At 37.3% G+C, this 453,694-nt stretch overlaps 2 protein-coding genes and 2 long non-coding RNA genes across 31 annotated transcripts; 1 reads left to right on the top strand and 3 right to left on the bottom strand.

Annotated features, from left to right (window-relative positions):
* Positions 1 to 29,813: 29,813 nt before the first annotated feature.
* Positions 29,814 to 46,282, bottom strand: LOC309660696. Its single transcript, XR_014263552.1, has 2 exons — positions 39,331 to 46,282; positions 29,814 to 39,057 (listed from the first exon to the last, which is right to left on the bottom strand). It is a non-coding gene; the product is annotated as an uncharacterized lncRNA (long non-coding RNA).
* Positions 46,283 to 55,503: 9,221 nt separating this feature from the next.
* On the bottom strand, positions 55,504 to 61,038 carry LOC309660832. Of its 2 annotated transcripts, none has more exons than XR_014263659.1 (2): positions 60,986 to 61,038; positions 55,504 to 57,968 (listed from the first exon to the last, which is right to left on the bottom strand). It is a non-coding gene; the product is annotated as an uncharacterized lncRNA (long non-coding RNA). The 2 variants fall into 2 exon arrangements; XR_014263660.1 differs by lacking the exon at positions 60,986 to 61,038 and adding an exon at positions 60,190 to 60,264.
* SNCA (synuclein alpha) lies at positions 59,327 to 196,070 on the top strand. Of its 3 annotated transcripts, none has more exons than XM_082461929.1 (6): positions 59,327 to 59,428; positions 61,927 to 62,072; positions 71,055 to 71,096; positions 81,001 to 81,143; positions 186,531 to 186,611; positions 188,854 to 196,070. In XM_082461929.1, the coding sequence occupies exons 2-6, from the start codon at positions 61,952 to 61,954 to the stop codon at positions 188,884 to 188,886; spliced, it is 420 nt and encodes a 139-aa protein (XP_082318055.1). In that variant the 5' UTR covers positions 59,327 to 59,428; positions 61,927 to 61,951; the 3' UTR covers positions 188,887 to 196,070. The 3 variants fall into 3 exon arrangements, with proteins under 3 accessions (XP_082318055.1, XP_082318054.1, XP_082318053.1); XM_082461928.1 differs by lacking the exon at positions 59,327 to 59,428 and adding an exon at positions 60,363 to 60,430 and having other exon boundaries at positions 188,854 to 189,351; XM_082461927.1 differs by lacking the exon at positions 59,327 to 59,428 and adding an exon at positions 60,437 to 60,801 and having other exon boundaries at positions 188,854 to 189,351.
* On the bottom strand, positions 171,771 to 445,867 carry LOC309660795 (uncharacterized protein). 25 transcript variants are annotated; one of them, XR_014263620.1, is made up of 9 exons: positions 423,246 to 445,867; positions 400,924 to 401,022; positions 382,302 to 382,471; positions 370,116 to 370,234; positions 332,792 to 332,840; positions 327,583 to 327,685; positions 182,319 to 182,467; positions 178,287 to 178,416; positions 171,771 to 177,029 (listed from the first exon to the last, which is right to left on the bottom strand). XR_014263620.1 is itself a non-coding variant. In XM_082461912.1 (8 exons), exons 2-6 carry the CDS (start codon positions 400,931 to 400,933, stop codon positions 327,587 to 327,589), a joined length of 447 nt encoding a protein of 148 aa, XP_082318038.1. In that variant the 5' UTR covers positions 400,934 to 401,022; positions 423,246 to 445,867; the 3' UTR covers positions 178,403 to 178,416; positions 210,529 to 210,569; positions 327,583 to 327,586. The 25 variants fall into 25 exon arrangements, 9 of the variants coding, with proteins under 9 accessions (XP_082318042.1, XP_082318043.1, XP_082318044.1 ...); XR_014263622.1 differs by having other exon boundaries at positions 182,319 to 182,408; XR_014263617.1 differs by lacking the exon at positions 332,792 to 332,840 and adding an exon at positions 419,652 to 419,736 and having other exon boundaries at positions 178,287 to 182,467.
* Between the last annotated feature and the right edge of the window lie 7,827 nt (positions 445,868 to 453,694).

The raw sequence follows: 453,694 nt of genomic DNA, 5'->3' as shown, positions 1-453,694 counted from the left end.
AATAAGTTAAATTTGGCATATTATTTAATTCTCCTAATCATGCCAAGTAAGTATCCAACTCTCATTTTACTGAGAGAAAATCAGGCTTAAAGAAGTTAAGTAACTTCCTAGGGTAACACACTGGTAATTGATAGATATGTATGTCCAATTCTGGTTCTTTCCACCATCTGAAAATATGCCCCCAAAAGAAATAGTGAACATCTAAGTTTACAAAAATCTAGAGAAAATAATTTTCAAATTATCTTAAATTCATTTTCTCTATTGTTTTTAACTCAATATTTAGCTTTTATTTCACAGCTAAACCATATAGTGAGATAATGCTAATAACATTATGATTTCTATTTGTTCAAATTTATGGAATTAGAGGGGAAGTGTTGTGTTTATACGTTTGCTTTTAGTCTAATCTTTACTTTTTATTCTTTTTGGTTGGGTGCCTTTTTCTTTTATTCTTTTTGGTTGGGTGCCTTTTTCAATTCCTGTGCAGTGTTGTAAGTGATGACATTGCCTTATCCTTGACAGCACAGATAATATGCTCCTTTCATTTGTTAGATTGGAACCTCCAGGACAGTATAAGACTGCTACATCCCCGGCATCTAGAACAGTGTTTGGTAGGCATTCAATAAATATTTATCAAATACATGAATGGATAAAACTATGAATGTACTTCTATACATCTGTAGTAGCACCTGTCAGGGGTTAGAGAGGAGGATCTATTTCCCCAACTCATAGCCACACAAAAGAAAAAAAAAAAAGCAATGTAAATAAACACAAGGTACTCCCTTTATGAATACAGCTTCAAAAGATCTCCTAGAATACCCTTTCAATCAGATTACCTCTTGAAAGTCCTTCCTAAGTAAAACTCAGAAAGCCCATTGTTTCTACCTCATCTGTTTTCAAAGTATATTTGAAACAGTTTATTTTGAAACCATTGCAGACACATGAGAACTATAAAGCAAAGTCTAAGGGCTGTATAAGAAAGGGTAATTATGCCAGAAAAATCTCAGGTGTGCAACAAATTGAAATTAAGAGTAAAATTTAGGTCTAAGTAGGCTGGTAGAAAAGGGAATATGGAAGTATAATGAGTCATATAATTCTTAATATTAAATGAGAGAAATGTATTAGTTTGTCAGGAAAAAACAACATATTTTGTAATAACATAAAAATTTTAACTTTATAATTAAGAACATTAAGAACAAATTGATAAAAGATGACCAAATATCCTTCATAAGCAAATGTTTATATTGGTAGGATGCAAAACTATACTATTGCTTATTTTATATTTCCAATTTAAGTAGAGCAATACACTTGAAAAAGTTAATTTAAAAAGTCTTTAAGACTAATTTCTTTTGCACATTTTAGAAATAACATTTTCTTTACCTTCATGAAAGTTACGTCTGGTCATTGAGTGATTATCATTAGTGACTTCTGCTTCTGGAACTATGGAATAGACATACTTTTCCCTATTCCTCCTGCTAAGTACATCTAAAATCCTGGACACTATATGTAAAACAAACATAAGACTCTGAAAGGTGAAGAAAAGAAGGCAGATTGGCTAGGAGACCCAAGGAACAACACAGCATTGGGTTCTCTGGATTTTCTTTTTGCCTCATACCTCCCAGACTGAGTACTGGAGAATTTGGCAAACTAGAAACACCAATGGCATGAACAATAAAAAAACCCAAGGGGAAAAAAAAAAAAAAAAAACCCAAGAAAAGCCAAAGGACCAGAAAACAGTCAACATAGAAAGACAGAAATCTTATTAGACAATAACTGCTCTACTAGCACAAAATACCACAGAAAGAACTGTGGTGCTGCCCCGTCCCTGCCTGCAAAGGCTGAATGGAGAGCTTAGGCTTCCACACTCACAAGGTTTGTATAAGCAGCCTCAGCCCCCATCCCTTCCCTGGGGTAGTGACAAGAGAAGGCTAACAGAGGAGAACTTAGTCTCCACTAAGTCACTGCCATAACCCTCCATAGGCTGGGTAAAGGGCAAGAGAATAGAAAAAAAATAACTTTGAGGCATGCCAGGTCTTCACTGAGCACACTTCAGTGGTCCCCCAAAGGCAGGTGATACGGCAAAAGGTCGGAGAAATATCTTCCATGGTGTAGAAATCCAGGGGTGGTTCTGGGGAAGAAAGATAACTCATCAGAGATGAAAAAAATAGATTTTTTACTGTAAAGTAGGAGATCTCCCACAGTGTTTTAATCATCTCCTCTTCACTGGTGAGGAAGGAATTCCCACCCTAAGGTTATGGGGGTGGCAGAACATGACACCTGATACTGGATGAATGAGATTGGTAGCAGTTTATACATATATTCACAGAGCTGGGAAGGAAGACACCACACACCATGCAGGGCGACACAGGGGTTGCACTTGAGAACAGAGCAAACAGCCAGGAGCTGTAAGAGGCAGGTTGTGTAATATCAAGAGTATAGGTTCCCCGCCCCCCACCCCCCCCACCCCCCACCCCCCCCCCCCGGCTCTCACTGGCAGATGCAATTGGCTTGTTTGAGTAATTCTACAGTCTGGCAGAGAACTGAAATCCACTACTCAGGGACAAGCAGGAACTGCGCCTGGTCCCCTTGATAAGGAGAATTATTTGGCCAGGGGACCTTATCCGCTGGAGCAGAGTGGGGAAGGGAACTTGTGGTTAGGCCATATGAAGCCCTTGGGGTTTCACATGTCAAGGCAGCATATGATAGTAAACCTTAATTTTAGGTCTTATAACACACAAAGTTCAGAGAGCTTTTTCTGTATTGCAAAGAATAAAGAACTCTCTGGAGCTTTGTTTCTGCTCAGATCTTAAGCTTAGTTGAAAGGAAAATACTGCTCACGCTCTCAAAGTATTTAAAAACTATAGTGAGTTAAAACTAATAAAAGATGCAACAACTCAGTTTAGATTAAACCGAGCTCACTACAAATTGGTGCTAGAGGCCTGACAGGAGAAAAGGTATGCCCTTCTCTGAGGTAAATATTATTTACTACAGTTCTTTTACACATAATGCCTCTCAAAAATTATGAGACAAATGAAGAAACAAGAAAATGTGACCCATAGTCGAGAAAGAAAACATCAGTAGAAAAAAATCCAGAAAAGGCTCAGATATTAGATGTACTGACAGAGAATTTAACCTAACTTTTCTAGAATGAGGGCAGCATGTCTGAAAGGGAATTTCAGCAGAGACAAAAACTATAAAGAAAATGGAAATGCTAGAAACAAAAAATATGATATCAGAAATAAAGAATTAATTTGATAAGCTTAATAGCACTGTGGAAATACCAAAGAAAACAACTGGCTAATTTGAAGACAAGTCAAAAATAAATTGTCCAAACTGAAACACAAAAAAGATAAAGGTGTAGACAAAAGGAACAGTGCCTGAGATCTGTGGAACATTTTCATATGGTATAACATAGATATAATAGGAATAAATAAAAGAAAAAGAAGAAAAGAAAGAGATGAGGACAAAAGATAAAATTTTAAAAGATAATAGATAAGAATTTTCCAAAATAGGTGAAACACATTAACCCAAACACTAAAGAAGTTCAGAAAACCCTGAGAAGGAAATTGTGCCTGGACATACTGTAGGTAAAATCCTGAAACACCAAAGAAAATTTTGAAAGCACTCAATAATTTTTCTAAAAAGTCACAATTACATAAAGGGTACAACAATTATGGTTGACTTTTTATTAAATACAATGAATGAGAGAAGACAGTGGAATGACATCTTTAAAGTACTCAAAGGAAAAAAAACAGTTAATTTAGAATTTTATATCTATCTAGTAAAAATATCCATAAAAGTAAAGGAGAAATAAAGATACCTTCAGTAGGCAAAACCTAATCGGATTTTTCTCCAGAAGACCCACATGCCAATATATTTGACAATTTAAATGAAAAAGATATATTATTTTTTAAAAAACTTACTAAAATTCATAGAAAGAATCATAAAAAAATCTAAAAAGCACCATTCATAATAAACTTCCCAACAAAGAAAACTCCAGGCCCAGATGGTTTCACTAGTAGGTTCTATCAAACATTTAAAGAAGAAATATTATGTCTTCATGAGCTCTTTTAAAAAAGGAAGTAATATATTCCAACTCAATTCATGAGGTCAGGAAAACACTAATACAAAATATTACAAAACCAAATACTTCAATAAAAACAAAACCACAGACTAATGTCCTTCACAGACATGAAAACAAAAATAACTAAATAAGAACACTATGTAAAAGGCTATTATATCGTGACCCCATGGCGAAAAAATGGTAGAAATTCAGATATTTGAACAAATTAGCTATCCAGAATGTAAAGTGAATTCCTATAAATAAATAATAAAAAGACAAATAATCCAGTTAATAAGTTGGCAAAAGCCTTGAACAGACACATAACAAAAAAGATACACAAATGGCTACCATACACATGCAAAGGTACCCAGCATTTTTTGTTATCAGAACAAAGCAAAACAATTAAAACTATAATGAGATACCATTTTACTACCATTAGAGGAACTGAAATTTAAAAAGACAACACCCAATGTTGGAAGGGGGTAAAGCAATCAGAACTCTCATATATTTCCAGTAGAAGTGTGAAATGGTACTACCACTTTGGAGAACTGTGAGACAATTATAAAGTTTAAATATTTATCTCACCCTTGATAGAGGAATTTTACACTGAGATATCTACCCAAGAGAAATAAAAACGTGTCCACAAAAAGATCTGTACAAGAGTATTAAGAGCAGCCTTATTCATATTAGTAGCCCCAAACTGGAAACAACCCAAATGTCCATCAAGAGAAGAAGATATAAATGAAGACTGAAATGTTCATACAGTGGAACACTACTTTGCAACAAAAAAGAATGAAGTACTGATATATGCAGTAACATGAATGAGCCTCAAAATCAATATGTTGAATGAGAGATCTGAGACGGAAAAGATAGAAGAGAACACAGTTCTATCTATATGATATCCAAGAATAGGAAGCACTAATTTATGGTGGTAGAAATCAGACAGTAGTTTTTTCTGGGGGGAGGAGGATTTATTGGAAAAGGACATGAAAGATCTTTCTTAGATGATGTAAATATTTTACATTTTGCTTTGGGTTGTGAGTACTGATTATACACAATTGTCAAATCACTTAAGAGCTGTGTATTTTATTGTATGTAACTTACACATTAATTTTTTTAAGTGCAAGAAAAAGAATTTAATAAGCTTGAAATCAAGAACATTTGTCCCTTCTTAACAGTGTGTTGAACTTTCTTATATTAAGTGTACAATCTTTCCTTTATCAAATACAACAAATCTAATATTTACATTCATCTGTAGAGCAGAGATGATCTTCAGGGTAAAAGTCAACTTCAATTGAATGGATATTTACCAAAAATTTAGTATGCCTAGAACATGAAAGAAAAAATACAGTAGGACACTGAGAAAATTTTGCTGTTAGAATCAGGACTAAAATCCTGGGTTTGTAAAATGGAGTCAGTAGTCCTTCTATACCTAATTTTGTCTTCATACACATTCTCTTACAACCATCTTAGTAAAATTTAGAGCTTAGAAGATTTGTTCTAATTTTATTAAACTGGAAAAAATGTTAAGTGCTGTTTCCAACTAACTACGCATGACATATATATATATCATTTATTTTATATATATATAAAATAAGTAGTTGACTAGCAATCCAACAGTTTTTGTTTGTTGTTGTTGTTTTTTTTTTACCATGACAAAACTCACTTAAAATAGAAAAATGAAAAGCCAATAATATCCTCCCATCTTAGAGGAATTAAAGAAGTGTGGTCATTCTACAGAAATGTGATTATAACATATAGAACCAAAATATGAAAGTAATTTTTCTGAAAGGTTTACTTTTCTTAAGCAGCAGGAAATGGCTTAATATAATAGCTTAATTTAAATAAGCTTAGCTTAAATTTAGAGCTATCCCAGCTGCTAACAAACTCTCATGAGTAATAAATTTAGGAAATGACCAGATGTTATAAACCAGTGTTCTAATCAGAACAAAAATAGCTCACAAAGCACTTTACATTCATCTGAAGGATTCTCAGCAATTGTGATGCATAACTTACTATACTCAGCTCCTTCATTAGTTGTATCATTACTGTTCAGTTCCCAAAAGCAAAATTGTAAGTTAAAAAGTAGACCTGCAGAAATGGATTCAGTATACAACTTGCAATAACACAATGCATTGAAGAAGGTATACAGTATATAACTGGGTAAAAATATAAATCAATGCTAGTAAAGCCATTATCAGAGTAGTAATAATAGAACTGATTAGAATAAGACATCTTGGGGGGACCTTCAAGACAGCGGAGGAGTAAGACATGGAGATCACCTTCCTCCCCACAAATACATCAAAAATAAATCTACAGGTGGAACAACTCCTACAGAACACCTACTGAATGCTGGCAGAGGACCTCAGACTTCCCCAAAGGCAAGAAACTGCCCACGTACCTGGGTAGAGCAAAAGAAAAAAGAAAACACAGAGACAAAAGAATAGGGACGGGCCCTGCGCCAGTGGGAGGGAGCCGTGAAGGAGGAAAGCTTTCCACACACTAGGAGCCCCTTTGCGGGCGGAGACGGCGGGTGGCGGAGGGGGGAGCTTCGGAGCCACGGAGGAGAGCGCAGCCACAGGGGTGCGGAGGGCAAAGCGGAGACATTCCCGCACGGAGGATCGGTGCCGACCAGCACTCACCAGCCCGAGAGGCTTGTCTGCTCACCCGCCGGGGTGGGCGGGGCTGGGAGCTGAGGCTCGGGCTTCGGAGGTCGGATCGCAGGGAGAGGACTGGGGTTGGCTGCGTGAACACAGCCTGAAGGGGCTAGTGCGCCACGGCTAGCCGGGAGGGAGTCTGGGAAAAAGTCTGGAGCTGCCGAAGAGACAAGAGACTTTTTCTTACCTCTTTGTTTCCTGGTGCGCGAGGAGAGGGGATTCCTCCACTGTCTGCCCACAGAAGGCAGAGCACAGCCTAAATGAGCTCCAGAGATGGGAGCAAGCCACAGCTATCAGCTTGGACCCCAGAGACAGGCATGAAATGCTAACACTGCTGCTGCAGCCACCAAGAAGCCTGTGTGCAAGCAAAGGTCACTATCCACACCTCTGTGGTAGCCTGTGTAGCCTGCAACTGCCAGGGTCCAGTGATCCAGGAACAACTTCCCCGGGAGAACACACAGTGTGCCTCAGGCTGTTGCAATGTCATGTTGGCCTCTGCCGCCACAGGCTTACCCCACATTCCAATTATAACTACCGTACCCCTCCCTCCCCCAAGCCTGAGTGAGCCAGAGCCCCCAATCAGCTGCTGCTTTAACCCCGTCCTGTCTGGAGCACAAGCCTGAGGGCGACCTACACGCAGAGGCGGAGCCAAATCCAAAGCTGAACCCCGGGAGCTGTGCAAACAGAGAAGAGAAAGGGAAATCTCTCCCAGCAGCCTCAGGAGCAGCGGATTAAATCCCCACAATCAGCTTGATGTACCTGCATCTGTGGAATACCTGAATAGACAACGAATCATCCCAAATTGAGGCAGTGGACTTTGGGAGCAACTGTAGACTTGGGGTTTGCTGTCTGTAACTGATTTCTTTCTGATTTTTATGTTTATCTTAGTATAGTTTTTAGCACTTGTTATCATTGGTGGATTCGTTTATCCGTTTGATTACTCTCTTTTTTTATGACTTTTTTATTTTAATAATTTATTTTTTATTTTATGGATTTTATTTATTTACTATTCTGTCTTTTTTTCTCCCTTTTCTTCTGAGCCCTGTGGCTGACTGGGTCTTGGTGCTCTGGCCTGAGGTCAGGCCTGAGCTTCTGAGGTGGAAGAGCCAAGTTCAGGACATTGGTCTACCAGAGACCTCCCAGCCCCACATAATATCAGTTGGCGAGAGCTCTCCCAGATATCTCTGTCTCAAAGCTAAGACCCAGCTCCACCCAATGGCCAGCAGGCTCCAGTGCTGGATGCCTCATGCCAAACAACTAGCAAGACAGGAACACCACCCCACCCATTAGCAGAGAGGCAGCCTAAAGTCACACTAAGTGCAAACACCCCCAAAACACACCACCAGACGCGGCCCTGCCCACCAGAAAGACAAGATCCGGCCCCACCCACCAGAACACAGTCACCAGTTCCCTCTACCAGGAAGCCTACACAAGCCACTGAACCAACCTTACCTACTGAGGGCAGACACCAAAGACAACAGGAACTACAAACTTGCAGCATGTGAAAAAGAGACCCCAAACACAGTAAGTTAAACAAAATGAGAAGACAGAGAAATATGCAGCAGGTGAAGGCACAAGGTAAAAACCCACCAGACCAAAAACTGAAGAGGAAATAGGCAGTCTACCTGAAAAAGAATTCAGAGTAATGATAGTAAAGATGATCCAAAATCTTGGAAATAGAATGGAGGAAATACAAGAAACGTTTAACAAGGACCTAGAAGAACTGAAGACCAAACAAACAATGATGAACAACACAATAAATGAAATTTAAAATTCTCTAGACAGAATCAATAGCAGAATAACTGAGGCAGAAGAATGGATAAGTGACCTGGAAGATAAAATAGTGGAAATAATTACCACAGAGCAGAATAAAGAAAAAAAGAATGAAAAGAATTGAGGACAGTCTTAGAGACCTCTGAGACAACATTAAATGCACCAACATTCGAATTATAGGGGTCCCAGAAGAAGAAGAGAAAAAGAAAGTGTCCGAGAAAATATTTGAAGAGATTATAGTTGAAAACTTCCCTAAGATGGGAAAAAAAATAGTCAATCAAGTCCAGGAAGCACAGAGAGTCCCATACAGGATAAATCCAAGGAGAAACACGCCAAGACACATATTAATCAAACTATCAAAAATTAAATACAAAGAAAAAATATTAAAAGCAGAAAGGGAAAAGCAACAAATAACATACAAGGGAATCCCCATAAAGTTAACAGCTGATCTTTCAGCAGAAACTCTGCAAGCCAGAAGGGAGTGGCAGGACATATTTAAAGTGATGAAAGGGAAAAACCTACAACCAAGATTACTCTACTCAGCAAGGATCCTATTCAGATTCGATGGAGAAACTAAAACCTTTACAGACGAGCAAAAGTTAAGAGAATTCATCACCACCAAACCAACTTTACAACAAACGCTAAAGGAACTTGTCTAGGCAGGAAACACAAGAGAAGGAAAAGACCTACAAAAACAAACAAAAAACAATTAAGAAAATGATAATAAGAACGTACATATCGATAATTACCTTGAATGTAAATGGATTAAATGCTCCAACCAAAAGACACAGACTAGCTGAATGGATACAAAACAGGACCCGTATATATGCTATCTAAAAGAGACCCACTTCAGACCTAGGGACACATACAGACTAAAAGTGAGGGGATGGAAAAAGATATTCCATGCAAATGGAAATCAAAAGAAAGCTGGAATAGCAATTTTCATATCAGACAAAATAGACTTTAAAATAAAGACTACTACAAGAGACAAAGAAGGACACTACATAATGATCAAGGAATAAACCAAGAAGAAGATATAACAGTTGTAAATATTTATATCCCCAACTTAGAAGCACCTCAATACATAAGGCAAATGCTAACAGCCATAAAAGGGGAAATCGACAGTAACACAATCATAGTAGGGGACTTTAACACCCCACTTTCACCAATGGACAGATCATCCAAAATGCAAATATATAAGGAAACACAAGCTTTAAATGACACATTAAACAAGATGGACTTAATTGATATTTATAGGACATTCCATCCATAAACAACAGAATACACTTTCTTCACAAGTGCTCACAGAACATTCTCCAGGATAGATCATATCTTGGGTCACAAATCGAGCCTTAGTAAATTTAAGAAAATTGAAATCGCATCAAGTATCTATTCTGACCACAGTGCTATGAGACTAGATATCAATTACAGGAAAAAAACTGTAAAAAATGCAAACATATGGAGAGTAAACAATATGCTACTAAATAACCAAGAGACCACTGAAGAAATCAAAGAGGAAATGAAAATATACCTAGAAACAAATGACAATGAAAACACAATGACCCAAAACCTATGGGATGTGGCAAAAGCTGTTCTAAGAGGGAAGCTTATAGCAATACAAACTTACCTCAAGAAACAACAAAAATCTCAAATAAACAGCCAAACCTTACACCTAAAGCAATTAGAGACAGAAAAAAAAAAAAAAAACCCAAAGTTACCAGAAGGAAAGAAATCATAATGATCAAATCAGAAATAAATGAAAAAGAAATGAAAGAAATGATAGCAAAGATCGAGTAATCTAAAAGCTGGTTCTTTGAGAAGATAAACAAAATTGATAAACCATTAACCAGGCTCATCAAGAAAAAAAGGGAGAAGACTCAAATCAACAAAATTAGAAATGAAAATGGAGAAGTAACAACTGACACTTCAGCAATACAAAGGATCATGAGGGACTACTACAGGCAACAATATGCCAGTAAAATGGCCAACCTGGAAGAAATGGACAAATTCTTAGAAAAGCACAACCTTTCAAGACTGAACCAGGAAGAAATAGACAATATAAACAGACCAATCACAAGCACTGAATTTGAAACTGTGATGAAAAATCTTCCAACAAAGAAAAGCCCAGGACCAGATGGCTTCACAGGCGAATTCTATCAAACATTTGGAGAAGAGCTAACACCTATCCTTCTCAAACTCTTCCAAAATACAGCAGAGGGAGGAACACTCCCAAGCTCATTCTATAAGGCCACCATCACCCTGATACCAAAACCAAACAAAGATGTCACAAAAAAAGAAAACTACAGGCCAATCTCACTGATGAACATAGATGCAAAAATCCTCAACAAAATACTAGCAAATAGAATCGAACAGCACATTAAAAGGATCATACACCATGATCAAGTGGGGTTTATCCTAGGAATGCAAGGATTCTTCAATATTTGCAAATCAATCAATGTGATACACCATATTAACAAATTGAAGGATAAAAACCATATGATCATCTCAATAGATACAGAAAAACTTTTGACTAAATTCACCCATTTATGATAAAAACTCTCCAGAAAGTAGGCATAGAGGGAACCTACCTCAACATAATAAAGGCCATATATGTCAAACCCACAGCAAACATTGTTCTCAATGGTGAAAAACTGAAACCATTTCCTCTAAGATCAGGAATAAGACCCGGTTACCCACTCTCACCACTATTATTCAACATAGTTTTGGAAGTTTTCGCCACGGCAATTGGAGAAGAAAAAGAAATAAAAGGAATTGAAATTGGAAAAGAAGTAAAACTGTCACTGTTTGCAGATGACACGATACTATACATAGAGAATCCTAAAGATGCCACCAGAAAACTACCAGAGCTAATCAATGAATTTGGTAAAGTAGCAGGATACAAAATTAATGCACAGAAATTGCTTGCAGTCCTATACACTAATGATGAAAAATCTGAAAGAGAAACTAAGGAAATACTCCCATTTACCACTGCAACAAAAAGAATAAAATACCTAGGATTAAACCTACCTTAGAAGACAAAAGATCTGTATGCAGAAAACTATAAGACACTGATGAAAGAAATTAAAGATGATATGAACAGATAGAGAGATATACCCTGTTCTTGGATTGGAAGAATCAACATTGTGAAAATGACTGTATGACCCAAAGCAATCTACAGATTCAGTGCAATCCCTATCAAACTACCAATGGTATTTTCCACAGATCTAGAACAAAAAAATTCACAATTTGTATGGAAACAAAAAGACCCTGAATAGCTAAAGCAATCTTGAGAAAGAAAAACGGAGCTGGAGGAATCAGGCTCCCTTACTTCAGACTATACTACAAAGCTACAGTAATCAGGACAGTATGACAAACAAATACTGTATGCTAACACATATATATGGAATCTAAAAAAAAAAAAAAAAAAGTCATGAAGAACCTAGGGGCAAGATGGGAATAAAGACGCAGACCTACTAGAGAATGGACTTGAGGACATGGGGAGGGGGAAGGGTAAGCTGGGACGAAGTGAGAGAGTGGCATGGACATATATACACTACCAAATGTAAAATAGATAGCTAGTGGGAAGCAGCACAGGGAGATTAGCTCGGTGCTTTGTGACCACCTAGAGGGGTGGGATAGGGAGGGTGGGAGGGAGATGCAAGAGGGAGGGCATATGGGGATATATGTGTATGTATAACTGATTCACTTTGTTATACAGCAGAAACTAACAGAACATTGTAAAGCAATTATACTCCAATAAAAATGTTAAAAAAAATGGATAAATAAGGAAATACCATGCAAAGTTCTATATATGATATACACAATGGAATATTATTTAGCCATATAAAGGAAGGGAATCCTGCCATTTGTGACAACATGGAATGACTAAGTGTATTATGCTAAGTGAAATAAGTCAAACAGAGAGAGACAAATATTGTATGATCTCACTTATTTTTGGAATCTAAAAAAAAAAAAAAAAAAACAACTAAACCAAACCAAACCAAACCCCTGAACTCATAGATAGAGAGAAAGAACAGATTGGTGATTGCCAGAGGCGGGGGATGGGAGGGGCATGACATAGTTGAAGGGTGTCAAAAGGTACAAACTTCCAATTATAAAATAAGTAGGTCCTGGGGATATTATGTTCAACATGGTGACTATAGTTAATAATACTGTATTGTATATTTGAAATTTGCTAAGAGAGATCTTAAAAGTCCTTATCACAAGAAAAAATATTGTAACTACATGTGGTCACAGTTGTTAACTAGACTTACTGTGTTGGTTGTGTCACAATATTTACATATATTGAATCATTATGTTGTACACCTGAAACTAATACAGTGTTATGTCAATTATATCTCAATAAAAATAAAACAGAGAAACAATAGAGTAAATTAAAAAAAAAAGACATCTTACATTCACCATGGGCAACTTTGACAAACACAAAACAGCTTTAACATTCTTATCTCAAGCCTTCATTAAAAAAAAAAAAAAAGAAAGAAAAGGCGTATAACTTATTCATACACACAGAAGCATTTACACAAAATGAGAACACTTGCTTTTACAGTTAGAAAGAAATCATTTTAACAAAACAAGTACATCTAAGAGTAATTCTCAAGTTTTGAAGATATCATATGTCATAACTAGAAAACAGCCACGTTACCTTAGATCCTTTAATATCTTCGAATAAACAGTTCCTAAATTTAAGAAATCTGTTACAAATGCATTTGCTTCAACTTTACAAATGCAGTTTTGCCAGATTGGAATTTAAACTTTAACTAGACATTAGCACACACACCAATAAAATTAAGAAATTGTCTCCATTGGCAGTAACAGTTCATTGCTTAGCTTAGAGTATGCACATCTCTGTATCGCTGGTTAAACTGAAGAAATAAGACAAGGAATTATCCATTCAAAACATCCCTATGACTATAGGTAAAGGGACTCTCTGGATTTGCATTGAAGCAGTCAAGAAATGACTTTCCCTTAAGTTTATCAGTACTTCTGCTCCTAAATCCCAGTAGATAAATCTCTCTTCCAAAAACATCTACCCTAACAAAGCACATAGTTTTTCTCATATTTTCATGGACCCCTTCTCTCCAAATTCTTTAACTATTTCTTTTAGAACCATAGGCAGTGCAGTGTAGAAAGAAGGCAGCATGGCAAATAATCTCAGGTTGGAACCTGAGATCTTCTTTCTCATCCTTGCTCTGTCATGGACTGCTGGTATGATCTTAGACATGTCCCTTGATCCTGCTACGCTTCAGTTATCTCATCTGTATTCTCCTTCCAATGATTACATGGGTCAGTGCACATGAGACTTTTTATACAATGTAAAGTAATATACTGGTCAAAGTTGGGATGTTACTATATCAAGAAACCAGAGCTATATTTTATCAACCCTATGCTTAATTTCCATTATATTCTCTCTACTCTTGACAAAGTAAGAGCTTGGACCCACCTATTCGTGGATTCCTTTGATCTTCAAGGAAAGATTATTCTTACTCAAAGCACCAGAAAGCCTTCTGTGTGGTTCATCTGTTTTACAAATTTTTGTTGGACACATAAATTTTGTTTTTCCTTCTTATGCCAATAGAAAGATTAACGCTGATTTAACTTCTGATAATTATAATAATTGTTAGCTTAGTACGCACTGCCTCTGTGCTAAGCATTATCTTAAGTGGCACATAAACTGTTGTTTTATTTCTCTAACAACTCCTGATATGTGACTCATAATCCCCGTTTTACCAAGAAGTCAAGTAACCGCCCAAGGCATGGCAGCTGAAAAGTGACAGAACCGCCATTTGAACCCAGATCCTTTAACTCTGAGGCTTTGCCCTCTTTCCAGGTTACCCTGATCTCATGTATTAAGTTAGATTCTTAGTTTTTGTTGACACACAGAGGTCAATTTCTGTTATATTAGAAAACTGGTTTAAATAGTTAACACAGAGCTTGGTTTCAAAACAAAAGAAAGCAGTCAAATTTGCAAATGCACCAAATGTCCTTCTCCAAGGTTTCTATATCCAGAGCAATCAGAATATCTGTAAAATTAAAGCCGCAACATTCTATTGTCCGAAAGATTAACAGTTTCACAGTACAAAGTCTATTGATTTAGTAGTTGATTTAGTCTATCAATTAAAGAAATAGCTAAATAATTGTGCCATAAGCAATAATAACATAATAACAGTTTTCAACATAAATGCTTTTTTTCAGGCTGTTTTCATATATATTGTTAATTTCTGCCAAAAAGTTTTTCTCTACACAAGCTCCTACTGGATTATGATAAATGCCACATATTTTAAAGGAAAATTAATGCTTTAGAAAATAAATTTATTATATGTCCCACAAATACTAACACTATTAATACTTAAAATAGACCTGTAATCTCATTAGAGGCAACAGTAGCAAACTTCTGTTTAAAAAAAATTCTTTCAAGCAGAATGTTAATTTAGAAAAAATCCTTGGTAGCTCTTACCTTAAAATTCTTTGCCCAGGGATATAAACTAGATGGAAGCATGTGGAAACCTCTGTTGGCCTCTTTGTAGGCTGTTTCCAAATAGTCACTTATTTTCAGAACCAGAGAAACAGGAGCTTAAGAAGGGCAAGGGGAAAAACACCCTTGCAATAGCCCTGCCATTATTCTTTCTGTGAGCGCCTAGCAACAGAAGCCCAGAGAGGGAGCAACTAAGATGCCTGAGGGCACTGACCCCCAGCCCGCCAACTGTCCTTTCAGTGTTGATGTGAGCCTAAGGCTCTTACTAAAAAGTGTTATCCTACCTGGAGGTTTAGCCACTGCGATGAAAGTGTTCTTACTAATGCAAGGCTAAGAGAGTTTTCTCAAAAATCTTGATGGCATTACATTTTGTTAATTAATAATATTTAAGCCAATATTGAAAACAGACATAATATATAAATCTTATTTATTAAGATTTAGACTTAATTCTACCAGATTTGGAAACAAGAAAAAAAAAAATGGTGGAAGCTAGGGTAACCTGATCTAGCTTTGTGTTAACACCATTACTGCAGACCTGGGTTGCATTACTGAGAGCATTTCACAGTCAGCCACTCCTCACTGATAAAATCTGCTCTAATTCTTTGCTAAGGCATTCTATAGTTTCTCACCCAGCTCCAGAGAGTGGATGGAAAATGAGTTCTTGGGAGTCTGCATCTCTGACAGAATTTTTCTAGAGCGTGGAGAAGTTTCAGTCAGCTGAATCTCTTTACACTTAGCTTCTGCCTCTGTTTCAGCATTTGTAGCATTTCTTCTGTTGAGTAAATAGGTTTTCCTCTGCAAGCTGGTGGGAAGGGCCCTGTGCTTTGTTGTCTTTTGAATTCCTCAGGCCCAATCGTGCACATGATTGCTGATCAGTAAATAATGTGGAGTTCCCTTCTGTAGCTCGAAGCTTTGACATAAGTTTGAGTTCATTCCCATGTATATTTTGATCCCTTGAAGATTTTTCTCTCTCTGATCAGCTGAGACTCCCCAACCAAGAGCTTCACTGTTGAAAAAGTCTCCAGATTATAGCACATGTAGATCTCCGTCCAAAACACTTTTGAAAGTTTAAAGGCATATGGATGGAAGTGTACCTAAATTCCAGTGAGTTTTCAATGTTCTGCTTTTGAGACACACACACACAAATTCTATTTAGCAATAAACAAACAAAACAAAAAACAAAAAAACAACTAGAACAGTGTTCTTTTTTTAATTTAAATTCCATTTATAGTTCAAATATTTGCATGCTTCATGTCCAAAAATTGTTTATACCTTTTGAAAAGAAAACAAATGTTCTTTTTTCTTTAATGATGTAAGCATTCCAATAGCTACCCGACTATTATGAAATGGGTAGAACCATAACAAAGTATCATAAATCTCTCATGTGAAATAATCCAAAATTCATTCACAGATTTTATGAAAATACAACCTCTAAAAGAGCACTGCATTCAGCTCTACATTCCACTAACCTATCCTATTTAGAGTCAATCTAGAAAACTTCTGAATTGCTTTATAGGTATCTATCACAAATAGAATGAATTAAATAATAATTAGTCATAGGTAAAGGAAAATGTTTTTGCCTTGACACTAACATTTGACTTGAACTTATATTTTAAAATAAGAAATTATGCTTGATTAGACACATATTTTCACATAAAATTGAAAAAGATGAGGATATTTAAAATAATAATTGTTGGAACTTCCCTGGTGGCCCAGTGGTTGACTTCAAACTTCCACTGCAGGGGGCACAGGTTCAATCACTGGCCGGGGACCTAAGATCCCATCAGCCACGTGGCATGGCCAAAAAATGCATAAATAAATAAATTAAATTAAATAATAATTTATTAAAATAAAAATATGAAATTATTTTTATAAAAACATATGAACACAAGTTTGTGAATTCAACAGAGAATATCCTGTGGGTTTGATACACAGTATTGGGCATGACAAAATTAAGATTACACTATAAATTATTCTAGTAAAAATATTTTTACTCAAATATTTAAAAAAACATGAAAGCTCTATATTAATGCATAATTTAGCATAAGCATATTATAAATAACATCTATGGAGTATTATATATACTATATATAGTATCTATACTGCATATACATAATATATGCACATATATACATAATACACACGTACAGCATGTAGGATATATACATAATTTAGTATATATAGAGATAGTGAGTGTGTGTTTGTATCCCAAATAATTCTAATACAAGGTAAAAGAATAACATTTTTAAAAAAGCAAAAATAAATGAAGAGCTATGGGAGTTATTCAGAGATTACTTTTCATCCTTTCATTGTTATAAATTCATGTTTGTGCATAGAGAGAGTGATAGAGATAGAGAATCTCTTTATGGAAAATTAAACTTCATGAGGCAAGAGATTTTGTCTTTTTATCTCATCACTGTATCTCTAGAGTGTGGCACATTTATGTGTTTATTAAATAATTGGTGAAAGCAGTTCTCAAAAGTAATTTCAAGTTTTCTGAATCTTTTTAATCCCTAAATATCACTTTCTCCACTGAGCCAGAGGTAACTTATGTACAGTGTTAATCATATTATGTATGCTTTCATACATAATATGTTAAATCATTGTCTTCCATTGTGCCTAGAATACCACCCAGATTCTCAGGCACTGAATGATCTTCTTACCACTCCAGTCTCATCTCACACCACTCTCTTCTTTGCTACTGTGTCCCAGTCAAGCAGGTGCTCTCTTAGTTCTCAAACTTGTCACTTTGTCATTGAACTTTTTTTTAGACCCCTTGCTTAGAAATCTGTCTTCCTGTTCTTCCAGAGGCTGCTTCCTTCTCACAATTAATTCTCAGCTTATGTAGTTCCCTCTTTCCTATGAGCATCTCGTTCAATATATATTGCACAATTAGTCATTCATTTACTGTTTATTTCCTTTCCACCACATGTCACAATTAGCTGTTATTTCACTTATTTACTTGTTTTCAGTCATTCTCCCAAATGAGTCACTAAATCCCACGATGGCAAAGGAACACACCGTCACATTCATTTGTTTTATCATATTGCCTAGCATGGTATCTCACATACAGTAGGTGCTTAATAAGAATTGTAAATTGTAAATTGAGTGGATTAAAATTACCCTCTGAAAACCCATCCCTCTTCATTTGTATTTCTCTTTAAACACTTAATTCTTCCAACCTTACGTTAGAGTTCTTTGGAGTGTAACTGGGAGGTAAGGTCCTCATTTGTCCAGGGCAAAATGCGTTTTGTATTTCATATTTTATCCTCCATAGCGTAGATACCTCTAGCAGTCTGCTATGGTAGATGCTGTGATATACCACCCAGGCCCCTTTTCAGGAATGGAGAATTTTCTCCCAACTGCTGGAAGACAGCCCTCAACTGTCAGTCTTCTTTGGGAATGTTCTCAGCTGAAGAGAACAGTCTTGCCCAATATCATACTTCCCAGCAACAGCCTGCAGCAAATGACCAAAGTTGAAATATAAAGACCGACCACTCCCCCTCACTGCAACTATGGACAACTCTTAGTGGGATTGGCTTAAGTCTTTGTTGGGACTGAAGAGCAGCTCATCTTCTCCCTCTATCCACAGCCATTCCCTTCCCCAACCTTCCATAAAGTGTTGATCCCAGGAACACTCTCTAATAAACTCCCTTGGAAATAATCTTCATCTCAGGTTATGCTTCCCAGGGAACTTGAACTGCAACATCTGCAAATATTTATTTCCCTCTTTTCCATAGTAATAGAACACCTTATTTTTAGCTGTATCACCCAGAATAAAGGCTACACATCCTCATTTTCCCTGCAGTCAGTCACGGCCATGTGACTAAGTTCAGTGTGTTGTAAGCAGAAATTGTGTGCCCAACTGCCAGAAAGTATCTTAAAGGAAAGAAATGCGCTTGCATCTTTCTTTACCTCTCCCTCCTTCCTGCTGGATGGAATATCTGGAGATCTGACAATCACCTGTTATCATGAAAATAACGAGAAATCAAAATTCACGGAGGGCAAAACGTTAGCATGGACACACCTGGGTCCCGGACATCATGATTATCATTCCAATGCTAGGCTGACCATATCCAGACTTCCTGAGTAAGAGAGAGAAGTAAACTTCTATCCAGTTTAATTCACAGTTAATGAGAATTTCCAGTGATGGACATCCAACTCAAATGCTAACTAACATAGTAACTGACACAGAGCTTCAGACGTTGTAGACTGTCTTTGAAAATAATTTTGAAGGTTGAATCAATCAATAAATAAGTAATTATGGAAAAGTTACTTTTTTTTAAAAATTTATTTATTTATTTATTTATGGCTGTGTTGGGTCTTTGTTTCTGTGAGAGGGCTTTCTCTAGTTGTGGCAATCGGGGGCCACTCTTCATCGCGGTGCGCAGGTCTCTCACTATCGCAGCCGCTCTTGTTGTGGAGCACAGGCTCCAGACGCGCAGGCTCAGTAATTGTGGCTCACGGGCCTAGTTGCTCCGCGGCATATGCGCTCTTCCCAGACCAGGGCTCGAACCCGTGTCGCCTGCACTGGCAGGCGGATTCTTAACCACTGCGCCACCAGGGAAGCCCGAAAAGTTACTATTTTTAAGGCAAGTTTTTCCTATGATTATGACTAAAAGATAACAGAACAAAAGAAGGCAAAAATATCTTAATAATGAGACTGTTTCTTGAATAGCACCTTAACAATTTATGGTTGAAGACAGAAAAAAACATCAAATATTATGCTTTGGTTTAAATGACCTTGACTAGGACTATAAAAATATACATCCTCTTCCCAGTGCCCCAATTTCCCTCTTTGCTTGCGTCTCTATTATAGATATAATTTCATACCTTCTTAGATATATTTGGTAAAGTCTAAGAAAAGTGGAGTGTTCTATACAATCCTCTATTAGAATTATTCAGCTTCAAAAAGAATAAATCATGCTAAAAAGTTGACATTTCTCTTGCACTTGGTGAAGTGTTTCTCAGCTGGCTCCTAAGAAACTAGTGTACTAATAAAATATAACTCAAATTTAATTTTTCATCTTATAATGGGAAAAGAATAAAATTTGGTACTCTAAAAGTTATTTTATTTTTATCAGAAATGTCATCAAGATAAAATGTCATTATTCAAGGGAAGAAAGAATAGTCATGGGTGTTGAGTCTGGAATCAGTCAAATCTGAGGTCAACTGACTATCATTTATTTGCTGTATCTTGGGCAAACTACTCAGGTACTTCTGTTTCCTTACCTCTTAAATGGGGTGTACATAATAATGCTTTCTTCACATATCGTAGCCTGTACTAAGTTGACTTGGATCTTTCAGTCTTTTCTAATTCTTGGTATTGATTGGCGTAACCCATCTTATCAACTTTATTTATGTCTCCTCCTTAGTCAGCCTTGTCTATTCAGTATCTCCCCATCTTCTGCATCAACTTCTATGTGACTCCCAAACACACAAAGACATGCAGAATGTCTTCATCTTTTTTTATGACTTTGTAATGTCTCCCACTTAAGAAATTAAGATATAATTCACATGCTATAAAATTCACATTTTTGAAGTCTACACTTCAGTGGTTTTTAGTATATTCACAAGGCTGTACAACCATCAACATTATCTATTTCCAGAACATTTTCATCATCCCATAAAGAAACCCCAGCCCATTAGCAGTAAGTCCCCATTCTCCCCTGAACCCCTAGCAAAAACGAATCTACTTTTTGTCACTATGGATTTGCCTGTTCTGTATATTTCCTATAAATGGAATCATACTATATGTGGCCTTTGGTGTCTGGCTTCTTTCACTTAGCATAATGTTTTCAAGGTTCACTCCTGCTGTAGCATGTACCAGTACTTCATTCTTTTCTTAGGCTGAATAATATTTGCTTGTGTATATATACTACATTTTGTTTATCCATTCATCAGTTAATGGAGGTTTGGGTTATTTCTCTTTTTTTTGGCTATAATAAATAATGCTGCTATGAGCATATGTGTATAAGTTTGTGTAGACATCTGTCTCAATTCACCTAAGAGTAGAATTGCTGGGTGATAAAGCAACTCTCTGTTTTTGAGTAACTGTTAGATTTTTTAAAATTAATTTTTATTGGAGTATAGTTGCTTTACAATGTTGTGTTAGCTTCTACTGCACAGCAAAATGAATCAGCCATACATAGACATATATTCCCTCCCTTTTGGATTTCCCTCCCACTTATGACACCACAGTGCATTAAGTAGATATTAGATGTTTTTTCAAAGTGATTACAATATTTTACATACCCACCAGCAATGTATGGAGGGTTCCATTTTCCCCACATCCTCATCAACACCTGTAATTTTCTGTCTTTTTGATTATAGTCATTCCATTGTGTGTGATCATCATTATTTTTGTATTTCTGCTCTTAAACATGTAACACAATAGGAGTCAAGGAGAATATTTTTAATTAAATTGTTACCAAATTACTCCAAAATTTTCTTCTCTTTTCTGGGAATGTTCTTTCCCATTTTATTTGCCTTTCCAGATTCTACACATGCTTTTCATTTACTGCCCTTACAGAAGACTTAACCAATGATTCTAGCTTATAGTTGTTTTGTTGTTGTTGTTTTTGTTTGTTTTTACCCTGAGCTTTATGGCACTTACTGTCTACACTGCCCACTTATTTACTGCTTTGCAATATTATCTTCCTATTCATACTCCTTATCTTCCCAACTCTATCTGTATGTTGTTTGATGTGTAGAACCATGCCTCATACTTCTGAGTGTCTCCTATAGCACTTAGCATTTTCCCAAATTTATCTAGTAGGGCCAAAGTAAAAGCCTTTGAATACTGCTTTATTATTAATTTGGGAATATCACACTTTCCTGGTTTTCTCTCGGTTTTTGTTTTTTTCTACATTATTTTCTAAATACTGTAAGTGTCATTTTAGCATCAAAGTTTAGATATTCTTAACTGAAATATTTATGGCCATGCTTCATTCTGTAGCCTTTTAGGATATAAAGCAAAACATTTTTTGATAAAATGAAATGAAATGTTTCTTTCAAGTAACATTCAGCCCTTTAAAATTGTTTGTCTACTCTAAAACCATTTTTAACAACCTGAGTAATTTTGATAAGATTTGGTAAATTACTTTCAATATATTTACCATTTGATTTGTGTTTCAGTGAGCCATTGGGTAATGGTAGGTAAAATAAATAAAATAAAAAATTTTGAAGTTGGCAAAATCATATATTTCTTCGTTAATAGATGTCTTTGTCGATGTAAACATGGAAAAGAAGAAAGTAAGAAAGAAAGAAAGGAAAATCCTTCCTAAACTTTGTGCTTTCAAAATAACCCAATTCTCTGTTCTTTTTTTTTCAGAAAACCAGTGGACTATCCTCCACATGTCCACTTCTTTACCCCCTGGTCTTCCCACACCCCTACCAAGAGGAAGGTTTTTATTGCTTCTCATTTCAGTTGAATCAGATATTCTCAAGCTTGCCTTGACCTGGCTTCTTGGTGACCTCTTTTTTGCCAAATACTAATGGTCAATTCTCAGGCTTCCTCTTATTCAAGTGATCAGCAGCATTTCACATGTTGGTGCCACGATCTTTCTAGAAATGCTTTCTTCACTTGGAATGTGGGAAATAAGACTGTCCTGAATTTTCATCTCATCTCATTGGCCAGTCTTTCCCAAGTCTGTTTCTTACTCCTCCTATGCTCCCAACATCTAAAGTTAGAGCGTCCCCTAGCTTAGTACAGTACGTGGTCCCCTTGCATTCCCTGTCTCCATTTAGTACTTAGACGTCATCTCATATCCAAAAATTCTTAATATCACCTATGTCCAGTTGACTCTGACATTTATGTCTCTAATTCAGTAAATATTAGATAAAGTTATTATCAATAATAATATCTATTTTATCTCTATCTTTGCGTATTTCTAAGCCAAATCTCCAGCCTAGGGGGGAGAAATAAACCATCCATGTGAGAGATACATCCTTGAGTGAACACAACGACTCATTTTTTAAATTAAAGACACAAGTTAGTTGAAAGCAAGTATTTTTCTCTATTAAATAATCCATAGAAATTTTGATAGAAAAGAATCCAGGGACTACACTGGATCATAGGAAAGAAAAAAAAATCAGACCACCAAAAATTAACTGATGTAGAATAAAGTTTATCTGTAAGAGTGGAGGACTGTACAATATTTTACAGTCAAAGCATACCTGCAAAGATGGAAAAACAATTCTAGTTGCAGGAAATTGATGTTATAATATTCAATGTCAGTCAGAGATCAATTTATATTATGAAAAATTTATATGGTGACTTGAATATCTTAGAATTTTCAAATCCCCTCTCCCTCAAACTTGAATGACATGGATAAATTTACCATCAGTCAGCATATGATTGTGGGAAAAGGAGGAGGAAATGATTAAGGTTGAGTTCAGTAATGTGCAATGGAAAATGACACAAAATCATATTTTTCTGGTATTTGAAAAATGAGGTCATCAGCATCAAATAATTTTGAACATTCTCTACACCACCTGGTTTGCTCTTGAAGAGTGTTTAATAGAGAAAAGTAAAATAACACATACATAAAGAGAAAGTACTATCATTGATTTTGAGCCAAAAAGGGATAGGAACGCTTAATTTTTATAAAAACACGTGTAACCTTTAGGGAAATATTTGAAGGAAAAAGGGAAGGCTTTGTAAAAATCCTGACAGATTTTATTGCTAAGTCTTCATGTGACCTAAGTCAATGCTGCTTTGTAAACGTGTCACAATAATACTGGAACTAAAACCTACCATTTCTAATTGTAATATGTGGAATAAATGCTTATTTGAAAGAAACCTGGGGCTCCATTTATCCCTGCTGGGATCATTTTCATTTTCTATGCTGTTATCACCCTGTCTGCTTTTTCCATTTTCTTTTCTCTAGCTATTTCATGTAACATTTAAATGTATCTGAGCTTTATGTGTGTAAGCTAAGCCCTCTATGATTTTAAAAAAATAATAAAACAGCAGATATGTGATAGAGGTGATAGTATAACGAATTAGTTGCTTTAGTAGTAACAATAATACAAATAATACCAGTGCATTATTTTTGAGCCTCCTCATTTAAAGTTACAGATGATGCAGAATGTAGGATGCTTATGATTATAATTAACTGCTCAATTCTCTGATTTAGTGCTTAAGAAGATTAAAATACTTTAAAATAAGTAGATTCAAGGAAAAACTATATGAACAGTAAAATGGTCATTTCTATTAAAGAAGTGCCACTGAGTTTGGGGATTGGTGCAAACAAAGCAATTGCAAAACCCATTTTGAAAAATCAGAGAAATTTGGCTATGGACTGGGTATCTGATAAACAGGAATAATCTGATATAGTTACATGTGATAAAGGTTTGGTAGTTACTTATGAGTATGGCTTTATTTTTAGAGATACAGATTAAAGTAGAGGGATGAAATGACTAGATCTGGAATTGCTTTAATATATTTCAATAAAGGAAAAAAGAATAATGACCAGAATTTTGTCACAATCTTGATACTTTCATTTGGGTCTAGGGCATGTGGGAGTTTATTTTATTATTTTCTTTTTTTCTAAATATATTTTTTAAAGGAGGACTGAATGCAAAAGCAATGAAAAATTGCTTAGAAATGCATAAAAAAAGAAATGCTGATAGTTTTAAAACTGCCATTTGTTTTGCTTATTTACTTTACTTCTCGCGCAGAAGGTGATTTAGACCAAAGAATTCCACCGTAACGATTTGTGTCACTGTCTGTAGACCACTTGATTGCCTTTATAGAATGGTGGATGAGGCCATACAGCTAAGTCCTGACCACATCTGACCACAACTCGCCTCCCTGTGGGCACCACGCTGGCCTCCTTGGATGCTGTTACCTCAGGACTGTGCACAGGCTATTTCTTCTGCTAGGAACACTTTTCCCCAGGTCACCACATAGCTTGCTTCCTTACTCCTTCAGGTCTTCCTTATTTGTCCTACCATTGAGGCATTCACTGATTATTTAATTTTACTTATCTATTTTTGTGATTTTTAATTTGTGGTATAATTGACACATAAAATGGTAAGATATTTAAAGTGCACAACTTGATGATTTGATATAATTATATTCTGCAAAAGGATTCCCCCATCAAGTTAACACATCCATCACCTCGTAGACTTACCTTTTATGTGTGTGAAAACTTTTAAGTTCTACTCTCAGCAAATTTCAATGATACAGTAGTGTTGTTGATTATAGTCACCATGTAATACATTAAATCTGATTATTTAATTTAAAATAGCAACACCCACCTCCCCTGCCCTAATAGTTTTTTTTCTCTACTTTATTTTTATCATCTCATATACTATACAATATACTTATAATTTTGTATGTTGTTGGCCCCCTCCCAACAAGAATGTAAACGCTTACTTAGCCATGAAAAAAGAATGAAATAATGTCATTTGCAGCAATATGGATGGACCTAGAGATTATTATACTGAGTGAAGTAAGTCAGACAGAGAAAGACAAATATATGATATTGCTTATATGTGGAATCTAAAAAAATAAATGATACAAGTGAATTTATTTATAAAAAAGAAATAGACCCACAGGCATAGAAAGCAAAATTATGGTTACCAAAGGGGAAAGAGGTGGGTAGGGACAAATGAGGAGTTTGGGATTAACATATACACACTACTATATATAAAATAGATAACCAACAAGGACCTACTGTATAGCACAGGGAACTATACTCAGTGTTTTATGATAACCTATAAGGGAAAAGAATCTGAAAAAGAATATATATATCTGAATCACTTTGCTGTACACCTAAAACTAACACAACATTGTAAATCAACTATACTTCAATTAAAAAAAGAATGTAAACTCTATGAAGGCACCTCCATAGTTCCAGTATTGCTGACTAAATTAATAGGGCAGATTCTGAAAGATAGAAGAGTAGAAATACAGCAATTGTTATATTTTTACCAATGTTTACCAGACAAGAATTTGGAGAATGGGAGAGGGTGCTGAAGGAAGAAGGGCAGTGTTGCAAATGTGGTTCATCCTAGACAGGCCAAGAAGCACAGAACCATTCTGCTGGTTCAGAAATATCTCAGACAACTTTTCACAGCACAAGATTCCGTCTGAGAGATATTTTGGCTGGGTGAAGAATTCTAGGTTAATAGTTTTTTCTTTTAGTACTATAAAGATGTTACTCCAAAGTCTTCTAGCTTGCATTTTGCATTGTTTCTGACAAAAAAAAAAAAGATCTATTGACATCTTTATCTTTGTTCTCCTATATGAAGTTATCTGTGTTCTCTGGCTGCTTTTAAAAGTTTTCTTTATTACTAGTTTTAAGCAATTTGGTAATGATATGCACTGGTGTATTTTTCATGTTTCCTGTGCTTGCAGTTCTTGGATCTGTGGGTTTAAAGTTTTCATCAAATTTTGGGGGAAATGACCATTATTTCTTCAAATACATCTATATATATATATGTATTTTTTCTTTCTCTACCTTTAAAGATTTCAGTTACACATATATGTGACCACTTGAAATTATCCCACAGTTCACTGATGCTTTGTTAAATTTTTTTTCACTTGCTTTTCACTCTTTCATTATGGATCATTTCTAGTACTATGTCTTCAAGTTGACTCATCTTTTCTTCTGCAATGTTTAATCTGCTATTAATCCCATCCAGTGTATTTTCCATCTTAGATATTGTTCACCTTGTGTCTTTTTTATATCTTCTATGTCTATACTTATCATGTTAATCTTACCTCTAGCTTATTAACCATATGGAATACAGTTAAAAGTGTTCAGTATTTTTGTCTACTAGATCTTCTGTGTCATTTCAGAATCATTTTAATGGATTTACTTTTCTCATCACATGAATTGTTTTTTATTTTATCTTTGCATGCCTCATAAATCTCAACAGTGTGTCAGACATTGTAAATTTTTCCTTGTCGAATTCCTTTAAATATTCTTAAGTGTTGTTCTGGGATACGATTAAGTTACTTGGAAACAGTGCGTCCGTTTCAGTTCTTGCTTCTTGTATTTGTGAGGCAGAACCAGAGAAGCACTTAGTTAAGGGCTAATTTTTCTTGACTGCTGAGGCAAGACCATTCCTTATACTCTGATGCCTTGTGAAATAGTGTGGTTTTCCGCTCTGTGTATTAAGAACACACGCTATTCCTGGCCCTATGTGTTCTTAGGAGTTTGTTTCCTCTCAATCTTCTGCATGGTTTTCTCCCTGGCCTCAGATTGCTTCCTCAGATGTATATGTTCAGTAGTACTCAACTGAGCACTTGAGGATGACCCTCTACAGAACTCTGGTGTTTTCTGTTTGTGCACGTCTCTCTCTCCACTACTCTGCCCTGCAAACTCTCACCGCCTTTGCTTCTCCAGTCACCCAATTCCATTCACGTAACTCAAAGAGAACCCTCAGCTCCCCATGCCATGGCCTGGACCCTTTCTCCAGGTAGTAATCTCAGGCAACCATAGGACTCACTTCATTTGTTTCTCATGTATCACTGATCACTGTTGCCTGATATCCAATGTCCAGAAAGCCATTGTTCCATATATTTTTCTAATTTTTTTAGTTGTATCGAGCAAGGGGATAAAGCCAATCCCTGTTACTCCATCTTGGATGAAATTAGAAATTTGCTAATCCATCTTCCTTTGGGGTCTATATCTGCTTAAGACATGTAAGACTGAGGACTTGTTTAAACATTTGGGTTCATATACTGATTTGTCAGGTTATATTAAAAATACTCTAAAGTTAATTCATTACTGTGAGATTATTACCAATGAATGTCATATACAGCTAAACATAAGAGAAGAAAATAATCCTCATGAAATCTTTCCTTATGTGAGCTATCAGTAGTGTCAAGGAGATGAACATGTTTGTTCATTCTGGAAAAAATAAATGGGACTTTTCTATTTCTTACCATTTCCACTTTTAGAATAACTATAGGTAAGAATCTAATTCTAAAAAGTAGTTTTACAATTCCACTACAATTTCCATGTAATAACATTAGAAAAGACTCTGACTTAAGCCAAGTTGAAATTACCTACTATGGAATGTTAAACCACCTCTGTAATCAACAGCATAAATAATTTGAAATGTTGCTCAAACTATGGATAGTTTTGTAACATCACAAACCTAAATTGTTCAGAACTTTCCTGGCTCTCCTTTTATCTGTTAATATGTTAACAAATTCATTACACCAACAAATCTTTTAGACAAACTGGGAAGAAGAAGGTGACAGAGATGAAGTAATAAATAATTTGTATATACAGAATATTAGCTGATTATGAAAGAGAAAATAAAATAGAGGATTTAACATATTTCTTTGGAATTTTGCTTTTATTTAAGCAAGACACAGAGTCAATTGTAGAATTGTTTTATTTTTTAACATACTGAAATAAACTCAGGATTTTTTTAGTAATAAATAATCACAGACAACAATCATATATAATTTGAATTTTCTTTTTCCTCTGCAATACCAACATTCATTTTGTAAGTTGATTTTGCTATTATTAGTACTTAATATCTTCTGGCAAAATAAAAACAAAAACTACAGCAATTAAACAGATAATCACATAAAAATATTTTTCTTGTATCATCCAAATAATTAAAATATATTTATATATTTTTATAAAAATTATTTTGTATAAGAATCTACAAATAAATATTTTTAGTGAATGAATAAAGTCATTCTTTCAGTTTTATCTGCTTCTATAATATTAATTACATAGAGTATTTGAAGTTTTCTGATATTTTATTTAAACAAAGAGGAAATTATATAATTCACATTGCTAAACAAGTTGAATATTTTAAAATACTGAATTTTATTCTTCCAAGTCTAAAATATAAATTTATGTATTGCCATAGTTACATGATCATTCATAATTGATTATCGTCATTGTTCAGAACAAAAAGCCATTCTCATCTTTAACATTTGTATACAAATTAAGGTTTATTATCTTTTGAAACAATCCTTAGTATCTCCTATATCTGCTATTTTGCTTTTCATTTTTAGTTCATTTTCATTGAACTAAGTATCTTTTTAAATAGTTGTTAACTTTGAAATAGATACTTATATAATATTTATATTTGTAGCAATTTCAAAACTATGACACATGTTATACAGTATAAAAGAAATGGCACATGCACTTGAATCCAATTTCAGAAATATAGTGTGAATAAAGCACCATATTTTTCTCTTTTTAATGGATTGACAACATGAGCTAAATGGATCCTATACTATTTTTTCTTGAAAATTAGAGAAAGAAATTGTAGGTTTAAGGCACATGAAATTTTGTTTTTAAATAACAGATGGCAGTATCAAGTTCTATATTCACTTTACAATTTTTTTCTTTTTTTTTTTTTTTTTTTTTTTTAACTCATAATGACTGTCTTAGCCTCGGAAACACAATTAGCTTTAATTCAGGAAATACAGTTTTACTGACAATAAGTCTTGAAGAAAAATGTCTGCAATATCTTGGACAAAATACTGTTCTTTCAGAATTAATGACTGACAGCAGTTGAAAAGCTGATTGCTCAAATTTTAGAGGCATTAGCATCAAAACAAATGAAGTCAAACTCATAATCTAATTGATGACACTAATAGCACTGGAATGCTCCACTGTTAAACCAGGATAATCTCCTCTGAGCATCAGTAGGGATTAGGATGGGTCGTGAGGGAAAAGGCTGCACTGAAGAACAGAAGGACTAAGTAGCCACTGGGAAACCCAAGGCAGTCACAGAGATTTTAAAAGGTAAAATAAAATATAAAATTTGCCAAATCGCCTTTTTTTTTTTTTTTTTTTTTAAGCAATGGTTTCATGAGCAGTGATGGGGGGCCTCTGTGTTTTGTTTTTTTTGTTTTTTAAATTTATTTATTTTTATTTATTTATGGCTGTGTTGGGTCTTCGTTTCTCTGTGAGGGCTTTCTCTAGTTGTGGCAAGCGGGGGCCACTCTTCATCGCGGTGCACGGGCCTCTCACTATCACGGCCTCTCTTGTTGTGGAGCACAGGCTCCAGACGCGCAGGCTCAGTAGTTGTGGCTCACGGGCCCAGTTGCTCCGCGGCACGTGGGATCTTCCCAGACCAGGGCTCGAACCCGTGTCCCCTGCATTGGCAGTCAGATTCTCAACCACTGCGCCACCAGGGAAGCCCGCCTTTTTTTTTTTTTTCCTCAAGAGCTATAGTCTAGGGTAGAATATGTGGAAAGAGTTGAGGACAAGGAAGAGAGATGGAAAAAAAAAAAAAAGTTCTCACAGAACAGAGACAGTCCAGTTTGGTGTAGGAAGAACAGATTCATTTACCATAGAATTTTGCCAAGAACATTAGTTCTTTAGTAGAAGAATTTAGAGTCAGCAGCTTCATTCCGTTGGCTCCCCTCTTCTAGTGCATCCTGGAGCTTCAGGTAGCGCCAGAGGTAGCGTTGCCAATTTGAGGTGCTTATCTGTTTATGTGTTCTGTTACATCTCACTTTCAATATTCCCAGTGATATGCCATGCTGTTGTGCCAGGTGCTTTTCTTAGAACAACATTTTGGAAATTTAGCCTAAAATATTCTCTTGAATGATTATAGTCATCCCACTTGTTTATATCCTTTTTCCTTAAAAACACACTTTTCCTTTCTATTTTCTTTATCACTGAACAGTGAATTATCATATGGCTCTGTTCTCATCACTTAGCAAAGTGTTAATAATTTATCCTTTTCCATGTTTCCTACCTCATTCTTTTCAAATTCTTATTATACTTGACAGAATAGATTTCGAATATAACTAAACTTTTAAAATCCCCTTTAATGTATTTTTTCTATTTTCTCTTTTCTATATCAGAATATTGCTGCACGTGTAGCTTAGAAGAGACCTCCACTGCAGTTTATATATTCTCTATTTTCCCTTCTCTACTGCATTTATATAAATGGTTTGTTCAAGTATTTTGACTGTACTATAAACAGTGTACATTTGCTCTGCTGATTTAATCACATCAAGAGTAATAAGAGTTAACTAAATTTATCTATTTTCCCAGAAATGAAAAACAAAAAGCTTTAAGTAAATCACTCCCCATTCTTGGTTGTGCAGGACTCTAGGATGTTATTATACTGGGATGTCATGATGTTTGTTTTCAAAAACAAACGAGCAAATGAACCAACAAACCAAGACAAAACTCAGTAGTGTGTAAGGTAGATTGGGAGCTGAGGAGGACTCAGGTAAGGGCAGGGGTGACAGCTGCTGGCATCCTATTAACCATCTAGAACCCACCCAGAGAATAAGAGCAGTAGCGGAAGTAGCAAACCCAAGTGTTTACAGGTGACAGGTAAGTACATACATGAATGAAGAAAGATCAATCTTTCTTGAAAAATATAGATATCTAGTGCTACTTTCCTATTTCCACTCTTCATACAGATGTGTCACATTAGGATTCCCTTCAACTGCAAACAACAGAAAAATGCAAAATGTCAATAACAATGGCTTAAATAAGATGGGAATAATTTCTGTCCTGTGGAGAAATTCAGAGACAGTCAAGTGCTGGGATGGCAACTGGATTCCAGAAAGTTCTCAGAGACAAAACTACATCTAATCCACGGTTCTGCCATCTCTAGTATATAGCCCATGTCCTCAGGGTCCAAAATGGAAGTGAGCATCAAAACTCAAAGCAATAAGAAAACACAGCACCATATCTGTGTTTCAGGATTTATATGCAGAAATATATGAAGAAGAAAAGGAAGCCAAAAGGTGTGCACCAGCTGTCTTTTATAGAGGGTTCCAGAAGCTGTCATGTGACACTTATGCTAACGTATAATTGGCCAGAACTTAATCTTACATCACACCTAACTGCAAGAGATTATAGAAAATATACCTTTCTCCACTCTGCCTGGACATTAGCCCAGAGCATTTCTCAACCCACAAAACTATGTAACCAATGTCAAAAAACCAGAGTGGAAGTACAAATGCTGTACTGATTGTCTTTCTCGTTATTGGTTGTGGCAATCAAATCCAAATGAGTTTGAATGAAACTGAAAAATGGGAAAATGCAGTATACTTTGTTGTTATGGTAACTGGAATAGTTGAAATATGTGCATTATTTTCACAGCATAAATGATACAATTCTAAGCATGTATTTTGAAAACTTGCTGTAGGGTTTGTTTAATAGCCAGAGTATAAAGGAATATTTGTTTCTCAGTTGGCAAAGATTACAGTTTTGACTAATTTGACAAATTTTTAGCAGCTCTGTAATTTATTTGATTTAATTAAATTTTCATCTTATTTTCACAATGAGTAATTTGAAATAAAATTTAAAGGTCTTAATGGGAGAAATTTAAATTTGAATGTATTGGTTGAACTACTTATAATTTTCATTGGCAATTCAGTAACAGAATAAGTCATTTTACTAGGTGTGAGCCAACTCAAAGAGAACATGACCAAGTGCAAGTTCACTAGGTATTTAAAGTAACCTACCGAACTTCCCTGGTGGCATAGTGGTTAGGATTCTGGGCTTTCACTGTGGTGGCCTGGGTTCAATTCCTGGTCGGGGAAGATCCCACAAGCCCTGAGGTGCAGTCAAAAAAAAGTTAAAAAAAAAATAACCTACAGATTAAGGTTATGTTTTTATAGTCCACAAAATGTTACAGCCCATATATTCAGAAAAACATTTTGTTTATGACATATGCATGAATAAGATGTATATATGGATAAATGGGTATAAGTTGTAAAAGATAAGGCAAGTTTTAAACTTTTGACCACAGTTCAAACTTTCAGATTTCAAAAAAAATTTTTAAATATTTAGTTTTTTGATAAATGCACCATGGTTATATAAAATGTTAACACTAGGGAAAACTGAGTGAGAGATACACAGGAACTCTTGGTACTTTACAACTCTTTTGTAAATTTCATATTTCAAAACAAAAAGGTTTTTTAAAAAGTCTAGTCTTAAATATACTAGAAATACTTATTCAGAGTTTTATTGGTGTTATGGCTAATATATTACTGATATTACATACAGAAAGACAGGGAAAATAGTTTGAATGTGACTTGTTTTTAGTCTTTCACATTCAGCCTTATCAACTTTACCTCAAGTCAGAGTATATCACCTCCCAACTTAGATATGGTTACACTCAGCGTTTAAACTAAATAGCAGGAACACTGAGATATCAAGGACTCACTATGTGTCAGGAAATGATAAAGTCCCACCACCTCTTTGCACCGGCTCCAGGCTGTCTTAGAGAAAGCACACCCTACGTTCACAAGTGGTGATCTACAGCTTCAAAAGGCAAGCATGGAAGGAAATATTTAATCCAAGGATTCATTAAAATGTTGAAAAAAAGAAAAACTATTTCAGGTTTCCTTATAGCCCAAGTATTTTCCTACCTCCTTTTTCGCAATTGAAGCTACCGCCATTCCCCCAGATGCCCAAGAGAAAAACTAATTCAGATTACCGTATGATTTTTGTAGCGCACATATGGGCTTGTTGTTTATGTTGGGCCCCTCCTCTCCATGGAACCCTCCAGTTCAGCTTGCTCTTGATCTGAACTGTCCAGCATCGGCTTCCGCATAGTCCCTACCTTTTGTTGCTGCTCATACAACTCATTCCACGCAGACCATCAGCTTTTTCTAGTGCATGTCCATATCTCTGGACCTTCCCTGAAACATACACACCCCACAACATACATACAAACATATTCAAGGATTTTAAGGCCCAACACTGAACTCTGCTTCTACTCAGTTCAACAAATCGAAAGCATATTTTACTCTAGGCTATAGACTAAACACTTTTTTTTTTTTTGGCCACACCGCGGGGCATGTGGGATCTCAGTTCCCCACCATGGATCCAACCCTCTTCCCCTGCATTGGAACGTGCATTGGAAGCGCGGAGTCTTAACTGCTGGACCACCAGGGAAATCCCTAAACATTTTCATTCACAGAGAATTAAGACCAAATTCCTGCACTTGCAAAAACAGTGGGGGAATTGGCCATCTAACATTATATATTTTTTTGGTATTGTCCAAATTTGGTCTATTTTAGTCCAAATGGACTGTGGATTTTCTAGATCTGCTCTACACACCTCTTTTCCCTTCATTTAAAATGCCTACCCTTTCTCTATCATTTTCTTTACAATTATCCACAAAGATTGATCTGAAGGATCTCTGTTGTGAATTTTTCCCTAAACCATACAGCAACAAATGATCTCCTCACTTTCTTTTAAAGAAAACTTTTTTACACTATTACTACATGCCCTATTAAGTTTCAAGATGCAAGAGGCTTGCCTTTACAGTTCCCTAATACCATTTATTTAATGCTCCTTACAGAATTACTCGTGATGCTGTCTGTGAATGAATACTAGCTTCCAAAGACATTCAAAGGTTGTTCCTGTGTTTTGTTGATGAGAACCACTCCTGCAAGTCTTTGAATATGCAGGGAAATGTCAACCACAGTTCCTTTCCCTCTTAACAGTAAACAGTTAAATTTACTGTTTGGAATTTTATGTTGTGAACTTAGAACAACACATCTTCCGGTCGTGTCTCCTCTTGAACTCTTTAGGATATAACCACTAAACTTTCAGAGCGTGATCTCCTTCAATGCTGACTTCACCCTGCCTCTTACACACCACCACCAGAGGGAGGATTGGGGAAGGGCCAGGGACAGAGCAAGAACGGCAGCCATATTTGTGCCAAAATGTGCATTCCACCCCCACTCGGTTTCAGACCATTCATGAGAACATGACCTCACCACACTGAGGAGAAGCAAGAGAGGACGTGTATCAGAAAGACCCATAGGTGATGTAGAGCAGATGTCTTGGAAGCCCTCAGAGGAGATAGGTGCAGCTACCCCGGTGTCTGGAGGTCTGTCTGGCTGGTGACACGGAGGCTGCCGAGTGAGTACCACAGTGGCCGGAGGGCACACAGGGCAGAGGATGCCTTTCAGCCCTTCGGTCTCTCCTAGTGCTGTAGACCAGAAGTGGCACCCTGAAGGAAACGTGGACAGGCGAGAGGGCTTGCAAGAGCTCAGACATATGGCTCAAGACCCCGGAGCCAGCCATAGTTGGTAGCTAGCCCAGAGCCTTGAACTGGTCCTATGTCCAACATGAGTGGGTCACCAAAATAAGGCGTATTAGCGAGATAGATTCTGACTGTCCAATTGTGCAGGATCTCACTAAAGAAATGCTTCTCGAAGTGGTGCCATGGTGCCCTCCTGGATCTGTCCTGACCAGAGGGTCACAGAACAAAGCTATAAACATGAGCCTCGGGATTCTTAGGGCATCTGGTCAACTCCACATGGAACAGAACTAGAGGGTTGGAGGGTAGGGAGAAGGGACTGATCAACAGCAATCCTTTTCTAGGCTGTGAGTGCCCCTTCTGGAAAGCTCTGTTGACAGATCCCGATGCTGGAGGGAGAAGGATTTAGAGAATTTTGAGGAAGGTACTCCAAAGGGCAGCAGGGTTAAGGGTACGTACAGAGTTCTGTCATGAAGAAATTAAAAAAATATATCTTTCCCCAAAGTGTTAATAGGAAGAGGTTGAACCAAGCCTAATAAGGTATCTTTCCCAGTTTTACCATTGTTTAAATTGCCCCATCTCCCCTGGGGCAGAGTAAGTGTTAGGGAAAGAATTCAGGAGAATTTAGGGAACATCTCTCCTTAAGGAAATGCAAGAAATGTGGGAAGACTGTTTGACCCTAATAATAGAAATAGCTACCTTTTCCTTCAGCCGCCAAAATGAAATTTAAAAAGTTCATGTACTTCTCCTCTCACCTGCTAATACCTTGGTCCCAATAATCGGAAGTGAGTCTCAAAGCAATATGTATGTAATGAAGAGTGTTTCGTTCACCCTCCCCACTCTCCAATCCTTGTTCTCTTCTGATCATCTTATAAGTAATGCCTACGAAACTGACTCACTTAAATCATACTTTTTAGCTCCCTCGCTACCCGTTTGAAGGTTCAAATACCTCAGTTGTACACATTCACTTCCTATGTCAACAAAGAGTGATGCATATGAAAAGCTTCCTAATTAAAAGCCACCTGGAAAAGGCTCAATCTTACTTCTGCTCTGCTTTAAATAACCTCTGTTTCAAGATTAATTTCAACCACAGATCTCCCCTGACTCGTGAGAGGAGGTCAGCATTCAAACTGGAATTTACAGCATTGTCATGCATTCCTGAGATATAGCTCCTGCTTCCCCATTTGGGATCTTTCCACAGACCCTATAAACACACATTTAAATGAGCCTCTATTATTGTCTACGGAACAAATTGTGGACCATACCAAGAGTAAAATACCCAGTGTTGTTTAAATATATAAATATGCACAGCAACTCCGTATGCTTTTTATTGGATTAACAACATGCTGTTACACTGTGATACTGCCAAAAACCCCTGATATTTCAAAGCAGGGAACATTCGTGCTAGAAAAAGAGGAGCAGTAGCTCCAGGTTATGTCCATGACTCCTATGTGAATATGTTGTCGGCTTCATTGCCTGAAGCAGAACAAGAGTGTGTGGAAAAGAACAAGACTCTAGATCAGCCCAATCAGGGTCCTTCGCCCTAACCTATGGCTTTGTGATTCTGTTGCCTTATCTGCAAAGTGAATATCATTATTAATACCCAATACAGTTCAGAGGATTGAATGAGGTTAATTAATTTAAAGCACTAAGGTCACTGCGTGAGCCATAATAGAATATCAATCAACACTTACCATTGGTGTTAGCAATCTCTACTTTTATTTGAGTGGTGCAATCATAGTATGTTTATAACTTAACACATCCACAGGATTAATATAAAGAAAAACTAATTTTCATAGTCTAGGTGCTAAAAGAAACTTAAATTAAAATAGTAAAATTGTCATTTACTTTAACTTGTGTTTCCTTGACATCAGCGCCTTGGATGTTTCAACCAGCTTAGTTCAGAGGTTTTCTAAGTATCCTTCCTGGGCCAGTGCGTCACCATCACCTGGGGAAGGAGCTAGAAATGCACATTCTTGGGCCTCAGCCCAGGCTGACTGAAAACCACCGATTTAGTATATTCAGAGGAAAATCAACCAAAACACTTTACTTAGCATTATGTAGGGAGAAAAGGAAATCTAATATCGATATTTTCTTCATCTTTAACTATTTCTGCATATAGAAATAAGATCTAACTATATGGTTAAAAATAAAGTTGTAATTTTTTTTTCACTAGGTATTTTCTCTATTGTATTCTATGTTTAGGGAAATGCTCATCCCTGAACCCTAATTTACACCCAGAATCAGCCTGTTTTCTACCTATAGGTCTCTCTTCTCACCCCCCCTCCTTCCCTCTGGACCCCTAGTCTCCTTTCGGTCCTCATAGAACTCTTTTCCCCAGAGCCCTTAGCCTGCTCTGCTTTGTACGTCCATCCAAATCTACTCACCAAAACAGTCGTCTTCTCCTTCCCATCCAAACAGCTGGAGCCCCCGCTGCTGCCGGAGAACCCAGAGAAGCTCCAAGTGCCAAAGACAAAGTCTCCGTAAGGAATGGAAGATGTTCTGTCTTAGCAGTGTTCACACTATTCCTTCCGCCTAGATCGGTATTCATATTTTTACATCTTCACTCTGTCCCTTCTGTCGGTTCTCTGTTTAGTTATCATTTCCCAGGAGTCTTTCTCTGACCACTCCATCAAAAATGGCCACTCCCCTCCCTCCAGGAACTCTCCAATCCATTCTTCTGCTTTATTTCTTTTAAAATTAATTACCTCTACCTTATATTATATAATTCTTAATTAACTGCCTCTGACCTTAGATTGTAAGCAGGTCTTTGCTCCAAACCAGTACATGGCAAATAACAGGCACACAATGAAACCAGCATTCTAACTTAAAACCTTGAAATGCCATTTTCTATAAAATTGTCTACACCATGTTTACTTCAAGTTACAAGTATTTACTGTGTGCCTAATGCCTCTGGGCATTTGACAAAGCACTGGGAAGAAAGAATAATAGGGTGTGTTCCCTGGATTGGAAGTGCGTATACCCCAATAGTCATAGGTATTGTAACAGAATAGTACACACAGTGACCTGTGAATGCTAAGGCCAGTTTCACAGATCAGGAAAGGTTTTTAAGAGTATTTTAAGATAAAATTTGCATCTATTTTTAAACTGCTAAATATGTTTCGAGAGATAATAAATTTATATGTTGTATAACTATTATAAATAGCATGCTTTATTCAAATTAGTCCAGATCACATTTTCCATAGCAAAATAGATTTGTCTCATATACTTTCTTTTAAATAAAAAGTTCATTAACTTAAAGCATTACCAAATATATCTTGGAGCCATCTTCTTATTAGAGTTTCTTAACATCCTTACATACTTCCAACACAGAGATCAGAAAGTCATTTGACTTCTCCCTCTCCTTCTGTTCTCACATCCAAGATCTCCTTAAATCATATCCATGGTATCTCCTGTGTTTCTTAAATCTATTTTCTCCCTTTATATTCCCACTGCCAATGCCTTCTCTTTAGTTCTCATAATTTCTTTCTAGACAATTTTAACAACTTCCTAACTGATTTCCCTGAATGTAGTTTTCAAACATCTACAGGATAACATCAGAGTGTGCTCTTTAAGCAAAACGAATCAGATTACATTGATTACATTTCTCCCTTGTTTGAACTCTCTATCATTCTCCCTATCATTAGGATAAACATACATCTCAAATGTCTGTCCAAATGTAGACAGTCCAGTTTTACATCTGTTGTGCTAGTACGATTATTTGTAGTGCTTCCTTTTGCTCTTAACGAGTATGTGGTTTGAATAGTAAATTATGTAATTACCCTTTTCATTGCTTTCATTATTTAGTTTAAATTCTATATTTTGTATATACAAAGTCTTCACTCACACTCTGAGTCCTTCTATTAGGAGAGACAAGCTTGATCTCACAGCCTGATTTGTCTGTTGTAAAATCTGAGTGCATCAAAATCATGGATTGTGTCTTAAATATTTTTGTACCTCTAGTATTCAATACCATGTTTGGCAGTGAATAGGCATTTAATGATGATTATCAAATTTTGAATAGTTGTATTTAAAATTAAAGTTTTGTATTAGTGACAGTCTACGTGTATCATCCTCGGATTACTGGGTATAGCCATATGATTTTTGACCTTTTTTTTTTTTTTTTTTTTTTTTTAACATCTTTATTGAAGTATAATTGCCTTACAATGGTGTGTTAGCTTCTGCTTTATAACAAAGTGAATCAGTTATACATATACAATATGTTCCCATTTCTCTTCCCTCTTGCATCTCCCTCCCTCCCACCCTCCCCATCCCATCCCTCTAGGTAGTCACAAAGCACCGAGCTGATCTCCCTGTGCTATGCGGCTGCTTCCCACTAGTTATCTATTTTACATTTGGTAGTGTATATATGGATTTTTGACCTTTTTAACATGCATATTTACTCTTTCACCAAACTGTTATTGACCACTTAATATGTACTAGCTGAGCAATGCCCTGGTAATGCTTGGAGCCAGAAAAACTGAAAAAACAGACATGTGACCAAATAAGGGCACAAGTGTTACAAGAAGACGCTGTAATTAGATTCAAGGTACAGTAAGGGCACAAAAGAGGAAGTGATCAAACATCAGGGAATGGAGAGAAAATAATGGCTTTATGAAAGAAAGGACTCTTGAACGGAATCCTGGAAGATGTGCCATTGTTTCTCTGAGGGACAATTTGGGAGAGGCTCTCTCAGGTCTGGGCGTGGAGGTATGAAATATGCACACTCGGAAAGGAATAACTATTCAGTAGAACTGGAGGAGGACATAAGAGGAGCCATTGAGGAGGCTAAACAGGTACACAGAGGCCAAGCCCAGAGAGGATTATTGGCCAGTTGCTATAAACGATGGTCAGTCTCTGATGTCTGTGAGTTGAGGGAAGGGCATGAGAATTATGGAAATTCAGAAAGAGCAGCCTGATGGCAGTGTGGTGGCCATATTGAAGGAGGGAGGTACTTGTCTTGGGCGGCAAAAATTATTCCAGAGATCTACAAAAGTGAAACAGGGTGTACATTTAGACTCCACTCTGGAAAGTGGGAGGAGATCGATGATGGATAAAATATTAAGGAGGTAGATCTGAAGGACTTACTAACTGGATATGAAGGGTGAAGAAAGAGATGATCATCCAATAAGTTACAGGTTTTTATTTTGAAGAATTCAGTGTTTGGTGTATGCTGCCATTCAACAAAATGAGAACATCAGGGTGAGAAATAAACTTTAGAGGAGTAATAAATACACAGAGAGAGGGGAGTCTGTAAAGAAGACCAAGAAGAAAAGTAGGAAAATAATCATAGAAGAACCATGTTGTAGAAACTTAGGGCTGGAGGATTTCGAAGTGTAGAGGATTATCAACAGTTAAAAATGCTATAAGCCGGCCTTGGATTGTAAGGACTGAAAAGCATAAGAAATATGTTAAGATATGCATAACTGAGTTCAATAGTGCCTTTGACAAAACCTTGGCATAATGTGTACACGTTTATTCAGTTACAACCCACGTTTATTGGAGTTAGTTCTTCTAGGTTTCGAGTTCTGGGCAAGGAACTGTGAATACCGACCTGAATAAGCCAAGCTCTGTTCAAGGACTCATGGCTCCAGAGGGCAAGACAAACTTGTCAACCAAGGTAGCCACTTGATGGAGCAACCTCACCTTGATTGAATATAAATGTGAAGCTTTAAAGATGTCCTTTATTGCCTTTAACCATAATATGCCCATTTTCTCTTTCCGATACCTGAACAGAATCTGGGTAGAAATGATAACTTTCTGACACATTTCAGTTATTAAATTCAGTCCAGGAGATGTTAAAGCTTCGGTAGCATAACCACTTCAAACTTCCTCTTCCCCCACATTAGGCCAGACCTGTAGCTCCAAAGACCTGTAGTGAGAAGAGGGAGGATGGTGTCTCTGGAGGTACCCCTCCCTCCCCGTCCTTTGGAGTTCGCAGAGATGAATTTAGGCACTGGTTGCCTGTACATGGTGTGTGCACATCCCAGACCCATTTGTTTTCTTCGGATTCTATCAGTTAATTGTAGCCTTTGCCAATACTTGGCTCTCTGCGTAGCATTTGTGGGCAGTGTCACTTATTCCTGGTCTCTTTTCCTGATGGAGGAGAGGTGTCGTCCCTCACATGATAGCCCTACTCCACGTGCCTCATTAGTGACTCTGCCAGGAGCCCTATAGCGCCCTTCTGCAACCTCTGTGCTCCTTCACTGGAGGCACAGGAAGTACTGGAGTATGATCTCACTTGCTCCGGGACTGCAGGGAACTGTAATGGAGAGATGCTTTTCCAAGTTTTCTCAGGCACACGCCATCACTGTCCCTCCAAGGACTTCAGGTGACATGTGGTTTCCACCTTCAGAAATGTCTAGATCAGAAACTGGCTCCAGTCACCATGTCTGCATCCCCCTCTTAACTTAAATGGATCCATGTCAAAACTCAATTTTGTTGACCACACCAGGTGAATCTGTAGATCCTGCAGCTCAGCAACCATCCAACAAGGGCAATAGACACAGTCTCTTGTTCTGGACATCTTTTCTTGGAGCAAGTTCTGACTTAGCTGTCCAGATCTCTCCTTATCTCCATGATAAAGAATTAAAAGAAATAGTTTTTCTTTAAGTAAATTCTGGAGAAAAGTGTCTAACCCGAGTTGTTGGTGAATCTCTTTAGAATGTGGGTGCTTGCACTGTTTATTCTTCAGTTTGGGGTCTTTGACAAAATTCTGGGAATACGGGAAAGTCACAGTCAATAACCTGTTAAAGAAATAATTATAAAATGCTATGTTCTATATAATTATGTATGAAAAGTATAAGCATATACCATCTATAAAGAATAATACTGAGGAGGCGGTAATTAAAAATAGGGAAAACAAAAGGAAAGAAATTATGCAAATCAGAATAAGATTCCCAGCAAAAGGCAAGTCTGAGTTGGGTTTTCAAGAATGAGTAGGAATTTATTAAGGAGATTATGGTGTTTATGCTAAGAATATTCTTTTAATAATCCATTCTGGCTACCCTATGTAAAGTGGAATTTAGGTATGTGGGATAATATTGTATAACTTAGTTCTGGGAAGCATAAGCAGGTCCATGAATTTGGGAAGGTCACTGGGCAGCGATGCTCTATCACTCTCATTCCCTCTGTGTGGCCAAATGACTTTCCCTTTAATTCTTCTCTTCTGTCTCTGTAAATTGGCTTCTTGGATCACTCAATCTGCTTGGCCATGGCTAATCATGGCTACCTCAACAGGAAAACCAGACTGACCTTCCAGTTTATTTTCCCAAGGACAACTGACTAACCAGTTGTCCTTCTCTCTCTAAAATTCCCTGAAGAAAACTGCTGCCTACCTGGACCGATGCCATGAATCCACTCCTAATCCAATTACATAAGGCCAATCACTAGAAAGCGACATAAAGTGGTTCATGGGAGGAGGTTGTGGACAAAGAAAAGTCTCTGCCAGGAGGCATGCATAGAAAGGAAATGGCCAGGCAGCATTCAGACAAGAAAAGGAACTTCAGACTAATGAAGGATTTCGGTTTAGGGGTAGGTTTAAGGAAGTTCATTGTATGTTTGTATGTTTCCCAATGACTTGGGAACTCCAGGTTAGACAGGGTTTCACTGCTAAAGAAAATTTAGGGGACCCAAAAGGATAATGTTTAAAAAGTTATGTTTTATTTCAGGAAAGTGGTGCAGTATAGCAACAACGTTAGAAGAAGTAAAACATCTGAGCCAAAGACTGTCTCCTGACAAGGGGCCCAGAGAGGTCAGGTGTCAGCTCCTCTCCTTCTCCCTCTGAACCAGTGAGTATAAACAAACAGGGAGCATCACCAAGCTTCACAAATTTTTTATGAACACTCTGCCCCATAATAGCTAATTCCAGTGACCCTGCAACTGGCCTTCGTGGTTGGGCTAGAGTAGGAGATCTACCTGCATGTCTCTGACACGTAGTCAAGGCATGAAACGTGGTGATGAGTAGTATTGTTCTGTAACCATGAGGGTGAGATAAGTTTCAGGGGGTTTGTATCAGCTTGTCAGTATTGTTCGTTAAGAACGATAAGTTCAATGATTTCCACCTAGCCTCCGTGAGACCCCTGAAGTGTTATGCCATTGGGGATGGTTACGTAACAAGAATATACCTAGATGACCAGCAAAGTATAAGAAACCTGACCTAGATTCCATATTACACTCCCTGGTTCAGAGGAATTCTGTGCCCATGTAGGTTGTTCCTAATCCAAGAGAGGCAGTAGACAGCCCTTACAGAGGGGACGACGGTGGGAGCCTGCACTTGACCTTTGTGGACCCCTTATTGGAATACAGTCTTTGGCTCTGATGAATATACTTACTTTACTGTTCTTGCTATATTGTATCACTTTCCTGCAATGAAGCATAAATTTATAAATATCATTTTAGGTCCTGTAAGGATTTTCTGGCAGTTACAGTTGGTAATAATATTTATTGAATTTTACCCGAGTAGCAACAGTTTAGCTATTCTAAACATGTGCATATTTATGTTAAACCTAAAGCATAAAGCTTTCCAATAGTGTGTACATTTTTAAGGTTGGTTGATAAACTGGTCTGGACTGCTCCTAACCCTAAGAGCATAGTCTACTGGATAGTCAATGTCAGTTAGATATGAGGCTAGGGGAAGACGGTGTTTGTAGATAAGAGAAAAAATACTTGCTTATCCTGGTGATGACATCATCGTGAAAGGTCATGAGCCAGTAGTCTTATATGGAGTTATTACTCTGGGGAAAAAAATCCGACTTTAACCACTTGAAATGTTATTCTTTCTTGTGGACATTTCGTGTTGACTGAGAAAGTTGCTGGAAGTGTCCATTTTTCATTTTGATCACTTAAGGTCTAGCTTTAAATCTAGCATTATGAATTCAGTATGTTTACTGCTGGTTCCTCTGAATTCAGCATATTCCCTGGATAAAAACAGTCTGGCACTTTGTCCTGTGGGAGTTGTTCATATCTGAAGTAAACACTGAGTGTTAATGCATGTCAAATCTCCTCTTGCCACTTTGAGAGTTTTAACACCTGCTAGCTCTGAAAGTTAAAATGTGAAATCAGGTGAAAAACACTACAATGTTTTTAAAATTTAAATCTCAAAGAACTGAGGACATAGTTCAAAAATTTTAAAAGTTCAAGTGTTTTGTCAATAAATAATAAAAAGTAATTTGTTGTCTTAAAGAAGGAGCAACAAATATGTGATACAACTGAAGCATTTGAGCAAGAGCTCTATTAAATTACTAAAGTCAGTTCAAAGAAACATTAGACCTATCTATTAATATACTCGACTGTTTCTGAAAAGAGTAGGAGTTAAAATTTTTCTCAAAAATTGATACTAAACAAAATGTCAAACACAAATGATTTAATTTGGTATTCTTAATGTGATCATGTACTTTAATTTAGACTGTATGCCAGTTAAAAGACCAAATGGATCTACTGTGAGACCAGCCATTTTAGAAACGAATATAGCTGAGGAAATTATGACAGTTGTTATGAACTCCTACTGATCACCATAAATACATGTACTTATATACATGCGTGTATATTTATATGTCCACATACACTTACAGATATATAGATATATTTCAAAGTTATATGTTGCACGATTAAAAAAATGACTATACATTAGTAGGAAAGCAACTCTTGAGCTTTTCACAGATCTTAAAAACAAGCATTTGAGAAATGAATAATGAGGAGAAGCAAGAGGGGGAGAAAAGGGAGGAAGTAGGAGGGAAATGGGAAATGCCCCTGGGATAACAGTGTGATAACTTGGTGCATTCTGAAAATGTTATGTAATAGAGAAGCGACTCATGTTGGCAACTACAAATTGGGCTCACAGTTTCATGTCATGACTGTGCTAAGTACCAACCAGGCTAGAAATGCATTAATAGAAAAGACACTGGGATTGGAGGCAGGAGATCTGGTTCAGATCCGGGGCTGACACTTGAAGCCCTCTAAGGACTCAGTTTCCTCATGTTCCAAGTAAAAGAAAGAAAGTGACTAATGATTCGTACCTCAAAATTTAATGTGAGGGTTAAATGCTATAATGAAGCAATGAGAATATTGCCTGCTGTCAATGAGTGTTCAAGAAATACTATCCCTTCTCTTTTTCCCTGTGAGAGGTGGTGGGTTCTTAATCTGTACATTTTCTTGTTTGTTTTACATCCAGATAGGGAAAGGCAAGAAACTACCTCAAGTTTTTTTTTTAATCTGTGATTTGGAGAAAACATGTTTTCAGTCAAATTATCCTTGTGCATTGACTGTGCTATACTAGATAGCGAGAGCGTTAGTTTTCAGACTTTTGTGCAGGAATAGTAAAACAGAATTCTATACATCGATACGTTTAAGCAGAATTTCCACTGAGCAGTTCTAAAAGAATTAAACCTTTTTGCTCATATCCTCCTAATTCAAATTTTTAAATCAGTTACTGAGGCAGAGACTAAAGATTACTTTTTCTTGCCTCATTGAAAGAACTACAAAAATAATATTTAAAAAATACTAAAATATTATTGTGCATTTGATTAATTAATATGCTTAATATTAATTATTTTAGGTATCAGATAAGACCAATAACCTAAAAACTTTGTTTATTCAATCTGTTTTTTATGTTCCTAAGATAAACTTTTTGTAAACTATTCTATAATTTTATTTTCACTAGATCAGAATAGTCTTAACTTTGTTTTACCTAAATCACTCAGTAGATCGATAAAGTTTTAGTCAGGAAAACGGGAACAATAGTTAGTTTTCAACAGAGAATATGCCTAGTGGCTGGTGCTGATAAGTCAGAAGCCCAGGAGAAGAGTCCCTCATTGTAGGGCCTCAGACATCTGAGGAGAGGGCGCTGCCCTCCTGGTCCTGGAAACCCAGAGGGGAGCAATGAGATTGGTTCTGGAAATTAAGAACAAAGCTAGAGATGAGGACCGATCGCTGCTGCTGGAATGAACAAAGATGGCTGGAGTTGGGTGACACTGACGACAGCATCAAGTAAGAAGGGTCAAATCCCTTCTCCCCTGCATCTATTATGCCTCTAAGGTCCCCATTTGGCAGAATCCAAACAGAAAGTCAGCAGGCAAGGGAACATGATCTGTGGGTCCTAGCCCCAGTACCAGAGAAAAAAGAAAGGAAAAATAAACTTGGACTTAACAGCAGTAGCTTTGTAACTGGCAGAGTGACACTTCGTAAGTTTAGCAAAATCTTTCTTATCATCACTTTTTTCCAGCAAATTTAGTTACCCAGGTATTAATGTGTGCTTTTTTTGTAATACTCCATCAACAAAGAATTGAGTATCTGGTATTCATGGAAAACAAATTAATGTTGTTGTATAATTTTCAATTCAATATCTTTTTTTAAAATTCAATTAATTAATTATTATTATTATTTTTTTGTCTGTGTTGGGTCTTCGTTTCTGTGCTAGGGTTTTCTCTAGTTGTGGCGAGCAGGGGCCACTCTTCATCGCGGTGCGCGGGCCTCTCACTATCGCGGCCTCTCTAGTTGCGGAGCACAGGCTCCAGACGCGCAGGCTCAGTGGTTGTGGCTCACGGGCCCAGTTGCTCCGCGGCATGTGGGATCTTCCCAGACCAGGGCTCGAACCCGTGTCCCCTGCATTGGCAGGCAGATTCTCAACCACTGTGCCACCAGGGAAGCCCAATGTTAAATATCTTGATCTAAATACAATCAGAGGACTGTTGAATTATCATCATCTGTTCAATTAATTACCCAAATATGAGGATCTAGTGCTAAAGTCAGCATTAGTTCTGATAAATTATTACTTTTTATCAAAACTCTATAAATATTCATTAATAAGATATATCTTCTGTTAGGACTCTGTAAAATGATGAATAATTTATTATTATAAACTATTATTATTAATAAATTATTATTATTATTATCATCTGCATAAATACTCTGCTTTGGTATTTATTCGTACAGCAGAGTCCTGTATCCTGAATCTGCCCAATGTTGAAATCAAGCTCCTCTATTTACTGCATCCAGTGATGGAAAACGTGATAGTGATTTGATTAGGCACATAAATATATGATTTTAGTATATAAAGAAACTAGCCCTTCATGTTACCAAAATTTTTCCTGCTTCTGTAATCATCTCTGTTCATGGTGTCTCTTTTTAGCGCCTATGAGGCTGCATTTATTTTAAAGTTTCACTTGAATCACAGTTTTGTCACTGAATATACATAGCAGAACACAAAGCACATTCTATCACAGTTGGAAGGACAGGAAATTTGAGAAATATAGTATAAAATTAACACAATAACCAGAGTATTCTAATTTTCCCCAAGGAATCCATGAATCTACACCCTGCTGGATGGCAGCTCTCACATTTTCATTTTCTTTTTGGCGTTTCCAATAATTCTGTCTTTGAAAAGTGTTTTTGCCAGGATTGACGGCTACAGAACTGAGTCTGGGAAATAAACAATCCAACAGCCAAGTAAAAAGAATGAAGAAAGATGAGTGAGTGCTTCAAAGTTGTTCTTTACTATTCTGATGTTTCTTCACCCTATAAAAATAAACAATTTTATCATCTGGATAAGTTTGTTTTATTAATAGGAGAGTATGAATAATAAAAAACAGTAAAGTAGAAAACTGGATAAGAAAAGGGAAAGAATTAAATGCCTGAACCAATCTTATTCTAATGAAAATTTTAAATAGCCAAACTAGAATGATACAATATTTTTATTGAAGTATAATTGATTTACAGTATTATATTAATTTCAGGTGTACAGCACAGTGATTCAACATAATTGATTTACAATATTATATTAATTTCAGGAGTACAGCACAGTGATTCAATGAACTCTACAGATTATAGTCCCTTAAAATTATTAGAAGATGATAGGTATAATTACCTCTGCTTTACAATATATCCTTGTTGTTTATCTATTTTGTACATAGTAGTTTGTATATCTTAATCCCATACCCCTATTTGCCCCCCCATTGGTAACCACTAGGTTGTTTTCTATATCTGTGAGCCTGTTTCTGTTTTGCATATACATTTGTGTTATTTTTTAGATTCTACATGTAAGTGATATCATACAGTATTTGTCTTTCTTTGTCTGACTTATTTCACTAAGCATAATATTCTCTAGGCCCATCCATGTTGCTGCTAATGACAGTATTTCACTCTTTTTTATAACTGAGTAATATTACACTATATATACATATATATATGTGTGTGTGTGTGTGTGTGTGTGTATATATATACACACCACATCTTATTTATCTATTTGTCTGTTGATGGACACTTGGGTTGCTTCCATATTTTGGCTTTTGCAAATAGTGCTGCTATGACCACTGGGGTGCAGGCATATTTTCAAATTAGTGTTTTTATTTTTTCCAGATATACCCAGGATTGGAATTGCTGGCTCATATAGCAGTTCTATTTTTAGTTTTTTGAGGACCCGCCATACTGTTTTCCACATTGGCTGCACCAATTGGCATTCCCACCAACAGTGTACAAGGGTTCCCTTTTCTCCACATCTTCTCCAGCATTTGTAAACTTTTTGATGATAGCCATACTGACATGTGTGAGGTGATATCTCATTGTTGTTTTGATTTGCATTTCTCTAATAATTTTTTGAATAATATTTTGGATCAAAATCAAAATAGCATTTAAATCATCTCACAAGTGCAGCAGTCTGCCTTTAGGAAGCTTTTGGAGCAAATTGCCAGGTTTTCAAGATAAGTTCTGTCAAAATCAAAGCAGAACCCTGGTCCCTGGCAGGATTCCCTTGGGTAAGTGGACAGTTTCCTGCAAAAGGAAACATTGGAATCCAAGGAGAGACTGAATCCTGGAAACTGGAAATCAAGGGGTGAAGAAGTGCTTGGGAACCTCCTGGATCCTTCCCCTGGACACATATGCCAGGCACCAAAGATAAAAGAAAGAGTGGGTCTCATTTGTTCGATAAATAGCCATTGTATGAACTGAATATTTAGTAACACCTAGGTCCACCATCAGAATTTCAAAGTCCAGAAAAATACATGTAAAAGATGAATGCCTTAGACTATAAATGATGCTCTCTATCATCTGTGCCCTAGTTAGCAGTGAACACGCACACCTTCTATTGAAGTGTCTGGACAGTTTGGAAATGAAAGTCCTGCAGGATAGAAAGTTTAAGAGTTAATGGATGCCTTTGATCTTCCAGCTGGTTATAATAAGGGTGGTGAAATCAGACACTATATTCTTTATAACCTGATTATAATTCAGTTCTTCAAATCCTCAGTCCTAAACACCAATGATTTTTAGGTTAACCTGTCCACCGCACCTTTTTTAAGAATGAGAGCTGAAATGGTAAGTCATATGATATTGGATAGAATGGTTTCAGAGCCTTAAATTCAAGCTTTGAAACGTTATTTTTGGTTGTACATATTTATTTTAAAGTATTCATAGTGCCAGTTTTTGTTCTTTACCCCCAGATTTTGTTCTCCACCCTCTGAAGCCTGTAAAATACAACACAAGCACTTACGTATTTTATTCCCTGGCATATTTAATTATGAGAGAGTAGACGAAGGGATTAGTGTGTGTAGGAAAATTGCAGCCTCCACATCACCCACTGGGGTGATACTGGTTGGTTAATCTTGGGCCAGTCCCATAGTTTCTACAAACTTCAGATTTCCTGGGAAAAGTATGATGACAAGTCTCATTGTGTAGCTACATAGTTTTATTTGAAAATATGACCAGCATTCTGAAGTATGTTATCTAGAGCTACCGTAACAAAATGTCACAGAGTGGGTGGCTTAAATAACAGAAATTTATTTCTCATTTTTCTGGGGCTAGAAGTCTGAGATCAGTGTGTCAGAAGGGTTGGTTCCAGCTAAGGTCTCTCTCCTTGGCTTATAGCTGGTTGTCTTCCTCCGGTGTCCTCACATTGTCTTCCCTGTGTGTGTGTTTGTATCCTAACCTCTTCTTCTAATAAGGCCACCAGTTATATTGGATTAAGCCCACTTCCGTGACCTCATTTAACCTTAGTTACCTCTTTCAAGATGCTCTTTCCAACTACAGTCATATTCTGAAGTGCTGGAGGTTAAGACTTCCACATACAAGTTTGGGAGGGACATGATTCAGCCCATAACACTTGGGATATTAATTCTACTAGCTGTTAGTGCCTTGGTAAATGAAGACCAGTATTTTAGAAAGAGAAGGTCATGAGAAATAAAAAGACAAAACTGAAAGAGGGAAAGGTTAGGGTGAAAAGAGGGAAAGAAAAATCCTGACTAAATGACAGGCTGCCTAATTATGTAAAACTTCTGCATTCTATCCTCTACGTATTCAGAGAGATTTCTGTATTGCTCTACCTTCATTAAAGGTCTCAATATGTCAATCAGGATACACAGTTCACATATGGGAAATTTCTTCATGATGCCTTCTCTAAATCCATAGATAAACTAAATGTTCATATCTGGCAAGCGTGCAGAAGCTCAACACCATTCCAGCCCTGATAGAATAATTCGAAAGGATTTTAGATGAGACCTGTCATATTATTACCATCTCTAATTAGCACTCTAAAAGGTGTAACTTTCTTTCTATGCAATTAAGCTCTACTCAGAAAGGTGTTAAATTCATTTTTTCTTGGGGAGAGGAACGATGTGGAAGAAATCTTGAGAAGTAGGATTATAGTAATCATGAGGGCGTAAATCATCCAGGCCAAAAAACCAATACTTTTATAGAAAAAAATATCATGCAAAAAATAATTCCATGGATGTTATTAGTTGTTATAAGCAGGAATCAATAGAATACATGTTCTGCAGTGTCCTTTTGTTTGGGTAGGAGTTAAAGACTATGCTCCTTTCTGATAGGGACAAGTGACTTTATCTAGACGTTTCTCCTTGGAGAGCGGTCTCTCAGATTCTGACCCTTTCCACAATGGAGAGAAGCACTTGCCTTGCTTCGCTACTGCTCTCCTCTGCCGCTCTGCTAGGTCGTTTTTAGGCCATGATATTAAAAGATGCCTGAGAAACTCTGCTCATCTTCAGATAAGTCTCTGTGTACCATTGCAACATGCATCCCACAGCTTTGTAATAAAGATAGGGAACCCTCACCACTGGCAAGATTCTCAGTCAAGATTTTAAATTTCCTGAAGAAAAACAGTGTATTTTAAATACACTTAATGTTAAACAACTCTTTTAATGACAGACATATATATATATATGATTATTAACTAGATATTGTATATATGCAAACAACGTTGAAAGCTCTTCAGCTATTTCAGTTGATGGCTCCCAAGATACAGCTGGCAGTACTGATGCAATTTGATAGATTTTGGGGGAAGCTATTCTAATAGAGGTGACTTTAATGATAGGGAAGGGAAGAGCATTGTCTTGGACAAAATAATTTTTAATGTCTTTAAATATTTTCATCTCTGACAACTTTTGGCTCTTCTAATTTGTTTCAAATTTTCAAACTTCCTTAGATGTCTAGTTTAAAATACAACAGCATATACTATGTATATGTTGTGAATGGCTGACTCGAACTCCTTCAGCTTCACTTCTTGATGCCAATCATTTCTTAAAGTTTTAATTTTACAGACAATAAAACTGAATGGTTTTAAATAAATTATTTTGAGAAATTAGTAATATATACAAGATACTCTTGGGCCAATTCTCCTTTGCTTGTAAGTAAAAAAAAATTTTTTTTGTTGTTTGACCTTTGTCTTGGTGTTTTTCTGCTTAACTGGAAAAGTTTTTATAACCTCATTGTCTTTTTCCTAAAGTTAGTAGCTCTTCTATGTCCAGAACTAAAATCTATCCCTCACTTCTGCACGCATGATTTCACCATATGCAGCATTTGTCTCAGGAGAAGAGCAGTAAAATGATTGATTAGCCTGCTTTTTTTTTCCCCCTAAAATATGCTTTATAAGTTAAGTAGAATCAGTTCTTTCACATACCATCAAAATAATTATTTATATACATTATTTCAGTCCATTTTCACCAAGTTGTGAGGTTGGTATAGATAACCCTTATCTTTTCAAGAGCAAAGAGCAAGCAGAGAAAAAGGTCAACGGCAAGCATTTGGGGCTGCATTGTGCGCTGCTTAAGAAGAAAGAATATGGAGACAACATGGCTCGTCGTTTACTAGTTGTGTTACATATCACATAAAGAGGAAGTGACCTTAGATAACTACCTCATCAGAAATGTAACTTGGAAAATGGCATTGGTAAATCTTTTTGTCTAAAATGCAGGAACATTCATACAGCTGTATAAAACAGCATAAAATACATTTCTTTGAGAATATGACTTTTTTTCTAAGGATGTATTTCTAGCAGTGAATTGCAGTCAAAGGTATGGACATATTGAATGGTTTTGATATATATATATTTTAAAATTTTTTTATAAAAGGTAATTTTTAATAGAGTCAACAGGTTATCCCATGTTGCTGGACATACTGATATTTTATTTTTTTCCTTTTTCTTATATGCATTTATATACTTCTCTTTAATGAGCATATACTTTTCATGTAACAACAAAAAATAAAGGAGAATTATATTTATAGACTGTCATTTCAGTCTGTCCTGTCATGGCAATCCATTGATTTTTAACATATGTTGAGAGTGTTTTTTAATTATTTAAATGTTTCCTGCAGGTTAAGACCATAATCCAAGATGATCAAGAAGATTGAATTCTCAATTAATTGATTGTTGCCAAAGACTCTCATAGAGATAAACTAAGACATTAAACAGAGGTCCCTTTTATATTGAAAGCACCTGGCACTTGACTACTATTCTTTCTTTACTGTATATAACATCTGCATTATGTGTATATGTGTTTGTGTATTATATTTTTTTGTCTACATCTTGATGATCTTGTAAGTATATGCTCTTTCCTTCCTTGAAAATTAGCTGCACACATTTGAGTAATATCAGTTAAATTTTTTATATAAATCAGTTTTTTCCTTTTGATGATTACATTATGTGAAGATGTCTGAATATTATTTTTTTCTTTCTTAGACATGTATTTGAAGACATATCTATGAAACATCTAGATTTCCTGTAGAAATTGGAGATTTACATATTTAGGCAGTCTATTTCTGCACTTTAAATTTTGGTAATGTAAAATAAAAATACACAACTTTGTTTTTTAATCATTTTCATAAGTTTAATAGCCAGTACTATTTAAAAAATCCTTCTTTGTGGTAATCTGATAACTTGGAGTTTCTTCTTATCCTGATCTAAAAAACTAAAACAGAAACTGAAAGCATTTAGTCCAATATTTTAAGGAGGAAAGTTAAGGGGAATTTAAATGGAAATAGGCTCAGAAAAGAATCTGTGACTTAAAGAACAATCATTGTTTACCATAGAGAAGTTGATTTAAAAGGAACTCATTCATAATACTTTATATATGAAAAAATTATTAGACTGAATATATAGACAAGTTCTTGTCCTTCTTTTGTGAAGATAATAGAAAAAAAACTCGTTATATTTATAAAAAGTAACAAAAATAAATTAAAATTAGACAATTGATTAAATACATGATACAGTGTAATATATTTAGGCAAAATGATATTACAACTCTGTGTTTATTTACATGGATATGTTTTGATGTTAACGTACTTATCAAGTAACCATTAAGAAATAATTTCTTGGGGCTTCCCTCGTGGCGCAGTGGTTGAGAATCTGCCTGCCAATGCAGGGGACACGGGTTCGAGCCCTGGTCTGGGAGGATCCCACATGCCGCGGAGCAACTGGACCCGTGAGCCACAACTACTGAGCCTGCGCGTCTGGAGCCTGTGCTCCGCAACAGGAGAGGCCGTGATAGTGAGAGGCCCGCGCACCGCGATGAAGAGGGGCCCCCGCTTGCCACAACTAGAGAAAGCCCTCGCACAGAAACGAAGACCCGACACAGCCAAAAATAAATATAAAAATAAATAAATAAATAAGACCCGGTGCAACCAAATTAATAATAAAAAAAAAAAGAAATAATTTCTTTTTTTCTTGTCTTACTCTCTTAATAATATAAATTTCCAATTTTAGGTGGGATAACTAGCTTTCAAAACATTAGTGATGTGCTTTTTATACAGTGTTGAAGAAAATTTCTTAAATGTCACTTCATACTGTTAAATTATCTACAGAGGAAAGTATATCAGATGCCTTGATAATTATGGTATTATAAGAAACACAGTCCTTTTGCTAATTTGTTATGATTTTTCTGTTTATGAAGCATTATAACTTCAGTTCAACACATCATACAAAAACGTTATACATTTTCCTGAAATGTTTCTTCATCCATTTATTTTGTGCCTTTCTGCACACAGGTGCTGTTGAAAAGTATAAGTCGATCTGTCACTGTCCCATCAGTCTGTCCATTCTTCACTCAGGTGGAACATTGGAGGCTGAGTTTATCTCTGAACTGGATATTCATTCTGAAGCCTTCAGGGTTGCTGTCACAATGAGTCTGGCAAACTTGGAACACCACTTGTTGTATCATTTTATTTTTCTCCCTTAGAAAATTAACATAATTCATACAGAACTCTGCCACCACCCCTTTAAAGAAACCAGGTTCCAAGAATGTAAAACTATCAGTAAAGACAGTGATATATTTCTATTTCTCTATTTTTTCAGGCTCCTGAAGCAGATTACCATGAGTGATGTTGTTACTGTAATCTACACATTAAGGAGAGAAAAGAGATATTGGCAGATTTTCCGCTAATGACCTCTATCAATGTCTCTTGACTCCCCACACGCTAATCTCCCCACAACTTCCACCCTTGGTTGGAAATGTTTTACTTGCCATAGTAAGGCAAAGTTATTGATGGGGAGGCATCAGATACCTCAGATGTGTTGTGGTGGGAAGGGAGGTTGGGGAGGGCTGGGAATAATGTTGAAAACTACTGCAAGGAAAAAAGTGTTTCCTAGGGCACCCTAAAATATAGAGGCTAGATAACAATAATGGCTACTTGTATTGAGAGATTCCATTGTGCGTGGTTCTTTCCTAAAAAGCATGTTATTTATTCCTTACAACAATCACACAAGATGTCATCCCCATTTTACAGATAAGAAAATTAGAGGCTAGAGAGTTTGGATACTTGCTCTCAGTCCTGCTACCAAGTAGTAGAGCCTAGATAAGTCCCTGCATTTAACCTGTACCCAGTTCCTCTACTTTCTGAAGTCTACCATGCTTACTCACTTCTTGAGTTCATGAATATGTTTTCCCTTCAAATATTAAAGTTATTTGAATTTTTTGTTTGTTTCATTTTTAATTAAAAAAATTTTTTAAATTGAAGTATAGTTGATTTACGATGTTTCAGGTCTACAGCAAAGTGATTCAGAATATATATATTCTTTTTCAGATTCCTTTTCCATTATAGATTATTACATGATATTGAATATAGTTCCCTGTGCTATACAGTAGATCCTTGTTTTTTTAATCTATTTTATATATAGTAGTGTGTATACGTTAATCTCAAATTCCCAATTTATCCCTCCCTCTGCCTTTCCCCTTTGATAACCATAAGTTCATTTTCTGTGTCTGCGAATCTATTTCTGTTTCATAAATAAGTTCATTTGCATCATTTTTTTAGATTCCACATATAAGTGATATTATATGATATTTGTCTTTGTCTGACTTACTTAGTATGATACTCTCTAGGTCTATCCATGTTGCTGCAAATGGCATTATTTCATTCATTTTTATGACTGAATAGTATTCCATTGTATATATATGTCGATGGACATTTGGGCTGCTTCCATGCCTTGGTTATTGTAAATATTGCTGCTATGAACATTGTGGTGTGTGTATCTTTTCAAATTAGTGTTTTCGTCTTTTCTGGATATATGCCCAAAACTGGAATTGCTGGATCATATGGCAACTCTATTTTTAGTTTTTAAAGGAACCTCCATACTGTTTTCCAAAGTGGCTGCACCAATTTACATTCCAACCAACAGGGTAGGAGGGTTCCCTTTTCTCCACACTCTCTCCAGCATTTATTATTTATACACCTTTTGATGATGGCCATTCTGACCAGTGTAAGATGGTACCTCACCGTGGTTTTGATTTGCATTTCTCTAATAAATAGTGATGTTGAGCATTTGTTCATGTGCCTGTTGGCCATCTATTTGAACTTTTGGATCCCCAAATATTTAAACATCTTTTCTATCTAGCTTTAAAGTCTTTAATCATAGAATCTTGCATGTCTTAATATTCTTAGCACCAAAAACCACAGGGATATTTAAAATGATGTCCAATTGAATTTTACATATCTCACATGGCACTTTCTTGTGGTTACAATTTATGGTCATTCGACATTATTGAGGATATACTACAGTATTAATAAATATGATAAATACATTGTGCTGGAATAAATGTCCATTAATTTTTGCTGCATGTGGTATTGTAGAAACAACATGAAGTTGTCCATGGGGTCAAATTAAATAATCTTCTCTGAACCCTCTATGTCTTCTTTATTGTTTTTCATATTTCTTTGGAGTAACCCTGTCTCAAGTGCAACCCCTTTCCAAAATCACACACAATGCCATCCCAACTGTATGCATTAGGCTTCCCTTCTGTGCCCACTATGAAATTACAAGAGAAGCCTACCAAGATCTCACTACCTCCTGTTTTCCATACATCTACTGAAGATGAGAGGAAGGTGCAGACAGAGAATAAGAAACAAGGGGCCCAAGAATTGACATTACATTGCTCCTTGTGTTCACAACAAATATGGAATATTATTCAAAGATAGTAAAGATTGTATTTTCCTTACTTAAACACACTGAATCAATTCTTATCCTTCCTTTAGTATATGGTCACGGGAAGCTTCCTTATTTTTCATGTCGTTCCACTTTGCAGCTCAAGCTTACCACATGGCACACCTAAAAAATCAGTTGTTTTATGGGGAAGACAAAGAGAGCCTAGGTTAATCATGCATTTCATAGACTGTTAATCTTTAGCTAAATTACTCTATTAAACGCAGATAAAACAATCCTATTAAAAAGTAGCAAAATATTTAGATTTCATTTGTCAAAGAGAAAACCAAACATGAGTGTAGTCATTAACAAAATATGCACGTCAGTAATGCCTCCCAATAGGTTATCCTTCTATATTCCTTATGAGGTACAGGCCATTCAATGAGTTAATTTTTTTTTTTTTTTGTAGTTTAAATTTTAAAGTTATATTCAAACAGTTACAAATTTTCTCAAGGCTATGTTGTCACCTAATGATGAAAAGAAAAAAAAAATCTATTAACTTTCGGTTCCCTTCTTTGTCCTTGAGTTGTTCTGCCTCCTTAGGAATACTGAGCTAAGAGAATACAGGTAGAATATAAGAAATGTCGCTATTAATATCACCAGTAATTAAAAGTTTATTGAATGCTTACTTGTTCAAGGCACTTTGAGGGATGAAAAGAGGAGTACACAAGAAGGAAGAGATACAGGGACATATGTAAATGTATAACTGATTCACTTTGTTTAAAAGCAGAAACTAACACACCATCGTAAAGCAATTATACTCTAATAAAGATGTTAAAAAATAATAATAATAATGTGAAGAGTTTTGAAAGGTAAAAAAAAAAAGAGGAGTAAAACATAGACTTAAAATTTTAAATGACAAAAAATTAATTTATAATTTTCTTTTTTTGCGTGTGGGTGATGAGGAGTTATCTTCCCCTATAATTACCAATATAGAAATGGCAACATTTCAAATATGAATGCAATGTTTTAGAACATAAATTCTCCTTGATTTCCATTGTCACCTCCAAATTCAAATGCTATTTCTAACAGAACTGGGTCCCACTTTTTACCTCCCACCCTATGCCATGCCCAATCTGCAAGGTTCCAGGGATTACTGCCAATTCAGGAGACAGTTGTGCCTTTTGGAACAGTTCCTGCTGGATTATCTCAGCTTTGCCGCTTAAGAGCTATGCAATTTCTGCGTTTTACCAAAATTCTTTGAGCTTCAGATTCCCTGTCTACAAAAGATACATAATAAAACTTAACTTACTCACTTGTTATGATTAAATGATCATACATTAGTCCTTTGCCAAGCATAATGTATCATATAAGGGTGTGGAATCGTACCTATAAGAAGCACAAAAATGTAACAACCGCTTGAAAATAATTCTCTCATTGGTCTGCACAGGGCCTAAAATATCTGTCACTTTATTCACCCCTTTGACTTCTCAAGGAGGTCTCTGTTAACCTATAAATATGTCATATAATTGAATATTAAATATTCATCAAATATTTATATTAAATAACTAGTTGTGATGGGTCACAATGGAAAACATTTATTATTGGCAGTAATAAAAAGAAACATTTGGAAGCAATAAAAAGAAACACTATCGATTCATGCAACAACATGAATGAACTTCACAGGTATTAGGCTGAGTGAAAGGAGCCAGAGACATACAAAAAAAAAATGTTCATAATGTATGGTCTTATTTTTATGAAATTCTAGAATATGTACAACTAAAAGGGGCGTGAGGGAACTTTCTGGTGGACGAAAATATTTTATTTCTTCACAATGGTGAGGGTAACACTAATGCACATATTTTTCAAAACTGATTTAAAGGAACACTAAAGAGATGAGCATATGACTGCATGTAAATTTTACTTATATTTTAAAAAAGGCCATCGAAACATTATTGTGTTTATTTAAAAATAGTTCTTATATTTTATGGATGCATGCTTAATTGCTTACAGATGAAAAGATACATGCCATTTTGGGGATTTAGTAAAGAAAAATGGGGGAAGGGAGTAGTGGTAAAAATGGGGAGTGGCTGAGAATATAGATGAATCGTGCATTGGAAAATAGCGGAAGTTGGGTAATATTCCACTGAGAGTTCTTTATTCTCTCTACTTTTGTCTATGTTTGAACATTTCCCATAAGAAAAAGTTGAAAAAAGAGGGATCATTTTGGTTCATCTCCCTTCACAAGAGAAAACTGAACAGAAAAAGAAGGACATAACTTGTTCCAGCTCTCAAAGCCAGAAAGCAAACCAACTCCCAAGTTTAACCTACTTTCTCTGATCCCAAGGAAACAAAATATGAGCGTTCTGGAAAGGCTGCTTTTCAAATGGGCCCACCGATAGTGCAAGGAGTTGTTTAAGCAACAAATACACTTGCTTCCAGTCTCCTTTGGTTTCAAATGGTTGTTTTGTAGATTTAAATTCCTTTTTACTCACATTTCAGAATGTGAATGCAAGGATCAGAGAAAGCTTTTTTTTTTTTCCTACAAAAAATAAACACAACACAAACAAAAAAACATACAGCAAAGACTTCTTTTCCTCTTCCAGTTCTAAAAGCACCCTCCCATCCCAGGCAAAAAAAGCAGAGGCAGATCTGTTACGGGGAGGCGCTTGGGTCTCCGTTCCGGTGTGATCCAGAACAGCTGTTTTCCCTCCAGCTCTGAAAGGTGAAACTGTGTTAAGCAATGCAAAAATTGTCTTGAAACCCGTGCGAGTGTCTGCCTGTGTGTCTGTGTGTGGGATGCGGTAGCGTGTCAGCACCGAGGACAACGGGAATCAGAAACCGGAAAGGTGAGTGGTGTGTAAGCATCTCCCTTTGCAGAAGGGGCGGAAGAAATTGGATCTGCCGGGTCAGGCGACTCAATCACGCTGGCTTTGTCCCTTCCAGCCAGGCCCTCGAATCTGGAAAGTAAATTCCATTCTGAGAACGAAAAGCCTTACAGCCGCTTGGTTTCGACGGCTGGGGACTATTCCTTCCTTGTTCCCCTGATAGGAAAAGCAGCGTCTGGCAGCCGCTGGTTGGTGGAAAAGAAAATGGTGAGAGTGGGGCGGGAAGAGGCTTTGACGAGCCTCCTCCCGCCTCTTCAACCTGTAACTCTTCTTTACTAGTCTTCTCTCCACCCGCAAGACCATTTCGGGCTCACGAGAGGTTAAGAGCAAGCGTACATCTGGAGGCTCTTTAAACAAAAGCATCGTTAACGCTGTGTCCTACGACCATTAATCAGATTTCAGCGACCCGCGGGAAACGTGCTCTTGGCAGGGCCGGAGGGAACACCCTTCCTAAGCTGCCTGTCTCCTTCCGCAGCTCCCCGAGAGGCTGCCTCTATCTTTGGGGGTCGATTCCCCCAGACTTGCACTTCCCCAGGCTGGTTCTGACGTGGGGGTCCCGTGAGGAGCCAGAGGGAAAGGCGGAGACGGGGAAGGAGGTGGGGGGATGGGAAAGAGGGAGAGACATCAGTCCAAGCCTAACCGGTCCGAATCTCCGCAAGAGCCCCCGTGACCCCGGACTTGCAGTGAGCCCCAGCACGCCCCACCTTCCCGTCTCCCAGGACCTGGCGGGCTGCTGGAGTTGGAGGGACCGCCTTCCTCCGCCCCCCATCGCCAGCCGAGAAGCGGAGGGAAGAGCACGCGGCGCGGAAAGCGGCGAGCGCCGGGGAGGGGCGGGGCGAGGAGCTGACAAATCAGCTGCGGGGGCGGCGAGCGCAGGAGGAGGAGGAGGACGAGGGGGAGGAGAAGGAAGGACCGCGAGGAGGAGAAGGAGAGGGGGCGAGCGAGCGAGCGCGGCCACGCGGGGTGAGCTGTGTGCCGGCCTTCGAGCTGAGCCGGGGACCGAGCCCTGCCTTTAGCGTCCTCGGCGCTCTTTCCCCTGCCTTCCCTTGCGACCTCCTGTCTTCTTCTCCCGGATCCTCCCGTGCGGGGGACGGGGAGTGGCAACTCGACGCCGGGTTTGCGGGCTGGCGTCCCACGCCCCCAGCCTCTCCTCGCACGGTTATGCTGACAGCCGCCTCCTCTGGGGACCACCCCTCTTCTGGTGCCACCTCCACCCTTCCTGTGCGCTCTGCATCCTCCCTCTTCCCACTTAAATAATATTTGGGAATTGTTTTACATTTTTTAAAAGTGCGGGTGGGGGAAGAATCCGAGTTCTGAGGAGCCGAGGGAATCAGGTAAGTACCTGTGGATCTAAACGGGCAGCTTGGGAAATCGTGGAGAAAACCCGGTGCGAGAAGAGTCATTGCGAACGCCCGGGCGGCGGGGTTGGTGCTGCTGCAGTGAGGACCCGCCGTAGTCGAGTCTCTCGCGGAGGTTGGTTCTTACCCCTAACGGTGAGCTCGCGGAAAGTAAATTCACCTGGCTTGCCTTCTGCCTCCGGAACTCCCCGCTTCTCGTCCTCAGAGGCTGAGAGGTCCGGATTCTCAGGGGTAAGCTGTTTCTTTGGGAAAGGCGAGGATGCCCGATGGAGTATGAGTATTCAACTTTTATTTTCCGCTTTCCTTAAATCCCGCAATCCGTTCTCTCTGTTAAGTAAACAAGCTGTGTTTGGCAGATCATTAAACGGAAGAGCAAAGCGGGCAAGCCAGCAGGTGGTAAGGGGTTAACAGGTGCGGGCGCCGGGTGGCTGGCGGGTTCAGCGCGCGGAGGACGCCCCCTCGGGCAGCTGGCGCGCGTCCCGAGGCTGCCCGCGGGTGTGAACGCGCGCCTGCGTGCGCAGGGCCGATGGCCGAGGGCAGGGTGCGTGGTGGGCTGGATTAGGGTGCGGGGCGCGGGGGCGGGGGCTGAGGTTCAGCCACGCCCAGAGTGAGCAGTTCCCTCCCTTGCCCTCTTGACGTTTGACCTGTTAGCCGCCTTCGGGAATTTATTTTAAGAGTGTCCCTGACCCCGTGCCTCCAGCTCCCTTTGCTTTTCCTGTGACCTGTCTTCTAAACGCACTTCTAAGTTATACTGTTACCATTTGGACCCCGGGAAGTTAAAAGAGGGGTCCATCTTTTCATGTGATTCCACTTCGGAAAGGCTGTAAGAACAGCTCAGATGATTCATCCTAATCCATGTTGAGGCGGCTAGACTTTTACCAGCCAAGATGGATGGGAGATGCTACATTTTTAATGCAAAAGCTAAAAAAAAAAAAAAAAAAAAAGAAGGCTGCTTTGTCCGATGGTGGAAATGGAGCTACACTTAAAAGAATCCCACACTTTTGGGGAGTCTACTGATCTTTCAGTGGTTTTTACCTTGGGTGGTTCTAATTTCGTTTGGTTTTACCCAGAAGTTCTCAAAGTGTATTTTGTGTTCTCCAGTGCGGTGTAAAGGAATTCATCAGCCATGGATGTATTCATGAAAGGACTTTCAAAGGCCAAGGAGGGAGTCGTGGCCGCTGCTGAAAAAACCAAGCAGGGTGTAGCAGAAGCAGCGGAAAAGACAAAAGAGGGTGTTCTCTACGTAGGTAGGTAAGACCCAAGTGTCACTTCGTTATTTATTTATGACTGATGCGTTAGGATGACTCATGTTTTAAATGCTGGTGTTTCCCACTTGATTCAGTTCTGCATCTTCACTTGTCAAAATGATGGACTGAATCAGAGGTATGTGTAGGTAGGTGAATGTGTGTGTATGTTTGGGCTACAGTAAAAAGTGGGGCTATTTTGTTTCTCCAGCTTATTTAATTTTGCAATAATACTTAGGACTTGGTTTCTTTTTTAAAATGAATGTTTCTATGCATAAGTAACTATAGCTCCGAGGACAGTTTTTAAAACTCAGTCTTAAAAAATAATCGAGACTATTTTAAGAATCAAACTCATCCATGGGCTTTTGATTTCTTTTATCATCATGTATAATATATGCTAATTTTAGTGTATTCCAATTTAAAAATAAGACTTTGATATGACCTTGAGATATGTAAAGAGAGACCTTCTGTGGCCCTAAAAAGGAAAGGACAAAAAAGTCTTTGGTGGAGTTACTTCTTGCTACCACTTGGTAAGCTGGGGACTAAGCTCAAGAAAGTGCTTGAAGGCTGCTGATATCTCCGAGACATTTATATATTTCATTTATCAAGCGATACACACAATAAATGATGAGATTGATGCTTATTATTTCTACTTGTTTATAAATTCCCACCTTGGAGTATTCTTACAGACCCTGACTCTCATGAACTGTGTTAGGTTGGGTGTTATTTTACAAATCACCTCAAACTCTTTGGGGAAGAAGTAGGCACACACTAATCTGTAGGAATAGACACATGCACACACGTACACTCACCCACTGCCCATTCTGCCTCTCCTCTTTCTCCTCTGAGCTCTTCCACATTCTCTGGCAGCAGCTGTAGCAACGGTAGCCAAACGATGAGCAATAAAGTGGAGGATGAACATATTTAGAATACTCTGCCTGTGTCTGTGGGGTGAAAGAAAGCTACACCGTCTCTCCAACATCGATGGGCTGGAGAAAAGTTATACTTGGAACGATTTTTATGAATCCTTCTCATATTTTTTTCTCACTGTTCATAGACTCTTTTTACGTTGGCTTAATCTTACCACAAATCTCTAGTTAAATTACTCTTTACCTTAAAACATATCTTCATTGGATTAAAAGATGTTACAAGAGAGAAAAAATTGATGAGTTAACTTCAAGTTTTTTTGTGAAGTGTGGATTCTATCTTTTTAGATGGAATTTGGGGTACTGAATCAGTGACATGCAGATAATCAATATCTTTATATTTGTCCTCAGTTTTCCAAGTTGTGCAAGTGCATGCTTGCAACTATTCTTTGATTTCAGTTACTTTATAACTTACTAACTTTAAAGGTTTTTTTAGTATGATAATATCCACTTTATTAGTTTTTAAGGAGCCCAGAAAATACTGACTATTAAATTAATACATTGCAGTTTTCCAGGTAATAAGCAGGATTATCATCTGGAAAGCGTTGTATTTGTTTTCATTGTCAACTATGAGTTTGGGCAAATAAAATTATTTTACTTTTTAGAGATTAATTCTGTTATTTGTTCTGAGATTATTATATGAAGTTTTAATTTGTTTATGTGACACGTGTTTTTTAAAAATCATCTTCAATGTTTATTTTGGTATTTAACACATGGTGCATTCTATAAACTGTTTATCAGTTATGTTTTAAAGTCAATTGAAAGTTGAATACAAATACAGGATTCAGGATGAAGAGTGACCATGTGAAGACATAGTAATATAGTTCAGGTGTTGGCAAGCTTTTTCCTTAAAGGGGTAGATAGTGAATATTTTAGGCTATGATATATGTTTCATCTGCTCAACTTTGCTCTTATAGTGTGAAAGCAGCCATAGACAATAATTAGGGTGGCTGTGTTCCAATAAAACGTTACTTACTGAAACAGCTGGGGAGCTTATTTGGCTCATAGGCTGTAGTTTGCTGACTCCTGATAAAGGAGAAAAAAACATAGATTTGACGTCAAACTTAAATTCCACTCCAGGCTACACCACTTATTACCCCTAGGATACTGGGGAAGTAACTTAACATATCTGAGCATCACTTTCCTCATTTGTAAAAATATGATTTGGATAAATACAACTACCTTGCAGAGTTTTTGCGAGAATGTCATAATAAAGCAGAACATATGAATAATAACACATACTTTTAAAAAATTAAAGACTTTATTTTTTATAGCAGTTTTTAAGTTAACAGAGAAATTGAGATGAAGATACAGAGGTTTCCCATGTACCCCCTCCCCCCATACATTCATAGCCTCTCCCATTACCAACATCCTTCACTAGATGGTACATTTGTTACAACTGATGGACCTACACTGACACATCATAATCATCCAAAGTCCATAGTTTCCATTCGGGTTTGCTCTTGGTATAGTATATTCTATGAGTTTGGACAAATGTATCATGATATGTATTCATCATTATAATATCTTATAGAATATTTTCAGTGTCCCCCGGCCCCAGGCAACCACTGATCTTTTTCTTTCCATAGTTTTGCCTTTTCCAAAATGTCATATCATTGGAATCATATATTATGTAGTCTGTTCAGATTGGCTTCTTTCACTTAATAGTATGTATTTAAAGTTCTTCCATGTCTTTTAATGGCTCATTTCTTTTTAGTGCCAAATAATATTCTGTTGTCTCAATGTATCACAGTTTGTCTATCCATTCACCTTCTGAAGGACATCTGGTTGCTTCCAAGTTTTGGCAATTATGAATAAATCTGCGCAGGTTTTTGTGTGGACATAACTTTTCAGCTCCTTTGGGTAAATACCAAGGAGCACAGTTGCTGGGTCATATGGTAAAAATATGTTTAGTTTTTAAAGAAACCATCAAACTGTCTTCTGCAGGGGCTGCACTGTTTTGTATTCCCACCAGCAATTAATGACAGTTCCTGTTGCTCTACTTGCCCAGCAATATTTGATGTTGTCAGTGTTCTGGATTTTGGCCATGCTAATACGTGTGTAGTGGCATCTCATTGTTATTTTAATTTGCATTTCCCTGATGACATAGGATGTGGAGCATCTTTTCAAATGCTTCTCTGCCACCTGCACATCTTGTTTGATGAGGTGTCTGTTAAGATCTTTGGTCCATTTTTTAATCAGGTTATTTGCTTTCTTGTTGATTTTTAAGAGTTCTTTGTCTATTTTGGATAACAGTTCTTTTTCAGATATATCTTTCATGAATATTTTCCTGTTTGTAGATTGTTTTCCCATTCTCTTGACATTGTCTTTCACAGAAGTTTTTAATTTAAATGAGTTCCAGCTTATTAATGATTTATTTCATGAAGTGTGTCTTTGGTGTTATAGCTAAAATGTCATTGCCGTACTCAAGGTTATGTAGATTTTTTCCTGTGTGATCTTCTAGGAGTTTTATAGTTTCACATTTTACATTTAAGGCTGTGATCTATACTGGGTTTTTTGTTTGTGAAGGGTGTAAAGTTGGTGTATAGAATTATTTTTTGCATGTAGATGTCCAGTTGTTCTAGCACCGTTTGTTTAAAAGACTGTCTTTGCTTCATTTTACTGCCTTTTTTCCTTTATCAAAACACCATTGATTATATTTATGTCGGTGTATTTCTGGGCTCTCTTCTCTGCTCCCTTGATCTATTTGTTTATTCTTTTACCAATATCACATTGTCTTGATTACTGTAGCTTTATAGTAAGTCTTGAAGTTTGGTAGTGTCAGTCCTCTAATTTTATTCTTCAATACCATTTTGGCTATTTTTGGCCTTTTGCCTCTCCACACAAACTTTAGAATCAGTTTGTCAACATTCACAAAGTAACTGGCTGGGATTTTGATTAAGATTACATTGAACTATAAATCAAGTTGGGAAGAGCTGACATCTTGATAATATTGTATCTTTTATCCATGAACATGGAATAGCTAGCTCTCCATTTATATAGTTCTTTGATTTTGTTATCAGAGCGTTGTAGTTTTTCTCATATAGATCTTGTATATATTCTGTAAAATTTATATGCAGGCGTTTTATTTTTTTTGGTGCTAATGTTAAATGGTATTGTGTTTTTAATTTCAAATTCCACTTGTTCATTACTGGTAGATAGGAAGGTGATTGACTTTTTAACCTTGTATCCTGCAACCTTTCTGTAGTAACTTATTAGCTCCAGGGGATTTTTTTTGTTGATTCTTGACATTTTCATTTCTTCTTTCCCAATCTGATACCTTATATTTCCTTGTTTTATTGCATTAGCTAGGGCTTCCTGTATGATGTTGAAAGAAGTGGTGAAAGGGGATATTCTTGCTTTGTTCTTGGTCTTAGTAGGAAAGCTTCTAGTGTCTCACCATGAAATATGATGTTAGCTGTAGGTTTTTTGGTAGATATTCTTTATCAAGTTGAGAAAGTTCCCCACTATTTCTAGTTTACTGGAGTTTTTTTAATCACAAATAAGTGTTGGATTTTGTCAAATGCTCTTTCTGCATCTATTAATGTGATCATGTGATTTGTCTTTTTAAGCCTGCTGATGTGATGAATTACTTAATTGACTTTCAAACGCTGAACCAGCCTTTCATACCTATGATACATCCCACTTGACTGTGGTATATAATTCTTTTTATACATTGTTGGGTTTGATTTGTTAATATTTCATTGAGAATTTTTGTAAAGCACTCTTTTATATATAGGAGCCATGGTTATTACTGTCAAATAAACTCTCTAACAGAATAATTACTTTGTCAATATATTTTCTTTCTATCATTTCATCCTTCATTACAAGAACTATTATCAATAACTAGCTTGAAAGATTAGAAATGCCTAAGGAAATTTTTCTAATTTCACTTATGGCTGAAGAAGTTTGGCACATGGTTTTCTTAAGCCTCATGAGAAAAGTAACCTCATTCCTTTACAGTATTATACTTTGGACAACTATCTTTTAACTAATTGAAGAATCACCATAAGAATCAGTGTTATATTTGTGATTTTTTTTCTCCTTTTGTGATATGTTTGTACATAAATTTTCAATCAACTTACTTCAATTTAATGGACAAAAAATTTCTCAATCAAATAGCATAGAAATTATAAATTGAGAGTCAAATTCAAAAGCAAAAAACAAAAAAGTAGTTCTTTTTATATAATGTCAAGTATTGTAACAGTAAAGGCAAGAAAATGATCTTCAAAACCCTTCCAATGACATTCTGCTCAGTAAGTAGCAGTTGTCAAGACTGTGGATTGATATCAAACTCCCAAGTCACAATATGCTTCACATCCACCGTATTCAGATAGTCAACATAACATGCACAATAGCATAACTGAGTCCTTGCAAAGATTAGGCATTACTTCTGATCTTCTCCACTCTGTAGCTTTGTGAAGTCCTGAAAGACAAGAGGGGAATGGGTGTGGGCCACCTCAGCTCAGGGAAGCCATCAGATCTAGTGTCCCTTCAGCTATATCTATTATGAGATCTACCTACCTACCTATCTATCTATCTGTCTGTCTATCCATCCATCCATCCATCCATCTATCCATGTTACTAGTCACATAGCCACTTGGCACCTATTTTGTAGCTATATCTTTTCAATTACAGATTACTCATCAATTAAAGGTTAATCATCAATAACATATACTAATGAAGAATTATGACAGCAAAAAAAGGTGATTGGTTTGATGCAAAGCCACCTCATCAAGACTTTCACATATCTTTAATTCAGGATACATTCCATGATTTAGCCAAAGATCAAATTATCAGTTATAACTGAGGTAGAGAGGAAAGACCACAGGCCAACTGTTAAAAATTTCTTTTTACTAGTCATTTTTTGAAATAAGGGGTTCAAGGAGTGGCAGGTGGGTAGTGATAAGAAATATTCTCTTAAATACAGGTTTTTCTCACTTTGCATAGTTCCAGTATACATGAACTTCAGTTACCACAACCAGTTAAATAAAACCAGTCCCTAACAATACAGTTCAAATTTCTATCACCGCAATACATAAACTGTGAGTCATTACATAAAGTACAAACTTTGCTCCTAGCTCTTTAGCCCACAATCACTACATAAGTAACAGAAACTCATTATGATCCATGGCCAAATCACATCACTTCTTTCAAAGTTTATTTGTGATCAGTCTGCTGTAACATACAGTGGCTGTATGATCTGTTATTCAGTTCGTACAGACAGCAAAGCCCATAGGTATGTTACCTCCTTGCCTCCCAATGATAAACACAGATGATATTTTACAAAAATGCATAATTGGAAGAGGAAATTGACCAAAGGAGTGAATGTCAGCAAAGAAATGAAGTGAAAAATGCTGAAAGTAAAATTTGAATCAGACATAAATGTATTTATAGAAGAAATAGCCGACTGAGAATGTGGATACTGCTGCTCAGGAGACTCTTGATATGCAGCCAGAGGAACTTCTCGAAGGTGAAGGTATCAACACACATGGAAAATGTGTTTGTGATGAGTAGGCTGAAGCTGTCCCAGAGGAAGTGGTGCCATATAAACACCTCACATGAAAGAAACCATCAGAGATACATCATGACATTAAAAATACAAAAGCTAAGATTTTGGAAACTGACCCAAACTTATGAAGGAGTGTGACAATTTTCTAAGACCTAGAAAAGATCCTCAGCTCAATATTGAAAGTTATACAATGGGGAGAAGACAAGCACTGTTTAAACCACTCATAAGTTTTTTACAGAGAAATAAAACACTTTTCAATGTTTTAAATTACAGTACACAAAATAAATATTACTTTACTTAGTTTTTAATTTCCCTGTACATTTTTAAATGACTAGAAGAATTTTTAATGTTTTGACAGAAAATTTTAAAGGTCATGGAACAACAGTCATTTCTATCACTGATTAATCAGAATTTTCCTCATTGATTATTAAGATCACTTTCTATAGCTTCACCTCAGCTTGTGTGCAGTCATTTTATGATTCCACAATACTATGCAAAGTGATCATTGCCTGAAAAATACACACACACACAAACACACACACTTCATACTGCATATATGTAAAATACTATCCTGTAACCTTTAACATATTTAACAACTGCACAATTTCATTTATATGAGTTTATGATATGGTGATTTGTCCTGTGTTTTAAACTGAAAATCTCTTTACAAATATTATATAAGAAAAATAATAACAATTATCACTTACTAAGTACTGTGTACTAAACACTGTTTTAAGACCTGTACATGTATTATTTGCTTTGATCTTCATGTTGATCGTGTGATGTGTATTTGTTTATTATGTAGTGAAGTGAAGATTTAAATCCAGAAAATCAGAATCCAGAGCTCACTTTCTTAACTACAAGGCTGTATTTCATTTTATGCTGTATATTTATTAGAGGTCCTTAAATACATTCAAATTGGAAGTTCTTAAATATACTTAAATTGCTTTATTAAATGTAGAAACTTAGCTGGACTGTTTTGTACAGTGCAAGTTTAAATATAATGCATGCAAGTTATACTTAATGCCTTATTTATATATTTTTATTAAAAAATTCAATGAAAATTTTCAATATGATCATGTATATTTATTTAAATCATCTTATTGATCATCATATTATTTATATCATTGATATGTACTTCTAAATAAATTTGGAACTAGAAACTGCCTCAGACCAGTGTTTCTCAAATTTGATCCGTGTATTACCTGCATTAGATCATGAGGATTATTAAAAATGCAAATATCTGTACCTGATATTTACTGAATATTGAAACTCTGACTCAATAGTCAACATTTTTTAACCTTGCTTCCACTTGATTGATTCTGCTGCACTCTCCAGTTTAAGAACCAGCTTCTTAGAGATTATTTAATTAATCTTATATATTAATTTTATTGGTAAGGATTTTTATTTGATAAGGAACTGAGGCTCTCTTACCCTTTTTTCCTGTTGTAAAATGTGTTTACAGTTATTTCTAGTATACTCAGTAAGGGTTTATAAGTCAGTGCGTTTTTAAACTGAAGATTGGTGACTATCTTAATATCCAAATATAGGTTTAAATCATTTCCAAGTTATTATGGCCTAATTTCCTTACATTCTTCTCTGTCTAATAGAACTACTTTATTTGACTTATAGGGTAGTTTTCAAATGAATCTTCATTTTGTTGTTATTTTCTTCAAAAACATTTTGTGAAAAAGCTGGTATCAATTACACTAAAAAATCCAACATTAAAGGGCTTATGAATAAAATTGTTCACAAACTTAGTTATAATGACACATATTAATAAATTACTTGTGTAAAAGCTTAGTAATGGTCAAGATTTGGGGAAAATTCCTATCTTGCCACTTCTTGAAGCTGGCATTAATCATACTTGAATGATAAAATACTGCATTCCTTCTAAAGGTTTGCCTGGCTTCGTAGAAAATATGGGCTTAGGGTCATAGAGCCCTTAATTTGAATGTGGTTGTAGCCAGTTATTACCTATGTGATTTTAGGCAAATCATTTAACTTTAATTTGTAATTGCTGCATATGGAATAAAATGGGCATGATATGAAATGGGTATTACAAAACTTAAATGAGATGAGATGTAAAATACCTTTTACATAATAGGTGTTCAACAAATGTGAATTCCTCCTCTCCCTCCCCCATCTGTTTATGTTTCATGGGTTACCTAATCTCTCTTTTGTATTGTACTTTGGTAGAGCTTCTGCAGTTCTGAATCCAAAATCACCTTCCCACCCAGCCCCAGTGTTATCTCACCATTTTTTTCCCCTTCTGTAAGTTGAGGTGTGAAGTGGGACACGGGTTGAAAAGTCATCAGTGTGTGCTAAAATCGTATTGGAAAGTATCCTGTTAGCATTGCTTTCTTCTACTTGTTGTAGTGATTGCTGGATTTCTTTGTTTTAGATTTTTTGCCCCCCTGAGGATATCTTAACACATGGGCTTCTGAAGATTGAGATACTGTTTTTCCATTAGATGTATTTCAAAGTAGCTCATTAGCAGTAAAGGCGACTTTGAGACTTATGGTTTCAATTTGTTTGTTTTTATAGGATCCAAAACTAAGGAAGGAGTGGTTCATGGTGTGACAACAGGTAAGCTTCGTGGAGCTTATATCCAGGGATGATACTGAAAATACCTAGTAAGCAGTATAGCCCTAGCACTGATCATTCAGAGTGTACATCAGCTTTGTTTAATCTTGATTCTTTTTTTTTTTTTTAATCTTTTTTTAAAATCTTGATTCTTTATTAAATATTTTTAAATAGTTTAAGTATTTGTTGTAAATAAATAAAGCACAATGTGTGTAACTGTCAAGAATGATGACTGAATTAACCAGTTTAATTGTTTAATTTATAGTAGTGTAGATTTGAGTATTCAGACCAACTTAGTGTTCTTGGCAAACCAATAGCATAAATATCATATAAGGATTGCCATTTACAAGGAATGAATTAAAATTTTCTGTAGTGTATATTGAAATATTCTGACACTACAATATACGAATTATAACATTTCCTTGATGATTCAGAAGACATTTTAGGAAACACCCTTGGGATGATCAGTAAATTACTTATTGTATTTATCTCTGTTTGGCCTAATTTCACCAAGATTTTGAATAAGTCTGTAAGAAGATTACAATAAATGAATAGCAAAAATTATGAAAATTATGGTGGAGATAAGGAGGAAGAGGAGGAGGATAATGATAGAAATAGAAAAATCAAGGGAAAAATCACAATTTAACAACTTTAAAAGCCCACAGACTTGCTGTGATTGAGTTTCATTTTGTACGTACTCCAAGCTTTCTGACAGGTGTGGTAAAAGAAGAGATATAATCAGAAATATAATTCATATCATCAGAAAACAGTAAACATAACAAGGCTTCAGAAAAATAACATGCTCCTATTGATAAATTATAAAATAGAAATTGGGAAAATCAAACGGGAATATTAATACAGTATTGTGGTTAAGGCCATAAACACTGGAGCAAGACCTCTTTAGTTCGAATTTCTGCTTACCCCTTACTAGCTGTGTGATTTTTCTGCAAGATTCATAACCTCTATGTGATTCAGTTTCCTCATCTGTAAAAGAATGAATATATATAAATACATAGACTACTGAAGGCAAATAGTATATATTATCTAGGTGTTACTTACTATCACTTTATAGTGGATCTATCTTGAGCTACATTTTTGCAGCTAGTGGAGAAAAGTATTTATATGACTATTTTATACATATTTTTGATAAAAAATTAGGGTATAAAATTAAAACAGGGAGTTCCCTGGTGGCCTTGTGGTTAGGATTCCCAAAATCGAGGCTGTGGACTTTGGGAGCAAATGTAGACTTGGGATTTGCTGTATGCTACTGACTAGTTTTTGATTTTTATGTTTATCTTAGTATAGTTTTTAGCGCTTGTTATCATTGGTGGATTTGTTTATTGGTATGGTTGCTCTCTTTCTTTTTTTTTTACTTTAAAAAAATTTTAATAATATTTTATATTTTATTTTAATAACTTCATTTTATTTTATTTTATTTATTTTCTTTCTTTCTTTTTTTCCCCTCCCTTTTCTTCTGAGCCGTGTGGCTGACAGGGTCTTAGTGCTCCGGCCTGGTGTCAGGCCTGAGCCTCTGAGGTGGGAGAGCCGAGTTCAGGACATTGGTCCACCAGAGACCTCCTGGCCCCACGTAATATCAATTGGTGAGAGCTCTCCCAGAGATCTCCATCTCAATGCTAAGACCCAGCTCCATTCAGTGACCAGCAGGCTCCAGTGCTGGACACCCCATGCAAAACAACTAGCAAGACAGGAACACAACCCCACTCATTAGCAGAGAGGCTGCCTAAAATCATAATAAGTTCACAGACACCCCAAAACACACCATCAGATGCGGTCCTACCCACCAGAAAGACAAGATCCAGCCTAACCCACCGGAACACAGGCACCAGTCCCCTCCGCCAGGTAGCCTACATAAGCCACTGAACCAATCTTACCCACGGGGGGCAGACACCAAAAACAACGGGAACTATGAACCTGCAGCATGTGAAAAGGAGACCCCAAACACAGTAAGTTAAGCAAAATGAGGAGACAGAGAAATACGCAGAAGATGAAGGAGCAAAGTAAAAACACACCAGACCAAACAAATGCAGAGGTAATAGGCAGTCTACCTGAAAAAGAATTCAGAGTAATGATAGTAAAGATGATCCAAAATCTTGGAAATAGAATGGAGAAAATACAAGAAATGTTTAATGAGGACCTAGATGAACTAAAGACCAAACAATGATGAACAACACAATAAATGAAATAAAATATTCTCTACAAAGAATCAATAGCAGAATAACTGTGACAGAAGAACGGATAAGTGACCTGGAAGATTAAACAGTAGAAATAACTACCGCAGAGCAGAATAAAGAAAAAAGAATGAAAAGAATTAAAGACAGTCTCAGAGACCTCTGGGACAACATTAAATACACCAACATTCGAACTACAGGGGTCCCAGAAGAAGAAGAGAAAACGAAAGGGACTGAGACAATATTTGAAGAGATTATAGTTGAAAACTTCCCTAATATAGGAAAGCAAATAGTCATTCAAGTCAAGGAAGTGCAGAGAGTCCCAAATAGGATAAATCCAAGGAGAAACACGCCAAGACACATACTAATCAAACTATCAAAAATTAAACACAAAGAAAAAATATTAAAAGCAGCAAGGGAAAAGCAACAAATAACATACAAGGGACTCCCCATAAGGTTAACATCTGATCTTTCAGCAGAAACTCTGCAAGCCAGAAGGGAGTGGCAGAACATATTTAAGTGATGAAAGGGAAAAACCTACAGCCAAGACTACCCAGCAAGGATCTCATTCAGATTCGATGGAGAAATTAAAATTTTATGGACAAGGAAAAGCTAAGAGAATTCAGCACCAGCAAACCAGCTTTACAGCAAATGCTAAAGGAACTTCTCTAGGCAGGAAACACAAGAGAAGGAAAAGACCTACAATAACAAACGAAAAACGATAAGAAAATGGTAATAGGAACATACATATTGAAAACTACCTTACATGTAAATGGATTAAATGCTCCAACCAAAAGACATAGACTGGCTGAATGGATACAAAAAGAAGACACGTACATATGCTGTCTACAAGAGACCCACTTCAGACCTAGGGACACCTACAGAGTGAAAGTGAGGGGATGGAAAAAGATATTCCATGCAAAATCAAAAGAAAGCTGGAGTAGCAATTCTCACATCAGACAAAATAGACTTTAAAATAAAGACTATTACAAGAGACCAAGAAGGACACTACATAATGATCAAGGGATCAATCCAAGAAGAAGATAGAACAGTTGTAAATATTTATGTAGCCAACATAGGAGCACCTCAATACATAAGGCAAATGCTAACAGCCATAAAAGGGGAAATCGACAGTAACACAATCATAGTAGGGGACTTTAACACCCCACTCTCACCAATGGACAGATCAAAATGAAAAGAAATAAGGAAACACAAGCTTTAAATGACACGTTAAACAAGATGGACTTAATTGATATTTATAGACATTCCATCCAAAAACAGCAGAATACACATTCTTCTCAAGTGCTCATGGAACATTCTCCAGGATAGATCATATCTTGGGTCACAAATCAAGCCTTGGTATATTTAAGAAAATTGAAATCGTATCAAGTATCTTTTCTGACCACAACGGTATGAGACTAGATATCAATTACAGGAAAAAAAAACTATAAAAAATACAAACACATGGAGGCTAAACAATATGCTATAAATAACCAAGAGACCACTGAAGAAATCAAAGAGGAAGGCAAAAAATACCTAGAAACAAATGACAATGAAAACACAATGACCCAAAACCTATGGGATGAAGCAGAAGCAGTTCTGAGAGGGAAGTTTATAGCAATACAGTCCTTCCTCAAGAAACAAGAAACATCTCAAATAAACAACCTAACCTTACACCTAAAGCAATTAGAGAAAGAAGAACCAAAAAAACCCCAAAGTTAGTAGAAGGAAAGAAATCATAAAGATCAGATCAAAAATAAATGAAAAAGATATGAAGGAAACAGTAGCAAAGATCAATAAAACTAAAACCTGGTTCTTTAAGAAGATCAACAAAATTAATAAACCATTAGACAGACTCATCAAGAAAAAAGGGGAGAAAACTCAAACCAGTAGAATTAGAAATGAAAAAGGAGAAGTAACAACTGAACTGCAGAAACACAAAGGATCATGAGAGATTACTACAAGCAACTATATGCCAATAAAATGGACAACCTGGAAGAAATGGACAAATTCTTAGACAAGCACAACCTTCTGAGACTGAACCAGGAAGAAATAGAAAATATAAACAGACTAATCACAAGCAATGAAATAGAGACTGTGATTAAAAATCTTCCAACAAACAAAAGCCCAGGACCAGATGGATTCACAGGCAAATTCTGTCAAACATTTAGAGAAGAGCTAACATCTATCCATCTCAAACTCTTCCAAAATATAGTAGAGGGAGGAACACTGCCAAACTCATTCTTTGAGGCCACCATCACACTGATACCAAAACCAGACAAAGCTGTCACAAAAAAAGAAAACTACAGGCCAATATCACTGATGAACACAGATGCAAAAATCCTCAACAAAATACTAGCAAACAGAATCCAACAGCACATTAGAAGGATCATACACCATGATCAAGTGGGGTTTATCCCAGGAATGCAAGGATTCATCAATATACACAAATCAATCAATTTGATACACCATATTAACAAATTGAAGGATAAAAACCATATGATACCCTCAATAGATGAAGAAAAAGCTTTTGACAAAATTCAACACCCATTTATGATAAAAACTTTCCAGAAAGTAGGCATAGAGAGAACTTACCTCAACATAATAAAGGGCATATATGACAAACCCACAGGCAACAGCGTTCTCAATGGTGAAAAACTGAAAGCATTTCCACTAAGATCAGGAACAAGACAAGGTTGCTCACTCTCACCACTATCATTCAACATAGTTTTGGAAGTTTTAGCCACAGCAATCGGAGAAGAAAAAGAAATAAAAGGAATCCAAATTGGAAAAGAAGAAGTAAAACTGTCACTGTTTGCAGATGACATGATACTATACATAGAGAACCCTAAAGATGCCACCAGAAAACTACTAGAGCTAATCAATGAATTTGGTGAAGTAGCAGGAAACAAAATTAATGCACAGAAATCTCTTGCATTCCTATTTTCTAACGACGAATAATCTGAAAGAGATATTAAGGAAACACTCCCATTTACCATTGCAACAAAAAGAACAAAATACCTAGGATTAAACCTACCTAAGGAGACAAAAGACCTGTATGCAGAAAACTATAAGACACTGATGAAAGAAATTAATGATTCAAACAGATGGAGACATATACCATGTTCTTGGATTACAAGAATCAACATTGTGAAAATGTCTCTACTACCCAAAGCAATCTACAGATTCAATGCAATCCCTATCAAACTACCAATGGAATTTTTCACAGAACTAGAACAAAATATTTCACAATTTGTATGGAAACACAAAAGACCCCAAGTAGCCAAAACAATCTTGAGAAAGAAAAATGGAGCTGGAGGAATCAGGCTCCTGGACTTCTGACTATACTACAAAGCTACAGTAATCAAGACAGTATGGTACTGGCACAAAAAAAGAAATATAGATCAATGGAACAAGATAGAAAACCCAGAGATAAACCCACGCACATATGGTCACCTTATTCTTGATAAAGGAGGCAAGCATATACAATGGAGAAAAGACAGCCTCTTCAATAAGTGTTGCTGGGAAAACTGGACAGCTACATGTAAAAGAAGGAAATTACAACACTTCCTAACACCATACAGAAAAATAAACTCAAAATGGCTTAAAGACCTAAATGTAAGGCCAGACACTATAAAATTCTTAGGGGAAAACATAGGCAGAACACTCTATGACATAAATCACAGCAAGATCCTTTGTGACCCACCTCCTAGAGAAATGAAAATAAAACAAAAATAAAAATGGGACCTAATGAAACTTAAAAGCTTTTGTACAGCAAAGGAAACCATAAACAAGACAAAAAGACAACCCTCATAATGGGAGAAAATATTTGCAAATGAAACAACTGACAAAGGATTAATCTCCAAAATATACAGGTAGCTCATGCAGCTCAATATCAAAAAAACAAACAACCCAATCCAAAAATGGGCAGAAGACCTAAATCGACATTTCTCCAAAGAAGATATACAGATTGCCAACAAACACATGAAAGGATGCTCAACATCACTAATCATTAGAGAAATGCAAATCAAAACTACAATGCGATATCACCTCACACTGGTCAGAATGGCCATGATCAAAAAATCTAGAAACAATAAATGCTGGAGAGGATGTAGAGAAAAGGGAACCCTCTTGCACTGTTGGTGGGAATGTAAATTGATACAGCCACTATGGCGAACAGTATGGAGGGTCCTTAAAAACCTAAAAATAGAAATACCGTATGACCCAGCAATCCCACTACTGGGCATATACCCTGAGAAAACCATAATTCAAAGAGAGTCTTGTACCACATTGTTCATTACAGCACTATTTACAACAGGCAGGACATGGAAGCAACCTAGGTGTCCATCAACAGATGAATGGATAAAGAAGATGTGGCACATATATACAATGGAATATTATTCAGCCATAAAAGAAACAAAATTGAGTTATTTGTAGTGAGGTGGAGGGACCTAGAGTCTGTCATACAGGGTGAAGTAAGTCAGAAAGAGAAAAACAAATACTGTATGCTAACACATATATATGGAATCTAAAAAGAATAAATGGTTCTGAAGAACCTCGGGGCAGGACAGAAATAAAGACGCCGACCTCAAGAATGGACTTGAGGACATGGGGAGCGAGAAGGGTAAGCTAGGACGAAGTGAGAGAGTAGCATTGACATATATACACTAGCAAATGTAAAATAGATAGCTAGTGGGAAGCAGCCGCATAGCACAGGGAGATCAGCTCTGTGCTTTGTGACCACCTAGAGGAGTGGGATAGGGAGGGTGGGAGGGAGACGCAAGAGGGAGGAGATATGGGGATATATGTATATGTATAGCTGATTCACTTTGTTATACAGCAGAAACTAACAAAACATTGTAAAGCAATTATACTCCAATAAAGATGTTAAAAAAAATTAAGTTAATCATCAAATTAAAAAAACAAGTATTCAGCTTACGTTTCCTCTGTTGCAATCCAAGATATATATAAACTGCCCTCTAGGGACCTTCTGTAAATGGGATGTTATGAAGTATGATTTTTATAAGAAATGGATATCAGACAGTTGTAGACTATGCTGTATGAAGGGAGCCTATGTAGAGTAACAGCTTTCCATTTTAATAGTTGAAGGAGAATCCATGTGGTTGAGAAAGCAGATAAGCACGTTTCAAGGTTCAGAGCCTGTGGTAAAAATTAAAGAATACAACTAATACTACCATCTAATGGAGACTGTGGAGATGCGCTGCAAGGATAACTGTTGACAAAGTCAGAAATTTTGAGTCTTCTCCAGAGTGACAAAATGTAAACATGGATTTTGGGGTTCGTGTGTGTATGTGTGTGTGTGTGTGTGTTTGTATACGCACACACATATGTGCATGCTGGAGGTGGAGAGACATACTGGGCAAGGAACAATTATGGTGCAAAACAACAGTTCAGTAGTAAAGATATGCCTAAAATTTTATGGGATCACAGGAGGAGGAACAAGGACATTTGTTGGGAGGAGTGGTTTTTAACATGGAGGTTGACATTTGAGGTGGGTTTTAACAAAGGAGTTCAAGGTCAGTGAATAATCTACTAGATAAATCAAGTCCTACAGAAATCTTTTAAAATGTGTCTGTCATTGCTATATGTAAACTCTGCCATTTTGTAATGTAACTAATTTACTTATTCTTACAGTGATAAGATCTAATAAAATTATAATGAAGTACAAAGTGCATTTTACTGTGCAGTTTATGTGCATTAAAAAAGTGTATATGTATGTAAATCTAGAATTATAAAAATAAAGTTTCGTGGCTGGCAGAAACATGAGTCTGTAAAAAGATCAAAATTTATATTTGTCTTTGTGATTTTGTAACAAGAAATGTTCATTTTCAAGTAAAATTTTCTATTCATGTTCTTAGAAAAGAAAAAAATGAAAACTTAAAGCCCATAATTCACTATTTTTAAAGCATCAACATTCTGTAAATGTTTAAAAACATGAGATTTCCAGTACAGCTTTTCACCGGCATTTAAACTGAACTTTGCATTGAGAATAGCCATGACTAGTTAGCAGGCATCAACCATATCACCTGTTGTGAACTCGTCCTGGTTTTAGACTGTAGGGTCACTTCTGCTTCCCCACATTGCCTAGACTGAGGAGTGAGACTCTTTGTCCTCACAGACCTCTTCAGCTTCCTTGACCTACATAGTGTTTTCAGAACCCAGTTGTTTTGTCCACACGATTACTGTTTAATCATTGGCCTCTCCCAACTGGTGACATGAAATCTGTACAATAATCATGTGACTAGCCCATAACACTTAATAGCTAACATAGTGCAACTCATCGAATTCCTCAGAAAAGATGGCAGACATTACATAGATAAAGGTAAGAATGCAAGACCCAGGCTTTATGAGTGTAAATGTTATAAAGTTTAGGTGAAGGGTTGTTTTGTTTCTCTCTTGACCTTGAAATTGTTAACAGTGCAGAATCTCATCTTTTACCTCTTTTTCATAAAACTCTTCATTTAATTGAAACAAACTTTTTAATTGCAACTTCCTTTATTATTTGTATGGAGGTAATATAGAAAGATTAAATCAACAGTTATATCAGATATAGTCTTAGAGAATTTTTGATGTGAGATTAAATCTCTTCTAAGTCTAATCCCAAACTGTTTATACCCTCTTAAAATTTTAACTTATTTTTAAAAACCTACTGAATCACCATATTATATATATATATATATATTTTTTTTTTTAATAAATTTATTTATTTATTTATTTTTGGCTGCGTTGGGTCTTTGTTGCTGCACGCAGGCTTTCTCTAGTTGTGGTGAGCGGGGGCTATTCTTCGTTGCAGTGCATGGGCTTCTATTTGCGGTGGCTTCTCTTGTGGAGCACAGGCTCTAGGCGCACAGGATTCAGTAGTTGTGGCATGTAGGCTCAGTAGTGGTGGCTCGTGGGCTCTAGAATGCAGGCTCAGTAGCTGTGGCGCACGGGCTTAGTTGCTCCGTGGCATGTGGGATCTTCCCGGACCAGGGCTCGAACCCGTGTCCTCTGCATTGGCAGGCGGATTCTTAACCACTGTGCCACCAGGGCAGTCCGCATATTTTTTTAATGAAAAGAACTTGCAAGTGTGCTCAACAAACCATTTCATTTTCATACTTTATGTCTAGCTCTTTTGTTCCCATTAAAATGGTTGAAAATCAATCTCATCACTAAAACCCCTTCTGTTTCAACTACCTGATGTTTCATAAAAGGATCAAAGTTCCTTCGTAATCTTCCCTTACTCTTGTTTATTTCTGACGTGTGAGAGCACATATGTGTTCTGTGACTTAGAAGGTGTGATGAAACAAACATGCTGAGTGAGATCAAAGAATTGGCATTGAAATGGAAATAAAGAAATAAATTTCATGCTAAGTTTGATACAACTGCCCCTGTAAGCATTGCTTTCTGTAAACTTTCCTTAATAAAAAGTAAACCAAACTGAAATTGCTTATGGTTCTAAATTTGTGATCATTAAGCTTGAAACACCTCTTAATATCTGCATGATTACAACAGACTATCTTAGCAAAGATTCTGTTGATATGTTTGGCTAAGCCACGCTCACTTAGAAATCTCGGTAGCTTTTATTTCTTCTGACTCTTTAGTTATCTACGTGTGCAAATATAGGCCTTTAGAAGTTGATGTCTAGTGGAAATGAAATTATTTTAAGTGGCGATCGGTCCATCATCCCTTAATCTGTCATTCTTGATTTATTCCAGTGGCTGAGAAGACCAAAGAGCAAGTGACAAATGTTGGAGAGGCAGTGGTGACAGGGGTGACTGCAGTAGCACAGAAGACAGTGGAAGGAGCAGGGAGCATTGCAGCTGCCACTGGCTTTGGCAAAAAGGATCAGTTGGGCAAGGTATGGCTGTGTACATTTTTTTGTTTTATATGTAAGCTTGTGGATCGCGGTGAGTTTTCAGGCAAGGCGCTAGGCAGGAATAAGATGCTTACTTGTGGGAGGGCTGACTGACCTTCCCTCATAAAAATGTACTATCTTTATATGTGTGTTCTTTTTGGAGGTATTCACCCAGATAAATGCCATGAAAATTGTACAATAATCATGATTGTTTTATTTTCTGGAAAAAACTTAATGAAATGGACAGTTTAACAAATGCCCCAAAGAACAGTGACATTCAGAAAGAATGGGTGCTTTTATGTTAGCTATGAATCTTGGAATTTCCCTTTGTTGGAATATAGCAAATGCTTTGTGCCCGATCTCTAAATGTTCAAAAATGAAGATCTTTTACTTGATTTCTTTATAGTGACATCATCTCTTATTAAAGGGCAGATTTGCTTATTACATAACAGTTCATTGCCAAATATATGTCTGTGGAAACTGAGAGACTTAAACTACATTACCAACCAGAGATCCTTGTTTTGGGGTGGTTTTTAAATTCTCAGAAGAATTCTGACTTTGCCTTTCTTGACAAATGTGAGACTCTAGGAAGATTATTCAAGAGTTATTATGACTTTCATTTTAAACAAGTAAGCAATAGACAATGAAGTGTCAACTGGAAGATGAAATTTTACAAATTTCCTGACCACAGCAGCAGAATGATTCTTTTTTTAACTGAAGTGTAGTTGATTTACAATGCTGTGGCAATCTCTGCTGTATGGCAGAGTGACTCAGTTATATCCATAAATACATTCTTTTTTAATCCTCTTTTCCATTATGGTTTATCCCAAGAGATTGGATATAGTTCCCTGTGCTATACAGTAGGACCTTGTTGTTTATCCATTCTTAATGTGATAGTTTTCACTTACCAACCCCAGACTCCTAGTGCATCCCTCTCCCTCCCCACCTCTCCCTCGGCAGCCACAAGTCTGTTCTCTATGTCTGTGAGTCTGTTTCTGTTGTGTAGATGGGTTCATTCGTGCCATATTTTAGATTCCACATATAAGTGATATCATATGGTATTTGTCTTTCTCTTTCTGACTTACTTCACTTAGTATGATAATCTCTAGTTACATCCATGTTGCTGCAAATGGCATTATTTCGTTCTTTTTTATGACAGAGTAGTATTCCATTGTATATAGGTACCACATCTTCTTTATCGATTCATCTGTTGATGGACATTTAGGTTGTTTGCATGTTTTGGCTATGGTGAAGAGTGCTGTTATGAACATAGGGGTGCATGTAATATTTTTGAATTATAATTTTGTCTGGGTATATGCCAAGGAGTGGGATTGCTGGATCATATGGTCATTCAATTTTTAGTTTTCTGAGGAACCTCCACACTGTTTTCCATAGTGGCTGCACCAGCTTACATTCCCACCAACAGTGTAGGAGGGTTCCCTTTTCTCCACACCCTCTCCAGCATTTGTTATTTGTAGACTTTTTAATGATGGCCGTTCTGGCTGGTGTGAGGTGATACCTCATTATAGGTTTGATTTGCATTTCTCTAATAATTAGTGATGTAGAGCATCTTTTCATGTGCCTACTGGCCGTAGATCTTCTTTGGAGAAATGACTATTAAGGTCTTCTGCCCATTTTTTGATTGGGTTGTTTGTTTTTTGTTGTTGTTGAGTTGTACGAGCTGTTTGTATATTTTTGAGATTAAACCGTTGTCAGTAACATGATTAGCAGCAGAATGAGTTTTGCTTTTTCCCTGCCAAAGTGCCTCCTTGCTATTCCTTGAACACATCAAGCATACCCTTGCCTTGACTCTTCCCACTGTCTGGAAAGCTCTTCCCCAAGATTATACCTTTGCCTCACTCCCTCATCTCCTCAGGTCTTCACTCATCAGCACCTTCTCAGTGAGGCCTACTCTGACCTATTTAAAATTGGAACCATTCTCCTCATCTCTGGTATTCCTAATTTCCCTATTCTTTCTTTTTTTATTTTTGGCCAAAGCATTTATCACCTTTAAAAATAATAGCTAACTTATTTTTATGCATATCGTTTATTTTATTTCTCCCGTTCTGAAATGTAAGCACCACGAAAGTAGAAGATATTAGTTTGTTCACTGATATTTCACAAGTGTCTAGAAGAGTGCCCTGACACATAGGAGACAATTAAGGAATATTTATTACATTAAGAAGGAAAAGAAGGAAGGAAATCAGTGATAAGCAGAGTGACTTTTATTTCTGTGTCTTCAGTAAATATCTGTGTACTATAGCAACCATGGCTCTTCAACCACCCAAAAATTACCATCAAAATGTTTTGGAATAGATATCCTGCAAACTATAACAAAGTATCTTTATTTGCTGACAGACTACACTGGATTGTTTCCACTCCGTGTAATCCTATGTAGCAGGCCTACCTTGATGGATCATTAAAATGTCAATAAAAAGGAAGGACTGAAAGCCTGTGACATATTGAGATTTTATCACATGTAGTTACATTGTCTGGGACAATTGATGCTACTTCTGGAAAATCTGGACTGGGCTTCCAGTGAAGTTCTTCAGCTAATACTTGAATGTATGGTCGATGATAGCAGTATTCCTTTGTACAGACTGTGCTTTTCAAACTATCTTATTACTCATGCTAATAATTATACTAATTCCTGTTTCCATCTGAAATTATAATTCTATGTACAGCTTTATTCCATTTCCAAAGTTCAGAGGGACCCTCAAGATTTTAGCACAAAGGCAGTTAATGTGTTTTGTGTCCCAGATCCTTGCCAACATAATAGAAACTATGAACCCTCTTCCCAGAAAAATGTACACTCACATACACACACCAGAGGGCTTAGTGGGATCATGAAAGCCCATCAACAGGCAGAGCCCATGATTTAGATCAGTTTCCTGATTGTACAAATGAGGAAATTTACAGAGGGGAAGTAAGCAGTCCAAGGTCACACAGCCAATTGTAATAGACTGGATACCACCAGTGCTTTTCCATCTACTAATGTCATTTCTCCAACCCCTTCGTCAAAATTTACCTTCCTTTTGGTTTTGCATAAGTGAAATTTGGACAACCAGGTTTAACTGGGAAAATTCTTTACTTCAGAATATTAAGAAACCAGGGAAGCACGTACCGTCTGCATCTCACCCTCATTTAAGGCGTACAGTGTGAATTGCAAATAAGGCATGAAAATGTTTCATTTCTTACAAAATTGGGCTTGCTTTTTACCTTTCTAAAAATATTGCTCTTTATTTTAATGTTTTTTAAAGCAGAAATCTAAATGATGTGACAAAATTAACCATTTGGAGATATTTCTCTTATGGGTACTTGTAGGGTCTTACAGATTTCTAATATGAAAATGAAGCCATAAACCTAGAAATTACAGCATAGTTGTAGCAAAAAAAATTGAACTGGGAGTTTAAATGGCTGATTTTCATCCCTGCTCTGTCACGAACAGGCTAAATGACCTTTTGAAGATCTCATAAGACTCTTTCTTGTATAATGAGGGATATACTAGAAAATTGTTAAATCCCAATTTAGCAGTAAAGTTCTGAGTTTCTGTAATAATTCAAGGAAGATGCTACTAAACTTTCATTTTGGCCACATCTACGGGATGCCAAAAATTCCCGAATTTAAACAAAATTGTTGAATTTGTTCGTTATGAAATTTGAAATAATTTAATCCTTCAAACTCTTATCAAAGTGATGCTGGTGAATGGAAATAAGCACTTTATTGTTGCTTTAACCACTTGTTAGTGACCCCCATTTTGACACTCATTATTCATTGAAGAAATAATGCTTGCTCACTGTGTGCCAGAAACTTTGCTAGATATTGAGGTTAAAATGATAAGAAAACCATACAGTTTTTCTCTTCATTGTGCTTATAGTCTAGTGACAGAAATCAGTAGTAATCATCTAATCACCATACAGTAAATGTGTAGTTATAAACTGTGATAAATGCAATGGAGTACATAATGCCAAGAATATCTAACTAGAGACTTGACCCAGCTACTGCAGGGTAAGGGTGAGGGTGAGGGCAATACAAAGGCTTCCCTGGGGAAGTGATGTTTGAACTGAGATCCAAAACATGACTAGCAATTTTCAGAAGTGAGAGTTAGAGGAAAAGCATTCCAGGCAAAAGCATCAGCAAGAGGAAATATAATGTGGTAGGAGGGGAGCATGGCAAATCAAAGAGGACAGCTGGGACCAGAGAAAATAAGGATGTAGCCGGGCCACGTCACAGTTGGCCATGATAAAAACATTGTTCTTTGTTCTAAAAATAAAGGAACCTATTAAAGCATTTTAAACACTTAATCTGGATGTCAGGTTATAAATTTGCCTGTGGAAATGATGTCTCTGCCTGTAGGGTGGGAAACAGATTAAAAAGAGGAAAGAGAGGAAACCAGGGACCAGTTAGTGGGCTATGATAGAAAGAGGAGATGATTGTGAATACCAAGGTGTTGGTGAGGGAAAAAGAAAGAAATGGATTAATTCAAAGACTACACAGGAAGTAATATCAACAAGATTCAGTGATGCATTTCACACGGCTTGGTGGAAGAGGAATGTGATAAGCAGGGCTACTAGGTGTTAGCTTGTTGAAGTGCATTAGTGGCTGTGCCATTATCTTGGTCGTTGGTTTCTCCCTTTGAATATCAGGAACACTGCAAAAGGACTGGCTGCATTGGTGTTCAGTCCGCATGCCCTTTGAGGGTATTTGGCCCATCATTCCCTGATTGGTGAGGGGACAAATCTTCTTTCCTTTCTCCCTCCCTCCCTTCCTTCCTTCCTCCCTTCCTCCCTTCCTCCCTTCCTTCCTTCCTTCCTTCCTTTCTTTCTCCCTCCCTTCTTCCTTCCTTCCTTCCTTCCTTCTTTTCTGCCTTCCTTTTTCTTTCTTTTTCTTTCTTTCTTTCTTTCTTTTCTTTCTTTCTTTCTTTCTTTCTTTCTTTCTTTCTTTCTTTCTTTCTTTCTTTCTTTCTTTCTTTCTTTCTTTCTTTCTCTCTCTCTCTCTCTCTCTCTCTCTTTCTTTCTTTCTTTCTTTCTTTCTTTCTTTCTTTCTTTCTTTCTTTCTTTCTTTCTTTCTCTTTCTTCCTCCCTCCCTCCCTCCCTTCCTTCCTTCCTCCCTCCCTCCCTCCCTCCCTTTCCTCTCTCTTTTCTTTCTTTCCTGCCTTTTGTGTTTTCTTGTGTTTTTTTAAAACCAAGAGCTCTAGTACTCATTTTTATTTTTCTCTTTCTATTTGCTAAATTCATCTCTTCGGGAATGCTTGTTCTGGTGTACTCATCTCTTTTTGATGAGAGGTATGACCACAGATACCTAAATGTTTTTGTGAATTTGATCATATGAATGAAGCCACCCTTAGTAATAATTTCTAAATATAAGATACTAGATTAAAGGACAAATAGGATGTCCCGAATTTTAAGAATTTTTTGTAATCAAGTATGATTAGCTTCTTTATTTAATACATCAGAATAATACATCTACTGATTTCTGTTTTTACCTATATACACACAAGAGGTTACCAGCCATACAGTTCATTTCCTGAAGCTCATTCACCTGATTAGCACAATAGAAACAAGCTACAAATGCATTGGCAGAGGTATTCAAGTTTTAAGTTCAAAGAAACAGTGATGTTATATAAATAAAATTTATGTTTCCCACTTCTACTGAGAACAAATGATCTTCTTGTACCAAGAATATTATAAAAGAAAGGCACTTGAGTAAGAGTTATTATGTAGTGCGTCTGTGTTTACAATATACAGCGGTTCACTACGGCATTTGCTCCATTCTGACCCCTCAATAGTGCTCTGCATGTGTTTGCTGCTCAAATAAGTCCTTACTGAATACATGAGCATCTCTTTAATGCTATCTGGAATGCCCTAGAACAGTTGGGTCCTCAGTGTCCCTGAGGTTTATATTTTTGTAATTTTCTGCACATGTAGAGAGTGAAAGCTCTGAATAAGCTATAAAGCCACTGCCTGACAAATAGTACAGCAGTCAACTTCATTATCACATCCCATTTAGGCACTGCCCTATCTACATGGAGATGAATAGGTTTTATGGAAGAAATAAGCTTGAAATATTTATGGCCTCAGATACTTGAAATATTCAGGTTTCATCTGTTTATTTTTTTCTTCAGAACCATAATAAAGTTCCTGAACAGTGCCATTTTGGAAAAATTAGATCATATTATAAACAATTTTTAATATCCCCAGCACAGTTACCCAGAAAATATTGATGTCAAATGTATAGAAGCATGCATAATCTGTAATCCTGCCTTAATTTGTAAGAGGATAGCTCACCAAATGTGTGCTAGGTGACTAAAACAAAGCAGAAATGAAAAATTTCAGATTTGACATTGTGATCTATAACATTTAAGTGTCCTTATTTCCTTTGACTTACCAGAGCTATTGTGTTTAGCTTGATGCAAACTTATTTTTAAACACTTGAGTGTTACGGACCTTCTAATTAAATGATTAATCAGATGATGAATGTTGGCATCAGCCAGCTCATTTGATGCTGATTTCACAAATAAGCCAAAGGTCACGGGTAACCTTTCAGACTTCTTTGAAGAAGCATACACATATCACAGATGTGATCTTAATATTGTTTATAAGAAGGTAATAAGAGATGTCAATATTAGTGAAGTATTTTAATTTACAGTAAACTTTTTCCTTTAATATTTATTAATGATTGATACAATGTATTTTCTCAAATAATTAGAAGTTTGAGTCTTGCCTTGTGCTTGACCTTAGAACATAACCAAAATGACTGTTAGTTGTATTTAAACCTAAACTAAAACTTCTGAGGCACAATGCTCTGCCTGATTTGTGTTTGTGGTGGAAGCAGTGTATACGGCTAATATCATTGTAATCTTAGATGAAAGCATAATTTGGTAAATAAAGAAAAAAACTAATTGACCTAATTGATTTGTTTCAAAATGAATATGATCAGTAATAGTTTGCAATGTGGTATGTAGAAGTCAATATTCTGTACTCGTATGAAAGTCTACTGGTGTTACGTAAAATGTCTCCACTAAAAAACTCGTCTATTATGATGGGATTTCTGTGTATCTAATAATATTCCACTGGGTTCAGGATGGATGAATCATGATTCTTAATGACCCTTAATCTTGTAAGGTTGTAAGTAGGAAAGCACCCTATAATTATATATAAGATTGTAAGGGACATAGGCTTACGGTTAAATTTTCATTAAAATTCAATAGCATTCAGTCCTTTAATGGGTACTTGGTATGTGCTGATGCCCAGCTGGGCACTGTGGGGAATACAAAGGCGAATAACACGTGGACGGCTCCTGCCTTCAGGAAATGTGCAATCCAGGCAGGCGACCGATGTATTTACCCCAGGGAAGAACGAGCATCTCTGGTCTTTGAGAACATGTATTTGTAACAAGTATATATCCATTATAGGGAAAAAAAGTGCTTTCTGTTACAAATGAGAGAGACTTATCCTCTCAGTAAATATTATCTTTAAATTTTGTTTTTGTCAGTAGACTGTGAAATTACTGCACACAGAGATAAGAGCTACAATATTTTAGCTGTTCAGACACAGCTAAAATATAAAACACTTCCACCTGAATCCTAGGACCAGTGTAAGCATTATGTAGTACAACAATAAACAGTAAATTTAAAAATTGTCATAAAACAATAATGTGTAAGCATTACAACCCTGCAATACATACATGAGTACAGATCCAATTTCAGTCTTCAGAAAACCAATTGTGATGATAGTTTTGTTTGTTAGAGAAATATATTATAAGAAGGGTATGATAGAACTGCTCCAAGGCACACCAACAGATAGCTTTAAATCATATTTGTGTGATTGGTTTATTCCTTCATAAATGCTTAACATGGATTGCAATTTTGCTGAATGCAGTGTGAGAGCAATACTCATACTTTTATGAGCTCATTGTCATTGCGCTTGTGGCTAACGTGTATTGCTACCGTCCCTTCACATGCAAAGATGACATGATATTTTGGATAGTGTTTCATTAATCAGATACTATTATGTGTCAGATGATTTCAAATTTAGGTGTTTTTTTAAAAGCTCTATTACCATCTGAGCCATATTTCCACCTTGTAATTCAATGAAAAACAACATTAGTAACAATAATTTTAAGTGGCAGGAATAAAAGAAATAAGGTGTGTTTATTTATTATGATATACAGTAATCTTATTCCACACTTCAATGATGATCAACTTGTGTGTTCCTAAAAAGTAAGAATAATTTGATATTTTTGTCCCTTGAAAGAAAGGCTTTTAGTTTTCTAATTTTCAGGGGGATGTTTGATGTTGGTGTTTGCTTTATCAAGAGACAATAGAAAAAGAGGTCCTAGGTTCTCAAAATATTCCAAATATACACAAATCTAGAACAAAATATGTTTACTTGAATTTTAGAGGAACAGAAATAAGATAAATGAGATGCCAATTGTGCATGCGAATACGTAATTATGGGAGCTAGAGTTGGGCGATTCATCTTATCAATCTAATTGTTCTTCTATGAGGGGAAAGTGAGTAGTTTGTCAACTCAAATATGTGGTAAGTCTTTTATAAAAAACTTAATTAAAACTTTACCAAACATTTGTATATCTTACAATTTAAATATTCCTCTTTACCAGGTAATTCTGGTGTCACTAAACAGATGTATTAAGAAAAGTATTATTTAATTCTTATTAAAGCTATCGTGTACATTAATACAAAGAACACTGAGACAGAAATTATGTTTGTTGAGTAAATAAACAATTGAATGAACGAAAAAAAAATAGAAAGAATATATATTTTATCTTCCTGATTAGAGGTGGAAGCTATCTTATTTTTCTTGTGTGTTCTTCACAACTACGTAGTATGATGAATGTATTTGGAACTCAAATCATAAGAATGAATTCAGTTGCAGCTTTGGGGATTGTGAAGAATAATGTGAATTTATAATTTAAGAAAATCACATAGAATTTAACTGTCTATGCTTACAAGGGGATGATGTAAGTCTGAGAAGCCATATTAGCAAATCATCTCCAATTAACACGTATACACATTTTGTCCTATTTGATTGTTGGGGATCCTCAAAAAAGCAGAAAATTGCCCTTTCATTATACACTGTACTATTTCTTGCCACACGGGTTTTCTGGTACATACAGCTTTGCCTTAAGGCCCCAGTTTTTACTCAGTGGATTGTGTATTATATACTGTCTGTAGCAGAAATGGAGGAGGCACATGCTTCCTACTTATGTCCCTGAATTTGGGGCTTAATATAATTATCATGCAAAGCATATAATGTCTTTAAAAATACTTCACCTTTAATTTCTAACATTGCAACATATGTAAAATAGGCACCTTTAAAAATAATAATCTCCACTAAATACTAATAACTGCTTATAGTAGCAATCCTTCTTCCATGGTATTCTTCCTGCAAAGGGAAGCGAACATTTGTGTTTGATGCAGATCACAAGTGTTCTGACTAAAGCTGCTCTCTATCTGTTGTTTCATCCACCATGATAGCCAGCTGGCCTCTATCTTTGTACTGGGTTCCTGGTTTACCCACACCATTGGATTTGGTCAGCTATAGGAGAAGCACGGCTTAGTGCTGAGGGCATGTGCTTTAAGTCAGGGAACATGGAGTTGGTCTTGTCTCTTTGGATGATGCCATTTTACCCCTCTAAGCATGGATTTTCTCCTCTGTGAAATTAGATTAAATTGGATTAAATGAGTTCAAAATGTTTTGAGTCTGTGTTTAATGGCTTGAATTTTAGGCCAGTTTGTTCAATTCCGCATTGCCAGACTTCTGGCAACTCATTTAACCTTTCTAAACCAAACCTACTCATCTGTAACTGGCCAGTCACTGCACAGAGTCGGAGTGTGAACGAAATGAGGTATGGCAGACAAAAGATAAACAACCAACTGCAATGCATTGTAGTTATAACATTTTGCTAAGAGGAGCCTACGTTTTCTCTAAGTTGTGTTAGATATATGATTATAGGAGGTCTCTTCTATATTTGTTTATATTTTGATGATATTTAACGAGTAAATTGTAAACACAAAAAAGGGAAAAACGATTCACTGAACAGTCTACTAAATAAAATAAAGTCATACTACTATTATTTTGTGTTCGATTTCCCCAGTACGGTTCCACTGATATTACACACATGTTATAATTAGAAAGAAACAATTTTCGGAAACACTGGAGTAAACAAAGTTAAAAATCTCTTTTAAGCTAAAGAAAATCTAGAGCCCTAATATGTTGTGTTAGGGATATAGTTGCTGTCTTTCCTATTGCTTTTTGATGCAAAACCCATGGAGAGTAGTTCTGGGTACTCTGTGGAACACAGGTTTGAGATGCCCCAGGCTAACTGAAACTGTCCCCACTCACTCTTTTCCTCCTCTTCTTAATAAGCCTTGTTTTTTGGTTCTGGATTAGAGGTACTTAGAGAGATTACCCGGACTCAGCACCCTGTGTCCAAATCCTCTTCTTTTATACCCATTTTCTATAAGATCCCTTGGGACAAGGCCAAGGAAAGGACTCTGTTCATATGAAGCTTTGGTACCAAATCCTGAAAAAGCTCCCAGGTGGGGGCAGGTCTAAGTAGCTTGCAACTGTGAAAATTGGCGGAGGCATCTTCTTGGCCCTTTTCCCTTTTACTGAAAGGCGAGGAAGTCCATCAAAGGGAAGAGGCCAGAGAGGTTCTCCTCAAGCTAATTTTCTAGAATGGGAGCAGTTCCAGAGGAGGAACAACCCCATGCTCATCTGACTTTGGCACCTTCATGATAAGCGCTAAGGCCTAGTTTAATGTTTAAGGACTTGTATTTAATCTTATTTTAGTTATTTTTGGTATAAAACAGACTCCTTGTATAAATATTCAATCAAATTCAAGATTTATTTGTTGCCAGAGCTTAACATGAGCTCCAAGTTCCCTCTCCCCAAGTTCACTTGAAATGGGATGGTAGGTCTGCAAAGGGTGAAAGGACAAGGGATGGGGGCAGGAATATCCTTGCTCTTGATGGGTTCTGGTTTTCAGTCCACACAGCCACTGATGTCCTGGGTGAATGTCCTTCCAACAATATGGTTGGAGAAAAACTGATACAAATCATTCTTGAGGATGTGTTGGAAATCTCTATTAAAAGCATTGAAATTATGCATATTCTTTAAATCAACAATTTCAAAGAATTTAAATGATCATAAACTTAAATAGAAGGATGCTCACCTCATCATTGATTATAATATTAAATTTTTCAAAAATGCTAGAAGGTTGACAGTAGAGACGTAGTGAAATGCATTGTGGTTGATCCGTACTGTGGTTACTCTGAGCAGTCATCAAAATGTTGGTGTAAAAGAATAATTGATGGAGAGGAAGGAAGCTCTTGCTGCGTTAAGCGAAAACAACGTATAATAAAACAATATGAACAGTTTGTATAGTATAACCTATTTTTATCAAAAACAACCGTGTGTGTTATACGTGTGTACAAAGATCTGAGGTGAATGCACCCGGCTCTCAGTTTCTCTCAGTGAAGCACTCTTTGCATTTCCAGCTGGATAATTCTTTGCTTTGGGGAACTCTCTCATTCACTGTGGGATGTTTCCCAGCCCTGGGCCTTACTTGTTAAATACCAGTAGTGATCCCCAGGCATCGTACCAACCACAAAAAGCCCTCCTTGAGGAAACACTGCAACTGAGTGACTATTTCTGGGTCACGGATTGTAGTCATTTTATTGTTTCCCTTTGCTTACTTACACTTTCTTCAATTTCCTTTAATAAGTATGTATTGAATTCATGACAAAAGCATAAGAAACGGTATTTGTAATATTCCACACTATTCAACATTTATGTGACTAAGCATTCTCCTGCTTTAACCATAATGAGAACTTAAAGAGACTAATTTCTTTCCTAGTGCCCTACTTCCTGCTTACCTTTGTTCTACTGATTTAAAAAAATCATCTTAGCTTCATAGATACTGAAAATACCGTTGTAGTATGTGCTGTTCATCCTTCACCTGTCTATTTATTCATCCATTCATCTGATTCATATTTATTAAAATCATGCTATGTGTAAACTCCTGTGCCAGGCATCATCAGAAATATAGAGATGTATAAGACCAATTTCTTATGCTCTAGGCATTGACATCTAGCTGTTAATCATGATGAGTATATGTAGGAGTCTATTAGTGTATTAATATTGTGGACCCTGCTTGAAGATTTCTTCCCCAACCTCCTTCTCTTCCCTTCAGGTTTGAAGGAAGGCTGTCTCTGAGTGAGGTATCATAGCACTCACAGTCTCTTATTATTTCTCAAAATATCTGGTTTAATACACTTCTTCCATTTATTCCTCTTGATCACAGTTATCAAACCAAATTAACATACTATCTCAGCAGTTCTATTCTGCTATCTAATAATATTGGTTTCCACATCCAAATTTCAAGATAAATTTTAACAAAGATTTTCGAGGAGTAATGGGGTGTTCTGTCCAAGTGAATTGAATCATTTCTTTGTTCTCTCATTTTTGGCAAGTATATCTGATCATTTAGGGCCTTACTCACAATCTGACTTTGCCAAATATTATAACAAAATCTGATTATAAATATTTTGGGCTCTGAGAAGGCTGTCATCCTCTTATATTCATGTATCCTAAAAACTTTGCCTTTCTCATTTCAATATGGTTTAGCCACAACATGCCCAAATCCCCAAGCTTACAAATAACCTTTCAATGTTTTTGTTAACCTGTCTCATAATATCTAAGAAGTTGTAAAAGTGTCACTTTTTTGATAGACTTTTTACTATAGTCGGTTTATTTCTATTGGAATTAGATAACTCCATCCACAGTGTTCAATTTATTTTACATAGGAACAAAGGCCTTGTCCCTGGGCTGGGAGGACCTTACATTCTTTAGACTCTCTATAACCTCCAGTATCATCTCGTTAATAGGTACTGCCTTTGGTTAATAGTAACTAGCAGATCTGATCATTCCAAATGCTGAGGGTCACATTTTGAAATAAATTTATATTTTTGGACCTAAGGTTTATTGAAAGGTAACAAGGATTGAACAATTAATGTATGTATTTGGAAGTAAATTCAGTTGCAAATAGAAATTAGTTTTTCACACTTAAAAAATATAGGCAACTATAAGAAAAAAAATTAAGGCTTTAAGGGGGTAAAAAATTCCACAAAGTGCCTAGTTTTTAGGTGATAAATATCCTGGAACTATTTGAGAAAGAAAGTATATTTCTTATATCTAACAAATATTTGTGTTTTCATTCTTTATAGAAAGAATGAAATTTCTTTCCTCCTTTACACATTCCTTTTCCTTATTTGAAACTAATTGATTCCTTTATAAAAAGAAACTGCAAAGACTTATGGGGTGGGAGGTGCTCATGTTATGACGGGTGGTTCAGAGTGTGTGTGTGTGTGTGTGTGTGTGAGAATGTGGGTGTGGATTGTATGTGTGTAAAATGTGATTTATGGTAGCGTTTTCTTTAGAAATCTTCCTGATCTTCTCAGAATTCAACCATTTTATAAATGCATCTCCATAAATCTCTATCTTTGGAATACATGAAATGGCTTTTGGCAGTACTTCCTTTGATATAGTATACTGGAAATTTGAAAGTTACTAGCCAGGTTAGCCAGTGGCTGTTGTTACCCATAGAATGAAGCCCCAAGGTCTAATCCTGTTATTCAAGGCCCTTCTTTATCCAGCCTTCCTTTCTTTTCAACCGTATGTTTCACAATTACTCAAGAAAACTCTTCAGTCAAGGCAGACAAGTGTCTTCAAAATACCTTCCAGTTACTTAACAGAATATGTAACTTTTAATCCTGCCTTACCTTTGAGAGGGCTTTATGCCTCCTGTCTGAATTTTATCCAGGCTAAAAAGCCCAGCTCAAGCCTTCGGAACTCCAAAAACTTTCCCTAACTACTGAAATGCACAGTAATTTCACCTCACTTAGTCCTCTTAGCGTTTGCAGATATAGCATACATATTTGGCTGATCAGGCCAAAACCTTCTTATCCTTTCACATCCTCCATCCAGGCCTTTAGCTAATCAGTTTACCTGTATTTCAAAATATATGCCTGGTCTCCCCATGTCTCCCTTTTCCACTGCCACCACCCTAGGTCAGGCCCTCATCATTTCTCACCTACATTCCTTCCCTCGCCTCTTAACTGATCTCCCTGATTCCACTCACACAACCTAGATAGTCTGTTCTTCACCACAGTAATTCTTTTGAAACAAACCAAATCATCCCTCCCCTGTTCTCAGTCACCCAGTGGCCTCCCATCACACATAGAATGAATCCAGATCCTTCCTCTGGGTACAGGCCCTATGTCGTCTGGTTTTCATTAAGTTTCATTTCCTGTCCCTTTACCCCTGATACACTGCCCTCCAGCTACACTGGGCTTCTTGCTGTTCTTCAGACCTGCCAAGCACATTTCCAATACTCACGAAATACATGTAAAATGAGTTTTATTCATTTAAATATGAACTGTTTCCTTCTTCTAAAAGCAAATACAAATGCTACAGTTTCCTTTAAAAAAAAACAACTACCCAGAATTTCTGATCCTAATTTTAAAAAGACAAACTGTAAGAATGTGTGAAATGAGAGGGTGTGGAGAAAAGGGAACCATCTTGCATTGTTGGTGGGAATGTAAACTGATACAGCCACTATGGAGAACAGTATGGAGGTTTCTTGAAAAACTAAAAATAGAACTACCATACGACCCAGCAATCCCAATACTGGGCATATACCCTGAGAAAACCATAATTCAAAAAGAGTCATGTACCACAATGTTCATTGCAGCTCTATTTACAACAGCCAGGACATGGAAGCAACCTAAATGTCCATCGACAGATGAATGGATAAAGAAGATGTGGCACGTATATACAATGGAATATTACTCAGCCATAAAAAGAAACGAAATTGAGTTATTTGTAGTGAGGTGGATGGACCTCGAGTCTGTCATACAGAGTGAAGTAAGTCAGAAAGAGAAAAACAAATACTGTATGCTAACACATATATATGGAATCTAAAAAAAAAAAAAAAAGTCATGAAGAACCTAGTGGCAAGACGGTAATAAAGACACAGATCTACTAGAGAATGGACTTGAGGATATGGGGAGGGGGAAGGGTAAGCTGGGACAAAGTGAGAGAGTGGCATGGACATGTATACACTACCAAACGTAAAATAGATAGCTAGTGGGAAGCAGCCACATAGCCTGGGGAGATCAGGTCGGTGCTTTGTGACCAACTAGAGGGGTGGGAGGGAGGGAGATGCAAGAGGGAAGAGATATGGGGATATATGTATATGTATAACTGATTCACTTTGTTATAAAGCAGAAACTAACACACCATTGTAAAGCAATTATACGCCAATAAAGATGTTAAAAAAAAATAAAGAATGTGTGAAATGGCAGATATTCTCTCCTTCAGATTTCCATGTGATTTTGGTGCATATTATTAATTTGGTATATTATAGAATATGAGCCTGTTCTAATGAAATGACTTGTATCCTTCCTACTTATCACAAAAGTTTTGGCTTTTCCATACTTTTATAACCACTCTAGTTGATGGTACATGGATACATGAAATTAACTTTCTCAAGAACAAAGCAACCATTTCAATTATAAGGTAAATCCTGGAGATTTCAAAATTGCTTATCACTATACATTATTCATTTTGCAATAACCATTTTCTTAGTAAACCACATAAATTAGAACGACTGTTGAACAGATGGGCAGAACCACAGGCATCCAATATTAAGCAGTTGGTGAGCATAAAATGCCAGAAAGAAGATTAAGACCAACAAGGCAGGAAGCTTCCCATTGCTCTTGAAAAGGGATGATCCTTTGCTTCTGACTTTTCACTATATGTTTTCCTTTGAAAGTAATGCCTTCCAAAACAACTTTCCACGTTTTATATCCAAACACACGCTCAGGGCTTTCACGTGGTAACTGATATATAAATAATAAAATGAAATGTTTAGGCAGATTGAAAAAGGAACTTCCCCCCTGCTTTTGCCTTTTATGCAAGGATGACAGCTCTGAAATGTCTTTCCTCTGTATGGAAATCTGACGGTGTTCAGTCGCAAGACGATGAGAGGGAGGGAAAGGCTTCACACTGAGGAACAGGGTGTCATTTGTCACTGCCTGGATTCATCAGCCATGTGGAACTCTGAGCGGTACTGGCTGAGACAACAGACTTCTTTACTTATTTCTTCTGGAATACTTCAGCAATACAGATTTCACTAAGAGCAGAGAAAAACATTAAGAACTAGATAGCTAAACTTAAAAGCTTTTGCACAGCAAAGGAAACCATAAACAAGATGAAAAGACAGCCCTCAGAATGGGAGAAAATATTTGCAAATGAAGCAGCTGACAAAGGATTAAACTCCAAAATATGTAAACAGCTCATGCAGCTCAATATCAAAAAAACAAACAACCCAATCCAAAAATGGGCAGAAGACCTAAATAGACATTTCTCCAAAGAAGATATACAGATTGCCAACAAACACATGAAAGAATGCTCAACATCATTAATCATTAGAGAAATGCAAATCAAAACTATAATGCAATATCACCTCACACCGGTCAGAATGGCCATGATCAAAAAATCTAGAAACAATAAATGCTGGAGAAGGTGTAGAGAAAAGGGAACCCTCATACACTGTTGGTGGGAATGTAAATTGATACAGCCACTATGGAGAACAGTATGGAGGTTCCTTAAAAACCTAAAAATAGAACTACCGTACAACCCAGCAATCCCACTACTGGGCATATACCCTGAGAAAACCATAATTCAAAAAGAGTCATGTACCACAATGTTCATTGCAGCTCTGTTTACAATAGGCAGGACATGGAAGCAACCTAAGTGTCCATCGACATGTGAATGGATAAAGAAGATGTGGCACATGTATACAATGGAATATTACTCAGCCATAAAAAGGAATGAAATTGAGTTATTTGTAGTGAGGTGGATGGACCTAGAATCTGTCATACAGAGTGAAGTAAGTAAGAAAGAGAAAAACAAATACCGTATGCTAACACATATATCTAAAAAAAAAAAAAAGATCATGAAGAACCTAGGGGCAAGACGGGAATAAAGAGGCAGACCTACTAGAGAATGGATTTGAGGACACGGGGAGGGGGAAGGGTAAGCTGGGACAAAGTGAGAGAGTGGTAGTGTATATATGGACATATATACAGTACCAAACGTAAAGTAGATAGGTAGTGGGAAGCATCCGCATAGCACAGGGAGATCAGCTCGGTGCTTTGTGACCAGCTAGAAGGGTGGGATAGGGAGGGTGGGAGGAAGGGAGACGCAAGAGGGAAGAGATATGGGGATATATGTATATGTATAACTGATTCACTTCGTTATAAAGCAGAAAGTGACATACAATTGTAAAGCAATTATACTCCAATAAAAACGTTAAAAAAAAAAGAACTAGATAGCTTTTGTGATGTGGAGTAGTCATCTCTGAATTTTGATCAAGATTCAAGAGAAAGGCTTTGTAACTTATTTTCTCTCTAGGTTATACTGGTTTATCCAGAATATTCTAATTTCAGGGTGTATCTTTGGGTGTGATAGATTTTCTTTCCAGTAAATAAGATTCATTGAAAACCACAGATAAATTCTGCCTCCTGTAATGTCTGATCTGGCTGAAACCATTTTCGTTTAACAATTCCTCCTTTGTAGGAGGGAATCAATAGGTATCCTATCTATAGGAAAATTATGTGCAAGGGCCACTAGCTTCACAGCCAAAGCAAAATTTGCATATATTTGCTCTTTCTTAATCCAAAATATATCTCTCAGATCTCGATGCCAGGGAAAATTGTGTGAGCAAGATGACTTGAGGACCACAGCCCCTTTCACTTCCTGTGCTCAGACCCCTTCTAACTGATAGAGTCAAATTTGAGGAGCCCGAGAGCAGACCATTGTGCCCCTCTCCATACAGCCTCACAAAGGTAGAGGTCATGGCAACCATAGTGATGGCGATCATCTGTACTTTTTTTATGCCCAGGTAAATTTGGATATTCATTTGGAGCTCATACTATCTGCCACATCAAAAATTTTGGGAAATTGGTTATGTGAATCAGTGTGCCAAATTTTGTTTGATTTATTCATTGTATTTTTTGTGGAATTATTTCAGTCCAAGATGTTCATTTAGTTGATCTCTACCCAAACTTTGAACCCAAATCAGCCAAACACATAGAAAGAGATGGTTTTTGCTGCCCTCACGGTTAATTCCTTTTTTTTTTAATAATTTTTAAAACTTGGTAAAATGTGCTTTTGAAAATGTTTATTCATGTACTATTTTTCATGATTTCTTCCCTTTTACTTTAATTATATGTCTGTATTATTTGTTGTTCAAATTGATTTACAACTTGCTTTTTTTAATTGGGATATAGTTGCTTTACAATGGTGTGTTAGTTTCTGCTGTACAACGAAGTGAATCAGCTATATGTATACATATATCCCCTCCCTCTTGGGCCTCCCTCCTGCAACTTGCTTTTAATGTTAGTACCTATGAGCTTCTCTCTCAATTCTAAATATTTCTTTCTTAATGTGTTTTCTATGTGTTCCTTTTCAGATTATTGATAGAAGGTTTATTCGTTATTTTTTTAGAGCTGTATTTGTTTCTTTAGGGAATCTGTTTTAAAATATTTAAAATGCAGTCCCCAGTTAATATAACATTGGAGTTTTTCCTGTTAGAGATACGTTGTTTTCTCTACATCTCACTGAGAGAAAAGTTGGCATGATACTGTTATAACGTACTTGGCTGATATTAACTTTTCTAAGGTGCATTGTTTCTGAGAATACCATTGTTTGGTTTTATTCAGGCACACTTCTCACTAGTTGGTACAGTCAATTCTTCTTTTCAGAACTAATTATTGTCTAGATATTAAAACTTGCCATTTTTTATGTGCTCATTTCAGATCCTTCATGTGGTCTATGTTAAACACAATTTGCTTTCTTAGTTTTCATTCTTTTTAAACACTGTATTTTCAATGAAGGTTGAAGGTGATTCCCTAGATAGCAACCAGTAATGACTGCAACAGCAAAACTCTTTAAAAAGCAACCTTATAGGCAAATATAGAACTTAAAGAGCCCATGAAAATTATATGAGGTCCTATTTATCTTACTACCTCTTTTCACATCTAATAGTCAACTAATATTTAATGAATTTCTGTGCAGTGCCATATGCTATGGTAACTTTTAGGGTATAAGAATGAACAAGAAATGTTCTTACATCTTAGGAAAAAAGAACATCCATCTCTGTGTAACAGTTATTCTGACAAATCTCAGTAATGCTAAAGGAGTAGTTTTCCCAGATCTATTTTAGACTCTAGACACTGAGTTCCATGTCTTTTTCTCCTTATCAGGCTGGAATCATTCCAAGCCTCTTAGCTTCTGGGCAACCATGAAAATGAGACAGAGAGGATACTAAATCTGCAACAAATTTATCTTGATATTCTATTCACTCTTGATTGGTAATGAAGGTCACAAATAGAATGAGGTTGTTATGTGTATTTTTCTTTTCTTTTTTTGGTTGATAGGAGAAAAACGTAAAACAGCAATATGAGCACAGGGCCAATATCTAAAACTAATTCTTGAGTAAATAGGAATCTTGCCCTTAAGGATCACCATGTAAAGAGTTCCCACATTTTCCTACTGTCAACAGAGTAATCTATTGTATGTGGTATAGTTTGAGTTCTAGAAATTTGAGTTTTAGAAATGGCCACTGCAGTTCAGGATATAGGATGTAGCTTTCTCCAGTTCTCCATGAAGAATGGAATTACACTACAGTCATTAGCTGTGTAACCATGAGTAAAGTGCTTTGTTATTCAGTCATCATTTACATGAAATGAGAATAATAAAATTCACATCTCAGAGATGTGGTGACCACCTGGGGTAAATGTGGGCCCAGAACCTGGCACAAGAGAGTTTCATATTTATAGTTCTCTCCCGTTCTTCCTTAGTGCTCCAGAGGACATGTGTAGTACCACAACTACAGCACTGATCATACTGTGCTGTACTTAGTTGTGAACTTCCCTGCCACACGGTGAACTCTTTAGGGTAAAGACCATCACTGATACGACCTTATCTTATACATGGTGCTTTGTGATTCTCCAGTTGTTCGCCTAGTGTCAGACATAGAGCATAGTTATTAAGTGCTTGTTGTTCTTGTTACAAGAGCTTCACAGTAAGATGAGTAGAAAAAAAGAATGTATTTTCCTTTTCACAAATTCATTTTTGAGGCTTGAAGAAATCAGATGAACCAAGGTTACATGATTAGTGAGTGGCTCAGATGGAACCAACCGAAACTCAGTGATGCAAAGCTCAGTGCTTGCCCCACTACATCATAGAGATCGTTGCATGTCCCAGGAGAGTTTCACATCTTGTATCACATGATTCTCATCTGTGTATTCGTATGTACCAGAAAAAGTGTCCTGCTACTCAAACTTGCTAACAATTAGCAGGTACTGACAGCCATTAGTGCTTATATCTTCACCAAATGAAACATTGATATCAATGCAAGAATGCATGGGGAAAGGTTTATATCCTATGTACATCATTAAGTCAGCTTTCTTCAACCACTCCTTAGCTAAACAGTTTAACTGTTAGAAAATTCTTTATATTTAGCATACAGCCTTTTTGTAATTTCAATACATTTCCTCATCACCATCATAGAAAAGCAGAACCTTTGGTACCCCGATCTTTCCTTGGCCATATGCCTATCCACAAAATAGCTATCAAACTGTAAAGCCCACTACACACCTATTAGAATGACTAAAATCCAAAACATTGACAGTGCCTAGTACTGGGAAGGATGTGAAGCAATAAGAACTACCAGTTGTTGCTGGTGGGAATGCAAAGTGGTGCAGTCACTTTGGAAGACAGTTTGGCTGTTTCTTACAAAACTAAACCTACTCTTCTCATGTGATCCAGCAATCTTATCCTTGACATTTACCCAATGGAGTTGAAAATATATTCTCACAAAATCCTGCCCATAGATGTTTCTAGAAGCTTTACAGATAAGTCCCAAAACTTGGGAGAAACTAAGACATCCTTCCGTAGGTAAATGGATAAACTTTGGTACATTCAGACAATGAAAGATTATGTGGTGAGAAAAAGAAATGAGCTATCAAGCCACAAAACACATGGACGAACGTTAAATGCATATTTCTAAGTGAAATAGGCCAGTTTGAAAAGCCTACATACTATGTGATTCCAACCATATGACATTCTGGAAAAGAAAAAAGTATAGAACAATAAAAAGACCAGTGGTTGCCAGAGGTTAGGGTAAGGACAGAGGCATGACTGAATAGGTAGAGAACAGAGGATGTTCAGGGAAGTGAAACTATGTATAATGATACTGTAATGATGGATACATGGCCTTATATATTTATTAGAACTCACAGAACTATGCAACACAAAGAGTAAACCCTAAGGTAAACTCTGGACTTTAGTCATAATAAAGTATCACATTATTATCACCACAGAATAAGAGTAGGGTGGAGAGAGTTTCTGAAGGGTAAAAGGAAGAAACCAGTATATCCACAAAAGAAACCAATAAAAATGGAAGACATGGGAAGAAATAACACTGAAAATATAAAAGTCTCAAAACTATGTTTGGTAACGTTTTATGGAATTTATTAAAATTCAACCTGGAGTGTATAATATTTGGCAGGCCAGGTTTGTCTTTAGAAAAATCCCTGTGAGATTTATACAAGGATTTATTAATAAAGAGCACACACAGTACTCAGATTACAGGCAGTCATGTTACACAAAACATGGACAAGAATATAATAGAACAAAGGATTTCATGACTACACGGGCAATCCTCGATTGCTTTCATTTATGTACTGTTAAAGGCTATCGTGTACATAGTAATATAGCCACATACGATAGTAAACTTGACATTTATGCAACTGTATGTTTGCACACACCAATATGCATGGCCTTTCTACCTAGCTGATATTGGATTCATTTTTTTTCTTCTCTAGTTTATTCCCTAGAACATTCTCTACAAAAACTGTTTCTCACATTTTCACAGTGAAGGCCGTTATTTTAATGTTATATAGATTCCTGACTCACTGTCCTCTGAGTTTTGCTCTCTCTCTCAGCAATGTCAGATATTCTCATGACTATTTTTTTGCATGTTTCTAGCAGGATCTCTTTCCTAATATACACGCTCATATGTCTTTGTCCACTGAACATATTTACTTAGATATCACACTATCACTTTGATTTCATCAACTCTAAAGTTGAACTTAATCTTTACTGCAAACAAGGAATCCCTCCATTGATTTATCACCATTGACACAAGTATTTTCCCTTTGACCCACAATATAAACCTTTGGTGTATTCATAATACCCTCTTTCCCACATTTAGCCATAAAATGATTCTGGGATCCTTATCTTTTCCATTATTTCTCCAATCTCTTCCATTGTGGTTTGGATAAGACTCTCATCAGCTTATGCCTACATCAGTGCACTAGGCTCTCAGCTCATCAACCTGTGGCTCTCCTTTTCCTCCCAGTAAAGTTTTAGCTGCCGTATGTTCCACCTCACACATCATATCCCATTCAACCACATTTAACTGGCTTCTCATTCATTAGAAGCCAACGTTTATGTCATTAGACTGATATTTTAGTGTTTACATTTTTTTGTTCCAATGTTATATCTTTCTGCATTTGTTTATTCATATGCTTAAGAGCTGGCCAACCTTTGAACACCCACCAAGTTCAATATCTAGCTTATGAAGTCTCTAATGATGCCTCATCCACTGTCACCAGATATATCAGGCTTTTCCTACTTCTGTGTATGTGTGTATCTTCTATACCTAAAACCCTTTCTTAAATCTCACATATTTAAGACACATTTTTGCCCAGGATCTCAAAATTCCCTGCCATAAATTCATACAGAACCTGCCCTCTACTACTTCTGCTGAACTTCTCAGAGATGGCTGCATTGCGTCAATTATCTTTTCAGTACAAAATCTTTTTTTCAACTTCCTTGTAATTACTTTAGTGGTGCACTGTGATTTTTTTCCTCTTGGTTTCCTTAGTAGCTAATACAATTTTTTTTTTTGCGTATGATAGGTACTTAATAAATGTTTCCTGTTGATTTCTACCCCTGCACTGTCCAATACGGTAGACGTTAAACTCGTGTTGCTATTAAACACTTGAAATGTAGTCAGCCTGAATTGAGATGCAGGTGTAAAATGCACACTTGATTTCAAAGACTTAGTATGAAAAAAAACCCATAAAATTTCTCAAGAATTTTATGTAGATTACATGTCAAAACTGTAATATTTTGAATGGTACGTTAAACAAAATATAAAATTCATCTGTTTCTTTTTACATTTTAAGGTGGCAATGAGAAAATTTTAAATTACATATATGACTCACATGGTAATTATATTGGACAGTGCTGCCCTAGACAGTAAAGCACATGAGTATTTAATGTGTACTGCGAGTAATGTGATTAGATAAAATATTAATATTTCTTGATGGTACATTACTTTTAAACTTGTTCCTTATGTGTATCTGTTTAACAATGGTAATATGAGAGTGCAGGTTAGTTACAGGTTTTCATCTTCAGACTAACTTGTAAGGCTACAGGAGAGGACCCAAGTTATCTGAATACTTAACTCAAGAAATTTTTTCACGAGCAGAATTCTGAGCATCTTTATACATCTTCATATTCCTTTTAATTTGCTGTCTCAGTGAAAATTTTCCTTAAAATGAATACATAGTATTCAAATGTATCCTTGTCTTCTACGATTACCTTTTTATGGCACTGAGATTTCCAGGAACACTTTGGGTTGTGTGCTGCATGTTGCACAGTTTGATTGCATGTTTTAAGTGCTCATTATTCTCCTAATAGTTCAAATCCCTGGGGTGTTTGAGTTTGTGTCCCAACTTTTGCTGTTTTTAACCTAAATGTTAACACTTTGATGAAACATTATGGAATCTCTAAATGGCTCAATAAAAATAGGTCTTCTTCCATAAGGAGTGATACAGTGTAGAGTGTTGGATCTAGAGCCAGGAAGCCTGTGCCGCCCTCTGGTGCAAAGTTACATATATGCTGTACTTCTGGTTCTTATCTGAAAAGTGATAATAGTAATAAATTCCAGAGTGTTGCTATGAGGATTCAATGAGATTAAGCACTTAGAATATAAATGGTGCATAGTAAGCTCTCAAAAAATGTTAGGTATTGCTATTGGTATCTCGGTCCTTTAAAAATCTTAGCTTCTTCTCTATCAATAAAGCTAAAGTTAATATTTCAGATAAAACTTGTAGGTAAACAATGGAAAGTTACCAAGTGTGTCTTGGTAAAACACTTGTATGAAGAATATTTAAATGACTCTTCCAACTCAATATGAAAAAAAATTTTTAATGGGCAAAATAAGACATATAATGCTCACCTTCATTGGTCAATAGAGAGATGTAAGATAAAGCCACAATGAGATACCACTACATATCCACTGTAATAGCTAGAATGAAAAAAACCATTATTACCAAGGTTGTCAAAGATGTGCAACAGCTAGAATTTTTGCATACTTCTGATGAGATTGTAAAATGCTGTAGTAACATTAGAAAAGCGGTTAGCAGTTTTCTATAAAGTTGAACACACAATTCATGACCAGTAGTTTCACTGCTACGTATTTAACTAAGATTAATGAAAAATATGTCTGTACAGAGACTTATACAGAAATGTTCATGGCAGCTTCACTCTTACTAGTTCCAACTGGTAACAACCCAATTGTCAGTCAACAGTTTTGTTATATTCACACAGTAGAATACTACTTAGCAACAAAAATGGAATTAACTCCTGATAACCTCAGCAAGACGGATAAGCCCCCAAATTGTCGTGCTGAGTGAAAGAAGCCAAGCACAAATGAGTACATACTATAATCATGGAAAACACACATCTCATCTTCAGTGACAAAAAGTAGATCAGTGGCTGTTGGAGGTGGAGTGTCAATGCAGGAAGCCTTGGGAAGTCATCCAGGAAGCACATGCTAAGACGGTGATAGAATTACAAGAGATCTATTGGGGGCAATACCTGTGAAGGGTAAAGGGAGAATGGGAGCAAAAGGAGGCTGGGAGCGCCTTGAGACCACCATGTAGGTTTGTGACCTGTTTAAGAAGAGGCAGAAGGGAGAATTGGGCGACAAGAGCCTCAGGCTGCAGTGCAGCTCCGGGGATGTCCTGGCTTCCAGTGGGGAGCTCTGTCTGGTACAAAGATTGCTCTTTGAGGAGTCATGCACTGGGCAGAAATGTCCAGGTCCTAGTTTTATTGCTGTTCTCAGTCATTGGCTGGAGCCTGGCCTTAGTTCTTATACTGCAGTGGATCTCATCGCTGCTGCAGTGGGAAACTGACAGCACTCCTTGCCCCGAATAGACTTTTGAGTAGAGACCTGAGAGGTGTACCTTCATTACTACCACACTGGGCCACTGTGGAGGTAGGGGGAGGGAATTAACGAGCAAAAGGCATAAATGAAATTTTGGGGAGACAGTGAAAATATATGACTTCTTCAGTGTGCCGGTGGTTATATGGGATTACTAATACATCGGAACTCTAGAAATGTACATTTAAAATGTGTGTATATTATTGTAGGCAAATTATACCTCAATATAATTGACCTTTTAAAGTCACAGGCTCTCCTTTATATATGAGAACAATCTAAAATCACCCTTCCTTCCAAAAATTTGTTACCCTGTGATCAGCACAGCAGAAGTCAACTTGGAGAAGATGAATGAAACATGTGACATTTAGCAAGGGAGGAGAAGATGGACCTTGTCCTAAATTAATAAACTTTAAAAGGTCTACTAATAACATACATTTTGAAAGGGTTACAGTATTTTCCCATTATAAAATAGTGGATCTACAAAAATAGTGGATCTACAAAAGGGTTAGATGATTTGTCCAGGGAAATAAAACCTTGAAGATCTATTGAAGAGTCTAAACAAGTAAACTAGGAAGGATCTCTGTGCTAGATGAGATACTGAGCTTTCAGAACATGTGGAATAGGGTTGCGTTGGTTATGCAGGGGTGATTTTCCATCACTGGGCCTGTGGTGAACTGATCTTCCTCCCCCTAACTTTCCCCTCTCCTCCTCCTGCAGTCTTTTGTTTCAGTCACCTTCAGCTCTTCCTCTCCCTCCCTTCTCTCACCTTAGTCAGTCATAACGTTCTGTGATTTTACTTTCTAGATACCATATTTCTGGAATTCGTCTTAAGACTTCAAAATCTCTTAGATGGACAATTGCAGTATTGTATTTCCAACTCGTCTCTTTTTTTCTTTCTGCTGCTGTATCCAAATCCATGTCTCATAATTGTCAGGGTTGTTACCTGCTTAACCCCCGTGGACGTCTCTCCTTCAGATTCAGGATGCGTTCCTAGGCATCAACCTGGCTGTACAAGACCCTCTGTGTGCCAGTTCAGGCCTTCTCTCCCACCTCATCTCTTGCCTCTGTTGCCCCACATTTTCCCCTCTGGTTGCTTGGTGCTCCCTGGGCGTGCTCCACATAGCTTGTCATAAATATTATGGCTTTTGACAAATAGTAACTTTGTTAAATAATTTATTTCCAAAATTTGACAAGGAACTTCCTGAAGGCAAGGGTTGCACCCTTCTCATTTTAAAAAAATCCACAGCATTTTACAAAGTCCTTAAGTAGAGAGGAGCCGCAAATGAAATCAATTGTTATTTAGTGAGTTACTTCTCTTTTGCTTTATATTTTTTTAATAAAAAGTAAAAGTTATGACTTTTTATTTTGTAAAATAAATAATGCTGAGTTTGACATAAATTTTAGGAAAGCTGGAGGTATTTCTTTCTAAAATTTGTCTTTCAATAATCATCCTAAATACTTTTCCATTAGGTGAAAAGTAAGAAAAAAATTAAGAGCTTCAGTATCTTTCCATGAAGTGATATTTTGATGAATGATCTCACCACCTTTAATAGGGGCAGATATCAAGCTAGATTTTTGTATCTTAATGTAAATTAGTTTCATTGAAGGCTTCCAAATTGGACTTTTTTGTCTGTGATGAGGAGTTATTTTGTCTTGTAATATTAAAGAAGAGAAATTTAAAAAATTTTAGTCTATCCAGCCAATATATATTAGAAGCAATTTTAAGTGTCAGTCCCCCATCCAAATTGAAAAAGACTTACCCGGACCTGTAAGCAGTAGTGGCTATGTCCAGTGAAATGAAACAGCTGACTTTTCCTCTATCTGATGATCAAGTAGCTCAGGGTCCTTCCTGACACCCTGACAATGGAAGTAGGAATACTATGTTCATTGCATGACTTGGTGATATTTCTAGGTATAATACTGTATTGCAGTGTTACTTGAAGCAGTTCCATGGGAGCATGTATTATGGACTTTTTTTTTTTAATTAATTAATTTTATTTATTTATTTTTGGCTGTGTTGGGTCTTCCTTGCTGTGTACAGGCTTTCTCTAGTTGCAGCGAGAGGGGGCTACTCTTCACTGTGGTGTGCAGGCTTCTCATTGCGGTGGCTTCTCTTGTTGTGGAGCACGGGCTCTAGGCACGTGGGCCTCAGTAGTTGTGGCACACGGGCTCAGTAGTTGTGGCTTGCGGGCTCTAGAGCGCAGGATCAGTAGTTGTGGTGCACGGGCTTGGCTGCTCCGTGGCGTGTGGGATCTTCCCGGACCAGGGCTCGAACCTGTGTCCCCTGCATTGGCAGGTGGATTCTTAACCACTGTGCCACCAGGGAAGTCCTATGGACTTTTTTAACAGTTGTCAAGTCCACTCTTTATAGATCAAAGAATCCCCAAATAATAATCATGTGGTGAATGAGGCCTGGATTGTAATGTGATGAGAACTAAAATAGCTTTAAGCTTATTATGTGGGAAGTAAATAGAGGAAAAGTTCATTAAAATGCTCCTGAACTTTTATTTCTTTATTCACAAGTTCTTCTTATAGCTAATATTGTTAACTGTTTTCATTTTAAGTAAAAAATATACAAAATACGGATCTGCGGAGGAGAGCAATGTTGGAGTCAGGGACGATTTTTTTCTCCCTCACTCTCCAGAGCACTCAGACCACTGACTTGACTTTGCTTAAGTCTTTTCTCTAACCCCACCATGACAGTGTCAATTCAGGTCTTCAGAATATTTCACCTAGACTATAATAATAACTTGCTGCCTGCTTTCTGTCACCATAGCCTATTCCTGCTGCATCAACATTCTGTATCGTATTAGTAACACACTATAACCTGTAGGTAAGAGCCTGTTTTAAGGTTCTTTATCTGAGACTTGTGAACATCTCTTTGATCAGTGGAGAGTCTTTAGGACCTCAGTGGTCCTTTGGACATTTATGCAAAATACTGTGCTGTGGTAGGGATGTGAAATTTGAGGGAAGTGTTCATGGCTTTCATCAGGTTCTACTAGGGTTAAGTAACACATAAAACATTAAGAACTTTTACAATAGGGAGAATTCAAAGCTTCTCCCATCCCCACCGTCAACTCAACCACCGCTCTACATCGGATTTTAGGTTCTGAAACTGAATCCGTATGGACACACAACAAAGTCAGCATAATAGTGGACACAGCTTTAAGTGGTAGAATAAAAGGCCCCTAAGGTTCTTTACCTACACAAGTAACATTAATTCAACATTCTTCAACTCCTACTTTGTACCAGTTCCTACTCTGGGTACTAGAGGTACAGAGGCAAAGCATATAAGATTCTGCTTTCATGCGACAATTAATAAATGAGTAAAGAAATAAACAAACAAAGTAATTTGGATAGGTGTAGATGCTCTGAAGAAAATGAAACAGAATGCTGTTTTACTTAATAATAATAATACTAATTGTTCATACTATATGCCAGGCTCTAAGCTTCAGGAATTCACAAACATAACCTCAATGAATCCTCAGAACACCATCTTGGTGTTAATACCGCCAGTTTACATATGAGAAAATTAGGCTTTAAAAGTCTGTATTCCCCCAGATAACATAGCTATTAAGTGACAGAACAAAACTTTTGGCTCATTCAAAATGTAGACTGTGTGCCCATTATGTATCAGACATTGTTTTAAGGCACTAGAATACAGCTACAAACAGAACAAATAAAAAGTCCTGCCATTAAGGAACTGACATTTTCGCAGAGGTTAGGCAAACAATAAATAAAAAATAGGTATAATATATGGGATACTGTGTCATGATAAGAACAAAGAATGACCTTAAGAAGCTAGAAAAGGCAAAAGGAAGCAGATTCTCCCCTAGAGCCTCCAGAAATCAACACATCCCTGCCAACACCTTGGTTTTAACCCAGTGAGACGCCTGTCAGATTTATACAGAAGTCTAAGCTAATAAATATGTGTGGTTTTAAGCCACTGAATGTGTGATAATTCATTACTGCCACAATAGAGTAAAACTCTAACAAAATACTTACATTATAGAACAATAAAATGTAAATGTGACAAATAATATCTATGGTATTATTGTAAATGCTAAAGAAGTGAATGGATTCAAAGCACTAAGAACAGTGTTTGACATAAGTAATAGATGCTATAATATTATCATTATAATCAAAATTTAGGCACTAAAACAAATGGCATACACGTAAGGAGGTATAAGAAGATTTCCTTGCTGAAATAGACGTTATAACAGAGGATATAACGGTAGATAACAGCTATCAAATTAAGGAAAACTGAATGTCTTATTGGATTAAATCTAATTTAAAAGGCCGTATGAGATGTATGGTAGGCCTTTAAGAGGAAAATGCAAGCTAAAGGATAGATTAGACTCTGACTACTCTGTGTATAAGAATAAAGAGATGATGGAAGTATCAAGAGAATAGGTTGACACACTTTATATACAAGTGACAGGGTCATGACCAGGGAATTAGCAATGGGAATAAATAACTATACCAGAAGTAAACCAAGGAGGTGGTGTTAATATCAGGGAGTGTCCACAGAATGATTCTCTGGCCAGATGCTGGGCTGCTGTGAAGGAACTGCATCACTAGATTTCACCAGGGAGAAATTGAACAAGATAGACCTAATAAGTCAGTTATACCACTAGCTTACGGCTTAAGCAGGTCACTCAGACTCACATACCCTGTTTCCATTTGTAAAAATGAGGACGTGTGTTACAGGATCTCTGAGGTTCTTTCCAGCTGTAAAATTGTATAACTTTTCCTTGTCTCCACAGTGGAAATTTGCTGTTATATTATTTGGGTTGGCCAAAAAGTTCATTTGGATTTTTCCGTAACATCTTACAGAAAAACCTGAACGAACTTTTTGGCCACCCCAATACAAGTATTCTAAATGTATGAGATCAGAAACACTCATTTAAAAAACATTAAATATAGGGACTTCCCTGGTGGTCCAATGGTAAAGAATCCTCCTTCCAATGAAGGGGACGCGGGTTCAATCCCTGGTTGGGGAACCAAGATCCCACATGCCGCGGGGCAACTAAGCCCTCACGCCACAACTACTGAGCCCACACACCTCAACTAGAGAGACTGCGTGCCGCAAACTACAGAGCCTACATCCTCTGGAGCCCGCACACCACAACTAGAGAGAGAAAAAAACCCGCACGTCACAACTAGAGAGAAGCATGCGCGCCACGACAAAAGATCCCACATGCTGCAACGAAGATCCCATGTGCTGCAACTAAGACCCAGTGCAGTCAAAAATAAAATAAATAAAATTAAAAAAATAAAAGAATAAAAATAAAAAACAAAATATTAAAATATAAGCATTCTAGAAGTAAACACAGATAACAGATTCTATATGTCTATTTCTCTTCAAAACGTGTCCACAATACAAACCATCCAAAGGTGAGAAATTTTTGTGATGTATTAGTACAAGTGAAAGATTTGTTTTCCTGAAGTTGGAAAGCCCTTTTCATTTTTGAGCCCTTTTAATTTTTATAAATAAAAGCAATTTGGAGGGCTCAATATTTATGTTTGAGGGTAGTCAGGTCAAAATTACTTGTTTGTAAGATAATTTTACCTGTAGGAACCATTGCCATATAACATAGAAGCCAGCAATTCGGCAGTAGGTATATTTACACAAAGCTTGAAAATTTCAATCAGCATGATTTTGAGGCAGCAGTATATCATTACCTTTGCAAACGGTTGGGGTAAAAAACCCTTCACCAGGCTAAGTATTTATGTTGGGGGAGGGTGATGAAGGGAGAAGATTTGTACTTTGTTTTCTTTGTGGAAAAGGAACGCATTCTTCGTTTTTGTCACACTACTAAATCACAGCTGTGCAGAATTTATGAATATATTCTTCTGAGACACGAAAACTGCCACTGAAGGAAATCAACAACTTGTTCTCCTCACACCCGGAGAACAAGATGAGAAACGTATCTGTCAGTGACATTAGTGTTGACCTGTGGAGTAACTCCTCTTAAGAAAAACAAATTAATTCAATGACTATCATACTTAATCTTTGACCTTTATTTTCTAAGAGAGTTTTCCATATGACATGCTGAGCTGTTTCAATTTTGTCAGTGAGTCTCCTGAGAAAGGTGAGACAAGACCACAAATATTACCTAGCACAAAATCTTTAATAGGCATTATACACCAAAGCATCACTTAAATACACAGAGTACAAATCATTCTCACTAATGGCAGAGAGCATAGCATAAAATACTGAATTAGGGCAGTTAAAAATATTGAATAGTAACTAGTATTTTGAACTAGCTTGCAGTGTTCCATTTAGGGTATTGAATTGATACATGCTGTGTGTGTGCGTGTGTGTGTGTGTGTGTGTGTGTGTCTGTGTGTGTGTGTGTGTGTATATTAATGGCAGAGGTGATTTTCCCGAGGCTGGGATTCAGTTACCCACATAAGCTACTGCTAGAATTATCCTTCCACCCTTCCATTGTCCTTATTCATTGCCTGTAGTTCTCACTTTTCTTTGACCATCACTTGTCATCAAAGATGTGGTCCTTTACCTGCCAATTGCTGCTAAAGACCTAGCACACAGAGATTTAGGTAGCATTCACTACCTACCAAGAACCAGACCACACATACTGCCCATGGTTGCTCATGAAGACTCAGTCCCTATCTGCAGCATCTTTCCTTTTACCCTGGGAACCCCCTCCTGCCTAGAACCTTGGGACTTCTCATCTTCCTATTGAGACCTAGAAAAACCTACTATGGAGAACTAGGACAACTAGAGCTAGTAGAGAAACCTGGGTCTTGAGAATGAACTTTTGGGTTTCTTGGTTAGATAGTAGTACCAATAATACAGTGTCATAGTCTCATGACATAATAAATAAGAGAGACTGTTTTGGATTTGCCTTGGGAACTAAAAAATCCTCTTCATTTAATTCCTGTGTTGGAAATAAGGTCTTCATTCCAGCACATGACTTACAAACACATTTTTGGAGGAAACACATTCATAATTGAGGAGACAGTGCCCTAGGTAACAATGTTCTCTTCCTGTTATAATTGTTAAGTCATAATTTGTTTTCTTATTTATCCTCACATGTATTGGTTCTTTTCAGCCCAGTTTGGTAGTAGTATTACAGATACTGAAGAAAACTTGTAGTTTTTGTTAATTTATCAAAGTACTTGATAAAATTTTGTATGTAGTACATTAATCAGGAGATTTTTATAAGATTATTCAACATAATGGATAAATGTTGAAATTGTATATAAAATCTAAATGATTATTGCATCTTAAATAAGATACTGTCCTGTCAGCCCTGTCTTTGTTTGTGAGAATTTTTGGCATCTATTGTGAATAATCAAAGAAGGGAGTGTATTTTTAGCATGAATCTCATACCTCCTACATAGAAGTGAAGCATTTACCAAACATTTATGAGGCAAAATGTTTCTGAATGTGTACTATACACCTCCTATAAACCTCTTTTCTTCTGTAGCTAGATTTCAGAGAAAAGCTTTGCTTCGACAAAAAAATCATGTTGGCTTACACATATATTTTATAAGTAAGCAGCGTTTTGGTTTGTGATAAAGGAAATGAAAAGGTGAAAACATTAGGCCCACATAATTAGGATCTTGTTGGTCATCTGAGTTATGCTACTTGACAATTGAAAAAAATGTTCAGTGTCCTCATGCCACCTTTAGACGGTCTCAAGCCCAGGAACATACTTTACAATTAAGGGAACAAAAGAAGAAAGATTTAGATTTCAATCTGAGTGAAGCATTCATCTTTGTGTGCTTAATCCTGCTATTTAGAGAGGTAGTAAAAAGATGCTGGTCATCAAAGAGAATTATAAGTCCAGGCAGCCAATTCCGGTTTCTCAGTCCTTTCAGCTCTTCTTTTCAATTCAGATAGAATTTTGAAAGAAATATACATGTCCACATTAGGTAGTCTCTGGGGGATGTTTTTACTACTAACTTTCAAAAATGTCACTTGCTAACATTTCCTTTCATGTAGCTTTAATTAAAAATTAATTAATTCATCACCTTCCCTTGCTCTTCTCATTTTCCTTTCCTTCCCTCATTTCCCTTCCCTCTTGGTATGGAGACATGTTAACATGGGCGCTGGATGTCTAAGCAAGGCTGTGGGAAGGGATTGCCCTGCAGGGGTTAACTGCGGTGTGCCCAGCAACCAAAGAAGTGGGAGAGGGGATGGAGGGGTGCAGAGATGGTGGGTGAAACATGCAGCCAGAGTGATCATAATATTTGTCACACTGAACAAGTACTTGAGCAAACAATAAGTATATAATAATTTCAGTATACTCTGCCTTCATGGTAGTGTTGTATCACTGTTGACTTCCTGGTTTTGAGTTGTATCGTGTCAGTGTAGAAGAATCTTTTTGTTTCGGGGATGTACATATTGGACTATTTAGGTTAATGTACCACCATGCCGGAAACACACACACACACACACACACACACACACACATACACACACACATAGGTGGGCAGGGAGAGCATATATTGTTTGTGTTTCTTTTTTCTTTTTTTTTTTTTTTTTGAGTAGTATAGGAGTCCAGTTTCATTGCTTTGAATGTGGATATCCAGTTTTCCCAACACCATTTATTGAATAGACTATCTTTTCCCCATTGTGTGTTCTTGGGGGTCTCTGTGAAAAATTACTTGGTCATATATGAGGTGGTTTATTTCTGGACTCTTTATTCTGTTCCAGTGATCTATGTGTCTGTTTTTAATTCCAGTGGCATACTATTTTAATTACTATAGCTTTGTAATATAGTTTGAAATCTGTAAGTGTGATGCTTCCAACTTTGTTCTTTCTTAAGATTGCTTTGGCTATTCAGGGCCTTTTGTGATTTCATAGGAAATTTAGGATTATTTTTCTATTTCTATTTCTGTGAAAAATGCCATTGGAATTTTAATAGGGATTACATTGAATCTGTAGATTGCTTTGGGGAGCACTTGACAGTATTAATTCTCTCAATCCATGAACACAGGATATCTTTCATTTATTTGTCTTCAATTTATTTCATCAATGTCTTGAAATTTTCAGTGGACACATCTTTCACCTCCTTGGTTAAATTTATTCCTAAGTATTTTGTTCTTTTTGATGCTATTGTAAATGGGTTAGTTTTCTTAATTTATTTTTTGGATAGTTGTTGTTAGTGTATATAAACACAACTGATTTTGCATGTTGATTTTGTAAACTGCAACTTTACCGAATTGTTTATTAGTTTTAATAGTTTTTTTGTGGTCTTTAGAGTTTTCTATATATAAGATCATATCGTTTGCGAATGGAGGCGATTTATCTTCTTTCCAATTTGAATGCCTTTTATTTCTTTTCCTTGCCTAACTGCTCTGGCTAGGATTTCTATACTGTGTTGAGTAGAAGTGGTGAGAGTGGGCATACTTGTCTTTTTCCTGACCTTAGTGGGAAAGCCTCAGTTTTTCACGACTGAGTATGACGTTAGGTGTTGGCCTGTCATATATAAACTTTATTATGTTGAGGTACATTTCTTCTCTACCTTGAAAATATATTTAAAATGAAATGTATTATCTAGCATTTGGTACGTGTGGCAGCATAGCAACCTACTGTTGTATGGCTGCACTATAATCTATTTACTCTCCCCTTTCTTTTAACTTAAAAAAATAATAATTTAAATCACAATTACACATAAATCCATACCCATATCCAACAAACAATTAAGCAAACCATCAGTTCTGCAGTTAGAGTTCTGCAGTTCTGCAGTATAAAGAGTGTTCTGTTACAGAGAATTCTATATCTAGAGATGGCTAACATAATTTGAGTTCCAGATCTGTCCCTAACTACTACTGTGCCTATGATCAAATTACGTGGGTCTCAATTTACTTATGAATACAGTACCACACTTTATTTGTAATTTTATGTATTATAAATAATGTTTTGATGAACATCTTTAAATTTAAATTTTTGTTTATATCTTCATTAATTCTTAGAAGAGATTGGAGAATATTGAAGATGCATATCTGCTGCTAAAAATATTGAAAAATTTTTGATGTACAATAAATGTATTATACTTAGTAAATATTTCTCATTTTTAATGTATTCACCTCTTGTTTTTGCAGTAGTTTCCTGAACAAACACATACGAGGTCACTAAAGAATTAGCAGAATTTTACAAAGTCATGTAACTGAATATATCTTTTGATATCAAAGGAAATAGCTGATCCTATAGAAATAATTTAGGAATTATAATCATCACATATTTTCAGAGCTCTCTGACTTAATTCATGCCATTTACCCTCTGTAAATTTTCTGTGTTATAAGAGGATAATATTATCTATCTAGCACAGTAGTTGTGGGAATCAAATGAAAACATATTCACTTTACAAGTGATAAAACACTATCCTCCGTAAATTTTCTGTGTTATAAGAGGATAATATTATCTATCTAGCACAGTGGTTGTGAGAATCAAATGAAAACATGCAGTTTACAAGTGGTAAAACTATATATTTTTTATTATTATCGTTAGTTTTTGAAAAATGCTCAACTTCATTGAGTGACCTTTAGTATCACTTTCAGGTTATATTAGTTTTCCTCTAACATTTCTTAAAATTAATGAATAAATATATTGACCTCTGTCTTTCAATAAATAGGATATATTTCTACAGTAATGTCAGAACATGGTGAAATTTTCAAGCTCTTTTTAGAGGACAGATATATGAACAAGATTAAAAATAATAAAATGAACAAATGGACTTATACGAAGCATCTTCAAAAACATTTAACTCCAAGAGGGCCCAATTTCAGGAAAAATCTGACTTGTTTTTCATGGACATTTCAAAATAAACCTAGCTCATATGATACTGTTTTAAAGCGGGAAAAGGAAAGAGCCATCTGAGAATTTCTGGAATGTTGCCGAAAGGGTAATTTGGCATCTTATCCCACCTTCTGGATGCAGTTGATTGGCAGCAGTTATATGATGCCAGAGGCATAGTGGGGCTAGAAGGAGGAAACCAGAGAATTCAATGTTCTGGCTCTAAAGAACAGGTTGTTTCTTTACTAATAAAATGTTGCCACCCCATCTTCCAAATCTGTATTACATGATGTGTGGGATCAGTCTCTTTTATGTTGCTAGACTTTCACATTCTCTTCCCTCACTCTTGGAAGAGTAAACATTGCTTGATAAATATTGTTAATAGTGCCATTCCATATTTCTAAAAAAGAGTTACTTTAAGGTGAATTTATGCATATGGATGAAAATGACTAAATTGCTTTTCAGATATTTAAAATAAAATTTATTGTTATTCTAAAAGGAAGATTGTTGGAATCTTAAATTTAGTCAAGTAGAATAATCACGAATTCTAAATGAGTTTCTAAGATTTGTTCAGCTTCCACTACTTTGGGAAGGAACAACTTAAGAGAAATTTTAATGAAGACATCTCTTTACACACGTGGTAGTGTTATGTTTAGAAAATACTACCATGAATGTCTTATAAACATATACTAAATTCCTGATAGCCTTGGGAAGCTTCAGAAATGCCAGGGAAGTTTTCAAATGTAACTGTGAATGCAGAATCATCAGTCTTAGCATTGGAATGGACCACCACAGGCCCTCATCTTCAGATTCATTTTTAGACCCAGAGTAATCAAGTGACTTGGCCAAGGTCATAAAACTAGCAGGTAGTAGGATGGGTGCTAGAATAAGTATTGCTTTCCCTAATGCTATAGTCTTATTACTAAGGCTTCTTTGTTTTGAAAGTAATGAAGACCCTTTCTGCTGTTGACGTCCTTTCCTTGATGTTTCATATTTTTGAGCAGTGGAGATACAATTCCTCTGTCCCCCATTTCCAACCCATCTTACAAAGACCTTAAAAAAAAATTATTGTCATCCTCTCTCCTTTTGCTGCAAGATGATTGATAGTGACAACATCCAGTATAAACATTTCTCTCCAAGGCAGGGTTTCTCTGTTGATTATTAGAAATATTATACATTATCAAGTGTACAAAATTTTTCTTCAACAAGAACCTTCGTGTTTTTTTTCCCTTCCCCTTATTATAGCAATCTGAATGTTGCAGTCCCATGTTCTCCTAATGCCTGTGCTTATGTCCATTTTACTCACAAGGGAAAGAAGCACGTCACATGGAATTTGTCTAAGAGGTTTGGACTGCTTATGCAAGATGGCCAAGGGTCACCAGACACAAGCGTCCATCCATCCATCCATCCATCCGTCCACCTTTCTATCCATTCCTTCAGCTGATAATTACTGACTGCTATTGAGTTGCCCTTAGATTTAGTTTCTCTTATTCTGTCATGGAGGAATCTGGGGAGAGCCATAGCATACTCTTTTCTTTTTCTTCCTTTTTTAGTGTATTTCCTTTTATCTTGTCTAGCCCAGACCCTGGCCTCTTTGTTGTACTTCAAGTTTCTTATTGTTCAAAGTTATTTCTGTACCATAGATTATTCTCTTGGTAACTTTGTTTCTTCACTCATGAAAGTAACTCAGAAAAATGACCCAAAGATTACTATAAATCATAGACCATAATCTATAATACTGTCTATGCCAAATTTATAGTTTAAAGTGTTTCAAATACAGACATTGAAAAATATATGCCTCATATAAATAATAAGTTGATTTTATTATTCCCCACCCCATACTGAAAATCAGTGTTAAAAAAAGGAAAAAACAGCTGTCTTAAGACATTTATCCTGGAAAAAGGCCTGTTATTAAATAAAGGTATCTTTGTACAGTTTATAAACGCACAGTTAAGAATATGCTTTCCTAAGCATCCATTTACATGTTAGACTTTTAAGATTGAATGCAAATATGTTGTTCTTCTTCAAAAGAAATATTTTAAAATTTTGGTAAAGGCCGATATTGAAGCTAGAGATAATGAAATGTTTAAATTATTTTTCATCCCCTTTGTGAATGAAAAATGATGAAAAGTTTTTCCCACAATGTAACCTTAACTATACCTAAATGTAGACTCTAGAAAATATATCTTTTCTGCCATTCAAAAGCCACACTTATAGATGCTAAAACTGGGTATGAAAGCAGAATTCGTTTGGCTTGATTGCCAGTGGCCCATTCACTTGACCATAAGAACAATAGTTGCAGGTAATGATATGAGATCACCAGGCTCAAGGAAGAGTGTCTGATCCACCAAAAGTATGTATGTAATGATTAGGGAGAAATGTGTATTTTCTCAAGTCACCTCTGTAAAAAAATTTAAATAGCGGAGTAGAAGTCTGACCTTGAAATTTCATTGCAGACCCAACCTGTTTGTCATTCCTGTTCCCTGGTGAAATATATCAGACAACTGGAGCCTGGAACTACCGTTCTCATTCTTAAAAATCTTTCTTAACATTCTGTTGATAAATGGCATAAGCATAATTTTTTGTCTTACCTGATTCTTCCAACATTTTATGATAGAACCTTAGAGTAGCCTTAGTTAGCAGATAAATAATAATTTAACCATTGATGGAGGGGGCAGTTAGTCCAAGGGCAATTAGAAGTAGGCTTGGAATGATAAGAAGTAAAATAATTCTAGAAGAATTTGTAGTTAAGGTGTTAGTCTGACATTACCTGTCTCCCAAGCATTCAGAAACCACCAAGTCCGTGTGGATGCACCTTGTATTCACAAAGGACTAACCACACGGGTTCCTGCTGGCGCTCCAGAGAGACCAGTGGCAAGAGTACCGTTCTAAAGGTTTAAAGAAATTTTTAAAAAAGACTTGTAAGTGTTGGTTCAGCTAAAACCGGATATTTTCAGTTGGTAATGGCTTGTAAAAATTAAAAGAAGTTCAGCATGTAGGTCATTAACCTTCGTTATGTTCTTTGCTGTCGTGATTATTAGCCATCTGTTCTCAAATCTAAAGAGTTTTCTCTTTTCTAGATTATACTCCTTCTCACATTACTAAAATAATGTCACCATATTTAAAGACAAGAAAACTGTGAAAGTAACACCTTCCACATCATTATTTTTAATGATGAATTCCGAATGAAATACTCCCTTCTGAGATGGAGAGAGGAACCAAACGACATTTTTGCTACTTAAGTTGATGAGTTTTAAGTGTTTATAAAAGACATGTATCTGGCAGAAAAATAGCAAAAGTCAGGTATTTGGCAATCTCCCCTTTGAGAATTAAGTTTATAAAATAAATATTAGGAAATGTTTTCCTTTTTTGTGCATGGTGTGAAGCAAAGCGTGAAGGATTTTTTTAAAAATATCTAAAGCCAGTGTATAATCCTAAAGTGAAGGAAAGTGGGGTGCCACTGTCATTAGGTAAAATACTGCACTATTGTCTTACTATAGAGCCATTTAACTGAGAATATAAGAAGAGGGCCTCTTGTTTAACATTAAGTGTGAGCTATAATCAGGTTTCTGTAGTCACTGGGACATATAATTTGCTTTTTCTGTGAGTGGTGTTGAATGGCACTGAGATGTCTACCTCTCTTGTGACCACAGTTTGTGTGGCAATGCAACTAGTCAGGCTTAGAGATGCTCTCCCCTTGTGTCGAAGAGTGATACCTGGTGTGAAGCTATGAGTCAATAAAGGCTTTGACTTTATACACAGAGTATAAACTAGGAAACCACACGACTTCCAGTTGCATTTTTACAGGATAGTGAAACGTATTTCACACTTTTCCTACAAGATATTGTTAATGCAAGCCTTGTTACAAACTATAGCCAGTTGATGAAGCAATCAGCTGATTTGCTATTGATTTTGTATGCTCTGTAAGTGCATATGGGAGTCCCTATATGTGAGGCTCTCTATATAAAGACGTATAATTGAATTCAGCAATCATTTGGGCCTCTACTCAACTGCCCTTAAGGCTTTATAGTCTAATTGATAAGGCGAGATGAATGAACGAATTAATTTTTTAAAATCCCTTAATATGACTAATATTTTAATTATTTAATAAATAATGAAATCAGTGCATTCATAAATAAAATAAATATGTGAGTGTTATAAACAATAATTTTGGAGAAAAATAAATAATTATAGTAAAGGATTTTTTTGTCTGGGAACTACATACAATAGGGAAGTTTGATCAGATCCTTGAAAAATTTTAATGAGAGAAATAACATGAGGAAATTGAAGCTTTCAAATAATGAATCTGATGGCAACGCACAGAATGCTTTGGAGAGAGAAGTTAGAGGTAGGAATGATAATTTGAAGGCCGTAATAGATTCATCTGAAATCTCAAGATTTTGGAGTGATTATTTACATATTCTAACTGGCAGTCAAATAATTAAAAAATTGTTTCTTTTAAGATAAAAAAATTTTGCTAACAATGGCCCATGCATAATATTGATAATTTTTAAAAAGTATTTCTCCTATTTTATGAAGTGGATTTAGAAAGACTTTTGAAAATTAATTTGCATGATACTCATTGATGGACTTTTACAAAATGATAAGCTGATGTAGTGTTTCTTAAGGTCCCCATTATAAATAATATGTGAAATATTTGTTATTGGTTTTGAGGTATTGACCACAGACTGTTCTGTACATTCAGATGTTTCCTAAAAACTCTTTAGAATTTTTGTCATCTTTGACATTTGTTATCTTTGTGTTCAGGTTTGAACTAGGGATGTACAGCTCATAATAGGCAGCAAAAAGAACCATTGTCTAAGATGTATAACATTGGTCAGAAAACTCAGTGGCATCAGAACTCTGCATTTAGGGTTTACCAAAAGGTGGCAAAGCACGTGGATGAGATCCATGAAAGGTCTTCCTCAGGGAACCAGTGAAAACCAAACACACACACACACACACACACCAGTAAACATCTGTGCAGCAGGGAGGGAGGGCCATGATCGTACCTCCTGGATGATCATTAAGGAGTGGGTTTCTATTTCCACAGGAACGTGGCATGGACCCAGCCTAATAAGTGGGCACAGGAACTTGGCATTGAGAAGCGGAATTCAAGGCAGGATCCTAGGTGTACAAATTGAGGCACCTCGGGCAGGGGAACTATGTCTCTGGAATATAGGCTTAAGAACACCCTCTCGGGACAGAACCTTGTATGCCATACAGGGGTTTTTATGTGTATTACGGGACACAGATAGCAAGGAGATGATTCTGTGAGCCAGGTGGCTACCATTAGCTTGTAAACAGATAATTATTCCAGGAGACTGAGATACAAAGGTAGATGCCCAGTGATCAGTTCCCAGGTACTTGCATGATGAGCCTCATAGGAAGGGGACCTGGTGTCTGATGCCTCCCAGGTCTGACTCCAACAAAGAGAAGTTAATTAAGGACATATTACGGGCAGAGAAATAGGGGAGAGATCCAGTATATCAATAGAAATATCGTAGGTAGGCATTTGAAGCTGCTTAATTGTCTAGAGCCTTAAGTCAGGCTGGTTTTGGAAACTGAGAGGTAGGTAAACCTCATGGGAAATCAGTGGGTCCAGGAATTACAGGAGTTTCAGAGAAATGGTGAGGGGTCATTTGTTTTTCATTATAGCTAATCTCACAGTAGTTTGAGACCCCAAATATTTAGTTCTTGGGAATATGTTTTTTGATTTTAATCTTCTAGCCTCTGAGTTTTAAACATAATTTTCAAGATTTAATATAATTACAAGGATAGTTTATGAACATGTGCATCTTAATAACAGGGACTTTTATCTCTCTGAGTCCACAATAGAAGGTTTTAAATTTCCAGACCCACTGAACCACCCAATCTTATGCAACGTCTACATGCACAAAACACTTGTGCGGTTCACAGTATGGGTTTGAGAAACAACGATGAATGGTGTCATGGCAGCTCAAAGTATTAGAATAAATGTGAGAGTACAATAATGGAAGTAAGTATAAAGTGATGCGAGAATGCTGAGAGTCAAGATTTGAACTCTGAACGAGAAGATTGTAAAAAGCTTCACAGAAGGGTTGTTGAACGTTAGCAGCACCAGACTGCATCTAACCAGGCTTTTCCTACCTTGGTGCCATGTGCTGTTTTCCTTTGCCTTCTTTCCCCTTCTCTTAACAACTCTTCCCCGCACTTCAAACTCCCGCAGGCATTGCCTTCTCCAGGAAGTCCTCCTGAACCTCTCCTTCTCCTAGTCTGGCTTATTATATATATCCCTTCTCTTTGCTCCCACGTGCACACTCCTGACCTTGCGCTTGCCAGACTGTTTTACAGTGATCTGCTTATTCATCTCCCCAGTCAGACTATGAGCTCACTGAGAGCAATGGCTATTGGGTTCACTTTTATATCCTCAACAGCTTGCTGAGAGCCCAAGAGGGGGTACCCAGAGGTGAAGCTGGGAAGTGGCTTGGGCCACGTGGTGAGTGACTCTTTGTGTGATGTGAATTTGAACTCTAGCCAGTAGGAATATGGACACATTGACAGTTTTTCAACAGAGGTGTGGTGAAATCGAATTCAATTTCAGAAACAAAGCTCTAGATGACACATATTGAAATAAGAGACTAGAGATGGGAATTCCAATTAAGAAACGTAAGCACAAGTATAGGTGTGAGATTACCGAAGGTCTGAACCAGATTGCAGATGTGAGAACAGAGAAAAAAGTTAACAACTTGGGTGTGAGAAGGGTGAGAGAGAGAGAACGAGAGGTGTGAAGAATGCCTAAGTGTCATTAGGAGTGAATGAAAATTTGAGTATTTGAGCTAATCAAGCCTAATACTTGCTTTTGGACAGAGTAAAATGCCTGCAACTTATCATTTCAGCCAAGGACTGTAAAAAATATAAATCTTCACAACCTTTTTCATATACCCTGATTTGACAAAAGAGTAGTCCAGCCAGTTTCATTGCCTCTAAACTCCACTACAATCCTAGGCCAGTAAAACAAGTGAATTCTACTTACCCCCAGAACTCTAGATGAAAAGCTTATTGACTTTTTTCTCTAGTCATGTGTCTAAGTGTGGGTAGAACTTTTACCTTATGTTTTAATAAATTTTTACCATTACCATGTATCTTCATAAATACTTCAAGCAAATAAATTGTTCCCCTAACCTGAAACATTTACAACTGGATAAAATTATTTTTTCCATAAAAAATAGAAATGTTATAATAAATATTTTTGGAATTAAGTAATTATAATTTTGAAGTATTTATTATATAAAATATTTCAGATCATTTGAAATGTGATATGATTATAAAAATACTTCAACTTTGTCTTCTGTGTGTTTATAATGATGCTAGTCACATAATTACACATTTTTGTACCACTGCTAGTGGTCTTTTCTCCAAACCTTGATAAGGCGTACTTCTGTGCACTCCAGCCACTGTACTGGAATCTACATTTACATCTGAATAAACAATATTAGTTTAAGGCTATTGCTAAAATAGTAGTAAGAATATGCATGAATTTTACCTTCAAGTAAAAAGTTTTATAGTATTTTATGTGCAATCACACAAGTATAGAATTCATTTTCAAACCTTCAGAATGCCGACAAAGGAATGGTCAGAAGACTCTGGGTTGATTATTACAAATCTCATGAACTTTCGTAGGTGGATTAGTGAACATCCTATAGGGAGACCCCAAGTAACAATTCACTCTGGCTGCGCAATCAGAGGGTCAAAAGGACCCTGAACTATGCATGTTCCAGCAAATCATCAGTATCCATGCTCTCCTGTAATGTTTTCCTGAAACTTTAAAAGACAAAGAAGACAACTTGGGAAGCACTAGATATTTATAGCCGTGGATCTTGAAGAATAAAAATATAAATTGTCAGAGTGCTAGTGATTTGTCCAGGCAGGGCTGTCTTGGGGCTGCTTTGCAGCAAGGCTGACTCTGAGAGAGATGAAAGACACACTTGCTTTAGTCCCTTGTTTCTTCAGACCACACTTTTTCCCCCTCCAGGTTAATACCTCTAGATGTGAAGGCTGAGAAAAGGTACCTGTCTTGTTTTTCTTTCTCTCTTACAACTTATCAGAAGTTACACTGGGGCAATGTATCTTTTCTCCAGACTTTGGCCATGTCTCTTCTTTTGGTGAGTCAGCTTCCTTCATTTTCTTTTGTTTCATAAATATTTTTGAGTTGTCAGTACTAGGTGCTCTAACACTTGCAGGTGTGTTTTACAGGTCTGTATCTGTTTCCTAAAGTTTGCAGTTTAACAAAAAGTCCATGAATAAGAATTATGAGTTCATCATTTAATCGTCATTTACTGAACATTTGTAGTTCGTCAGGGACTGAATTAACACTAGAGATTCAAAGACGAATGAGAGAAACCTCACACTTAAAGAAATTTCTGTGATGAGTTCTGTGATAGGAGTAGGTTCAGAGACCTGGGAGCGTAGAAGCAGGTTGTGTTCTGGGCCTTCTCTTAGCTTTGTCAGATTCTTCCAAAGCAGAGTCTGATATACAGTGCAGAATGCAGGTAGTTGATTTGGGTGGTAATCCCAGGGAAAAGGAAAGAGTGTGGCAGGTCAGGAGAAAAAGCTAGTATGAAGGTATGCTGTTGGATGCAGTGGGGCCTTTAAGTCTCAGCAGCCTCTCAAGAACCATGTAGACAGCTTCCCTGAATTATCTGCCTGAAGGAAAAGAGGAAGAAACATTTATCCATCAGGTCCTGTGTCCCATTGTTTGAGAGCTGCCATTAGGGTATTAGCTCTGCAATTCTGCAGGGGTCCCATCTTAACTTTGGCGCTGGAGAAACCCCTAGGCAGAAGGTGAGAAGGCACAGCATACTTAAGGCAAGGTGCTGACACAAAATTAATCAAAGCCCTTAAGAAATTGTGCATCCGGCACTGGCTGACATCAGAGGAATTGGCAAGCAACTATGAGGAGTGGCACTTTTGATGTTCCTTTTGTTCTGAACCATGGTTCCCCTTGTATACAGGTTAGTGAAGGCATGCTGGACCAATGGATTAACATGCACAAAAGCATGGGCGGCAAAGAGCACAAATTAAATTCAAGAAAAGGTAAGCTGTGTTGTGCCTTTCCTGACTCTGAGTCAGTTAGAAAGAGGAGGCATGTGGAAGAGAGGCAGGAGTTGAGATAAGAATGCTGGGGGCCTAGATCTCCGGTTAGAGAGAGTTAACTTTATCCCACAGGTGATGAGAAGCCCCTGAAGGGCCTTAAGATTTGTGTTTTAGTGGTGCCTTCCCACCAATATTGAGGTCTGACTTACAGGCAGCAAAACTAAAGTCAAGAAGACCATTCTGATGAATAATGAGGCAGGTATGAGAAAAATGTCATCTTAAACCAATGCATGATGCTTATGATATATAATCAAGAGGATTTAACAGACTTGATATGAAAGGAGAGGGAGAAAAAAAGAAGTAGTTTATTGTTTATTCTCCTTTTTTCTTTTTTTTTCTTTTTTTTTTTTACTCACCCCTCCATCTGAGTGTGGATAAACTTTTTAAATACTTATATCAAAAAATTCTGGGTGTCCCTCCTACTTGTCTCTTAGATGAAACAAATAAACATTTATATTTTGGAAGTGTGTAAACAAGTATAAATATTAGGAATAAACATTTTTTTAAAGCACTAAGCAGATTTCTTTGGGCGGGGGAGACCTGGTTCAATTCTTTGCTGGCAGTGTGCTTTGTGACTTTTGTCCATGATCTTTATATCTATACTCATATTTTGCTAGTTGGAAAATGTTTCCCTTTCAAATTAGTGTTAATGCTGTTATATGTTTTACTGTTTACTTTTCTACAGTCAGCAATCAGTGATCCAAATAATTCTGAACATTTTAAAACATGCAGTCTTCAGGGCCAGTATGTAGTGCATGAAGAAGAAAATGCCATCAAAATCGAGAAAAATCTATGATTTATCCACCTATAAATGTGGTCGTAGTTCAGGAGAAACACAGCTGTTTATGTGTTCCAGAATCAAACTTCCCTAAATGAATACAGAGGAAGAGTTACGGGTGAAGTATTGTTGAAGCAGCAGTCAGCTCTCAAACACGAAGGCCATCCCAGTAAAAATTTCTCAGCTTGTATTGCCTCAATCTAAAAGTTGATCTTTTCTATAATGGATGAAAGCAAAGTAACTGAACACGATATGTTGCAATTTTGAAATATCTTGAAAATATATTGAGGTGAAGACAGCTTCCCTTAAATGGGGGACAATTTGCTGGTTACTTGCTCTCCAGACAGATGAGAGTAATGCCCTTTCTCTCCTTTGTCTCAACATCTCATCTGTTACTATGCATCAGGAAAGCAGCACATCGTAAATGGAGGTACTATTGAAGGAAGTAATTTGACAAGGGACTGGTAGGCAAATAAGATTGGTGTGGACGGCATTTATACGGGTCTTGTTTTTGTATCCATTTGGCCAGTCTATGTCTTTTGGTTGGAGCATTTAATCCATTTACATTTAAGGTAATTATCGATATGCATGTCCCTATTACCATTTTCTCAGTTGTTTTGGGTTTGTTTTTGTAGGTCTTTTCCTTCTCTTGTGTTTCCTGCCTAGAGACGTTCCCATAACATTTGTTGTAAAGCTGGTTTGGTGGTGCTGAATTCTCTTAACTTTTGCTTGTCTGTAAAGTTTTTAATTTCTCCATTGAATCTGAATGAGATCCTTGCTGGGTAGAGTAATCTTGGTTGTAGGTCTTTCCCTTTCATCACTTTAAATATGTCCTGCCACTTGAGGGTGTGGAGAAAAGGGAACCCTCTTGCACTGTTGGTGGGAATGTAAATAGATACAGCCACTATGGAGAACAGTATGGAGATTCCTTAAAAACTAAAAATAGAACTACCATATGACCCAGCAGTCACACTACTGGGCATATACCCTGAGAAAACCATAATTCAAAAAGAGTCATGCACCCCAATGTTCATTCCAGCACTATTAATAATAGCTAGGACATGGAAGCAACCTAAATGCCCATCTAGGATGAATGGCTAAAGAAGATGTGGCACATGTATACAATGGAATATTACTCAGCCATAAAGAGAAATGAAATTGAGTTATTTGTAGTGAGGTGGATGGACCTAGAGTCTGTCATACAGAGTGAAGTAAATCAGAAAGAGAAAAACAAATACTGTATGCTAACACATATATATGGAATCTAAAAAAAAAAATGGTTCTGATGAACCTAGGGGCAGGACAGGAATAAAGACGCAGACATAGAGAATGGACTTGAGGACACGGGGAGGGGGAAGGGTAAGCTGGGACAAAGTGAGAGAGTAGCATCGACATACATACACTACCAAATGTAAAATAGATAGCTAGTGGGAAGCAGCCACATAGCACAGGGATATCAGCTGGGTGCTTTGTGACCACCTAGAGGGGTGGGATAGGGAAGGTGGAGGGAGGCTCAAGAGGGAGGAGATATGGGGATATATGTATACATATAGCTGATTCACTTTGTTATACAGCAGGAACTAACACAACATTGTAAAGCAATTATACTTCAATAAAGATGTTAAAAAAAAAGATTGGTGTGGACACAGGTGATTTAGGATTGGGGGATGATTTGGAACCAAAGAAATGATAATTAGCAGAACCTGGTGTGTGTATGTGTGTGTGTTTGTTTTAGCAGAATGCATGAGAGAGAAAAACAGGCAGACTTCTATCTCCCAATGATTAGTCCTCGGTGAAATCTTGGAACACTTTTATAATTTGGGGGATAAATGAATCCCTGACCACTTCAGGTAGAATATTGGTCACTTGAAGATATGATAAAATATAAATTTATACTCTATACTAATTAAAAACAAGGAAAGAATTCCAAAAGAAGGTGGCCCAGTGATTTTTAGATCTACTATAGTGTAATAGTTCCAGTCATGGAGTCTGTTGAAGAGAAAGAATACAGAGAAATGGTGAGACGATGACTTTTTAATTTGTGTCATAGTAGACTCTTTTCTGTGTTTGTGGGAAAGACCTGGAATTAAGAAAAGATAACCAGATATAAATCATCTACTGATAGGTAAGAACTATAGTAAATTAGCATCAGATGCAACACAAGTGCCATTACTTAATATTATTAAAATATTAGGATCAGTTTGTATGACTTAGTGCTAGTACTGGTACTTTTTACTATTTAATTAATATTTATTAATCTTAATTTCTAACTAAATTCCTGAGTGAAGGGAAGACATAATACTGAGAAAAAATATTATTTACAAAACAGACTTTGTCTTTCTTTTAAGAATGATATATTAATATTGTGGGCAGACTAATGCGCCCCCCTCCCGGTTTCCCACCCCCTAAAGAGGTCCACATCCTAATCCCTGGAACCTGTGAATGTTTTATGTTACGAAAAAGGGAAATAAGGTTGCAGATGGAATTAAGTTTGCTAATCAGCTGACCCAGCGATGGGGAGGGTACCAGGATTATCCAGGTGTGGCCAATGTAATCACAGGGGTTCTTATAAAATGAGAGAGGGATGCAGAAGAGTCAGTGTTAGAGTGATGACGCTTGAGAAAGGCTCGAACAGCCATTGCTGGCTTTCCAAGAAAAGCCATACGCCAAAAGAGGCATATGCCAAGGAATGTGGGTAGACTCAGGAAGCTGGAACACACGGGAACTGGTTTCTACTCTAGAACTTCTACGAAGAAGTGCAGCCCTGCTGACACCTTCATATTAACCCGGTGAGACCCATTTCAGACTTCTGACCTGCAGAACTGTAAGATACACATTTCTGTTGTTTTAGCCACTACATTTTTGGTATTTTGTTACAGCAGCAATAGGAAACTATATAATTAAAAATCATAAAGGAAAATTAAGTAGGCATAATACTAAAAGAATTTAGAAAAGATTATGAGTTTTGTTGCCAAAGTAGGAATTTAAAATTCATTATTACTTTTAAAATGTAGTTCTGTGAACTATGTGGTGATCTCTTTTCATTTCATAAAGTATTATTTGATGAATTGTGAAAAACAGAATGAATTATAATAATTTGAAATGTAAGTTAATGCTATTGAAAAAGAAACAGAAAGAGCATACCACACTGAAAGTCTTTCTCATGGATCTTTGTGTTATCTACCTGCACACATGTTCATGGATTCAGAGGTGGGTTATGAGACATGATTATAAAAACAAAAAATTTTAAGGGAAATATATATTTTATTCAATGAAAACTCAATACAACTGTTATAGGCCAGCAAACATGACATGTTTGGAACATCAAACCATATTTATTATATTTAAAATTTTAGAAGAGATTAAATTGAAGTTGGTACTAGATCTTGACTTCTAATTTAAGACATAGCTAAGATGTGGAACAGTTTCATATTTGGAGGGGGAAAAAAAGCTTAAAGAAATTCAGCTACACAGTTACACCAGGAGGTAGAAGATACTTTGTAACTCTAAATTTTATCAGTTATACATTAAAGGAAAATGCTTCATTCTACTATCATTTGGAAAGAAAAAACAGAATTTTTACATAGTGTCAAAAGAATTGAATATCAGTATTAAAAGCAAGAAAGAGACAAAGTGTTTTTACTCACTTCTTTCTCCTGCCCCTTTTAGAAATAAAATTCAAATTTTACTTTTTATAAAAACTGAATTGAAGACTCAGTCTAAGGAAAGTCCAAGATTTAGATTTTAAGTGATTCACTATAGTAGAAGTTTTAATATGTTGTTTAAAATGTCTATGCTTTGTCTTCTACCAAGTCTAGATTTAAAAACAAAGAAACCAAAAAAACTTACCCGTTTGGACTTTAAGTTGGAGGAAACTGATTAAGTGGCTCAATAATATCACACTTTCTTCCCTCAGTATCTTTTTTATTTTTTAATGCAGAAACAGGATTTGTATGGATTTAGTCTTGGGATCTCACAAGTGTTGGTATTGATATTTCACTTTCCCCCATATCTTGACAGCAACTTGAAATAGGATCTCAGTAGTTGAAGCAAAATTGGGCTCTGAGATTTGGTTAAAAATTATTTGGCTGAGAGCCTGTTGCTGAGGGAAGAAATAACAAATTCTGAGCATATTTTTGGAGCCAAATGCCAAATTGTCTGTGCTTAGTATCGCAGCTCCAGGCTTACCCTTCAAAATGATTCTAGACCAAATGCCAGAACTGTTCTGGTTCTGGGTATAGAATTCTATTCACCAGTAATAGGAAGCAAGAAGCATTATCACGATTATATGTGACCCCTCTTGTTTTTCACAGTAAGGGTCCTTTGCCTTTTTGGTCATATACCATTCTGTTTTTTGTTTTTTGTTTTTACATTTCATAATTTTAAGTTGATTATTTCAATAATAAGGACTTCATATATGTACATATTTTAAACATTCACAAATTTCTAGAAGTAATAACAAATTTTGTAATGTAAAATAGATATAGGAAAAAAGTAACTTAAAACATTTTTTTCCCTACACTGCCCTACTTTGGCATCTGCATTTTAAAAATTTTCCATTATTAACTCTCAGTTTGATGAAAGTAGCTGTTACCAAGGCAACTCTGTAACTCCACCCAGATAAACATGAATCTTGAATCTTAAAGATAATCTATGCTCAGAGGCATAGAAACTTCAAGATGTTTACAATTGATTAAGCAAGAGCAGATTTGAAGATAGAGAACCATATAATATATACATAATATATATGTATTATATACATATATATAAGTAGAACAAGAAAAGGGTTAAACATATCTAAACTTTTTTTTACCAGTTTATAGCTATACATTCATAGCTATGCATTTTTATTTTAAATTTAAATAACTTTATAAAGCAGTTACTTCTCCATGTAAATATCTGGTATATTTTGAATAGACTGGGAGACTTATAAGGTCAGTTTTGTAGCCAGCTATTTGTTTACTTTATTTCTTTCTCAATTTCACTACCCAATATTTTTGTTTAAATCTTTCAGCAAGCATTAAAATGCATGTGAAATCAAATGACAAAAATGCAATTTCAGCCTAAGATGAAATAGAAACAGAATGCCAATTGTTCATGGAGGAGAAGAATCTACTTCTGAAATTAAAACAATTTTTTTTGTTCTGTATTTTCAAATCTGTTCTTGCTTAATCAATTGTAAGCATATAAACCTACAGAAGCAATGATAACTTAAAAGAGGTTATCTACAAAGAATTAAATGAATTACAGTAAATTCTCATCACTTTCAAACATAGGTCCACACCCATTTTTCTATTCCTCAGATTTTGTGGGAGGAATATCCAGCAAGAAATTTAGTTCAGTGAACACTTCAAATGTCAAGATTCTTACCCACACGGGCAACAGCTGTCTAAAGATTGTGCCTCTTGGTCTATGCTTGTCTCTCTGCTTCTCTGACACTGGAGATATTCTTAGATCAGCAGGTCCTTCCCTCCACACACTCATCTGAGGCTCAGAGAGATTCTAGGAGGCAGGGAATTTGTGATTGGGAGCAATTTCCCTTTAAGGATTAACAGTGTCACCCTATTTGAGTGAGAAAGACCCTCAATATCTTTTAAGACCAAGGAGATCACATGACTTCCCAAATCATAAATTTGTCATCTACCAGTGGCTAGACACTTTAATTATATTCAAACATGTAGTGAGAATTCCTCAAGGAAATCCCTCACTCCTCCAAATAATTTCATTCCTTGGATCCCCATCTATTGCTACAGAAAACAACTATGTTGTAAGACTGTCTTCATGTGTGTGTTACCCCTACTGGGCTTCAAGATCCTGAAGGTCAGGGATACCATCTTATTCCTCCCGGAATCTCCAACACTTTGTGCTATGCTGGTAACAAGGCAGATGTTTGCTGAAGAGTTGAATAAGAATATGTACAAGGAACAGAATTAGTTTTGTTGGAGGTGATGTAACAAAATACATAGCAGCTTTGAAGGGTAAATCTTCAGAGCAACCAAGAATCTCTCTTTATGTCTTGGTTAACTGCCCTTAGATTTCTGCCATTGGACCAAACATACAGCATAATACTAATTCTATATGTTCTTGAATCTGACACCTAATAATAATGTATACTATGGACTTAACAGTATTACTGTAAGAATTTGAGGAGATGGACAGAGAGGGGAATATGCACACTAATTTAAAAAATGTATCCCAGTATCAGAAGCCAAAAAAAATATGGACAATTGTGGGTCATTGAACCAAAGGAACACAGTATTGTAAACTACTGAGTTTACTATGACTTGTTAGCAAATCATTATTATCACTGACATATTGAGCATTCAGTATGTACCAGGCACTGGATTATGTCCTTTACATGTATTATGCCATTTAATCTTCACAATAACCTAGGATGTAGGCATTTCGAGAAGTTAAAAATAACTTGCCTTTGATCAAAGACCTAGTATTTAGAATTCGCAACATGTCCAGCTCAAAGCTCATGCTTTTAACCATTAGCTCCAAAATTTATTTGCAATCGGAACATTAGCTCCCAAATTTATTTGCAATCTGAACATTAAAAGGCAAGTCATAAACTTAGTGTTACCCATGTATCTACTTACTAAGCTTTATTTTCAAATGGTGGTTTTATCTTAGTTTATAGATTAACCAGTATGGCATTGTTTCATCTCTTCGCATTATATAACAAGGTCTTATTTATAGATATGGAAGGGCATGGTTACAGATACACCTATTTCCTGTGCTTTTTCACAATGGTGAAATGCAACAACAAAATGAAACAATTTGCAGATACCTGTAGGCCTGTGGTATCTGAATCGAAATAAACACACCTACAACAGAGGGAGAAAGCATGTGCAGTATTTCAGTGAACAAAGGCCACTCAGTCACAGATTAGGAAAAATGATAACCAAAGCACACTTAAATTTTTTCATGCCAAGTTCATAAAAAGACCACTTTGTTTAAACAAACTGTGTTTTATACTTACTGTTTCTGTTGAATATCAGATTTTTTTTTCCTAATATTTCTTCTGCCTATTTCAAATTAATAGGACATGGTGTACTTTTAATTTGCCCTGATTTCTTAGGAGGCATATAGTAAAAGTGTTAAGACAAGGGTCTCCAGGTTGCATTACTGGTGCTAGAGTTTTGCTTTCCCATTTACCAACTCTGCCATCTTGGGCACGTCACTGTGCTTCTCTCCCAAATCTCCCAAGTGAAGGACAATAGGAATACTCCAAATAAACAAGCTGTAATGTGTAAAGTGTTTAGAAAAGTGCCTGGCAGTTAGTGAGCATTCAGTGAGTATTGGATTTTATCACCTTTCTGGAGATAAAGAGTGGAATTATCAGAGTTATGTCCCTAAAATCCTCCTAAGTGACAGAAATGGAAAAATTACCAGTCTGTTTAAGAGAGCTTTTCTGGAGTCTTGGCAAATGGTTTTAGGACATGACTGTTTCACTCTAGCTTCAAATGAGAGAGCATACCTGCGTCTTTAGAACCCTGGATGTCAGGCTTCTTGCCTCCATGTTGAGATAAAGATGCACTGATGGGGAAGAGGTAGAGTCCTTTATTTGGCTGCAAAGAATTTCTTGAAGGATGTAGACACCCTCCAGCCCCAGCTTTGAGAGTCACCTGATCCAGCCCAGGTGCCTAGCTAAGTGAAAGCAATTTTCCCCTCTAAGCAGTCTAAATTCTTGTGATTTGGAGAGATATTAAGTCCAGGGAATTCTGTGTGCAGTAGGTTTTTATTATATAGGCCTGCGCTTCCCGGGAATATTCTAAGTCAGCACCTGAGTCAAAGCCATGACTTAGATGCAGCATCTTGCCAAGTCAACTTATGTGTCACTTGCATAAAAGCCCTACCTGCTGCTACCCTGACTTTCACTCCCAAGCTATTCACGAACTACCTACTCTGTGCTGGTCTCTGTGCTCGCCCCTGGCTTGATCTGCCTTTTCTTATATTGTTGTCTTCTGTTCCCCCTACTGCCCAAACCATAAACATATGCAGTAAACCATTTTTTAAAACAAATTATATTTTCATCCAAAATACATATTTTATTTTATTAAAACTACTACTGTAAGTTTTGCATGTACCATTCCAGAAATTTTTCTGTATGTGCACATAGACAAATATACTTATGTACCTAACTTTTTTGTTGTTGTTTTTCATATTATTGTTTTGCATCCTGAGTTAGTACATTTTGCTTCTTACCCGATCTCCTGATACTTTCTTGAGCTAGTTGAGCATTAACTTACGTGACTCTGGACTTCTTCTAACTGGGGCTCACCTGTCTGGTATGAAGTATGGCTTGTCACAGGATTTCATAAGTAGAGCTAGGAAAAAAATGCATTTTAAGATCAGCTTTTCTGCTGAAGTAATAGAGGTCAATGAGTTATGACACCTATTTTACTTTTGCAACTAGGCAAGTGTCTTGCAAGTCACATGATTTTAATTACATAGTACTTGTGTGTGTATGTTTAATTTATGGAGCCCCTTAAGTTACAGAGCATGACTGTGATAATTACCTGAATTAGGTCAGCATCCATGCTATTCTGAAGACTGCTTTGATGCAAAGAAGAGTTTTACTTGTAGATATAAGGAACCATTTAAATCCTGTTTTCGACCAGACTTTTGTTATAAAGAACATTATTTGGAACAGATCTGTCCATGACTGAGATATTCACCAAAACATAAGCAAACATACAGCCGAACTACCTGATCGCTCACGGCCCAGCAGCCTCAGGCTTAACCATGTTCTTTCCCGTTTCTACGACCCAGATCCGTTGGGTGACTGAGAAATTGGAGTTCGGTTGCGTGGGGAGGCAGCCACTGGGGGTAGGAGGGCGGTGGGTCTAGGCCGAGAGTGGCACTGAGAGCAGGGCCAGAAGCAAGACCGCTTCTCTGATGCTGTGGCCATGATCGTCCTCAGTGTTTGGGATGTAGCAGCCAACAGCTCCCGCATCCTCCATCCAGGCAGTCACAGGTGCCTAGAAGATGTCCCTTTCCAAATGTTTTCTGATGCTGTCCTTCCTCCCAAGCGTATCAACCTTAACGACGTTCAGGGCCCCCTCACCTCTCCCGTGGCCTCAGAGTCCTCCACAGTGCGAGTCTGCATGTCCCTAGCTAGAACCCCTCAGTGACTTGCCACCCCAAGCAAAATAAAGTTCACACCTCTTGTTAACAGTCAGGTACCCGAGGCCTAGCTTTATTTTCTTCCGCAGCCTAATTTTTTGCTATTGACTTCCAATGCCATTGAGAACGTAGTGTCATGAGTGCATGATGAATAAATTTAAAGCGGAAGATCCCAAATGTAAAGACCATGCAATGAAAGGTTTATAGTGATACACAGGAAGTCTCACAATACAGTGGTTGAAAGCTTCATTTTTACAGTCAGACCATTTGCCAGCTATGAGATTTTGGGCAAGGTATCTTAATCTTTATGTGCCTCAGTTTCTTCATGTGTGAAATGAGGATAAAAATTACCCCTACTTCATAGGATTTAAATAAAGTGTGGCATAGTACACTTGCTAAGTGCCAAATAAGTGTTTAGGGTAACAACTGCAAAGTCAGTGGTGGTTATTACTATAAAGGGCAGATTATTTTTTTTTAATAGGTCTTTATTGGAGTATAATTACTTCACAATACTGTGTTAGTTTCTGTTGCACAACAAAGCGAATCAGCTATATGCATAAACGTCCCCATATCCCCTCCCTCTTGAGCCTCCTTCCCACCCTCCCTATCCCACCCCTCTAGGTCATCGCAAGGCAACAAGCTGATCTCCCTGTGCCATGCAGCTGCTGCCCACCAGCCAACTGTTTCACGTTTGGTAGTGTATATATGTCGATGCTACTCTCGCTTCGCCCCAGCTTCCCCCTCCCACCCCATGTCATCAAGTCCATTCTCTATGCCTACCTCTTTATTCCTGCCCTGCAACTAGGTTCATCACTACCTTTTTTTTTTTTTTTTAGATTCCACATATATGCGTTACCATATGGTATTTGTTTTTCTCTTTCTGACTTACTTCACTCTGTATGATAGACTCTAGGTCCATCCACCTCACTACAAATAACTCAATTTCGTTTCTTTTCATGGCTGAGTAATATTCCATTGTATATATGTGCCACATCTTCTTTATCCATTCATCTGTCGATGGACATTTAGGTTGGTTTCATGTTCTGGCTATTGTAAATAGTGCTGCAATGAACATTGTGGTACACGACTCTTTTTGAATTATGGTTTTCTCAGAGTCTATGCCCAGTAGTGGGATTGCTGGGTCATATGGTATTTCTATTCTTAGTTTTTTAAGGAACCTCCATACTGTTTTCCACAGTGGTTGTATCAATTTACATTCCCACCAACAGTGTAGGAGGGTTCCCTTTTCACTACACCCTTTCAAGCATTTATTGTTTCTAGCTTTTTTGATAATGGCCATTCTGACCGGCATGAGATGATACCTCATTGTAGTTCTGATTTGCATTTCTCGAATGATTAGTGATGCTGAGCATCTTTTCATGTGCCTCTTGGCCATCTGTATGTCTTCCTTGGTGAAATGTCTATTTAGGTCTTCTGCCCATTTTTTAACTGGATTGTTTGTTTTTTTGATATTGAGCTCCATGAGCTGTTTGTATATTTTGGAGATTAATCCTTTGTTTGTTGTTTCATTTGCAAATATTTTCTCCCATTCTGGGGGTTGTCTTTTCGTCTTGTTTATGGTTTCCTTTGCTGTGCAGAAGCTTTTAAGTTTAATTAACTCCCATTTGTTTATTTTTGTTTTTATTTCTGTTACTCTAGGAGGTGGGTCGAAAAAAGTCTTGCTGTGGTTTATGTCAAAGAGTGTTTTTCCTATGTTTTCCTCTAAAAGTTTTATAGTGTCTGGTCTTACATTTAAGTCTTTAATCCATTTTGAGTTTATTTTTGTGTATGGTGTTAGGTAGTGTTCTAATTTCATTCTTTTACATGTAGCTGTCCAGTTTTCCCAGCACAACTTATTGAAGAGGCTGTCTTTTCTCCATTGTATGTTCTTGCCTCCTTTATCATAAATTAGGTGCCCATACATGCGTGGGTTTATCTCTGGGCATTCTGTCCTGTACCATTGATCTATATTTCTATTTTAGTGCCAGGACCATACTGTCTTGATTACTGTAGCTTTGTGGTATATTTTGAAGTTGGGGAACCTGATTCCTCCAACTCCATTTTTCTTTCTCAAGATTGCTTTGGCTATTCTGGGTGTTTTGTGTTTCCATACAAATTGTAAGATTTTTTTGTTCTAATTCCATGAAGAATGCCATTGGTAGTTTGATAGGGATTGCATTGAATCTGTAGATTGCTTTGGGTAGTATAGTCATTTTCACAATATTGATTCTTCCAATCCAAGAACATGGCATATTTCTCCATCTGTTTATGTCATCTTTGATTTCTTTCATCAGTGTTTTATAGTTTTCTGAGTACAAGTCTTTTGCCTCCTTAGGTAGGTTTATTCCTGGGTATTTTATTCTTTTTATTGTGATGGTAAATGGGTTTGTTTCCTTAATTTCTCTTTCTGACTTTTCGTTGTTGGTGTATAGGAATGCCAGAGATTTCTGTGCATTAATTTTGTATCCTGCAACCTTACCAAATTCATTGATTAGTTCTAGTACTTTTCTGGTGGCATCTTTAGGATTTTCTATGTACAGTATCATGTCATCGGCAAATAGTGACAGTTTTTCTTCTTTTCCAATTTATATTCCTTTTATTTCTTCTCTGATTGCTGTGGCTAGGACTTCCAAAACTATGTTGAATAATAGTGGCAAGAGTGGACATCCTTGTCTTGTTCCTGATCCTAGTGGGAATGCTTTCAGTTTTTCACCGTTGAGTATGATGCTTGCTGTGGGTTTGTCATATATGGCCTTTATTATGTTGAGGTAGGTTCCCTCTATGCCCATTTTCTGGAGAGTTTTTATCATAAATGGGTGTTGAATTTTGTCAGAAGCTTTTTCTGCATCTATTGAGATGATCATATGGTTTTTATCCCTTAATTTGTTAATGTGGTGTATCTCATTGATTGATTTGCATATATTGAAGAATCCTTGCATCCCTGGGATAAATCCCACTTGATCATGGTGTATGATCCTTTCAATGTGCTGTTGGATTCTGTTTGCTAGTATTTTGTTTAGGATTTTTGCATCTATGTTCATCAGTGACATTGTTCTATACTTTTCTTTTTTTGTGATGTCTTTGTCTGGTTTTGGTATCAGGGTGATGGTGGCTTCATAGAATGAATTTGGGAGTTTTTCTCCCTCTGCAATTTTTTGGAAGCGTTTGAGAAGGATCGGTGTTAGCTTTTCTGTAAACGTTTGATAGAATTCGCTGTGAAGCCATCTGGTCCTGGACTTTTGTTTGTTGGAAGATTTTAATTACGGTTTCAATTTCATTATTTGTGATAGGTCTGTTTATATTTTCTAATTCTTCCTGGTTCAGTCTTGGAAAATTATACCTTTCCAAGAATTTATCCATTTCTTCGTGGTTGTCCATTTTATTGGCATATAGTTGTTTGTAGTAGTCTCTTATAATCCTTTGTATTTCTGCAGTGTCAGTTGTGATTTCTCCTTTTTCATTTCTAATTTTATTGATTTGCGTCCTCTCCCTTTTTTTCTTGATGAGTCTGGCTAAGGGTTTATCAATTTTGTTTATCTTCTCAAAGAACTAGCTTTTAATTTTATTGATCTTTGCTATTGTGTTCTTTGTTTCTATTTCATTTATTTCTGCTCTGGTCTTTATGATTTCTTTCTTTCTACTGACTTTGGGTTTCCTTTGTTCTTCTTTCTCTAGTTGTTTTAAGTGTAGAGTTAGATTATTTATTTGAGATTTTTCTTGTTTCTATAAACTTCCCTCTTAGAACTGCTTTTGCTACATCCCATAGGTTTTGGGTCATCATGTTTTCACTGTCATTTGTTTCTATGTATTTTTTTATTTCTTCAGTGAGCTCTTGGTTTTTTAGTAGCACACTGTTTAGCCTCCATGTATTTGTGTTTTTTACAATTTTTTTCCTGTAATTCATTTCCAATTTCATAGTGCTGTGGTCAGAAAAGATGCTTGATATGATTTCAATTTTCTTAAATTTTCCAGGGCTTGATTTGTAACCCAAAATGTGATCTATCCTGGAGAATGTTCCATGTGCACTTGAGAAGAAAGTGCATTCTGCCACTTTTGGGTGGAATGTTCTATAAATATCAATTAGACCTATCTGGTCTATTGTGTCATTTAAAGCTTGTGTTTCCTTTTATAATTTCTGTTTGGATGATCTGTCCATTGGTGTAAGTGGGGTGTTAAGTTCCCCTACTATTATTATGTTACTGTTGATTTCTCCTTTCATGGTTGTTAGCATTTGCCTTATGTATTGAGGTGCTCCTATGTTGGGTGCATAAACATTTATAATCGTTATATCTTCTTCTTGGATCGATCCTTTGATTATTATGTAGTGTCCCTCCTTATCTCTTGTAACAGTCTTTATTTTAAAGTCTATTTTATCTGATACGAGTATTGCTATTCCAGCTTTCTTTTGATTTCCATTTGCATGGAATATATTTTTACATCCCTTCACTTTCAGTCTGTATGTGTCCCTAGGTCTGAAGTGGGTCTCTTGTAGACAGCATATATATGGGTCTTGTTTTTGTATCCATTCAGCCAGTCTGTGTCTTTTGGTTGGAGCATATAATCCACTTACATTCAAAGTTATTATTGATATGTATGTTCCTATTACCATTTTCTTTATTGTTTGGGGTTTGTTTTTGTGTGTCTTTTCTGTCTGTTGTGTTTCCTGCCTAGAGAAGTTCCTTTAGCATTTGTTGTAAAGCTGGTTTGGTGGTGCTGAATTCTCTTAGCTTTTGCTTGTCTGTAAAGGTTTTAATTTCTCCGTCATATCTGAATGAGATCCTTGCTGCCTAGAGTAATCTTGGTTATAGGTTTTTCTCTTTCATCACTTTAAGTATATCCTGCCACTCCCTTCTGGTCTGCAGGGTTTGCACTGAAAAACCAGCTGATAACCTTATGGGGATTCCTTTGTATGTTATTTTTTGTTTTTCTCTTACTGCTTTTAATATTTTTTGTTTGAATTTAATTTTTGTTAGTTTGATTAATATGTCTTGGTGTGTTTTTCCTCGGGTTTATCCTGTATGGGACTCTCTGTGCTTCCTGGACTTGGGTGACTATTTTCTTTCCCATTTTAGGGAAGTTTTCCACTATAATCTCTTCAAATATTTTCTCAGACCCTTTCTTTTTCTTTTCTTCTTCTGGGACTCCTATAATTCGAATGTTGGTGTGTTTAGTGTTGTCCCAGAAGTCCTTGAGATTGTCCTCAATTCTTTTCATTCTTTTTTCTTTATTCTGCTTCTCGGCAGTTATTTCCACCATTTTGTCTTCCAGCTCACTTATTCGTTCTTCTGCCTCCGTTATTCTGTTATTTATTCCTTCTAATGTATTTTTCATTTTAATTATTGTGTTGTTCATCTCTGTTTGTTCTTTAGTTCTTCTAGTTCTTTGTTAAACATTTCTTGTATTTTCTCAGTCCGTGCTTCCATTCTATTTCTGAGATTCTGGATCATCTATACTATCATTACTCTGAATTCTTTTTCAGGTAGACTGCCTATTTCCTCTTCATTTATTTGGTCTTGTAGGTTTTTACCTTGCTCCTTCATCTGTGACATATTTTTTTCCCATCTCATTTTTTTTTTTTTTTTAATGAGTGGGATTGTGTTCCTGTCCTACTGATTGTTTGACCTGAGGCTTCCAACACTCGAGTTTGTAGGCTATTGGGTAGAGCTGGGTCTTGTTGCTGAGATGAGGAACTCTGTGAGACCTCACTCCAATGAATATTCCCTGGGGTCTGAGGTTCTCTGTTAGTCCAGTTGTTCGGACTCAGAGCTCCCACCGCAGGAGCCTCCGCCCAACCCCGGGCTCGCCAATCAAGATCCCGCAAGCCGAGTGGGGTGGCCAAAAAAAAAAAAAAGAACAATAACAAAGTAAAAACTGAAATTAGACTAGGAAACTAACAGATATGTTAGAAAGAATGTAAAAATAAAATTATAGATGAATCAACAACTGGATACATCAGTACCACAATAGTAAAAAAGAGGAGAAGGGAAAAAAAAAGGGGGGAGGGGAGGCTGGAAGGCCTTGGCTGTGGAGAGCTGCGCCAAGCAAGGGCAAGGTTTGGGTGGTGGGCGGGGCCAATGCTCAGGACCCACAGGGCTGGAAAAGGCCCTGGGGCCGTGCCCCCCAGCCCTGGTCTCAGAGGGCAGGGGACCTCACCTGGGAGCCCAGCAGGCTCCCCGGGCCCGAGTGGGTGGGGCAGTCACCCTCTGCTCACCAACTACTCCCAGAGGGCCCCTCCTGCCTGCCTCTCCTGATCTCCCCTCAGCCACCTTCCTATGCCCCCAGCACCCACGTGACCTGGAGGGGGCTTGGAGGGCAGGGGATCGGCCTGGGAGCTCAGCAGACTCCCTGGGCTTGAGTGGGCTGGGCAGTCGCCCTCATTCTCTCCTGCTTCTCCCACAGGGCCCATCCCGCCTGCCTCTCCTGATCTCCCCAGCCCCAGGGGCGCGCATCTTGTCTGGCCTCCACTTCTCCTCCCCCCTCGGTCCCCCTACCTCCTACAGTTCACTCTGGGGTTCCTCCCATCTCCTTGGGGGTCAGAGTCCCCCACCAGCTGCTGGCAGGCGCCCTAGTTTTGGAGAGACGCTAACTCCGCGTCTTCCCACACCACCATCTTGACTCCTCCTCCTAAAGAACGGGAAGACTATTAACTTTATATCCATGTTTTAAATGTTCTGATAGACAGAGAGGTATAGCTATAAAATAGAGGTTAGAGAATGCCCTGGAAAGAATTGGCTACAGGATGAATGGAGACAGTGATGGAAGAATAAAAGATGATGGTAAAGGGTAAACCTTCAGTGAGAGGAAGAATGCAGCCCCAGGTCTTGCAGGATCTTGGAGAAGGGAAGGACAGATCAAAAAGACTATTCTTGGGTTTTTGGCCTCTTTTGCCAAAATGCAAATTAGAAATTTGGGATTTAAAAATTAGGGCAACCATAGCATTTGGTTTCCACAGAATACTTATCCCTAAAAAGAATCAATAAGAAGCCCAAAAGATAAGAGGCAGCCATGGGGAGCATTGAATTTCAAACTCATCTGTTAATTATTAAAATAATAGTTTAATTTTCCAATATAAGTTGCAAATTAAAAGAAATGGGTTCCAAATTTGTGACAGATAATGTAAGGATAAATCCTATTAAGATATGAATTTCATCTCTTTAGAGATCAAGTCTGTGATTTATCAGTATCCAATCAAACCTTCAGCTAGTACATTTACACTCAACATAATTTCAAAATGTTACTTAATGATGCCAATTAACAGTACAGTATCTCTAGGTACCACATAGCCCTAAAATGATTTGTGCAATTTGATTGTCAGTAAAACTGATCTACAAGGAATATTCATGCTCTATGTGAATTTATACATACATGGAATATCAATGAAATAATATCTGCTGGGATTAGAAAATGAGAACTTTCATATCTCCCCAGTTCCTTTTTCTTCAAGAGTATGATCTTGTGTAGGATAGTTCTGCATAGCAAGGTGTGTATAAATATTCTTTAGCTAAGGTTAAAAAAGACAACTTACTGGTTCCATCATAGCTATTAAAATAAATTAGTTTGTCGTTAGGCAGCAATTATGTTACCAGTTACAGCTTTGGTCCTTTTATCATTTTCCATTCTATTTTCCACAGGTAGGGTTTTTGAAGCTGAATGTCCTTTGGTACCTATAAGCTTTATTGAAAGATGTATTCATTTGTTTGGGTCTGCTGATTTTTATAATCATAATTTCACTCTTAACAGATTTCTTGCAGTAGTACATATGATTTATAAATTTTGTTATGTTGTGCATATTAATAGGCTTTTCCTTATGGAAAGCAAATATTGAAGTTGATCTGAAGTTTCTTAAAAGACTAATCAAAAAGTGTTACAGCTTTAAATGTTCTGGAATTTATATTTTAAAAGTTACATGTTAGGAAAGCTCATGTTCTCTGGGTATATTAGGATCTATAGATAATTCACCCATCAACTCTATAACTCTCCAACACCACCTTTCCTTAATGAACAATGTGAAATTTAGTAGTGAAAATTTATCAGTGAGCTTAACCCTATGTAATTCAGTTAATTTAGAGATTAACTCTCAACCCATTTTAAATTCAGTTTACGATTTACAGTACAATTTCTTATTCAAACTTCACTTATTCATTTACTGAAAAAATATTTGAGTGCCTGTGAAGTATAAGGCATTGTACTTAGCCTAGAGTTTACACTGTTACGTAGCTTATCCTTCAAATATTATCAAAGATCCTAAGAAGATGAAGAGAAAAGGTCTGAGAAAAGACAAAGGGTTGATTAATTTTAAAAAAATGTTTGAGGATTTTTCTTGTTTTTTGTTTTTTTTTTGCAAAGCATAAAGTTACCATCTTTGTTAAGAAGAGACATTTCAGATTTAGGATGTGAGACTCAGGTTCCAATAAAGCTGACTGAATAGCTGCTCCACTGGTGACACTGTTACATGAACCCTGAGCAGTGTTGCGGAGGAGCTGCGACTTCAGCTTTCGTGATGGTTAACTCCTTCCACTCTCATTAGTGATTGTCTGAGCTTTGGGATTTCCTATAGTACCTAGGGTATAAAGGCCTATTTATCTAAATGAAAAACAAAGAATAAGATGTAACAAATGTGCATAAAGTACAAATGGCTTCATCCCTTTATTGTCACAGAAAATGGATGTGGGAGACATTCAAGCTGATGCTAGAACTTATGACTGTTTTTTTAGCTGGAAAATATCTCATGCCAAGTTTTATGTACTTCGGGGTTGAGAAAGAAATGAAATTTTATGCACTGTCCTCTCTTTTCTTGGAAGAGCTCTCTGGTGAATGAGTGCTGTGTAGACAGAGTAGATATGCAATTATAGGCTTTCTCGACCCAGTTCCCAAATAGTACATGCCGTTTTAGGAGTGCCTCTAATAGCCGTCCTTTGGCTCCAAGCCATATCTAGACACACATCCAGTCTGCTCTCCACTCTCATTTCTATCCACTGTGGCCATACTGTTCAGATAACACTTCTAGTTCTCTATTCATATAACACATATCAACTAGTCTTTTAGGATAGTGAAAGCTGTGCCTACCCAGGTTCATGGTGTTTGTCTGTCATGGTTTTATGAGGAAAGGCAACAATTCTAGGTCAGGTGCCACAAGAAAGAATAACCCACTGGACATTCGACTGACCCATTCATCACTTCAGACAGCCCTCTCCCAAACCTGCAGCTGGCACAGATCAAAGTTAAGTTCAAAAAGCTTGTGGTTCTTGGCAAACCACTATCTTTCTTGGCATAAAAAAGTTTGGGGTCTCTTAAATATTTCCTGCCTAATGCTGGTAGATTGTATTTATATATAAAGATAATAAATATACCAAAATATTAGCAAATAAATAGGATTAAAAGGGTAAATTAGGTGGAAGATGTGTGTAACTATAAATAATGGAAATGATGATAGTATAATTGTATAAAACCATCCTATTACAGAAGAGAGGGGCTAGATTATAAATGAAAGCATTATTTAAAATGAGTTCAGTCACAGGTCTGGAAACATATGAATAAATGTGTCTGTGATTTAGATTGTTCCCTCTCTGTAGATATAACCTTTGTTTTTTTTTTCTTCTCATAAAAAGAATGCCAAAGTAAACAACATAACTTTTTTTCTACAAACATTTCTGTATGAATGCCTCAAAAGAAGGATTATTGGTTAGATTTTCTTATTACATGAGAATATGAAAAGTGTCTCAGTTAATTCAGCACTATTTATTTCCAAGGGCCCTACATGGGGGGAGCCATTCCCAATATAAATTACTGCAAAATTCACAAAATCAGTGTGGACGTGTAGGTAGAGATGCTGATATAGCCCAGCAAGGGGTTTGCCCACTTGTTTGTGATTATGCAAGCACAATTAGAGAACTATGTAATGTATGTCTAGAATCCTATAACAGGGATTTTTTCACACACTGTACTATACAAAGATTAAATGTCAAACAGATTAGGTAATGGAATTAATTGAGTGAGGACCTTAGACTATGCACCTTGCACATCACTGTTTTAAACCACAAGTCTGTTTCATGCATTGCTCACTTATACTGAATCCAGTTGGATTCTGGCGGCTAGATGATATCCTTTTTCTGGGATAAATTTTTGTCCTCTCATATAGTATTCCTAATGGTGCACAGACCAGCATTGAACAATGGTTATTTTCTATGGCTTCCAAGACATCTCTTCTATAATCACCTTAAGTGTTTTAGAGATCATTCTTAAAAAGAACATCCATGGTGGGACTCACATAGAAAATTTTAAAGAGGTTTTAATTACAGGTCATTTTTTATTGTCATTAGATAATGTTAATCAGATTGAAAACAAACCTGGCACTGAGCAGAACTCAAAACGCCAGAGCCATTTGCCAAATGTAATCTTTTAAAATAGGAGTGCTTGCAGTTAAGATGAGTATTCTGTCACACTTGAGAGAATCTGGGTCCCTGAAGATTTATATGAATGCTCAGCTCTTATTGAAACGTCTCCTCATAGATGACTTAGTAAATGTCTGTTTTTGCATCAGATACTGGCTTACAAATTAATCTCCTGCAGCTCCCCATTACACACACACACACACACACACACACACCTTCTTCCCAGACAGCTTGTAAAGTGAAAAGGAAGACTTTGATTTCTGCCTGTGTAATAGATGATATCACCCACCCATCTGCCCATCACCTGCTCATCTCACTGGCAGAGTTCACAGTTCCAAAGACACTGAAAACTGTGCATATATTAGGAAACCAGCAGTTTTCTGAAATAAGTTTTATTGTAGTCTTTTCAATTACCTAACATCTATTTTTACCTCATGTTTTATAATATTTGATAATAGAATTGACAAATACAATTTTGAACTCAACTGTTTAGAATAACTATCATAGCAACCCCCTAAATGCCTACATTTCAGGTCTTTCTTCCCTGCCATAAACATTTTGACTCGTAGCGGGTATCCTGGCCAGCTCCAGCAAATTTCATGTCGGAATTCATTGCATTAAAACAGACATTGTTTTAAAGCCTATTTCAAGCCAAAGCTGTCGGTTTTGATTCAAGCACGCCTTAAAAAAGTGACACAGAACAGTGAAGTCCAACCTTTCAGAACACACACATACTGTTTTTATTTAAAGATAGCATTGCTCTTTCCTGATAGATTACATTATGCATGTATTCCTCATAGAGAGTTTTTATAAACTATTTCAACATCTCTGAAATAAACATCTATATTTTAATCTTTCTCATTCCGTCAAAAATGTCTTATGTAGAGATATTTCTGCAAGTGTGATGCCAGTGCTTAAGAGACTGGGAGTGAAGAGAAGTAATAAACCAAACCCCCAGAGTAAATGTGTGTGAAATGTTTAAGGACTATAGACGGAAATGGTTCCAACAAGAAATATATTTGTGCAGTCCAGATTGCCTTAGCCTGAAGGTAAAGGTCTTTTCTGGTATATAGACCTGATTTTATTGAATGACGACCTGACTTTATTATATACACAGAATTTCCATTTCTGGCCATCTTTTGTAATTAGTGCCTAAAAATTATTTGGAGAATGACTAGAATAAGAGCAAATATCTATAAAAAGGACCTAGTTTATAAGCCCAAATAATGCATAAAATTCTTATCTCACATTACTAAGTTATCAGATATTGATTATTTAATGGTTCTTTCCAATTATTCCACTTAATTTTTTGCTTACCCATTTGCTGAATGTCAAGATATCATAGGTCAAAAGGGGGGAGAGTATTGAAAATTTTAGACAATTACACTTAAAAGGAAAACAAAATCGTTATTTGTAAATATACTTATATTGTGTGACATCTAGAGCCTTTAAAACATATTATTCTTATAAGTCTAGGTCTCCTATAATATCCATTTTACAGTTGAGTACTTTAAAATATATATATTTCCTTTTAATTTGCCTTTGAAAATGCCAAATTAAAAATAGGGTAGCTAATTCTGCATTCCACATTTACGTCCAAACATTTAATTTTAGCAATTTTGCAGGCTCTCTGGAAAACCGTTTACCGTTTACTCTTCAAAAATGTAAGGAATAGATGACACAGGCCATCTTTCAACTTTCCCTGAGCTCTGTAAAATCTTTGCTTCTTTCTATTCCCTTTTGTCAAGAGCTCTGAGGGACTATAGTTTAAGTCTGACAAAGCATTTAGGAGAATATTTAAGCCTAAATTCTTTTAAAGCTGTTATTCTCAGGACAAAGTAACATTGTGTGCTTTGAGGTCACATATATATTTAAGGTTTCAAGTTATTTGTAAAATCAGATTTCCTTTCTATTAAATATATTTAATAATTTAAAATTATGAAAAGTATCTACCTGTTTACACTTTCCCCATGCTAATAATCATAAAAAATTTTACCCTGTGGTCAGAGTATACTTCCTGAAGGGTTTTTTTTTTTTGTATACAAAAAATCATGTATTTGCCTTAGTAGAACTGATGAAATGAAAATAGCATATAATATTAACAAATATATGCTGAGCTATTTTCTATCAAAATTTTATGATAATTCTATTTAAAACAAGCATTTTAAATCTTCCAGTTTCTCTTGCATTTGAATATTTGTGCGTTTTTATTTTCAAAATAGGTAATTTTCTAGTTCCACTGAATAATTTTTAACATGGTCTACAAATACTGCATCGTTTTCAGAAATTTATCATCATAAGTACAAATTACAGTTGCCTGAGCTCCAACTGGAGACTAAATGGATGACTGAACTTTATTACCCTGACACCCACCCCCACCCCACCCCCCACTATGCAATATGGCCACACAGACGAGTACATACCCCATCTGATTCACTCTCAGTGCTGTAAATGTTTTATTAGTTTTCTTGAATCTGGAAATGGAGCTGTCCACAGATGGTGCCTCTTCCTTTGAATCTCATTGTTGTCTCCTTTACAAATCAATTAATAAAAACTTAGATGTTAAATTAGCACTTGATGAAATTTTACACAGCCCTGTTATTATGATTCTGTGGGTCAATAAAAATCCCTGGAGAAGTGAAAATCTTGCTCAGGTGCAGGAATACCCACACATATCAAATACATTTTTAAAGTTTAAAAAAAAATTACTATCCATTTTAAAACATGTTAAATGTGATTTAGATATGAAATACTATTTGCTTTAATTTGTTTCCAGATTCAAAAGTAAATGCTTACTATCTATTTTAAATGGTAATCCCAGTGATTAAAACAGCAATTTGCTTGTCATATCTCAGCTAAAAATAATCTTTACGATCAGTTATAGAAGATACAGTGTCTTCATTGACTGGGGTGATGTTTCAAGTAGGTAACTTTATTTAAAAAATAATAAAAATTATTCCCATGCTCTGTTGAGTGTCAGTAGAAGCTAATTTGTTTCATATTGAGGGAGAAATCTAACCAATGCCCACAGGCTCTATCTACCATGTTCACTTGCCCCTCAAATGCATCCTATTAGGCCAGAGGAAACTAGGAGAGATATAAGGTGGTTCGTGATAGTCCATCAGTATCACAAGAAAAAATCCAGATACTGAAAGCACATGTCGTACTGACAGCATCATATGCACGCGAATGAGAGCACATTACTAGTGTCAAATCAGTTGCAGTTTTTCACGGTTGAGTGTCAAGTGAAATGCTTAAATGTATTGAGTCATTGAAGTTAGAGACTAATTACAGCTAGATTTATGGCTGTGCTAAAATAAAGCTAGCTAAAAACCAGACTAAATTTCCTGACCATACTAAGTCTGACTGATGTCTCACCTTATATTTGGGGAGCATCATTTATCCTCACTTCTGTTTGTTTATTTGACAGCTTGCCAGTATCCATTAAGTAGCCATGAGGAAAGGGAAAAGCACTATGTGATTTCATGATAAGACACTGGGATTGATTTGTGGCTTTTGATAATTCCTGGATGCTGTTATCTGGTTTAGTATAGAGACAGATCTGTAACTGCAGATAATCGCTGACTGTTACCATCCCAGGGGTCATTTACTTGACCTAAGTGTCTTCGGATCTGAACAGCCTGAGGATAAACAATATTCCTCTCCATTGCAGAGTTCCATCTGCAGGGCCTAAACCTCCCCTCAGTCTCCCAGTGATTTATTGCAGTCTCCAAGGGTACCTCACATGTGCTCAAGAACAAGTCTGCTCACTTTCATCTGCTTTCCTTTCCTTTTTGGAATCTGCTGCCCTTGAGTTACTAAGGGAGGAATCATGCCACTGATACCCTTGCCAGTGACCTTGCCTCTTGTGCCCTGAGGACTTCAATTATGTCAATCAAACGGGCACCTTCAGCATCTGCTGCAGTTTTCTCTCTCTCTTCCCCTCCTTAAGATCCCTAGAGCCAGGTGGCGGAACAGATACTGTTTCCCCTTTTGCACCTTTACGCCAGTACTTCCGTTCTCCTGAGACCACCTCCTTCTCATTTTTTTCCCAAAGCATTATAAAATAGATGCACAGAGAATGTGTAATAAGAATGGAAACCCATTAACCATTTGGATTCAGTCAGTTCAGTTTATGGAAAGTTTATATAGGAAGGTCACATTTAAATTGAGATCAGAAAGGCAAGAAGGGGTAAACCATGTGAGCAGAGAATGTTTGGGGATGGGGTGATTAGAATGTGAGACAGAAGTATAGGGCAGAACAAGCTGACATGTGAAGGCCCTGAGGATGGGAGAATTTGGTGATTTTAATGGCATGAAATGACCAGAGTACCTAGAATATAGGGAATATGAGAGTGGAAGGAGGAGATAGAGGCTGTAGATATTTCAGATCTTATGGTGAAAAAGTTTGGATTTCTGTATAAGCTATGCGAAGGCATTGAAATTTTATGCAAAGGGAATTAAGATTGCCCTATTTATGTCATCTATGATTTATGACCAAAAAATGTGCAAGAAAGAAACAAACAAAAAAGAAACAACAACAACAATGGAACTGTGTGATGCTTTGGGCCACAAAATGCTATATATCCATTTTCACAATGTAAAAATCTTCTAATGGAAATTTGGATATGCATGAGTTTATAAATATTAAGCTTTATTGGGGAACATTGCTAAACATGGGATTTATTGCATGGATGCAACTCAACAAGTGGGAAACATCTCAATACCTATTGAGTTTATCTTCCTGGAAAGAAATTGTTAGGTATGTACATAAAACACTTTGTTTCTTTGAAGAAAGTAACTCTATAAATAGAAAACTTATAACTGGTATGTCCTGACAGCTTCCAAAGTCATCACTCAGAAGTGAATGTGGAATTTGACTATTGAAATGGCTCGGATAACAGCCAAGTTCTCGAAAGCATTTGCTTTCATCGTTTCCTTCAAAAGACAAGGACTCTTGAATTTAAATTGTCAAGTGTTCGTCTCAGAGTAATTTTAAATCTGACTGTATTTTGTTTTGAAAAAACAAACTATATGTTTATAACTATATTATATAAAATGATTTATATTATACTTAAAAGGAACACCATTCTACTTGTGCATCTCTAGTTACGTGCCTGCCTGTAGGATCACAGCTACCCATTTGTTGAAGGTGGTCAGATCTTCAGAGCATGCTATAATAGTAGCTGTTTTAGATCCAATTGTTCATTTTATGTAAGCCTTTTAAAGTGACAGGCCATTGCCACAAAAACAGTAGATACTTAGTACAAAATTACATTGCTTTGTTCATATTTCTGTTTTTCAAAAAAAGTATGTTTTGTTCATACTTCTACCACAAATACCAATGTCTTTTGACTTTAAGCAATAAAGTCCAATGCTTGTTTCCTCTCTCAAAATATCTCCCTCTCCCTCTGTAAGTGTTATAGTTATTCACCAAGGACTATTCCAATATCGGATGCTAGTGTCTGTGTTTCTTCCTGGAATAAGTGTTAATTAATCTCCTTGGGTGTGTATGTAAACTGGGGAATGTGGAGGGGAGGAGGAGGAGTTGTCTAGGGCGTTCCCTCATCTCTGTAGGAGAGCAGATAGATGTTCCATATGCAAAGCTTTTGAAGGAGGAAATGGAGAGGCCACTTCCCTAGGGCTTCCTCAGTGGTCAGACGCCTTCATGGCTTTAGATGCTCTGGTTTTTGTCCTTCGGAGGCCACTTGATTGGTTGGGTAGCCATTGTTCTTGTTCATACTTTGTCACACCTGTACTCTCCAGAAAAGATGCTTGGAATGACCTACATGCTTTCTCTGAAACCACCAGAGTATGTAATACGTTCCAAATAAAAAGGGAAATGAAAGAGACAGTATAATTTATAAAAATAATTTATAGCAACACCCTATGGGATGTATTTTTTTAAAAAAATCCACCTATTCTTGCTGAGTTCCTAAGTAAGGAGTTAGTATATTGAGTATGGCTTAGAGATTTGGAACATAGCTCTTTTTTCATGTATTTACCTTTAAAGGATGAAAATGTTCAAGGAAGTTTACTTAACCTAATTTAGGTAACAGATTATACTACTTAGGAAGACTATAAATATGAGCCCCAAATATTTTCTGAGTTTTTAAATCATCTGAAATAATACAGAATGTTAAAACTAAAAAGGACAAAGACGATTCAACAATGCTTCAAGTAAACTTAGCAATTGGTCTTTCTATAGTGTGTTATAGTTTTCACAAAGTAAAAAATGTTTCACACAAAAATAAAATGAATGCATGTCAAAGGTTTTGTTCAACTGGCTAATTAATATGGGAACCACTAAGCTGGTTCAAAGGAGAATTTGAGGAATAAAGATTATAGAAACAGTGAGTCAAAGGAATTCTGAAATGAATTGGCTAATAAATACAAAACCAGTTAATATTTTACTGGCCAAACAAGCTGTAACCTTTGGGATTACGTATTCTACTGGACAAAACTTAATTTACAACTTCAAGGTATTTGGGCTCAAATCAAATAGTTAATCACAGTCTAACTGAGATGTTTTCTTTTAGATGTTTTAATAATCATTTAAAGAACATTTAAATGTTATTTTTAACAGGTCATCAATGATTATTAAAACATCTCCTTTCTTTATTCCCCAGTTTTTACTTTTCTCATGTGTGCAAGTACTATGAAAATTTAAATAACAGACATCACATAGGCCCCAAAACCCCTCCAAGAAAGCATTCTAGTCTATGATATATATATATATATATGTATGTATGTGTGCTTGTGTGTGTATATTTACAGATGCATTTGTGTATTTGTGTATTAACAAAACGAAATATGCCGAGAAACCGTTATTAACTAATTTTAGAGCAGGTGGTATGCTCTAATGAGAGATAATAGGAGAATGAAACAGTATTATAATAGAGGCTTGCATTGTACTCAAACTTTTTTTTTTCTTTTTCTAAACCCTTTCTTAGAAGTCAGTTGTAAGATATTAGTTTCTGAGAAATGTGGCACGATTTAACATCAAATCCAGAGGGAAGGAGAGACTTAGGAGTAGATGGTAATTGGAGCAAGTTTTTTTTTTCTTCAATATTTCTTGTACTTGTGTTTGAATCACACAGTTATAAAAGTTCCCATCTAACTGTTATATTTTAAATGTACTGCTGAGATACACAGGGATAAAACTGTTAACTAATTCTGCTAAAATTTTAACGGTATTCAAGGTATAAATATTGTCCCATTTGCCTGAATTCCAACCATTAAGGTAAACAGTAGTAGACAGTTTTGACACAAATAGCTCCCAGGTATGCATATATGTCTAAACACACACCCACATACACCCAGGCTTGTTTTGAGAGGCGATGCGGCCTGGTAGTTCAGAGTATATCTTCTGCAGCCAAGCTTTCTGGTTCCATTTCCTAGAAGTTGAGAGAAGTGGGGTAAACTAGTTATGTCTGTAGAGTGGACCTCATCCTAGCACCTACCTCCTACAGTTATGGTAAAGCCCCCAATAAGTATCTTAACAAGTGGTAAATTTTTATAAATGTATATATTATATACTATTAATATCTAGCCTACAATTTCATTCTATTGTCAAGACACTTTCAGTTAAAACATTGTGTATACCCATTCATTTTTTGTAATTCTGAAAGGCTGCTCTTTTTATTATTAAGTACTTTAAGATTGGTACTTTCTTTCTTTATCCAGATTCCTAAGCTGCTGTGGGAGTCCCATAGATAACACCAAGAATAGAAAATGCACCATGTGTAATGAGATTTGGGAGTTTCTTTTGCAAGGGAGTAAGGGTTAAAGAGTGAAGGTCGCTCTCACTGCCTTGGGTGATAGAGCCACAGGGATCAAGGCTTTTCTCTCAGAAAAGCTGATTATCTTTTTTTCTCCCCAGATAAAAGGTCCTTTTCTCAAAAAAAAGGAGACTTACCAGTCAATGTGTATGCAAAAGCCTGGGACTCTGCATTTATAATGAGGACCTCAGGTGTTACCCATGCATATTGGTGTTAATGTTTTATAACTAAACATAAAAGGTAAATACGTTTTTAAAATTGTGTGAAAACGTAGTATCACACAATATATTTTTAACATACAACACATTGTGCTATCTTTATGGGGTGATAGTATCTCTTCTTACTTGGATCTGAATCCTAATTTCTGCTATATAAATCACTGAGGGATTCCTATTTTAAAACAACTAAATTGAGTGAATTTTTTAGTAACTGATTTTCTGTTTTCTCCACTGGTGTTTTATATACATTAGTTTATTCATTTTTAAAAAAAAAAAATTTTTTACTTGGTATTATTTGCTCGGCACTGGGCAACGAACTGTAGAAGGAAAAGATGAATATAATGTCATCCCTGCTCTTGGGAACTTACAACGCAGTAGAGGACACCAGCCTACACCAGTAGGTTCGAAATGGGCAGCTTCTGCTGAACTACGTCTACGGGGAAGGTGTTCAGGGGCGCACCCAGGGGACAGAGGAGCCCCGACAGAGGATATCATGGAAGAATTCACAGGTGAGGTACAGTCACTCGATGAAAACTTACGAAGCAAGTCCTAGGTGCGTGCCCTGTTCTGCGATCTACGGGTGCTTACAAGAAGACTTCTATGTTACTTCTCTCAGATCCTTTCTCTTCTACTGGGCATGTGAGCTGGCCTTAGAAAAAAATAATATGAAGGAAAATGAAGCAGCTTCTTATCACTCAGTTTGCTTGCTTTCGTTTGTATTTTTATTTTAATGCAGCACAATGCAATGACATCCTCCCAAGGTTAGGACTGGATATACTCTGGTTCGCATCCCTATAGCCAGGAGCCAGGATCTCCTATCACTGCATTAAGTGGGGAAGGCCCCTCTCGGTAGATCTGAATTGCCCTGGGGCTAATCAATTATCAGTTTTCTTCTCGTCTACCTAAGCTGTGATATAGTGTAAATATAACTTCTTTGGCATCTTGATTGCAGCAAGCACCTGATTCCTATTTCTTTACTAGCTCAATTGAAATCAAATCAGAAAAGTACATTACAGGTTAAAAAATATGTGTAAAATTCATAATGACCTTCTTTTAAAAAAAAGTGCAGAAATAAGATTAACGCCCATTCCAGAGACCTTTTTGAGAATATCTGTATATCAGAAAATTTGGCTGAGAAGCAAGCTGTTTCTTAATGCATTTTTTTCTCTTTTGATAATGAAGAACTAAAAATACTTAAAGATGCAGAACAGCAACGTGTCTCCAATGATCCTGTCTTAATTAATGTAGAGAAAAGGGACAATTACAAGAGTCCCTTAATGATTAGCAAAGGGCTTCAGATAATTACAGCAGGAAGATTTTCAAGACGCAAAACACCCTGTAAAAATTTGACCTCTCATTTTGACTCAGGCATTTTATTTAAAAAAAAATCTTTTCTTTCATGTTGATGTCTAAGCTTCACAAATTCAGCCTAATGTTAGATGGATCAAATCAAAACATTGCTGACTTCATGGTTGGAGGATTTCAATATAGTAAACCAGGCTTTTAAAAATCCTGTAGTGAGAATAAGAGGACTGAATGAAAAGAAAATCAAGAAATTTTCAGGTAGAAATAAACAGAGAAAAATGGAGTGGAATAATGAAACATATTCAAAATAAGTATTAACTCTTGACAAAGAAAAAAAATATTCTCAATGACATGTTCCGTTTGTAAAGATGATCATTAATTAGTGGTCTTGCTGGGGGAAACATTGGAGAAAACGCTGAACCCTCACATTCACGAATATTAAAATCACCCATTAGCAAAACTTCCCTTTTGTTTAATTTCGCAACTGATAGTCCAAATGATATTCAGGTTTCCCCCATTGTAATTTAAAAAAAAAAAAAAAAGCTTAAGCTATCAGCTGAGTTTCTGGACTTTATAAATTCAGTCACTCAGGAAATGCATAAAAATATTTTTTATTAAAAGCCAGCTTGCCTTCATGATCTTTCTAAATCTTAAAAAAAATAATAAATTTTCCATCAGCCCTCTTTCTAACTTGAATAATGGTAGTGTTTTCTGAAAATGATAAACTCTCTCCTTGGTGTGCCTCAAGATAGAGCGCATAAACCGTCCTTAGAGATTGAGCTCTCGATTCTAAATTGTCCTTTGTGATACCAAGTAAGGACACTACTTCGTATTAAGTGGCCACAGCATGAAGTACAGCCAGAGGCAACACTGACTTTCTAAACACCTTCTATTCTTTTTAAAATGACTGACATATAAATTAGATTATAAGCAGACAAATGCATAGATGTTATGTTTCCAGCTCCCTGTCTTTTTCCCTATCTTGGCATCCTCTTTTCTCAGGTGCCTTGCACTCCACAGTGTTATGTATTCACACTCACAAAGGCAGTTGTCTTTCCTGCCAGAAGTAGCTGTGAAATTGAAAGAGAAGACCAGAGGAGAGAGGTGTGCTTAACACCTAAGGCTGAATAGCTACTAAGAGTGAAATTGGGATATCAGTTACAGAGAGGTTTAAGGGTAATGGATGTGCAGGTTCATCTTTAAATATTTATGGAAATGATTTCTGTTCTGAATGTGATTCAGATTAACCCATGTCAATCTTGTTTGTTAATTTATTAATCCATTCAATACATATTGTGCTTGTCTGTGAAGAACGTAAAATTGAAGATCTAAGCTTTCACATTTAGATACTCGGGGAACACTTGTTTTAAAACACCTGTGTGTAACTGGTGGGTATGTGTGTTTTGAAAGTCTCATTTTACAGGTATGCAGGTGACATATAGATTAGATAATCTGTCAAATTACAATAATTTATCGACAGTACCTTGAAAGTGGCTTCGAGAAGTTTCTTAACTAGTGATATTCTATTATATCAGGCTGCTTTTTTCCTGAAGTAAAATGTTGGTATCTCTCTTTTGAGGGAAACATTGATGTAGTTGATCATTGCGGTTTTCACACCTGCTCCAAGGAGCTCCATGAATTCCTTTGATGCGCCTAAGTCCCCGGTACTGGGGGACAGGGAATGATGGGCAGGAACCACTTTTATCTGTTTACACAGAGATTTTTTTAAAGTTTCTTATAAAAAGTAGTTATTTTATACTTTATAGCAATTACAGTGTGATGATGATGAAAAGCTTTAAAATGACTGGATTGTCAGTTCTGGGCAGGAATTGCACTGTGATACCAGTTAGTCACAGGGAAGCTCAGCCTGCTACTTTCTGGGCATAAGCACGTGAGAACACCAACACAGTTCTACCTTTTGTTTTGTTTTGTTTGAAACATCCAACGGCCTTCAAATATTCCATTTGCCTAGTAAAATTCAACAGAGGCAGACGTTCTTTTCCAGGGTAAGTTGCTGAGTCTGCTAGGAAAGTAAATTGTGTGCACTGGCTCTTCTGCTCTAGTGGACTTTCTTACAAAATCACCTTTCTGCTGCCTATGTCTTGGTTTCCACGGAGATGGGATTCATGGACACTCCACACCAAGTTATGCTTTGAGATGTAAAAAATGGAAATAGGAAAGCCACACCGAATAAAAGAATGCCAGCACTTAGAAAGGTTAGGGTGACAGAAGATGGAATAGTTCCCTGGACTTAAATTTCAGAGATATCAAAATTAAACAAAATTAAGAGGAATCTAAAATGAAGGTAACCAAAACAAGTTTGTTTAGAAGGAGGTTAAAACATATATAATATTCAGAATAATTAAATATAGATTTATATTGAATTGTTTTTATCTTAAAAGTCAAATTTCAAGTTTGAATTTCATTTAAAAATGCATTATGCATAGTCTCCTTTATATATGTCAATTTTATGTCAAAGTGACTTTTTTCTTGTTTCCAAATACTTGGAATTACTTAAAAATTTTTATTGTATGATTTAGAAATTTGGTTGACTAGAAGGTGGTTTTGTAGACACGTATGGTATTATTTATGTGTTTTAGATTTGGCTTTTAGTTAATGTCAGATAATCTGGGCCAGCCAGATTCTTTGTTGACAAACTAGCTATAAGGCCCAGAAGGTCAGCCTAGAGGAGAAACTGGCAGTAGAACTCTCTGAGGCAGTGGTGGTTTTTCACTTCTTTATCTGTTGAGCACTCTTACATTATTGCTGTAAAACAGTTCACAATGAACTGTTTCAGCCCATGTGAAAGCCTCAAAATTTAGGCTAAAGAAAATCAGGATATTGGGCTGGTTGATTCAACTAACAAGTGATGATACCCAGATTCCACTTGGCACTCCCAGCTTCTCAGCAGTTGTTTTATTACTTTCTGATTGATATTTTATTTTTCAGAGTCCACTGTGGTCCACTTCCCTAAAGACCACAACAATTAAAAACTTAGCTTTAGCATAAGATTGATAAGGTTTTGAACCCACCTTGACTATTCATCATCTTTTTGTGACTTTAGGCAAAAATGTAATCTCTGACATTCGTGTTTATCATCAATAAAATGGGATGACTGACTACTTTACAAGATTATTTAATAAATATAAGTCCCCTCCCCTGTCTTTTCCACCCCTAAGCATTTCATCTGTGTGATCTCATTACTATCTTACCTAGAAAATAGGGACTTCTTGCTGCAGGCTCCTTTGAGTTCTCTTGTCTCCATCTAGAAAGGTTTTTGCATGTTAATGTGTCCTGCCTCTCCCAAAGTAAACATCACCCGTGTTCTTGACTCCATCCCTTTCTCTGTCTTTTGAGATCTTATTCTATGAACCAACCCCTCTCTGCCCTCTCAGAATTGTGAAATTCTGCTCCTATTGAAATCGTTAATAAGCCTCTTCGTTTCTTTAGAATAGCAAACAAAAATCAAAAACCCTACTCATCTCAAATCCTGTTGGTCTCAAAATTAAATGTCCCAACAACGTTCCCTACTCATAGCCTCACAAAATTTTGTCTGCTGTCATGGCCTCCAGTGGTCTTGCTTATTCTTTATCACCTGAAATTTGACTTTTTCCTCCATCTTTTTCTGGACTATTCAACAAACTTAAACAAACGTTTAATAAACATACATGCATCCCCCAAGCAAAAAATGCTTAATACTGAAAGTACATGTAATGTGGTTCTCTTCCTCCTTTTCTTTTTTCATTGCTTGAAACTGCTAGCAGTAGTACCAACCCATTAGTAAAAGGCCTTTTTCATTTAGCTGCTGAAACACTGTTGCTAGCTGTTTTTCATACTCCATCTCTTACTTTGCCTTAGCTTTTTCCCTCTTTTTCCTGCCATGCCTCCTAACTCAGAAGGTTCTTCATGTGATGCCAGCTTGTCTTTTCTTCACTTGCGTCTGTTTCTTAGTTTTCTGAGCCCTGACAACTTCCTCAAATACCTCTATGGAGTAAATATTCAAAACATATCTCTATGTTGCTGAAGTCTTAACTCTAGTATCACATTTTCAACATATATTTACGGAAGCACCTCAGACTCAACATAGCAAAAAATGACTTGGCCCTTAAAATCTACTTCCTCCTCTTTTACTATATTGCTATAATAATGGTCCCCATTTTCCTAGTCAGTCAAACTCAAAACCTGGTTGTTTTTATCCCATGTCCTATGTCATTTGCCCACATCCAAGCAGTGCTGAGAGAACAAGTAGCTCACATTTCTGCACATTTTGCAAGCAAGGCACCTTGTGCCTTGTATTTGAGGCTATGTTTCAAGGATTTTTGTACAGTGAACAGCTTGGAAGAGAGAAATAGTTTCTCTCTCTAAAACAAAGGGCGGATGTGCTTACAGCCTTGGGTAGAGATAGTGTCTCTTTCTGGGGCAAAGGAAAGACATGTTAACTGGCGATTATAAAAGATTCAGGTTGCTTAAGCCGTGGATTCCTCTTCTATAATGCAACCCACTGGCTGTGTAGGCATTACCTGAACCTCTCTGTGGGAATTAGGGCTTGTGGAATCTGGTCAAGAAAATGATGATACGCTGGCTACTGCTTTTATTATGAGGATTAAAGTCATTTGTCCCTGTCCCTTTGGTCAAGGACTCTTGTGTCTTTGGCCAGCATCCGTAAAGCTGTGGCAGGCTAACTTGTTAGCTTGCAAGTAGGATAAAATCTGAGTTATCACAGTCATAAATAACAGTTGCTAAATTCTGTCCATTCAACTTCTACAGTAGCTCTCAACACCAATCCCTTGGCTCCATTTCCACTCCCGTTCCTCTAGTCATCTCATTACCTCTCTCCGGATTACTGCTGTGACTAATCCCCTACATGATCCATTCATCTCTGCTTCCCTTCCTTCCAAACTGTTCTGTACATCGTTTCCAGAACATTCTTTTTCAAACAAAATATGTACTGTATAACTTTTCTGTGTGATACACAGAACAATTTTTGAATGTTTAAACCCTACTGAATGGCTATCAGGATACTCCTCTATCTTCATACCCTATTCTCCAGCCAGACAAATTCACTTCCCGGCCACTCTGTTTTGTCCATGATGTGTCCTTTCCCTGAAGTTCCCAGTCTAACCAGAATATTCAGACCCAGTTCTAACGATGTTTCCTCTAGCCAGAAGTCATCATACCCCATTCTGAACATTTTACTTTAACTTTCCTTATGCCCTTTTATCACATTTACTACCTTGTGTTTTACTTTTATTTATCTAACTTTTTATTTATCTAGCATTTATATAGCGTTGTACAGTCTATGATTCCTGATATAAGTACTATACATAATTATGTTGATTGGATTTATACTGCTAATTACTTTCTTTTGATTAGTTGAGTAGGTTAATATTGGCAATATGATTGCATATTTGGTAATATAACACAAACCATAGAATCTCTATCTCTGAATTAGGCTGTAGAGAAACATTTTTCTGGATCATAGTTTTCAATCAAAATTTGGAGGTGCTCATGGATAAACAGTATGACAGAAATCATCATTTTAAGGTCAGTTCTTAATACAGAACAACTTAATTCTAAATTTGCCTTCCAAAATCTTATAGCCCTTTAAACACAAATATATTGCACATTTTTGGAAGCAAGTCACAATGCTACCAGTGATTGTATTTATGACAGTATATCACAGCCCCTGACTTATGATGGTTCAACTTAGGATTTTTTGACTTTATGATGGTGTGAAAGTGATATGCATTCAGTAGAAACCGTATTTTGAATTCTGATCTTTTCCAAGGCCAGCAGTACGCAGTACGATACTCTCTCATGATGCTGGGCGGTGGCAGCTAGCATAGCTCCCAGTCAGCCATGCGATTAGGAGGGTAAACAACCAACACACAACCGTTCTATAGCTGTACACCCATTCTGTTTTTCACTTTCATGACAGCGTTCAATATACTACATGAGATATTTAATACTATATTATAAGATAGGCTTTGTGTTAGATTATTTTGCCCCGCTGTAGGCTAATGTAATTGCTCTGAACACATTTAAGGTAGGCTAGGCTAAGTTGTGATGTTGGGTAGATTAGTTGTATTAAATGCATTTTCCATATAGGAGGTTGTCAACTTACGTAGGGTTTATTGGGTTGTAACCCCCGTTGTACGTCAAGGAAAATCTGTAGTAATGTTACACTATTGGTATTTGCCACTTCTAAGATCTCAGTTCTCTATATTTTCCCTGTGTTTTATTTTTTATGACGAGGTTATAATTGACTGATCTAGCAGTCTAGAGTTTCACAGGTACAGTACTGACCCTTTTGTGAGGTTGACCCAAGAGTCTACAAAGGAAAAGTCAGGGATTTTAATATATAACTTGTTCTGCTTCATTTATGAGAAGCTAGTTATTGCAAGGATAAGAGGTGTTTCTTTACCAACATTATAAATATCAAGAACAGTATATTTATCTTCAAGTACTGGTTCTGTGAATATTTCTCACCCTTGATATGGTCTAAATATAACACTGCTTCTGCTTCAAAGTCTTCAGTTAAACACAATTAGAACATTGTATTTGTAGCATTTGCACTGATAGTTCTGTAGCATTTGCCTCTTATCTAAATCACAAGGATGTACTCAGGGTGTAACAGGCCCATCTATCATTTGGTACAAAAGTTTTCGGCTGTGTTTCTAGGCAGCTGAGAGAAAGGGAACAAAGAGGAGAGCCTGTGCACCAGTTTGAGCAAAGCAAAACACTGCAGTTCATCGGGGAGTCAAAGGTGGCCAGTCAGATAAGGGAAAAGCAGTCATTCTTAAGGTTTTTGTTTGTTTCAGTCTTTTCCAAGAAAAGCATTAAAAAAAAAAAATTAGCAAGAAGATGAAAGTCTATAACAAAAACAATAGGTAATATGTATTGAGACAATATATGATGTGCATTTATTAGGCTATTTAGATAACAAAAATAAAGTACTTAAGACAGTTTAGCTGCCTAGTAGATGCTCAGTAAGTATTTGGTACTATGTGTGCTGTGGTCATTATAGGCTAATTTATGTTTATCACCTCATTTAGTACAACACTCTGAGAAAGGTTTTATCATTACCATATTCCAGTTGAGACATCTAAATTGCTCAAAATCTCACGGATATCATCTGCCACTAGGTCAGTCTGCCACCATATCCCATGCACTTTAAAGCGTATTTTCTTCTGTGCTTCCAAACTACAAATAGTACACACAGTTGTTAGAGGAAAGGGACTATTGTACAAGGTGTTTACAGTGATTGTGCAGCCAGTTTCAGTTTCTCAGCAGAACTAGAATTAGGAATTATCCTCAGTATACAGTTTTCCAACACACACACTCATACACACACTCACACACAAGCATGTACCCACCCCACCTACTCCTTGAGACCATTGAGACAGTTGCAGCATCTTAAATACAGAATATTCTGTGTGTTCTTTGTTTTTTCTCCCTCTGACATAAAAATCAGGAGTTCTACTCAAAAAAAAAAACAAAAAAAAAAACCCAAAGGGAGATATAAATGAACCAAATTAAAGAAGCGAGAATGGTTGAAAAAAATAAATACAGAGCGCTATATTGATTTACTGAGAGTTCAATAATATAATCCAGAAATAATGGATGCTTTAAAAGTAATTAAAAGAACACAAATAAACATTTAGTGCTTTAATTAAAGGTAGAAAAAAGACAGTGTTAGACAAAGCAAAGGCTATTCATTTGTTGTGATAAGGAAATAATCTTTTATTCCTCTCCAAATTCTCTGTGGAATAATGCAGGGTCAATAAAACATCATAACTAAGTGTAACATCTGCCCAGAGACTTACTGGATTATTACTTTTTAAAAAAAAATTTATTTATTTATTTATTTATTTATTTATGGCTGCATTGGGTCTTCACTGCTGCTCGCGGCTTTCTCGAGTTGCGTTGAGCAGGGACTACTCTTCATTGCGGTACGCAGTCTTCTGATTGCGGTGGCTTCTATTATTGTGGAGCACGGGCTCTAGGGACGCAGGCTCAGTAGTCGTAGCACATGGGCTCAGTTGCTCCGCGGCTTGTGGGATCTTCCCGGACCAGGGCTCGAACCCGTGTCCCCTGCATTGGCAGGCGGATTCTTAACCACTGTGCCACCAGGGAAGTCCCTGGATCATTACTTTTTATCATGAGAATGATAAATTCTGTTGCTGGGGATTGGGAGAGATGACCATTTCCAGTATAAAGCTAGGAAGAGTAGGCCTGTGCCCCAGGCAAAAGTTTCATTGATTGGTCAAAAGGAGTGAAGAAAGAAACTCAAGTGATGGTGTTTCAAACCATTGTGAAAACTGTAATTTCTGTGCCACATATTTAGGGGAAAAATATGAACAATTTATTTCTGACAATTTTATCATTATATTCTGTAAGAACCACTCTAATGGAAAAGTCTAAACCTGAAAAATGTTATGCATTGAATTCATAATAAGCTATTTTACCCAGTAACAAAAAGTTAATCAGTTTAGTGTTTGCAGATTTAATAACCTGTGGTTAAAATGATATTCTGTCTGATTTTTGCTCTTGTAAATATACCACTCACATATATATCAACAATTCTTTCAGCCTCTAACTTTTTTCTGATAAAATGGTGACAAACATTTAAATAATAGTAGAGATAGCTCAATATTTACTCATAACATATTTTACATTGCATATTGAGAGTATTAATTTTTTAAAACTGAATTTTACCTTCTGTTAGCAGCTCAACTTAATGTTTTAGTAAGAAGTTTTTGTCAAGAAATTTGATAAATAATATTTCATCGTAGCTAGGAGTTCGGGTTTTGGAGCTACACGGCCTGTCTGTTCATTAATTGAAAAAGTAAATAACTGTAGTTGCTTTTTTTTTTTTTTAACATCTTTATTGGAGTATAATTGCTTTACAATGGTGTGTTAGTTTCTGCTTTATAACAAAGTGAATCAGTTACACATATACATATGTTCCCATATCTCTTCCCTCTTGTGTCTCCTTCCCTCCCACCCTCCCTATCCCACCCCTCTAGGTGGTCACAAAGCACCAAGCTGATCTCCCTGTGTTCTGCTGCTGCTTCCCTCTAGCTATCTATTTTACGTATGGTAGTGTATATATGTCCATGCCACTCTCTCACTTTATCACAGCTTACCCTACCCCCTCCCCATATCCTCAAGTCCATTCTCTAGTAGATCTGTGTCTTTATTCCTGTCTTGCCCCTAGGTTCTTCATGACCGTTTTTTTTTTTTCTTAGATTCCATATATATGTGTTAGCATACTGTATTTGTTTTTCTCTTTCTGACTTACTTCACTCTGTATGACAGACTCTAGGTCCATCCACCTCACTAGAGGTAACTCAATTTCATTTCTTTTTATGGCTGAGTAATATTCCATTGTATATTTGTGCCACATCTTCTTTATTCATTCATCTGTTGATGGACACTTAGGTTGCTTCCATGTCCTGCCTATTGTAAATAGAGCTGCAATGAACATTTTGGTACATGACTCTTTTTGAATTATTGTTTTCTCAGGGTATATGCCCAGTAGTGGGATTGCTGGGTTGTATGGTAGTTCTATTTTTAGTTTTTTAAGAAATCTCCACACTGTTCTCCATAGTGGCTGTATCAATTTACATTCCCACCAGTAGTGCAGGAGCGTTCCCTTTTCTCCACACCCTCTCCAGCATTTATTGTTTGTAGATTTTTTGATGATGGCCATTCTGACTGGTGTGAGATGATATCTCATTGTAGTTTTGATTTGCATTTCTCTAATGATTAATGATGTTGAACATTCTTTCATGTGTTTGTTGGGAATCTGTATATCTTCTTTGGAGAAATGTCTATTTAGGTCTTCTGCCCAGTTTTGGATTGGGTTGTTTGTTTCTTTGATATTCGGCTGCATGGGCTGCTTGTAAATTTTGGAGATTAATCCTTTGTCAGTTGCTTCATTTGCAAATATTTTCTCCCATTCTGAGGGTTCTCTTTTAGTCTTGTTTATGGTTTCCTTTGCTGTGCAAAAGCTTTTAAGTTTCATTAGGTTCCATTTGTTTATTTTTGTTTTTATTTCCATTTCTCTAGGAGGTGGGTCAAAAAGGATCTTGCTGTGATTTATGTCATGGAGTGTTCTGCCAATGTTTTCCTCTAAGAGTTTGATAGTGTCTGGCCTTACATTTAGGTCTTTAATCCATTTTATTTTTCTGTTTGGTGTTAGAGAGTGTTCTAATTTCATACTTTTACATGTACCTGTCCAGTTTTCCCAGCAACACTAATTGAAGAGGCTGTCTTTTCTCCACTATATATTCTTGCCTCCTTTATCAAAGATAAGGTGACCATATGTGCGTGGGTTTGTCTCTGGGCTTTCTATCCTGTTCCATTGATCTATATTTCTGTTTTTGTGCCAGTGCCATACTGTCTTGATTACTGTAGCTTTGTAATGTAGTCTGAAGTCAGGGAACCTGATTCCTCCAGCTCCGTTTTTCTTTCTCAAGATTGCTTTGGCTATTCGGGGTCTTTTGTGTTTCCATACAAATTGTGAAATTTTTTGTTCTAGTTCTGTGAAAAATGCCAGTCGTAGTTTGATAGGGATTGCATTGAATCTGTAGATTGCTTTGGGTAGTAGAGTCATTTTCACAATGTTGATCTTCCAATCCAAGAACATGGTATATCTCTCCATATATTTGTATCATCCTTAATTTCTTTCATCATTGTCTTATAGTTTTCTGCATACAGGTTTTTTGTCTCCTTAGGTAGGTTAATTCCTAGATATATTATTCTTTGTGTTGCAGTGGTAAATGGGAGTGTTTTCTTAATTTCACTTTCAGATTTTTCATCATTAGTGTATAGGAATGCTAGAGATTTCTGTGCATTAATTTTGTATCCTGGTACTTTATCAAATTCATTGATTAGCTCTAGTAGTTTTCTGGTAGCATCCTAGGATTCTCTGTATAGTATCATGTCATCTGAAAACAGTGACAACTTTACTTCTTCTTTTCTGATTTGGATTCCTTTTATTTCTTTTTCTTCTCTGATTGCTGTGGCTATAACTTCCAAAACTATGTTGAATAATAGTGGTGAGAGTGGGCAACCTTCTCTTGTTCCTGATCTTAGTGGAAATGGTTTCAGTTTTTCACCAGTGAGGACGATGTTGGCTGTGGGGTTGTCATACATGGCCTTTATTATGTTGAGGGAAGTTCCCTCTATGCCTACTTTCTGCAGGTTTTTTATCATAAATCAGTGTTGAATTTTTTCAAAAGCTTTCTCTGCATCTATTGAGATGATCATATGGTTTATCTCCTTCAATTTGTTAATATGGTGTATCACATTGATTGATTTGCCTATATTGAAGAATCCTTGCATTCCTGGGATAAACCCCACTTGATCATGGTGTATGATCCTTTTAATGTGCTTTTCGATTCTGTTTGCTAGTATTTTGTTGAGGATTTGTGCATCTATGTTCATCAGTGGTATTGGTCTGTAGTTTTCTTTCTTTGTGACATCTTTGTCTGGTTTTGGTATCAGGGTGATGGTGGCCTCATAGAGTGAGTTTGGGAGTGTTCCTCCCTCTGCTATATTTTGGAAGAGTTTGAGAAGGATAGGTGTTAGCTCTTCTGTAAATGTTTGATAGAATTCGCTGTGAAGCCATCTGGTCCTGGGCTTTTGTTTGTTGGAAGATTTTTAATCACAGTTTCAATTTCAGTGCTTGTGATTGGTCTGTTCATATTTTCTATTTCTTCCTGGTTCAGTCTCGGCAGGTTGTGCATTTCTAAAAATCTGTCCATTTCTTCCAGGTTGTCCATTTTATTGGTATAGAGTTGCTTGTAGTAATCTCTCATGATCCTTTGTATTTCTGCAGTGTCAGTTGTTACTTCTCCTTTCTCATTTCTAATTCTATTGATTTGAGTCTTCTCCCTTTTTTTCTTGATGAGTCTGGCTAATGGTTTATCATTTTGGTTTATCTTCTCAAAGAACCAGCTTTTAATTTTATTGAACTTTGCTATCGTTTGCTTCATTTCTTTTTCATTTATTTCTGATCAGATCTTTATGATTTCTTTCCTTCTGCTAACTTTGGTGTTTTTTTGTTCTTTCTCTAATTGCTTTAGGTGTAAGGTTAGGTTGTTTATTTGAGACGTTTCTTGTTTCTTAAGGTAGGATTGTATTGCTATAAACTTCCCTCTTCGAACTGCTTTTGCTGCATCCCATAGGTTTTGGGTCATCTTGTTTTCATTCTCATTTGTTTCTAGGTATTTTTTTATTTCCTCCTTGGTTTCTTCAGTGATCTCTTGGTTATTAAGTAGTGTGTTGTTTAGCCTCCATGTGTTTGTATTTCTTACAGATATTTTACTGTAATTGATATCTAGTGTCATAGTGTTGTGGTTGGAAAAGATACTTGATGATTTCAATTTTCTTAAATTTACCAAGGCTTGATTTGTGACCCAAGGTATGATCTATCCTGGAGAATGTTCCATGTGCAGTTGAGAAGAATTCTGTTGTTTCTGGATGGAATGTCCTATAAATATCAATTAAATCCATCTTGTTTAATGTATCATTTAAAGGTTCTGTTTCCTTATTTATTTTCATTTTGGATGATCTGTCCATTGGTGAAAGTGGGGTGTTAAAGTCCCCTACTATGATTGTGTTACTGTCGATTTACCTTTATGGCTGTTAGTATTTGCCTTATGTATTGAGGTGCTCCTATGTGGGGTGCATAAATATTTACAATTGTTATATCTTCTTCTTGGATCAATCCCTTGATCATTATGTAGTGTCCTTCTTTGTCTCTTATAATAGTCTTTATTTTAAAATCTATTTTGTCTGATATGAGAATTGCTACTCCAGCTTTCTTTTGATTTCCATTTGCATGGAATATCTTTTTCATTCCATCACTTTCAGTCTGTATGTTTCCCTAGGTCTGAAGTGGGTCTCTTGTAGACAGCATATATACCGGTCTTGTTTTTATATCCATTCAGCCAGTCTGTGTCTTTTGGTTGGAGCATTTAATCCATTTATATTTAAGGTAATTATTGATATGTATGTTCCTATTCCCATTTTCTTAATTGTTCTGCGTTTGTTATTGTAGGCCTTTTCCTTCTCTTGTGTTTCCTGCCTAGAGAAGTTCCTTTAGTGTTTGTTGTAAAGCTGGTTTGGTGGTGCTGAATTCTCTTAGCTTTTGCTAGTCTGTAAAGGTTTTAATTTCTCCGTCAAATCTGAATGAGATCCTTGCTGGGTAGAGTAATCTTGGTTGTAGGTTTTTCTCCTTCATCACTTTAAATTTGTCCTGCCACTCCCTGCTGGCTTGCAGAGTTTCTGCTGAAAGATCAGCTGTTAACCTTATGGGGATTCCCTTGTGTGTATTTGTTGTTTTTCCCTTGCTGCTTTTAATATTTTTTCTTTGTATTTAATTTTTGATAGTTTCATTAATATGTGTCTTGGCATGTTTCTCCTTGGATTTATCTTGTATGGGACTCTCTGTGCTTCCTGGACTCGATTAACTGTTTCCTTTCCCATATCAGGGAAGTTTTCAACTATAATCTCTTCAAATATTTTCTCAGTCCCTTTCCTTTTCTCTTCTTCTTCTGGAAGCCCTATAATTTGAATGTTGGTGCGTTTAATGTTGTCCCAGAGGTCTTTGAGACTGTCCTGAATTCTTTTCATTCTTTTTTCTTTATTGTGCTCTGCAGTAGTTATTTCCACTATTTTATCTTCCAGGTGACTTATCCGTTCTTCTGCCTCAGTTATTCTGCTATTGATCCCTTCTAGAGAATTTTTATTTTCATTTATTGTGTTGTTCATCATTGTTTGTTTGCTCTTTAGTTCTTCTAGGTCCTTGTTAAACATTTCTTGTATTTTCTGCATTCTATTTCCAAGATTTTGGATCATCTTTACTATCATTATGCTGAATTCTTTTTCAGGTAGACTGCCTATTTCTTCTTCATTTGTTAGGTCTGGTGGGTTTTTACCTTGCTCCTTCATCTGCTGTGTGTTTTTCTGTCTTGTCAGTTTGCTTAACTTTCTGTGTTTGGGGTCTCCTGTTCGCAGGCTGCTCGTTCATAGTTCCCGTTGTTTTTTTTGTCTGTCTCCAGTGGCTAAGGTTGGGTCAGTGGGTTGTGTAGGCTTCCTGGTGGAGGGGACTGGTGCCTGTGTTCTGGTGGATGAGGCTGGATCTTGTCTTTCTGGTGGGCAGGTCCACTTCTGGTGGTGTATTTTGGGGTGTCTGTGGCCTTATTATTATTTTTGGCAGCCTCTCTGCTAATGGATGGGGTTGTGTTCCTGTCTTGCTAGTTGTTTGGCATAGGGTGTCCAGCACTGTAGCTTGCCAGTCGTTGAGTGAAGCTGGGTCTTGGCGTTGAGATGGAGATCCCTGGGAGATTTTCACCATTTGGTATTATGTGGGGCTGGGAGGTCTCTTGTGGACCAGTGTCATGAAGTTGGCTCTCCCTCTTCAGAGCCACTGCCCTGATGCCTGGATGCAGCACCAAGAGTCTTTCATCCACACGGCTCAGAATAAAAGGTAGAAAAAAATAGAAAGAAAAAAAGAAAGAGGATAAAATAAAATAAAGTAAGATAAAATAAAATGAAGTTATTAAAGTAAAAAATAATTAAGAAAAAAATTTTAAAAAGTAAAAAAAAAAAAAAATACAGACGGACAGAACCCTAGGACAAATGGTAAAAGCAAGGCTATACAGACCAAGTCACACACAGAAGCATCCACATACACACTCACAAAAAGAGAAAAAGGGAAAAAAATATATATCTTTGCTCCCAAAGTCCACCTCCTCAATTTGGGATATTTGTAGTCCATTCAGGTTTTCCACTGATGCAGGGTACATCCAGTTGACTGTGGAGCTTTAATCCGCTGCTTCTGAGGCTGCTGGGAGAGATTTCCCTTTCTCTTCTTTGTTCGCACAGCTCCTGGGGTTCAGCTTTGGATTTGGACCCGCCTCTGCGTGTAGGTCACCTGAGGGCATCTGTTCTTCGCGCAGACAGGACGGGGTTAAAGGAGCAGCTGCTTCGGGGGCTCTGGCTCACTCAGGCGGGGGGAGGAAGGGGTACGGATGCGGGGCGAGCCTGCGGCGTCAGAGGTGTCGTGACGTTGCACCAGCCTGAGGCGCGCCGTGCGTTCTCCCGGGGAAGTTGTCCCCAGATCACGGGAGCCTGGCGGTGGCGGGCTGCACAGACCCCCAGGAGGGGAGGTGTGGAGAGTGACCTGTGCTCGCACACAGGCTTCCTGGTGGCGGCAGCAGCAGCCTTAGCGTCTCATGCCCGTCTCTGGGGTCCGCACTGATGGCCGCGGCTCGCGCCCATCTCTGGAGCTCATTTAAGCGGCGCTCTGAATCCCCTCTCCTCGTGCACCAGGAAACAAAGAGGGACGAAAAAGTCTCTTGTCTCTTCGGCAGCTGCAGACCTTTTCCCGGACTCCCTCCCGGCTAGCCGTGGCGCACTAGCCCCCTTCAGGCTGTGTTCACGCCGTCAACCCCAGTCCTCTCCCTGCGATCTGACAGAAGCCAGAGCCTCAGCTCCCAGCTCTGCCCGCCCCAGCGGGGGAGCAGACATGCCTCTCGGGCTGGTGAGTGCTGGTCGGCGCCGCTCCTCTGTGCGGGAATCTCTCCGCTTTGCCCTCCGCACCCCTGTGGCTGCGCTCTCCTCCGTGGCTCCGAAGCTCCCCCCTCCGCCACCCACAGTCTCTGCCTGCGAAGGGACTCCTAGTGTGTGGACACCTTTCCTCCTTCACAGCTCCCTCCCACTGATGCAGGTCCCGTCCCTATTCTTCTGTCTTTGTTTTTTCTTTTTTCTTTTGCCCTACATAGGTACGTGGGGAGTTTCTTGCCTTTTGGGAGGTCTGAGGTCTTCTGTCAGCGTTCAGTAGGTGTTCTGTAGGAGTTGTTCCACATGTAGCTGTATTTCTGATGTATTTGTGGAGAGGAAGGTGACCTCCGCGTCTTACTCTTCTGCCATCTTGAAGCTCCTCCTGTAGTTGGTTTTTAAAATGAAATAATGCATGTAAAACTCTTGGAACAGTACAAATACAGAGTACACACTAAATGAACCTTACCTATTATTGTTATTCCATGTAAGAGTAAGATCTAAAATTAAGCTTAACAGTACTTAACAATACTTCATTTGAATGATCTTCTGAGGATATACCCATCCCATTATCTTTCTTGATACTCTTCTAAGTAAATTCTGTGTTATCTCAGATTTGTTGAGACAAGCATAGAGGAAAGCTTTTCTAAGTAACCAAAAGAAACAACCACAACTAATGTGTTGCACAATGGTTGAAATTATAGGGTAGAGTAACTGCAACATCTATTGAAATTGACTACTGTGGTCTGTGGGGCATTGTTCCCTCCGCATCCCATCTTAGATGCTAAACAAAGATATTGCAACTTGAAGGCTGAGATCCTCTTGAAGAGTTTTCCTTCCAGATCTTGAAAGCCCTTCACACTGGACTGGCATCTGTTCCCAGTAGCATGGAGACTCGTGGAACCTCAGGTTACCACCTGTGCATGACTGTACTGTGTTCCTGCTCTGCCTTTCTTATAGCTTTTCCTAGTCTTTCCTCTCTTACATGAAGAAGGCAGATCTTTACTCATTCTTTAAGCTTCTTTTTCTGGGTTTCACATGCACCAATCTTGAAGCTCTTGCCTTCTCTCTCTGCTTCAGAGCCCTATGGGTCCTATCCACCCTTTCATGTATGAGCAGTTTGTTTTGCCTGAAGTATTTTCTCCCAGTCAGGTGTTAAGACCAGTTTCCCACTTGTTTTTGAAAGCAGACACTGAAGCCTTGGTTCACTATGCTCTTCACAGGAATTTCCTCCTTCCCAGGAGCCTTTCAGCTTTCCCTAGGTTCCCTAAGATATGAAAGCAGACTCGCTATCTCTCTCTTTGTCAAAACCTGCACTCCCCACTGATTCCTCCCCCAGTTGCTAGTTTTAGACTCGCCTCCAAATATCAATGCATTTGCAAAGATGAAAGAACTGTCTCCTTCTGGGCTCAACAGAAGAGTGGATCTTCCTCAGGCTGACCCACTTTCACTTTGATGATATCTTATTCAAGTACTAGCCAAGGGGCTGATCTTCAAGAATTCTATCCATGCAAACTTAAATAATAAGCAAATATAAATATATATTTTGACATATATAATAATATTATTTTATTAATGGACGAGGAGGATTAATCTTTGGACATGAAAACTGAAAATACTTTATCCCCAGACTTCCTACTGTGTATTAGTATTTGCAACTAGGTCTATATCCAAGTAACATGAGAAAAGCTGGCAATTTTTGCTCTGCTGTGAAGTCTTATTAGGTGAGTCAGCTAATTATATGCCACTTTCATAAATATGGCAGTCACTGAGGTACTTGTTATGCTTACCAAGGGTGAAGATTTAAGATAGAATACTACTTCTTTGCTATGTAATGAAAATTTCTTCTAAAAAATGATTTCACACTGATTCCTGATTTATAGACCAATTAATAGACTAGTTATTTTATAATTTATGGCTGAATGTATTTAAAACTAGATTCAAGGATACTGATAAAGAACATCCAAAAATAACACTAAAATAGGTTTAATGTATTAGCTTTACTCTCTCCCCCCATCCCAAACCTTTTATTAAAAACAGTCAAACTAGTTCTCATTTCATCTGTTCACTTTATCATCCTCTCTCTCCCTCTTTCTTTCTGAAGGGATTGCCAAGACTAAAGAAAGAGTTAGAAGAGCAAAAGGCAAGAAAATGAGTAATATGCTAACAGATTATCCAAAGTAGAGCATGAATAGCTTCTAAATACATATTTCTGTATAAGACTAGTTTCTCTAAAAGTACCATTTAATTAAAATGGGATTGTGTTTTTAAATTATTTTTTAATTTATTATTTTCTTAATTGAAGCATAGTTAATTTACCATGTTGTGTTAATCTCTGCTGTACAGCAGAGTGACTCAGTTATACACATATATACATTCTCTTTTATATTCTTTACCATTATGGTTTATCCCGGGATATTGAATATAATTCCCTGTGCTATACAATAGGACCTTGTTGTTTATCCATTCTGTATGACATACTTTGCATCTACTAACCCCAAACTCCCAGTCCATCCCTCCCCCACCCCGTCTTGGCACCTACAAGTCTGTTCTCTATGTCTGTGAGCCTCTTTCTGTTTTGTAGATAGGTTCATTTGTGCCATATTTTAGATTCCACATATAAGTGATATCATGTGGTATTTGTCTTTCTCTTTATGACTTCACTTAGTATGATAATCTCTAGTTGCATCCATGTTGCTGCAAATGGCATTATTTCATTGTTTTTTATGGCTGAGTAGTATTCCATTGTATATATGTACCACATCTTATTTATCCATTCATCTGTTGATGGACATTTCAGTTGGTTTCATGTCCTGGCTATTGTAAATAGTGCTGCTATGAACATAGATAGGGGTGCATGTATCTTTTTCAATTATAGTTTTGTCTGGATATATGCCCACAGTGGGATTGCTGGATCATATTGTCATTCTATTTTTAGTTTTCTGAGGAACCTCCATACTGTTTTCCATAGTGGCTGTACCAACTTACATTCCAGCAACAGTGTAGAAGGGTTCCCTTTTCTGTACATCCTCTCCAGCATTTATTATTTGTATACTTTTTGATGATGGCCATTCTGACCAGTGTGAGGTGATACCTCACTGTAGTTTTGATTTGCATTTCTCTAATAATTGGCTCTGTTGAGCATCTTTTCATGTGCCTATTGGCCATATGTATGCCTTCTTTGGAGAAATGTCTATTTAGGCCTTCTGCCCATTTTTCGATAGGGTTGTTTGGGGTTTTTTTTTGATATTGAGCTGCGTGAGCTGTTTGTATATTTTGGAGATTAATCCCTTCATTTGCAAATATTTTCTCCCATTCTGTGGTTTATCTTTTCATTTTGTTTATGCAGTGCAAAAGCTTTTAAGTTTAATTAGGTCCCATTTGTTTATTTTTGTTTTTATTTTCATTACTGTAGGAGGTGGATTCAAAAAGATATTGCTGTGATTTATGTCAAAGAGTGTTCTGCGTATGTTTTCCTCTATGAGTTTTATAGTATCCGGTCTTATATTTAGGTCTTTAATCCATTTTGAGTTTATTTTTGTGTATGGTGTTTGTTAGAGAATGTTCTAATTTCATTCTTTCACATGTAGCTGTTCAGTTTTCCCAGCACCACTTATTGAAGAGACTGTCTTTTCTCCATTGTATATTCTTGCCTCCTTTGTTGTAGATTAATTGACCATAGGTGCATGGGTTTATTTCTGGGCTTTCTATCCTGTTCCATTGATCTGTATGTCTGTTTTCATGCCAGCACCATATGGCAGTGATTTCCACCAATCTCTTCCAGCTCACTTGTTTGTTCTTCTGCCTCATTTATTCTGCTATTGGTAACTTCTAGTGTATTTTTCATTTCATTTCAGTTATCATATTGTTCATCTCTGTTTGTTCTTTAAATCTTCTAGCTCTCTGTTTGTTAACACATTTTTTGACCGGAGATGTATTACAGCCACAGGCATTAGTTTCTGTAAAAATCCCCCGGTCAATAATGTGTTAAACATTTCCTGTATTTTCTTGGTCTGCGACTCCATTCTTTTTCCGAGATCTTGGATCATCCTCACTATTACTACTCTGAATTCTTTTTCAGGTAGATTGCCTCTCTCCACTTCACTTAGTTTTATCTTGTTCCTTCATCTGGAGCATATTTCTCTACCATCTCACTTTGTCTAACTTCCTGTGTTTGTGGTCTCCATTCTGTAGGCTGCAGGATTGTAGTTCCTCTTGCTTCTGGTGCCTGCTCACTGGTGGGTGGAACTGGGTCTTGCCCCTCAGGTGGGCAGGGCTGGGTCAAGTGGTGTGTTAGAAGTGGCTGTGGCTCAGGATGACTTTAGGCAGCCTGTCTGCTGATGGGTGGGGCTGTGTTCCCAGCCTATTAGTTGTTTGGCCTGAGGTGTCCCAGCACTGGAGCCTGCATACCGTTGAGTGGGGCTGGGTCTCGGTGCCAAAATGGTGACCTCCAGGAGAGATCACGCCAATGATCATTCTCTGGGGCCTCCACCACCAGTGTCCCTGTCCCCACAGTGAGCCACAGTTGACCCCCATCTCCCCGGGAGAGCATCCAGGACTCGCAGGTAGGCCTGGCTCAGGCTCCTGTGGAGTCACTGCTTTGCCCTGGGTCCCAGTGCACGTGAAACCTTGTGTGCACCCTCCAAGAGTGGAGTCTCTGTTTCCCCCAGTTCTGTGGAGCTCCTGCACTCAAGCCACGCTGGCCTTCAAAGCAAAATGCTCTGGGGGGGCTCCTCCTCCCGATTCCAGACCCTCAGAATGGGGAGCCTGATGTGGGGCTGAGAAGTCTCACTCCAGTGGGAGAACCTCTGTGATATAATTATTTTCCTGTTTGTGGGTCGCCCAACTGGCAGGTATGAGATTGGATTATATCACGAAAGTGCTCCTCCTACCATCTTGTTGTGGCTTCTTCTTTGTCTTTCGATGTAGAATATCTTTTTCGGTAGTTTCCAGTCTTTTTTGTCGATGGTTGTTCAGCAGTTAGTTGTGATTTTGCTGTTTTTGTGAGAGGGGGTGAGCTCAAGGCCTTCCACTCCACCATCTTGTCTCCTCCCCTCCCTGTCTAAATTGTTTTAGGCAGTTAAGGGCAGGGGCAGAAAGCTCTTCTGGGTCTGCTGGGCCTTAACTGCTTTCAGCTTAAAATAATCTACCTGACAAAGTAGCACGTTTTGGGGTGGCCCATTCTGCTCCTCTTCAGTCCCACCTTTAAAACTTCTCCAGGAAGTTTCACAGTCCAGAAGTTGAGCTGGTAGATTGCTCCTTTCACTGAACCAGTGTCTGAGTCCTGAGAATAGGTCAATTCAGTTAAAGAGTTGTCTCATTTCAGAAGGCAGTGACGCAGTTGGGCTCCCAAAGTTAGGCCTATATTGTGCAAGCAATTAGATATTCATTCAATAAAAAAGCATTTCTGTGGAGACAAAAGAAAAGCAAAGGTTAATGTTTGGAGCAGACTATAAACCCACACCGCAACAGGCATAAAGACTATCTATACATGAGCTGCTGTGATGATTTCTGGGAAGTTTATATCAAGTTGTTCACATTTAGTTTGCAGAGCTTCAGGAAGAGAGCAGTTTTTGTTCATAGTGATTCCAAGTCAAAAAGTGGGTAAAAGTTGGAAATGTTAGCTTGGAGAGTTTTAGCCAAATATTGAAGGAAACTAGAAGAATTCAAGATCCAGTCCAGTTAACAGGTAGAAAACAAAACCTCAAAGACAATTAACAGCACTAGAATATGATATCCACAAAGGTATATGACTGAGACATAATTTTTCTCTCTACAGTTAGCTTCATTTCTACCAAAGATAACCATGGTAAGACTAATGTCTCTGCAAATTAAGTCTAGTTTCAACAGACTTGGCCTTATTATTTACATAAGTGCAACAAGAATAGTGGCTGACCATATAGGCTCTTTTAAATCTGCTTTGTTGGAACCTTTCATAAGGAATCTCAGATTTAACTTTTAAACTCCTTTGGAGGCTAGGCAGCCAAGCCAAGGACTTACCATCAGACTTTGCCTGCAATACCTATATATTTGGGGTAATTCTTCTCCTCTTGAGGTCCCCAAGATATCTTGAGGTTCCTGCACCTGCCAGGAAGTGACTTTCCTTACTCATCTGATAAGGCTGCCAGGAACCCTGTAAGGAGGGTACCAGGCTGGTTTTTCAAGGGGGCATTACTGGCTCCATAAAGTCACCCTTAGTTCCTTAAACCTGTCTGGTCATATCTGACTCTGTGCACATTCTCAAATATGACATTCCAGTCAAAGTCTTGGTGTATAACCAATGTTTCCAATTGTGTCATGTTATGAGGACAGATTCCTATTGAACTTATGCAAATAATTGTAATGCCATGAAAATAAGAATACTCACTAAGAGTCTCCAAATTCTGGAGGGATCAGATAGTGAGAAAAAGTAATTGTTGTATCTTTGTTCACAAAGGTATATTTACCAAATTGCTAATAGCTTAAGAGAGAAAGAAAAAGGTTTCCTTAAATCTAGCAAAACAAAACCAAGGAACCAAGAATATTTCAAACAAAAAGTCATAAAAGTTGTTCTCATCCTCATCAGTCATTCACTCCCATGTAATTAATTCTTACTGATACTGATCTTTTGTTAGCAGTTTTATGAAGCCGTCAGTTTCTCCATTAGATTAATGCAAATTCTTACCCAGTTTAGTGGTATGATCAGAAAGTTATCAAAAACCTGTACTTGTTAGATTCCTTTCCAGGAGTTTCTTGAAGGTGAAGCACTTTTGCAAGAAACCTTTTCCAAAGCATCAGCGTAAAAGAGTAACTGTCTGTTAATGACAAAAGAAAAGTCACAATTAAAGATTTGATGAGAGTTCATTATAATGCAGTTGATAAGGAAATTTGATTATTTTTGTGATATACAACATTTTTAAGTAATAACTGGAATTGTGACTGAAAACAGTACATATCATTTTTAGGAATTTTATACAATTTCTGGAACACATATTAATAACATACATCCATAGAAATACAACATAAAGAAGGTTTAGTATTACTTCTTGCCTGACAATACTTACCATGTAATTTAACATCAAATAAACTTAACTAGTTTAACATCTCTCTCTCCTTTTTTTTTTTAAATATAAAGTGAGAGAACCAATCTTTTGGGATGTTCCAGGGACCCTCTTGAAAATCCCAATTATTTCAAGGACAAAAAGATTTCATTTAGAATTTGATTTGGGGGATTCAAATAGGATCATAGGTCATTGTGGTACAATATTTAGTCATCCATTTAACCAAAGTGACAACAAAATACTTCGCAGGCAGATATAGAAAGTTACATAATTGTTAAAAAAAAATGAGTTCTTTTAATAGAGAAGACTCAGTTTTCTTAAGTAATCAAAGACTTGATAAAGAGAACATGAAACACAATAAATTATTTTGATAAAATACAGAATCTTTAACCTTTCACAGTCTTATGAAGAGCAGACTAGTCTAAGAAAATCTTGTTCTTTTAGCAGATGAAAGAAAATTAAGTTTTAGTTTTATACAAATATAAGTATACTGTTGTTATTAAAGCTTATTATTTAAATATTTATAATAAATTCATTCAATTTTAGCCAGTTTGACTACACAAGGCAAAATTCTCTTTTCCTCTCCTTCCCTCCCTCCCTTTCTCCCCAACTTTGTATATCCACTTAGTTTGTCTTTTATTTTCTGCTTTCTCATTCTGAAATAATTAGTTACTTTATTTTAGGACAAAATTAGTCTTTTTCTCTTAATAAAAACATATCTCCATACCTCATGCCTTTTCTTAGCCAAAAACACATCTTATTCCCTTGCATACAGAGTTTTTTTCTTTTATTTCTAGTAGTTTCAATTACGTATATTAATTAGAATTCTTAACTCTTGGAAACTTTAATATCTAGTGAAAACTAAGTAAGCAATTGTGAACTGTCATACTATCATTCCATAGACTGGCAAATTTAGGAGTACATTTCATAATTTCTAGAAGTATATGCTTTCTCATAGTACAATTTTTTTTTTTAATGTGACACAAGACATTTTACTGACAGATCCAAATATCTTTAGTTTCTCTGTAATAAGAAGCCAAAAGTGGATAAACCTATGTTCTGTATTTTATCTTATTTGGAAATGACCTCAATGAATTTCCATCATTTAACTTGACATAGCAAAACTCTAAATTACCAAAGAGATTTAGAAAACTATTTAAGTAGACATATCATAAACCATAATTATTTTTGAAAAGTTCACTTAAAATTTTTATCTCCCCTAAAATTATTTAATTCACTTGTTCTTAACCATCATATTTAGATTACTCATAAAATTTCATGAGACATTAAAGCAACTAGCCATCATCTTAGGTTATTTTTCTTTCTGACAAATTCTGTAACAGAGACAACATGAGCTTATTTGACTTTTAGTAAACCTAGGTAGAATAAATTATATTTAATGCTGAAAACTCTAAAGACATGCCGATTTTAATTAAACCAACAAACTTAAACTAGCTTTTATTTACCTAAGATTGTCCCAGACCACATGAACTTGAAAAGCATTTGGGTTAGTGTCTATTATATTTCAGATTGTTTGTTTAAAAATATTTAAATTGGTAAGTGCATGTTTTTCTTTAAGCCAGTTAAACAAAGTCAGTTAATTTTTTTTTTTTTTTGGCAAACTAATTTTGGCAATACCATCCAGAAGTAGAAATATATCACATATACATAACATACATCCATAGACACATATAAACACACAGATACAAACAGGGACCCTAAATTTTAGCCAAGAATCAGGTACAACAGTTCAAAACTCATTAGTTCGTAAATAACAGTTAAATCCAAAGTGTGTTTCTGGAAGATGGAACAAGTGAAGGTTACCACTCAAATGGCTAGTAAAATGCTTTAATTTTTGTGGCAAGGACTTTTATTTGTCCGAAATAAGTAATCTTATGGAAGCTGTGGATTAAATTTTCGGCAAGGGAAATTTTATAGCAGTTTGTGTTTTACTTTTAAAAGCCTCTCCCCCCAGCCCCCCTTTTGTTTACTTCAGTCTCAGAGGATTGTGGGCTGTGTATTAGTTATATCCTTGGGGTGTTTACATTTCAAAGACATGGAAGATTTACATCTTCAAGGGACAAAGAAAGAATGTGAGTTGTCTCCAAGGAGTTTTGGAATATGTTTCTCTATAATTATCAGAAGTCTAGGGTAATTACTATTTTCCTTCTTTTTAGAACACTTCTGTTCCAATGTCCTGATTTTTTACAATATGTGCAAGCATTTTGAGATGACTAGGGGAGGTTTGGGGGTTGGTAAAGATAGGTGTGTTTTGAATTGTTTCTAGAGCTGCATTTCTGGTTTTGCAAAGGTTTGCAAGATAAGGACAGTTGATTTTAATTCCTCGAAGATTGGGTTGCAGCCTGAATAATATCAAGGGGCTGGCCCACCCATCCAACTACATTATCTTTAATTTGCTTCCTTATATCAGGGAGATTTCCAGAGAAGATGGAAATCAAAAGATTTCTATGTTCTGGAGCTTCAGGGTTTAATGCAGTATGCCTTTTAAAAGTCTGGATAAAGTCTTTAACAAAGGCCTTCAAATGTTTTCCTTTTCCTGAATGTACAATTCAGTCTTGGACCAGTTCACTTCAGGAGGAAAAAACCTCTACTGTTGCTTCTATTAGCCCCTGAATATTGGCCTCAAGCTGATCCATTTCCTGATCATTTATAGGAGGGCCTGGGTCATCTGTTTCTTCTGTGAGAGTTCCCCGCCACCGCCAGGAGCTGTCTGTTTTGTCTGTTAACTACAACATAATTTTATTATATATAATCCAAAATAATTTTATGGAGGGGAAAAACACACCTTGGCAGCTGTAAGTGGGATTGTGAATGTACATTAATCTTTTTAACTCCTCCCTAAATTTGGTAGGAACTGAAAGTAGAGGTAAAAGGGTTTTGTAATTTAATAGAACTACCCCCATCCATAGACATGAATTCTTACATTGGGGATCCAGAAAACATTTGCAAGGGACATTGCATAGGAAAGCCTGAAGCTGGCAGAACCTGATTACAGGGCCTTGTAATCAGAAAAGTAGATGGAAAAGTAGAAGGAGTTGTAAGGGGCAGCGAAGCCAGCCCTACCACCCATCCCAAGTGATTCTGCTAAATTCATCTCCTGGCTTTCATGATTTACACAAGTAATCTTTATACCCTGGGCCTGGTGATCTGCACAGAGTGCTTTCTGCAGATCTTAACAGGAAAGGGAAGTTAAAACAGGCAGATGGGGCTGAACAAGACAAAAAGAATACTTCATCTCTGTTGTTGTTGTTGTCTTTAATATAGGGGAACCACAGCAAAGCTTGTCTAAAGAGATGCCAGTCTGGTGAGAATCATGAACTCACCAGTCTGTAAGGCTAGCTCAAACAACAAGCTTATAGGACCTATGCCTGTATTCAACCCTATGATTTTCCTCCTTATGACAAACAACACAAAAGACAAAAGAAAACAGTGACCTAGGAGGAAAGGAATCAATAGAAAACCAGAATACTCACAACAAATCTTTACCAGAGTCACTATACCAAAGGAACTGACTCACACAAATGATGTCTCCTGCTAATCTAAATCTAGAAGAAGGAAAAGGATTCTCCCTGCTCTTGCTTCCACCAGATCCTGCAGGCAGAGATCCAGGAGACTGATGTGGTTAGGATTCTTACCTTCTACCAGAGCTTCTGGGATCTCTCAGCTGCAGCAACCCCAGAACAAGCAATGTCCAGCCAAAGGAGAGCCCCACATTCGGCACCAAACTATTGGGGAGGAAAAATTTTCCCTTCATTCCTTATAGGTTCTTTGGTTGATCTCGTAACTACATTGACATAAGACACATTAACAGGAGAAAAACAAATTTAATTTCACATGTATGAGAGCCCCACAAAGATATGGAACTCAAAGGCAGTCGGGCAATTAAGGTTTATATAATACCCTGAGCTAAAGAATGGGATAGGGGTCAGAGCTTCAAAGGGGAGGAGGACGATTACAGGAAGATGAGAAGAGCAGATCTTTGGTAATCACATGCTTTCCCTGCCATGTAGATGATGCTTTCAGATAAACAAAAAGTTCTCTCTGGTGAAAGCTCTCTTTCTGGTACAGGCCTCTAATCTGCATTCTTTTAGGCAGTTACGGAGGATGTAAAAAGCTCTTCCTGAGTCTGCTGCGCCTCGATTGCCTTCAGTTCACATTAATCCACCTGCCACATTTTAGGGTGCATACTATGCTCCCCTTCAAATGCAACCAATCACCACCACATAGACTCCTGTTTCTTCTACAGCCTATTCACTTCTCCCAACCCAAACCTGGATAATTTCAAAGCAATACCTAGATATCTTATTTGATCTAAAAACATTTGATTATTATTTTTTTTTAATTTATGGACTTTCTTTAAGTAAAACCCAAATATAATATCACATTTTAAAAGTAGACAGTAACTCTTTAATTAAATATCCAGTCAGTGTTTAAATTCCCACATCTCATATTTGTTTCTCTTTTCTGAAAACAGGATTCCAAATAAGAGTGAAATAAGGTGCTTAAGTTGTAATTTTCTAATGCTCTCTGAAGTCCACTTTAATCTATATGTTTCCCAAAACTTTTGTTTTTCTTGCAGTTTACTTGTTGAAGTAGGTATTTGTCCTGTATCTTTTCCCACAGTCCAAAATTTGCTGATTGCATCCAATGATGTGCTAAGGTACAGTTTGTATAGGAAAGGCAAGATACATGTTTGATGGTTTTCCTGTGATTACATTTTTCCTGGTCAGTTCTGGTTCTAATTTCTTGCTTCCATTATATAATCCATCTCCTACCTATGCTGTGCTTTCCTCATACTGCAGCGTCCTATTCTGACCACTGGGTAGCACTTTAGTGAATATTTAGGGCCAACAGGCTATGTGTGAAGGATACGGTAGGATGGTGAAATTATATTGCAGCACAAGACTGGATAGAAAAATAGGAAATTGAACATCATACACCCCTGTTCTTAAAGGATTTTGAGTAATTATCTTTTATTCTGCAACTTCATCCCCACTATTTCCTTAATCCTCACTGGTTTCTCTAGCCATGCCCTTGGGGTGGTTTCTTTCTACACACTAGAGAATTCATCAGTGTTTTGATAAACAAAGGCAATTCTCACTTGTGCTTTAACTAATGCTTTTTGTTTGTTTTTTCCTTCTGGGTAAACTTTGATAGTATGAAAGGTATAATGGCCCCACAGAGCATACAGTGCTTCTGAATAAACTTCTTTGATGGGTTTCAGCAATCAAATTATAAGATAATTGTGTTTAGCAGGAATAGACTCTTAACTGGGTCTTAAAGGAATAGGCAAGGCATAGTCAGGGACGTGAGAGAATGTACTATTTCTCAGTTTCTGAAATCTATAGATAGTTAAAGAAAACATTTTGAATGCCAAAATTCTTTCGGGGAAGAAGCTCAGGATAGTGGTTAAGGGCACAGAGTCTGGAGACACCTCTGCTAGTTTGAGCAAATTACTAAACCTCTAAAGCCAAATTTCCTTGGCAAGATGTGGCTAAGGATAGCCTGCCTCATGGGAGGTCTATGAGCTAGTTCCACTTCATATAATACAGTTTAAACCTTAATGATAGTTTATTAATATTAATGTATTTTTATCTTAATGAAATCAATAATCTCATTCACCAGAGAACAACACAAAGTCTAGCAAACTTGTGAAAGCAACACATATTTATTCCTTTAGTGAGTAAAGATACCTGAAAGTATAGGCGTCTTCTTGTGACATGTTGATACTTATTGACCATCCTGGTATTTATATTTCACTTGTTTCCTCTTTTTCCCATTTATTTATGTGTCTTTACTTTTGTAGCTGACTTTCTGTCTCATCACTTATTTGACTTCTTTTTAAATATTATATTAGCATTTCCTCTGTGGCTTCTCAAATCCTTACCCACAAGTGATACATATTTTACTTTATAAACTGTAGATATTTGGAGTATGGTTTTAAAGATTAGGTAAATACATGCTCAGAAATACATATACTTTTAAAAATAGCAGTTATTATGTACTTGCAACCTAAGTAAGTCATTATTTAAAATTAATAGGGATGGATTTCACTTGATCCCAATACATGATCAATCTAGCCAAAGAATTCACCAGCAACATTGACCGTTACTTGGATGACCTTTGAAGAATGCAACAGACACACCCAAATACACAAACACACACATATCCAATAACATTCACCAGTCTTAGTTGTATAATTAGCACCTCATTTGTGATAGAAAGCAAGTCAGTTCTGCATATTTACTTGTCCAGTCTATATCAAAATCTTTTAACAAATTAGGTTAGAAAAATAAATCCCTAAAAGCTTAAAATGCAGAGAAACAGGAAATTTACCTTATTTTCCTCATACTTGACTATCACTAAAAGTTATCTAAATACTAATGAGAGGACTAATGATGTCATTGGCTCCTCCCAATTTAAAAGAGGTATTGCTGCCCCATTTTATCACTAAGGCTATTTGATGCTTAGAGAAAGCTTAAGAAACTTGTTCAGCATCACAGAAGATCTAGAATCTGTAGAAGCTAGGATCTGAACTCAAGTCTTGTGATATTACAGCCCTAGTGTCTAACCACCAATCAGCAGAACCTATGTTCTTGACTTGAACCAAGAGGTGAAACACTGAAAACAGTACCTTTACTCCATGTTTAGAAGTAAGGTATTTTGGGGATGGTTTATATCTTATTTAATTTATAAATAACTTGGACTTTTAAAATTTATAAAACAGGAGTTAGGCAGAGGTGGATGATCTCTAAGCTTCTCTGCCCAGCTAATGTAAGAATGAGCTTTAGTTTGACGTTTTCTCACCGTCATCCATTTCCTTATCCCTTTCCCTACCTGTAAGTAAGTATTTTCAAGATGAAGACATGGGGAGATGTTATTTACATCAGGCATAGTTTTAACCAGAAGCCACATTGACTGAGGGACTATTTGATATCTTTGAGCAAGTTCATATAGGCTCATATTGCCTCCCTGCTCTTTTAATTTTCAGTCACTTCTTTTTACAGTCCCTTTTCTGGAATAAATGCAAAGCAACAAAAGGTATTTAATGAAGAACACTAATAAAACCATGACCACAACAGGTTGAATTTGTGGTATCCTAAGGAGAGAAAATTGGAAAACTGACCAAATAGTTGATTTTTCTTCTGCCAAATATGTATGGTTTCCGTCTTGAAATTTGTTTTTTAAATTTGTTTCTTTGCCGTTATTAGAAATAAAGTATAAAATATGTATGCTTTTACATTATAAATGGTTATATAAGTTAAAAACTTACAAAAAGGTAAAAACATGCATAGCTACTGAACAAAAAGTACTTGTGTCTTCCTCCAATCTGTTTCACCTTTGTATCTGAATTCTACCTAGGCTGTATCCATAATATATACAACATTTATATACTGCTAAACATTGTATCATAAAGAAGTTCTTATTTTTTATATAATAATTTTTATGTCATAGTAATAGATGTTTTCATAATAATCTATTGAATTGTTGAATGATAATCTTCCTAATTCTTCATCATCCATTGAGTATTTAGGTTAACAATTTTTACTTCTGTCATTGATCCTGTGAGAAACACCTTTGTTCTCTAGCTTTGGACTGTTTCCCGAATGGTGCGTTACTTGGCCAAAAAATTGTACATTTTTAGCGTTAATAACACCTGTTGCCTCGATGTTTTACCAAAGGCGCTGTATAGTTTAGAGTGCTAGCAGTGATACTAAGGAGTGCCATTTTTATTACATCCCTTCCAGTACTGTATATAAGATTTTTTCCAAAATATGATTGTGATTTTTAAAAGTGAATAATGGTACCTCCTCAAAGTCTTTGAATGCTTTTCATTTAAATTCTAGAGTGAAGGAGCCTCCCAGGAAGGAATTCTGGAAGATACACCTGTAGATCCTGACAATGAGGCTTATGAAATGCCTTCAGAGGTAAGAGTTTATACACATGCAACTCCGAAAATAAAGTTTAAGAGTTCGAGTTGGGTCCCATAATCAGTACCCCAAATCTGTCACTGTCAGACTTCCCTTATGTTTGTCCTTAAAGAGAATGACTTACTCTCTACATGCGCGTTAGCCACATCCAGGACATGTATTGTGTGGACAGCTTTCAAGCTATGAATGGTTTTTACGTTTGTAAAGAGTTAAAAAAAAAAAAAAAAAAAGGCAACAGCACGGATAGAGACGGTATGTGGCCCACACAGCCTAAAATATTTACAGCCTGGCCTTTTACAGAAAGAGACTGCTGGCCCCTACGTTGAAGAATTATTTTACTAGAAACTTTACCTTCTAAAACAAATGCCAAAATGGAAAGTTAGAGAAGTCAACTAAATGCCATAAGTAGTAATTATTATTTGCCATACATTTCTAGTGAGATGTTTGCATAGTAAAATAAAAGTTACTCAAAAAAATTAGAGAGTAGAAATATGATAAATGCATAGTTAAATAAAAGTTACTCAAAAAAATTAGAGAGTAGAAATATGATAAATGCATAGTTTGCAATAATGGATACATTTCAGTCTAGCATTTTAAACAGCATACTTTAATTTGAAAGTAAGTTTCTTTAATAGAAAAGGTATCACAAGAGAAATTAGAAAATACTTTTAGGTGAATGAAACTGACTCAGGAAGAAATAGGAAATCTGAATAGATTAGATTTCTAATTAAAAAAGAATGAATTATTTAAAAACCCAGCCAGGGAGAGAATTCCAGGACCAGATGGCTTCACTGGTGAATTTTAACCAAACATTTAAAGAAGAAGAAATACCACTAATTACAATTAATGCCAATTAACTTATCATCCAAAAAATAGAAGAGAGAGCACTCCCTAACCAATTCTATGAGAACAATATTACCCTGATATCAAGACCGGACATCACCATTAAACATTGAGTTAAGTTGTGTTGTAGTTAGGTTATTCTTCTTTTTCATGGCATTATTAAAAGGCATATTGATAATCATTCCATTTGCAGAAATTGAGCTTAAATTATTTGCCTAATTAATTTTACCAATATTTGGGGGTCTTTTTGTACATGGCACGATGCTAATAAACACTATAGAAATACAGGAAGAGTAATTGTTAGTACCAGGATGCAAGGAGTTTACACTCTAGTAGGTTTGAAAAACAAATACAAGTGTATCCCTTCATTTATTCCTCATGATACCCTTAACAAACATTACTGACTGCCTTTTATGCACCAGGCATCACAGGGGCAAAAGTATACACGATGCACAAAAAAGGTTAACATTTTACAAGATTTCTTTAGGTCAATCGGGAGAAGTTTTATAGCAGAGGTGGTAGTGATCTGCGTGGGAAGGGGTGGGAGATATGATAGGCCGAAATGAAGGGAGGACATTCTAACACAAGGAAAACTCCAAGGCATGCGTGTCTGAGAGTGCATGTGGATATGTCTGAGGCACAGTGAGTAATTAAATGTGGTTCAAGCTTTGAGAATAGTGACAGATGAAGGCTGCAGAGATGGGTCAAAGACAAATTGTAAAGTACTGGAAAAACCTGACCATTTAAAGTTTGTACTTCATTCAGAAAGCAGCTTGAGTTATTGAAAATATGTTTTTAAGCAGGATTCTGATATTATTAGAGTTGTTTTTTAGGAGGACTAATCTGGCCACTTTGGTTAAGACCATCAATATTTTTATTGTATATGTTACCCAAGTATTATAGGGGGAGAGGAGGAGCTTTGAAATAGTAATAATTGAAGCCACAGATGAAGATGATATTCCCAACTGGGAAAGTAAAAGGAGAGAAAATGTGACTTGCCTTTAAATGTTGTAGAACCAAATCAATCAGGTGATTTCTTAGAAAGAAACTAACAAACACTTTAGTTGAAGAAAATGAGAGCCAGATAAGATAGACCGGCTACTGAGTCCTACAGGACTAGGTCATATGATTATTAAATGGTGCATGTGGAAGTAGAATTCAGACACCCTAACGCTGACCACAAGAATAATAATTCACTTTTATATTTGACAGGAAGACAAAACTATTAAAAAGAAAGAAAATTATACTGGATATAGCAGAATAGTTCCAGAACTGTTAAGACTATAACCTTTATTCAAAGTGGCAAGCCATGTCCCATCTCATTTGCCCTAAAGCCCTGATTACTGGTCACTTACACTAAAACTTCGTGTTGTCTTTCCGATTTTCCTGTTATTAGGAAGGGTATCAGGACTACGAACCTGAAGCCTAAGAAGTATTTTTGCTCCCAGTTTCCTGAGATCTGCTGACAGATGTTTCACCCGGTACAAGTGCTCAGTTCCAACGTGCCCCGTCATGACATATTCTCAAAGTTTTCAGTGTGTTTTGAAGTCTTCCATCAGCAGTGATTGGAGTATCTGTATCTGCCCCAACTCCTCAGCATTTCGGTGCTTCCCTCTCACCTAATATATGATAGCAGGGTCTCTGTGTGCTGTGGATATTGTGGCTTCAAATCTAAAATGTTAAATTAAATTAAAAACACCTAAGTGACTACCACTTATTTCTAAATCTTCACTAATTTTTTGTTGCTGATGTTGAAAAATTGTGAGTGATTTACTAGCATATATTATAAGATTTTAATGTGTCTTTTAATGATTCTAAATATATTGATGTATTGTGAAATTTAATACATACAGTACTTAAATACGTGAGCATGAAACTATGCACCTATAAATATTAACTATAAAATGTTAGTTTTGTGATGTGTTTTCTTATCTTGTGTTTGTATATAAATGGTGAAAATTAAAATAAAATGTTCTCATTACAAAAATCTTATTTTTATCCCATCTCACTTTAATAATAAAACCATGCCTATAAACAACATGCAATGAGAGCTGACACAATTAACTTAAATATAAAGTTCCTAATGGCCATTTGAAGGAGGATAGATTTTAGAGGAGTTTAAAAAGACGAGATGAAACATTAACCCTTTACTGTGGGAATTCCCTGAAGCAGCACTGCCCAAAATATGTTCTGATGTACACTAGTACCTTAAGAGGCCTTACTAAAAAAGTGGGTTCCCCTCCTACACTGTTGTTGGTGGAAATGTAAGTAAGTTGGTGCAGCCACTATGGAAAACAGTATGGAGGTTCCTCAGAAAACTAAAAATAGAACTACCATATGATCCTGCAATCCCACTCCTGGGCATATATCCAGACAAAGCTATAATTCAAAAAGATATATATGCACCCCTGTGTTCATAGCAACTGTTCACAATAGCCAAGACTTGGAAGCAACCTAAATGTCCATCGACAGATAAATGGATAAAGAAGATGTGGTACATATATACTGGGCTGGCCAAAATGTTTGTGTGGGTTTTTCACAAATGAACTTTTTGGCCAACCCAATACACAGCCATAAAGCAGAGTGAAATAATGCCATTTGCAGGAACAAGGATGGACCTAGAGATTATCATACTAACTGAAGTAAGTCAGAAAGAGACATATGATATCATTTTGTGGAATCTAAAATATGACACAAATGAAACTATCTACGAAACAGAAACGGACTCACAGACATAGAGATCAGACCTGTGGTTGCCAAGGGGGAGGAGGAGTGGGGAGGGATAGAGTGGGAATTTGGGATTAGCAGATGCAAACTATTATATACGGAATGGATAAACAACAAGGTCCTACTGTATAGCACAGGGAGCTGTCTATATTCAATATCCTGTGATAAACCATAGTGGAAAAGAATATGAAAAAGAATGTATATATATGTATAACTGAATCACTTTTCTGTACAGCAGAAATTAACAACACTGTAAATCAAAATCAACTATACTTCAATAAATCAATAAATAAAACAAAAAAGTGGGTTCCATAGAATACAGAAGTGTAAGAAATGATATTGACTACATCCTCTTTAGGTATTCATAAGGCACATTAACATTAGCACATTAAAGGCTCTGAGAGAAACTGCTTAACTTTAACCCAGGATTTTCTTTTTTTAAATCAAATCTTTTCCTTCCAGGAAGTACCTTTAAACATCTCTGGGAACTACCAAACAATCGCCTTAATGTCTCTAGATTTATAAAAAGCTCTTGGACTCCTTTAAATTCTGGTAAACATATGAATTCCAGGATATTTCTTTAGGAAAGGTTTTTCTACTTAGGGAAAATCTGTTAATTCCCCATAGGTGCTGACAATAAACTTGAATGTCAAAAGACCTATACAAATCAATAATTTTTTTTTAGCTTTTTAATTAATCAGGAGACAAATGGCACAGCCCCTTTAAAAAGTCCCCAACAGAAAGTATAATTTTAAGAAAATATTCTAGAAGTGCTAGGCAGCTCATATGTAATCATGAGTAATTTGATGTATATTAGGCATTGGCAAGGAAGGAAGGCAGAATGAATATAATGACTATCAGCATGATCACCACAGAAACTTAGTTTTTTGCCTAATTGGAAAGAGACTACAGAGTGTTAAGCTGCTGTGTATGTAGTCTTAAACTGGAGAGAAGCGGTTAAGTCTCTTGTTTCATTAGATACATTCATGAGGAAACCACATGGAAAATTACAGCCTTTCTGTACAAGAAGCCTTCCAGTACCAATATGTGCATAGAAAATACCACGGGAAGATATACACCAGTAGTGGTCGTCTTGAACCAAGCACTTAAACAAAATGTGTGCAAGGCACGTAAGCCTTTTCAGGATTCTTGTCTCGCAGCCACTGCGGAGACAACTACCTGACAAATGGCCTGAGGGTTAGTCTGCTCCCAGGCTTATTTTGCAGACATCATCCCCCCAAGTCTGAGTTATTCAGCCTCATATGCTCCATGGGGCTTTAGCAAAACAGGTCAGGATGGGCTTTGGCCACAATTGGCAGCACAACAGTCTAATGCATGGTTTGGCATTCCAAGTCGGATCTTTTTCAAAACCTCCCACCAGTATGAGATATACTCCCCGTCCTTCTGGCTCATCCAGTGGCTAACTATTGGATCGGCACACACAGACACATACACACGCTTCAGGACACCCATTAGCTCTCAGGGATAGTGCTTTCCACATCCACACTGCGGAAGAAAAACGCAATGTTCTAACTGAAAACTTCACAGGTTCCTCCGTCCACCACACTGACACCACACTCTTTTTATCTGGGATGAGTTCATCCCACTGTGTTGTTTCTATCTTGGGCAGGAGTACAACAGGGCTGGTACTTCCCTGTTTGCTCTGTCCCTGGAATTTAAATTGGAGATACTTTTTTTTTTATTACTATGTGTCAAATATAGATGTAAGTGATTTATCAATAGTAACTTGTTTAATTCTCAAAACATCTCTAAGTTCCAGTACTATCCTCAGTTTATATATGAGCAAACAGAGGCACCTGCAGGCTAAGTAATGTTCTCATAGCCACAGAGCTAAGAAGTGGCCAAAACAGAAGTCCAATCAATATGGGGCCAGAGTCTGTGCTCTCAGCCCCTAGGTCACATCATCTCTCAGAGTGAGGACATACAACTATGTCAGTAACCCCCCAGGAGTCTAGAGAATGGGATCGTAGCCTTGCTTTTCTAGATATAATTATTAGTATATTTCTAGCCTTCTTCAGGCATCTATGTCTAGAATAAGTCATATTCATGTATACGGAGATTTATTTCTAATTCTAGGAGAAATTAGCCAGCTCCTGATTACCCTGAATGATCCTTCCTTATAACTAAACTATGCACATCCTGTTGCTAGAACTAAGTTATTTATTTTCAGTAGAAGATTAAAATATCAACATAATAACAGTAGTCTACAGTAAGGCAGGCTTTCTCATCTTCCTATTGCATCATGGGTACTTAGCTTCTGTCAAATGGCAAACATACATATATATAAAGTATAAATAAAACTGTTCAATTATACATATTATTAATGTAATGGCTGAATTTATAAATGAATAAACTAGAAAGTGAATGAATTATTTATATTTTTAAATTATATTAGGCCTTGATTTTCTAGGTATAGTTTTTGATATAGTAATGCTCTATTTTATCCTTTGAGTAAACCTAGATTTCAGAAATCCAAATGCAATAGAATAGCTATAACACCAAAACTATTTCTAAATATTATTTTAGTTCCAATATCTCCTGTATAATTATCTAAGATTTTCTTTAATGTTTCTTTGCTGCTACAACACTATCTTTGATTATTTTAAATCCAGTGGTACAGATGGTATATTGGAAGCAGTTAAAAAGCATTCCTTCAGAAAGTCCAGTTTGAGCCTCTAGTAGGTTTTGCTGATATAATATACTTCTAAAGTCAGGAAGGATTGCATAGTGGATTTCCAAAGTTGATCCTACAACTATAGTTAATACACTGGGCTAGCTCTTCTTATGAACCTTATGAAAATGTATTCTCAGATTCCCTTAAAGGTCAGTGACCAGAAATTCCCACTGTTTCTATGGCAACACAGCAAGATACAGTGCCTTGGAAATGTGCTGCATTTTAAATAGGTTCCTCTAGGGCTTCCTAACTGCCTTTTGCAGGTAGACTAAATACCAGGTTGCTTTATATCTTGCAGTGAGATGAAAGCTAGCCCATCTGTAAATGTCAAAGCTAAACTGGGCTCCAGTAAAGTCAAATCCAAACAAATATAGTAGCAAGTCTATGTGTTTATCTTAGAAAAGAATACAATATTCTTTTCCAAAAATAATCAGGGGTGCTTGCTTAATTAGGTTGGCAGGAGTAGTAGTGAGGATCCTGGATTCTAAAAGTAGACTATGTAGGTTTGACTCCCAGTTATGTCATTTACTACCTGTGTTACTTTGAACAAGTTACTTAATCTCTTGGTGTTTCTGTTTCCTTGTCTGTAAAAATGCAGATGACAATAATAGTACCTCATAGCAGTGTTGTGTGGATTAAATGAGTTAATATAAGTAGAATGCTTAAGACTATGACTTGCCTATGGTAAGTGATCAATGAATCAGTGATGCTATTAGTAGTATTAGTACAAGTGGTGGTGGTAGTGGTGATAGTAGTAGTAGTAGAGAACACTATATTTTTAAAGATAAATAAGAAATAAATATTTTAAATGTATAGATATATTCATTTATATATCCTAATATAAAAGTTATAATAGCCAATGCAATCTTAAAAAAGAAGAGCAAAACTGGAGGCACCATACCCCCTGATTTTAAACTATATTACAAAACTATAGTAGTCAGAACAGTATGGTACTGGCAGAAAAACAGACAGACAGATCAATGGAACAGAATAGAGGGCCCAGAAATAAATCTATGCATATAGGGTCAGTTAATTTACAACAAAGAAGCCAAGAATATACAATGGGGAAAGGACAGTCTCTTCAATTAATGGTGTTGGGAAAACTGGACAGCCATATGCAGAAGAATGAAACTAGACCACCATCTGACACCATACACCAAAACTAACTCAAAATGGATGAAAGACTTGAATGTGAGACCTGAAACCATAAAATTCCTAGAAAAAAACATAAGCAGTAAGGCCTTGACATCAGTCTTGGCAATTATACCTTGGATTTGACAGCAAAGGTAATAAAAGCAAAAATAAACAAGTGGGATCACATCAAACTAAAAAGCTTCTGCACAGCAAAAGAAACCATCAACTAAATGAAAAAGCAATCTACTGAATTGGAGAAAACATTTGCAAATCATATATCTGATAAGAGGTTAATATCCAAAATATATACAGACTCACACAGCTCAATAGCAAATAATTCAATTGAAAAATTGGCAGGAAATCTGAACAGGCATTTTTCCAAAGAAGACATACAGCTGGCCAACATGTACATGAAAAGGTGTTCAACATCACTAATCATCAGGGAAATGTGCATCAAAACTAGAAGGAGATATCACCTCACACTTCTTGGAATGGCTATTATCAAAAAGACAAGAGAAAACAAGTGTTGGCAAGGATATGGAGAAAAGGGAACCCTTGTGCACTGTTGGTGGGAATGTAAATTGGTGTAGCCATTATGGAAAACAGTATGGAGGTTCCTCAAAAAATTAAAAATAGAACTGACATATGATCCAGCAATCTCACTTCTGGGTATTTACCCAAAGAAAACAAAAACACTAACTCAAAAAGATAGATGCAGGACTTCTCTGGCGGTCCAGTGGTTAAGACTCCACGCTTCCACTGCAGGGGGCATGGGTTCGATCCCTGGTCAGGGAACTAAGATCCCTCAAGCTGCGGCACTGCAGCCAAAAGAAAAAAAAAAGATAGGTGCATCTTCACATTCATAGCAGAGTCATTTACAATAGCATAGATATGGAAGCAACCTAAGTGTCCATCAATAGATGAATGGATAAAGAAAATTTGGTATATACAGTTGACCCTTGAACAACATGGGTTTGAACTGTGGGAATCCACTTATATGTGTTTTTTTTTCAATAGTAAATACTACAGTACTACATGATCCACAGTTGGTTGAATCCACAGATACGGAATCGAAGATATGGAGGGTTTGATTATAAGTTGCATAAAAATCTTGACTGTGCAGAGGATGGGCACCCCCTAACCCCTGCATTGTTCAAAGGTAAACTGTATGTACAATGGCATACCATTCAGCCATAAAAAGAAGGAAATCTTTCCATCTGTGACAACATGAATGGAACTTGAGGGTATTATGCTAAGTGAGATATATCAGACAAAGACAAATACTGTATGATCTCACTTATATGTGGAATCTAAAAAATAACCCCCAAAATGGAACCCATAGAGAATAAATAGGTGGTTTCCAGAGGTGGTGAGTTGGGGGGGGGGGGGGCGGGGTGTGGAATGGGTGAAGGAAGTCAAAATGTACAAACTTCCTTCCAGTTATAAAATAAACTAAGTCATGGGAATATAACATACAGCATGGTGACTACAGTTAATAATAGTATATTGTATATTTGAAAGTTGTTAAAAGAACAGATCTTAAAAGTTCTCATCACAAGAAGAAACATTGTGGTAATGAATGTTAACTAGACTTATTGTGATCATTTCACAACATATACAAACATCAATCTTTATGTTGTACACCTGAAACTAACATAACGCTATATGTCAATTATATCTAAATAAATAAATCATACATAAATAAAACAGTAATCAGGATTAGGATGATGGTAGAGCCACTCTGGAGACTTGAGCAGAGACTATTTACTAATAGCTATGGGAGGATTTTAATGGTTTAATAACCAGTATGAATATCACCTAGCATCAAAGAAAGTTACTTACTATGAGATAAATATGTACCAAATCCAAACACTGTATTTATGGGACACATCTATCTTTAGACCCAGCTATACTCATCAAGTCATACATCTTCACATCCAAGTGAGATGTGTTTAATATTTATATTTATATGATATATTCATATGTTCACTATTTTTGGTTCTGGTCACTAGAAAAAAAGACAAGCATGTATATGTATATATATATATATATATATATATATATATATATATATATATATGTATGTATGTATGTATATATATATATATATATATATATATATATATATCACTAGTCTAAAACAGATTATTATCAACCACAAAGGAGAAAAACAGCCACTTGAATTTCCATCTATTTCCCAAATCTCATTCATTTCCCATTATCTTCCCCCATACTCCTCTCACTTGGTAACTCTCATTTTTTACCTAAAAGGAGGCAATATTTTACATGAAAATGTCTGCATTATAAGAGAGGTAACAGAAATACCAACAGTCACAATGGAAAAACATTGTTTCTTTCCTCTTTGTCTTTAGCAAGTCCCTAGGATCACTGCTGAAAAAAAAGCAAGTGAGCTGGTAAGATGCTTGCCAGGGTTCTGTGCTGTCAGATCATCCTCGGCAGCATGCTTGGAAATCAATCAGTAGGACAAAGCACACTTGTCCTTTTACCCACTGGACTGTCTGAAACAGCCTAGGGAACAAAGTTAGAGTGGCAGAAAATTATTATTCAATACTACATTTTATAACAATGATCAACTCTTGGGGTAAAAATAACCAAGGACCAAATCCAGACAGATGAGCATCTATAACATATTTTTTTGTCATATAAGGCATCACCCAGATCTGTATAGAAATGATCAGGGCAAGTCTTGAGAGGCTGCCAAGCATTTGTAGTTCAGCAGGACAGACTCCTGCTGTTGAAGATGGACTGCCATGTTGAATGATGAGAGATCTGGCAAGTCTTCTTTGCATGCTTCCCCAGCAATCAGCCGTGGGCACCCCCAGCAGCTTGTACCAAGGTTTTAGCTAGGCCATTTGCCTGAGAATGATGAGTAAAAGTATGAAGCTAAGATAAAAACCTTTTCCATAATTTTCTTAATGTTATCAAAACCAAAAAAAATATGATTTAAAGCATTTGTGTATTACATATTGTTAATAACTGATGCTGAGTTCTGATTATCAGAGCAATGTTTGGAGAGGAAATATTGTTGGATAGTTGGTGTCATTCTGAAAAAGATTCTAGTACAACTCAAAGCCATGTCAGTCACGTCTAAGAACAGCTCTGCAAATCAATATTAAGGAGTGCTGATCTGGCTGCTTTGTCACTGTCCTTAGTGAGAACAGACATTCAAACGCCTCAAACCAACACTCTTGGTTTTTCACTATCATACCTAGTTCCAGGTCATTAGACATAGTTTTTAGTCATTGTTTTCATGCCAACAATTCCTGGATGCCCTAGGGACAGTTTACTCAAAGCAATTCTTTCTGGAATAACAATAATTTCCACATAATAGTCACCTTTTTATAGATGACAATTCATATTGACAGTTTGCAATTGACTTGAATTCCTGGAGCAGTTTCTTTAGGGATAAACCTCTCCATCCCTACTCCCACATACACCTATCACCAGCTTAAGATAGACCAGTCTTGCAATCTTGCATATTTAACTGTGGAATGCATTCAATATGAAGTTGTCGATGCTTTGTTCTTTAACAGTTAATATCTATAAAATGTTTCTGATTTCTCAATGCATTTTTTGTTCATATCTAACCTATATCCAAAATATTCAGACCTCACTTACAATAACAATGAACAAAGTAAAAAAATCACTCTGGACTGTAAACTAAAGCTGAAATTTTTTAAAAAGTGAGACATCACTTATAGAGAGTGGAGAAATAAGCCTATTGAGAATATGGTGTGGAACAATATATTTAGACCCTACATTTAGATCTAAGTTTCTTCGTAGCCAAAATCTGAACGTGAAACACAAAGACTGTATAACTTTCAGTGCCTGCAGGAAGAAGATATTTTGTTATTGTTGTTGTTATTTGTGATTATTTTTATTATTATAATTTTGCAGAGGGGCAGAAGAGCCATTTTTTTTTTCTATTTTATGTCTAGTAGAAATGTATGACCAAACAGCTCTTTTAAAAACGTAACACAGTCAAATGGAACCCTTCCAAATCATAACTCCCCATAGTCAAAGACATTCATAATCAAGTTCTTTCCTGAGGAAGAAACAGTCAAAGCCCCAGGCTCTCCTAAGGATGGGTGACTGGGCAAACTACACTGACTCCCTCTTTAATGCAGGCCCACATTACGACCAGAATAGACAGAGATGGATGTTTTAATTTTTAGAATTTCTAGGTTTCTAGAGCAGTAAGGAAAAGCCTCAAGTGATGCCTACGCAGTGGCAGAATTAAAAACATTACTTTTCCTTAAGGGAAAGGCCCGGTGGAGTGATCGATACAAATTGTGAAGGTACCTCACAACAGTCAGGTATAGAAGGCTCAGATGCTTTGTAGTACAGAACATATTGGGAGAAAAAAACATTTTGAAATGCACACATCTGTGGGAAGAAGTAAATGCTGGGAAGAAGTCTAGATATATAGGCAACAGGGAAAAAACTATCCAATAAATGATAACGCACTAACGGTCCATCCAGGAAGCATCAGGGAATTCTGACAGCACAGCAGCACTACTCCCACCCAAAGCCAGGGAGGGGTTCTTTAGCGGGATTCTGGAGCCTTCTGTGAATTGGCAGGACCAAGGTCAGGCTACAGATCAAAAGGCTGGAGTTCTGAAGAGAATAAAAATAAGCTCTACTTAAAATGCCTTATCATCATGTCAACTCAGTAGCCTAAAATGTCAGCCTTGACTCAGAGGTGTTTGGCAAAATAATAATCCAAGTTCTTACATGATCTTGATACTTTGAAAAATTTAAAGTTTTAAAGAAGGATTATATAGAGAATTTTGTCCAGAACCAAATGATTTCATACATATCTTAGGCCGAGGTAAAACAAAAATATGAAAAATGTATTCTTTTCATGTATTTGGACCTCACAATCTCTGAGATACAATACTCACTTAGCAGAAGTTCACTCTTTGTTTTGTTTTCTTTCGGGGAAAAAAATCAAAGCCTCCTAACATACGAATTCCAGGAATCTGATTGATTGGCATTGTGCTTTCTGAAAATCCTCAAAGCACACATTTGAAAAAGTTCAAATTCCTAGGTGGACTCTTGACTGAATTTATGTTGCCTGTGGTTATCTAGTTAGTTTTCTTTTCGGTGGATGCCTTCATTCCGTTAAGTTCAGACAGAAGTTGGGAATGGGATTGCTATAGTGAAATTCCCCAAGTGGTAGCAAAGAGAGAACAGTTCAAGAGAGTCTAGATTGTTAAAAGGTACAAAAAAATTAGGAGTGAGACCAAGTCAAGATTTAGGATCTAACACAGATGTAGGAAGACTAACCAATCTCAGCAGTTCTGTATATCAGAGTCTAGCAAACAGATTAGTGCCGACAGCTCTCGCAGAAGATTGATCCCACCTTTCCTCCCCAATCCCACCTTCCCAGTGGTAAACAAACAAACAAACAAACAAATAAAAAACCCTGCCTGACAGCCGAGGATTGGCTAAGGATCAGAAAATCACTTTATAATTGTCCAATGCCTTCATTTTATAAATAAGCAAACACCCAAGATTGCATGGTCTTGCCATTTTGGCTAGAATTAAAATAAACTTTCAACCAATAATACTTTATTGCTGCAAAAACTATTCCACGCAAAATCCAGCCTAACTCATGGCAATATTCTAGTATATGTCTCTAGAAAGGATAAAAGTTATTAACACTAAAACCTAACGTACCCTGGAAGCATAATAATGCCTCGAAACCTTGACAATTCTCCTATACAACCGACTTAGGATTCACTATCTCCTTCCTCTAAACCACTATATCCATTATTACTCCTAACAACTTCTTTATTGCTTGTGGGGAAAAATATATAATTTTTAAGTAATTTAAGTATAATAAATTTACATATAAGTGTACAAGAAAATAAACACAAAATTCAATGTCTAAATTTTAAGCACAAACAATAGGAACTTAGTATTTAAGAATGACCCAGTACACCCACACAAATATAATTTCATCAAGTTCCTTACTGAACACATTTTTAAACTTTCATAGTACAGTTCCAAGTAGAAACTTGCTCAGAGTAAATATCTGAATGAATGACTCAAGCTATTAGATGTTATTTCTAAACATCAAATATCTTGTACTGGATGTATTAAGACTGAGATGGAAAGAAACCCATTTGTACAATTGCCAGATATGAAATCATGACTAAAACTTGTTATATAATTCAAGTATAAAACTGATATCTTATAAGTACAGCATAGATAACCTTTCAAGTGCCTACTATCAAGTAGAATGATGTTTATTTTCAAAATGATATTTCTCTGTTCTTTAAACCATGACCAAGTTGTCTTAATCCTTTAAATAATCATTTAAATAATTCTTAATCCTTTAAACTCTAAATCATTGAAAACAAAAGAGGGGAGTGCTAATCTTTAGGAAAAGAAAAACCTCAGTCATCTCAGGACACCATCAGCTTTAAAAAAGACAGTACTTTTTTGGGAGTATGTTTGACATTTTCCACGTATTTCAAGAAGGTTCTATACTGATCTAAAATTGTAGCAGATGGAGAAGCAGCAGGTGTGAACTCAGCAAATATACAAGAGACAAGATTCCAAACTAGGCCAGCTACATAAGGCCTTTCACATTTGAGGTTAAGGAATGGATATACTTTAGAAAAGGTATAAAATTGTGTGTGTGTATGTGTAATGCATTAAAACTTATGAGAGTGTTTTTCTATATGACATGCCTTGGATCTAGATTCTAGGACAGGGAATATAAGCAAGGGAAAACAAAGGTAAGAGTTAGACACAAAAGTATTAAGAAGAAACATATCCCTGTCTATTGTACAAACTAAATCAATATTTATTGTGCCTTTAACCACAGGAGTATGCTTCTCTAAGGGCAAATTCTTATTTATTTCAACAACCTCATCCCCAAAACTTGTTCCGCCAGTTATTTTGAAATTATTTTAAAAATAAAAACATACTGACTATTTTTAAATCAGAATCCCTGGGCTTAAGTTACAGCTCAACCACATGCTAACTATATTATCCGAGGAAATAGGTTTGTATCTCTGAAAATTAGATGTAAATTAGAAATAATGGTATTTACTATATTTGGTTATAAAGATTAAATGAACTCTACTATAATTAAATTACTCTTTATTACATATAGTATTTCTTCATTGCTTGTCTGCAGTGTTATAAAAAAAAGTAAAATTTTTAAGAGTAAGGTGTAATAGAATTAAAATGATATAAATATTATCCAAATAAATATACACATTTGAGCTTAAATGTAGCAATTCCTTATTCTACTATGATGAATATTATAAAAAGAGAAGAAAAAAACCCAAACCCCAAAAACAAAAAAACAAAACCTCGACCAGGGACAGGAGCTTCAAGATGGCGGAAGAGTAAGACACGGAGATCACCTTCCTCCCCACAAATACATCAAAAATACATCTACACGTGGAACAGCTCCTACAGAACACCTACTGAATGCTGGCAGAAGACCTCAGACCTCCCAAAAGGCAAGAAACTCCCCACATACCTGGATAGGGCAAAAGAAAAAAGAAAAAACAGAGACAAAATAATAGGGACAGGACCTGCACCTCTGGGAGGGAGCTGGGAAGGAGGAAAGGTTTCCACACACTAGGAAGCCCCTTCGTGGGCGGAGACTGCCGGTGGCAGAGGGGGGGAAGCTTTGGAGCCATGGAGGAGAGCGCAGCCACAGGGGTGCGGAGGGCAAAGCAGAGAGATTCCCGCACAGAGGCTCGGCGCCGAGCAGCACTCACCAGCCCGAGAGGCTTGTCTGCTCACCCGCCGGGGCGGGTGGGGCTGGGGGCTGAGGCTCGGGCTTCAATCGGATTGCAGAGAGAGGACTGGGGTTGGCGGTGTGAACACAGGCTGAAGGGGCTAGTGCACCACGGCTAGCTGGGAGGGAGTCTGGGAAAAGGTCTGGAACTGCCTAAGAGGGAAGAGACCATTGTTTCCTGGTGCGCGAGGAGAGGGGATTCAGAGCGCCATCTAAACGAGCTCCAGAGACGGGCGCGAGCTGCGGCTACTAGCGCGGACCCCAGAGACGGGCCTGAGACGCTAAGGCTGCTGCTGCTGCCACCAAGAAGCCTGTGGGCGAGCACAGGTCACTCTCCACACCGCCCCTCCCGGGAGCCTGTGCAGCCCGCCACGGCCAGGCTCCCGTGATCCGGGGACAACTTCCCCGGGAGAACGCACGGCACTCCTCAGGCTGCTGCAATGTCACGCCGGCCTCTGCCGCCGCAGGTTCGCCCCGCATCCGTACCCCTCCCTCCCCCCGGCCTGAGTGAGCCAGAGCCCCCGAATCAGCTGCTCCTTTATCCCCTCCTGTCTGAGCGAAGAAAAGACACTCTCAGGCGACCTACACGCAGAGGTGGGTCCAAATCCAAAGCTGAACCCCGGGAGCTGTGTGAACAAAGAAGAGAAAGGGAAATCTCTCCCAGCAGCCTCAGGAGCAGCATATTAATCCACAATCAACTTGATGTACCTGCATCTGTGGAATACCTGAATAGACAACAAATCATCCCAAATTGAGGAGGTGGACTTTGGGAGCAAAGATTTATATATTTTTTCCCCTTTTTCTCATTTTCTGAGTGTGTATGTGTATGCTTCTGCATGTGATTTTGTCTAAATAGCTTTGCTTTTACCACTTGTCCTAGGGTTCCGTCTGTTTTTTTTTTTTTAATTAAAAAATTTTTTCTTAAAAATTATTTTTTATTTTAATAACTTTATTTTATTTTATTTTATCTTCTTCTTTCTTTCTTTCTTTTATTTCTCCATTTTATTCTGAGCCGTGTGAAAGACAGGCTCTTGGTGCTCCAGCCAGGCATCAGGGCTGTGCCTATGAGGTGGGAGAGCCAAGTTCAGGACATTGGTCCACCAGTGACCTCCCAGCTCCATGCAATATTAAATGGCGAAAATCTCCCAGAGATCTCCATCTCAACACCAAGACCCAGCTCCACTCAACAACTAGCAAGCTACAGTGCTGGACACCCTATGGCAAACAACTAGCAAGATAGGAACACAACCCCACTCATCAGCAGAGAGGCTGCCTAAAATCATAATAAGGTCACAGACACTCCAAAACATGCCACCAGATGTGGAGCTGCCCCCCAGAAAGACAAGATCCAGCCTCATCCACCAGAACACAGGCACTAGTACCCTGCACCAGGAAGCCTACACAACCCACTGAACCAACCTTAGCCACTGGGGACAAACACCAAAAACAATGGGAACTATGAACCTGCAGCCTGTGAAAAGTAGACCCCAAACACAGCAAGTTAGGCAAAATGAGAAGACAGAGAAACCCACAGCAGATGAAGAAGCTAGGCAAAAACCCACCAGACCTAACAAATGAAGAGGAAATAGGCAGTCTACCTGAAAAAGAATTCAGAATAATGATAGTAAAGATGATCCAAAATCTTGGAAATAGAATGGAGAAAATACAAGAAACGTTTAACAAGGACCTAGAGCAAGAAAAGATCAAACAAACAGTGATGAACAACACAATAAATGAAATTAAAAATTCTCTAAAAGGGATCAATAGCACAATAACTGAGGCAGAAGAACGGATAAGTGACCTAGAAGACAAAATAGGGGAAATAACTACTGCAGAGCAGAATAAAGAAAAAAGGATGAAAAGAACTGAGGACAGTCTCAGAGACCTCTGGGACAACATTAAATGCACCAACGTTCGAATTATAGGGGTCCCAGAAGAAGAAGAGAAAAAGAAAGGGACTGAGAAAATATTTGAAGAGATTATAGTTGAATACTTCCCTGATATGGGAGAGGAAATAGTTAATCAAGTCCAGGAAGCACAGAGAGTCCCATACAGGATAAATCCAAGGAGAAACACGCCAAGACACATATTAATCAAACTATCAAAAATTAAATACCAAGAAAAAATATTAAAAGCAGCAAGGGAAAAACAACAAGTAACACATAATGGGATCCCCATAAGGTTAACAGCTGATCTTTCAGCAGAAACTCTGCAAGCCAGAAAGGAGTGGCAGGACATATTTAAAGTGATGAAGGAGAAAAACCTACAACCAAGATTACTCTACCCCGCAAGGATGTCATTCAGATTTGACGGAGAAATTAAAACGTTTACAGACAAGCAAAAGCTAAGAGAATTCAGCACCACCAAACCAGCTTTACAACAAATGCTAAAGGAAATTCTCTAGGCAGGAAACACAAAAGAAGGAAAAGATCTACAGTAATAAATCCAAAACAATTAATAAAATGGTAATAGGAACAAACATATCGATAATTAACTTAAATGTAAACGGATTAAGTGCTCCAACCAAAAGACACAGATTAGCTGAATGGATACAAAAACAAGACCCGTATATATGCTGTCTACAAGAGACACACATCAGACCTAGGGACACATACAGACTGAAAGTGAGGGGATGGAAAAAGATATTCCATGCAAATGGAAATCAAAAGAAAGCTGGAGTAGCAATTCTCATATCAGACAAAATAGACTTTAAAACAAAGACTGTTACAAGAGACAAAGAAGGACACTACATAATGATCAAGGGATTACTCCAAGAAGAAGATGTAACAATTGTAAATATTGATGCACCCAACATAGGAGCACCTCAATACATAAGGCAAATACTAACAGCCATAAAGGGGCAATCGACAGTAACACAATCATAGTAGGGGACTTTAACACCCCACTTTCAACAATGGACAGATCATCCAAAATGAAGATAAATAAGGAAACATAAGCTTTAAATGATACATTAAAAAAAGATGGACTTGGGCTTCCCTGGTGGCGCAGTGGTTGAGAATCTGCCTGCCAATGCAGGGCACACGGGTTCGAGCCCTGGTATGGGAAGATCCCACATGCCGCGGAGCAACTGGGCCCGTGAGCCACGATTGCTGAGCCTGCGCGTCTGGAGTCTGTGCTCCACAACAAAAGAGGCCACGATGGTGAGAGGCCTGCGCACTGCAATGAAGAGTGGCCCCCGCTTGCCACAACTAGAGAAAGCCCTCGCACAGAAACGAAGACCCAACACAGCCAAAAATAAGTAAATAAATAAATTAAAAAAAAAAAAAAAAAAAAGATGGACTTAAATGATATTTATAGGACATTCCATCCACAAACAACAGAATACACATTCTTCCCCGGTGTTAATAGAACATTCTCCAGGATAGATCATATCTTGGGTCACAAATCAAGCCGTGGTAAATTTTAAAAAATTGAAATCATATAAAGTATCTTCTCCGACCACAACACTATGACACTAGATATCAATTACAGGAAAAAATCTGTAAGACATACAAACACATGGAGGCTAAACAACACACTACTTAATAACCAAGAGATCACTGAAGAAATCAAAGAGGAAATCAAAAAATACCTAGAAACAAATGACAATGAAAACACGATGACCCAAAACCTATGGGATGCAGCAAAAGGAGTTCTAAGAGGGAAGTTTATAGCACTACAATCCTACCTTAAGAAACAAGAAACATCTCAAATAAACAACCTAACCTTACACCTAAAGCAAATAGAGAAAGAAGAACAAAAAAACTCCAAAGTTAGCAGAAGGAAAGAAATCTTAAAGATCATATCAGAAATAAAGGAAAAAGAAATGAAGGAAACGATAGGAAAGATCAATAAAACTAAAAGCTAGTTCTTTGAGAAGATAAACAAAATTGATAAACCATGAGCCAGACTTATCAAGAATAAAAGGGAGAAGACTCAGATCAACAGAATTAGAAATGAAAAAGGAGAAGTAACAACTGACACTGCAGAAATATAAAGGATCGTGAGAGATTATTACAAGCAACTCTATGTCAATAAAATGGACAACCTGGAAGAAATGGACAAATTCTTAGAAATGCACAAACTGCCGAGACTGAACCAGGAAGAAATAGAAAATATGAACAGACCAATCACAAGCACTGAAATTGGAACTGTGATTAAAAATCTTCCAACAAACAAAAGCCCAGGACCAGATGGCTTCACAGGCGAATTCTATCAAACATTTAGAGAAGAGCTAACACCTAACCTTCTCAAACTCTTCCAAAAGATAGCAGAGGGAGTAACACTCCCAAACTCATTCTACGAGGCTACCATCACTCTGATACCAAAACCAGACAAAGATGTCACAAAGAAAGAAAACTACAGGCCAATATCACTGATGAACACAGATGCAAAAATCCTCAACAAAATACTAGCAAACAGAATCCAACAGCACATTAAAAGGATCATACAGTATGATCAAGTGGGGTTTATCCCAGGAATGCAAGGATTCTTCAATATATGCAAATCAATCAACATGATACACCATATTAACAAATTGAAGGAGAAAAACCACATGATCATCTTAATAGATGCAGAGAAAGATTTCGACAAAATTCAACACCCATTTATGATAAAAACCCTCCAGAAAGTAGGCATAGAGGGAACTTTCCTCAACATAAAAAGGCCAAATATGACAAACCCACAGCCAACATCGCCCTCAATGGTGAAAAACTGAAAGCATTTCCACTAAGATCAGGAACAAGGCAAGGCTGCCCACTCTCACCACTATTATTCAACATAGTTTTGGACGTTTTAGCCACAGTAATCAGAGAAGAAAAAGAAATAAAAGGAATCCAAATCAGAAAAGAAGAAGTAAAGCTGTCACTGTTTGCAGATGACATGATACTATACATAGAGAATCCTGAAGATGCTACCAGAAAACTACTAGAGCTAATCAATGAATTTGGTAAAGTTGCAGGATACAAAATTAATGCACAGAAATCTCTTGCATTCCTATACACTAATGATGAAAAATATGAAAGTGAAATTAAGAAAACACTCCCATTTACCATTGCAACAAAAAGAATAAAATATCTAGGAATAAACCTACCTAAGGAGACAAAAGACCTGTATGCAGAAAACTATAAGACACTGATGAACGAAATTAAAGATGATACAAATAGATGGAGAGATATACCATGTTCCTGGATTGGAAGAATCAACATTGTGAAAATGACTCTACTACTCAAAGCAATCTACAGATTCAATGCAATCCCTATCAAACTACCACTGGCATTTTTCACAGAACTAGAACAAAAAATTTCACAATTTGTATGGAAACACAAAAGATCTCGAATAACCAAAGCAATCTTGAGAAAGAAAAACATAGCTGGAGGAATCAGGCTCCCTGACTTCAGACTATATTACAAAGCTACAGTAATCAAGACAGTATAGTACTGGTTCAAAAACAGAAATATAGATCAATGGAACAGGATAGAAAGCCCAGAGATAACCCCATGCACATATGGTCCCCTTATCTTTGATAAAGGAGGCAAGAATATACAATGGAGAAAAGACAGCCTCTTCAATAAGTGGTGCTGGGAAAACTGGACAGCTACATGTAAAAGAATGAAATTAGAACACTCCCTAACACCATACACAAAAATCAACTCAAAATGGATTAAAGACCGAAATGTAAGGCCAGACACTATCAAACTCTTAGAGGAAAACATAGGCAGAACACTCTATGAGAGAAATCACAGCAAGATCCTTTTTGACCCACCTCCTAGAGAAATGGAAATAAAAACAAAAATAAACAAATGGGACCTAATGAAACTTAAAAGCTTTTGCACAGCAAAGGAAACCATAAACAAGACAAAAAGACAACCCTCAGAATGGGAGAAAATATTTGCAAATGAAGCAACTGACAAAGGATTAATCTCCAAGATTTACAAGCAGCTCATGCAGCTCAATATCAAAAAACCGAACAACCCAATCCAAAATTGGGCAGAAGACCTAAATAGACATTTCTCCAAAGAAGATATACAGATTGCCAACAACCACATGAAAGAATGCTCAACATCATTAATCATTAGAGAAATGCAAATCAAAACTACAATGAGATATCATCTCACACCGGTCAGAATGGATATCATCAAAAAATCTACAAACAATAAATGCTGGAGAGGGTGTGGAGAAAAGGGAACCCTCTTGCACTGTTGGTGGGAATGTAAATTGATACAGCCACTATGGAGAACGGTATGGAGGTTCCTTAAAAAACTAAAAATGGAACTACCATACAACCCAGCAATCCCACTACTGGGCATATACCCTGAGAAAACAATAATTCAAAAAGAGTCATGTACCAAAATGTTCATTGCAGCTCTATTTACAATAGGCAGGACATAGAGGCAACCTAAGTGTCCATCAACAGATGAATGAATAAAGAAGACGTGCACATATATACAATGGAATATTACTCAGCCATAAAAAGAAATGAAATTGAGTTATTTGTAGTGAGGTGGATGGACCTAGAGTCTGTCATACAGAGTGAAGTAAGTCAGAAAGAGAGAAACAAATACCGTATGCTAACACATATATATGGAATTAAAAAAAAATGGTCATGAAGAACCTAGGGGCAAGATGGGAATAAAGATGCAGACCTACTAGAGAATGGACTTGAGCATACGGGGAGGGGGAAGGGTAAACTGGGATAAAGTGAGAGAGTGGCATGGACATATATACACTACCAAATGTAAACTAGATAGCTAGTGGGAAGCAGCTGCATAGCACAGGGAGATCAGCTCTGTGCTTTGTGACCACCTAGAGGGGTGGGGTAGGGAGGGTGGGAGGGAGACGCAAGAGGGAAGAGATATGGGGACATTTGTATATATATAACTGATTCAGTTTGTTATAAAGCAGAACCTAAGACACCATTGTAAAGCAATTATACTCCAATAAAGATGTTAAAAAAAAAAAACCTCGACCATTAAGAACTTAGGGCAGGGCTTCCCTCATGGCGCAGTGGTTGAGAATCTGCCTGCTAATGCAGGAGACACAGGTTCGAGCCCTGGTCTGGGAAGATCCCCCATGCCGCGGAGCAACTGGGCCCGTGAGCCACAACTACTGAGCCTGCGCGTGTGGAGCCTGTGCTCCGCAACAAGAGAGGCCGCGATAGTGAGAGGCCCGTGCACCGTGATGAAGAGTGGCCCCCACTTGCCGCAACTAGTGAAAGCCCTTGCAGAGAAATGAAGACCCAACACAGCCAAAAATAAATAAATAAATAAATTTTAAAAAACTTAAAAAAAAAAAAAAAGAACTTAGGGCAAAAGAAAACAAAGGAAAAATGTTTGAAATAAAGTTTTCAACTTTATTATCAATGCAATTATCAATCCTAAAAAGCCTTTTGATTCAAAGAAATTTAAATTAAATTGCAAAGGAAAATCTATTTTTTTACTTACATCATCCTAACTTACATGGAGGAAAAGGAAAGTAATAGAAAAATATTAAAAATATATTCGAAATAGACTTCACACTAACAAAATACATTATGCATTTTGTACCTGGGCTACAGCAAAGCTCAGAAATGTTTTACAGACTTGAAGTCCTCAGTATTATGCTTTTGAATATCAGTAACACAAATGCAGTAAGGAAATTCTAATATATCTCTGAACTTTATCTGCTAAAGAAAGGTATTTAAAATTTTATATTCTAAATACTGTAATTCACAATATATACAAGGGGGAAAAAAATCAACCTTGGCTCCCTTGCTCTCAGTGCTCTGATAATGTCTATATCTTTCCACTTGAAGGTGATTCAAAATGGCCATGACAAGGGCAAAAGGCACACATTCCGTTGAATAAAGGGCAGTAGTAAAACTCTGCACAACTTTTATCAATAGCTAAGTATGCTTCATGGTAGTAGTACCCAAAGAGGAGCTTAATTCGTGAGTGAACCAAAAGGTTCATGTTTCCTTAACATGGCACCAGTGGTGACTTTAAGAATCACCCTTAAATAATATGCAAAATTTTGAACTTGATGTAAAATTTAATGTCCATATGTCTATATAGCTTTCTTTGGCTAAAAGCATTTATAGTCCTCATCCATTTCTAAATTGGGTTTGACTCAGAAGAGGTTAAGAAATTAAAGAATAACATTGTATAATTACTAGATATATCTCAAACTCACTGACTAAAATTTTTTTTTTTTTTTTTTTTAGGAATTCCTTTTATTTTTATTTTTTTTATTATTTATTTATTTATTTTTGGCTGTGCTGGGTCTTCGTTTCTGTGCAAGGGCTTTCTCTAGTTGCGGCAAGCGGGGGCCACTCTTCATCGCGGTGTGTGGGCCTCTCACTATCGCGGCCTCTCTTGTTGCGGAGCACAAGCTCCAGACGCGCAGGCTCAGTAGTTGTGGCTCACAGGCCTAGTTGCTCCGCGGCATGTGGGATCTTCCCAGACCAGGGCTCAAACCCGTGTCCCCTGCATTGGCAGGCAGATTCTCAACCACTGCGCCACCAGGGAAGCCCCCTAAAATCTTGTTTTCATAAAATTTCTTCCTTTAAAGACCAGTTTCTAGGGAGTTAGATATAAAAGAATGTGATGGATAAACTAAATTTCTCTACTGCAGTATTTTTCAGAGCCTTTAACATTTTAGCATTTTATCTAAATTTTTCAATTTATCAAGTTTAATTTTTCATCTCTAAGAGTGTGATGTGATAGGCAGTATTTCAAAAACTCACCTACCCAGGGAAACTTCTTTAGGAAGCACTGCCAGCTCCAATATTCTAAGGAAAACATTGGGGGGAATGACAATTTAAGATCTCACTTCCTAACTAAATATTCAGTGATAGATAACCACGTGAGGATTTTATAATTCAATTCAAATCAAACAATTTTTAGTGAGTAAAGTGGTGCCACACTACTCTCCAATGAGCAATAACCAGAGTTTTGCACAACTGGGTAAGTTGACTGGTAGGTCTCAATTGGATCATTGAGACCGCAATTAATCATCTGGGCAAATTACCTTTGAAAAATATGTTGCCTGGCTCTTTTGTCCCAGGATCCTTACTACTTCCTCTCTAGCTTGGCAGCAGGTATATAGAAAAAAGAAACAAACAAAAACATATCAGAACAGTAAAAGACAGGGAAGGAAAAAAAAAGAGAGGGAGAGAATGTTTTACCTAAAGCTCCAGGGATTATAGTCACTGGTGAAATTGTGTAAAATGTGAAAAGTATAGCCAAGAACAATATTTTATCGGTATGATTACCAGGATTTGAAATTTAATCCATTGTAAACCTATGTCAAAACAAACTAACAAAACCAAAAAGAAACAATCAAACATTCTACTTATTAAACTTGAGTATAGTGGAGCTACACTGTCATACTGCCTAAGCCTCAAACATTCTATGTATCTGCTTCTACTGTTACAAAGACCATAAGGATTGGTGTTCCTTATGAATGAATCTGAAACACATTTTATTTCTACAAGAATCACAGCTGCAACCTAAAGGAAGAAAATAAGACTACAGGTCATCCGTTTCTTTCCCACCTACTTTATCAGCTGTTCAATTATATCCACGGACTCCAGTTAAGCTGACAACTGGTATTTTTCTTGTATTCCCTCTACTCACACTAATGTTTTGTAGCTTCTGCGTTCTCCTCTAGCTGCACCATCTTGTTTTTGCCTGCATCTGTTCTTTCATTAGCCTCCCAGAGAGGTAAGTCTTCATTCAACAATATTCATGGAGAACCCATGATAAGCTTGAGACTGAATATACGCATTTGAGATTTGTTTCACGATAAGAAAAAGCTAACAATCACACAAGGGAGCAAAGGACAAAAATAGCTGCTACTTTATCCACCAAGAATAAGATGAATTTTTGATAAGTGGCTTTTGTGTGTGTGTAGTAAATGAGACAGGGAATCACTTACTTGATTCCTCATTATAAAATGCTATTTTGATGTTACCTAAAGGTTGCTTTGGAAGCTGATATTTACTCCTGATTTGTAGAATGGCAAGAGGTTGTACATTTTTAAAAGAATTATGAATAATTTTAGAGAATCTATGTTGTTAAAAAGCTCTGCTAGACAGGTAACATTATTTAAAATGCTGAGATGATTTTTATTACCCTGTGTCCTTTGACAACTATCTTTTACATTGTGTCGTTAGATAGAACATTGAATTAGCAAAAATTAAGGTCGTGTACTGAGCAGTAGAAATAAGATTTCTAGGAATATAGTTATCCAAAAATATAATAACTGAATTTATTTAAATTACTTAGTTTTGATGGATTATCTTCTGTATGTTTAGATTAAGGGCATATTTTGTCAACAATATTCAGTGAACTGCAATATTAAAGGTGGATTTTCTAATATGTATATCCTTGAAATTTTGTTTCATTATGGTTAATGCAAATATTCTAATTTGAGTACAAATGTTCAGAGAAAAGTATTTGTCGTTAATAGGCAGGAGAAATATAAAATGGCATTAATATTTACAGTGTGGAAACAAATGTATACGCATGATACAAATAGACAATATACTAGTTGAGTTTCATTTGGTTGCAAGTAACAGATACCAACTGGAGCTAAACAGGTAAACATACTCTTAGAAAGATACTGACACATCTCACAGAAGCTCAGCTAGAGCTGAATAACTGGGTCTCAGGTAAATCAGGTATCAGAGCAGGTACCAGCTGCTGAAGTTCACAGGCTTCAGGGGCACTGTCATTTATAAAAGAACTACCAGAAGTTCCCAGCCTCTGTGTCTCTCAGTTCAACTTCCTAAATTCCTGGGATCAGGTAATGGGCACTGATTAAATGAGGTGGCCACCTCTGACCCAATCAACCACAGCAGATGAAGCAGGCTACACAGCACAGCCATGACTGGTGGAGACCCCCTTTTTGTACCAGGGTCAGTTTCCAAAAAAGGGAGAATGGTTGTCAGCTAGACACTAACCCAAGAGCTATTTCCTACAGCCAAAAAGAAAAGAGAGTGATAGTTGACCTAATTAAATTTTAATGATTATCAAAGTTGATGACTGTACCTTTAAGAATATTCGTTCACCAGTTATAAGTGGGTTATTTCCCGGTCCGGTGATACAACTAAAATATGTGCTCAGTCTTCCTTTGTAATACACAGAGAGAAGCATGACAAAATGTATTCAGTTTTATATATAAAAAATATATATATTGAATATATATATACTGAATATATATACATATTCAAGTATATACATATATATATATATGTATATACTTGAATAACCAAAAAGCTCAATAGGCTTTAATGTTTCTTTTTTCCTGTTTGTTCTTTGCACGTGAAATGTAATCATTCAACTCTATTAAATTTTATAGAAAGTTGAAAACGTAGTGGTATGATAAAAGAATAACCTAACTTTTCTCTATAATATATATATCAAAAATACATGGGGCGTTTCCTTTTAGAAATAAGCTAGGGTTTTCTTTCGTACATGACAAGATATTAGAGGCTCTGACTGCTTTTAAAGAACTTTACTGTTACTGACTGCTGTTGGAGTTAGTAAAGAAGTTTTTAATTTGCTCTCCAGGAAAATGAATAGTCATATGTCAGCCTTACTTGCCTTTATATTCAGAACTTACCAAGAAATTCAGTGATGATACAAGTGGCACATAAATAAGCAAAGAACAAAAGAAAACAATGAGTTCTTCAGATAATTACATAATTTGTACTTGGTTTTTAACCACGCAAATCATAGTTACTCTTCTGCCAGTTCTATGCTGGCATAATGCAGTGACCGGTAGAAACCATGGCTGATTTTTTATGATTACTGTAAGTGAGGAAAGAGCTGACTTCAGTGGCTGTTGTGAAAGACCTCTGTGGTCAAAAATAGCTCAATTTGTTTTCCCTCCTCTGATAAGAACCAAACACTTAACTCCTTTAATGAATTCCTTTTGTTGGATCAAGGGAGTGGAGAGTGGGAAACAGGAAACTGCAAGATGAAGAGACAGGCTCTCCTTGTCTGAGCAGCTGACTGCTGAGCTGAAGCAACATCAGTGGGGCTCAAGCAACAACAGAAATGCCAAAAAAACCCCCAACAACAACAGATTCCTTTGTACATTCAGTGGTGTGTTAGATTCAGGGCCAGATACCAGCAGTGCACAGACGACAGGAACCAAGCATGGATGTTGGTGAGGAGACGAAAGCCTTGCTGTTTTGCACACTGGCAAATGACATCCGTGCAAACGCCAGGGATTTTCCACTAGCCTCCATCTTTCTTGTCCTTTCTTTCTTTGGAAGAAAGAAATCAATTAAACTTGGAGACCTTGCCCTTCAACCTCAAGGACAAAAACTAGCTAGAATGGCATCCCCGCTGTGAGAGCATGCCATTCTGCCTTGAAAGAAATTACACTGGGAAGGAGAGGCAGATGATTCTGTGAGTACAGACAAAGGAGGCTATGAAGACTGATTCCATTATGTTCCACAGGTTAAGGCAACATTACCAGAATTTTGCTGGTATCCATTGTGAGTCATAATTCAATTTTAAAATTTTAACAGGAAATGCGTGTGTGTGTGTGTGTAAAGGTGATGACTTCTCCACGTAAGTAATATGGTTGATGCAACTAATATTGACACAGTTGATTCTAATTTCAACCTAGAAGTATAACCGAAGCTTATTTCATCACATGCAGAGAAGCTCTGTCAAGAATCCTAATGTCTACTTCTGATAAGCTTCAGCAAAAGCTATGGCCTGGAGCCATCTTGATCAGACCCTAACCCATCACACTGGCCTGACCAGGCAGATTTTCGATCAGTGATAACCACTGGCTTAGCTGCAAGCTATTTCCAATAGACAGAATCCAATTCCAACATATAAGCTATTAAAATTGGCCTGGTTCTATGTGCACCATATTAAAAAGGAATAAATTATTGGAGTTAGTGAAAATCATCACACAGCCCCTAAAAGAAATCTAATATTTACACACTTAATAAACAATTATGTTGTGCCCAACACTGAAGTAGGGGCTTACAACTCAGTTTGAATTTTGCTTAGTGGAAAAGAAAGGTATCAAACAAGAAAACAGAATAAAGTTTGACGCAATTGGTCGTTAGTATATTTTCTCCAGATGAAATGGATGAAACACCAGGAAAGGGAACTGCACTGCCTGGTTCAAGGCTTCTGGAAGGTTCCGTAGAAGCACTAATTCTAAGGACAATGGAATCAGATGGCTCTTGCTGAGTGTAACTGATACATGGGGAAGGACACTGAAAGACTGAGGGTAATTTCACAAATCAAAAGCAAAATATGACAGTCAGAGGTCCTCTTAGGCCACATATAAAGGAACTCTTATCTTTTACAACCTAGGACAGATAAAGCAGAGGATCTGGGCTAGTAGCTCATCTCTAAAGAAGGCTGAAGTCTCAACAACATCAAGTCAAGGCTCCAGCGGGAGAGCTGTAAGACTCTGAGACATGGGGTGGGGTCATGTGGGTAGATATTATTGAAGCTTCAGATCCCCTTGAACCCTCTGGATCTACAGGAAGTTTCCACACCTCCCTGTTAGAGGAGGAATCAAAAGTTCCCAGTTTTCTCTTGCTTGAAGACAATGCAGCAGCCTCTAGATTGTACCCCTACCCCACCATAAGAATCTAGCCCCACATCCTTTCCTAGGCACCAGACCAAGTAGTAGCATCAAGCTGCATCAGAGTATGGCCAGTGTAGTGCTGGGACTGGAAGAGAGGAAATGGACTACATCTTGAAAAACTGCATGATTTAGCCAACACGCACCACAGGAGCCTGGAAATGATATAAAGAACTGGATCCTGAGAGTGCCAGACTGTGAAGCTGGGGGGCCAGGGTGGATGGTACAGAAGGATGGCTAATGGAGAGTCTACTGACATGAGTATTCTCTCATAATAATCTGGAAAGGACCCCGGAAGATGGTGTTAATATGCTAATTCTTAATATGCTAATTAGATGGTTCTAATTCTAATTTGGATGACACTTAGATGTTTGGAGAGAACACTGGCCCCCAGTAAGTGAAATAGAAATGGAATAACTGCAGATAGTGGAAGTAGGCATCTAGATGGATATGGACGGAAAGTTAGAAACTCTACCAGCTGAGCATGTTCCGTGGGTGGAGTTGGGTTGGAGGATACTTCTACAAAAGTGATAAATTATGCTCCAGTGAGAGGGGCACCGGCGTCATTAAGACACTCAGTGATGACTTTTCCTCTGTAAGTAGGGGAAAACAGAAGGAGATTCTATTACAAGTGGGTTCAATAATAGAATTAGGAATGATAGAATTCCAAAATAATAAGAGGCTAGGTAATGGCACTTAACTGTCAGAAGTTACAATGAACTCAAAGCCAGGCTGTTACAATGAACCCGGTGAGCTGCAAGGCTGGAGTGGCAGACAGGGACCTGAACCACAGGGCACCATGGAAATGGTTAAAAAAACATAGCTTCCCTGAAAGCAACCTAGGAGGGGTAACCAAAAGGGTATTGCTCAATCCATATAATATAAGAATTTAAGAAAGAAAGCTGAGGGCACCTGCCAATAAAATATTTCAAATTCTTGCTCAGGTTCTAGACCTGAGCCATTTTGCAGATCTGAAACATACTGGCTGAAGTCCTCAGGAGGAAGGACCCTGCAAAACCATGCAAGTGGGCAGCATGTAGAAGAACGATCCCCACGGTCTTTCCTCAAAGACACGTCCAGCCATTTACTCAAGTAACCATCTACTAAGAGGAAGGGAGTATGGAAATATTTCCAAGAAGATTAGACGCTGGGTCTGAGTTAACTTGCTGCTCGGGAATGTGAACCATAATAAATACAATATTGTCCCAGTTTGGCTCACAGGGAGTTCCCTGGGTCCCCAGAATCAGCCCGTGGTCATTTCTCTGGGACCCGGCCCTGAATAATATCATAGGTATGGATACACTTGGTTGTTCTTAGACTCCCACAGAAGTTCTGTGGATGAAAAATGTCACCTGCCACATCAGTAAACAAAGGATGTTGCAGCCATCAAGCCAGCAGACACTACAGCCACACCCAGCTGTGCACCCTGAGGGGATCCAAGAAGAGAAAAGCAGGATACTGGCCCTACAGAGCTGAGGTGCATATCAAAGGAATGATTTCAATGAACCCAGACTCGTGCATCTTCCCATACTCAGAAAAGCACTAAATTCCTTAACTTGACATGGCTGGTTTTCTTTAATTAACATTAATCTTTTGATATTCTGACTCCCTGGTTTTTGTTGCAAAAGCTCCTATATATCCTGGCTCCTCTCTTATCTCTTTGGAGCAGTCCCTCAAAGCTATCTGAGAGGCCATCTTCCGGGCTTCAGTCCTTGGAAAATCCACCAAATAAAACATAATTCTCAACTTCTAGGTTGTGTGGTTTTTTTTTTTTTTCAGTTGACAGTTCCTTCCCCTAATTAGTAGATTATACTGTAGTGGGAAAGGCCACATGGAAACACCTGACACTGTCACCATCCCAACCCACCCCCACTGGCCAAGTTAGTAAATCAAAAACAGTATTGCATCTTGGAGGGAATGGCAGATATTAAAGTCTCAGAAAATGCAGGGGTGAGAGTCCCCACTATATCCCAAATTAATTCACTAATCAAGCAGATAAATTCTGTTTGCTATGCAGAATGTGGATATTTAACATGGGCTCAGATACATGGTGTGTGGCCATTGATCTAACAAACTGTTTTCATTCCTATTAAGAAGGAAGGTGAAAAAAAAAAGTTGCAGTCATTTGGAACAGACAGCAGTATACTTTTATGGTCTTGCTTCAGGGCTACATTAACTCTCCTGCCATCTATCATAATATATTTAGAAGAGATCTGGACCATCTGAACATTTACAGAACACCACATTAGTATGCTCTATGGGTAACATCACGTTAACAGAACCAAATGAGCAAGAAGTTACAAATATGTTAGAGGTTCTGATTAAATGCATATGAACTCCAGAGGATAGGAAATAAAACCTATGAAGAATCAGGGCCCACTATATTGGTAAAGTTTTGAGGGGCCCAGTGGTCTAAGCTATGCTGGGATGTCCCCTGCAAAATTACTGCATCTCACACCTAAGAGGAATCAGGAGTGTAGAAAGCTAAGAAGAAAGCATCTTTGGGTCTGTGGCAGAATATTCCATTGGTAACAATAGTGCTCTGACCTGTAGTAGATGTCATGAAAGACTGCCAGATGTGAGTGGGATCCAGGGCAGGAAAATGTGGCTATGAAAGCAGTTCTACAACTTGGGCCAGAGTCTTGTGAAACTACTATTGTTCTCACATTTCTGGATGGTCCTGGCTTTCTGAATAAAGAGTGATTGAATAGCAATCTTAAATACAGATCTCCCCTGAGGCCATTTGTTTATACGCCAAAGTGTTGGATAAAAGCCAGAGACTTGGGGGCACCTGCAAGATGGTGGAGGAGTAAGACGTGGAGATCACCTTCCTCCCCCAAAAAATATCAAAAATACATCTACATGTGGAACAACTCCTACAGAACACCTACCAAACGCTGGCAGAAGACCTCAGACTTCCCAAAAGGCAAGAAACTCCCCACGTACCTGGGTATGGCAAAGGAAAAAAGGAAAAACAGAGACAAAAGAATAGGGATGGGACCTGTACCTCTGGGAGGGAGCTGTGAAGGAGGAAAGGTTTCCACACACTAGGAAGCCCCTTCACTGGCGGAGACGGGGGGTGGTGGGGAGGAAGCTTCAGAGCCATGGAGGAGAGCGCAGCAACAGGGGTGCGGAGGGCAAAGTGGAGAGATTCCCGCACAGAGGATCGGTGCCGACCAGCACTCACCAGCCCAAGAAGCTTGTCTGCTCACCTGCTGGGGTGGGCGGGGGCTGGGAGCTGAGGCTCGGGCTTCAGAGGTCAGATCCCAGGGAGAGGACGGGGGTTGGCGGCGTGAACACAGCCTGAAGGGAGTCTGGGAAAAAGTCTGGAACTGTCTAAGAGTCAAGAGTCCATTGTTTCGGGGTGTGCGAGGAGAGGGGATTCAGAGCGCCACATAAACGAGCTCCAGAGACGGGCGCAAGCTGCGGCTTTCAGCGTGTACACCAGAGACGGGCATGAAACGCTAAGGCTGCTGCTGCCGCCACCAAGAAGCCTGTGTGCAAGCACAGGCCACTATCCACACCTCCCCTCCCAGGAGCCTGTGCAGCCTGCCACTGCCAGGGTCCCGTGATCCAGCGACAATCTCCCCGGGAGAACACACAGCGCACCTCAGGCTGCTGCAACATCACGCTGGGCGCTGCCACCACAGGCTCACCCTGCATTCCGTGCCCCTCCCTCCCCCGGCCTGAGTGAGCCAGAGCCCCCAAATCAGCTGCTCCTTGAACCCCGTCCTATCTGGGCAGGGAACAGATGCCCTCAGGCAACCTACACGCAGAGGCAGGACCAAATCCAAAGCTGAACCCCGGGAGCTGTGCGAACAAAGAAGAGAAAGGGAAATCTCTCCCAGCAGCCTCAGGAGCAGCAGATTAAATCTCCACAATCAACTTGATGTACCCTGCACCTGTGGAATACCTGAATAGACAACAAATCATCCCCAAATTAAGGCAGTGGACTTTGGGAGCAACTGTAGACTTGGGGTTTGCTTTCGGGTTTTATGTTTATCTTAGGTTAATATTTAGAGTTTATTATCATTGGTAGATTTGTTTATTGATTTGGTTGCTCTCTTCCTTTTTCTGTTTTATATATATATATAGTTTTTATTTTTTCCTTTTTCACTTTTGGTGAGTGTGTATGGGTATGCTTCTTTGTGTGATTTTGTCTGTATAGCTTTGCTTTTACCATTAGTCCTAGGATTCTGTCTGTCTGGTTTTTTTGTTTATTTTTTTTTTGTTTTTTTTCTTTTTTTTAGTATAGTTCTTAGCGCTTGTTACCATTGGTGGATTTGTTTATTGGTTTCATTGCTCTCTTCTTTCTTTCCTTTTTGTTTATTTTTTATAATATATTTTTTAATTTTTTCTTTTAATACCTTTATTTTATTTTATTTTTCTTTCTTTCTTTTTACTTTTCTCTCTTCTGAGCCATGTGGCTGACGGGGCTTTGGTGCTCCAGCCAGGTGTCAGGTCTGAGCCTCTTAGGTGAAAGAGCCGAATTCAGGAAATTGGTCCACCAGAGACCTCCCAGTCCCATGTAATATCAAATGGCGAAAGCTGTCCCAGAGACCTCCACCTCAATGCTAAGACCCAGCTCCACTCAATGACCAGAAAGCTACAATGCTGGACAACCTATGCCAAACAACTAGCAAGCCAGGAACACAACCCCACCATTAGCAGAGAGGTTGCCTAAAATCATAATAAGGCCACAGACAACCCAAAACACACCACCAGACGTGGTCCTGCCCACCAGAAAGACAAGATCCAGCCTCATCCACCAAACATAGGCACCAGGAAGCCTACACAACGCACTGAACCAACCTTACCCACTTGTGGCAGACACCAAAAACAATGGGAACTACGAACATGAAGCCCGCAAAAAGGAGACCCCAAACACAGTAAGTTGAGTAAAAGGAGAAGACAGAGAAATACACAGCAGATGAAGGAGCAAAGTAAGAACCCACAAGACCAAACAAATGAAGAGGAAATAGGCAGTCTACCTGAAAAAGAATTCAGAGTAATGATAGTAAAGATATCCAGAATCTTGCAAATAGAATGGAGAAAATACAGGAAACATTTAACAAGGACCTAGAAGAAGTAAACAGCAAACAAGCAATGATGAAAAACACAATAAATGAAATTAAAAATTCTCCAGAAGGAATCAATAGCAGAATAACTCAGGCAGAAGAATGGATAAGTGACCTGGAAGATAAAATAGTGGAAATAACTACTGCAGAGCAGAATAAAGAAAAAAGAATGAAAAGAATTGAGGACAGTCTCAGACATCTGAGACAACATTAAACACAAATATTCGAATTTTACGGGTCCCAGAAGAAGAAGGGAAAAACAAAGGGTCTGAGAAAATATTTCAAGACACTATACTTGAAAACTTCCCTAATATGGGAAAAGAAATAGTCAGTAAGTCCACGAAGCGCAGAGAATCCCATACAGAATAAATCCAAGGAGAAACATGCCAATACACATATTAATTAAGCAATCAAAAATTAAATACAAAGAAAAATATTAAAATTAGCAAGGGAAAAGAAACAAATAACATACAAGGGAATTGCCATAAAGTTAATAGCTGATTTCTCAGCAGAAACTCTGCAAGCCAGAAGGGTGTGGCAGGACATATTTAAAGTGGTGAAAGGGAAAAACTTACAATCAAGATTACTCTACCCAGCAAGGATCTCATTAAGATTCAGTGGAGAAATTAAAACCTTTACAGACAAGCAAAAGCTAAGAGAATTCAGCACTACCAAACCAGCTTTACAACAAATGCTAAAGGAACTTCTCTAGGCAGGAAACACTAGAGACGGAAAAGACCTACAATAACAAACCCAAAACAATTAAGAAAATGGGAATAGGTATATACATATCAATAATTACCCTAAATGTGATTAAACGCTCCAACACAAAAGCACAGACTGGCTGATTGGATACAAAAACAAGACCCGTATATATGCTGTCTACAAGAGAACCACTTCAGACCTAGGGACACATACAGACTGAAAGTGAGGGGATGAAAAAGATATTCCATGCAAATGGAAATCAAAAGAAAGCTGGAGTAGCAATTCTCATATCAGACAAAATAGACTTTAAAATAAAGAATATTATGAGAGTCAAAGAAGGACACTACATAATGATCAAGGGATTAATCCAAGAAGAAGATGTAACAATTGTAAATATTTGTCCACCCAACATAGGAGTACCTCAATACATAAGGCAAATGGTAACAGCCATAAAAGGGGAAATCGACAGTAGGGCACTTTAACACCCCACTTTCCCCAATGGACAGATCATCCAAAATGAAATTAAAAAAAGGAAACACAAGCTTTAAGTGATACATTAAACAAGATGGACTTAATTAATATTTATAGGACATTCCATCCAAAAACAAGAGAATACACTTTCTTCTCAAGTGCTCATGGAATATTCTCCAGGATAGATCATATCTTGGGTCACAAATCAAGCCTTGGTAAATTTAAGAAAATTGAGATCATATCAAGTATCTTTTCTGACCACAAAGCAATGAAACTAGATATCAATTACAGGAAAACAAACTGTAAAAAAATACAAACACATGGAGGCTAAACAATACACTACTAAATAACCAAGAGATCACTGAAGGAATCAAAAAGGAAATAAAAAAATAGCTAGAAACAAATGATAATGTAAACACCATGACCCAAAACCTATGGGATGCAGCAAGAGCAGCTCTAAGAGGGAAGTTTATAGCAATACAATCCTACCTCAAGAAACAAGAAACATCTCAAATAAACAACCTAACAACTTTTCCTTTTGCACAGCAAAGGAAACCATGTAGAAGACAAAAACACAACCCTCAGAATGGGAGAAAATATTTGCAAATGAAGCAACTGACAAAGGATTAATCTTCAACATATACAAGCAGCTCATGCAGGTAACTTTACACCTAAAGCAATTAGAGAAAGAACAAAAAAAACCCCCCAAAGTTAGCAGAAGGAAAGAAATCATAAACATCAGATGAGAAATAAATGAAAAAGAAATGAAGGAAATGATAGCAAAGATCAATAAAACTAAAAGCTGGTTCTTTGAGAAAATAAACAAAATTGATAAGCCATTAGCCAGACTCATCAAGAAAAAAATGGAGAAAACTCAAATCAACAGAATTAGAAATGAAAAAGGAGAAGTAACAACTGACACTGCAGAAATACAAAGGATAATGAGAGATTACTAAAAGCAACTATATGCCAATAAAATGGACAACCTGGAAGAAATGGACAAATTCTTAGAAATGCGCAACCTTCTGAGACTGAACCAGGAAGAAATAGGAAATATGAACAGACCAATCACAAGCACTGAAATTGAAACTGTGATTAAAAATCTTCCAACAAACAAAAGCCCAGGACCAGATGGCTTCACAGGCGAATTCTATCAAACATTTAGAGAAGAGCTAACATCTATCCTTCTCAAACTCTTCCAAAATATAGCAGAGGGAGGAACACTCCCAAACTCATTCTACGAGGCCACCATCACCCTGATACCAAAACCAGACAAAGTTGTCACAAAGAAAGAAAACTACTGGCCAATATCACTGATGAATATAGATGCAAAAATCCTCAACAAAATACTAGCAAACAGAATCCAACAGCACATTAAAAGGATCATACAGTATGATCAAGTGGGGTTTATCCCAGTAATGCAAGGATTCTTCAATATATGCAAATCAATCAACATGATACACCATATTAACAAATTGAAGGAGAAAAACCACATGATCATCTTAATAGATGCAGAGAAAGATTTCGACAAAATTCAACACCCATTTATGATAAAAACCCTCCAGAAAATAGGCATAGATGGAAGTTCCTCAACATAATAAAGGCCATATATGACAAACCCACAGCCAACATCATCCTCAATGGTGAAAAACTGAAAGCATTTCCACTAAGATCAGGAACAAGGCAAAGTTGCCCACTTTCACCACTATTATTCAACATAGTCTTGGAAGTTTTAGCCACAGCAATCAGAGAAGAAAAAGCAATAAAAGGAATCCAAATCAGAAAAGAAAAAGTAAAGCTGTCACTGTTTGCAGATGACATGATACTATACATAGAGAATCCTAAGGATGCTACCAGAAAACTACTAGAGCTAATCAATGAATTTGGTAAAGTAGCAGGATACAAAATTAATGCACAGAAATCTCTTGCATTCCTATACACTAATGATGAAAAATCTGAAAGAGAAATTATGGAAACACTCCCATTTACCATTGCAACAAAAAGAATAAAATATCTAGGAATAAACCTACCTAAGGAGACAAAAGACCTGTATGCAGAAAACTATAAGACACTGATGAAAGAAATTAAAGATGATACAAACAGATGGAGAGATATACCATGTTCTTGGATTGGAAGAATCAATATTGTGAAAATGACTCTACCACCCAAAGCAATCTCCAGATTCAATGCAATCCCTATCAAACTACCACTGGCATTTTTCACAGAACTAGAACAAAAAATTTCACAATTTGTATGGAAACACAAAAGACCCCGAATAGCCAAAGCAATCTTGAGAACGAAAAATGGAGCTGGGGGAACCAGGCTCCCTGACTTCAGACAATATTACAAAGCTACAGTAATCAAGACAGTTTGGTACTGGCACAAAAACAGAAACGTAGATCAATGGAACAGGATAGAAAGCCCAGAGATAAACCCACGTACATATGGTCACCTTATCTTTGATAAAGGAGGCAAGAATATACAGTGGAGAAAAGACAGCCTCTTCAATAAGTGGTGCTGGGGAAACTGGACAGCTACATGTAAAAGAATGAAATTAGAACACTCCCTAACACCATACACAAAAATCAACTCAAAATGGATTAAAGAGCTAAATGTAAGGCCAGACACTATAAATCTCTTAGAGGAAAACATAGGCAGAACTCTTTATGAAATAAATCACAGCGAGATCCTTTTTGATCCTCCTCCTAGAGAAATGGAAATAAAAACAAAAATAAACAAATGGGACCTAATGAAAGTTAAAAGCTTTTGCACAGCAAAGGAAACCATGTACAAGACGAAAAGACAACCCTCAGAATGGGAGAAAATATTTGCAAATGAAGCAACTGACAAAGGATTAATCTTCAACATATACAAGCAGCTCATGCAGGTCAATATCAAAAAAACAAACAACCCAATCCAAAAATGGGCAGAAGACTAAATAGACATTTCTTCAAAGATATACAAATTGTCAACAAACACATGAAAGGATGCTCAACATCACTAATCATTAGAGAAATGCAAATCAAAACTGCAGTCAGGTATCACCTCACACCAGTCAGAATGGCCATCATCAAAAAATCTGCAAACAATAAATGCTGGAGAGGGTGTGGAGAAAAGGGAACCCTCTTGCACTCTTGCTGGGCATGTAAATTGATACAGCCACTATGGAGAACAGTATGGAGGTTCCTTAAAAAACTAAAAATAGAACTACCATATGACCCAGCAATCCCACTACTTGGCATATACCCTGAGAAAACAATAATTCAAAAAGAGATATGCACCCCAATGTTCATTCCAGCACTATTAACAATAGCTAGGACATGGAAGCAACCTAAGTGTCCATCGACAGATGAATGGATAAAGAAGATGTGGCACATATATACAATGGAATATTACTCAGCCATAAAAGAAACGAAATTGAGTTATTTGTAGTGAGGTGGATGGACCTAGAGTCTGTCATACAGAGTGAAGTAAGTCAGAAAGAGAAAAGCAAATACTGTATGCTAACACATATATATGGAATGTAAAAAGAAAAAATGGTTCTGAATAACCTAGGGCCAGGACAGGAATAAAGATGGAGACATAGAGAATGGACTTGAGGACACGGGGAGGGGGAAGGGTAAGCTGGGACGAAGTGAGAGAGTAGCATGGACATATATACACTACCAATTGTAAAATAGATAGCTAGTGAGAAGCAGCCGCATAGCACAGGGAGATTAGCTCGGTGCTTTGTGTCCAATTAGAGGGGTGGGATACGGAGGTTGGGAGGGAGACACAAGAGGGAGGAGATATGGGGATATATGTATATGTATAGCTGATTCACTTTGTTATACAGCAGTAACTAACACACCATTGTAAAGCAAATATACTCCAATAATGATGTTAAAAAAAAAAAAAAAAGCTACAGACTTTTTCTTCTCCTCCTTGGAGAAAATGTGCTTATATTCCAGAGCAAAAGTCTCCTTCTGGAGAGGAGGAAGGCAGATGTGTCAGCTGCCCTATAAGTTTTAGTTGTCCTAATTTCAGGGTTCATATTCTATAGTGTTACCTCTGCATGCAGAAGTGATCCTTGGCCCTCACTGTGTTGCCCCAGGGGGAGTTAGGGCACTGCTAAGATGCTCTGTGGGTAAACTGTCTTTTCTCTCATCCAGAAGTCTGCAGTTTCTCTTAGGAGAGAGATAGATGGTAGATAGATAGATAGACAGAAAGAAGAAAGGCCAGCTAACTTCTAAGTAGAATAACATCTCAGATCCTTCACAGTTTCAGACTTAAAAATGTGAATCACAATTTTAGGTGGAAAAAAACCATGTTGTGTGGAATTTTTGGAAAGCCCCAGTAGGAATTTCACAGCATAAATCCCACGGGTTTTGGAGCTAGACCATGTTAGCTACAAAAAAGAATTAAACACCATGTTTAAAAACAGCTTCTGGGTTGCTTTTTAGCCCTAAGAGAGATGGAGATCACGTAGGTGATTGGCATGAACCATGAAAGAGCATGTAATTTTTGTAAGAAGGCAGAGGACGAAGAGTCTAAGTGACAGTGGAGTGCACGATGTTCAGATGCTGCCTCTCAACTCTGAGAGGTAAGAAGAGAGAGGATATGTAGGTTTGCTTGGAAGAAGAAAAGGTCAATCAAGGTCTTCTAGGGAAAACAAGATTTCATCTAACTCCAAAGTGCACAAAATATTTTGTGAAGAGTTTTAGGATCGCTGAAGTTCATTAATAATGGAGTGGTAGACTTAGGGAAAGAATTTAGGGAGAATAGAAGAGAGAGAGGATGGGGTCATGAAACAGAAACATAAAGTAGTATTGACATAAGAATAAGTCAAAACACTATTTAATCCCAGGAGTCTATGTTTGGGTGACAGGTGAAAAAAATAAGGACATAGGACGGGTTGACCTTGGGTCCCAAAGATAAAAGCATGATAGTCAATGAGAGGCACTTGGTCAACATGATAGGTGATTTTATGTGTCATCTAGACTGACCTAAGGGATGCCCAGACAGCTGGTAAAACGTTATTTCTGGGCGTGAAACAATGTGTGTATTTCCAGAAGAGATTAGCATTTGAATCAATAGATCGAGTAAAGAAGATCCACCCTCACCAAAGTGGGCTGGCATCATCCAATCCTTTGAAGGCCCAAATGGAATAAAAAATGGCAAAGGAAAGGTGAATTCTTGCTCTCTCTTTTGGAGGTGGACGTCCATCTTTTCCTGCCCTCAGACTCTGGAGCTCCTGGATCTCAGGCCTTCAGACTCTGGGACTTACACCAGTGGTCCCCTGGCTCTCAGGACTCTGGCCTGGGACAGGGAATTACACCATTGGGTTCCCTGGTTCTCAGGTCTTTGGGCTCAGCCTGACTTATACTATTGGCTCTCCTGATCCTCTAGCTTATGGATGACAGATTGTGGAACTCTTTGGCCTCCATGAACACATGAGCCAAATTTCCTTAGTAAATCTCCTCTTATATTATCTCTATACATCCTGTTGCTTCTGCTCCTTTGCAAAGCCCAGACGAATACAGTCAACTTGGGACTTGACTGTCACCAGGATGGAAAGCTGAGCAAGGGCAGCTACACAAGAGAGCAGGGCCACTTTCAGTCAGCCATTGACTGACAAGGGCATCAGAGGGAGGGATTCCTCATCTCTCCGGGGTAGACAGGAACTCAGCTGTGTGTTCTTGTTTCCCAAACATGCCTATTTTCAGAGAGAATTTATCAAACTCTAGAAGTCTGCCAGGCCCACTTTTCCCTTTTAAGCACAAGTGATGCTATATTGAGCCCGTGAGACAAAAGCAAACAAACCTCAATTGCTTAGACACAGAGTTAAAGTAACTATGTCCAGGTGAATATGCCGGGGCCATTGTGGATAATAACGGAACTAACCCAATCAAATTCCTGGGGAAGTATGAGAGGTCCAGGTACACAGAGAGGCCCGTGTCCCATGCACTTATGCTGTCTCCCAATGAAACTAAGCTACTCTCCCAGGGCTACCTGATGCCCACTGCACTGGAAGATTGAACGCTGGAGAGTATCTATACGGTAACACCCACGTCAGCCTAGATCCCCACGCGCTCACCCTCACTGGTGCCGCTTTTCTTGTTAATAAAAATAATTATGGCCTAATAGCTCACATTTCCTGAGGGCTTAAAATATGCCAAGCACTGGGCTGTGTTTTATAAACTTTATCTTGTCTTATACTTAAACAACTTGATTTTTTGGGTTCTAGTTTTAAAACCTTATGTCACAGAAAGGAAACCAAGGCACAAAGAAGTTAACAAGTCACACAACTGATAAATTGTAGAACTTGATTTCAAACTCAGGTGGTTAACTTCAGAGCCCGGGCACTCAATCACTAACCATGCTGTTCTGTTTCTCCTTTCTCTCTGCTTGTTCCCCTTTTTCCTTTGAGAATCTCTCTTTTAGGACAGCTGCAGTTATTTGTTGCAGTCGTAATATGAGGTTTGCTCACCCAGGAATAAGTGGCAAGACAGAGGTCACCAGTGAGAAAGAAGTGAACGTGGGTTAATGTCAATGGAGCCAACTCATTTAGAAAGCAAATGATTTTTTGTTCACAGGAGCAGAAAATGGAGGGCAATTAACTGCTATAGTTCAAACCTATAAAATAGGGCACAGTTCAGCTGCCACCTTAACCCTTTTAGCCAAGTTGTAGAAAGTTGCAAGTCTATTTTGGTATTATAGATCCAAAACCTACATTTTAATTCCAGACTTTTTATTTAGTAAAAAATGGAATATTTATCACATATGTAATTTTAGATGTTTTAATCTCCATTTGCTTGTTTAACTATGTGTCAAATATCAATCATATTGATCTCTAAGGGACAGATTTACCAATAGATTTATCATGCGTTAACTCCTTCTCCCTCTTATTCCTCATCCCTGAAATCCAGCCACCATGTTGTGCAGAAGCTCAGGCCACAAGGAGAGAACATGTGGAAGTGTTACAGCTGATGACCCCAGGTAACGACTCAGCGGACGGCAGGATTGACTGGTAAATAAATGCGCAAGCATTCAGAGGAAACCAGCACCTGGGCCACAAGGCCTCCTTCTGAGCAAAGAAAGCTATCCTTTCAACCTTCAGTTCTCATATTAAATGTTACTTCCTTAAACAGTTTCCTCTGAACTCTCAGATGAATTTGCCCTTTTATGCATTATCATAATACCCTGTGGATTCCCTCCATAAAGCATATGGAATATATCTATCTGTACAACTATTCATTAAAATTCTGTGCCCCCCTTACAAAGGCGTTAGGGGCTGTTTTTGTCCCCAGTATGCTAATTCTGACGCTCAGTAGATGTTCAATGCATATTCATTGTGTAAATTAATTGTTACTCCAATATTGTACCGGTAAGGGGCCGAGGCACAAATAGTCTGAGTCTCTAGCGGCTCAGAAAGACTTTGGTGTTTGACACCTCAGAAGATTGGAAGGGTGATTGTAGAAGACTGTCCAAATAGCATGGTTTTCAGCTTTGCATTTATAATTTTGTAATATAGTGTGTGGGTTTTTTTTTTTTTTAACATAAATAACTCATCTGAGCAGATTTTATTGTAAAATTACTTTTCTTCCTTTGGAACATACAAATGACTTCTTCCACAATGTCCTTGCTTCTTTCTCTGCTGCACTCTGCCATCATTTATCATTCACAGAATGAGGCTATGGTACAAAAGGTGAAAAAGAAAGGAGGGCATCCAGAAGACAGACACTGCAAATTTCATCCTGACTAAACGACTGATGGGCTGGGTGACCTAGACCTGGGCATGTTTTAAATCTTCCTAGATCTGAGGCTCAGCAAAACTGCATAAGCAAAGTTTTCCTGATGGAAAGAGATGCTCATTTATTCCCAGTTATATGTGTAGTGCAATTTGATGCCACGTAAAGCAATGACAAGATCTTGGAGATTTTTTTCAGGGGCAGCATGCTGTAGTAGAAAGAATGAGGGCTGTGACGTCAGCTAGACCTTGAATCTGACTCTTCTACTTTCAGCTGGGCCTCATCTAAAGTGGTCTATACTTAGAACTAAATAAAAGAAAGCATGTAAAACACACCATACAGTAAGCTCTCACTAATTGTAATCCCTTTACCTGATAAATATTAAGGAATCAAAGCTATAGTGTGCTGTTCTGTATTTTAACTGAATCAATGTAAGTATTCTGGTTGTAATATTGTACTATATTTTTACAAGATGTTACCTTTGGAGGAAACTGGGTAAAGAGTACATGGGATCTCTCTGTGTTACTCCTTACAACGGTGTGTGAATCCACAATTATCTCAAAACAAAAGGTTTAATTTTAAAAAGTCTCTAGAGAGAGGGGGGAGAAGAGAACCTCAATTCATACAGTGGCAGAGCTGGAGGAGACTTTAGAAATGCAATTATTCATTCCCCATCATTTCACAAATGGTATAAAGAGTCATTCCATAAATGATGTAAGGAAGCCCAATGTAGTTAGTTAAGTAACCTGGGTAACACACAGCTAGTAACTGACAGAAGCCACAAAACGTGCTCAGTGTCTCAGTTGAAGGTTGGGTTTATAACACAAATTCAAGTGTATTTTTGAAGAGGACCCCTTGACATCTAAGTATTCTTTATCGTTCTAACTCTGGGGCTGCTGTATTTGTATCTACAGCTTTTTAGAGATGACTATTTTTTTCTGAACAGTCTTAGTGATTCTCCGTACTATTGGAGAATTTCATAAAGTCCCTTCATGTTGTACTTTAAGAAAGCATCTTTTGGCAAATAACCTTGAAATCCTGGACTCAGGATTAAGTAAGTAACCAGAACTTAGGATTTCTGGTGTCAATTTTCTGTTACTGCCCTTTGGCAGAAATGCCTTTGACAGGTCGTGTGCATCAAGTCTTACCGTCTATAGGACAAAAATAATGCTGTAGCTAGTAACATATCCATCTCTTCTTTGGTTGGAATATGATGAATGGGAAAAATTCAACATTTACAAATAAAACAAGTTGGATATATGAATTTTAATACTTAATTTAAAACATCATTCAGGGCCAAGAAGGGCTTTTGCATAGTATGTCTTAAAGGACCTCAGTGATCTCCCTCTCAAAAGGCTCTACATCTTTGACTGGGTTCTCTTTCTGTAACTTTGCTATTGTTTTTGTTCACATGGGTTACCTCTAGATATAAGCATCTCAGAAAAGGATTTTGTTGTTGTTACCACCAATGTTTTACACTGCTTTCCAGCAGAAAACCTGCTAAAACTAACATCCTGTGGTTATAAGACACATGATAATTTTGTTGGAAGAAGCATTAAGCCACAGTAAGGAACGGCTGTTCTTCATGGGCCGTGGTGATGGGAACCTTAACGCAAGAGCACACCTGAGTTAAGGGTGTGTATGCGGGGGAAGCAGTAAATGAAAATGGGGAGAGAAATGTTAAAAAGGCTTAAGAGAAGGATGTCTCAGAAATACATTCTACTATTTTACTGTTTTATTCAATGTAAGTATTTACCATCAACATAATGGTGTTAAGAATATACAGATAGTATTTTCCTAAGAGTATCCAGGGGAATTTAATTAAGAAATATAAAAGTATCATGTATATAGTAAAATAAATGTCTTAACAAATGTTAGGTGTGACTCATCAGAAACATACTAAAATTATTAAAATTAACATGCAAGTGATGAGGAGGTACAAGATGTAAATGTTTTCCCACCAAAAATCATTTGCACATATTAAAGAACCAGACATATGTTTTAATGCCTTAACTGTAAGCTCTGATGTTAAAATGAAATCTTTTTCCGTTAGTTGACTTAAAAATCCAGCTAGAATAATTTATGTATATTCCTCACTTCTACAAAAACAATTACTCAACTTTCTCTTCCATGCTTTTGGTTGTGTACCAGCATAGCTCTGCATAAGTGGATATATCACCCTGAGCCCTCAACAGATGAATCACACTTAAAGCTAACAGCACGACACAGCAGTTAGAGATGAAGAACTGCATAGTAGCTCATTCTGTGGCTGTTTTGGTATAGATACAATCAAGCCACTGATTGAATTCTATTTGAATTCACTGTGTTTAGAACTGCATTAGAAAATATGAAAGCATTCTTTTACGTTTCTTCTCAAGTATGTGCAATTATTTATTATTGAGAATTCCACATCTAAATGCAACAGTGTTTTAGGACAAAAGGATGCATGACACTCATAATGTCTTAGCATATGTGGCAATGTTTACCAAACACTATTTTCCTGACATGAGTGAAATCTCTACAAGGGTGGGGAAAAAAATTAGGACACTGTTTCCACCACTACCTTGCTTCTTTAACACCCCTCCCTTTTTTAATCATAAAAGGAATAAAACTCTAACACCTCAGAAAAAGAGCAAAACGCGATAGTCTCTTTCAAACTTTAACTCCATTTAAGGTTGACCTTCATATCATTATAAAAGTTTACTGTGTTTCCTTAAAAACCAATTTCTTTCAAGTTATAAACACCTACAGATCTTATACAGACAGGCACCTACATGCACACACACACAGATTTATTATATAATTTATATTGTTTTGTGACTTGTTTTCTTCACCTAATAGGTTATATAAATTAAAATTTTATTAATCATATTTGGGGTATTTCCAATTACTTGCTATTACAGACATAATGGTATGAGTATCCTCCTACTATATTTTATATATATGTAAAAGTATGATTATCATACAGTTTCCTAAAACTTAATGTACTTAATCCATTTTTAACTTTGATAGATATTACCACATTTCTTTCCAAAAAGACTAGACACATTTATACTCTCACCAGTAGTAAACCAGGGTCCCTTTCCCACCACCTCATTTTAAATCTCACAGGACAGCTCTTCTTAATAGAATTTTCTGCAATTATGGAATTATGTCCTATATTTGTGCTATTTAATACAGTAGCCACTAGCTATATGTAGCTATTTATTACTTGAAATTTGGCTAGCACGGTTAAGGAATCAAATCTTAAATTTTATTTAAATTATTTTAAATTTAAATAGCTGCATGTGGCTAGTGTCTACCATATTGAACAGCACAGTTATACACAGAATGGGATCTGGTGTAATTTGTATTTCTCTGTTTATTCACAAAGCTGATCCTTTTTCACACTTTTAAAGTGGTTTATTTTTCACTTTAAATTATCTGCTAAATTTTGTTTGTATACTTTGTGATTTTTCTATTGTATTGTAAGTCTTCATCTTACTGATTTATAAGTAATATTTCTCTTGTATGCTTATTTCTATGGCATGTTTATTAACACTTAATCTGCTATATAGGCTGCAAATATTTTGTTCCAGGCTCTTATTTATTCATAGATTTTTCTCCCACTAGGTACTATCATGAATTATACATTTTCTTTCTCAGTATACTATCTGGCTGGTAATGACTTGTGTATATGAAAACTATTGGGTTTTGTATATTTATTTTATATTTTGTCACTTCACAACTATTAATACTAATTTTTGGTATTTTCATTAAAATTATTTTCTACTAATTTATTTTATAAGTTCTTCTGTCTCTTTCTCTCATTCCTCTCCTGTTGGAACTCCCACTTTGTGTATGTTGTTACACCTGAAGGTGTCCCACAGGTCCCTTGGTCTCTACTCATCTTTTTCATTTTTTCTTTCTGCTCCTTACACTGAATAATCACAACAGATCTATATTAAATTTCACTTATTCTTTCTTCTGCCATTACAAATCTTTTATTGAGTCCCCTAGTAAGTTTCTCATATACGTTATTTTAGTTAGTTTTTTTTTTTTTTAAATTTATTTATTATTTATTTATTATTTTTATTTTTGGCTGTGTTGGGTCTTTGTTTCTGTGCGAGGGCTTTCTCTAGTTGCGGCAAGCGGGGGCCACTCTTCATCGCGGTGCACGGGTCTCTCACTATCGTGGCCTCTCTCGTTGCGGAGCACAGGCTCCAGACGTGCAGGCTCAGTAGTTGTAGCACATGGGCTTAGTTGCTCCACGGCATGTGGGATCTTCCCAGACCAGGGCTCGAACCCGTGTCCCCTGCATTGGCAGGCAGATTCTCAACCACTGCGTCACCAGGGAAGCCCCTATTTTAGTGTTTAAGTAAAATATTTTTACTTAACTATGTTGTTATTTCTTTCTCTTTATTGATATTCTATTGGAGACATCATTCTCATACTTTCCTTTCATTCTCTAGATATAGTATCCTTTAGTTCTTGAAGGTATTTATAATCACTGATTTAAAATCTTTGACCAGTAAGTCCAATGTCTAGCCTTTCTCAAGGGCAGTTTCTGTTGATTGTTTTCCACCCTAGGTACGAGGCACACTTCTATATCTTTGTGTGTTTCAATTTTTTATTGAGAAATAAAACTTTCAAAATAACATATTGTGGCAAATCTGGAAACCAGATAGAAATCAGACTTCCTCCGCGCTCCAGGATATGTTGCTATTGCTGTTTGTGGTTGTTTTTTCTTTTAGTTTATGACTTTCCTTTTGCTAGTTTGTGACTTTCCTGAACTAATTCAGTTAATCTGTGATCTCTGCTATGTGTAGCCACTTAAGTCTCTGTTCAGTTAGTTTAGTGATCAGCTAATGATTATACTGAGATTTCCTTAAATGTCTTAGACCAATAAGTTCTATAGCCTTTGCAAGGGCATCTGTGTTTATGTTTGGGCACATCTTCAACACTCCAGCAGACAATTTACAACTCTCTCTTAACCTTCAATTCCTGTTGTAGAGACTCAAAGTCAGCCGTAGGTGAGAGACTTGGGCCTTCTCAGGTGTTTGCTAGGCATATTCACAATGCTGTACCTGCTTGTGGCTTTCTAGATTACCAGGAAATACAGGAGCTTTACAAAGTCCTCTAAAGTCCTCTTGTTCCCCAGTTTTCATTTTAAATTTCTCTGTCAGCTTTTTATTAGCCCCAAGTGGTATTTCCACTTCAGGAAGCTATGATTTTAAACAACTATTAATGATTGTTTTCGACACATACCCTGGGGATATGACTATACTTACAGAGCAAATTCTAAATCAGGCCAAATAAAGATAAGCCCTAGATGCAAACTATTACATATAGAATGGATAAACAACAAGGTCCTACTGTATAGCACAGGGAACTATATTCAATATCCTGAGATAAACCATAATGGAAAAGAATATAAAAAAGAAGCATATATATATATATATATATATATATATATATATATATATATATATATATATATACACATTGTAAATCAACTATACTTCAATAAAAAAATTAAAAATGGGGGGGAGAAGATATGGAAAAGAAATGATGTTCAAGACTGCATAAGGTTCTTATTCAAGTGAAGGATACATGACTAAAACAGAGTTCTAGGAGGACTTTCACTTCCAGCTACATCAGTCAAAGTCACCAAGTACATGTCAGTAAAGCTTACTGAATTAGCTGGAGATTAGAGATTTAGCATTTAATTAAAAAAAAAAAAAGATGAGGCTTGAGAGTGGATCTTTTCAGGTATCTTCCAAAAAGGTCAAATGATGACAATAAAATGGGATGGAATTCGGGGGGAGTTCCAAGCCTCTTCTTCCCCCTCTACTGACTTCTATACTGGTGGTTTTCACAGCTACCATGGTTGCAGTTTCGAATCTGTTGCTTTTTAAAACTGCCACAGAGCTGGTTAGAAGGGAATGGGAATGAGGCATCTAAAACACCATAAGGCTCACAGTTTCTACCAAGATTCAGTGATTTTTCTAAAATAAAATTTCTTCGGATTGTTAAAAGCTTTTGGTTTGTTTCCAGAGTTCCAGAAAAGTTAATTTTGATCATTTTTGCTAGTGTCTCTGCTGCTTCTGTGAAGGATTGGTTTTGGAGGGTTTTGCTCCACTATTCTATAAGTGCTTCCCCTTCTTCCTTTTATTTTAAAACAATTATAGAGGATTAGGAAAATATATCTAGCTATAGATAAAAAAATCAAAGAATGTATAACTGACATCATTTATATCCAACAACAAAAAAATGCCAAGTGAAAACATTAATGGCAACAACTGGACATCTACATGATAAATAACAAATCTAGACAGAGACCTTACACGCTTTATAAAAGTTAACCTAAAATGGATCATGGACCTAAAACGTAAAACATAAAACTCTAAAACTTCTAAAAGATAATATAGGAGAAAACCTCAATTATTTGGGGTATGGTAATGGCATTTAGATATAACACCAAAGGCATGCTGCATGAAAGAAATCATTGATAAACTGGACTTGATTAAAATTTAAAATTTTTGCTCTGTGAAAGATAATGTCAAGAGAATGAGAAGACAAGCCACAGATTGGGAGAAAATATTTGCAAAAGACAGATCTGATAAAGGGCTGAAATCCAAAATATACAAAGTACACTTAGAAGTCAACAATAAGGAAACAACCTGATTAAAATATAGGCTGAAGACCTTAACAGACACTTCACCAAAGAAGATATACGGATGACAAATAAGCATCTGAAAAGACGCTCCACATCATATATCATCAAAGAAATGCAAATTAAGACAAGATACCACTACACACCTATGTGAATGGCCAAAATCTGGATCTGGAACACTGACGACACCAAATGCTGACAAGGATGTGGAGCAATAGGAATTCTCATTCATTATTGGTGGGAATTCAAAATAATACAGACACTTTGGAAGACAGTTTGGCCATTTCTTATAAAACGAAACATACTCTTAACATGTGATCCGGCAATCCTGTTCCTTGGTATTTACTCAAAGGAGTTGGAAACTTATGTCCACACAAAAACCTGCACATGGATGTTTATCACAGCTTTATTCATAATTGCCAACACTTGGAAGCAATCAAACTATCCTTCAGTTGGTAAATGGATAAATAAACTGTGGTACAACCAGACAATGGAATACTATTTGGCACTAAAAAGAAATGAGCTATCTAGCCATGAAAAGACATCTTAAATGCATATTACTAAGTGAAAGAAGCCAATCTGAAAAGGCTACATATTTTGAATTCTAACTACACGGCATTCTAGAAAAGGTAAAACTGTGGAGTCAGTAAAATCATCAGGGTTTTCCAGAGGTTGGGGAGAAGGAGGGATGAATAGGCAGAGCACAAAGGATTTTGGCGGAAGTGAAAATACTCTATATAAAATACCATAATGATGTATATATGTCATTATACATTTGTTCAAATCCATAGAATGTACAACACCAAGAGTGAACCTTGATGTAAACCATGGCCTTAGGATGATTCTGATGTGTCAACACAGGTTCATCAATTTGTAACAAATGTACCTCTTTGGGGGGGGATGCTGATAAGAGGAAGCTATGTGTTTTGGGGGGGAAGGAGGTATATGGGAATGCTGCACTTTCTTCTCAATTTTGCTGTGAACCTAAAACTGCTAAAAATAATAGTCTTTAAGTATGGACAAAAATTGTTGATGACTGAAATAGATATTTTATTTTTATTAAATAGGAAATTGTAATGGGTCTTTGTTTTGCAAACAACATGCTTTGAAATATAAAAATTTTGAGAGGGCTTCCCTGGTGGTGCAGTGGTTGAGAATCCACCTGCCAATGCAGGGGACACGGGTTCGATCCCTGGTCCAGGAAGATCCCACATGCCATGGAGCAACTAAGCCCGCGCACCACAATTACTGAGCCTGCGCTCTAGAGCCCGTAGGCCACAACTACTGAGCCTGCGTGCCGCAACTACTGAAGCCCACGTGCCTAGAGCCCGTGCTCCACACCAAAAGAAGCCATCGCAATGGGAAGCCCATGCACCACAACGAAGAGTAGCCCCCGCTCACAGCAACTACAGAAAGCCCAGGTGCAGCAACGAAGATCCAATGCAGCCAAAAATAAATAAACAAAAAATAAATAAATTTATAAAAAAAAAAAAATTTTGAGGGAGAAATAAACGAAGCTACAAGGGTCAAGGCTTTAACATACCACTCTCAGAAATAATTATATGTATCTTGAAATAATACAGTATTTCAGTATTATACAGTATTATAATAGAGCTAAGTTTTAGAAACCTTTATACCTGACAAAAAAAAAAATTACTTTTTAAAAAAATCTCATGAATAGTTACAAAAATCTCTCAGCTACAAAGAAAATCTCTAAAAATTCTCAAAAGTAGAATTTCAATGCATTACGTTGTCTGAGCACAATAAAACTCTAGTTTAATGAAGAAAAGACAGAAAAAGTAACAAAATAAATAAATCTACCTAATCTGAAAAAAACACTCTTCTCAAATAACTCTTAGATTGAAGAGAAAATCAGACCTGAAAATATTTTTTTAGGAAACTATGGCATTTTTAACTTTCAAGAAAGCTTTTTTCAAATAGCAGCTATCATTCTTTTTTGGATACATTAATTTCTTGACATTCTCTGAGGATACAAATTTCAAATAAAAAGTTGTTCTCTTTATATCTCCTCTTTGTTAAAAGCAGATTTTGACAGTATAAAACATAATAACATCCATAATTACATTGCTCAGAGGTAACTACTTTTTCTACTTCTATTTTATGCTATTCTGGTGGTTATCTCCTTAACTCTGAATAAAATAATATCTGGTTTTTGGATTAACAATTTTAGACATTATCTGTTGTTTCCTCTCTTTGAAAGATCAGGATTTGCTCACATTAGTCTCTTCTTGCCTTTGTCATTTTTAACTCCTCTGTGGTTACCTTAGTAATTTTAAATAATATTCCTAAGCCAATCTTTCTTATGATAATAACTTTAGACAAGGATCTGAACTACCCTCTGTGTAATAAGACATTATTGATCCTACCATTTAATTTTCTTCTCATCTCAAACTTTCATGTAGATACCTTCATTATTATAATTTCAAAGGACAACAACATTACATTTAATTTATCTGTGCTTAGTCAAAAATTTAACCAAAACATTCAAATTCAACAAACTGTAATTTCATTATTATGTCTGTTCACTCCTGAGCCAAGTAGTGTACTAGAATTTACCTTTCCTTCTCAATAGGTCTAATGCCATAACCCCTGAGACTCTAAAAACATCAAGCTCAGATGGATTTTTTATTCTTATGTTCCTTTGACAAGTCAAAATCAGCCCACATTTTACACTTTGCTTAATATGAGGACCATTCTTTGTGGTCTTTAAAAGTTTTTAAATTTTTAAATTTTAAAAAATTTTAGCAACATTTCCTCAAAATTATCCAGTCTTTTAGAGACCTTTTATAGGTCTCTTTTAGAGACCAAGTTATAATCTGGTTGTGTTTCTCTTTTGTGCTGCTGATTTTTTTGCACACGTCTGGGGGTCATTTTTTTTTCTTCATTAGAAAGGGAAAACTAATTTGATTAATATTGGTGCTGGCACAGGGTTCTATTGTCTTTACGTATATTTGTTTCTCAAAGTATTTTCTTTCTTGAAAGGAAAAAAAAAAAGCAATCTCTGCGCATAGAAAGGCATGTGGATTTTTAAGCTTTATTTTAGAAGACTCATGGGCAGGTAACAGCCAGGCACACTGTCCCCCATCTCAAAAAATGGATTTGTATTTGCTTCTGCCATCTTGGGGAACTACTAATTGGGGACCACTTTAAATTAAATTTGTGTTTGGGCTGTTTTGAGTCCCAAAGGCATTGTGAATTCAAAACTCTACTGGAAAGAATGGCTCCCACATCTGCTGAAATCTCTTTCTGTCTATTGTATAGCTTCTGATTTCTCCACTCAAATTTTATCATTGTGTGTCATTTAAACGTGACTCTTAAAAACAGCTAATTATGTTCTTTGTCTTTGATGGGGAATTTAATCAATATGTTTAAACTTTTTGCTGCCATCTTGTGTTATATTTTCTATTCATGTTTTTGACTGTCATTTAAAAAAAATTTTTTGTATTTAATCTAACTTTGTTACTTCTTTCTCCCAAATGAATTGCATATTCTATGTCTTATTTCTACTATTCTATTAGTCATCCTTAAATTTGAAGCAAAATATTTCAATCTATTTTTTCCATCAATGTGAAGAATTAATCATTTGAATTCTGATAAATTATTATAATTATTTATTTAAGTAACTGTTTATGTAAGTTTATGTAATCCTCCTTTAAGGATTATATTAAAATTTTGGAACGGCAGCCTCAATAATTATTTAGGTGACCATTTTTCTGGCCCCTTGCTCATCACTGCTTCTTGAATCCAAAATTTTCTTCTTCCTTGGTTTGTATTTTTCTGATAATGTTTCCTCAAGCCAAGTGTATGGTTGCCATCACTAGCTAAACAATGGCTGTAGAAATACTCGCAACCATGCTAAAGTTTTACTTAAAATACATGACTATGAACCATATGTGGCTGTTAATGCTGATCTGTGATCACAATACATTTCCGTATTCTATTCACTCTCTTATTTCTCTAGATCTGTGCTATCCAATAAGGCAGCCGCTATCCACATTCAGGTATTTAAATTTTAATTTAAATTAACTAGAATTAAATACAGTTAAAAATATCCTATTCTCAGCTGCACGAGTCGTATTTCAAATGCCCAATCACCATTAGGGACAGTGGCCACACTGCTCGAATCACTGGGTGATTCATAATCACCCCCCAAAGTTATGTCCACACCCTAATCCCCAGAACCTGTGAATATATTACCTTACAAGGCAAAAGGGGCTTTGCGGATGTGATTAAGGTTAAAGACGCTGAGATAGGGATATTAGCCTGGATTATCCAGGTGGGCCTACTGTAATCACAAGGGTCCTTAAAAGTAGAAGTAGGAGGCAGAAGAAAAGATCAGAGTAATGAGATGTGAGAAGTACACAACAAGCCTTACTGCCTTTAAAGTTGCAGGGAAGCACTGAGCCAAGAGATGCAGGTGGTCTCTAGAAGCCGGAACAGGTGGATTCTCCATTAGAGCCTCTAGAAAGGAATGTAAGTCTGCCAACATCTTAATTTTAGCCTGGTGAGACCATGTTGGACTACTGACCTATGAAACTGCAAGATATTAAATTTGTATTGTTTAAGCCACCAAGTGTGAGATAATTTGTTATGGTAGAAATATAAAACTAATACAGCTCTATATCATATAGTACAGATATAGAACATTTCCATCATTGTAGGAAGTTGTATTGGAGAGCACTAATTTATAAGATTTTCAATAATTGAAGGTGTGGTAAATGGAGCTCTCATTCACTTTCATAGTCTTCTCTTTTTTATATATGCTCATTTTCTAGATGATCTCCTCTAGTCTCATAACTTTGCATAGATAACCATAAAAGCTGTTGATTTCCAAATTTATATCTCCAGTTTGGTCCCCTCTTCTGAACACCAGATGCATATATATATATATATATATATACATACACACACAAGTGAAAATTTGACATCTCCAATGAGGTATGTAATAGACATCTCAAACATAGCATATCCAAAATTGAATTCCCGATTTCCTCCTCTGTACTCTTACTTTACCTACATCTTTCTCATCTTAATGGGAATACTACTTTTAATTTCTCAGGCAAAACACCAGAGTAATTTTTGGCTCCTTGTTTCTCTCATAAAACTCATAGAACCCATCAGAAATCTCGTTGAATCAACCTACAAAATGTATCTTGGATCTGATGACTTCTCATCACTTCCATTGCTACCATCCTTTTCCAAGCCACCATCATCTTTAGTCTAGACTATTTTAATAGCCCTCTTTATTAGTCAAGGTCCAGTGGAATAACAGAACCTACTTTGGGGAATTAATAGAAAGCAATTAGTTACAAAAATGTTAGAATATCTGAGAGAACAAATAGAAGAGTTAAAATAATCTGGACATTAGTTACTATAGGCAGCTGTTACCCTAACCCTAGAGGCAGTGTTACTGGAACCCAAGAGCCAAGATCACCCAACTGAAGTGGCAACCAGACTGGTCTGTCCAGCAAGAACTAGCCAAGGACCATGTGCAGCAGCCACTGGAGGTACAACCCAAAGTAAATAGAGAGAGGGAGCTTGGTTCTCCCTTCTTCCTGTCTTTAACTTCATGACAGTGTTTATTCTTAATCAAATTCAGCTTGAAACCTTTTAGCAAAGGAGCCTGGGAAATCTACAGGTCTGATCAAAGGAAGGACAGGGAATGGATTTAGGAAAAAAGAGCACACTTCTTAACATGTCCCCCAGCTTCCATTATACAGCTGTCTATCCACTACCACTCCCCAACACATATATTTTATTCTGACAGAGCATGCAAAAGTGATCCTTTTATAAATAAAAACATATACAGAATGAATAAACAACAAAGTCCTACTGTATAGCACATGGAACTGTATTTAATATCTTGTGATAAACCACAATGGAAAAGAATATAAAAAAGAATATATGGATATGTATAACTGAATCATTCTGCTGTACAGCAGAAATTAACACAACATTGTAAATCAACTGTACTTCAAAAACAAAATCACTCCAGGATTCTGCTCAAAATCCTATAATTGTCTTTCCATAACTCAGAGTAAAAGTCAAACGGATTACAGCACCTACATGAGCTGCCTCCACTTTGCCTCTTTGACTTAATCTCCTCTTTTTTTCCCCAACTTAATTTTCTCCAGCTACAGTGATCAGCTTGTTGTTCCTAGAGAACACAAAGAACCTGCCTAATTCTATCTTTCCAGCTGCTGGGACTTTCTTCCCCTGATATCTGCTTGGCTTACTACTTTACCTGCTTTAGTCATGCTCAAATGTTTTCAGGCTAAAGAATAACCCTTGGGCCTCATAGCAACATATGGAGAACAGTTAACAAATATTGCATTGTAAAAGAACAGAACTGGGAGGTCTATGTAGTGCCCACTGCTTTTATTGATGCTGATGATTCCTTTATTATATTAAACTATGCCAACGTAACTCAGCTTTGTTGTCTTCCTCTATGAGCTAATGTCTAATGAAAAACATTACATTCTTATCAAAGTAATAACTAAAAAGATTTGAACAAACAGAAATGAAAATTTAGATGACACCCAGAACATTTTTGTGGTTGATCTTGTTCAATACATTCATTTCATGATTCAATTCAGCACAGTATCCTGCTTGAACAAAATAATAATAGAGGAGAATACAGTAGACTAAAGCAACAATTTCATTATTATACCAAAAACAAGTGCTATCTGAACAAATCATAGACTTGACAGATTTTCAACATGAAGAAGCTAATCTAGTAAAACAATCTTGATTGTCTAGGTATCTCTCTTGCCTTTTTTCCTTTTCAAGGAAATTCTTATTAAATACTGATTGAAGCATAGAGTTGCATGCTGCCACAGTTTAAAGATATTCCTTAGTTTCTGTCAGTAAAACAGTAACAACAAAACAATATGTGATTTAAAAGTAAAATCTGTTGACAAAGCAGAAATAAACGTGTAGGCACTTCTCTATAACCACCCCACACCACGTAAGAAATCTCCTACCTGAATGTGGTATCACTTAAGTCTCTGCCTTCAACCAAGATCAGTTTTCCCAGTGTTGACCTGCAAACAATCTTCTTGGCCAATGGCAAGTGGGGTAGTTTGCAAAAGTGACACAAAATCTTCACTCCTTTCTGTGTCTATGCCCTTTTCAATGTGATTTTCAGCTCCTCCCCTCAAAAGGTGGAAGCTTTTTCCTCTTCTCCGGATCTAGGCTGGTGTGGTGAAGAGAATGTGGTAGGAGTGACAGTATGCCATTTCCAACCCGAGATCTCAAGAGGCCCTGCATGTAACACTGTCTTTCAGAAGTCCGCCACCACCATGCATACAAGGCCAGAGATGAGAGATGAGAGAATCTCACACGAAGAGAGGAGCTATCTCAGCTCAGGCAACCCTGGACCAACCAGCCCACAGCCAACCCAGCAGCATATCATTCACACACGATTAGCCCAGAAAAACCACCCAGCTGAGCACAGCCCAGATTGCTAATTTGGAGATAGGTGTGCTAAATGAAGAGTTGCTGTGTCAAGCCGCTATGTATTGGGATTGATTGTTACTTGGCAATTATTAGGTAATGTCTTCATTTGCTGGCAAATAGGGGTAAAAAAAGCTCTTGATTTCATCTTAAATTACAGCTTGGGTACTGACTGGAAGACGCAGCAATTCTCTTTTAGCATCAACAGATTAGATACATGAAATGACTTGTTGGTTCCGCCCAGTGTCTCCTCACAGACTACAACTCAAGATGCAGGGGGCTGGCACCGAGGCACCAAGTGGCAGCACGGGGAGCCCATCCCCTTAGTGCAGAGTTGCTATCAGAGCAGAACTGGCTCTGTCAAAGCTGCTCAGGCCGCCAGGAGAAAAACTCCAAATTCTATCACTGTCACACAAATGTATTGCATTGATTTTTAACTTTTTTGCTTAATTGAATCACCTCTTTTGTGAAGAAGGAGGCTAAAATCCTCCAAACACAAGTGACCACACAAACTGAAAAAAGGAATTAATAAATCAAACACTAGAGCTAGGACTCAGCTATTTCGGCACTACTGAAAAGGGAAATAAATTTATTCAACAGAGTCTCAGACTGGAATATAATTGTTGCTGTAGCTACAACTTTGGGAGGGGTAGGAGATACCCTCCCTGATATATTCTGAAAAGAAATGGACTATGCAAATTCCAACCTTGGTAGGAAAAGCCAGTATACAGCACACTAAAATTAATAATGGAATAAGCTTTGAAAAACAAAATTAATCTTCATCCAAAAGAATTTCTGAGTGGAGAAACTTTTTGCCATGAACTTCCTCAAGTCTGATGGATAATCCTCTGCCTTAGTAAGTGCCATTACTTGATATTCCCCCTGTCCCCCAGGCTCTTTTCTGTTTCTTTCCAAGTTGTTGTTTGATTTTCATTTAAAATGCTGATTTTTTTCTTACAAAGAGCCTTCTGGCCTTCAGTAATTAATTTCTGATGGTAAAATTATTTCTCTGATTATAATTTCATTTGAACAAACCAGTTAAATCAGATCCCTTTAAAAATCTTCGTGAAAGCCCCACACACTGACTTCCACTTATGAATCACTGGTCAGGGTTGTGTCATCTGACCACTCTTAGCTTAAAGGACAACTGACATTCTCCACCAAGGTGGTAGAAACCCATTTTGTACTATGAAAATAGAAAAATTGATCATTAAACTACAGAAAAATAAAATATATAAATGAATAAATAAATACAAATATGTGTGCATAGCTCTCCTCCCTCAAATTTGGGCACTCTGTAGTCTCTCTGTGATAAAAAAGTATCAAACTGACAGGAATTGACTTGAAACATGATTGGTTTCTTTAAAGAATTTCAATAGGGGGAGGAAAGTGATTACATTCACGAAGATGATAAATTATATTAAAAATAGTATAATTTTTAAATAATCTCTTAATCAGCTGTACAAACCTAGCCACTACAAATGTAGCCTATTCATCTCTCCATTGCTTTAGGGCTGCCCAGATCCCCTCTTCCTACACAATTTTCTCTATTTTTAGTGTAAAAATTATCCATCCTCTAAGCTCTGTTTTTAGTACCCTTTATGCTGATCAACAATTACCAAACAAACAAAAAAAGGACTTGAGCTTAATAAGAAAGACACAGAACATTTGCCTCAACTATCAAAACTGTGCTAAGAGTTGAATTAAACCAATAATTGAAGGCTAGGTCCTTCACTCTGTCTTAAAGCGTTTTTATTCAAGAACTATGCTCACTTTCCAGAAATAGACTTATCCTTGGCTTTGTAACTTATCATTCTGTACATCACATTTACTTTTTTAAAAACATGGTTGAAAGAAAATAATCCAAACTTGGAGAAAATTTATTGCAAAACCAATTGTCAGGAAAGAGATGCCCTTTTACTAAGCATGATTACAAATTCACTCAGTTGAATCACTCTAACCTCAAGCTGTACTGGTTCTTCTAAGATGACAATCACCTCAGCTTAGGTCTCATTATGGGTTGTCAACCTTAGGCACTTATAGATCACCTTTATATTAATTTGTAAAATGGAAAAACTTTCCTTATAAGACCATAATATAGATCATCTCATATATGTCTTTCTAATTTTGTAATATGCCAGATTGGACTGTTGCCTTTTAAATTAATGTACTTCAAAATAAGAATCAGAATCAAAGAATGAAACCTAGAATCTTAGAAGTCATTTGGTAAACATGAAGTCAGTCTGTCTCAGTCAGTAGGCTTGAGGTCTGAGATCAGGGTGCCAGCATGGTTGAGTTCTAGTGATGGCCTTCTTGTGGGTTGCAGTCTGCTGACTTGTCATGGCATCCTCACATGGTAGAAAGCAGAGAGCCTGAGCAAGCTCTTGAGTCTCTTCTTATAAGGGCACTAATCTCATTCATGAGGACTCCACCCTCATGACCCGATTACCTCCTGAAGGCCAAACCTCCTAACACCATCACATTGAGGGGTTAGGATTTCAACAAATGAGTTTGGGGATGGGTACAAAGACATCCTGTCCATGATATTTCATTGAAGACTTCTATTATTGGTTCACTATCTCTTATAAGGTTTCATCCTTGACCTTGCTTTAATGGCTATAATCATTTTTCATGGCTTCTTTGCTTAGAATCCAAAACTGTTTCACTAATATTATAACTCATATCTTCTGCCAGAATCTGTGAAAATGGCAGGACAACTTATTAGGTTTCAAGAAGAGTAAAATCACAGACTTCTTATAGTTCTTAACACAGAAATCAGAAAGTGGTTGCCTTCGGGAAGAAAAACATTTGACTGGAAAGGAACACAAGGGAACTTTCTGTGGGAAGTAAATGTTCTATTTCTTGTTTTGGGTGGTGTACACATTGTTAAAAGTGAACAACTTAAAAATTAAGCATTTATTATAAATTTTAACCAATTACAAGAAATAAAATTAAAAATAAATAAAAATGAATAAATTTAAAGATTCAAAATTATGAATTTTAAAATAGACACAAATAAATTGAAAATAAAATGTAATCATTTTTTAAAATCCCTCAAAATGCTATACTAAATGGTATTAAACCAATTCTTCTAGTGAAAATTTTAAAATATACTTGAAATATTAGTACCATTGGCATACACAATGTTAAGTGACAAACATTAAATAAATATTTATGAACAGTAACAAAGTAGCAGTCACCAAATGAATTATATGAATGCCAATTCAGAGGAAGAGAAATATCTGTTTGATGTGAGAGGCTTAAATGATGAATAACTCTTGATAAGTTTTAATGTTCATGTTTGGGTTTTGTGAAATGTCTAAAACTATAAGCAGGGAGGTTTTAGTGAGGATTCTCAGCATGTGGCTACTGAGGGAAGGCTGGAAAATACGTCAGCAGAATTTTGTAGAGAAGCAAAATAGCACTATTTGCAAAAATATCCAAATGCACCAATGACAAATTGAAACCAAACATTCTATTTTTGAAAAACTTAGTAAAAATTAACATTGGAAAAAACAGAAAAACATATTTTAAAAGAAATTGTAGTGTTCCAATTTCCAGTCCTACACGTAAGAAGCTTGGAAGGCACCCCTCCTTCCTAACAACACTCCTTAATTTTTTACCTAGTAAGTATAAAAAGCTGAATAAACTGAAAAGTCAACAACATTTCTTAGAGCTGTAAGAGAAGTGAGAACACAGGTAAAAGCACTGCCCCCCAAATTGGAGAGACTGACAGGCAAACGCAAAGGATCACGATTTACTGGAGCAGAAACCCATCAGCAGTATCCTCCATGGGAACCAGTACCGAGACAGGAAAATCTGCACTGTAACTAATGAATTGCTGGAGTCTCAGTGTGAACAAGTTTGAGAAATAAAACCTCCAAGGAGACCAAGTCATTGGTGGGTGGGGGAAATGTGCCCATACTCTTGTGAATTTTTTACCTCCTGGAGCTCTACCAGGTTCTCATAGTATCAATAAATATCAGAGAAAAAAATTCTCCTCATGCTTCCAGCAGGGGGAGAAAAAAGGATTTAACCTGAAATACACCAGAGCATTCTGTTCTCCTTAACATGGTCTACCCTCAGGAGACACTATTTTAACAGAGCTTAACCCGCTGGGGTTTTGTCAGAGCCTCATCCATGACCACCCATGTGTGCGCCCCAGCTTGAAACACACACCCACTCCAAACCCTCTTGCTCCATGTCACAGCTCCACACTAGGGTAAGGGCTGCACCAACTGAGGAGAGTGCACAGTGCATATGGATGGAGCCAGCTCAGACCCAGAACAGAATCTGAATGGGGCAAGGAAACAACATCAGGTGCACCAACCTTCACATCATAGGGATACCAGAAGGAAAAGAGAGGGAGAAAGCTGTGGAAAATGTATTTGATGAAATGATAGCTGAAAAATCCCCAAACCTGAAGAAGGAAACAGATATCCAGGTAAAGGAAGCACAGAGATAATTAAAATGGCAAAAGTAAAAGATAAACAGAGGATTCTAAAGGTAGCAAGAGAAAACAAAGTGTCAGTTACAAGGGAACCCCCATGGAGCTATCAGCTGATTTTTCTGCAGAAACTTTGCAGGTCAGAGGCAGTGGCATGATATATTTAAAGTGCTCAAAGGGAAAAGCCTGCAATCTAGGACATTCCACCCAACAAGATTATCATTTACAATTCAACGAGAGATAAAGAACTTCTCAGACAAGCAAAAACTAAGAGTTCATCAATACTAAACCTACTCTAAAAAAAAATATTAAATGGTCTTATGTACATGGAAAAGAAAAGGCTACAACAAGAAGAATCTATAGGAAAGGAAAAATTCCACTAGTAAAGGCAAAAATATAGTAAAAGCTGAGGATCAGCCAGTTAAATAAGCTAGTACGAAGCTTAAAAGACAAAAAAAAAAGGTAAAATCAACTACAATGACAGTAATCAGTAAAGGGACAAACATGAAGATGTAAAATATGACATTAAAAACATAAAAGGTGAGGGAGGGGACTAAAAATGTAGATGTTTTAGAATGTTTGAACTTAAAAGACTACCTGTTTAAAAGAAGTAGACATATTTATAAGTCAACATTTACAAACCCCATAGTAACCACAAATCAAAAAGCTACTCACAAAAATGAGAAAGGAATCCAAGCATACCCCTCCCCAAATCATCAAACCACAAGGTAAGAAACTGAAAGAAGAAGAAAAGAACAGAGATACACAAACAACTGGAAAATAAGTAACAAAATGGCAATAAGTATGTATCTATCAATAATTACTTTAAATGTAAGTGAACTAAATATTCCAATCAAAAGACACAGGTTGCTGACTGGAGAAAAAAATAAGACCCATCTATATGCTGAATACAAGAGACTAGCTTCAATGCTAAAGACACACACAGACTTAAAGAGAGGGGATGAAAAAAGATATTTCATGCAAATGGAAATGACAAGCATGTGGGGGTAGCAATACTAATATCAGACAAAATGGACTTTAAAGCAAAGTCCATAACAAAAACAAAGAAGGGAATTATATAATGATAAAGGGATCAATAAAAGAAGAGGATATCACATTTTTTAATATATATGCAGGTAATATAGGAGAACCTAAATATATAAAGCAAATATTGATATACATAAAGGGAGAAATTGGCAATAATATAATAGTAGTAGTGGACTTTAATGGAGAGATCATTAAGACAGAAAACCAATAAAGCAACAGTGGAATTAAATGACACGATAGATCAGTTGAACTTAATAGATATCAACAGGACATTCCATCCCAAAACAGCATAATACACAGTCTTTTCAAGTGCACATGAACCATTCTCCAGGACAGACTACATGCTAGGTCACAAAACAAGTTTCAACAAATTTGAGAGGATAGAAATTATATCAAGCATGTTTTCTAACCACAATCATATGAAACTAGAAATCAACTAAAGAAAGAAAAATGGGAAAAACACAAACGTGTGGAGAGTAAACAACATGTTACTAAAAAAAACAATGGGTCAATGAAGAAATCAAAGAGGAAACAGAAAATACCTTGAGACAAATGAAATTAAAAATAAAACTTACCAAAATCTTTGGGACACAGCAAGAGCAGCTGTAAGAGAGAAATTTATACCAGTACAGACCTACCTCAAGAAACAAGAAAATTATAAAATAAACAACCTAACCTACCATCTAAAGAAATTAGAAAAAGACTAACACAGCCAAATGTCAGCAGAAGGATGGAGATAATAAAGATCAGAGAGGAAATAAATAAGATAGAGACCAAAAACACAACAGAAACATAAATAAAACCAAGAGCTGGTTTCCTGAAAATATAAGCAAAATTTATAAGCCTTTAGCAAGGCTCATCAAGAAAAAAACAGAGGACCCAAATAAACAAAATAAGAAATGAAAGAGGAGAAATAACAGCCTATATCACAGACATACAAAAAAGCATAAGAGAATACTATGACCAGTCATATGCCAACAAATTGGACAACCTGGAAGAAATGGACAAACCTCTAGAAACATACAAACTGCCAAGACTGAATCAGGAAGAAATAAATAATCTGGACAGACCAATCTCTAGTAGTAAAATTGAATTTGTAATAAAAAAAATCCAGCAAACGGAAGTCCAGAACTGGAAGGCTTCACAGGGAAATTCTACCAAACATAAAGAAGAGCTAATAGCTATCCTTCTTAAACTGTTCCAAAAAAAAATGAAGAGGTGGGAATACTCCCAAATTTATTCTATGAGGCCACCATTACACTGACATCAAAACCAAATACTATGATAAAAAATAAATAAAAAATAAAACTACCAGCCAATATTTCTGATGACTATAGATGCCAAAATCCTCAACAAAATATTAGTAAACCAAATTCGACAATGTATAAAATGGATCATACACCATGATCAGGTGAGGCTTATTATAGGGAGCCAAGGATAGTTCAACATATGCAAATCAATCACTGTAATACACTACATTAACAAAAGGAAGGATAAAAATCACATGATCACCTCAATAGACACAGAAAAAGCATTTGACAAAATTCAACACCCATTCATGATAAAAATTCTCATCAAAGTTGTTCTAGGAACTTCCGTGGTGGTCCAGTGGTTAAGAATCCTCCTTCCAATGCAGGGGACGCGGGTTCAATCCCTGGTCAGGGAACTAAGATCCCACATGCTGCAGGGCAACTAAGCCCGTGCACCGCAACAAAGAGCCTGTGTGCCACAACTGAGACCCAATGCAGCCAAATGAATAATAAATAAATAAATTTTTTTAAAAAGTTGTTCTAGAGGGGACATATCTCAACATAATAAAGGCCATTTATGACAAACCCACAGTCAACATAATACTAAATGGAGAAAAAGCTGAATGCTTTTCCTCTAAAATCAGGAACAAGGCAAAGATGCCACTCTCTCCACTTATACTTAACATAGTATTGGAAGACCTAGCCACAGCAATCAGAGGAAAAATGTCATCCAGCTGGAAGTAAAGAAGTCAAACTGTCCCTATTTGCAGATGACATGATACTTTATATAGAAAACCTTTAAGTCTCCACTGAAAAACTATTAGAACTAATAAATGAATTCAGTAATGTTGTAAGATACAAGATTAATACACAGAGGGGCTTCCCTGGTGGCGCAGTGGTTGAGAATCTGCCTGCCAATGCAGGAGACACGGGTTCGAGCCCTGGTCTGGGACGATCCCACATGCCGCGGAGCGGCTGGGCCCGTGAGCCACAGTTGCTGAGCCTGCGCGTCTGGAGCCTGTGCTCCGCAACAAGAGAGGCTGTGATGGTGAGAGGTCCGCGCACCGCGATGAAGAGTGGCCCCCGCTTGCCACAACTAGAGAAAGCCCTCGCACAGAAACGAAGACCCAACACAGCCATAAATAAATAAAACAAATAAATAAATAAATAAATAAAGCATGACACAAATTAAGCAATGTGAATACCATCAAGCTTTAAAAAAAAAAATACTTTAAAAAAAAAAAAAGATTAATACACAGAGTGTATTGCTCTTCTATACACTAATAATAAACTATCAGAAATAGAAAGCAAGAAAACAATCCCATTTAAAATCACATGAAAAAGAATGAAATACCTAGGAATAAACTTAACCAAGGAGATGAAAGACCTAGACACTGAGAACTATAAAATATTGAGGAAGGAAATTGAAGACAATACAAAAAAAAAAAGGAAAGATATCCCTTGTCTGTGGATTGGAGAATTAGTATTGCTAAAATGACCATACTACCCAAAGCAATCTACAGATTTAATGCAATCCTTTCGAAATACCCATGATATTGTTCACAGAACTAGAACAAATAATCCTAAAATTTATATGGAACCCCAAGAGAGCCTGAATTGCCTAAGCAATCTTGAGATAAAAGAACAAAGCTGAAGTTGTTATTCTACCTTTATTCAGACTATACTACAAAGCTACAATAATCAAAAGAGCATGGTTCTGGCATAAAAACAGACATGTAGATCAATGGAACCAAATAGAGACCCCAGAAATAAATCCATGCACTTATGGTCAATTAATCTACAACAAAGAAGGCAAGAATATACAATGGACAAAGACAGTCTGCTCAAAAAATGATGCTGGGAACACTAGACAGCTACATGTAAAAGAATGAAAGTAGAACATTTTTTTCACATTATATACAAAAATAAACTCAAAATGGATTAAATACCTAAATGTAAGACCAGAAACCATAAAACTCTTAGAAGAGAACATAAGCAGAACACTCTTTTTTAAAAAAAATTAATTAATTAATTTATTTATTTTTGGCTGTGTTGGGTCCTCATTGCTGTGCGTGGCTTTCTTTAGTTGCGGTGAGCTACTCTTCATTGCAGTGTGTGGGTTTCTCATTGCCGTGGCTTCTCTTTTTGTGGAGCATGGGCTCTAGGCACGTGGGCTTCAGTAGTTGTGATTTGCGGGCTCTAAAGCGCAGGCTCAGTAGTTGTGGTGCACGGGCTTAATTGCTCCGCGGCATGTGGGATCTTCCCAGACCAGAGCTCAAACCCGTGTCCCCTGCACTGGCAAACAGATTCTTAACCACTGTGCCACCAGGGAAGCCCAGCAAAACGCTCTTTAATGTAAATCATAGCAATATTTTTTTGGTTCTGTTTCCTAAGGGAAAGAATACAAAAGCAAAAACAAACAAATGTGACCTAATTAAACTTAAAAGTTTTGCACAGCAAAGGGAACCATCGACAAAGTGAAAAGACAACCTACTGAATGGGAGAAAATATTTGCAAATGATATGACTGATAAAGGATTAATATCCAAAATATAGAAATAACTCATATGACTCAATTTCAAAAAACAAACAGCCCAATTAAAAATTCAGCAGAAGATGGGAATAGACATTTTTCCAATGAAGACATACAGATGGCCAACAGGCACATGAAAAGATGCTCAACATCACTAATCACCAGCGAAAAGGAAATCAAAACCACAATGAGATATCACTTCACACCAGTCAGAGTCACCAAAAAGTCTGTAAATAACAAATGTTGGTGAGGATATAGAGAAAAGGAAACCCTAGTGCTCTGCTGGTGGGAATATAAATTGATGCAGCCACTATGGAAAACAGTATGGAGGTTCCTCAAAATCAGAAAATAGAACTGCCATACAACCCAGCAATTCCACTCCTGGATATATATCTAAAGAAAATGAAAACACTAATTTGAAAAGATACATGCACCTCAATGTTCATAGCAGCATTACTTACAATAACCAAGATATGGAAGCAATCTAAGTGTCAACCAGCAGATGAATGGATAAAGAAGATATGGTGTACCTACACAATTAAGGATTACTTATCCATAAAAAAAGTGAAATGCTGCCATTTTCAACAATGTGGATGAATCTAGAGGGTATTATGCTTAGTGAAATAAGTCAGAAAAGAAAAGCAAATATTATATGTTATCACTTATATGTGGAATCTAAAGAATAAAACAAAGAATGAATATAACAAAACAGAAACAGTCTCACAGATTTAGAGAATAAAATTAGTGGTTACTAGTGGGGAGAGGAATTAAGGAGGGTCAAATAGAGGTAGAGGATTAAGAGATACAAACTACTATACATAAAATAAACTAGCTACAAGGATATATTGTGCAGTACAGGAAAATGTAGCAATTATTTTATAATAACTGTAAATGGGGTATAATCTTCAAAAATACTGAATTACTATGCTATACACCTGAAACTAATATTGTAAATAAACTATACATTAATTTTTTTAAAGTTAAGGAAAAATATAGAATTTCTCAGACAAACAAAAACTGAGAAGATGTATTGCCAGTAGACCTGTCTTGTAAGAAAATGTAAAAGAAGTTCTTTAGGTAAAAACAGTATGATATAGATCAGAAACTTGGATCTAAATAAAGAAACGAAGAGCACTGGAGAAATAAGGTAAAATTAAAACTTTTTTCTTATTCTGAATTGATCTAATAGATAATAGTTTCTTCAAAATAATTATAGCAACAATGTATTGGATTAGGTATGCATATATGTATGTATGTGTGTTTATATGCATGTACACTCATATGTATGCTCATAAATAAGTGAAATAAATGATAGAAATGATACCAGAGATGGGAGGGAGGAATTAGGATTATTTTGTTATTATAAGGTATTTGCATTACCCATGAGTAGTACAGCATAATTTGAGGTGGACTTAGATTAGTTGTAAATGTAAACAGCAAACTCTAGAGTGAGCAGTAAAAAAAAAAAAAAAAAAAAAAAAAAAAAATTATAAAAAGAAGTACCAGCTGACATACTAAGAAAGGACAGAAAATGGAATCAAATAAATGTTTAGTAAAAGGCAGAAAAAGAGTAAAAGACAAAAACAGAAAAAATAACAAGTAACCAATATGGTAGATATTAATTCAATTATGACAGTAACCACGTTGAGTATTAACTATATAAATGCACAAATTTTAAGACAAAGATTACCAGAGTGGATCAAAGAACATGACTCTACCATATGCTGTCTACAAAAAACACAGTATAAATACAAAGATACATATAGATTAAAAGTAAATGAATGATATATCATGCTAACAATTATCAAAAAGTTTTCAGGGATGAAGAGGGTCATTACATAATGCTAAAGGGTCCAATTCTCAAGAAGCCTTTAAATCCTTAACATGTACACATTTAACAACAGAGCTTCGAAACACATGAGACAAAACCTGATATAACTGCAAGGAGAAACACACAAATCCACTATTATAGTTGGAGACTTCAGCATTCCTCTATTAGAAATGAATACATCCAGAAGGTAGAAAATCAGTAAGAACGTAGTTGAACTCAACAATACCATTTATCAACTGAATATAAGAGACACCTATAAACTGTTTCATTGAACAACAGCAGGACCCACATTCTTCTCAAGATCACATGAAATATTCACCAAGATAGGCCACTTTCTGTGTGATAAAATAAACCTTAACAAATGTAAAATTACAGGAGTCATACAATTTCTTTTCTCAAACCACAATGGAATTGAACTAGAAAATAATAACAGAAATATAGCAGGAAAATCCCCAAATACCTAGATATTAAGAACACACTTCTAAATAACACTTGAGTCAGAAAACTTTGAAGAGAAATTAAAAATTATCTTGAACTAAATGAAAATGATAACACAACATCAAATTTTGTGTGATGCAGCAAAAGCAGTACATACAGGGAAAAATATCACAGCATTGAATGCATATGTTAGAAAAAAAGAAAGATCTAAAATCAATCATAAGCTTCTAACTTAGGAAAAAAGAGCAAATTTAATCCAAAGTAAGCATAAGAAAGGAAATAATAAAAATTAGAGCAGAAATCAATAAAATTGAAAGTAGGAAATTGAGAGATTTAATTAAGCCAAAAAATGGTTTTTTGAAAAGATCAATAATACTGATAAGCTTCTAGCTGAGCTAACTAAGAAAAAAAGGAAAAGCACACAAGTTATTAATATCAGAAGTGAAAAAGGGGACTTCACTACAGATCCCATGGACCTTAAAAGGATAATTTTAAAAATTCTATGAACAACTCTGTACCCACAAATTTGATAACCCAGAAGAAATGCACCACTTTCTTGAAAAACACAATCTGACAAACTCACACAAGAAGAAACAGACAATCTGAATAGGCCTATATCTATTAAAGGAATTAAATCAATCATTAATAATATTCCAAAACAGATAGCACTAGGCCCAGATGGGTTCACTGGTGAATTCTACCAAATATTTAAGGAATAAGTCTTATCAATTCTCTACAGTCTCTTTCAGAAAATATCAATAGACAAGAAGGGAATACTTCTTAACTCATTCTATGAAGTCAGCATTCCCCTAATACCAAAAGCAGACAAAGAGATTACAAGAAAAGGAAAACTACAGACTAACATAAGCAAAAGTCCTCAACAAAATATTAGCAAATTGGGTGCAACAATATATAAAAAAATGTATACATCATGACCAAGTGGAATTTATTCTAGGTACGTAGGCCTGATGCAACACTGGAAAATCAATTAATGTAGTCTATTATATCAATAAGTCAAAGAAGAAGAATCAAATATCAATAGATGCAGACAAAGCATTTGACAAAATTCAACATCCATTCATGATTTTAAAAACCCTCAGTAAACTAGGAATAGAAGAAACATCCTCAACTTGAAAAAGAAGATCTACAAAAAAACCCAATAGCTAACATTATAGTTAATGGTGAAAAACTCGAAGCTTTCCCACAAAGATCAGGAACAAAACCGAGCTGTCACTGCTGCTTTTTAACGTTTTACTGAATATCCTGGCTAATGCAATATGACAAGAAAAGGAGAGGAAAGGAGAGGGGAGGAGAGGAGAGGAGAGAAAGAAATAAAAGAAAATGTATACAGATTAGGAAAGAAGAAATTAAACTGTCTTTGTTTGCAGATGACATGATCATCTCTGTGAAAAATTGGAAAGAAATGACCAAAAAAACCTCCTGGAACTAATAAGTGATTATAGCAAGTTGGCAGGACACATAGTTAATATGCAAAAGGCAATTAGTTTCCTATATACTAGCAATGGACAAGCAAAATTTGAAATTAAAAATACAATACCATTTACATTAGTACCTCCAAAATGAAATATGTAGGTATAAATCTAACAAAATAAGTACAAGATCTACATGAGGAAAACTATAAAACTCTGATGAACAAATTCATAGAACTAAATAAACAGAAATACACTTTGTGTTCATGGCTAGAAAGACAATATTATCAAGATATCAGTTCTTCTCAACTTGATCTATAGATTCACTGCATTCCTAATTAAAATCCTAGCATATTATTTTTTGAATACTGACAAACTGATTTTAAAGTTTATATGAAGAGGTAAAAACCAGAATAGCTAATACAATGCCGAAGGAGAGCAAAATTGGAGGAATGACAATACTCATTTAAGACTTACTGTAAACCTACAGTAATCAAGACAGGGTGGTATTGGCAAAAGAATAGGCAAATAGATCAGCAGAACAGAATAGAGATCCTAGGAATAGAACCACATATAGTGTTTCTGTGCTCCTTGACAAAGGAGCAATGGCAAGAAAATGGAGCAAACAGTCTTTTCAACTAATGGTGCTGCAACAACTAGAAATTCACATGCAAAAAAGTGAATCTAGACACAGACCTTAGACCCTTCACAAAAAATTAACTTAAAATGGATCATAGACCTAAATTGTAAAATGCAAAAGTGTAAAACTCCTAGAAGATAACAGGAAAAAATCTAAATGACCTTGAGCTTCACAATGATTTATCATGATCCATGAAAGGAAGAATCAATAAGCTGGACTTCATTCAAATTAAAACTTTCTGCTCTGCAAAAATGTCAACAAAATTAAAAGAGGACTTCCCTGGTGGCGCAGTGGTTAAGAATCCACCTGCCAATGCAGGGGACACGGGTTCGAGCCCTGATCCGGGTGCCACAACTGCTGAAGCCCACGCGCCTAGAGCCCGTGCTCCACAACAAGAGAAGCCACTGCAATGAGAAGCCCGCGCACTGCAACGAAGAGTAGCCCCCGCTCTCTGCAACTAGAGAAAGCCAGCACGCAGCAACGAAGACCCAACATAGTCAAAAATAAATAATTTTTTTAAAAAGCCCTTTAAAAAAAGAAAAGAAAAAGACAAACCACAGACTGGGAGGAAATATTTGCAAAAAACATATCTAGTAAAACAATGTTATCCCAAATACACAAAGAATCTTTAAAGCTCAACAATAAGAAAACAAACAACAAATAAATTTTAAAATGGGCCAAAGACCTTAATAGACACCTCACCAAAGAAGATAGATAGATGGCAAATAAGTATCTGAAAAGATGCTCCACATCATATGCCATCAAGGAAATGCAAATTAAAATGAGATAAACATATTAGAACAGACAAAATCTTGAGCACTGACAACACCAAATGCTGTCAAGGAGATGGAGCAAGGGGTATTATTATTCACTGCTCATGGGACTGCAAATTGGTACAGCCATTTCGGAAGACAGTTTGGTGGTTTCTTACAAAGCTAAACATGCTTTTACCATATGGTCCAGCAATTATATTCCTTCGTGTTTATGCAAAGGAGTTGAAAACATGTCCACACAAAAACCTGCACACAGATATTTACAGCAACTTTATTCATAATTGCCAAAACTTAGAAGCAACTAAGATGCTCTTCAGTAGGTGAATGGATAAATAAACTGCAGTACATGGGATATTATTCAGTACTAAAAAATAAACGAGCTATCAAGTCATGAAAAAACATGGAGGAATATTAAGCACATATTACTAAGTGAAAGACAAAGCTACATACTATATGATTCCAGCTATATGATATTCTAGAAAAGGTAAAACTATGGAGATTGTCAGCGGTTAGTGGGGAGCAAGGGATGAGTAGGCAAAGAACAGAGGATCATTAGGGAAATGAAACTACTCTGTATGATTCTACAGCAGTAGATACATGACATTATAGATTTGCCCAAATTTATAGAATGTACAGCACCAGAGTAAACTCTAATGTAAACTATGGACTTTGGATGATACTGACGTGTCAATGGAGGTCCATCAGTTGTAACAAATGTGCCATCTGGTGAGGAAATTTTGACAATGGGGAGGGCTAAGCCTGTGTGAGGACAGGGAGTGTATGAGAACCTCTTTACCTTCCTCTCAATTTTGCTGTCATCCTAAAACTGCTCTAAAAAAGAAAGTCTATTAGGGGCTTCCCTGGTGGCGCAGTGGTTAGGAGTCTGCCTGCCAATGCAGGGGACACGGGTTCGAGCCCTGGTCTGGGAAGATCCCACATGCCGCGGAGCAACTAAGCCCGTGAGCCACAACTACTGAGCCTGCGCGTCTGGAGCCTGTGCTCCGCAACGAGAGAGGCCGCGATAGTGAGAGGCCCGCGCACCGCGATGAAGAGTGGCCCCCACTCGCTGCAACTGGAGAAAGCCCTCGCACAGAAACGAAGACCCAACAGAGCCAAAAGTAGATAAATAAATAAATTAAAAAAAAAAAAAAGACAGTCTATTAAAAGAAAAGGAATTTTATCTGAGCAACTAACTTTTTTGAATGAGATCAAGTCTAGATACATAGATAAAATACATAGATAAAATAAGGCACTCAAGAAGCCTAAGACATTATCATAGAACAAGAGTTAGTGAAATTTGAAGAAATACATGAATGTGATATATGTAGGAAGGTAGAAAGGGGCTAGAGATTAGATGTTTAAGAGAGAAAATATTAATTTTATCATAAGCATAATTAGAATTGTTCCAAAAAATTCTAAAATGGTATATTATAAAGATGTATATGAACACTTTGCAAATGGGGTGATTCCATGGAACCAGTACATGTTCATTCTTTCAGTCAAAGCATAGCCAGCCAGGTTTAGTCTCTCTTTGATGGACTAATCTAAGCCAGTGATCTTCTAACTGCAGGTTCCAATCTATTTAACAAATATTTTTGTAAAAATAAAAGAAGCTATTAAAGCATGCTGCACGTGATCAAGGAAAGTATTGTTTTGTGAAGCTTTCATTTCCATTTTACATGTATGTATATGTTTTCTGTTCGACAATGTAAGACATACTTCTTATTTTAAGTTCAAGTTCATAAATATTTGAAAGCTACTATTCTAGTCAGATTTCTACAGTATTTGAATAGAAAAATTGACAGACTGATGCTAGAGGAAGGTACATACCATAACTGATTTGTTCTACCCATCAGCTTAGGATACAAAAATGTTATTTTTAATAAGTAAAAACTAATTGACTCTAAACCTCCAATCAACAAGAGTGATGTCTCATCTGTCTTGTCTACAACTTCCTAATAAATACCAGGATCTGGCATTTACTTTTTGCAAGGTATTTGACCTTATTAGTATCGTCCCACTAAGAGAACAGCAGCTTTCTGATTGGCCCTTTACCTGGAGGGAAGGGCTCCTTGCTGGTTTCTGTTTTTGTTCTGAAGGCTGTGTGACGTTGCTGTGGGATGAGGGTGGTTGACCAATCAGCCACAATGACTGAGGCATACACTACTGTGGCTCGTCTAGCAGTAGTTTCTCAGTGGCTAAGGGAGGTGTGAAGGTGCCTCTCCTCCCCAGAGTTGCATTAAGCTATGGCCACTCCACGCCACCCCAGGCCGTCGCCCCCTGTGTTAGAGCATTTCACAGATACAGCATTTTTAGTTCTCCTCTTCTAGATAGACATCCATTTCCTCCATGCATATGGATAATGATGGGGGAGTTGAATGATTTATGCCACCCACATGCTCTGCTCAGAAACAGCCCCCGCCTGTAGCCTCAGGGAGAGGGCGCTGCTCTTCTAATGTCCAAAGAATCAACCTCACTGGTTACTCCATGATGCTGGAAGTTAGACACAACCTTGAGCCTAGGGTTGTTATCCTGGGAAGAAGGGGTGGCGAGGGGCATCCCAGAGACTCAGTGACAGTATTGTCCCCTCCTGGCTTGTCTTTGACGTCCAGAGCACTTCATACCCAACACTGAAACCATTCTTCCAGCTACGAACTCCATACCTCCAGCCCCAGTATATAAATCTATAGGAAGTCTCTTTTTCTTCTCCCTGCTTCAAGAAGAGCCAGGTCCACCACATTTCCTGTCACAGAATTATTGGCAATTGGGATATCCTCGCTCTCTCACCTGTTCATCTGACATGTTTTGGATTACCTAGGCATTCTCTCTGCTCTGTAGTCTTGCCCCTAGCTTTCTGTACTTTGAGAGATCTCTCTATGCCTGCAGGTAGCATGTTATGATGGGTCTTTTCTCAGTCTTCAAATTATACAGAGTTGAAATTGACCTTGAATCTATTACTTCAAAGCTATATATCTTTATGACTTTGGGAAGCTGGCTTAACTTCTCTGAATTTCAAGTGAGGTGATTTATTTTTAAGTGCTAAAGCCATAGTAGACACTCAGAAACGATTAGTTTCTTTCATTTTATAGTTTTTCATCCAAATGTGAACACATGGTAGAAGCTCAATAACTAGTTGATTTGGCCGAATTTTTGTTACAAGAAAAAAATTCCCCAATTAATAATTGATATTAGGCTAGATACCATCTGTCATTGAGAAATTACCATTTTGGTATGGAGAATGTCAACCAGGGAATTTCTTTAAATTGCTACCAGTGGTGAAGTCATCAGAGGTTAGTTTGAGAATGGAGAAGGGAGGCAATTGGATAGAAATGGGTCATGTTGTATGAAAAGTTCAATAAGAATGTACATGCTTATAAAAAAATGGAATGTACTGTGCTTTGAAGAGTGACAGAAAGGAATTATTCCAATAAGAATGACAATTACTAAAAATACCAATCCTAGCTGTGCTTGTTATATTTCTGTCTGCTGATCCTTTGAAAAACACTTTTTTTTTTTTTTTTTAAACAGATGGCTATCTTAATTTACTGGGTGAGTTGTCACAGCTATCACCTTTCTGGACTTCCTTCCAAAATAAAGAAAAGTTATTCCAGTGTAAAGAAGGAAAGCTATACAATCTGTTGAATTGTGTTCTCATGTCTCTCCTGAAAACTGTAATAGCATTTCATATGGCTTCTTTGACCTGTAGGTAGAGGGTGATAAAATTCGTTGTTGGCATTATTTGCATTATGTATCTGATAGCAGTAGCTAGAGCTCGCCTTATGCACAGATGAGGTGTGTAGCTTTGTAGTAATCCTTTGTAATAGAATTAGGCATGCATCTGGAGGAAATGCATCTTCCCAATATTCCATAATGCAGATCAAAATAGTGTTAGTTCCCATAAGGACTAAAAAGAAATTTTGGTCTATTTCTCTCAGTTTTTATAGATTAAAAATATCACACACAAAAATTTTTTTTTTTCAATTTTACAAATCTCTTTGATACATAGCCTACCTGGGTACCTGAAATTCCACTTTTAAATATCTATTTGCACATCATAAGGATTTCAGGTATTAGGTATCTTTAGTGAAAATGCAAACATCCCTGCTAGGTATAATACCTTTATCACCCACAGGTAAGGTAAGGGTTTCCCCCAATGGGATTAGTAAGGGAATGAACAAGGGACAAGTAACTGTGATGACGGGAGGTGAGGTATACTTGGGAGTGACAGCACGAGTATTCTAGGCACTTGGGGGAGTGGGTCTGAGAAAGAAAGTTACAAGAATTGGGAAAAACAAGCCCAAACCAAATTTTTCCCATCTCACCATTGTAGCTGGCTTTTGTCTGAAAGAAGAAAAAAATTAAGAAAATTAGGTTATATGTCAATAATAGGAGATATAAGGATCTCAGGAGAAATGGGTTTATTAGTATTTCAAATCTGATCTCAGGGCAGATGCATTTTTAGATGGAGACTCCAGGTTCACTGGAAGCCGGAATCCCTCCTTTGCCTATAGGCCTTCCGCCTAAATTCAAGGATGTTCCAAGCAACTTTTATTTCTGACCAAATGATCTGCTGATGTACCAAGGTGCATAATGGAGAGGGAAACCCCACTGACCTGTCTGCCAGCCCTTCTCATCCTGTCCCCTGCTTCCTCTGCAGAGGTCTCCCATTCTCTGCCCCACAGGAAGTCCCCCTTTAGATCACCCTGACTATCCCACAACACTTAATGACTCCTGGCTTAATATAATGTTCTCAAGCAGTTGCAACTCCTGGAAAAATATGGTCTTTATAGTCATGTCTGGTTCTAAGCAGAGCTACCTACATTCAGAGCTGAACATGACAAAGTTTCTTTAAGTATGGCATTGCTTGGTCCCCACCCAGGTGACCACAGGAAACACAAACCTTAGGCAGAGTATCGATGTCTGCAAAGCTACATTTCTGTGTCTGCCCCTGGTCACCCTTCTCTGCCATTTACCTGCCTTCCCACCAGCTTTCTCTTTCACATATCAAATACTCTTATTAAAGGCTCAACTCCTTTCTCACAGACAATGCGCATCCTATTTCTATCTCTTTTATACTCCAGATCGGTAGCTTCTCCCCAGACTTTTTCTACTGCCAACCAAAAATTGTCACTTGCCATCTGCCTCTACAAGGATTAAGTCACTAGCCACTGCAGTCGCTGACCTTCAACACACCCTGAAAGGAGTTCAGGGCGGAGATCAGGAATGAAGCACTCTGCGCTCTGGAAAAAACTGGCAAAGTAGGCCTTCGGGTAGATATTTTCTGCAGAAGAATTTATGAGCCCAAATCCTTGGATCTTCTCATATGTAGAAAAGCACTAAATCACTAACAGTGACATCTGCTCCTCGTGACTAGCAGCAACCTACTGCCAAAATGTGTGCCTGATGGCACGCATCCCTCCTTGACTAAAATCATATCTAATCCTGACCTTCCTCCCTACCTCTTCAGAGCAGTTCCTCACTCTCAGGGAGCTCCTCTCCCATAATTCCCATGTCTTTCTCCAAGATCATCAACTGAGAGCAACATCACCTGCCTGCACTCTCCCCATCGCTATCCTCTCACAGACACAAAAAGAATAGCGTGGAGTTTAGTTCCAGGCCTTCCATGTGCTATAATTATAGTCTTTAGAGAAAGGTAATGAGTGTCTCTGGGCCTCAGTTACCCCATCTGTAAAATGGGTAAAAACGTTTACCTCTTAACATTAACATACGTGAAGTGCTGTCACGTAAACAGTTGACAGGCCAGTCTTCATGATAAACTGGTTCTAACAATGAACTGAAGGAAATTACAATTTCCAGTTCCTGGTTTTCATCAATGGCAGTTTTTGCTCATTGTGAGGAACACTATGGTATACTTTATAATTTTTAGATATTTTCAGGGTTTTCTGATAAGTTTTTTTTTACCATCATTGTGTTATTTTTCCTAGAACTCGGTAGATGCTCAGAAAATTATGGCTTTCTTGATTTCCACACATAGTTAGTCATTCCTATTTTTGTCCACCTAATGAACTTTGTTCACATCATTATTTCTATTCTTACTACACTTTAGTATTAAAGTATTATTAAGATATATTAACTCAATATAAATTAACTTGGTTTATTTTGTTTTGTTTTTAATATTTATTTACTTATCTGTCTACGTGAGGTCTTAGTTGTAGCATGCGGGCTCTTTTAGTTGCAGCATGCGGGATCTAGTTCCCTGACCAGGGATCGAACCCGGGCCCCCTGCATTGGGAGTGTGGAGTCTTAACCACTGGACCACGAGGGAAGTCCCCTAAATTAACTCGGTTTAAACAGAGTTCCCAAGGACAAGAATGCCCATTTTGCCTGATAGGTAAATAGATGTTTAACAAATGCTTATTGAATTGACAAATTAATACTTTCTGGGATGATTGGAAGTAAATGGGTCATAATATGACAAATACAGTTGAATAAATCAAAAATTTTGCTTTTTTTAATGCAGGGATATTTCTTAAGTTATAGCACAAAATCTTATTTATGGCAGAAATGAAACCATAATTTTATTTGAATAGGATAATATGGTGCTCAAGATCATGGATTTTGTAGACAGACTTCTACTTTTTAGTAGCTGCGTTACCTAACCAAGTTACTTAACCCCTCTGTGTCTTAAGATACTAATTTATAAATTGGAAATAATATTGATATAATATTTTTATAATAATAGTGACAATATCTAACTCATATAGTTGTTGTCCACAGTTATTGAATCAGTAGGGTTTTCTACTTCCTGAGTCATGTTGGTACTTTATATTTTCCTTAAATTTTATCTATTTGATTTAGATTCTCAAACTAAACACTAAAAATTATATGTAAATTTTTGTATTAAAAATATGAATTTGTATCAATAGCTCTGTCCCCTTTCTCATTCCCAAAATTTGACACATTTTTCTTCTTTTTCTTCATTAACCAATGGTTGTCCACTTTCTTCATCTTTAAATTAACTAGTATTGGTTTTTATTGATTAGACTATTTTTTGTTTTGTTTTTAAAGTATTTTGTATATCTATTAATTTTTTTCTTCTTACATTCTTACATTATGCGAGTTTAATATATTCTCTGAACCCCTCGGCTCATTTGATGTTAAATATTTTTATTCATAAATGTATTTATGGGCATAAGTTACAGCTTAACAATCTTGAGTCTTCCAATCCATGAACATGGTCTATCTCTTCATTTATTTAGGGCTTCCATTTTTTCCAACAATGTTTTCTATTTTCTGTAAGTATCGCACATATTCTGTTAAATATTGATGCTAACGTAGACAAGTTTTAATTTCACAGCTGTTCTCAGCTTTTTAAAAATTTAGTTTAATATATTGTATATAGAAAAAATACTGATATAATTTCTGCTTTGAATAATTTCTTAGTGACTTAATGTACAGTCAACTTTAATAAAGATCCCTTGGGTGCTTTAAAAGATATAAAGTTGAATATATGACTATAAATAAATCTTTATGATGGCTTTATTCAATCTTTCACTTTCTAATTTATTTTTATATCTTTAGTCTGCTGGTTTCTGAGAAAAATATGTTTATGTCTTCCATTACAGTTGAGAATTTATTAAATTAACTCTATGTTTCTATTAGGTTTTGCTTAATTTGTCTTGTTGCTGTACTATTTGATGTCAAAAATGTATGGAAGGTATACATTCTTTTGTATATTATTTATGTTACCACTTCTGTTCTTCTTGTTGCCAGTTGTCTGAGATTTTTATTTTCACCTTGTTATTTTTAGCTTTTTAATTCATTTTGTATTACTTATGTCTCCTGCAAACAGCTTGTGGTTGGATATTTCACCCACTACCAAATGTGACTAGCCCTCTTTTTCTTGATAATTTACTGAATATTTATTATGGGAAGTGATATGTTCAGAATTATTTCTGTAGTTTATTTTACATTTTTTAATTTCCCACACTTTTTGTTCTTTCTTACTTTTTCTACAGTTCACTGGAATAATTGTGTTTCCTTGATTGTGTGTTTCTTGGTTTAGAAGTTAATCTCCTTTTTATTCTTTTTGTGACCATCTTAATTCTATGTGTAATTCTACATATGTACAGTTAATATTGACTCTCCAAATACATCAAAAACATTATACCATTTGCACTCTCCTTTACTACTCTCCCAAATTATCATTTGAAAACTTCTTGGATTTAAATTTTAAAATGTTACTAATTTGTTCATAATTCCATCAACACTTGTGTATATTTAACTATAAATTTACTGATTTCTTTGATCGTCACTGTTTTCATCTTCCATTATATTCCCTCTTAGATTCTCTTTTTCACTTGCTGGATTAAATTTTCACATAATCACTTCAAAGGATCTAACTATAATGTATTAATTAGGAATGCCCTGTCTGCAAGTGAGATACACATATAACAGTAGTTTAGACAAATAGGGATTTGTGTCTTATAACTACAAGATGTTGGTTCAGTACTACATAACATTAGGCCGACATCTCTGCAATTTTCCTCATAGTTACAGAATAGCTACTGTTACAGGTCTCATGTAAGCCTTAGTAGGAAAAGAAAAGAATAGAATCTGCATCAAGAAAAAAAAAAAAACACTTTCCCAGGTACTCAATGAAAAAATTTCATTTATTATTGGCCAGAAATGTATAATGTGGGCAACCTTGGCTGTTATAAGGCTATGGGAAAAGTGGATGGGAATGATGGTTGGGTCTACCAAGAAACAGCAATTTGTCCAAGGGGCTAACTTTTAGAAGACTTACCTGACTGAAAAAACTCTTTATTTTGTCCTCAATTTGAATGATAGTTATTGGGGGTATAGTATTTTAGGTTCAAACTATATCTTTTCAATACTTTGAAGACATTATTTCATTTTATTCTCCCATACAGTGCTGTTGATGAGTAGATGATTGTCAATTTTATTTTTATTCCTTTATAAGTAACCTGTCTTTTTGTTGGTGATGATGATCATTCTGGAGGATTTTCTTTTTTTTTTTTAATTGTTTTTATGTGTTGCGGGTTGAATTGTGTTCCCCAAAAAGATATATTCAAGTCCTAACTCCTGGCACTTGTGAATGTGACCTTATTTGGAAATAGAGTCTCTGCAGATGTTATCAAGTTAAAATGAGCTAATACTAGTGTAGGGTGGGCATTAATCCAATGACAGATTTCTTTATAAGAAGAGGGGAATTTGGACACAAACACACACAGGAAGAATGCCATGTGATAACAAGGGCAGAGATTGGAGTGATGTATCTATAAGCCAAGAAGCACGAAGCACTGTCAGCAACCATCAGAACCAGGGAAAAGGTGAGGAAAGATCCTCTCCTAGAGCCTTCAAAGAGAACATGGCCTGACCAACACCTTGATTTAAGACTTCTAGCCTTCAGAAATGTGAGAGAATAGACTTCTGTTCTTTAAGCCACACTGTACTTTGTTACAATAGCCCTAGGAAGCTCATACATTATGGTTCTAAAACTTCTCTAGGCTATGTCTAAGTATGACTTTTCTCTTATTGATCCTATTTGACACTAGGTAGACCCTGTAAATCTAAAGAGATATCTTTTCTTATTTCTGAAAATGTTGTTCTTTAATTTATTCCCTCAATTGTCTCTGCTCTCTCCTTCTGGAACACACTGACTTATGAAGGGAACCTATCATCTGCACTGTTAGTCACTCCATATTCAAGAGCATTATGAGCAGGAAAAAGTCCTGACTGCAGAGTCTGTTTGAATGCAGCCTTTACTGAATGATCCTGATTACTGTTCTAGAGGTCCTTCCTACTTTGTGTTTTTGTATACTCTGAACATGGGATTTCTCTGAGCATTGTGGGATGAACTGCCTTTTCCCATCCAAAACCACATCTCTACCTATATTCTGGTCATAATTTTCTCTATCCTTACTCTAACATCTGATCCCATTGAGTTTCTGTCTTCTAGATTTCTTTCACAATTCTGGCCTATTATCAAAATCCATTCTTGTTTTACAGGTTTATGCTTCATATTTCCTTTTTGTTACATGAATAGAATTGTCAATCTATCATTTTGAGTCAGGCCACTGATGGTTTTTAATCTATTTATTTATCCAGGTTTGCACTGAATATTTTTTCCCATTAGGCCTTTCAAACCATGTTGGTATTCAAAGCTTTTCTGTAGATTTGTTTTTACTTTGTCTAGGACCCAAGTATAATTTGTGACTGCCTCTGAAAATAAGATATTTTTTCCCTCCATAAGAGAATTATTAATTGGTTTCATGCAAGCTAAAATTTTAATAATCTCATTTATATCAGAAATAGAGGTGGCATGGTATTGGACAATATCTCCTATGAAAAATAATCCCTTAATATCCTTTAATATGCCCAGGTTTAAATTTATTTATGTTCCAGGGGCTTCCCTGGTGGCGCAGTGGTTGAGAATCTGCCTGCCGATGCGGGGGACGCGGGTTCAAGCCCTGGTCTGGGAGGATCCCACATGCCGCGGAGCGACTGGGCCCGTGAGCCACAACTGCTGAGCCTGAGCGTCTGGAGCCTCTGCTCCGCAGCGGGAGAGGCCGCGATGGTGAGAGGCCTGCGCACCGCGATGAAGAGTGGCCCCCGCTCGCCACAACTGGAGAGGGCCCTCGCAAAGAAACGAAGACCCAACACAGCCAAAAATAAACATAATAAAATAAATAATAAATAAAAAAAAATATTAAAAAAAAAAAAATTTATTTATGTTCCAAACTAGTCATGTGTATCCGTGTAAGCCCCTAAATTTGGGAGAAGGCTAACTTGTCTTCTTTAATAAAACTGCCAATTGAGATGTTTTTTCAAAATGTCACAGTAGTCCAGTTAGATTTTCTGATTCATAGAAACACACACACACAGTGCACAATTATAATACTTGCAGTATTATTTCCTAAGGCAAATTTAGTGCTTAGAGAAAGATTCTCAATTTGTACTTATGCAGGCAGATAATCTTAAGTATATGTGGCACAAAGTGCCCCAGTGATGATCTGCTTAATTAGCAGAAATTAATTAAAACAAATGTAAAATGAACACGACACTAAGGATTTCAAAAGTGAAAAGGAGCAGATAATATACAACATAAATTGAGCAGGTTTTATCTTTCATTTTTATTTCTTTTTGTTTGATTTCTTTAAGGAAACCTATTTTTCAGGGATCTCCAATATTTTAGCTCTAGGAAAATGCTTCATATCTCTTAAACTTCAGTAGCAGGGCCTGAGAAGGGGAGGAACTGATGAATTTACACTGTGATGATACATTTTTTTCTTTTTCTTTTCCTTTGGTATTATTTTACATTTTGCAATATTTCCACCATTCAGAAAAGTAGAGAGAATGATATAAAGAATACTATACCTATGTATCTACCACCACATTCAATAAATGTTACTATTCTGGCATATTTACTTCATATATTTTGTCTTTTAACGTGTAAAAGGTTAAGACATAACTTGAAGCCCTTTGCTCACTCCCTGCATTTTGGTTTCCCTTTATTTTTTGACTGTATATTTTTTTCCTATGATATATAAAATTATTCCTTATCAACCTCCTAAATCAAGCAAGGATCTTGGCTTTACCTCCCTCCTCCCATCCAACCAATCTGCTACTATTGACAAGTACTCTAGTTTCATCTCTTTTAGCTCCTAGATTGGTTATTCTTTTATTTCATAATTAATAGTTAAATTTGCCAATGTATTTTACCAGTTTTCAGGCTTACTATTTTTTCATGCTCCCTATTCTTTTTCTCTGGATTTAATCTCCTTGCTACAGTATACCTTTGAGTAATTCTTTCTAGAAAAATACGGATAGCAAATTCTTTTACTATCTGTGTGTGTGAAAATACATTTTCCCTTCTCTGTTGAATATATCCTAGGTGGAAATATTTATCCTCAGCACTTTAATGGTAAGTTATCGTTGTCTTCTGGCATGCTTTGTTGCTCTTGTGAAGTCTACCTTTAGTCTAACTGTGGTTCTTTCGTGGGGATCTGTCTTCTCTGGTAGATTTCAAGGTTTTTGCCTTTATTTTTGACATTCTTAAGTTTCACTAGGATGTGTCTCCCTGTGGATATACTTTTAGTTTTCCTGCTTAGCCTTCAAAGTTAATTGCCAAGATTACGACTCATATCTTTATTAAAATTTGGAAATATTTAATTACTATAATTTTGAATCCTATTTTTCTTTTCTTCCAAAACTAAAATAGAATGTTTCATTGTTTAAATTGTTTAGTGTGTTGGCTTTCTTTCTTAATTTTTCCTCACGTGGTCAAGAACACTGATTTGCAGGCTAATGTTGACCAAAATTTCCATTTCAACCACACCTCTCCAGCCTACAAGTACTACAATGGCTTGTACTTGGCAACCAGCAAAATACTGGTGATTTTGAGCCATTGTGCACAGTGATGTTGACAATATCTCAGACCAGCCATTGAGGCAGTAGACAGCTCGGCTCAGATCTTGACTGGGAGGCTTTTTCCTTCCTCCTTCTCAGACAACAGTTGTAGGGGCAAGCCCCAGCTTTTTTGAGCTTCTTCCACTTGAATGGGAGTCTTTGATTTCAGGCAGAGAACAGGGTTCTGTCCCTTATCCCACAGGAGGTACATTTAGTTTCCATTACCCAAAAGGATCAAAGTTTCCTGGCAGCATCAGCTTGTTTCTGGCCCCAAAGGCTGGCAGGCCTGCAGGTCTGACTTCATTTATCTCTTTGTGTTTCAGTTCCATTTATTGTCCACAAAGATGATTGTCTTGCTTCTGAAAATAGCTAAATCTTTATAATTTTTGCTTTTCATGTTAAATCTACCACTATTTATATGTTGGGAGAAGAAAAGATCTTCAGAATGTATACTTACTGCATTTGGCTGAAGCACTGGGGAAACAATGACTGAATTATATTTAAAAATATATAAATTTGTATGTCTATATATACATATACCTATATTTTACATTTTAAAGGCTGACAACAAAGTCCTCAAATTAATACTTTTAAATTTATCATGTCTTTCCTTATACCATCATTTGAAAAACACACTAAGTTCCAGAAGCAAGTATCTGTCCATCCTTGAATGAGGAAATCTGTGTTGATTTCATGACTCTTTGTGGTATTTGAATACAAATCAATTGGGGGAGACTCACAATAAAATGTGAAGGATTCCACTCATTTTCAAATTCAACAATTAATTGTGTATTTTTACGGCAAAGTGTACTCTTCTCACTGAAATAGTGCCATCTACTGGTAGAATTTTTGTCGTAAAGACAGAGTTGAGTAAAAAGAGTTGGTGGGAAAACTCGTTTTGCATCTAAACTGACTCCCTACTTTGACCATCATATAATGGCTCAGTGAAGAGCTAGAAGTAGAACCTTGATCTAAAATATACAGCTGTGTCAATTTAATAATGGTACCATCTTTATGAATGACCAAGGACATGGGGACTTAGAGCTAGCCATATCTGAGTTGGCAAACAAGAATTTTTTCATAGCACATTAGCTTTCTCTAATTTTTAAAAAATTATTTCCTTCAGCAGAAAATGTTTATATTGAACTGTAATAAATTAAAGGTACTGAGTAGTCTTCAGCATTACTGTAACATAAGAAGAAACACTTTAGCTTCTGGAATAAGGTGGCAGGACAGAGTGATCGGCATGTTTAGGGCATCCATCATTAATAACCTGCCTCTTCCAGAAGGTTGGCATTGGGGCTACCTGGTATCTTTGTCAGCTTGAGGCTCAGTATTAAGTGAAAAGGAGGCAGAAGGTAGCATGGGTCAGTCCATGAATTGATAAATACTAATGCAAAGAAAACAGCTAAATTATATGGCAATGATATATCCCAAATAAAAGTTTAGTTCATAGGTTAATGTATTGGAGCTTTAGAATACAATGGTAATTTTCCTATAAGACTCATGTTGGCAAATATTTACTTACAAGATAGGCTCATTATGTCTCATTTGGATTTGATTTCAACCAGCAGCCCCAAATCCCACCCCTTGATAATTACCTTCCTTGGGTCTACAGCCCCTAAAGGCACTTTCATTGTTCACTGAACCATAAGATTATAGGAGACCTTAATATTTCAGTTCATCAATAATATGATTTCTAGACAATATATCCCTCATCGCAAACCCCAGATATAATCAGCTACAGCTACCTAGAACCATAGCTGTAAGACTGATTAGCAATCAGTCAAATAAAGCTAAGATTAGAGAATCTTGAAGACCCAATATCATTTTTAAGGTAAATGTTTTAAATCTCAGCTTTCTCATAAGGAAAATCCTAATTTTATTTTTAAAATTATTTAAGGCATCAAAGATATGTGTTAATTTTAAAGACAAAATTAAAAGCTCTTCTCTTAGTCCATGATCATTAGGGTTGAAAGCCATAAATTTACATGGTAAATAAAATAGTAAAAATATCAGCTGTTTTTAGAGTTGAACCCTTGATGATTCTGATCACTTAACATCCATTAAAGACACAGATTGATATCTGAAGAAGAAAATCATTTCATAACTTTGTACTCAAGATGATGACAAAGCCCAGTTTGCTGTATCATTAAAGTTGAGTAAAATATGAGGTAAACAAGAAAATATGAAGAGAAATATTTAAAGAACTAATAACTACATCTAATTATATAATTAAACAGTACTAATAACTACATCTCCATTAAATGCTAAAGAAAAATTTTATTACTTTCCTGAAGGAATAGAAAATGAAGGTCAGAACAACTAGACTCATTTTTCTCATCCAAGGGAGAAAATTTCCCAAGGAGTAGAGACTGAAGCTAGGCTGTCAACACTGAGTATCACAAGAGGACCCACTGGGCCGAGCCCTACAATTCATGCACAGATATTTGCTACCTGCGCTAAGGAGCCCCCCAGAGACAGCTTGAAATTAAAAGTTGGTCCAAAAATGCATTAATTCCAGTGATAACAAAGCTGCTGCTGTCAGTAGTCAAGCTAAGCAATCAGCATAGTGATTGTGCAGGTTTTTCATTAAAATCAAACATTCTCCATGTGGTGATGAGAGCTTTGGCTGACAGGGTAGTAGCACCACAGCTTCTGGAGATAAATGTAATAGTCATAAACACTAATGGAAACTGTAATTGTAAAATGGGAGAGGAAAAGGCCTTTCCTCAAGTAATATGTGTAAATGTTTGTGTCTACTATGGAAAGTCAGCGAGGAAACCCTTACTTGATGACGTTATAATTTTCCTTCAACAAATGAAATGAAAAATAAAGTTGTTAAGGGTCCATTATTTGCAAAATGATACAAATGAAAAAAAACAACATGGGACAAGCCTTTAAATAATATTGCTTGCTGGAACAGGAGGTTGGTAAATGACATTGTGAATTAGAGAAACCAGATTCTTTTGGTTTCTAACTAGTTTCCTTGCTTTTGAAGCAACTAAATTCTCACCAAAACTCCTCTCCCCCTTTTTGTTTTCCACCCCCGTTCTGGACTGAATTGCATGTCCCCCAAATTTGTATATTGAAGCCCTAACTGCCAATATGACTATATTTAGGCATTGAGCCTTTAAGGTTAAATGAGGTCATAAGAGTGGGGCCCTAATCCAACAGGATTGGCCTCCTTATCAGAAGCAGAAGAAACACCAGAGCTCGCTCGCCCTCTCTTTCCCCACATGTGCACAGAGGAAAGGCCATATGAGGGTAGTGAGAAGGTGGTAGTCTACAAGCCAAAATGAGAGGTCTTTTCTGGAACCAACCCTGTAGGCACCTCAGTCTTGTACTTTCAGTTCCCAAAGTGTGAGAAAATAAACAACGAAAACTGTCTGTCGTTTAAGCCATCCAGATTGCAGTGTTTTGTTATGGCAGCCAAGTCAGACTAACTTCCAAATCCCATGTTAATGTAATTATGCCTAAATAATACAAAAGTTAAAGTATTAAATGAAAACCATTTGGAGAAACTAAAAATTATTCAAATAAATGCCTAACACTTAATCTGGCTACTTCTACGTGTTCTCTTTCTCTTTCCTCCTCCTCCTCCTCTTCTTTCTCCCCCTCCATCTTCCGCCTCCTTCTCCTTCTTTTTCTTCATGGTACTGTTGTTATTGTTATTATCACTATTGTTAGTATGATACAGTGCTTAATGACTGTCATATTAACTGTGTAGCAACCCCCCAAGTGTTTAAACACATAATAGTATGGAAACTAATTTTTTTAAACCATCTATTGTACACTGTTCTAGGCTTATACATGATATAGTCATCAAATTCTGAATTATCATATCATGTCTATTTAAATGTAAGAACAAACTGTCCAAGGTTATAAACTTAGTAGTTGGAAAAGCTGGAAATCTACACATTTAGGCTTTTCCTAGAACTTGTGGCCCCTCCACTATACCATTATGCCTCAGGAGCACAATTTGCCCAGACTATTTCCAAATTTGTATGCTTTGTTTGAGATTATTACCTTAGCCCATTTAGTTAGAAGGTAGCATTAGTAGTTTCAAGTGCAGAGGTCTGATTCCTATTAGTTTTAATATTCTACATGACCACAATCTTACCAGAAACACATACAACTGTTTTTTATGTTTTTAAACAAAATAAATTGAAAGTCCAAATATCAACCAGTTATAGTTTTGAAAGGATATTTAATCTCTTAACTGGCTATCACTTTACTTTTGAATATGTAGATATTCCTGTGTCAAAACTGCCATTTGAAAAAAAAAAAAAGGTGCCTAACAAGTATTTTTTTTTAAATATATAATGATAGGTCTTAAAAAATAGTCAAAACTATTATATTTCAAATTACAGAATTTTTTCCTGATATTCATTTTTGGAATTTGTTTAGTTCTACTAAGTTATCAATTCCTTAAAACTGATTTGATTTTTTTCTAAAAATAGAAATAGACATTTAAAAAATTCTATCACTACAGCAGGGCATAAGAAAGAAAACTGATAATTCCACCACCAAAATTATTCATTTTATTTTGATGGACTTGAACTAGAAAAAAAAGCAAAAAAAAGAAAAGACAGTCTCTTCAATAAGTGGTGCTGGGAAAACTGGACAGCTACATGTAAAAGAATGAAATTAGAATACTCCCTAACACCGTACACAAAAATAAACTCAAAATGGATTAGAGACCTAAATGTAAGACTTGACACTATAAAACTCTTAGAGGAAAACATAGGAAGAACACTCTTTGACATAAATCACAGCAAAATCTTTTTTGATCCACCTCCTAGAGTAATGGAAATAAAAACAAAAATAAACAAATGGGACCTAATGAAACTTCAAAGCTTTTGCACAGCAAAGGAAACCATAAACAAGACGAAAAGACAACCCTCAGAATGGGAGAAAATATTTGCAAACGAATCAACGGACAAAGGATTAATCTCCAAAATATATAAACAGCTCATTCAGCTCAATATTAAAGAAACAAACACCCCAATCCAAAAATGGGCAGAAGACCTAAATAGACATTTCTCCAAAGAAGACATACAGACGGCCATGAAGCACATGAAAAGATGCTCAACATCACTAATTATTAGAGAAATGCAAATCAAAACTACAATGAGGTATCACCTCACTCCTGTTAGAATGGGCATCATCAGAAAATCTACAAACAACAAATGCTAGAGAGGGTGTGGAGAAAAGGGAACCCTCTTGCACTGTTGGTGGGAATGTAAATTGATACAGCCACTATGGAGAACAATATGGAGGTTCCTTAAAAAACTAAAAATAGAATTACCATATGATCCAGCAATCCCACTACTGGGCATTTACCCAGAGAAAACCATAATTCAAAAACACACATGCACCCGAATGTTCATTGCAGCACTATTTACAATAGCCAGGTCATGGAAGCAACCTAAATGCCCATCAACAGACGAATGGATACAGAAGATGTGGTACATATATACAATGGAATATTACTCAGCCATAAAAAGGAATGAAATTGAGTCATTTGTTGAGATGTGGATGGATCTAGAGACTGTCATACAGAGTGAAGTAAGTCAGAAAGAGAAAAACAAATATCGTATATTAACGCATGTATATGGAACCTAGAAAAATGGTACAGATGAGCCGGTTTGCAGGGCAGAAGTTGAGACACAGATGTAGAGAACGGACATATGGACACCAAGGGGGGAAAACTGCGGTGAGCTGGGGATGGTGGTGTGCTGAATTGGGCGATTGGGATTGCCATGTATACACTGATGTGTATAAAATTGATGCCTAATAAGAACATGCAGTATAAAAAAAAAAAAAACAAACAAAACAACTAATACTTAACTTTCATGGGGTTATTTGTATGGAAATATGTTAATATAAATGTTTCAGACACTACATGAAATTTCTAAAAATCTTATATGTTCTGGTATAATGTTATAAGTCATAATCCTAGTTATTACTTTAAAATGTATATCTCATAAATAACTAATTTTCTTGTCAACTGCATTATTATGAACTTTCATCAAATCTTTAACTGTGGTCATTTTTAAGTCTTTTGTCATTTACAGACAGTTCTGGGTGTACTCTGATGCTTTTGCAAATATGTTCCTATAAAAGGGTTTCATCTTCAAGAAATTCATGGAAAAGACTCTGACAAGTACAGGTTTCTGGTAACTGACTGTACTGCTGAACTGAATGAATAAGCATTTTCAGAACTCTAATGAAAAACTGATGAACTCATAAAAGTGCTAACAAAAGATCAAGATGAAAATAAAATTAATTACATGGGACTGAGTGAACTGATGAGGATGAGTATAATTTTTGTGACTTTCTGTCTGAATTAAAAAAAAAAAAATCCCACAAGGACTCAGAGGCAAAGAACATACAAATCAATTTTCACTGCAAAGTAAGGGACCTGTTACAGTGGAGGATTACTGGACTGAATGTCAATATTATGACATAGTATGAGTGTGTTTCATGTTTGGTAATTGCAATCATTGTTGCTTTTGTTGTAGTCATTCATGTACAATGCTTGGTGTCAGTCTATTTATCTCTTGTAAAAATAAAATACAGTGTGTGTGTGTGTAAAAAAAAAAGGGTAGATACATAAATCTTTATTAGAAAAATGTTTCAAAACACTTCTTTAAAATAATAATATTTATAAGTTCCCCTTCTCTAAATACCCAGTATTATGAAATTTGGAAACACCACTTCATAGAGTACTTAGAATTTAACTGAAAGGACTTCTGTTTGTTTGTTTGTTGGAAATGATGCAAAAAATAAATCGGAAGTTACAGCAGCAAAAAAAAAAAAAGTCATTTCTTCTACTCCAAAAATACTCAGGAAAATAAGTGATGATTAAGTTAAAATGTTCTATAATATCTTGTTGCTGTAGTTTATTTGGATATTGTTTGCAGAAAAATTCATGAGTTTTATAAATATAACTTTATGTAAAATAGATATTTACACTAAAATAATGATCATACATTCAAAGCTAAAAACAATATCTGGAATATGTAAGCTGTTGTGTTTTTTTAGGGGGGCAATGGGAGAAGGGTCAGTTCTAGAATATATTCTAGTGGTAATGAATGTCTTTCTAATATAATGTAACAATTAATTTTCAAATATGCCTTTAGATAATCTTTTTTCATTTACTTTTTGGATCTTTTTTCCCCTTTGTGTTATTATTCCTGTTCCTTCTGAATGATTTTATGATTGTGCTGGAATAAACAAGGACCTGAAAGATATCAATTGCATTTCTTACTAGCAAAGTAATTAAAGACATACTAGCTCACTCTCTCTCTCTCTCACTCACACACACACACAAATAAAAATTAAAAAATAAAATAAAGACATACTACGGCCTTGTACTTTATTATAGCCCCTATACAGTACATAAAGAGAAGCTGAAAATTCTGTGGACAATGGAGAAAAAGCCCAGCCTTGGCCCAATAAATATAAACCCAAGGTATAAACTATGACTAGATGATATTTAGACCATTCAACTATTTTGATCTCAGTCCTTAATGTTCATTAAAAATGTGTATAGAGTTATTGAAAACTGTTACCATCCTATTATGGCAGAAGTCGCATACCAACATGAGTCCAACTAGGTCAGAGGGCAAGATCTGGAGGACAAATGCAGGGTTTATAACAGATTTGTATCAGATGTGCCTAAAGACATGTACAACAGAATGAGGTGGTTCCGTTCACTCTCTGTATGGAGCCTTCTGAAAGCAGGCTGCTATGCCCATAAGGCAACAACTTCCAAACATTGCTACAATATTCAGCCACATCAAACTAGCATTTAAGCCAATCCAGGTCAATGATCAGGGTGAATACAACCTTTTAAAAAATATTTCCGTGTCAAACTACTCCAAAAAGCAAGTGTCAAACAGTAATCACTCAGAACTATGTTTAAAAAATGCCTGCCAGTGAATTTCATAAATTGTTCAAGTACTGGTTCCATGAGAACTGATAGTAAAATCTCTTTAAAATAGTACTTCAGAACTAATAAGAATCATTTTTGCCCTTTCAGAATGATAATATATTGGTGTTGCTTAAGTTAAAAAAATAAAGCTTTAATTTTTCATTATAGAAGCTTTACTAATAAGGCTAATTCTACAAATTTATATTTATTTAATACTTTAAAAAATCTTAGAATGACTGCAAAAGAAAAATAGTACATAGTAAGCAAACTAAAATGGATAAAACATTCAAGTACTATACATTGGCCTCAGGGTACATATATATATTATTCAAGTCAATCAAATAAATATCTTTCAGGCTCCTAGTGTTGTGTCAAGGTGCGTTTCTGGTCCAAGTGATTTTCGGTTAGTTCTATCTTGGACCAGTACCACCCAATTCTCATGGTGATTTGTGGGACAGTTGCCAAAGGATGGACATAATTTAGGGATGTATCAAATTTTGATTTTTCTTCTGCATTTGGCCAAAATCTAACATTTAGATTCATATTTGGCCTTAACCTTTGAAAGTCCAAATAGCCAAATGCCTGCTGCAATGTTATTTTCGGCACAGTCAACATATGTGTGATGAATGCTATCGTATAGATTACCATCACATCTAAGCAAATAAAATCAGTGATGTGAACAAGGAACAAGAATACATACTTCTGATATACTGTTAATGTCTCACTATTCACTTTCAAATACAGGTAACTTGGAGATAAAATAAAATGTTATCAGTTAATTTGAAGTATAAATGTACATTTATTATTTCAGTCGTAAAATGGAATCATAATTAATGATGGTTGTGAAAGTTGTTGATTATATTTACATAAGCCCTTTTAAGAACTTTTAAACAGTAAAATAAATAGAGAAATAGACTGACCATAGAAGAAAATTTTTTAAAGAAAAATATAAAATATTGAACAATAAAATAATTAACTATGGGTTTTCTTTGGATTTAATGGTTATATATCATTCAAATTAGACAGTGTTTTGTTTACCTATTCTTATCAGATAGAATTCAGTAAGAGAAGTACGGATATAAGAATGCAAGTGAATGGTAAAATTAACTTATTAATCTTGATATAGTTTTATATAATAGAATTTAAACAAAATAAACAGAATTTAATAATAAATAGATGTTGAAGAGATCTCAAAATCATATAATTCAACCATGTTGAAGAGATCTCAGAATCATATAATGCAAACATAAAACTAAAGATATATTCCTCTCTTCAATATTTTGGCTAAGAAAATAAACCACAAACAAAACAAAAAGACAACCCACAGAATGGGAGAAAATATTTGCAAACGATGCAACTGACAAAGGCTTAATTTCTAAAATATACAAACAGTTCACACAACACAACAAAAAAACAAACAACCCAATCAAAAAATGGGCAGAAGACCTAAATAGACATGTCTCCAAAGTAGAAATACAAATGGCCAATAGGCACATGAAAATATGCTCAACAATGGTAATTATTAGAGAAATGCAAATCAAAACTATAATGAGGTACCACCTTACACCGGTCAGAATGGCCATCCTTAAAAACTCTGCAAATAACAAATGCTGGAGGGAATGTGGAGAAAAGGGAACCTTCCTACACTGTTGGTGGGAATGTAAGTTGGTACAGCCACTATGGAAAACAGTGGGGAGGTTCCTCAGAAAACTAAAAATAGAATTACCATATGATTCAGCAATCCCATTCTTGGGCATATATCCAGACAAAACTCTAATCCAAAAAGATACATGCACCCCTATGTTCATAGCAGCACTATTCACAATAGCCAAGACATGGTAACAACCTAAATGCCCATCGACAGATGAATGGATAAAGAAGATGCGGTACATATATATAGTGGAATACAACTCAGCCATAAAAAATAACAAAATAACGCCGTTTGCAGCAACACGGATGCAACTAGAGATTATCATACTAAGTGAAGTAAGTCAGAAAGAGAAAGACAAATACTGTATGATATCAACTTATATGTGGAATCTAAAATATGACTCAAATGAACCTATCTACGAAACAGAAACAGACTCATGGACATAGAGAATAGACTTGTGTTTGCCAAGGGGAAGGGGATTGGGGGAGGGATGGAGTGGGAGGTTGGGGTTAGCAGATGTAAGCTATTATATATGGATGGATACACAACAAGGTCCTACTATATAGCACCAGGAACTATATTCAGTATGCTATGATAAACCATAATGGAAAAAATATTTTTAAAAAAGAATGTATATACATATAACTGAATCACTTTGCTGTACAGCAGAAATTAACAACATTGTAAATCAACTATACTTCAATAAAAAAAATCGTGGTTCAAATGTAAAAAAATAACAACAAAAAATCTTTTCCAATTTAGAATTTTTCTATGCTAAATGTTTACTCAATCCAATGAATAAACTCTCCATCAGGAATAGAAGTCATCTGACAGTTGGCCCCCTTTCTACCTCTTACTTCTTGAGATAGTGTTGGTGTAGGGGAAACTTACGTGTCCTCATGGAGGTGGGGCAAGAAGCCTCTGTCCCTGTGCTGTGCTTTGGGTTCTCGTTGGATCCCATTGAGGTGACTTTTCTCCTCTCTGGTTACTGGAAATCTGACAATAGGGTACACTGAGGTGTGGGCTGGTCTGTTTCATGTGGTATTTTGGCCACTGTCCTAATATTCCTTACTACTGTCCAGCAACAGTGCCATTTGCCTCTAGTTATGGGGCACCTTCAATCTGTGGTCTTTGTCTCATGACACCAATCCTGGGACTGAAAAACTCCTTGATGGAATGTTTCCAACAATACATTTCAATTGTATTCAAAAAAAATATTTTGGCTAAGATACCTTTTAAAGTGTGCTGAATAACTATCTGTAAAACAGGTTTAATCTCTCCAGTTAGAACTAATTACTCCATCCTTTGTATATTTACAGAGTTTTGAAAAGATCTCTACTCAGACTACAGCAAATGCTTTTAGGCCATTATGTGCATGTGTATGCTTCTAGGTTAAGTATGTATTTCTAGAAATCACCTTGAATTTTCAGGAGTTGTACAAGTATCTGGAATGCAGGTGAATCAAAGACCCTCTCCTAATAATAAGAATCATATATCCTTGGGAGTTAGCCCATTAAATAGCTCGAATTCTTATAAAGTGTTGTTATATTGACGTGAATTCTCTCTCTTTATAGGATCTAATTAGAGACACTTGTTCTTTTCTTGAGACAATACACGAAACTTGTTTGACATGAATTTATTTCACATGCAATTATTAAGGCAATCGATGACATTTTCCCACCCTATTTCCCTCTTCTGCATGCTAAGTACCCCATCCTTAATTACTCCAAACTGAAATCATGGGGCATGATTTCAATACTTTTATAAAACCTCTTGGTTCTTTTCATTTAAAAAATTTTATATATGTCCAGATCACTTAGAAAAATGGTTCTCAAAACTGAAATAGTATGTGTTTGAACATATAAAGCAGTACCCATCTTGTTCCAGAAACTTTATTCCCAAAAGGAATGACCTATTTGTTACAGGTTTACATGTAAAATCTGACCGTATACTTCTTCAGATAGAGCAATATTGGACAAACTATCTTTCACAAGATGTTAAAGAGCAATATTGGACAAACTATCTTTCACAAGATGTTAATAGGTGCTATATACATACAGAACACATATACATAATTTGTTCTTTGGTCAAATTAGCTTGGAAAAATTTCAGTTAATTTAAGTTTCAGCAAATTTAAATTTAACAGGTTTTTAAGTTGTAGAACACATCAGAAACTTTACTACGCTATTGTGTCTGATGACCCTCTGAGGGATGAACATAGTTAGATGCTGCCCAAACTTTTTTAAAATCCTAAAACCATTTTTATAGAGTGTCTTGCAGGACACGTTTTCAATTAAAATATTGTTGCTCTTTGGAGCACAAAAAGTATAGGAGATACAGAATCACCTGAAAGGTGAAGTTGAAGTTATTTATGCAACATAAATCTGTCTAATTACTGTAGAAGATTCATGATTCTTAGTCTTAAATTCTGAACTGAATCAGAGAAGATTAAGATGTGTCAAGAGAACAAGGTATTCTGGCAGTTGGTTCCTGGAAAATGAATCAAACAGTGGCATTCTCCAAGCGGAGACAAACTAAGAACTAGAGGTAACTCTGACTCTCAAAGAGAAAACTCTCAAAGAGAAAACATACAGAGTTCTGTGAGCTCATTTAGGAGGACATTTAGAAGACTTTTCTTTCCTTTGGGACAACATTTAGACCAAAGCAGTGTTTGAGCCTTGGGTTCAAATCTTGTCAGTCAACCTGTTTCTGTTTCTTGAGATCTCTGATAATTTCTTTTTCTTTTTTTTTTTTTTAATATATCTTTATTGGAGTATAATTGCTTTACAATGTTGCATTAGTTTCTGTTGTACAACAAAGTGAATCAGCTATATGTATACATATATCCCCTTATCCCCTCCCTCTTGAGCCTCCCTCCCATCCTCCCTATCCCACCCCTCTAGGTCTGATAATTTCTTTTGTTTTCTCTTAGTGTTAAATAAAATCCCTGAAAATTCCAACCAAGCCCAGTTTTATGATGCATATGCAAAATAAATATTTTTGTCCTTGCTCGGATTGGAGGGGAGCAACGCACACTGGCATCCAAATTCATGATGGCCTCTGTATTCTAATTGGTTGAGTCCTGAGGAAAAGGCAAAATGTATTGAACAATATCTTATGAGGTCTGTTTTATCAGCTGCCCTTCCCCACCTGGAGAGCCCTCATTTGCTACTAGCTGCTAAAACCTGGAAGATTCTGCATTTATTAGTAGAAGTGGTTCCTTCACAAACTGTTAGTTCAGACAGAAATTCTTTTTTTTCCCCTTCTTTGGTTTTATCTGTTTGAGGGAGCCACATTACCTACTGATGTACCTTGAGCTGATAATTAAAGGAAAAAAATAAATTTTCCTTTTTTTTTTTTTCTATCAATACTTTCTTCACCTCTGTTTGTTATTTAGTAATCTTTTCCTAATATGCTGATTTGGAGTTTTAGAACCAAGGACAAAAATTTATACTAATTCCTTTTAAATGCAATTTCTAAAGATTTAGCCCAATCTTCTAATCTCTCTATAATCTCTCTCTATATCATTTCACCTTGCTTCTCTCCTCCAGTGTATTTTTGTCACATCAACAATCTTATCTGCAAATGTGATAAGTATGCTAATTCTTTATTCAAAGAATAAAGTGGTAACAGATTGTGATCAATCCATTAATAGCTTCTAAGTGTGAAAATATAAGCACTTTCTTTTCTCCTTAATTACATTAACATCTAGCCTGTATTTTTGGGTATTATCCTTAAATATATCTTGAGATACCTAAACAAATATCAATTGCAGGTACACAAGGGAAACAGGAGAATTCAGGATTGAGTGATATTTTCTACAAATATTAAGATGATTGAAATTTTATAGTACTATTATTTCTTGCTTCTATAACAGTTTTATGATTTAGCTCAGAAAATATCCATATGCTCACATAACACCCATATATATAAATTTGTATTATTTATTACAAAAACTTTTCTGTCAATTCATTTAAGAGAACTGGTTTTCTAATCATATAGATTGGATACAGTCCTAGGTAGTCTAACGCTTATTGGTTATGAGATCTTATCGAAGTTATTTAAATATCCTGGGCTTCAGTTCCTTCATCTTTAAGCAGGGAATTAAGTAAAACTAAATGTCTAAAGTGTCTAGCAAAATCCTGGTACTTAGTAGATTTTCAGCAAAGATAGTTTTCCTTACTAAAGGCATTATAATTATCTTAATATAAAGTATTTTTCTTAGTTAAAGATGGGCAGTGTGTGAGAAGACCCATTTCACTGGTGTTGGAGGAGGTCATCAAAAAGACATGACAGCCAGTTGACCCACAAACTGAACCCAGACAATTGGAGGCTCCCCACCCCCACCCCGGTTCTTGGAACGTGTTTCTGCTTGCCCTCCTGGCTCCCAGAAGCTGCTCTAAGGATACAGCCTTGAGATAGAAATGTGGTGTTGAGGCTAATTGGACTGAGTATGTGACTGAACCCATTGGAGGCCTCGATAGAAACTTTTAAGATTCTGGTGGGTGGGTGCAGAAATCTACTTGTCTTGGGGCTGCCCAAGTCAAGCCTCTTAAGGAAGTTTCCTTGCTCATTAAAACTGCCACCTTCCAATATGCGTCAGCCTGCCTCTTTCTTCCCTCTCTCCCCGCCTTCTGTGTATGGAGGCCAGTTTCAGATTACTATATCTGGGAAGCTCCTAAAGATGTTACAGAGCAACAACTGGATTTAATTGTCATTGTGAAGTTGAACTTCATGTCTCCTAAGTGGCTTTATCTTTGAAAACAAAATGTTTTTGACTGATACTGAAAAGGGAATGTATAGCCATGTAGCAAGAGCCTTTATCTTTACAATTATGTTAACCTTAAAATGTAGATTTCTCTTAGGACCTTGAGTAAATCCTTTTGAGCCAAGGAAAATGTTGATATGATTTACAGCTACAAACCCAAATTGGAGATATGTTGTGGTTTACTTTGTGAATGTGAGTCAGTGAAAGGGAAGAACAAGAGGGTATACATGCATATGAAATATACCACTTATCAGAATACTAGTGGCCATAAAAATAAAAGTATAAACATGTAAAATATAATAATAATGTTCATATTTTTACCACAGTTTATTTTTCAAAGAAATTTCACAACTTGTTGAATAGGCAAAAGTTGAAAAAGAAATAAGCTTTTCAACAATGAAAGAATTTGCATAACACCTAAATAAAATAGATTAGGAAATAAGTCTGGTAAACCTGATATTTGAATTTCAAGAGAGTTTTAGAAATGTTATACTAAGCAAGTACTAATACAAAATTTTGTACATGAAGTGAATTTATTTTCTTACCACACTTGGTTTTATACTATGTCCACCTTTAGTAAATTTACTTATTTTTGGAGTGTTTGTAATTATAATATTTAAATTCCAGGGACTGATGTAACTCTCCTGTATTTGCAGTTTATCTTGAAATACAAGAATACAAATCTTTTGTTATTAGTCTCTTGGAAGACTCAAACCCCAGGGAAATGCTGGTCATTTGTACAAATTAGAGAAATTATAATCAGAAGTAAAGAAAGGATTATGTACATGACTGTAGGACACTGTTGTCATTTATTCATCTCTCTTAAGACATAGTTTGTTAGAAAATTGATTTATTTTTTCAAATTGCAGCTTCACTTTCTAATTAGATTTACTGTCTTATTTTACTTGCTTTTATTCAATGCACCAAATTAAACACTGAACAAGAAGCTATAGGGCAAAATAGTATTTTATCTTTTTATTACCTTTATGTCCTTTTTTCCTTAACCTACATTTCCAAAGTAAAAGAGAAACCAAAGTAAAAGAGGACCACTGAACATGAACTAAAAGATTTTAAAACAATCTAAAAATTTAATAAATTAGAGTTATGATAGAAACAGTCATAGACTCACTATATATCCGTTATTGGGCACTTAGTATGTGCCATTCAGGAAGCTAAGCCCTATATATCCATTAAACTTTATATATATACAGGTTCAAATGTTCAACCAAATTGCCCAAAGTTACATAGTTAATATGAGGTTTGAATCTGAATTTTTCGGACCCCAAAGCCCATGTAATAGCCATGAAATGAGGACAGGTTAGTTCATCGGTATCCAAGTGACTGAGAACAACGTTGATCCCAAATGAAAGAAAAATGGGGCTGCCAGGAACCAAGCATCTCCCCAAGGCATTCAGCCCTTGACCATGTTTAAAAAGAGACAGTGAGGCCCAGAGGCCCAGTCCAAGTGATCAGACTGCTTTCCTATGAATTTTTTAAATCTAGTTTGACTTTCTGATCTATCTCTGACTCCACTGCCAATGTCTGTTCAGTTTGATCTTCCCCTGACCCCTGCTTTTGCACCTGACTCATGCTTGCTTTTGCCCTCATCAGCTACATTCTGGCCCTCCCTTCTCTGGAATATCTTGAGTCACCTGGATTATAATACTGAGTCCTAGTGTTGTTTACAGGGTTTTGGAAATTTGGATTATTTTATAATATCCCTATTTTTTATGTCAGATTTGTTTAAAATGAGAATTATATTCCTGCTTCTTTTCCATGCAAAGACTCTCCGCTCCTAGACAGTGCTAAATAAAATTGGCATCCTGCACTAGGAGTGGAAATAAAGCAACTGAGAAGCCCTATTCTGGACTCTGATCAACAAAGAAACAGGTTCCTTCTAGAATTATCCCTTAATGTCTCAACTACCCCAGAGAATTTTACTCTTGTTTTTTTCAGAAATTAGACTTAGGTAAAATTAAATCAGCAAATATCTCTTTGGTGATTCATGGAGGACAAGCATAATGTAGTGTGAAAATCAAAAGACCTAGTTTTTAATCTTGCTACAGAACAATCTTGATCAAGACACTCAACTTACGTAAGTTGTTAATGTCATTTGAGAAATGAAAGAGAGAAGTGATCCCTAAAGTTTTTAAAAGTCATATTATATAACGGCATGATTTTAACTAGCAAAGGGGGAATTTAAAGATTAGAAGTATGAAGGAGTGGGCTGATTAACCAGGTCTCCAATGAAGTAAGGGCACCAAGTTAATATAATACTTTGGAATACTTATAACTAGGTCAATTTTATTTCATTTACCCCTGAAGTTTCAACTTGACATTCTAAAATTGTTTTTGTAGTCTTAATGACTGAGCATGGAAAATACTGAGAAATGCTGACAAATCTCTCTTAATGCTCGAGGTGGTTACAGCAGAAAAATATACTAAAAAAAATGTTTCAAGGAGTCTTGAACTTGAGTTTCCAAGCACATTTGATCATGCATGATCCCATTTATGAATTTAAGCTGCTTAAGATGAATTTTTTGTTCATTAGAAATATAAATGTGATTAAACAAATTAAAATCTTTTCTATTGAAATAAAAATTACCATGAAATAGAAATGTAAATAACAAACTAAAGTATATTTTGCAATACATATGGCAAATAATTTGTTTAACAAAAGACAAAACAATGAGCCAATATATAAAATGTTAACTCAAAAAATATAGTATGTGCAAATTCATTCATAATTGAGGAGATGAACATTTTAAAGAAAAACATACTATACTGTACTTCTCAGTTTGGAAAAGTTTTAGAAGCCTGGTAATACTAGGTCTTACCAAGGATGTGAAAAAACTAATATTTTCATATGCTGTTGGAAGGAATGTAAATTGGAACCATATTTCTGGCAGACATTTTTATAGTATGTATTACTCTGTTTGACTCAGCATACTCTGATTTAGCAATTTCACTGCTAGAAAATTATTCTAAATATATATGTGTATCTGTGACATTTATGTATAATATTTTTGCTATACTAGTATTTATAATCTGGACAATTCAGGGAAAGAAAACAAAAATAAGGGTGAGGAGAAGCTCCAAGAAGGTGGAAGAGTAAGACACGGAGATCACCTTCCTCCCCACAAATACATCAGAAATACATCTACACGTGGAACAACCCCTACAGAACACCTACTTAACGCTGGCAGAAGACCTCAGACCTCCCAAAAGGCAAGAAACTCCCCACATACCTGGGTAGGGCAAAAGAAAAAAGAAACAACAGAGACAAAAGAATAGGGACAGGACCTGCACCAGTGGGAGGGAGCCGTGAAGGAGGAAAGGTGTCCACACACTAGGAAGCCCCTTCGCGGGCGGAGACTGCGGGGGGCGGAGGGGGGAAGCTTCGGAGCCACGGAGGAGAGTGCAGCCACAGGGGTGCGGAGGGCAAAGTGGAGAGATTCCAGCACAGAGGATTGGTGCCGACCAGCACTCACCAGCCTGAGAGGCTTGTCTGCTCAGCCGCCGGGGCGGGCAGGGCTGGGAGCTGAGGCTCGGGCTTCGGAGGTCGGATCCCAGGGAGAGGACTGGGGTTGGCGGCGTGAACACAGCCTGAAGGGGTTAGCGCACCACAGCTAGCCGGGAGGGAGTCCGGGAAAAAGTCTGGAGCTGCCTAAGAGGCAATAGACTTTTTCTTGCCTATCTGTTTCGTGGTGCGCAAGGAGAGGGGATTCAGAATGCCGCCTAAACGAGCTCGAGACAGGCGCGAGCCGTGGCTATCAGCGTGGACCCCAGAGACAGGCATGAGACACTAAGGCTGCTGCTGCCGCCACCAAGAAGCCTGTGTGCGAGCACAGGTCACTTTCCACACCTCCCCTCCCGGGAGCCTGTGCAGCCCGCCACTGCCAGGGTCCCATGATCCAGGGACAACTTCCAGGGGAGAACACACGGCGCCTCAGGCTGGTACAATGTCACGCTGGCCTCTGCCACTGCAGGCTCACCCCGCATCCGTACCCCTCCCTCCCCCCGGCCTGAGTGAGCAGAGCCCCCGAATCAGCTGCTCCTTAAACCCCATCCTGTCTGAACGAAGAACAGACGCCCTCAGGCAACCTACATGCAGAGGCGGGTCCAAATCCAAAGCTGAACCCCGGGAGCTGTGCGAACAAAGAAGAGAAAGGGAAATCTCTCCCGGCAGCCTCAGGAGCAGGGGATTAAATCTCCAGAATCAACTTGATGTACCTGCATCTGTGGAATACCTGAATAGACAACGAATCATCCCAAATTGAGGAGGTGGACATTGGGAGCAACGATATATATATATTTTTCCCTTTTTCTCTTTTTGTGAGTGTGTATGTGTATGCTTCTGTGTGTGATTTTGTCTGTATAGCTTTGCTTTTACCATTTGTCCTAGGGTTGTATCTGTCCGTTCTTTTGTTTTATTTTGTTTTTGTTTTTGTTTTTTTACTATAGTTTATAGTGCTTGTTATCATTGGTGGATTTGTTTTTTCGTTTGGTTGCTCTCTTCTTTCTTTCTTTTTTCCTTTTTTTTATTACTTTAAAAATTTTTTTAATAATTCTTTTTTATTTTACTAACTTTATTTTATTTTGTTTTATCTTTTCTTTCTTTCTTTCTTTTTTTTTTTCTCCCTTTTATTCTGAGCCATGCGGATCACAGGCTCTTGGTGCTCCAGCTAGGCATCAGGGCTGTGCCTCTGAGGTGGGAGAACCAAGTTCAGGACACTGGTCCACAAGAGACCTCCCAGCTCCACATAATATCAAATGGCAAACACCACCCAGAGATCTCCATCTCAATGCCAAGACCCAGCTCCACTCAACGACCAGCAAGTAACAGTGCTGGACACCGTATGCCAAACAACTAGCAAGACAAGAACACAAGCCACCCATTAGCAGAGAGGCTGCCTAGAATCATAATAAGGCCACAGACACCCCAAAACACACCACCAGACGTGGACCTGCCCACCAGAAAGACAAGATCCAGCCTCATCCACCAGAATACAGGCACCAGTCCCCTCCACCAGGAAGCCTACACAACCCACTGAACCAACCTTAACCACTGGGGGCAGACACCAAAAACAACGGGAACTATGAACCTGCAGCCTGCGAAAAGGAGACTCCAAACACAGTAAGTTAAGCAAAAGGAGAAGACAGAGAAACACACAACAGATGAAGGAGCAAGGTAAAAAACCACCAGACCTAACAAATGAATAGGAAATAGGCAGTCTACCTGAAAAAGAATTCAGAATGATGATAGTAAAGATGATCCAAAATCTTGGAAATAGAATGGAGAAAATAAAAGAAACATTTAACAAGGACCTAGAAGAACTAAAGAGCAAACAAACAGTGATGAACAACACAATAAATGAAATTTAAAATTCTCTAGAAGGGAACAATAGCAGAATAACTGAGGCAGAAGAACGAATAAGGGACCGGGAAGATAACATAGTGGAAATAACTGCTGCAGAGCAGAATAAAGAAAAAAGAATGAAAAGAATTGAGGACAGTCTCAGAGACCTCTGGGTCAATATTAAACGCACCAATATTCGAATTATAGGGGTCCCAGAAGAAGAAGGGAAAAAGAAAGGGACTGAGAAAATATTTGAAGAGATTATAGTTGAAAACTTCCCTAATATGGGAAAGGAAATAGTTAATCAAGTCCAGGAAGAACAGAGAGTCCCATACAGGATAAATCCAAGGAGAAACACGCCAGGACATATATTAATCAAACTATCAAAAATTAAATACAAAGAAAAAATATTAAAAGCAGCAGAGAAAAACAAAAAATAACACACAAGGGAATCCCCATAAGGGTAACAGCTGATCTTTCAGCAGCAACTCTGCAAGCCAGAAGGGAGTGGCAAGACATATTTAAAGTGATGAAAGGCAAAAACATACAAAAAGATTACTCTACCCAGCAAGGATCTCATTCAGATTCGATGGAGAAATTAAAACCTTTACAGACAAGCAAAGGCTAAGGGAATTCAGCACCACCAAACCACCTTTACAATAAATGGTAAAGGCACTTCTCTGGGCAGGAAACACAAGAGAATGGAAACGACCTACAATAATAAACCCAAAACAATTAAGAAAATGGTAATAGGAGAATACATATCGATAATTACCTTAAATATAAATGGATTAAATGCTCCAAACAAAAGACACAGACTGGCTGAATGGATACAAAAACAAGACCCGTATATATGCTGTCTACAAGAGACCCACTTCATACCTAGGGACACATACAGACTGAAAGTGAGGGGATGGAAAAAGATATTCCATGCAAATGGAAATGAAAAGAAAGCTGGAGTAGCAATTCTTATATAAGACAAAATAGACTTTAAAACAAAGACTATTACAAGAGACAAAGAAAGACACTACATGATGACCAAGGGATGAATCCAAGAAGAAGATATAACAATTTTAAATATTTATGGGCCTAACATAGGAGCACCTCAATACATAAGGCAAATACTAATAGCCATAAAGGAGAAATCGACAGCAACACAATCATAGTAGGGGACTTTAACACCCCACTTTCACCAATGGACAGATCATCCAAAATGAAAATAAATAAGGAAACACAAGCTTTAAATGATACATTAAACAAGATGGACTTAATTGATATTTATAGGACATTCCATCCAAAAACAATAGAATACACTTTCTTCTCAAGTGCTCATGGAACATTCTCCAGGATAGATCATATCTTGGGTCACAAATCAAGTCTTGGTAAATTTAAGAAAATTGAAATTGTACCAAGTAACTTTTCTGACCACAACGTTATGAGACTAGATATCAACTGCAGGAAAAAATCTGTAAAAATACAAACACATGGAGACTAAACAATACACTACTTAATAACCAAGAGATCACTGAAGAAATCAAAGAGGAAATTAAAAAATACCTAGAAACAAATGACAATGAAAACACGATGACCCAAAACCTATGGGATGCAGCAAAAGCAGTTCTAAGAGGGAAGTTTATAGCAATACATTCCTACCTTAAGAAACAAGAAACATCTCAAATAAACAACCTAACGTTACACCTAAAGCAATTAGAGAAAGAAGAACAAAAAACCCCCAAAGTTGGCAGAAGGAAAGAAATCATAAACATCAGATCAGAAATAAATGAAAAAGAAATGAAGGAAACGACAGCAAAGATCCGTGAAACTAAAAGCTGCTTCTTTGAGAAGATAAACAAAATTGATAAACCAGTAGCCAGACTCATGAAAAAAAAATCAGAGAAGATGCAAATCAATAGAATTAGAAATGAAAAAGGAGGAGTAACAACTGAAACTGCAGAAATACAAAGGATCATGAGAGATTACTACAAGCAACTCTATGCCAATAAAATGGACAACCTGGAAAAAATGGACAAATTCTTAGAAATGCACAACATTCCAAAACTGAAGCAGGAAGAAATAGAAAATATGAACAGACCAAACACAAGCACTGAAATTGAAACTGTGATTAAAAATCTTCCAACAAAAAAATGCCCAGGACCAGATGGCTTCACAGGCGAATTCTATCAAACATTTAGAGAAGAGCTAACACCTATCCTTCTCAAACTCTTCCAAAATATACCAGAGGGAGGAACACTCCCAAACTCATTCTATGAGGCCACCATCACCCTGATACCAAAACCAGACAAAGATGTCACAAAGAAAGAAAACTACAGGCCAATATCACTGATGAACACAGATGCAAAAATCCTCAACAAAATACTAGCAAACAGAATCCAGCAGCACATTAAAAGGATCATACACCATGATCAAGTGGGGTTTATCCCAGGAATGCAACGATTCTTCAATATAGGCAAATCAATCAATGTGATACATCATATTAACAAATTGAAGGAGAAGAACCATATGATCATCTCAACAGATGCAGAGAAAGCTTTCCACAAAATTCAACACCCATTTATGATAAAAACCCTCCAGAAAGTCATCACAGAGGGAACTTACCTCAACATAACAAAGGCCATATATGACAAACCCACAGCCAACATTGTCCTCAATGGTGAAAAACTGAAACCATTTCCACTAAGATCAGGAACAAGACAAGGTTGCCTACTCCTACCACTAGTATTCAACATAGTTTTGGAAGTTTTAGGCACAGCAATCAGAGAAGAAAAAGAAATAAAAGGAATCCAAATCGGAAAAGAAGAAGTAAAGCTGTCACTGTCTGCAGATGACATGATACTATACATAGAGAATCCTAAAGATGCTACCAGAAAACTACTAGAGCTAATCAATGAATTTGGTAAATTTGCAGGATACAAAATTAATGCACAGAAATCTCTTGCATTCCTATACACTGATGATGAAAAATCTGAAAGTGAAATTAAGAAAACACTCCCGTTTACCACTGCAACAAAAAGAATAAAATATCTAGCAATAAACCTACCTAAGGAGACAAAAGACCTGTATGCAGAAAATTATAAGACACTGATGAAAGCAATTAAAGATGATACAAATCAGATGGAGAGGTATACCGTGTTCTTGGTTTGGAAGAATCAACATTGTGAAAATGACTATACTACCCAAAGAAATCTACAGATTCAATGCAATCCTTATCAAACTACCACTGGCATTTTTCACAGAACCTGAAAGAAAATTTTCACAATTTGTATGGAAACACAAAAGACCCATAATACCCAAAGCAATCTTGAGAAAGAAAAACGGAGCTGGAGGAATCAGGCTTCCTGATTTCAGACTATACTACAAAGCTATAGTAATCAAGACAGTATGGTACTGGCACAAAAACAGAACTATAGACGAATGGAACAGGATAGAAAGCCCAGAGATAACCCCATGCACATATGGTCCCCTTCTCTTTGATAAAGGAGGCAAGAATATACAGTGGAGAAAAGACACCCTCTTCAATAAGTGGTGCTGGAAAAACTGGACAGCTACATGTAAAAGAATGAAATTAGAACACTCCCTAACACCATTCACAAAAATCAACTCCAAATGGATTAAAGACCAAAATGTAAGGCCAGACACTATAAAACTCTTAGAGGAAAACATAGGCAGAACACTCTATGACATAAATCACAGCAAGATCCTTTTTGACCCACCTCCCAGAGAAATGGAAATAAAAACAAAAATAAACAAATGGGACTTAATGAACCTTAAAAGCTTTTGCACATCAAAGGAAACAATAAACAAGATGAAAAGACAACCCTCAGAATGGGGGAAAATATTTGCAAATGAAGCAACTGACAAAGGATTAATCTCCAAAATTTACAAGCAGCTCATGCAGCTCAATATCAAAAAAACAAATAACCCAATCCAAAATTGGGAAGAAGACCTAAATAGACATTTCTCCAAGGAAGATATACAGATTGCCAACAAACACATGAAAGAATGCTCAACATCATTAATTATTAGAGAAATGCTAATCAAAACCACAATGAGATATCATCTCACACCACTCACAATGGCCATCATCAAAAAATCTACAAACAATAAATGCTGGAGAGGGTGTGGAGAAAAGGAAACCCTCTTGCACTGTTGGTGGGAATGTAAATTGATACAGCACTATGGAGAACAGTATGGAGGGTCCTTAAAAAACTAAAAATAGAACTACCGTATGACCCTGCAATCCCACTACTGGGCATATACCCTGAGAAAACCATAATTCAAAAAGAGTCATGTACCACAATGTTCACTGCAGCTCTATTTACAATAGGGAGCACATGGAAGCAACCTAAGTGTCCATCATCGGATGAATGGATAAAGAGGATGTGGCACATATATACAATGGAATATTACTCAGCCATAAAAAGGAACGAAATTGAGTTATTTGTAGTTAGGTGGATGGACTTAGAGTCTGTCATACAGAGTGAAGTAAGTCAGAAATAGAAACACAAATACCATATGCTTACACACATATATGGAATCTAAAAAACACACAAAAAAATGGTCATGAAGAACCTAGGGGCAAGAAGGGAATAAAGACACAGACCTACTAGAGAATGCACTTGAGGATATGGGGAGGGGGAAGGGTAAGCTGGGACAAAGTGAGACAGTGGCATGGTCATATATACACTACCAAATGTAAAATAGATAGCTAGTGGGAAGCAGCCACATAGCACAGGGAGATCAGCTCATTGTTTTGTGACCACCTAGAGGGGTGGGATAGGGAGGGTGGGAGGGAGGGAGACGCAAGAGGGAAGAGATATGGGGATTTATGTATATGTATAACTGATTCACTTTGTTATAAAGCAGAAACTAACACACCATTGTAAAGCAATTATACTTCAATAACGATGTTAAAAAAATATATATGGGTGAGCTAAAATAGTGTATGATACAGTAGAATAGTATGCATGTAGGAAAAAAACCCTGATGATGTAGTTTTATATTTATTAATATTGAACAAATTTTGTGAAATATTATTGTATTTCAGGCTTATTATTGTTATTAATATCAATATTTTAATTCAATTGTTTATTCATCCATTTAACAAAACTTAACAAGCACCTATGCATGCCAGGAGTTTTTCTCAGCTGTAAGGATATAGCAGTGAGTGAACTAAAAAAATTCCAGTCCCTGCTCTCATTCAAGAAGCTTATATTCTAGTGGGGATGACAAGCAATAATTAAGTAAATAATAAATAATGAGTGAACTGAGGTAAAATCAGATAAGGGGTACGGAGAGTAAGAAAGTGGGAGGTGGTCAAGAAAGGTTTCTCTAATAAAGTAAAGATCTGCTCACGGATCTCTGTGAGCAGAGATCTGAAAGCAATGAGGAGTTAGTCATGTGGATAGTTGGAGGAAAGATGTTCTAATTCAGCAATTAAAAAAGCAAGTACAAAGGCTTGCAGGAAAGCATGTGGCAGTATGTTCAAGAATGGCAAAGGAGTTAGTGTAGCAAAGAATGAGCAAGAGGACAAATAGTAGGGAAAGACAAGAAGTGGTATAGACATAAAGGCCTTCTGGGGCAAAATGTAAAGATTTTAACTATTCTGTGTAAGATGGCAAACCAGTAAAAGATGCTGGGCAATGAAGCTACATAAACTGACATACATTTACAAGGATGGTACTGGCTGCTGCGTAGACAATGGACTGTAAGGGGTAAAGGTGGAAGTAGGGACATAGGGACATCAGTCAGGAGAAATGACAGTGGACTAGGCTAGAGCAGTAGCAGTGGATGTGGAAGAAAGTTGTCAAATTCTGGACATAATTTAAATGTCGACTACACATATGAGAAAGAGAAAATTCAAGAATGACGATAGCAAGTAAATATTGCATGAATTTATGAGTATATATATATATATATATATATACAGAGAAAAAAAAGGATAGAGAGCTATTATAAAATGTTTTAGTGGTTATTCAATAGCAGAAATTTTGATTTGCTAATTTTTCTTCATGAATATAAAACATTTGTGAAACAAAAAAGCAACAGAAGCACTTTGCTTCAGGAAGTACACTTGATCCAAGTTGCTGGTTATGTGTCCCACTTCTTTTTGCACTTGAATATTCTCTAAAAGGACTTTTAAACTCCATAAAAGATGAAAATTTAACAATCTTAGTGATGTTTCACTGACAGCAAAAATGACAACAAAAACATTGAGAAGTAAGTATGACATTCCTTTTCATAAATTTAGCAAAAAAATAAGGAAACCAAACAAGGATATCACAAAAAGAAGATTGCAGGCCAGTATCACTGATGAACTTGAATGAAAAAATTCTCAACAAAATATTAGCAAACTGAATCGAACAATACATCAAAAGGATCACACATCACGATCAAATTTGATTTATCCCAGGGATGCAAGAATGGTTCAGTATCTGTAAAGTAATTAATGTGATACACTACATTAACAAACTGAAGAATAAAAATAAGATCATCTCAATAGATTCAGAAAAAGCTTTTGATAAAATTCAATATCCATTTATGATAAAAACTCTCAACAAAGTGGGTAAAGAGGGATACAAAGTTAATATGCAGAAATCTGTTGCATTTCTCTACACTAACAACAAACTGTCAGAAATAGGAATTTTTAAAGAAATGCCATTTACCATTGCAACAAAAAGAATAAAATCCTAGGAATAAATCTCACTAAGGAGGTAAACGTCATGTACTAGGAAAACTATGATGAGAAGAAAGAAATTGAAGATGACACAATCATATGGAAAGATATACTGTGTTCATGGATTGGAAGAATTAATAATGCTGAAATGACCATATTACCCAAGGCAATCTACAGATTCAATGCAATTCCTATCAAAATACCAATGGCATTTTTCACAAAACTAGAATAATTCTAAAATTTATATGGAAACACAAAAGACACCCAAATAGCCAAAGGAATCTTGAGAAAGGAGCTCACAGCTGGAGGTATTATGCTCCCTGATTTCAGACTATAATACAAAGCTACAGTAATCAAAACAGTATGGTACTGGACCAAAAACAGACACATAGATCACTAGAACAGAATAGAGAGCCCAGAAATAAACCTAAACATTAGTGGTCAATTAGTCTACAACAAAGGAGACCAGAATATAAAATGGGGTAAAGACAATTTCTTCAAGAAGTGGTGCTGGGAAAATTGGACAGCTACATATAAAAGAAAGAAATTAGAACATTTTCTCATAGCATATAGAAAAATAAACTCAAAAGGGATTAAAGACATAAATGTAAGACCAGAAACCATAAAACTCCTAGAAGAAAACATAGGCAAAACACTCTTTAACATAAATTGTAGCAATATTTTTTTGAATCTGTCTCCTAAGGCAAAGGAAAAAAAATAGAAATAAACAAATGGGGCTTAATTAAACTTAAAAGCTTTTTCATGGCAAAGGATATCATCAGCAAAAGAAAAAGACAACCTACTGAATGGGATAAAATATTTGCAAATGATATGACCAATAGAGGGTTAATATCTAAAACATATAAACAGCTCACACAACTCAATATCAAAAAGACAAACAACCCAATTTAAAAATGGGCAGAAGACCTGAATAGGCATTTTTCCAAAGCAGACATATGATGGCAAACAGTCACATGAAAAGATGCTCAGCATCACTAATCACCAGAGAAACGCAAATCAAAACCACAGTGATATATCTCCTCATACCTGTCACAATAACCACCATCAAAAAGACCACAAATAGTAAATGTTGGTGAGGACATGGGGAAAAGGGAACCCTTGTGCACTGTTGGTAGGAATGTAAATTGGTGCAGCCACTATGGAAAACAGTATAGAGGTTCCTCAAAAAACTAAAAATGGAACTACCATATGACCCAGCAATTCCACTCTTGGGTATATATTCAAAGAAAACAAAGACACTAATTCGAAAAGATACATGTACCCCAATGTTCATAGAAACATTATTTACAATAGCCAAGATATAGAAGCAACCTAAGTGTCCATCGACAGATGAACGGATAAAGAAGATGTGGTATATGTGTATACAATGGAATACTATTCATCCATATAAAAAAATGAAATTTTGCCAAGGGCAACAACATGGATTGACCTGGAGGGTATTATGCTTAGGTGGAGTAAGTCAGACAGGGAAAGACAGATTTTGTGTGTTATCACTTACATGTGGAATCTAAAAAAATAAAACAAACAAATGAATATAATAAAACAGAAACAGACTCTCAGATATAGAGAACAAACTAGTGGTTATCCGTAGGTGAGGGAAAGGGGGAGGGGCAAGGTAGGGTAAGGGACTAACAGGTATAAACTACTAAGTTTAAAACAAATAAGCTACGAGGATATAATGTACCACATAGGGAATATAGCCAATATTTTATAATAACTTAAATGGAGTATAATCTATTATAACTTGGAATCACTACATTGTACACCTGAAACTAATATTGTAAATCAACTATACCACAATAGTAAAATTATTAATAAATTTTTTAAAAAGAAAAGAAAACATATTGATAACTGCAAATAAATAATTTTATATTCATCAGTCTAGAATGTTGGAACACATTCCATTCTCCCGAGCAAAACACACCTAAACCTACGGCAGGTGCCCTACCTTTTGAGACAGGACAGTCCTTATTGCCTAACAGTGAATGTAAATGACATTTCCTCTTTTGACGTGAAGCTTTAGTTTATCACAGCTCTAAAGTTACTCTGTAGTGGGTTATTTATGAGAAGACTTTTAGATACTGTTTAAACCCCCAACCAAATGACTTCTTTTTTCTGATTTCTTTCCTTAATTATTTAATTTTTCACCTTGAGCTATCCGCTTAACTACTTTAAGTCCCTCCAGAATGAGTTTAGAGCACATAGTAGGTGCTCAAAGCTATTTTTTTGTGTGTGTTGGGCAGACTCTATGAGGTTTCTTAGTGATCTCTGCCACTTGATATTTAAGCCTTTGCATATCACTCTCCTCTTGCGTGTGGGCTAACCTAGCAACTTGCATGTAACCAATACTAGAAAAGTAATGGAATGTCATTTCTGTCATTAGGTTACATAAGAGAGTAACTTCTGTCTTGCCAGCAGACTCTTCTTTGCTGGCTTTGATGAAGCTATATGGATAATCCCAAGTGCAAGAAACTGAAAGCAGCTCTGACTAATGTTCAGAAAGCAACCCTCAGTCCAACAGCTCACAAGAAGTAAACCTTGTCAATACTCATTAGAGCTGGTAGGTAGACCCTTCCTCAACTGAGCCTTGCATAAGACTCTGGCTCTGCCTGACACCTGGATTGGAGCCTGTGAGACCTGAAAGCAAAGGACTCAGCTAAGGCATGTCTAGATTCCTGCAACTGAGATAATAAATCTATGTTGTTCCAAGCTGCTAACTTTGTGGTAATTTGTTATGTTGTAATAGATAACTATTTGTGGAATAAATGAATATCTCCCAGTTTCCTATCTGTAAAGTGAGAAAACATAAACATAGTTATATTATGGGTTTTTTGTCAGTATTAAAAAAAAGACATGTAGTAAGTACTCATGTCTTAAGTAGTAAGTAAGTATTCAATAAATAGTAAGTAGTAAGTACTCAATAAATGTAGTAAGTACTCAATAAATATTATTTGCTATTATAATTGGGTAAACACAATTTTTTCTCTATTAGTATCCTATCTAGAATGTCTAAAGCTGCTGTGTCAGGTGCATGCAAGATTAAGTAAAAAGTGGAAAAGAAGGTATCACGCTCTGTGATTTCAAACTGTATTACAAAGCTATAGTAATCAAAATAGTACATGTTTGCACAAAAACGGAAACATAGATCAATGGAAAAGAGTAGAGAGCCCAGAAATAAACTCATGCACACACTGTCAATGACAAAGGGACTAAGGAAATACAATGAGGAAGATACAGTCTCTTCAATAAATGGTGTTTGGAAAGTTGGACAGCCACATGCAAAAGAATGAAACTGAGCCATTATCTTACACCATATAAAAAAATTAACTCAAAGTGGATTAAAGACTTGAATGTAGGACTTGAAACCATAAAACTCCTAGAAGAAAACATAGGCAGTAAGCTCCTTGCCATCAGTCTTGGTGATGATTTTTTGGATTTGCTACCAAAAACAAAGGCAACAAAAGGCAAAAAATAAAATAAAGTAAATAATTAAATAAATAAACAAATGGGACCACATCAAACTAGAAAGCTTCTGCACAGCAAAGGAAATCATCAACAGAATAAAAAGGCAATCTACTAAATGGGAGAAAATATTTGCAAGTCTTATATCTGATAAGGAGTCAATATCCAAAATACTTAAAAACTCATACAACTCAATAGCAACCCCCCCCCCCCCCAAACAAACTGATTTAAAACCGGGCAGAGGATCCGAATAGGTATTTCTTCAAAGAAAACATACGGATGGCCAACAGGTAGGTGGAAAGGTGCTCAGAATCACTTATCATCAGGGAAATGCAAAGCAAAACCACAATGAGATGTCACCTCACATCTGTTAGAATGGCTATCATCAAAAAGATAAGAAATAACTAGTGTTGGTAAGGATGTGGAGAAAAGGGAGCCCTTGTGTGAATGTAAATTGGTGTAGCCACTGTGGAACAGTATAGCAGTTCCTCAAAAAATTAAAAATAGAACTACCAACTGATCCAGCAATCCCACTTCTGGGTATTTATCCAAAGAAAACAAAAACACTAACTTGAAAAGATATATTCACCCCCATAGTCATTGCAGCATTACTTACAATAGTCAAGATATGGAAACAACGTAAGTGTCCATTGATAGATGAGTGAATAAAGAAGATGTGGCACGTATATACAAGGTAATATTACTCAGCCATAAAAAAAAGAATGAAGTAATGTCATTCACAGCAACATGGATGGACCCAGAGATTATCATACTAAGTGAAATAAGTCAGACAGGAAAAGACAAATACCATATGACCTCACTTATATGTGGACTCTAAGAAAAGTCAAGCTCATAGATACAGAGAACAGATTGTTAGTTGTCGGAGGCAGGGGGTAGGGGGTGGTTGAAATGGGTGAAGGGGGTCCAAAGGTACAAACTTCAAATTAGAAAATAAATAAGTCATGAGGTGAAATATACAGCGTGGTGACCATAGTTATTAATACTTTATTGCATATTTGAAAGTTAGAGTAAATCTTAAAAGTTCTCATCACAAGAAAAAAAATACATATTATAACTATGTATGGTCACAGATACTAACTAGACTTATTGTGGTGATCATTTCACAATATACACAAGTATGGAATCATTCTGTTATAACCTGAAACCAATGCAGTGTTATACATCATGTGTACCTCAATTTTAAAACAAATTGAACACATTTCTTGCCAGTTACCTCTTCCCTTGTATTAGTTAGGTAGCAATGTTGGAGGAAATAGGAGTAGTGGTGAGGGTCACTGATTGGATTCAAATCCTGGTTTTACATTTATGAACCACATGAACTTAAGGAAGCCACTTCATCTCATCAAGCCTCAGTGAACAATGGGAGCAACAGTAGGTACCTCACAGGCAGGACTGAATCAAATAAAGTATGTAAGCACTTACTACCATTCCTAATTCAGAGTTAGTACTCACTCAATAAACAGTAAATCTTCCCTTTGTTACCCTGAATACCTTTGATAAAGGAAGTCTTTGGTAATTCTGGAACTTGAAAGTTTCCAAAAAAAAAAATCGTAACAGAGAACTGGGACCGTATTGTTCTGTACCTTTCATTACTCACTTAGACTTGAATTGCCCCCTTGCCCTCTATCCTCAGCCTTCTCCTATTATTTTGCACCTAGCAGTCATCCTTCCCCTGTAAGATAGGGCCTCTTTGGGTCAGTTTGTCACCATCCAATATGGTGCCGGTTCATCTTTGGTGCAGGTGGCCTTCCTTATAGCCAATCTATGTGACTTATTCCAAGTGAATTAAAAAAATATATTGTAAGTCTGCTTTGGAGGCCATATCTTAGTTCTATGGTTTATCATTGTGTGACAATAAAAACATTGCCTTTGGGCCTAAGATATCTATAAAAAAGGAGATTATAGGGCTTCCCTGGTGGCGCAGTGGTTGAGAATCTGCCTGCTAATGCAGGGGACACGGGTTCGAGCCCTGGTCTGGGAAGATCCCACATGCCGCGGAGCAACTAGGCCCGTGAGCCACAACTACTGAGCCTGCGCGTCTGGAGCCTGTGCTCCGCAACAAGAGAGGCCGCGATAGTGAGAGGCCCGCGCACCTCGATGAAGAGTGGCCCCCACCTGCCACAACTAGAGAAAGCCCTCGCACAGAAACAAAGACCCAACACAGCCAAAAGTAAATAAATAAATTAATTAAATTAAAAAAAAAAAAAAAAAAAAGGAGATTATATCCACCTGAAAGAATTTTGGAGAAGACTAAATGATGTAAAATGCTATGCTGCCACAAAGTAGTTGTTCAATCAACGGCAGTGGTTATTTAGTTGTCGATATCAATGCTATGACTGTCATGTTTGCCACTATCATTTTTGTGATCCCAGTACTTAGCAGTGCCTAGAACAATGTTTGCACGTGAATGAATAAATGCAGTTACAGTCTTACTACTGCTCGAGTTGTGTCATCTGGGTCTCCGAGGGAGAACAATGTTTTCCATGGGAAATATGAATGTGTATATTCGTAGCACCCATAGAACATATGCACGGTTATACGTGGCACTTATTTGTAGCGTCTGAGGACAGTGTAACTCAACCATGTGGCTCGGCGTGCTGGTGAGCCCTTGAAAATGCAGCTGGCTTAGCTCCTTTAAATAAAAATGACTAGATAAGAAAAAGTGGAAGACAGATTTATTTATAAACCATCCTACGTAGACACAAGGTGCAGTTTTGTTTTCGTGACACACCAGCAACTCTTTAAGTATTTATTGTCAACCTGGGGAATTCATATGTAGACTGAAAGCATATTTAGGTCTTTAATATGCCATCTCAGCAGGGCCTGCGTAAGGCTGCCCATCTGGAAGATGAGACTTCAGAGCCAATTTGAAACATTTTTTCAAGGACAGATAAAACTGTTTCTAGCTGATTTTTCCCATGACATATGAAAGCAAACCTGGGGCTTTTGTATTTGGGAGTTAACATTTAAACCAGAAAGATGTTTCTTTTTCAGAACACCTGTAGCAAACTCCTACATAGTCAAGCGTAATTTAAATTCAGTTCTATAAGGCCAGCCTGAGAACAGCGTACGAATAGTGTAGAGAGAGATATTTTTCCATTATGGTATCAAACTCAGTAAAAAATACAGTTAGAATTTTATTCTCATCTCTTCTCTTTAGACTTAATAGATAGGTTTAATGTGTTTGAGTCTCTGCCAATTGAATAAAATTACTCAGAACTTTATCGAGTATGTTTCTAAGTGTAATGAGGCAATATTACATTTCTCTTTTAAATGATCACTTTACCAACTTTTTAAATATCTTTTAAAAACTTAAACTTCTGTCATAGAATCTCAAATGCCATAGGACTCCTCAGAATCAGTTCATTCAGTCTCTTACAAACACACCTCTTGTGATTTGAAGGGATATTCTTCCTTCCTTCCTTCCCTCCCCCATTCCACTTTCCCCTATTCTCTTCTTCCTGTCTTCCTACCACTGTTCCATCTTTTTTTCCCTCCCTCTCTTCCTTTTTTTTTTTCCTTGAACTCTCATGAGCTAGTAAAGTTGGTATTCAAGTGTGAACAATGTCTAAATATTGAACCCCCTTTCTGCTCCTGATGAAAGCTCCAACAGACTATTCTCTTACACCACACAAAAAATTGACTCAAAATGGATTAAAGACTTGAATATAAGGCCTGAGACCATAAAACTCCTAGAAGGAAACATAGGGAGTAAGCTCCTTGATAACAGTCTTGGCAAAGATTTTTTGGATTTGACATCAAAAAGCAAAGGCAACAAAATCAAAAATAAACAAATGGAACTGCAGCTATATAACAAAGGGAACCATCAACAAAATGAAAAGGCAAACTTACAGAACAGGAGAAAATATTTGCAAATTATATATCTGATAAGAGATGAATATCCAAAATATACAAAGACTCATACAACTCAATAGCAAAAAACACAAATAATCCAATTAAAAACTGGGTAGAGTATCTAAATAGACATTTTTTTTTAAAGAAGACATACAGATGACCAACAGATACATGAAAATGTGCTCAACATCACTCACCATCACAGAATGCAAATCAAAACCACAATGAGATATCTCCTCACACCTGTTAGAATGGCTATTATCAAAAATACAACAAATAACTGTTGGCAAGTATGTGGAGAAAAGGGAACCCTCATGCACTGTTGATGGGAATGTAAATTAGTGCAGCCACTATGGAACAGTATGGAAGTTTCTTAAAAAATTAAAAATAGAGAACTACCATATGATTCAGCAACCCCACTTCTGGATATTTATTAAAAGAAAATGAAAACACTAACTTGAAAAGATATGTGCACCTCCGTGTTCATTGCAGCATTATTTACAATAGCCAAGATATGGAAACAACCTAAGTGTCTATTGATGAATGAATGAAGAAAATGTGGTATATACACATATATATATATATATATACACATACATATGTATACATATATTCACAAAATGGTATATTTTCATCCAGAAAAAATGAGAGAAATCTTGCCATTTGCAACAACATGGATGGATTTTGAAGACATTATGCTAAGTGAAATAAGTCAGACAGAGAAACACAAATACTGTATGATCTCACTTACATGTAGAATTAGAACAAAACCAAACCCAAACCCAAGCGTATAGATTCATAGATATGGAGAACAGATTGGTAGTTGCCAGAGGTGGGGTGGTGAGTGGGCAAAATGGGGTTAAAGGTTCAAAGTTCTAGTTATAAAATAAATAAGTCATGGGGTGGATGTAATGCACAGCATGGTGGCCATAGTTAATAACACTGTACTGCACATTTGAAAGTTGCTAAGAGAGTAAATCTTAAAAGTTCTTTTCACAAGAAAAAAAATTTGTAACTGTGTATGGCGATAGATATGAACTAGACTTACCATGGTGATCATTTCACAATATATACAAATATTGAATCATTATATTGTATACCTGAAGCTAATATGTTTTATGTCAATTATACCTCGATTTACAAAAAGAAAAAACAACTAATGAGCAAAATCAGCCTCTCTAAAATGATTTTCTATAATCTGAATTTTAAAATAGAAGGAGTTTTACTTGTTCTAAAATAATCTTTTCAAGAATTGAGAGAAACATGTGACATTGCTCTCTTCTCTCAGCCCACTGAATATCACTTTCTTGAAGTTAATACGGGAATCAAGTAGCCAATATAATCGGATAAAATCCAGGGCAGTAACAGTAGATGGCAGAAATGTCCCTCCAAATGTTATATCTCTTTTTGAATGAGGTCTGATGCTGCTGAAACAAAGAGCGAGAGCTGATTTTCCTGTTTGCAGTATCTGGTTGTAGATGTATAGTTTCCCAATGAACTTGACAGTTAGGACACTTACTCAGGAGAACTGAGTAAATGGGTTTCTACTCACCTATTACCCCAGAGCTCACGTAGAGTGAACACTTGAACAACATAGGTTCACCTATACATAGATTTTTTTCAATAAACATATTGGAAAATATTTTTGGGATTTGTGACAAATTGAAAAAACTCAGAGATGAACCCGTGTAGCCTAGAAATGTTTTTTAAAAATTAATAAAAATTTGGTATGTCATGAACACATAAAATATATGTAGATAGTAGTCTATTTTATCATTTACTACCATAAAATATATACAAATCTGTTATAAAGGTTAAAATTTATCAAAACTTATGAACACAAACACTTACAGACCTTACACGGATCCATTCCCAAATGTAAAGATGCAGTATTAAGTCATAACTGCATAAAATTAACTGTAGAACATACTGTACTATAGTAATCATTTTGTAACCACCTCTTATTGCTATTGCAATGAGCTCATGTGTTGAAAGAATCCACTTAAAATGCCATGTGATACAAATCATCTCCTCTGAGCAGTTCCTCTCTTCAGTAAATCGTATATCGCAGTAAAAAGTGATTCCTCATGGTTCTTTTGTATTTTTCTTCATGTTTAGTACAATACTATAAACCTTAAGTACCATCATGGGACCCATACGAAGTGCCACCTCCAGTGATGCTGGAAGTGCTCCCAAAAAACAGAGAAAAGTCATAACATTACAAGAAAAAGCTGAATTACTTAATATATACCATAGGTTGAGGTCTGCACCTGGGGTTGCCCACCGTTTCAAGATAAATGAATCCGATATGAGGACCCTTGTAAAAAAAGAAAAGGAAATTTGTGAAGCTGTCACTGCAGCTATGCCAGGAGGCCCAAAAACCTTGCACTTTTGGTGAAATACCTTTTTATCTCTTATTGAAAATGCAGCTTATGTGGCTGCAGGATTGCTATAAGAAAGGATACCTATAGACTCTAATATGATACAAGAAAAGGCAAAGTTATTACATGACAACTTAAAGTAAGAAGAAGGTGAAGGATCTAAAGCTGGAGAATTTAATGCTAACAAAGGATGGTTTGATAATTTTAGAAAGAGGTTTGGCTTTAAAATTGTCAAGATAACAGAAGAAGCAGCTTCTGCTGACCAAAAGGCGGCAGACAAGTTCCGAGACACCGTTAAGGAAATCATTAAGGAGAAAGGATATCTGCCTGATATCTTTTTTTTTTTTTTAGAAATTCACGTTCTTTTATTTATTTATTTATTTATTTATTTATTTATTTATTTATTTATTTATGGCTGTGTTGGGTCTTCGTTTCTGTGCGAGGGCTTTCTCTAGTTGCGGCGAGCGGGGGCCACTCTTCATCGCGGTGCGCGGGCCTCTCACCATCGCGGCCTCTCTTGTTGCGGAGCACAGGCTCCAGAGGCGCAGGCTCAGTAATTGTGGCTCACGGGCCCAGTTGCTCCGTGGCACGTGGGATCTTCCCAGACCAGGGCTCGAACCCGTGTCCCCCGCATTGGCAGGCAGATTCTCAACCACTGCGCCACCAGGGAAGCCCCTGATATCCTTTTTTAATACAGATGAAAGTGCCCTATTCTGGGAAAGAAAAATGCCACAAAGAACATTTATTAATAAGGAATAGAAGCAAGCACCAGGATTTAAGGCAGGAAGGGATAGGCTTACTCTGCTGTTGTGTGGAAATGCAGTCAGGTTTATGATCAGGGCTGTCTTATCTATAGAGCTGCTAAGCCCTGAGCCTTGAAGAGAAAAAATAAACACCAGCTGACCATCTTTCGGTTGTACAACAAGAAGGCCTGTACTGGAAGAAGAACACTTTTTCTGGACTGGTTCCATCGATGCTTTGACCCTGAAGTCAGGAAGTACCTTGCCAGTTTTAAAGTTCTTTTGATATTGGACAATGCCCCTGGCCACCTAGAACCCCATGAGTTCAACACCAAAGGCACTGAAGTGATCTACTTGCCCTCAAACACAACACCTCTAATTCAGTCTCTAGATCACAGAGTCATAAGGACCTTTAAGACTCATTACACACAGTACTCTATGGAAAAGATTGTCAAAACTGTGAAAGAGAACCCCGACACAGAAAACATGATGAAAGTCTGGAAGGATTATGCATTGAAGATACCACCTTTGTTATAGAAAAAGCCATGAAAGCCATCAAACCCAAAACAAGAAATTCCTGCTGAAGAAAGCTGTGCCCAGATGTTCTGTATGATTTCACAGAATTTATGATAGAGCCAATCAAGGAAATTACAAAAGAGATTGTGAATATGGCAAAAAAAAAAAAGGTGGGGGATGAAGGGTTTCAAGATATGGATCTTAGAGAAATTCAAGAGCTAATAGACAGCAAACCAGAGGAATTAACAGAAGACGACTTGATGGAGACGAGTGCCTCTGAACCAGTGCCAGAGAATGAGGAAGAAGATGTAGAAGAAGCAGAGCCAGAAAACAAATTGACATTAGACAATCTGGCAAAAGTATTCTGATTATTCAAGACTGCTTTGGACTTCTTTTATAACACAGACGTGTCTACGTGACATGGGCACTGAAACCAAATCAAACAGTGAAAGAAGGATTGGGACCGCATAGAAACATTTCTAGAGAAACGAAAATGCAAAAAGTCAGACAAAAATTACAATGTATTTCTGTTAAGTTACACTGAGTGTATCTGCCTCTCCTGCCCCCTCTGCCACCTCTGCCACCCCTGAGACAGCAAGATGACCAACTTCTCCTTTTCCTCCGCCTCCTCAGCCTACTCAACATGAAGACAACGAGGATAAAGAACTTTATGATCCACTGCAGCTTAATGAATAATGAACAACCAACATACCATGCAGTTAATAAACTTATCTGTTGTGTATGTGTGTGTGTCTTTGTGTGAAAATCTAGTACCTGTAGGGTAAGAACCGTGTGAGATGTGTGTGTGTCATCATTATCATTGCCTAAGTATTCATACTGTAGAACATCATGTGTAAAACCTGTATTGAAGTAGATAGCCTATACTTATATAGGCATAAACTGAGCGATATTTAATATAAAATTAATAATGTGTTCGTTTTCTTACTGTTTTATAACTTTGCTTTCAAAAACTTACATTACCATACAGTATGCCTCTCTTTCTCATAATTAGAAAAACGGTATTAAGAGCCTATCAGCACAGGGCGCTTCCCTCGTGGCGCAGAGGTTGAGAATCTGCCTGCCAATGCAGGGGACACGGGTTCGAGCCCTGGTCTGGGAAGATTCCCACATGCCGCGGAGCAACTGGGCCCGTGAGCCACAGCTACTGAGCCTGCGCGTCTGGAGCCTATGCTCCGCAACAAGAGAGGCCGTGATAATGAGAGGTCCGCGCACCGCGATGAAGAGTGGCCCCCACTCGCCGCAACTAGAGAAAGCCCTCGCACAGAAACGAAGACCCAACACAGCCAAAAATAAATAAATAAATTAAAAAAAAAAAAAAACTTTACAAATGAATTTCCTTTAAAAAAAAAAAAAAGAGCCTATCAGCACAGGTGTATTTTTTTTAATATAACAATGTTTCTAATATTGTATTATGAATATGACTGTAATACTGTATGCCATAAAAATTTTATAAGAATTCATTCATTAGTGTATCTGCTAGGCTACCATGAGGCAATCATATCAATTACACTAGCCTTTGTTAGCAATGCATGAATGGTTATACCGGTAAATAAATGTGAATTTCTTTTTCACATTATCTTTTCATTTTTGATGTCTTGTGTTGGAAATATGTATAAGAGCTACAGTGTTTTGCATCATATAAGACAATATGGATGTAGGTACTGACAGACAGATGATTCATCTTGTAAACAGACAACATAAACTCACGGTATCATTAAGTATGGTACAGTGCTGTAAATGTATGTCTTCTTCCTTATGATTTTCTTTATAACATTTTATTTTCTCTAGCTTATTTTATCGTAAGAATACAGTATATAATACATATAACATAAAAAATGTGTGTTAATCGACTATTTATGTCATTGGTAAGACTTCTGGTCAACTGTAGGCTATCAGTAAAGTTCTGGGGGAGTCAGAAGTTACTTGTGGATTTTTGACTACACAGGGTTTGGTGCCCCTATAACCCCTTCATTGTTCAATTGTCGACTTTAGTTTGAAAATACTGACCATCATTAGCAGACTCTTCATACTCCTCATGCCAGGTCCTCAAATGTACTTGCAATTGGAAAATCATATAATTGGACAATAATTACCCTTACCGGAGAGGGATTATTGGGAGAGCTATTTTTAAAGAGCTCACATAATTAGATTTCCTCTCTTACTACATTTCTGTATAGACTTGAGAGAAAAAAAATGTGTTTACCATGTGCCTCAAGTCCTTTTCCCCCACTTGTTCTTATTTCCTTATTATGTTTTCTTAAAATATAAAATGGTTCACTGTGGTTCAATATTACCTCATGACTCTTCCTTAGATATTTCTACAAGTCTGTAGAAACTAATGTCTCTCCATCTTAAAATTGTGAACTGATAATGATAAGCTTTGCAGACCCCCTCCTCTTGGACCCAGGCTCCTAGTACTCAGGGTGAGTTCATTCATTTTCTACAGGACAGTTTCTAGAGATTTGTGGATTTCCTAAGTAGATCCAATTTACATGAGAAAGAAACAAACATCTATCATGTTTTAACTACTCTTTTATTGGGTTTTCTGTTTGATTCAACTGATCTTAATTCTAACTGATTCAGCTGGTTATCAAAAATAGGCACAAATCATTCCTGCCTTCCCAGGGGAGGTAACACCTGACTTGAGTCTTGAACTAGATCTTTAGCCAGATGGAGCTTGGGTTAGGGAAAGGAGGTCGTCGTGACTTAGAAGAATGGAGAATGAAGGGGCATTTCAGGCAGAATATAGGCTGTGTTCAAATGTACACTCGGGCTTACATCATTAGGGCTTGCTAAGGAGGCATTCTAAGAGGGATAGTGGTGGGTATGTCAGGCCTCCCCTCTTCTCCATCTTGCACTGTGCCCCAGGAACTGACCTTCATGAACTGAATCCACAAGCTCCTTTGCCTCCTGGCTTCTGGTTGGGTTCAATCAATGGGAGGCACCAGCAGAATATCAGAGCGAAGGAAGAGAGTGAGATTAAGGTGCTTATCCCCTCACTTTTTTTCCTGCAGGAGCACTCAGGGCTGGCTGCACCCCGCTATCAATGGTCACAGCTCCTGCCGGGTGGCCTTTGGGTTCCAGTGACTGCTCTGTCCCTTTGGTTCCTTTAAACCTAGGGGTGGTAACAGCATCCTGTTACTAGCCCAGAGGACTTACTCTCTCTCTTGTGATTTCCCTACATCTTGCTGATATTTTTGTAAGTGAGACTTTTATCAAAAACCCCTCAAATAAACCCAATTCAATATGCTTTTTGTTTCCTTATGGAACCCTGACCAAGAAGGAGTCCTACATGTTTTATTTTGCTAATTTAGAGCACTTATTAAAAACAGTAGGAACAAGCTACTCAGGAAAAGTACTTATATCTTAAAATTACCTGGAGGGATTCTGTGAACACAGCAAGAATATTTTTGAGAATAATTAGAATCACCACAAGAAAACTGTGAGGATCCTTAACCCCTGGGTTCTGACTCTCCTAGTGAGCATCCGGATCCAAGTGCGTGCCGTCTGTCAGGCACTCCCTTTACCATGTGGGAAGACTTCCTTTCCAGTCCCTGCTAACGCCATTGTTCAGTTTGTTTCAAAAATTAAGTCTTAACCAAATGACTTCTACAGAGATTTAGCTTCCCTCTCTTACCCTCTCCTACCCTAATCCATCTGTTCTGCAAGTTGCTTGCTGTCTAAATACTTTCCTTGTTAACCCCTGAAACAGCTTTCTTCTCTTTGCTCAGAGCTGTAGCTGTATTGGTTTTGTCTCCTTGACTATGTTGCTGGAGAGAAGGAAAGGGTTTTCTTCTCTTATTTTGGAAAGAGTCATTCCATTCTTGCAATCAGGGTTGAAGGCAGACTGTCTATTGCTCAGCACTCCACAGTTCTCATGAACACCATTTTGGGGCTCCATGAACTGACTGTAGCAGCAGAGGTAGCTTAGGGTTATACCATATACATAAACAGCGGCACTGATGCATGAGCGAGGGCATCACTGTTAAAGAAATATACTGATTGCATGTAGCTAAAGTTTAAAATGGGCATGAAGAGTCACAGAAGAAGATGTAGAGGTAGAAAGGTGCTTTTAGGAACATTCCTGACATACGTTATTTATTACTAAGGTCAAGCAGCAGAGATCTAAGTCTGGAAACTGTTCTTGAGGACAGCAGGAGCTTCACACATTTACAGGACATCCACATACAGCAATATACTAAACAAAAGGACCAACAAGAATCCAAGTAGTTATTGAAATATTGAGCACCTGCTATGTGCCAGAAATGAGGAGGAAATTTACCAACTTGGCTTGTTCTGCCACTACATAGTTCCTCTTTTATTCCTTAAAACTACTGGAAATTTTCTTTTCTATGTCTAACAATAGATGTTGGTTTTATTTCTCCATGCTTCCATTTCAAATTATTTTGATGAAGTGTTGTGATTTCTTGTGGAAAAACAAATCAGTACTGAAAGGCCTATTTTCCATTCTGCTTTTCTCATTTTGTCAGCTAGCTCTTACTGTGGTCTCCGGATGGGTATAGCAATACCAAACAGTACATGCATAAACAGCAATGTCCAGAGGCAAAACAAAGGAAGAATAAACCCCTTGTGTGCCGTTATAAGATCTAGAAAATCTTTTTCAGAATCCCTAGCCATCTTCTCTTCAGCCTTATTGACTCAGTTTTATTGACCTGAATTAGGTCACACGGTACTTCTCAGCCAATCATCATCAATAAGCAATGAAGTTACCAAAATTGGCTTAATCAATCCATAATTATCCAATAACATAATTGCGTTATCAAGATTTCTGCCCTGGGTTAAGGGCCAGGATTCCCTGAAGTATATCATCACATGTAGGGATAATGACAACTCGAAAATGAACAAACATAAAAAAGAGTTCCATTAGTAAGAAGAGGGAAATAGCTATTAAGCAGAAAATAACCAGTGTCTGTGAGAGTGACTGAGAAATCTAAAGACTGTGAAAATGCAAGAGACTACAACTGAGCTAAGAAAACACCAGAAGTAGTGGTAAGATTTCATGTAATAATTGGGTAGAGGGAAAATTTTTTTTTCCTGGATAAGTACCTTTACCCATCCCCTAGAGCTCTTAATTTAAGTAGCATTTTACCTTTTTTTTGGTAAGATAAAAGAGGGTGGCTGGGGAATATTTATGTCCCACATTAAAGAAGAATTGAATTTGTTTTTATTTAATTTCTTGTCCTGAAAGATATTCTGCAACTCATCCAACCATGGGTCAAAGTAAAATCTAATTTTTCCACTGAGCTCATTGACAAATTCTTATCCTAACAAGATTAAGACTTCATAGCAGAAACTTCTCTGATGCTTCAAAAGGCAATAGCTTTTCACTGATTTTCGTTCACCTTTGACCACTGCTTGTCTTGTTAAGTTGCCATTTGTTACTTAAATATCTTTATCATCCTTACATTCTCAATCTTTTTCATTTTCTGAGGCAATAGTGCTTTCCATTTGCCCTTTAGCTGACTGCAAGTCCAGAGTAGCTGTCTCCTTGGATATCTGAAACCGTATTCTGAAACATCTCTAAGATACCATAAATATTGCAAGGAAAACGTGTAGTATAGGGCTGTCCTAACAGCAGAACTATGAATCCTGAGTCTAAATTCATGAGCATAGTATAGTATACGTATATGAAGTACAGGAAGACCATCTATGTGAGTATAGTATACTCTAAGTACAGCAAGTTCTTATATGTGAGTATAAACTTATACTTTCATCCAAAAAAGTAAATACCTTGTAAAAAATGTCTTCATTTATCTTTCAGTGAGTAGCATGTGGGAAGATCGGCTTTCCCAAAAGCCTTTTTGGTATGTGTGAGTATCAGTCAATTTATAGATCCATCTCCAAATAAGGGAACTTGGGTTCTCTGGAGAGCTGGCCCAGTTATGAAAGGAAAGCTTAAAGTAGCCTGTCTGCTTATGAGTAGAGGTTATCTAATGTTAGCTTCTGCATGATGGAAAACAAATTTCCCTAGCCATTAATCACTGCATAACAGATTTCAGGATGCAGAAAGGATGTTAAGCTAGTGACAGTTTTATTTGAGGGAAATATACCAATTGCATTTTATCCAGAGTAATCAAATATTCATTTCTTCTAATTAAATTATTCTTTTCAATTCTTCCAGAAAAATCTGGTTTTCAAGTATTCTGATTTTATTTGAAGTTTGAGAAAATATGATCATGCGCACTGTAATTATTTTAATATCAGCAGGTGGTAAAAATATGAATGCTATACAAAATACAAGGAAATGTTTCCGTTCCTAACCAGAAACCCGAAACCTAAAATAAAGTAAATTTAAAACAAAAACAGGGAGGGCCTAAAAGATGTTTTGGTCTGTTGGCTGGGACCTGAAGGAGTTCAATGGGAAGATTATGGTAATTTGGTTAAATGTGTGTGTCCAAGTTAGACTACCTGGGTTCAGATCCCAGCTCCATGACTTTTTGGCTATGTGATACTGAAAGGTTCTTTAAAGTGTCTGTACTTTAGCATCCTAATCTGCAAAATGGTGTTGATAACAATAATGACAGAATTGGAATATTGTGACTGTTAAATTAGATAGTATAAATAAAGTACTTTTGGAGCACATGTCTCAGTGTTAGGTACTATTAATTTTTTCTTACTCTTCCCTTCAAGTCTAAGAATTTCTTTCCAAATTCATTTTTATAATTTTTAATATGATTAGAGGTATTCTAATTCAAAAAGTGCTTAACTTTTCTTGCTTGGTATAGCCATACACTCATTGTTTTATCGGAAATAGAAAGCAGTAGGTTAGCCCCACCCTATCAGTAAGTTTTATTAAAGTCCTAGTATGAGACAAACCCTGTGCTAGACATTAAGCAGAAATGAGGGAACACACAAAGGAAACCAAATAAGCACTTTGTGCACAGAGTTTACACTGCAGTTTGATCAATACACATGAAAACAATAGATGATAAACTAGAATGATAATCTACACATTATGCATATGTCTACCAGTGCACCTCCTCCATGATTCAATAATTATCTCTATGTATCTGTCTTCCCTCCACCCTGAGATTAAAAGTTCTCTGAGGCAGCTATGGAGTTCTGCTTGTCAGAGGTCTAGGTGTAGAACAATGTACTCTGTAATACAAAATGAAAGGATTAACCTAAAATCTAGATCAGTGGTATTCTTAGGGTTCTTTTTTTCTTTTTTCTCCATTTTAAATAGGGCAAAAACATTCTTCAAAAGAAATCTTATGAGTAAAAACAGATGAGAGTGGAGAACTACAGATAGCCTTGGGATTATAGAGAAGACGATGGGGATGAATCAGTGTTTTAACTGAGTCCTGAAGGACGAATTGGAGCTACGCAGGAGAAGAGTGTGGAAATGAGAGTAGATCGTACCAGAGGCTAGAAAGAGCATGGAACTAAAGTCCTTTCATTCTGGTTGAATTCAGTAGTGAAGGGGGAGTAGAAAGAAATGGGGCATAAGAAAATAGGCAATGCCAGATCATAAAAGTCCACAGAAATCACTTTAAGAACTTTGGACTTTATCCTGAGGGCAATGGAGATCCATTAAATGGCTTTAAGTAAGGGAGTGATCTCAAATATGTTCTTCAGAAAAATCACTCTTGCTGTAGCTCAGAGAAGGGATTTGAGAGAAGCTGGATTCAGGCAAGGATGCCATTTAGGAGGCTGCTGCATTAATGTTAGTAAGAAAAGATGGCCAGTACACAGGTGCCGGTGCTGTGGGCAGCACGACCGTGCACCCTGAGAACTCCGCCCCTCCCCGCGGAGGAGAGCCCGGGAAAGCAGCTCTGCCTGTGGGGACAGCATGTGCTCTAGAGCGTGAGCTCCCACCTCTCCATTCTCTGATCAAAGACTACTGCTGCCCTTTGCTTCTGAACCAAAATCTGTCTATTGGTGAGACTGACACTGGGCAGGAGGGCCCTTGTTGGAGCCCGACTTAAAAGGCTCTCTAGAACTCCACAGCACGCAAATTTTTCCTGGCTTGGACCCCCCTCAATATGTGATTAGAAATGAAGAGAAAAGGTTTTTATTGAAAAATTAAAAATCCATAAGCACTGGACCTTCAAGATGGCAGAGGAGTAAGATGTGGAGATCACCTTCTTCCCCACAAATACATCAGAAACACATCTACATGTGGAACAACTCCTATAGAACACCTACTGGACACTGGCAGAAGAACTCAGACTTCCCAAAAGGCAAGAAACTCTCCACGTACCTGGGTAGGGCAAAAGAAAAAAGAAAAAACAGAGACAAAAGAATGGGGATGGAACCTGCACCTCTGGGAGGGAGCCGTGAAGGAGGAAAGGTTTACACACACTAGGAAGCCCCTTTACTGGGGGAGACGGGGGGTGTACGGGGGCGGAAGCTTTGGAGCCATGGAGGAGAGCGCAGCAACAGGGGTGCAGAGGGCAAAGCGGAGAGATTCCTGCACAGAGGGTCAGTGCCGACCAACACTCACCAGCCCGAGAGGCTTCTCTGCTCAACCGTCGGGGCGGGCAGGGGCTGGGAGCTGAGGTTCGGGCTTCGGTCAGATCCCAGGGAGAGGACTGGGGTTGGCGGCATTGATCACAGCCTGAAGGGGCTAGTGCACCACAACTAGCCAGGAGGGAGTCCAGGAAAAAGTCTGGAGCTGCCAAAGAGGCAAGAGACCATTGTTTCAGGGTGCACGAGGAGAAGGGACTCAGAGCACCGCCTAAACGAGCTCCAGAGACGGGCACGAGCCGCGGCGATCAGCGCGGACCCCAGAGACAGGCATGAGATACTAAGGCTGCTGCTGCTGCCGCCACCAAGAAGCCTGTGTGTGAGCACAGGTCACTCTCCACACCTCCCCTCCTGGGAGCCTGTGCAGCCCGCCACTGCCAAGGTCCCATGATCCAGGGACAACTTCCCCAGGAGAACACACAGCATGCCTCAGGCTGCGGCAACATCATGCCGGCCTCTGCCACCGCAGGCTCGTCCCACATTCCAATTATGACTACGGTGCCCCTCCCTCTCCCTGGCCTGAGTGAGCAAGAGAGCCCTAATCAGCCACTGCTTTAACCCCCTCCTGTCTGGGTGGGGAACAGATGCCTGAGGGTGGCTTACAGGCAAAGGCGGGGCCAAACCCAAAGCTGAACCCCAGGAGCTGTGCGAACAAAGAAGAGAAAGGGAAATTTTTCTGTGTAGCCTCAGGAAGAGTAGATTAAATCCTCACAATCAACTTGAGGAACTCTGCATCTAAGGAATACCTGAATAGACAATAAATGTTCCTAAAATTGAGGCAGTGGACTTTGGGAGCAACCGTAGTCTTGGGGTTTGCTGTCTGTGACTGATTTCTTTCTGTGGCTGGCAGGGTTTTGTTGCTCTGGCCAGGTGTCAGGCCTGAGCCTCCAAGGTGGGAGAGACAAGGCCAGGACATTAGACCACCAGACACCTCCTGGCCCCATGTAATATCAATCAGTGAGAGCTCTCCCAGAGATCTGGGTCTCAACAATAAGACCCAGCTCCATCGAATAGCCAGCAAGCTCCAGTGCTGGACACCCCATGCAAAACACCTAGCAAGACAGGAACACAACCCCACCCATTAGCAGAGAGGGTGCCTAAAATCATAATAAGGACACAGACACCCAGAAACACACCACCGTACATGGTCGTATCCACCAGAAAGAAAAGATTCAGTCTCATCCACCAGAACACAGGCACTAGTCCCCTCCAACAGAAAGCCTACACAAGCCACTGAACCAAAGTCACCCACTGGGGGCAGACACCAAAAACAACAGGAACTACAAAACTGCAGCCTGCAAAAAGGAGATCCTAAACACAGTAAGTTAAACAAAATGAGAAGAGAGAGAAATATGCAGCAGATGAAGTAGCAAGGTAAAAACCCACCAGACCAAACAAATGAAGAGGAAATAGGCAGTCAATCTGAAAAAGAAGTTCAGAGTAATCAGAGTAAAGATGATCTAAAATAACGGAAATAGAATGGAGAAAACACAAGAAATGTTTAACAAGGACCTAGAAGAACTAAAGAGCAAATAAACAATAATGAACACCACAATAAATGAAAATAAAAATTCTCTAGAAGGAATCAATAGCAGAATAACTGAGGAAGAAGAATGGATAAGTGGCCTGGAAGATAAAAGAGTGGAAAAAATTGCCACAGAGCAGAATAAAGAAAAAAGTTTGAAAATAATTGAGGACAGTCTCAGAGACCTCTGGGACAACATTAAATGCACCAACATTTGAATAATAGGGGTCCCAGAAGAAGAAGACAGAAAAATGTTCTGAGAAAATATCTGAAGAGATTATAGTTGAAAACATCCCTAACATGGGAGAGGAAACAGACAATCAAGTCCAGGAAGTGCAGAGACTCCCATAAAGGATAAATCCAAGGAGAAACATGCCAAGAGAGATATTAATCAAACTATCAAAAATTAAATACAAAGAAAAAATATTAAAAGCAGCAAGGGAAAAACAATAAATAACATACAAGGGAATCCCCATAAGGTTAGCAGCTGATCTTTCAGGAGAAACTCTGTAATCCAGAAGGGAGTGGCAGGACATATTTAAAGTATTGAAAGGGAAAAATCTACAACCAAGATTACTCTACCCAGAAAGGATCTCAGTCAGATTCAATGGAGAAATTAAAACCTTTACAGAAAAGCAACAGTTAACAGAATTCAGCATGACAAAACCAGCTTTACAACAAATGCTAAAGGAACTTCTCTAGGCAGGAAACACAAGAGAAGGAGAAGACCTAAAATAACAAACCCAAAATATTTAAGTAAATGGTAATAGGAACATACATATCGATAATTACCTTAAATGTAAATGGATTAAATGCTCCCAGCAAAAGACATAGACTGGCTGAATGGATACAACAATAAGACCCATATATATGCTGTCTACAAGAGACCCACTTCACACCTAGGGACACATACAGACTGAAAGTGAGGGGATGGAAAAAGATATTCCATGCAAATGGAAATCAAAAGAAAGCTGGAGGAGCAATTCTCATATCAGACAAAATAGACTTTAAAACAAAGACTATACAAGAGACAAAGAAGGACACTACATAATGATCAAGGGATCACTCCAAGAAGAAGATATAACAATTGTAAATATTTATGCACCCAGCATAGGAGCACCTCAATACATAAGGAAAATACTAACAGCCATAAAAGGGGAAATCAACAGTAACACAATAATAGTGGGGGACTTTAACACCTCACTTACACCAATGGACAGATCATCCAAAATGAAAATAAATAAGGAAACAGAAGCTTTAAATGACACAATAGACCAGATAGATTTAATCGATATTTATAGGACATTCAATCCAGAAACAGCAGACTACACTTTCTTCTCAAGTGCTCATGGAACATTCTCCAGGATAGATCATATCTTGGGCCACAAATCAAGCCTTGGTAAATTTAAGAAAACTGAAATCGTATCAAGTATCTTTTCCGACCACAACGCTATGAGACTAGGTATCAATTACAGGAAAAAAACTGTAAAAAATAAAAACACATGGAGGCTAAACAATACGCTACTAAATAGACAAGAGATCACTGAATAAATCAAAGAGGATATCAAAAGGTACCTAAAAACAAATGATGATGAAAACACAATGACCCAAAACCTATGGGACGCAGCAAAAGCAGTGCTAAGAGGGAAGTTTATAGCAATACAAGCCTACCTCAAGAAACAAGAAACATCTCAAATAAACAACCTAACCTTACACCTAAAGCAATTAGAGAAAGAAGAACAAGAAAAACCCAAAGTTAGCAGAAGGAAAGAAATCATAAAGATCAGATGAGAAATAAATGAAAAAGAAATGAAGGAAACGATAGCAAAGTTCAATAAAACTAAAAGCTAGTTCTTTGAGAAGATAAACCAAATTGATAAACCATTAGCCAGACTCATCAAGAAAAAAAGGGAGAAAACTCAAATCAACAGAATTAGAAATGAAAAAGGAGAAGTAACAACTGACACTGCAGAAATACAAAGGATCATGAGATATAACTACAAGCAACTATATGCCAATAAAATGGACAACCTGGAAGAAATGGACAAATTCTTAGAAAAGTACAACCTTCCAAGACTGAACCAGGAAGAAACAGATAATACAACAGACCAATCACAAGCACTGATATTGAAACTGTGATTAAAAATCTTCCAGCAAAAAAAAGCCCAGGACCAGATGGTTTCACAGGTGAATTCTATCAAACATTTAGAGAAGCACTAACACCTATCCTTCTCAAACTGTTCCAAAATATAGCAGAGGGAGGAACACTCAAAAACTCATTGTACGAGACCACCATCACCCTGATACCAAAACCAGACAAAGCTGTCACAAAAAAGGAAAACTACAGGCCAGTATCACTGATGAACATAAATGCAAAAATTCTCCACAAAATACTAGCAAACAGAATCTAGCAGCACATTAAAAGGATCATACACCATGGTCAAGTGGGGTTTATCCCAGGAATGCAAGGATTCTTCAATATACGCAAATCAATCAATGTGATACATCATATTAACAAATTGAAGGATAAAAACCATATGATAATCTCAATAGATGCAGAAAAAGCTTTTGACAGAATTCAACACCCATTTATGCTAAAAACTCTTTAGAAAGCAGGCACAGAGGGAACCTACCTCAGCATAATAAGGGCCATATATGACAAACCCACAGCCAAAATCATTCTCAATGGTGAAAAACTGAAACTATTTCCTCTATGATCAGGAACAAGACAAGGTTGCCCACTCCTACCACTAGTATTCAACATAGTTTTGGAACTTTTAGCCACAGCAATCAGAAAGAAAAAGAAATAAAAGGAATCCAAATCGGAAAAGAAGAAGTAAAACTGTCACTGTTTGCAGGTGACATGATACTATACACAGAGAATCCTACAGATGCTACCAGAAACCTATTAGAGCTAATCAATGAATTTGGTAAAGTAGCAGCATACAAAATTAATGCACAGAAATCTCCGGCATTCCTATACACTAATAATGAAAAATCTGAAAGAGAAATTAAGGAAACACTCCCATTTACCACTGCAATGAAAACAATAAAATACCTACGAATTTATCTAAGGAGACAAAAATTCTGTATGCAGAAAACTATAAGACACTCATGAAAGAAATTAAAGACGATACAAACAGATGGAGAGATATACCATGTTCTTGGATTGGAAGAATCAACATTGTGAAAAAGACTATACTACCCAAAGCAGTCTACAGATTCAGTGTAGACTATCAAACAACCAATGGCATTTTTCACAGAACTAGAACAAAAAATTTCACAATTTGTATGGAAACACAAAAGACCCCAAATAGCCAAAGCAATTTGAGAAAGAGAAATGGAGCTGGAGGAATCAGACTCCCTGACTTCCAAATATACTACAAAGCTACAGTAATCAAGACAGTATGGTAGTGGCACAAAAAAAGAAATATAGATCCATGGAACAGGATAGAAAGCCCAGAGATAAACCCACGCACATACAGTCACCTTATCTTTGACAAAGGAGGCAAGAAAATACAATGGAGAAAAGACAGACTCTTCAATAAGTGGTGCTGGGAAAACTGGACAGCTACATGTAAAAGAATGAAATTAGAACACTTCCTAACACCATGCCCAAAATAAACTCAAAATGGATTGAAGACCTAAATGTAAGGCCAGACACTGTAAAACTCTTAAAGGAAAACATAGGAAGAATACTCTATGACATAAATCACAGCAAGATCCTTTTTGACCTGCTTCCTAGAGAAATGGAAATAAAAACAAAAATAAACAAATGGGACCTAATGAAACTTAAAAGCTTTTGCACAGCAAAGGAAACCATAAACAAGACGAAAAGACAACCCTCAGAATGGGAGAAATATTTGCAAACGAAGCAACTGACAAAGGATTAATGTCCAAAATATACAAGCAGCTCATGCAGCTCAATATCAGACAAACAAACAACCCAATCCAAAAATGGGCAGAAGACCTAAATAGACATTTCTCCAAAGAAGATACACAGATTGCCAACAAATACATGAAAGGATGATGAACATCACTAACCATTAGAGAAATGCAAATCAATACCACAATGAGGTATCACCTCACACCAGTCGAATGGCCATCAAAAAATCTACAAACAATAAATGCTGGACAGGGTGTGGAGAAAAGGGAACCCTCTTGCACTGTTAGTAGGAATGTAAATTGATACAGCCATTATGGAGAACAGTGGAGGTTCCTTAAAAAACTAAAAATAGAACTACCATATGACCCAGCAATCCCACTACTGGGCATATATCCTGAGAAAACCATAATTCAAAAAGTGTCATGTACCATAATGTTCACTGCAGCACTATTTACAATAGCCAGGACATGGAAGCAACCTAAGTGTCCACTGACAGATGAACGGATAAAGAAGATGTGGCACATATATACAATGGAATATTACTCAGCCATAAAAAGAAATGAAATTGAGTTATTTGTAGTGTAGTGGATGGACCTAGAGTCTGTCATACAGAGAGAAGTGAGTCAGAAAGAGACAAACAAATACCGTATGCTAACACATATATATGGTATCTAGAAAAAAAATGGTTCTGATGAACCTAGAGGCAGGACAGGAATAAAGACACAGATGTAGAGAGTGAACTTGAGGGCACAGGGAGGGGGAAGGGTAAGCTGGGACGAAGTAAGAGAGTAGCATTGACATACATACACTACCAAATGTAAAATAGATAGCTAGTGGGAAGTAGCTGTATGGCAAAGGAAGATCAGCTCAGTGCTCTGTGCCCACTTAGAGGGGTGGGAGAAGGAGGGTGGGAAGGAGACATAAGGGAGGGGATATGGAGATATACATATGCATATAGCTGATTCACTTTGTTATACAGCAGAAACTACACGACACTATAAAGCAGTTATACTCCAATAAAGATGTTAAAAAAAAAAGTGGGGTATCCTATTCCAAATCCATAAATTAAAATTGTCTTTAGAGAAATGCGGAAAACATAACTTTGAGGTGCTTAGTGAACATTACTTGCCCACGAGCAGCCAGCTCTTACTACAATTTATCATCCTTTGCTCTTATAACATACTTAGATGTACTTTTAACTTACAGCAGTATCCAATTATTTGTATTTCTGGAAAAGCATATAGCATGAAAGACAATTTTCAAAGCCAAGAACATGAAATACACACAGTTCGGTTTAAATGGAGATGGCCCTTTTTCTTCATCTCTGTGGATAAATAAATATATAAATATGGGGAGGAAATAGACTGGCCATAAGGGGGAGAAAGGAAAAGCCATTTGGGGAAATTGCTGGGAACAATATGTCACTAAAAAAAAAGTTTTAATAATTCACAAAACTTCTTTTCAGAATCTGAACATCTCTCATGATTTTAATATACCTTCTCAGTTAATTCAGACAGGTCCCCAAGTTTAATTGTGCCTTTATCAGCCTTTTCTAAGGGTGATTATTTTAAAAATCATTAAAATATATCTGGCTTGTGAAATTACAGAAATTTAAAAAGGATGGAAATCAAGAGAAAATGTATTGGAAACAGACTAGAATAACTGACAGAGGACACCTAGTGGTGGTCAAGAGTAGTGCCATATTCTTCTGTAGCACAAGCTTTGTGTCTCCCAATTAATTACACAAGAGAACTTCACTACGAGACACTGTCAGGTGTCTGCTCTCTATGTCACTTTCAACTGGGCCACAGGTGCCACAAACAGAGAAGCCAACTAAGAAAAAAGATATTACTTGATTTCCATATGAGAACTTGTCCCAAACTCTTATATATCATCTGATAGATAGCAAAACTGTACTATAAACATTAAACTTGCCAAGAGACTAGATCTCAATTTTTTCCATCACTAGAAGAAATGATAATACGTGACACGACAGAGTGTTATATAATGCTACAGTGGCAACCATATTGCAATGTAAATGTATCAAATCAGTATATTGTATACCTTAAGCTTACATATTACACTTCAATTATATCTAAATACGTACATACATACATACAATTTTTAAATGTGCAGTCTGGCTAGGAAGTTGTGTAACCTGTGATCACACAGTAGGAAGTCCTATAACAAACAAACAAAACTTGCCTCTTTTTAAGAGCTAGATTAATGTCAACTATTTTTAAATGACAAATGCACTCAGTAATTTCATAAAACAATGCTATCATTGTCATTATATGTTATCATTGTGCCTATTACGAACCAATCATTGTGCGAGGTACTGGGAATACAGAATGAGTGGACACAGCCCAGGTTCTAGAAGGCAGAAGAAGTAGACATGTAAAAAGAAAGGTGATACGAAGTTTTAGGGTTCCTGAAACAGAAGAATGTATGGTGAAAACACAGAGGAAGGGGCCATCGGTTTTACTTGTTGGGGAAATGAAGTCAGCAAATGCTTCAGCAGAGGACGTAAGACTTTTGGTTGTTATCCTAGCGCCATGTATTGCAAGGTCAGCCTCGTTGGACGCCTCTTCTGGTGATGGAACAGGGAAGAAGGGATGTATTGTTACTCCTCGTTCTGGCTGCTTTAGCCTTGCTGTCTGACCATGGAGACTTGTCATTAAGTTTCCTAGGCCTTCTTAAAACTAATTTAGCAAATTTTTATGCTATTCGAAATGCATAGGAAAACTAGATTAAAATATTTTTTAAGCCCATATATTTGGAAATGGAAAAAATGGGAGTCTGGGAGCCAGACAAATAGGGATCTCGCCCCGTCTCTGCCAGTAACAGTCATGAGTTTTGGTGAAATTGTTGAAACTCACTCTGTTTTCTTTTCTGTCAAATGAGGGTTTGGGACACGGTGCTGCCTCAAGTCCCTTTTCTAATTCTAAGCATTAAATCTCTCTCTCTCTCTCTCTCTTTCTCTCTCTCACATACACACACACACACACACACACGCACACAATGTAACCCATCTGTAATAATTTTCAAATATGCCCACAAATCCTTTTTCAGTCCTCCTCTGAAAAGGTAGAGCCAAATTCTTCTCCCCTTGAGTGTGGGCCAGACTTAGTGACTAACTTCTAACAAGTAGAATGTGGTGGGAGTGACAGTGACTGATTTCCCAGATTAGGTCATAAAAGGCATTGTAGCTTTTGCCTGGCCCTCTCTTAGATCACTCATTCTGGGGGAAGCCAGCTGCGTGTCACGAAAACACTGAAGCAGGCCTCTGAAAGGCCCATATGGCAAGGAACTGAGGTCTCCAGCCAACAGCCATGAGAGTGAGCCGTCTTGGAAGATCCGCTCTCCCCAGTCAAGCACTGAGATGACTACAGCCTCATTAGAGACCCTGAACCAGAGCCATCCAGCTAAGCTGCACCAGAATTCTTGACCCACAGAAACTTTGAAATAATAAACATTGTTATTTTAAACCTTGAAAGTTTGTGGTAATTAGCAGTAGATTACTAATACTCCATCTCCCAAGCCATCTCTTTCTTGGCTCAGAACTTCTGGCATTCAAACCTCAGTGGACAATAATGTAGATGCAGAATTATCATTTTCTCTTTAAAGGTCTGAGCATTTATTTTTCTACCTCCATCCCTGCCACAAGATGATAATCTTAATACTCACCCTCTCCCTCTAGGACTTTCTTTCTCCAACAGTGTTATTGCTAAAAGGCCCAGTTGCCATTTGTAGTTTGTATAGCTCTTTTAACTAGTATATTCAGTCTTCACAGTTTAAGAAAGCAAATTTGGACAATTATAGAGCATCATCTCCTCGCAATTTCTTTAGCTCTTTTCTGCCATTTCATTCAAGGTGCACACTCTCCTCCAAGCCAGGATAAACTCTCATCCTTCCCTAGACGCTTTCACTTACTGCAACTCCTGGTCGGCAGGCCTAACTCAAGAATTCAGAACATAAGGCAAAAGGCTCAGGTTATTTTTCACATTTTTTACATGGACACAGGGATTCTTTTCAACATACCAGGACATATAGTCTCCCAAGGTAATTATAAACACTACATTATTTTAATGACCCCAGACTGCAAGGTAAAAATGGGGCAGTGGAAAGAATATCAACTATGTAACCAATGGTCCTATGATTGAATCACAATCCTGCTGTTTACTTGCTCTCTGACTGCAAACAATTTATTAAACTGCTCTGAGCTTAAATTTCTTCACCAAGAAAATGAGAGCACTGATAGCTGCTTCACAGAATGGTTATAAGAATTTAGGAATATATGGAATGTGAAAAGTCCTTTATAAAGTATTACACACATTGCAGTTGTTATTTTCTTATTATGTTGAGCCACCCATGACACATACAAATCACTTAAAAATTGGTCAAATTCCAAGATTTCAGAGACTTGTAACATCGCCAAATTTATTTCTGCTTTCAATACAATGGAAGTGCAGAATGGCATATGAAAGGAAGCCAGAAAGTTGGACTTCAGGGTGCCATCACCCAGCTGGCATAAGCATGGCCAAGTTGCTCAAATGGGGTAAATGAGTTAGGGAATTTTAAGATATCTTCTTGGATGCTAGTAAGTATTAAATAATACTCGTGGTCTGAAGGAGAAGGAAGAATTTTAAAAGTAAGAAAAATAATTAGCATATTTTTACCTACTGTATTAAGAGAAAATTTTTACTTTGCATTCATTTCATTTGAAACAGTAAGCATGAAAATGTTCTTATCTGTTTTGATAAATCACCAGATGGTGTCTAAGGATTCATTTTCTTTGTAGTTTAATGCAATTGAAATGAGTTTGCTAGTCACCTCTTGAAACCTACAGCGCTTTAAAATCAATCACTTAGAATATGAAGATCCTAGTGAAGCTGTTAAACTCTATGACTTTTAAATGTTAAAATCACCAAGGCATCTTTAATTCTACTGGTAATGACATATACAACCTTTTATACTGGATATTAAGTATTCATATTAAATCATAATAAATATTCATGCTGAACCGTAAGCCACCTGATATTGCAAATGGTCGTTTATGTTGTCCTTTATGTAGCACTGTCAGATCTGATAGGCTAATGCTTATAACTTATTAAGCAATAGGTCACAAGAAAATGTCCAATTCCACACTATTTCCATATTGGTATCAATGGATGTTGCCAGGGCATGGTGGAGTATAAATTATTTTTCAATTTAAACATGAGGCTATCACAATAAAATGCCCATGGCTAAGAAAGTCATCAGCATTCACTATAGAACAAGCTTGTCACACGTAATACACACACACACAAGTAGAATATTTGGTATTATAGACGATAAAGAAATAAAAAGAAGTAAACATCAAAGCAGAAGGGCCTCTGATTTATAGCAAGCACAGTGGGGATGAGTGGAAGTCTTGCAATGAGATGAATAGGGAAAGATTAGCTCTTTATAAGAAGCCAGATACCTTCCCTTTATCTACAAGGGAGCACAGTTCAAAGCCAGGTCAGCCAGGGAAACTTGGAACTTAAGGGAATTAGAAAACAGATCTTTTGGAAAATGCTATTGCTTCCAATGGATGACTACGTGACTAATAAAAATGGAAGGTCTCACTAATTTTATTTAACTGTTAATCACCAGATGTTGCCAGCCATATGGAAAGAAATGTAATGTTTTCAGAGCTGTGATGTATGTGTGGTATGGGGGAGGAATGAGGGATGGGATGTGTTTGTGATGGTGTGTGTGTTTGTGTGTGTGTGTGTGTGTAAGTACCATACAAACAGATATTTAGATGCTCCTAAAAAATAGTTGTTTTATCAGGTCTTTTAGTTCAACAGTAAAGAAAGAAGCACTGATATTTGTGGTAATGTCACCCTAACACCATATGATATTTTTTACTTTATATTTCCACAGGTACTATTTTATCTGGTTTTTACAACAATGCACTTACTTTATTACAGAAGAAACTCAGGTCCAGAGAGCACAGAGTCGCAAAGTTCGTAAGTGTCAAGACCAGGACTTGAACCCAGGAGATCCACACTCTCCACCAAAGTCTACAAGAAAATGTGGAGAAAAGGCATAAGACTGAAGCAGTTTCCCTGGTGCCTTAGAAAACTATGGTTGGTTATTTCTTACCGCCTCTCATTTAAATTATTCAGATCCTTAATCGTGTCCCCCTGTTGTGATAACTGTTGAAGATATGGCTCCTTCATTCACTCAACAAAAATTTCTGGTATCTACTGTATGTCTAGAAATGTGGTAGGTACTGCAAATATGTCTCTGAATAAAACTCCATGCCTGGTTTTGGGTTGCATTTGCTTACAATCTACTAAAGGATAGAGTCAAATACTTTTGGCATTACTACCCCAGAGGGTGTTCAGAATTCCTCCATCCCTTCCCAAAGATGCACCAGGAGCCCAGGCAATACTCTAGAGGGTTTGGGTAGCATGGGGATAAACAGTCTGTGATGTGCTGATTTAAAACTCAAAGTTTACATGTAGGTTCATATTCACATTCTCTCATTTTCTTCATCCTCCCCTCACTTTTTTTTTCCTTCTTTCTCTTTTACTCTTCCCAAATATTAATCAACACCACTATTCTACCTCATCTGACCAAAGTGAGTACATGTTCAGTGATCAGGGCTTTAGAAGATGAAGTCCCCACCAACAGTGAAGCTTCCACTTTAGGGAGGCCTCTAGTGGTGATACCTGCAACTGCAAGGAATTTGACAGTGTTTCTTGCAGAGTAAGTCAAGGTCTCATGATGATGAGGCTTGAGATTCCTTGCTAAGTCTGAATCTGGATTGCTTAGGAATGCCAAACTGTAGGGACAGCTGCATGTATGGGTGAAGTTCCAGAGAGTACACAGAAATCTCAGCTTATAATCTCAATAAGAAAGAGTCCAATATGTTTATTAACAATAACCCAACCTGATTTCATCTGTCAATCCTCACCTGGCCAGGCTGGTTTGAAATTTAACCTCAGTTATTTTAGTGTAATGACCCTCATGGTTTTATCACTAGCAAGACATTCTGGCGACCCTTCCAACTGTAAAGCATCTATGCTAGTTACCATGGAAATTTCCATTGTACCACTGTCTCCCAAATTCTGCAAGTCTACTGCTCTCATTCCTGTGTAGAGCAAATGACTCTTTGGGAAATCACACAGCCATTCCTCTCTCTACCACCTACATGGGGGTCCCAAAAAGGAGCAAGGCATGTATGTCTGCCATTCAAGAAGCCCAGAGATTTCACCATCTCCCCATCTCAGAGAATCACTCTTTTCCTGAAGGAGATTCTTATTCCTCCAAGGTTCTCTTGCTCGCCTTCAGAGAAGACCTACCACAATCTCCTCAGAGGGCTTAGACTAAAAAAAAAAGCCAAGATATGATATGTCTTGCATTTTTGCATGTAAATTCTGTTTTCTACCATGCCACAAACCTCCCATTGGCCAAAGAAGCTTAGAGTCTGACAGTTTTTTGAAGGCAGAGGATGGGAATAAGGAAATATAAGAAAAAATATGAATTACTATGTCAAAAATTATTCTACCTCACTAGTCGTAGCAAAGATAGAGTTGGACAGTCAGAGTTTTACATTTCAAGATGCTAGTGTGTCATGGTCTTGATGGGCTATAAACTGCATGGAGTGAGCAGATCTGGTTTTGACTGGGGAAAGCAGTCCCTCAAAGGTCATCGGCAGATTTTAGGATGATGGTGGTGCTGGTTGTTGGAGGGTGAAAGTTTCCTTGCCCCAGACCAAAGTGTTTTCCCTTCATATTTTGGTTTCATCTAGAGCTGAGATCCAAGTCCAAGTTCAGAGGGTCACTCAGGCCATTTCATGGCAAAACAGGTAGCCACAGTGAGATGTAAGCTGACATCATGATGAGAGAAGTTATTAGGACGTGGGAGATTAAGAAGCTGGGAAAAGCAAAGGTTCTGGGAAGAGCCCATGGCATAAGTCATTGCATTTCCTATGACATCTGAGGGTTCAGGCCTAGGATGTCAACAGACACAAGGATAAGAAGCCTTAGGATTCATCTGGAATTATAAAAATAATAAGAAAAGAACATGAATTGGCAATTTCAAGGCAAAATAAAGTCCAAAATCTTGGCTTTTTTTCCCACTTCTTCCCACCAGTGTGCAGGCTATGCCCTAAATAGAGCCTACACATTTAAGCCCTAAAGAGAAAATTAACCTCAGGGAAACCTAGAGATTGGAGTAAACACCACAATAAATACCTGAATTTTTCCACGAGGTAGTAGTGTTTGGATGCTGCTTTAAGAGAAGGCCATTTGTATGAGAGTGGACTTTCAAACTCCTGCCCTATGTAGGTACATCGTTAATGGGAGGTTTGTTCAAATAACGTTTAAGTTTACAGGTGGCAGACTCCAAAGAGACGGCAAAGATTGAATGATAGCCTAATGAAGCTAAAACAACAAAGCTCTGTCTTTTTTTTTTTTTCTCTCAGCTCCCTTTCCGTTTCCCAATTTCCTTCAAATAATAAGAGTAGCTGGCGGTGATGATACAGTGGTGAGCATAGCTGCCTTCCAGATAATATGGGTAACGTTAATGTATTAGATTGCCAGAGTAGCCATAACAAAATACTACAGACTGGGGGCTTAAACAACAAAAATTTATTTTCTCAGATTTCTGGGGGCTAGAAGTCCAAGATCAAGATGCCATCAGGGCTGGTTTCTGATGAGGCCAGTTTTCCTGACATGTAAATGGCCATCTTCTCTCTGGGTCCTCACATGTTCTCTGTGCATGTGTGGGGAGAGAGAAAGCAATCTCTGATGTCTCTTCCTTTTCTTATAAAGACATCAGTGCTATCAGATTTGGGCCCCATCCTTATGACCCCAATTAACCTTAATTACCTTTCTAAAATCCTTATCTCCAAATATAGTCATATTGGGGATTAGTCCCATAGGGGATGAATTCTGGGGGAGTGGACACAATTCAGTTCCAAACATTGAACACGCATTTTTATTAAAATGTTTTTAGACTTTGGGAGCATCACTTCAGCTCTGAAAATGCTATTTTCTGAAGGAAGCAGTGGTTAAGAAGTAAGCTACAAAGAAAAATCTGGTTCTGAGTTGTAATGGTAACCTGTTTACCCTGCAGAATTTTAGATATAAGATACATGAAAGATTTAAAATTAGACTTAATCACCATTGGAAGTGATTAAGAAGTTCCACCAATTCAAGAGGAAGGTGACCCAGTGTAGATGCTAAAGAAGGAATCAAACCACACATGTGACCCTTTGGGCGGGCTGAGAAGAATAAGAGGAAATGAAGGACGTAAGACTATTTTGTACATATTTTAAAATTCTAATTTCTGAGTGGGTCAGGAGCCATACAAGTCATTTGAAGGACTTTCATTCTGTGGGAGCAAGTATTTGGTTATAATATGAAGGGGGTCTGGTGTGATTGTGTGCAGGGTGTCAGCAAATTTGAGGCTTTGAATTATTTGAGCAATGGTAATATATAGCATAAGGGTTGAGAGCTCAGGCTTAGGAGCCAGACTGCTTGCTTGGATTCAAATCTTGCTCTCTACTCAACAGCTTGTGTAAGATACTCAAACTCTGTGCCCCTCAGATTCTTTATCTATAAAATGGGGACCATAGTAATAACTACTTCATAAGCTTGAGGCAAAAATTCCATGAGTTACAACATGTAAAATTCCTGGACTTCTCTCTAGCAATATTAACTGTTCAATGAATTTTAACTTCTATTACTGGTTGAATATCATGTGAGGAGACAACATCCATAATGGTGATGTGAGCAGCTCTGCAGAACCTTTTCACTACAAAACAACCATAACTGCTGAAAATTACTTTTTAAAATACCATTAAAGTGTCTCTAAATTATCCTACAGGCATATAGCAAATGAAGAAACATTCATTTAATAAAATCTATTGAATGTTGGTAAGAATGACCAGAGTGAGTAACATTTGAACGATAACCCCTTTCCCCATCCCTCCAACAAGTAGAATGGAAACTCCACTTTGCATGAATGTGGCCAAGAAGATGGGGATTCCTCTACCCAACTCTCAGTCCAGGGCTACAGTATCTCTCAAAGAGGGTCAGGCTGAACAAGACTTCACTAAAATAATCTAGCCAAATCACTAAAATATTAAACAAGCAAACAACAACAAAAAGCCTCAGAATGGAGGGATCAGTTTCCAGAAATGTTATGATATATTATCTAAAAAGTCCAGTTTACAACAAAAATTAAAAGACATTCTAAGAAACAGAGAAGTGTGATCTATGAGCAGGAAAAAAAGCAGGCAACAGAATCTGCCTTTGACAGGGTCCAGATGTTCAGCTTAGCAAACAAAGACTTCAAGAAGCTACTATTAATATGTTCAAAGAACAAAGGGAACCATGCTTCAATAAGTAAACAAAGGTATGATGACAATATCTGATTAAATAGAGAACATCCATAAAGAGACAGAAATTATATATATATATTTAAATTATATATATTTATATATGTGTATAAATAAATAAATATACAAACATACATATTATATGAAAAGTATATAACCAAACTGAAAAATTTATCAGAGTTGCCCAGTAGTAGATTTGAGCTGGCAGAGGAAAGAACTGACAAACTTGAAGAACCATCTCAAGAAGAGAGGAAAAAAGAACGAAAAAAATTAACAGACTCACAGAATGAGAGGGCAGTATCAAATTTACCAACATTTGTGTAATGAGAGTATCAGAGGAGAGGAGAAAGTGACAAGAGCTAAAAAATATTTTGCCCAGTAGTAGATTTGAGCTGGCAGAGGAAAGAACTGACAAACTTGAAGAACCATCTCAAGAAGAGAGGAAAAATGAATGAAAAAAATTAACAGACTCACAGAATGAGAGGGTAGTATCAAATTTACCAACATTTGTGTAATGAGAGTATCAGAGGAGAGGAGAAAGTGACAAGAGCTAAAAAATATTTTGAAGAAATGATGGCTGAAAAATTACCAAGTTTGATGAAAAACATGAACCTACATATCCAAGAAGCTCAATAACCGTATACAAGAGATCCACATCCAGACAGATCACAGTGGTAATGTTGAAAAGCAAAGAGAAAGAGGAATCCTGAAAGCAGTAGGGGAAACAGACTCATCACACACAAGGGAGCCCTAATAAGCGAAAAGCTAACTTTACCTGTGAAACAATGGAAGCCGAAAAGCAGTGGGATATCATATTCCAAGGGCTGAAAGGAAAAACTAAAAAATAAAACTATCCACCAAGTATCTTATATCTAGCAAAACTAACATTCAAAAATGAAGGCAAAATAAAGTCATTCCCATGAAAACAAAAACTGAGAGAACTTGTTGCTAGTGGACTCACTCTACAAGAAGTACTAAAGAAATTGTTCAGGCTGAAAGCAAGTGGAACCAGAGACAAATTCATATCCACATATAAAAAACAAAGAACACCAATAAGGTAATGATCTAATTATAAAACACAGTATAATTGTATATTTCTTTTCCTTTCTTCCATTAGCTGATTTCAAAAGCAATTGTGTAAAACAATATGTATATAATTATGTCATGGAACAATAACATCTAGAAATATATTTGACAATAACATCACAAAGAATGTGTGGGAACAAAGCTACGTTGACAGGAAATGTAACCAAATGGTAACTTGAATCCATAGGAACAAATGAAGAGAACAAGAAATGGTAGGGAAAAAAAAAAAAAGGTAACATAACAAACTATAAATATATTTTTGCTGTCCTTTCCTCTCTCAACTTCTTTAAAAGGCATAGAATTAATAAAGTAACAATTATAAGAAGGTATTGTTGCATCTGTAGCATATATAAATGTAATATATGCAATAATAATGGCACAAAAAAGGAAGAGGGAATGGAGCTATAAAGAGGTAAAATTTCTGTATCTCACTGGAATTAACTTGGTATAAGTTTGAAGTAGATTCTGATAAGTTAGGATGCATATCATAAGCCCTAGAACAACCGCTAAGAAAATAACTCAATAAATTTTGAAATATAATTAAAGGAGTTAAAGTGTTACACTAGAAAATATTCACTTAACACAAAAGAAAACAGTGAAGTAGAAACAGTGGAACCAAAAAGACATAAGACATATAGAAAACAAAAGGTAAAATAGATGTAAATTCAACTATGTCAATAATAACATTCAGTATGAACATATTAGACAACCCAATCAAAAGGCTGAGATCATCAGGCTGGATAAAAGAGCAGGATACAGCTATATGCTGTCTATAAGGAAAACACTTGTAAGTCAAAGATACAAATAGGCTGAAAGTGAAAGGATGGAAAAAGATTCAACCAACAATCAAATCAAACTGGAAGATATATACCAATACTTGACAACATAGACTTTAAAATTTAAAAAAGTTACTACAGATAAAGAAAGACATTTTATAATGATAAAGGGGTCAAATAATTAGGAAGATAGAGCAATTGGAAATACATACATATATATATATATATATATACACACATACATACATACAAACACAGAGAGCCAAAATATATGAAGCAAAAGCTGACAGAATTAAAGATGTACACAATCTATAGCTGGAGACTTTAATAACAGATAGAATAACGAAGCAGAAGATGAATAAAGAAATAGGTGACTTGAACAACACTATAAACCACTAGACCTAACAGACATCTATAAAACCCTCCACCCAGCAACAACAGAATATCATTCTTTTCAAGTGCATGATGAATATTCTCTAGGAGAGACCTCATGTTAGGCCATAAAACAAGCTTCAATAAATTTAAAAAGTATTGAAAACATACAAAAGTATTGAAAACATACAAAAGTATTGAAAACATGTTCTCTGATCAGCATGGAATGAATTTAGAAATCAATTGCTAAAGAATTTTGGAGAATTCACAACTACATGGAAGTTAAACAACATACTCCTAAACAACCAATAGGTCAAAGTAGAAATCACAAGATAAACTAGAAAGTAATTTGAGATGAATAAAAATTAACTCACAAAATGAAAAAGGAAGAAAGATCACAAATCAGTATACTTGCATTCCACCTTAAGACACTGGGAAAAGGAGAACAAATTACAGGCCTCCCTCTGTACAGTCCTCCCTCTGATTAAAGGTTACGTTTAGTCTAAATTCTTAGAAAGGTACAGACCACCAAAAAATGACTCAAGAATTTTTTTTAAATTTATAAGATCTATAATGTGTTAAAAGATTGAATCAGTAATAATACTTCCCCCCCAAATAAGCTCAGCTCCAGAAGATTTCACTGATAAATTCTACCAAATATTTAAAGAAAAATTCTTTGCAAACTCTTCCTAACAACAGAAGAGGGAACACTTCCCTCATTCCATGATGCCAGTATTACCCTGATACAAATGCCAATACCAACACCAAAGGCACTACAAGAGAAGAAAATTACAGACTAATATCTCTTATGAATATAGACACAAAAATCTTCAACTGGATACTAGCAAACTAAACCCAGCAACATATAAAAAGGATTATATAACCATGAACCAGTAGAATTTATCCAACGTTGGTTTAACATACCGAAATCAATTAATATACCATACCAATAGAATAAAGGATAAAAACCATGTGGTCATTTCAATAGACACGGAAAAAGCATCTGACAAAATTCAACATCCCTCCATGATAAAAATAATCAACAAACTTGGAATAAAAGGAAACTTCCTCAACCTAAAGAACTCTCTCCAGTGCCTGGGATGAGCCAGGGTCAGCAGTAACATCAGGGTGGTGATGCAGACCAGGACATTTGTGGTCACTGGTCCCCCTTTTTCTCCTTCAGGGTGTTGTACAAGTCTACCACCAGCACCACTATGACAATGTATGAGATTGATCATGGAGGCATCCGGGGGTCCCTTGGCCCAATTTCAGGAAGTGACCTGCTGATAGGACCGCTCTCACTAGCCAGCATGGAATTTATTTGCTGGTATCACACAAGACTGGGCCGCCAGAAAGATGCTAATGTGTCCATACCGAGTGAGTCTCGCTCATAGCACACACTGGACGAGTCCAGGGCTCTGAGCTACCGAAGGTCCACCATGACCTTTGGGCATGAGCCATCTGTGTGGGCCACGGGTTATTCCTCTCCCTTCCATATTCCAACTGTTACTGACTTCAGGTTCCCTCTTTGGTTTACAGAACCCAAGGAAAGTGGCAGTAGATTTCCTTTACCCTGAGTGCCCTGCACTGCTGGAATCCAGGGCAGCTGTCCCATCTTCTCTGCAGGCTTCATGCTACATATCAGGCAGTCCTCCAGTTGTGGCTGCACTCATCTTCTATGAAGCGTTTCAGACGTTTGCCTCACAATGCAACCAACCTTCTGATCTATGTCCTCTCTTGCCTGTCATCTATGCAGTAACATTGTGCGACAGTGTCCCCAGTCAGTCTCAAGCTACACCAGAAAAAGGGCAAACATTACTAGTGTAAATAAGACAGCTCTCGCTCAGTCCAGAGACCCGCTGCCTATGTTCCCCACTGATGACACAATGGGGAAGGCAGAGTTGCAATCAACATTTAGAGAGATTACAATTTAGGAATATTGTTATTACTATTCACAGAGTTGTAGAGAAGACATGGTTCTACATTTATGCTATAAAATTCTGAACAGTAATTTTAACAAGATCGGGAAACAAATTATTATTTACACTTTTCCAGATACCCTGGGTAGAACTTGCATGTGTGACTATCAGCAATGATGTGTGACTATCAGCAATGAAACACAGCAACAACCTTTGAGAGAGTCATTGAAAGACAGCATTCGCCAGCAGCTCTGCAGTGAGATAAAACTTCCCCGGATTTCTCCAATCTTCCTGTGAAGAAAGTTAGCCTCCTGAGATTTTTCATAGGCCATGAGAATTAGATCCGTAGCAGTCTGTCTAGTTAATTGTTCTGATACAGCTTATTAGAGGTGCTCCAGGGTCACAGGAAGACTGAAGGCTATCTCCCTAAGTATTTAGATTTCAAGGAGGAATGAAGGCCAGGAACTTGGAGATATTCTTAGGCTGGAAAAGCAGAGACACAAAGAGATTTTATTTACACACCCAAGTTTGAAGTTATAATTTGGCCTCATTACTTTTCCAAGGATGAGGACAGTTTCTTCCTTCCCCTTTCTAAGCAGAGAAGTATTATATTTTTCCTGATCTCTCACCTATGGTGTGTCCAGCTTCTTATGTAGGACATTTGATCTGGCCCCCATTGTGTCACCCTAAGAGTAAGCACTGGGGCTAAGGACCAGAGACTTCTTCACTTGTACCACAAATGCCCCTGAAAATAGTGTGCCAGGGAAATGATAAGGAGAAAAGCAATGCAGTGAGGAGGATAAGCGTTGCAGTGAGAGGATTACGACTTTAAACAAAGTACGCGGGGAGTTAACATCTGAGTGAAGACCTGAAGGAGGTGAGAGGTGCAGGCATTCCTACAGCTGAGGGAAAAACACTCCAAACTCAGGGAAAATGAGAGCAAATGTTCTGAAGCTGGGCACATCTGGCATTCCTTGAGGAAAGCAAGGAGATCAGTGTGGCTGGCAAAGAAAAGAAGAAAGAGTAGAATGGTAGGAGAAGGGATCAGAAAGGTACCTGCGACCAGACCTCCTAGGGCCTGTAGGCCACCCTATTCAGATTCAGAAGGAACAGTATTGACTATTTATGGAAGTCATAAGTAATACTGAGCATTCATTCCATCAAATTATTGCAACCAAACCAAACACAGGATGATTTTTTTTCAGTAATGGATTATTCCAAATTAATTCAAAATAAAAGTAATAGCTTGGGAAGAAATGTATGTATGTATGTATGTATTTATGGCTATGACGCGAAGCTTGCGGGATCTTAGTTCCCTGCCCAGGAATCAAACCCGGGCCCTTGGCAGTGAAATCACCAAGTCCTAACCACTGGATGGCCAGGGAATTCCCAGAAGAAATGTTTAAGAGCTATTGCAACTCATATAAACAGTCTTGTTATAAATATTAAATGATTCTGCTATTGAGGATCAAATGATGATTTGGGGACATGTCACAAGCAGCAAAAAAATGACTTGCATTTCATAGTCAAAACAAAGGACTTTCTAAAATCATCTAACAGTCATATAAAAACTATGACAAAAAATAGAGGGGCATATCCCCATTTTATAAGCTATGCGCTCTATTTTCCAATTAAAATTGAAAGGGAGAGACAGACTGAGCAAGAAAATTATCTTTCCCAGAATAGTAATTATCTATGGGGAGAAAGACATGGGAAGAAGGGAGTGGCTATCATGTTTTGTCTTATATCTTTCTGTAGTAGTCAAAATTTCTACTTCTATACTTTTGTAGCTTTTTAAACAACAATGAAGGTTATCTGATGGGAAACTTTTGTTTTCAATTTTTTAAAACTTACTGAAGTATAGTTGATTTACAATGTTGTGTTAATTTCTACTGTACAGCAAAATGATTCAGTTATTTATATACATACATTCTTTTTCATATTCTTTTCCATTATGGTTTATCACAGGATATTGAATATAGTTCCCTGTGCTATCTAGTAGGACCTTGTTGTTCATCCATTCTATATATAATAGTTTCCAACTGATAATTTCAAACTCCCAATCCAACCCCTTATCCCCCTCAATTTATTTTTTGTATCTACTGTATTTTTAAGTGAATAAATGTTACATTATAAACAGTAAAATTAAAACTTCAGTTTTAATAGGAGTATTTCATGGGCAATAACAATAAAAAGTTAAACTCTTCAGGACATTTCAAATAAAGGCAAACATTTCAACAAACTGGTCTTTGGACAACACTTCCCATATTCCCAAGAAATGGTACAATTGACGAGTAAATGAGGATGGATCTAGAACTAAAGAGAGCTATGCAGCAAATATCGTTCCCAAAACAAATCTTCCAACAGCTCCAATTGTGAGAGCAGAGAATGGCATTTTAGTTTACGCTAACAAGACAACAGACCTTCAAGTTCCACAGCACTTCGTATTTCTGGTACTCATTATCACATGAGAAAGAAATCACTTAATGCTTGTGAGCTTCAGTTTCTCATCTGTAAAATGGACATAATCATGTCTACTTTCAGAACTGTAAAGAGGATCTAAAACATGTCATAGCACCTAACACAGAGTGCTCAACAGACCTTAAGCAAATTAAATGGCAAACTTTAAGTGATTGCCTGAGTTTACATAGCTCTTTAGCGGCAGTGCCAGAAATTAGAATTGCTGGTTGAGTGCTTCCTGTTATGACACGAGGAGTCTAGGTGTTGCATTCTGGACCTGCTCAGATCGGCTTGTATTGTTTCATAAGAGCCGCACGTGCACAGCATTTCCCAACTCTGCAATTGGTGACATTATATTTGTAATTTGAAATTGATCATGATGGGTGTATTTATACCACAGAAATCAGCAAATGTTGTAAATCAAGGGTTTTGTTTACAGGGGGGCCAGTTATTAAATAGTCACCAGCATACCACCAATTCAAGCTTAGACCACTAGTCTACGCTTCTAGAGCTGGCAAGTGCACAGGTGGCATCTATCATTTGGTTCAATATGATGAATGTTATATAGACATCATCTATTTGAGGGGGCACTAACAATTTTAAGTCACAAGGTTCCATTATAGTTAATATCATTTCCAAAGTGTATTTAATTAACTTTGGGAAACTTCCCAACTAGGTGATTCTCACTCTATAAGTCAGGAGATGTCTTTTTTTTTCTTTTTTTGTAAATCTTACAGTATTTGTTTTCTAAATGTTGTCTTTCCCTATATTTCTTTTTCTTTTAATGTTGATAGATGTACTTTATTTTTTTTTTACCATCTTTATTGGAGTATAATTGCTATACAATGTTGTGTTAGTTTCTGCTGTATAACAAAGTGAATCAGCTATATGCATACATATAACCCCGTATCGCCTCCCTCCCAGCCTCCCTATCCCACCCCTCTGGGTCGTCACAAATCACCGAGCTGACCACCCCATGCGATGCAGCTGCTTCTCACTAGCTATTTATTTTACATTTGGTAGTGTATATATGTCAATAAGCAATTCATTTCGTCCCAGCTTACCCTTCCCCCTCCCCTTGCCCTCAAGTCCATTCTCTCATCTGCGGCTTTATTCCTGTCCTGCCCCTAGGTTCATCAGAACCTTTTTTTAGACTACATATTACACAGATTACGTATGTGTTACCATACAGTATTTGTTTTTCTCTTTCTGACTTACTTCATTCTGTATGACACACTCTAGGTCCATCCACCTCACTACAAATAACTCAATTCCATTTCTTTTTATGGCTGAGTAATATTCCATTGTATATATGTGCCACATCTTCTTTATCCATTCATCTGTCGATGGACACTTAGGTTGCTTCCATGTCCTGGCTATTGTAAATAGAGCTGCAATGAACATTGTGGTACATGACTCTTTATGAATTATGGTTTTCTCAGGGTATATGCCCAGTAGTGGGATTACTGGGCCGTATGGTAGTTCTATTTTTAGTTTTTTAAGAAATCTCCATACTGTTCTCCATAGTGGCTGTATCCATTTACATTCCCACCAACAGTGCAAGAGGGTTCCCTTTTCTCCACACCCTCTCCAGCATTTATTGTTTGTACATGTTTTGATGCTGGCCATTCTGATCAGTGTGAGGTGATACCTCATTGTAGTTTTGATTTGCATTTCTCTAATGATTAGTGACGTTGAGCATCCTTTCATGTGTTTGTTGGCAATCTGTATATCTTCTTTGGAGAAATGTCATTCACGTCTTCTGCCCATTTTTGGATTGGGTTGTTTGTTTTTTTGATATTGAGCTGCATGAGCTGCTTGCATATGTTGGAGATTAATCCTTTGTCAGTTGCTTCATTTGTAAATATTTTCTCCCATTCTGAGGGTTGTCTTTTTGTCTTGTTTATGGTTTCCTTTGCTGTGCAAAAGCTTTTAAGATTCATTAGGTCCCATTTGTTTATTTTTGTTTTTATTTCCATTTCTCTAGGAGGTGGGTCAAAAAGGATCTTGCTATGATTTATTTCACAGAGTGTTCTTCCTATGTTTTACTTTAAGAGTTTGATAGTGTCTGGCCTTACATTTAGGTCTTTAATACATTTTGAGTTTATTTTTGTGTATGGTGTTAAGGGGTGTTTTAATTTCATTCTTTTACATGTAGCTCTCCAGTTTTCCCAGCACCACTTATTGAAGAGGCTGTCTTTTCTCCATTGTATATTCTTGCCTCCTTTATCAAAGATAAGGTGACCATACGTGCGTGGGTTTATCTCCGGGCTTTCTATCCTGTTCCATGGATCTACATTTCTTTTTTTGTGCCAGCACCATTCTGTCTTGATTACTGTAACTTTGTAGTATAGTCGGAAGTCACGGAGCCTGATTCCTCCAGCTCTGTTTTTATTTCTCAAGATTGCCTTGGCTATCTGGGGTCTTTCGTGTTTCCATACAAATTGTGAAATTTTTTGTTCTAGATCTATGAAAAATGCCAGTGGTAGTTTGATAGGGATTGCATTGAATCTGTAGATTACTTTGGGTAGTATAGTCATTTTCACAATGTTCATTCTTCCAATCCAAGAACATAGTATATCTCTCTATCTGTTTGTATCATCTTTAATTTCTTTCATCAGTGTCTTATAGTTTTCTGCATACAGGTCTTTTGTCTCCTAGGTAAGTTTATTCCTAGGCGTTTTATTCTTTTTGTTGCAGTGGTAAATGGGAGTGTTTCCTTAATTTCTCTTTCAGATTTTTCATCATTAGTGTATAGGAATGCAAGATATTTCTGTGCATTAATTTTGTATCCTGCTACTTTACCAAATTCACTTCTTAGCTCTAGTAGTTTTCTGGTAGCATCTTTAGGATTCTCTATGTATAGTATCATGTCATCTGCTAACAGTGACAGTTTTACTTCTTCTTTTCTGATTTGGATTCCTTTTATTTCTCTTTCTTCTCTGATTGCTGTGGCTAAAACTTCCAAAGCTATGTTAAATAATAGTGGTGAGAATGGGCATCCCTGTCTTGTTCCTGATTTTAGAGGAAAAGGTTTCAGTTTTTCACCATTGAGAATGATGTTGGCTGTGGGTTTGTCATATATGGCCTTTATTATGTGGAGGTAAGTTTCCTCTATGCCTACTTTCTGGAGAGTTTTTATCATAAATGGGTGTTGATTTTGTTGAAAGCTTTTTCTGCATCTATTGAGATTATCATATGGTTTTTCTTCTTCAATTTGTTAATATGGTGTATCAGATTGATTGATTTGTGTATACTGAAGAATCCTTGCATTCCTGGGATAAACCCCACTTGATCATGGTGTATGATCCTTTTAATGTGCTGTTGGATTCTGTTTGCTAGTATTTTGCTGAGGATTTTTGCATCTATGTTCATCAGTGATATTGGCCTGTAGTTTTCCTTTTTTGTGGCAGCTTGGTCTGGTTTTGGTATCAGGGTGATTCTGGCCTTGTAGAAAGAGTTTGGGAGTGTTCCTCCCTCTGTTATATTTTGGAACAGTTTGAGAAGGATAGGTGTTAGTGCTTCTCTAAATGTTTGATAGAATTCGCCTGTGAAGCCATCTGGTCCTGGGCTTTTGTTTCTTGGAAGATTTTAAAACACAGTTTCAATTTCATTACTTGTTATTGGTCTATTTATATTTTCTATTTCTTCCTGGTTCAGTCACGGAAGGTCAGTCGTTACTTCTCCTTTTTCATTTCTAATTCTGTTGATTTGAATCTTCTCCCTTTTTTTCTTGATGAGTCTGGCTAGTAGTTTAACAATTTTGTTTATCTTCTCAAAGAACCAGCTTTTAGTTTTATTGATCTTTGTTACTGTTTCCTTCATTTGTTTTTCAATTATTCCTGATCTGATTTTTATGATTTCTTTCCTTCTGCTAACTTTCGTGTTTTGTTTTTTTCTTCTTACTCTAGTTCCTTTAGGTGTAAGGTAGGTTGTTTGTTTGATATTTTTCCTGTTTCTTGAGGTAGGATTGTATTGTTAGAAACTTCCCTCTTAGAACTGCTTTTGCTGCATCCCATAGGTTTTGGGTCGGCGTGTTTTCATTGTCATTTGTTTCTAGGTATTTTTTGATTTCCTCTTTGATTTCTTCAGTGATCTCTTGGTTATTGGGGAGCATATTGTTTAGCCTCCATGTGTTTGTATTTTTTACAGTTTTTTTCTTGTAGTTGATATCTAGTCTCATAGTGTTGTGGCCAAAAAAGACACTTGATACAATTTCAATTTTCTTAAATTACTGAGACTAGACTTGTGACCCAAGATATGATCTATCCTGGAGAATGTTCCATGAACTCTTGAGAAGAAAGTGTATATCTTTGGATGGAATGTCCTATAAATATGAATTAAGTCCATTTTGTCTGATGTGTCATTTAAAGCTTGTGTTTCCTTATTTATTTTCATTTTGGATGATCTGTCCATTGGTGAAAGTGAGGTGTTAAAGTCCCCTACTATTATTGTGTTACTGTCGATTTCCCCTTTTATGGCTGTTAGCATTTGCTTTATGTACTGAGGTGCTCCTATGTTGGCTGCATAAATATTTGCAATTGTTATATCTTCTTCTTGGATTGAGCCCTTGATCATTATGTAGTGTCCTTCTTTGTCTCTCATAATAGTCTTTATTTAAAGTCTATTTTGTCTGATATGAGAATTGCTACTCCAGCTTTCTTTTGATTTCCCTTTGCATGGAGTATCTTTTCCATCCCCTCACTTTCATTCTGTATGTGTCCCTAGGTCTGAAGTGATTCCCTTTTAGACAGCATATATATGGGTCTTGTTTTTATATCCATTCAGCCAGTCTATATCTTTTGGTGGACCATTTAATCCATTTACATTTAAGGTAATCATTGATAGGTATGTTCCTATTACCATTTTCTTAATTGTTTTGGGTTTGTTTTTGCAGGTCTTTTCCTTCTCTTGTGTTTCCCACTTAGAGAAGTTCCTTTATCACTTGTTGTAAAGCTGGTTTGGTGGTGCTGAATTCTCTTAACTTTTGCTTGTCTGTAAAGGTTTCTAATTACTCCATCGAATCTGAATGAGATCCTTGCTGGGTAAAGTAGTCTTGGTTGTAGGTTTTTCCCTTTCATCACTTTAAATATGTCTTGCCATGCCCTTCTGGCTTGCAGAGTTTCTGCTGAAAGATCAGCTCTTAACCTTATGGGGATTCCCTTGTATGTTATTTGTTGCTTTTCCCTTGCTGCTTTTAGTATTTTTTCTTTGTATTTAATTTTTGATAGTTTGATTAATATGTGTTTTGGTGTCTTTCTCCTTGGATTTATCCTGTAAAGTGCAGGGACTCTCTGCGCTTTCTGGACTTGATTGACTACTTCCTTTCCCATTTTAGGGAAGCTTTCAACTATAATCTCTTCAAATATTTTCTCCCTTTTTTTTTCTCTTCTCCTCCGGGACTCCTATAATTTAAATGTGGGTGCATTTAAAGTTGTCCCAGAGGTCTCTGAGACTGTCCTCAATTCTTTTCATTCTTTTTTCTTTATTCTGCTCTGCAGCAGTTATTTCCACTATTTTATCTTCCCGGTCACTTATCTGTTCTTCTGCCTCAGTTATTCTGCTATTGATTCCTTCTAGAGAATTTTTAATTTCATTTATTGTGTTGTTCATCATTGTTAGTTTGGTCTTTAGTTCTTCTAGGTCCTTGTTAAATGTTTCTTGTATTTTCTCCACTCTATTTCCAAGTTTTGGATCAACTTTACTATCATTACTCTGAATTGTTTTTCAGGTAGACTGCCTATTTCCTCCTCATTTGTTTGGTCTGGTGGGTTTTTACCTTGCTCCTTTATCTGCTGCATATTTCTCTGTCTTCCCATTTTGCTTAACTTACTGTGCTTGGAGTCTCCTTTTTGCAGGCTACAGGTTCATAGTTCCTGTTGTTTTTGACATCTGCCCCCAGTGGGTAAGGTTGGTTCAGTGAGTTGTGTAGGATTCCTGGTGGAGGGGACTGATGCCTGTGTTCCGGTGGGTGAGGCTGGATCCTGTCTTTCTGGTGGGCAGGGCTGCGTCCAGTGGTGTGTTTTGGGGTGTCTGTGGACTTAGTATGATTTTAGGCAGCCTCTCTGCTAACGGGTGGGGTTGTGTTCCTGTCTTGCTAGTTGTTTGGCATAGGGTGTCCAGCACTGGAGCTTGCTGGCCATTGGGTGGAGCTGGGTCTTACTGTTGAGACAGAGATCTCTGGGAGAGCTCCTGCCAACTGATATTACGTGGGGCCAGACGTAATTGATACTACGTCTCTGGTGGTCCAATATCCTGAACTTGGCTGTCTCACCTCAGAGGCTCAGGCCTGACAGCCAGCTGGAGCACCAAGACACTGTCAGCCACACGGCTCAGAAGAAAAGGGAGAAAAAAGAAAGAAAAAATAACAATAAAATAAAATAATTAAAATTAAAAAAAATTTTTAATTATTAAAATAAGAAAATAGAAAAAAAGAAGAGAGCAACCAAACCAATAAACAAATCCACCAATGATAACAAGCGCTAAAAACTATACTATGATAAACATAAAAAATCAGACACAGTTGCAGACAGCAAACCCCACGTCTGCAGTTGCTCCCAAAGCCACCACTTCAATTTTGGGTTGATTCATTGTCTATTCAGGTATTCCACAGATGCAGGGTACCTCAAGTTTATTGTGGGGATTTAATCCGCTGCTCCTGAGGCTGCTGGGAGAGATTTCCCTTTCTCTTCTTTGTTCGCACAGCTCCTGGGGTTCAGCTTTGGTTTTGGCCCCGCTTCTGCCTGTAGGTCGCCGTCAGGCTTCTGCTCCAGACAGGACGGGGTTAAAGGAGCAGCTGCTTCGGGGGCTCTGGCTCACTCAGGCCGCGGGGAGGGAGGGGTACGGAGGAGGCGGGGCGAGCCTGCGGCGTCAGAGGCCAGCGTGACGTTGCAACAGCCTGAGGTGCGCCGTGTGTTCTCCCGGGGTGGTTGTCCCTGGATCACGGGACCCTGGCCGTGGCAGGCTGCACAGGCTCCTGGGAGGAGAGGTGTAGATAGTGACCTGTGCTTGCACACAGGATTCTTGGTGGCGGCAGCTGTAGCGTTAGCATTTGACGCCCGTCTCTGGGGTCTGAGTTGACAGCCGTGGCTCGTGCCCGTCTCTGGAGCTCGTTTAGGTGGTGTTCTGAGTCCCCTCTCCTCATGCACCCCAAAACAATGGTCTCTTGCCTCTTAGGCAGTTCCAGGCTTTTTCCCGGACTCCCTCCCAGCTAGCTGTGGCGCACTAACCCCTTCAGGCTGTGTTCACGCCGCCAACCCCAGTCCTCTCCCTGCGATCCGACCGCAGCCCGAGCCTCAGCTCCCAGCCCCGCCCGCCCCGGCGGGTGAGCAGACAAGCCTCTCGGGCTGGTGAGTGCTGCTCAGCGCCGAGCCTCCGTGCGGGAATCTCTCCGCTTTGCCCTCCGCACCCCTGTGGCTGCGCTCTCCTCCGTGGCTCCGAAGCTTCCTCCCCGCCAATCCCCGTCTTCACCAGTGAAGGGGCTTCCTAGTGTGTGGAGACTTTTCCTCCTTCCCAGCTCCGTTCCAGAGGTGCAGGTCCTGTCCCTATTCTTTTGTCTCTGTTTTTGCTTTTTTCTTTTCCCTACCCAGGTATGTGGGGATTTTCTTGCCTTTGGGGAAGTCTGAGGTCCTCTGCCAGCGTTCAGTAGGTGTTCTGTAGGAGTTGTTCCACATGTAGATGTATTTTTGATGTATTTGTGGGAAGGAAGGTGATCTCCACGTTTTACTCCTCTGCCATCTTGAAGGTCCCTTCCCATATTTCTTGAAGGCAGAACAAAAGGCTTAAAATCAGAGCATTGTTTTCTTTTTTTTCCCCCATCTCTTTTATATTGGCAGTTCAGGAAACTTCCCCTCTAGGCAGAATTAATCATTCAGGCCTCCGCGCTCCCCAGCATTTTGCTCTAACTGTTAATACTGCACTTATCACGTTGCGTTACCGTCAGATTTTTCCTGCTTCTTTTCTTGGCAGGATCATGAGCAGCTCAAAGGCCTCTCGTTCACCTTATCACCACTAGCACCTAAAATGCTACCTAGCTCACAGTAGGCACTCCATAGCTGTAGAGTTCACTTGAGCTGGCCCAGAAAGAAATAGATATGGTCAGCTTCTTTCGATAGATATCCGTCAATTAAAAGAGGGCTGCATTTTGGAAAGCTAACAATAAATTATTTTTCTAGGTCACAAAAGTATTTAAACAGTTCCTTCTATAATAAAATTCAAGTCACATAACAAATGCAATAAAAGAAGGAAAAGATGGAACAGTGAGATTTTGTCAAGGAGGTATAGATATGGTCCACCTCAATTCTATGTTACCAGGAGCCTTAGTGCTTTAGGACTACTGGCCTAAAGAGACTCTGCAGCTTTTTGGTAAAATGAAGATAATCATACCACCCTTACTTAAATCCCAAGACTGATGTGAGAATTAAACGAGAAAAATGTTTCTGAAAGTCCTTTATAAACTATAACACCCCAAACAAATAAAAAATATTCTATCTACTGCAACTTACTTTGTAGGAAATTTGGAAATTTCTAGTACTCCTATAACTTTGAGATCTTGTCACTGCTTCAGTATTACCTTTGGAAGCCTGTTTCCCCATGCCAAGATATACACTCACCCAGAGTTACCACTGAATGAACTCAGTTTCCTATTTTCCTTTTTTTGTTTTGGTATTTAAAACACACCTGAATCTGAACTGTAATATCATACTAACTATTCAAGTACTGCCATCTAGTGACTTTCATAAACCAATCAGCTAACTCCAGAAAACTTAGCTACCCAGATATTTAAACAGATCAATTGCACAAATACTGAATTTTCTGAAAGTGACATTTACCTCTCCTTTACATGAAGCATTTTTTTAATGAAAAAGCTGCTGTTAACATTTCTTTTAAAAATAATATGCTGCTAGTACACCAATACCTTGGGGCATAGCAGCTCTGAAGCATGATAGCAGTCATTATTAATTTTGCAAGTGTTTTAACTATTTCTGGCAGATTACTAAATCTTGATGTCCACATTTGTAGCATTTCTTTGTCTGAATCAGGAGAGGAAGGGATGGTTTGGTGCCAACACAGGTAGAAGTATTCTGGATTTATTCAAACATCGCCAGCGTGTCTTTGCTTAAGCATCCAAATACCTGACAATGACCGTGATCAAGCTGTTGGAATCTGAATAAACTGCCATCCATCTTATCTGATTTCTCAGATACGTCTGCTTCTTGCCCGAGGAGCACCGTCGGCAGAAATGGAACAGGGGATTGTGCCATGTCCTGGGAAGTGCCATCTGAGGTCTATGTGTTGTCACAGATGGCTTACACAGTAAGGCCAGGATTCAGGATGACATGAGGCCTGCAGCCTGCTTGCTATTTAAGGAACACGGCTTAGGAGATGATTCCTGAGAGAGCTAACAGTGACAAAAGCAAACCTCTGTTTGCCCAAAACCTCATAAATCTGGAGTCTACTTTTTTTTTTCAAATAGGGGTATAGTTGCTTTACAATGTTGTGTTAGTTTCTGCTGTACAATGAAGTGAATCAACTATATGTATACATATGTCCCCTCCCTCTTAGACCTCCCTCCCACCCCCACAAGGTCACCACAGAGTACCGAGCTGAGTTCCCTGTGCTATACAGCAGTTTCCCACTAGCTATCTGTTTTACACATGGCAGTGTATATATGTCAATCCCAATCACCCAATTCATCCCACCCCATCTTCCCCCGCTGTGTCCACTTTGCAGGGCAGGAATAGAGAGGCAGACATGGAATCTACTTTTAATCACAATTTCCTGTTCTTGTATCTTGCTTTTTACCCAATGATAGTTTAAAAAACTTATAGTATAATTTTTATCCATGACCACCAATTTGTCTAAATGTAACATTGTATCATTTCCTCTATTTCAAGAGGATAAAGTAAAAAAACAAACAAAAAAACACACACACACAAAAACCAGAAACAAAAATCTGGATTCCCCAAATGCTTAAGGGATTGTGCTTCGTGGTTTTACTCTAATTCACAGAAGAAAGTAGATCCGCCTCTCTTGTGTGCTTTTAGCACTCTTTCTTGCTGCCCGGAATTATTTATCACAATCATAATTAATTTGATTAAACATCTGAAACACCTGCACGCCTGCTAGAATGAAGGCAACTTAAGAGCAGGGACGGATAGCATCTACCTAGGCCATCCCTCCCTCCCCAGAGCCTAGCACAGTGACTTCTTCATAAGCAGGCACTCAAAAGAAAATTTACTGAATGAAAAATAAAGAAATGCCTGCAAGATTAGCCTTAACATTATTTCTTCTGTAATCATCTCTATGCATTATAAATCACACACAAAACGTCTATCTCTACTGTTTGTTTCTGAACCCAGCTCTGTTAACCCAGATTTTTCACTAATGAGCTATTAAACCTTGTCCAAGCCAATCAATCCCTTTGTGATCAATTTCTCCACATGTGAAATTAGAATATTATAGTGAAAGAGTGATAATTTTTTATCTCTTTCTTCTATTATTTATGCTTTATTTCTGCCTTATAGCTGATTGCCTTGGCCAGGATTAAAAGAACAGTGTTAAATAACAATGATGATAGAAGGATGAGACCCTAGGTTTTTAAAGACTTGTGTGAAAGGTCATTTGAAGTACACTGATGTTACCAAAGACGTGCTGTCAGAGTTCTTTTTGAGGAGTATCTTCCTAAGGATTCTAAGATGTTTTAAAGTCTCAGGGTCTAAGCTCAAAACAAAGAAAACTGGATAGAGAAAAAGCATAGTTCCTTTTAAACCAGCTGCTATTTTAATACTTTAAACCTAAATCTGGAATTACAACGCAGCAATAAAATCATTTGAGTGCTGGCAATTAGTTGAAAAGGAGAGATGATCACATAGCCTTCTGAGGTAACAATTTGTAGGAATGCCCACAGTTTTAATGTTTTAAGTACTCTTTTCCTATTTGATCAATGTAATCTTCTGGTTCATTTTAATGATGACGTTAACATTAGGCTGCCTGAATCCTTTGATTTACTGCTAATTGTCAATTTCCAAGCCAGGCTCAGCAGATGCTCATGCTTGCATTCATAGATATAATTTTGTGAACCATCTCTTTAGCAGTGAAAGCCACAGATTTAAAACGTAGGTAAAATCGTAGCTTTGGGAAATGATTATTTTCAAAACCTAGGGTTTCTTTTCATAATTTTAAAAAATCCATCCAACAATGTATAGATAAATGCTTTGCCATTATAGAACCATCCTTAATTTTTTTCTCCACATGCTTTCTGGTATTTTCCAAATTATCTATAAAGGGTTCATAAACTTTAAATGATTTTCTTTGTCCATTGTCTCACAAGGGAGGCCAGTTCTTCTCAGCACCCCTCACGATCACCTACCACTTCCAGGAATGTAATGAGATCCAAATTCCTTTGTAGCCCAATCACCCTGGTCTTTGCTCAATGGGCACATATACTAAGTAGCCACGGATCTGGGAGAAAGGCCAACTGCCAACAGCACAGGTTAAAATTAAGCCCCTGATGTAGAACCATCCCCAGCGTAAACAGAAGGCTGAAATACAGAACTTTCCATCAGGAAGGCAGCAGTCATTTTTGACACAGGAATAGATGCGTATTCTGTATACAAATTTACTTTCCTTGCTCAAGATGTCTCTGCCAACACTGCAATTTGTGGAACTCCTTATTCATCACTACAGTTTCTCACATCTATAACCTCTGAGTAAGGAAATAATTTTATGGTGATGGAAGTGCAGCAATGTGTCTTGCCCATAGGATTCCCTGCTATAGAAAAAAAAATAGGTGAAGTTACATCAGCAAGATGGTGGAGTTGGAGGTCCCAGAATTTGTCTCCCACTAAAACAACGATTTAACAACTTCCAGGACACAAATAGCTCTGGAGAGCTCCAGAGACCAGTTAAGAAGCTGCAGCAACCCAGTGAAGGAAAAGAACCAGGATAAGCATACGGAAGAGAGCGGAAGGAAACATTTGACTTTAGTTGCATCACTCTACCTCCCAGGCTGGCGCAGCTCAGTGATGAGTCCCTTCAGCCTCATGTTCCCTCATCAGGACAAAGGCGAGAAAGAGGACCCCGGCAGCCCCACCCACCGCCAGGGATCCCCACAGCCTTTGCTGCTAAGCCCACAGTTTTCACCAATGAGAACCCTAACTTCTGGAGCTACCAGGAGCCCAAATTGCCACATTTTATTGGAGCCAGAACTATTACACCCAGACCAACCACCAGTGCCATAAACTACCGCCCAGCAGATACCACTGTGCATCCTTGGGATTCGGTGCCACCACACACTCACTAGACCCAGAAACCCCACATGCAACTGGCCTGGTGCCCTCATGTACCTCTGAACCAGGTGCTTGCCATGCCCGCCAGAACTTGTGCCCTTACATTCCCCTGAATCCAGCACCCACAGAACCTGTATGCTCCCAGACCCGGTGCTACCACATACACCACCCAGCTGGCATTCTCATGCCCACCAACAGCTGAAAGTCTTTCCCTACTGAAGCCAGTATATACAGTCCTACAGAGGTACTGCTTCTTCTAATGAGCAGACACCAATGCAGGCTACAAGGAACACAAAAAATCAGGGAAATATGAAACCACTAAAGGAACACAATAAATCTTCAGTAACTGATCTCCTAAAATGGAGATCTATGAATTGCCTAATAAAGATTTCAAAATAATTATTTTAAAGAAATTCAGCAAGCCTCCAGAGAACAAAGATAGGCAACTCAATGAAATCCGGAAAACAATACATGAAAAAAGTTCAACAAAAAGAGAGAAATCATAAAAAAGAACCAAAGAGAATTCAGTTTCTGATAAGCGTTCTCTTCCTGGCTTGAAGAGAGCCACCTCCTTGCGGGTCCTCAAATGGCCCTTCTTCTGTGGAGAGAGAAAGAGAGCTCCCTCGTATCTCTTCCTCTTCTTATAAAGACATCAATCCTATCAGACAAGAGTCCCACCCTTATGAACACATTTAACACAAATTATCTCCCTAAAGGCCCTGTTTCCAAACAGAGTCAGGAAAGAGGTTAAGTCTTCAACATAAAATTTTTTAGAGGGACACAATTCACACCATAACATTCTGTCCACTGGCTCCCCAAAATTCATGTCTTTCTCACATGCAAAATACATTCATCCCAAACCAAACTCCCCAAAAGTCTCAATATATTCCAGCATCCATTTCAAGTCCAAAGTATCATCTACATATCGTCTAAATCAGATGTGGGTGAGACTTAAGGTATGATTCACCCTGAGACAATTTCCAGCTGTGAACTTGTGAAACCAACCAAGTTATGCACTTTTAAAATACAGTGGTGGCACAGGCATAGGATAGGCATTCCCATCCCAAAAGGCAGAAATAGGAAAGAAGAAAGGGGAAATGGGCCCCAAAGAAGTCCAAAACCTAGCAAAGCAAATTCCAACGGATCTTAAGGTTTGAGAATAATCCTCTTTGGCTCAAGGATTTGCCCTCCAGGCCCACTGGGGTGGCAGCATCACGCCCAGGGCCCTGAGGCAGTGACCTCACTTGCCTCATCTCTTTGCAGGGCAGCCTGGTTGCTGAAACCAAAGAAGTGGGCCCCCCTCTGAAACTAAGGAGGAAATGGCCTCACTCCTGGGCCTGTGGTATTGGTGGTAGCCCTGATGCTTTCTGAATTGCCTTTCAGGTTGTTCTTCCCTTTTCTTGCAGGATATAGCATGCTGGCAGCTGGATGACTACTGTCCGGTCCTGGAGAATTCCAGAGTCTGAAAGTCTTCCTTTATTTCTTCCTATCTCTGTTCCCTTCAGTTCAAACTAGCAGTATAATTGGTATAATCCCATCCCTATTTCTGGCTTCTGCTGAGATTGTTCATTAAAATCATGGGTAATTTCTTTATGGAGTGATCGTCCAGCCACACCCTTGGTGTTGAACTTGCTTTCTCATTTTTTGCAATATGGATATGTTGAGATTTTTCCAAATCTTCAAGTTCTGGTTCCTTTTTGCGTAGCAGTTCCTTCGATTTCTCTCTTTCCTCTCACATTAATATAAGCAGGAAAAAGAAACCAGGTCACATATGCAACACTTTGCTTACAAATCTTCTCAGCTAAATAAATATTCATTACTGACAAGACTAAAGACAAGGAATTGTACATAAGCGCTGTTCTTGAGTTGAGGAAGTTTTTCCCATGGGGTACATGTTAATAATTCTGAAACCACAATACGTGTGTTGACCTGAAATAAACAGACTGCCAGATATTTCTCCAGAAAAGATGGGTTTATTCCGGATCAGCAGAGAATTGCATTTTGAGGTCTGCAACCATGACGAGTCATGTGTAAGTCTCCCACAGCAAGGGAAGGAGAACACTACTACAGAGACGAGAAGGAAGTTGGGAGGGCTCTGGCAAACAAAGAGTCCCTGGCTTTTCACTGGCTGAGTGCTTGCCAGGGAAGAAGGGGAGTCTTCCTTCCTCCTGTTGGGCTCTGCTACGATCCAGGGCCTGAGAGCTCCCCCTTCTGGTCTCCTGTCTCTATTAATTGAGATTTCTGTTTATTAACTGTTTACAAATGTATAATGGAATTGAACAATTAAGTAAATGAATGGCAATGGTGGGAACCAGTTTTCTCAGTGTTGGAGTGGGAGGTTACAGGCATGCAATGGGAGAAGGCTAGAATGTTTCGTGTAGTAATGAATTCGAGTTCTAGACATCAGTACGCATTCCTGTTTCACCTATTATAGATACATATGGTTACATACAGCAATATTTATAGATATGTGTATATACACACACATATTTTGTTCTGTCAGCTGAGAGGACCTGAAAGAAATGACACCCTAGAAGCAATGAGAATACCCAGTGCTCAGATCTTGGGTTCGCATACTATTCCTCTATAAAGAAAACCAGCATTCCTTGGAGAAATGACTAATTTTAGGACTGGGGAAGGAAATATACAAGATGAGCCTTTGAGCAAAAAATAAGTATTGGGTTGGCCAAAAGGTTCCTTCAAGTTTTTCTGTAAGATGTTATGGAAAAACCCGAAGGAACATTTTGGCCAATCCAATAAAATTGTATTGGATTATAACACAAAGGACAAAATAAATATCCACGAATTCATATTGGTTTAAATACATGATTGAGTAAATACACAAATGGGGGGAGAATAGACAAATCATCCATGCAGAATTACTGCAAATAATTTATGTAGATACTTTACCAGATACTTCACTCTCTAGAAGGGAGAGGATAATTCTCCACTCCTTACGTGTGTGCTACCCATGGTGACTTCCAAAGATTACAATATGGAAAGAGGGGAGAAGAGTAACTTTACAGTGGAGAAACCTAAGAAACACGACCTCAGCCAGGAAATCAAGGTTAACACCAGTTGTAACCAGTTATGTGGATATGAGGTACCCTTGATAAGATGTGATGACAATTGCACTTGACCTTTGTTTTCTTCCTCTCAAAAAGCCCTAATGCCAGTCTAATAATAAGAAAAACAGATAAATTCCAATCGAGGAACATTCTATCAAATACCAGTCCAGTACTTCTGACAGCTGTCAAGGTCATCAAAAACAAAGGAAGTCACTAAAACTGTCACAGCCAAGAGGAACCTGAAGAGACATGATGAAGAAAGGTAATGTGGGATCCTGTAGGATTCTGGAATAGACAAAAAGGCATTAGGTAAAAACTAAAGAAGTCTTAATAAAGGATGAACTTTAATGTAAGATGTAAATAATAGAGGAAACTGAGTATGGGGTATATGGGAAATCTGTACTACCTTTGCCATTTGTAAGTCTAAAATAATTCTAAAATAAAGTTTATTTTTAAGAAACCATCATTTAGATCCCTTCTCTCAAAATGGAAATATGTCCACCACAGACAGTTACCTTAAAAAAGCAGATTTTAAAAGACACTGTAGTAAACAGTAATGACAATAATACTTAGACTTTTCAGTCAAAGCTCTTTAGAGATATTTATAAATGATGAAGAATTCCTAGAAATACACTCGCCAGAGGTTTTCAATTCTGCTACTGCCTTGCCACATAAACACAAACCACTGCCAAGCTGGGTAACACTTTACTCTAGAATAACATAATTAATTCCTCTATGCATGAGTTTTAAAGTGGTTTTGTGTATCTCATTATCTGAACGAATGATAAGATTTAGGACATTTTAAAAATTTATGAAAAAAACAAAAACAAAATTTATGTATGTAAGGCCATACATAATGTTGTGGTATAATAATTCACTTTTTATCATTATAAATGGAGAAGACAAAACCCATGTGGCTTGAATTGGTGCCCCTCTTTTGTAACATGAGCTATGTCTGTCTTTTTAACACACATCTGTACACACATCTATGCACCTCATGTATATATCAGTACTCTGAGTTTGAGGCACATAGAGTGTTAACTCCACAATAAGTAAGGGATCACTAATTCCATCAGAAAATGTCAGTGTCCCTAAAAATGTTAAATGTTTGCTAGATGGAGGTAAACCTTCCAATAAGGCATAAAGCACTAGGTCATTTATAAAGCTAAGTAGTCACTTAAATCTTTTGGGGGGCAGGGTGGGTGGATAAATGAATAAATTAAACATAAAAATTTTCCATACTCTGAGTCCCTGAGCACTGGAATAACTTGAAGACTTATAAAAACTCGTCTTACTCACACTGACTTTTAGCATTTCTAATGTTTCAGAAAAATGTTAATTGGGTGAAAACGTATGTGTTGTTTGGTGATACTTCTATATATAGTATATCACCAAATAGCAAAAGAAAACATGAGCAGAAGTATAAAATGATGGAAGAAAGATTAATTTTAGTTCTATAGTTGGCAAGAAGCTAAGCAAAGACTATGAAGAACAAAAGTAAGAAATGCTATAAGACATATATAGTATACCAAATAGACTGGGACTTAGCTGCAGTAACAATTTAGAAATGATATAAAGATAAATGTGCAATTAACAATTACATACACTCAGATGACAATTTTAAAAATGAGCTTATACTTATGAAGGACTTTTTCCATAATGCTAAGATATGATTAATCAGCCTGCTCATCTGGGAAGGGGAAGAAACTAACCTTTCCTCTATAATGTCAAAGGTCACAATTATGAACAAAACAGAGGGTCTTTATCTTAAAGAAAAATTAGCACAGCTCTCTCAGGCTTTGTTTCTACACATTCAGCAGTTTTAAGGATTGTTGAAGTTCAACAATTCAACCAAGCAGCTTATCTTGCACCCAAGAAATTGTTAGAATTTGACACTTTCTATTTTGTTTATTTGCATTACTCTAACCCGGGTGTATTTATATAAATTCATGAAAGGTAAAGATCTCAATTATGTAAAAATTATTTGGCATTATGCTAGGCAATCCCTTGAGTGCTAATTGATGCCTTTCAGAGACCTTCATTCTCCAGGCACTGCCCTGTGTGTTCTTCAGCCAATGCCAGCTGGGACAGGCCATGCTTTCATCAGAAGGTTTAGCTCTGCCGGCTGGTGGGATCTTGATTAATTTTTGCTATCTTTAGCCCAGTTTAAACTACCCAGGGTTAGTGGTGTGCCTCATTTCCACTAAACCTCAGGCTTTCTGTTAAACCCGCTAAGCTTTCTTTGTATGCCCATGACCAGTACTTTTGTTGTAACTTTCTGATCTATACTCTGGTCCCCACCTCTGGGACTAGACTGTTACCTCTGTCATATAAATAGGAAGATTCACCCTGCACATAAGAGCTGCTTCCTCAGACTTATACCACACAGGATAACCTGTAAGAACTTGGTTACGTGGTACATTAGAACTCTTGCTATGACCAGTAGAGAAGAAAACTAGGGTACTGACCTAATTTGTTTCCTAAAAAGGCAGTCAGCACTCCAAGTCTTAAATGGCATGGTTGGGTCAGGTTTGGAGTCTGTCAGTGTCAATATCTGAAAGTCCAACTCCAAACAGAATTGGAGTAAGTTCCATTCTATTTGATATACTATATACATATTTTATAGTATTTCTTACTTTTGTTCTGTATAGTATTTGTTTAGCTTCTTGCCATGCTGGAAGCTGGAGGTACTCTGATTTCAAAGAGAAGAGAAAAGTAAAAGAAGGAATGCTGTCTGAGTCATGGCTCCCACTAAGTGAATAATTTGGTTTTAGTCATAACAGGCTAAGCATATCCATTTGTGATTTATAGTTTTGATTATTTTGTTTTCTTGCCAATGCCAGCTCCCCATCTAAGTAATAATTTTTTTTCTGTCCTGAGGCCTTAAACTCCTACTAGTTAAGGCGGGGTGAGGGGGGAGGTGAACGATACATGAGAATAATAATGATTCTGTCTTTGCGCTTCCAAGTAGGCTGAGGAAGAGGGAGATTTGAGGGGAAAGAGCAGGGACTTACTCAAGAATACATCCCTGAATATAGAGCCCCATTCATTGCTAAGTGCTTATGAAGAGCCAGCGGTGTGCTTGTCCAGACAAGGGGAAAACAGTGGTGAGCAGGTCACTGGAGTTCTCAGTCTCCTGCCTCACTGGTAAGGCTGCAAAATCACAGCACTCAGGGGCTTCCCCGCTGGCACAGTGGTTGGGAATCCACCTGCCAATGTAGAGGACACGGGTTTAAGTCCTGGTCCAGGAAGACCCCACATGCCGTGGAGCAACTAAGCCTGTGTGCCACAACTACTGAGCCTGTGCTCTACAGCCTGCAAGCCACAACTACTGAGCCCACGTGCCACAACTACTGAAGCCTGCGCGCCTAGAGCCCGTGCTCCGCAACAAGAGAAGCCACCGCATTGAGAAGCCCGTGCACCACAACGAAGAGTAGCCCCTGCTCGCCGCGACTAGAGAAAGCCCGCATGCAGCAATGAAGACCCAACGCAGCCATCAATCAATCAATCAATCAATCACAGTTCTCAAATAATGACATGAATACTGAGTTGAGGCATCAGCCAATAATTGAGAGAATTAACATAGAGAAATAGGAAAACATACTCAGTGGATGACTGCTGTATACAGCAATATCATTTTATCATATCTGATATGAAAATGTTAATTTTCACAGTTCTCAGCCTCCCTTGCTCCCTCTCACCCTCTCCTTTTCCTTCTCTGTTGTGCAAAAGTGTACACGAACACTGGCACGATGGGTTACAAAAGTATTTCGCATAAAGACCTAGTTGTTGCAAGTAATGCCTATGGGTAATAACAGTAAACACAGTAATAGATGATACCCGAGAATTTACACTGTTCTAAGTGCTACTATGTTTTCTTTTGTTCAATATTCACTACAAACCTTTGAGGTAGGTATCATTATTGTACCTATTTATTACACCTGAGACACTAATAGGTTGAATGAATTGCCCAAGGTCACACAGCTAGTAAGTGGCAGAGCTGGGATTTGGACTAAAACAGGCTGACTCCAGGGCCTGAAATGCTAAACATGCCACTGTGAAACTCTCGGCTAGCATCAGTTATTCTCAGCCATCAAATGAAACACGGGTATAACATGAAGAATGTTATGACAGAGACTCTCTAATTGGTAAACATTTGTAGTGATGGGCTTATACAGGATCTATTACAATATGTATCTCCTAGTTTGACCATGGAAATACTAGCTCTCAATATTCTTTCATAACTTTATAAATTAATTGCCTCAAACATATGTAATCCCTGATGTCCAGACTTCTCTTATAAGGACCTTGGATATGCTACATTTCTGTAATTAGAACTGAAATATATTAAGTATCTTTTAGAAATAAGTAGGAAATGAAATTTGGAAATAAATAATTCAAATGATTTTGCTTATAAGATACTGTAAATTATATTATTTTTTATCAAATCATAACACCATAAAACCATAAAAACTCAAATTTGAAGAATCTTAGACTTCCTTACCCTTATCCTTTCCGCAATAACTGTCATTATTTTTTGGTTAATAATCCAAAGGCAGTGGTAATATCCCTAAGAATTTTAAACTTGTGAAAATCTTAGAATAACTGCATATATTTATGAATGATACACTATTTTTTTCACTTTTTTTCTCAGTATTTTCTCTTTTCAAAAAACCTTTATGCAGTTATGTTAGCTTGTTAGAAACTAAGGTCTTTCAGTGTTTCAAAAATGCCACGTCATGACATTTTATAAATGTCACATTTGCTTCAATGCCTGAGTTTAGCAAAATACCTCTTAGTACAGTTCATAATTCTCACTATGCAGACTGGGAAAGGGATGCTGTCACCAAAAGGTTATATTTCAAGAAGGCAGTATGAAGTCAAAAGAGGGAGACCAATTTCTTGACACTTTACACAAAGGAGAATGTCCTCAGAGATGTTTGGCTGAGATCTGTAACAAATATGCTATAATTAAAATCGTAACCACGGGTTCCTGATTTTCTACAGATACCGCAAGCTACATTAATTAAGGTAGAATTTCAAATTAACAAAGTACTATAATCAAAATGAGGAGGGTTATAATTAAATGTGCTTGCAAGGGAGGGTCACCAAGTGAGACAAAACCACATTCTGTCTGCCACTGTTGTCCTTCAGATGACTGAAAACAAAACTGTGATGTAACAATTTAAGCTAAAGTATTGACTTTAATGATTTATAAGTCCCGAATCCTAAAGACACAAGGTGGGATGAACATAGCTAAGTGTGTAACATGCTGAGTTTAAACCTCCTTAAAAGGAGAAGGGCAGTGGAGAATTTTGTTATGTATGTATAATTTTTATATATGTATATTACATATAAATATATAACATTTTTATATATTTATATCTATAAAGTATGTTTAAATTTAAATATATATAATATATTAAATATAATCTATATTTTGTTTTAATAAATCCTAACCCACTGCCCCATTGGGAATATGAACGAATGGAAAACGTCAGTGGTCATGAAAACGGACACTCTTCCTTTTGTCATTTTACTTACTTTGTTTTTCTTTTTTTATTGTTAATAGGAGGAGAGTATATTGGAGGAAAGCCAGAAGTTTCAGAGCTATTCACACTATCTAATGGCTTTACAGCTTCAAGTTTCAAGCAAATCTTTTCCAGAGCCCTCTGCTGGACTCATAATAGAAATGATGATTCAAAGGAAGTGACAAAACTTGCCTAGTTGCCAAAAGTGTTTGCATGGAAAACACAAAAGTGAAGGAGATAGAGAGTAAGGAAAATAATTCTCTATTCCAAGATCTCTATTCCTCTAATCTCAGCACTTGCAATTATTTTATATTTTCTGTCTGTCTCACCCACTAGAATGTACATTACATGAGGGTAGGGGCAATCTTATCTTTCTCACCATGGAACTGAACATAGAAGATGTTTATATTAGAAAACTCTTTGTACCACTTCATGTCCTTTCAGCCTCTCCTTCATCCCAGGCACAGGATTCCATCAGCTTTCCCCATCTGTAATCTGTCAATATCCCACATTGGCCAGTGCCACATACCTTCCTGACCCAGGGCTTCTCTGCACCAAGGTGCAGCTGGCCCCCATCCTGAAGGAAACTTTGATGAATTGGACAAACCCTCCCACGAGGGAGGATGTGAGTCCTACAGGGAGTGGATTATATTAAACCCTTTTCTGTACCACTTTCCTCTCAGTTCTACCTCTTATTCCAGTCCCTATTCCATTTAAGAAACCAAATCTGTGCAGGTTTAACTTGTCAGTAGTCATCTTGGCCATGCCTACCTATTTCTCAATTCCTGCCCAAGGGCGTTTCTAATGCTACAGTATGGGTTTCCCAGGTGAATCTACGCAAACATGTACAAGCCAGATGTATGAGCTGTTGAAAACCTGTGGGGTTACCATTGGCAAATGGAAGGCAGAATTTCATAGATAAATGTTTCTCTTTCATCCCTGGAGTGCACAGTCTTGAGAAACATTCATAGGGTTCCTCAGATGGTCTCAGAGGATTAAGCATTGCTTACAGGCAATGATGGCCATCTTGATAACACACTTTTTCTATTTTATTAATTTATTTTTTTATACAGCAGGTTGTTATTAGTTATCTATTTTATACATATTAGTGTATATACGTCAATTCCAATCTCCCAATTCATCCCTCCACCACCAATAACACCTCCTGCTTTCCCCCCTTGGCGTCCACACGTTTGCTCTCTACATCTGTGTCTCTATTTCTGCCTTGTAAACCGGTTCATCTGTACCATTTTTCTAGGTTCCACATGCATGCGTTAATATACGATATTAGTTTTTCTGACTTACTTCACTCTGTATAACAGTCTCTAGGTCCAGCCACATCTCTACAAATGACCCAATTTCGTTCCCTTTTATGGCTGAGTAATATTCTATTGTATATATGTACCACTTCTTCTTTATCCATTCGTCTGTCAATGGGCATTTAGGTTGCTTCCATGACATGGCTATTGTAATAGTGCTGCAATGAACATTGGGGTGCATGTGTCTTTTTGAATTATGGTTTCCTCTGGGTATATGCCCAGTAGTGGGATTGCTGTGTCATATGGTAATTCCATTTTTAGTTTTTTTAAGGAACCTCTATACTGTTCTCCATAGTGGCTGTATCAATTTATATTCCCACCAACAGTGCAGGAGGGTTCCCTTTTCTCCACACCCTCTCCAGCATTTGTTGTTTGGAGATTTTCTGATGATGCCCATTCTAACTGGTGTGAGGTGATACCTCATTGTAGTTTTGATTTGCATTTCTCTAATAATTAGTGATGTTGAGCAGCTATTCATGTGCCTCTTGGCCATCTGTATGTCTTTTCTGGAGAGATGTCTACTTAGGTCTGCCCATTTTTTGATTGGGTTGTTTTTTTAATATTGAGATGCATGAGCTGTTTATATATTTTGGAGATTAATCCTTTGTCCACTGATTCGATTCCAAATATTTTCTCCCATTCTGAGGGTTGTCTTTTCATCTTGCTTGTAGTTTCCTTTGCTGTGCAAAAGCTTTGAAGTTTCATTAGGTCCCATTTGTTTATTTTTGTTTTTATTTCCATTACTCTAAGAGGTGGGTCAAAAAAGATCTTGCTGTGATTTAGGTCAAAGAGTGTTCTTCCTATGTTTTCCTCTAAGAGTTTTATAGTGTCTGGCCTTACATTTAGGTCTTTAATCCATTTTGAGTTTATTTTTGTGTACGGCGTTAGGGAGTGTTCTAATTTCACTCCTTTACATGTAGCTGTCCAGTTTTCCCAGCACCACTTACTGAAGAGACTGTCTTTTCTCCATTGTATATCCTTGCCTCCTTTGTCATAGATTAGTTGACCATAGGTGCATGGGTTTATTGCTGGGCTTTCTATCCTGTACCATTGATCTATATTTCTGTTTTTGTGCCAGTACCATATTGTCTTGATTACTGTAGCTTTGTAGTATAGTCTAAAGTCAGGGAGTCTGATTCTTCCAGCTCCATTTTCTTTCCCTCAAGATTGCTTTGGCTAGGGACTTCCCTGGTGGTGCATTGCTTAAGAATCTGCATGCCAATGCAGGGTACACAGGTTCAAGCCCTGGTCCGGGAAGATCCCACATGCCACGGAGCAACTAAGCCCGTGTGCTACAACTACAGAGCCTGTGCTCTAGAGCCCGCATGCCACAACTACTGAAGCCTACGCACCTAGAGCCTGTGCTCCACAACAAGAGAACCACCGCAATGAGAAGCCCACAAACCGCAATGAAGAGTAGCCCCCACTCACTGCAACTAGAGAAAACCCGTGTGCAGCAACAAAGATCCAATGCAGCCAAAAATAAATAAATAAAACAAATAAATTTATTTTAAAAAAATAGATTTTTTTGGCTATTCAGGGTCTTTTGTGTCTCCAAATTTTAAGATTTTTTGTTCTAGTTCTGTAAAAAATGCCATTGGTAATTTGATAGGGATTGCATTGAATCTGTAGATTGCTTTGGGTAGTAGAGTCATTTTCACAATATTGATTCTTCCAATCCAAGAACATGGTATATCTCTCCATCTGTTTGTGTCATCTTTTTTTTTTTTTTTTAATTATTGACACCTTTAATTATTATTTATTTAGTTATTTATTGTTTTTGGCTGTGTTGGGTCTTCGTTTCTGTGCGAAGGTTTCCTCTAGTTGCAGCAAGCAGGGGCCACTCTTCATCGCGGTGCACGGGCCTCTCACTATCGTGGCCTCTCTTGTTGCGGAGCACAGGCTCCAGACGCGCAGGCTCAGTAGTTGTGGCTCACGGGCCTAGTTGCTCCGCGGCATGTGGGATCTTCCCAGGCCAGGGCTCGAACCCGTATCCCCTGCATTAGCAGGCAGATTCTCAACCACTGCGCCACCAGGGAAGCCCCTGTTTGTGTCATCTTTGATTTCTTTCACCAATGTCTTATAGTTATCTGAGTACAGGTCTTTTACCTCCTTAGGTAGGTTTATTCCTAAGTATTTTATTCTTTTTGTTGCAATGGTGACTGGGATTGTTTCCTTAATTTCTCTTTCTGATCTTTTGTTGTTAGTGTAGAGGACTGCAAGAGATTTCTGTGCATTAATTTTGTGTCCTGCAACTTTACCAAATTCACTGATTAGCTCAAGTAGTTTTCTGGTGGCATCTTTAGGATTCTCTATGTATAGTATCATGTCATCTGCAAACAGTGACAGTTTTACTTCTTCTTTTCCAATTAGGATTCCTTTTATTATTTTTTTCTTCTCTGATTGCTGTGGCTGGGACTTCCAAAAACTTTGTTGAATAATAGTGGCAAGAGTGGACATCATACACTTGTTCCTGATCTTAGAGGAAATGCTTTCATTTCTTCATCATTGAGAACGATGTTTGCTGTGGGTTTGTCGTATATGGACTTTATTATGTTGAGATAGGTTCCTTCTATGTCCACTTTCTGGAGAGTTTTTGTCATAAATGGGTGTTGAATTTTGTCAAAAGCTTTTTCTGCACCTATTGAGATGATCATATGGTTTTTATTCTTCAGTTTGTTAATATGGTATATCACATTGATTGATTTGCATATATTGAAGAATCCTGGCATCCCTGGGATAAATCCCACTTGATCATGGTGTATGATCCTTTTAATGTGATGTTGGATTCCGTTTGCTAGTATTTTTTGAGGATTTTTTTGCATCTATATTCATCAGTGATATTGGTCTGTAATTTTCTTTCTTTGTAGTATCTTTGTCTGGTTTTGGTATCAGGGTGATGGTGGCCTCATAGAATGAGTTTGGGAGTGTTCCTTCCTCTGCAATTTTTTGGAAGAGTTTGAGAAGGATGGGTGTTAGCTCTTCTCTAAATGTTTGATAGAATTCACCTGTGAAGCCATCTGGTCCTGGACATTTGTTTGTTGGAAGATTTTTAATCACAGTTTCAATTTCATTACTTGTGATTGGTCTGTTCATATTATCTATTTCTTCCTGGTTCAGTCTTGGAAGGTTATACCTTTCTAAGAATTTGTCCATTTCTTCCAGGTTGTCCATTTTATTGGCATAGAGTTGCTTGTAGTAGTCTCTTATGATGCTTTGTATTTTTGCAGTGCCTATTGTAACTTCTCCTTTTTCATTTCTAATTCTAATGATTTGAGTCATCACCCTCTTTTTCTTCATGAGCTTATCTAAAGTTTATCAATTTTGTTTATCTTCTCAGAGAACCAGCTTTTAGTCTTATTGATCTTTGCCCTTGTTTCTATTTCATTTATTTCTGCTCTGATCTTTGTGATTTCTTTCCTTCTACTAACTTTGGGTTTTGTTTGTTCCTCTTTCTCTAGTTCCTTTAGGTGTAAGGTGAGATTCTGTATTTGAGATTTTTCTTGTTTCTTGAGGTAGGATTGTATTGCTATAAACTTCCCTCTCAGAACTGCTTTTGCTGCATCCCATGGGTTTTGGATCATTGTGTTTTCATTGTCATTTGTCTCTAGGTATTTTTTGATTTCCTCTTTGATTTCTTCAGTGATCTCTTGGTTATTTAGTAATGTATTGTTTAGCCTCCATGTGTTTGTGTTCTTTATGTTTTTTTTCCCTGTAATTGATTTCTAATCTCATAGCGTTGTGGTTGGAAACGATGCTTGAAATGATTTCAGTTTTCTTAAATTTACTGAGGCTTGATTTGTGACCCAAGATGTGATCTATCCTGAAGAATGTTCCATGTGCCCTTGAGAAGAAAGTGTAATCTGCTGTTTTTGGATGTAATATCCTATAAATATCAATTAAATCTATCCGGTCTATTGTGTCATTTAAAGCTTCTGTTTCCTTATTAATTTTCTGTTTGGATGATCTGCCCATTGGTGTAAGTGAGGTGTTAAAGTTCCCCACTATTATTGTGTTACTGTCAATTTCCTCTTTTATAGCTGTTAGCATTTGCTTTACGTATTGAGGTGCTCCTATGTTGGGTGCACATATATTTATTATTTTTATATCTTCTTCTTGGATTGATCCCTTGATCATTATGTAGTGTCCTTCCTTGTCTCTTGTAACATTCTGTATTTTAAAGTCTATTTTATCTTACATGAGTATTGCTACTCCAGCTTTCTTTTGATTTCCATTTGCATGGAATATCTATTTCCATCCCCTCACTTTCAGTCTGTATGTGTCCCTAGGTCTGAAGTGGGTCTCCTGTAGACAGCATGGGTCTTGTTTTTGTATCCATTTTGTATCCATTCAGCAAGTCTGTGTCTTTTGGTTGGAGCATTTAATCCATTCACATTTAAGGTGATTATCGGTATGTATGTTCCTATTACCATTTTGTTAATTGTTTTGGGTTTGTTTTTGTAGGTCCTTTTCTTCTCTTGTGTTTCCCACTTAGAGAAGTTCATTTAGCATTTGTTGTAGAGCTGCTTTGGTGGTGCTGAATTCTCTTAGCCTTTGCTTGTCTGTAAAGCTTTTGATTTCGCCGTTGAATCTGAATGAGATCCTTGCTGGGTATAGTAACCTTGGTTGTAGGTTCTTCCTTTTCATCACTTTAAATATATCGTGCCACTCCATTCTGGCTTGTAACGTTTCTGCTGAGAAATCAGCTGTTAATCTTATGGGAGTTCCCTTGTATGTTATTTGTCATTTTTTCCTTGTTGCTTTTAATAATTTTTCTTTGTCTTTAATTTTTGTTAATTTGATTACTATGTGTCTCAGTGTTTCTCTGTGGGTTTATCCTGCCTGGAACTCTCTGTGCTTCCTGTTCTTGGGTGGCTATTTCCTTTATGATATTAGGGAATTTTTCGACTATAATCTCTTCAATTATTTTCTCAGGTCCTTTCTCTCTTCTCCTTTTGGGACCCCTATAATGCGAATGTTGGTGAATTTAATGTTGTCCCAGAGGTCTCTTAAGCTGTCTGCATTTCTTTTCATTCTTTTTTCTTTATTCTTGTTCTACGGCAGTGAATTCTACCATTCTGTCTTCCAGGTCACTTATCCGTTCTTCTGCCTCAGTTATTCTGCTATTGATTCCTTCTAGTGTATTTTTCATTTCAGTTATTGTATTGTTCATCTCTGTTTGTTTGTTCTTTAATGTTTCTTGGTGTTTGTTCTTTAATTCTTCTAGGTCTTTGTTAAACACTTCTTGCATCTTCTCGATCTTTGTCTCCATTCTTTTTCCGAGGTCCTGGATCATCTTCACTATCATTATTCTGAATTCTTTTTCTGGAAGGTTGCCTATCTCCACTTCATTTAGTGTCCTTCATCTGGTACATAGTCCTCTGCCTTTTCATTTTGTCTATCTTTCTGTGAATGTGGTTTTCATTTCACAGGCTGCAGGACTGTAGTTCTTCTTGCTTCTGCTGTCTGCCCTCCCTTGATTACACACTCTTATTTTACTCCACTAATTCCTCACTTCTGCTCTCCGGGCTCACTTCTAATGATATTATTGAATGCAGACTTTCATCTCAGACTCTGAATTGGGGTCCACCCAGACTAGGAACAAGTTCAATATACATTCATAGAATAAACAAATGAACAATGAATATTCATTAGTCTCCAAATTCCCTGAACAGTCCATCTTTCTTCATTACTCTTTCTCTATTCAACCTTAAAATGTTGGTATTCTCCAGGCTTCTAACTTTCACTCTCTTTCCTTCTAGGCAAATAAAATTACCCTTAGCATTCCCATACACAGCAAGGTTGTAACTAATCTCCATTCTGACTTTTATCTCTTACCCTGTGCCTTCTCAGAAACTCCAGAACTATACATGTGTGCATGTGCCCATCAACATTTAGTGAATATACGTACACGTGTAATTTCCTAGTTTTTCCACTTGAGTGTCCCATTAACACTCCAAACTCAATATTTATCAAGAAGAAATCATTATCTTCCTCCTGAAATTCACCCCTCTTTCTAGGCCCCCTATACTGAGGAATGAGAGCACCATCCACTCCACCCCACGAGTCAGAAATTCAAATCTTTCTTTATTCTAATCCATCATTACTCATATCCGAAGTCCTATACATTCTATCTCTTTAATATAATGTAAATTTCTCTCCAATTAACAACTTTTATACTACTTCCTTAAATTAGAATGTTTGTACTGCTGTAATAATATCATAACTAGTTTCTCCAATTTCATTCTCAAGTCTGTATCCTGATATAGCGAATTTCCTGAAATTCTTGTAATTTTCTTGTTTTAACTCCTTAGTGGTGTCATATGGCCTCTAGTTTAAAGCTGAAGTTTCTTAACCAAGCTTTCAAGGTCCTTCATCATATGGGTCCTGCCTACTTCTCTCATTCTTTATTACTGTCCCTACATGTACTTCCGTATCAATCACATAAAACTCCCAAACAAGCCATACTCTTTTTTACTTTTGTGAATTTATATATCAGAGGTGTTTTTTTCTGTAACATCCCTCTCTCGTATCCACACCTACTATCTGTCATTCTTCAGGAAGTAACTCAAATCTTACTTCCTCTTAAAAGATTTCACCAATTTCTTTCATATCTTCTCAACCCCAGGGCTAGATTGGATGTTATTCCTTATCACACTCTCTCTTTAGATCTTTACCATTCAATGTCTTCTTATGTTATAGCATTATCACAATGTATGTTAACTATTGATTAATATAATTTTAATTATATTAAAATTTTATTTATTTTTTTAGACAACATGTGCCTTGGGTTAGGGACTTATCAACTTTGTATTTTTGAGATACATAAGAGTGTCTGAATATAATAACTCCTCAATGTCTGTTGAATAACATAATCAATGACAATAGAAACTACTGATTGTGTAACATTTTCAAAAGTACACTCTAAACTAGGCATTATTTCCCAGGATTTTCTGGAAAAAAACCAAAAATTTTAGAGAAAGTGAGAGACATCCTCAAGTACACAGCTGGGAAACAGCAAAACCATTTTGCAAATCTTTGTCTACATGAATACAAGGCCCATATCCTTACTCTATGCCACATCATCCGAAGGCCCAAATAAATTGTGTATGGAGAGGAAAGAGTCAGTATTATGAGAGGTAATGGAGGAAAAAAGATAAAACCCTAGGCCACCACAAATGTCTTTCTTTCTCTTCATATTATTGTTATTATTTTGTTGGTTTGTATTATGTTCAAATAACAAATCCCCCAGATTCATCAAGACCTACCTTGTCTTACTTATCATTGCCAAACTTTGGATGGTCAATAAATGGCTTGACCTGAAACACAACTGTTTCTTTTTAATACTCACTACTCTTCATAATTTGACAAATAGAAAATACATAGACCAAAAAATGTTGTTAAGCATCAGAGAAAATAGGATCTAACACAAATGAAAACAAAGACACATTTTTCATCTTAGAAATGATCTTCTTTGCTTGTCAAGCTGGTCAATGTAATGAAAAAGAATAGCTTAATTTTTCTATTATTTTCTGTTAGAGCAGAAATTTTGTTCTGAACCCAAAGCGGCATTTGTTTTCAGCACTCTGTTGTCTGTCTTATTTTCTAGGTATATAGATTTAAAAACCTTTTGTCAGGCAATGCAAACTGTGTAGACATTTACAAAAAGAAGATGAAAAGAAATAATGTGACAGTTATTTTCCTACTGTATGGATTTGCTTGGAACTGTGCCATGGAAAACAATCTTAACACAGATATTAAATTCTAGATGAGGATATACATTTGGAAATGTTTAAGGGTACTGATAAAGCGAACTACTGTGAAAGCATCAAAAAATTATTTGATATATTGATAGAGGAATGAATATATGATGTGTAAATAGTTGATAAATAATTATAGAAAAATATCAATTTTAGAATCTAGGTGATGAGCTTAAGAGTGTCCACTGCATAACTCTTTCAACTTTTCTGTGTTTTGGATAATATTCATAATAAATGTGAAAAAAATCAATGAAAAATTATAATTGATCCCATGCATAATTTTCAGACATAAGCCAGTTCTCAGATTCAGAATTCATGACTGAAGAAAAATCTGGATTCCTGCGAGGAAGCATCACACAAAACTATGATATGTATACTCACTAGTAACTTCCTCCATTCTTCCCTAAAGAGACCTATAGCCATTTACTTAGTTAACCATACACTGGGGAAAAGAAAATACCTTCAGACTTTTTGAGAATATTTGTATATGGGGTCTATATTGGCATTGATATTTGGGAGCCCAAAGTGCTACCATCACTCCCCTAATAGAATATGAATAGATGTTATCTAGGAAATAAATATTATCTTGGAGCAGGTTCAGCTCATAGCTGTGGTCACACCCAACAGTTACTTCCCAGTCCCTAAATGTATAATTGTACTAGACATAGCTGGTAATTGGTAGAACACTCACATCAGTTCCTTGAGCTGTGACATAAGAGAAATAATAAAGGAAAAGGCCAAGTGGAAGCCTCAAAAATTGCCCCTCCACCTCTGGTCAAGATTGTAAATACAGTAAATAATAACATTACCAAAGGAATCAAAGAGATTAGTGCCACACTTAAGATGTAAAATATGCAGAGATATCAGTCCCCATCATATTCCACTTAATTCGAAGGTCTGACTCCTACAACAATTAAATAAATCTAGAAACTCAACCAAGCAGATGCCCAAATTTCAGCTTCTATGTCAAACATGGAATCTATACTAGAGCAAATTAACACAGCCTCCAGTACATGTTAAGTGGCTACTGATTTGATGAATGCATTATTTTCCATCCCTATCAATAAGGAGGGTCAGAAATAGTTCACATTCAAATAGGATGGCCAACAGTGTACATATATGGTCCTACCCCAAGACTATGTAAATTTTCCTGGTTTCTTTAAAAATATAGTCCAAAGTGTCTTCAGCCATATAAACATTCCACAGAACATCACATTGGCCACTATATCAATGACATTATGTTAATTGGATTAAAATGTAAATTGGAGACTAAGGTAAGACAAATGTGTTCCAGTGGTGGAAAATGCACTCTACAAAGATCCAACGTTTTGCCTCATCAGTGAAGTTTTCAGGCCCCTAGTAGTCTGTGGCATGCTGTGCTATACCCTCAATATAAAGGAGAAATTTTTGCATCTCAGATCTTCCAACACAAAGAGAGGCACATAATGTCTGGTTCACATTTTCAGATTCTGGAAACAGCATATTTTACATTAAGAAAGAGTACTTTGACTTACTTACTGAATGACAAAGAAGGCTGCTAGCTTTGACTGGAGCCCAGAGAAGGAAGGAGCCCAGAGAAGGAAGGATCCCTCAGTAGTTTCAGGCTGTGATTCAAGTAGCTTTGGTCCTTGAGATAACTAGGAAAGGAAAAGAATACATGAGGAGTTTACAGTAAGTTCCAGTAGCAGAAAATTCTGAGGGTTCTAGAGAAGTGCTGTATTATCTACAGCATAGAAAGTATATAGTCTCTTCAACAAATGGGGCTGTGAAAACTGGATATCCATATGTAAAGGAACTAAATTGGACCCCTATCTTACACCATACACAAAAATCAATTCCAGTGGGTTAAAGACTTGCAAGTAAGACCTAAAACCATGAAACTACTCGAAGAAACACAGGCAAAAATCTTCGTGACATTGGTCTCAGCAATGGATTCATGGATATGACACCAAAAGGACAGACAACAAAAAACAAAAATACACAAGTTGGACTACCTCAAACTAAAAAGCTTCTACATAGCAAAGGAAATGATCAACAAAATTAAAAGGCAACCTACAGAATGGGAGAAAATATCTGCAAACCATATATCTGATAAGAGGTTAATATCTATAATACATAAATAACTCCTATAACTCAACAGCAAAAAATAAATAATCCAAGTTTTAAATGGGCAAAGGATTTGAATAGACATTTCTTCAATAAAGACATACAGATGGCCAACAGGTATATGAAAGGATGTTCAACACCACTAATCATCAGTGAAATGTTAATCAAAACCACAATGAGCACACATCTATCAGGATGACTATTACCAAAAAAAAAAAAATGACATTAAGTATTGATGAAGATATGGAGAAACTGGAACACTTGCACACTATTGGTGGGAATAAAAAATGGTTTAGCCACTGTGGAAAACAATAGGGAGATTCCTCAAAAAATTAAAAATTAAACTACCATTATGATCCAGCAGTCCCACTTCTGGGTATTTATCCAGAAGAACTGAAATCAGGATTTCAGAGAGATACTAGCACTCCTATGTTTATTGCAACATCACAGTAGCCAAGCTGTGGAAACAACCTAAATGTCATTCAACAGATGAACAGATAAAAAAAATGTGATACATATGTACAGTAGAATACCATTCAGCCTTTAAAAAAGAAGGAAAATTCTGCAATATGTGACCATACGGATGAATCTTGAGGGCATTATGTTAAGTGAAATTGATCAGTCACAAAAAGACAAAAAATACATAATTCTTCTTACGTGAAGTATCGAAAATAGTCAAATTCACGAAATCAAAGAGTGGTTGCCTGGGGCTGGGAGGTGCTGAAGGGAATGAATTGTTATTAATCAAGGGGTATAAAGTTTCAGTTAAGCAAAATGAATAAACTCCAAAGATCTTCTTTACACCATTGTATCTACAGTCAATAATAATGTATCATACACTTACAAATTTGTTGAGAGTAAATTTCATGTTGTGTTCTCATCGAAATAAAATGAAAAAAATCATCAGATAAATGACTGTTAAATGGGCTTAATCCTAGATTTACCTAATTTCAAATTCTATGTCCTTTCCACTAAAAATACTGCTACCCTAGAAACAATTTTTTTAATATTTTTAAAAATTTATTTATTTTATTTATTCTGTTTTTTTCTTTCGGCTGCATTGGGTCCTCATTGTTGCGTGTAAGCTTTCTCTAGTTGAGGTGAGTGGGGGCTACTCTTCATTGCGGTGCACGGGCTTCTCACTGCAGTGGCTTCTCTTGTTGCAGAACACGGGCTCTAGGCATGCAGGCTTCACAAGTTGTGGCTCACGGGCTCTAGAGCACAGGCTCAGTAGTTGTGGCACATGGGCTTAGTTGCTCCGTGGCATGTGGGATCTTCCCAGACCAGGGCTTGAACCCGTGTCCCCTACACTGTCAGGCAGATTCTTAACCACGCCACCAGGGAAGCCCTAAAAACAATTTTGAGTGCAGAAGATTCTAATCTTATCAAAGTTTGTGATCTCTCTAAAGAAATGTTATATTAACAGAGGAGCCTCGATGGCAGACATGAATCTCAGAAAATGTTGAAAGAGATAACATGAATTTGGTCACGTACTTATCCAACTCTCTGCAAGGCATAGAAATAGTATATATATATATATATATATATATATATTTTTTTTTTTTTTTTTAATTTATTTTATTTATTTATGTTTGGCCACATTGGGTCTTCTTCATTGTTGTGGGCGGGCTTTCTCCAGTTGAGGCGAGCAGGGGCTACTCTTCATTGCAGTGCGCGGGCTTCTCATTGCGGTGACTTGTCTTGTTGCTGAGCACAGACTCTAGGCGTGTGGGCTTCAGTAACTGTGGCACGCGGGCTCAGTAGTTGGGGCTCACCGGCTCTAGAGTGCAGGTTCAGTAGCTGTGGCACACGGGCTTAGTTGCTCCGCAGCATGTGGGATCTTCCCGGACCAGGGATCGAACCCGTGTCTCCTGCATTGGCAGGCAAATTCTTAACCACTGTGCCACCAGGGAAGTCCAGAAATAGCATACTTAATGTACAAGTACTTTCCATTCCCTAGGGGAAAACTATTGTTGTTATTGTTTTGTTTTGTGTTTTAGTTTTGTGATGTGGAAGTATTGTTAGGTCCTAACAATTCCTGGACAAAATGTCCTCTTGAAGTTACCTAATAACATTTCATAATTTTTTATTTCCCATAAAATTATTAGGTTTATAAGTGTGTTTCCTCAATGTCTTAAAAACAAGAAGGTATGCTCTAGATAAAGGAAATTAGTTCTCTAGTCACTGAAGGTAGCATACTTTATTATAAATGAAGAATTAGGATTCTTTTAGTCATCAATGTCTCATGAATTTCTTTGGTGAGTGAGATCTTTAAGGGGCCTATTCACAGAGTTTCTGTATCTACAAAGCTGAGGACCAGCATCTAGGTAACCAAGATTCCACGTAAGTAAGGCACCCACAGCTGGTGTTTTCTATTAATTCTCTGACTAGACTTTGAACTACATTTTACACTTTCACTGATTCAAGTTGAGTCTATTATTTTATTGATACTCTGCTTAATTACCCTTAATTGACAGGGATATAATTCTTCCCAAAGAATGAGCATTTAGCAACTGAAGGCAATCAAGTATAACTTATGTCTCTATTAAAGTGGGAGTGATTCAAATGACACAAATCAGAAACAATCAATAAGACTATGTATTTCAGATAATCAACTAAGATTTTAACTATGTTATCTAACTTAATGGAAAAGCAGAAAAGAGTTTTGTTGTATTAGTTTTATTAATGAAAAGTACTGAAATACTGTGACTGGTAAGATGAAAGAAGGCACTCAAAGTGATTGGGACTGGACGATAAAGAAAAATCACAGTATGTTAAACTCTTTAAAAATATTCAGAGGAGCTTCAAGATGGTGGAAGAGTAAGACATGGAGATCACCTTCCTCCCCACAAACACATCAGAAATACATCTACATGTGGAACAGCTTCTATAGAACACCTACTGAACGCTGGCAGAAGACCTCAGACCTCCCAAAGGGCAACAAACTCCCCACGTACCTGGGTAGGGCAAAAGAAAAAAGAAAAAACAGAGACAAAAAAATAGGGCAGGACCTGTACCTCTGGGAGGGAGCTGTGAAGGAGGAAAGGTTTCCACACACTAGAAGCCCCTACACGGGCGGAGACTGCGGGTGGTGGAGGGGGGAGCTTCGGAGCCGCGGAGGAGAGCTCAGCCACAGGGGTGCAGAGGGCAAAGCGGAGAGATTCCCGCACGGAAGATCGGTGCCAACCAGCCCTCACCAGCCCGAGAGGCTTGTCTGCTCACCCGCCAGGGCGGGCGGGGCTGGGAGCTGAGGCTCGGGCTTCGGAGGTCGGATCCCAGGGAGAGGACTGGGGTTGGCAGCGTGAACACAGCCTCAAGGGGGCTAGTGCGCCACGGCTAGCTGGGAGGGAGTCCGGGAAAAGGTCTGGAACTGACGAAGAGGCAAGAGACTTTTTCTTACCTCTTTGTTTCCTGGTGCGCGAGGAGAGGGGATTCAGAGCACCGCCTAAATGAGCTCCAGAGACGGGCGCGAGCCGCGGCTACCAGCGCGGACCCCAGAGGCGGGCAGGAGACGCTAAGGCTGCTGCTGCCACCACCAAGAAGCCTGTGTGTGAGCACAGGTCACTCTCCACACCGCCCCTCCCGGGATCCTGTGCAGCCCGCCACTGCCAGGGTCCCGTGATCCAGGGACAACTTCCCCGGGAGAACGCACGGCATGCCTCAGGCTGGTGCAACGTCACGTCAGCCTCTGCCGCTGCAGGCTCGCCGCGCCTCCTCCGTACCGCTCCCTCCGCCCGGCCTGAGTGAGCCAGAGCCCCCAAATCAGCTGCTCCTTTAACCCCGTCCTGTCTGAGCGAAGAACAGATGCCCTCAGACGACCTACACGCAGAGGCGGGTCCAAATCCAAAGCTGAACCCTGGGAGCTGTACGAACAAAGAGAAAGGGAAATCACTCCCAGCAGCCTCAGGAGCAGTGGATTAAATCTCCATAATCAACTTGATGTACCTGTATCTGTGGAATACCTGAATAGACAACAAATCATCCCAAATTGAGGCGGTGGACCTTGGGGGCAAAGATATATTTTTTTTTCCTTTTTCTCTTTTTGTGAGTGTGTATGTGTATGCTTCTGTGTGTGACCTGTCTGTATAGCTTTGCTTTTATCATTTGTCCTAGGGTTCGGTCTGTCAGTTTTGTGGTTTTTTTTAGTATAGTTTTTAGTGCTTCTTATCATTGGTGGATTTGTTTTTTGGTTTGGTTGCTCTCTTCTTTCTTTCTTTTTTTTTATTTTTAAATTTTTTATTTTAATAACAATATTTTATTTTATTTTACTTTCTTTTTTCTTTCTTTCTTTCTTTTTGTCTCCCTTTCATTCTGAGCCGTGTGGCTGACAGGGTCTTGGTGCTCCCACTGGGTGTCAGGCCTGTGCCTCTGAGGTGGGAGAGCCGAGTTCAGGACATTGGTCCACCAGAGACCTCCCAACTCCACGTAATATCAAACGGCAAAAAACTCCCAGAGATCTGCATCACAACACCAAGACCCAGCTCCACTCAATGACAAGCAAGCTACAGTGCTGGACACCCTATGCCAAACAACTAGCAAGACAGGAACACAGCCTCACCGATTAGCAGAGAGGCTGCCTAAAATCATAATAATGCCACAGACACCCCAAAACACACCACCAGACGAGGTCCTGCCCACCAGAAAGACAAGATCCAGCCTCATCCACCAGAACACAAGCACTAGGCCCCTCCACCAGGAAGCCTACACAACTCACTGAACCAAACTTACCCACTGGGGGCAGACACCAAAAACAATGGGAACTACAAACTTGCAGCCTGCAAAAAGGAGACCCCAAACACAGTAAGTTAAGCAAAATGAGAACACAGAGAAACACACAGCTGATGAAGGAGCAAGGTAAAAAGCCACCAGACCAAACAAATGATGAGGAAATAGGCAGTCTACCTGAAAAACAATTCAGAGTAATGACTGTAAAGATGATCCAAAATCCTGGAAATAGAGTGGAGAAAATACAAGAAACGTTTATCAAGGACCTAGATGAACTAAAGAGCAAACAAACAATGATGAACAACACAATAAATGAAATTAAAAATTCTTTAGAAGGAATCAATAGCAGAATAACTGAGACAGAGGAACGCATAAGTGACCTGGAAGATAAAATACTGGAAAATATATTGCAGAGCAGAATAAAGAAAAAAGAATGAAAAGAATTGAGGACAGTCTCAGAGACCACTGGGACAACATTAAAGGCACCAACATTCGAATTATAGGGGTCCCAGAAGAAGAAGGGAAAAAGAAAGGGACTGAGAAAATATTTGAAGAGATTACAGTTGAAAACTTCCCTAATATGGGAAAGGAAATAGTAACTCAAGTCCAAGAAGCACAGAGAGTCCCATACAGGATAAATCCAAGGAGAAACATGCCAAGACACATATTAATCAAACTATCTAAAATTAAATACAAAGAAGAAATATTAAAAGCAGCAAGGGAAAAACAACAAATAACATACAAGGGAATCCCCATAAAGTTAACAGCTGATCTTACAGCAGAAACTCTGCAAGCCAGAAGGGAGTGGCAGGACCTTATTTAAAGTGATGAAAGGGAAAAACCTTTTCCAAAGATTACTCTGCCCAGCAAGGATATCATTCAGATTAGATGGAGAAATTAATAACTTTACAGACAAGCAAAAGCTAAGAGAATTCAGCACCACCAAACCAGCTTTACAACAAATGCTAAAGGAACTTCTCTAGGAAGGAAACACAAGAGAAGGAAAAGATCTACAAAAACAAACCCAAAACAATTAACAAAATGGTAATAGGAACATACATATCAATAATTACCTCAAATGTAAATGGATTAAATGCTCCAAGTAAAAGACATAGACTGACTGAATGGATACAAAAACAACACCTGTATATATGCTTTCTACAGGAGACTCACTTCAGACCTAGGGACACATACAGACTGAAAATGAGGGGATGGAAAAAGATACTCCATGCAAATGGAAATCAAAAGACAGCTGGAGTAGCAATTCTCATATCAGACAAAATAGACTTTAAAACAAAGACTATTACAAGAGACAAGGACACTACATAATGATCAAGGGATCAATCCAAGAAAAGATACAACAATTGTAAATATTTATGCACCCAACAAAGGAGCACCTCAATACATAAGGCAAATGCTAACAGCCATAAAAGGGGAAATCGACAGTAACACAATTATAGTAGGGAACTTTAACACCGCACTTTCACCAATGAACAGATCATCCAAAATGAAAATAAATAAGGAAACACAAGCTTTCAATGATACATTAAACAAGATGGACTTAATTGATATTTATAGGACATCCCATCCAAAAACAACAGAATACACATTCCTCTCAAGTGCTCATGGAACATTCTCCAGGATAGATCATATCTTGGGTCACAAATCAAGCCTTGGTAAATTTAAGAAAATTGAAAATGTATCAAGTATCTTTTCTGACCACAATGCTATGAGACTAGATATCAATTACAGGAAAAAATCTGTAAAAAATACAAACACATGGAGTATAACAATACAGTAGTTAATAACCAAGAGATCACTGAGGAAATCAAAACATACCTAGAAACAAATGACAATGAAAACATGACGACCCAAAACCTATGGGATGAAGCAAAAGCAGTTCTAAGAGGGAAGTTTATAGCAATACAATCCTACCTTAAGAAACAAGAAACATCTCAGATAAACAACCTAACCTTACACCTAAAGCAATTAGAGAAAGAAAAACAAAAAAACCCCAAAGTTAGCAGAAGGAAAGAAATCATAAAAATCAGATCAGAAATAAATGAAAAAGAAATGAAGGAAACAATAGCAAAGATCAATTAAACTAAAAGCTGGTTCTTTGAGAAGATAAATAAAATTGATAAACCATTAGCCAGACTCATCAAGGAAAAAATGGAGAAGACTCAAATCAACAGAATTAGAAATGAAAAAGGAGAAGTAACAACTGACACTGCAGAAATACAAACGATCATGAGAGATTACTACAAGCAACTCTATGCCAAAAAAATGGACAACCTGGAAGAAATGGACAAATTCTCAGAAAAGCACAACCTTCCGAGACTGAACCAGAAAGAAACAGAAAATATAAACAGATTGATCACAAGCACTGAAATTGAAACTGTGATTAAAAATCTTCCAGCAAAGAAAAGCCCAGGACCAGATGGTTTCACAGGTGAATTCTCACAAACATTTAGAGAAGAGCTAACACCTATCCTTCTCAAACTCTTCCAAAAAACAGCAGAGGGAGGAACACTCCCAAACTCATTCTATTAGGCCACCATCACCCTGATACCAAAACCAGACAAAGATGTCACAAAGAAAGAAAACTACAGGCCAATATCACTGAAAACATAGATGCAAAAATCCTCAAGAAAATACTAGCAAACAGAATCCAACAGCACATTAAAAGGATCATACAACATGATCAAGTGGGGTTTATCCCAGGAATGCAAGGATACTTCAATATACGCAAATCAATCAATGTGATACACCATGTTAACAAATTGAAGAATAAAAACCATATGATTGGGCTTCCTGGTGGCACAGTGGTTGAGAATCTGCCTGACAATGCAGGGGACACGGATTCGAGCCCTGGTCTGGGAAGATCCCACATGCCATGGAGCAGCTAGGTCCGTGTGCCACAGCTACTGAGCCTGCGCATCTGGAGCCTGTGCTCCACAATAAGAGAGGCCGTGACAGTGAGAGGCCCATGCACCGCGATGAAGAGTGGCCCCCGCTTGACGCAACTAGAGAAAGCCCTCACACAGAAATGAAGACCCAACACAGCCAAAAAAAATAAATATTAAAAAAAAAAAAAACCATGTGATCATCTCAATAGATGCAGAAAAAGCTTTTGACAAAATTTCTTTAGAAAGTAGGCATATAGGGAACCTACCTCAACATAATAAAGGCCATATATGACAAACCCACAGCCAACATCATCCTCACTGGTGAAAAACTGAAACCATTTCCTCTAAGATCAGGAAGAAGACAAGGTTGCCCACTCTCACCACTGTTATTCAACATTGTTTTGGAAGTTTTAGCCACAGCAATCAGAGAAGAAAAAGAAATAAAAGGAATCCAAATCAGAAAAGAATAAGTAAAGCTGTCACTGTTTGTACATGACGTGATACTATACAGAGAGAATCCTAAAGATTCTACCAGAAAACTACTAGAGCTAATCAATGAATTTGGTAAAGTAGCAGGATACAAAATTAATGCACAGAAATCTCTTGCATTCCTATACACTAATGATGAAAAATCTGAAAGAGAAATTAAGGAAACACTCCCATTTACCACTGCAAAAAAAAAAGAATAAAATACCTATGAATAAACCTACCTGAGGAGACAAAAGACCTGTATGCAGAAAACTATAAGACACTGATGAAAGAAATTAAAGATGATTCAAACAGATGGAGAGATATACCACGTTCTTGGATTGGAAGAATCAACATTGTGAAAAAGATTATATTACCCAAAGTAATCTACAGATTCAATGCAATCCCAATCAAACTACCAATGGCATTTTTCAAAGCACTAGAACAAAAAATTTCACAATTTGTATGGAAACACAAAAGACCCCGAATAGCCAAAGCAATCTTGAGAAAGAAAAACGGAGCTAGAGGAATCAGTCTCTCTGACTCCAGACTATATTACAAAGCTCCAGTAATCAAGACAGTATGGTACTGGCACAAAAACAGAAATATAGACCAATGGAACAGGATAGAAAGCCCAGAGATAAACCCACACACATATGGTCACCTTATTTTTGATAAAGGAGGCAAGAATATACATTGCAAAAAAGACAGCCTCCTCAATAAGTGGTGTTGGGAAAACTGGACAGCTACATGTAAAAGAATGAAATTAGAACAGTCCCTAACACCATACACAAAAATAAACTCAAAATGGATTAAAGACCTAAATGTAAGGCCAGACACTATCAAACTCTTAGAGGAAAACATAGGCAGAACACTCTATGACATAAATCACAGCAAGATCCTTTTTGACCCACCTCGTAATGGAAATAAAAACAAATGGGACCTAACGAAACTTAAAAGCTTTTGCACAGCAAAGGAAACCATAATGAAGACGAACAGACAACCCTCAGAATGGGAGAAAATATTTACAAATGAAGAAACTGACAAAGGATTAATCTCCAAAATTTACAAGTAGCTCATGCAGCTCAATATCAAAAAAATAAACAACCCAATCCAAAAATGGGCAGAAGACCTAAACAGACATTTCTCCAAAGAAGATATACAGAGTGCCAAGAAACACATGAAAGAATGCTCAGCATCATTAATCATTACAGAAATGCAAATCAAAACTACAATGAGATATCACCTCACACCAGCCAGAATGGTCATTATCAAAAAATCTACAAACAATAAATGCTGGGGAGGGTGTGCAGAAAAGGGAACCCTCTTGCACTGTTGGTGGGAATGTAAATTGATACAGCCACTATGGAGAACAATATGGAGGGTCCTTAAAAAACTAAAAATAGAACTACCATATGACCCAGCTATCCCACTACTGGGCATATACCCTTAGAAAACCATAATTCAAAAAGAGTCATTTAGCACAATGTTCATTGCAGCTCTATTTAGAATAGCCAGGACATGGAAGCAACCTAAGTGTCCATCGACAGATGAATGGATAAAGAAGATGTGGCCCATATATACAATGGAATATTACTCAGCCATAAAAAGAAACGAAATTGAGTTATTTGCAGTGAGGTGGATGGACCTAGATTCTGTCATACAGAGTGAAGTAAGTAAGAAGGAGAAAAACAAATACTGTACGCTAACACATATAAATGGAACCTAAAGAAAAAAAATGGTTCTGAAGAACCTAGGGTCAAGACAAGAATAAAGACACAGATGTAGAGAATGGACTTGAGGATATGGGGAGGGGGAAGGGTAAGCTGGGACGAAGTGAGAGAGTGGCATGGACATATATACACTACCAAATGTAAAACCGATATCTAGTGGGAAGCAGCCGCATAGCACAGGGAGATCAGCTCGGTGCTTTGTGACCACCTAGAGGGGTGGGATGGGGAGGGCGGGAGTGAGGGAGACGCAAGAGTGAAGAGGTATGGGGATATATGTATATGTATAGCTGATTCACTTTGTTATAAAGCAGAAACTAACACACCATTGTAAAGTAATTACACTCCAGTAAAGATGTTAAAAAAATAACAGTAATTCAGGTCCGAGGTCTATATGCACTCTTTACTGATGTGTAAGCACAGATAAAATCATGAGCAAACTCAGCCACATCAAAGTGATTGGTGCTGTCTGGAATTTCCAGTACCTAAAACGACAGGGAAAAATCATAGCTAAATCCACGAAGCCCTGGATCTGCCACATAATCATTAGCTTTGTGATCTTGGTTGTGTAGCTCCATCTCTCTGAAGGTCAGATTAGTTTTAATCTCTAAATGAGGATAAAGTACTTATCTCCAAGGATTTTTAAGGATTATAGAAGATCATCCATGTATCTGCTGTGACAGAGTTAATAGTTACATTTCCTCCTGGGAACACAGCTGAACTCTATTTTCCATCCACCTCTACAGTTAGGTAGGGCCATGGGGTTAAATTCTGGCCAGTGGCTTGTTGGTGGAATGCACGTATGCCATTTCCAAGAGAGGCTCCTAAATTGTCCTCCACAACCCTCCAAGTTCTACCTCCGAAGTTCTGGCGAAATGACTTCATGTCTTTGATGAACACAGAGTATTCATCATGAAACTTGGCTTACTGTAGTTCCAGAAGACCCTCATCAGACTATAAGGGGAACATAAAGTAAATGTGACTAGGGCTCTGCTTGCAGAAAGTTAGCTGACGCTGTCAAATACTACAGAAATGCTGTTGTCGTTTTCTTTTTCCATTATTAACTAGTATCTGCTGAGTAGCACACAAAGGTAAAGGGAAATCTACTGACAACCCAAGTGCCATTTTATCTGATTTAATTAACTACTTAAACCCTTATGTGCCAAGGACTCGTCTAGACACTGGAAATAGAGTAGTAAATTCAACTTTATCCATGCCCTTAATGTGGCAATATTCTAGTAAGTGAAACAGACAATAAGCAAGCAAATTCACATATACACAGACACACACATGTTTTATACATATCATATATTACGTATGTTACCTATCATATATATGTTGTGTATGTCTATATATAACATATTTTATACATATATAACAGATAATAAGTTCTATGAAGAAAAATATAACAGGAGAAGAGCATATATTATGATGGAAGACTACTTTAAAGAAGGGGTGGTCCTGGGAAGTCTCCTTGGGAGATAAACTGAAGTATGAATGAAGTGAGAGAATAAACCACTCCAAACAGAAGAAACTGCAAATGCAAACGTGTGAATAGAAATTTTCTTGATACGTTTGAGGAATATCAAGGAGGAAAGAGTAATTAGAGACCACAGAGCAAGGGCTAGAATGGGAGGAAATGAGCCCACAGATGTGGACAGGAGGCAGACCATGTAGGCACACGGCCATAGCTAGGATTTGGGATTTCATTTGAAACCTAATGGGAACAGTTGAAGAGTTGAGACAACGGAAACGATATGGCTTACCGTTTTTAAATGCAGCCACTCTGGCCACTGTGCAGAGAACAGGCTGCAGAAGGCAAGGGTGGAAACAAGAATAGTCCAGAAGCTGTTGGGATGATCTTCGTGAGAGGTGGTACTGCTACTGAACCAGGCTCGTTTTCGCCCATCGCACAGTGAGCCAAAACGCCGAGACGCTGAGGTTTGCAGAAAGAGAGGGTTTAGTCACAAGGCAGCCAAGCAGAAAGACGGGAGAACTAGCCTCAGATCCATCGCCCCAAAGCAAGGAGCTCCGCATATTCATGGATTAAAGACTAAAGAAGCAGGGAGGTCTGAGGCGTGGGGGGCGTGGAGAAAGGTGATTGGGAAAAGGTGAGATAATTGTCCTTCTGCGCAGGCGTAACTAAGCTACAGCCGCCGCATGTTCAAAAGGTCACTGAGCGGACACTCACGCATGCCCAGTTGAAGGGTCGGTGGTCCCATCCCATCTTAACCAGCTCAGCTGGAACGAGACACAGCTGACTCCAAGTTCTTGGAGAACCACTCTGGCAAACATCTTGTTTAGGTGATGTGCGGTTGGAGGACATGCAAGTGTTTTGCAGCAACAATTAACGACCTCGATTAGTGAAGGCAGGTTACAGGATTTAAGTAATGATTACCTACAGTTTCAGGGCTGCCTGGGACCAGTCTGGTAGTGGAGGATGGGGCGTGCAGTGGAGGGTTTAGAGTACACTGTAAAAGTGCGGTAAACAAGATTGCTGGTGCGCCGGACACGGAACAGGAGAAAAAGGGTTCAAGCATGGCTCCAAGGTACGATCTGAGAAACAGAGTGGTCTTTATTGAGAGGGAGTAGACAGTTTTAAGGACAGTTTTGGAGTGGTCACAGGGAACAATTAAGGGTTTTGGACGTGTGACGTTTTAGGTTCTTCAAGTCATACCAGTAAAATGTCCATAGTTTACTCTTATATCCAATTGTCTTGGTTCAGAAAAGGAAGTTTGAAAACATAAGTTCACTCCACGCCAAAGACCTTTCACTAGTGACACTGCAGGGGTCCAGGAGAAGGCCTACTTTTAGTGGCTTTGAGGGAGGCCGGGATGTGAGTTCCTGTATTGGTTACTTCTCATACCTTGCCTCCTCTTGGCCCAACTTTTACTCTAGCCTTTGCTTCCACAACTAGCTTTGCCTGCTTAGACCTGACAGCTATCAGCACCTCACCTCACCTGCCCCACTGTACCGCCCTGGGGCTTCTCTGAGGCCATGGTGTGGGATACCTTTGGGAACCCACAATCCCACGGGACTGGCGAGAACGGATCTTGGTGTGTGAAGGAGCTAACACACCATGGGGCAACCCACGAGCAAGGGAGGACGAGAGCTAATAGATGTTTCCTCCTTCCATCCCTCAGGTGGTCAATTTTGAGGCTCTTCCTAATAGCTCCTCAGAAGTTCAAGGCAGAATCAAACTCCAGGAACCCATTTTAGTAACTAACTTAAAATATACGTTCACATTGGCTTTCCTTCCTTCTCTGTTGTACTGTCTCCAGTCCCTTAGTCTTTCTATCTGGCGTCATTTCCCAAATAAATATTCTGCATGCAAATAGAAATCAAATCTTCATGATGAGACATTCATTCATTTATTCATAAGTTCATTCATCTAATATAGGATGAAGGCCTCAGGATGTACTTATGTGTTTCACTAACCCTGTGCTATTATGTCTTTTACAGAAACTATTGTCTGATACTACCTTAAAGGCTCTGTGATAGATTGAACACGATGAATGAAACGGTGTGGTACAAACTGTGAATAGAATCGAATGCCTTTTATACCCTCCCTCACATCTTCCTGGTCACCCACCTTCTCCAACCTTCTGAGGCAACCAACACACCAGCTACAACCTGACAGCACCTGCCCCAGCTACATTGCCTACTTTTGATTTCTTACCCAGGATCTCTAACCTTGAGGGACTCCTGTACAAACTTCCCTGACGCCTTGAGGGACTCCTGTGCAAACTTCCCTGACACACACACAGCCTGAGGAAGCTGGTGGGTTGACCACTGGGGGCCAGCTCTGAGCCCTATTCTCGCTTCTCAGAGGCCGGCAGGGCAAGATCAACTCCACTCACTTTCAGTTACAGCCTTTGCATTTGCTCTCACTTCCGCTGTTGTACTCTCCAACTCTTTATCCCTGAGATCACTTCCCAAATAAACCATCTGTATACAACCCTTGTCTCAGGTTATACTTTGCAGGAGAAGCCAGGCTAAGACAGTTCAGTAGACAGGCAAGATTGCTAACTAGCTTTGAGAATTGCACTGTATTTCTCGGGTACATAGGTTCTACCTTTGTAAAAAGATTAAGGGGACTCTCCCTTTCAGGGCCAACGTTTGTTAATTACTGAATATGATCATCATGGTAAATGAAATGTAATTTAACCGCACTCAGCGTTCATGCCCATCTTCTCCTAGTGGGCTTTTCTGAACTACAGAGGCTGGAAAGCTAAAGACCTTATTTCCCAGACTCTCTTTATACCCACGGTTCCCAACAAGAATTCAGTTCCTCCAAAATTTGAAGACAGAAAAAAGCATTTTTCTTCCTGTTGTCTGGGGCTATTTTCTGCTTCGAAGTGGAGTCATGAAGGCACAGGCTTTTCTGCAGCGTCATTTGCTTTCTGGTCACCAGCTGGGGTGGAAGCAGTAGCCTCCTGACTTTCTAGTGACCACAACAGTGGTATGTTCTTCAACTCACTGGTTCAGGAGGCAGCCTCCTAATTTCCTACCATCAGACTCTAGCAGAGCTAACTCTAGCAGGGCTAAAATGTAAAGTGCAGAGTCAAGCGCACAGTGTTGAGGAAGCTATTCTGGTAGGGCTAAAACCCACACTAGTCCCACCAATAATTTTTTAATCACTGCATCTCTGTATTATATATCCCTTTTCTCTTAAAATATGTAAGACAGTAAATATATATATATTTATATACATATTTGCACTGAACGTTGACAGTGCAAATGTCAGCACAAATATGACAGTAAATATATATTTATATATTTTAAATATATATTTATACATATAAATATGTATAAATATATATATTAATATTTATAAATATAAATAAATATATATGTGTGTTTGCACTGAACTCTGACTGATACATGCAGGTTATTCTTGTTCTAAGTAAATATTTCACTCCAGGAATCAATAATTTCTACATACAGCATCGAGATCTTATCAGAACTGCTGGACATTCATACAGCAAGTCCTTCCCAATAATCCCCAACCCAGGAGTAAAATCTGAGGAGTGATGATTGCTAGCAGAGCTCAGGAAAATAACACCCTGCAAGCATTACCACAACCCTAGCCCCTGGCACAAGCCTAGATTCCCATTCTTCGGGCAGCCACATTAAAGAGGCAAATACTGAAACTCCATCTGAGACAGAAGGCACCATAGTCACTCCATAAATAAAACCATCTAGTTTTAAATTTCAGCGGAGAAACAAGAGTCGCATGTAATTAGGTTTCCTGACAGGGGAAGAAAACTGTTAGTGGAGGGTAAAAAGCAAGCTCTTTTAATTATCAAATGTCTCAAAAAAAAAAAAAAGTCTACTGAATTGAAAAGAAAATCTATTTGTATTACTCATGTTCTTATATTCTTAGGTGAAAGTTTCTGGATATTAATTAACCTTTATTGAAGATCCATGGTGAGTCATATATCAAATATAATGCCTATCTCAAACATGACAATTTTATCCTCTACAGTTCTTTTATTAGTTCTTCCCTGTTGCAGACCCTCCCTACAATGGTCTGAGACTTCAGGTAATCAGATCTGCCAAATTTTGTGTAAATTGTAATCAGGAAGATCTAAATAGGGAATAAGCCTGGGGCTCATTCCTTGTTAATCAAGTAATTGATTTTGAAATGCAATTTGATATTGAAATGCAATAATTTCAGTGCCTAGGTAATCTTTTAAGCAACAATTTTAGCTGATCAGAAGCTATTTTAGTTATTACTAGTGTTTTCCATATTTGAGCCTCAGATGGAGTGAGAGCCCTTGGGTTATTTCAAGGAATACAGCTTGACAGACAAACCATTATGCTTTGCATATAAAGATGCTACTCATTTCAAAATGGATGTAGATGGTACTTAGAGTAAAAAATAAAAATTGATCTAAAAGAGTATCTGAATTCATAGTAGTGTTTGATTACCATGTATTTTCTCAATAAATAGGTAATAAATATACAACTACTATCTCAGAGATATGGTTCACAGAATTTTTTTTTATGTTGAGAAGTAGTCATAATACTCAGAAATGTCAAGAGCTTTTGTGTCAAAGGATGGAGTTTGCCAGAAATGTGTCCTATGAGAAATGTAAATACAAATACAAATTAAAATAAGAGGCTTAATTCTCCCTGTTAAAAATAAGGGAACAGATTTACCGTCACTTCTTTTTCTCAGAGCATTTACTTTAGAAAACTTGTAATTATAAGTACTTCTCTTTGAAATGTACATAAATCCTTCAGAAAACTAGAATAGGACTTTTGCCTCGGGCAATCTTTTTTTATCAACAGGTCAGCACTACATTTCATTTGGCAATTATCAGCACCTCAGCTGACATAGTCTCGAGTTCCAGCATCCTGTTTTCAAACTGTCACCAGTACTGTGATATCCCAGGTTTTAGTGTCAGTAGCACTGATAGAAAGATCTCACATGGCACACTGCATAGTAGGTGATGCTCATTAGCAATGACCCTGTACTTATTTCCCAAATGTGATTCCCAGACATAAGTAACACCCAGAACATCAGCTTGTTTAATTGGACTGTTCCGTTAGGCAGTGACTCAATCATGAAGGGAAGAAATAACATGTGTGCTTTCAGAATTCACTGTCTTCTGAGTCACACCACTCCACAGTGATTTAAATGATGCCTAAGGCTGCTTTTGTGCTCAAGAAATACCTCTTATTTTTGATGGAAGCCCCAGCTGACAGTCTCATCAGGGAATACTACATGTCCTTTGTTCTGCTATTAGCTACAATATTAACAGAATTTCCTGACACATAAATCTTTTCACATTAAGATACTGCATCTAAAGTCATGGTTCTTTTGCTTTTCCATAATAATGAAAAAAACCCAAACGGATCGTTACAACATTTTTGAATTTTACATCAGTGATTCTTGGACTAGCTCCTCAACATATACTCTGGTACAGAACAAAGGAAAGGTATCATTTTCTTTTACCTGGAGATTTTTAGTGCAGCCATACATTAGGATGGATGTCCAGGCACCTACCAATGATGCTACCCAATTAATATCTGGGTTCACTGTAAGTCAGTACCAAAACAAATGTTGTAAGAAATCATCTGTTGTAGAGAAATTGGAATTCTTGTGCATTGTTGGTGGGAATGTAAAATGGCATAGCTGTTATGGAAAACAGTATGAAGGTTCCTCAAAAAGTTAAACTATCATATGGTCCAGCAATCCTACTTCCGAGTATTTATCTAGAAAAGTTAAAGAGAGAGAAAAAAAAAAAATTGATATCTGCATTCCCATGTTCATTGCAGCATCATTCACAGTAGCCAAGATGTGGAAGTAACCTAAATACTCATCTGTAGATAAAAGCATAAACAAAATGCGGTATATACATACAATGGAAGATTGTTCAGCCATACAAAGAAGGAAATCCTGTCATATGCTACAAAATGAATGAATCTTGAGGACATCTTGCTAAGTGAGATAAGCCAGTGACTGAAGAACGAATACTATCCGTACATGATTCCACTCATACGAGGCATCAAAAGGAGTCAAACCCGTCGAAGCAGAAAGTAGAACGGTGGCTCCAAGAGCTGGGAGGAGGCAGAAGTGGGGAGTTGCTGCTCAGTGGATATAAAGTTTCAGTTACGCCAGACGGAAAATTTCTAGAGATCTGGTGTACAACATTGTGCTTAAAGTTAACAATACACATTTGTTAGGAGGACTGAGCTCATATTACGTGTTTTTTTTATCACAATGAAAGGTAAAAAGAAAGAAATCATCCTCGTGACCACTACAAAGTATAAATGCTTTTTATACTTTGGTGAATTATGAGCTACAACCTCTACCTGCACAAATAATGACATAGCTACCAGTGATGCACGCACTTCTCACGTCTGTCCGTGCTCCGTGACCACCAGAGTGTGCAAGTTATGAAAAAAGGAGAAACAGAAAAAAATCACAGATCTAATTCTCACTTTCCTATATGTCTCAATGAATAATAATACTTATCTCTCAGATTTGCTAGGTATAATAAATGTAATGTATTTAAATCATATGTCCAATTTCTGATAGATGTGAAGGGAGCAACTCTCACACTAAATAAAGTCATTTAAAAATATCCTTACTTAGTTCGTAAATTTAGATGATCAACCTTGATATCTATACATTTAATTGCAATTTTATTCAAGGAGGTGACTCAGTCATGAAGGGGAAAAATAACATGGAGATTTTCACACTGGACATAGACAGCAGTTTCTATAAAAGGCATTAGCAGTTCTCAAGTCAATTAAAGAAAATTTCTTTTAACTTGTACAGAGTTGCTTTATTTTTCAAAATAATTTACAGATTGATTTTCTGAAATATATCATTTCTCTTTCCAAATGCCAATATGTATAGGTTATACCAAACTTTGGTTTTGCCATGGGAACTACCAAGATATGGTGTTACTCTCTGGCTTCAACTGAATATGAACTCATATGTGATCAATGGTTATATGATTATGTAGGTAACCTTTACACACAGTCATTTTAACATCATTAAAAATATGAATAAGGTACAGTGGATACTCTGGTACATTCTTCCTGCAGCCAAGAGCATTGACTGCTGAGGCTTACTGCTGAGTCCTTCCGCATGAGCTGCCTCCTACTGAAGGAAACTGTCTTATGCAAGGTTATACCCCCTCCCTGCAGGCAGACTACATCTATAACTAGTTGCATTGGGGTGCAAAAGCTTTGGCCCCTTGACTCAACTGGTATTCTAAAGCGCTATACCAGCTTCCAGACACCCCTTAGGATCAGCTGAAGCCTCTTGTGCAACTTCTCCCTGTGCCCAATTTTGCTTTCTTCATCCCTCACAGGCATTGCATCTCGGCACTCCCAGTGAACTTTCTGCTTGCAAATCTCAGTGTCTTTCCCAGAGATCCTGACCTACAGTATAAGGCATATTGTTTTAGAATTATTATTTTTCCTAAGTATAAAAATTTTCAAACATAAAGAAAGGTTGAAAAAACACTACAGTGACACCACTACACGGTGTCACTGTATTTGCACTTTAGATTCCGTATTTACATTTTACTATTGCTTTATAAGATGTCTATCCATCTGTTTTAAATTCATTAAGAACACCTGAATATTTAATTTAAAATACTGGTAATCACCATAAGATGTAAAATGGCAATGAAAATCCACCTCAGCAAAAATCAGCTACATGTTATCAAGATATTTTAAACTGCCTTATCTTGCACTTATATGAGATGTTCAACCAAGACAGAACGAAAGCCATTACATGTTCAAGGCTGTTTGAACAAAAGAAGGCAAACCGTATTACATACTTTGCAGATAACGATACCAACCACTCAGGATATACTAAAAACCAATGGTTGCTTGCCAAGCTTTCCTTTGCTGAAACCTGCTGAAGAAATCAAAACAATATATCACGGGGTGGGAGTATTTCTTACATGCTATGTAATGGACAGACCTCCCATCATTCCTCTCCAGGGAAATGTCATACTTGCCAATGAGAAATAGATAGAAACCTGAATGGCAGATAGGAATTCAAGAAAAATTTTAGTATCCTGAAAGCCAATCATATTTTTCAATTGCCAAAGTTCTGGTCCCTGGATTAAGAACAAATTTTTCTCAAGTGATTGTGTGAAGCAGAAAATGCGTGTGAAAACATTAGAGATAGGGGAGACTGTGCAAGACAGCGGAATAGAAAGCCACTGAGCTCAGCTCCTCTCACAAGCACATCAAAATCACAACTATTTGCAAGAACAACCATCAGTGAAAAAGACCAGAACTTAGCAGACAAGATCTTCCACAACTGAAGAAGGAACTACAATGAGATGGGTAGGAGAGGTGGAGTCACAACATAGTCAAATCCCAAATCCCTGGGTGGGCATTTCACAAGCAGAATAATCACAACTGCAGAGGCTCTCAAAGAAGTGAGAGGTCTGAGCCCCACATCGGGCTCCCAGCCCAGGGGTCCTGCACCAGGAAGACAAGCCCCCAGAGCATCTAGTTTTGAAGACCAGCCAGGCTAACTTTCAGGAGTCCCAGATGGCTGAGGAAGATAGAGACTTCACTCTTCAATGTTGCATACAAAATCGCACACCCTCCAGAACGCAGGACAGAAGCAGTCATTTGTTAGGAGCCTGGGTCAGACTCACTTGCTGATCCTGGAGAGTCTCCAGGAGAGGCAAGAGGCAACTGCAGCTCACCCTCAGGACATAGACACTGGTGGCAGCCATTCGTGGGAGCTCCTTCTACCACGTGGACGCTGGTGCTGGCAAGCGCCATTTTGGAATATTCCCTCCAGCTTATTAGCCCCAGGACCCAGCCCCACCCTGGCCAAGCCATCTGCAGGCACCAGTGCTGGGATGCCTCAGGCTAGGTAACTAACTGAGCAGGGGCACAGCCCCACACACCTGCCGACAGGCTGCCTTAAAAACCCCTGATCCCATAGCCACCTCTGGACGTGGCCCTGCCCACCAGAGGGCCCAGAACCTGGCCCCATGCACCAGTGCACAGGCCCTAGACCCAAGACCCCAGAGCCCTCAAGCCAGAGAAGCAGACACCCAGCTCCACCCACCAGGGGGCAGACACCAGCTGCAAGAAAACCACATTCTTATAACCTGGCCCACCCACCAGTGGGCCAGATCCTACCCTGGGACCTGCTGTGCCTGGGCCTTGCCCACTAACAGCCCAACACAAGCTTCAGGACGCCCTGGGCCCTGCGGCCACAACTGCTTCAAGAGCCAGCCCACCCTCCAGTGGTCCAACACCTGCTTTGGGTCCCACAGGCCCTGCAACCAGACCCCGGGACCTGTCTCTGCCTGCCAGTAGTCTAGCACTAACTCCAGAACCTGGCTTCACACATCAGTGGTTAAGCAACAGCCCTGGGGTCTCCTGGACCCTGTCTCTGCCCAACAGTAACCCAGCACTAGCCCCAGGGGCCCCCAGGGTTCCACAGTCAGCCACTTCATGACCCTGTCCCACCAGCCAGCAGCTGGCAGTCTCCACACAGGCAGGCCAGCCAAGCCTACCAGACCACCCACATAGTCAGCCTGCCACAACAGAAAGCCCCTCAGAGCCCTCAGGGGGGAAACCTTAGAGCATATAAGTCTGGTGACAAGAGGCGAATACACTGCCGGAATGCATAGGACGACTCCTACAAAAGGCCACTCCTTCAATGTCAGGAAATGTAACCAGGCTACCAGTTAAAAATACAAAATAAAAATAGCAAGTTAGGCAAAATAAGGTGACAGAAACATGTTCCAAACAAAGGAACAAGATAAAACTCCAGAAGAAATAAGCGAAGTGGCAATAGGCAACCTTTCCAGAAGAAAGAGTTCAAGGCAATAATCGTAAGAATGATCAAAGAACTCAGAAGAATAGATGCATAGAGCAAAAAGTTAGGAGTTTACCGCAAAGAGTTAGGAAATATAAAGAACAACCAAACAGAGATGAAGAATACAATAAATGAAATGAAGAATACACTAGAAGTAATCAACGATAGACTAAATGATACAGAGGAATGGATCAGCAAGACAGAGTAGCAGAGATCAATGATGCTGAAGAGAAAAAAAGAATGAGAAGAAATGGGGACAGTTTAAGACCTCTGGAGCAATATCAAGTGTACTAATATTTGTATTATAGGGGTCCCAGATGGAGAAGGGAGACAGAAAGGGGCTGAGAACATAATTGAAGACATAGCAGCTGAAAACTTCCCTAACCTGGGAAAGGAAACAGACATCCAAGTTCAGGAAGTGCAGAGAGTCCCATACAGGATTAACCCAAAAAGGAACACACCAAGACACACTGTAATTAAAATGGCAGAAGTTAAAGACAAAGAAAGAATATTAAAACCACCAAGAGAAAAGTAGTACATTATGTACAAGGGAACTCCCATAAGGCTGTTAGTTGACCTTTCAGCAGAAACTCTGCAGGTCAGAAGGGAGTGGAATGATATATTTAAAGTGATAAAAGGGAAAAACCTACAACCAAGAATATTCTACCTGGCAAGGGTCTTGTTCAGATTTGATCAAGAAATCAAAAGCTTCACAGACCATCAAAAGCTAAAAGAGTTCAGCACCACCAAACCAGTTTTGCAAGAAATGTTGAAGGAACTTCTCTAAGTGAAAAAGAAAAGGACACAATGAGACACATGATAATCATAAAAGAAAAAGGTCATTGGTAAGGGCAAACACATAGTAAAGGTAGGAAATCATCCACACACAAAGCTAGGAGGGAGATTAAAAGACAAAAGTAGTAAAATCATCTATATCCACAATAAGCAGTTACGGGATACACAAAACAATTAGCTGTAAAACATGATATCAGAAACAGTAATCATGAGGGGAGGAGAGTACAAATGCAGAGTTGTTAAAAGCATTTGAAATTAAGAGATCAGCAACTTAAAATAATCATACACACACACACACACACACACACACACACACAAACACACATAAAGTGCTATGTTTAAACTTCAGGGTAACCACAAACCAAAAATCTATAATAGATACACACACAAAAAAGAGAAAGGAATCCAAAATAACACTAAAGGTAGTCATCAAATTACAAAAGAAGAGAACAAGAGAAGAAGAAAGGAACAAAAAGACCTACAAAATAACCCCAAAACAATGAACAAAATGGCAATAAGAACATACATATCAATAATTACTTTATGTAAATGGATTAAATGCTACAATCAAAAGACACAGAGTGGCTGAATGGATACAAAAACAAGACCCACATATGAGCTGCCTACAGCAGACTCACTTCAGATCTAAAGACACACAGACTGAAAATGAGGAGATGTAAATGGTATTCCATGCAAACAGAAATGAAAAGAAAGCTGGGGTAGCAATACTTAAATCAAGCAACTGGATTTTAAAAAAATGGGCAGAAGACCTGAATAGTCATTTTTCCAAAGAAGACATACAGATGGCTAAAAGGCACATGAAAATATGCTCAACATAGTTAATCATCAGGGAAATGCAAATTAAAACCACAGTGAGATATCTCCTCACACCTGTCAGAATGGCTATCATCAAAAAGACCACAAATAACAAATGTTGGCAAGAATGTGGAGAAAAGGGAACTCTCATACACTGTTCATGGAAATGTAAATTGGTACAGCAAATATGGAGAACAGTATGGAGGTTTATCAAAAAAAACTAAAAATAGAACTACCATATGACCCAGAAATTCCATTCCTGGGTATGTATCCAAAAAACCCACAAAACTACTAATTTGAAAAGATACATGCACCCCAATGTTCATAGAAGCATTATTTACAATTGCCAAGATATGGAAGCAACCTAAGTGTCCATGAACAGATGAATGGATAAAGATGTGGTATGTATACACAATGGAATATTACTCAGCCATAAAAAAGAATGAAATGTTGCCATTTGCAACAACAGTGAGGGATTTGGAGGGTATTATGCTAAGTGAAATAAATCAGACAGAGAAAGGTAAATACTATATGATACCACTTGTGGAATCTAAAAAAATAAAACTAGTGACTATAATAAAACAGAAACAGACTCATAGACATAGAGAAAAAATTGGTTACCAGTGGGGAGAGGCAAAGGAGGAGGGGCAAGATAGGGGTAGGGGATTAAGAGGTGCAAACTACTACATATAAAATAAATAAGCTACAAGGATGTATAATACAACACAGGGAATATAGCCAGTATTTTATAATAACCATAAATGGAATATAACCTTTAAAATTGTGAATCGCTATGTTTTACAATAATACATTTACAAAGGAATTTGTTCCTCCACAACCTCAGCTGAAAATAAATGTCTATGTAGCCTCCCTAATGTGCAATATCATTACCATAGGAGCAATCTACCAGCTGCCATTGCTGAAAAAAATGTTTCTGTTCTATAATGTCAAGCCTTAAAGAACGATTACTAAAATTATAAAAAAAAAATTTCAATGATTTGACTTTATTTAATAGTTCAGATTTATTTTTGCATTTGACGTTTTTTCTATGTTATGTGATCCATCTTGGCCAACTGTTGATTTTAACATTTGACCATTCAACCTCCAGCCAAAATGTGCATTCAGTACAAACACCCTCAGTGAATTTGAGAGACTGTTTTCCCTTTGTTAAGATGCCAGGTTGTTTCTATGTTGAAAAACTATGTTCTATATTTTTATGTTTAAAAATTATATAATATTCCTATAGAACCCTATTCTATTTTATTCAGAACCTTCAAGTACTTTTGAAAAGCACTATTAAAATTCATTCTCTCAATTATCCCTTTTGGAGTTAGTGTAAGCTTCTGTAAAATTTCAACAACAACGAAAAAGCCAACCAGATCTTATTATTTAGAATATGCACACTGATTTTAGAGCTTGTGTGGAGTCACCTTTGGTTTTGAAACTTTTGCTAAAATAATATTTTTTCCTACCTTTTGTAGACCTCATGGTTTGTATTCAGCTCTACTTTTTATTTTGTTAATGCAGACAATAATCAAAGAATAGGTTTTAAATGCATTGCTTTACTAATTAAATATCCAATACTAACCAAGCGTGGAAAATGAGAAAGAATGAACCACAGAGTACTTGTAAGAGAAATGGGATGTGTGTACCACAGGAAAGAAGCTGCTGTGAGGCCTGTTTGCACAATGAGCCCTGACTCACTCTCTTAGTCAGAGCAGGTACACATTTGGGCAGCAGCTGCTGTCCGTTTTTGAGGCTGTTATTAAAAACATCTGGACAAATACTTCATGAATTTCAGGAAAGCAACCAGAAGAGAATGCCTGATGGAAATAAATAATACAAAGGGCAAAAGGGTATTTGACTGAAGTATGGACACAGGGAAATTTGCCAGTTTAAACAGGAAACAGAAAGAGAAAGGAATGGTAAAGACCAAGAAGAGAGACTTTGTTGTCCAAAAGGAGTTTCATCTTCCAAGTGACAAAGTGGTTAGTAGGTAAAGAGTGAGCTGACCCTAAATGTCACAGTTTTACTGACCCAGAAGGAAATCACAAGTCCTAACGACACGTGATATGTGGTTTTCAAAGGAGCTGTTGATACTGAAGGTTGTCGGAATGGCTTAATGAGAGTGTTGGCACTTCATTACAGTAGCGGTGCACGCACAGACGAGTAAGTGTACAAAAATCTCTTTTGTTCTTAAACAAAATCTCTTTTGTTTTAGCTAATGAGGGAAAGACTGTTCCACCTTGCTCTTGCCATAATGGAGACGTAAGCCATTTTCCGATTAAGGCATATTGGTTCTTCAAAATAATAATAATAAGGATTTCTACTTTGTATAAAAGAAATCTGAAAATTTAATTTCTTGTTAAGAACCAAACAATCAAGTGAAATACTTTGAGTTCTATATTGTGGTGCAATTAGGCTTTCTCATAACAACTTACTGGTAGTGAGTATTGGCTCACGATTTGTTTTAGAGTGGCAATAATATCTATCGAAGTTTCATCAATAACCTTGCTCAGGTATATGAATGGAGTGTAAAGATACTAGGGCATTTCTTTGCCCAGATGTCAAATATGAGTGTCAACTTCTTGGTAGCACAAATCTGATGATTCCAAAGACCCCCAAGAGGAAAATTCTCCTTCTCTGTACAAAGTATTCACATTGTCAGAGCAGATGCAATTAGGAATGCTAAAAGTATATGGTCTCTAAGATTTTGGTTTCCCTGTACAGAATATATTTTAGCTTTTGTTGGTTCCAAATTTTACCAGTTTTTCCCATCTCTGTTACAGCCATCTTAATGCCTTTACTTTTCAAATGCCTGCCTCTGCTGCCACGTTTTTTGAAGTAGTAAAAACAAATAAAGACAGCACAAATACAATTCTCTTAAAGAGGGATCGATCCAGGAGTGGATGCACAGATTAGACAATGCCTACCCAAGTGGTACAATTTGGCAGACGGTGGCAAAATCTCTCCCAAACTCCGACCTAAATCGCCTTGGACAACTGCCTTGTCTGAAATTATACTGGTAAAGATTCATTGGATGGAAGAGTTCAAAGCCCAGCCCATCTTCTATGGCAGAGAACAATGTAGCAGGAAGTTTCCTGCAGGGTCTCCTGAGCATTTGTATATGCACCCCAGGAGAGAACCAGCATTTGGTACCTTTCACTCAGAGGTCATCACCAAGGCAACTGTCACAGCCAAGAGAGGAAAAGACCAACCCCAACTAAATGAGAATCATTTGACTGACTCTCTTCTCCCATCTCACTTCTCTGTCCTGAATACACCAGAAGAAAAAGAGCTTCAGAAAAAGGAGGATGGGGAAAAGTCCCTAAATCAGACCTTTTCACTTCCCAACTCCAACTCCTTTGAGCCAAAAGTCTTGCTGCTAATGGAGGGAAGAGGAAGATTTAAATTGGATATAAGCTGATGTTTAATAACTGAGTGACAGGAAAACTATGGGATTTGTCCCAAGATATCACTAAGGAATAGAAATGGAAATTCTATGGAAAACAGCTGAAGGAAGTGACTTTTAAAAGAGATTAACAACTTTATATCTGTGTCCCATCAAATTCACACTGTTCATTAATTTGTTTACACATTGTTATTGGTAATTCATATTTAAATTAGTTCATCTAATCCTTTCCTCATTTAGTAATCTGACATGAAGTCACAGAGGAAATGGGAGTACTGATGAGGGAAGAGAACAGAAATAATTGTAGAGTAGAAATGTAGTTTTAGGGGGACAGCTTGGGTAATGGTAATCTTAAGAGTCAGAACTATTACATATCAAGCATTTCATAAGCATCTTTTGGGAATCCTTACAACTTTGGAAATTAACTATTATTCTTCCCAGCTTGCAAGTAAGAAAAACACCTCAGAGAAATCAAGTGAATCATCTCAAGTAATGGGTCCAGAGTCTGGACTTGAAGATAGAGGGTTTCATTACAAGGTCTAATCTATGATCATTATATATACCTCTAGAGGGGAGGAGGGCAGGGGTACTTGGGGGGTGATAGTGGTGGGGAAAAAAGAGGAGACAGTAACCCAGAGAAGAAAAGGAAAACAGAAAGGAGAAGTAGGGATATACTGGAGAAAATACTTTCTAACTTTATAATTACGGTGAGGGGTGACCTGAAATATTTAACCTCATTGCAGTTTATCCGTGGAAAACAAAAGTACTGCCTTAAATACACATAGCATTCTTAGTGCTTTTCCCTTATCAACCTACTCTTGGTTGTACATAAATGGCTTTCTTTCAGAAAGGAAATTGTGTGAGCCTTCAATATTTAGCTACAAAACCTGCTTCAAGAAAGGTTAGTGTTCCAGTTTCAGATAAGCTGTTTATTTCCATGTTTGGGAAGACCTGAGCCAAGAAACAGAAGGGAAAATGGAATGAGTCCCTAGTTCTTCCTGTCATTTGGGTTCATTTCAAGTATTATGTTGCCAAACATCAGACATAGCAGTATTTAAGTATGACCACGTAAATACATCATTCAGCAAAAATATTGTATAATTTACACTGCTACAAAGAACCTTAATCTACTGCTTCCTTTCATTAATGAAGACGTGTGAAAGCTTTTGAAGTTCTTTTATATGAATATAATATTAAAAATATAGGCATAACATTATTCTCTCTCCAGCGCCTAACCTCCCCCTGAATATCTACAGGCAAACATAGAACTTACAGTTAGATTTACCTACCAGCAAATTTATTTCACATTTACCAGCCCAGTCAAAGATTGTGTGCCCTCATTGTGTGTGTATTTACAAGTTTATATGTGTGCATTTGCATGCCTGTGGAAAATGCTGCATCAAGAGCAGTATATTCTACTATTTACTGAATTATGTGGATAAATCCAGACATCATATCAGAAGAAACTTTTGTTCTTTCACATTCACACTTCAGATCTTCCCTGTAATCTCATTATGAAAATAAGTACTGCTTCTAAATCTGAGACATGAAATAACTGATGGTGAACCTTAAGAAAATCAAGAAGTCATGTGGTAACTAAACCAAAGGTCTAAAATATAGTTGGTATGCTCTGTTCAAATTTCTTTTTTCCTATGTAATTTACATGGAAGTAATGTGAAGTACTCTCTATGCATCTGCTGCTTACCATAAAATAATTTGTTCCCTTACCTTGGGAACATAAGGACATGAGCAGTGGAGGAAGCCTGGATGAACCTTGGTTTGAATACAAGCTCTGTACCAGCCAAGGGAGCTTGGCCAAGATAACTAACTTCCCCGTGCCTCAGTTTCCCCATCTATAAAATGTGGAAACTAATACCTACCTCACAGTGTTGTATAAAGATACAGTGAGAGAATATATGCATGATGCTTAGCACAGAACCTGGGACGCATGGGAAGGCTCTACTAGTACTTGGTGGATAAGGGTGCCCCCTTGGGAGCCAGACTCTGACACTCACTAGCTTAGTGACTCGGGGCAAGGTACTTACTATGCTCTGTCTCACTTTCCTCATCTGTAGAAGTGAGATAATAATAGCATTACCATGTTGGTTGGATTAAATAAGATAAAACATTTTAAGTACTTACAATAGCTTCACACAATAAAAGTTAGCTGTTATTACTCAACACCAAGTCAATGGTTTGTATTAATATCTGTTATAAAAAAGTGGAGAGGGCCTTCCCTGGTGGTGCAGTGGTTGAGAATCTGCCTGCCAATGCAGGCGACACGGGTTCGAGCCCTGGTCTGGGAAGATCCCACACGCCGCGGAGCAACTAGGCCCGTGAGCCACAATTACTGAGCCTGCACGTCTGGAGCCTGTGCTCCACAACAAGAGAGGCTGCGATAGTGAGAGGCCCACGCACCGCGATGAAGAGTGGCCCCCACTTGCCTCAACTAGAGAAAGCCCTCGCACAGAAACGAAGACCCAACTCAGCCAAAAATAAATGAATAAAGAAATAAATAAACACAAAAGTTAAAAAAAAAAAAAAGTGGAGAGTTTTGTTTTCAGGAGGAAAGAAAGATTTTTTTCAAAAATAGACGCCAAGAGCAAAATAAAGTATCCACAGGAAATAACATAATGCCCCATGGCTTCTCCACTAACTCCACCTCTGGCCTTGCCTGGAGAGACAGGGGATTCGCCAAAGCTTGACACCCAGAGGGTGCGAATTAGAGCTGCCCTATCGCACTGCTCCCTCCCCCCCATTAGCTGCCACCTAGAGAGTCTCTTTCAGAACTTTCCAAGAAACAGTATTGCAGAGGAAGGACTAAATTAGTTCTGCCCTGTGGGAAGGCGACACTTTCTTGTGTTCCGCATTTCACCTTAATTGTGGACCCATTTCGGCTTTTCCAGATCCTTTTTTATCTGATTCTAGCCTTGTCCTTCCTCCTCGTTTCTACTCCCAAATCCCCCTAGTCCCAGGCTAGTGGTGGGAAAGCTTCATCCTGTCATTGTTTCTCAGCCAAAGGTTTCCTGTGAATGCAGGTTTGGGAACTAAAGTTGCAAACTGTGCCTCGGTACGAGTGAGTAATTTATACACAAAGAAAGGAAGGAGTCTCATTTCTGGACAAAAAATAAACATTCTATAATGAAACAATTGTCTGTAATGGACAGAATTAATTAATTTGAGATGTTAACTCAGAGAAACCGGTTTTGTATGTACCACATGATCAACATATGCAAAACAAATCCTTGTATGGATGTGCATATACCAACATTGTAACGGTGAGCATCTCAGACGGCTATAAATTTTTTTCTCTAAGTCTCCATTTCTGTATTTACCAAAATACGCAATTCTTTTATAACAGACCATTAAATTGAATTCATATTAGTGGACAGCTAGCCTCCAGGATGGTCCCTAAAGATCCCCACCTCCTGGTATTAACACCCTTGTGTAGATCCTCCCACACTGTGCCAGGGCTGGTCTGTGTGACCCATGGGAGTATGGCAGAGGTGATCGTAGGTCACTTTCAAAGTTAGGTTATAATAGACTACAGCTTCTGTCTTGGGTTCTTCTCTCTCTCATCACTTGCTCTGAGGGAAGCCTTCGCCATGTCGTAAAGACTCTCAGGCAGCCTATGAAGTGACTTACTTGACAAGAGATGGAGGCCCCCAGGAACTGAAGCCTGCCAACAACCTGGAACTGAGCTCATAACTGGATGCTCCAGCTGCAGTGGGACCCGTAGATGATGCAGCTCCGGCCACAAGTGCGCCTGCAACCCCGCCAGAGACTCCGAGCTAGAACCAGCCGGATTCCTCACCCTCTCAGATTCTTGACCCTCAAAACTGGGTAATCATGAATATCTGTTAGTTTATGCTGTTACATTTTGGGGTAATGTATTACTCAGCAATAGTTAACTATTTTTTTCTATAATATTGAAGATAAGGTCAAATAACCAGATGGAGAAAGTGGGTTTTTTGTATTTTTTTTTCTTTCAGGTGGCTTCTGCACTGTCCCTGGAGGGGAGGGGGTGAACATTACTCACCTTTATCCATGAAGACTCCAAGTTTGGAACAATTCTTCTAAAGTGAAAGATCTAATTGACACGACAAGTCCAGAACTCCTTCTTCATTTATGCTCATATCTGTGAAGAGGGAATATTTTCCATCACAGGTTATATCTAGACTGATAGAAAAATCTGAGGTAAAGTGAATCTAAGTGTGGGAAAGAACCCTTAGGGTTAAAGCAATTTTGTACCAACTTCAGAATTTTAGCCTTTGGCTATAATTTTATTGAAAACTAGACCAAAGGCGTAAATCCAAATTGAAAGCATTGAGTTATTACCTTCCTGCTCTGACAGCACAAGGAAATCTTTCTATATCTATAAGGGCCCTCAGGCTCTCTACTGACTAAATTGTACATATGAAGAGGCTGACTGAACATGGTGTTTTATACAATACCGACATTTCACCAAAATTTATTTTATCTAGGAGGCGAAGGCAGTTTTTTTTAATGCCAATTATTTCCTTGGAGAAATAATCTTCTAATTCTTTTTTTTTTTTTTTTTTTTTTTGGTCTCCACCCTTGATACCTTTCCAAATGGGCCCCAGCTTCCTTTTAAAGCAGACAGCAGATGAGATGATTTGGTTTTTCAATTTGCTGTTACTTGTTTGGCTGTTTCTAGCTCCTTATCTCTTGAGAAATATAGCAAAAGAACAAAAGCAATTTGAAATGACCGCATCTTTTCATTTTGATCGCTGAACACATATAGATGTAACTAGGATGCCTGAGAGCAATCCTCGTCAGACAGTCATGCAAGCGCGTGGGTGCCCTCAGTCACTACACAGTCAGCATGAGGGTCACCACCAGTGATGCGTCAAAAATTCACCTGCCAGGGGTCTCAGTAAAGGCATCACCTTCTGACGTCTTCCCCTGAATTCTTCATCCGATAAACTTTGCCCTCTTTTCTCCCTCAATTGCTTTGTCAAGACACTTCTTACACCATTCCTTTATTCTGCCTTTTATTATTGTTGTTTGTGTATTTGTCTTTATTACAAAGGTGGATTGCCACTAATGGTACTAGACATTGGGAATATAATGATAAAGGATGCACGGGACCTCAGCCGGAGCTGAGAATCCCACAGGGATGCTCACCATCCTGGAAAAACAGCCCCTCTGCTTCCCTGACCTATTTCAAAATGTTGCCTGTCTCACAGCCAAAGAGATCAGTATCTAGAAGGAGACCACGTGAGAATCTATTACTCACTATTATTTTTCCTCATAGGAAATCCTGCAGACTAAGCTCATTGCATCTACAAACTTCTTCCTCTGACACAAGAACTCTTAGTCCTCCAGACTCTTATCTCCTTCTGTACAAGCCCCTTCACTTACTCAAGTCCCCACTCCAGCGCCTTTTCACTCACTGTGCCCTCCACAATGGCATCTGCCAAAAGCTTGTATCCTCAAGTCCTCTGAATGTTCCTGTAACTTTCTCTTCTGTTGAAACCAGGCTATGCCCTGAGGACACTAAGTTTCCTACAGGCCTCGAAAGTGAAGAATGTCCTCCCTCTTCTGACATAACATGAGGGGTGGGTGGGGTTGGCAGCCTCCTTGCCCCCCACCATGGCTTCCAGATCAGTGTTCCTCCACTTGCCATAGAAAGAAACAAAACACAAACAAAATCCCAAACCTACTTGAAGCATATATCATCATGATACCACCTCTCATTTTCATAGGTATCTGCCATTCACCTGGTCACTCCCTATATTCACTGAAGATTTTAGCACTCGGCTTCAAGTGTTCATTCCTACAGAATCCATGTCATTGTTCATGGTGAGTTTAACACCTATGTTGATGATTCATTCAGGCTTCTAGTTCTTCAGTCCTCAAATCTTTTCAAGTTCAGTGTTTTACACTGAACTTTCTGCCACTTACATCCATGGTTATTATCTAGACGAGAGGGTCGGCAAACTATGGCCTGTAGCCAAATCTAGACCACTGCCTGTTTTTGTACAGCCTGCCAACTAAGGATGGATTTTGGTTTGTTTTTTTGTTTTTTTTTTAAAGTTTTTACCTTTTATCTCTCACTCTTTTTTTTAAATTTATTTTTAATTTATTTTTATATTTTTTATTTTTGGCTGTGTTGGGTCTTCGTTTCTGTGCGAGGGCTTTCTCTAGTTGCGGCAAGTGGGGGCCACTCTTCATCGCGGTGCGCGGGTCTCTCACTATCACGGCCTCTCTTGTTGCGCAGCACAGGCTCCAGATGCGCAGGCTCAGTAGTTGTGGCTCATGGACCTAGTTGCTCCGCGGCATGTGGGCTCTTCCCAGACCAGGGCTCGAAACCGTGTCCCCTGCATTGGCAGGCAGACTCTCAACCACTGCGCCACCAGGGAAGCCCAAGGATTTTGTATTTTTCAGTGGAGCACACCCATGTTCATTCAGGTTTGTATCATCTATGACTGCTTTCTGGTAACAATGGCAGAGTGAATAGTTGTGACAGACCTTACCGCTTACAAAGCTGAAAATATTTACTATCTGGCCCTTTATTTAAAAGTTTACTCACCCTTGCCCTAAACTGTCCCATTACTAATAATTGCAACACTTTCGAAATCACAATTTTAAAAGTCCCCTCTCTGACTGCCCCCTCCGCTCTTTCTGGTTTGCTTGAACAGTCTTCAACCACCCATCCTATTGATGCTGTCATCATTCTTTCCCTACCTCATTTCTCTCATTCACTAGGTTGGATTCCACAGTCCAGCAGTATTTGTACTCCCTTGCACGTACACTCAACTTCCATGACCTCATTTTTCTACCATTTGAGCCTGTTATGACCATAACCATATCCCTAGTTAAGTTCAACTGTCTGCCTTTTCTGTGCCTTCCCCTAAGGAGCTGAATGTAGCTGGAATAAAGGCACACGGCCACATGACAAGCTAGTTTATGACAACCTGCTGGTTTAAATATGTGGGCTGAAGGTGGGAGAAATTGGAATGTAATAATGTTTGGAAAGCTTCTCTAGGAAAATGAAAAAAACAAAACCAGGTTAAGGGCTGATGCAAGTCTTTATCGTTCTGACAGGCCCAGGTGCAATTAAATGAAGTTCTACAAATAATGGGGTCTCATTAACACCAAGGACAGTGCAGGTGCCCTTCTAATGGAAGAAATGTTTTCCCCCATCAACTTGGGGTTACGTTTACTCTCAGAAAATAATAATAATAATAATAGTAGTAGTAGTAGTAGTACTGGCACTAGTAATAATAATATAATAATATAATGGTATAATAATGATGATAATAATAATAATGTTTGTCCCTGGGAGATGTGCTATCTTGAAACTGGGCAGGATAAGCCCCAGTGACGTCCAGGGGAGTGCAGAGCTCCAGAGAGTAGACGACAGGACTCAGCCCATTTCATTGTGTGGGTGGGACCTGGAACCCAAGAAACAAGATTTTTATTCCCGATGAAAATAAGTGATGTTCATGAGTCGGGGAATGTTATAGACTGAAATGTATCCTCTTAAAAGTCAAATGTTTAAGCCCTAACCCCCAGTGTGATCATATTTGGAAATGGAGCCTTTAGGGAGGTAATGAAGGTCAAATGAGGTCATAAGGGTAGAGCCTAATCCAGTATGACTGGTGTCCTTATAGGAAGAGAGATACCTGGCACAGAGAAAAAGCCATGTGAGGACACAGCAAGAAGGTGGCCATCTGTAAGCCAGGTGGAGAGGCTTCAGCTGAAACCAAACCTATTAACACTTTGATCTTGGACTTTCAGCCTCCAGAACTGTAAGAAAATAAATTTCAGTTGTTTAAGCCACCCAGTCTGTGGTATCTTGCTTTGGCACCCCAAATAGGCTAATACAGGGAGCAAAGTGGATTTTCAGACTGAGACACTTGAAAGTGAAGAGCTTGGGAGGCACAGATACAAACCTGATGGTGGAAGAGCCCAGTTAGGATATGGGGGAAAGAGTTTACAAAGAAAAGCATTGTATTAGTAAGGATTCTCCCCATCCTAAATGAAAGAACCCCAACTTAAACTAGCTTAGGTAAATAAGTAGATGATGATGATGAAGATAGATAGATAGATAGTTGATAGACAGATAGATAGATAGATAAATTCATTTCAGAGTTGTAAGGCTACTGGAATAACTGAAAGACTCAAGGAAATAAAGGAAAACGTAAAGGGACCCAAACAGGCCTGGGAGTATGAGGAACTAGAACTGGGAATTTATGCTACACTCCTGTCTCTACTCCCTTCTGTGGGTTCACTTCATTGCCCACATTATGGACAATTTTGTCCAAAGGTACAGCAGGATAGGGAAGGAAAATCATGATCTATCATCTGTTCTGGGTTTACCTTCTCCCAGGTTAGCGACCCAGAGAGACAAGAGCTTCTCTCTTCCTTCTTGGTCACATAAAATCCCAGAGAAGAAATTGAATTGTACTGGCTTAGAACACACACCCTGTGATAAACAACTCTAGTTCTAGGAATAGAGGGTTGTGATTAGTCAGACTGGGTCATATGAGAACCCTGGTGTCTAGAAAGGGGTCTGGGTGGACAGGATACTCTATGGACATTCACACAGTACCTACAGAAGGTGGTTAAGGAACATCACCTAGAGGCAGGGGTAAGGGTACATGGTGCTTGTATCAGAAGAAGGGGGGAGGGATTGATGATGGACTCCCTCGCCCCTCACTCCTTAAAAGAAAGAAATCAACTCTATTTTGTTCATGGAGACCAAGGTCTTTAGGTGCTTTTCCCTTGCACTGCCAAGCAAAATATAAGTTAGATAGAACTTTAAAAGTTATAATAACAGAATGAACATTACAGGTCTAAGAGACATACCTGCTCAAACTTCTTAATACTCATTGGTTCCCTACATAAGGGGACACTAAGCAGAGTTCAGCTACTACTTGACCTCTGCCAAAGGTAGAATTTACTTGAATATCCATAAAATTCTGGAACCCTTAGTTGGCATGGCTCACTCTGGACTTAGGGGCACACCTGGGGTCACCTCTGTGGGCAGGAGGGGACAACTCTTTTAAAGGAGGACGGAGATGCTCTAACCCTTTTTCATAATGACTGTCTAAGCAGAAATCAAGAGTCCTTGGGGGGCATCCTATACCTCATTAGATACATTAAAGGGCAATTTTCATTCTAATCTCTAATAGAAATACTAAAAAAGCAATGAAACACAATTTTTTAGACAAAAAGCCTTTCCTGGAAATTCACAAATATTACATGTCTTTTCTTTTCTTGCAAAATGTATAAACTGTATATAAACTATGAGCTGGGTTTAGCCACACACAGCCTTGTAGTACTTCACTGAGGAAAGCTAACCACAGTCTATGAACACTATTTGTCCCTGAAAGAAGGAAGAACTATCATATGAGAATATAGAGTCTCCTGACCATGAAGGTTTTTCTATAATTTCCTTTTGAAATGGCCCTTATTCTTCAGAAATCCACACATAACTGTGCAGTATAATGGGGCTGAATAGAGAGCTTAGCAGAAGAGAAGTAGACCTGGTGCTTTCTTTTTTCCCTCTTAATTCCAGAGGGATTTGCACAGCAAAAGGGGGAGAAGTGAGCTGCAACAGTGGAGGGCAGTCATTGCAAACTGCAACAGAGCAGAGAACCCAAGGATACTAGAAAACTCTTCTGCAAAGGATACATGTCAGACATTTCACATCTAAACTTCAGTAAGCTTAGCCACAGTAAGAAAACAGACACACTAAAAGGGCAGACAGAGGTCGTAGCAACATTTAGAAGAATTATACATGAGACTCACTTTATAGTAACGTTCTTAAAAATTTGCTTGAAACTTTGCAAGCATTCACTATGTTTTATGTCCTAGAGATGGTCTCTTTAAATAGAACATTATAATCATTCTTTTCTGTGTGTGAACTGAAAAAAATCTTTTAATGATAAAATTTATTAGCTTCTAATATTTGGTTTTACAAATTTAACTATCAGTGTATTGAGACTTCTTTAAATAAGAAACAACTATAAATATTTTGAGGGACATTTGAAGTAAGGGAACTCATCAGTGTTAATTCATATATAAAGAGAGTAAAGCAGAATTAGTAAAGGTCAGTTAATAACTGAAATTGAAATTATCTTGGCACTACCATATTCAATGACTATCAGTCTTCTTTTTCTTATTTGGATTCTTTAAATAGAATATAATTATGAAAATAATTAACACCTCAAAATCATGGAATTAGAAGGAAAAGAGTCACATAAATCAAAACTGCACTTTTGAAGAAAGTTTAATGTCATAGGAGACCTAACTAAAAGAACAAAATCTAAGATTGGGAGATCAAGATGGCGGAATAGGAGGATGTGGAACTCCCCTCCCCACACAGACACATCAAAAATACATCTACACATGGAAATGGTCTCACTGAAAACTAACCAGAAACGGGCAGAAAGTCACTTGTACAAACAAGGATATAAGAAAGAGCCACAAGGAATTGGGTAGGAAAGGAAGAGAAGTGATCAGGTCAGGACCTGTGCCCCTGGGAGGGGACACAGAGGAAAAGGGAGATGACATGGGAGGAGATCCACCCTGGGGAGTAAGCAGTTCAAGCCACACATTGGGCTCCCCAGTCCTGGGGTCCAACACAGGGAAGACAAGCTTCCTTTGGAGCGCTGGTGGAACCAACAGGAGGGCTGCTGGAAGCTTAAGCTCCACTTGTGAAGAGCACACACAAGCTTGCTTGTTCCTGAAGCAGGGTCAAAGGCAAGGGTGCCAGTACTGGGAGCAGGGAGATCACGCACTTAAAGGGAGTGGAGTCAGCTTGGACCCAACCCTCGGGGCTTCTGCTCCAGCAACTTGGGACTTGCCCCCACCTGTGATAGTGTGGTCATGGCCACTGAGCATATGGGGAGCCCTAGCTTACACCTGTCTCTGGCCCTAGCTCCTTCATCTCCAGATCCACTTCCTACCAAGGTGATAGCTACCAGCACACTCTGAGGAAAGATGTGACTTGTGTTCACCTGGAATCCAGCTCTCACACCAAAGCCAACAGGCACATGCAGACTGTATAGGGATGTCCCTATGTAAGCACACCACTTCAAGACTGCCATAGGTAACTGTTTCACCTAATTTCTAGAGACAGAAAAAGATAAGCAAAATGAGAAGACAGAGGAATTTGTCTCAGCTGAAGAGCAAGAGAAAAACCCTGAAAAAATAATTAAAGAAACAAATAAACAGTTTACCAGATAAGGAGTTTACAGCGTTAGTAATAAGAAATCTAACTGAACTAGGGAAAAGAATAGATGAACACAGTGAGCATTTTAACAAGGAACTAGAAAAGATAAAAAAGAACCAGTCAGAACTGTAGAATACAATAGCTGAAATGAAAAAGACACTAGAAGGAATGAATAGCAGACTATTTGGTACAGAAGAATGCATAAGTGATCTGGAAGATAGAAAAATGGAAATGGCCCTATTGGAACACCAAAAAGAAAAACAAATTTTAAAAAATGAGAACAGTTTAAGAGACCTCTGGGACATCAAGCATACCAACATTCACATTATAGTGGTCCCAGAAAGAAAAGAGAGAGAGAAGGGGGTTGAAAATATATTTAATAAAATTATGGCTGAACACTTCCCAAACCTAGAGATGGAAACAGATATCCAGGTACAGGAAGCATAGATGGTCTCAAACAAGATGAACACAAACAGACCCACACCAAGACATATCATAATTAAAATATCAAAGTTAAACATAAAGAGACAATTCTAAAGGCAACAAGCAAAACAAAGAGTCATATACAAGGAAACCTGCATAAGGCTATCAGCTGATTTTTATGCAAAAACTTTGCAGGCCAGAAGGGAGTGACATGATATATTTAAACTGCTGAAAGGGAAAAACCTGCAACCTAGGATACTCTACCCAGCAAGATTATCATTTAGAACTGAAAGGGATACAAAGAACTTCTCAGACAAGCAAAAACTAAGAGAGTTCATCAATACTAAACTGACCTTAAAAGAAATGTTATAGGGTCTTTCTAAATGGAAATGAAAAGGCAATAACAAGAAATAAGAATCTATAGGAAAGGAAAATCCCACTAGTAAAGGTAAATGTATAATAAAGGATGAGGATCGACCACTTAAATAAGGTAGTAAAAAGGATAAAATGCAAAAACTTGTGAAATCAACTACAACAAGAATAATCAGCAAAGTGATAACATGAAAATGCAAAATATGACACCAAAAGCACAAAAGGTTGGGGAGGGGAGTAAAAAATATAGATCTTTTAGAATGTGTTTGAACTTAAAGGACTACCTGTTTAAAACAAGTAGATATAGGTCAACATATATGGTGACCACAAATCAAAAACCTACAATAGATACACAAAAAATTAGAAAGAAACACAAGCGTACCAGTAAAAAATCATCAAACTACTAGAAAAGAAACTAAAAGAAGAAGAAAAGAACAGGGAAAAACTACAAAAACAACCAGAAAAACAAGTAACAAAATGCTAAGTACATACATATCAATAATTACTTTAAATGTCAATGGCTAAATGCTCCAATCAAAAGACACAGGGTGACTGATTTGATAAAAACCAAGACCTCTGCTTACAAGACACTCACTTCAGAGCTAAACACACAACAGACTAAAAGTGAGGGGATGGAAAAAGTATTCCATTCAGATGGAAATCAATTCACATCAATGGCCAGATCATCCAGACGGAAAATCAATAAAGAAAAAGTGGTCTTAAATTACACAATAGACTGGTTGGACTTAATATTTATATGACATTCCACCCAAAAGCAGCAGAATACATGCTTTTTAAGTGCACATGGAACATTCTCCAGAACAGATTACACACCAGGCCACAATCAAGTCTAGACAAATTTAAGAGGATAGAAATTATATTAAGCATTTTTTTCCGCTCATAGCAGGCACACCTCATTCTCTATGAGCTCTGGGAGCCCGCAAGCCCTGGTGGGTTGCCCACACACAGAGGTAGAGCTGAAATCGAGCCAATTCCCAGGGCCCATGTGACTTCAGAAATGGAGCTGAAATCTGAGCCCTGTTCAGGAGGCTCTCTGACTTTGGCAGATTTATGCTAAAATCTGGAAGAAGACTAGGATGCCCACTCCCACCACTTCTTTTCAACATAGTATTGGAAGTCCTAGCCACAGCAATCAGACAAGAAAAAGAAATAAAAGGTATCCAAATTGGAAGGGAAGAAGTAAAATTGTCATTATATGCAGATGACATGGTACTATAAATAGAAAACCCTAAAAACTCCACACAAAAACTACTAGAACTGATAAACAAATTCAGCAATGTAGCAGGATACAAGATTAACATACAGAAATCTGTTGCATTTCTTTACACTAACAATTAAATATCAGAAAGGAAAAGTAAAAAAAAATCCCTTTTAAAATTGAATCAAAAAAGTAAAAATACTTAGGAATAAACCTGACCAAGGAGGTGAAAGACTTGTACAAAACACTGAAAAAGGAAATTGAAAATGATTTAAAGAAATCATCTGGGAAAGATAACCCATTCTCTTGGACTAGAAGAATTAATATTGTTAAAATGGCCATAGTACCCAAAGCAATCTACAGATTTAATGTGATCCCTTTCAAATTACCCATGACATATTTCACAGAACTAGAACAAACAATCCTAAAGTTTATATAGAACCATAAAAGACCATAAAACCAATGCTGAGGAAAAAGAACAAAGCTAGAGGCATAACCCTCCCAGACTTCAGACAATACTACAAAGCTACAGTAATCAAGACAGCATGGTATTGGCAAAAAATAGACATATGGATCAATGGAACAGAACAGAGAGAGCAGAAATAAACCCACACACCTACAGTGGTGTATATATGTATAAATATATATATATAGAGAGAGAGATAGATAGATAGATATACACACTCACAATGGAATATTCCTCAGCCATAAAAAAGAATGGAATAATGCCATTTGCAGCAACATGGCTGGACCTAACTATTATCATACTAAGTGAAGTAAGTCAGAGAAAAACAAATATCATATGATATCACTTATATGTGGAATCTACAAAATGATATAAATGAACTTATTTATAAAACAGAATTAGACTCACAGACATAGAAAATATCAAAGAAAAAGAAAAATTTTAATAGCCTTAATAATTGGTTAAGTAATCAATTCCTTCAACCTTTTTAATCACCATTTTTTTTGTTTTTTTATCATAGATTTTTAATGGTTAAATCAACTGTATTTTATTCATCTTAGGCTGGGAAATGAACCCCAAACCAGTAGTGTGTTCACAGAGATCTATAAAGAAAGTCTGAGGCCACAATCTTAGAAGTCTGTTGAATTCTGTCATCCATAGTTATGTTGTGAGAACTCAGAAAAACACTGCCAATTCAGAACAAGGAAAGGGAGTTTTGAATTGTTGTTTGTACTGCCATTCTCCCTCTTCCACCCCTTCCCCAGGAGCCATAGCGGTAGCAGCAGTGGGGCCTTGATAAATATGCATCTGAGATCCCCAGTGGCCAACCAGCTCCCACCTTACTCCACAAGAGTATCTGTGGAAAGAGTCATCTTTGCCCCTCCAGTCAAGCACCCATGAAGGATTATTCAGAGTTCTCACATATTAACGGATTACTCATCGCCATGTTAGTCTTGTTTTCCTTTCAACTCAACTATATCACTGATATACCCTAAACTTATTTGTTTATAGCTCCAAAGACTTTTTGGTTCCAGTCTGCATACAGCTCTATTTTCCTCTATATTTTCTGTATATATTTCCTCCAAAACTCATAAATTTTAAACTGCATCATTTGGTTTATTTCGAAGTGGATAGTGACGAAAATAACGATTAAAAGGTACACCTGTAAATTTCCAGGGTATTGGAAAAGGATATTGGAAAGTGCTGGGGTGGGGGAAGTGGTACTTAAATTGTGAAGGGAGCTGGACTGTAGAATTGTGGCATATTTAAATTTGTGGAATGAATATATTTCAGTGTTATTATTGTAGCTTGTTATGTCCTTACATAAATGAATTTGTAAATAATGTCAAAAGTCTGAATTTGAATCCTACACTAAATATACTTTCTGACCCTTTGTAGGAAAACTGGCTGCATGGTTTTTGGAAGGCATTTAACATTTCTGCAGTTCAGTTTTCTCATATGTGCAGTGAGAGCATTTGCTTAACTATTTCTAAGGACCCTTCCTACCCTAAAAGTCTATTAGTCTGAGATATACTCCCATTCTTTCTTTCATATTCCATTGAGGTAAAAGTTCCTTTAATCTCATACCATCTTCATCTCTTATTGAACAAGGATGGCTCTGTGTTCTCAAGTCTGTTCTAAATGACTCTTAAAGAGAAATCAAACTTTTTAGACTCTTGAGTCCTGATTGACTGAGACCATAACATCCTAACAATAGCTATTTGATACAGTCACTGGATAAAGCAAAGTCTCTTCTGTTGATGTGTCTAAGTGTCTGTGAATTCAGCCAACTAAAAAATCCATTTGGTTGAGCAGTCTTAGCTCTGGATGAGGTCTTATCCCAAGGGAATACATCCAATTGTAAGATAAGAGAAAATGTTGGGTAATCTTTTGTTAGAATGTCTGTGAATCCAAATGCCTCTGTTGATAACTTTGCAGGGTGTGGGGGGGGGGGAGTGTGGTTTAGGAAGATTTATATTATAAAAAGTAAATTCTGTAGTGTCTGAAACAAACGCAGCAATCACTGAGGGAATAAACCATATATCAATATTGCAGTAAAAAATACAGGTATTAGTTCTGTATTTCATAAAAATCCATATAGTGAGAGAAAAAAATATATTTTAAGTGAACTTACATATAATGATGCAAAATTTTTATATCTTGTAGCTATGGAGGCATAAAATAAAATCAAGACATTATTCTGAACTATTAGTCAAAAGACTTAGTAGAAGTAAGCTACTCTATGATAAAGGGAGTTCTGCATTTCAGGCAGAAACATTCCTAGTTGGAGATGTATAAATAAGGCCAAAAAAGAATCCTAAACAGAATTTTTAAATATCTATATGATGAGAAGTTTTATTTATGAGGTTTTCAACATTTTCAAAGCATCTGAATATCACTTTTAATGGTTAATTGATATTATTATCATCTAGCCCCATGTCTTTTTCCAAAAGTTTAAAAGGTATATTGCTAAAATCATGAAATTTTAAGCTGTCCTTAATGAGCTGTATAAAATGACTTTCTTCCACTTTTTTGTCTAACTGACTCCTAATAATTTTTAAATGTCTCTTCTCTGAAGTTGTTCCTAATCCTGTTTCCCCTGGCAGATTAATCACTAGCACTCTGGGTTTTTTTTAAACAGAAAACTTGGATGTAATTTTAACATGCATGCTTTAATTGTTTCCATACCTATCTCCCTTACAATGTTGTCTTATTCATTTCTCTGTTCCTAATACCAAGCACAAAGCCTGGCATAGAGTGTGGACTTAATAAATACACATTTTTGAACTGGTGAGAAACGTAAAGCCCAGAGAGAAGCTGTTTTCATAGATCACACAGCTCATTAATAACAGTACTTGTGCTAAAATTCAAATACACTACTATTAGCATGATGACTTTCACATAATCAATAAATATTTAAGGATAATGAATCAATAGGTTAATAAATCAATGGTTTCTACAAACTTTCCATTGCACTGTTCGGATGAATAATAAATATAGCATACCTCATGTTTTTACCAGGCTTCTGGCTACTTGCCTTCAATGAGGCAACATACACAACAGCAAAGGGAACAGATATTTCACGTACATTTGATTATTGGTTTCATGTAGATATAGTCTGTATTAATCATATAAACTAAACTTTATCTGGTAACAAAAATCTACTGGTGATATCTAATGGTCTAAGCCAGTGATGTGAGAGACAACTTTCCTACCAAGTTAAATATCTATCCTGTGAACACAGCTATCCAAGGGTTTTTGTTTGAAAATTAATCTTCTTGGATTTGGGTCAGTCCATGTGTAACATGCTTTAGGGGAGGTTGAATGGCTTCTCTCTTGTTCTGAAAGCAGAGAGGTAACCTTTATATCGAGTTGGACACTAAGGAATTGCCAACTTGACCTCAAGGATCACCGTATGCTTTGGATATATTCCTTCTAAGAAACAAAAGAAGAACCCTCTACCCTTGGATACCCCCAGAGCTTCCTCTCTTGTGTCAACCAGATACCTGTGCATATACCACCCTACTAGAGAGGCCTTTTCTGATCAACTTTTTCTAAAATAGGACCACATTCTGTATTTCTCCCTCATCCCCTTACCCTGCTTTTCCTGCTCCTATTATCACCTGATATACTATACACTTATGTTTTCATATCTTGTTATTACATATGTATATATAATGTGTATGTGCTATCCACATTTTACATATGTAATATTTTTGAGTAATCAGTGAACAATATCATAGATACATTGGAGAGCCTACTTTGGGTAAAATTCAGACTGAAGATTTGAAAATTGGTAATGACATTGTAGGTCATATGGTACAAACTATTCATTTTATAAGTATGAAATTAAATAATAATAAAAGATAATTAATAGCACACCATGTACAAGGCACTGAGTAAAGTGCTTTACATGTATAAACTCATGATACTTATGGCAATTCTAGAAGATAGATCTTATTACTATATTTCATTGATTTAAAGATAAGAATTTTCACATTTCCCACTTTAATATATTTAAACTATCAAAACTGAAATCAGAATAATTATCACCGCAAACATTTTATTTTATTTTATTTTATTTGGAACTATAGTTACCATTTATTAAGCACTTTCTTTATCAGTTAAGGTGTTTTGTAGCAAACAAAACTGGTTTGATCAGAGGGTAATTTATTAAAGGATATTGGGTTGTGCACAGAATCTCTAGCAAAGCTAAAGAACAGGGTTGGAAGCTGTACGGAGGGGAACAATGCTCAAAATCTCACTGCAGAATTGGAGGTAATGGGGACACCACAACTGCTACCCCGGGCACTGCACCACAACTCAAACTGCTAAATGCTGAACACTGGAAGCCATGTCTAATTTTCCCCGCAACAACCATGAAAGGCAAATACTATTACTTTCATTTTACAGATGAGGTCACGGAAGTTCAGAGATGTTAGGTAGCTTAGTCACAACGTTTGCTAGAAATTCTCAACTGTGAGTTCAGTGAGGATGGGGATTATATTGACTTTGATCACTATTTATTATAAGCTCAGAACCTAGGCCAGTGTTGGTTCACTAGGTACTAAATAAACTTATGGAATGGATGCATGGGGGAAGTGGTGGAGAGATGCATGGTTACTGTATTTGTTTTTGTCCCGCTTTAACATGACCTGTCCTCTTCTACCTTCCTTTGGGAACATATCCCATGTTTCTGGCCAGAGGGTTGGGTAAATGACTCAGGGTCAGGCAGTCATAATATTATATCCTCCTGGCCATGGTGATTGGTCCCAAAGTTTGAAGGATGCGAGTTTGACCAGATAGCCCAGCAAGACTGACTGGGATATGAAAGAATAGAGTTAACATACAGAGAGGAGCAAAGACAGGATTTATATTCAATTTTCCTGCATGTTACTAATCAAGCACTATCGCTCCAGTCAAGAAAAGCAGATTGAAAATGGTGACTTCTCTCAAAAAAGGGGTTTTATTTTGGATGCCAACTCCAATGCCCCATGAGATGGATATGTTTCAAGAAATAGTCTAGAACGGGTAAAAATGAATTTTTGTTGTTGTTCAGGGAAGTCTTTTTTTTTTTTTTTCCCATTCTCTAGCAGACATTTGTATTTCTTTTTTTTTAATTAATTTTTATTGGCTTATAGTTGATTTACAATGTTGTGTTTGTTTCTGCTGTACAGTAACCTCAAACATTTTAGAACTTATGTGAGTTTGGAAAATATGAAAAGGAAAGGAATTCAAGATAACTGTCTTTGTTTTAAAAAAAATAATAAACTTAATTACTGTTTACCAGTCTTTTTTCACAAAAATCTCTAAGATGGAAAAATAAGATTGGCAATAACATAGTTTCTAGTTTCTTTTTCTGACTTTTCAGGAAAGAAGTGCTCATGATCCACTGAGCAAGGAAGAGGTGCTCAAGAAGAACCGTTACCCCATTACCTAGATCATGTGTAATATGTGAACATTTGTCTGGTGCCCGCGTGAGACTCAGTGATCCACGTGGAAGTGCGGCTGGAACAGCTGGGATTATGGATCCTGAGCTTGTTTTCCAAGGTGATAAGGTCAAAACCAGGGACATACACAAGGATCCTTTCCCAGTAGGAGGCCAAGGTTACATTTCAGAAGTTCAAAGTGGGCAAGAGTATAGGACAGAGAGTTGTTGTCCGAACCTACACAAGGCCAAAAATACGGTTAGAGTCAAAGATTGCGGTCAGCGTTGAGAGAACCAAACTGGGTAAGGGGACAGAGCAGAATATGACAATGACACCCCAGCCTGGATTCAGGGTTTAAATCAGACCAAAAACAAAAAACCAGGAGAAATAAGTCCAAATGGAGGTGAGTTTAAATTTAGGGATTGAAAACAAGCAATTATTCCCCAAAAGAACTAAGCATGAGTGATTTTAGGACACAGTGATTTGTAGGACACAGCTGTGTGCCCCACATCCCCTGGTTTGGGGACCAGATGAGTCTCCAAGATACAGTCTGCTCCACAGGGAGGAGACACTGGTGACCACACTTGGGTGGGTCCTCCTAGAGCACTAATAATTCTAACAGCCAATATCTGGCTAATGAAACTAAAGATGAAATTCAGGATCCACCAGGAGACCCTTATGGACGTCGAGCATAACTTTTGGTGAATACCTCTCCACAAACACATGTTAACATGACGTACAGTAGCCTGCTCCTTGGCTCTCCAGAGGATCCGAATGACAGATTACCATGTGCACGGTAATCCAAGTGGATGACATTTTGTCAAGGCTTTCCTCATTACAAGTCCTGCATTTAGGACACAACAATAAAAGAAGGTCATTTTCAACCATACCCCCTGTTGTTTTGTAGGCTAGTCATTCAATTTCCAAATAGAGCTGCCTCAAAGTAAGCTTATTTGTAGAATTGAAATGATCAAGTTAAAATAGTAATATGTACCTGTATTGATTAATTTATGAATATAAAGCCTTTCTTCTAACACAGAAAAATCTTAATGGACATAATCTACACTGGGCAACCCTTGCTGGTCACTTTTATTGAGTAATAATTAATGTTTATGAAAAACTGCTCTTGGTTTCCATCAGTTTTATATTTAAAAGGACTTGCCAACAAACACATGAAAGAATGCTCAACATCATTTATCATTAGAGAAATGCAAATCAAAACTACAATGAGATATCATCTCACACCAGTCAGAATGGCCATCATCAAAAAATCTAGAAGCAATAAATGCTGGAGAGGGTGTGGAGAAAAGGGAACACTCTTGCACTGTTGGTGGGAATGTAAATTGATACAGCCACTATGGAGAACAGTATGGAGGTTCCTTAAAAAACTAAAAACAGAACTACCATATGACCCAGCAATCCCACTCCTGGGCATATACCCTGAGAAAACCATAATTCAAAAAGAGTCATGTACCACAATGTTCATTGCAGCTCTATTTACAATAGCCAGGACATGGAAGCAACCTAAGTGTCCATCATCGGATGAATGGATAAAGATGTGGCACATATATACAATGGAATATTACTCAGCCATAAAAAGAAATGAAATGGAGGTATTTGTAATGAGGTGGATGGAGTTAGAGTCTGTCATACAGAGTGAAGTAAGTCAGAAAGAGAAAAACAAATACAGTATGCTAACACATATATATGGAATCTAAGAAAAAAAAAAAAAGGTCATGAAGAACCTAGTGGCAAGACGGGAATAAAGACACAGACCTACTAGAGAATGGACTTGAGGATACGGGGAGGGGGAAGGGTAAGCTGGGATAAAGTGAGAGAGTGGCGTGGACATATATACACTACCAAACGTAAAATAGATAGCTAGTAGGAAGCAGCCACATAGCACAGGGAGATCAGCTTGGTGCTTTGTGACCACCTAGAGAGGTGGGATAGGGAGGGTGGGAGGGAGAGGCAAGAGGGAGGGGATATGGGAACATATGTATATGTATAACTGATTCACTTTGTTATAAAGCAGAAACTAACACACCATTGTAAAGCAATTATACTCCAATAAAGATGTTAAAAAATAAATAAATAAAAATAAAAATAAAAGGACTTAGCAATTAATTGCTGCATCTATGCAGCAATGATGATTGATGTGGAGAATTCAGCCTCCAATATGAGTATGTTAGCCCAACATATGTCTTTATTCAGTAGAAAATTGCTGGCTTATCCCTGTCTTTAACAGGGCAGCACTGAGTCAGGGTGAAGATTGTTGCTGTAGCATTTGAAATGCTGACTAGTTTTAAGCTGCTGTTTGAGGATATTTTGGGCCACTGACTGAAGCTAACCTTTATTGAATGCTTACTATTTGTCAGTAATTTTTTAAGACATTTGATATATTTTAAATGAGAATTTAATCCATACATCAACCTTCTGAAGTGGTACTACTTTTTCTCATTTCACACATAAGAAAACACAGGATTTTGGAAGTTAAGTAACTTACCCATGCTCACACAATTTCATGTAAACAACAGAAAAGTGTCTCTCCCAGGAGAAGGCGTATGGAGGTGGACAATAGCGGGTCAGGGAGTAGAATTAGGTAAAAAGGAAAAATCTGCTCTGTCTGGATTAAACTAGGAAAATCCACATGCAATATCTGTGCTTAAGCCTTTTATAGAAGTAAACCCCAAATTGATATATATTTTTTTCTTTTTTGAAATGTGTGACTGAAGAGTTTGTAAACTTCAAAATCTTGAACCAAGGTTACTAGGCAATTATTTTCAGAGAAGGTACAATTGGAGTAGGATGGAAATTTTGCATTAAGAAAATTCCCCACATGCATGTATTGTGTTGTGAGTAATTGCTAAAAGAAGGGGGAACTGTCAGCCCAGAGGACCAAAGAAGAGACCCAAACAGCTAGAGGCAGGCTACTTAGACAGCATGCCATTCAACAGGTAAATTGTGACACTCCCCTTGTTTTGAACCATGCTCACCAAAAGTCTTCTGATTATACTATTGCTTCCTGAATACCACATTTGACAGGAAAGATTCTACTGATACCAGCATTCTTGTTTGCTTATCATTGCATTTCTTACTGTAAATGAATAAATCAGAATTATGGAAGTGTATCCGTTTCTACAAGCTTGAATAACATGAGCCCACTCCTGAAAGATAGATCAGCTCTTTCTCTGATAAAACAGTAGGCACAGAAGGGGACCAAACTCCAAATATGATCAATTCACCAAATGAATATACCTTTATATATGGAAAATATATAACAGGCCTACGTAACAGGCCTCTTCAACACAGTAAGCTCTGCACAACTTAACAGCCATGGTGCAACCCTACTGGGAGAAAAGTTAATCCAGGGATAAGTTCATTTTCAAAATGAGATGTTTCTTGCTGCCAAAACTATGCCTACCATAATCCAGAGTTCCATTCATCTGACAAGAATTCAGAAGGAAATAAAACAGTAAACAGAACTAAAAGAAAAGAATGTAAGACAGAGAACCCTAATAATCTAATATATAAAACAAAACTCTTCCCTCAGCTAAATACTAGGCATAAACAGATATAATGGTATATTAGTAGCTGGTGGAACTTCAATAATGCTCTTAAAAAAACAACAACAACAAAAAACTGTTACCCTGTGCTCTGATCTTGGGTTCTGACACCATTCTCCAATGAAAAGAACCAGGGCTCTTTGGAGAAATGGCTGGCTGGCTCTAGAGCTGGGGCAGGGAACAGATATGATCAATCAGGAGCATCTTAACAGGGCCAGGAAATAAGGAAGTGTTCAGAGAAAAGGATGGGGCCTGTCAAATGGAACCAAAGTGAAAGAGCTCTGAATGGCCAGAATCGGAATAATTTGAACAACAAAATAAACAACAGTATTGGATGATCACCTAAAGCATAAAATACATATCTCAGGTCCATACTGATAGAAATAAATGATGTCATAAACAAACAAATGAGGGAGAAGAGACGACTCTTTCTTACAGAAGAATTTCAAACAATTCATTTGGACGCTCCCCTATCCAGGAGATGATGCTTAAATCACCCCGCACCTTTAAGGGCGGGCCACCCGGAGTGACTCGCTTCCTTAGAGCAAGGAAAACAAGGAGAGGAAGTAACCTCACAGTGGAGAAACCTGGCAAGCCCTACCTTGACCAGATGATTAAGATTAGCACCATCACTAGTAAATCATGGAAATGGCATGTAGCCTGATAGGATGTGGTGAGAATTCACCTCTCTGGTCTTCCTCCCGAAAGCCCACGACCCCAGTCTAACAGTGAGAAAAACATTAGACAAATCCACACTGGAGGACGCTCTACAAAGTACTCCTCAAAACTGACAAGGTCATAAAAAACAAAGAAAGCTCGAGAAACTGTCACACAGTGGAGGAGACTGAGGAGATATGATGACTAAAGGTAATGAACAGAAAACGGACCTTAGGAAAAAAACTAGTGAAATCTGAATACAGCCTGCAGTTCAGTTAATAGTAACAAACCAAAGTTGTTTTCTTAGTGTGATAAAGATACCATAGTAATGAAAGATGTTATCATTAGGGGAGCTAGAACACTCTACTATCTTTGCAACTTTTCTCTAAGTCAAAAAGTATTTTTAAATTAAAAGTTTATTTTTAAAAAAGAGAACTATTGTTTTCTTCACATCGTGGCTCTACGGATTTCTTAAAAGCTATGTAATGCAAAATTCTACATCAGATGGATTTTGACCTCTCTAATTGTTCTGCTGTAGTAAAGTCACTTTGAAAAGATTGCATCCAGATTGAGCAACACAGCGATTCAATTATATGCCGCGTCAAACCCTCCCGACTCAGGATCTTGCCAAACACAAGCTTTCTGACCTCAATTACAATAGCAGGATCCTCTTTTGATCTGGCTCCTTAGTTTCTAGTAAAGGCTAAACCTGGTAGTAAAATAAATAGATGGTAAATGAAGCAAAACAAGATCAATAAAACAACCTTGTCATTATAGGTACTCAGCTTCATCTGGGACAAAATGAGCAAGAGATGTTTGGAAAGATGGTCCGGTGAGAAGGAGAGTTGTGATGGAAAGTTATCTATTCCTTTAATAATCTATTCAATAAAAATGCATTGCTTGCCCATAGTAAGCTAGCTATTCCAGAGACAGAGAAAACGGATAAAGCCTGGTCATCATGCTCACGTAAGTCACAATCTGGGGGGAAAGACAGACAGGAAAGGGAGGATTTAAATACACTGATGAGTGCTAGCTCTGCCTTCTTCCTCCAGTGCCTGTGCTTTTGTTAAACATGCCAGAGGCTGCCTCAGCACATCTTCTCGCCCTGCACCATCAGTGGTTATGAATTCAGAAGCCAGTCCGGGTTTATGGGGGAAAAATAATTTTCAGATAAAAAGCTACCACCAAAACCCTTATCCCTTTTTTACTGTATAAAGCCATCACTTAAGCGTAATTTCTCTGTCTCATTCAAATATTACCCCTGCTACAGCCATCTGGGCTTTTATTATTTAACCATTTTATGCCCACTTATGAGCAAGTCACCAAAGTGACCTAACATCCTTAAAAGGAGATTTATGATTCCTAAAGATTTATAAATGCAACTCCTAAATAAGTGAAGATTGTGGTTTTGCCAACGCTATGCAGATTCTTTGTTTATCCCCTTTGCCTTGTAGTCTGTATAAAATATGTTATCTAACCACTACCTGACCTGACCGGTAAGCCATGGCATTTGGAATTATTTTTTCTTTTAAGTCAATTTTATTAAGGAATAAAATACACTCACTTTAAGTATACATTTCAGTGTTTTGACAAATGAATATACCCATGTAACCACCACAATGATAAAGCCTAAAACATTTTTCCATTACACCCAAAAATTCCTTCATGTCCCTACCCTCTGACTCAGACACTCATCGTGTTAATTTGCGTCCTCGAGGAAGTAGATGCCAAGATAGAACTAGCCCTGAAATAGATCTAGGGGAAATAACGTGAAGGATAAAGGGAAGAGAACCAAGAAGGCGTGGAAATCCTGCAGAACAATGCAGCTCTGATATAGGTAAAAGAAAAGAGGAAGTCAGAAGGAGGGGGTAGAGAGATAGATACTCAAGAGGGCAAAATGCAATCCCAGGAAAGCGTTGGCCAGGCCCCAGGGGGCATCCTCCGGTCACTCTCCCATCAGAGGAGCTCCTGTGTCTTTTAGGAGTGGGCTAGAATCAGCACCTCCGCTGTCTCAGCCATCAGGTAGAGGTATCGCACTGTGGGATGTACCACAATTAGTGGATACGTTTACCTGTTGCTGTGCATTTGCATTGTTTCCAGTTTGTGAATATTATAAATAAAGCTGCTATGAATATTTATGCACAGCTCTTTGTGAAAACATATGCTTTCTTGTCTCTTAGGTAAATGCATAAGAGTAGAATTGCTGGGTCTTATGCTAAGTGTAGTTTAACTTTGTAAAAATCTGCCCAACTTTTTTCCCAAGTGTTAGAGTCACTGCATATTTTACAAGATGTCCATTTGCTCACATCCTCTCCAGCACATGGTATTATCAGTCTTTTTAATTTTAGCCCTCCTAGTGAGTATGTAATGATATCTCATTGCAGTTTTAATTTGCCTTTCCCAGTGATGAGGAGCACCTGCCCATATGCTTGACCACCCCTTCCTAAGGTTCCCAAGGGTTCTGGGAATATCTTCCTAAGGTTCCCAAGGGTTCTGGGAATATCTTCCTAAGGTTCCTAAGGTTTCTGGGAATATCTTCCTAAGGTTCCCAAGGGTTCTGGGAATATCTTCCTAAGGTTCCTAAGGTTTCTGGGAATATCTTCCTAAGGTTCCCAAGGGTTCTGGGAATATCTTCCTAACCTTCCTAAGGTTCCTAAGGTTTTGTCGCATTAAAGCATCAGCTCAAAATCATTTCAATCAGGCCCAGGTGTTAATAAGGTTACCGAGTGTAATCTGTTAAGTACAGACCCTGATTTACCAGTGTTCCCTATTGAGGGAAGAAGAGTAAAATAAAGAAAAGAATCTCAAGAAGGTTGTAAGCCACTGCTTTGAATATATACATATTCTTTTAACCTTATGTCACCTAGCTGTTATACTTTGTCAGTTTATAACTACAATTGCATCCAGCTGCTAAAAACAGAGTTCCAACAGGGACTTAAAATAATTATTTTTCTCACATGACAGAAGTAAACTGTTGATGACATTGATTCAGGAGTTCAAGAATATTAGCGCTGAAGTACCTGAGATTCTCTTGACATTGTTTTCAAGGTCCCACGGTGGTTGCTCTGACTTCAGCCATCTCATCCCCATTTCAGGAAGGTAGAAACACAAAGGGGAAAGGACATGACTCCCAGCTGAGGCAGCTCTTTTAAGCAGCTGTCCTGGAAACTGCTTCCCACCCATGACTCACGATCATATCTCACTAGCCACCCAATTGTATGGGGGCTTGCAGATGTCACTTTAAACTGGGCATAATACTATGACCAATAATGTAAGAGTTCTGTAACTCAATGAGAAGGACAGAGTTGATAGTAAGGAGGCAACTAGGAGTCTTTATAGTTTCCTTCCCCTTACACTTGAGGGTTTGAAAAGAACAATCTTAAATTACTGTTCTCTATTTGATCACTTTTAACTCATTGCCTAATATATGTAGCTTCTTTCAATCTAACTTCTCTATAATTGCCTATATTTGATCCTTTCAACTTATTATACCCTTCTACCTGGAGTGTTTATCTATAATTAAATCCTTTCTTTTAAAAACTCCTTCCTTGCTTTATAAAACATTATTTAATGCTGATTACCCAGTTGCTGTCAGGCTACTCCTTCTCAGTATCCTTTTTGGGGGTCCCTTATTTTTTGGGGTCCCTCTTCTCTTATTTCTATACATTATCTCTGGCAATATTTATAGCTATGACATCAATTTTAATATGACCTACTTCCCATCAGTACCTTCTTCTAAGTCTCAGGCTTGAATTACTAATCACCTACTAGATACCTCCTTGAATTGCCAACTACCTACCAGATACTTCCATATGGGTATCTTACAGAAAATCAGATTCTAGATTTTCAAATTGAAATTGTCTCCCTCCCCATTTATCACCCCAAATCTCCCATATTTCCTGTCCTGGCTGATATTATAGAATTAATAAGAATTAGGGGGGAAAAGACATGACTAATGGACATATATACACTACCAAATGTAAAACAGATAGCTAGTGGGAAGCAGCTGCATAGCACAGCGAGATCAGCTCGGTGCTCTGTGACCACCTAGAGGGGTGGGATAGGGAGGGTGGGAGGGAGACGCAAGAGGGAGGGGATATGGGAACATATGTATATGTATAGCTGATTCACTTTGTTATAAAGCAGAAACTAACACACCATTGTAAAGCAATTATACGCCAATAAAGATGTTAAAAAAAAAAAAAAGACATGACCAAAAAATTATAAATCCCTTATACGGGTCAGAAGGTTAAAATATTTTTATCCTCCATATTATTTCATTGTCATTATAACTTTATAAGAAAAGTACTTTATTGTATCCATTTTACAGGTGAGGAAACTGAGCCTTAGAAAAGATTAATAATTAAGACCAGGGAGATAGTAAATGATACTCTCTCCTAGTCTCAAGTCCAAAATCTTTGCATTAGGGTGTTTCACTTTTTTTTTCGTTAAAATATCTGACATAACTTTCCCATATACCTCTTTGCCTAAGGAGAGTGACTTCTACCTCAACCCTCACAAAATTCAGCAGAGTGTACCTTAAAAATAAGTTTACATAGCCTCTATCCCACAGCCACTGCTTTTAATGCAAGATCTTGGCATTTCTTACCCACACTAATACAGACAACTTTCAAAGTCTTCTTACCAGTGTTATCAGATCTTCTTTTCTTCATTCTTCCGAAAAAGAGGTATTTGCAAAACTAAATTCTGTCCATGTCAGTACTTTGATCATATTCCTTCAGTGACATTTTATTATGCAGAGAATAAAGGCCAGTTCCTCAGTATAAATAGTCTGCCATGGCTGGACCCATGTTTCTGTTTCTCCCTGTCACCCCACATTTGCCCTATGGAATTACTTAATGACTCCCTGTCTTTGCATATGTTGATCCCTTCCCCTATTTTGATAACTTCTTTTATTCTTTAGCATTTGGATTCTCTTGGAAATTTCCTGGCTTTTCTAAACAGATATAGTACCCTTAGTATGCCATATTCTTTCACGAGTGTTCTCTCTCTCTCTCCCTCTCTCTCTCTCTCATACACCATAGTAGTCTTACTGCATGCCCCAATGTCTAAACAAGAATGAGACAATCTACTTTGACCTCTTTGAGGTCAACAACTGTGTCTTCCTAATCTGTATGAGTTTAGTCCCTGAAATAGTACCTGTTGTTGCTAAGAGCTCACAGTTCAATTTGAGATACATTAAAAATATATATAATACAGTACGTTGTGTCCTACCACAGGATGGACTTAAAGTGCTGTATTAATATAGATGTTGTTATTTACCTGTAACTTGATTTGTTCATGTGATATCTTCTCCTCCTCACAATTAGCAAAACTGAAGAAACAGGTTAACCCAGGCTCTGTAAGATGTTAATGACATAAGGGGGAAACCAGCCAGTATTATGTCCTTTGAGCAGCCGTAGAAATGCAAGCAGTGTTTTCCAAATGCACAGGACTTTCCTCTTTTTTTTTTTATTTTACAACATATAGCATACTTGCTCCTGATCCTCTGAGTATTAGTCAGCTTTGCTGAAGTAACAAACCACCCCAACTTTCAATGACTTACTCTAACAAATGTTTCTTGCCCATTAATGTTAAATGTAACTGCATTTCTACTCCAGGCAGAGGAATTTCTCCATGGGTCTTTTCATTCCAGGACCAAGGATGAAATGACAGCCACCCTCTGGGACTTGCTGTAATAGTACAAGAGTGAGCTGCCTCACACGATTGCCCTCCATGATTCTGCACATCTACTCGCATTTACCTCAGCAAGTCATGCGGTCAGGCTGCTGATGGAATAGGGAGTGCAGGAAAGCTCTGAGAGTCACATGGCAATGGCAACGGCAACAGCAACAAGATAGAACCCTCTTACAGGAGAGGGAACAATGTCATGTGTTTTTTAATTTTTAATGTCACTCAGTCATGTGTTTTTTCATTTTTTCCTTGTAGACAGCACAGTGCAGTGGGAAAAGGGCTCATCAGAAGACAGGAGGCTTTGTCCTTGTTCTTTTCCATCTCAACCTCACTGAGATTCAGTCTCCTCATTTATAAAATGAAGGGATTTCTGAAAGGAACCCTCAAGTCTGAATTATATGACTAAACGTTGCAGTTGGAGCGCAAAGCAACATAAGAAGATTACAAAGAAAAATTACTTCCCAATAGGTCGCTCAAGTTTTGTGTGACATTTTCTCAGTGTGTCATGATCAGGAAGGAAATGCAAAACGGAACAAGAACAGCTAGGTTGCATTTACATATAAGGGCTGGTTCAAACACACCACACCACGGATGTAAACCCTTTTATATTTTACTGTGAGATAGCTACTTTTCTTCTGTCACATATTAGAATAACCCATTTGCTCCTCTCTCGTTTGACAGACATGTCAGTCATAGGTACTCATATCTGCTAAGAGTTTTCCTGTTGCAAATAAGAGAAAAAACTCAAATTGTTGTACAAAATAGAGTCAGTAATTTACACAGCTAAAAAGCCTAGAGGAGGACTACCTTCACGGATAGCTGGATTTGATGACTGAAAGATTTCACCAGGAATCTGTCAGCTTTGTCCCAAGACTGGCCCCTCTCGAGTTCACAAGATGGTTGCCAGCTGCAACTGGACACGTGTGCTTTTCCTTTTAGTCCAAAGGGAGAGCGTTTGCCATCCCAGCTATTAACTAAAAGTTCTGGGCTTTCCTCTGAGTGGATCAACTTTTGTCAAGTTCCCTGAACCAATCACAGTCAGAAAGAGAATCTGGTTTTGCTACGTGGCTTCTGCCTACCCAGAACCCTATGGTTGCCCGGTATGGGAGGTAAAGGGATTGTTGGAGAGTCCATGTGCAGATCACGTCCATAATGAAAGTCAAAGATTTAATGAGGATACTTTAATGACTGCTTTGTAAATTTTATCAGCTTTAAGGAATATACCACTATCATATAGAGATAAAAGAACATAATACAGAACCTACCACATTTACATATCCACGAGCCTATTTTTATGCTTCTAATAGAAACTATGGTAACTAACTCTCATCCAGATGTTGTAAATTTACAGTGTTTTTCTACTGAGTACTTATTTGAAGAAAGTTAAATTGCCCAATTTGTAGGAGCTCCTAAAAATTTTTCCGAAAAAATAAAAAGATTCTCTATAAACGGTTAAATATTTGTGGGGGGGAATATAAATCCACTCTATCACTCCAAGAAATTACCCCTGATCCTTTTAGCTTGCATTCAAGATCTTAAGGGTATCACAACCTATTTTGCTTGATTAACTCGTTTGTTGACATGAACAGAATATTCTTTCACATGTGGAAAGAAATAGGAGAGAGCTACCTTTGAGGGGGAGGAGTCCTAAATTAAAACACACAGCACACCGCGAACACCAATCCCTTTTTGTTCCTTTTTATTTCAATAGATAGCTTCCCTCACCCCTAGAGGGGTATTCAGGAAAGCAGGCCATATGGGTGGTGTGTGGAGAACCAAACAGGAGGGCAGTTTTTGGCTTCTGGAGAATCGGGTCTTACACATACGGCTTCAAATTTTTTGTATGAAATACCGTGAATTCCTATATCATCGGCCACACTTTTCCCACAGGAAATGTCAAAACGCATTCCAAACACAAATATAAGTGACTTTTGGATTATCTGCTTTTGCTCCTCTCCAATAGCTTAGAAAATTGAGTCAACTGCATGTGAACTTCTCATTCACAACTAGACAGAACATAGCCTCCTCTGAATTATTCATGCTAATTGTGGGGAAGGAGAAGCAATGTCATGAATAAATTAAATTTACTGATGAAAGAAATCTGGATTGCTACAGCATACTGCATTTATCATTGAGAGAGAATATTTCACAACATATTATAATTATTTATGATGTTTGTCTATTAGGCTTGGAGTTTTGAGGGCACCCAATGATAAGGAAATGAGGCAGGCACAAGAACTATAAAAGTTTAGCAAGTCACAGTTGGTCATCTAAGGAATTTAGTGTTTCATGGAAAACACAGATAAGAATACTAAGGTTTACAAAACAATAAGACAATCACATGGGGACACAGGGGCAGAGTGAGAGGGGGCTTGGAGGAGTCAAGAAATTCCAAGGGTAGGTAAATGAGCTGAATGTCAAAGGATGAGTTACCTAGACAGCTGATGAAAGGGCATAAGTGAAAAAAGAAGACCTCAGAGCTTGCAAAGAAAACCAAGCAGTTCCGTGGAGCTTTGGCCAGCTCTAGGCAGTGGTGCAAGTCTGGGCTTGGCTGATGCCACAACTTGACTGGCATCACAAGCAGCTACGGCAGTTAAGATCTAAGTATCATGCAATGAACCAAAGCACTTGAAGACTTATTTTTTAAAGGTATAAATTTCTGGACACTACACCTGATCGATAAATATGAGTACTACAGTTGGCCCCAAGAATCTGCCTTGTTAACAAATTATCCAGATTTTTTTTTTAAATGTTCACTAAAATTTGATAATATTGTTCTATGACATTGGTTGCACATTATAATCACCAAGGAAGCCTTAAAAGATGTCAATGCCTAGACCCATCTCAGACATTATAACACAGGCATCATCAGTTTTAAGAACTTCCCAGGTGATTCTAATGTAGTCAAGTGTGGAAATCACTCATCTAAGGGAATAAACAGTATATTGTTTTCCTTTCCTTTTTGCTGACACACATCCCCAGTGGCACCTTAGACCAAAAAGTCCATTTCTCTAGGTATTAGAAGCCACTTTTACTAGTGCCATCCTAATGACAATCTGGTGTCTGTGTTTGCCACAGTTTGAAACAGACCTTGCAGTCTAGTACAACCACCTAATTATGCCTTTATCCAAAACGTAATCAAGATAATTGAAAGGATATTAGAGAACACAAAATCTTTAGGAGTATCTGACTGTCTCAAATACTGTATATTGAGATTAAATATTCCAAGAGCTCTATTTCAGGTGGCTCCAGTACTTTAGCTCCACGGATGTATTTTGACAGTAATATGTTTTTCTACACATGTGAATATACCAACTAATCACAGTGGTTTTCCCAGTATAAATGGCTTCTTTCATGGGCAAGTATTTCTCGTAAGATAATTTGGCAGACACATTCAGAGTGTTCAAAAATTTTTTTTTCCTGTTTTATCAAGATATAATTGACATACAACAGTGCATTAGATTAAGTTATACAACATAATGATTAGATATATGTATATGTTGTGAAATGATCACCACAGTAACTTTAGTTAAAATCCATCACCACATACAGTTACAAATTTTTTTTGTCATGAGAACTTTAAAGATCTACTTTCCTAACAACTTCCAAATATACAAGAGTACTGTTAACTATAGTCACCATGGTGTATATTACATCCCCAGGACTTATTTATCTTATAACTCAAAGTTTGTACCTTTTGACCACTTTCACCCATTTCTATCTCTGGCAACTGCCAATCTGTTCTCTATGAGTTTTGGTGTTTTAGATTCCTCATATAAGTTAGATCATACAGTATTCATCTTTCTCTCTTTGATGAATTTTGTTTAACACAATGCCCTCAAGGCCCATCCATGTTGTCACAAATGGCAGGATTCCCTTCTTTTCTACAGCTGAATACGTTCCATTATATATATCACATATATGTATGAAATATATAAGGTATGTATATATATATTACATACATTATATATTTTATACATACTAGGTTGTTTCCATGTCTTGGTTATTACAAATAATGCTATAATGAATATGGGAGTGCAGGTATCTCTTCTAGGTAGTGATTTCCTTTCCTTTGGATATATACGTCCCCAGAAGTGAAACTGCTGGATCATATAGTAGTTCTATTTTTTTTTTTTTTTTAATTTTTGAGGAACCTACACGCCGTTTTCCATAGTGGTTGCACTAATTTACATTCCCACTAACAGTGCACAAGAGTTCCCTTTTCTCCACATCCTAGCCAACACTTTGTCTTTTTGGTGATAGCCAGAGCCATTCTGACAGGTGTGAGGTGATAGCTCATTGTGGTTTTGATTTGCATTTCCCTGATGATTAGTGATGTTAATCACCTTTTCATGTAGCTGTTGGAAAAATGTCTTCTTTGGAAAAATGCAGCTCCTCTGCCCATTTTCTGATCAGATTGTTTGCTATTGAGTTTTGTGAGTTCTTTATATATTTTAGATACTGACCCTTTGTCAGATATATGATTTGCAAATATTTTGTCCCATTCCATAGGTTGCCCTTTCATTTCGTTGATGGTTTTCCTTTGCTGTGCAGAGGTATTTTATCTCATTTATTCATTTGCTTCTCTTTCCTAATTCCTATTGGAGGCAATACCTCCCTATTTTCCTTACTTAAAGTAAAACCATTTTAGGAAAGTCCTTTTTAAATGTACCCTTACCTCTCAGACCTATACTGTATAGTCACTACCTGTTTGGCAATGCATGTCCCAACTGTTAAGAGGCAAAGGGGGCAAACTCAGCCACTGATTTAATTTCCAACTGTACCAGAAGACAGAAAGAAACTGTGATTACTCTCTACCTGTTTTGGGTACAATTGTGAGAAAGATTAAGAACCTCAGAAAGATGGATGTAAGAGGACAGTTCCACTCATTTGTTGGCTGAAATAATGGGAGTACCAGAATTTTTAGCACATGTTAGTTAAGAAATAACGGGAGATGAGGGGAGAAGAAAGAAAAAAGCAGCAAGTTATTCTTCTTTATCTTTTGCTAAGAATAGTTCTCAGCTGTTTGGAGTCTGGGGCCAGTGCTATTTACCGTGGAAACTAAGGTTCCCGAACAAAACAAAGACCAAGATCATGCCCGATTTTGTGGGTGGTTAAGTGGTGAAAGCACCGCCCTTCCCCACGGCGCTCTCTCCAAACTATTTCTACAAAACGGCAGGAAGTGAAAAGGAAAATGTGCAGTCCATCCTAAAGTATCCCTTTTGTCACTTTCCAAACAATGTTTTCAGGTCAGAAATGAGTATTCATTACATTTTGGCCTGGCAGGAAATGAACCTAATAAGATCGTATTTTGTTCTTGGCCTTGTACCATCAGTATCACCAAAAACAATCATGATTTTGCATAAGGTATTATATATAGAAAACAAAATACATTTACTCTTTGTTTTCATGAGGTTAAAAATCAAAGACAACTAATTCTATGGCCAGGACAGGCAAATACATGGTAAGCCTGTAACATCTTGTTATGCCAGAAAGGGAAGAAGGATTAAAAGGCGGGGTGGGGGATGTCAAAGGTAAGAGGGAGCCCACCTGCAAGAGGTTCCCCTGATCAAAGCTGGAACAATTTGAACAACAAAAACAACGTAGTATTGGGTTATAATGCAAAGTATAAAATAAATATCCCTGACTCCACACAGATATACATGACTAAATAAATAAACAAATAGAGAAGAGACAAATCTTTCTTAGAGAAGAATTCCAAATAACTTATATAGATATCCTCCCCTTCAGGAGATGGAGCTTAATGCCCCTATCCCTTGAGGGTGGAGTGGACTTAGTGACTTGCTGCCAAAGAATAGAATAGGCAAAGGGAAAAATAATAACTTCACAGTGTAACAACATGGCAAACACTACCTTGTCCAGAGGATCAAGGTTAACATTATCAGTGATAAGTCATGTTGATAGCATGAACCCCCCGATACGACATGATGAGAAGAGCATTTCATCATGTGGTCTTCCTCCCCCAAACCCATGACCCCAGTCTAGCCACAAGAAAAACATTATACAAACCCAAGTTCAGGGACATTCTACAAAATACCTAACCAATATTCCTCAAAACCACCAAAGTCATGAACAACAAAGAAAAAATGAGAAAATATCACAGACGAGAGGACAGTGAGGAAGCCAGACGACTAAATACTATATGGTATCCTGGATTGGATCCTGGACCAGAAAAAGACATTGATGGAAAAATCAGTGACATCCTGCTGTTCAAGTTAATAGTAATGCACCCATGTTGGTTTCTTAGTTTTGACAAATGTGCCCTGGTAATGTAAGATGTGAATGCTAGGAGAAACTGAGATGTATATGAAATTCTCCATTATTATCTTTGCAACTTTACTAAGAATCTTAAAGCATTCCAAAATAAATACTGTATTGAAAAAAAATAAAAGACAAGTCAACATTAAAAAAGCATGTGGAATGACACTGTCAAAAAGCATTTACTTGACACATGCTATGAAGGTAGTTTTTAAAAATGTGTGAATTAGTTGCATTATTCCATTTAGAAGGAATAAGCCGAAGATATATGATGAAATTTTGATGCATAAAATGTTAAATGTTTCCACTTCTTTGTGACAATTCAGGAAGGCTTCCTGTATCAACTTACTTCCTTTGCCAAAAACAAACAAACTATTAGTGTCAGTTAAGTGTTTTCAAGGGTAAATTTTCTCTAAGCTATATCAAACCTGAGATCATTATGCAATAGGTTAATAGCATTAAAGATTTTGCTCCAAGTACGCCCCTGATATTCGTGATTCGATCCCTAATCCACCAGAGGTACTCTTACTTTTCCGGTTAGCTCATAGTGTTTCATGCTCTCTCTCTTCACTGGTCTATGCTTCAGTTCCAGGTGAGATCTTGCAGCCTCATTAACCGCTTCTGTTTCTGTTTCCCTGCCATCACTGCCTTTTCTTTATTCTGTTGCATGGAGAGAGAGCAACAGAATTTGGAGGAGGGCTTTATTTCCCTCATTCATTTTATAAACTTTGATCAGTGTTGGATAGTCAAAGTTATTTTGATCATCTTAGTCTTGTTTCTAGGTCAGTGCTTCCTAAGGAGTGGTGTGAAGGCCACCTACAACAGAATTACCTGGGGTACTGATTCTTTGCCTAGACCTGTGGACTTAGACTCTCTGGGATGGAGCTCAGAAACCTGATTGTAACATTGGCTCCCAGGTGGCTTTTTTGTCCACCGCTATAGGAGGTTACAAGTCTCTGGACATGCCAAAGGAATTTTCAGCCTTACTTTTAGCTTCCATTTATGGAAGAACTTGAAACTTTTTCAGCAGTGTCCGAACTCCAAATGAATACCGAGGTGCTCCCAAATTCAGAGGCTGAGAAAGTTTCGTTCTTGACTTTTTATTTGGAAGCGTCTATCAGTCCCATAACGAAGGACTCACAGAAATAAAACTTCTTGTGATTGTTTCTCAATCTCAGCATTTCCAAGGGCCCTTTTCAAATAAGGCCCCTTCCAAGACCCAGCTACGAAAGGCTATATTGAGAAGTGTGCTTACATATCTAAACATTATCTCCATGTACTTTCTTCACTTCCTTCGATGGATTTCTTGTCACATTTTCTAGACTAATGATATAATACCAAGGATCACATACATAATAGAGAATTAGGCTGAATCTATCTGAAGAATAAATAATTTCAGCTGGCACCACTTAGTTAAAATATTCCCTGAAAAGATATTTCTTTTCTCAAAGTTAGAATAATGTGAAAAGTGTATGTGGTTTACACTTGTTCCATTTTTTCTTTGATGGCTAAAATTTCCATTGTCTGCCTCACTGTGACACATTATTTCCATTTTCTTCTCATTTCATTTGAAATGGGTCAAGTTGTCTTTCATGTTAATTAGCTTTAAACAAGAAAAACTATCTCTGTGCAGGTAATAACCAACTCCAAAGAGCCATTATGTCATTAACTTCATGCTTTGGAGACATAATGGCTGCTTGTTACAGCACAGCAGAGCTGGTATAAATTAAATCTCAGTGGGTCATTCATTAAAAAGGCAGTGGAAAATGTCCTGAAAACCAAGGTTCTCTAGCTAAATTTAATGATATTTTTTCCCATAAAATTTTCCTAACGTTGCTCTCGTAGTTCAAACACACATCCATTTTAATCAATTTCTAAATTTTTTACTCAATAATATCTTAAAAAAAGAAATTAATGCTGATTAGACCTTCTGACAAAACCAGCCTAAATCATCAGTCTTGATGTTTCTAACCAAATGCTATTGAGAACCGTATATATGTTTTTGTGCATGGGTTCAATATTTCCTAAGAAAGTAATATGCAAAAAGCTGATGACTACTGAAATGTCAAATTTGATATTTAATGATCTCATAGATACTAGTCATTTTTAAAGCAAGTAATTCATTCCTTTAATATTTTGAATTCCGAAGTAATCTCAGCCAGGTTACGATGATTAATAAAGTCCTTTAGACAAGAACTCTTTGTATTCTAAAAACCCTTCCAGCACTTTTTTCCTGCTGAAAGATATATGTGTTTGCATGGTATTTGGCTCTATTTGAATACATATAGGGAGAAAGCCTTCTAGTTATAGAGTACATAGAAATCTAGTTATGACTTTTTTTAATAAAAATTCTCCTATTCAATTACTCAAAAAAACTATCTCAACAATATTGTAGGCCAGGCACTATACCAAACCCTCTGAGAACAACTGTGAATAAGGCAGACACGTTCCCTGCCCTTATAGAACTTGAAAATCAGTGCTGTTTTATTCCTAAAAATATAAGGACTTTTTGTCATTTTCATGTTAGTTGGATTCACTTCATATTGATTGATAAGATTTTATAGTACCTAATTGTTACTGCTTCAACAATACAACAAAACAAATAGGGAATTTTAAACATGGTAGAAATGTAAGGCATACATTATACCCAAAATAATTAGTGAGCAAGGCATTACGAGTTTTACAAAATTTGCAATCACTGCATTTATGATATAATTCAGTCAATTATATGGTAAATTAGAAAACAGAAAAGTACCTGAGAAGGTGCTAATTCTGTGATATAACCACAATCCCCCCCAAATTAGGAGATGAATCTTTTGGGAAGTCTTTACAGAGGGATTAACCCTCATCCCAGAAGTTTCAAGATCTTTTCCTTTCCTAATAAAAAATGATAGAATTTGAGGAGGAAAGGCTATCTCTTCTATTCTCCTGTAACAGTGTGAAGTTCCTAACCTCCTGTGGTTGTTCCTGTTTAGAAAATTATATTCTTTAAATTAATTGAAAAGGGAATTTTGAGTAATTCATGAAAATCCCAGAAATCAGTTTTTCATTGTGAGATTAATATTGTATACCGACATACTAAATTTAGAGTTTAGCCATTTTTCCATCTAAATAATGCTTGGTTTCTCCCAACTTTTAGTTCAGCTCAATCTTCCCATTCACCATTACTAAGTCAGTAAAGGATTTCTGCTGGTCGTCAAGGAAACTATAATATAGAGAGAGTTGAAAATGGTGATAATCTTGTTTCTCATGAACCTGTAAACAAGAGATAAACTGAATAGAAAAAGCACAAATGCATTCATTGTCCCATTGGAGAAAATAGGTTTGAAATTATCCCACAAAGAAGCTCTTCAAAAACAGGGCATGCTGTTTTATAATAGGAAAAAAGGAAGTGATAATCTGAGGGATTCTCTAGAGGTACTGGGATAAATGAGGAAATAAATGGAACATGAAGAATAAGGATATACATTCATTACAAATGCAGGAGGAATTTTTTTCTTTCTAATTTAAATATTGAAATCACGAGCCTGAATTTCTGCCCTTATTACTTTGCCTTTTTATACAGTGGGACAACTTTATTTCATAGTACAATATATGCAAATTTCAGGAAGACTTATTGAAAACACAATCTTAGCAGTAGCTTTTTCATATTTCACTGAATGGTGTTGGAAATATCCAGAACTATCACTTTATTAAAAACTCTCAAATTAACTTAAATATATAAAAGTTTTCATTTCCTATTTTCCAATTTTGAAATTATAAAATGAAAAAAAGAAATCTCTGACACAAAAGGAGGAGGAGGAGGAGAGGAAGAAAAAGCAAAGTGTAGTTACACTGGAATTTTAGCATAGCCCATTCTGACTGTTGAAAGATCCAAGCAAAAGTTAAAAGTAGGGATGAAACAGGAAGAAGTAAGTATGCAAACCACTGATAGAAGGAAGAGATACCAAAACCAAGTTTCAGTTACTTTATGATTTAGATCAAAACAAATCCTTCATAGATAGCTGTTTTAACACTAATTGCCCATGTTATAAAATAGTACTTGTTTATATTCAGTTAAATACACCATTACATTCTACTTTCTATGGTCCTCTGTTTCGCACTGCAAATGTCCATCTCTACAAATACTAAAACTGAGGTCCTTGAGGACCAAAGCATATATATTTCTGTATATTTCTCCCATACTTCCCAGCCCTCCCTCCACAGGTATCCAGCAGGAAAGTAACAAATGCTCCAAAGACAGAAGTAAAACAGACAGGAATGGAATTGATTTTCTTAAAGACTGAGTAGAGAGGTACCTTTTCAGTCTTAAATTCTTTGCTTCTACTAACAGAGTGATGGGGTTCAGGACAAGCTACCCCAAAGTATTGCACCTTGGCACATTGAACATTTTAAGCTGAAAGCATTTGAGAAAATAGCAAAAGCAGGAAGGTCACTCTGACATTTCTCCAACCCTTCTCCTCTGAAATATCATAAAACCCTCCTGTGAGAGGTGCCCTCCCTATACTCAGAGGAAAGGAGCAACCTTATCTGGGAAGACAAGGGGACACCGAGGAGAAACTGAACAGCACTTGCTAAGTTCCCCCCAGTTTACTACACTTACCTCATACTTCTTAATCTATCATGTTCCTCCATGGCTGTCCACTCTTCATCAAAGCTAGCAAAACGATACTCAGGTTTACTTCGGGTCTTCATGTCCTTATGGAGGCTGCTGTGTCAAGTAAAAATTATATTAATTAATTTGTATGCTTTCCTCCTGTCCATCTATCTTTGTCGGTTTAATTTTCAGACCCAGCCACTGACGTTAAGAGAGAGGAGGAAAACTTTTCCTCCCCTCCAAGAGATATATGCTTCTATCTCCCAAAGTTGATTTTTTTCAGGTATCCTTCTCATTGAATAGTTTTACAACTAGAAAAGTCTTAAAGGTAGTTGTTAACAGAGCTATCAAGAAGGTTAAGCATTTAAAAGGAAAGTTCAAAATCTATTTAGGTTAACTTAGAATTCCTCTGACAGATTTTCTTTAAAATGAAGATAGGAAAGGGAAATGGAATAATGGAATGTGCAGAGGTTTTTTTTCTAGGATACAATGGCTCTTCCAAAAGAAAGTTTGATGTCCCACATATTTTTTAACAACTAGTTTAAATTGCTATGTGGAAGATGAAGACGATGAGGTACCCCTCGGCTGCCTCGCCCCTGAGTACCCTGGGCTCCGGGACTCATCGCTCACTGAGTCTCCTTCCTATTGGTGGGCATCCCTGCAGAACTGTGAGTACACAAGAGGGTTCTGTCCCGAATTCATGACTAAGTTAATGTGCAGGTACTAAATCATTAGTATTTAGTACTTAGTTTCAATTTTTTAATACAAAAAGGGAGACTTCCAGTAATTTTAAAACTCAACAATCATGCAAATATGTACAATGTTTCATTTATAAATTCTAAATTTATCTAAGTCAGAGAGAACTCTGACTTAGAGAAGGTTTAACGTTATACATAAATGTTTAACTACAAGTGCATTCAATAATACTTGAGGAACTACTCATTCGTCTCTTAGAGATTCCTATTGTAAACTACATGGTGATTCTTTGATGGATTAGAACGCATGTTTTAAGGCATATGTTATCTCCTAGTTTTGCTATATTTAGCGATGTGATGGAAAAGAATTCAATAATCGAACCAGAATTCCAATGATAACAATGTCTGCCTTAAGAGGTTTTACCCTAAGGTAGTACAACTTAATTTTTCATATAGCTAAGAAAGTGAATAAATCAAAAGAATTTAGTAGGAACATTTGATATGTATTTTAAGATCAAACCATTAAGTGGCCATGGAAATACATTGTTAATACTCTTACCAGAAATCGCCTGTCATCCTGTAAGCTTCATCCAGAACTTGTACAATAGGTGATAAATTTCCTTTTAACAGCAAACATTGTTTTTCACTGCTATGACCAAATATTCTACTAGTAAGTGTCAAAAGGTGAGAATGTTTGTTTGCGATGACAGAAGGACATCACCCTGGAAAAGAGATAGCCAAGTACACTGGAAATTCTGCTCCTTAAATTTCCCTTTATAAATCCCAATTCAGCACATCCTCCCCTTACATAGTCTGTGCTCAAAAAACTTCTAGGGAAAAAGTTCAATCACTTAAGACTGGAATGGTAAGTTCATAGACACTGTGCTGGACCTTTCAAGATCAGCAGAAATCAGCAGTCCAAAGGTAGATAAAGACAATTTTTATGCTACAAACAAGAAATAAAGAAGGAGATGAAAAAAGGAGACATAAAAGTTGACTTGAAGGTAAATTTGGGAATGTACTTTAATGATCCATGGGAAAGAGTGTAGAAGAGATTCAGATCATGGTAACAGGAAGTATAGAAACCTAGCCCTGTTATATTTAGGGGCTGGCTAATAATCTAGAAGGCTAATAAATCCAAGGAGAAATAAAGAGATTTTTCATGTACAAGCCATTAGACAAAGCAAGACACGATTCTTTCTAAACATGGAGAATGTGTCCAGATTCTATTTTGTTCCATTGCTTGAAGGAACACAGTGTTGGGTCACAGGCAAAGATCAGTAATAATCCTAAAACACTGCAATAGGAAGAACAGCCAACAAAGAATTATATCTTCCAGTTATATATTCCCTAAACCACTTTCCTGGAAAAAGATGCTCTATGTTGAAAATATATTATTAGTCACAGTCATGAGAATCCAAACATGTATCTGCTAAAGAAACAAAGCGTTCCTGCTACTCCCTGAATTTCCTGTACAATAAAACTTGAAAGACAATGATGTGTAATTCCCATGTACCCAGAATATTTCATCAGAGAACTACCAAGAATTGTGCAGACATTACTGACAGCTACTTTAATATGAATTCCATATTTTAAGGAGAAAGGAGGGGGAAAAGGATATAAGTCATTTTAGTTTTTGAAGGAAAATATTGGAATAATGCCATTGTACAAGAATCAGCAGTTTGACAAATGAAAGTCTCACTCAGGAAACAAAAAGAAGCAATTTCATAATTAAACAAAGTTGCCAGCATGAAACATCTGTCGCTTCACCCTTAACCCTGCACTCTTCTTCTCTATGACATTTTAAGAGGTTCAGTATTTCTATTAAGCTGTGGGTCACCTGTGGGTCACTTCACTAACAATTTCACTACAATACCAAAGAAACAAATCTCACAGGATCCTCACAAAGAAATGCATTTTTGCAAAGATTTCTCGATTAAAAGATATTGAAAACTGCTCCCAGAAAGCCTGGAACTTCTCCATTCATTTATACCATCCTGTTTTCCTGTTTCCAGCCTTTCCCACAGACTGGTCCCTAGTTTTCCTTACTAGATCTCTTTCTCTTTCTCACAACAATCTCCTGAGACTAGTGTGACTTGAGTAGAAGACCCTCAGGATACCTTCTGACCCTGAGATTCTGTCATCTATGAGTATGAAATGTCCTTGATATGATCAGTTAGAATTAACCGTAGCAAGTCTCGGCTCCTTTTAGCTTTTCCTTTTCAAAACCTAAAACTGAACTTAAGCTCATTAGGCAAAAATAAATCATGTGGCCATTTTTTGCAAATTATCATTCCCTTGGGGTGCTTCCCCAGAAAGGAATTAAAAAGGAAAGGGCTCATTTGCACTCTAGGAACAGATAATAATAGCTTATAATGACATGACAATAAGCACCAGTCTATGGGGTCTAGGGCTTAGAATAAATCAGGGTGGGCCTAATGTGAAACAGGCACTGGTCCTAATAGGTAGTAGGCAGAGACCCTAGGAGAAATACAAAGATTTCTGTCCTGCCTTTCCATCAAATTGTGGTTTGTTCTCTGTGGTACTGATTGGTCGTGAGCTTTAAGAAATCTCTTCCACACCATGCTCCTGTTCTCTTACCTCTTGATTCGGAGATCAGTTAGATATTATAGATGAAGACCAAGAAGAAGAAAACTACATCTGAAATGTGTGAAGAAGGCCTAAGTGAATATTCAATCTATTTAGTCTACTTGAGTGAGTACACTAAGCCTAAGAGATCAATAATTGTCGTTGGGAGAGTTGTATGGGGACACTCAGCAAATTGTAGTAAATCCCTTTCTGCATAAAATGTTTCCTGAACTGAATTCTGAGTGGTAAAGTAGACACATTTCATTTCATATTTAAGAAGTTGATGACATCATCTCATCTTCTCAAATTCTTACATTAAAAAGAGAATATCACTCTTTGATGTATACACTGGAATATTCTAAAGACAGCCGTGTTCAGAAAAACAAAAAAATTCTTAAATCATGTGGCCTCTTTTTTGAAAAAAGAGAAAATTAACTTGAAAGCAAATGTTAACATTTTAAATAACCAATTAGAAACTAGTGTTGAAAATTAGCTGTTTGGTTAAAACAAATTGTATGTTCTATAAAGCAATAACTGATTTTGTTACATCGTTAGGGAAATAAAAAACACTTCAGAATTGGTTCCTTGGTACTTAGAGTTGGATATTAATAAGTTAAGTTGAAGGGAAAAAAACAGTCTAAAATTCACAGAGCTGAGCAGCACTATATCAAAACTGACTGTACTTCTGATTGTTCCAATTATTAGCAAGTTTTTATTTTTAGTTACTCCCAATGAAATTAGTTAAGACAGTAAATAATAGCATATTTGCAGCAAGTGTTTCAAAGTTAATGAGAATTATTAAAGATAATTTTTATCACATGACTTCCCTACAAAGCCAGGAGATTAATAACTAAATAGGGACATTACCCACAGCTTGGCTGCCAGGAAGAATTATATGAACTAATTAACAGAAGACCTTGGAGGAAAGTGGTCTCATTTACAATCTTGATAAAAAGGAGGGGAGAAGATACCACAGAGGAAAAGATAAACAGATTATTCTATGAACTATTCTTTCTTTATAATAAAATATATCATAACTAAAGAGGAAAAGCTAATAAAATATTTTCAGGAAAAGACATGAAATTGAAAAGAAACATCTAAAGAAAAATTAGTAAACAAATAAATGAAAAAAATTAAAGAAATCAGAAATTAAAATTTTGAAAACATGTTACACCTAATAAGTGTGCAAAATAAAAATAAGGTAATTATCTATGCTGGTAATGTGTATATGTAAATTGATAAATATTTTAGAAGTCATTTTTACTATGTATTCCAAAAATTATGTAGATGGTAGTATCCTTTGATAGAGTAATCTCATCTGCATCAAATTTTCCTAGGGATTATCTAAAGGAAAGAATGTCTACATTCATTGCAAAATTATTTATGGTAGCAAAAAGGACTAGCTATTTAACGATAGGAAATGATTAATTACATTTTGTCCAATCGACTTCATGGAATAATATTGGGCAATAATTAAAATGTTATTTACGAGGATTCTGTAGCAACATATCATAAATATAAAGTATAAGTAGCTGTCAAAAAACTGCATAGCTGTAGGGAATAGAGAGAAATGTGGAAAAAGAAAATAACTTTGAGTGGAAATATTGCTAATTCTGAATCTAATTTTTATCCACATTTTATTTTAACTTATTTGGGGAGAAAGATGATAGAGTAAAAGATTGCTCAGGCTTCTACTGGAATTCAATAATTTCCAGATAGTTAAATATAAGCTCTTCTAATTAAACCTGTATTGCAATTTATTTCAGAAACAATATCCTTCAGTTATATACATGCTGTGAAATTATATTCAGTAAAATATTTGGTCGGTGCTATCAATTCAGGTATAGGAGGTTCGATGGGATGTTTCACTGAACTAACTGACAATGTTTTGGATTCTAAAACAAGGGACTGAGGTTCAGTGCAGGTGGAGGGTGACAGAAAAGGCAAGACAGACAGAACCAGAACTGTTCTAACTAGAAATCATCTCCAGGTGCTTAGATAGGAGAAAGTGAAAGCGACACCAGAACTCTCCTCTATACCCTTTATAATTTTATCCTGTACAACATCCTTTATAATTTTACCTACATGATTATGTGTAAAACTTGCTGCATGAATTTCATTAGAATGCGAGCTCAGTCTGGCTGCACAAATCCTCTGGTTGCTTTCACAAAGGCCCAAGTTAATGCTTTGTCTCTAGATAGTATACATAAATATCTAAACCAAGCATTAGGGCAGGGGGTTAAAAGCTAAGGACCTGGGGGCTAAAACTGGCTTACAGATTTATGTTCAGGTGGACATGGTGTTGACAAAAGTTTGAATGAGAATGCAGTATGGTAGAGCAAGCAGTCTGGACCAATTCAAACATTTTTGTCATTTGCCTGGATCCCAGAGGCATTTGAGCTGACACATTTTTCACCTATATTAGATACAGATGTTTGGACCCAGAACTAGTGGGAAAATGAATGTGGTCTAAAAAGTCTTATGAATAGACCCCAGCTCAATTTTCCCAGCAAGGCCTGGGGCCGTGGCTCCTGAGGCTGATTTCCTCAAAGCATTGTGGGTGCTGAAACTGGGGAAGTGGGATGGCCTCAGCCCTGTGCTTTCTTCCCTTAGCCCAAGGGCCTGAGATATTTTGCAGCTGTTGCCTTGGGATCAAACCACCAGTTCAAGGTTGGAATTAGTCTTTGGTAAGTTGAAAAAGCAGCTGGGAGGCCCTTATCCTCTTTCTCTGCCTCCTATTGAGAGAAGCAGCTCTCCGCCACCCTTAATTGACTATTAGGCAGTAATATTCAAACATGATGATGTTAGCATTATTGATAGTACAGGGAGAATCTTTTACCCCTGTTTAAAAGAAAAATACGATGATTGGAACATATTGCAATTAGCCATGCATTTCATTTAACAACTTTCACCTAAGAATCTCAGAGGTTTATAGCAATTAGCTGGTTAACCTTTAATGAATGAGGTATTTTTATTCTTAGAACCTGCAAACCACATATAAAAAGCATAGCTGGAATTTTAAGATGTGAAAAAAAAGGCACAATAATATAAAGAAATAAAATACATTGTCCTTTCAAGGGGCTTTAAATCTGTCCAATAGGAAGAGACACTGCATTTAATTGATAAAGACTTCAGTCGGGCACACTCCATGAAAAAGCACGTTTTTTCCAGCTAGCATTTTTTTTACCACTAGATCCAAACAATACTTAATCACTCCTCCTGTGTACTAAGAGCATTTACTACTCAGGCATCTTTAACTTTGCAGCGACATCTACTGTACAAACGGGGAAATGCTGTGGAATCATTCTGTACCCACAGATATTCTAGAAATTATATTATTTTATTTTATATTTTATTTAGATGCTACAACTTTTTTGATTCTTTCCTTCAATATAAGCAGGCCTCATTTTTAAAATCTAATGACATTTAAGTAATTTCCATATGTATTACTGCATAGAGCCATAGAAATATCAGTCCGTGCCGACAAATCCTAACTTAATTCTCTGGTAGATACTTTAAAGATATCATTTCAATTTAAAGACTTTGCTAAACCTCTGTTTAAATATTAGGAAAAATTTTAAAGTGAATATTTAAATGCATTCTCTTATATTTAAAGAGAACCATTTCTGAGGACTTAATTAAATATTATTATTTAAATGTTATGTATTTAATTAAAATATAATATTATTAAAATTGATATTATAATTGTAATATTTACAGTAGAATTTGAATTTTAAAGGAAATAAAAGCTCCAAATCAGTTGTCAGCTTGACTTGCTATTTCTCTAGCTATAAAAAATAGCAGAATTATCTGGTATGTACAGTATCATTTGTACTCCTAAATTATGCTCAACCTGTTCACAGCTGGTGGTTTGCAAAAGACAAACAATTTCGATTATAACTAGGAAATTCTTGCAGAGGAATTTAGTAATTCAACAACAACGTAAATAATTTTTTATTGAGTATCTATTATAGTATCATGCTAGCTGCTTTCACCAATGTAACATGGGATGAAATGGTATAGCTACCAAAGAAAACCTCAAAACAGGGGGGACCCCTGTTCCATAGAACAAGCTATTCTCACTCACTCTGGTAAGAGGTGAGAAGGTATATCTCCGATTGGCTATGGTTCTCCAGGTCTTAAAAAAAACTCTACTTTTTCAACCTGCCCATTGTAATCCAGTGAACAGACAGCCATTTCAAGTTTGTTACAGTGTAAAAACCAGATACGATAGAAGTAAACAAGCCTATAAAAAAAAGTAAACAAGCCTAGAGTCTCATGTAATGTTACACGAACAGATATAAATTATTAAGCAATTCCTTCCCCATATGATTTCCTTTCCAGTCCTCGGTATTTTTTTTTTTAATTAATGACCCCAAGGCCCAATAATCTGCATGAAGAAATAACCCATGTCAAGTAATCATTTAATTATGCTATTATTTTTATAATTATACTATTTTAATACTTATATATTAAATAATTAATTAATTATTCTGCAAATATTTATTGGCAAGGCTGGCTCACCCTGTGAACAATAAAATACAGACTATTTTTCAAGGGTTTACAGCCTGGAAAAGGGATGCATCAACAGCTCAAATCAAATCAGAAGGCACTAAGTAACCAAATGAGATCTACGGTAATGAGATTAGGATTTAGAAGAAGGTATGAGTACTTCCAGCTGAGGGAATCAGAGGCCAGTGTATGGAGAAAGTGATCCATTTGATCGAATGTGAGGAGTGTGTGCATTTTCCAAGTGCTGTTATGGATGGTCTAGGTAATGTGGAATTCAAGACCCCAGTCCTCACCGAGACAGGAAGGCCTAGACAGGGGCCTGACACTGAGCAGCCCTGGATGTCTGCTCATTGGATACACCCTGGCTATTAAACCAGTGACGAACAAACAAACAGAGGCTGAGACATCTCACAAAGGGCCCTGACTTGCAAACTAAAGAGTTTGAGATATTTACCGGGAATACTGAGTACCTTACCCCAGTTCCCTAGATCATGGCAGGGAAATGTCCTCAACTCTGAGTTTCAAGTCAATTTCCTTTTAGCTTCATCTCAAAGCTGTTGTGCCGGGTTGGGTTTTCCCCAGCTTCATTGTTCCTACACTTTTGAATTCTTCCTGATCTAAGACTAAGCCTTTTTGGCAAGTTGCCATAGATCTTTCACACAGATCAGTTTATACTTTTGATTCTGAAAAATTTCTGTTTCCCCAACTTCCTCTAAAATTTACAAATTACAATCACCATTTTTCCCTGAGAAATTATTTTTATGCTATCAATTTTCAAATACTTTAGATTTTCTTCTCCAAATACATTTTATCATATTCAGCCCTAGCCTTTCCCTTACCACTTCTGGTAAGTAAAAGGATATTCTGGGAACATAACTGCCATCTCCTTTGACCACAGAAAGTGGGAAAATAACAGCATAGAAAAAGGCAGAGATATAGGAGGAAACTTCACCCAACTTAGTTGACTTCACCCACCTTCCAAAAAACCCCTGGGTTCACTTTATCTTAAAGTTTGAAATAATCCTTTTGTGACCTGTCAATAAAATATATAAACAGCATATCTGAAATGCCTAATATATAGGTACAAATATATTCAGAGATAATTAAATTCAGTTGACAACTCAAATGCACATCGTAAATATATACACGTTGAGATTCTGCCTAGAATTTAATTTTCATCTTAATTCTACAAATAACTAAACATTTTTCTACTAGATCAAGTTTGGGGTTCTCAACTCTACCAAGTATAATTTTGAGTCTCCAGTGTATGAGTTTATAGTTTTTTTTTTTGAGGCAAGTATAATTTTGATTCTCCAGTGTATGAGTTTATAGGTTTTTTTTTGAGGCAAGTATAATTTTGAGTCTCCAGTGTATGAGTTTATAGTTTTTTTAATCACTTACCACTATTCTTCTACTAACCTCAGCATATTCGTAAAATTAAATCACCATCCTTTATTTTCCATTTATAGTTTCAGTCTAACTTCACACGACCTAGAAAGAAAATAGGACAAATTCAATTGACAGAAAAAAATTATAAAGATAATTTACACTTCTATACAAATTTTTAAATATCTGCATGAATCAGGCAGCTTAACTTCAGCTGTGTACAAATCTATGGTATAAGTAGGTGAAATGGCTACAAGGAGGCCACACTTTTCTCTAAGTCAAATTATACTCTCTATGATACATACACATGCACTAAACTGGTTTTCCCCACCTGCTTGACTGTCGCTTAGATAACATTGTCAGGACTGACATCTACCGACAGAGCAGGTTGTGCCTCAATGAGATGATTTAAGAATGACCATGTAATTTGTTGTCTGGATGAGGACACTTTTGAGAGTAAAAACATATATATCTTTTTCATATTCTCAAAACTCTATACATTTTTTATAAAAATAGAAACTACATATCTGTATAAACTAAGAAACATTTTAAAACTTCTTCACGTTCATTATCTGAACATTAAAAGATATGATCACGTAGTAAAGATTTAAACACATAATAAAAGATATAAACACATAATCTGTGTGTGACCAGACTAGAATCAAGATGGTGGAATAGGAGGACACAGAACTCACCTCCTCACAACAAACACATTAAAAATACATCTACACATATAACAATTCTCACTGAAAACTAACTGGAGACTAGCAAAAAGAATCTGGTACAGCCAAGGCTCTAAGAAAGATCCACATAGAACCAGCTAGGAAGGGAAGAGAAATGATCAGGTCAGGGCCTGGCCCCTGGGAGGGGACTCAGAGGAAAAGAGAGAATATACCGGTGGAGGTCTGCCCTGGGGAGTGGGCAGTTTAAGCCACATATTGGGTGCCCCAGGCCTGGGGTCTGAGAACTGGAAGACAAGCCCCCTTGGCTGGTTGGAGAGCTGGTGGGACTAATAGGAGGGTCGTGAGAAGCCTGGATTCAGCCCATGAGATGCACATAGACGCTTTCTTTCTCCCAAAGCAGGGCAGAGAGGGCAGACTGAAACCGTAAGGTTGGCTGACTCATTTCCCAGGACCACCACAGGGTGTGCCCCAACCTGAGCCAAGCAACTGCTCCAGCACTGCGTGCCTCACGTTGCAGCTCCACACTAGAGCAAGGGCTGCCACACCTGAGGAAAAAGCTCGACTATGAAACACTGCAGAGGCTCAAACCCTAAGTGATGTCTGAGCAGGGAGGGGGCAGCCATTACTGCTGTTGCTTAGGCGGTGCCTCAGAGGCAGTGTGGACAGCAGTCAGACCACCACAGCCCATGCACAACCCTCACTGAGTACCCACACCAGCCCCTCTTGCTCCGGCACTGCTCCCCTCTGGGGCAAAGGGGCTGGTGCTGGGATGGGCAAGAGCACACACTTAAAGGAAACTGAGGCAGCTTGGTCCTGAACCTAGGGCTTCCTCTCTCTAGCAACTTGGGACCTGATCCTGGCCCCGATGGGGTGGCGATGGCCACTGAACCGAGGGGAAGCCCTGCCTCATACCTGGCTCTGGCTTCAGCCCCTCCATCTCCAGCCCCACATCCTACCAAGGTTATAGCTGCCAGCACACCCTGAGGAAAGATGTGGCTTGCTCTCACCAAAGCCAGTAGGCACATGCAGACTGTATAGGAATACTTCTACATAAGGACACCATATCAACATCGACATAGGTAACCGTTTCACCTAATTTCATAGAGACAGAAAAAGATAAGCAAAATGAGAAGAGAGAGGAATTTGTCTCAGTTGAAAGAGTAAGAGAAACTCCCTGAAAAAACAACTAATAAACAGAAATAAACAATTTACCAGATAAAGAGTTCAAAGCATTCGTAATAAGAATGCTAACTGAATTAGGGAAAATAATAGATAAGCACACTGAGATTTTTAACAAGGAAGTAGAAAATATAATATAGAACCAGTTAGAACTGAAGAATACAATAACTGAAATGAAAAACACACTAGAAGGAATGAACAGCAGACTAAGTGATACAGAAGAATGCATAAGTGATCTAGACGATAGAATAATGGAAATCATCTAATCAGAACAGCAAAAAGAAAAAAACAATTTTTAATGAGAACAGTTTAGGGGATCTTTAGGATATTATCAGGCATACCAACATTCCCATTATAGGGGTTCTAGAAGAAGAAGTGAGAGAAAGAAGGGGGTCAAAAATGTATTGAATAAAATTATGGCTGAAAACTTCCCAAGCCTGAAGAAGGAAACAGATAACCAGGTTCAAGAAGCACAGAGGATCTCAGATAAGATGAACCCAAACATATCCATACCAAGACATATCATAATTAAAATGGTAAAAAATAAATATAAAGAGAGAATTGTAAAGGCAGCAAAATAAAAACAAAAAGTCATGTACAAGGAAACCCCCATAAGGCTATCAGCTGATTTTTCTCCAGAAACTCTGCAGACCAGAAAGTAGTGACATGATATATTTAACATGATGAAAGGGAAAAACCTTCAACCTAGGATACTCTACCCAGCAAGATTACCATTTAGAATTGAAAGAGAGATAAAGAACTTCTCAGGCAAGGAAAAACTAAAAGAGTTCATCAATATTAAACCAAACCTAAAAGAAAAGTTAAAGGGTCTTCTCTAAGTGGAAAAGAGAATGCTATAACAAGAAGTACCTACAGGAGAGGAAAACAATTCCCACTACTAAAGGCAGATATATAGTAAAGGCTGAGAATCAGCCACTAGTTGATCCTAGTACAAAGATTAAAAGACAAAAAATTGTAAAATCAAGTATAACTACAATAATTAATAAAGAGATAGACATTAAGATGTAAAATATGACATCATATACATAAAAGGTGGGAGAAAGGAATATAAAAAAGGTAGATCTTTTAGAATGTGTTTGAACTTAAAGGACTACCTGTTTAAAAAATTAGATATAGTTATAGGTCAACATATATGAACCCCATGGTAACCACAAATCAAAAATCAACAATAGATACACAGAAAGAAGACAGAAAGGAACAGAAACATACCACTAAAGAAAATTATCAAACCACAAGGGAAGAAACTAAAAGAAGAAGAAAAGGCAAAAAGTACAAAAACAACTGGAAAACAAGTATTAAATGGCAATAAGTATATACCAGTCAATACTTACTTTAAATGTCAATGGATTAAATGCTCCAATCTAAAGGTGGAGCTGGATAGATAGGTGGCTGACTGGATAAATAAACAAGACCCATCTATAGGCTGCTTACAAGAGACTCTCTTCAGAGCTACACAAACACACACACACACACACACACACACACACACTTAAAGTGAGGGCAAATGGAAATGTCAAGAAAGTGAGGGTAGCAATACTTATATCAGACAAAATAGACTTTAAAATGAAGTCTATAACAATGAGAAAGAAGGTCATTATATAATTTAAAATGGATCAACACAAGAAGAGGATATTAGACTTGTTAACATATATGCACCCAATACAGGAGCACCTAAGTATATAAAGCAAATATTAACAGACATAAAGGGAGAAATTGACAATAATACAATAATAGAAGGGGACTTTAACAACCCACTTACATCAAGGCACAGATCATCCAGACAGAAAAATCAATACAGCAACAGTGGTCTTAAATGACACAATACAGCAGTTGGACTTAATAGTTATCTACAGGACATTCCATCCAAAAACAGCAGAATAAACAGTTCTAAGAGGGAATTTTATAGCTATACAGTATTACCTCAAGAAACAAGAAAAATCTCAAATAGTCAACCTGAACTTCCACCTAAAGGAATTAGAAAAAGAAGAACAAACAAAGCCAAAGTCAACAAAAAGGAGGAAATAATAAAGATCAGAGAGGGGATAAATAAAATAGAGACCAAAAGAATAATAGAAAAGGTCAATGATACCAAGTGCTTTTTCCTCAGAAAGATAAACAAAATTGACAGACTTTCAGCCAGGCCTGTCAAGAAGAAAAGAGAGAGAACACAAACAAAATAAGAAATGAAAGGGGAGAAACAACAACCAATACCACAGAGATACAAAACATCATATGAGAATACTACACAGTTATATGTCAACAAATTAGACAACCTAGAAAGAGTGGTCAAATTTCTAGAAACATACAACCTGCCAAGACTAAATCAGGAAGAAATAGACAATGTGAGCAGACTAATCAGTAATAGTGAAATTGAATTTGTAATTAGTAAAAAAAAAAAACAAAACAAAACAAACAAAAAACTCCCGGCAAACAAAAACCCAGGACTCAATGGCTTCACAGGGGAATTCTATCAAACATATAAAGAAGACATAATACCTATCTTTCTTAAACTATTCCAAGAAATTGAAGAGAAGGGAATACTCCCAACCTCATTCTAAGGGGCCACCATTACCCTGATATCAAAACCAGACACAGCCACTACACAAAAGGAAAATTACAGGTTCAAATCACTGATGAATATAGATGCAAAAATCCTCAACAAGATATTAGCAAACTGAGTTCAACAATATATAAAAAGAATCATACACTATGATCAAGGGGGATTTATTCCAGGGATGCAAGGACAGTTCAATATTTGGAAATCAATCAATGTGATACACGACTTAGCATAATTTGTTCTAAATTTACCACGTGCACAATTCTGGGCATCACACTATCGGGAGCTGCCATGTACTGATAGTAGCTGTGTGACTTTGAATGTTACCCTCTAAAATCCATTTTCCCCCTCTGTAGAATAGGGACCAGTAATAATACCTACCTCACAGGTTTTTTTTGAGGCTTAAGTGACATTATGAACGTAATGGACTTATCACAGAGCCTAGCCTAAAGTATGTGCTCAATAAATGTCAGATGCTATTAGTCTTGTTACTATCATCACCACCATCACCATCATCACTTCCTCTCCTTTAACTCTGTAAAGAGGAAGAAGGTATGGGACAAGCTGTATGACTTATACTTAAATAGAATATCTATTTTAATACTACCATAAGAATAAATGTGGGTAAGAACCACCTACCGATCACATTATAATTTAGAGTCATGTAACGAGACGTTTTCACCCTCCTTTTTAAATTAAAAGCTTAATTTTTGAACTTCTTTTAAAATGCTGGATGTCTGTCTTCTTGCTATAGAGGATGGAGAGATGATTAGTCTCCTCATCACTTATGAAGCGATTTAGCCTCAATGGATACTTGTTCTACCATCTAACTACTGCAGAAATAATAGCTAAAGATGAATTATTCTAAAACTCAATGTGGCAATTTTGAAAGACATCTTCCAAAATGTACTTGACTATCAATCAACAACTCTATGTAGCAAACACATCCATTTCTTTACACATATGTGCATTTTGTTACAACTTTATCCTAGAAGGTCCATCAGGAAGTTATATTGCTTAAAATCATTCCAGAGAGGGATTATTGAGATTTCCCACAGTCAAAAGAGCAACTATTAATGTCTTCTTTAGGGGCCATTCTTTATGGCACAAAAAAGAACTTTGTTTTCTATTGTGGATAAAACAAATTGAGAAACTCAAATATAAAAGTGAGGCCCATCATGAATAATTTTAAAAACAAAACATAGCAAGTGTTACCGAGGATTGTAAAGAAAAGGGAGCCCTGTATACAGTTTGTAGGAATGTAAGTTGTAAGTCATTATTGAAAACAGTATGGAGGTTCCTTAAAATATTAAAAATAGAACTTATATATGATCCAGCAACCCCACTTCTGAGTATATATCCAAAGGTATTGAAATCAGGATCTCCAAGATAAACCTCCACCCCCAAGTTCATTAAAGCATTATTCACAATAGCCACGATAAGTAAATGATCTAAATATCCATTGACAGATGAATGGATAAAGAAAATGTGGTATATACATACAATGGGATATTATTCAGCCATAAAAAAGGAGGAAAGCCTGCCCTTTGTGATAACAGAGATAGACCTGGACACTATGCTAAGTGCAAAAAGCCAAATGCAGAAAGACAAATACTGCATGATTTCACTTATATTTGGAATCTGAAATAGTCAAACTTACAGAAGCAGAGGGTAGAATGATAGTTGCCAGGGTCTGGGGGAAGGGAAATAGGAAGATGTTGGTCAAAGAATACAAAGTTTTAGTTATCCAAGATAAATAAGTTCTGGAGATCTACCTTACAGCATAGAGCATATAGCTAACAATATTGCATTGTATACTTAACATTTTCTAAGAGTGTAGATCTACATTAAACATTCTTACCACAAAAATAATTAAAATAATAACGATAATAAAGCAATAATAATAATAAGGGCAGGAAGAAGCTTTATGAGGTGATGGGTATGTCTCTGCCCTTGATGATGGGGATGGTATTACAGTTGTATACTTATTCCCAAACTCATCAAGTTATATACAGTGGTCCCCCCTTATCTGCAGGGGATACATTACAAGACCCCCAGTGGATGTCCAAAACTACAGATAATACCAAACCCTATATACACTATGTTTTTTCCTACACATACATACCTATGATAAAGTTTAATTTATAAATTAGGCACAATAAGAGATTAACAACAACTAATAATAAAATACAACAATTATAACAATATACTGTAATAAAACTTATGTGAATGTGGTCTCTCAAAGTGTCTTATTGTACTGAACTCACCCTTCTTGTGATGATATGAGATGATAAAATTCCTACCTGATGAGATGAACTGAGGTTAATGACACAAGTATTGTGACGTAGTGTTAGGCTACTATTGACCTCTGCCAATCAATAAGTCAGAAGGAAGATCATCTTCTTTGGATGATCCTGGATCATTGAGCCACAACGATGTCAATGGCTGGATGTCAGGAGCAGAAAGATATTGATGGTTGGGGATTCTGGCAGCGACAGAGTAAGACTGCACAAGACTTCATCACACTACTCAGAAAAACATGCAATTTAAAACTTATGAAGTGTTTACTTCTGGAATTTTTTATTTTAATATTTGAGAAAAATCTGGATGGTATAAGTGATTATGTGTTGTTATTAACGTGTGACAGTAAAGAAACAGCTTATTTAGAGAGGAGTAATTTGATAAGTGAGACATGGAGTACAATTATATTAACGAAAATAGAAGATAGAATCCTCTATTTTTTACTCTGTTTGCACTGAGGCATTTAATTATTTTTCCAGCAGATAAATGACAACTGGAGTTGACTTTTTGATAAAACAAATACAAATTATATCTTCACTTGTTAATAAAGATTCTGCTGCTAGTTGGTCATTTTTCTTTAAAGGTGTTTTACCTTGCAAAAAAATTCATTATTATTATTGTTTTTGTTGTTTTATATGATTGAATTTATCAATCTTATTTTATATATTCTAAGTTTGGGATCCTAATTAGACAGACTTTCCCTCTCTGAGATTATTTAAAAATTTATAATTTCTTGAAGTGCTCATTGATTTCAGCTCTGCTGTTTAGTATTCACTGCCTGTAGAACCCTTTCCAACAATTTTTGAGTCTGGAGTTTCACCTGTTGTCTAGTTTTACTGAAGAAGAAATTTGCATTTAATTTTATCTTTCTTGTTTACTTCTTGTGATTTCTTTGAGAAGAAGGGAAAAGACTATATGTTTCCAATTTTAAACTGAAAATCGTTTTTTAAAAAATCTTCTTTTATCCAATGTATTT

Source organism: Balaenoptera physalus (assembly GCF_965194825.1).
Source record: "Balaenoptera physalus genome assembly, chromosome: 5".
Taxonomy (NCBI): Eukaryota; Metazoa; Chordata; class Mammalia; order Artiodactyla; family Balaenopteridae; genus Balaenoptera; species Balaenoptera physalus.
This window is presented reverse-complemented; position numbering and strand designations above follow the sequence as displayed.

Coding starts and splice junctions, on each gene's coding strand:
- LOC309660795 (XM_082461918.1), bottom strand. Junction 370,235..382,301: donor AGTGGCTGCATTTAAAAACG/GTAAGCCATATC, acceptor TTCCTTTCCTAG/TTATCTCAAGGACCAAAGCT. Junction 182,409..327,582: donor TGAGTTTCTTCTGTAATAAA/GTAAGTGCATTG, acceptor CCTCCCCAATAG/TTTGGTGCCGAATGTGGGGC.
- SNCA (XM_082461929.1), top strand. CDS start 61,952: ATGGATGTATTCATGAAAGGACTTTCAAAGGCCAAGGAGGGAGTCGTG. Junction 62,073..71,054: donor AGAGGGTGTTCTCTACGTAG/GTAGGTAAGACC, acceptor TTGTTTTTATAG/GATCCAAAACTAAGGAAGGA. Junction 81,144..186,530: donor AAAAGGATCAGTTGGGCAAG/GTATGGCTGTGT, acceptor TTTAAATTCTAG/AGTGAAGGAGCCTCCCAGGA.